General features: G+C 37.2%; 4 protein-coding genes, 1 long non-coding RNA gene and 1 other non-coding gene across 9 annotated transcripts; 4 read left to right on the plus strand and 2 right to left on the minus strand.

Moving 5' to 3' along the window:
• Window positions 1–261: 261 nt before the first annotated feature.
• Window positions 262–69,695, minus strand: LOC133521900 (ankyrin repeat and fibronectin type-III domain-containing protein 1-like). The gene is made up of 15 exons (XM_061857020.1): window positions 68,256–69,695; window positions 43,206–43,358; window positions 42,519–42,597; window positions 36,896–36,999; window positions 22,406–22,526; window positions 15,006–15,110; window positions 14,629–14,774; window positions 13,737–13,931; window positions 12,637–12,823; window positions 11,373–11,505; window positions 10,497–10,632; window positions 10,025–10,230; window positions 8,742–8,887; window positions 4,381–5,902; window positions 262–3,385 (listed from the first exon to the last, which is right to left on the minus strand). Exons 1-15 carry the CDS (start codon window positions 68,911–68,913, stop codon window positions 3,050–3,052), a joined length of 4,227 nt encoding a protein of 1,408 aa, XP_061713004.1. The 5' UTR covers window positions 68,914–69,695; the 3' UTR covers window positions 262–3,049.
• A 96,820-nt stretch (window positions 69,696–166,515) lies between these two features.
• Window positions 166,516–173,518, plus strand: LOC133521880 (uncharacterized). Its single transcript, XR_009799946.1, has 3 exons — window positions 166,516–168,591; window positions 170,505–170,756; window positions 170,981–173,518. It is a non-coding gene; the product is annotated as an uncharacterized LOC133521880 (long non-coding RNA).
• Window positions 173,519–177,827: 4,309 nt separating this feature from the next.
• On the minus strand, window positions 177,828–421,669 carry LOC133521894 (uncharacterized). Its single transcript, XM_061857009.1, has 5 exons — window positions 421,174–421,669; window positions 272,500–273,101; window positions 254,253–254,395; window positions 205,707–205,905; window positions 177,828–178,068 (listed from the first exon to the last, which is right to left on the minus strand). The coding sequence occupies exons 2-5, from the start codon at window positions 272,619–272,621 to the stop codon at window positions 177,936–177,938; spliced, it is 597 nt and encodes a 198-aa protein (XP_061712993.1). The 5' UTR covers window positions 272,622–273,101; window positions 421,174–421,669; the 3' UTR covers window positions 177,828–177,935.
• On the plus strand, window positions 209,098–209,170 carry Trnad-auc (transfer RNA aspartic acid (anticodon AUC)). The gene has a single exon. It is a non-coding gene; the product is annotated as a tRNA-Asp (tRNA).
• Window positions 255,233–257,933, plus strand: LOC133521891 (uncharacterized). 2 transcript variants are annotated; one of them, XM_061857006.1, is made up of 5 exons: window positions 255,233–255,354; window positions 255,841–255,954; window positions 256,249–256,399; window positions 256,850–256,966; window positions 257,499–257,933. In XM_061857006.1, exons 1-5 carry the CDS (start codon window positions 255,325–255,327, stop codon window positions 257,903–257,905), a joined length of 819 nt encoding a protein of 272 aa, XP_061712990.1. In that variant the 5' UTR covers window positions 255,233–255,324; the 3' UTR covers window positions 257,906–257,933. The 2 variants fall into 2 exon arrangements, with proteins under 2 accessions (XP_061712990.1, XP_061712989.1); XM_061857005.1 differs by lacking the exon at window positions 255,233–255,354 and adding an exon at window positions 255,369–255,446.
• On the plus strand, window positions 258,449–262,548 carry LOC133521881 (uncharacterized). 3 transcript variants are annotated; one of them, XM_061856990.1, is made up of 3 exons: window positions 258,449–258,746; window positions 259,802–259,957; window positions 261,828–262,548. In XM_061856990.1, exons 2-3 carry the CDS (start codon window positions 259,813–259,815, stop codon window positions 262,526–262,528), a joined length of 846 nt encoding a protein of 281 aa, XP_061712974.1. In that variant the 5' UTR covers window positions 258,449–258,746; window positions 259,802–259,812; the 3' UTR covers window positions 262,529–262,548. The 3 variants fall into 3 exon arrangements, with proteins under 3 accessions (XP_061712974.1, XP_061712972.1, XP_061712973.1); XM_061856988.1 differs by having other exon boundaries at window positions 258,459–258,746; window positions 261,822–262,548; XM_061856989.1 differs by lacking the exon at window positions 258,449–258,746 and adding an exon at window positions 258,926–258,947 and having other exon boundaries at window positions 261,822–262,548.
• Window positions 421,670–424,571: the final 2,902 nt, after the last annotated feature.

Below are 424,571 nucleotides of genomic sequence, written 5' to 3' on the forward strand. Positions count from 1 at the left end.
TTGTATTTTAAAATTGTTGATGTGCTTTTTGTGCTTGTATGTAAATTCAGTGTTGACGTGTAAAAGTGCCCTTGTTGCCTATTTGCTGAATAAATGTTGAAGTTTAAGTATAAATGAGTGCTGGCTACTTGTGCTAGTACCAAGCAACACTTTAAAGCACTGATCACCCGTATAATGTTAATGTAGTAGATAAGTAGATGCCGTATATGGCCACTATGCCTGACCGAATACTTAGGTTAATAGAAAATAAAAACGCAAGAAAAGATTTGAATTACATTTATTTTTGTGCATCACGTTAAATTCCAACTTGTCTAAGTTCTAACGTACACTCAGGACCTTAAAAAGTTCTTTATCAGTATTTTACGTAGTTTAATCACAAATATTATCTTAAATAAGATGAATTATATCCACCGGGGGGTCCGGGGGCAACAAAAAATTTCAACAACCAGGCAAAATAAACGGTTATGACATGTTTGATAACCAAAGATTATATCGATCGTTCTCTACGCGTGATTGCACATTTGTGCTTTATAATCTTTATATCAGAGAAAAGTCCATACTTATGCAAATTAAGCATAAGGACTCTTCTCTGAGGGAAAGCAATATTTATGGATAAGCGGACTGTTTCACATGGAGCGGCGCGTTTCGCTCTAGAAGTCGTACATTTGTCATTTAATGGAAACTTGCAGCCACAGCCGCAAAAGTGCAGGGCGACTTTATCAATGAATTCATTAATAATTTTTCCATACAATTTCGCAGCTCACTGTATAGCTGGGCGCACCGCAAAACATGTCGCAGAGGCTTGAAAGAATTAAAAAAATATGTTTAATATAAACCGAGTGCATGCGGCACTTTCAGCCCTTTCAGGGTAGAACTGCGGTTCTTCCAAAAAAAAAAACAATATTAATGAATAACAAGCTTTTCTTCCTTCATTTAGGTAGGGAATTAAGAAGTAAAATAAACAGACGTCAACGACGTCACGGTTTAAATCTGGTAAAGGACTTTCGATCTCAAGTGTACACATACCGCGACAGACGGGTGAATATAATAATCTAAAATAAATCTATTATATTTTCATAAGACATTTAAGTTAGGCTTCGTAGTTACAACAATTGCAATCCCTCTCTAAGTATGGCTCGAATCATTGATAATATTTAATTTATTTATATTATATCTATTTCACAATCTTTCATTACACATTTAGTATTGTACACAATGGCTAACTACAAAAATATACATTTCCCATAGAAACAAAACGTACCTACTTAGGTAGGTACTAATTTATTTTGAGTATTTATTCCATTATAGTTCTACAAATTGCTATGAAAATAAAACATATGGCTATATAAAATTAATAGTTAAAGAATACTTCGGTAGAGATCTATGGGTGAATTAGCCTACATATTTTCAAATCATTTTAGTACGATATCTTGCCTGATTTTTAATCAGATATTTTTGAAGTATTAGCATGGGTTACAAGTATTAAAATCATAAATTGATAGTTATTACCTACATATCGATTTGCATTTTTTGGTATCCACAAAAAAAACCTAAACCATTATCCAAAATTGCATTTGTTACTAAGTTCGAAAAGAACTAGAAGTTGTGTCTACGTACAGCAGACAAGATAAAACGATTAAAAATATAAAATAAATATCTTTACAAATATTGACGTACAGGCATCCACGTAATATCCCTTAAATATCGCACTATCATTCATTCTCAGAAATAAAAAAGACGTTTTATTTTTAAAAGTTAGTGGAAGTAAATATTATTCACATAAAAACTTCCAAATTAATAAAAAATAGATTATAATAATTTAACAACCGATAAACAAGCTGAGCGTCTTTAAAAAATCTAGATTCATATTACAAGACCTTGAAGTAGTTTTAAATTTCGATTTAGTAAATTAGTTTTCGATATTTTACTTACTGTGATTTAGGAGTTTGTGTCACAAAATATATATTCTTCACCCTGTTTTCCTACGTGATATGACTTCTATGTTTTTCAAATTAACCAGGCACTTCGATGTATAGTTATATTTATATTCAGAATTAAAAAGAGCAATTTGAGGTATGGATTCATAGTTATAATGATGGTACTCCCTACAGCATAGTTCCATTTTTCCGTCACTTTCGCACTTAAATACTTGTTAGAACGTGACAGGCATGGTGACAAATGATAAAGAACCGACTATCTTATTAGCCCTAATGGTGTAGATATAAATTTTTCAATAATTTAATTTAGTAAACTTTCGGTTTAAGTATTTTTTTTTTACATGAAATCTTGTCCACAAAATGAATGTTTATACTGCTGTCATTTTACTCTTCCTAATTCTGAATATAATTTAACTAACTTCCGACTATTTAAACTCTTTCTTTGGACTAGTCAGAAGTTAGCTGATAGTTCCAAACATTCCTTTGGTGTTTAGATGTAGGGTTATGTTATGAATTGTAACTTTAGTGTTGTTTGAAAATAAGTAATTTATGATACGTTCATCACAATTTTGACATTTATCAATAGGGTATTTATAGTGTGAATTCCAAAATAATGAGCACACATCACTACCCTAACTAGATTGAAGTCACAGAATCACACACTATTGTACCTTAAGTCCTAAATAATTAGATTTGTTAAGAGAACGACAAGAGATTGAAATCGATCTAAATCTGTAAGCTATAATTTGGCCAGCTATTCGTATCACTAGAAAAAATATATTCTCCCTTTCATTTGTGTGATGTTTGAAGGTATCCTTCTCTCGGCCAATTTCTAATGACACGGCCGGCCCAACTATATTTCGGAAAGCGACAAAACTACGCCTGTCTAGAACTAGGTGCGGAAAGTTTGATAGAAAGAGCGGTTATATCCCGTTACAGTGAGAAGCACCATAAATTCTGTAAACACACTAAAGTACTCACAACTTTTATTTACCTATCGTATTAAAGCATCAACAAAAATAATTGGCACCAGAAATCAACTTAAGACTATGAAATTATTTATTTAAAAATATAAAAGTCCATAGACACACTTTTTAAAACAAACAATGTTTTTAAATGAACGCCGGCTGCTTGGCAGAATGTTGGAGCGCCGCTAGCACATCATGCTTGAGCCGGACGTACAGTCTGCCTTTTCTCCACGGGTTTTGGAGTTGCAACGGTCTGAAGTCGTCCCGGAGGCACCTCTCCCGGGCTCCGATGACGGCCACGAGACAGAAGTCGTGCAGCTTGTCGGGGCCGTACACGGGGCCGGGCTTGCCCTTGAGCACGGCGGCCATGTTGAGCTGCTTCACCACCAGGTCGATGACCTCCCTAGCGGACGTGCGCGGCGTCACGTGCAGCTTCAGCGACGTGCCGGCCGCCAGACCGGTCTCGTACGCGGCAAATACCTGCAACAATGGGAAATGGTGAATAGAACCAGATTTGAACATAATAGAGCTGACAGAGACGATAGTGAAATAAGAAGTAAGCATAGAGTGCTTACTCTATACATCGGTTTTGGCACCAAAAACGCTTATTATTTTCGTAGTCGAGATGGCTCACAGCATCGAGTATCGATGGCAACAGCATCGAGTAGCGGAATTATCAGTATCGCTACTTGACACTAGATGTCCCGGGTGTCGCGACCGACGACATTGTATTTCTCAACAATTTACAACTAATATTACAAGCAGAAGGAGTTGAAAATATAAATAAGTTCCCGTTAAATCGGTTTAACAAAATAAACGTTTTGGTATCAAAATACACCAGTATGGAGTGAGCACTCTATGCTTACTTCTTATTTCCCTATGCGGAGACTATGAGAAAATACATGTGAAACTTCATGGTCTAGTATGGGATATTACGCAAAACTCGTCTTAGGGGCCGGGCGCCCCTACCAGATACTGAGGGCCTACCACGGAACACAAAAATCAAAATCTCGTTATCTGCCTCTCTATCACTCTTGCATATTCAAGCAATAAATAGGCCTAATTTTAGATTTTACGAGTTTCGCTGTAAAAAAACCGCCTTTATGCATCAATGTTATAGTGAAAATCACTCAAAAAACTGTTTTAAGGTATCTGCGAAGAAATTCAAAGGTGTATGTGAAGTCCCCAATCCGAATTGGGCTAGCGTGGGGACTATAGCCCGAGCCCTCTTGCACATGAGAGGAGGCCTGTGCCCAGCAGTGGGACGTATATAGGCTGAATTATTATTATTTATTTTAAGGTATAGTATGTATAAGTTACTCTATGGTGTGTGATGTGATAGTGCTGCTCTCTGGCGGCAGGACTTTGCAGTAATACTCCCTATACAAAACAAATGCAAGGCGATATTCACTAAATAGTCTTGAAAATGACAGGTGTAATTTTTGTGCGTTTGATTTAAAAGTGAAATAACTGACCTGCAGTATCCCCGGCTGGTCCGGCGGCCGCTCCTCGTCGCCGCTCCTGCTCTCGTCAGTCTTGGGAACCTTATTGTGATACTCCTCCTCCTGAGCCTCCAGCAACGTCTGTCGCTTCACACACGACCCAGACTTATTAGGGAACATATCCTGCCCGGTATCCGTAAATTCAACATCGGTGGACTTCACGTTAGTCATGCTTTTAGACGCGATCACGTGTTGAGCTCTATTTTTTAGTTGAGGACGGACTTTTAAAGGAATTGCTGTTGTTATAGGGCAGCTCTGGCTTTCGGAGTCGCTTGATAAGCTCTGAGCGGATTCAGAGGCGATACCTTTAGCTCTTACGCTGATCATGCTTCCAGGGTAGTAGCCTTTTACTGTGAGTAGGGGGCTGGAAGTTGTAGACATGCTCGCGTTAATACTGTTCGGTCTGGGTTTAGGCTCATTTTCTTGTAACACGAGGGTGTCTTCGCTTCGAGAAGGAGGCAGTCGATTGCTGCTGGTACTATGTGAGCTTGGGGATTTAACGTCGAATTGTGAATTGCTGCTCATGAAATTGTTACTCACGCTTGATTGCGTGTACTGAGAATCCGCGCTACCTTTTCTAGAGAAGTTTGATTCAGCGTTGAGATATTGCGAAGTGCTGAGGTTCAGAGTGGAGACGGAAGTTTGTCGAGGGGCGAGACTTAGTTGTTGTTCTGATTTGCTGAACTCTGGATGTAGATTTGCGTGATTTCCGTTGCCAGCCGGACCGGGCCAGGAGCCTCTCCCGGGGGAAGTTTTATTAATCTTGCCATCCCTTGATGGTATTTGTAGGAAGTCAACCTTCATGATGTTTTCGTTATTTTCCGCGTCGGAACCGTCGACGCTGGATTGCGAGGGCATTCTTTCTATGACGTATTTGAGCAATATGCCGGAGCTAGGGGCAGCTTTGTCTTTGTCTCTAGCGAAACCGATCAGATCCATGAGCCATCTTTCAGCTTTCCATATAGTGTTTAAATTATTTTGGAGTTCCTCTAGCTTGGTCAGCCGCTCTTTGGCCGTTTGAAGCTCTGTGCTAGAGAAAGCTTCTCGATGTGAATGGGCGGCTAAAGCGACGTCTAGCTCCAAAACGCAGCTAAGTTTAGAGTATTTGTTTAACATGTTAGTGTGATACGTCTGAAGATGTATCATCTCAAATGCTTGTATCGGTAAGCTGAGTAAATCGCCTTTCTGAAGCAATATTTCTTTTTGGCCGGGTACCGAGCATGCTTGTTCTGCCGGAGGACATAGCATGATGAAACTGACATCGCTATTTAGTTCTATGACCTCAAGGTCGTAGATTCGGTGGGTGATAGCAGTTTCTATGGAAATGTCCATTTCCTTGAACAGCCGACGGGAGGCGGACGCGATCTGGTCCAGAAACATCTCTTGAGATTCGGAAGGCCTCTCCTGGCTGCCCATGGCTACGAGAGCGGGGATCGCTTGCAGGTCCTCGGATGAAGGGTTGCCCGCTTGTGTTTTTAGGAAGTCCCATTCCTCACTGTAAGCAAAAACAAAATTTAATATACCTAGAGCAACTGAGCGATAAAAAAATACTTTCACTAACAGAAACGTTATTAATTACTATGCTGCAAGGGTGTTTTTCAGTTAAGAGGCGGGAGAAGCCAGGGAATTAGAATGCGCACCACCCCCACCGACGACTGCAGCTTCAGGTAGCCCAGGTACAGCCTCGGGCGGCGGACGGTGCCGCCGACATGTGGACAGTACTCACGCGGACACGTGCGGGTTGTCGCGCACGCGCGTGTGCGGCGGCACGTTGGGCGTGCGCGCGGGCGCCACGATGCGCACCACCTCCACCGACGACTGCAGCTTCAGGTAGCCCAGGTACAGCCTCGGGCGGCGGACGGTGCCGCCGACATGTGGACAGTACTCACGCGGACACGTGCGGGTTGTCGCGCACGCGCGTGTGCGGCGGCACGTTGGGCGTGCGCGCGGGCGCCACGATGCGCACCACCTCCACCGACGACTGCAGCTTCAGGTAGCCCAGGTACAGCCTCGGGCGGCGGACGGTGCCGCCGACATGTGGACAGTACTCACGCGGACACGTGCGGGTTGTCGCGCACGCGCGTGTGCGGCGGCACGTTGGGCGTGCGCGCGGGCGCCACGATGCGCACCACCTCCACCGACGACTGCAGCTTCAGGTAGCCCAGGTACAGCCTCGGGCGGCGGACGGTGCCGCCGACATGTGGACAGTACTCACGCGGACACGTGCGGGTTGTCGCGCACGCGCGTGTGCGGCGGCACGTTGGGCGTGCGCGCGGGCGCCACGATGCGCACCACCTCCACCGACGACTGCAGCTTCAGGTAGCCCAGGTACAGCCTCGGGCGGCGGACGGTGCCGCCGACATGTGGACAGTACTCACGCGGACACGTGCGGGTTGTCGCGCACGCGCGTGTGCGGCGGCACGTTGGGCGTGCGCGCGGGCGCCACGATGCGCACCACCTCCACCGACGACTGCAGCTTCAGGTAGCCCAGGTACAGCCTCGGGCGGCGGACGGTGCCGCCGACATGTGGACAGTACTCACGCGGACACGTGCGGGTTGTCGCGCACGCGCGTGTGCGGCGGCACGTTGGGCGTGCGCGCGGGCGCCACGATGCGCACCACCTCCACCGACGACTGCAGCTTCAGGTAGCCCAGGTACAGCCTCGGGCGGCGGACGGTGCCGCCGACATGTGGACAGTACTCACGCGGACACGTGCGGGTTGTCGCGCACGCGCGTGTGCGGCGGCACGTTGGGCGTGCGCGCGGGCGCCACGATGCGCACCACCTCCACCGACGACTGCAGCTTCAGGTAGCCCAGGTACAGCCTCGGGCGGCGGACGGTGCCGCCGACATGTGGACAGTACTCACGCGGACACGTGCGGGTTGTCGCGCACGCGCGTGTGCGGCGGCACGTTGGGCGTGCGCGCGGGCGCCACGATGCGCACCACCTCCACCGACGACTGCAGCTTCAGGTAGCCCAGGTACAGCCTCGGGCGGCGGACGGTGCCGCCGACATGTGGACAGTACTCACGCGGACACGTGCGGGTTGTCGCGCACGCGCGTGTGCGGCGGCACGTTGGGCGTGCGCGCGGGCGCCACGATGCGCACCACCTCCACCGACGACTGCAGCTTCAGGTAGCCCAGGTACAGCCTCGGGCGGCGGACGGTGCCGCCGACATGTGGACAGTACTCACGCGGACACGTGCGGGTTGTCGCGCACGCGCGTGTGCGGCGGCACGTTGGGCGTGCGCGCGGGCGCCACGATGCGCACCACCTCCACCGACGACTGCAGCTTCAGGTAGCCCAGGTACAGCCTCGGGCGGCGGACGGTGCCGCCGACATGTGGACAGTACTCACGCGGACACGTGCGGGTTGTCGCGCACGCGCGTGTGCGGCGGCACGTTGGGCGTGCGCGCGGGCGCCACGATGCGCACCACCTCCACCGACGACTGCAGCTTCAGGTAGCCCAGGTACAGCCTCGGGCGGCGGACGGTGCCGCCGACATGTGGACAGTACTCACGCGGACACGTGCGGGTTGTCGCGCACGCGCGTGTGCGGCGGCACGTTGGGCGTGCGCGCGGGCGCCACGATGCGCACCACCTCCACCGACGACTGCAGCTTCAGGTAGCCCAGGTACAGCCTCGGGCGGCGGACGGTGCCGCCGACATGTGGACAGTACTCACGCGGACACGTGCGGGTTGTCGCGCACGCGCGTGTGCGGCGGCACGTTGGGCGTGCGCGCGGGCGCCACGATGCGCACCACCTCCACCGACGACTGCAGCTTCAGGTAGCCCAGGTACAGCCTCGGGCGGCGGACGGTGCCGCCGACATGTGGACAGTACTCACGCGGACACGTGCGGGTTGTCGCGCACGCGCGTGTGCGGCGGCACGTTGGGCGTGCGCGCGGGCGCCACGATGCGCACCACCTCCACCGACGACTGCAGCTTCAGGTAGCCCAGGTACAGCCTCGGGCGGCGGACGGTGCCGCCGACATGTGGACAGTACTCACGCGGACACGTGCGGGTTGTCGCGCACGCGCGTGTGCGGCGGCACGTTGGGCGTGCGCGCGGGCGCCACGATGCGCACCACCTCCACCGACGACTGCAGCTTCAGGTAGCCCAGGTACAGCCTCGGGCGGCGGACGGTGCCGCCGACATGTGGACAGTACTCACGCGGACACGTGCGGGTTGTCGCGCACGCGCGTGTGCGGCGGCACGTTGGGCGTGCGCGCGGGCGCCACGATGCGCACCACCTCCACCGACGACTGCAGCTTCAGGTAGCCCAGGTACAGCCTCGGGCGGCGGACGGTGCCGCCGACATGTGGACAGTACTCACGCGGACACGTGCGGGTTGTCGCGCACGCGCGTGTGCGGCGGCACGTTGGGCGTGCGCGCGGGCGCCACGATGCGCACCACCTCCACCGACGACTGCAGCTTCAGGTAGCCCAGGTACAGGCCTCGCGGCAGCTGCACCCGCGACACCTGGCAAACATTACGTGATATGTTAACAACGTGTGACGTGTGCATCGGATTGTGCCCTCTCCGCTGTCACTGTCGACGTCGTGCCACAATATCCTAACAGATGGCGTGAGCAAGCTAGAATGTAGTTATATAGAGCGCTGCATCGCGCTTACGGAGTTTCGAATGTCAGTTGCTATATATACAACTTCTAACCAACTCTCAGTGGACTTCGGTCCCCAGGCATAACACCCGCCCGGAGAGAGTACTCTATATTGCCTCTCTACAAAGGAATCAGTGAAAGAGCTAGTTTGAGAGTCACTGCGAAGCTATTCGCAAATGGCGCGCTCATGACGCATTTGCCAAATCTGGATCTGGATGCATCTTAAAACAAAAACAGCACCATCACTTACCATCAGGTGTGATCGTGGTCAAACGCCTACCTATCCTCCATAAAAAAAAAAAGCGACATCAACACTACATCTAAGACGCAATTAGATCATCTAGTTCATAACATCATTATATCTGGTAGAGAATGTGACCCTTATTGCAACTCCATTGATGGATAATAGATTATTGATTAACACTGCGACGCTTGATATTCCTACTTCTCATCTGCTGATAAATAATTTAATGAGGCCACGAGATAGATAAACGACTCAATCGAATTCGCTTTACACTAGCTCAATATTCTTAAACTCCTATATTTATTCTTATTATCCTCGCTTAAACCGCAACATAGACTATGTAGCACTGGTGTCCCGCGTGAGCAGCAGTCACTTGAAGCATAGATACCGGGCCAGCAGAGGAGTTCAAGTCAGACATGGATATGACCAAGTCCTTTGTTAACCCGCTTAGCATTATTATCTGATAGTACACGATCTGCTCATATAAATCACTAGATCGCCAAGTGTTGTCCAAGTGCACTCGAAGTCTGAATACCGAAACCCTGCGAGAGTTCAGGGCGGAGACGGACTTGACGGACTTAAAGTTGTTCACGGGTATAGTTACCTGAAGATACGCGATCTGTTCACGCACATACTATTAGCTCTCCAAAAGAGCTCTCGCTTAACAGACGTCATCGAAGACTAGAAACTGATGCCCAATAGTTGAAGGCGGATACGGACTCTGTTCCTTTTTTGACCAGTTCAGCATAGTTACCTGATGGTACGCAATCTGTTCATGCACAGATGCCATTAGGAGCTCTCCAATAGTGTTGTCCTCGCTCAGCACTCGCCGCCGCAGCCTGGACACCGGCGCCCAGCGAGAGTTCAGGGCGGACACGGACTTGGCGGACTTCACGCTGTTCACGCAGGACAGCACCACGGTGCCGTGCGAGTCTCGCAGCGGTTTGTGGTATAATTGACCTGTCAAATAAACAAATATAGTCAGAATTTTACAGTCAGTACATTATTGTCAAGACAGGGAATGAAAGGATTTACTGGCTTGAGCATTAATTTTTAAGGGACGACGGAGGTAAGTAAAGAACAATCCTCAGAAGGAGAAAATCGAAATACGGAGTAGTAATGTTTAGATTTTTTGGTACCTAAGTCCCTATTCATCATTTTAACATATGTATTTGTTAGAAAGAGAGAAAATTTTACAGAGTTATGAATAAGGGGGTAATGTTTACCTAGATCCTGAATGCAGAGTGCGGACTGCATCTGCGCACACGCAGTAAGCAGCTTCAGTCGGAAGTGGATAGACGACGACGTGTGCTTCTCCATGTCGGAGCGAAGTGCCTTCACGTCGTCCCATGCACATGACACCTGAAAATATAAGAACATGAACGTGAAGTATTTCACATTATCATCACTCATTTTGAAAAGAAATTACTAGAGATAGAAAAGAATACTTCCAAAGGGGAAATATATCTGATCGCTATTACTGTTTCCCCAAAATGCGGAACACTATAAAAAGAAGTTTCGACTTGATTAAAACGACTACAAATCCTTAACGGAAAATGAATCACAAACAAATGAAACAGTAGATTCCGAATAGGTGGGGGATGGAATGTCCTACGTTTCCTCCCGTGGTGCCTATACTATTTTTCTGCTCGACGGATGCGAAAAGCGGCAACTTCGTTTAGTGCAGCGGGAGCAAAATTGACGCTTTCCGCCCGGAGGGCAGAAAAACTATTTTTGGCATTGGTGGGGTTTGCTCTTTGGACGCTCCAGTAGTTTTTTTTTATACTACGTCGGTTACTACAAGTCTACAACTAGGTATAACTTTATTCTTAATCTTGGCTATAGGTACAAATTATTCTTCAGCAATAACGTCTTATACAAATCGTTCGTTTATGACGAAGTCGCGGTTTCGTTCGTACGTGAAGGGTGAGGAAGTCTCAATTTACCTAGTTATGTTTTCCTTGGAACACAAGTTCAAATCAAAATGCTACATAACACAGTTTTTCAAAATGCTATCTATAGCATTATGATACCTATCTAAATATCCCCCCTCCCCCTCCTTCTATGATTGGGATGATGATGATTGAGAATTTCAGACATACCTTCATAAGCCAGTGGAAGTCTGTGTAGATACACGTAGGATAGGTCTCGTCGACCTCAATCACCGGTAGGAACTCTTCGCTAGTCACTAGCACCTTGTCTTCGTGGTACAGAATACATGCCAAATAGACGCCCCTGGAATGGTAGATGAACTTTATTTAGAGATTTGTTGGGCTAGAATTGTGAGAGGGCGGGTCGCTTGGACATATAGGCTATTTAAATAATCCGGAAACAGATGATCTTGCCATCATTGTCCTCCTCGCGTTGTCCCGGCATTTTGCCACGGTTCATGGGAGCCTGGGGTTCCCTTGGCAACTAATCCCAAGAATTGGTGTAGACACTAGTCTTTTCGAAAGCGACTGCCATCTGACCTTCCATTCCAACCCAGACGGTAAACTAGGCCTTATTGGTTTCCTCACGATGTTTTCCTTGACTGAAAGCGACTGGTAAATATCAAATAAAAAAAACTCATTTGTACGGGCCGGGGTTTGAACCCGCGATCTCCGGAGATCAAGTTACCGCTAGGCCACCAGCGCTTCTTAAACAAATGATCTTGTAATGAAAACAAAGGGGGACCCGCAAAATAGAAAAAGAAGCTCATAGTTAAAGCAAAGAAGATCATTACCATAACAAATTAATAAATCAGAATCGGCATCCGTCTGTTCCTCGAATGCCACTTATTATAGGTACCAATTATGCTAGGAGTACCCTGTCCGAGTGAGGCAAGGACATTTCGAACGCTCTGTATAGGGATCCTTTCTCAGTTTCTTATAATACTACGCTGTTCCCGGAAACGGTGTCCGACACACTAGTGCGTGAAGTCGTACCTTCTAAGATTCTTTTGGAACTTGCTGGCTGATCTTGTAATAAAAACAAAGGGGGACCCGCAAAATAGAAAAAGAAGTTCATAGTTCAAGCAAAGAAGATCATTACCATAACTAATTATTAAATCAGATCATCCTTCTGTTTCTCGAATGCCACTTATTAATGCCAGGAGTACCCTGTCTGAGTGAGGCAAGGACATTTCGAACGCTCTATATAGGGATCCTTTTTCAGTTTCTTATAATACTACGCTGTTCCCGGAAACGGTGTCGGACACACCAGGCCGCGTAGCCAACGTGCATATCGTTCACGCTCCGTAGCGTATCGTAGCCATCTCTCTCTATCACTCTTCCATATTAGTGCGACTGTGACAGTTACGTTTCGTTCGCCACGGAGCGTGAACGATATGCACGTCGGCTACGCGGCCAGGGCGGGAAGTCGTACCTTCTAAGATTCTTTTGGAACTTGCTGGCGGCCGTGAAGAGCTGGCGGATGGTGGCGGTCTTCTTGCGCGGCAGGCGGGGCGGCGCGGCGCCGGGCCGCGCGCGCGCGCCGGCCGCCGCCGCCGCCAGCGCCTCCAGCGCCTCCAGCGCCGGCCCGCGCGCCGCGCGCGTCGACACGTCGCGCCAACCTGACATGCGACCAAATTCACATCGCTTAGAACGCACTTCGATTCATTTCTTGCGGTATCAGTCTTGTAAGTGCGTGCGCTTATGAAGCATACCGAACGTTGGGTCAGCCGCATTCGAGGGAAGCCCGTGCTGTCAAACTGGTCTAACTTGACAGACATTCAGACGTACTCTCAGAGTAAACAACAGTTGAAGCGTTATGCCGAACGTTTCACTTTTTGCGGTTCTGAAACCGCAAGATATTAATCGGAGTGCGTTTTATGCCTTAGAATTAGGAACGATCTACGAAAAAATATTCGAGAGAATTTGCTAGAAGCTGACGTACGCTGACCATCATAAATTCAGTTTTACCAATAGGTATATATGGGTAGCGACAAACGCTTCACCCCAGCATTGACAATCATGGATTCAAAATCACTTAATCCTTTTTTATAGTTAAGGCGCAATTCAAAACTTCTTCGTATTTTCATTAACGTGTCAGCAATGGTCTACTTACGAAACATACAATTTAGCGAACGTTTTAGTGGTAACCTGCATGATGACAGACGATTTGATACGACCGACCCTTAATGTTTCCATAAGTCACTGTCGGTATATGACATGACTGCGCGAAGTAATCCTGGGAAGTTGTCTATCTCTCTTCTTATCTGTTTGGTTGTATCTAACTTACTTCTAGGCAGTGTTGACCGGACATGAATTGCAATTGACAATAAACTATTACACATTGAACCGTAAACCGTAACAGACTGTGACAGTTTACGGTTTTTGTAATGCTAAATGGTCAATTGCATTAACGTCTCGGCCAACACTACTTCTAGGCACCACGCTTCTTGCAATAAAGCAGGCACCGCACCGGTGAAGTGTATACTGTGTCCCTCGTCTCTATTCTTATATTTATGTCTCTATCTAACTTACTGCTAGGCACAACGCTTCGTGGAGTAGAGCAGGCGGGCGCGCCCCAGCCGCGCAGGTTTCCGGCGGCGGCGCGGAAGAAGTAACGCCGACCGCGAGTCAGTCCCGCCGCCAGGACCCGTGTGGCTCCGTGCACGGCGCAGGGGACCTCGCGGGTGCCGCACACGTTGGAGAAGTCGGCGCGGGATGACCATTCCACTGTAACATTTAAAAGATCGGTTATCTCTTGATGCAAAAAAATTAGGTGTGAACACCGCTTACGTCGCTGTTGAGTAAACACTTTATGAAAGTCGAGGAAATATTTTCACGCAAATAATTAAATTAATATTGAAAATTTTTAGTAAATCTCTACGTCAGGTAGCCTAACAGAGCCTGCCATCCGTGGAATAGGCGTCTGAATATTGGTATGAGAGGGTGCTCTCAAGCCAGATTGGGGTCATAAGGGTAAGCCTAAGTAGACTAGGCGTCCAAATAATATTATTGAACTATCTTTGCTTTTGGTGGTTGGGAGGTTGCTCGCACGACGGTCTGGGGTATCTCAGCCATACGGCGACTGAGTGCACACCGCACCCTTCCAAGTCGGGAACTTGCACACACACACAGGGCCTGCCATCCGTGGACTGGGCGTCTGAATATTGTGCAATTATCTTTGTATTTGCAGATGCTGGCTATTCGTACGTCACTTTAGTGACCCGCGACGACGACGGAGTGTGCGCTGCACACTTTCGGAAATGTCCTGACTTGGGTCAGGAGGCACCCATAGAACCTGCCATCAGTGGACCAGGCGTCTATTGTAGGTACAGTGGACATTTGTATTTGGTGATGGGTTGCTCGTTGGTTGGTCTGCTACCCGTGGTCTAAACAGACGTCTAGATTTTCTACATTATTGTATTACCTTTGTATTTGGTGATAGGAGGCTGTTCTCGCGTCAGTCTGGGGTCTCTCAGCCGTACCGAGACAGAGTGGGCACCGCACACTTCCAAGTCAGGAGGAGCTGGCGCCGCCGGCACCCGTAGAGCCTGCCATCCGTGGAGTAGACGTCTGGAATATAATAAAAAAGTTAAACCACAGACAATCTTACATGGCTTTTCATTTAACAGACCATGAAGTAGGTAATAAGATCAAGATGGCGGAGCTTGTTGTAATTCTGATTTTCATATGTAGGCGCTCAGCTGCTTCGTATCTTTTGAATATAATACGTTGATGTGTAAGTAAGAAAAATATTTCGTCAACGTATTTTCGGGCCATCCTGAAATACGTTTTTTTGCTTACTTGAGCGTCCTCACTCTCCGCTCCCAATGTTGCGCCTGCTTGTCTTTCTCAGAGCCCGCGCCGCCCGCGCACCCTGTTGTGTCCACCTGCTTGCCCGCAGATGACCTGGAAACAGAATCTACATTAAGTCCTTACGGCCTGAGTGGACGCTCGAAGCGGAGCGTTCGGCGGGGCGTGCAGCGTGGCGTCGGGCTCACAAGTGATGTGAGCAGCGTGAACTAAGGCCGCTCCTATACGTTTGCATTTGTTTCACATGCACGCCGCACGCCCCGCCCCGCTGCACGCCCAACTCGAGCGTCCAACTCAGGCCTTACACTAAGTCGAAGGTCTAAGGTTTTTTATTGTTCGACTTGTGCTTATTCATTGTCATGACATGACGGTAACTATTCATTGGTGAATGGTCCGTCCGCCTGACCTTTCACCGATTTGACCAGAATAAAGTGTGTATATTCATAGAAATTTGATATTAATAATGACATTACCACACTTTATCATTGCTGTACATGCTGGGTGGATGTGACCATTGTGGATGGTCCGGCTTTATTAAACGGTAGATTAGGAGAAAATGGGTAGGTAGGTATGCTGGACCAGCATTGCTATCGCTGTATCAAGGACGCATCCACGTCGGATAAAAGTGCTCTAAGGAAACCTAAATAGAATATACACCGTGGGCTCGAGTAACCTGACAGATTTTGACTACGCATTCCTGACTTAGTGACGAATCGCGAAATGGACGAAATGCGGAGTGACAAATCGCGAAATGGACGAACTGCTTATTGACGAATCACGAAATGGACGAACTGCGTAGTAGACGAATGGACGAACTGCGTATTGAACGTACGGCTAACAAATATTTTTCTGCATACTACACGTTGTTTATTTTTACATCTTGACGGAAAAAACATCACAACGAAAAAGAAAAGTTATTTCTTTATTTGCAGACAAAATTGCGAGTTTCCATTAATACTTTAATATCTGTCAGTAGGTACTTATGTCTAAATCAAATCACATATTGGCAGCGATGCAGCCAAAAAGTCGTTTGTAACTAAGTTATTGACGAAACCATTTTTCACATTCATTATCTCTAAAAACTCCGTTTTTAAAAACTTTGCATGATATTTCAGTCTAAATGCGGTCAAGAATACACATTTAAAATCTGCCGGGTTATTCGAGCCCACGTTGTACGATGTAGCTACTGTAGTAAACTATGGTTAATTCGATACAGCTAAATGAAATGTTCAGCTCCAGTCGTTCCTTTTCAACTGAAAACCAAAACGTGTCTAAACTTATCAAACACTGTTAACGACTGACCGAACCAAATCAACTATTGACCTCTCTACCGAGACAACCCAAAACGACGTATCAGAGTATAATCAGTATGGCTAATACGACATTTTGGTATTGGGAAGACAGCATTGCTACGCAATCAAACTGTCCAAGTGTAAATTTGTCCGAGTACCTACATTATGTGTACAATTTAGTTAGATCGATTCGATTAGTAGAGGAGAGATTAAAACTATGTTCACAGGAATCTGCGGAAGTTTTGGTTAAGGTTAGTTTACAGTTAGAACATGAAAACCATGGTTTGAACAAGCAATGGGTGCGCAAATTTGGATATATAGATATAGCGCGGGGGCAAGCGGAGTCATGCTTCCTGGGACTTCGTGTTTGAATAGTTCAAATCTAACTGTAGGTAATCTATTTTAAAATGTTTCCTACATTTAAATAGTAGGAGTTAACCTTAACTACTCGAAGGTGGGACCTGATCATGTCACTTTTAATATTACGGTGAAATAGTCCTACTACGATAGTTTGTATGTACAGTCAGTTGCAGAGAAAAGGTACCACCCCTGCATAGAAATTTGTATCCTAATACAATACAATGTACGGAATGGATGTTTTGTTTGTAAACTTTTTACGTTGGCAATCATGTCTTGTTAAAAGTTGACAGAGAGAAAAGATAAAATGTTTATTGATCTAAAAATGTTAATTGTTGTATTAATGTTGATAATTATGTTTAAAATGTTAATGTTAATTGAATGCACCCGGTCGCTATGTATCCGAAAAGTACAATTTGGGATTATGAAAATTATTGGTCAGCGCGTCTTTTGCTGACAAGCCGCACGAGGCGGATGATACACGTGTTAAGGGGCCCACTGATAACCAGGCCTGTCAGTTATTTGCAAGAGCTGACAATCGCGAATAACTGACAGGCAGATATCTAGCGGGCCCCTTTAAGATGCGTTACCGAACATAATTATACCTGGTAAAATATTTGACACACAAGATACTTTTTACTCTCACTCGAAAATGTCCCGGCTACAATTGGATTTGGTCCAGGATAACGAATTTTATAACAACGAAGTAGCAGGCAAAAGGTGTTATAAACGTTGTGTAAACCTATTTAAGAATGTAGTGTGAGCGTAGTAAATATGGTTTCCGGTTCCTAATTCATCCTCAAAGGAATTCCGTTTAGAAGTAATTCTGTAATTGAGTTGTATTTGCCTTCCTGTCTCCTCTTACAGTAATATTTACTTAAAATATACTAGGAGAGAGTTTTCCGTACGTCGACAGGATGTAAGATAATAATTTGTGTAAATGAATAGTTTGGTGCCTAATTAATTTAGAATTTACGGCCATTTAGATTAGTAGAGTAAACGATAGAGGAGAGGTTTAGAAACCTTTCGCTTACCTTCTTAGCGACCTATGGGGACTGCTCGCGATACAGCACACGGATATATTGCGCATATTCAAATAGCCACATAAAGGGTACGATTCATTCAAACCTGTGCAATCATGAATATCGCAACGATAAATCGCCATTGTATGGCTCTTTGCGATCAACGATTTGATTTTTGTGTCATTTTTGACGCATGCACTGCATCCCTTGATCGAGCATCGATCGTAATGACCAGCGATTGATAATAAACATAGATGACGAACTAGCTCTGCAAAATGACCCCACACATATTGTGCCGAAGCGGGCGGGGCGTCAACTTTGTGCCGCGGAGCTATTTAGTTCGCAAATGGCGGCCCGTTGTCACAGTCGTAGTAAGAAGTATTAAAATTATATCTTTAATAAAAGAAATATGCCTTATTGTGCGGATAAATGATGTGCTAGTAGTTCCAACAAACACTGGAAACAATATGGGATTACTTTTCACGTATAGTTTAGCTAGGATCATATTATTTTGATTTCTCTTGATCACAACAGGCTTTATATGGGGATGATGTTATGCATTTTAAACAATCGTTGATATTAAGAAACTTTCATTTTAAATTTGTTCAGGTTGTTATTTTGACAATTTAAATTCGTGATAGTAAATACGAATCGTCGTTGTAGGTGGCGCTTTTTTATGTGTAGGTACATTTTCACTAAGTAAAGTAAAGATCTCGCTGCTATTTATAACTTTTCGTTAAATTCGCGGAAGGCTGGACCGATTTGGCTAATTTTGGTATTGCAATATTTCTAGGTCCAGGGACGGTTTGAATGGTGAAAAAATATGGAAAGAATGCAAGTGTGGGTGTTAAACCTACGTGGATCGTAAATAATAATGCACGCACTTAATAAACAATATGTAATGTTTGAATGGTGAAAAAATATGGAAAGAATGCAAGTGTGGGTGTTAAACCTACGTGGATCGTAAATAATAATGCACGCACTTAATAAACAATGTGTAATGTTCGAAATACAGTTAAAAAGTTATTATTATTTAAGTTAGTATTAAACACAAGCGGTTAGCACAGGCACATACAGTTCACCGAAACACTAGTTAGGTTCATGCACCATACCATTTATATTAGTCCGTGAATCCATAGGTTAGTATCACGATAAGCTACTAGTCAAGTACGCGGATAGGATTTAACTGACGTTGACGTACCTACTGACAGATATTAAACGGTTGACGATGTGCGAGCGATCGATTCCGTGACGTAAGTAACACTGATGACAGACGCGGGCGCCGGGCGGCGCGGCGCACGCGTTACCGACGGTCTAGCAACGGTTGCCAGCCCGCGCGCCGCCATGTTGTCGGCTGTCGTGAGTGGGTCCACCCGAAAAAGGTTTTGTGACTCTGTTTTGTTTGCGTACTTTGATGTGGAGTAGGCCCCACAAAGAAAATAGTAAAAACAATAATGATATTTTCCCATTCCCATACAAACTGTTCCTACGACGACGTGTTCAATACGAATTTCTGCATGAACGATACAATGTATTAATTGGTTCGGAGGCTTAATTCCCTTTAAACACGTGCGACAAACGAACAAATAATAAGCCTATATATATTTACTCTTTAAAATAAAATAACAAATTATCATACAAAATATAGCATTTAAAACGTTCTATATCGCATGAAACCGTCTACGTGGAGTTGGTTTCCATTGTCATGTATTTTCAAGTGTCAATGCTACAGCCAATCACAGCGCCTTATTTTATAAAACACCAATCGTAGTTTGGGTGGTTTAAATTGACTAATCATGGTCAAACGCAGTTTCGTCGTTGAAAACAAGACGTCAACATCGACGAGTTGCAATTGGTCCGTTATGAGTACTGCGTGTTTTAATAGTGGGGCCACTTTTACGCTGATATTTTGTTTGAGATTAGTCTTCTATGTTTTTTTCGTTCGCTGGTAATGACCAACTGCTCCGTGTATGAGCGCTGCATCTGCATCCCTCGATCGCGCACCGATCGTAACGACCAATTGCTCCGTGTATGGTTAGCGATTTCGAAGCGACTGATCGTGCACGATTCTCGTCAAATTGATCGAAGCGATTAATCGTACCGTGAGTGAACGAAAGTACAGTTTACTAACGTGTGCACTTTTCCTATTTGCCTATTATCCGTTACCTACTATCTCCGATCTACGTTAGAACATAGTTTAGGACGTTAGGTCTAGCAGTGTCAAGCCACGATTGTAGTGATATCCTCTACGATACCTAATGTACCTATATTACACCACACCACGATATCTGAGACCGTTGGTACTTCTTAAACATCATTCTGCAGAATATTTTATTAAGTTTTAGTCTGAAGATCAACTTGTAACCTAACCCCTCTACCAAACTTTCATTAGAGGGACCATAGTAATAGTGGCAATGACAGTAGGTACTTAACCAATCCCCGATAAGAATGAAGGTTCGACATTCAACTCAGATACAATGGCTGCTGCGTACCTAACAACCATAAAGTAATTCAAGTGTTTGATAGGAACTCGAGTCTTTTGAGTCTAAATTTGAATCACTCAACTCTATAACGAGACTCTATGCTAAAAAACTTCCGAATCTTTTAAGTGCCGAGTCGAGTCCTTTATTGAGTCTTTTCCTACTCCTCTACTGTTATCTGTCATTTATGCATTCATTATCACGAATATAAGAACATACATAAAAGGTTTCAAGAAAAGTCTATATTGTCTATTCCTCATAAAAGCTCTTGTGCTTTTAATCGCTATAACGTTACTGCGATTAATGGCTACCAACCTAACAAAACCAAAACGAATACAGTTTTAAACTAAGTGCATTGCTGCCAACTTACAAAATATTCATTTGGTTGCATAGTAAAAATAATTACTTCATAAGTCAGAAACACGCATGTGACACCCGTAATATAGCAACCCCCATAGACTACGAAGACCGCTTAGCGTTGCTTGTTAGTCTCCGTAGGCTACGGTGGCCAAAATTGAGAAAAAATTGTCCAAAAATTTAATTTAGCAAGTAGCAAGTACCAGGGCCTCATGAGTTACGAGGTGTCGCTGACCGGCCGGCCGCGGCCCGGGGCGAGCTGGGCGCGTAACAATAGGTATGTTCGCGCGTCTTGGCTATATACTTTTGCTTTGTTTACCTAAAGTAAGATTTATTTTTGTTGACTCGTAGGAAAAATATTGTATGCAACTCACGCCACTCGCCTTTTTTGACCCTTCTTATACAACTGTTGCATAAAATACTATTAAAGCGCAACTCAAAAGGACTCTAGCCTCCGAATAAAGACTCCGTCAATAATTTTGTAGTTTTTATCTAAATAAGTAATAGTAGCAGTAAAGAGAATAAGCGATACTGTATGGAGTGTGGCTTTTTTCGTAAACAAGATGAAAGTTCCTTAAAAAGGACTCAAGTCTCTACAAGACTCGGGGTCTCTAACAACGTACTAATATATTGGTGCGGTGCGCATAAGTTGCACTCCGAGAAGTTTCTCTCTTCGGAAGCGGCTTATAATTAATTATTGATGGATGTGCCTTTGCAGTATCGGATCGCAAGAACGAATTAGGCATGATTTTACTTACTAGTGGGCACCGCATAATATACCTCTGCTTGAAGATGAACTACTCCATGTATGCATATACTCTGGTGGTACTTTAACAACGCCATTGTGTTGGTGTAATTTTACAAAGCTTTTACACAAGACAAAAGCAAAGAAACGAGGTATGTAACAAAGAGATGAAGTTTAAAGAAGATATGACGTACGAAATGTAACGTAACAATCGATACCGACACATGACGTCTTCAAGTTTCCAAGACAATTGACAGATGAAGAAGGTTGATTAGGTCCTATAAATAAAATAGAGATAATGGAGGTTGATCAGAAAGATCAGTATACGTGTCACGTGCTGGTGCGTTATTAGATCTATCCTTTTGTCATCCTTTTTTCAGCAAAGTGTTCAGAAAAGGATAGATTTAATAACCCTTTTAATATTTTTAATTTAGAGTTAATGATAGTCATTTTATCTCTGTCAATTATCCACTTAGGTAGGTATGGTCCTAATTTAAAACATATCTATGTATATGAAACAATATTAGGGGAACTAATCTCTTCAGAGCGCTGGTGGCTTAGCGGTAAGAGCGTGCGACTTGCAATCCGGAGGTCGCGGGTTCAAACCCCGGCTCAATGAGTTTTTTCGGAACTTTTGTATGAAATATCATTTGATATTTACCAGTCGCTTTTTGGTGAAGGAAAACATCGTGAGGAAACCGGACTAATCCCAATAAGGACTAATTTACCCTCTGGGTTGGAAGGTCAGATGACAGTAGCTTTTATAAACTAGTGCCTACGCCAATTTTCGGGATTAGCTGCCAAGCGGACCCCAGGCTGCCATGAGTCGTGACAAAATGCCGGGACAACGCGAGGAAGAAGATTCAACAATATTCTGGAATCTAATTTCGTCCGATGCCATGGCAAACAATGCCATTTTTTTGTATTATCGCATTTAGGTGTAAAGCCTACTTAGAGTTCAACCTTAGAATTGGTCAACGGAGTCTTAGCCTTTACACGATTGTATGTTCAGTTTGTCCGGCCTGGCATTATACTACGCAGCTTATTGCACACGGTACCTGTGCAATCCATCAGAGAGGCGTAGCAATTTGTATGTGTACGTACGTAGAGTACTCACGTATCTTTCAAAAGAATGTACCTTGTGCAAGCATCGTCCCGACAGGCACGCTCCGGGAAGCACCCAGCAGCATCATGCAGCCTCGCCTCGGCCTCTCGCGTCAGCCGCCGAATGTGTGCGCCCATCGCCTCTGCGCTCTTAACTGTAAAAAAAAACGTACCTAATTAAATGACTAAGTAGTTAACAACTGCTGCTTACCTACTACTACTTATTCTTGATAGTAGAAATAAAGGAAATATTAAATAATTATCTTTGGGCTAGACTTAAATCTTGCGATAAGTACATGTCAATGGCATACCGGCTCACCCTACCAACATAACCAACTTTGGTAAGTATGCCTCCTCTCGCCCGAGGACTTCATCTCTTCCTTCATTCGAAAAACAGTTGGAACTTACATGGCAATGTCAAAATAATGTCATTTTGTTATAATTCTTACGTGCATTACGCTCGTACTTATTCTTATTGGCATCTCCATGTCTTTTAAGGTATAGAACTACTTTTTTGTAATCTTTAGGATCTTTTTTAAACGCCATAAACGCCACAATCGTAGTTCCAAGCTCGTTCATATTTATGGTTTTTGACTTTTTTTATATTGTCACGTTATAATCAATGATTGCAGACCTACTAAAATTACAATAACGATTGGTCTTAAAACAAGTTCAAAATGGTTAATTATACTAGCTTCGGAAACAATGAATCCTGGCAAGGTACGTCATTGTAAAAGGCTTTCCTCTACCATTCAGTAATCTATTCACTAAGCTCGGCCAATCTCGGCAAAACACCGGTGTTTGGTTAGGGGTTTAATTTCGATAAATTTTGGAAACACCCTTATTAGTTTTGCGGAAACAAAAGGAAAGTTAATTGGTAGACTTAAGGGGTTTAGAACTTGGACGTATTTGAAATATTATAGAAATATATTTGAAGATTGATTTTAACAATTTTACGTGACCCAAGTCCTTTAATGACTCTTTTTCTAAGCGCAACTCAAAAGGACTCGAGCCTCCGAATAAAGACTTCGTTAACAAATTTATACGTTTTATCTAAATAACAGTTAAATAAATAAGCGTTATCATATGATTTGTGCTCATATCTCATGTTTCTTCTTCTTCTTCTTCTCAGCATATATGAATCCTTCTGCTGCTGCACAAATGCCTCGTTCATGGATTTCCATGTTATTCTGTATGCGGCGGTTCTATACCAGGTTATCCCTGCCGTCTTTCTAATATCGTCCGACCATCTGGCTCATGTTTATGTATACCTAAAGACAATGCGTTTTTTTTGTAAATAAAATATAGTTCTTTGAAAAGGAGTTAAGTCTCTAAAAAAGACCCGGGACTCTAACAAATTGAAAAGATCTCTAAGGAAAGAAGAATCTGAAAAACTCAGTCGAATCTTAAGAAAGCAAAAGCTTATTCTCTTATGTTTTGCACTGGGGAAATAATTAAAATAGGGGCTAAAATTGTCACATTGGACAGAAAATAACCACAGCCATTCGTTAGCTAGATGCGTGCTAGTGTTTCACAAGTCAACAATAAAGTAAACAATAACCAAGTCAGTTTCACAACTGGGTTTAGTGTATTGATTGCCGATACGGTAACACAACTATACTATAACTAAACTCGCCGGCCCCTGAGATGAAAGTTTCAACTTCCCCACCCTTGAGACCGCGTCGAAAAGCCAACACATTACTGCTCATTTACAGGGACTGAAGTTGTGTTTGCTATAAGCCGATTCCAAGTCGATCTGGGTTCCAAATATTCCAATTTGATTCAAAAACGTGACAGAGGGTAACGTAGTTATATCTACTAGGTACTTTTGCGATGTCACGCTGGAACTGCCATTTTGCAATCGACAACCGTCATGCCTTATCGTCTGTTTGATGTGTCGTCATGAAAGAGAACGCCCGCGATAAACGCTAATTCAAAAGTAATTAATTAATTTTAAGGTAAGTAAAGATTCTGGTAGCTATATGACTAACCAATGTTTCTTCAAAGTCATATAGGTTGGCAAAGTGCAAAAAGTTAAAATTAAACTAACGAATTAGAAATTGTAAAGCTCGTTTTTACCTACGCGCCCTACTTATACAAATTCCACGAAAATGTGAGTACAGATTATTAAATAGGCAGCGAAAAGTAGATATATAAAAGAATAAATGTTTGGTTTAGAACGTACAATGAAATGTTACCCTTCAATAGCTCTCTAAAATTAAAAAATGTTTCTTTTTCCCCAGATCGTCAGCAACAAAGACTTATTGTCTGGGGCCGTGTGTGCATAAAACTATAGGATAACTAGCTCCGAACTCGCAAGTAAAGTCAAAAGTTCGTCCTCGGAGCCCCAGGGCAGCACACGACTCTTGTCGATTATGCAGGGGAAAATAGAATATAAGTTTTCGGATTTTGAAACTTGGACGTTCTTAATACATTTAAAGGAATATCATACAAATTAAAGTAAAGAAGTAATGCTCGTAGTTATTTTACGATACAAGTGCGGAAAGAGGAAAACGCAACGAGTGGTGATAAATTAAAACACGACCGAAGAGTGTTATAATCGACACGAGTTGCGAATTACCTATTCTTATGGCTTTTGAGAATTTTTACCAGCATATAAATGTACAGTCGAGTTCACGAACATTTTTACAAGCCAACGTACCAAAAATATATTTTATCTACTCGTCGACTGTAATGGTTGAATTAAGATTTCGTATACCAAACTATAATTGAGTACTTTTCATGTATGGGCTCCCAACTCAAGTATAATGTTCTTTTCGATACGCTGTAGACGCTGTAGTCAATTATTTAAAAAATTGACCAATCACGTGCCGCCGCGCTTCCATAGATAAGACTAAACGGGGGACGGGCGGGCGTCGAACTTCGCGCGTTTATGTCTTTTGTCTACTGAGATACTTACCAATTTTCATTAATTATTTAGGTTTTGTAAAAAAAAAGCATTAACTTAGATGACTCGTAGAAAAAAGATTGTATACAATAGTGAAATACCTAATCAAGTTTTTCAATCTCGTACCTTACTTTGTCAACTCAGCAAGCTTCGTTGCCTAAACACGGTACTCAACTGGAAAGCTCTCTATTATATCACGATTGTATAAAATACTATAAACGCCTCTATGGTACTGACAATAAGGTCGTGTAAATATATTTTTGGAACGTTTGATTGTAAAAATCAAGCTAAACAAATGATGAAGTGATTCAAAAATGGATATTGGTTATAATAACACATTTTATAATTCTTTTATATTAATTCTTACCATATTTCACCATATTTAAGTAGTAGATACCTTTGTTTAGAATGCAATAATTAGGTTTTTATAAATACGAAACCGGGAAAAGTCCGAAACAGAAAAAAAGTGTTTCTAAAAGAAATAAATCAAAAGTGTGGAGCATGTTTCGTGAATGTAAACCCTTGGGTAAACCGTGCCTCAGTATTAGTCTATAATAAATCTTTCCGAACATTACCTACTTAATACAAACATAACCGTTTAATCTTATGACTTGTTTTTTGGTATATCGGGCGCCAATCTATTTGGCAAATTAATCCTGAAAACAAAGAAATATGCCGTATTACCTTACCTTAATTACGCACTCTTGAAAAAGAAAATAGGAACTTACTTCGTGGGGCAGTCCTAGAATAGTATATTGTGTGTTTCATGAAGATGTGTTGTATAATATTCGTGTTGTATTTATACAGGTACATTATTCTCAAATGCCACAAGAAATGGTTACTTTACTCGTATACTTAACTTACTTCGGTATTTATGTTAGTAATTCCAACCGCCGTCATTCAGGTACTTTATATTAAGCTCTGGGACCATGTTACGCAACTCAGGACGATAAATCTTCGAGCACGGCTCAGTAACATTGCTAATCCATTCACTCGTAAACCTCTTGGAAAATATTTTCTCTCGTATGTTGTACATTATTGGTACAAGTGTAAAACCGTTAACCTATTATCCCTGCTATACGCCCCGTACGGCACCACTTTTAATATGATTGAGTAATAGTACATTACTATAGAGGACGAGAAACGAACGGTTGCAGGCCAAGTAGATATAGACGGCCCAGCGTAGCGAGGTCGAATAGGGATACGCGGCCGGCAACCCCGTTTCTGATTTGTATAGTGCTTTTCTCAAACTCGCAATGAAATAATAATAAAAAAAATACGATAGTGATGATGATGATTGTTTCATGTGATAGGTGCACTGAATACAGTGCGTCGGGCTCCTAAGGGAAACGCATGGTTTAGGAGATACAGCCCTATAAAGATGTCTGCATGACTGAAAAAATAAAAAACTTTACAAGGCTGTATCTCCTAAACCGTACGTCGTAACGCAAAAATAATCAAATTTTCGTTCCCCTTTGAAACCCTGAAATAATATTTAACAAACACAAAAAAGAAAAAAAGCATAATGGCAGAATATTGCTTATAGGTTTTTTAAAGTTGAATGCCAAGACGTGCGATAATTTGATGTTTAAAAACAAAAGAAGGTTGCCTTACAGACCTAGGTGTGTAAGGCTGTATGAAATTCCTTTACATATATTATCATCTTCACTCATCGCACCTGATATGTGGTATTTCCGGACCTAATTTGACGTAAGATAGTTATCCAATTATGAGACTTAAAATAATGCGCAAATGAGTAAGCAAGGCTAAGGTGAACTTGAACTACAATAATAACAGAAGAAAGAACGCAGAAGTTTCGACATATTTTTTCCTTGGTTTTTTACTCATGATGTTTATTTACGATTTAGATGAAAAACAAAAATGGCTGCCATAAGCCTCCATTTACTATTCAAGAAAATTTGTAAATTTTGTTATAAGGTATTTTCTATGTAAATAATACATATTATCATTTTATGCAGGAGATCCAATACCCGTGTTGTAATTTACGTGAACACTATTTATTTACAACAGACAGATAGGTAAATTGATCAATGTGGTTTAAAATGAGGAATGAAAGTTCGTAATGGAATAATTGATGTTATTGATGGAAATTCCCATCGGGGATACTGATATAATATACGTAACAGGGGCAGAATCGGCACAATAACAAACAAACACTTTGGTTAAGCATAATCTGTAGATTACGGACGCCATTGATTCAGATAACTGCCATGGAAATGGGTAGGGCAATAACCAATAACAGCTAGTGGCAAACACTGGATTCATTTCGATACTTATGGCCCAGATCTAGTTATTAATGACAATGACACAAATAGAAACAAATAGTTGGCAATTCAGTTTATTAGTTGGTTAATCTCAACGCGATAATACTTTTCGAAAAATACAAATTAATTTTATCGATTTTCAAACGCTTTTTGTTGCTGATTTCCAAACGCTTTTCATTGATGAACTCTCGTTAAAAATATTGGAGCATTTCTAAAGTTATATTTTACGATATAATGTTCTACTTAGGTAGGTTAAGATTGCGGGCCCCCTCTGGAGGAGAGAAGCAGCATATCGGGCTGCTTGGAGGAGATTTGGAGGCGAATGCCCAACAGTGGGCGCATACTCGCGTAGCTTAGAAAAATCTCAATTAATTTTGTATTAAGCCAACACAACACCACAAAGTTTAGAAATAAAGGAAAAGTGGAAATTTATTTCTAAGCTTTGTATAAAAAATCTCATCGCAACATTTAGGTCAGTAACAATACAGATTGATGTGATAACTCTCGAATCTCTCGATAACCACACTCATATACTTATCTGTAGATGTCAATAAACTATCAGTTGTGAATCCCACGAATACTCCAACTCATTTTGAACTTTATACTCAATAAGTATAAGATCCATATTTAATAGTGATCGAAAACGATTGTTTTCAGTGACATACTGGTAGTTTCTGTGATTGATTTTAGATAAAAAGATAATACAATTTAATATTGAATACCACTTCTGAACTCGGCGTTATTTTGTCATTCATTACTTCCGTTCTTCTTTAATAGGTTAATTCATAATTACTACTTTATACCTTTAAACCAGCAATTCTTGTATATTTATATATTTTGGGGATCTCGGAAATGACTAACGATTTCGATGAAATTTGCTTTATGGGGGTTTTCGGGTGCGAGGAATCGATCTTATCTCTGGGAAAGCGCGCATTTTTGAGTTTTTATATGTTTTCCGAGCAAAGCTCGGTCTCCCAGATATATACTATACCTGAAGCTAATAAATAACTGGAAATCGCAGCGTGGGGAGATCCCCCAGAAGATGGACCTGGGCGATTTTTTTCGTAATTTTCCTGAACAACTCATTTTTATTGTTTAGTATTAGTAACATTAGTTAGTCTTCATGTAAATAAAAAGAATCGGTGTTGACTTGCACTATTATAACGCGTAATAATGTATGATTACTTAAGGTATATTAGGAACTTTTTTAGGTAAACAGTTAGGGATCTTACTATATACTTTCAAATTTGCTGTAACCTATAGTTGTTTCGTAAAATAAAGTGTTAAACCAAAATAAATTGGCAGCTATTTTAATAGCCTAGACGGTGCAGGTGTTAAGTAAACGTCATAATTTCACAGAAGTTTGACGTTTAAAATGACACGTGCCGGGGCACGCGAACTCGATCTTGATAGCCCAGAAGGGTCTGGGCCATCAAAATTGCTGCCAGCTTAGCTTGGTCTGACTCTACTTACTCACACATAGGAGCACAAAATATTGAATAAATCTGTTATTTCTGATTAGGTATCAAATCACGAGCAAAGGAAAGTTTTTTTGGCGCTAATCAAGCAAATCAAAACCTTTCGACTGCGTATTAGGATTTACATGGCTTTATCAGCCCATTCGTGTATCGAATTTGCGTGTGCAAATTCATTCAATCTTCCACATTGAATCCGGCTACAATCTAATATTTCCCGGTGAATATTTGACACATCCTCATTGGGCTTGCGTGTATCATGATTATCATGAATGGATCTTATTTATACAACAGTAAAAAACTTATTTGGTACACGCATACACACACATTTCTACACTGTTATGGTGCAGTAAGTTCAATTCGTGGATGAGTTTCGATTTTGTCGGACGACGCGAAGCTATAATGGCTGTTAGCGTTTTTCTTAGTGGATATATGTTTAATAAAAGTAAAAAAAACAATACAGTAAGTAATAACTTCCCGTCCGCTAAAACACGACAATAATGGTTTAATTTTTTTTATAACCGATTTGTGTGTTCCTCTTCTGGGTAAAGGCCTCCCCTCTCGCTTTCCAATCCTCCCTGTGCTGAGCAAGATCCCGCCAATCCCGCTGAAACGCATCCAAATCGTCCCGCCATCTCTTTCTCGGTCTGCCTCTGCCGCGACTACTCTGGGGATGCCAGCTAGTGGCTATTTTGGCCCATCTGTCATCATTCATCCGGCAGACATGTCCAGTCCAGTCCCACTTTAGCCTGGCGGTCTACATCCCAACATCGACGACACGAGTTTTGGCGCGAAGCTCTGTGTTCCTCACCCTTCTGTCTGTGTTGGTCATAATAAATAAAAAAGTTAAAGTTGGCTCAATAGAAAAAAAAAACACGCGTAGGGATTGAGTATAACCATCTGTTTGTTCATCAAATAGAAGTATCTTAGACATCTACTGCTTTTTTAATTTGTTTTTTTTTTTTCTTCTTTTTTTATGTCAAGTACCTAAACATACTGTTATATTTCTTCCATTTTATTTCCATATTATGGACCGTGCACGTTGGAGGGTCTTGTGGCCTGAGTCGGATGCATAAACATGTACATTGCGCCAAAAAGTGCTGCCATCTGCCGCTCTCGTACGTTTTCTTGTGCGTGGTAGGTTCTGCCATATTGTGGGCTACATTGGAAGCATAAACTTCACATTTACACCTCGCGCCAAAAATCTGACATCTCCTTTGCTGCCCCCTACGCTCCCTATACGTATTAAGCTAATTAATGTCAGATTTTATTAATTCAATACCTACACACGTTTTCCTCAATAACCATTATGACTTGAATTCATACTGGTTCTCAGAATTCACAAATTATGGAGTGGCCATGTTTAAGTTCTAAAACTATAGTATAGGCCATGTAGACGTCAAGTTTTTAATTTTGGAAAAACCCATCGTAGGCGCGCCTGTTAAACTGACAGTCCATATCAAAAGGGACCTTATGGCGGTCGGCGCTTACGACGCGTAGTGCCGCATTAGTATTGGCGCGCCGCTAATAACGGCGTGAGCGCCGACCGCCATAAGGTCCCTTTTGATGTGTAAGTTACTAAGTAAATATTCTTTATTGCTCCATTAACAATACATTTACATGTAAATTTACAATGAATATTTAGAAGAACAATTCTATAAATAATTGAACACGGGTTAAGTCAAAATGGGATCAAGGTGTATTCGGGTAATTCCTAACAAACCAACTCCAAGAAACTGTCCAAAGCGCACTGCTGGCAAAGCTGGCACTGTCCTCTGCCAACAAACTTTTTTGCAGTTTGGCAGAAGAAAAAAAAATTGTAAAGCAGGGTTTTTTACTAGAATAAATGTGTTTTTTTTAACATCGAGAACGTCCGAAACGAAAATTATCTGACAAACGATATTTTTAAATACATCTCATTGTAATTGTTCCTGATGTTACAAATGACCCCAATCGTCACGGGTCAATGAAACACCCTATGCCCTGACGAACCGAGCCGTGTAAATGAATTATTCAATTATTCTCCAGTACCAGGACGGCTTGAGATTAGTGTCGGTTATTCATTTGATATAGTTCCTACAGAATAGATAAAAACAGTATGACATCGATTTGTTTGCTCCTTACCTAGTTAAAATCGGCACGCCCGAAAGTTAAAACAAAATAGCGGTAAATACCGATTTATTTTGGTTTTACTCCGAACTTTCGTAAGAACGCGAACGTTTTAAGTACTTTATTGTAACTTTAATTAACCGGTTTGTTCGAAAACCGACGCCACGGCGGGTCAGCCTGGTGGTGTGCCACGTAAACATGGACTCCGCGACATAGGAAGAAACCGGTTTTTATTGATCTAAACAGGTTAATTTGACAAGAACTCTTATCACGAAAACCGGTTTTAAAAATAACGGTTTTTCGAGCGGAACCGAAATTAAAAGGTTTTGCGCCAAATTTATGATAACGGTTTTAAAGTCAAAGTCAACATATTCTTTATTCAAATAGGCCTAGCAACAAGCACTTTTAAATCAACCGGTTTGGGAATTCAACCGGTTTCCAAGCCTTGGTTTTAATGTTACGAAGTATTCGGCGACTATACAAGGGTAATACTCTTGGGATCTCCATATATACACAGTTAAGTAATGGAACGGTGGGCTCTGTCTCCGGGATTGTATTAATTTCGGAAATGTACCTTAAGGTCCCAAAGCGGGCCTTCTGTGGACGATCGTTTTGTGGCAGTCACGGCCCAGAGCGCGTCACTTTTCTTAGGTAACTTTGAATCGCGCACTCGTATAAACCAGTGTTAGTATATTTTTGTTTTATAAATTGTCACAATCAATTATAGTTTTATTAACCCTTTGTACGCTTTATATCTTAAACACCATTATCACTCAAACGCCAAAAAACCCGGGCTCAAGGGAGGTATTAGTAAACCTTGCTCGAAAGTGTGAAGGTTACTTTGTCAGCGTCCGCCATACAACATATAGTTGTCCTTGGCGCTGTAGACACGACTAGTAACGACGACTTTAGGTGTTCTCGGCGTTCAAAAGGTTAACAGACAAGGGACAAAAGTTGCATAGTACTGTATCACATATGAGTAAAAGGGAAGCAGATAACGACTTATTGATTTCCGTTTTTTGCGGTAGGTATATCTTCTGGCTATACATACCTCTCAAAGTGACAGTTATACGGGTTCTCGCAAGAACTCGACTTATCCGCTCTCTACCAACGAGTCGGAATACATGACCGGAGCGCGACAAATCCATTGTTCCGTCGCATTACGCGAGACGTCTCATAACTTAGTGCTGGTATTGTCGTTAATTGCGAACAGCGACAAATGATAAACACGACTTTAGCATTGAAGACTAGTATGTATAACTACGATATAAATATAGAACTTTAAGGATTTTTCGCATCCTTAAAATTCGCGTGAATGAGCCACTACGCGCGACGTGCGGCGCGATGTCAATGCACTTGTCTCAGGGGTGTGTAATGTTTTTAATAATAACAATTTGCGAAATTTCATTTTTCATAATTTGAATTGCATAATTTTGATATGCAGAACTTATGATTTGGTATAAAAACAAATACAATAAAAACGAATTGCATAATTTCGAAAGTAATTATAGTTTAGTAGCATAGTAATGTATTTGCATAACAGGCAACCAGTATAATGTTCACTCTGTATACTATTTTATACTCAGAACGTTTTTTATTCATGAAAACCAACAGCATAATATTGAAGGTGTGGTTTCACAATCAAACCACGGCAAATCGTTCATAAACTTTATTTATTTGATTGAGTTTGCTGAAAGTTTAACCACACTGAATTACTAATTAATAAAAAAAAACTTAAACATTATATTTGCATGGAACATAATCGATTTTTCTAAGCGTCAAACTGACCTACATCCGTACTTTACGTCTGTCGACATATATCATTTTACCGCAAAGCAGCGGCCAGTGTGAGTTGGAACCTCTGTGGTTCCTAAGGGATTCAGATAAACTTCATATAAACGCCTAGTGAAAATGAACAAGCAAAAATACAATTTCCGAGACATATGGTTCTGCCCATATGGTCGCAGTTCTACCTAACACTCCTCCTCGCTTCGCTCGTCGTCGTACCTAACGGCGACCAGCTTTGAAGTTGAAAAGGTAGATTGTTGTATAATTTTATAGTTTGATTGACACCAAGTATAGTTTGACGACCGGTTTGGCCTAGTGGGTAGTGACCCTGCCTACGAAGCTGATGGTCCCGGGTTCAAATCCTGGTAAGGGCATGTATTCGTGTGATGAGCATGGATATTTGTTCCTGAGTCATGGGTGTTTTCTATGTATTTATGTATTTATAAATATTTATATATTATATATATCGTTGTCTAAGTACCCTCAACACAAGCCTTATTGAGCTTACTGTGGGACTTAGTCAATTTGTGTAATAATGTCTTATAATATTTATTTATATCATAGAACACTATGTCACCATTAGTCAAAATGTAGTACTATATTTTAATTATTATACGAAATGTATGTTATAACAAGTAAAATTATTCCTAAGGATTGTTATGAAGAATGTTTTTATGATTATAGAGCATTCTGTCATTAAATTAGTATGACTAACAACTTTATATGTTTTGTTTTTATACATAATTTTTATTATGAGTTTCAATAGTAGTTAAATGAAATTATGCTAAAAGTTTGTATTAAAATTGAACGGCACCCTTGTCTCAGAGCTAGAAAATGAAACAAAACAGAGCAGTACATTATAAGTTCGTGAAATAGGCCACAACAATTATAAAATAGTTAAATATTATAGGGACATTCTTATACAAATTGACTAAGTTTTACGGTCAGAAGGCTTGTGCTGTGGGTACAACGACATATATAATATATAAATACTTAGATACATAGAAAACATCCATGACTCAGGAACAAATATCAGCGTTCATCACACAAAGAATACTCTTACCGGGATTGGAACCCAGGACCATCGGCCTCATAGGCAGGGTCACTACCTAAATAATTACCAAGATATGATTAAGCCTATTAAATATAAGTACTGAAAGAAACAATAAAACACAACTCATTCACTCACACACATGTCGAGTTATGGACCCAATCAATGAGAACAAATCAGTTGATCAGTAATCACCCTATCCCCGATCTCTGCATTAAGAGTGAATACCAATCTAATCTAACATCCCAATCTCCAATAGCTCCCTTTTGTACGGTAATTCGTAAAGACTTATCGAATACACCCATCCTAAAAAGCATATTTTCCTGTAATCCGTGGAATGAACAGATAATAGGTGTAGTATATTATATCAAGGAAACCGGTTAAATTCTCAAACACGAATTCATCAGTTGAAAAACGGTATTTATTCCATGTATTGCGCTATTAGGACGTTGTTTTATTCATAGAGTTTGAAAAGTTAGATGCGTATCGATGGACTATAATCGATGCTATCCTGTTTGTGGTTTTAAATAGGTACATCTCAGTAGTAATAAATCACGATAAAGTTATAATATAAAGTTCGTTTTTTTAGAATTTGAAAGTAGGCAAGCGATCTTGAAGTGTCTTTTTATTAAAAAAACACTTTTGAAAAATAAGTCACAGCAAATATGTAACAAATATATATCATATACGATTAGTTTCATTATTTTGAATTACAAGTAATTTTTTAATAAGCGTTTTTTTTAATAAATTACAATGAAATGACACGTCAAGATTATTTACCTTTTATGTAATGCTAAAAACAAAGAAGTATGGTAAAGATAGTTCCTCTAAAGCAGTGGTACTAAACCAACCCCGGAAGCGTCTAAAGTGATACGCGAATTTAACTATAAACATATGAATTTACCTTTACTACCAATCAGTTGATATGTCGACACGTGATTAAATAGACCAAGGGTTGGCATACATTTCAGAAGAGCCTACCATAGTAAAAATTTTAGACTCCCAGCACACAGCGTCGTAACGTAAGAGACGTGTAAGCGTATCCTAATACGCGCGTAGAACGAGAGCGATACGTGCACGAACAAATTCAAACAAGTCCGCACACGAAGCGTAGTCGTGGCGTAGCGACGAATTACGACAGTCGTAGCGTAAAAAACTACGACTCACCTATACGGTCACTCACGTGTTTTTAGTCACTCGCGTATTTTGAGTGGAAGCCGTAGAATTAGTTTAATGTTAGTATGTCTCACGACAGTTTAAATTCGAGTTTCTTCTTAATAATTAATGTGAATAAAACGACTACGTTTACGCGGCGCTTCGTGCTCAGAACTCTACGCCACGCCTCTCGTACTCGTAACGTTTTTACTGTACGCTTAAGAGACGCTTACGCTCCTTGTGCTGAGCTGAGGGCCTAAGAAGTCAAGGTGTCAATTCTTTTTATATTAAAAAATTCCAAGAAAGCCGTCATGGATTGTGATACCGAAATATCGAAGAAGGCCCCAAGTTAGAGCAGAAACTTGAACCGGAAATCACAGGTGTAGCCCAGAAGAGTCTAATGAAATAAAACACAAGACAGCAAACGACATCTAAGTCACTCTTTTTACTGATGCGCCAGCATAAACCTTTAAAAAAATTAGAAAATTTCCACATAATAGGAAAGCTTCGAATTTTCTCACATTTTTGTATGGGAATTGAAACTTTCCGAAACAAAGATGGAAATTTCTTATATATCTGTAAAAATTTCAAGAAATTACCGAGAACATTTCCGACTTTTTGGTCACTTTTCGCAACTTGCATATCTGGATCTGTACCTACTCTAAACCGGCTTAGCCAAAGAATAACTACAGCTTTAAAGTTCAGTTCAAACACTGCAGTCAGATCCGTACACATAATCCCTCGTTACTCTTCATACGAGTAGTTTGTAGTTTAACCTAAATTAAACTGAAATTCAACTTTATTATCAAATACGTAGGGATTAAGATTGTTTACGAATACGCTGCCCATTCGTATTCCGAAGATACTTTTGTGACCGCGTAGCTCTTTTTTGCGTTTGTGAAGTTTCTACCTTACACTGTAAAAAATAAGATCTATCTTAGTATTTCTGTACATGTAAATACGATGTTTTGGAAATAAAGTGTACTATTAGGCAGTGCAATTTGTATTTTTCTTTAGAGCAGCACGGAAGCATCCGCATCCCTAGTGAGCCCTTTACGGGGAGAAAAGCTTTAGTGGCTTTGCGTTTAACCTTTCTCAGAACCAATATATCTTAAGCGATGTACTTCTTCATAGAAAGGAAGCTTTTTTACGTAACAGAAATGAATAAACGAAATCACAGTTTCCTGCAAATCTGACTCGGCTTGAGCTAGATTTGCGGCATTGTGCAGCCACTTATAGGGTGTTGTCATTTAACGTTGAACATTTTCCAGGTGTAAGGTGCATTAGATATTTGCCATTTTCAAATTATCTCGCTTTCGAAATTGCCCCAATGCACCTTAATCAAAAATGTTAAATTTTTCCTGCTTCTGACAGTTCGATAGCCCAAATCATTTTTGAACAAAACATTAAGCACGTGTGTATGTGAAAGTTTTTTGAAAAAAGTACAGTTATCTATTCCACGTGCCCAAGTCGAAAATTATTAAATTCCACGTTATCTAATTATTAAGAAGTCTGATGAGCTTAAAGGGGCAAAGCTTAATTAAGTCGAATATATGAGTCACATGCAAGCACGTAATGTCTAATCAATGTGTAAACAGGGCCCGGTATGAAGGCCACTTACACTTAGTTACTCTGCAGAATATTTACGGGTGGGGGTAAATATCCACCTTACATGTAAGTATAATTGTCTAATAAAGGAAAGTAAGTAAAATGTTCGTCATATTAAATGCAGGGAAATAACTTAGGTACTCACATTGCGTGCCTTCTTTGGCTCCGAACTCCATGAGCATCTTGGTGAGCGGCCTGTTGTTCGCCAGCACGGCCACGTCGAGCGGCGACAGGCCATCGGGGTTGACACTGGAATATAGACAATTCGTAAATGATAGTACTGTATGATTCTACGTGCGTCTTACTGGTCAAAGGAATTTAAAACTTCTATACAGGTATTACATACCATATTTAAATTGTAGCGTTATTGGTAGGGAGCGGTCATTTTTATTGTGTACATGTACAGACATTTGGCAAGATCGTAATGAGAAAATTAGGGAATGCTTCTGGTCTGGTACTGAGTTTGTATGGTGAGAACCGGGAATTCTTGGTTCCGGTATTTTGTATAGAAAGAAACCCACCGGGAGCACTCCCAAGAGAAAATCCTGAGTTAACAAAATAAGAAAAACAGTGGCTTTGGTTTTGCATACAAAATCAAACAAAATAAAGTCGTAATATTCCCAATCCAGCTTTGAATGGAACATAGGTATTTTGCTGACTCATGTTAAGTATGTCAATTAGATAAGTAGAAAGACATTTTATATGTCGGCGGTCGATCTTAAGATCAGGCATTTCTGGCTGATTGTAATGTTCCTGTATAATGTTTTGACTGAAGTCAAATAAAACCACTTCGGATGCCCGAAGGACAAATTGCCTAGAAATAGGAGCCCGGCTCCGTCGACTCAGGGAGCGAGACAAAGATTTTCACGTTTCACGATAGGGCCTAGCGATTTAACGATCAGCCTGATCTTAACATCGGCCGCCGACATATAGATTTCTATTTTCTACATTCGTACATAAAATATATGCACATTTATATTCTCTTTGTTTAGCTACCAATATATAAGACAAAGTCCCTACAATAGAATCTTCTTATGAAAATTAGACTAGATACAAAGCTCCGTATATCTATTGTCTTTATTCTGCTACCTCGGCAACGAGTAAAAAGTTGTAATGCCTCGGCTGAAAAGAATGCCTTTTACCGAAAGATTTTTCTTAGAAAATATTCAAAGCTCTTTTCTATGAGTACTGATTGTAAATTTACTACTACACTTCATGGTAAGGTACGCCAGAGGTACAACCCTTAGTGAAATATAAAGTTTTATAAGGTGTTCCATTATCCTTTTTCACTTAACCCCATTTCCCTTTAGCCCTGAAGGCTTTGGGGTGATAATTCAGTATTAGGTAGACTGTATTTATATTACTTATCTAGCGCAATCCTTCTTAGTTTTACAGAAACAAAACATGATTCCGTGCTGTACGCGGTAAATCTGAAAATTAGTGACCACAAATCATATGGGCATCTGGTTCGACTATCAAACTATATGGCACATGTTTTTCATAGGCTTTACCCCTCTATTACAATCAATAAGTCTTTGAGAGTAAAGAAGAGCACTGGGTGGAGGCATAGTTTATACATACTTTTAAAAGACTGTATTTTTTCTTATTTAATGCATGTTTTGAAAAGATGTGTCCCGCCGAGCTTCTTGCCGGTCCTTATTGGGATACCCTTCTCCAATTGAGGATGTATTTAAGTCTTCTCGGGTCAGAGGTGTAGGGTTAGAGCCGGTGTAGCCTTATTTGACGTTCATAAGCGCATTGTAATATGCCTACTTGAATAATAAACTATCTTTATCTTTATTTTCTGTAGATATAAGTACCTATTCAATCAGTGTTAAAAATGTTCCATATAATCTTTTTGGTCTTTTGGCAATAAAGATCGATCATTCTGAATAAAGGCAGTTTAATATAATCGTAATTCTCGTAAATGTATCTTTATGGGCAAAATATAAACACCCTTTCGTTAGACTAGATAGTGAAACGATATCTTTTGTAAATAAAGTGATTTTGATGGTTTTTAATATAAAATGTAAAAGGCTACAAAAAACCATTGTGTCTTTAATCGTGTTATTAAAGCTTTCATGGAATTCTGCAGTGAAAAAGGATACGTAATTCAGTTATCTGAGTACCCGTGACATTTCCTACGGGCGAGGACGATGAGTACAGTCAAGTGCAAAAATATGTATCGAAAGAATCGTCTCATAAATATGGTACTACGCTCTTATTACACTGGAATAAGATGCTATGGGACATATTTTTGAGTAAGATGTGTGTACACCCATATTTTTACACTTGACTGTACATTATCACTATGTACCTAGTGCCAAAATGTCAGAGCCAGAGCGCAAGCGAATCTGATGCTAAAATACTATTGTCGTAAAGGGCCCGATATTTTATTTTTCATTTATCATGCTCTGAAAGTGGGTCGTTGTTGTTCTAAAAAGTGTGCAGAATATGATACGTTTCTGCACTAGAGCATTTTTTTCCAGTACGTTTTTTCTGTTTATATTACGATAAGCAATTAAAAGGTCCATACAAAAGGGGAAAACGTTTTTTCACTTCTAAATATTTTCCATACTCCATGATTTTTTAGTATGTTATTGACATAATGAAAAACTAGGTTTTCCTTTTTTTCTAAAAATTAGCAAAATATTTTTTTTAAAGCGAAGCCTATAAACCCAGAATAAATTATGCTGAAGCTATGGACAAGTGAATTGTTAAGATTTAGTTAGTGGAAAACGTTTTGTCCCGAAATGGAATTTCATAGAAAAAGTACCATTATTTCGCTAGGGTCGCATAGCTCTTCCCTCTTAAATGGATTTGTTTTACAATTTCCATTCTTTAACTCCTCATTCCATAACTCACGACACTTTTACCTAAATTGTTAATTGAAAGTACACTCAAGAAATACTATAAAAGAATATGCATGTATTTTACTTTCCCCGTATTTGTAATGAAAAGTAGAGTGTTTAACTTGGGTAGTGTAGTCTCGGACTATTGTTGTAGTTTTTAGGGTTCCGTACCCAAAGGGCCTCCGCTAGCTGGCGCGGGTGCACGAAGCGGACGAGCGGGTTAACGAATTAACGAAAAATAGTATGAGCGACGCTAACTGAAGCGAACGCGTGCGGCGGATTTCACCTACAAATAGCACCCGCGTGCGTGCGCACGCGGCGGGCGTCCAGCTAGCGTAGGCCTAAAGGGTCAAACGGGACCATATTACTGAGACTCCGGTGTCCGTCCGTCTGTCACTAGGCTGTATCTCATGAACCGTGATAGTTAGCCAGTTTCTACAGATTATGTATTTCTGTTGCCGCTCTAACAACAAATACTAAAAACAGAATAAAATAAATATTTCTTTCCAATCTCGAGGTTTTGATCCAATCACCGAAGTTAAGCAACGTCGGGCGGGGTCAGTACTTGGATGGGTGACCATTTTTAGAGATAATGGCACGGAACCCTTCCTGTGCGAGTTCGACTCGCACTTGGCCGGTTTTAGTTGTTCGTCAGATTTCTATAAGAATAGATAGTTTCCTATTCTGTACTCTATATAAGGCGCTAACAAATTAGCTAGGTACCGATATTTTACAGATGGTACTTTACCTACATACATTAAAATAATTATCTTTAAATATAAAATAAAGGCAACTTTTCATATCATTTTTTTGTTGTCAGTTATTCGCGGTTGTCAGTTTTTGCGGATCGATATCGTCCGGCGAACTAGTAATCAGTAGGCTCCTTGACGGGTATTGGGACGGTTGTATTGTTCTACAGGAATACTATCGCACACCTCTACATACATCTAAGTTTAGTGGAATGCTATACCTGCCTTTTGGACCCGGGTACGTCCTTAAACTACGTCCAAAAGAGAGGTATTGGCATTGTGAATGTCATCTCGCTTTGTGTGGTAGTGCAGAGCACAGCGGATGTTATTCCAGATCTAGAGCAGAGCCCAACTGGGGAAGTACCTCCACCTTACAGAAAACCACAGCCAAATAACACTAGACCCTACTCATAGTGTTGTGTTCCTGCCGGTGAGTAAGGTTGCCAGAGCTCAACGAGGGGGAGGGGGGTTTAGGGTCGGCAACGCGCATGTAACTCCTCTGGAGTTGCAGGCGTACATAGGCTACGGAAACTGCTTATCATCAGGCGGGCCGTATGCTTGTTTGCCACCGAAGTAGTATTAAAAAAAAGACCTGTACCTACGTTCATACTATTTATGTCGTAGGATAATTCTACTTGGTAGTCCTTGGCACTTTCTCGCAACTTCTATTTACGATGCCATTTAAGCTTGGAGTTATCTTGACGATTGTATTGTGTCGTGATGGGTGTTTTCATAACCTAATTAATTATTTATAAACTAACCATAGTTTTGAGCTATGCGCTACCCGTACAATCAAATATTGCAAGTTGTATGACGCCATTGTGATTTTGTTATATAGAATAGAGAAACCTCGTAGCAATTGGACGTAATTTAGGGAATAGGATAAGTAAAATTGTATACACACAAATTGTCAAATTTTAGAGGATGGATCCTTTTCGCTTAACTACGTCCAGTTTTCCTTGTCATAAACCGGGCGAGCGCAAAGCGCGAGTGAAGCCTTTAAATTTCATCTTGGCAAAAAATGCTTTCGTATGTCTGTTCGAGTCGGCTGTCCTCCTCGTCAGATCGCATTTTGTAAGCAGGTCCGATATTTACATATGTTTTCCATTCGGTTTTGCAAACTTTTTAAAATGGCGGAGCTCACAGTGCCACTAGTAGTTACTTTCAATTGATTGCAAATAGTCCTATTGGTTCATAAATATTATTAAATCTAAGTTGTAGTTTGATGCCTCAGTTAGAAACAGCATTGGAGAAAATGTAGCCCTTTGTATAGATAACGTAAAGGGAAAGGACGCCCGAGATAATGAGTGCCCCAAATTCACTTACTTATAAATAAAGTAGAAATAATTCGACCCTTATATTTGTAAATAAATTCTTTGAGTGTACTTGGTTTACGCGAGCCCAATTTTAATATTTCAGCAGAGGGTAAACAAGTCAAGAGTTGCTATTTAATACGTCATTAAATATTTAAGAGCGGGTTGAAAGGTTAAAATTAACTTTGGTGGCATTAAAGCTGGCTCGACACACTAGGGTATGTCTGCGCAGTTTTGCCTGTACAGTTAAACTGCACAGGTAAAGTTGTATAGGGAACTGCACAGTCGAATGCCACACATGCTCCGTTTTACCTGTGCCGTTGATAAAACTGCGCACGCATACAATAGTGTGTATGTCAGCTTTAACCGGATAACATATATATATTTTTGTAAAATAAAGCTGGCCATACACACTAGGGTATGCCTGCGCAGTATTATCCACTGCACAGGTAAAACGGAGCGCGTGTGGCATTCGACTGTGCAGCTCCCTATACAACTTTACCTGTGCAGTTTAACTGTACAGGCAAAACTGCGCAGACATACCCTAGTAGCATACCATATGAGAGACAGGTGGAAATATTTGCTGTCATCTAATGAAGTCTCGGTAGCTCAGTTGGTAGAGCAATGAGCTAGAGATCCAGAGTCCCGACTTCGTATCTCGCTCGAGACAGAGAATTTTTCACTTTTCATTTATTTCAAATATGTGTACGCAAGAAAAATGGACACACCGCCGCAGTTATTTCGCAGCAGTAATGCAGCTGAAATTGACATCCAAATGTCACCTTAATATGTAACTCCAGGGTAAGGGAACCTGCAGTAAAAAAAGTTAAAGAGTAGTTAGGGGCAAAGTTTACCTATTGACGTCGACATCGGTGGAATCGAGGATGTTTCTGGCTTTGTCAAGGTATCCGTGTTCGACGGCAGCGAAGAGTGCTGTAACAAATAAATGCCGATTGTTAAGAAACATAAATATCGTTGGAAGTCTTAGTTCAGATTGTTAATACAAATACAGATGTTATTTTATCGTACGACCTTCAAAAATATCTAACACGATGAATCCATCGGGAAAATGTAAGGATGGCCTTTTGACTTTATACATAAGGTCGTTGAATTGCAGGATATTACAGTTAGATTTATGGTGTTTTTAGTACAAATAAAAATACTTTATTTATAACACCAATTTACATGTCATGATGGTATAAGGTGGTATGTGGATGGTATGGCGTTAAATTGTCTTTCGAGACATCAGATCATAAGATCAAAAATAACGCCATCAAAGTAATTCCATGTTTATGTGCTGCGTGAGTTTTTTCAATTATAATTTTTTGATTTACGGTATGCGTTTATTTTTCGGACATTCGCAGTTAACTGACTCAAGAGTCGCCATGACTGGCGCAAATGTATTAGGAGGGCTGACCCCGAATAGGGAAAAAGCCAGGGGATTGATTGCATTCGCAGTTAAATCGTGTTAAAATTAAAAAGTAACAAAACAAATAAAAACCGGACATCCCACAACCAAAAAAAAACAAAAACAAAAATACCGTGTAAGTGTATGTTAACTTGAGCGACTTTGTCAAGCTTATCATTCGTCTTCTGCCTCCTCGCCTTGTCGAGGGGCGGGGGGAGCGGCGCGCACGCCGAGAGGGACGGCAGCTCCCCCCCGCACCCCTCGAGGAGCGCGCCGTACTGGAGCTCTAGGGGAGAAAGGGGTAAATTAAAATAAAGGAAAATAAAAAATAATGAAACATTTTGAACATGTTTGCGTATAGGCAGATAGGTACTGGTTTTGACAAAAGTGTAAATTCGTATGAAACTACAACAGCTAAATGTTAGCTTTAAAAAAAGTCTTACCTCTCTTAAAGCAAACGTGTTCGAAAGCAAACTTTCCAAAATAAACAGAGACCAGTTAAAAAAATATTCAAATATAATTTAAATAATCAAAAATGATTTAAAATAATAAAATCGTCCATAAGTGTAACTAAATTATAGATATAAGAGTAAATATAATTATCGAGTGTAGAATGGAAAAATAAATAAATCATTTAGTCGTGTAGATATGTCCTTTCATGTGAATTTAAATAGCAAGGCTCCTTTTATGCCTTTGTATAATGGATTTATCGTATTTTTTTAATTACTATGGTTTATGAATAAATCATATACTCTAAGACAAATTACATATAAGTCTATCACCTGCTTTTAACCTTTTAGTATACACCGAACTACAGTAAAAGTAGGTACAAAGAACTGACAGTCGCACGAAATAGAGGACATATCAGCCCGTAGGTTATAAAGGTATAATCAGACGCCTACAAATTCACGACGCTAAAAGCCTGCCCACACGTGACGGAGTCAATGTCGCACGGATTGTATGTTAATGCAATAATGTACACTCGCCGACCGCGGTACACATGAGGAATATTTATCATTTTTATGGCATTTTCGTTGGAATTTCGAGTCGTTAATACCGATTTGTATTCTTCGATTTATTGTGCTTTGGTAAATTCGCTAAACAATATAAATCTGTCGTTGTTAACGTCTCAAAATTTATTTATATGTATTTTTTGTTATTTATTTACCTGACATTGTGGATAACAAAGATAATGGTCATTTTGCGAGCAATAACTACAGTATTTATGGCCTTATTTATTTGGATTTGATATACATATTATCCATACAATTTCAAGATTAAACCAAATCATGAAAAAATATGTGACTGGATATAAGATATAAGTACCTGGGCGACCGAGCTTTGCTCGGTTATAACTATTTATTGTAATATGGTGGTCTATAGGTGATAATCTTAACTTTTTTTTTTACTAAATTAAACTTGTCTAAAACAATAAAAATTAAAAAGTTATATATAAACTTGAACATATAAAAAAAAAACAAAAGTTAGTCACCGGGCGAGATTCGAACCCGTAACACTCGTTTAGCAGTCCGCGTCTTAACCCGCTGGACCAGACGGACAGTGGCCGGCAACCCGAAATTAGCGACCATATTCTGCGTCGAAAGAAAAAGGCATGAAAACTCGAAAACACGCGTTTTCCCAAACATAAGACTAATCTAGATCGATTGTACACCCCCAAAAACCCCCATATACCAAATTTCAGCGAAATCGTTAGAGCCGTTTCCGAGATCACAGAAATATATATATTTATATATATACAAGAATTGCTCGTTTAAAGGTATAAGATAAATGTAACGTCAAAAAAGATATTATAATAGCTAATACGTAAAGTAGAAACTCATTACTTTTAGGACTAACTCATTTTAGAATTCTTATATCTTTCCATGTAATAAATTGAACAATATGTATCTAACGCCGACGGTACAAGTGAGGTCGCCACGAATGGCCTTATTAGGCACACTTGATATATCACGATTAGCTACCGTTCGGGCGCCAACACTGGTAAATCCAAAATTATTAGCTAAACTGCGAAGAGTCGGAGTAAGGTGCAGTTTATTATAAGATGCTAGAACATTCAAATTATAGTTTACGACTTTAATTGAGCGTTGCATAAGACAATACTTCAGTGCGCCTTGGCCTTATTTAGTATAACTCAACGCGATTAGCTGTACGATCATTAAAAGTAGCTAATTTATTAAGCCTTCTTAATGTGCAGAGTGTGTGTACGTTGAAATTTATGTTCAAACGCTAAGGAACTGTCCGTGTCTGTGTGTTAAATAAGCTAGTAACTATAACCTATAAAGCAAGGAATATAATGAGCTTTTAAGTAAATTTAGATATATATAAGAATACCTGCAATAATAAACTAACTGACAGAATATGGCGCACTAAAACATCTAGCAAAGTTTAAATATTGTACTACTTACAGTATGCACAGTAACACATCCTTTTATGTTTTCTGAATAAATGTCCTATCTATCTATGAGAATTATTATTTATCTGAGAACATTTTTTTTTTATATTGTCCTGCTAGAATTGTAGGTAAAAATAAAACAAAACCGTATTTTCAGTTTTTAAATGGCTTTGAGTGTACTCAATAAAACCCTAGTCCTCAGTACAGACGAGGTTACCTCGAATAACCTTATTTGGCACACTTGATCCATAGCGATTAGTCGATCGGTCGTTAAAACTGTCACGCGGCGACATTGAGGTTTAGCCAATTCGAGCCGGAAGGATGCAAGGCCGGTTTTAGCAATGAGGAAAATTTGGGGGCTGGGATGTCCTGTATTCTAAATTCTTCATTCCGACTCACCGGACACTACCTATGTTTATTTCGTCATACGTTCGTAGTAAGCAATAAAGCTAATTTTCATTAATAATTTTGTGTCATTTCTAATTCTGTCTAAGAGATAAATTTTTAGCTATAAGACCGCCTACGCCTGTTGTTTAATTTGTACTTGACTTGTTGATTCTGAATTCTCTGTATTAATTTCTTGTACCGAGATGTGCAATAACGAGTATTTGTATTGTATAACTTTATGTTAATAAGAACTTCAGTTATTCGGATAAAAAATATAGATCGTGTCATTCACGACGACGCGTGCGTCTGTAATAATTATTATAAATGTGAAAGTAAAGTAATCCTGTTTATCTGTTACCACTGCACGCTTGAACTACTGAATATATTTAGATAAGATTTGCCATGGAGATAATTTGAATCCTGTCACAGAATATATCGTAACCTAGTTCACAGTACTAATTACTCGGAACATTTGGTAGTAATATAGACCTTTTGTTTGGGCACTATGGTAATAATTGCAACAACATTTTCGCCGTAATTGTGAAACGGCGTGACGATATGATAGTTTTTATCATGAAAAAGGGGATGGTAATAAATAATAAAGAATAATTATTGCGAAAAACTATCCGATCTACCCGACTTTCTCCAAATGGCGGAGGATCTCGATATTATTCTGATATCATAATCCTTGTTTAATTAAAATGACAATTAAATAAGAGTTAATCACATTCGTTTGTTGTTGATTGTACACACGAGCCTCTCCGAGAACATTAAATTAATAAGTTAATTTAATTTTTGTTCCCCTTTTCGTAGAATTTCACAAATGCGGTATGAGTTATTCCTCAAAACCGTGTTGATGATGATGATGATGTAGAAGTTATATAGACGTAGTTTATGTATTCTTCTTCTTCCTCGCGTTGTCCCGGCATATTGTCACGGCTCTCTTACCTTCTAACCCAGATGGTAAACTAGACCTTATTAGAATAAAATAGAATAGAGAATAGAGAGCGTTTATTCGTTGCAAAATAAAAAAGAACAAGTAACATAACATATCATATAACTCATATAAGCCACGAAATGGTCCCGACTCAGCATGGTGCTAGCCTGGCTAGCCTTCCGTCGGGGTCATTGGGGTTAGTCCGACTTCGGTTTCCTTCACCGAAAAGCGACTGGAAAACATCAAAGACGTATTTGTCTTGCGTACGCGTTTGCACTTGGGTTCGGTTTAGCGTGCTGCACGCTTAGTATTAGTATGTACCCGATTACTGCTTAATAATAGTGACGGATCAAATATAGGTAAGTAGGTTTTAATTTATAAATATATTAATGACCGAACATTGCATGTTAAATAAAAACTTGTAATCGACGCCTTAATAAAAAAAATGGACTAGTGCGATTCGGAATCGCTCACCGAGGGTTCCGTACTTATTTGGTATTTGTTATTATAGCGGCAACGGAAATACATCATGTGTGAACATTTCAACTATCTAGCTATCACGGTTCATGGGATACAGCTGGTTACAGACAGACAGACGGACAGTGGAGTTTTAGTAACAGGGTCCTTGTTACCCTTTGGGTACAGAACCCTAAAAAAACATCACACACGGGTGACTCATCCAATAAAATATGGTAATAATCATAATTGTACTACATTTCTAAATAAATGAATGTGCTATACTTCCAAAAAGTGTCTACAAACATTTGAAGTGACAGCTACTCCATATAAAAATGAAATATCATGGTGACCATCATTCGACTCGACGGGTATAAAAATAAGATTACCTAAGATAGATAGTTAGCCCCGGAAAAAGGTGTACAATTTTGAAAGTCACGAAACACCTATACGTGTCATTATCTATGAAAAGGGACCTTATTGTCGATGGCGCTTATGCCGCACTGTGTGGCGCAGCGTAGTTTATAATATGGGAGCATCGTTGATAATGGCGTAAGCGCCACCGACAATAAGGTCCCTTTTCATAGATAATGTCACATATTATTAACCGACTTCAAAAAAGGAGGAGGTTCTCAATTCGACTGTTTTTTTAATGTATGTTACTCGATACCTCCGAGAATCGTGAACCGATTTTCAAAAATTATCGGGGTATATTGATGTTAATATTAACCCCGAGATGGTCCCGTTGGCACCAAGTCCAAGATCTTGGAGAAATCGAGGGAACTCTTCAAATGTATATGTATGGCGCTTTTGGTAATATTTGAAGTCGGTTTTTTTTTTTGTTAAAAAGTTATTATTTTAATTGACTCGTCCCAGGTACCTGGGCAACTAGCTGTTCATCGGTGGACGTCAGAGTTGCGGCTACTCCGCTAAATAAGTTTTAAAATCTGCAATTACTAAAAACATTTAATTATAATTAACTGCGTCTTTCAAAACTCAGTTGTCAGTTTTCTAGCAAATCGGCTCCTAAATTAACAAGATTGATGATATAAAAGGAAATGTTTTGTCGAAAATACGCAGGAAACACGTGACATAACGCAATTACGCAAATGAAAGAAAGCAGCGTACGCGGTACGGTGAAAAGTTCCCATAATTGTCCATTCGTGCGCGAGTTCGTGCGCATGTTACATCGAAACAGTAATATTATCGTGTAATGGCGTTATTTATAAACGTTTGTCAAATCTAACAAATTATTGACAATCCGTTATCTTGACATTTCAGTTTATTACGAGACAACATTTTAGAGAGATTTATAAGACCGCGTACTGGACGCACACGGCGTGCGGACCTGGGCTATAACCGCGAAAATCGAAGTTCGTCAATTGTGGGCATTTTTCTCTGTCACTCTAATTACGTCTTAGTGAGAGTAAAAGAGAAAGATCCCCACAATTTGCGAATTTCGGTTTTCGCGGTAGGCCCCCTGTTTTGGACGACAGCAAACGCTTGTCGCGCCGCCCGTCGCCCCACTCGCTCGCCGCGCCGCGCGCTGCGTGCGTCCAGTCCATGGCCTAAGAGGTTGCTAAGTTTTATTAATAAGAGGGTTAGACATTTACCCCCTTATTCATAAAACTTTACGGGCCTGATTTAGTTAAATTATGTTTTATCCCGTTCTTACAAATACACAAGTCTAAATGTCAGATAAGGACAAACGATTCATAGCTAATTCAGGCCAGTAACGCGTTTATGAATAAGGCCATTAGTTTTCTTAGTTTAATAATATGTGAGTACTGCCTATAGTCCTATACATGTTACTTGTCTATGATGCACAGTGAAATGAAGCCACTTTCACATAATACATAATAATACGTATATTAGCTAGTCATCATCATATTCCTCACATTGCCACGGCACATGGGAGCCTGGGGTCCGCTTGCTAACTAATCACAAGAATTTGCGTATTCACTGGTTTTTACGAAAGCGACTGTCATCTGACCTTCCAACCCAGAGGGTAAACTAGGCCTTTATTGGGATTCCTCACGACGTTTTCCTTCTCCGAAAAGCGACTGGTAAACATCAAATGGTATTTCGTACATAAGTTCCGAAAAACTCATTGGTGCGAGCCGGGGTTTGAACTCACGACCTCCGCGTTTTTTTTGTGTATTAGCTAGTACAATACATTTAAAAAAAAAGTATATAACTGAAATAATGGCGAACTTATCCCTCAATTGGACTATGTAGAACTCTTCTAGTAATACATAGTCCAATTGAGGTCAAACGATTTTAAAAATTTTCTAAACTCACTTCACTTTCGAAAAAAAAAAACATTTAATTTTCCTCCAAGTTGTTTACTTAACACCAATCATCCCTTCAAATCTACTTAACGATGAAGTAGGTGCTCTAACATACTGTACGTGTAAATTTAAACTCGCACGGGAGATCAGGTGTTAACAACCGGAGGCTTCCCACCAAGTATGGCTTCCTCAATTCCTCATAGTCTGATTCTACGTAATCGAGTCGGATCTTTGGTAATGGTTCCCATTTTGTGCCACTAATTATTAGGTTATTGACGTCACAAAACTATTGGTGATGGACATCCAACTTGAATAACTAATTGAAAATAGTTACTAGCATGAATCGTTTGTAAAATGTACTGTTTATTGATATTTTTCCAAGCGACTACATCATTAGGTTCTTTAAGGCAGCATTCACATTGGATGCGGTTGCAGATCCACACGCCACTCCGGTATTATGAAAATACTAGAGTAAACGTCATATTTTCATAGAAATTTCACGTTTACGTTAACATTTCCACACATCATCACTGCAAAATGCACAGTTAGCTGTCTCATCTTTCTCTATGTCACAATGTCTACGCGTGCACGGTGCACCAACACATTGCGTGGCATATGTTACTCAATTGCTCGCTTGCCGGCAAAAACTTTGAAAGAGTTTTAAAGCAATATGATGAATCGTTTGAATGAAAAAGTTTGGAAGTGCATAATAAACATCATATCTCTAAATTTGACGTATATGCCTAAATTGACAGTGCCAGGTCTGTACATAGCTTGAGACTCAATCTTTCTCTATGTCCCAAGGTCTACCCGCGCACCAACACATCGCGTGGCGTATGTTACTCAATGGCCCGCTTGCCGGCAAAAAACTTTACATGCAATAGTGATGAATCGTTTCTATAAAACAGTCTGGAAGAACACGACGTTTATCATATCTTCATAGAAATTTGACGTTTATATGCATATTGTCATTGCTAATATAAGTCTGTGCATAGCTTGAGACTATCTTTCTCTATGTCACAAGGTCTACCCGCGCACCAACACATCGCGTGGCGTATGTTACTCCATTGCCCGCTTGCCGGCAAAAAACTTTGAAAGCAATAGTGATGAATCGTTTCTATAAAACAGTCTGGAAGAACACGACGTTTATCATATCTTCATAGAAATTTGACGTATATATGCATATTGTCATTGCTAATATGTCTGTGCATAGCTTGAGACTATCTTTCTCTATGTCACAAGGTCTACCCGCGCACCAACACATCGCGTGGCGTATGTTACTCCATTGCCCGCTTGCCGGCAAAAAACTTTGAAAGCAATAGTGATGAATCGTTTCTACAGTCTGCGTTGCGGAAATCGCTTGAGGCCGTTGCAGGGTTACTAGACCACAAGTTTTATCGGATTTTAACATAATACATAATAATACGTATGGCTGTGTTTACTTTGAATTGACTTTGATGACTTGTCCGGTGTAAACAATGTCGGGATGAGTGGCTTTATCGAGGAGGTATTAAGCTGGTTTGTAAGTGATAATAGGCTGCAAAATGCACTTCTGCAGTTAATTTTTCTATAGCTACAATTTAAGATTTTTTACAATCTAAAGACTAAGAATTTTAAATATGTGACTAAACGACAAGTATAAAGTTTGTTTAAAAATGTTACAGTCGTTGATAAGACCAATGGCGGAGTTAGCAATGACTGCTCAGTTGTAAATAATTCAAAGAAAGTTCAAGAATTAAGATTTTATCAGAAGGTTTGAAATATGAATCTGATAAGTGGCAACCCTATTTGCGCGGAAGATCGCGTTAATCGGCTAATAGCGTTAGCGGTATGATTGAAATGATACGTTGAACGGTTCAGGTCGTTTGGATTAGTCCGTTCGGATCATCTATTTTAGGCCTTTGGAACTACCTAGCCTATCCAAGCGACGACGGTGTCTGTACAAGTGACAATAATAGAAAATGCCAATTGAAACTTGGCATTCCGAAACTTTGTTACTTTTCAATTGGTATTTGTCGGTAAATTAATGTCATCGTTTGGCATTTGTCACTATATGATTGTCGTCTTGGTTACGGACCCCGATGTCATGGCTGAGCGATGACTCAAATTCCGCAAATATATCTACGTAATGAATGATATATTCGCGTAAGAATTTCGAGATATAAATGATATAAGACAGACATGTGACATCGTAATAAGTGGCATTGATATAAATTGGCTTTAATATAATCACGGCCAATTTGTTGCGTCTGTTATTTCTTTGAAAACATGAAGAATTGTTGTTGCATATCAAACATAAATAAAATTAAAAATAAAAACATGACTAAAAATGTAAACAAATATAATTATCTTGTTTAATACAACCTTAACGTATAAAAAAAAGATTAACAAAATAAAAAGTAAGTTAACTAATAATGACGTTTAATTGATCACAAAAAATATTGATACGATACGGCTTGGCCTTCAAAATTAGGTAAGTGGTGTTGATGACAGAGTAAAAATTCGAAGTTTGTTTACATTTCAGACACTTCTTCTCAATACCATTTTAGATTAACTTAACGACATTAACATCCAAAGAGTCCAATCACAAACAACCAAACTTTTTAACACAAACTGGCAACATCACTGCACGAGCATCACAAATTAAAAACAAAACTGTCCTCATTAAAATTTGAATTTGGAACTGACCGCAAGATAGGAAGTCTAGCATGTCACTCCATTGCAGTATCATGGTTGCAACTGCCGCTCTCAGCGGGCCATTGTGTGCACAATCTCGATCGTATAGCGTACATCTAGCATCTGTGAGAAAGTGCCATCTCTAGGCTAACTAGGTTGAGTGCAAGTTCAATTTACTTCTTAAATTGGGTTAGTGCCTAAACTTTAGTGTCAGCTTTTTGAAAGGGAAGTCTATTTTTAACTGATTGCACTACACTGCTTTCGTTGAGACGAAGAGGTGTTTATAGGGGATCTAAGCCTTTTTACGCGATTTAACCTCAATACAGCATAGGAATTCAATTTCCATAACGAGTATTTCAAAATATTTGTTTTATTTAATTTTTAAAACGTGACAGTTTGACAACCACTCAACTGTATGTGTTTTTTGCAGAAAATTAAAACTTTTATTTCAACTACTTGTTAGCGTTATTGCGCTATAATTATGGATCAAAGATCGCTGACAATTAAAAGTTTTTATAATGTTTATATTGGATGGAGTAGATATCCTATAAGACGACCAAAACCCGTATCGCTTGGGTTCGTTAAAATCGATGACTGACCGGGTATTTAGGTACATATAAGAAATAGCAATAGAAAGCTCGTCGAAACAAATATATTTACAAAAACGTTTAAACTATTTTATGAAAGAATTTATCCGATTAAGCTAAATTTCGAACTGGATTAAATTGAGACAGAACGCCACTTTCTTTCAATCAAACGAGTCTAAAATTGGTTTGAGGTATTTTTGGTCATTTGTTCCAAAAATGAAAGGAATTCGATAACAACGACGATTACAGACTATCCAATCATTAATCGTACATTAATTGAAAGAGTATTTAGGCCTCGTGATAGCCGAATTCCGTAACAGCGTGTTTACATCAAATATCCGTACTTTTAGCCACATTTATTTTGTGGTTTGCGATACATTATCTTTTAACAGCTATGCGGAAACGTACAAGGAAAGTGAAAATAAAAGAAATTACATGTCATCATCATCATGTTATGAGTAGATAAATCGCTACGGTTAAACTAAAATGAACCTTATATCAATGGAAGAACTGCTGCAATTATAGATGAATTAGTAAACCTGGTTTGTTATTCCAATGATTTAATAACTCAAGATAGGTTAAAGCCGTTCCAAAATTAACCTTTTCAGCGCTTTTCCACACGTGTCAAGAAATGCCATGGACGCCAAAAAGTTAACTGGTGAAGAGCGAATATGAAGCTTAACTGACAGTAGGAAAGTCGCTTTGACAACGTCCGCCATAGCCTTTTTAATGGTCATTGGCGTCGCGGGCACGACAGTCGATGACCGTTTTAGTGGTCTTTGGCGTTGAAAAGGTTAAAGCGCTTACCTTGTGACAAATTGTACCGGTTCCCTTTAGTCGCATTAGGGCAAGCGAGATGTGCACGTGCTAGAGCTCCCGCTCCGAAAGAGACAAGCTTATGTTTAACAAAGAGTATGACAAATATGAATAAAATGCGAAAATTAATCAAAAATAACAGATTTCTTCGTAGGTAGAAATAAATATGGAAGTATTTTTTGTGTTCCTTATGTATGAGGATAACCTATCCATAGTTATATAATATCGTCGTGTTATTCCTAATGCTAAGCGTGGTTCAGATGAACTAGCGTAAGAAGGAATCCAATTGCTCACAGCTCACAATAGTACTCGTACTTTGGGGCCATATAACGTAGTTTTTTTAAATGCGTTTGAAAAGTGTAAAAATTACCAACGGTTACTATAAGATTATTCGTTGTGGTGAAAGGTCAATGTCTCAACTTTCGTTGCGTTAAGATTTCGTAACTAATGTACGTTACAATGTGCGGAATATTCCCATACTGGGTACTCCCATTGTGGCTTTTAAGATTATATAACAATATCATAATTTTGACGATAATTATGGTCGCTCAATGTTATATTTGAAACGTAACATTTCTTGTTTTTTTTTTTCTTCCTAGCGTTGTCCCGGCATATTGCCACGGCTCAAGGGAGCCTGGGGTTCGCTTTGACAACTAATCCCAAGATTTGGCGTAGGCACTAGTTTTTACGAAAGCGACTGCCATCTGACCTTCCAACCCAGAGGGTAAAACTAGGCCTTGTTGGGATTAGTCCGGTTTCCTCACGATGTTTTCCTTCACCGAAAAGCGACTGGTAAATATCAAATAACATTTCGCACATAAGTTCCGAAAAACTCATTGGTACGAGCCGGGGTTTGAACCCGCGACCTCCGGATTGCAAGTCGCACGCTCTTACCGCTAGGCCACCAGCGCTTTGTAATTGCATTTATCATAAGAAAAAAATGTTTACACATATATTTGTGCTAATGAGATACAAAACGACTCACATCGTCATCTATCAATATCAAAACAAAATAAGATGTTTAAAATCTGAAACCGCTTCAAAACGTATAGGTATCTGCAATATGGGTGTGGTGTAAGATTATGGATGTTTTATATGTATTAAAGTAGTTATAAATATTTATATATTATATATATCGTTGTCTAAGTACCCAAGCCTTATTGAGCTTACTGTGGGACTTAATCAATTTGTGTAATAATGTTCTATAATATCTCCACGAAAACTATAAGCTTTATTTGACGTTCATAAGCGCATTGTAATATGCCTACTTGAATAATAAACTATCTTTATCTTAAACAAAATTCTACAAATAAAATGGTGTCAGATTCCTACGCGCTTCGTATTGAAAGATACTTCAGGGGACCTACCGCTTTGTTCTTTTGTTCATCTATTTGCCTCTGTCTTTCGAATAAGCAAGAGCGAAAGAGAGGCAGATAACGAAAGGCCTTCAGGTGACTGTACAGATTTTTCGACTAACGAGCTAAATTTTATTATCTGTACCTTTTCTTCGCCTAAGATGGATGTTTCCGCACGGGGGATTAACCCGATCAGAGCCTACATTTTATAGAGAAATCTTAACCCTTTAACACGTTCACTGCCACCGATCCGCTAGGCGGGTTTTATGTTCGTATAGGCGCTTTTCGCTACATATGGGTTTTTTCTTGGTATTGGCTACGAAACGAACGTAGTGTAAGTGCGTAGCTCGCGCTGGCAGTCGAGATTAAGAAAAATACGCGATTCAAGCCTCAGCGCCTCTTTAAAGTCCTCAAAATTCTGCATAAGAAAAAAAAAACGAAATAATGTTTATACATCCGTGGAAGCCTCGCAGTCCGTGACGTAGCGGAGAAGCTCCAAGAATATCGCCTCCGGTGTTTCGGTTCGGACACGTTTGTCGCAGGCCAACTGACTACATAGGAAACATATGCCCCCGACCCCACGGCAGACCAAGAAAGCGATGGCTCACACGAGAGGACGCCCAGGACCGTGCAAAGTGGAGGAAGGCAAGTAGAAAAGCGGACCCTGGCAAAGGTCGGGATAACGTTAGGTAGAAGAAGGTATATATAGTATATAAGGTAATTTTTGGTAAGCGTAGATAGAAGTGCGTGCCCGGGAGCGTGGATATCATGTTATTTCATTTTTTTGTACGTTTAAATAAACTAAAAACTCGGTACGTTCCCTCAAACATGATATTGCCGATTTTAGAAGCAATTTTCATATTTTTTAATTTTTGTGCATAATTTGTTACAATTTTTAAAGTGTATTATAGACCATGTTCCCGATTTTTTTTCTATCGAGCGTATGTCAAAAACTCAGTATTCGAATTGATAGTCCCTCGAGAAAGGCCTCAAGTCCGCTAATTAAATTTATGGCAGCCGTATTGTGATCCAACAAAGCGCTACGACTTTTTAAAAATTCTGTTTTCTAAACCTACTGCATCTTAAGATTCAGATAATTTTTTTTATACCAAGACGGTGGCAAACATGCATACAGCCCGCCTGATGGTAAGCAGTCACCGCAGCCTATGGACGCCTGCAACTCCAGAGGTGTTACATGCGCGTTGCCGGCCTTTTCAAAACCTGTACACTCCTTTTTTGAAAAACGCCATACTGTAGACCCTCGGGAAAACCGGAAAATAAGATGACTGTCAGGTTTATTGGCTTCTTAAAAAAAAACTAATTTTATAATTTATTTCTTTAGCTTGAATGATTCATGTTACCATCCCATTCCCATAATACCCATTGATGCCTTCATCACAACGAGTATGCTGAAAGCCGCTAAACCAACAATACATGTCATATCCAATTCAACCTTTTGTTTTATTTCACATTCACATCGCAAGTATTCCGAATTTGCATATGAAATAGCTGAACACCGCGGCCTGCATTCCACTTAATAAATATAAACTCAATGTAATATGAATTACGAATCTCGCTTCCACACATACGCTGCTCGTTAAGAGGAAACGAGACGGATGAACCAATTTAATGTCCACACGTAAGTTAACGCGTGGTAGAATGTAGTCGTGCTACGAGGTGGCTACATGTCAGAATGATTGATATTTTGATTTGTATGGCAACTTTTCTTGGAACTTGTGTTGTGAGGATTTATCGTGACGTTAGTGTGTTTGTTTTAGAGTTTCTATTACGGAAGGTGGAGATAAGGAATGGAATCTCCATATACCAAAAAGTGTCATCAAAAAACCTTAAATAGGTGGCGCTACAATACCTAGAATACTTGAAAAAAAAAATCAAATCATAGACAGCGCACTTTACTCCGTCAATAACGCCTAGGTTCTTAGCTACTCTAGCGCTACTCTGGAGAGATTTGGAACTATTATTTATAACTGACCACTGGACACTTTTGCATAAGTTCTGCCTATGGAGATTGCGTTCCTTAACTCTACCTTCCATAGTTTCTATGTAGGTTTTACTGGGGTAGTAGTGTTTATTATGATTACGTACCGTAAAATAGGGAGAGTAGAGATTACAAGGGCAGTTGGGTTATGAATGGGGTGAGGAGGGGTGACAGAGGGGTGAGATGGTTTTTACAGGCTACTGCTACGTAGTTATGAAATGGAACTACACAAAATCATAAAAAAATATTAAAATTCAAACTACCGGAACATTTATTATGTATAAAAATCAGTTTGCCACATGTAAAAATCAAGTTTAACGAGGTTTGGTCAGTTTTGTCCCTACTCACCCCATTTTACGGTACATAGAGTAGTTTTGTCTCAAGGAGGTAGTATACCTAGGCTAAAGAGGTTATATTTTTAGTTTACGGTCATTTTAACAAATCCAATATTTTTAACTTTTTTGTTATGCGTTAGTTTTTTAAAAGTTGCAAGGTGTGTTATTTAAATTGGGTAAGGTCTTTGTCATCTTCACACGATTTTTTGTAAATAAGGTCAGACCAAGATAAGTTAGCAGCGATTTTGATAGCCCAAGTGTCAAGTAAACGTCATAATTTCATAGAAGTTTCGCCGTTTAAAATAACCCGTGCACCGTGTGGGCTATCAAAATAGCTGCCAACTTAAATATCTTGGTTTGACTTTATAAACTTTTATATTTTCTCACTCCTCAAAATTTTTGGAAAACATGGTGTCCATTAAGTATTAACTTGGTATTTCCATTGGGAACCTAATCAAATTAACTATTGGAAGAATGAGCCCTACTCTGAAAAATACACTTTATTATACAAGATAACAACAGGAAAATATGTGGTACAGAGACCTAAAATTCCCGTAAATCTTCGCACGAACAATAAACAATAAAGTCATTCATTGAAGAGAATTGGTAGGTACATTACATTACACACAAACACATGTCTACGAGAGAAGAATCTACTTGTAATTTACGGGGGTATCCCCAACACAACCCGTCGTGCGACCGTCATAAGAGCGGGCGACCTGTAAACCCGAGGTCGCGGGTTTAAACCCCGGCTCGTACCAATGAGTTTTTCCGAACTTATGTACGAAATATCATTTGATATTTACCAGTCGCTTTTCGGTGAAGGAAAAACATCGTGAGGAAACCGGATTAATCCCAACAAGGCCTAGTTTACCCTCTGAGTTGGAAGGTCAGATGGCAGTCGCTTTCGTAAAAATTAGTGCCTACGCCAAATCTTGGGATTAGGTGTCAAGCAGACCCCAGGCTCCCATGAGCCGTGGTAAAATGCCGGGACAACGCGATGAAGAAGGATGCAGTCGAAATGTGTTTAAAAAATTTCAAGGTGTCAAAAGTATCCACTATCCTCTAATAAACATAACAAAAATAAATATATCTCTATGTAGAACAATTACACTGTAACAGACATATTTGAATGCGAAGAAATACATAATAAATAACGAGTTAACACTTTTTTTGCATACCACAATGTTTGTTATACAAGAGTTGAAAGTGTGATTAATTTGTAAATGTGTGTAGTGAAGTTTCTCGTATGATATTAAGTAAAAGATTTTTAATGAGAGGCTAGGTAATTCTCAATCTCATTATATTTCTGCTTACATACTCTTAGTGTGAGAACATATATATCGGTAAGGTTGTTAAGCTGTTCAATTTAGAAATGAGGTAATAAACATGACGTCCAGAAACTCCCAGGCGAAATTTTAATATACCACAGACATGGAATCGACGTCTATTTTTTATGAGACTTTTAAGAATGTAGAGGTGGACTAAAAAAACCACGGTATGGGTGCCGCAAGACTGGCGAGGATCTGGTAGGCCCAGATGGCGGGACGACCTGGATGCATGTCTCAATGACTGGCCGGAGATTGCTCAAAACCGAGACGAGTGGAAAAGGGGGGAGGGGGGGGGGGCTGGCCCAGCAGTGGGACACCGTATAGGCTTATAATATAAATATATTTCGAAAAATATTTATAATATGGCAGATAATTTAGGAGCGTGTGCGAGCAATAAGTAAAATGAGGTTGTTTTTTTTACATTCGCTTTCGTTTGTAATTTAAAATGTACTTGTATATTCTCCATTATTTTCATATTTCCCGCCCCAATTTCGCGTAAATCTCCCCCAGGACGGGAAGTAATCGGAAACGAGTTGTGATGGAAAACAAATCATTCCGCGGCCGCCTCCGCCGATTGTTATTTAACAGATCATTTCCGGGCGCTTTACTTTGATTAACACGATTACCGTTTTCAAACTTGATTACCTGAACGATTGAAGATAAAAGCGCTTTTCTGTGTGGTTAGATGTGGTTAAAATAATATTATAGGAATGTACTGAGGTTGACTGCGACATTTTCCAATTCCAATCTGACTGACGGTTCCTCTTAGGATGCCAGCCCTTATGGGACTGTCATCAGAATCAGCCAGGAACCAATCCATTAAAGCAGCTGTTCGCGGGACATATAAAATTTACTGTATCGCAGTTAAACATACTCAAGCATAGACTATTTCCCCGTATAAGCATAGACTATTTTATTTGGCCGTCATGAAGAGGTGTGCCTCGCTCATGTGCAGTCTGCGCGGCAGTCCCAATCGCATCTTGAGCGTGTTTGCTAACCGCTGGGACAACCCCATGTTAGCCCGGTGGACGTCCATGCATGTTGTCAAACACTGGTGACTGTATGTTGAGCTTATTTTTTAATTTGTTTATTTTATTTTTTAATTCTAAGCTAGTTAAGTAAATAAATTGATAGTTCGTTTTTCAGTACCCCTAGTGTAAATAAATTCGATTTCGAAACGTGACGTACGCGTTTGCGTTTAGTCTCATTTTGTATGTGATTTAGAAAGAGCGCGCCAAGCGGGACGTTTTGGAAACTCAAAATCCTATACAAAATGACACTTAACGCAAACGCGTTCGTCACGTTATGATGTCGATTAAATTTACACTAGGGGTACTGATTTACTAACAAACTTGTATCGGCTAATGCTTGACATTCCATCAAACGCAGCCATCATAAGAGATGGTCTGCGACATATAATTATTTACTTATTATATTTTTTTATAGTTCATTCAACTGCTTTCTGGCAGGAGTAAACGTCCCCTTAGATTTAAATTTTCGCTCGCTTAAATCGCTTTAGTTTGGCTTGTAATAGTTGTAACAACTACGAGTATACTGTTAGTCCCTGCGGGAAAAACTTCCAAATAGAAGCAGTCTCATTATTCTTAGTTTATAGCACCGCTAAAGAACAGTTAATTTAGTGTAGGCAATTAAAATAAAAGTTTTACAACTGGTAACACATGTTTTACGGCAAGAAACTTAATTTCGCATAATGAAACACTTAATGTAAGTACAAACTCTCCCATTGGCACTCATTATCGTCGTGTACAATAGTACTACAATGAGGGGTTTTGTGGAGTTCCCACGGCGTGGAGAAATGGCTGATTTTCTACGCCGTAACGCCGAGGTAACATCTGATCGGAAATAAAAAAGTACGATTCACATTTAACGCGGCGAATCTGTTCTAATCGGAGCGCATCCTTTTCCTAACCGCGGATTCGTCGCATAAAGTCCATAGCATTTAAAAACTTTACATTGCTTACAAGGTTAGGATGATTGACTGTGATATAAGAATGTATCTGTACTAACACTAGACTTTTGTTACTAACTACTATGGACATATGCATGTTTTTAAAATGAATTGAATTTGACAATCTAATTGTAGCTTGGTATAAGCTTTTATCTTTGACTACTTTTATTATCACAGGCAACTAATACTCATCGAGACAATTCTAAAAACTCCAAACACAATTAGGTTGCGTTCTTTTGGCCACCACCTGTCTCCATTATCAGATCTACTCGATAGTACCATAATATTGCATTTTCACCCGACTTACATAAGTACGCAAATTTTCAGCTCAATCGGAAATCGGGATGTGGGTCAAACTTCGCTTCCAAGATTTTGACCCACACAAACTAACAGACCAAGTTAAATAAAAGCTTGTAATAAAAAATACGTAATTAGTATAAAAACGGATTTATTGTGCAACGGTTTTCTGTTTTTCTTCCAAGACCATCCTTTACAAGTACTGATCTAAACATTTTTTTGAAATATTTATGTTAATTTAAAATAACTTACCTACATAGAAACCAACAACACGCAACATTATCATTATGCTAATAATGAATTAGGCCATAAAATCCAATTCAAATGAAAATAAGAAACTGCAGGCGTGTGTTTATCCATTTAAAGGATTGTTTATGTAATAACATACGTTACGTAGTCGTAACATGAATACAAACATGTCAGATCCGTTGACTAAATTACGAGCTAAAATTTTGATTGGCTTTGACAAGGTCTAAGTTCTTAAGTCCCCAGCAAGCTCGGTTCTCCATACAAACGTAGTTAGTTACGCTCTCATTTTAAAACAAGAAGCTAGATTGCTTTGTAACTTTGTATTTACAATAAAATAAGGTATAGCTTCAGATAACATAGTTAAAAAATACAGCGAATTTAAGCTTTTCATACAAAACTTGTTTTTGCTATATTTCGTTTGTATTATAAGCTTCTTCTTCTTCTTCTTCTTTGTTAGGGGCTATGTAAGGCTCTACAGCTTAAATATCACTGCGACCATTCCTGATCTATTGTGATCGCCACCTACAGCAGCCACCCACCTCGATGCAAACCTGCAACTTCAAATAGCTGCAGGATCCTCTTGATCTCGAGAGACCTTAAATCCTCCGGACGTAATTGTGTGTCTGCCCAGGATTGAGTCACGAGTGCGCATTAGGCAAGGGCACTCTGCGAGGATGTGCAAAGGCGTCTCCTCTGCCTCCATGCAGAGTCTGTACCGCCCCATGTCACGTTTCCCCATAGTGAGCATGTGCTTATTTAGGCCGCAGTGCCCAGTAAGCACCCTTACCAAGTTGCGCAGTTGGTTCCTAGACAGCGCTAAGGCATTCGAGGCCGCCTTTTTGCTGAAGGCCTTGATAAGCGCCTTGGAATGATTCAAGCCTGTAGTTTCTCTCTAGAGCTGAATGGTTTTGTAGTGACAGTAGGTCTTTAGGGTGAGCCGCGTTAGGCTTTTGGGGATACCACAAAAAGGATCAGGACTGAAGTTCTTCCCCTATTATAAGCTAGAGCTATATAAACCACGTATTTTCAAAAATGAAACTCCGTTTGTATGGGAAGGTGACATTCGGCCGAGCTTGCCGGGGACTCTTAATTATGCCAACTTGCCCACTTACTGAACTTTAACTAGCAACCCGGCTGCTGCCAGGACATTACTAATTTATTATGTAAGTTTATACGTTTTTGGTTGAATGTAAACTCATCTTCCTCGCGTTATCCCGGCTTTTTTGCCACCACGATTCATGGGAGCCTGGGGTCCGCTCAAAAACCCGCTTAATCCCGAGAAATGGCGGTATTAGGTTATAGTTGTCGAAAGCGACTGCCGTCTGAAGTCTGACCTTCGAACCCAAAGGGTAAACAAGGTCTTATAGGGATTAGCCCGGTTTCCTCACGATGTTTTCCTTTACCGAAAAGCGACTGGTAAATATCAAATGATATTTCGTATATAAGTTCCGAAAAACTCGTTCCGAAACTTGCACGCCATCACCGCTAGGCCACCAGCACAGCGCTCTTGGTTCAATGTAAACTATTAAGATCAAGTAGGTAATTAAAATGAAATAGGCTGCACGTGTAGCCTATAGGTAGCAAGGTTAAATACACTATTATCAAAAACCTAAGTAGAAAAGCAAAATTTACACACGGATAATTTATGAATTTAATTTACCTAAATCGGTAAATATTCATATTTTTGTTAAAACAAATTGCGGTCAAGTAGTATTAGCGCTTTTGATAGAAATAAAATTATTACTTTCAGCCAGAATTACTTGATTACTACTATAATTATTTATTTAATTAATGTTGTACGTTACCTACCACTAAATAATGAAATAAAATTCTTCTTAGAATCAAGTATAACGCAATAATATTTACAATACAAGTGCAGAAAATAGGAAATTCGCAACGAGTGGTGATAAATTAAAAAATGACCGAAGGCAGTGTTTTAAATCGACACGAATTGCGAATAACCTATTCGCACGTGTATCGTACAACGTTACACGTGCGAGTACAGTACATATGACTCTTTAAAGTTTCGACATTATGCACGGAAAGTGCTCATTCCCGCACACGTGCGGGAAAGTAGCACCATATGTACTGTAAAATAACTAATAATCTACAACGTATTTCCTATGTTATCCCCTTCAGGTTTTAGTCTTTTGTTTGTGTCTAAATATTTGTTACACACGGTGTTATTTTATAATCCGTTAACTTCGGGGTATGGCTAAGTACATTTAAGGAAACTGCATAGTTAATATCAAAAAACACTTTTCTTATTATTCATAAAAAGTTATTAATAGCGTTGTTGTAACATAGACATTATATATAAATCCACCACACAATTGAAGACTATGAAATATCAATGACATTTCGAATATCCAATTATCGATCATCCGTTTAGTAGCAAATGTATAAAGTCAGCCAAAAGGCCAGTGTACACACTTGTAGGGGCCTTATCAGATAAAAATAAATCACTGATTATCACCAAAATGGAGTTAATTAGAATACCGGTTTCTTTGAGAAAGTTACAAGCTTAATTTAAGCTTAGGAATGTGCCCTTGAAATTAACGGATTTAAAAATACCGTAACATATAGTACGCATAAGTACCTAAATCTAAACCAACGGACGGCGCGACTTTCCTATTTATTCCTGTAACCCATTTTACTTGGGCTAGCCGAGAAAATAAACGAGCTCATTTTAAGGATTAGGTGCCTGTATGGACACTGTCCTATGTAAACTAGAAGAATTTATCTTTATATGAAAGGGGCCAAAGTGTACATTTCGGAGATATCGTTAACATTCACGTGAGTGTTTTGATACTTAAAAGATATTTTCAATTTATCTGCTTTTAATCTTGAGTACGTGAGTTTACGTAGATTTGTTTAAGATAAAAAAGTATGTATAGGTATAATGAATTTGGCCAAAATTGTAAACAAAATATGTATCCTAAGAATATTATTCTCGGTCATACCCATAATAAACCGCGGCCGGCTCCCTGACACTGCGGGGTTGCGAACTGCATCGCAACCATAATTGTGTTTTTTTTAAAGATATATTTTATAATAATATGTATAATATATATGTAGAGTATAATAATAAGTATTCTAGTTTTAAAGTATTTATCTATGGGTCAATATAAATAATAATAATAATAATTCAGCCTATATACGTCCCACTGCTGGGCACAGGCCTCCTCTCATGTGCGAGAGGGCTCGGGCTATAGTCCCCACGCTAGCCCAATGCGGATTGGGGACTTCACATACACCTTTGAATTTCTTCTCAGATGTATGCAGGTTTCCTCACGATGTTTTCCTTCACCGAAAAGCTAGTGGTAAATATCAAATGATATTTCGTACATAAGTTCCGAAAAACTCATTGGTACGAGCCAGGATTTGAACCCGCGACCTCCGGATTGAAAGTCGGACGTCATATCCACTCGGCCACCACCGCTTTTCAATGCTATGAGTCAATAGTTGCCTAAAAATAAAGATGTTCATTCATTCAATGAAGCACCCGTTCATTCAATAAAGCCGTAGTAGAGGCGGCCGTAACCATGGCAACGACTGGCAAGCAAATACCGATTTATTCTGCTATAAGTTCGTTTTTTCAGCATTAGAAAAAAGGTTAACATCTTGACGTGTCTTTTTATTGAAAATTATTGAAAACCGCTTTATGGAATTGTATATAAACACTTACGAAAGCAAAATAATGTAAAAGATCGTATATGATTTATTATTGTTGCATATTTGCTGTGACTTATTTTTGAAAAGCGGTTTTTAATAAAAAGACACGTTCGCGATCGCTCATCTTCATTTTAATGCTAAAAACGAACTATAACAGCATTATTTACGATAACAGACTGTTAAAACCCTTCAGGTAAGACTGGTACTTGAATATTTCGGTTAAATAGCGTGAGATTTTCGTAATCCTCAACTTTGATGTCAAAACTGAAATGAAGTTAGAGCTTAATCCCGAGTAATGCTCGTAGACGTAAAATCTAATGTCACTACGGGCAATTCAGTCATAAAACTAAAGCTATTTTAAACTTTAATTTCGGTCTAGGTAAGTTTACGGTAACGATAATTGGGGCTAAAATAGCAATTTCTAGTGCTTCTGTTTATTATTAGGTAAAATTGTCTAATAAATCAGTCCTAAATTTTTAAAAAAGTGGTAGACAAAAGACAGGTTTATTGTTTACGGTTGGTGTTTAGAAAAAAATATAACTTTTGACATGAAGAGTCCGCCGAAAGCTCGGTTCTCCATAGACGAAGTTAGGCTCTCATTTCAAAACGACTAGCTAGATTGCTATGAAACTTTGTACTTACAATAGTATGAGGTATATCTATGCCTGTAATTAATTTATGTAGCTTCAGATACCATAGTTAAAAAAATGCAGCGAATTTTTTTTTTACACAAAACTAATCTTTGCTTTATTTCGTTTGTTCTAGAAGCTGGAGCTATATAAACTAATTACAGGCATAGATATACTTGAAGTCATTGTGTGTGCAAAGTTTCATTACAATCTAACACGTAGTTTTAAAATGAGAACGAAACTCCGTTTGTATGGGAAGGTGAAAATCGACCGAGCTGGCTGCAGACTCCTAAATTTTATACATTTCATGTTGAAATTTCATTGAGAAAATTGTATTGTTTTAAAATTACTTCTACTTTATAAAATAAGAATGACCCACTATTTATCTTAGCTAGAACGTTACGTTCTATCTCTTTGTAATGTAATCAAATTCTTTATCTATTACGAAGTGTTATTGTAAAGAATGACGGAACAGACGCGTGTAATGCGGTACTTTAATCATCGGTTACGTTACTAATAAGTCTGGTAACCTATAATCAGTGTCGGCGAAATTCCTAAAAAAAGTTAATTTCAGATCTTGCAACGTTTACGGTCAATAGACTTACTTAATTTCAGCGAAATGCGTTGCGCAATGTGATGCATAATTGCGTTTTAGTCCGGTCGTATTGACCACAAACATCGTTCAAAACAAATAAAAAATATGAAAAATTCGTAACCACCGAAAATGTATCAATAAATGTCTTCAATAGTTATTCATGAAAATAACATTTTAAACGTAGGTCCTGTTTTGTTAACGGACTTTTTACCTACCCAATACCAAATTTCGGATAATCCTTTATTTTTATTGGGGTAAAACCTATCTACACGATACATACTTCCTGTATGTAGATTTGTATTCAAACTACTTATTTGTCTTTGACTGCAGTATTACTGAGCTGATTAAAGTGTGCTATTAATATTTTGCGAACCAACAGTGTTGACAAAGTAACACTTTGTTTACCTTTTTGTTTGATAAAATGAACCTTAAGAGAACTCAATACAATATGCCAGAAGAAAATAAATGGTTTGTTTTAGCACAAGTTATTTGTGCATGTTAGTCAATATTAAGTGAGCAAACACATTAACTTAGTATTCCTGGCAAACATACAGATAATGCCAATCCTGACATGTGGCTGCTATATAACGAAACCAAGTCAGATCAAGATAAGTTGGCAGCGATTTTGATTGCCCAGTCTGTGCAAGTGTTAAGTAAACGTCATAATTTCATAGAAGTTTGACGTTTAAAATAACACTTTCACTGTTTGGGCTGTCAAAATCGCTGCCAACTTATCTTGGTCTGACTGTAGCCGCCACGTACAAATCGTTAATAACTATTTTTTATGATGTAGGAGCCAAACGAGTGGTCGAATCGCTTGATGGTTAGCGATGATCGTCGCCCATGAATACAACATCAGAGGGAATGTAAGTGCGTTGCCGGATTTAAGGTGGGAGTATGCTTTACTTTCAACCCCATGTTCACACGCTTCGGGGTTGAGTTTCAAAAATTCTGTTCTTAGTGGAGCTCTACATCATTTGAAGAATATATGCCCCTAATTTCAGGGTCCTACTTTTAATGCTTTAGAATTTGCGTTGACTGCCATCTATATGACACGACTGTTTTAGATATAGATAGATAGAATGCTCTTTATTGGCAAACCTCAGTAAAAAGATAAAAGAAAAGTAAAGAAACAATTTATTAAATGTAGAGGCAGACAAGATATTTAGATTTTCCATAAAACGCATTTCAACGATTTGTAGACCGGTACGATGAATGCGGATGATATGGCCATATTTTATAGACGTTGTAATAATGTACTTGTAACAAATTGCCATCAAAACAAGTCGAATTGGCCCCAGTACGATACCCAATATTAGATACTAATCGGTATTAATAATGAAGGAATTATAGCACGCAACATTAGACCGTTACTAAGCTGATTCTAATCTATCAATTGAGCAGTTTACCGTTAACTTTACTAGGAAATAAACAGTTTCTATGCTACCTTTTTTTATATTTCGATAATGGATAGTCTATATTATATTATTGAAGTCTATTTTAAAACTCATCAATAACTAAATACGAGTATGGAAGTACATGCGAGTAGTCTCGACCTCATTAGAATATAAATAACAATTTCTGCGTTAATCTATATACTCGTACCTAAGGTGTAGGTATTGGGCTAACTTTGAAAGCGGGATAATTTTGAAAATTGCTCATATTTTTAAAACCTGAAGCACTGCAATTTTCACACTTACGCTACTGCAATGCTTACTTTGGTACATCTTGCTTACTGTTCCTAAAGTATGAAGAGCTTCTATGTAGTTTAGTAGATATTTGCCATTTTCAAAATTACCCCACTTTCGAATTTGTCCCAACTCACATTAGGTATTAAAACTCTGCAATTACTAAGTACCTAATACTTTTATCAAAATAAGAGGCTCCTGCCTATCATCTCAGATAGTTATCAAGCACATTGGTTTAGTTTAGTTTGTTCAGATTAGATAGTTGCGTACATTTTATTATAAGTATGCACATACTCGTAATCTAGGCATTGAGATGGGTAAACATTATGATTGTAAAACGGGACTAAACAAGACTGAAGCCAGTCAATAAAGCCTAAGTAAAATAAGTTGTTTTCTTTAAGTTACTTGGAGAAGAAAACTCGATATAAATGCATGTCACAAAAAATATAGTGCGAATCTGTCACACCTATTTAAAAGCTTCAAAAAGTATATACGTACTTAGATAGGCGGACGGTGACTTGGGCAATTTCCTGTCCTTCGGCGGCGTGCCAAACACAAAAGCTCGGTTGACGAGCCCCCGCGGCTCGTCGCACGACATATCGCTCTCCGACCCGCGGCGCACGCGCCGCAGCGGCACGGAATCCACGATCGACTTCGCAGACTCCGACTTCCCCATCCCCTTTAACTTCTTCTTCCCCTTTTCTTCCGGGGAATGAATATGGAGTATAGCTGCTGCTTTTGGAGGAATTTTTTCAGGCACCAACAACTCCTTAGCTGAAGCACTCTTTAACTTTTTATTCGTAAAGAAATCACTGAACTTTGTTTTCTCCACTTTTCCATGTTTATGCGGTTTCAAATTTAAATCGATATCACCACTCTTCCTTCTCGGTTTCGCATCCGGTTTCCTTTTCGCCATTGTAGGGGTTTTCGATTTGTATGTCCCTTCGAGGCCTTTGTACGCGACGTCGAAGCTTTCCGTCGGCCAGATTTGGGCAGTCGTGAAAACGACGGTGTTGCGTTTGAGGTCAACGTCGTCGGGAGGTTCCTCGTCCTTGCTGCGCAAGCGATTGCCGATCAATCGCAGGGAAGCTCGGACGGATCGGGAGCGGCGGAGACCTCCTTGCTCCCGCTTGAACCTGTCGAGGAGGGTGTCCATAGCCCTAGGACGGGTCGCGCGGTCTTGTGCATGGCCCGGTACGAACTACGCGCGCTACTCTAACGATAGTTACGCGAGTTCTTTCCGACGTTCACTCGAAACGACGGCGGACGGTGGAATGGGCCTGCAACAATTCGTATTCTGAACCGTATTGGTAGGGCTCGGAAGAGTTCGCAGCAGCCCAGTCTGTCTGTAGTCGCTTGATAAACTGTTCTCATTTGCACAATCACTTGCTTTGATAAGATAGCGGCTTGGAGTACGCATGTCACCGAGATTTGTTTATTGTGACGTAGAGATCTGATAAAAGGGGGGACGTATTTGTTTTGCGAGATTGCCGATTTTTAATCAAGTGTTTTAATTAAAAGCGAAGTGAGCTAGTTACGAAACTAGTATTATCGCCACTCTATGATTTACGTTAGAATCGATGGCCTCGCAACGTTTGATTGATCGATACTCTAATTTACAAAGGCTAACGCCTAATGGCAGCGAAGGAATTTTCAGAGTATCAATTACTTCATAATGCAAGAGAATAATGGTGATAATTGACGCGTGTGTTAATAATATAGTAATAAGAGCAGTGGCTCGTGTAATGATGAAATTTAAGTGCGGTCCGGCGGCGGTTGTAGACATTATCGTAAAGATTCAATCTTCCACGAGACGCTATATGAGCTTGCCGGCCTACTGGGAATAAGGCGTGAAATTAATTGGATATTACTGGCAGTTATATAACCTTTGCAAACATTATAATTACTTTAGAAAAGTTTAGATAGCAAGGCAAAAAGGATGATCTGTACCCCTAGTGTAAATAAATTCGATTTCGAAACGTGACGTACGCGTTTGCGTTTAGTCTCATTTTGTATTGGATTTAGAAAGAGTGCGCCAAGCGGGACGTTTAGGAAACTCAAAATCCTATACAAAATGAGACTTAACGCAAACGTGTTCGTCACGTTATGATGTCGATCAAATTTACACTAGGGGTACTGAGCTTTTCAGATGTTGCTATACTTGCTATGTCAGAAAATTTGGCAGGTCGTTTGTCAGGGTTTTCGGTATATAAAATCATTTAATTTAAGATACTTATGACATGAAAGCTTTTTCTTGTTCGCAGTTGCTGCTATAAGGCTATAACGTCTGTGACCTCCGTAAAAAAAAACTTGTAAATAGCCCAGTCTTATTAGTAGGGGATGTTAGTGCAGTGAGTATATGCGATTTGTCTCAGGCGATGCCGCTTAGCACGAGTGTTCCTTGTATTAAAGTTAGTTGATGATCACCACGAGATTAATTCTTGGCTACCCCCAAAAAGGGAGTGGGTAAAGGCGGTTCCGCTGATCCAGTTTATTTCTATCTGCCTACCCTGTAGCTGTCGGCGCATACTGCTCCATACATTTCTGCACTTATTTCCCCACTATATCCACTTATTTCCAAGGCCTAATGTTATACAAAAATATTTCAGGAAGTACCTTCACATATTTTTAACAGGTACTGTAAGAAAGTGAACGTTCAAAACACAAACCCGATGCGTTTATCTAAGTACTGGCACAGACATCTCCACCGAACTGGAAAGCGGCACGCAAAGGTTCGACGACCCATAATTATTGGTTTATCACTAACGGAGCAATTCTAATTGGTTCACTAATTACACTGCCCTCTTGTTGACGCCACTTGTAATCATTAGGCTTGAGTCATATTGTTAAGTGGTATTCAATTATCGATAGCGTCGATAGGATACTTTTGAGATTGGAGGGTTACGTCACAGATTGAATGGCATAATTTGGGCAACCGATTCTGTCACTGGATAAGAGAATACCACTATAACGTTAATTTTTTTTTTTTATACCACGTCGGTGGCAAACAACCATAGTCACCGTAGCCTATGGACGCCGGCGGTATTACATGCACGTTGCCGACTCTCGATATCTATTAGCATTTACTTCAATCCGTCAATGTCGAGCTGCAGTATGTCAACATAAGTACATGTACATGACATACGAAAAATATGTCCCTCAATTCTTTCTTAGGTAAAAAAGAAAACACATTTTTCACAGTAAATTGAATATATCCAATGTCCAATATTAAATATGAGAATGTCACGTTTAATATTTCTTAAAGCTATGAAATAGAATCTTACGACCCTACTGTTGAAATCGAAAGATACCCAAAACGCGGGGGGACAAGAATAATGGATTTTGTTCGGCAAATAAAACATTTGGCCTTTAGTTGACATTTCAGTTCAAAATCGTGCAAACCAGACTCCTCGTTTGTAACAAGATTCAGTACAAATTGGAATGCAATTCTATATCAAAGCTACCGAACATGAAAATAAAAACGCAAACCGTGTCACATTGGTTTATAGAACGGCGCGGCGTTCAGAAAACTGGATTGTAAATAGAAAAGAGTTGTAATGAGAATCAAACAAAAAGAAAATCCTAAAGGGTCTAAAGAAACCAGTAACAAGTTCTTATTAACAAGAAATAAAGGGATATATTTTAGATATCGATATTTAGAGGAGGAGAGAGGACTTAATACGTTATGGCCACGCATGAATAAAATTCTATAGTGTATGTCAGCCACGATGACGCACAGATTTGTCAAATCTTACCTTTAAAAACATGACAATACACATCGAGGCACGCGTCATCGTGAATGACACGATCTGTACTCGTAGATATAGCTAATATATATAGGTATATAAACATTTAAACAAATATTAAGTGTTAAGCAATGTTACGAGATAAAATTTAAGACTTAAGTGAAAAATGTGGTCATCCGAAATAAAGTTTCTTGCCAGAAAATTGTTTAATGGTTTTATTAAGAATACCAAGAACAACTACTAAATCAAATAACTCAATGAACTCCGTCCACTCCAGATATTATCAACAAAATTTCTTATTGAGACTACCTACATGGCGACATGTGTGAACGATGCCGGCTTCAGTACCCCTAGTGTAAATTTAGTCGATAGCGAAACGTGACGTACGCGTTTGCGTTAAGTCTCATTTTGTATGGGTTTTTGAACAGCGCGCCAAGCGGGACGTTTTGGAAAGTCAAAAATCTCATACAAAATGACACTTAACGCAAACGCGTACGTCACGTTTCGCTGTCGAAAATATTTACACTAGGGGTAGGTACTGATAGCTTTATCAACTTTTTATGTTCTCTGCAAACTTTGACGATTTCTGAAACAGTTTGTAGATTTTCGTGGTGCAATAAACGGATCGCTTGTGATTCAGAAACGCAATATGTTATCTACTGAAAGGAAAAACGAAATCTGGATAAGTCATTTTGAAGTGAAAAGCCCGATATCGTGTCACGTATCAGATATCAAAGTTTAACTGTCAATGTACTGAAGAACCGTATTGCATACATATGCGTAACTTGTTTATCGTATCTTCACGCCCGCATAATTTGGATGGTAGTGATCAGGGCCAGAGATAAGCTCTGTCAACTGTGTTTTTAAAAGAATTGATAACAATTTGTGGCATTCCAGATATTTAGAATCCCGAGAAGTAAACCTCATTGGTTTCCTAAATCTTACAAAACCGTAACTGAACCCGGAAATATTATACATACCATAGAATAGAATAGAATACTCTTTATTGGCACACCTCAGTAAAAAGATACAAGAAAAATAAACAATTGATTAAATGTAGAGGCAGACAACAGGCGGTCTTATCGCTAAAAAGCGATCTCTTCCAGACAACCTTTGGGTAGCGGAAATAGAGAAAAAGTAGGTGTTGCTAAACCTTTATGAAGCCTACATTCACACACACAATTACAGTGAATAAACATACACATATAAGGAATACAAATAGACATACATATAAATATATATATAATTAACCGAAACATAGCTAAGTATGACAGCAGCATGTCAGCAACAGGGTAAAAATAACTATGTACTATATAAACACTAAAGGAGAGATAAATAATGTTCTTTGAGTGATTTTTTAAACACAGCAAGAGATTGAGCGCGTCTAATGCCAACGGGTAAGGAGTTCCATAGTTAATAAATAAAAATAAAATAAGTATAGGTTCAAAGATCAAGACGTAGAACCTTTTTATTTACAAAAAACTGCATATTCCCACCAACATTTTGATTTAGTTACGTAACTCCCATAAACTGCCCCTAAATAAATGATATTACCTTTCCCCTGAGTGCAAATTTCTATATCAGGTAGCAGGTGGCTTTGTACTGACCCTCTTACGCATTCCGGCAGGATATTATTATTTTTTGTCGCCGGCTGGGCATTGTCAATGGTTATCAGAGCGTTCGCATCAAATTAACCAGTATAAACATCCTGATAACGTGTTGTTTGTTAAGGGTATGGATCTCGAGCTCAGACTTATGCTGGTTCGTCTAAGGAAAGTGTTCTTTACCTGTTCTTGGAGCATTGGGAACGTAGGCCCAGAATGGGGAGTGTGAACGGACGTGGGTATAAAAGCGTTATGGAATAAATTTGAGTTGCTAACAGCAATTGTCATGGTTTCTTGTAGCAGAACTTATTTGTCTCAATTGACTTTGATTTGATGCGTAAGGTTGCAATGCAATTGTACCTAAATGATCATGTGTTCAATGTGCGTCATGATATTGGGACGGGTCATGTGGTTAACTCTGCCTCAATACATACATATGTTTTCATATATAGATACGCAATGACCCGTATAAAGGTAAAGTCGTGCCTTTGTATTGTTTATTGCATGGATAATGGCATTATCTTTCTTTCTACCTGGCTAACTAAAGAGAGTGTTAATATTATTTGATTGTAATACTGGGTGTCATTTATCATGATGAACAACGTTTCGTACATTTCAGCCGATCATATGCCGATGTTTTCTATGGGAATGGGACAGCACTGCAATTTAGCAGCACAGTAAAAGTTGTTCAATATCAACCTTAGTACCGTACCTTCTCTTTTTAATTTCAATATACCTAAGTAGCTTTTTTATATGATTGTATATACAACCTTGGTATTAAGAAATATTGATAACACCATGTATTTGTGCATGGGTAGTAGGCATAGTTCGTGTCATCCACAAATTTGTAAATCTAACCTTTAACAACATAACATTACGAGTTAAGGCACGCGTCTTCGTGAATGACACGATCTGTACACAGTAAATTATATACCTAAGTTAGATATGTCACTTATCACTAGCTTCTGCCCGCGATGTTGTTTGCACGGAAGGATGATGATGATTGATCATAACAAAACCTTCCCCGGTGCTCCATTTTTTAATCGGTTCAGCCGTTTAAGCGTATAGATGTAACATACAGAGAGACAGTTACGTTTTCATTTAGGTATAACATAAGTAGGATGTAGGGATCTTTTTTTTTCGCGTCGAAGTATGGACCCGGGTATGTCCTTAAACTACGTCCAAATGGGCACTGAATGTCATCTCGCTTTGCGTGTGTGCACAGCACAGCAGGCGTCATTACAGATCTAGAGCAGTACCCAACTGGGGAAGTACCTTCACCTTACAGAAAACCGCAGCCAAATAACACTAGACCCCACTCATAATGTTGTGTTCCTGCCGGTGAGTAAGGTTGCCAGAACTCAACGAGGGTGCGGAGTGTTACATGTGACACCTCTGGAGTTGCAGGCGTCCATAGGCTACTGAGACTGCTTACCGTCAGGCGGGCCGTATACTTGTTTGCCGCCGTCTTAGTCTTAAAAGAAGTTCCTTAGATAAGACGATTATTGTATATTAGAGTTCGGTATAGTCGGTATCTACAAGCGGTAGCGCAGGTCTTTTGAAAAACTCGTTAGTTGTCCTGTACCAGTTCCGGAGCCAATCCAGTTGCGCAACAAGAAAACTAGTTTTCCTTTTATCGTCTAAACTGTTGTTAAAGCCGTTTCATTGTTGTAATACTTGTAAGTAATGGTTATTCGAACTTTCGTACTGGACAATTTGCTTCAGATAAATAACATTAGGCGGGTCACATAGAGCGAACATACGCGTGAGGCGATGGCCTGAAATCGCCTCGCGCGTATGCTCGCTCTGTGTGGGTCCACACATTTACGAAAAGTACATAATGAAGCTAGAAATAACTACTACACGTATTTTTTCACCCCCGACGCAAAAAGAGGAGTGTTATGCGTTTGACGCCAATATCTATCTGTGTTTGTCTGTAGCATCGTAGCTCTCAGGCGGATGGACCGATTTCGATGCGGTTTTTTGGGGTTTTTATTCATTAGTTATTTCTGCAAGATATTAATCTTAAACTCATTAAACGATATTAAACTTAAAAATTATATTTCCGCTATATACACTTAACAAATTGTAAGGGCTACATTATTGAACGGCATGCTCATTTATTTTTCGCATTAGTAGGTCATAGGCATTTTTATTTTATTTTAATGTTTAATAAAGTAACAAAATCCAATTATAGTCCCTCAAACTGTCAACTTGTGATATTTTAGTGTTTCTAGACTATTTGTCCTCGTTTTATATCAGCAATCTATCATAAAACGGCTTTATGGCTAAATGAAAGCTTTCAAAGTTGCATAAAAACTCGTAATTACTCCGTCTATGGTTCATAGTCACGCGATGTCTATGGCTACGACCTACGTAATATGTCACATAAACAGAAACAATACAGCCTATCAATCTATCAATTATCTCTGGCAGTTATTACTAAGAATTAATGTTATATACGGATAGCGAATACAACAACGTTTAGGCTAACCCAAGGACCGGTCCGGTATCCCCTTCGAGGGTTTTGGAAGGGATATTTCGAAAGGCTTTGCTTGCCAACGCCTTTGCTCTCTAAAACCCTTTCATTTGGCTTTTTTAAGCACTTCATAATACGGGTAAGCAGTTCTCTCTTCGAATGTTTGATACCCATTACTTAAGCTCTTATCCCTTGAAGGGGTATCAATTATAACGCTTTATACTATTTTCAACTTTCTATTCATAAAAAAAGGGTGAATATTGTAAATTTCTATTTACAGTGTAGGACTAGGTGTCTAATAGCGCGTTGACAGCACATGTTGTCATAATAAATCCGAAAAGGAAACCCCTTCCTAGAGCTAAGCAAAACAAAGGGGGTAAGTAATTCAAAGGGAAAGTAAATCGTGGGGCTATTCGATAAACGACTTTTTACCATTTGCCATTCAAAGGCTTTTTTCTGGAAAGGGGTGGATGGGTCCCTGGCCTAACCTAACCCCACCACATTTTACGTGACGCAATGCATTTTTTGTAATAAAATGATAGTTCTGTGAAAAGGACTCAAGTCTCTACAAAATACTCGGGTTATCAACTTGAAAAGAACTCGACTTTTGTCTTAATTGTATGAGTCAGAAAATTTTGATGTGTTGCCGTCTTTTTCGCATTGGTATCGTGATTAGAACGTTCAATTTGTAATCAACATCGCCCACATCAACGCTACAATAGTAGCGCTGCTGCAGTCTCAACGCGAATGTCGCCTTTATTGCCTTTATTTGCTCGTCAGACAGGGATAATGAAGTTAATTATGACAAAACGCATATCGGGTACAATTTAATTCCTGAATTTGTTTCCTAGTTTGCATATATCTGTATGTATAATTGTTTTGTCCTTAATTGGATTATCTTACAATTGGGTAGGTCAAATTCATGTAAGTATGGAATTATGAATTACATTATTAGGATGTACTAATTTACCTAGTTAGTACTGAAATGGACATTTGGGGTATAAAATCCAGATATCGTACCTCAATAAGCAATATAACGCTAGAAAACAAAATGTCCGAAAGCTAAAATAAACTGGAGCCTAATGTCTAATTTGCTTGTTATAGGTACTTGGTAATTGAGTATGCCTTGTAGTAGTGTTTCTAGCGCTTCTGTTCCTTTCTTCACTACATAATCGAACTGGATTTTTAGAATTTAAATAGGCCCGAACGTATCATAGGAAATGCAAATGTGTTGACCGTTGTCAAAACCAATAAACACGGAAGTAGTCACCGATGGCCTGGATTCGTTTGAAACGAGGTTCCAATAGATAATTTCATAATTACGATCGCTTGAGGCAAGTTGTGGAACTCGTAGAATTTGTAGATTGAATTTGTGGACTTTTGAAAGCAGTCCATTGCTGATCGATGGGGCGTTCTCGTAATCAGAGTTAAAACTGCGTAACTTGCCTCGCTGGCCGTGGCCCTAAAAGTACGAGTACGGTGTCGATTTTTTGTGTACATACAGTAGGGTTCAAAAGTACATGGACAAGTTATGAATGAAATCATTCATTCATAGTTAAATGACTGTAGTGTTAATGTTTTATATAGCGCCATAACGCTAGCGGTTAAATAAATGGTTTTGTGATGGAGAAGCCCCCCTCCCCCTCCCAGCCTCTAAATTCTACGTGCCACACCAAGTGCCTAGGGGCCTAAGGTGAGTGGGAATTGTTTTATTTATAACGAAATTACTGCCACATTATTGAATAGAAATAAGGCAGTAGGCACACGGTATTCTTTCCTCATCATTAGGTACTAGCTCACCTATTAAATTAGTATTATTACGCGTCAATCTGATGGGTAGAAATATTTTATATTTGAAAACCGTTTTGACCCTACGGTGTTATTGGTGTCTAGAGGTGGGCATTCATTAGATTAGGTAACCCTCTTAAAGGGTCTTTATTTGCGCTTAAAAATGGAATAGGAAGAGAAACATCTGCTTATTTGCCAGGAAAACTTTGCACAGTACATCTGTTAAAGTTTTCTTTGAATAGGGATCGTCGTGGCATTATTATGAATAATCGTTTTCTCCACTAAGTTTTTTTATGCTTCCTATGTTTTAGTTACTTTTGATTGATTGTTATTCTTAAATGGAAAAAGTAAACGCTTTTAGAGGTTTAAATCCAATGTTGTGAGAAATAAATACGAGTACAATGGTAATTGGTAATAAAATGAGATAAAAACCCACAGATTGTAACGGTTACAACTGTCTTGGAACAAAACAAATTCTTTAGTCTATATATTTTCTTTGAATTTGGCATAAATACATTATTAAAACGTCGGAAGCGCTTTGCGAGTTTATCCTACTTGCAATTGTTTTAAGTTTGTAATACCTACTATTGTTTTAAGACATTAGGTAGGGAAATGCAACAGTAGCAGTGGTTTACGGAATTTTACCTATTATTATTCCTGCAATTTTCCTGTTTGCGGTTTATTGTATGCTAACCTAGAAACAATTACCGTTAAGTATATCTAGTTAGATGCGTGTACATTAAACATAACAAACATTAAAATAAACTAAGCATTTTACTTTTACGGAAGCAATTTATAGTAATTGTGCAAATGAAACAATTTTCCGGAAATAGATCCATCAATCGACTATCTATTTCCTTTTCGTGCATAGACAATTATTTCGGTTGAAGGTTTTTAACCATACACAGTCGGCGAAGGTCTCAAATCACATACTGGGCTCTGCAATCTCTTTGCTACTAGATTACAGGGTCAAACTAGTCATGTAAGTAATCTACAGTAACATACATTATTGCAAGATTACTGTTAATTACAAAACTCTAAATTATATCATGAATTAAATCACAAGATTTCAGTGTTTATTACCAATTTTACTCCAACTGTCAACATAACCGCACTTTCACTTAAAACATCACTATTATCATTTCCGCTACACTAAACAACATCCGTAACACACACATTTTCGAAAATAATCAAACCAAATTATTTAACCACAAGTTTCATTGATAAAACTCGTAAAACCATATTCTCAAATATGGTATACCAACAAACTAGACGTTCAAACCATAACTATAACGTTCGTTCGTAAACACTGTGTGCCGCGAGAAGTTGACAGCGGTCGCATCATGGCCGCCAACATGCTGATATGGCGGGCGTAGTACCAACATGGCGGCGCTGGCGCGTCAGTCAACGGCCTTTGTCGTAAAACACCACAAGAATAACTTTGCGGGTGGCGAAATATGGAACTAACTGTCTTGATACAAAGTTGGGTCACTAGCGCCAAGTTTACACGCGTATTTATCTTGTAGTAGTAAGTTGAAAAAATGAATGGATCAAAGTGAACCTGTTTCGTACAGATATATTGCGTGTACGCAGGTAAGGATTGATGATCCCTCGGGTCATTATAACTAGTCGTTATTGAATAACTCGATGCTCGCAACTTCCGTGACTTCTTAAGAGATATACCCTGGGTAAGTAGAATTATTGCAAACTGAGAATAATTTGCTTTAATTTTCTGTTATTCAAGTAATTATTGAGACTATTTATCTTTATCTAAAAGAACATTAATACGTATGTTAATGGTACCAATCATGGGACATTTAAGAGATAATTTGGAGTTTTTTTGATATTTCACCGTCTGTAAAATTTCACCGCTTTATTCTTTAAAAGTTGAATGTCCAATTCGTCCTTTATGTTTTCTACATCTATGTTTTCTACTTATAATATATAATGAAAGCTACTGCAACTGGTTTCAAAATTTTAACCAATTAAAACTATGTTTTTTTGCTCCAGTCATGGGATTAAGTTTCAAACTAAATAATATCATAGAAATAAAAAAATTAAAACCGGACAAGTGCGAGTCGGACTCGCCCACCGAGGGTTCCGTACTTTTTAGTATTTGTTGTTATAGCGGCAATGTATATGTATCATCTTATTAATAGGGTCCGGTTTTACCCTTTGGGTACGGAACCCTAAAATAAAACTTAAGCAGCTCTTTGGCTCTTGTTTATGGTAAAATGTTGCTAGCGATTAAAAACTGATGGTAAATACCTGCAAAACAAGGATTTGTCTATACCATCCCATTACTGGTGCCTGGTTCCATTATAGGGAATTCTTTTTTTTTATAAAATCGCTAACGTGCTACTTTGAACAGACACTGACATTTCCGAAAGCCTTTTCATATTTAATTAATTAAGTACTTACCGAAATGCCTAATCTACAAAATTAAGTTAAAAAAATATAATATTCTACTTACTTATGTGTAGGTACCTATACCTATGTTATGTACGTAAGGTAAGTGAAGTAGTCACATTAGTTACGCTATTTAGCACAATATACATATTTTAGTCAGCATTTTGACTATTTACGAGTATTACCCGTAACAATAAAAAACTTTAGTACACCAAACCTTGCATAAAACGTAACCTGAATAAAGTTTTTTAGGCACAAGAAAAAAATAACGGACGATATAGGAGCATCCATCTTAAGTAAGCACTTTACACTGATGTAATGAAGACATATTATTAAAAAAAAAACCTTAAACCTAAACACACTAGGTTTTTATTCAAAAATTGTTCTACTCGGAGCGAATCCTTTCAATTCTAATGGGAGAAAACAATTTGATACATTTTTCAAAGCGATGACTACGAATTAAACTTGGGAGACTATTGAATTAAATAGTAATCTTAGGTATTCGAAAAATTTTCGTATTTTTCTTCATACATATATCGTATTTAAAGATCGAAAAAGCTCGAAACAGCGGAAAATCTTCCAAATCATAAAATAGCCCGGTTAGTTAATGATATTCTACACATTCTTGATCAAATTACTTCACAGTGGTTTCGTCGTCGATTTCAAATATTCTCTGTACCATAATACCATAAAGTAGCGAAGTATGCGGTCAATAGCTAATGTATTGCAATAACACTTGACCGATCACTGGTATATGTACCGTGAATGATAGATGGACGGTCTAATTGTCCAACTAATTGAGCATGTCAACAGTACAGTTACAAGAGTGCAGTATGTTAACTATACTGATAACAATGTTTCTGATTAAATATCGATTGGATTCTCTTACCTACCATACGATCCTCATCTCGACTTCGTTTAATGTTAGTTAAGTTTACGTACAGACGCGATCGCTTGGACAGGTCTCCACGGAAGACCAGCGTCAAGATACCTGAAAGGTAACTTGTCATCAAGCTGAGGGGAGACCTTTTCAGTGACGTTTATACTTTATAATAATAAATGTGTTAATAGATTTAAGCAATATTGTAAGCGTCCTCAATACATTTTATTTTCTTTCTTTCTTTTCTATATATACCTATTACGCCTACGATAAACGTACTTTATAGCGTCGTAAGTCCCGGCGTACTTGTATAAGTATTAAGTACACATTGAATTCGAGTTCTGAACTCTTATCTGCAAACAAAAGAAAGTTCCAAATTCAAAAGCGCAAAAATTGGTCTGGGTCCTACGAAGATAGACACAAATAGTTATATCCATTTACCATCCATTACCGTTTTTTACGGCACAATCATAAGTAGGCACTCGTACTAACTTGATATTGGTATGAAATCAGATCGTACAAGTCATTAAAGTATTTTGGATAATTGGCTACTTAAAAAATCATGTCAATTACGATAAAAGTATGTCAATATTTTGAATTAATCCGTTACGCGTTCGTAAAATCGAACGAAAAAGAAAACAAATAATGACAATATCATTGCGGTAATTCGGGACATTAAATTGAACAGGTATTTTTTAAACAATTTGTTTTTACGAGATTTTCTCCTTTACGAGATATCGTGTTATTCGATTTTGAACCTAACTGTTGTACAATTATGAGCCAAATATAAACATCAGCAGTTTTATTTTGAGTCGTATTGTTTTACAAATTGAGACGAAAGTTGAGAACCCGTGCGAAATCCCTTTTTCATACAAATGATTTTCTGTCTGGATACTAACATTATTGAAAATTTTAAATTAAAAATTTGTATAGTTTTTGTTCTGTTTTTCACACCTAATTTGTAAATATCAATTATTATTGTATCGATTAACGTATTAAGATTACTAATAAGTTTTGGTTTCTTTGTTCAGTATATAATATAATAAGTATTAATATTTAAAAATATTAGTGGTAACACATTGTAAAAAAAAAAAAAAATCTAGTGCTAACCACCAATTATCTGTTAACCTGTTGCTACCGGTGGGAACCTATAATTGGCTCTTTGTTATCTATATATATAACTATTGTACAATCTATAGCTGTTGGTTCTCCGAACAATAAATAACAATAAATAATAAATAATAATAATAATAATCACCGTACTACAAGTACTCACCTGCGCCAGTTCTCGAAAATGGTCATGCCACGCTCTATTGGGATCGATCTATTATCACTGACAGGACTATTGTAGCCAATAAGCCTGACATCGTGATAATAGATCGATCGCAACGCCGGGCCGTGCTCGTCGACATCACCATCCCCCATGACGAGAATCTCGTGAAAGCCGAGAAGGACAAATCCAGTAAGTACCTAGACTTGGTTCACGAGATAACCGCCATGTGGGATGTTGATTCGACGATCATTGTCCCGATAGTCGTTTCAGCGAACGGTCTCATAGCGAAGAGTCTCGAACAACACCTTGAGAGACTCTCGCTAGGTGGTTGGATCAAGGGTCAGATGCAGAAGGCGGTGATCTTGAGCACGGCGCGGATAGTGCGGCGGTTCCTCTCTCTGCGGCCCTGACCACCGGCAGCTTGGGCCTTGCCCCGCTGCTGGCGGCACCCTAGGTTAGGTTTTTTTATAATGTGTTTATATTTTTTGTATTGTTTTGTAAGTGGTTTTATATTTTACTTCTATATCCATATTATAAAAAATCCTAATCTAAGATATTAAATGAATAAAGAGAATAATAATAATAATCAAAATATCTAAAAAAAACAAACGTAAGGGCTTATGGGCATAGCTATGGTTAATAGATATTAAATTATGTAAAAATATTTTCCATAATGTCAATATCCAGAGAGGAAAATGAGGACTACGTTTGTATGGAGAAGCGGCTGTCCCTTTTCCTCATTTATTTCTACCAATGCCACTAAATCTGCGTTAAATACAAATCTAAATCTTATTACAATAGAAATTAAATTGATTATCGATACTATCGATAGGACCCGTATTACATGTATGGTAGAGTAAGGCTGATAGTGAAAGTGTGGGTATGAGGAAACAATATGTAATGCTGATCGGAGCAAAATCATTACCCTCCTTAGCGCGGGTGGTAAAAAGTGCTTCCGAGATAACGAGAATCCGATACTCTTATTACACGAGACAATTGTATGAGCATTTCTTTTTTGTAGCGTTTGTGTACTGTGTAGTGTGTAGGTATCGCAGTGGCTTACGTGAGCGAATAACTCGCGATGCGACGCGGCGGCCCAACGGCATTCGTGTTCACAACGAGATCGCTCACGTAGGACACTTCCATGGGTATCAAAGGATTGAATTCACCCGCGCCGCGCCGCTTCGCGTTTGCGAGTTATTCGCTCACGTAAGCCGACACCTATGTGTTTTTTCTGTTGCATGATTTAGGGTTCCGTCGTCCAATAGGAAACCTTATAGTTTCGCCATATCCGTCCGTCTGTCCGCCCGCGGCTTTGCTCCGAGATTGTTAGTGCTAGAAACCTGCAATTTGGCATGGAAACATAAATCAATCATTACACCACAACGGTAAAAATACAAACTACAAAAACATTTTTTAGGGTACCTCCCATAGAATAGGTTTTCTTGGATGTTTTTGTTGTGGGGTATCGTTGAATAGGTCTTTCAAAACGAATACGGGTCTCCAACAACCATTTTTGATAAAATGAGTATTTTCGGAAATAATCGTTCCGAAAGAAAAAATAATATGTACGCACTTACGTACGAATACAAGTGCGACAGAGAGGCAACACGTTGAACGTGGTTCGCGGTAGGCCCTCTGGTCGTTTAGGGATGGTGGAGTGGAAAAACTTGACTCAGGACTCTCAGGAGGCCTTTGTCTATTGGAGTATCATATCTGATAGTTACTCCAACGCTGTTCGCAACGAAAATGACTAAAAACTTAGTAAAAACGCATATAAAAACTACTTTACTGATTGCATATGTTACAAGTTGGAATAAATGACAGGATAGTAATATAACTGTCAATCATAATATCCATATTTCATATCATATCTAACGAAATAAGTGCTACATTTCAGTTATCTAATTCAGTATTCACTTGACATTTTATTTGGCACTACGTACCTTAAAAATACCCTACTCACTTAACCTTTACCGAACCAAACTCATAAACGACATCAATGTAGAAGCCTATCACCACAAACTTATATATGCAGGCCAAAAAAGAAACAAATGAACATCGTTCAACAAAACTCAAAGAAAAACTCAACGACCCCACGTTTGCTAGCGTATTTGATACCTTTGTAAGGAAGAAAACTGCCTCAGAAGAATAAAGACGTATGTACAAGGAGTTTAAGGACTTTTTATGCTTTTTCAAATGTGGTAAACAAGGATATATTGGCTATGAAGGCGGGTCCACACGGTATGCGTTTTATGGCAAAGGACTAAATGAGCTATATGAGGCAGCTCTTTAAATTTCCCAAGGGACATTATTGCAATTTCCTTATTTAATTAAATTACAGTTTTGATTAAAAAATCGCATTTGCGGTCATAGTGTGTAAACAACCTTTTGAATCTACTGTAAATACTGAAATGGAATTGTTGACAATCTGCCATTATGTTATTAGTGTATGTATGTAAGTACAGTTTAGTTTGTAAAATAGTTTTTTTTCTTCAAAGTGTTATTAGTTTTGTTACCTGGACTGTGATTGCAGATTCCATTCAGTCAAAAATAAATAAAAATTAACCCACCCTAAATCGTACGTAAATTAAATTCATTGAATGTATGCGTGTACGGTATGGCTTGAGAGGAAAGAATAGCTCTGCGACCCTAGCGAAATAATGGTACTTTTTCTATGAAATTCCATTTCGGGAGAAAACGTTTTCCACATACTAAATCTAAACAAATCACTTTGATTTTGATGTTGATCGCTTCAGCTTAATATATATTCTCATTCCTAGGCCAAAGAATAGCCATAGCTATTCAGCGTGGGAATGTGGCCAGCCTTATGGGCACCCTTCCGCAGGGGTCAGATCTAGGGGACCTAAGATAGGTGAGTTTAAGTTTTATTATATATATATATATTTTTTTAGTTCATCGTTTTTTTATATATATTCTAGGTTTATAGGCTCTGCAACAAAGAAAATTTTTTTTGGTATTGTAAATAAAAAAAAAAAGGAAAACCTATAAACCTAGTTTTTCATTGTGTCAATAACATACAAAAAAATAATGGGAATGGAAAATATTTAGAAGTGGAAAACCGTTTTCCCTTTTTGTATGGACGATCACTTACTTCCTTCTGAAAGGTCCCCATTATAAATAAATAAATATTATAGGACATTATTACACAAATTGACGAAGTCCCACAGTAAGCTCAATAAGGCTTGTGTTGAGGGTACTTAGACAACGATATATATAATATATAATTCCTGAGTCATGTATAAATACATAGAAAACACCCATGACTCAGGAACAAATATCCATACTCATCACACAAATACATGCCCTTACCAGGATTTGAACCCGGGACCATCAGCTTCGTAGGCAAGGTCACTACCCACTAGGCCAAACCGGTCGTGAAAATTATTCCCGCTGCGTTCGAAACTAATTCATAATATTCATACGATGGACTCTTAAGGCGCCAAAGTTTGATGTTATGCATGAAATGGCAGATTTTTATTAGAAAGTTATGACTGAAATGAGTAATGATTTTTTAAATCTGTTTAAAAATTGTGTTTTTTTTTTTTTACAGCCAGGTCTTGCTAGACAAGAACTTACTTATATTCCAGTAGTTTATTTGCTTTCATGTTGTACATAAGTTCTTATAAAATAAAAGTTTCAAACATGAGCCCTGTAAGAGCATGGCAATTCTTATATGTGACTTATACTAACTTAAACTAATGTTTTATTACACTTGGTAATAACTGTAACAAGCTTATTATACAAAAAAATACATTTTAATACGTTTGTCGTCGTTTCGTCGTTTAAATATTCATTCACAGAATAATAAGTTTTTGTAATGAGCATTTGTTTTATTTTCTTTGCAAAAATACTTTCTTTTTCTTCTTTTTTAATTTCTTCAGGTAATTTGTTGTACAATTTTATTGACATTTTTAGAGGGTCAGACGAGTGTAGTTTTAATCGGGAGGGTGGTGGCAATAATCTTGAATTGTGTCTGGATGGGTAGGACGAGGGTACGAGTATGTCTCCTCGTCTTGTGTAAAATTCTGTGTATTTATGAACAATTTTGCAAGTTTCCAGGATGTAAAGCCAGGGTAGAGTAAGTATTTACATCGACTGATATGATAATGATGGTAATAAATAAATAGATTTTGTGTTCAGAACATAAGAGGAAAGGGAACAGCCGCTTCACCATAAAAAGATCCCCATTTCCCTATTATTATCAATAATGTTAATATTCAGAGAGGAAAATGAGGCTAAGTTTTTTTATATTTTTTTTTATACCACTACGGTATAAAAAAAAAACGGTATAAAGTTTGTATGAAAAGGCGATTTCGTGCAGGTCCTCCACTTTAGTCTTACGGCTCGATTCGAAGAATGAGATACGATAACGATAAGTTTTCGTTTAGATATCGTTTGAATGTCGTATAATTGACAGAAGCAGCTTGATTCGGGCAACCAATGTCACTTTGACGTTAGAAATATCGTAGATAGATCATATTGGGATCACAGCGGAATCGAAAAAAACGTCAATTTTGACATGTCGTTTAGCTATCGATCTTTTCAAGATCTTTCCAAGATCTTAAACCAGAATTAGGCCGAAGGCCGTTAATCCAGAAACTACGTAACGTAAAATTTCACATGTTTGGTGAATGATACAGACATCATATGATGAATGAATCGATGGGCGATAATATCATAATAGTAACTAGATAAGTCTCTTATTTTTGATCTCCATAACCTTGGTTGATTGTGACGCAAATGACCAAAAATAAAAACACTTAAGTACCTACTTAAATGTTTTTATTTTTGGTCATTTGCGTCACATAATCAGATAAATACCTATTTATCTGATGATATGGCCAGTATGATCACTTTAGTGGTAAGTGCTGATTTTCCTGCGAGGACTTTAAGCTTTATATAAATAAACCTAATGCTATCAAAATTGTTTCCGTAGGTTATTTGTGATAAAAGGTAGACAAAGTTAAAAACTCTCATACAATTATTATTACCTATTAAGGTAGTTATGAAAAGTGATATGGTTTGTGATGAACTCTTACTCTAATTTACGGATCTTCAAACTTTTTAAAATCAGAGTCAATCGTAGTAGAAATCATTAATATCTATATCTATAGTTATATAATATCATTGGAGCGTCAAATGTAGTGGTCTAAAGAACTCTTAAGTGTGAATTCCTAAAATATATAAATAGGTAGACAAGCAAATAAAATGTGTATTTAAATAGCTATTGTACATCATAAACGGAAGAGCGGGGTTTCCGGACACAGATGTATACTCATATTACCTACTTGTCTACTAGGAAATTCCAACCATATGGATACACGGCCGGCAACCCCGTTTCTCGCCGAGATATGTATAGTGCTTTTCTCAAACTTGCAACTAAAAAATGTAGTCATTTTTTTTATTCCTAGGCTTACACAGCTAAAAACAAATTACCTACGAATCTACTATTTGATGGTTGAATGCCCAGACGTTGTGTCACAGTTTGACGTTTAAAAATAAAAGAAGGTTGCTTCACAGGCCTAGGTGTGTAAGGCTGTATAAAATTATACCATCTTCACTCATCCCACCGGATACTTTTATTTGTTACCCAAACATTTTCTTTTTCATCTCTACTTAATATTATAAATGCGAAAGTAATTATATCTGTTGCCTCTCTTAAGCCACTGAACCGATTTAGATGAGGTATGGAGATAGGTTGAGGGCCGAGGACAGGGACAAGGACATAGGATAGTTTCATCATTCATTATCTTTTCACGCAGTCAAAGTCGTGGGCTGAAGCTCAACTCTATGGCTGCTGCTCGACGCAACGTTGGCGCAACTGCGCAGCGACGCCATTTTCTATAGCGCTGACTAGACGCCGATGCTCAAAAGACGCTAGTGTGGGGTGGCCCATATGGGGCTCACAAGCCTCGTGTGGCTCGTGAGCCGCGATTTTGTATCCTTTGAACGAGTGAAATAGGCTCCTTATCTAATCAGAAAACGATAGGAAAAAAGGAGCATTTCAATATTCCCACAACACGATAATATTGTAGGTGGAAAAGTAAATGCTTACTGGAATGTGAACAACTTTTACTTAATTTTCTCGAGACAATGGCGCACTGACTAATGGAGCCCTGCGTTAACACAGTAAACCAAGGGAAGGCAGTAGGAAAATACTGGGTGATTTTAGGGTCGTGAATGTCGTGATGCTGATTGTCAGAAATGTGTTAAGATGGTCGTACTAAATCAAGGAAAAAATCGTATGGATACCTTGATATCAAGGTCTTTAATATTGAAGGAGCTTATGATATCATTATAATCGAATCAAATAAAACTAGGTTTTTACCCATAAAATTAAGATTAAAAATCGAATGGACACTTTGATATCAAGGTAATTAAAATTCAAGGAGCTTATGATATATCGTTATAATCGAATCAAACTAGATTTTTTTCTCCGAAAAATTTATATGACAGAGATTTGTCTGTTACACTGACATTTTGTATTCCACGTCTTTTTTCTTTCTTTTTTTTTCGTACGAAGGTGGTAAACAAGCTTACAGTCCGCCTGATAGTAAGCAATTACGGAAATACGGACGGATTAGTAGTCTGGTACGGTACGGAATATACATGTATACGTATACGTATATAATGCTTTTAACTCCGGAAGTAGTACATGGACGTTGCGAACCCTTTAAAAAATGTAATTACACTTCTTTTTACAAGCTTTTATTTAAGTTGCCCGGTTAATATGTATATATGTACCTATGTTAGTGTGGGTCAAATCTTGGCAACTAAATTTAAGTCACTTTCCGACTTTGTGACTGAAATTTTGCATACATATGTAAATTGGATGACAATGCAATATTATGATGACATAGAGCTGATATGATGATAGAGACAGGACAGGAGGTAGCTATGGGAACTCCATGATAAAACAACGCAAACGAATTGTGTTTGGGGTTCCTGGAATTGTCTCGATAAGTATTAGTTGCCTGTGGAGAAAAAAGTACAGTCAGCGATTAAAGCTTGCAAACTATTTAATTAATCTATTGTATTTTATACAAACAATGAACTTTCGTTTATATTATTTCCACCTGTCACCCTGTTTTGAACTACACACTGTGAACAGTTACGCAATCAAGTTGCGATCGCAATCCTTTTGTTTAACGGCTCCCGACAATTAGGGAGAAGCTGACTGTACTAATCTCTTCATCTCGATGTTGTTGCAAACAAGCAGGCGCGCCAACGTTTTATAGAGATAACAATCATCTTAGAGATACCCTACACTATAAAATATAACACTAGCGTCTCCCGACCGTCGGCGCGTTTAGTCAACTGTATGGTTGCTGCTCGACGCAAAGTTGGCGTTAGCGCAACTGCGTAGCGCTGACTAGAAGGCGACGCTTAAAATTAAGACGCTAATTACTTACTATTTAAAATACGCTATTATACGCTTTACCCTTAGTGCTATCGCAGCCTTTTGCCATTTTGCTTTCTGTATCTAAGGGAGTCTGGGATCCGTTAGGTAATCTACATCAAAGAATTGGCTGAGGTAATATTATATTACTAAAGTAACTGACATCAGGGTGCGTAGCCAACATGCCAATCGGTGCCATATCGTTGCGCAAACGATTGTCACCTTGGCTAGGCCGCCTGATATTGCCACTATGTTTCGCCTTTAGTTTCATTTTATTAAATGTCTACAATGTTTGTAGGACTCTGATGTAATACCTCTGTACTGAGATTGCAATTCGCCGCAGACAGGCGCTTAATATTAACAAGCCGAAGACAACACACATCTTCTTTGATACTTTATTACGTCTTTGGCATCTAACATAGGCAAAGAGAATTTGAAATAGAGGTGTATTGTCAAAGAAAACTTTGTAGCCACGTAAATTTACTGCCATCTTTGACACATGACTAAAACTTTTAGAACGCCATTTGACTTTGATCCTTATTCTTTCACTGATATGTGTTAAATCTGTTAAATATCAAAAAGTGGCGCCATATTACCGGGCACAACCTAAAGGTTATGAGGCCATCGCTCGAAACGACGACGCCATACCTTTGGCCTTTGATCTATTAGATGGCGCCACTTTATGATATTTAACAAATTTGACACCTATCATTAAAGAAGAAGGATCAAAGTCAAATGGCATTCTAAAAGTTTTAATCATGTGTTGAAAGATGGCAGTAAATTTGCTGTGGCTACAAAGTTTTCTTTGACATTTCTTTCAAATTCACTTTGCTATAGGTAACAATGTGTCATTATAGTCATTTACAGAAACGATAACGTTTATCTCGATGTTAACAGAAAACAGGTGTTTTAGATATATCTACATTAGCGTGCGAAAATCTCGTTTAAAATAAAAGCAAGTCGACTACAATGCGTAAGAAAACTTTAAATTACAAGCAACATTGTTCAATCAGATTACATTGTTTTATAATATTTACGTTGAAAATTAGAAAATAAATGATTCGCACCTGCATTAGGTGTAAATTTTACATTTAAGAGCAAACTGCGTAGTTTGCACACGTTTATACACACTAAACATACATATAAGGTGAGGTCTATACCTCTATCACAGTTCAAATACCTTTATAGGTATTTGAAGTCTGCAAAGCACTTTCTGAACTTACACACGATGATTTTGTTGTTTCTAAAGGCGGGATTCCAACAGTGTGCGGCACACGCATATTCAGTAGATACAAAAATGCTTGCGCCGCACAGTGCCGCACACTGTTGGAATCCCGCCTTAAGACTCTTAAGAGGTTTACCTACTGTTGGTTATATAGAACAATTTTCAACCCCGACTCCTAAATCGTGTTGTTTATCATGAAAAGACAAAATGTATTACGAGTAAACAACACACCAAAACCTATATATTCACGTCACAGAGATATAATAAATCACCTGTATGTCAAAATGAGATTAACTTGTAAAATTCAAATGCTGCTTCTAGACAGAAGAGGTATTTTTTTCGGAACCAGTGACGTTAAATTGACTAATAAGCTCAGGTGGGGTAGGTAAGAGTAACAGTCTTTTTTGCTCGGGGCAAGAGAAACCATATGAAGAAATTCCTTCTACGTAAGTATTTTGAACTTAATTTTATCATTTAACTAAACTATTAATGCACTAGCATTACTATAGAGGCCGGGAAATACGCGGCCGGCAACCCCGTTTCCCGCTGAAATTTGTATAGCACTATACAATCTTCTCAAACTTGTAATGAAAAAAAAAATAGTCACTTTGTTATATTCGTAGGTTTACACAGGTAAAAACAATTTACGCATCTACTGCTATTTGATGGTTGAATACCAAACACGTTGTGTCACAATTTGACGTTTAAAAACAAAAGAAGGTTGCTTTAGAGGCCTAGGTGTGTAAGGCTGTATGAAATACCTTTACATATCTTCATTCATCACACCGGATATGTAGTATTTCTGGACCTAATTTAAAGTAAGTCATTTCGTCAACATTTCGTTGCAAGTTTGAGAAAAAACTGTTAATCTTACCTACATGTGTTTCTCTTACCCCACCTAACCTTATAATGTTTTTAAATTTATAGCCCCTTGGTTTACGTCTGGGCTTAAAATATGGTTAAAATGGAACTTATGCTTTCAGATATGATTAAAAACAACCCTTCTACAATCCTTAATATCAACAGTAATCATCGGAAGCCGTTGCTCTGATTTATAGCTTACATATTACCCTGATGGCCTTCTCACCATAACTTTAACGTCCAATTTCGCTTGCTTTTGGCACAGCTTGAACTGATCAGAACATCGTAACTGACCAGAATTTGATGACAAATATGAACCATAAATGTAACGCTTTAAAGTTTATATTAGTCAAGCATCTACATATTGTGTCTCTGTCTAGACAGATACGTCTTTTTAGAAATAGCAGTTTAATTACAGCAACATCTGCATAATTACCATCACATTGATCGTAATTTACATCGATTTGCATTGCAAGTCATCAGCAGAAACGAAAAAGTGTAGATATTTCTTCAAAACTGTAAGGGTGGAATTTTCTACGTATTCAAATGGCTTTTACAACCTTTCATTAATAAGGTGTGTTAAGGGAAGGCGAAAAACAATCTAAAGAGCTTGTGAATTTGGGGTATAAAGCTCAAGCTTTCTGGAGTGGAGAAGTAATGCCTTATGGCTGTCAGTAAATTAATAGCCTACGGTACAGATACAACATAATTATTGCTAGAATGGAGAAACATTTCAGTTAAGGGCTAATATTTATTTGGGCGTATTGGCAGCAAGCTTTAGAACTGTGTTATCTGTTTGGCATCATCAAATAGGTTCTATGGAAACTCTTTGCTTTCCTTCTATTGTATAAAGATCTCAAGTAGAAAAAAAAACGGGCATCTAAATTCAAGTTCGATAAATTTCCTAACTAATAACTGCGTATTTGCTACTATCGTATTTTTTTGAACGTTTGTTGTTAGCTTACCCTACAACTAGAGTGCATTACGTGATGAATTGTTCTAAATGTGAACGTCACGTCTTTCTTTTTATTATGTTATATGTCAGATGACAAAATGTCAAGTAAAATGGCAACGAAGTCTTAGCCGTACGGAAAATCTACAACTAATACCGCTTGCATTTGCCGTTACCCGGCTCGGGCCAGTAATAGCTCCTATAACGAGCAGCCGTAACTGGATGTGGTGTGCTTGAGAACATCTACAGCGGCAACAGTACGTTGTGAACACTCGATATAAATAATTTTGTATAATGATCAAGGATACAAGGATATAACTATTAACCTTTTCGACGCCGTGTCAAACACAAAACCTGTTACTCCGAAGTGTCAAAACTGAAATTGAACTTAATGCCCTAGGTCTATGTTGTTCTGCGGTCTGTGACGGATTAATCTGTCTTCAGTGTTGGGCCTACGGTGCGGATATATCCGCCATTGGCGTCAAAAAGGATGAGTGACATCGCCCGCTTTGACGCAATGCTACATCAGCAACGCTGCTACAGACATCATTGGAATGGTGCCGTGCGGTACCATAGCTATAAGCTACCGCTTGCATTCATTACCGGGCTTGGGCCCAATAACGATCACCCATAACTGGGTGCTTATATGTCTGTCATGATAAAAGCATCCCATCAAAAACATTTTCTTGTAAAATATTGCCAAGACGAAACCATAAGACTCGCACTGTCAAAACGTTATCACTTATTAGATCTCTTGTAGAGGCAAGCTTCTAAATCTACACCCTAACTTCACAAACACCCTTAGTCAAAATATACGGCATGGGCGTTTCGGTACATCACATGGGCGTGAGGTGAATTTTTTATCACACAATACTTCTTGTAGTGGCGACGTTGTTCGGGCCAGTAATAGCCCCTATAACGACCATAACTAGGTGCTTGAGAACATCTATTCACATTAAGAGTACGTTGCGAATTGCGACCGACAGAAAGACGACAAAATATATTTGTTGTCAAGTAAGTAGGTATGGGATGCGAGAGAAACTCACAGGAACTCGTGTCATTAGACATCTCGTTCGCATTGGTGCTTTGTGAGCCATCTCAAGGTCGTATCATAACAAGACCAAACCATAACCGATTGGTATATCCGAATCGGCCTCCTGCGGTGGCAGCATGGTTCCATTTTTATCACCTGTCACTATGCCCGTCACTTTCGCACTTACATAATTGTTAAAATGATAAAGAGCTGACCATCTTAGCCCTGCTGGTCTAGACTACGTGAGAAGTTCATATCGCAGTAAATTGTATTTATTATATTGTAAATTTTAATAAATTTAAGTAGGTAACTATTGTAAACTTATTTAACACAAGGGAACAACCAAAATACTTCTGGTAAATTCGACACGAGGCATTTGATTTCTCTGCCAAATAGAACTGTGTCACAATAACAATCAATATGAAACCATTCGATGAGATCCGTCAGGGATCTCTACGAGTATTATTGTAACTGTGATAAGGTAGGTACAAAGTGGCATAGAAATCAAATTCCTGCTTGACCGTACAAAGAAGTTTTTACTAAGTACTATTACTAGATAATAGTTATTTGTTTTACAAGGGGGCAAAGTTGTTGTTTAACCGCTCGTGCTAATATTGATACCCGAGCAAGCGAAAGATTCCAAAATAGAACCACGAGCGTAGCGAATGGTTCGAGAATTGGAACCTTGAGCGTTGCGAGGGTTTTAAGGCACGAGGGTTAAACAAACTTTGCCTCCGAGTGAAACATAAAACTTTTCACCACACCAACGCGCTATAAAATACCAAAAAAATCAAACGAAAAATAAATTACATTCAAAATCATCATTTAAAAGTCAATTCTACCAGCTAACTTATGGAAACAAGTCAAAATTTGCATCTGATTACTTTGCCCCACATGTGGATAAAATGCACCTTCTCATTAGTTTTTGAACAATCAAGAGGAACTTTACCAGTTGGTGTGGTGAAATAATATATTATTACGAAATCCTGACACCTGAAGAAACGTAAAGATATTTTAGCAACACAGAAACATTTCAAATTCACATTTCAATTCGGAACCCTCAGTGTGAACTGGCCGTTATCAAGCACCCGGGGTCAGTAATGATCCCCTAACGAGAAGTATAATTGGTGCTCATAACGAGCCGCGCCCATTATTCGACGAAATGGCGACTTTTACCACTGCAATTCCGCAGACACTATGTACCTACAATACGAGTCTATATCAAACTCCAAATCAATATATGTTGGATATTACTGGTTGATATAGTACTATAGTCGGCATCTCTATCAAAATGATTCCGCTCCTCAATGAAGTGCCGGCACTTCATTGCGATTAGTACGTCTCCGACTAATAATGTCGAGTTGTCACGCATGTAACAAAAAATAAAAATAAAAATAAAAAATTAAAAATGCCTTTGTACGTTATAAAAATGTATTTTAATAATATCAAGAAACATGATAAAAGCAATATAATATAATAACAATCCACTGCGAAACCCTCTTAATTTAAGCTTATTTTGATAATTTCGAAACGTGACTTTAAACATTTTCTTTGGCGCACAGATTACATTTCGCACACGGAGCGTAACACGTAGGTACTAATGATTACCTACCTTATTGTTTGCAAAATATATACACAATAATGATATATTACTCTTTATATCGTAATTTTTTGGAGTGTTTTTCTTACATTTAAAGAGTATATTATGATATAAGCGCGATTTGATCAAAACTGCTACGAGTACGAGAGTCAAATAGAAAGAGTTTTATTACTATTTTTATAAATTTTAATGTCGCCAGTGTCACGTATGTAAAAAAAATTCAATACACTTGTAAGGAAATAAATACATCAATTTTATCTAGATTCTTTTATACAGTGCGTATTTAGGCAGAATATGAACAGTTGTCATAACAGTTTCGCCTCTGGCTTATACGCTTCTTCTTTAGCTTATTGACAGACGTCAAACGCCGAAAATGGCGGACACAATTTGTTCCCGATAGCGTGTCTAGTACGTAATACATTTATGTCAGTGAAAGCGATTTTTATAGGACAGACGTGCAAGTTTTAGCAAATTATATTTTGTATGCAGCACCGCGTTTATAATGCATTCGGTAGAGACACACTGAAAGAAAATGAAGTCAAAGACGTCCTTCTGTTCTGCAAGAAAACGAGAAGATTTGAGGAGAATAAAGTGGGAATGCCGCCGGGACAGTAACCTGCAGCTACAACTTCATGGAAGCTGAAGCTGAAGCATAAAGGCATGTATTAGAGTTCCCGCAGGAGTTATGGATTGTGAAAAAATACGGAACCCTAAAAAAATATAGCTCCCGAGGAGGTAGTCCTAGCGTTTTTTTTTAATTGTGTCACAAATTCATACGAACCAAGAAGGTATGAATTAATTTTATTTTTAAAATTCTCATAATTTTATTTTTATAATTTATTTTAATTGTTTATGCGCTGGTGGCCTAGCGGTAAGAGCGTGCGACTTGCAATCCGGAGGTCGCGGGTTCAAACCCCGGCTCGTACCAATGAGTTTTTCCGAACTTATGTACGAAATATCATTTGATATTTACCAGTCGCTTTTCGGTGAAGGAAAACATCGTGAGGAAACCGGACTAATCCCAACAAGGCCTAGTTTATCCTCTGGGTTGGAAGGTCTGATGGCAGTCGCTTTCGTAAAAACTAGTGCCTACGCCAAATCTTGGGATTAGTTGTCAAGCGGACCCCAGGCTCCCATGAGCCGTGGCAAATGCCGGGACAACGCGAGGAAGAAGAAGTTTATGTAAAATAAATATTTAATTTGATTTATTTAATAGCAGTTTAAATTATTTTTAGACAATTTTCAATCGTGGCTGAATGCCGGATAGGTCTGTGCCTTCGATGCCTGTCAAAGAATGACAGTATGGCGTACGAATGTCTGACACGGCACAGTAATTAAGAATTAGGTATTTTGCTTAAAATTTAGATTTTACTTAATGTGATGAAAAACATTGTGTGTAACTCCAGTAAGAATATTTCAAACTCGAGTTTTTAATGCATTCCAGTCTGCGGTTGTCGTGTATCTAAAGACATCGTTTGTAAAATTTCCCTTAATGTGACTAAATAAACACCTGTATACAATGAGAAGTATGTTACAGAATAAGTAATTCGGTGGCAAACAAGCATACGGTAAGCAGCCTTATGGTAAGCAGTGACCGTAGGCTATATACGCCTGCAAGTCCAGAGGAGTTTCATGCTCGTTGCCGACCCTAAACCCCCCCTCCCCCTCGTTGAGCTCTGGCAACCTTACTCACCGGCAGGAACACAACACTATGAGTAGGGTCTAGTGTTATTTGGCTGCGATTTTCTGTAAGGTGGAGGTACTTCCCCAGTTGGGCTCTGCTCTAGATCTGGAATGATATCCACTGCGCTGTGCCCTACCACACAAAGCGAGATGACATTCACAATGCCCATACCTCTCTTTTGGACGTAGTTTAAGGACGTACCCGGGTCCAAGTGCTATGTATGCTACTTATGTTGCTGAAAGTAAAATTACTTAAGCTAAATAAGACATGGAATTTCTTAGCGTTCATGAAGAATTTATATATTTATGAAGTTTAATTTATAATACTAAGCAGTAATCCTAATAGCTCTGGCTCTAGGCGACGCCTAACTTTTATCAGTCATCGGAAATGATCAGATTATTATCAAAGCTTGAGTTCCATAAACTGTTAAAATAATGAAGAATCAAGTTTCTCAACTGGCCTCCAAAGTTTCAACGTCTTACGAGAGGTCGCGGGGTCGATCCCTAGCAAGGGCAAAACGAAAATGTCATGATTGAAACATGGCGCCTGGGTGGCCCTGATTGGTAGCCTTAAGATATTGTCATATATTACAGGTTTTAAGATGTCAGTGTAGCCGAAAGATATCTTGAAATTAAATATCATTTCAAGGAACTATCCGAGATCAAACGGTGAATACGAATGGTTTTTTATGTGAAAGGAAAAATGAGAAAAATCACCGCTTCGGGTAAAAAACGAACTTGTGACCGCATACATGCATAAATACCAGGGGACATCTTACACTGATCGACCTCGCCCCAAACTAAACTAAGCTTGTATTATGGGTACTTGGCGACGATAAACACATACCTTCTTATATAGATAAATAAATACTTATACATACCTACATAGAAAACACCCATGACTCAGGAACAAATATCTATGTGTTCATCACACAAATAAATGCTCTTACCGGGATTCGAACCCAGGACCATCGGCTTCATAGGCAGGCTTTCCAGATGCATGCGATTTTTCCATTGATTCCTCTTTGTTTACACGAATTAGACCCCAATCTAAGGTGCAAGTCTTGCTCAAAATTATATTTTCCTTTACTCATAGTACTAAAATGAGTAGTATTGCTCACAGAGGTGTATACTTGATTTAAACCAGCCCCGTTATAAAGATACTGTGGAAGACAACGCTCAGCCTAAACAGTACAAAATAGTACCTAAAAATTTAAAACATACCCGTTTTCTTCATCTTGGAGAGCTCAACTAGCTCTTCATTCTAGGCTGAATAAATACGAAATCAAAACTTTAAACATAACAAAATTTGCAATACATGGTGTCTTAGAATAAACCTTAAAGTGTATCAAAAATGAAAACACAAGTTATTTTTAAAAGTCGCTGAACAAGTGTTGGCTGGATGTACCTATATATTTAATAACTTAACAGAAAGCTTTGTACTATTCAAAATAGTTATGTAAGAAGTCGTATTATATAAGTAAATAGAACAATTGATACGCCAACCGCAATCGGCAATAGGTAGTCGCAGTAACTCGTAACTGCAATTGATATCTGTTTAAACCACAACCAGCTGTAATTGGGACACTCCTTGCATTGCTTGAATAGAGACTAGACGGGCTTTTACAGTAAAGTTACATTAGAACAAAATAGAAAAGGAGAAACATTAATAAGCGGACACTTAATATAAATGCAATAAAATTAAATTCGCACTTTTTTTTTTTTTTTTTTTTATTAAAGTTCTAAACATTAAATTAATCGCAGAGTTTCTTATTTCTTAACTGCTAAGCCAAAGATGGCTTGTTTACAGCCAGAGTTCGGACTAATGCACTAAGAATTTAGTTATGTTATAATATTGTACACATGTTACATTAATATTATTCTAATGTTATCCTTTATAAAATATGTTCATGGTTATTAGATGATAACAAGTATTTTTTTATATCTTTAGTTGATTCAGGATTGGTTAGGTATAAATCTTGTATATGTTTCGGAAGGCTGTTTAGTGTTTTTGGAAGCAAGTAATAGTTGGTTCTCATACCGTACACATTTTTTACTGTTGGTAATATAAATCGATGTGAGTTAGGTAAACCTCTTAGCCTATTGTTACGATGGTATTCCTTTAGATCGGATACATCCTTGCAATCTTCTTTAAGCATTGTTAACTTGACTAAGTTTTGTACGGGAAGCACATTACAAAATTGAAAAAGGTGGGGATAGCCATCACTATTATTTATTTGTATGTTTTTGGGCACAATGGTTTTCAACAGTGTTTTCTGTAGATTGTATATTTTAGCAATATTAGTTTTGTATGACCTTCCGTAGCTATTCAGCCCATATCGTATTACCGATTCAGCCAGAGAGAGGTATAACATTCGTAGGGTGTTGTATGGTATCTTATGTCTTAAAATTGTTAGCCTTCCTATGACAGATCTTAGTTTATTGCATACGTATTCAGTATGCGGTTTCCAATTGAACCTATAGTCAATTAGTAAGCCAATGTACATATGTTCTTTCACAAAATCTATAGTAGGGCAGTCGCAGTTTATTTGTTGTATGTGTAGGCAACTGTGTGCGTGTGCCTTAATTACTGGAGCGTAGGAAAGTTTGTTATGTGAAGAACGTATGTGCATGGCCTTCGTTTTGTCCGCATTGAGGATTAGGCCAACATCGTGTGACCATTTACAAATGGTGTCGAATATATTTTGAATTTTTTGTAAGGCAGTCTTAAGATCCCTATCCGCAACAACTATGCAAGTGTCATCGGCAAACTGGTACACATACTGTTCTCCGACCGTATTACACATGTCATTCGCATATAAAATATATTCGGTCGGGCCAATTATTGATCCCTGTGCCGTTCCTTTTGATGTTTTTATCATGTCGCTATACGAGTTTCCTAGCCTAACTGTGGTAAATCTGTTTCTGTGGTAGCTTTTAAACCATTCTAAGAGGGGGCCCTGAATTCCGTTTTGTTCAAGTTTTTTATATAAGGTATTGTACAACAAAGTTTCAAAAGCTTTGCTAAAATCAATAAAAATTACTAATATATGTCTTTGGTTATTCAAATGCCCGTTTATTGCATCACAAAATTGACCTAAAAGTTGTGCAGTGCTTTTGTTTCTTTGAAAGCCAAATTGTTTATTGTTAATTATGTTATTTTGTTGTAAAAATAAATTAATTTTATCACTTACGTAACGTTCGACTATTTTGTCAATGCACGAAAGTATTGTGATGGGCCTATAATTATTGTAATCCGTTTTTGAACCCTTTTTATGTACCGGCCGGATGGTACCTATTTTTAATATATCTGGATAAGTTCCTGAAGTTAAGGATGTATTAATTAAGTGTGTAATTAAAGGCGTGATTTCATTTGCAATATACTTAAGATCTATGGCACGAACTCCGTCGTAGCCCGGGCTTTTATTTTTATTAAGTTTCTTTATAATTTTATTAGTCATGTCATTTGTTATTTTTCCTAATCTCATGACTACATCCGGTTTCTTGCAGTATGTGGATTCGGTTAGAATTGGTGTGTTGCACATTTGTGTGATTGAATCTAGATTACGCTGAAATTCTTTAGCAAAGTTACACGCCAGAGTTTTTTCTTCGCACTTAAATGCACGTAAGACCGTGTTCTCTATTGATTTACTAATATTCCCACATAACTCGTTGACTATTCCCCATACTACTCTAGTGTTTGTAAAATTATCTTTTATTTTATTTAGATAAAATCTGTTTTTAACCTTATTTATATATTTATTAGTAATATTTCGGTATTTATTATATATTATTCTGTTATTTAAATTTTCCGGGTCCGATTTCCAGATTTCAAAAAGATCGTTTCGCCTCTTGCTCATAAATTTAATTTTACTATTTGCCCACTCACACGATTTTCTTAAATAACCGCGCTTTGATTTGATAACTATTTCGCAGTCTTTATAAATACGTTGAAATTGGCTAATAATAAAATCTACTACCTTTTCGGGGCACTCATAAGCGAGACCCGCATTCCAGTTAACTGATTTGATAAGTGATAACACGCGCCTATTGTCTATAATGGTGTGCGTGCGCCGCTCCCGCCGCGATGAGGTGCCAGGCGGTGCACACACACACGCGCATCCTATTATGTAATGATCAGCTGGTGCAGTATTTATCACGCAGGTTTGTGCCTGGTTCCCATATACGCTACGCACAAACAGGTGATCTATGCATGAGCTACATATATAATTACCTTTCTTTTCAACCCGTGTATATTGCGTTATACCACACACCAAGCCTAGTTTACTCATTGTGTTTAAGTAGTAGTTACATATATTATTATTCAATTTTAAGTTAATGTTAATGTCACCTGTATATAGCAAGTCAGTTTTTTGATTGAAACCGTTCAACAAGGTATGTAACTCCCGCACAAAACATGTCTTATCAGTGTCCGGCGGTCTGTATACTGCACATATATTTATTTTATGGTAAGGGTTCGTATGTAGGCAACCAACTATTGCTTCAAAGAAATGCGTCTGTGTTTTTTGTTGTTCGAAATGATATTTGTTATGCACATACAAGATTACACCCCCGCCCCTTCTTTTACATCTTAATTTGGAATACATAGTGTAATTTGGAATGTTATATAAGGAAAGACAGTCTTCACGAATATTCACTTCTGTTAATACTATAACATCAATACTACGTTTACTGTTACTAGTTATATATTCAAGGTGTGCGAAGTTTAAAATTAAAGACCGTATGTTAACGTGGAGAAAAATGAGCAAGGTTTGATGAGGTGTAAGTGAGTCAATGTACTCGTTCCAGGTATTGTAGTTACTTTCGTTAATAAGTAGTTCATCAGACATCAATAGGTGTTGTATTGTTATTTATTCCAACTAAAATAAATAAAAAGAAAATAATATATATATATTTGATGACCTCTACCGTTAAGGAAAAACACGTAAAAAAGACATACCATAATTGTTTCATCTTTTCACCTTAAGCAGTTTTTCGATGTCTTGCTCTGATTTTATGGTCTGAATCCTGGCTTATATACTTATAGTCATAACGCGACGCTGATTTTCAATGAAGCCCTTAATTGTGTAAGCTATGTATGTAGCAGTTTGAAGTCGGGGATGATGTACTTTTTTTTTATAAAAACCAATAAGAAATTAATGGAAAATTATCCAACAAGAATAAGAACTTGTAATACGGGTGTTTATTTAGTCTACTGCAATAATTTACGGGCTGATCAATATATAGGTCATAATGGGCAACTACTTTTAATAACAGACCGATCCCGACATCGCGAAAAACAAATTTACTCTCCCATACAAAATGTCAAGGTCAGACAGCCAAAATGTATGGCTTGATGAAACTTTTTTTTCGCGATTTCGGAGTTGGTCACATAGTAAAAGTTGCTCAGTATGATTCAGCCCGTAAATTATTACAGGTGAGTAAATAAACACACTGTATAAGACTGCAAAATTACAAAGATTTTACAAACAAGTGACCTCTTTGTCTTCACAAGGATTTCGGGGGCGATTTTATGCACAACGAAATTTTTTTAAAACAACGCTTAGGAAACTGTTTCATTTATATGATAATTTTGTTTTCATAAAATTTAAACGTCAAAATTTTACGATTGAGGAAGATTCAAGCAAAATAAAGACGACACAGTAAAAAAAAGTCTGTTTTAATGAATGGGTCAGCAAGCGTAACAATTACCTAAAATAAAAAGATAAAGAATACAACAGCATTGGTTAGGTACAGTCACGTCAAAAAATATCGGTACGAAAAATGTGCCAAAAATATGTTTACACTACCTTAATATATGGGCAATAAATTCGTGTATACATATTTTAGGCACTTTTTTCGTTTCGATATTTTCAGACCCGACCGTACCTATAAACGGACCGCTACCTAAACACTACAAACAACGCACGGATAATCCATTCAAGGTAGGGTAGGTAGACGAAACTTATATTCTGAAAATGCTCTCGAGCTCCCTAGGAAATGCAACCGGTAAATAATTAGTATGAGATATACCGGTAATTTACCGGTCTACCGATAATTTCGATATATTTTTTTCCGGCTTGCATTCCCTAAGCTCCACTAAGAAACAATTTTATGAAATTAAACCCCTAATAAGGTAAAAATGGGGTCGAAACTTTTTAACAGTTCTACGCGAACAAAGTAGCAGGCGAAGGCTAGTACATCATATTTTTTACATCCACCTCCATCGTCCACTTTATAAAGTTACGTAGTTAAGTTAAAGTGAAAATTAAGTAAAGATAAGTTCTGGTTTAGATAAGTTTTCATTTAGATATCGTTTGTATGTCGTATAATTGACAGAAGCAGCTCGATTCGGGCAACCAATGTCACTTTGACGTTAGGAATATCGTAGATAGATCTTACTAGGATCACAGCGGAATCGAAATAAACGTAAATTTTGACATGTCGCTTAGTTATCGATCTTTTAAATATCTTTCCAAGATCTTAAACGTGTCTTAATCATTCTTAGAATCGGGCCGAAAGATCCTCACCCTCAAATGGGTAACGTTTATACTTAGTCTGGTAATAAACGAAGGATGACTAGTTGGCACGGAGTTCTGTGCCGTTCTGAATAGTTGTAAGCATGTTTAGAATTCTATTATACATCGTGTAACTAAAGGTAAGGAAACTCACAAAATAATTCAAAAGAAATATCGAAGGAAACTGTAATCGCCGCGTAATATAAACCACAAACTAGAAATCTATAAAACGCGAAAAAAAAACAAGCTAAATGTTACCAATAGACATTAGGACCATATTAAACTTTCTGTGTGGTCGGCAAAAATCGTGGGTCGTACGTACCATACGTTGTGCTTTACTCGCTTGAGCAGAAAATGACATTAAAAAAAAATAAAAAAATGAGATGACTAAGAATTCGGTCAGGAACCTCAAAATACACAGAGAGGAGGTTAGAGGCTTAATTAGGTAAAGATCGTGTCATTCACGTCGACGGCTACCTTAACTCGTATTTTCATATTATTAAAGGTTAGATTTGACAAATCTGTGCGTCATCGTGAATGCCACGAAGTATACGGCCTATTATTTTTCTTTAGGTTCAACTAACGGACAGTGGTGAAATAATTAATGCCAATTAATTAATTAATGTCATTGCCAACTTCTAGACGCTTTTAAAAAACCTAGAAAATGGAACATGTGAAATCCTAAGCTATTTTCTTATCTTAAACTCAGCTTCTTTAGTCGCATGTTGTATAAACGACTTTCAGAATAAGTAGCCAACTTGTCGAATAAATTAAACTAACTTCGTCGAGTCGCTTTATAGCCCTGTTTGATTTAACTAACAGGCCAATTCGGACGTACACTGACATAATAATGATATTTGAATCATATTATTTAGTTATCGTCTGTCTCGCCCACGCCGATACATGTATAAACAAGTACGAGCGAAATGCACGATAACTGAATGAGATTAGTTAGATGTCATTCTGATGTCAGTGTTCGAATTGGCCTGGAAGTTTATTGCATGAGGGTTATATTTGGTTTAATCCGGCGGTTCGTTAGGGAGCTAACCTGATTAGCTTCAACAAGTAAGCGGTACTATTGTTAGCACTAATTTTAGGTACCTAAACCACCTCAAACACACCGTTGATTCTATCGTGAATTTTGGTGGGTCTATGAAAGTAAACAAACATTAGGCAGGTAAATGTAATTTTGTTATTTGGTAACGGTCAAAATATGTGACTTAAGTGTCATACAATCGGAAAAAATCACCGCTTCGAGCAAGATTCGGACTTTCGACCTTCGAAATTCGAGTATTGTCCGATGTGGTGATTTTTGTCATTTATCCTTTAGTATAAATAACAGTTGCAGTAATATTTTATTACCCGGTAGTTACTGTAACCTTTCGCTAAATCGTACATTAACCTCATATTTGAGTAAATTCGTGGAGTTGCGAACTGTGCGTGGGCCGAAATTACCATAATCACATCACATCCTCTCGTTAGACTTTTGGCGGGAGTTAGTATAATTCCTGTGACAACGCAAATGGCGGGGAGCTGCTAAAATCAGAGTAATGTTATTTATTTATTTGTTAGCCTATTGTGTCCCACTGTTAGGCAAAGATTTTCTTCCATGCATCTCTGTATACGGCAGTATTAGGTCAATCTTTCCGAAAAACATCAAGGTCGTGCCGCCATCTCCTTCGAGGTCTGTCGTGATGCCGCACTGTTTGGTATCCATTTCGTAGTTTTCTTTTCCCACAAATCGTTTTCATACGGTAGATGTGTCCAGCCCAGTCCAATTCAAGCTTACAATTGTGTTCTAACAGTTTTTATATATGACACTATATCACAACCTCATTTAAGGGTTACAACGTGATAGTAGAGATGGACTACTTTAAATCGGCATGTACCTATATCATAATACACCACAATATAAACATTTTAAAGTTTAAATAAACTTCCGAATTTTGGAAGACATTTTGGAGCAAGGTAGCTACATTTTACCACCGGCTACTTGGGATTTGATTTTGATTTGAAGATGAGATTGCGTTTAAAAGCTTACCATTTTCTAATAAATAAATAAAAAAGAGTAATGATTAACTAAATTACAAAAACCTATAAAAGAATAAGAATTGCACTAATACGAGAAAATGAGGAGGGTAATGAACAACACAAACAAGACAAACAATTTACTTAACGTTGGAGAAAAATGTAAGTTTGTATTTACGAACAAGTACTCGTATAGGGTTGTCGAGCAGTTAGGGTATAGGGTTGTAGGGAGTTCAGATTTCAACTTCAGTAAATTTTCTAACGCGAAGTGCAAGGGAGACACGGGGGTGTTTTGGTTTCGTGAGTGTTGCAGATTGATAAGTGACAATGGATCGCTGGTCAGCAGAGCAGCGTGCATGTGCTGTTGAGACGTATTACCGTACCGAAGGCTTTTCAGTTAGTACCGCAAGGCGTAAGTTTTACATTAAGTTCGTTTTGTGCATACACTCCTCCAACCTTCTCAGCATATTCCGAAAGTTAATGCAAAACTTACGCCAGCGAAGGAGGACTTATATATGTGATTTTCAAAAGATGGAATTCGCGTTCATCGTCTTTTCATAACATTAAATTATTTTGGCTTATATGTTTCAGTTTTTACTAAATCAAATTTTCGGATATTTACCGTTGGACATCTAATATTACAAGGCCTGTTAGAACAACTTATGGCTCAGTCCGTGGTCTTCGCCTTTAGTGAAGCATATCATTTGTTGAGCGCGTTCAAAAGAAATCCTGTTGTCTTATTGACTTGTTGTAAAAACCTATTCTATTTTAAGCCGTATTAAAATGCCCCTTTCTTATTAATAAGAGAACTGTGAGCAGTGACAAATTTTATGAGTAGGCTACACAAATACAAAGCGGAAACATCGCCCAATTTTAGTGGAATACTGGTCTTTAAAAGACGTTGCTCGAGGCGGAATACTTTGTCAGCAAAACGGCGCTCAGTTTCAAATAGAAGGCATCTTAAAACCTTAGTCTAGAAACGTTTGTCTCACTAAATGTAGAATGCTCTCATTAAGTACGCTTCACAACGAGTCAAGTCGAGATCAAAGCAGCGTCGCAATTAATGACAGGGACACGAATTTTCAAACAAACCCCGACTGAATCAATGGCGAATACTTCTACCGGCGGTCCGCCGATAAATCCCAGACGAATTGAAATTAAATTCCACAAACTATTGGCGAATATCCACAAACTTAATTGAAAAGCCGTAACGTCATCGGTATAGCGTTCTCTTTCGTTTGCGCGTTCGTTTTTCAAAGTTATTTTTCGTTATGTTGGACAGCTTGGATTATATGTCACAGTCTAGACGCGGGATTTGTGTTTTTCTTATGGACATAGATATCAGACTTTCCGCGCCATATTTATGGGTTTTTCTTTAATTTATTTGTCTGCGATGCAATCGGGTTTTATGGCGATATTCTATTGCATTTCGGAATTGATGTTGGTTTATGTTAACATTTACAATTCTGCAACTAGGTCAACTGTGAAAAAAATCGACATTCGAAGTTTTATAATATCTTATTGCTAAAGTTACACATAAAGACAGGTATTTTTTTAGGAAAACTTGAGTTTAAGCAGATATAACAAAACACGTGCTCATTATTTTTTGCTGCTTTCAAACATTTACTCAAACCAGCCATTAACTAGCAAGTTGCTTGAGCATCACTTTCTATAGGAGTTAGAAGATTTAGTAACTTTTTAGTACTTTGAAGGCCATTTTCTCCTAACAGGTTGAGTTTGGGCAGCTAAAAAAAAATACGTGTCCGTTATTTTAGACTACTCTATAACATATATCAAAATGAATCAAATCGGAGTCGGACAGTTGGGTACCCTTCCTTGTTAGTCTTTAAGAGCTACCACTGTATAATACTTTTTCAATAAATTATTTGTATTTGTACCTATTTATTTGTAATCAATAGGTACATCATTGGAGGCTTCGACCGATGCGCTTATGGATTTATATACTGAGGCCAATGCGAACGTGTATTTGTCATCAAAATGATATTAAACGAGGTCACCAGTTATCATTCGCGTGTGCATTTTGCTCGTATGTACACATCACGTAGATGCCTGTATTTCCGCAGAATCGCAGCTACGGTAGGATTCTGCCAGAACTAAAAAGGAGATAATCCCACAGAATTGATTTGCTTTCCATTCAGGAACTTGAGCTCAACGTTAGTCTCTATTAGTATTTAAGTCATAGGATTTAGAGTTACATTCCCATTCTCTTGGTCCGATTTCCTGATAAGTGATCCTTTAAAGCATTAGTTCTTTTTTTAACCCATTAAAGCCTAGTGGTGCCTTAATGTCCCACTAAAACTTTAAATGACTCTCAAACTTAAATGAATCAGATTATTCTCAATGCAGAGAGCTAAAACAAATCATAGGTTAGATTTTCTGTATGAGGATACAATGTAAATTTTAATTGTTTTATTGGAGTTGGAAATCTGAGTTGCACTAAACATATAAACGGCCCGATTCGAAGAATGATTCAGACACGTTTAAGATCTTGGAAAGATCGATAACTAAACGACATGTCAAAATTGACATTTGTTTCGATTCCGCAGTGATCCCAATATGATCTATTTACGATATTTCTAACGTCAAAGTGACATTAGTTGCCAGAATCGAGCTACTTCTGTCAAATAAAACGATTTCTAAATGAGAACTTATCTCTACCACAACTTATCGTTATCGAATCTCATTCTTCGAATCGGGCCGAAAGACGATCAGAATTTTGACCCGAATAAAAATATTATCAGAGGATCCAATCAAAGGCCCGGAACGACTCACACTAACAATGTAATTTAATTATTTTGATATGATCTGTTAAATGCTAATTAAAAGTACAAATTAGGCCGAAATTAAGGATAAAAACATTGACTTTGAAATCCCTGATTTTGCTTTACATTTACGTAATTTCCGCTGCGTTTACACTTTTCTAAGTTCAGGCACAATTTCACAGGGTTGCGAAAGTTTCCAACTGCTACACCTAGCGTTACCATTCCCAATGGAAAGGAACAAAGAGCCTTTCTCCAAGTTTCATCCCTGCCAAGTCCCCACTCTTTTGTTTGGTGATTTCCGCAAAATTAAGCCCGAATTTGAAAGCTCCGTCTCAGGTTTGGGATTATGAGGATAAGGTAAAGTGGCTATGGTTTAAACGATAAAAATAATTCGGAAAGGTAATTTGACGACCGGTTTGGCCTAGTGGGTAGTGACCCTGCCTACGAAGCTGATGGTCCCGGGTTCAAATCATGGTAAGGGCATTTATTCGTGTGATGAGCATGAATATAGTATTATTTTATATTTGTTCCTGAGTCTTGGGTGTTTTCTATGTATTTAAGTATTTATAAATATTTATATATTATATATATCGTTGTCTAAGTACCCTCAACACAAGCCTTATTGAGCTTACTGTGGGACTTAGTCAATTTGTGTAATAATGTCCTATAATATTTATTTATTTATTTAATTAATTTATTTCATCTTCAATAGTATTCACGTCTCACTATCAAATAACTTTACACTAGGGGTACTGGTGGATAATACTTTAACTAAAATTAAGTCTGTATTTATACTTTCCAATTTCAAACACATGCTGTTATAAGAAACCTCCTTCCTTTGCCTTTTCCCGGCATTTTTGTCATGGCTCAGGTGAGCCTAGGTTGAGCTTGGTAACTCATCCCAAGAACCGGCATTAGTTTTTACCAAAGCGACTTCCATCTGATCTTCCAACCCAGAGGGTAAACTAGGTCTTATTGGGATTAGTCCGGTTTCCTCATGATGTTTTCCTTCACCGAAAAGTGACTGGTAAATATCTAATGATATTTCGTAATAAGTTCCTAAAAACTCACTGGTACGAGCCGGGTTTGAATTTGAACCCGCGACCTCCGGATTGCAAGTCGCACAAATAAAATTAAAATCATATTATATTTTATTGTTAAAAGTCCAACCTTTCAGAATTTCGGCACTTTTGTTAAAACGTGGGTACTTCTTATTTAAAAGGTTAAAGCTTAACTGGTAAACGATTGTTTACCCTTCCAAGGCCCGAGTAAGAAGAAGCGGTGGATTTTTCCTCATTAGTCTGACAGACGGGTACTGAAAAAGGCACTTACCACTCGCAGTATACTACTGACGTGCTCCATGATTTATAGACTCTGTAGGAGAAGTCCGGGAGACTTGAACCATTGTTTAAAAAACAGTGCCAGAGTATTTTTGACCGAATGCCGTCAGGTGATAATGGCGCCGACCGCCATAAGGTCCCTTTTGATTTGGATTGTCACATATATTTTATTCCAACTTATAATTTCTATGCAATATTCTGCTTTTCGTATAGCGACAATAACGTTTCTGGGCCTTCAAACTTTAATAATCAAATATACGTATGTCAGTTGTAACTGTATCAAAGCCTATCGCACCACCGCAAAGGAAACTGCAACGGGTGCATTGCAGACTGTGCATTGTGTTTCCGACAATCATTTGGAACAGTTCCAAAGCATCGACAAGAATTGACGTCATTTCCTTAAAACAGACAAGAATAACTAATAAATTCTAACCATACATTGACATACATATACAACCATCCTCTAATTGTAACACATAATGTCTAATGAGCATGACTGCAATATAATAAAGAATAAACCTCAGCGTCATGTTTTTAATTTTCATTTATTTTATAAATGTTTCTATAGGTTCATTCGGTACCAATTTTATGTTTACCTTATCGAAATGTTGACCCCAAACAAAAAAGGGATCTTAGGGTGTAACGGTGTGATACAGGTAGAGTTCCTCGAAACACCCGCTCTTTTTAAGCAAAAAAACGTTACCAGTAGACCAATTGTATGGTGACATTATCTAAATTTTAACTTTCGACATAAAAAGTGGGGTATCCTGAGAGACACCAGCTGTTTATCAGTTATAAAAATATTCGTTGAAACGATGACCCTAATGTTAACATTCTTAAGTTGAACTAATACAGGGATATGTTGATCAGCATATTTTTTTTTTTTTCATACTACGTCGGTGGCAAACAAGCATACGGCCTGCCTGATGGTAAGCAGTCTCCGTAGCCTATGTACACCTGCAACTCCAGAGGAGTTACATGCGCGTTGCCGACCCTAACCCCACCCCCCTCGTTGAGCTCTGGCAACCTTACTCACCGGCAGGAACACAACACTATGAGTAGGGTCAAGTGTTATTTGGCTGCGGTTTTTTGTAAGGTACCAAATATACCAAAGGTTAGACTGCTGTTTCTTATTGGTACCCATATTTGGGGATGTTAGGCTACCTATGTGGAACTAAAAGCATCGTTCTAGGTGAGGTCAAGACAGCCGCGCTAAAGGGTAGATCGCTAATTCGCTACTAAGTAGTCTTACTACATCAAGAATGATTCTAATATGTACCCAGTTCTATCCAGCCACTTATACTACTTATAAGTAAGATAAGGAAAACTAACAATCAAGGCAGTAGTTTTTAAAAACATTAGCTTTTTGTCTACGTCTAGTTCACTGGTTTATTTCATAAGTACCGAAAAGTACCGTTTTTAAAGCCTCTAATTTGGCTTACCAAACAATCACTGCTTTACTCAGCAACTTCACAAATGCATTGCAGCATTATTTGGAACAGATTCAAAGCGTCCACAAGGGTGCCCCGACACAACTCGATACTCTCGATAGTGAGATATCCGGGCACATAGCAACATAGAGTGGAAGTGTGCTTGTTTCCTGACGTTTATACGACGTTTGGGGATGGGTACAGAGGTGACGGAGTTGATTTGAGTAGTTTGTTTCGTGTGGAGTATCTGCGAAATTTCGCGCTGTAACTGACACATTATGTTGAAACTTAGATATTTAGTAAGAAATAGAGTACAGTTACGCTAGCAGCAAACTTTATTCCCATTTTATAATTTATTAAGCCTAAATGCCTCTTACAATTATGAAAAAAAATGGTAGATTGAATCGCTAGGCAAAGCACCTAAAAAGCTTCGGGGAATGGAATTAAATTCATTTTAAAGTACCGTAAACTTATAAAATAGTACATTACGATACAAGTGCGAAAAATAGGAAATTCGAAACGAGTGGCGATAAATTAAAACACGACCGAGTGTTTTAAATCGACACGAGTTGCGAATTACCTATTCGCACATGTATCGTACAACGTTTTACAGTACATATGGCCCTTTCAATGTTCGACACAGTAACGTAATATGCTACTTCTCGCACTAGTGCTATAAAGTAGCCCCATATGTACTGTAAAGTATTTTTAAAACAGGTTCTGATTTAAACTTTCAAGATTTTTCCACATTATTAACTAACCCAAACGGGACTTAATCGCGTATTAAGTTTTAAATTTACCTCCAACGTTTCGAAGACGGCGTTGTCCCAGTGGTATCAGAGAAGACTGGCTAAACTTGACATCAACATCTTGAACATCTTCTAGCCGCGCGAGTTTTCGAACTACCCGCACTTGTTCTTGTTTATTGATTTGCACATTTTGCGTGGGATGTTAAGGGTGGTAGGGATGCTAATACGCGATTAAGTCCCGTTTGTATTAGTTAATAAGGTGTGTAAGTTGTTAACTTTAAACACTATTTTTCTGGGCAACGATGTCGAAAGTTAATCTAAATTGTAGGTACCTACTTTACTTTTTGTAGTTAACTTGACAATTACATTCTCATGGACGCAACGGGACACATCGGATCGAAACTTATTCAAATGTCAAACTTAGGGGATGATTTAATTTAATTGTTCCGCTGGCCATTCCCATGAAGCCTAAGACCATATGGCTGTAGTTAACCAAGCGAAACAAGGGATAAGGTGCAACTGGTGTGGCGACCAAACTAACGAAGTAATAAAAAATGTGGATACATTATTAACATGTGTGTCTTTACGCTTATCATTTGTGCAAACTCGGAACACGAATTTTAAAGTGATGTTTATTATTAAAGTTTCTCTCGTTTTCTCGTTTTCCTTTAGAGGAATATTAGCCACGATATTGAATCTCTTTTCAGTTATAGAGAATTTCATATACATAAATCACCTCCAGTACTTCGTTCCCAACCATAATAGTTGGAATCGATTTACCAGAGATGTTCGTCATAACTTTAATCTTGGACATATTCATCTTAAGACCTATCGTCAAAGAAGCAAGCTTTTGTATGTATATAGTCATAACTATTTTTTGAAATAAATTTAAAAAAAAGTATGGTTATCATATACGTATTAACTAAATGCGTCATGTGTCTGTGTACTCGTATGCTTAAAATATTTCATTTCTCATGCTCTCGCTGCGTTTGAGCGTCAAGTTACCTCGACAGAAATGAGTGCCTTTCACCCTATGGTTAACAATCTACTATTATTGGTCAGTAGCGTGCAACTAATGTCTAAATTCAAGAGGATTAATCAATCAACAGCGCGTCACCAACAAGGTATTATTTATCTGAAATCTCCTGTAAAGTGTAGAACTTCCTCATGCTATGATTGAGATTGGCCCGCTATGCTATTATATTATTAACTTTACTTCAGTTTTGTACTGTTAATAAAATGTACGAGGTAAGTAAAAACAGCAAAACGTAGGATTGTACTAAAAATATCGCAGTCACGCGTAACGCACGGCAAAAGGATGTAATAATATTTCAAGTTCATGCAAATATAATTGTGAGAATATTCGTGTTGTGTCGAATTTCCCACGCTGCTAATTACGTTCTTATGGATATGTTTAGGCACGCTGGACACGAAAAGGTTTTTAGGCATGTTATATGGTCATTGTATGATGGTTGTAAAAACACAGGTATTACATAACGTGAGTTATAAATGTGGATGTTTTTTTCTTTTGTTTTGATTCGGCACTTGCTTGAAGTAAAACGAAGGGTAAGACAGGAGCAATAATTATGAAATCAAATTGGAAATTTTCTTTCGGTAAATAATTCTGTAACTTCCGCCATAATTGTTATTAGAGTTAGGAGCATTTAAAAATTTGTATGAAATCTGTTTTTCGCTCTTAATTTTTACGATAATCAATAAATCAAAAAATAGTCAAATTTAGAGGCATAGCTATGGTTAATATACATCAAATTATGTAAAAAAAATCCATAATGTCAATATCAAGAGAGGAAAATGGGGACTACGTTTGCATGGAGAAGAGGCCGTCTCCTTTCCTCTTAATTACTAAAATATTTATACATAGGTATTAATATTTAATTAAAACAGTCAAACTAATACGTAGATAATTAATATCAATTTATATTAAAGACTGCATCCATTAATTTCATACCTAATAAATTCTTGGACAGGTTAACGCGTCGTTAAAATTTAGATGAAGATGACTTTAACGATTTCTTTCCGCTTATTTATATGTATCAAGTTATCAATAAGCTAAAAATAGTAGAAAGTTTAATTTTTCACTTCCGATTCAAATAAATTGAAATCGCATGCTGATTTTATTTTATGGACGCCGCGGGAATACCCATGTTAAGCCCAAGGGATTTGGTACGTGTTCACAAAGTATTTCGAATGGGAATGGAAAAGGGAGCTGTTATACCTTGACCTGGCTTCGAGATTTGTTACGTACTAGAAAACAGCAACACTCTTAGGGCATGAACATCGGTATTCCGGAATACCGGAATATCGGACTGATTTTAACGATATTACAATACCGGAATTGAAGAAAATCATAGACGTTCAGATCATAATTGAGCGATTCTTAAAAAAAAAACACTTTTATTAATTTTGTATTATTTCATAATTTTTTTTGTATTTTCTACTCAGACTCACGAGCTCCTTCGAGCCTTATAAAAAATGTCCCAGATTTCTTTCGTATTGTGTTACCTTTTCCTGGCTTTTTACCTTTTACTTTGTATGGCAGTAACAAAAAGGGAAGTATGGAAAATGTATGGATATTTTGGAACACTTTCTTTCTCCTATCCTATAAGGATGGAAAGGGCTCGCGATCCCGACTAGAAATAACATAATGGGTCCTCTACACGATGGACCATCATAGTGGCCCACTAAGCTGGGCCAGCGTGTAGAGAGGGTCTCTTCAGGAAACACCAGTGTCGGATGGCTTATGGCGCGCGGGATGGCGGTGGGATGGCCGCGGTGTCGGTTTCTCGTCCGCACATCAAAGGCAGTGGGCTAGCGATGGCTGTCCGCATCTACACGTGGCCGTTCGTGCTGTGTATTATTTTGATTAAAAATGACGAGTATGTGGCCGCATCACGAAAGAATAAAGTTTTTAGATTTATATCGGGGAGAAAGCGTAACATGGAACCCCAAACATAAAGACCAAAACTATAGAAATAAGGTAGCAGGATATTAAAAAAACAAGTTTTTATAACAAATAGTGCACGAATTAATTAGAGGATTAGGAAAATTACTTATACATTACGCAGACATCTGTATATACAGTACATTCACAATTTAAATAAATAAATATACCAATAATAAAAGAAATTAATATGAGATACCTACATATATAAATATACATACATAAATTATATATATGCACAATATATACCAACACAGCGGCACATTAAGGAAGAGACAAGTAATGATTTTTAGTAAGGTTTCAAAGCTTTGAAGAGTTTATTGCACAAATTTAAATTGACTTAGGTGACAACCTGTGTGGCCTAGTGGGTAGTGACCCTGCCTATGAAGCCGATGGTCCCGGGTTCAAATCCTGGTAAGGACATTTATTCGTGTGATGAGCATGGATATTCGTTCCGGAGTCATGGATGTCTTCTATGTATTTAAGTATTTCTATGTATTTAAGTATTTTTGTTAGTTCTATGTGTTTAGAGCTCAACGAGGGGGGGTGGGGTTAGGGTCGGCAACGCGCATGTAACTCCTCTGGAGTTGCAGGTGTACATAGGCTACGGAGACTGCTTACCATCAGGCAGGCCGTATGCTTGTTTGCCACCGACGTAGTATTAAAAAAAATGTATATAATATGTATATCGTTGTCCAAGTACCCACAACACAAGCCTTATTGCGCTTTCCGTGGGACTTAGTCAATTTGTGTAATACTGTCCCATAATAAGTAGTTTATTTATTTATTGCGATGGATAGATAACATCCACCATAATCTTCTACGTCATTTCTTTTTAATTACTTTATTATTGTGCAGATTAAGAAAAGGTTGGTACGTGGCGTATAAATAAATTGCTGCAGCGGCTAATGCTCCCACGTCCATCTTGGAAGACGAATAGATCGCAACTGAATGTCGCCATCGTGTAGTGGCGTGTCAGCCATCGCATGGCCATCTCGCTGGGCCAGCGCTGGGCCATCGTGAAGAGGAGCCATAAAAGTGGCAAAAAAGGTCACATAAAAAAGTGGGGATCTATGTAAGATTATTGTCCCTAAATATTTACTTGTTTTATTATTTAATTTTAAGAATCGTATGTGCCGTACCGATATCGGATGTCGGATGGCCACTATGAGAATGACGTTTGAACAGTCCGCCTTTTTTAAAAGTTTACTTTGGTTTTAGCAATAAGATTTCTTCATAAATAAATACATACAGGAAAACACATATGTTATACATTTTATTATTATACGATATCGGATTGGACAATGTAAAATAGGTCTTACTTGACAGTTGACATCTGTCTTCTCATAGGAAAATGTCATCATTAAAGTACATTTTTCCAGTAGGGCTAAGGTCGGCTCTTTATCATTTGTCAACATGCCTATCACGTTCTAACAAGTACGTAAGTGCGAAAGTGACGGGCATCGTGACAAGCGATAAAATTTGAACAATGCTGCCACTGCAGGGCACAGGCACATCCCACATAGCCGATAGCAATTCACCATAATTTGGCAAGCGATAATAAGCCCTCCAGCGGCGGTATCATGGTCGCATTCTTATCACTTGTCATGTCATGCGTCACTTTTGCACTTACATACTTGTTAAAACGTGACAGGCATGGTGACTGGTAATAAAAAACCGACCACCTTAGCCCTACAGCTCAGTTGAATCCTTGACCAATAGTCCGCATAAGATGATAAATTGTTATAAGTCGGGGAATTTCACGGATTTTCTTTGGGTTGCGGTGTCATAAAAATTACTTTGTAATGGAAAAGAGATTGTTTGTGCGGCCCGAGTCTGCAGCCGAAAGGATAATAAAAGATAAGGAAAACCATCGAATTTATTCATTGATACTTGTAAGCTCGTATTTAGGCTAAGTAACACTAAACTGTGCGTAATTTGGAAAGGATAAATGAAATCACTAACTCTTGGTATAAATAAAATATCGATTTGAACAAGATAAAGGTATTTTCGGTTAAATTAGGTTAGTTTTGTAGGTTAACGTGTCAAATACTTTATTAGAGTACGAGGCATCAGAAATATCGATTTAATATTTGTCTATAATGTCTATTTAAAGCTTTAATTAAAATAAGCTTTTCGATTTCAATAGTATGAATACTGTCTGACACCGCGCATTATAGGTTACCAGAGGGCCAACTGCGAACCACGTTCGGCGTGTTGCCTCTTTGTCACATTTACGTACGAATTTACATGTGCGACAGAGCGGCAACACGTCGAACGTGGTTCGCGGTAGATAAATGGACATAGTTATGGTCAAGCATTTCCCAAACTATGGGTCGCGAGCGAATATTGAGTGGGACCTGAAACATAAGACGACATTCCGACCTCCGACATTCCGATCGGGCTATCTGAGAGTTACAAATTATAGTTTATGCCCTCGTTTTGAGACGGCCAAGAAGTGGGTCCCGAATTTGGCAGTTTTTGTTAGATGTGTCGGAGTCCAGTCAATTCTGGTAACCATTGGTCTAGCCATATAGGTACGATACGCCGATGATTCAAATAATTCCGAGTTGGGTTTGGACCCGGGTATGTCCTTAAACTACGTCCAAAAGGGGGGTAGGGCATTGTGAATGTCATCTCGCTTTGTGTGGTAGGGCACAGCACAGCGGATGTTATTCTAAATCTCGAGCAGAGCCCAACTGGGGAAGTGCCTCCGACTTACAGAACACTGCAGCCAAATAACACTAGACCCTACTCATAGTGTTGTGTTCCTGCCGGTGAGTAAGAGCTCAACGAAGGTGTAGAGTTAGAGTCGGCAAGACGCATGTTACTTCTCTGGAGTTGCCGGCGTCCATAAGCTACGGAGACTGCTTACCATCAGGTAGGCCGTATGCTTGTTTGCCATCAACGTAGTATAAAAAAGGTATATTCTGTTTCAGTGATCTCGTGCTTCATAACGCAACTATAAAAAATAAAGGATATAAACATTCCAATCTGTTTATTTTGTTTAATTTTGCCAGGATGGTCCAGTGTCAAATAACCAGTATTATCATAACAACCGTTTAGCTGTATATCGGTGTCACCGTCACCGCCTTGGAATTTATTGTTTACATTTATGGTAACGTTTGCACCCGTTGATGATGCACCAAGAAAATAATGAGTATTGTCATAGGATACTACCAGTAACTAGAACTGTAACTAAACCATCAACATTGAGTTGTAAAATTTAATGTAAATGGTGAGAATATATTGATAAGGATATAATATATTCAGACCATACCTACATTATGCACTATATGCAGGCGTGAAAAGTATTGGTTGTTTTGGATTAATCTTTTTGCTTCAGCGCGGGTCCTTCATGCTTCACGACAAGGTTAAAATTCTACTTAATACCTACATATTTATATAGTCAAGAAGGCCTAGCGGTAAAATTATGCGATTTGCAATCTGGAGGTCAGGGATTCAAACCCCGCCTCGTACCAATGAGTTTTTCGGAACTTATGTACAAATACAAAATTCTTTATTTTTGTAAGTTTTGTTAGTTATTTTTGTATGTACGAAATATCATTTGATATTTACCACGAGCCGTGGCAAAATGCCGGGATAACGCGAGGAAGATGATGATGATGACCTACATAGGTACATAGTCAATATCAAAACATTTCGGTATCTTATCCCTGAAGGCTGTGTTACCCGTTGAAATTAAATCTAGGGTTCATTAATTAAGTCCCACTCAGAAACCATTTTGGCCCACCTTTCCAGAACAGCATAGAAGGTGCAGGACGGCAGGCCGAAAAAGAGATGGCGGGGCGACTTGGACGCAGTCTACCCAAAATGGGAAAATGCCAATGACAAGGTTCTGTCCAAGGGCCTTTGCCCAGCAGTGGGACAATGAAGTAGGCTAACAAAAAAAAAAATAGGTATTACAAGAACATGTTAACGTTTTCCCTGATCTACCTTACACTTCACGCAATCGAATTTTGGATTTAATGTGTAGAAACCAAAAGCTATCAACCGAAAGTGTAACTGTTCCAAGTCGCTTCTCGTGCCATAGAGAAATTAGAAGTAATAGAGTGCTCACTCCATACATCAGTTTTGGTAAAAAATGATTATTATTTTCGCAGTCGACCGACCGACGAAAATAATAATCATTTTGGTACCAAAACTGATGTATGGAGTGAGTACTCTATTATTTCTCTATGCTCGTGCTTATTGCCAGTTTGAAGGCCAAAACAATGAATTAATTTTGGTAGTCGCACGCTTCTTTATTCATTCTCAAAACGATCGCCATCGCCCGTTATGCGACCCCAAAATTGTCGCCGGGAGAAAGCGAATGTCGCCGCGTATATAGCTCAAGGGTTGTTCACAATGCTACGCTACTATCTACATAAATACTACTATCACTACCGACTAGTTTAAGAGTTAGGGGCTTTAATTTAAAGCCTAATTTATTAATAAAAGTAATTTTTTTAAATGAAATGAAAGCTGAATGATGATCATTAGTAATAATATGTACTTATTTAAATTGTTAACCATATTGTCCACGGAAAGACGTCCATTTCCCGGAACAAAGCCTTGTGGGTCATACAAATACAAAGTAACATACAGAATAAATAGGTTTCGTTGCAGAAAAAAATCTTTGGGCTTAATTAAACATGAAGAAGTACCATTGGCTTAAAGGACTCGCATCCAGGCCATAAATGTTTAAAAAAAAAAATGAAGAAGTTCCTTAGTAAAACGGTCTGGGTTTTGCTCCACCACACTACAGCAGTTCAGTTTGAATTTTCGACTCAGTATCTAGTAATTCTTCTTAAATAATTACCGCAGATACATTAGAAAATGAAACGAATAGCGGTTGCATCGACTCTGATTTATTTTTCCAATGTCACAGACAATAACACAATAATAGTTTACACATCGTTTCCAATAGGTGGCGTTAGTAGTAATTAACATTGATTATTTAGATACATATTTTAAGAGTCCATCAACGTGTTCACTAGCGCCACTGGAAAATAATTGTGATTGTTTAAATTAAATGATAGATAATCAAATAATAACCGGCCAAGAGCATGTCGGGCCACGCTCAGTGTAGGGTTCCGTAGTTACTCTTCCGTCACAATAAGCTAAACTGGAGCTTAAAGTATAGTAAATTGTTAACCAAGGGATGAAACGGTACCTTTCACCTGAGTTAAACAAATAGGCAAATTTGCATAATCAGTACCGAATTAAAATAAGTCTTTTTACTATGAAGGGAAAACCTTTTTGCGATAACTCAAACACAGCTAAACTGATCATGTCCGCTATAGTTTTCATTTAATATCTTTCTTAAGCTCTACTTCCACGATTTTTTTCATATTTTTTGGACCTATGGTTCAAAAGTTAGAGGGGGGGGGACACATTTTTTTTTCTTTCGGAGCGATTATCTCCGAATATATTCACTTTATCAAAAAATGTTTCTTGAAAACCCCCATTAGTTTTGAAAGCCCTTTCTAACGATACCCCACACTCTAGGGTTGAAGCGAAAAAAAAATTTCACCCCCACTTTACGTGTAGGGGAGGTACCCTAAAAAAAAAATTTTTTTTAGATTTTATTGTACGACTTTGTCGGCTTTATTGATTTATATATCCATGCCAAATTTCAGCTTTCTAGCACTAACGACCACGGAGCAAAGCCTCGGACAGACAGACAGACAGACAGACAGACAGACAGACGGACATGGCGAAACTATAAGGGTTCCGTTTTATGCCATTTGGCTACGGAACCCTAAAAAAGGGGCCACTACGCACTGTATTTTGTATTTAAGTACCTTTTGAATACGTCATAATAGTTTTTACGTTGCTGGATTCGTCGATCTATGAACTCAAAACAAAAACGGCCGTTTTAACTTTGGGCGCCTAAAAGGTAGGTACTTAAATAAAAAATACAGACCGTAGCGGCCCCCTTTATAAATATCTATCGTTAAATTTAAATAATCACCATTATTTAGCAGTGGCGCTAGTGAGCACGTTGATGGGCTCTTATTATTGTTGAACTTGTCGCTATGTGGTCGAGTCTAGTTTTACAAGATATTAAGTTTATTATAGAATATATTTCGTGAGTATATAGCAAGTTTTAACCGGCTAACCGGGACGAAAGACCATTAAGGGCTATTCAAGAGATTGGAGTTATAACCTAGTTAAAGTAAGTTGTAGGTTAATGGCGGGGTAATGGCTAAGACACCGGCTTACGGTAAACACGATTTAATGAGTTATGAAAATAATTTATTGGATATTAGCGGGCGAACCAAGCTATCTTTGCACCATTGACATATATCTAAGGACGGGCCTTAGGGGAAATTGAATAGCTGTTTAATAGTACATTACGATACAAGTGCGAAAAATAGGAAATTCGAAACGAGTGGCGATAAATTAAAACACGACCGAAGGGAGTGTTTTAAATCGACACGAGTTGCGAATTACATTATACTTACCTCATATAGAAAGGCATATAACATCCATAGTAATAGCGTTTAATTAATAAAATAAATGATGATTTCAAATTCCCGTGCCTAGAAAACGAGGCATGGGAATTGGGTTTCGTAATAAATAAAATCGTCTAAAATACAATTCGCATATTATAAGTACAGCAATTTTATTTTATCCTCAATATTAAGATAGGAACGGGTGTTGTCAAAATAGTGTTAGTTAACGAATATATATTAAAAATATATCCTTTATTATGGCCATGGAAATTAGATAAAAATTGTCGCCCTACCCGTTTTTATAGTTCTGTCGTCTACCTATAGAAACTTCAGTGACTTGTCAAAGTCCTACCTTTATAATCTGTTAGAAGACATATGACAGAACAAGATAAAGGAACTGCAGTACGAGTCAAGGCTTCACGTGTGATGGTGATTGGCTTTGAAATTTTTCAACAAAAATTTACTCTCGATCTCGGACAAAATTTAAACATAGATCACGAGTTATTTACCACAGAGAAGTTAATGTTTTATATGCTCAGTTTAGTTTACTTTGTTTAGTTTACGTATTTAACATTCGATAAGTGATACAAATGTACAGTTTTTAATAGGAATTTTCATTATACTTAAAAAGGAGTAGTGATTTGAGCCTTTAAATATTTTTAAGTGTGCCCTTAAAACAAATTATTCCGTGAATTCATGTTATGTGGAAGTGTGATTTCTTTATGAAAAAAAAATGTAGGTGTTATCTGATGCTACCTTCCGATTTTCATCTCAGACAAAAAAAAACGCGTTCAGAAAATGACCATTTAGCCAAATCGGCTTAACAGATTTAGCTAAATTTAGCCCACAGTAATTACTTACAATACTTTTTATCTCGTAATACTTTATACCAAAAAGCAATGAAATTTGAGTTTTAAGTTAGTAAGCGCCAATTTGAGTGCTGGCATTTTGGGTTATTTTCTTTAAATGAAGTCGCGGAAAAGAATGCCAGTGTTTCATGAAGAGTCATACTAGTAAGGGTTAACTCAATAGCTTACGTCATCCGCCTTGTCCGTCCAAGTCAAAGTTTCAAGCCAAAACTCCTACAAATTAGTACTCAGCGACTCGCAGTCTGCTTAATGAGACGTGGCATGGCTAGCCATGTAGGGAGCGTAAAGAATTCGCGACCGTTTCTAGACTTGCAAATCACGTACGTCGCCGGCGTTGTGGATTTAAATGAGGTTGTTATTGGGACATTTTGATGCTGCTTTCGGACTGATTTAGAAACGGGAAATATTTGATATCAATGTTGATATATGGCGCTCGCACACTTAGCTGTGCGAGGCAGGCGAGTCGTCTGACTGACAATAGGGAATGCGAAAGGGCCCTTTGTAAACAAACCGCCTTAATGCATCAATGTCATACTTTATTATCTGTGAAAACTTGCAAAAAACAGTGTAGGCACAGTATGTATAAGTTACTCTACGGTCTACGATAGGTGCTAGTGCTGAACTCTGGCGGCAAAACATTGTAGGAATATTCCCTATTGGAATTTGATTTCACTGTCCTGTGTGTTTCTTTTCTTTTGTATATTTTTACTGAGGTGTGCCAATAAAAAGTATTCTATCTATCTTCACTCATCGCACCACATACGTAGTATTTTAGGACCTAATTTGAAGTAAATCTTGTCAACATTTCATTGCAAGTTTGAGATAATGAATATTGTTTTGGATTAGGATTGGTGATATATATATGTATTGCTCAATAAAAGGAGAAAGAAGTTTCAAAGGCGAGGCTTACAAAATTTAATATTTAATTGTATGTATGTAGGAAATAGGAATAATGTAATTATGTAACGGGAAAAAGGTAAATGGTATATCGGAGAATAATGAATACGGTGATGTCATTAGTTTCTGACGATTTGTTATTATTTTATTTGACGTCAATACATGAATATTAAAAGTATTAGCATTACTTATATTGCACGAATCAAGGATATCCTCAAAGTAATCATTGTTTTAAATTAATTTGTATTTAATGTCGCCAATGTACTTTACAAAGGCTGAAGGCCGGTTGCACCAAACTATAATTACCTATGGTCGGTGTCCGAAATTCAGTAGGTACCCACGTCGCCTTACCTACATATAGAATAGTGGATAGTTATGTTAGGGTAATGACTTTTTTTTATTAGGACCGTTGATGTGAGTCAATCGGTCCCCGCTAGAGATACGGGCGGCCGGCTGCTCTTTGTCTGATAAAAGCTATACTTGTTCTGTTTTGCGGTGACTTTTTAGTGTTTTATGTTGGGTCAGGTCGCCGTAACGATACGGGTGGTCTTGTCTCAAGTTTTCAATCACTCGCCGAAGTTGGCGATATTAAAGCTGCAAGTGATTTTATTATGTTTTATAAAAAGTTTTAAGAGTGTTTATTATATATTTTGTGTACTTAATAAATGTGGCGTTCCATGCCTAAAGGGTCCTTATGCTCCATGTGCGCTTCCCTGATGGAAAGCCACAAGTAAATTTAGTGTTTCTACTTTTTCGGTTATTTGTTTTATATATTGTATGCACACCTCAGTAAAAGATACAATTTAAGGAAAACAATTGATTATTGATCTGGCCTAGTGGGTAGTGACCCTGCCTATGAAGCCGATGGTTCTGGGTTCGAATCCCGGTAAGGGCATTTATTTGTGTGATGAGCACAGATATTTGTTCCTGACTCATGATGATGAGATCAGATGTTTTCTATGTACTTTAAGTATTTGTATATTATATATATCGTTGTCTGAGTACCCACAACACAAGCCTTCTTGGCTTACCGTGGGACTCAGTCAATTTGTATAAGAATGTCGCTATAATATTTATTAATTTATTTAAAGGTAGAGGCGGACAACAGGCGGGCTTGTCTCGATGCCGAATGATGTCGAAGAGCGATCTCTTCCAGACAACCTTTGGGTACCGGGTCTTCCATAATATTCTGCGAAGTAAATCAGTCCGTCAACTCGTATTCTGGTTGTTGTAACCAGCCCATGCGCAATCAGATGGATGTGTGGGGTAAAAGTTAAAGTTAGTCGGTTATTATAATCGAATAAATTGACTGCAATGTTTATTTAATAAATAAACAATTAGCCCAAACACTCCGAAATCCGGCCATTTTGAAACCGGTTGGTTCCATAACAGTTTAATTGGATTCTTTGCCCAAATTTACAACCACATTAACGAAGAATAAGATGAGCCAATCATTACGATTTTAACTGTACTTTAAGATATTTAACGTCTGTGTTGTGACATGCATTTGGTAATCATGTTTATAAGCAAAGTAGCAGCATATTGATTACATTATATTTCAATATAAACATTTTTTTTTGGTAGGGATTTTGTTTTTAGACGGGACGGAATGCCCAGATAAATGAGGCTTTAAAATAATACAGTCTGGGTTTCATACTAAAAGGATGCAGTTATATTACTGTAAGGGGTATAGTGTCAGACCAAGATAAGTCTGCAACGATTTCTATAGCATACACAGTGCAAGTGTTATTTATACGTCATCATTTCATATAAGTTTGGCGTTTAAAATAACACTTGTACTGCGTGTGCTGTCAAAATCGTTGCAGGGTTATCTTGGTCTAACTGTAACAGTTAAGAAACTAAATAATACTTAAATAATAGAGCCAAAAAGAGCTTCTAAGTACCTATTTGCAAACTTATCGCTCTATTTAAAAGACCGTTCTAAATAAGTACAACGAAAACGTTTTGGATGGTACGTCTTTTCCAAATTGTATCTATTTTTATGAAAATGCTATACAATTTCTTAAAATTAAATACAAACTAATTCGTTTAGAATCAAATGCTTACAACTTATTTGCATATCAAAAAGAAGACAATAGATAGCATTTAACAATATTTTTAATTATTATATGTCACTTGTAAGAGATAATAAGTTGTGTTTACTTACGTTTGAGCTTTATTTTGATACTGTTCTTAGGGCTCCAAGAAAACAATCCGGGAATGTCAACAATACCTCTCACACTCATTTAACCCAGTTTACACACATTGCACACACACTAGCAAACTTTATACACATTTCGCACAACACGTTCGAATACACTATGCAGTTAAATTTAAATTAACATGCGTAAAATTGTCTATATTGTGCGCAAACGCAGGGTTGAATAAAACACAACGCGCATGCTTGCGGCAACTGTCACTTAGTACTTGGAGCCGCCGCATGGCGCGCCGGCCGCAAGAAAGAAACGACATATAAAACTATTAACAAGTGCGAAAGAGAGGGGAAAAGGTGTAACAGCCTTTGTAAGCTCGCATGAGTTGTATAAGTGTAACCTACACACTGACATAGATTCGTGTTGTGTTATGCATTTAGCGGAGTGATGAATTCGGTAGAGAACGGGTTCTGATATAATCTGCATAGGTGCATGGCCTTATAAGGTCGATAATGTAGTGCAAATCGTTCTATAGTGTAATTATATGCAAGTGTTTTAGAAAATTGCTTAGAAATATACTGCTCTGAGTTATCTTAGCATACTTGTCATACAAAAGACAAAATGTTATTTATTCCGTTAAAATATTTTCAAATTTAATCACTTAGACAAAAACGGCTAATTAAACAATTAATACAATGTTGGTATACAGTGAATATACAGTGTGTATATTTATGCCTACGTTTTATATACACTCTATGACATTTTGTCTTAACCCTTTGATTATGTGGTCGTATCAAGGGTAGTTAGTTTAGGCTTTAATGAACAAACTTTCATAGGGTTTTATATAAAATGGAGGAAATTTATTTTTTCATATAAAATAATTCAGCAAGTAGTGTTTAACTCAAAACGTCGCATTTAATGACGCGACGTCATAACTGTCACAAGTTACCGTGATGTACGAAATACATTGCTGCGAGAAAAAAAAAGTATTATGCTCTGGTAGTTAAGGCTAAATTAAAAGATGTTCTAGAATTGTTTTATAGCACTAAAACATCTAGTTTAGGATTGCGGTTTTATCAAAAATACAGAGTGTAGAGACGGTCAAAAACAGTACCCCTAGTGTAAATCAATTCGATTTCGAAACGTGACGTACGCGTTTGCGTTTAGTCTCATTTTGTATTGGATTTAGAAAGAGCGCGCCAAGCGGGACGTTTTGGAAACTCAAAATCCTATACAAAATGAGACTTAACGCAAACGCGTTCGTCACGTTATGATGTCGATCAAATTTACACTAGGGGTTATTTTAGTTTAATTTCAGTTAAGCAACCGATCGAATTCCCTGGGGATATTATAATAAAATTCAAGAAGTGATCGTAAGTACGATGATTTTTCGGTAAACAGAGCTACAAATTGTGAACTGTAAGTTTTGATGCCGACCCATTAGATCCATCTTAATGAAAATGAAAATTCAAATGTCGTTATCTGCCTCTCTATCACTCTTGTATATTCGAGCGATAGAGAGGCGGTTTTCGCGATAAACGATCTGATCTCTATGTTTAGATTTAGGTACTTATTTAAAGTAGTGTCAACTTTCGCCAGTGCCAAGATAATATATTTCGACTCAAAATATACACCTACTTGTATACCTACTTATTAAAATTTGTAATGGTTCTATCTAAATAATAATAATATAATAATTCAGCCTATATACTACAGTCCCACTGCTGGGCACAGGCCTTCTATCATCTTCGAGAGGGCTTGGGCTATAGTCCCCACGCTGGCCCAATGTGGGATGGGGACTTCTCATACACCTTTGAATTTCTTCGCGGATGTACGCAGGTTTCTTTCACCGAATAGCTAGTGGTGAATATCAAATGATATTTCATACTTAAGTTCCGAAAAACGCAGTACTACGAGCAAGGACTTGAACCCGCGACTCAGGTCAAGATTGTAAATCGAACGTTATATCCACTAGGCCACCACCGGTTACACCCCTATCTATCTAGTCCCTGTAATTATATTCCCAATAAATTCATGTACTAAATTTAGTACCTACAATCCTAGTAATCTAGACATTAAAATATGATAATTATATGCACTAGATATCTGACGTAATTTGAATATGAATAATAACTTCATTCACCTCAGGTCTTGCATGATAGTAATCGTGCTAGATTAGCTTAATGAACGCCTTTATACCAGACATTAGTTATTTAAACTAGAAAAGGCGGTGATACCTAATCTAGGACTAGGACACCGCTTTAACATAAATCTAAGCTAAATACTGGGCGATGGCTTGATCGGTGGGTACTTAGCTACTGATATTACTTCATAACTGTACAGTAAGCATCAAAAGTAGTGGATCAGACCTATAAACCTATACATACATGTGGACTCGTGCCGCCACCGATCGAGAACTATGTCATAGTACGGAGGAGGCCTATGTCCTTAAATTGACATCCAAGTATTAATTTAAATTATTATAAATTATATCGCAATTTTTTATATAAGTTAAATAGTTTCAGCATTTTTTTTTTCAATTTTATGACGTATTAAAAAAAAAAACTACTTACTAGATCTCGTTCAAACCAATTTTCGGTGGAAGTTTGCATGGTAATGTAACTAATGTATATCATTTTTTTTTTGATTTTTCATTCTGTTATTTTAGAAGTTACAGGGGGGGGGGGACACATTTTACCACTTTGGAAGTGTCTCTCGCGCAAACTATTCAGTTTAGAAAAAAATGATATTAGAAACCTCAACTCAATATCATTTTTGAAGACCTATCCATAGATACCCCACACGTATGGGTTTGAAAAAAAAATTTATATTGTAAATATTCTATGTATAGGGAACCCCCAAAATTTATTGTTTTTTTTTCTATTTTTGTGTAAAAATCTTAATGCGGTTCATAGAATACATCTAATTACCAAGTTTGAACAGTATAGTTCTTATAGTTTCGGAAAAAAGTGGCTGTGACATAATCGGACAGACAGACGGACATGACGAATCTATAAGGGTTCCGTTTTTTTGCCATTTGGCTACGGAACCCTAAAAATGGCGTTATACCAAGTGGCAAAATAGTTTTTTTATGACTTTATTAAACATTACACACCCATGATTGTTACCTGGGGGTCCAGGAGTAATAGGTCTCCCAGGAATATTAGGTCTCCTTAGGATAAGAATGAAATTTGATACTAAATAGATAAATCTATAACTACGAAAACACATAGGTGAACACACATAAAAGTGCTCTATTTATCAAAATCCGTTTAAAAATCCTATTTTAAATAGTTATTCAGGAGAAAGGAAACCCTCGGAAAGCATGTTAAACTAGTCTAAGGTTATATAGATATGAATGGCCGGCCGGCTAACAGTACAACTGGTAACTGGTTATGTAAAGGAGCTAGGCAGGAAGCCCAATACTTGTACCCGCTTATCTTACTTGACGCAGTGCTTTCGTTTTGTGGAGATTTAGTTTACGATCGCTGTGTTAAAACTTGCTCGGCTTGAGAAAAGAGCGATTGTACTAATATTATTCCTGCCATTATTAAGAATTAGATATAGACGGTATCTATGTTTGATAAAGAGTCATTTTTTTTTCTAGCACCTTCGCTGTTTGACGATGTACACGGTGTAACCCGAAAGATTTTAACTACGCATTTTTAAGCGAACAGAAGGAAAAAATAACTATGTTAATTTCGTTAGTTTTTTTTTTGGTTTTTATGTCAATTCTTTGAATGTTTATAAAATGTAATAGTACATTACGATACAAGTGTGAAAAATAGGAAATTCGAAACGAGTGGCGATAAATTAAAACACGACCGAAGGGAGTGTTTTAAATCGACACGAGTTGCGAATTACCTATTCGCACATGTATCGTACAACGTTTTACAGTACATTTTAAATGTTTGACACAGTAACGTAATATGCTAATTTTCGCACTAGTGCGGTAAAGTAGCACCATATGTACTGTAAATGTTATTGGTAAAACTGGCACTTAAAATGAATGTTTACTTTTTTTTCGTAAAACTAGTTTTTGCAAGATGTTACCTGTCACTTTTTGACATCTATCAATAAGGTTATTTAGACTACGCCCCCTAAATAGTATCTTCGGCATCTTCGCCATCAAAAAGGCGTTTTGCACTAAGTGACAATGCGAAGATTTTTTTTATTTGTATTATCTCTAAAACTAGGTGAATCCTAGAAAAATATATGAAATTTTATTACCCCCTTATTCATAAAAGTCTACTAAAGTTAACAAGCCGCTAATAATCGTTTGTCCCTTTCCGACGTATTAATAACCTTTCTGCCAGCGCTTTGACTCAAGTTAAAACAATTCTCCATAAAGTCTCAACCTACAAAGCATTTGTAACCCAAGCTTAACATTTCCACGACATTTTCCAACATCTTTCATAGTTCCTCTAGTAAATCCCCTAATCCTTGAGCTCTGCATCTGAGCCATGCATCCAATTCTGTTCCAACTCATCAAACTTGAATGGAAAAACTTAGACGGACCGGATCCGATTTGCAATTTCAACTAAAAACATCGGTTCAGCTTTGGAGGTTGTAATTTCTATTGTTGCACCGTGAGCGAGGTAGTTGCTCGGGCGAACCAGTATGAATGAAGGGCAGAGCAAGCCAAGATGACAATTACGTTGACAAACGAAAAGAACAAATGTATCGGGATGAGATGACAGAAAGTAGTAATTGTTGAAATAATTTGTTCAATTAAACCATTATCATCTTCCTCGCGTTGTCCTGGAGTTTTGCCCAGACTCATAGGAGCTTGGGATTCGTTTCGCACAACCCAGCGGGGAACCTATTGACTATTAATTTGAAAAAACCACGACATGTAATAAAACGCGAGAACAATAGTTTTCGTAATTAGTAGCAAAATTTTCAATCTTTTCTAGAAAGTTATAGTTTCTACAGAAGATTCAAGTCTCACGCGTTTGAAGAACTCAAATTTAGCCATATTAGCTAGATAGTCTACAAACAGACACTCAATATACAATGTGTTTGTCCACGAGCCGTTAACCACGTATAGTACGATGAATTTTATCGACAAATCACCCCCCATACCTATATTTTTTCTCAACCATTTTAAAACTGCAACCCTTCAAGGTTTCACGCTGCCAAACACGACTGCACTTGGTTAATGTACCATTATCTGTCCATTTACCCATCGCACATTAAAAAAATAGAAATCATTCAATAGCTTATGAATTAAGGCATTAATTTCAAGCATAAATGTTACAGAAAATTTTCCTCAATTACTCGAGAATTGATAACAAGTATAAAAATTGTCTTCAAAAATGTACTTTTTTTTACATATTATCTTTTTGTTCGAAAACGAGGTCGTTGACCTGTACTTTTTTATTGTTAAATGATAGTACAGGATATTAGCTAAAAGTTGACATCAAAATTATAGCCTTAGTTAAAACACTTCACTAGTTACACGAGTCCAAACAAGACCTTCTGTAATTAACATGACAATACGAGTCAAGGCACGCGTCTTAGTGATTGACACGATCTATACAGTATACACGCTTATCAAATGTAACAAATCGTTGATAATCGTTTGTCCCTATATATCATTTTAACATTTCTGTTTGTTGGAAAGAGACAAAACTGAACAAAAGTTTGTAAGAGATTGCTTAGCTTTAATGAGTAATGGGGATTGAGTCTAAAAGCTAAACCAACTAGTAAAGTTGAAGAGTCCCAAAATTCAAGTGTATCACGTTACTCCGGTTCACCCAACACTCCCGTGTTGACAGCAACGACAACACTCAGCCCGGAAATCGACTTTGACATGCAAATGAGGTGCCAGTTGCATTACGAGTTGGTTCGCGGCATTGCTTCTGAGTAGACATTTTGAATTAGCTCCACTGGCATGTGAATGCATGGACGTTTATATATTTTTTGCACGTAGTCGTGAACAGCTTACTAGAACGCATATAAAGTCTTATTTCATTAACCAGTAACACCGACAGACTATATCAATAAAAAATCCAGCAGCTGAAGCACGGTCTCATTTTTATCACTTGTCACTATGTCTGTTACTTTCGCACTTACATATTTGTGTGTATAGTGACAAGTGATAAAAATGCGACCGTGCTACCGCAGCAGATACTAGGAAGACAGAAAATCCCAAAGATTAAATCCTATCTTTCTCGGTTCGCGAAGCTACCATTCAGTGTATTCGTATAAAATGCTGGTAAAATTTCTAAACCTTATTGGGTTACCGACAATTTTATAGATATATATTTTCAACAGAAAACTTGGTCAGACGTAGTACAATATTATATTTCCAATAATATGATAAAGGATTTAAAAATCGGTCGGTTGCTTCGAGAAATGTGTTGGATGTCAAGCGAAAGATAGTTTTCGATGTATATTTTTGTCTTCTACTTTTATGGACGGACGTTTTATGAAATGGTTATAAGCTGAAGGTCTATTCCAAGTTTTAAAATCACATCTTTGAACGCGAGTAAGTTTATTTTTAAACCTCGAGGGGTGGCCAAAGTAGCCACCATCAATTTTCTCAAACGTGGTGCAAACTCGAGTAATGAGACCATATACAAATACATAACATGTATTATACCTAAGTATATTATATTTATTCTCCTGTATCCTTAACACGAGCTTGGTACTGTAAAGGGATACTTTCTGATAATATTTAATTATATTTTTTCTTCAAACTAATAACAGAAATATCGACTATCGTGCTTGCCTCTTTCAGAATGAATCGCCTGCAGATCTGTATTCCTTCAGCAGGGCGATATTTCTGAATTCAAATAAACTTTGCCAGTTATCTACCACGAGACTGTGAAGGTTTCCAACCTTCACAGTTCTGATACTGACTTGACACTGATATATTTGATAGCGTATGCGTAATTTACTTTCTATGCGTCTCGCTCGTACTATTAGTACCAGCGAGATGTACAGAAAGTAGGTTACGTAGATGTCAGTGAATATGTCAATGTCACGTCAGTGCCAAGCTCGTGGTAGCCGTACTGTTTCGTAGAGAGAGTCAATGTTTTTTTTTATCCAGGCAATATTTGTCTAGGCGGCAGGTAATAATGAGTAAGTTTATGGTACTTAAGAATGAATTCCATGCATAAAGTGGGTTTCCACTTTTGCAGCTCACCGTATGGTCAGCATCAATACGGATGATACAAAGTATCTGCCACTTTGGATAACTTTCCATCTGAATAAATCTCTACAGTCCGCATTCAAAAGTATCTGTTATACTCTAAGTAATTCCTTAGAAGACAGGAATAAGTTAACTCGAGATATAAAATTGAAGTTGAACTTAAAATAGCATTACATAAGGTTCAAATTTCTTTAATTTTATCTCACGAGTTATCAACTTCCCGCCGTGTACCGAATTGTTCTACGTAAAGAGGGTATAGTCACATATCTCTTTTAGATAAGCTATTTGAGAATACTTTTGATGCGTAGATAGATCTGCTACTTTTCATGCTGACCAAATGACTTCTACGCTTCTTAGGCAGTAAAGTTAGGTGTTAGGCTCTAATTCTTTCAAAAACAATTTCTTTTAGTTTTAAATGCACCGCCTACAATCTTTTCTAAGGTTTTCCCTAAGGTTGACTAGTAGAGAATGCCTCATGGAATTAAGTTCGCCTTTTGTTAATTAAGTTTTTCTTTTGTGCAATAAAGTTTAAATAAATAAATAAAGTAATAATAGTAAATAAAGTAGTAATAGGTCAAAAGTTAAGCAAGTAATAAAAATAATTAAATCAACATTTTTCGCACGTATCACTGAAAATTAATATTCATTTTGAGTGCTAGTTTTTCAACTCGAGTGCTTCTCGAGACTGATTCTGGTTGAGAAATTTGATATGGTGTTCATCTTATCTTGATACGACCCTGACTGTGAGCACCATCAGAGTTAGAGTATTTTGACATTGCCCGATCCAATATCGGATTGAAGTATAATGTAAGACGTGTGTTTTCTAAATTTATTTCTTTATTACTTAAGTTCAGTTATTTTTCAGTGAAGCTCATATCAAAATAAGATCAAACAGAATATCAAATTGTTCAATAGAATCGGCTCCTCGTATCGTTCGAGATGGCAAACTACAAATGAGTTTCGTAAAGAATCTTACAAGTTCAGATTAGGTGTTCACACTTTGTAATTCCCCAAGTGTACTCGTATTCCTATTTGGAATACGAGTACACTTGGTTTGGATTGGTTTGGTTTTAAGGCGGACCAGTGTAATGTAACACTATAACATAACAATGTGGAAGAAATGTTTAGACTTAAATAGTAGTCATATACTCACAATAGAACAAGTGGCCGAGGCCGGAACCACTGGCTTGCACCTTTTCTTTAGTAAGTATATGAAATCTATTTCAGTTTATAATTTATTATAAGGTGTAATCGGCTATTTCCGAAAAGAGAAAAAAAAACTAAAATTGATGTCTGTAAGGGTCAGAACTAAAATACTATACAGTTTATCAAATTTTCCTTAAAGATGTATATGTTCTTCAAGAGTCAAAAAATTTCTGTATAACTAAAACATTCATTAAGATACAAGAACGAAACATACGAGAACCGAATGAGGTGTCTCACTGTAAGTATATTCAAAAATAAGTTACTAAATATAATAGCCCGTTTTAGCTTAAGCAGACTAGTCTCCACAAATTAATAGCATGACGAGTTCACGAGTATGACGCGTATCTCAGCCATCGGCTCCCTCAACCTTTATTCGGGAAAGTGGCAATCCGATCAAAAAAGTGGCGAATAATTCCGGAAAGGGACTCTAAATTATAAAGGAACATGAGTGATATTTAAACGATTTTTGGGATCACCCGAAATTTCTTAGAAACGCATTCCCATTTCGGAGAAAATTGCGATAAAACATGGAGTGATTGTCATAAAAATAAACTACTTTCAGTCTTACAAAATTGCCTTTTTTATGTACCATTCCTGAAATATCACTCCATCCAGGAAAGCAACGGTCAATGCTTTCCTCATATGAAAGTGGAAGACAAATTAGCGGTTAGATAAATCTTTAAAAATTCATTTCCTTTTCATCAAATTCATTCAAAAGAATATCTGTTTCAGGAGTCTGCACACTTGCAGAGAAAAGCCGGCTTGTAGTAGGTAAATTTAAAAATAATATTTGGCAGTGAAAAACATCAAATATTCAAAACATTTACAATGTGTACCACGTGTTGAGTAATTGAATAATAAAATTCGCGCGGGCAACTAAATACTACATGTTCAACGCATGAAAGTCGTTGAATTTAGGCCTTTAATACGCTCGTACTTGGTAAGCGTTTAGAATTAGGTTACACCCTAGATTACTTAGATCTAAACATTATCTTCTGGCGTTTCAATATGTTGTCTTTTGCACTCCTTATACGGTATGTACGGTACGGTACGGTAAGTACCTATATAAAAACTTACATCGGATTTATGCCTAAGTTCAAGTGGCTGTAGTTTAGGGGTAATTTACTGAGTCTAAAAGTCTCTCTTATTAAGTTGAGGTTTTATTCCTTTTTAACTAACCCAAGTGAGAATGAATCGTTAAACTTTACGACGTCTGAATTGTAGGAAGAGGCTTAGAATTAGTTGCAAACATCCATAGCCTACGGTGATTGCTTACCATCAGGCGGATCGTATGCTTGACCGACGTGTCATAAAAAAATATGAGGGGCATTTTATTTAAAGTTGGACACTACAGTTTTTTCAGATTTGGGATTTTTTTTGTTTTTATGGTTACCTACTCAGAATCATAAGTTCTTTCGATTCTAATGATAAGTGTCCCATAATTTCTAAACTTATTTCGTTCCTTCAATTTCGTTACCATCATACAATACAAAGTTTATGAAAAATGCCAACGGAATGGGGAAAAAAATCTTGAGACATGTTTTTGATATTAGTATCAAAAGAGCTCGTGATCCTTCTACTACTACTTACTACTGTTTTATCTTGGCTTCTGACACAAGAGCGCCACTCTGCCCTATTCTGCGCCACTTCACGCCAGTTGGGTATGCCGAGGGCGCACAGGTCTTTTAGGGCTTCATCACTACAGCGGTATCTGGGACACCTAGACGGACGTTTTCGACTCAGGTGTCCCACATACGCTCTTCTCACAGCACGATCCTCTTCCATCCTTTTCAGGTAACCGAGCCAGCGAAGTCGTGAGGCTTTGATCTCGCTAATTATATCTAATCTGAGTAGAAATAACATAAAAATAAAACAAATAAAAAATGTGTAGTATATCCTAGAAATGTTCGTACATATCCTAGCGTTAACAAAATCCCCGAGCAAATGGCGGAACACCAAATCGAATTACTACGAGTACAGAGGCATCGCGCGATCCGTCTTCCTTCGTAGTGTGCCGATATACTGTACCGTACCGTTGACAATAGCTATTGTTAGGATTACTAGACTGTTTTAGCTTAAAAATATTCGAAAAACGTATCCCACTATAATGCGAGTAATAGGTACGTGTCGAGACTTAGAGAATCAGCAGTAGGAGTTAGAAAGCAAACGTGGACGACACACACTATCATATATGTACCTCTACAAGGTAGGTATATTATACTATTTATTCATATAACTTTATAATTACGATTATTATTGAAATTTTTATATTTAATTGATGTAATTGTTTTTTATGAAATAAGTGATTCCTTAGATTTAATTTTATCTACTCGTATTATGTTATAGTACTTGCAATAATGCGGGGATAAAAGGCAACCTTGCTAGAACAGTGGTTCTTAATGGAGATACCTTGAATAGTGGTTTGGCCGAGAACCAACCAAATATTCGGCCAAGTGGTCGAAGCGAAATTATTCCATTTTAATACTTTTGAGAAATTACTTTTCTCACCTTAGAAATATTCATTTCTTTTCGGTCTAGTGCGTATAGGTATTTTACCTACATTATGAGATTTATGAGGCAAGTGTTAAATTATTGAATTGGATATATCACTAATGAAATTTCTCTAGTTCGAAGTTCGCACTGAATACCAATTAGCATTATCATAATACAATTTAATTGAAAATTTGATTTAATCAGTACGTGACTCCAATACCACGCGGGTGATGTATGTTTATCTAGACGACAGACAGAGAACAGATGAATAAATAATAATCAATCCGAGACAAAATGAAAATCCGTTATCAATTTCATTCTTGACTTAGTTCCGCGAAATTTACAATTCTATTACAACGTTATCGTTGTAATAAAATTGTAAAAACATGTTTAATTTTACAGAGATTTTTTCATCGTGTCGTTTTAGTATTATTATAATTGCTGACGTTCAAGTTATTGAGCTTACTGTGGGACTTAGTCAATTTGTGTAATGATGACCTATAATATTTATTTATTATAAAAGTAGCCGCCAGTCTTGTTTGATTAAAGTTATGGCGATAATAATCATGGATGAAAAATGAACGATTTTTTAAAAATTTAAAATTCTTATGAGTACTTAATTTTCTTTAAATGTGATTAAATTAATTAAAAAACTGTCTCAAGTCTGCTCATTTCCATAAAAATGCCGGATACAATACAGCGGTGTATATATATTGTAACTTTTATATAATCGTATAGTTAAGTAGATATTAACATTAGGAACGTAAGTCTACTTACTAACAAGTTGTTTGAGTCCAAGATTACTTGAAAATTAATGTATTTATTAATTCAATACAGGTATATAATTATGTAAGTAGTGTGTATGTATATGTATTGTCTTACTGTTGTAGACTTAAATTTTAAGGGTATTTTAGTTTGCTATTTAGTTTTTTTGCACCTCCTAATTAGTTGATTTAAGTTTCAGTTCTCCACTACCTAAAGGTTGTCTGGAAGAGATCGCTCTGTAGCGATAAGGCCGCCTGTTGTTTACCTCTATCTTCATGTTTTTTTATGTGTTTCCATGTACATTATTTTCAGAGGTTGTGCAATAAAGAGGATTTGTATTGTATTGTATTGTAATACAATAAAAAATTTAAGTAATTTTCGAAATAAATCCAGGGAATTCCCGAAGCGATATGATAGAGCCAACAGAAGCGTAGTTGGCAGTGTAAACATAAACAAGACGAGACAAACAAGACAATGGGCGCAAAACAACAACCCCGCCTGATTTTTTACGTTGCGCCCGAGTTTTCGTATTTGAGGCGCGAGGCCTCTCGGACCGCGAGGCCGTAGGCGGTAGCCCACGTCGACCACGCCTAGCGCCGCCTCTGATTCTAAGGAACCTCTCAATTATTACCCAACAAAAACATTTTCATGTAAAATGTAGCCAAGACGAGACCATGAATACAATAGCGATAGATGATAAGCTAAGAACCAATATTTAGTCCTTGATATATTGATACAGATAGAATTAAGTACTGCCTATTGTTTATACCGATATATCAGATATACTAACATACAAAACAATGCTATGCAATTAGAGATAAATACTACGTATTTATAAGGACCGATGGCCATTAATATATATGTAGTTAACGCCCTATGATGGGACTGGCACCGGTAATGGAATGGTATAGATAAATCCTGTAAAACAAGTATCAGTTTTTAAACGCTGGCAACATTTTACCATAAACAAGAGCCAAAGAGCTGCTTACGTTAATTTTTTTATTGATAATTGTTAGTTTGAAAATTAATGGCTACATACGTCCCATGAGTGGAGCATAAAAATCATGATTTGAATTATTATTAACAAATTCAAATTATGTTTTTTTTTTTTTGCTCCACTTATCCATCCACTGAAGCCAATTGCAGTATCTTTCATTAAATACTGTCAAAACATAAAGGACGAATAGGACATTCAACTTTTAACGCATACAGCGGTATACATTATGCAGGTGTCGGTGAAATATCAAAAATACTCCAAAGTTTCTCTTAAATGTCCCATGTTTGGTGCTGTGAGCATAGGTTTCCCTATTCATAAAACTTTCAGTTTGCCTCTCGTATTTTCCCATCTTTTTTCCATGTGTCTGACACTGAGCTATCAAATTACGTGTTTCCGAGTCATATCGTAAAGTTACAGGGAACTACCGACAAACTCGGGAATAATAACGGACATCTGAGTCATCTGATGATGAATAATGGAGTAACAGAAACGCTCATAAATGTCAGTTGGTCGTCCTTATAATGTAATATAGTAAAATATACATAGATTGAACTAATCTCATAGTAAGCTCAATTAGGCTTGTGTTGTGGGTACCTATTGGACAAGAATATACATGAACTCATGTATATAATAGATAGTTATACACCGTGGACGCACGATAATTATTGTGATGATTGAGGCTTCTTACTTATTAACACATGATCTGCCAACGTTTTCGTAGCGCTACGCTCAGTGCCGATCCTAGCGTTTGCGCAATGTACCATTTACTCAATGTGTTAACTGCTTGTAGGCTTATTAAATAAGGAGGGAGAGTCCCGAAAACTTGCCCAGATGAGAGATATGGAACAGTTAATTTTAAAAATGTGTCAAATTCTAAATATTTTTTTCCAGCACTGCAATATTACCTAACGATACCTATTTAGGCATGACACATATATGCCAAAAAATGAAGATATAGGTACTTTTTAGGGTTCCGTAGTCAACTAGGAACCCTTATAGTTTCGCCATGTCCGTCTGTCTGTCTGTCTGTCCGAGGCTTTGCTCCGTGGTCGTTAGTGCTAGAAAGCTGAAATTTGGCATGGATATATAAATCAATAAAGTCAACAAAGCCGTACAATAAAATCTAAAAATGTAATTTTTTTTAGGGTACCTCCCCTACACGTAAAGTGGGAGTGAAATTTTTTTTTCGCTTCAACCCTAGAGTGTGGGGTATCGTTGGAAAGGTCTTTCAAAACTAATAGGGGTTTTCAAGAAACATTTTTTGACAAAGTGAATATATTCGGAGATAATCGCTCCGAAAGAAAAAAAATATGTGTCCCCCCCCTCTAACTTTTTGAACCATAGGTCCAAAAAATATGAAAAAAATCGTGGAAGTAGAGCTTAAGAAAGACATTAAATGAAAACTATAGCGGACATGATCAGTTTAGCTGTTTTTGAGTTATCGCAAAAAGTTTTTCCCTTCATAGTAAAAAGACTTACTTTAATTAGGTACTGATTATGCAAATATGCCTCTTTGTTTAACTCGGATGAAAGGTACCGTTTCATCCCTTGGAAAACAATTTACTATACTTTAAGCTCCAGTTTACCTTATTGTGACGGAAGAGTAACTACGGAACCCTTCACTGAGCGTGGCCCGACATCCTTTTTTTTTTTTTTTTTTTTTTTTTTTTTTTTTTTTTTTTTTTTTTTTTTTTTTCTTTTTTTTAATACTACGTCGGTGGCAAACAAACATACGGCCTGCCTGATGTTAAGCAGTCTCCGTAGCCTATGTACACCTGCAACTCCAGAGGAGTTACATGCGCGTTGCCGACCCTAACCCCCCCCCCCCTCTTGGCTGGTTTTTATAACATGGTTCAAGTGTCTCATGTAGGCAATTCTCCCGGGCTCCCCCTATATGTATAACTTCGGTAGGTGCATAGTGCACATCTTTTTCCTATTCCAACTGCACCTAAAAGCGTAAGTGATCGTAATCTCCTGCCTCATAATAATATAAACAAAACTTTAGCAACTGCAATTGCAGTCAAGTAATATTTGCTATGATGTCATCAGAATTCAATGAGGTGCACATCACTGCACTGCGGTACAGAATTAATGTCAAGGGTAAACGCCAAGGTCTTAAGGTTCGCCTCAGGTGTGTACACTGCACAAGCCACAAATAGTATACCTTTAGAGGTTGAGGGGTTAAAGATTAAGTTTTTTATAAATCAGATACATCTGCGAGCGATAATAAAAAAATATATATTAAAGGAAAAAAGAATGAACGGTCTTGCCCGAAGAGGTGAATTTTTTCACCACTGTGTCATATTAAGATCACGCTTATCGTACATACTCGTAGCAGGATGTAAAGACATGACACGCACTGCATCCATCACTTTCTGACATTGTTAAGAAACGAGCGCTATGCTCTCATGTCATATCGTGCACGATAAACGCAATTACAATATATCGCGGGCGTATTATGTTTTTTTTTAATTAACCCCAACCAATAGAGACTTGAAGAAACTATCTGATATAATCGTTTAGAAATAAGTACTTCGTAATGATCGAATAGGTAGAGGAGGTGGTGGAGTAGCCATTTATCTTCGATCCCACATCACTCACTCCGTTATTTGTTCGTCAGTGTCATCTTCCTATGACGCCGAGTACCTCTTCCTTGAGCTAACGATTTCTAACTCTAAAATCCTTCTCGGAGTTTTTTACTCTCCTTCTATTCACATTGACTATTTCTCTTCCTTTGAAAAGGTACTTGAAGACCTTATGCCTTCTTATAATCACCATATAATTATAGGAGATTTTAACACTTGTCTTTTAAAAAACGATTTCCGGTCTAAATCCCTTAAGTCCCTGGTTGATGCGTGTAATCTTTCGATTTTACCTTCTGGTGCTACTCATCATTTTCCCAACTGTACGCCCTCTCTTCTTGACATCACTTTGGTCTCCTCTCCTTCGCTAGTCGCGAAATATAGTCAACACTCCGCTGATGCATTTTCCTATCATGATTTGCTTTGTTTGTCATATAAAATTCGTCCCCCTAAAGCTAAACCTAAAATTATTATGCAGCGCAATTTTAAAAGATTGAAGGTCGAGAAACTTCGTGAGGATGCCTATAATATTGATTGGAGTGTGATTGCTGATGCTGACACCGTAGAAGACCAAGTTGCACTTTTCAATTCTTTACTGATTCAGCTTTATGATGTCCACGCTCCGATTCGCCCAATCAAATTAAGGCATCTTCCTGCTCCCTGGTTGACTGACGAAATTAGGGCGTTAATTGATAAAAAGAATCAGGCTAAATGTAAATTTAAATTAAACGCTTCTGATAGGAACAAATCCAAATATCACGCGTTGAGAAATCATTGCAGCACTGTGTGTCGTGATGCTCAGCGGCGCCACATTCATAAGTCAGTAGAGGATGGTCAACCAACCAAAATTTGGAAATGCCTGAAGTCTTTTGGAGTTGGTAAGCCTGTTAATAATCCTTTACCTAATGATCTTAACTTAGATGAGCTTATCCAACATTTCTCTTCCTCTACTGTATTTAGCGGTCCAAATAAGGCTAAAACACTCAACTATCTTTCCTCCTTGCCAATTCCTGATTCTTCTCCCTTCTCTTTCACTAAATTCTCTGAGAGTGAGGTTGAGAAGAGCGTTATATCTATAACATCGAATGCTATTGGCGTTGACTGTGTGGGCCGGAATATGATACTCCCTTTACTAGACCTTCTTCTTCCCATTATCACCAATATCTTTAATAATTCAATTTCTCTATGTAGCTTTCCGAACTCCTGGAAAGACGCTGACATTATTCCCCTTCCAAAAAAGTCCAACCCTTCTTCCTTCTCTGATTTTAGACCTATATCCATTCTTCCATTCCTCTCAAAGGTTTTAGAGCGGCTTGTACAGTCGCAATTAACTTCTTTTCTAAATAAAAACTCATTGTTTAATCCTTTCCAGTCAGGGTTTCGTTCCGGTCACAGCACGGTCACCGCACTAGTAAAGATTTCCGATGATATCCGTTCTGGCATGGATAACCGGAAGCTAACGGTATTGACGTTGTTAGATTTTAGCAACGCATTCAATACCGTTGACTTTGACATCTTGTTGGGGGTATTGCGTTCTCTCAATGTTTCTCCTGCAGCAGTTAAGTGGTTTCACAGCTACTTGGATGGTCGCCGGCAACGGGTTAAAGCTGATAACTCTTTATTTTCATCTTGGTGCAGTACGGTGGCAGGCGTTCCGCAGGGTGGCGTGCTGTCCCCTTTACTCTTTTCAATTTTCATAAATTCTATTACTTCTAATCTCCTTTCTTCTTATCATCTCTATGCCGACGACCTCCAAATCTACTCCCAAGGCCTGCTTGACGATTTACCCCTTGTTGTTCATTCCATTAACACCGACTTAGAACGCATTTCTGAATGGAGCTCTTGCTATGGTTTAAATGTTAATCCGTCCAAAACTCAAGTTATTATCATTGGCAGCCCGAGAAGCATAGCAAGAGTCGATTTCGAAAGTTTACCTGGTGTTTTATTCGATGGGGTACTCATTCCCTTTTCTAACCAGGTTAAAAATCTTGGCGTGATAATAGATCGAACTCTTTCTTGGTCTCCGCAGATCAGCGAGGTGAGCAGGAAGATCTTTGCTACAGTTGGTTCCCTACGTCGCCTTCGTAACTTCTTGCCTCTCGCCACTAAAATTGCGCTTGCTCAGTCTCTCCTTCTGCCTATTTTAGATTATGCAGATATCTGCTATTTAGACCTTACTGAAGAGCAATTGAACAAACTCGATCGACTTCAAAATGTTTGCATTAGATTTATTTTTGGATTGCGCAAATTTGATCATATTTCAAGCTTTCGTTCAAAGCTTAAGTGGCTACCTATTCGTTTCCGTCGCAACGCACATATTCTCTCCCTCCTGTATGCCACTCTGTTTCACCCCAATACTCCTTGTTATCTTAAAACTCGGTTTAAATTTCTTTCCTCTATCAGATGCTCTCAAAATCTGTTACTAGTTCCCCCTCCTTCCTCTTCGAAATTTTACATTAACTCTTTCAGTTTTCGCGCTGTCCGGCTGTGGAATGCTCTGCCCGTTGACATCAAACGTGCTAAATCGCTCTCTATTTTTAAAAACCGATTAAAAGAACATTACTTGTCTCTTTCATAAATGTAGTTGTTTATTTTGAAATTCTTCGTTATTTGTATGGCTTTTCCTTTGTCATTTATTTATATATTTATTTGTTATTTATATATTGTTTATATATAGTAATAAATGTAGTATACCTATATATATTAAATATTTGTAGTATATGTATTTTATTTTATTTTTGCACCACCCGTTACCTTGATTATGTTCGCCATTTCTCTATCTGAAGGTTGTCTGGAAGAGATCGCTGTTTAGCGATAAGTCCGCCTGTTGTTACCTACATATTTATACCTTTACATATTTTGTACCATTTTTTTTTTTTGTAGTGTGCAATAAAGCATTTTATTATTATTATTATTACTTCAGAGCCAGATAGCCTTAAGTAACATTGAATATTTTCTAGCATTCCACTAAGTAGGTACCTACAATTCGAACTATTAGAAACATTATCGCGTGTACAGCAAAGTAGACTTTGTTCTCTCATTTTCATGAAACACTCGTATTTATCAGAGATGGCATAAGTTTGAGCCGCGTTTTGACAAGCGAAAGATACGTCCATTTATCAAGTCACAAATTGGGTTGTGAACAAAACAAGTAGAAATTTATCTTAAGATTATTCAGATTTATTACTAAACTCAAAATAAGGTGGTTTGGAGTTATTCATATTTATACAATTACTATAGAGGCCGGGAAACGAAGGGTTGCAGGTATATTTGTGCCGTTTTCGAGAATGTTCTCCGTTTATTATAGAGAATGTTCTCGCACGAGAATATTCCTTATACAAAACTGAGAACGTTCTCGAGAACGGCACAACTTTAGTTGCAGGCCAAGTAGGCGGCCGGCAACCCAGTTTCTCGCCGAGATTTGTATAGTGATTTTCTCAATCTTGCACTGAGAAACAAAATGTAAGTCAATTTGTTTTATTCGTAAGTTTACACAGCTAAAAGCAAATTACGAATCTACTACTATTTGATGGTTGAATGCCAAGACGTTGTCATAATTTGACGTTTAAAAACAAAAGAAGGTTGCTTTACAGGCCTAGGTGTGTAAAGCTGTATGAAATTCCTTTAGAAGTCATGTCAAAATTTCATTGCAAGTTTGAGAAAAAAAATATTAAAGGTCAGATCGGGTAAGAGAAACAATGTGAAGAAAGTCCTTCTCCGACGTTTCTCGAACTGAAAAAAATCCGAAAAACTCGCGCAGCTAGAAGATGTTGATATCAACTTTTGATAATTCTCTTAAACCTCAGAGACGCAACCTCGATTATACGCGATTAATTTCCGTTATAGTAAATCATTCCTAGAAATTATTCCTAAGGTACGATCAACGATATAATTACATTTTTAGATTATAATTCTTTGTAATAAGGCAAAAAATTTAAACATACTTATATTTGACGTCGACTGTCCACATGGAACGCAAAACATCAAACAGCAGTTCCTTAAGAAATTTGATCACAGCACACATGCACCATAAGCTAGCGACTGGAGCGAACGGCCAGATAAACATTAAGGAGATTATTTCGTAAGTAAGGATGTAATGTAACCTTGTAACCATTTTATGGAACAGCAATACACCTTGATACCAGTTGCTCCAATTTGCTTCTGGCCAATCAGATTTGACGTTAATTACTCTATTTATAAAGTATTTCGGGGAGTTCGAAATTAAGCAAAAGTGTTTTCAATTAAATCAAAGGTAGGTATTTTAAGAAAATTATTTTGTTCATGTTCACGCGACTACTTTTCCATACAAACGTAGACCACATTTTCCTCTCTGGACATTAGTTACAAATATTTTTACGCAATTTGATGTATACAGGTGCCCGTGAGCATTGCGAGAGATTTTAACGGTGCATTCCTGATGGCAAAAGAAGCAAAAAATGTTATATGACTTTTTGTTTTTTTTTGTTTTTTTTTTCCTTTTTTGAACACTCCTGTACATAAAACATAATTTTTATTGATAAACACATAACCTAAAATTAACTAAATAGTTTTTTTTTTATTTGGGGGTAGTCTCTCGAATATATTTTTTTAAAATTTTTCGATGTCAATCAATATGTATGTCCAGACTAGATCTCAAAGTGGCAATACCGCAGTCAAAAATGTGTTTTGTACCGACTTATAGCGAAAGAATGATTTCGAAAAACATTTAATTGTCTCTGAAAGTAGGCCTAATACAGAAAATTTTATATGACATTTTAGTTTCTAAATATTACCAGGAATGCTTAGTTAAAATGTCTCGCAATGCTCACGGGCACCTTGTATTTACCACAGCTCTATAGATAGCCCTTTGTTTGTTGTTTGCGATTATTTGATAGGAGTTATGAAGCTTTTAAATTTTTTTATCCAATTTTGTTTTTCGCTTCTAATTCTTATGTATAATAATAATAATAAAGTCAGTCATAGTCCATCGCTTTCACCCAATAACCTACCTAGTTCATTTAAGCCTCCATCAACTCTCAATTAAATAGTCCTTACACCCTGGCGGGTGCCGCCTCTATGTGCGTCAAGATACGGGCAAGGGCAGCATCCGCTCTGTGTACCCTTTACATTTCATGAAAGCGTCAAAATGACCTCTACGTGTTACTTTCGGCTCTGCGCACGCCATGTGTGTGATGAGAAAGACATAAAAAGTTAAAAAAGGGGGCATAGTTATGCTTATATTCAATAAATTGTGTAAAAATATGGTTCCTAATGTCAATATTCAGGGAGGAAAATGGGGACTACTCTTGTATGGAAAAAAGGTCTGCTAGGTACTATCCTCTTCAGACTAAATCTTGGTTATATTGTAGTAGTCGTAGACATAATGTTATTTAGGGGCATGGCACACTGCATCCGTTTGGGACGGCGGGACGTCGCTATAATACGCGCATAGCGTTGTCTCGCTCAAGCCTCGGAGCGACGTGCGAATCGGACGCACTGAGCCATGCCCTTTACGTTGTATCACAATGGATATTTTAAGCGTAACCAGAAACAAATAATGAATAAAGACTGATAACACACAAGCGAGACACGAAATACCTAATCTAGTGAATTATCTAAAGTATTTGGTTGATCGTAAAATGTTGGTTCATTTTATTTGCTTTTATAAAACTTGAGGCAATCGTTTCAAGCAATGCAAGTCCGTGAAGCTGAGAAACCTGAATCTTCCTGGGAATCACTTCTAAATAGATCGACGTCTATTATCGAAATCGTTTGGGATGTTATCTAAAATTGATTTACTAATATAATATATACAAATATGGTCTTGTGTAAGGATGTCTGGAAGACATATGATCGTGTTTCGGTCTTTAGTTTCTTTTTAAAAATCTTTATTTTGTTTTCATTTGTATCTTTGTGAACAACGAAAAATAATGCATTGTGTATTATGATGCTTAATTGATTATATATAAAAATATGTAAGACAGCCTTACTTATATCGTATCTAGTCCTAATATTTGAGGTGTCCAAAAGTTCGAATCGGGCCGTTACGCTGTTAACATAGGTTAAAAGTACAAAATAAAAATATTTGCATCTGAAACATCGCTAATGAAGGCGTCATCTACAACAATTAGAAACAGTGCAGTAAACTACTAGTCTGTAATTTATTTGTCTTTGACAGTACCTAAGTTGAGTAAATAAAAGCACGGAAAAAGATAATTCAACCATAATCAAGCTGCCAAGCGTAGACTCGGAAGAAATTCCTGGAAGATAATTCCGCATTTTTCCTCGCAGAAAAAACAGCGTTACCGGAGGTTTGTTTAAGTTACCGTCAAGGAAATAAAGCAAATATTTCTAAGCTTACCTGCGGCTGTCTCAAATTTTGACACTTCCAACACTCAAATTTTGTGAATGTTTTTCTCATTTATTTCTTATAGGGGAAGAGGACGATCGAGTCTCCGTATTCATATTCATATTTATTATTAATAATGTACACATACATTACATGTCAAAATTACATACATTGACATACAAACGTAGTCCTCATTTTCCTCAGTGGATATTGATATTATGGAAAATATTTTAACAGGATTTTATGTATTTTAGTTGTAGCTTTTGGTCGGGTTTTTTTAATTATTATGAAAGTTAGGTGCGAAAAACAGGTTTCAATTTCATACAAATTTATAAATAACCTCTTAGCTGTGATTAAAACACATCAAATTGAGTAAAAATATTATTAATAATTTTAATATCCAGAGAGGAAAATGGGGACTACGTTTGTATCGAAAGGCGGTACGGGGCGGTCGTCCCCTTTCGTCTAAAAAGATCTGTTCTTGAAAGTTTGAATAAACGGATTGTTTTCTATTTTGATGTATTTGTTCCTCCTACATTTAATGATTATCAGAAGGATATTTTGTAATTTGGATATCGATAAACGAATTTCGATTTCCGTTTTCCGCATTTCTGAATCCAGATTTCTATAGAGGTTAAAATAGTTTACGTGTTTCAGCTTTGAAAAATACATGTACCCAATCTCAGCAGGAACAGGAAATCGTTCGATCGACGGACATTTGTAGCCGCTTTTAAATCGAAATAACGATTTCGCCCACTTCGCTGGATTTTCATCAAATATTCACTGCTTTGTGACCCTCTGTTTACGACGTATAAACCATGTTTAATTTGGGGCGTAGGTACGCTTTTATTATTTTTCTTGTTACGATTTATATCGCTTTGTCTATGAATAACAAGGCGGTTTTTTTAGTATAAAGAGATGATTGGATATCCATATATGCTTACTCGTACGTACGGGAGGAATTTACTAAAGGAGAGGCGCGACCGATTTGTCCTACCAAAAATCCCTTCGGCCGCGTACGCAACCAGAGCTTCGTAACCAGATGCGATCGAAAACTATTTCTGCCTTGTACGAAACCGGTTGCGATCAAAAACTAATTTCGTCTTACCCGTAACCAGTTACGATCGAACACTTCTCGTTCTTATACGAAACCAATGTCTGGGCCATCTAGCTATAGGTTTTTTTCAAATATTTTGTCATGATACTCATGATAATTTCTTATCCTGAATGTCAGTGCTCCATGTCTCTTAAGCCAGTGTCTTTTAAGGAACGAGGTTACATTGTATTTGCCAAAATATTTGAATATTATCAACTGGTACAATTTTTGTGTTCTGATTTTTGACTAGATATATAACGTGTACAGTACTTATACTGTATAACAAGGTGTATAAATATAATCTTAGCTGACTTTATCAACGGTCGAAAGGTTTCGTACAACAAAGAAAAGTGTTCGATCGTAACTGATAACTAGTAAGACGGAATTAGTTTTTGATCGCAACCGGTTTCGTACAAGGCAGAAATAGTTTTCGATCGCATCTGGTTACGAAGCTCTGGTTGCGTACGCGGCCGAAGGGCCAAAAATTTATATCGATAACGTTATTTACATATGTAAGTAATATATAGTACATAGTTATCTTTTTCTGAGAAAAGAACGGAGTCCACCCCTCAACATTCATTTTTAAATACAAATTAAGTAAATGCTTATTTTCTCAGAATTATTAGGCGCCTTGGCTATCTTACAAGGAAGGGTACCCAACTGTCCGACTCCGATTTGATTCATTTTGATATATGTTATAGAGTAGTCTAAAATAACGTACACTTATTTTTTTTTTAGCTGTCCAAACTCATCCTATTGGGAGAAATTGTCCTCCAAAGTACTAAAAAGTTACTAAATCTTCTAACTCCTATAGAAAGTGATGCTCAAGCAACTTGCTAGTTAATGGCTTGTTTGAGTATATGTTTGAGAGCAGGAAAAAATAATGTACACGTGTTTTGTTATATCTGCTTAAGTTTTCCTAAAAAAACACCCGTCTTTATGTGTAACTATAGTGATAAGATATTATAAAACTTCGAATGTCGATTTTTTTAGGAAAAAATGAGTTTTAGCCGACATAACAAAACACGTGCTCATTATTTTTTGCTGCTTTCAAACATATACTCAAACCAGCCATTAACTAGCAAGTTGCTTGAGCATCACTTTCTATAGGAGTTAGAAGATTTAGTAACTTTTTAGTACTTTGGAGGACAATTTCTCCCAATAGGTTGAGTTTGGGCAGCGGACAGTTGGGTACCCTTCCTTGTTAGTTGTATATTGTGACTATTGATCTCGGCTACTCTAGACAGCTGTTAAATGTTAAAAGACGTCTGGATATTTTAACATAAGTAGTTTCTTTGAATGGAATATTTTTATTTATCACCAATATTAGTAGCCCGTGCTTTCTGTGTGTCTATTCGGTCGGCTCGCTGTGGTGTGCGCAAATGCCGCCGTCACCATCGAAGCAATCCTGGTCAGGCGAGGCAACTGACTCTCTTCAGCACGACTTATAGTGTGAATTTTACGCCTGAGACCCTAATGTGTTAAATATTAAGTTATTGTTTCCTTCAAACGTTTTTAGCAGTCTTAGCAGAAGTACACACATATAAAAGCGCCATAAGACCCGCAATGCTGTACGGTTCTGAGTGCTGGGCTACAAGTAAATGCCATCTAAACCAGCTACACACTACAGAGATGCGCATGCTACGCTGGTCAGCGGGCGTAACCCTTCTAGACAAGATCAGAGGGCCTACCGCGAAAATCGAAGTTCGTCAATTGCGGGCGTTTTTCTCTGTCACTCTAATTACGTCTTAGTGAGAGTACAAGGGAAAGATCCCCGCAATTTGCGAATTTCGGTTTTCGCGGTAGGCCCCCAGGAACTAGTACATCAGGGGCAGTTTCAAAGTCGCACCGATCACAGAAAAGCTGGTCGAGAAACGCCTGCGGTGGTTCGGACACGTACAAAGGCGATATTCAGATCATATGGTCAAAATAGCATTGGCGATTCCAACGACGACGCGGGGACGCGGGAGACCACCAGACACCTGGTCGACAACGGTGAATAAAAGCCTGCAAGAACTACAGCTAGACGCAAATCTAGCACAGAACCGTGCTGAATGGAGGAAAAGGACAGCGAAGGCCGAACCCAAATAAATGGGATATGGTCGAGGATGATGATCCATCTGCTGATGATGATGATAATGATGTTATATGGTTCAAATGCATGACAGCCCATTCAGAGATAACACGTTTTGTTATCTCCAAAAAAAATTAACCAGCTTTTTTTACCATCCACGTAGCTGATTGTGATACAGTTGCCTTTTAAACAACATTGTTGCTTTGCCGCGCGCCTAACACGGGAGTTGACCGCTTGGCATAAAAGGAACAACGGGTTTTGTTTCAAATTAGGGTCTCAGGTGTAAATATAATTTCAGAAAATCATACTAGATACCAGCCTGGCCCGTCTGTGTCGTGGCGCGCCTGCCCACAGTGCGATACAAGGCTTAGCGGTCGGCGCAGCTTACACCATCGAGTCAATCCAAGCCAAGCGAGGCAACTGGCCGTGAAATCCTCTTTAAAAGACTTACCAGCCTGTCCCCTCTGTGTCTTGGCGCGTCTGCCCACAGCAGGCGACACAAGGCTCAGCGCGCGGTCGGCGCGGCCCGGCGGCGCGAGCGTCGGCGCGGCGGGCTCGCTGTGGCGTGCGCAGATCGCCGCCTCCACCATAGAATCGATGCTGGCTGACCGAGGCAATTGGCCGATGGATTCTCGCCTGAAACGAAAAACCGATTAGATAATAATGCCAGAAATTTAATTTTAGCACCTTTCCAATTAGACCATTTTGTTTTTTTTTTGGGAATAATAAGCTATCCTATAACCGACTTTGAAATATTATTTAATGTATTAAGTATCGTCAGGTAACAACTAAAACGCATGAATTACAAAAAAGAATACTAAACTTAAATCGACCTTGTTTTGGTACTTGTACAGTTCAATATGGCTCTGAACTTTGGGTAGTAATTAGTGAGTTTTGTTTGTCACAGTAATTGCATGATTTCTATAGTACTTAATCTATTTTTTTTTTCTTATTTAATGCATGTTAATTATAAGACATAATGTTTTGAAAAGATTTGTCCCTCCGAGTTTCTTGCCGGTCCATATTGGGATACCCTACTCCATTTGAGGGGGGATTTAAATCTTCTCGGTCAGAGGTGTAGAGTTAGAGCCGGTGTAGCTTTATTTGACGTTCATAAGCGCATTGTAATATGCCTACTTGAATAATAAACTATCTTTATCACATGACGATATATCATTTAAGGATAAAGCGTAAACCCATAAAAACTCATTATATCTAATGGATTCCGAATCAAAAAATAACGTTGCTATATAATTTCGCTTATCTTAGTTTCTCATCGCACGCATACATGAGTAAAATATTCATAAAGTCGTGTATCTGGACACCTGGACATTCTGAACGACAACAAATAGCTACGTAAAACCAATTAATCCATCAACTAATCATACACATGTATTTATATAATTTACTCCTAAAAGCAAAGATTAATACTCCCAATAACCAGTCATTGCTTTTCAATAACTGGGGCCATTAGAGTAATTTCTGATGGATATATCAATTAAAATAATGAAAGCGTTCATCAAATTACAGAGCTCGTATCTGCTGGCGTCGCAGCGCCGCGCCGCGCTCGTCAGCTTAATTTGCATTCCAATGTTACTATCTTTTCTAATTTCTAACAACATAAACAACAGTGTGGATGGACGATCTCGTTGATGGCTCCTCTACACGATGGCCCAGCGCTGGACCAGCAAGATGGACATGTGATGGTGATGGTTCTCTACACGAAGGCCCAAGCTCTGGACCACCGAAAAAGCCATGCGATAGTTGAGAGTACCACGCACTATGGAATGGGTCACGTGTAGATGCGTACCCACCATCGCTGGCCCACTACCTTTGATATGTGGACGATAAACCGACACCGTGGGCATCCCATCGCAATCCCGCCGCGCTATAAGCCATGCGATACCACTAACCTCTCTACACGCTGGCCCAGCTTAGTGGGCCATGAAATCGCAATAATTGCAACAGTGCAGCTAGCGATCGGATGTCATGGATATCTCTGGAAGAGACGCTAGTCTAGCAATTTACGTTTATTACAAATACAAAACTTTATTAATGACGCCAAAGTTATAGGTCAAAATGTCTTAATAATAGGTACAATAGTACTTAAAACAAACATGTCAATGTCACAGAGTAATATTTAATATAGATCTGATTCACATTAATTCTCATTTCATATAAAAACACTCAACATAATATAAGTTAATACAACTTCTTAGTACCTTAATAACCTATGTACACGGTAGTTTAAAAAACTCATCGACGTCATACAAAGATAAGGTTATAGTAGCCACTTTCGCAGTCTACATTTAAATATATCGGTGGAGGCTGCATTTCTGACCACTGCGGGCAGTCTGTTATAAACGGACGGGCCCATGATGTATGGAGAACGCTCTGACTTCGAAAGCTTGTGCTTAGGAGTGACAAGACGGTAACTGTATTTATTGCTACGGAGCGCATGACTCTGATTTGTACCTTGTTCAAAAATCATGGGCCCGTCCGTTTATTACTTACGTCTAGCAATTTTTGACTCTGTCTTCTTCCCTTGAAGGAATAGGGCCAATCGCCGATCAGTTTATAATAAAAAAAAGATATGAAAACGATGGTGAATGATAACAACCATTACAAAATTAACATGACAAAATATAACAATAGATGCCACAGCCGCTTTCATTGAACTCCGACGGTTGTTTGATACGGCAACTGAGAAATACTACTTAAGCAAACAAATCAATTTTTTTTCGTGTATTTGTCTTGAACATAAATATATGAGAAGCGCGAAAATGGTGATCTACTCACAGAGACCTTTAATTTGGTACATCACATGGTAAGCTTAAAGGAAAAAAAATTGTTCTGCACGTTTTATGATGTCACAGCTACCCCTACCAATTCCACGCTTATAATTTGTGTTCAGAACATCGTACTTAATGCACTGATATCAAAATACCCATATCCGAGACGAAATGAGTGAAAATCGATTCTAGAAGACTTTTCGAGAAAAGACCAGGCCACTATAAAAAAAGTGATCAAACCCTCCAGTGTTAGAGACCGGATATTTCAGTTGGTAGTGTATACATATTTTTGGCACATTTTTCGTACCGATATTTTCAGACGTGACTGTACCTAATTGCGCAGTGTTTTTACAGTACAAATTAGCTATGGTTTGGTACTAAATCTAGTTCTTTTTAGTTGTTTAACTTCCAACCAGTCCAATGTACTTAAATTATGTGGAAGGCCTAATGCGAGCTAATTTTTTTTGACATTGATTTCGTGTGTATGTATTAAATTTATATTAATATTACTATGTATCGCGAGCTTTCTGTTCTAGCTAACGATTAAACCACAGACAGCTAGGGACTTCCATCGTCGCGACATCGTGGCTCCATGTTAACAAACGCAATCTAAATTTAAATTAACTGTTTATTACGTAATTTTCGGTTAAGGAAAACATTGGGAGGAAACCGGACTAATCCCAACGAAGCCTAGTTTTCCCTCTGAGTTAGGTCAGATGGCAGTCACTTTCGTAAAAATTAGGACCTACGCTAATTCTCGGGTTTAGTTGCCAAGCGGTCCCCGGGCTCCCATGGGTGGTTTTTACGTATCGGCTTATTATATTTCTGTTACTTTTCAAAAAAATGGTTTGTTGGTAAAAACTAGTCAAGTAAAATCCCTTATAATTTCAGGATTTTCTACACAGCGCAGAATTTGGCACCCATATACGAAGGGTTATTTCTGATAGACTTATAGACTTCTGTAACATGCTTATGCCAAAGGTATCAGAAATATAACTATACATGTTGTTTATGTATAGTCACCTGCAATAATTTACGGGCTGAATATATAGGTAACTATGGAACCAACCCCAAAATCGCGAAAAATATTTTTACTCTCCCATAGAAAATGTCAGGGTCAGACAGCCAAACAACCAATTTTTTTTCTTGCGTTTTCGGTCTTGGTCCCATAGTAAAAGTTGCTCAGTACGACCTATATTCATCTCGTAAATTATTGCAGGTGACTAAATAAACAACCTGTATAACTATGTAGGTATTAGTCAAATATATACGGAACCGGTTTTTTTAAGGATTTGTACTATGATTTCATATAAAAAAAGTATAGGTGCGCATCGTATAGGTACTTACTATAAGCACGTAATATTCACACAAATAAAACACTAACAAGCAGACGCGACCTTAATCCGAAAATAGAACCAAAAAAATTTCAAATTAAGAAGTTTGTTTACAAAACTATAGTCCGTTGACGTTCAAACTCGGAACATTCGATTTCAGGGGTCAGCGGCAGCGGCTGAACCATAACTCAGCGGCTGGGTTCCGACAATGTTCCAGAACCGATTGATTTGTAGCTGTACAGGAATAAGTGGGGAGTGAAATATTGGTGCAATAGGTCAGTGCCGATTTCCGGAGCAATGCGTAATTGTTAAAAGATACGGAAAGAAATATCTGGGCGATTGAGCGGGCAAATTAATAACGGTGATGGAAGATTTAAATTGTTTCTGACTAAATATCTCTTAGCCCATACACTCAACATCGGATTAAGTACTCAATACACACCACACAAGCCTTAGTTTATGGAAGTTCGATCTATGTAAAAAAAATCTAGAATATTTATTTATTATATAAAATAAAACCACTTTTAAAATCTATTACAGGTTTTAGAACAAACATTTAATATATAAAAAAATATATATTCTTGCCTCTATTAAATAATTTCGTTTGAATTCTTCAGCCACGCGACGTCTAAAGATAAAAATAACTAAATTTGATTTGATTTTTCGTTCACAAGATCGCTTGTTGTATTGTAAAAAAGCGGCCAAGTGCGAGTCGGACTCGCCCATGAAGGGTTCCGTACCATTAATGACGTATTAAAAAAAAAACTACTTACTAGATCTCGTTCAAACCAATTTTCGGTGGAAGTTTCCATGGTATATCATATATTTTTTTTAGTTTTATCATTCTGTTATTTTAGAAGTTACAGGGGGGGGGGGACACATTTTACCACTTTGGAAGTGTCTCTCGCGCAAACTATTCAGTTTAGAAAAAATGATATTAGAAACCTCAATATCATTTTTAAAGACCTATCCATAGATACCCACACGTATTTTTGTGTGAAAATCTTAATGCGGTTCATAGAATACATCTACTTACCAAGTTTGAACACTATAGTTCTTATAGTTTCGGAAAAAAGTGGCTGTGACATAATCGGACAGACAGACGGACATGACGAATCTATAAAGGTTCCGTTTTTTGCCATTTGGCTACGGAACCCTAAAAAAAAAAGTATAAACAACTTACAACTCTATTACACATACTAAAAGTACGTAAGTCGTATAAATGAAATTGCAAAGGAAATTTAAGATACAAAAGCTCGATACGCAGACAGTTACTTATTCCCAATTCTCAACAAAAGTAGTACAAATTAAATTGCGACGGTACAAGCGCTACCCGTAGCAATACCAGTAATGGAGACACAAAGCACCAACCCCCTCGTTCTTTATCTTAAACTATGCTTCATTTAAACTCCTTTGTAGTTCCACTACAGAAATTTACACTTTTCAACATAAAAGATGGCGGAATTAACTAAATAAACTCTCTTCTAGAGGTAGCGCGTCTTAAGCACTGTAATCATTTACTCTCATTTGAATTGTAAAAGTTTAAAGAAAAAGGTGATTCTGCTTCTTTGAAAAATGTAAAGAACAAGGAAAGGAAAAGCAAGATTATATAAACAACTTTTTAGCCCATCTACAATTTTATTCTACATTAAAAAACCTCAATGAATAATTCACGATAATGGATTGAATCGTTAAGGGGAAAAGCACAATGACAACTTTATGAACAACATCGCTCTCTTATTTAAATTTTACTTATATATTGTACTACCTATAAAGTCGTATCCAGAAATAATAGCGTAAACAGCTGACAGTTGCGGACGTGTATGTTCATACTGTACCTTATGGCTAATTCTGGATCTCAGCATAGTACCATTAACTTTACTGCCTAGCCACAGCACTACACCGGCCACAAAGTAAACGTTTATTTACCTAGTACTGCAACTATCAAGTTAAGTGCTTGTAACTAATATAGCCAGGTGATTTCGGGCTAGTGCACACTGTTTGGTAGGGCATGACTAATATCTACGATGGAGTAATACGCTTGACTGAGGCAGACGTGATTACGCATGTTTGAGTGATCATAGATTTAAGCTAAGTGCCTATTTGGGACGTTTTAATGACAAATCAGTCAGAGTAAGCGGTAATTATAGTACCAGTGAACTTTAGCTTAGACGCTGATTACTTAGGTATCACTTCTATCGCGTGAGATTTAGGTCAATAGCTAATAAAGTTATTAACCTTTTGAACGCCAAGAACACCTAAAGGCGTCGTAACTAGTCGTGCCCACAACGCCTAGGTGTTATGGCGGACGCTGTCAAAGTAACCTGCACACTTTCGAGTAAGGTTTACAATGTAAACCTCGAAATTTACATTAGCTCTCTTGCGCCCGGGATTTTGGCGTTTGAATGATATTTGTGTTTATGACATAAAGCGTTCAAAGGGTTAAGTAGCAGTTCATCTTAGCATAGAATATCATTATTTGCCCAGAAGCTAAAGACAAGTTGTTACTTGTGCCAAGATTTGCGATATATATATCCCAACGAACTTATATCCTCATATGGAATTTGTACGTGGAGCAATATCTTGAGGAATGGAAATGTGATTTTTTATATTTTCTTTTTGCCTTATCTTCAAAGTGACTTTGTTGTAGCTACTCTCAAGAGAATATAAGTAAATGTCTAATTTCAAGGGGCGCATATTTCAAAGCATATTTTCATCGAATGTATAAGTAAACTGTCGAGAGTTATAGTAACGTTAAGCATATTTTACGGGCTAATAAACTTGTCAAGCTTTTGGTTTATGTGCAAAGAGTAAGTAATTTTACTTTTTGCGATAGCTCATCGTGTTCTACCACCTCCTGTGGGCTCGTGTTTTATGTGCAATCGATGTGGCAAGAAATGCCGTGCTGCTATAGGACTTTATAACCATCAACGTCTATGCGGGACCCCATAACATAAACCCACAAACACCGCAACGAACATCTACAACATGTGGCCCATCATCCTGTATTAATCACCCATTTCCACTTAATATATCTTGGCGAACACTACAGTGAGCCAAGCCTATTCAATAAAACCAGTGCTTTGAGAACGCGCTGTTCTTTTGAAGGTAAAATACGAAGACATTTTTACGAATAATATATGAAGTTTTACGAGTTGTTTGCTGAACGTGGCTGGATAAATGTAAGTTATGCGTTCACAGGCTCAAGTGCAAAGAAACCCTTACAATCTCGTCAAAAGTATGTATACAGTTTTTGCCTTATTACAATAGAATAGAGTTCAAAATTGTACATTATATAAAGCCGTGGAACGTACCATTTGATAAAAAGACATATTTTTCTGAACATTTTGATGAAGTTATGTCATTTTGGCTTTGCTGCGATTTTAGTGTTTGCTTTATACTGATATAGTCTTTTATTACTTTATGAGAGTTACGGTAATGACACGATTTTATTATGTTTGAGCACATTTTAGAGGGAATTATTAAGTATTAGTAGGCTTTTAGAGTGCAAAATTTCTTAACGGTTTTTAGGAGAGATTATAGATCAATTATTTTGTTAGGGCGCCAAATATCCTAATGCTTCTGTCTTTATCCAAAGATCACTATCTAGCAGTCCTGTAAATATTATTATATTATGTGTTTATTTATGTATGTGTGCTTGGTTATTGCCTGCCTTTGCTTAAGATACGTAAATATTATTTAAGTTGGGATTGAGCCAATGATGAATACTCCTATCTAAGTTCTCCTTTTAGTACCTTCAACTGTAGATGATAAATCTATTAGACCTATAAGGACAGTAAATAAAGAAAAGTCCATTTTACAAAATTAATATCTGAAATGAATTTATAAAGGATATAATTGAAAAACCTCATTTAAAATCCCTTGAAATTCCATATTCATCAACGTCCATAACATTCTATGTCCTTCTTTTCAGGACGAGCTATTACAAACGTCCGGATATTAGGAACTTATCTTATCTTTTTAATGAAGATGGATGCCCGTAGGTAATTCAAGCTCTTTGCGGTAGGAAATTGATGTCTCGAATTTAATTTAGGGAGACGAGATGATTACGATGGCGATGGAATGACAGCATTTTGGGAGATTGGTTTTAGCATATTTTGTTTTAGATTTAATCCGCACTTTTTTACCCTGCATTTACCTTATTTGTGAGCGTTAGTTTATAAGACTGTTAGCTTAACACATTGAGTACCGGGAACCCGCTCGGCGAGTTCTCTGTTTGTAGTCGCCTCCTCTACAAAGCGGGAAAACGCTGGGATCGGCTACGAGTGTAGCGCTACGAAAACGTTGGTAGCGAATGTGTTAATATTCCTCACGCGAAACATTTATTTTATATAATTTAATTTTGACGCTTGAAGTACCAAACCTTATTAATAATTGAATACCCATTGAGGACGTTTTAATACATCTCCAAATTGAATGTATTGTTATCTGACTATTTTTATTATAAGATTATTATAATGTAGTGTTTCTTCACGTATCGGCTGTTGCATTTACAAATGTTGCTATCACTATATTGACTTGTGAAAGAGCCCCAGAGGCTTCCTTACTTACGTTTTTTTTAGTATAAACATTCATTTTAAAGCTATACTTTACTTAGATCTTTACTTCAGTTACATTGGAAAGGTAATTATGCTCGCACGTAGTGTAAAAAGCTAAGCTTATAATAATTCTAAGCTATAAAGGAAAAGTGGAAAAAATGGGTCACGTATGCCTACGGATGTTGTCTTAGGTACTTCAGGTACTTTTCATTGTACTTTTCCTGATTAGTGGAAATGAATCCAAATAATCTTATCTTTATACCGCGATTCAGAAATTCACGAACGGTTCAACACCACATCTCGATCAAACTGAAAACTAATTATAACTAAACAGTGCATTTAATTAGTGGCACGTATAAAGCAAGGGAGCTTGAACACTTTGAATCTTCTTGTGTAACCAACATCCCGTGAAACCGGGACGATGTATTAATTGCAAGACGTATTATTTGCACAGTATGTGCAAGAAGCGAGAACGGCAATATCTTCAAGTTTGAGACATTATTTGATCCGACGTTTAGATCTGAATAATGTATTACATTTCAAATGAGATCCGTCACCTTGGCTTTCATCATTGTATATCGCTGGTTCTATCTAATTCTTGAGGCACTCTGTCTCGACAGATGAGCTAGTCCCTAGTATAACTTGAGCTCTAGAGCCGTATTAAGTCTTTATACTAGAAGATCTTATTTTATACTGGGTTATCTGAGGAACTGTGACTAGTTATTTTAGTGAATAAGAATTCTTATTGCTCTTACTCATATCATTGTTCCCCTTTATCTTATAAGGCATCATCAGGGCGCAGCTGCCCAGTCTTGCCGCTCTTCTCAAACAGAGACGCTTGCGGTGGCTGGGGCATGTGCACCGGATGGAATCCTTTAGAATACCTCGACGTGTCTTGCTTGGTGCAGTTGCGTATGCTAAAAGGAACGTTGGAAGACCGATGCTGCGCTTTAAAGACTGTGTTAAGCGAGACATGTCAGCATTTGAAATCGACCACCATGCCTGGGAAACTTTAGCTGAAGACCGTGATGGATGGCGCAAGCGTGTTGTGGAGGGGAGAAAGCTATGCGACCAAGCCTGGTTTACTACGTTAGATAGCAGAAGGTGTCGCAGAAAGCAAATCGGGACTGGAACCTCAGGTGGCATGAGCTTTTTCTGCCAAAAATGTGGGAGGTCGTGCCGCTCACGCATCGGCCTCCACAGTCACCAAACCCGCTGTCTAAACAGCAATGCTTAAATCGTCTGCAATAGACGCAAAGGCCTGTGATGATCATCAGGGTCGAGTTTGACGAATGTTTGCTGTTAAGTAAAGGCGAACATTGGGAATATAATTTCGGAACGTTTTACTTGAGAATGGAGATCTCATTCAATTAGAATAATAATTTATTAAATTTTATTGAGTTCTTGGCATTATCATTATATTTTATATTAATGAAAAACTGTTTCATAAAATAAATTAAGTATTACATAGACACAAACGTATATGCTAATCATGACAGACATGTTTTCTACTACGTTAGTGCTTAGTGCTTTATTTTCTTATTTATTAAGCAGATGGTATGTCAAATAAATAGACATACCGACTTGTCATTCTCGGCTCACGGTCCTCGTACTAAGTAGTAAGTACGATAAAATTTAAATCATGTTCAAAAGGCACTGTTTTGTTATATTTTTTCAAATTTAAAACAAAATAAAATAAATTTTTCTCTTTCCTAAATTTGAACCTATAAATTTCACAAGTTCACTGGCAAAAGGTTTTTTTTCTTTTATATCTGCGCGGCTGCGCCCCAGAAAGTTAGGCTGCACCATCGGGAGCTTCTAGGCAGTGAATTACCAAATAAGTTATTCGTGTAGCTTCATTCTTGGTAGCCCCTGCCAATCAAACTTAACTAACCTAACCGAAACAAAATATTCATGCGGTAACTTGTAAGTGTATTTAACCTTAATTTAACCTAACCTAACCTAACCTAACCGAAACAAAATATTCATGCGGTAACATGTAAGTGTATTTAACCTTAATTTAGCCACCGCTGGACAGGTCTCGAACTAAATAAACTAGGCCAACTCCAACGTGGTCTCCTCAGTACTCCTTAAGACCCCGTAGGGTCGTTTCTTCTCTTACTTTCACTGAGCATAAGCGAGAGCGAGATGAAAGTGCGTACTCGGGACCGCGGATTTAAATTTCTGAATTTAAATTTGTTGTAGTTTAAAAAAAAAGAGTTCCCCCAAAAATAAAATTGCGAATTTTCAAAAGCAATTTTCATATTTTAAGCCTTTGTGTATGAATTGTTACAAACTTTTAAAGTGCATTACATAACCTTTAGACCTAAGTCCGTGATTTTTTTCTATTAAGTGAAAGTTAAAAGATCAGGATTTGTATATTTTAAATTGATGAAGTCCCTAGGAGAAATCCTTAAGATTGCTAATTAAATTTGGCAACCGTATTTTGATTTGACAAAGCGGTACGATTTTTCTAAAACTGCCTTCTGACCCTACGCCACCTTAAATATGACAGTAAAAAAAATCTCATAACAACCAGAAGATTTCAGGCTATTTACGTCATTTTATTTATAGCGCCAATCAAAATAGAAATAAATCGAACTGAAGAGATTTCCTCGTGCGTGATCACGGATATTACGAGTAATTATTTTCGTGTTCCGACTGCCAAATCCAATGCCAGATATGATTTCGGAGGCCATTAACATGAAAAGTAATTTAATTAATGAAATATCTTTTCTCGGATCGTTATATTTCGAACGATCTTTATGCCAATTAAACGGATCTTTCATCAGTCGAGTCATCCTTCAATAAATGGTAGGTTATTTTAGTACATCGCTATCATCATAGTCATGGTGGCCTTTTGGTGATCCAATTTTGGATTTAGTCTTCCCTCTTCTGCCACTCCTGTCGATATTGTGCCTAATTCATCCAGTACCGAGCTCAGTCCCGACTCAGGGTTACAAAGTTAGAGGGAGGAGGGGACATATTTTTTTTTCGGAGCGACTATTCCGGAAATGTTCACTTTACCAAAAATGGTTGTTGGAGTTATTCGTTTTGAAAGACCTTTTCAACAATACTCCATACTCACTTCTTACTCTACTTTTGAGATTAAAGGGAAAACAATAAAAATAAAACATTTTTATATATTTTAGTTTTTATTTTACCGTTCTGTCGCCATACATGTTTTATCTAACCATGCCAAGTTAGTTTCTAGCACTAACGATCACGGTTAAAGTCGCGGACGGACTACGGAACTCTAAAAAAGTCGTCACAGCAGGAGTAAAATCTAAAAGAACCTAAAAACCTTTTAGCGTTGAGCTATGGCGCGTAGTTAATTCCACTTAAGCGAAAAGTTTCAATTTCCCGTCATATTTTTCGGACGCATACAATTCTAAATACCTGGTGCCTATTTCTTAAACGGTATTAGACTAATAGTATTAGTCTACGAACTGTCAAGTTGTATGGGTTACCATGGCAACACACTAATAATTTTAGACTAATACCGTTCGAGAAATGGGCCCCAAATTCTAAAAACCTACTTAATATGTGAGTCAAAACAACGGTGCAAATTATAGAAGTAAATTAAAATTTAATTATTGATTTCGCTGTAGACGGGTAAATTCAATCATTTATTCGTGAGATGAAGACTAGCTGGGCTTGTAATTTATTCTGGACCTGCTCTGTAAAAACTGAAAACGAATTTGAATAACAGCGCTTCAGTAGGAAGAAGTTAAAATATGTATCCGTACTTACAAGGAAAGGTACCCAACCGTCCGGTTCCGATTTGATTTATATTTATATATGTTATAGAGTAGTCTAAAATAATGAACACGTATTTTTTTTAGCTGCCCAAACTCAACCTATTGGGTGAAATTGTCCTCCAAAGTACTAAAAAGTTACTAAATAAAAACTCCTATAGAAAGTGATGCTCAAGCAACTTGCTAGTTAATGTCTTGTTTGAGTATATGTTTGAGGACAGGAAAAAATAATGTACACGTGTTTTGTTATATCTGCTTAAATCACTGAACTTGAAAACGTTGAAGGTACCTTTTTTCCAGATTTTTGCTCATATCTCGCATGTCTTTACGAATAGAAATAGCATTACAATTACTTCGAACAAATGTTTGTGCATACAATTTCCCCTGATTTCATTAATTTACTTGAGTTATTTGGCTGTCACTATCATTTGACGCTGACTGTACACATCCTTCGGGAAACGTAAATATCAGGGTTCAGCACTAAACCCAATTGGCTCCATCACTATCCTCAGAATGCGGGCTATTTTATCAACGCGTTATTGCCAATTTTGGGCCCATTCCGTCCCACGCGCGGCAATTTACAATACCAACTTCGCCAGCAATAGTGAGGCGAGCTCTAGCGATATGTATGCCAATCCTATTTTAATGTTTTGATGTGGTTTTCATCTTATTTTGATATGAACTTGACCTGATTGGCTTATTGGTGCTGTCGAAATGCCTTAAACGCCTTAGCGCATGGGTGTAGGCAGGTACAGGCAGTGCCCTCTGAGGCCTCTGCTCCTGCACCCTAGGCCTCCGGCGATATGAACTTGCGCCCCTCTAGTGCACTGGTTGGCTACGCCCTTGCCATCTGTTTTTACAATCAGAATACGCCTCATGGTTTTCATATTATTTTGATATGACCTTGTTTCAACATTGATGGACCGCTGCACCAATCAGCGAAAGCCGCTTTACACTGATCGGTCCTCAGGGAGCCTACCGCGAAAACCGAAATTCGCAAATTGCGGGAATCTTTCTAATTTACTCTCACTAAGACGTAATAGAGTGACAAAGAAATTCTCGCAATTGACGAACTTCGATTTTCGCGGTTATAGCCCAGGTAATGCAATCTGGAGTCGTCTCTTAAGGCTCACTCGCACTTAATGGTGCGTGCGTGAGATACCTGATCACACAATTTGATTGCATCAAACAAGAATACAATCTTATCAAAGTGATAAAAGAGAATCGGCCTTATGGATTCGTTTTGTTACATTTGTTCAGTGGAAGAATTTTTACCGTTTGAAAGAGACTTCCGAGGCAGAAAATCTTAAGCCATGACTTTTGTGTGACTGTTTTTATTTATATTATAGAAATGTATGTAACGGGACACAGCCGTTGCGTTTGTTTTCTTTTCATATCTATAGAAGGTGAGATAAGAGAATCTTGTCACGCGAAAGTAATATCAATCTTTTTTTAGTGGCGGAGTAAATAAGTGTTGTTCAAGCTCAAAATACAAAAATATAATATCTATAGGAATCACAGTAACACTTCGATCTGTACCCCTAGTGTAAATTTGATCGACAACATAACGTGACGAACGCGTTTGCGTTAAGTCTCATTTTGTATAGGATTTTGAGTTTCCAAAACATCCCGCTTGGCGCGCTCTTTCTAAATCCAATACAAAATGAGACTAAACGCAAACGCGTACGTCACGTTTCGAAATCGAATTTATTTACATTAGGGGTACTGTTCTTTAAATAAACTTGGACGCATTAAAGGCGGAAACGCCAAACAATAAAATAGAAGAAAAACATAACAGATCATTGAATATTTAATTCCATGCATTATTCATCAGAATTCCATACCCGAAAATTCAACCAACTCCATTTCGTACAACTACCAACTCAATATGGGTCTTGAAAGCGCTTGGCGATGGCCTGACCAATTTACAAAGAGCTACACCGACTCCTCAATCAGTGGGTTGTAAGAGAGGGCGAGGGGTCTCTTGAAACTGGTGGAATATAATATTCAAGACGTGTTCGTCAAAGGGAGGATAGGTAGCGTTATTATCTTGGACGTACTTGTTGTTTAGGTGACTTATATTAATAAAGTGTAGTAGAAGATATATCAATTTTATACCAACGTTTTCAGAAGAATACTCGGTATAATGCGTTTTTATTGAAGAGAAGTGTGTCAGGTCATAAGTTATTCAAAACTAAACTGGCAATTTTTTTAATAATTCGCAGTTTTTGTCAGCCTATCATAGAAATCCTATCTGACAGTAATCCTGCAATTACGATCTTATCGGTACGTCGAATTTGTTAAACCACTATCAAAGGTCATTTTTCAATGACTCCTATATCTATGATCACATTTCTATGATAATGTAATTGCGGCATTATAGAAAGAGGCATTTATTTGTGTGATAAGCACAGATATTTGTTCCTGAGTTATGGATGTTTTATATCTATTTAAGTATTTGTATATTATATTATATATATCGTTGTCTGATTACCCACAACACAATCCTTCTTGGCTTACCGTGGGACTAAGTCAATTTGTGTAAGAATGTCGCTATAACATTTATTTATTTATTTGTGGAGACATCAAAGTTCTTCAAAACGTTGCTCGTCTATTTATTAAATATTTTATGTGAGTTTCGAATACTCGTCACTGTTCCAATACATATTATTTTTAAACTCTGTCAATAGTGGTGACAGTAGGGTATTATTTATTGAGCATTACCATGTCGAGCGCTAAGACGATCTACCTACCTAAATACTGTGGAGAAAAACGTAATTCCCTACTTATTATTACGTTCCTTAGTCAAGAGTCTTGTTTGAAAAACACTGGACTAGAGGATATGTTACCTGTAGCCCTATAGGTTCAGGCCTGACCACTATTTTCCATATTCGACTAACATTAACATTTTTGAATTTTTACTTTATATTTTAAAATGTATGCTACGAGTATCATTGGCTTTCCTTTGATCCGTTACGTAGTTACAAACAGAAACACTTTTAACTGTCCATTGGTGAAGCTTATGCCTTTTGTAATAAGGTCCACCGATGGACAGTTAAGTGTGGGCGATGGTACTGAAACTGACACGGTATACCTATAGGTATATATAAATACACTAAGCTACTAACAAACCTTCCAGAACTAAGTGTCCGAGTTAACTGTGTCAAGGGTCAAGGGTAAGAGAAGGTTAAGAAAAAATAATTCTATATGTCGCGTAAGAAAGAGATTAAGTTTGTATTGATGACAATGGCGCTTAAGTCTATTATAAAATCGGTCCAAGATTTATGTCAGTCAAGCTGGCCTGTTTGTTCCCTCTGATACTAAAAGGGGAGATCGAGTTACGGCGACAGAATATATGTCGAGACGTATAATAATATTATTTCGTAGATAGGTGTTTTCGAGAAAATTTGGGCCCTACTTATATTTTTAATGCTTGAGTTGTTTCTACTCGGAATGTGTGGGATTTTAAATTAAAAAAAAATGCATAATGTAACGTGTGGAGAAGAATCCGTCTCAAACATATATTTTTTGAATAAGTAAGTTATGATATATGCTTTGTTTCTCCTACCCAAAGATTGTATGGAAGAGATAGCATTTTAGCGATCTTTAATCAATTGTTTTTCTTTAAGCTGTATCTTTTACTGAGGTGTGCCATTTAATATTCTAAGTGTATTCTATTTATCTATCTAATGATAATAACAATTTGTTTTTAAAATACCCATGGACTAAGTTTGTAGATATTTCTCTCGGTTCATGTTCATCGCTTCGAACTTCAACTTCATTCGTATTTATGAAATCAAAAACTTGGAATAGACATTAAATTCCAAAAGTTGAAACGCCGCAAAGTTCCGATAACTGGCTTTAACTCTTTGAAACCAAACGTTTTGAAAGTCCAAGAATAAAGAATCCTAGTTTAGATCTCATAGGAGCCAGAGAGTTATCTGGTGGAAAAGTAATATTTAAAACTTCGGTCGTATTTAAAACCTTAGGTACAGTCAAGGTATTCATATATAAAAATATCTACATGGATAAAGTGCCATGATATATAATATACTAGGCAAACGAGCAGACGGATCGCCTGGTGGTAAGCGATTACCGCCGCCCATGGACACACTACCACCAAGGGGTCCATGGACACACCACTCTCTTCAGTCGTGTTTTAATTTATCCCCACTCGTTGCGAATATCCTATTTTTCGCACTTGTATCGTTTTTTTTTAAATACCACGACGGTGGCAAACAAGCATACGGCTCGCCTGATGGTGAGCAGTCACCGTAGCCTATGGACGCCTGCAACACCAGAGGCATTACATGCGCGTTGCCGACCCTTTAAAAAACTGTACACTCCTTTTTTGAAGAACCTTTACTATTGTAACTATGTAATGTAACTAGATGAAGCCAATATTACAAGATAACAAATCATATATTATAATCATGTAGGTATTTGAAGGTCTATGTATAAAGTATCTAGTTAGGGATCATTATAACGAACTCCATGTGTTTTCTTCATGAAGTATTTAACTTCATAGACAAACATATGCTTACTCTAATATGTATTTATTACCTACCCATTGATCGAGGAAAAGTTACCAAACTTATACAACGACGTTTTCTGTGGTACGATACGCACATCCCTACAAAACAAAGAATTTGCGAAATTGGATATTTCTCATTCATTTGTTTTTTTTCAGTGACTGGTTTACTCTGGATCGAAAGTGATTGTGCGTAGTAAAAACTCAAAAAAGTAAGTTATACGGAGGTGTAATTAAAAATAAAATCCCGAGAATCATCTAACAGCGCCTAATTTTACATTAACAATGAGTAATGACATTACCATACGTTGTCTTATGTTTATTATGGTTTATGGCTGAACAGCTATAATATTTTACGGCGAAATAGACTACCGACTGCCACAGACTCCATTTTAAAAGCGTTTCGCGACCTGACAGAAACCGCGAATTTTCCACACATGGGCCAGGCACACTTTTACTCGTATAGTACTTACTGCGCCGTAAGTTATTCTACTTAAGAGGAAATACCAGCTGAGACCCATATGAGTTTCGAGAATGTTAGGTAAATATCTACGTCGCACTGACGAGGACGGCTCCTAAAATTAGTGCGATAAGAACAACTACAGCTTAGGCGAAACATCCTGCATAAAAAGGATAATGACCTACAAATTAAACACACAACTTAGACCATGGTAGACAACGGGCTACTATAATATTATAAATATGAATGTAACGATATCTGTCTCTCTGTACTTCTTCGCGCTTAAATCGCTAAACGGATTTAGGTAAAATTTGGTATGGAGATAGTTTGAGGCCCAAGGAGGGACATAATAGTTTTTATCAATCAGAAACTAATCAATCAGTAGCTGCAATAGGTATGGAAATGCCAAAGTGTCGTGAGAGTCGTGACCGCGATTTTTCCTTCCTGTCCCATCCAGCAGTTAAGTGATCTGTAATTTTTTGTCCCCAATAAATCGATATTTTTTCCCCGTCCTTTGTTTCTATCAATTCACGCGTCACCATCACGCCACACGCATCGCACGATACGTTTCGCGCTCCGCCGGGCCCGATATACGTCTAAAAGGTATTCCATTAGCTTACCTAGACAAGTTGAATTCTTCCAAAAAATGAGATTTTGTTATTTTGTATTCCATTGTTACGTTGTTACTCTGCCAGATGCGAACGGCTAAGGAGTGGAACTGACTTCATACAAATCTATTCCCAGCCTACTATAACTTGGATCTTTTTAAAGCAAGAGTACATATTTGAGACATAATTTAGGTAATCATGCTCCATCTTAGACTGCATCTGCATTTACCATCAGTGAGATATCTTGGTCAAATGCTTACCTTTTTCCAATTACAAGAAAATCGCTTTTGTGTATCATCATCATCATCGTCTCCTAGCCGTTTTCGGCCACAGCAACTGTTTTCTACCGCTGAAAAGGTCGCTGGTGCGCTCTCAGGTGACTGACGTAGCCAATCTTAGCAGCGAATATGCGGCCACACTCGCTGCAGGTCGGCACCCCTCCGAAGTAATTATATGTCATGGCCATAGGTGGTCTGGCCTTTAGCTCGTCACGCTTATCGTCAAGTTCTCTCTATACAGAGGCAGATATCGTGTCATCATCACACGCATCGCGCTGCGCTGGGCCCAATATGTCTGAGAGGAGATGTCTGTCTATTACATTAGGTTACCTAGGCAAGTTGAGGGCTTAGAGGACCTAGCGAATTACGATTTTTTGTTATCTGCCTATATCGCTTTTGCATATTCGAGCAATAGTGAGGCAGATCGCATGACACCGTAATGCTCCATGCATCGCGCGATACGTTTTGCGCTTCACCGGACCCGATATACGTCCGAGAGTTTTTTCATTACTTTACTGGGCACTGATGAAGAAGCATTGTTGTCCCCGCTATCCGCGTCTGTATGTATGTCCGGCTTACTCACAGCAGACAGTAAAGTAGATACAGAGTGTATTACAAATAGTGGGGATCCGTTTAAGATGGAAGAATTGCTTTTTGAATCTAACGAAGTAACGTTGATTTTTCTATGAAATTAAATTTCGGGAGAAAACGTTTTCCACTAACTAAATCTTAACAAATCACTTTGATTTTGATGTCGATCGCGTCAACATAAAAAAAGAGAAGAAAGTTTTCTCCTTTTGTATGGATGATCACGTGTTATACTTTCCTCTCAAGGGCATATTTGGTATCGTGTTCTAATTAAGAAAAAATATTTTAGGCGACAATTTTTTTTATATGGGCAGGTCGTTCTAGTCCGCCAATCCTCAATTCTCAGTCTAAAACTTTCGCCTCAAAAACTTTTTCTTTTACATTTTCCTAATCAGAATTCAGAACACGATACTTAATATATCCCACATTACTTTTGTTAATAAAAGTTATTATTATTGTTATTTTTGTTGTGGTTTGTTGTATAAAAGTGACTCATGCGCTGATCCATTACGCAAAATTGTGTCGAATCTACTTATGATGTTTCACAATGGATGTATATTTATGTATGTACGAAAATTTATTTATATATGTATAATATTATTTATATACCGTGTTTTTTTTTCCGTTAATATCAAGGGTGCATTCCTCAGCTTAAATTAAGTAACTTTCTCAAAGACACCGGTATTCTAATTAACTTCATTATTTTTATCTTATAAAGCCCTTACGAGTGTGTACACTTACCTTAGGGCCTGTTCACATATTGATTAGTGTTCAGTACGGGTTAATACATTTGCTACTAAACATAAGTACTATCTCGGACGATTGATGTTCGAAATGACATTGACATGTCACAGTTTTCAATTGTTTGGTTGAGATAAATGTAAAGCCCGTGCAACAACAACGCTATGTGCAACATTTAATTACTTTTTATTACAAATAAAATATTATACTTTTTTTTTTGGAAAATTAAATATGTCATGTAGTTTCCTTAAACGTACTTACCCGTACTTAATACCCCGAAGTTAACGGAATTCAATAAAAACACGATGTATATGTATGAAAAAAAAGCGCTGGTTACCGCCAGTAAGAGTGTGCAACTAGCAATCCGGAGGTCGCGGGTTCAAACCCCGGCTTGTACCAATGAGTTTTTCGGAACTTATGTACGAAATATCGTTTGATATTTACCTGTCGCTTTTCGGTGAAGGAAAACATCGTGAGGAAACTGGGCTAATCCCAATAAGGCCTAGTTTACCCTCTGGGTTGGAAGGTCAGATGGCAGTCGCTTTCGTAAAAACTAGTGCCTACGTCAATTCTAGGGATTAGTTGCCAAGACCCCTGACTCCCATGAGCCGTGGTAAAATGCCGGGACAACGCGAGGAAGTCAGTAATTATTTATATATGTATAACATCATTTATGTATGTATAATATTATATAAAATTGTGTTATTTATTTCCATTTTACTCTAACTGTATTCTGACCCTGCCCCAACTAGATCTTTCGGTTTAGCTCATGGTTGACTGGTAGAGAATGCCTTCTGGCATTAAGTCAGCCATTTGTACTCTTCATGTATTGTCCCTTAGGGCCGGTACAGACGGACTGCAACTCGACTGCAACTTGTATGGGAACTGCATGCCGACTGTACTCCAACTGCAACGTCGAAGTGCAGTTCCCATACAAGTTGCAGTCGAGTTGCAGTCCGTCTGTACCGGCCCATAAAGTTTAAATAAAGTAAAATAAATAATATCAGAAGTTTTAATGCCAATGCTACAAAGACAAGTGAGAGTTCACGGATTGTAAACAAAGAAATATTTATGCGAAAAACCTTTTTTGGTACATATAAGTATATTTCATCAATATATTAGGGTTTATACAACAAACACAACAACATAATACATATAAAACTTAAAATCTAAATGTAAAAATAAATAAAACTAATTTATCAATAAAGTATATTTCATTGCATCAATCGACAAATTGTTATATTCCTTTTAGGTTAACGAAAAAAGTACACGAATATTGAAATATTTTCATACAATAATACATTGTTTCACCAACTGAACGAAACGAGGAAGTAAGTAAATTGAATAATGTACAATGGGATTGTCTTCAACAACAATGTATTATTTATCACGCGACGATGTGGCTTAATGCGGGCTGACACTTCGAAATAAGGACACCTCTTATAATGTTCACTTACTATTGAAGCCGAATGCTAACTTTAACAACTTGGTCTATATTCGATAGGTAGGTATTATGTATTGGAGCGAGTTTATATTTGAAGGAGAAAACTCCAAATTTTGCTTTTAAAAATAGATATAAAGCTGATGGAAACGATTCAACTTTTAAAGTCGTGAAACAACAATCAATCAACTGATTCGATTTGCTTTTTATCGTAGTTATAAAGACACCGTAGTTTTATTTGGTGTTCGACGTTATCGTTTCTTAAACATTGGGACTTTACACTTCAGCACGGTTAGAGGCGCGGGTGCCGCGGCCGCTGCTGGACCCCATCGCGAGCGCGGACTTCTGGCCGAAGAGTGTGGTACATATTTCGGCGGTTCCGTGGGAATCTGCCGAATGCTACACCGGAACATGCGACGCAACGGAAAACAGTGTCGACGAAAAGACGAAAAACTTTCAAGAATTTGATTTTTGAATTTTGATTTGATTATTACACAAAAGAAAAACGTAATGTACAAAAAGCGAACTTAATGCCATGACGCATTCTCTATACCTTATACTCGTATCTTATTTTTTTATGTTACTATGTGCCTCTATGGGTCTTTGTGTATCTACGAGTATGGGCCTTAGTTGCCTGATAATAAATGATATTCAATTTTTAACCTGAATCATTTTTTGCTAACTAGTTACATATTTCGTTTATATAACTAGATTACTTTAGCCCTTCAAAGGTAAAAGATAATCATAAAGTTGTTGTATATCTAGGCATTTTAGCCCTTTTTATCTTCCTGCAACTCAATTTCAGTTTAATAGTACTTTTCTTTTATATTCATGGCAGCTTTTCCTTATTGCAAACCCAAAAGAGGATATTAGAATGACGTCGTTGTGTTGAGAATTACCTCCAGTGGCTTTATATTGTATATTTTGGTGGAGCGGTGACGCAGCTAATGTGGATCGACAGATCGACACATGTACGCTTCCTGACCCCGAATGAAGACTTTTAGTAATGGAATAATTCTTTCTACTTTTTACTGTTTAAGTCTACAATTATAAGGTTGGTCAATTACTGTTTTGACGACCTGTCTGGCCTAGTGGGTAGTGTCCCGGCCTATGAAGCCAATGGTCCCGGGTTCAAATCCTGGTTAGGCCATTTATTTCTGTGATAAGCACGAATATTTGGTCCTGAGTCGTGGGTGTTTTCTATGTATGTAAGTATTCATACATATTTATATACTATGTACATCGTTGTCTTTTTTAATATCTAGAAGCTTTTAGCGATGACTGTACACAGGCAACTAATTAATACTCATCTAGACAATTCTAATAAACCCTAAAATAATTAGGTTCCTATGGCCACCTCCTGTGTCCATCATCAGACCACCTCAATAGTCTGGCAAAATTTAAGCTCAATCGAATAATGGGAAGTGGATCTAATTTAGCTTGCTTTTAAAATTCATACCTTGTCTTAATAACAATAAAACACATAATATATTTTCCAATATTTTTAATTCTCGTCGCCCAAGTGCAAAAACTTTTGAATAAAAAGTGTGCACGGCTGAATAAGTTATTCAAGTTGACTTTTTAAATTTCATTCATTAAAAAATCACAACGGAGTCGGGTCAGGAAGGTCAAAATTACCATAAAATTGTGAAATTAGGTTGTTTTAGCAATTCACAGTGTTTGCACTGCTTGTGTTTATGCGGGTGAATAATGTGTCCGGCAAGAAAATAAATAGCCATGGACAAAAAGCGAAATTAACTACTTTTTCACTTGACTGAAATATAACAGCGGTATAACATGCATGTATGTATGTAGGTATATTTATACTTATAATTATACAGCACGCCCTGCACGCTGAAATAAACACGGAAATTATAAATCATCAATATTCTAACCCTCCAAAATCATATACTCATCATATATAAGAAATAGGAATATCTCCTCTAATTTTGAACACGTACACTTCTCCACACTGTCCTTGTTGAAACTGTATATTTTAATCTTGTGTATTTCTTTAGCACTTAACAGTTTGACTTAATTCGCCAATAGATGGCATAAGTAGTAGCGATTTTGGAAATTTATTATGGTTGTTTTTGTTGGCAATTAACACAATAATATTTGTAAAATGATTTCGAATAACATATGTAATATTTTGGATTTAAAGTCATAACTTAGCGATTTGATGTTTAAGAAAAATAATTACTAAATTAATCAAAAGATGGCACTTTGTTCCCAACGCGCGTTTTCTAGAACGCGATGGTGAGATTTTTTTCGGGTTTATATATAAGGTCCAAGGAAAAATAGGTCGTCTGTTTAAAATTAAATCAAGCAATGAGTGTTATATAGTTTGTAGTAGAAGTGTAATTAGTAAATAAAGTGGTGGTTTTAAACAGTGTGTGTCATATTTGGATCTCGTACAGTCCTCTTGATGTTCTATTTAAGGCGGACGGTTTGTAATAAATCTATATAGATTAGTATCTAATAACCTTAACCCTCAATTGGACACAAAACGCACAAGGTCGCGAGTTCAATAGTCGGACGATTCTGGTTAGGAAGGAAAATGCAAAAGGAAGGTCAAAGGTTAAAAGCTAAAAAGTTTTTATTAAGAACAATCTTTTGTAAATCACAGACTACTTCAACTACTTGATGGAGTACATAAACTTTGTGCATTATTAACACATACTGTAAAAAATAGAGTAACTTATCGGGACGGGGTAATGGACATCCACCAACCCGCTGGGTGGACATTGTAAAGAAGGCTTGGCAGGCTTGTGTAGATATACAGGCGCCTATTATTAGGTAGGCGGAAAATCGTACAGAATGCAGAATGGTGCACAAAATAACGATCTCATGTGGTCTCGACCATCAGTCATGAGGAAACGAGGAAGAAGAAGAGTAACTTACACATACTATGTCTTAAACAATTTTTTGAGAAGTTTTTACTATAATATTGGTCCATCAAGGCGGTTTGTTTACAGATAACCTATCGAAAACGTGCAAATCGAAATTACGTTACCTGTTTCTCTATCGCTCGGATGTGTAAGAGAGATAGAGAGGCAGATATCGAAATTTCAATTCATGTGTTTCGCAGTAGGCCCTCACTCAGTATGTGCAGTTTTGAGTAATATTCCCTATTGTAGTGTGTGACCTACATACACCAACCACCGCACCGTCATGTTAGCTAACTAAATGAAACTAGCAATTCCAGGAACGTAAAAGCATACGCAGTTTCATGGTAGCAACGTGACTTGCATGTTGATTGGCTGCAGCATATCTCGGCCGCCATCAGCCCGTCGTTATATAACCGACGTCGAAGATATGTTTATAATTTTGCACCTTACCCCTTTATAATAAGGCGAAATGTAAACATGTGTTTGAGGCTATATAACCTCGTTAGCATCATTTACATTTCATTAGTTCGTTTTCATAACCGAATCAAAATAATCCGGCCTATGGGACTGTAAAAACGAAATGAATAACAGAATGGGTGTAAAACTAGTGTGGGCAGGAATACCGATGAAAAAACTGCCGCCTAACTTATTTAATCCTGCGCTACACTCGTGACGTGACGTGACGTGATTTAACAAAAAACCCTAAGGATGAAAAAAAAATTAATTATATCATAAAGTCAAATTATGAACTAAGAAGTTCTCATATTTATTTAAACCAAACTACTTATACTTCACTCTTTCTTGATTTACGGCATCGCAATAAAACCATTGGCTTAAAATAGTTCCGACTTTTGTCTGTAGTATATCGTATTAAATGCCTGGCTGTACACCAACTTCTGAACACTAGATTGAGTGATAAGCTACACAAGCAACCCCGGCGGATTAACTAAATAGTTCTTATTGTTCCACCGTGGAACTTGACATCATTAAGTATTCCGGAATAATTTGCGGCTAAACTCCGCTACGGAGTTACACAACTGTCAAATACTTGCTAATCAGCGCTCAGATCTGAACTGTGGATCAAATGTTTGTTGAGATATATTATGTACGTCTGAAGTTAAGATCAGAATGAATACTAGATACTGATGTTCTGGTCAATACAGCATAATAGTCGTAAGTTACATTGGAGCATGAATTTGAACTTTCAATACATCGTGCAAGATTTGTTTTTTTAAGAAATACTTATTACGTCTGGGAACGATACAAAAAAATTCTATCTTCTTATTCTTTTCACCCTGTAACCCTCTGCTGGGGTGTAGCGCTTGAATAATTTTCTTCCACTGACTCCGATCCTGGGCAGTTTGGGTAACCTCCTCCCACCTCTCCCTAATACAACCAGCTCTTGCTCCACAGAACGACGCGACCATATTTCCGATTGCCGGGCATATCCCTGGTCAGCGCCACTTTGTATAGGTACTTAGGTGTCAGGTTTCCTGAGAATATGTCAAATCCAATGGCATTTCCGCGTCTGCATCTCCTTGAGTACGGGTGCTGGTCCGGTTACTCCCCATAAGTGAGCGTTTGTGATCCAGTTACGCAGGATTTGCCTTAAGCAATTGTTCAAAAACACTATACTATACTAAAGGGAAAAATTGAAAAATTCTCCGCCTCGGGCAATACTTGAACTTGCGACCGTTTCACAAGTCTGATTTTTATCAACTGAGCTACCGAAGATTACCAGAAACGTGCGAATGCCTCGTGCGTTTCAGTCGCGCCAATACTCAAACTACAAGTAATTATCTACAACGAACAGTACTCAAACTTTGGAATTTGCTTACAGTTCCACGTAAACCGGGTCCCACAGGATAAATCACACCGTATGCATTTGCTTATAGCTTGGTATCTTCAGACGGTGTCAGCTATAAGTCCACTGACAAATTACCATACCCCATTATCAATGGCACAAAGGTACCTATTTCCCAGTTATTATCTGGTTTATGTCCAGTTAGATGGCATGCGTATATTGCACGTCTTGATATCTCGAGGAGGTGTGTCTGGGCGTCTTTGACAAACTAGTTTGCTTGCATGCTCGTGTATATCGTGTGTGCCTTGATTTAGCATATCCTTTGTGAATCATGTACCTACTATGCAATATAATATGTAATGTCACCTGGCTACTTAAAAGGTTCTGAAAATTGAATTATGAAAATATTATTCAATCTTCGAATCCAGAAGGGAAACTAGGTCTATGTGTATATTATATATTATATTATGTACGTCAGTATTTTAAAAGTAAAACTCATTTACGCTCCTAGGTTTGCATGAATTAGTGACATACTTAAAAAAAAAGTCATAACTCCCTAGGGAGCTATAGCTTTTTGTTCACAATCCATAACTGAAAAAATATTAAGGTTCTCCTCAAAATGTGATCTGCAAGCAAGAATATGAAATTAAAATCAAAAGCGTACGTTCCTGGAGGCTCATTTGTACAGTCACGTCTGAAAATATCGGTACGAAAAATGTGCCAAAATTACGTATACACTACGTTAATATATTGTCAATAAAGTCGTGTATACATATTTTTGTCTCTGCGTACTCGTCTTGCGTAGCGAACTGGGATATAACATGCAATCGCAAGCCGATACTACTCAAAGCCCAACATATAATCAGTGACTTCGGGGTCACATCACTCTAGTTTTTCTGACACTGAAAATAAAATAAAGCCGAACTTATTGAGTAATTCAAAAATAGTACATTGTGAAACGAGGGGGTTACGTGAAATATTGTAAACAAGAGTTCTATAGATTCACGACCACTGTCCACCACTTTGGAAGTGTCTCTCTGTCGCAAACTATTAATTTTAGAAAAAAATGATATTAGAAACCTCAATATCATTTTTGAAGACCTATCCGTAGATACCCCACACGTATGGGTTTGATGAAAAAAAAAAATATTTTTATTTTATGACTTATTAAAAAAAACTACTTACTAGATCTCGTTCAAACCAATTTTCGGTGGAAGTTTGCATGGTAATGTATATCTTATATATTTTTTTAGATTTTTACCACTTTGGAAGTGTCTCTCGCGTAAACTATTCATTTTAGAAAAAAATGATATTAGAAACCTCAATATCATTTTTGAAGACCTATCCACACGTATGGGTTTGAAGAAAAAAGATTTTTTGAGTATCAGTTCTAAGTATGGGGAACCCCCAAAATTTATCGTTTTTTTTTCTATTTTTGTGTGAACATCTTAATGCGGTTCATAGAATACATCCACTTACTAAGTTTGAACAGTATAGCTCTTATAGTTTCGGAAAAAAGTGGCTGTGACATAATCGGACAGACAGACGGATATGACGAATCTATAAGGGTTCCGTTTTTTGCCATTTGGCTACGGAACCCTAAAAAGCTATATTTAAGAGATAATATCAATCTCCCGAGGGAATTATAGCTTTTATTTTCTGAATCCAAAAATAACTCCCGCTAATAATTATATTGTTCTTGTGTGGAACCTATTTATTAAATACTTGTAGGTTCCACAGAGACTGAAAAACACACATTATGTTATATAACATAACCTATGCTTTTTCAATCAGATTAAAAACAAACGCAGTACGGTAACGAAAGGCAAGAAAAAAATCAGCTACAAACCAAAACCGTTAGCTGTTAGATATTCTCCTAAAGCAATTCAGATACAAAAAATAATGAAATAATAACAAGTTAGATATGCTCCGTTAGTTAACAATGGCAAAAGTTTATAACAGAGTTATTTAAATCTGTTTACTACCTAGACTAGAAATAATATAAAAAAGTATTCAAAAATAAACAGTTTTTGTTTTAACGACCACAAATGGGTAACTTTATAGCTACTTTCAGTTTTTATCTTGACGTAAAGGGTAAGTAAGCATATAAGAATATTTAAATTTATTCGTACCTATTTAGGCTCCAAAACCTTTGGATACGAACGCCAAAATATACAAGCTTCAAGCCATCAGCGCGTGAAAAATGTTGAATGAATTTACCTACTTTGTCGATACACCGTCATGTTTTTGAACATACTGTCCTAATGGTTTTTATTCTTGCAATGCAACCTCAACTCAATAGTTGATCAAGCAATTGAGCATGACGCTTCTTTATGTGTGCCGTTTTCAATCAGAGACAAGTATGTATGAGTAAGTAGGTATGTGTTCATAAGAACTATTATATAATCAATGCACTTACCTCTCCCAACTGAGTTTTAGGGGGCATCGGATCTGTAGTTTATTGCTGCCCCCGCACTGCATCGTCAGAAACCGCACCAGTTGCGGGCTGCCAGTGACACAGAGTCTTGTGAGCCACGAGGGGGACTCTTACCTCTCCCAGCTGAGCCTTCGGGGGGCATCTGTAGTTAGTTCATCCCCTCGCACGCCCTGAGTAAGCAGCCGCGCCAGCCGCGAGCTGCCCGTGCTGGACACCGATCCGCGAGGAGTTGTCCCTGGGACCCTGAAGCAAAATACAGTATTTGAATAAAAAATACATGGGTGTCAACATGTTTAGGCAGAAGCGTGGGTGGGTAGAACCTGTCTAAGCTAAATTTTCACCGATTTGAACAGAACAAAGTGAAAAAGTGTCATTATAATCGTCAAATCTTTATAGAAATATGACCACACTCTGTCATTCAAAATGCCATGCATAGTAAGCTTGATCCGACTATATATTCCTTTACGCGTCAGATACCAAAATTCTCGAAGGGATAGATCGAATAGACGATCGGACTGGAAGGTCAAATTATTTACTTTTATTGAAACGTAAAAAAAATATTGGTTAAATGGTTGGTGGTGTCATCACATCTAATAGTATCCTACTTTGTAGAATGTAGAGGTAAGGAATGAAATCTCCATGTACCAAAAAGTAGCCGTCAAAAAACCTTAAATAGGTGGCGCTCCAATACCTAGAATATTTGAAAAAAAAAAAAAACAAATCATAGACAGCGTACTTTACACCAATGAACTCTAAATACTCGGAATTACTCGGAATGGCGTTCTAGTGTTCACAAGAAAGTAGCTCAATTTGAGCAGCAGCGTCTGGAAGACCTAGATGCTAAGCGTCATATCCGCAAGACGCGACCTAAGCCTACACATACACCCGCAACTCGACTGGACAACTCCATTGCGCATCGTGTGACCACATCTTCAAAACAAAGTTTGGTTTTGCGAGCCACATAAGGGCATTTCATAATCCGGATAAGAATTGTTGATGGAGTCGCCATTGCCGGATACGGCAAGGAAGGAGTACTTTACACCATCAATAACGTCTAGGTTCTTAGCTACTCTGTAGAGTATTGGAACTATTATTCATAGCTGACAGCTGGACACTTTTGCAACAGTTCTGCCTATGGAGATTGCATTCTTTACCTCTCTTCCATACAAATCATACTAGAATTGACAAGTTTAAGAAAAATATCGCTGATTATCTATGAACCAATCTTGACAACATGTCATTGTTTTAAAATGCAATATTTAAAAGCGTTATTACTGTAAAAACTAACCGATACCGAAATGCTGTACCTACTAGTATTAGTTGAATATGTACCTACCTCAAATTGACCTGTAAAACATTGACTTTTATCAATAAATTTCTTGTACCTATCTTGTATCTTAATAAAGTAAAATAATATACCTATAGTATAATAAATAACCTACAGTTAATCAACACTGTAAACAAAGGCCTCCAGCCGGAACTTTTTCCGCATCGTGCTTTATCAGTCCATCGCTGTCTTCATTAAGGCGCATGATTAACACAATCCAGCCTTTTCGTCACAGTAGATTAGACTAAGGGTAAATTTATGTAGTGATTTTTTGTCAATAACAGTTATTTGTTTTACAAGGGGGCAAAGTTGTTGTTTAACAGCTCGTGCTAATATTGATCCCCGAGCAAGCGAAAGATTCCAAATTTGAACCACGAGCGTAGCGAGTGGCTCAAGAAGTGGAATCTTGAGCGTTGCGAGGGTTTCAAGGCACGAGGGTTAAACAAACTTTGCCTCCGAGTGAAACCCAATTTTTTACCACACCAACGCGAGGATAATACTAAATATGAAATACCAAAAACTCAAACTAAATCAAATCCAAATTAACGTAATCAAAAAATAACATTAAAAATCATCATTTAAAAGTGAATTCCACCAGCAAACATAAGGAAACAACTCAAAACTTGCATTTGTTTACTTTGTCCCACATGTGGATAAAACGATACTTTCTCATTAGTTTTTGAACAATCAAGAGGGCCTTTACCAGTAGGTGTGGTGCAAAATATATATAAGCTTTTATCGTCAATTATACGTCTTTACAGAGATAATATTCCACTCAAGCTTATTCTTATAAGTCAATCAGTTACAAGTCAGTAAGTATATTCCTTTAATTATGGAATCCTTATGGCCAAAGGCAACTACGATCTTATTCTCAGACCCTTTTTACAAGCATTTAGTTTGTACTACATTGAAACAATACGTTGGGACATTTATGAAGTTACACAGAAATCTTTACAAGCAAGAATTGAGCCTAGCTCGATTCGACGAAGAAATTGAGTCAAAATATAATCACATATTGTTTAATTTTAAAAGACACTTATCAAAAAATATTAATAATATTATTATAAATCACTGAACAAATATCAAAATCATAACCTTAGAAATAATCCAATTTGTGTGTAAGATATCCGCAAAGCAGGCTTCGTCAGGAAGCTTATCAAAATAGACCTAGAGTTTTTATTTTATTTACCTGTCTTTTCTAAAAAATAAACCCAAGAAAGCAATAATCCAAGCATAGACCCATTTCTATAAGAAAATATTTCATTTCAGGCAAACAACATCAAAGATTATTGCTACCATTAATCAATAGTATTTTATAGGTACTTCATCCCATTTTACTTTCGCTGAGAGAAATAAAAATATCTTCCCACGATTCAGTTAATCGTAAATACTTTGCCTAATTCTTCACTTTGCGTTCCCCGCACGCTTCGTGGCCCCAGGGAGTTCAGACGTGATATTTTACTCGGCCAGGCCATTTTGATTTAGTTGATGGTTGGTGGATTTAAAAGGTGTTTTGAATCCCCGAGACTACTATAAAATGCATGAATATTGAATTGAACTGAACAAAAATTCTGCTGATATGCAGAGCAGAACGTTATCTAGTTTGGTTCGTTAAAACCATTCCAGTATTTTAAATAACATTAGGTTACTGTAAATTAGGTAGGTATATTCAAAATGTCAAAAAGTATTTGATAGACATCAGACAAATTTTAGCGATACGATGATTTTACTCAAGATAATTTTACTATCTCCAGACATTTGGCATTAACAGAAAAATAACTAATTTTAATAAAATAATTCTCTTTTTCATTTAGCAAGACTAATGAAATTCATCAGTGTTCGTTATTAGTTTCATGTTAAGGCCAAAATTTCAGATCCCTGGGCTATTCAATAATTCATGTAAAAGCTTAGACGACCACATTAATTTTCATTTCAAAGATGTTTATTATGCATTGGTTCGTATTAAAGCCGCTTACAATTTACCACAACATTAAAGGGCACTGCTGGGCGTGTACTTTTATAGTAGGGCAGTTAAAGTAGAATCACGGACAGTTGAATAAAAATGCGAAAATAACTCAGGTTACCATTTCACGGCCTCTTAGGTACTATTGAACTAAATAGTGATGACCTTGTTCTAACCCAGATTGCATCCCACCCATTTCAGGGGAGGGGACTGTCATTCACAAACAGACGTAGTCTCCAACCAACTTAGACTTACTAACTGTAGGATAAAACTCGCAACCGAAGCTCCTATATTATAAGCCCTATCTATTTTGAAAAAAGTTCACTGATCGATTTAGATCCAAATTAAAATAATAAGCTAACATATACACTGACAAGTTACATCTACATCAACTAATGACACTTCCTGGTGTGCTCTAAATACATCACCAAAGGACAGCAAAGCGAACCAAATTTATTATAATTAATACGTACGAACGGTTAGTGTGTTTGTGTGTCCGTAACGATTTTCCAGTATTTCCCCTCAATGAGTCCCTCCGCCGGTCACTCGTTAAATAATTCAAGACAAGATCCCTACGCGTGGGACAAGTCAAGAATTTGAGCATGATTATTTTTTAATTGATAGAATCTTTTGGCGTTACTTATTTGTACATTTGACCTTAAAGGTAACTTACATTTTTGCATATTAAAAATGTAAATATATTTTTGACGTCGACTGCACATCAATTTAATAGTCGAATTGGATTCATAATAAATAAATAAAATAAATATTACAATTGAAAATTGTAATTTCTGTCGTTGACCTGTTTGCTGTTTTCTTTTGTATTGTTATCTTATATACAATAATAGTATTTTACACAATCGTGATATAATAGAGATCTTTTCAGTCCCGTGTTTAGGCAACGAAGTGAGGTACGAGATTGAAAAGCTTGGTTATATCACTATTGTATACAATACTTTTTCTAAAAAAGTCATCTAAATTAATCCTTTGTTACTGTCAAACCTAAATAATTAATGAGATTAGGTAAGTATCTTAATTGACAAAAATGTAGTACAAAAAACATAAACGCGTGTTGAATGACTATGCTCATGGAATAGTTACCCGTTTCTGTCTTTTCTATTGTAGAGCGACGACACGTGATTGGTAGTTTTTTTGACTACTGCGTATCGAAATAATATTATAGTTGAGTTGGGAGCCCGTACAGGTAAAGTACCCAATTCAAGTTTGTTACTTATACGAAATCTTAATATTGTATTGTATCGAGCCAATATGAAAGTACTAATAGAAAGTAGGTTTGGTAGTAGTGACTTTCCTGACGCCATTGCTCTTGAATTGGACCCTATCGCCCCGGAGGACATATATTGATTCCTATTGGAAGTCACGTTCGAATTAGCTGCAATAATTCAATGTAGGACTCGTTTTAACTATTGTCAGTTTATATAGGTACGAAATGTGACTTGATTACGAAAAGTTAACGAAATACAATCGCTCTAGTGTCATTGAGGCCTAGTTACTTCTGTAGGTTAGAATCAGAGGTTTGAATATGGCAGAAACTCTTGCAATAAAATAATATAAATTATTGAATCATGATAGCGTAATTATAATAATTTAGTGTAATATACTAAATTAAGAAATAAATGAATTTATTTATTTATTTATTATAATCAGAGAATATATTTTGGACCCGTGGTTTAAAAGGTAGAGGGCGGGGATTTTTTTATCGAAGCGATTTATTTCCGAAGATATTCACTTTATTAAAAAATGGTTGTTGAAGACCTTTATTTGTTCTGAAATATCTATTCAACGCATTGGGATAAAGCGAAAACATAAAAAAGAAAATTATACTGGAGGTAATTTTACCGTTCTGTTGCTATGCATAATTTATGTGTCCATGATAAATTGCACCTTTCTAGCACTAACGATCACGGAGGCGGACATGGGAACCCTAAAAACAGCTTCATCATTTAATCTATCCAAAAGTTGCTAAAATTAGAAGAAAACGAGCCAAAATCACAATCGGCAGTCGGGTAAAACTAGTGTCTGCAACTGTAGTTCTTTCGGCATGGTTGCCAATAAGGATTGCGCATGTAAAAATGGACCCGAAAAGGAATCCCATTACAAATCGATTTTACACATCCCTTAACGCGTGATTTACGTCATCATAACCAATGCAATCACTAGATTTCTCTATCGCCGAATCGAGTTCAGGCGGTGTCATTGCCAGGGGCTCTTGCAGTGCTCTGGCAATGGAATTGATTTCCTTATTCGATCATATTTGCCCGGAGCTCACGCAAATGATAGGGAATTATTTGGGAGCGCTTCAATCCTGGCGCCGATTGAGGAATGTGGAAATAGTGTGCCTTGGTAGGGCATTCTATAAAACGGCCGGGTACGTGAACGTGAAGCAATTTTTTAACACTTTTGATAAAGTTAAGAAGCAGATATTTGGCATGGCGTTCGATAAATTAGATTTAAATTCAATGGTATATAATACTGATTTCTGCACGTTATTAACGTCTCCCGACAAAGTAGGAATTGTTTTAATGCCCCATTGGCAGGTTTCGATGTAAATGAAACAAATGTTGAGCAACAGCGTTTATTTTTGATATGACCGCATAATCAAAGGGTGGAAGAACAAAACACAACCATACTGTAGTTAAGGCCTTAATGAACACACTTACATAAGTTGTGAAAAATATGGACGACTATTATTTTTCCATATAAAATAATTCTGCGAGCAATGTATCACTACTTAGTTTTAACTGAAAACTTCGCTTTTAATTACACGACGTCATATCTGTCACAAGTGATCATGATGTACGAAATACATTGCCGGTCGAAACATTTTCAAAAATTAATTACGTTCTGACAGCTAAGACTAAATTTAAAAAAGTCTTTTAGAATTGTTTTATAGCACTAAAACCTAGACAGCTTAAGTTTGCGGTTATATCAAAAATACACGCAGTATAAGCCAATCGTTGTTTGTGCTCAAATGTCAAGTTACTTGTAGCTAGTCAACCGTTTAATAAGTTATTCGCTTTGTAAATCATTCGTTTCTAAGAAGTAATGTAAATACGGCAAGGACAAGAAATTAAAATTGATTATTATATATTGATGTCATCCAACTGTATCCCAATGAAAGTCAACTACTACTTATACTACTCTAAATACTACTAAAAAAGAGCCATATATATATATATATATATCACACAAATGCAAAAATATTAGAATCGTTATTACGTCGTTATATAAACAAAACTTGCTAAGTTAAACCGTCAGAGATATCTGTTTAATTTTACAATATCCAGCTAAGGGTTACATCCTGCGGCTAAGGGTTAAATGTCACCTGTCAACCCTTCGCGGCATACACGCGTAAACTGACAGCCGTGTTCCAACTTACGTTACACGAACGGTACCACCGTTCGGATTTAGGCCGCACGACGTTACTGCCGTGTGCATTGCTACTGCTAATGTAAAAAATCGAGGCAGTAACACTTGCGGCAGATATACAGTTGGCAGGAATGTCGCGCCGCACTACAGCAGCAGTAATTATGCCGGCAGCAAAACTTTAAAAGGCTATTTTATGAGACACTAGCGACCCGCCCCTGCTTCACACCAGCAGTAAAGCGTTATATTTTTTATGCCTGTTTTTTTCATTAGTTGTATCGAGTATGTAGACTTATGTATAATTTTACCCGCGCGGTTTACGCGGCAGTGTGCGGGGTGGGGCGCGGGCGGGCGGGGAGATACTGCGCTTAGCACCCGGTCGTCGCGTTCGTGAATCGAGATATTTTCGCGTTTTTTTTTTAATTTACGACAACTCCTAAGATATTCATTTAAATTATATGGTGTAAAGGGTCATTATGACCTGTATGAAATGCTCAATGTAAGTAACGTATTTAATTTGATAATGATTATTAAGTCCCCAATCCGCATTGGGCTAGCGTGGGGACTATAGCCCGAGCTCTCTCGCACATGAGAGGAGGCCTGTGCCCAGCAGTGGGACGTATATAGGCTGAATTATTATTATTATTATTAATGATTATTAGGTACTGTATCCATGTAAAATAACTTTGCAAATACCACATCATATGTAATCTTTTTTAAAAGGTCAAGGATGGGTATAATAAAGTATCCTTAAAGATAAACATATATAATCATGGATTTTTTGTAGACCAATGAAAGAGAAACAACCCGAACATACATTGGGTTGTTATATTTCAAACGGATTAGGCAGCGTTTTCAATTACATCTAGACAGCGTGATTTTTTCCAACTTTATTAGTAAAAATCGACATATTTCAACCAATTTACACAAAACCTAAACAAATTATACACGTGAGCCTTCCTCAAAAATCACTCTATTGATCGGTGAAAACCGCATGAAAATCCGTTTAGTAGGTTTCGGTTTATCACGAACATGCAGACAAACAGACAGTCAGACGCGGCGGGGGACTTTGTTGTATATGTTGTGTTTATATTAAATTTGACGTTTTTGCAGTAATGCAGTCAGCAGCATTACTGTTGCAGTATTAACGCTGTCATCTGCAGTAACGCTGCAGTGTAAACCAGAACGCTACCTAAAGCCACACGGAACCAACGCGACATAATGTATCCGGATTAGGCTAGAATAACTTTTGATGTTAGACCACGTTGCACAGACTCCGCATTATCAGCAAAAGAAACAAAAATCTATAAGAAATCTCACACACACCCACATACACTCACACGGTAATGTAATTTCACAGCACACGCATAAATAGCATAGCAGTTTTTACTTTTTTTACCAAAACAGGGTAGTGGCACCAAAATATGACCACCCCCCAGACGATGAACTTTTGGCTTTAAAATAGAAATAATTAAATCCTGACGTACCACGCCTAGGTTTAGTTTTTTTACTAAAACTGTAACTCTTCCCCAGGGCTAACATTTCAGGCCTAAGACTAAACCTACGTATGCGGTCGCGAGCGATCACCGCGTACATGATTCGCGCCTAAAACAGCGTTTGTATGGAAATCTTATTAAGATGGCCGCTTCAAAATATACGCCTTTAGTTGCGTGTAAAATAATACATATATTGATATGATTTTGCTTCATATACATTCTAGACAATTTTTTCTAGTTTTCGTTATTTACGATTTTCACAGAATGGTAACTAAGTAGTAACTACGAAACCCAACACTGAGAATGGCCCGATATGCTCTTGGCCGATTTAACTCAAGTTTACATTATCTATGAAAAGGGACCTTATTGTCGATGGCGCTTACGCCGCACTGCGTAGCGCGGCGTTGTTTATACTATGGGAGCATAGTTGACGATGGCTTAAGCGCCACCGACAATAAGGTCCCTTTTCATAGATAATGTCACATATCTAGGTGAGGACAGGTCGGTGACCTATTTACGGCCTTTAAAGATGAAACTGTTTGGCTCATTTCATTATGCATGCGAAAATAGGTTTTCGCTTTGGTAATTCAACTGTTAAACAAAATTTCATAAAGATCTGCATATTCATAGACTGTGTGATGAACTTAAAAATTAATGAATAGGGTTAGCAATATTAATTCAATAGTTGAATCGCCTGATGGTAAGCAATGGAATCCTTACAATAGAATGTGCATGTGAATGGTTCAGTAACCCCGTTGTTATAACAAATGCATTGACGGCCTTTAAGATGGGCCAACGCTCTTTTCTTGAGGTTATATATTTTGTTTATTAACTTTTTATACAGAAATGGCAGTATTTTAAGCAATAATGCGAACAAAAATAACTTTATGTTATGCATATTTTGGAGTATTACATACTAAATACTTAGCGACAAATAATGGGGCAAAATATTACCCTTGTTAAAGCGATAAGGTTAATTATTACTCGTACTTTATCCCCATTATTTGTTAAATTATGGTATACCATAATTAACGAGATATAACGCCAACATCACGATTTGTCATTATACACTTTATAATAGCTTCAGCCTATGACTTCGTCTGTGTGGGATGATAAAAACTGACCTATATCCTCTGGCTTCAAGCTATCTCCAAACCACATTTTGTCTTAATCGGTTCAGCGTTTTAAGCTTGAAAAGGTAACAGACACACAGACAGACAGAGTTACTTCCGCATCTATAATATTAGTAGGGATAAAGAATTATACTGGACCTTGACCCTGGACCAAAACGCCTTTAATTTTGGACAAATTTTCCTTGTGAAGTACCGTACTTTCTAGCTAGTTGGATTATATTATTCGTAACCACCTAGACATCTCTATTTATCGCACATTAACGTTAATCCAATTATTCGTCGCTCGAAAGTAAATGGAGAAAATGAAAAGTAAACGTCGAGCAAAGAACAAGGCTATGAATAAATTTCAGACAATAAGCCAGCGACGATCAACAGAGCAAAAAATCTATAATGCCATGAATTGAAGAACAATCTACTACTAGCACGCTGGTAAAACAAAATGTTTTCAGTATAAACAGCTAACGGGAATTTCAATGTATTTTGTGGTGAGATTCTGACTCTCACCACAAAATACATTCAAATTCCCGATAGCTGTTTAGACTGGAAACATTTTGTTTTCTCCATTTACTCCATTCATATATATTATACCTACATATACACAGTCGCGTGCTGTACGGATCAAATGAAGGACAATGAATGCCACAGAAGCTTAAAAATCTATAATGTGATGAATTAAATAACAATCTACTACTCCAACACGCTGGTAAAACAACATGTTTTCAATCTAAACCACTATCGGGAATTTGAATGTATTTTGTGGTGAGAGTCAGAAACCAGAATACTTATACCATTTATTTATTGACGACCGGTTTGGCCTAGTGGGTAGTGACCCTGCCTACGAAGCTGATGGTCCCGGGTTCAAATCCTGGTAAGGGCATTTATTCGTGTGATGAGCATGGATATTTGTTCCTGAGTCATGGGTGTTTTCTATGTATTTAAGTATTTATATATTATATATATCGTTGTCTAAGTACCCTCAACACAAGCCTTATTGAGCTTACTGTGGGACTTAGTCAATTTGTGTAATAATGTCGTATTAATACAATACAAATACAAATATACAGGTTGAAATTGTTATGTTTAACCATACGCTGAGGGGTGAATATGTGGATCATACAGAACAACTTTTACTATGGGGCCAACCCCGAAATCGCGAAAAAAAATCAGCTGTTCTATAGAAAACATTGACATGTGATTCACCAAAATGTATGAGACGGCAGATTTGTTTCTCGCAATTTCCACCCCTTAGCGTATGGTCAAACAAAACAATTTCACCCTGTATTTCACAAAGTCGCGTTCTGTGTGGATCAAATGAAGGACAATGGTAGGAGACAATGGTGGAAGGATAATCGTAAGAGCTACCGATTTAACCCTGCATTTACAAAGGTCATGTCGCACGTCTGTTATAAGCGTCGTTTAAATGAGCCATTAGGCTGTTAGATCGATTATTTTTTCGTGCAAGTACAATTTACATTCATTGTGAATTAAATGATTCTTCACGACAGAGACGTTTAATTATTTATTTAAGAATTGAAGTCTTGGAGACCCTTTACATCTCTAAGGATAATTTATTATCGTTTTCTAAATTATATTTTATGTCTGACACGTAGAGACTTTTACATCTGTAAACATTTTTAGTATTTGTCGTTTGTATTTTTTTATCATAGTTTTTTTTTGTGTAATTCGACGTTTAGTAGTAGTAGACTATATATACATCTCTAATAAAGTATCTAATATTTCATTGATTCCATATTTGTAATTGTATTTTGTTATTTTTATTAATTGTAAAAATTCTTTGCTGAATTAATGTTTGTTTGTTCAGATAACCGGCGAGACCTTTATGAAAGTGAAAAAGCCCGCAAAGAACTAGTTCATTTTTCAATAATCGTTTACGAACTGCCTTAGAGAATTAACTGGGGTAAATCAATGAACGATAACCTGTTACATACATTTACCCATCATTGTCTCGGACGGTTAGCCAAGGTGATAATCGTTGATGTAAAATGCCATTCGAAACTTAAATTAAATAAATAAACATTTATTTCAGAATTAAATTTCCATATTATATTATATTATATTAGTAACTTACTACCTAATATACTAAACCTATATTAATATCTATTTTATTTTATAATGTAGAAGACTAGCTTGATTATTATGGGCATGTAGGCTACTCCAGTACTGCCAGAAAGCGCCATCTATCCTATCCGCGACTGTGGCAAGGAGACTGTTGGCGGTGCCGCGCACGCGCCGCACCAGCGACGCCACCCGCTTGCGCATGATGGCGTGGAAGCCGTCGGTGCGCGCCTCCGCAAACATACCGCTAGCGCTGCAATAGCTTAAATTATCTATGGAAATAGTCATGAGACTTTTCGTAGCCTATGTCATTTAGATACATTTTTTCGTTTCGATTAGCGTTTGCCGATGTACGATTGCCATCTTGGCTAGGTCCCTGTTTCAATTTCAATGGAAAGTTACCTTCAACTAGAAACATTCGCTCCTGTTTGTGAATATTAAGTATACATAACAACTATTTCTTTGTTAATTTAGTTATTGCATATTAAAAAAGCGAAAAAGATTTACACGACATCAAAATAGGTAACAAAAGTAATAAAATAAGAAGTTTATAACGTACTCTAGACGGTTACCGTGTGAAGGTGAACACCGCACCAAGCACTGACCTCAGCTTCTAGTGAAAGATATTAAGTTCTTAAATAATACAATGAGACTTGAGCCTCTTTTGCCTAGAATTGAGTTCTAGAATTGAGAACAGGAGCTGTTGCTAAGCTACTGTTATTGCACAATCATTTGTAAAGTTACCCTATTAGATGTTCGTAATTATTATGCCATCAAAAATATAACTTAACTTGGAATGAACTGTCGCCTGCGGTATTTCCGGACCGATACGACCTTCAAACCTTCAAGAAAAGAGCGTACTCCCATCTTAAAGGCCGGCAACGCACTTACAACCCCTCTGGTGTTGCAGGTGTCCATGGGCGGCGGTAATCGCTTACCATCAGGTGATCCGTCTGCTCGTTTGCCTCCTCTACCATAAAAAAAAAAAAAAAAACCATGTCTCGCAACTCAGTTCTTCTACAGTGAAAAGTTGTGAGATCCATATAATACCAAGTCGGGTAATTTATTCAGTCCCTACTTAAAGGACCTTGTCTTAAGTTATTACGTAATTTGATAACCTAACAACATCTTATAGTGAGTATTAGTGACCATATCAATATTAAAAATCCTTTATGTTTTAAATAAATAGACTGACTTGACAATCGCACTAAACAATCTAATTTAATATAATAATATGTATTATTTGTGAGATACATTGTGTTTTCACGCGATGGCCGAGTCATTCTGTTTCTCGACTTAGCGGTAACATGGCACAAATAACTCAGATCATGCTGCTAATATTTATTCACACCTAAATACAATACACAAATCACCATAAATTTGCTTGCCCTTTTCCCATCATTTAGGGTTTTTTCCTCCATACCTCCCTGGCGTTCGTCATCTTATCATTCACCTGCTTTGTTTTCATATCATACCCCACACAATCTATCCACCTTTTCCAAAAACAACAAACGCACACACAAATAAAATTGAAACTATATCTTACCGATCTATTGTAAAAATTGACTAGTTTTACAAAGAAATCAATAAGTAGGTAAGTACTGACGTTATTTGTATTACAATAAAACATAAATTTGCAATATCTTTATGTCGCCAAATTAGTCTCAAATCTAATCCACAATATATCAAAATGTGTTTGTATAAGAAGCAATTTGTTTGAAGTGGCAGCGTGTTACCTTGTGTAAACCTGGCTTTAATGGCCCCAAGTTCTTTACCTCGCACTCAATTTATCGTGCAAATAGCTTTAAACTTAACGGTTGTTTTAATGCGGCTCTAAACTCGACCGGTGCTACGTTGGAGCATAATTCGACGTTGTAAAATGTGACATTAACATTAGGTATCGTTTAAAATTTAATAGGTTTACGTTTTTTGTTTAATTTATAAGTAGTTTTTTCCGTCTATTTTTAAAGTCATTATTGTTTTATGTTGGTTCGTTTTATGAAAGGATAGGGAAATCTGCAGAAATCAAGTCTTCTGTGTAATAAGGCCGCGTGTTTGGCAGCTAGGACTGCTGCCTCATTGCCGCTGCCGTGCCGGCGTGGGCTTAAATCCAGCAAAAATGGATTTCTCTTACTTATCGACTTCTTGTAGCGAGACACGAGTCGAAGAAAATTTTGGCTTTTTCCAGATCCAGTATGATGCATTCTTGACACGCTCATTCTATAGCCACGCATTCATCCTGAAAAACCGTGCAGCTCTTTTTCTTCTGCTTTATCGTTGTACTCTTTGCAGAGCGTCGTGGTCAACTGCTGGCATCAGGCGCTGATGTTGCTTGCCGTACGATTTCTCGCCATTTTCGCGGTTGGGGGTCATTCTGGCAAATGCGTTCAGGGGTACAGCTCTTATGTAGCGTAATTTTTTTATTTCTATCGCTTCCATCAGGATCAGGATCATCAGGATGAATGTCGCTCCTACTTTTTGTCGTGTTTGCTTCCATCAGTGTAGGTTCTGTACCTGTCTGACGTATTATAAGGTTCTAGGTCATTTTCGGTATGTATGTCCGTTATATTTATAGTAATTCTGTCTGCGGTGTGTAATAAGTCAGTCATTGGTACTATTTTGTCATATGTTATGTCGTCTGGTAGGTATTCTGTCAGTCTAGTTCGTTCAACAGTTTCGATGGAAGCATTCTCTTTCAAATTTCAGCGGAAGAGGTTCAGCTATTGCGATCGATTGTATGATGATTGGGTAAGTTCGAAAACATGTTACATGTTATATTGATAGCAAAGCCACGCTGCAAGCTTAGAAGTGCCTTGTTCATTTGTCAGTATTGACCAAAAGGCCATGGGATGAAATATGAGATGTTATGATGTACCTGATTGAATAGCTTTTAAAAGCTCTTTTGTTCTGGGACAAAAACGTGCTAGTGCTAGTGATTAATTATATATACTTAAGTGTTATCGATATCAATAGCAAGCCATTTCTAAATCATATTAACAAATATGACTCATCCTTGAAGTAAACAATATTAATTAAGCGTATTAGTTTCTTTATTATCTATTTGAAAACCTATTTGAATTATTCTTCTTGCAACTACTTCTTGTAATTTGACATTGACTCTAGTCATGCTGACAATAATTAAAATTACATCGAAATAATCCATAAATTTTAAACGCCATAAGCCCAGAATTTCTGCAGCAACACGAATTCCACCCGTCAACGGTGTTTTACGCTACGTTCATTTATTTTTCTTTTAACGGCGAAGTGTCGCGGCGGCATGAACTGCGTATACATAAACCACTTTAACGACAACATTATCGATGCCTATCGATTACTCCGACGGAACTTTGGTAATAAGAGTATATCATTATTTAGATATTGAGCATAATTGGTATCAGTTTTAACTAAACTCACTGGTTAGTCAACTAAACCAGTCAGATTTATTGGGTAATCACCTGATTATCCGATATAATTATTCTCATTTCTTTTATTAATTTTATTTTCTCTTCCTTTAGTAAGAATTTGATATGTTTTCTGGAATATTGTTTAATCAAATATCTATAAAGAAAAGTACCTACAGTGTTATTTTATGCGTTTTGCAGTAATTTAAATTTTATTTTTTCTTTTTATATGCAAGTTAATTATGTAATGTTTTGAAAAGATGTATCCCACAGAGTTTCTTGTTGGTCCCATATTGGGATACACACCTCTACAATTTAGGAGGGATTAAAATGTTCTTGAGTCTGAGGTGTAGTGTTTATTAGACGTTCATAATAAGAGAATTGTAATATGCCTACTTGGAAAATTAACTATCTTTATCTTTTTCTTAGTGAAATTGTTTGGTAGGCTTTGAATTGTATGAATTTATTTATACTTTGTTAAAGTGCTGAGTCTCAATGTTTCGCTCTCATGATTTCCTCAGTACTTACATAAGGTGAGCATAAGAATACTAAAATAATCATTATACATTTTCTCGCTAATTACGCTGACCAATTTTATTCTTCTTTTCAGGTTCCGTACCAAAGAAGAAGAAACGGTACCCTTATACGAGTAGGAGGACTCGTTTGTTTATCTAAACTTGGCGGCCAGTTTTGGTGGGTATATTACTTGCCCAATAAAAGGTAAGGATCTCAAGTTTTTTTGTGTAATTTAAAGGATTTTTAAAATAATTTTTAAAAAATTGACCTTGACTGAGTTAATAATTAATTGACCATTTCACCTTTCTTATATTGGAAACCACTCGTATTTGGCCTGAAATTACTCATGGGAAAACCTACAAAAGGTTAAACGTGAGTTGATCTCGTTGTCGAAAAAACATTTATGGTGAATATGGAATCCTTTGGTCGTAAATCTTGGCTGGTTCCTTGCTTTCTTTTCTCTGAGCTTTGCACTTAAACGTTCTGTGTCACGTTAAAGTTTGAGAGCGGTACGAACCAAACATTTGTTCTCTATCCAATTTAGAACGTTATTGGAGCGTTCTGAAATTTGGTAGAATTTATATTTGACGTCAGTCAGAAGAGGTGCGAATAATCCTCAACTTTTGAAAGTCGTTAAAAATGCTCATTGAATCCGGATGCGAAGCCCCGTGTAAATTATCTAAAAAAGTTCGTTCTGATTTACAAATTTATTCGCACCTCAGCGCGTTGCTGATTTATTTCGCCAGGATTGCCAGGTGACGCCTTTTGATGGTAAATAAAATTTATAAAAGTACGCGTGTTTTTGACAAATTGCTTGATTATTTCATACAATCAAAATCATAGCTCTTCGAAATTGAAGCGTGTTTTTGATAAATAGAACGGTTTGCCAGCCTCGTGTTTTGACACTATAGTATACTAGCTTCTCCCCGCGACTTTGTCTGATTGGAACGATGATGTTGATGACGATTGATAAAAATCCTACGTCCTTCCTCGGGCCACAATCTATCTCCATACCAAATATCAGCGGTTTAAATGTCAACAGACAGACGGACAAACTTTCGCATTTATTTTTAGTATATATACACATGTATTATGCTACATGCCTTTGATTCCTCACAAAGATAGAAAGAATATTATTGTTCTAGTCTTTTGCTTCGAAAAAAATTTAGTTTTTATTTGAAATACATAGAAGTGAAAAAAATACTTCACTGGCATGAGAAATATAAAAATAATAGTTTTATCAAGAATTAAATGTCCATTCAACTCAATATAAAAAATCGTAAAACAAGTATATTGTAAGAATAAAAATAACAATTCTAAAATAACTTATCTACGCCACCTGTATCCAACTTTTCCTTATCTATTTTTATAATGGAAATCATACTTAAACTTTGTCCAAATCCTCAATATTACATATACGCCCATAAATCCTATGATACAAATGTATAGTGGAATTGAAGACGTGAGTGAATGAACGTGCTATGTTAGAGGAACATAATTTTGAGTAAATTGCAGTTAAAGATTTATCAGCTGTAAAAAATGTTTAACAATGGAGAAGACGATGTTTTTTTTGTGAATTTGCAAGATATACACTGATGAACAAATAAATATAATCATTATTTATTTTTTATGAAAAAGGTACATGACACCTTCATTCAAGTTCAAAATTCACTCATGAAGTAAATCAATTCAGGGAATGAAGGTGAAGGTGATTGCCCGAGTATTTTTTTCCCTCTTGTTTTCGCTTAAGAATCCGAAATTCCATTACTTCGAACCTTGTTTTCGAAATACTCATATACATATTTCAAGTTCAATAAACAAATACTATTAACAGGAGAATAAGTTCGTCTTATTATTGACACTTTTTTTAAGCTTATATTATGTGACATTAAATACACCTCGACATGGATGAAGATGCAATGATTCAAATAAAAACATGTCATGTTCTTCCATGTCAACGGAGTAAAGTTGGAAGAACATGCTAAGTTACGCACTTAGCACCTTCATCCATGGAAACTAACTTTTTTGTGTACATAACACGTTCATAAATTGGGTTTAAGGCTTTTATGGGCTAAAGACATGGAATCTGAAATAATAAAGCTATTCATAAGCTTCAAATTCATATATATTGCATAAAAAGAAATTCTGAAAATGACATAGCACGTTCATCCACTCACGTCTTCAATTGTGATTTAATGCTGGTTAAGGCGAAGTTATATACTAAAGGCGAATTCAGGTTACGTCAAATCTAATCTTTAATGACATGTCAATATGAGTCTAGTTAGGCATGCGTCGTTGTGAATGACACAATCTGTAACCATGGTAATAGGGTTTGCTAATTATTAACTTGGTTCTTTGTTCTACCGGATTCTCTACTGAGTGCATATCACAAGCAGCTCTTTGTTGGCGTTCTCGAGATCTATTGTCTGTTGTCGTGCAGCGGGGCGGTATCGCAAATTATTGACGAGGGCAACACAGGTACGTTAAGTGTGGTGCATATAGTACATTTACTATATTGTGTAGTGACCCTGCTTAATCAAGTTAGAAAGGATGTCCGCCGGAGAACCAAAGTGCATCCACACCACAGTTAACTTCTTGGTAACTTACCTAATATTACAATGTTGCATAGTGTTGATCAACAAAAGATAATAACTGCCTGCCCATTGAACTTTAAAATTCCTACAAATACAATATGAATTGGATATGTCAGTGTCAAAAGTGACGTTTTTCATATCGTATCTTTAGCAAATGCTTGAGGCATTTCCTCGTTGTATCGAAATACTGATACGTGCGAGGAAGCCGCCAGCTCTTCGGTCACCAGTTACGTCAACCAGACGTTTCGCTATTTCTCCAAAAAACTTGAGCGCGTTGGGACCCCATGGACCTAGAGTTTCAACATCAAATGGTACAAAATGGTACTCTCTACCGAGGCTCTTATATTTATTACGTTTCAAAATTTCGGCGCTTTCCGCCGCTGCGCCCGCTTTTACATTAGTCCGTTGGAGGTGGGACGGTGCCAGTTTGTCTACGCAGGTAGCATTCGTTTCACACTAACATTCGTCCCAAGCCCCAAGGAACTAAGGACACCCCATCAGGCCTCTTTCCATCATCCCTGATCAAGAAGAGCAGGCACATTGATGGTGGCAAGAGATCGACGGTTATGTCATTAAGCGACGCATGTCTTGAAAAACGACCTGCGCTTTTTTGACAAGAAGGTGTTTATTATATGGTATGATTTATTTAGTATCTCTGCCTGATCAAGTTAGAAAGGAGGATATCCGCTGGTGAATAATTAATGTTAATTGACATGTAACTTGTGTTATGAATGAATAAATTGAAATTGAATTGAAATTGAACCAATGTCAGAGTTAACGTTAAAATAAAATAATTAGAGGGCCTATGGGGAAACGCAAACTCGAAATTTCGTTATCTGCCTCATCTGTACAGTTCGAATATGCAAAAGCCCTTCAAATTCAATATAATAATGCGTTCCGGGTGTTGATGGGGCTGTCGCGCTTTTGCAGTGCGTTACAGATGTTCGCTGACGCGCACGTAACATGCTTCAAAGCAGCAATGCGCCTGCGAGCCGCATCGCTGGTACGGCGCGTGCGCACCGGCCCCAACACCATCCTAACTATTGCGGATAGGATCGACTGTCCCTACATAATGCATTGTTGCGGGCTTCATAAGCCCAGTAACGGTGAATTGTTATGATTTTAGTTAAGATATTTATTGTTACTAACATAGTTTTTAAGTTTTATTGTACATAACTAACATTTTATGAGCCACACGCGCTTGAAATAAACGTTAATTTAATTTAAAAGTGATAGAGAGGCAGATAACAAAATGTCTACTCTCATAATTTACCATTTTACTTATACACGGTGGCCCATTTAGATCGGTCAGTATGGGAAAGTCTGAAACTATAAGACATACGAAGATCTGTTCTTAGGAACTATGTCATCGATTTACAAAGTCAGCAGACTATGTACATACATTACTAATCGGCAGGAAATTACTAACATTATATGTATTTTAACAAGCGATCTGGCCTAGTGGGTAGTGACAGTGACCCTGCCTATGAAGCCGATGGTCCCGGGTTTGAATCTCGGTAAGGGCATTTATTTGTGTGATGAACACAGTTAGTTATTTCCGAGTCATGGGGGTTTTCTATGTATGTATATAAATATATATTTACTTATTTATTTATTTTAGGTAGACTAGAGAGCTATGGGTATTAAACTTTTATAGTTCTTGCATATACACTAAAACATCTGGTTTATTTCAGCCAGAATCCAGTTAATGAGATAAAACAGAAAAAATAGTCTTAGTTATTAAAAATGTAACACGTTTTACAGTTTTTAATTAAACTTCGTTTTATAAAAATAAGTCCAATATTATGCGGTTTATTAGAAGCGCTGGTGGCCTAGCGGTAAGAGCTTGCGACTTGCAATCTGGAGGTCGCGGGTTCAAACCCCGGCTCGTACCAATGAGTTTTTCGGAACTTAATTATGTAGGTACGAAATATCATTTGATATTTACCAGTCGCTTTTCGGTGAAGGAAAATATCGTAAGGAAACCGGACTAATCCCAACAAGGCCTAGTTTTACCCTCTGGGTTGGAAGGTCAGATGGCAGTCGCTTTCGTAAAAACTAGTGCCTACGCTAAATCTTGAGATTAGTTGTCAAGCGGACCCCAGGCTCCCATGAGCCGTGGCAATATGCCGGGACAACGCTAGGCAGAAGATTATGCGGTTTATTAAAAACGTTTCAAGTACTTTAGTTCTGTTGCTGATTTAGCTAGATTAGTTTTAGATATTATATTAGATATAGGTAGCTACATTTAGATATTAAGCAGCAAACATGTTTGGCGCGAGCGAGACCTACGGGCAACTATTATTATTATTCCCTTTATTCCATTTTTTTCTTACGTTACGTTTTTTTACAATATGTATATAAAAGTAAAATATAAAAAACACTTACAAAATAATACAAAAGATATAAACACATTATAAAAAACCTAACCTAGGGTGTCGCCAGCAGCGGGGCAGGGCCCAAGCTGCCGGTGGTCAGGGCCGCAGAGAGAGGAACCGCCGCGTATCCGCGCCGTGTCCAAGATCACCGCCTGCTGCATCTGACCCTTGATCCAACCACCTAGCGAGAGTCTCTCAAGGTGTTGGTCGAGACTCTTCGCTATCAGACCGTTCGCTGAAACGACTATCGGGACAATGATCGTCGAATCAACATCCCACATGGCGGTTATCTCGTGAGCCAAGTCTAGGTACTTACTGGACTTGTCCTTCTCGGCTTTCACGAGATTCTCATCATGGGGGATGGTGATGTCCACTAGCACGGTCCGGCGTTGCGATCGATCTATTACCACGATGTCAGGCTTATTGGCTACAATAGTCCGGTCAGTGATAACAGATCGATCCCAATAGAGCGTGGCACGACCATTTTCGAGAACTGGCGCAGGTGAGTACTTGTAGTACGGTACTTCGCGGTCCACAAGGCCGTATAGAAGAGCAAGTTGCTGGTGAACAATCCTGGCTACGAGATTATGTCTGTGCAAGTACTCGCCGTTAGCAAGATGAGAACAACCGGAAATGATATGCCTGAGTGACTCACCGGGACGGCGGCATGCCCGACTTATTATTAGTATTATTATTTATTTGTTAGCCTGTTGTGTCCCACTGCTGGGCAAAAGCCTTCCTCTCTTTCTTCCACGCGTATCGGTCTATGGCAGTATTAGGCCAATCTTTCCGAAAGACGTCAACCCCCTTGACAGTTTAAAGTACTAGGCTTAAATAGTATTTGGATTTAGTAGGTAATTATATATTTCATTTATAATTGCATAGATAAATTAATGTGCTTAAGTGCCATCTACTAAACACAATTAAATACTATTCCTTGCATGCAGATGTGTGATTCTTAAACCTTGCCGAGCATTCGCGAGTCGTACACTAAGGTCACATAGAAGATTAAATAACGTGTTACGGTATTGAAAAAAAAAGCGCTGGTGGCCTAGCGGTAAGAGCGTGCGACTTGCAATCCGGAGGTCGCGGGTTCAAACCCCGGCTCGTACTAATTAGTTTTTCGGAGCTTATGTACGAAATATCATTTGATATTTACCAGTCGCTTTTCGGTGAAGGAAAACATCGTGTGGAAACCGGACTAATCCCAACCAGGCCTAGTTTACCCTCTGGGTTGGAAGGTCAGATGGCAGTCGCTTTCGTAAAAACTAGTGCCTACGCCAGATCTTGGGATTGGTTGTCAAGCGGACCCCAGGCTCCCATGACCCGTGACAAAATGCCAGGACATCGCGAGGAAGAAGAAGAGTTACAGTTTTGATCTTAATTTGATACAACCTTAAAGATCGATCACGCTGAGCGAAATAAAGTGAAAATCTTCCTTAAGATGCTCCACAGAGAAATAAGCACCTAAGCATGGAGTGCTCATTTCATACTAGTCTTGGTAGGAACTGAAGTCGTTTGAGTCTAAATTAAACAACTCGACTCGTTTTTACGAGACTCAGAGCTTAAAAAACTTCTGAGTCTTTTAAGTCCCGAGTCGAGTACTTTATTGAGTCTTTTTTAAGCGCAACTCAAAAGGACTCGAGTCTCCGAATAAAGACTCAGTCAACAATTTTTAATATGTTTTACCTAAACTACAATAAAGGAAATAGGCGTTATTGTATGATTTATGATATGTATTACATTCATGAATTTTACATAAAAACAACGCATTTCGAAGTTATTACATTATGACATTAAAAAGATGTCATTTTGTTATTATTAGCCCGTGCGTCTCGCTGGCGCCAATAAATGTACGACTAAAATGCATTCATTCAAGGTATCTGAATGACATAATTTCGATAAAATGTATGTTCGAATTGGCGTTTTTAAACAAGTAATTTTCAATACGTTCTATCAGTTCACTTGGCTCGCGAGCCAATAGGAATGCGCTGGCAGTACGTTATCTCCTGAAATAGCCCATCCCGGGCTACTTAGGGGCTCCACCGCATCTAATAGAATCTTAATCTACCGTCGCCGTCGCCGTGACGCATCTAACCGTGTTTACTCTAAAGCTGGCTCTTCACAGACGGTGAATACACTGAATCAATTACCTTGGAATTGACTTTACATATTGCCTTGCCAGAGAAAGGATATTATGTGTTTAATTAATTAGAAATTAGTTATTTATTTACTAAAATCAGATCCAAGTAATCAATCATCCAACGAATTGAGAATCAATAGTTATTATCTATTACATGCAATGTGCACATATGGTGTATTGGGATAACTTCGTAAGCGGGCTAATTTTGAAAATGGCTAATAAAACCAGGAGGCCAATTCAAACTTACATTCCAATGTCAAAATTATTTATTTTTGTTACTCGTATCATTCGCCCTTGCATCTCATATACGGACAAAATGCAGGCGTGAAAAGGACATCATTTAGATTTTTTTTATACGACGTCGGTGGCAAACATTTATACGGCCCGCCTGATGGTAAGCAATCTCCGTAGCCTATGTACGCCTGCAACTCTAGAGGAGTTACATGCGCGTTGCCGACTCTAACACTCCGCACCCTCGTTGAGCTCTGGCAAGCTTACTCACCAGCAGGAACACAACACTATGAGTAGGGTCTAGTGTTATTTGGCTGCGGTTTTCTGTAAGGTGGAGGTCCTTCCCCAGTTGGGCTCTGCTCTAGAATGGAATGACATCCACTGGCTGTGCCCTACCACACAAAGCGAGATGACATTCACAATGCCCATACCTCTCTTACTCACAATGCTCATACCTCGCATCCAGAAGCAATTCATACGCAGTGCAACACCCACCAAGGCATCTGGTGTACTGTTGCTACAGTAGAAAGTACTTCTATTTTATTATATACGGAATGATTCATAAGTGGTGATCAGAAATATGTGTTTCTTAGTATAGTGTATGTAAGAATATTCAAAAAGCTGTAAAAATATTTCGTTATAATTAGTTAATTTTTTAACTCGCATTTACCGAGTCTTATGGTTATCCTACTTGTTGCATTGAACTGTCACGGACTCATGGCATATTAATCAAATTATTCAATTCAACTTATTTCATTCTCTTTGTTTTTGCTGGCTGGAAACGTTAAAAACAGTAATATTATATCATTCCGTTGATTAGAGTCTGCGCGGAAAGAGAAAAGTCGTGGAATGTATGGGGCCCAATTTATTCCACGACTCTTCTCTTTCCGAACAGGCCCTACATAGTAATTAAGTCACGTGACTAGTAGGATGGCCATGAATGTTGATAAGTAAGGATTTTTTTGTAATTTGGTAATTAATGAAGGAGCTAATTGTCATTTTAATCAGCGCTCCGCGTTATTTTAAGGGAGTTTTTTTGGAAAACGTGGTTACTGTTCACGACTTAAAAATATAGTATTTTCCATTTTTAAAATAACTACACTTTCGAAGTGGAACCAATGAACCCTAAGTTATTTTAGTTTCTCATATCCGCAATTTAAATTGTGTCCATGCATTATTAATGTAGTAGATTTATAAACTAGTATACAAATATAAGTTCTATTCTCCAAATGCGAGGCACATGCTCAGTTATTTATGAATAGGTACTGAAGCTATCTATACTTCGTTCCACTTTCATAGCGTCCTTTGACGTCTATAGCAATTTGCATATTTCAAACACAATGTGTCAGTTTATGGCCAACTGTCAGTAAAGAATGACATTACTGTCAACCATAAACTGTAGTTTATGGCTGAGAGTTCCCGTTCATATTCAAAATGGCGAAGTCGTCTCGAGAATATTTTTTGTTATTTCCTCATAATATTGTTTAAAGTAAAATATTGACTCAAAAAAAGTAAAATTGTAACGTCCGGTCTGGCCTAGTGGGTAGTGTCCCTGCCTATGAAGCCGATGGTTCTGGGTTCGAATCCCGGTAAGGGCATTTATTTGCGTGATGAGCACAATATTAGTTCCCGAGTCATGGATGTTTTCTATGTATTTAAGTATTTGTATATTCTCTTCTCGGCTTGCCGTGGGACTCAGTCAATTTGTGTAAGAATGTCCCTGTAATATTTATTTATTTTATTTATACAAGTTATATTGGGGCGAGGCCAACTTGGTCGGATTCAACACCACCTAAGCTTAGGCGTGTCTTTTCACCGCAAAACGGAGTCACTTCACCTTAGCTCCTACTTTCCGAAATGTGTCCCTTCCCGTGACCAGCACTTTCGAGCTTCTTGGTCTAAGTTTAAAATCGAACTTAAACTTCGGGTTGACTGTTGAGTCCCGGGCTTAAACTGCTGCCTCCTCTTGAAACGGTTTGCCTCCTCTTTATAGGAACGAACGGTTAAAGAATGGAATGCGCTCCCGCCATCTTTATTCCCTGATAAATATGATCTTGGTCTCTTTAAAGCAAGAGTGAATAGGCTACTACTGAACCGGTTAGCTTCATCAGGTATGACTAGGGCTAATCACTGATCAGTTTATAATGAAAAGTATGAGTAGTTTATTATGCAGTGAACTAACGTTAAAATGTGCAGATAATGAAGAATTAGTCTTGTCTTGTTTAAAGCATTCTTTAGTCAACATCCAGCAAGCAATTATAGCTACGTGTGAATTCCAGCTATCACTATTAACACCGAATACCGAACAACGTCATACTCTACAAGCACACTTTTGACATAGACGAATCATAATGAATTTGATAGAAGCCATTTTTTTTAAGAAAAAGATGAGTTTATTTCTGCATTGATTGTATATTCAGGGCTGTGTTTATAATACCGTGCATAGAAAAAGCGTTGGTAATATAGCGGTAAGGCCGTGAGACTGTTTGGAGGTCACGGGTTCAAGCTTTGGCTCGTACCAACGCGTTTTTTGAGTCTTGTGTATATTTCTCAGTTCTTTGGTGAAGGAAAACATCGTGAGGAAACCGGACTAATCCTAATAAGTCCTAGTTTCTCCTTTGGGTTGAAATATCAGATGGCAGTCGCTTGCGTAAAAACTAGTGTCTACTCCAATTCTTGGGATTAGTTGCCCAGCGGACCCCAGGCATCAGTTTTTGCACGGAAACAACTACAACATTTTTTTTAATACTACTTCGGTGGCAAACAAGCATACGGCCCGCCTGATAGTAAGCAGTCTCCGTATCCTATGGACGCCTGCAACTCCAGAGGAGTTACATGCGCGTTGCCGACCCAAACCCCCCCTCGCCCTCGTTGAGCTCTGACAACCTTTATTATTGGCAAGAAACATCCGTTTCATGTTTTTTTTTTATATTATTCATAGTTAAAAGTTTTGTAAAATAAAAAATAAATAAAACAGCCGACTAGGCTTATTCAGGTGAGCCTTGACAAAAGATGCATATCTTTTTGGTTTCGCGCCGCGCACACAATGGCCGCTAAAAATAGTTGCTCCAATTCGTAGCGCCGTAGCCGTAGCGGCGCTACGCCGTAGACGTGCTACGAGTGCAACGGGCTGACCATTTCGTAGGGAAATGCATGTTCGAAATGTATAAGATTTGGAGTTCGGGTAAGACAATCAAATGGGAATATTTTAATGCTTATATATTTTGACTATTCTTACTTTTCTTTATCACAAGTTAATAAAAGAGTATCAATTGATTCTTACTTTTTTATGTAATAGGCAACAAACGAGCAGGCGAGCCGCTTGATGGGAAGCAGTCATCGCCGCCCATGGACATAAGCAACATCGGAGGAGCCACTTATGCGTTGCCAACTTTTGACTTACTTACATACTTGTCACTAGTTCCCGCTATTATGAATTGTTATAAAAGGCGGGTAAGCAGTAGCAAGCGGCTAGTTCGGGTAGAGTACAGACAAGTTATAGTGAAGACGTAGTCTTAAAATATTTACTGTAAATTGGTTGTTATTTTGTTTGTAACGAACGGATGATGTTAAAATATTGAAACAAGTATTAGTTTTCATCATAAACCCAGTAATAATCCAAAACGAAGTATTCAAAGAGATATAAATTCATTTGATAACAACTTGATCTCAATAATAAGTACATTAACATCCAGGTCAATTCGGACGTAAACTGACATCAGAGTGATGTCATTTAGGCCTCGTTATCAATTATAATCTGTCGAACAACTTTATCAGTAGAAAAGGGCGCGAATATGAAATTTTCAATGGGACGATAATTTTTTTAAATTTCCTGCTTTTTTCTACTGACGGAAATAGCTTGACAGACTCAATAGGTTTTTGCATGTAATAATATAAGGCTTGTTATAAACTACCGACAGTGCACGATTCATGTACTTAGAGGTAATACGTTTTACGAAGTAAACATACACAGTAACTAATTCAACTACATCACCTTTCCAAGTCACAAAAACCCATAATTGTTTTTTTTTTTCAGAACAGCTAGGTGATGACTCTTTTACTGGACTTTGCACCCTACTTCTCAGAAAATAAAGCCCACAGAATCATCGCTCAAGCATCAAGACTTATCAATCAAGTCGGCGTCAACACGCCCCCTGATTGGTAGCTTGGCAGTTCCTTCATTAACAATTCCAGGAAAAAACCTGATAAATACTAAAAGGGACTTTGTTCCTAATTGCTAGGAGAATACAAGCGGGACTTAAATCATTTCGGGCCTGACCGAAATTGAGGCTAATGTTCACTCTGTTGTGAAAGAAAAAATTAAACGTTAGAAATTTAAGGCGAATGGGATTACGTATCATTAATTTTACCGTTGGGTCTACCTTGGTATCTTTAAAATAATTTAAGAAAATTTTTTCTCCATGAATATGTTTTCTTCTGCTCCTACTTGGTCTTGTCAACAAAATTGAAATAAATAGAGCAGCGTAAAATAAGCTTTAAAGTAACTTCGCCTTCATTCCCAACTTAGCCTTTATTTATTTATTTATTTAAAATTTGATTCAGGCAACAAGGCCCATATTACAAATACCTTACAGACTAACATACATATACATTTTATAAAATTAGAACTAAACACTATTTAAGCGACAAAACGGCGTGGCTCCGTTGAATCGGCTGCTCTTGTGTCGGATTCGGCAGTTTGCCCCGGAACCTCCGAAACACGACACCCTTCGGCCAGAAGTTGGCGCATTCGATGGTCCCCTGCAGCGGTCGCGGCACGCGCACAACAAAAGAGTTGAAATATATATTCTATATTATAATAATTAGGCATAGGAGTTTTTATCGCATAGTAAGATGTTAACGAGCAATAGATTCGTCATTAGCAATAAAATTTTACTCGCTTCCGAACCGGCTGCTCGCCCTCTTCCGACATCCTCGTGCACATCCTCGTGGTTGCTTATCTTCCGGACATGTCATGAATTATGAAAGCGAAAAGCAGGATAACGTACATACGTGACCACAATGCTTTCTAACCGTTGGTCACTAAATCAAATGTAAAAAATGGAAGCCGACAATTATTCGGCTACAGTATGAGTAATTGAGGTTTCAGAATAAAGCGGTAGTAGATCTCTTATAAGAATTGTAGCTGTAGTAGAAGATCCAATAATGTCACACATTTATATGGCGCTTTAGACATTTGATAAAAGACGCAAGGAAATCTCAATGGTGAACTTACCTTAGCACGATCCCGTGTTGCTCGTCGCTCGCGATGCTCGAGCGCGGCGAGCTCCCGAGCCGGCTGCTCGCACTCTTCCGACGCAACTCGTGCGCATCCTCGTCCTTGCTCGTGAATGAGATGCGCGGCGTCTGCGCGCGCAGCCCGCACACTTTGTGGCTCGACACGCCGCGACATAGCAGCTGGCTTTGAGTTAGGTCTAGAACAAATGATAACACTTTTTTTAAACGTTCGTAACACGACTGAATGGTACCTTACTACGATAAGGCAAGAGGAGTGGGATGAAATGGTGTGACACATTGTATTGCTGGTGATGTAAAACAACTGCTATTTCTATAGCAATTACGATCCTGCGATCTTACCTTCTCCTATCTTATCCGGGTACACCCCGGGTAATAAAAGATAATAAAAGTGTACCTAATACACCTAAAAAGTTTCTAAAATCCTTCCCATATTATATTATGAGTGAAGTACGCCTCGGTAAAACAAAACTGAACCCAAGTAAGCCCAAATGTAAATAGCAGAAACAAGGTCAATCTTTCATATTCCGAAAGACAAAGCTTACTAGAGACCCTTCCTAAAATATGGCTTTATAGTTGTGTACCTGAGCGCTCAAGCAAAATAAAACATTTCCCAATAACTCTATCATATCTTTATTGCAAAACAGTTGAGGCAATAAAATCTTTACTACGTATTGATGGGACTAGAATGTAACTGGTTTCAACCCCAATAGGTCATAATCTCATACGACTAATATAGTTTTATATGACGTTTCAGTAACTACGTACAAAAAGGGAATCGGCATTAGGATAGGAAGCAATATAAAATTCCCAGGTTCTTTTTGCTCTGACGGCACTGAGCAAATATTTGGCAAAAACAGCGCTAAATAGAGGAAGGCGTCAGCTGCCTAATAACGGCCTTTAGGAATGGTAGTTCGCTAAAAAAGTGCCTCGGGGTGTAACGAGGGCAAGAGCCAAGCTATGTGATATGTCGTATGTTGGTGTAGTCTGAGAGCTAGGTTGTCTTGACATTTATTTATTTACCTATTTACTTTTGTGCACAAACAAAGCAAAATGTACAAAGGCGGAATTAATGCCACCAACTTTTCTACCATTGGGAGAAACAGAGACATATATGTTGGTACAGGAAAGATTCACAACTTTCAAGGGGAAATTTAACCGTGACAAGCAATACGAGTATACATAATAAAATAAACCGGCAAAAACGAACACATATTACTATATGAATATATAGGTAACAAGACAATGCAATAAAATGGCATACGTATATAACGTACATACATTATTCATATTCTTCTGACAGAAGAGAGAGAGGGAGGGAATTCCAGAGTCAGATTTCCTCAACGACGAAAGATTTAAATATGAAACTAACTATGACTAACTATGAGAAGGAACCGAACTATTGAGTGAGTGGAAGGAACGCAGTTTTCAGCCTAGACGGGGGATGACAAAAGTGAATTTACATTTAAGATATACTGGAGTAGAAGGCTCGAACAAGAAAAATAACAAAATACGTAAGATTCTAAGCTAAGTGAATATTATATTTATTACTATATCGTCACCCTAATTCACAATCGTACTAAACTATTACGCGGAAAATTCGGTAGTAATATAAACCTTTTTTTTGCGCACTATGGTACTAATGGCAACGAAAATTTTTGCCGTAATTAGTACGATTGTGAACTAGGGTGACGATGTTTCCACCTGAATACGGCAAAGCTTGAAGGAAAATTACTTTTTCACAACAACCAACTGGTAAAAGCCCTCTTGATTATGAAAATGCTGTTTTTGTTGTAGTTATATAAACACTACAACAAAAACAAAACTATTAGTTATTTACTAACACTGCATTTTGGTATGCAGCTAATAAATGTAAAAGTTGATTTCAATAGTTGAATATTAAACGCAGCTGCCTCCTCGACTATTTGTTTGCATTTTGTCGGTATAACGGCATCTCACAAAAAACTTGCTTTTGCAACTTTCGCCAGATGTTGTTTTTGCCTATCTTTACGAGCATGACAAGTGAAAAGTTGTTGGTTTATAAAATGCACCCTACTTATTTTATTCAATGATACGTCTAATATTAGGTTAATATTTCAGAGTTATAAGTCAGTGACATAACGATATAGATCGGATATGTCACTGATTTATCTAATCCATATCGTAACCATACCTAATATTTGACGTATCTTAAAGTTCGTATCTGGCCGATACTCAATTTTCAGATTTCAGATTTTTTATTGGTAAAAAAATATACAGATTTTTACACATCAAATTAAAGTACCATATTCATAATTTAAGATAAACTTAAGTGTGCAGTATAGCTATAATTAAATTACAATTTCAAAATGTCAGTTATTTAAGTACAGTCAGCATCAAAAGTAGCGGATCAAATAACGCTTCATAAGTATCTACCATTCTGTAACAGCTTAACAAAAAGTGATGTCTTTAATATAGAACAACTAAGACTGTAAAAGATGTAAGTACTTTAGAACGTGAATTTTAGATATTTATTTATATTTGGAAAAGTTATCCGGGGTTGCTTTTGGCGCGTTGTTCATCCGCTACTTTTGATGCTGACTGTACATGTCAAGTAAATATTCGTAGAATAAGTAAGTGAATATTCTTTATTGCACCAACAATTATATATTGTACATACATGTAAAACTACAAATAAATTTCAACGGAAAATAGAACCAAGTAACAACAGGCGGTCTTATCGCTAAAAAGCGATCTCTTCCAGACAACCTTTAGGTAGCAGGAAATTTAGAACTCACACTAAAAACAACAGATAGTACAAGGAGCTAAATAATGTTATTAATTGATTTAGAATTAATAACAATATGTCAAAATATCGACAATTTATTTAAATTACAAACAAGGGATACATACAACATGTCAACTATTACCTACTACAAATTATCCATTAGGTATTTCGAATTCGTTTATATCCTAACAAGCTATAACTTCTTTCTGAAAATTGTGTAGCTGCCTACATTTCTAAAATCAGTTAACGATTAACTCGATTTACGCAAGAATAATAAACTTGACGCCATTTACTTCATTTATCTAAACTGTAATATGAACTACATAATTAGTAATATCTTAAGATTGAATTAATTTTTAACAAGCAGAAACGTCTTAAAATAAATTTAAAAGTGGAAAAATTACTGTCTTGGGTGAGACTTGAACTCACGGCCTCTGGATTGATACTCCAGCGCTCTGCCATCTGAGCCACCAAGAGCCCCATCCATAGGCAGCAAATTTTCCACCATATGGGTCTAGGGACCCTAGCGACATCTACTGTAAGAAAGTTACACTTCTTAGACGGCTAGACCCATATGGTGGAAAATTTGCTGCCTATGGATGAGGTCTTGGTGGCTCAGATGGCAGAGCGCTGGAGTATCAATCCAGAGGCCGTGAGTTCGAGTCTCACCTAAGACAGTAATTTTTCCACTTTTAAATCTTAAGATTGTTATTAAATTTCGAACAATTTACAATAATCAGCGGCTGTAACACGGTCGCATTTTTATCATTTGTCAGTATGCCCGTCAGTTTCGCGCTTACATACTTGTTAGAAAGTGACAGGCATGGTGACAAATGATAAAGAGCCGACCATCATAGCCCTACAGAGTGGATTCTTAGGGCGGGAACGAAGTTTCTTGTTATTAAGGCAATTTGCAGAGAGGCTTCGAAGGCACTGAGAGCCCTTGATTCGATTTGAAACAATTTAATTATAGATATGGATTTCAAATCACTTATATTTGATTGTTTGTTCATAAATTAGGAGGAAAAATAATTTTAACTTCTCTAAGTATGCGAAAACCCATCAACTTAGTTGTTACCGGAATTACCTATTCGCACATGTATCGTACAACGTTTTACAGTACATATGGCCGTTTAAATGTTCGACACAGTTACGTAATATGCTAATTTTCGCACTAGTGCGGTAAAGTAGCACCATATGTACTGTAAATAACTATTTCACCACACCACACCAGCGTAAAGGCTTATCCCGCAGCCACACTTAAATAAGAAAAAACATAATTATTTATTCAATCAAGAGTCATTTACAGATAACATATCGTATACAATGTGTTTGTGCACGTATATTGAAGCCGTTAACCACGTATAGTACAACGAATTTCACAAATCACCCCCCATACCTATGTTTTTTCTCAACCATTTTAAAAATGCACCTCTTCAAAGTTTTATGGCGCCAAACACGACTGCACTTGGTTAGTGTATCATTATCTGTCCATTGACCTATCGCACATTTAATAAATGATAATTATTCGATAGCTTATGAATCGGGGCATCAATTTTAAACATATATGTTACAGAGAATTTTCCACAGTTACTCGAGAATTAATGACAAAGATAAAAATTGTCTTCAAAAATTTACTTTATTTTTACATTTTATCTTTTTTATCGAAAACAAGGGCATTGACCTGCACATTTTGTATTGCAAAATTATAGTACAGGATATCAGCTAAAAGATGACATCAAAATGATAGCCCTAATTAAAATATTTCAGAAGTTACACGAGTCCAAACAAGACCTCTAATGAGCATAGATCTTAGTTCTAAAGAATAATTGCTCGCCGCCCGAATTATCATTTAGAACTAAAGCAACTTTGTTCGACGCACATTACAGAAGGTCTTGTTTGAACTCGTGTAAGTTGTGAAATGTTTTAACTATTAAAAAAATATTTTATCTTGAAATAATATTTAAACATAAGTTTTGTGTATGATATATGTCCTTTCGTTTTCGTATGTATTGTAAATTTATTCAATTACAGAGAATGGAGTTTTTGAAAAGTCATAGATACCGCATTTTAGATCACAATACAGTGTTCCTATTCTCTTATATTATCATCTATACAGGGTGATTTCCGGGTCGTGATCCAGAACCACTTTTTCTGACTCTGTAAATGATCCACATTATCATATGATAGAATTTACTTAAAATATAACTAGTTTAATTTTTCTTAATTTTCAAGTAAAATTATCATATAGGTACTAAGAAATCATGGTCATAGCGTTATGAAAGCGACAAGACGTCATATTGAGTAGGGTGTCCAAAACGTATGCAAAAATGTTTTATTCTACTTGTCATCGGGATAAGAAAAAAACCGACTTCAATAAGGGAGATCGGTGAAAGAACGATTATTGTTGATTTTGGATTTCATACAATGAAATAAAAAAGTACGCCTAATTATGTAGAATAAGAGGTAATATGTTTTTTTTTGTCACTGCACCCGCCTTGACTCATTTCAGATTTGCCCTATGGTTGACTGGTAAGATACCCGCAATAGGGTATTCGACTGTATTTAAGATACATTATTTCACTCCATGCATGAAATAAAGCACCAAATAATTATTAAAATAACTAAATAGGATAGAAATATAAAAATGTGTCTTGAAACTGCTTAAAAAACATGCAAAGAGAACAAATTGCCAAACGTGAAAAATGCATATATATACAGTGATCCGTGAGGAATCGAGGGAACTCCTCAAATGTTAAAGGCATATATATATATATATATGACCCTATCGTCAGAACTCGAACTTGTCGAAAATTTGTCTTGAAAATCTAATTTGCTTAAAAAACACAGCGAAAAGGACAAATCGACAAACCTGTACTATGCGTCGTTGAAGAGTTCCATTCTGATCATCATCAGATAGATGATATATAGATAAAGCGTTTATTTGTTTCATTAGCAGTTACACTTCATCAAATGTCAGTTTTTAAATGTAAATGCTTGATTTGTTAAAGAAAATACAAAAATCACTATATATATATATGGCTTTCATATTTGAAGATTTCCCTCGATTCCTCATGGACCCCATCGTCAGAACTAAAACTTGACAAAAAATTGTCTTGAAAATCTAATTTACTTAACAAATACAGCAAAGAGGACAAACAGCCAAAACGTGTAGGTACTATGCGTCGTTGAAGAGTTTCATTCTGATCATCATCAGCAGTTCCACTTCATTAAATGTCACTTTTTTAAATGTAAATGCTTGATTTGTTAAAGAAAATACAAAAATCACTATATGTATGCCTTTCACATTTGAAGAGTTCCCTCGATTCCTCTTGTATCCCATCATCAGAACTGAGTTTTGACTAAAACGGGACCAATCTGTATATATATAAATTTAAACAAAAAAATATTTTTCAAAATTGGTTCAGAAATGACGGAGTTATGGAGTAACAAACATTAAAAAAAATCTTGAAGTCAGTTAAAAATAATCATCATTATTGGTGATAATAAATAATTAGCAATATCATTAGGCTCATCTTTAACATTCTGTTTGATTTCTTGATCTATTTCTCCATGACCCCGAAATTAACCTGTATACACCGGGTGTTTCCTGTAACAAGAGCAATAAATTAAACTGTAGGCCGTACTCCACAAACTCACCAACATTTGTTCAGCGACTTTAAAAAATAACTTATTTTAATATTACACATTCAAGTTAATTCTAAGACGCTGTTTTGTTACATTTAAAGCGTTCAAGCAACGTCAAACACACTGATGTCAGCGTACATTGAAAAAAATATTTAATTTGTATGATAAGATAAAATCTAAAGATATCATAATTTTAAAAAGTTGTTAATCAAAAGTTATATCGTTTTAGGAGTACAATACATGGTTAATTATTTGCTCGTGTTATAGTAAACACCCGGTATGTCTAGTAGGGATATCACATACGTTAGCCAAGTCGCGACTTGTCACTGACAAATAGCCCCCCCACCCCCTGTGTAACTCCCACAGGTACACGCGTCGGGGCAGTGCGATTGTTTGACAAACACGCCGCCCAGCAGATGTCTAGCGGTTGTTTGCTCAACAAACCGCTGTTGTTGTCGCTTGATTGCTTCGTACTGCGTATTTATTTCAGGGGACAATATTTTGGAATGATTATAATATACAATTTAAATCGATATAGTCTATATGCGAATTATTTAGGGGAGTCAGGGAGACTTGCCCATATGGAAAATTTGAACATTAAAAAAAATGCAAAAAACAAACTATGTGTATACTTTTTTGGCATGCATGTTTTATGCCTGAATAGGTATCTACAGGGTGATTTCTGGGTCGTGATCCAGAACCACTTCTTCTAAATCTATAAATGATTTACATTATCATACGGTAGTATTTGATTGAAAGATAATTAGTTTGATCTTTATTATTTTTCAAGTAAAATTAATCTTATACGAAGTAATCATGGTCACCCTATGACTTTTGACATATGCTGTATGGAAAGCCACAAGACGTCACATTCATAATTATTGGTGATAATAAATAATGACCAACATCATTAGACTCATCTTTGAATTATGTGTGATGTCTTGTTCTCTTGCTCCACGGCCCCGAAATCACCCTGTATATATATTATGTGATATTGAAGTGCTATTGTAATAAGCATTTTAATTTTGGCCATTTTTCACTAAAATAATTCAAGCTGATGAGTCTTTATTGATGGTTTTAATGTTCTTTTGTATGTTACTTTTTATTTTCTTTGTTTCTTCTCAATTGTTTGTGTCAATAAGCATTTAAGTTGTGGTTAAATAAAGTTTTTATCTAAGTCTCCTGGGCAAGTCTCCCAGATTGCCCCTTCTTTTGTAAATCAAATCAGCATTTTTTCAGGTCCATTTTATTTGTAAAATATATTTTCTAAGCAATATAAAACCAGCTGCACTGAAATAAAACAAATAAAAATAGACCATAAGATTATTTCCCGGAATTGCATGTGTCCAGGTGGTAATCGCTTACCATCAGGTGATCCGTCTACTCCTTTGCCTACTGTATCATACAAAAAAAAAGCCAATTCGAGCTTACATTTTGATATGAATGTAAATAATGTAACTTTGTTAGAGTCTGCTCGGAAAGAGAAGAGTCGTGGAATGTATTGGGCCCCATATATTCCACGACTCTTTCCGCACAGACTCCAGGATTTGCCCGTGCGTCTCGCTAGTGCCAATACACGTACGAACATGTACCAGTGAAATTCACGCGTGATAGCAAACTGACATCATTTTGATATCAAAATATACGTAGGAATTGGTCTCCTGATGTTCTCCAGGAGTCACATTTAAATAGAACCAATTTTAGGAATTTTAAACTAATGGAAAATCTTCAGGCGATTCTCTGATTCAATCTGTTTCAATTTGCTGAAAATAAATTGATGTATTATTCAAATACGACGGTTGCATCTGCATCAAACGGAGAGCTGTGCTGGGGACTGAAACGTGATTTTTACTTTCTTGGCTACTAAATACAAACAATCCTAAAGGAATACATTATCTGACAACCTGTTTGGCCTAGTGACTAGTGTCCCTGCCTATGAGGCTAATGGTTCCCGGGTTTAAATCCTGATAAGGGAATTTATTTTTGTGATGAACACGAATATTTGTTCCTGAGTCATGGGTTTTTCTTATGTATTTAAGTATTTATAAATATTTATAAGTATATTATATGTATCGCTGTCTAAGTACCCACAAAACAAGTCTTACTGAGCTTACTGTGGGACTTAGTCAATTTGTATAATACTGTCCTATAATATTTATTCATTCACGAGCTACAAGCTTGAATTAGTAAATTTATGTTTTATCCCTTTCTTAAATTGTTTAATTTTATTAGTTAACCTATTTTTGTTTCAATTTGTTTGTAGTTTTGCAGTGACTTAGTATATACTGTTATGCTGTACAACTATTTTGGAAATAAATATATAAATAAATAATAAATAAGTGCAAATTATTAGCTAATTCAGGCATGAAGCGCATAAATATTACCTACCAATATATGCTACTTTACCACATGTAGTGACGACTTTATAAATGGCGCTGCAAGCTTTGATGGCTACTATCTTTATTTAGTTCCCGTTTTTATTGCGATGCGAACTCATCAGCCAATCGCGTTGTGGTGTTAGACTGCACGATTAGCTCGAATTCGTGTGTGTGACACCGCTGTACTGGCCCCATTCTTATTACCCGTGAGGCCTAGATATATGTCAATGATTGTAATTAATAATGCGCTTTAAATTTCACCCTGTATACATAGATAACGTAAATATCTTTCGTTTCATTTAACTTGCCAGCTACCAAGCCAAAATAGCAAAAGTTTTCTGCCTAAGTATACTTATGTTGATGTAAGTTATTGGAGAAGTACTTAATAGCCAAGTTAGTTCACAAATGGTTGGATATTCAAATAAGAAAATGCGGAAGAAATCTTAGTAAAGAGCAAACAATTGTGACGTTATCTATGAAAGGGGACCTTATTGTCGATGGCGCTTTCCCCATTATTAACGATACTCCGATATAAAATACAATGCTGCGCGACGCAGCGCGGCGTAAGAGCCATGAACAATAAGGTCCCTTTTCAAAGATAATGCCACAATTTAGTATAAGAATAAATATTTGGGGATAATCTTACACAATTAGACGTAGCCCCACACTAAGCAAAGATACCATGGTACAGGTACTACGTATGTATGGTGTAGGTATGGTATAGGCACTATGGGTACTAGGCGGCGCTATGCATACCTATATATATAGATAAATACATACTTATATACATAGAAAACACCCATGACTCTGGAACAAATATCTGTGTTTAAAAAATCCTAAAGGAATACATTACCTAAATATACGATACTATTTAGGTGACGTTAACAATTATTGAAAAATAAAAAATAAAAACTACATTAAAATATACCTTAAACAAAACTACATAAAGCTAAAAAGGAAAAAGATTAAAAACTAAAACTACAACTAAAGTTATAAATAAAAAATCGGCTCCAGCTCGGTGCCTTGTGGCAAGGTGCCTAGAAGGCTGGCGGCATTGCCGCGCTGGACAGCAATGCCAATGCGTTGTGCGAGGTAAGAGCCAGCCCTCTTGTCACCCGTTGCCTCCACGAGGCGCTTCGAAAGTTAACAATTTAGTATAAGAATATCGGCATTTTTATACCAAGTGACTAAAACAAAAAATAAGATTCGATTATCGAATAATTACTAGCAAAAATAAACATGAGGAGAAAATATGGGTGTGTTAAATTCGAACAAGAGGACAGTTGAAATAACTTTGCTTTCCGTTCACGCCCAAAATTATTTCATATTCCCTAGGCTTCTCATTAAAAATAGCAAAAAACATTGATAATACTTCGAATGTAGGTCACCTGAATGTCACATCAATTAAATTAAACCGAGCGACCTTATTGTCTAGCTAGTATGTGGGGTCCATTTCCGCTGACGTGTCCGGGCCGTTCCGAACCGGACCGCGTCAGGCCTAATCAAATGGGTTTTCTGGATAGCTTGGATAGCAATTCAGTTGTGCAGGTATGTACCTGTTCGCTGTACGAAGAACGTATGATTATTTTTAACTAATTTTAGGTACTTAAGGCATTCTACAAAAACGTTTACTTTGTCGGGGACGTGACGCGTATGACACCTACTATTTATATATAACATATAAATATATATAATATATAAATAGTAGATTGTTAACCAAGGGTGAACAGTGAACCATATCACCCATATACTTATAGTTCGAGGGTGTCAAGTTAAACACTACTTTTTAATGTTTATTATAGGTATATCAGGTAGGGTCAGTGGAAGAAAATGGTTCGAGCCCTACACCCCAGCAGGGGGTAACAGGATGAAAAGAAGAAGAAGATTATAGGTATATTTCTTTAGAACAAACTGTTAACCCTTTATATATTTAGTACCGATACCTATTCCCGCGTTTTCTTAGTTAATGTTTTAATTATTTGTCATAAAAATAAATGTAGCTGCTATCAAAATGTTTATTATTGTGTAAAAATATTATACGACTTGTATTTTTAATATTTAAATGTATGAAATAAACATGAAAATTTGTTAATAAAACTACCTATATAAATGACGATGACTGATTAAAATATTATCATTATCATTACATTACATTCATTAATTCAGTATTACTTTTTAAAGGCGCGTATTTACAATTACTAGAAAAATAGTATTATATGTATGTGTTCATTTTTCATATTTTTTAATGAAAAAGCAGTAGATTATGGAAATACAATTCAAAATAAATCGTGCTTCGGCATTTATTTGCAATCCCTTATGATAAACTGATATTTCCCAAAAAGCGAACTGCATGTTAAATCACACTCACAGCTGACCCTTCACCTTATCAACAAAACGCCAAGATTCGCATTATGGTAAAGGTTATGTGAGATCTTATTTCTGCCTCTTTGGCGAAATGGCATAAAGGATGATATATGAAGCTAGTCTCATCTGCTTTCAGCCGCGTTTCCTTATATTTTATTAACCTTATCGACGATAATAAAATCGAGTCAATGAACTTGTCTAAGCGTCTGGTTTTTATGAGGCTTCCATTGATAGATGTTTGTTATTCGCACTTTATTGAGCCAAGTTTGTTATGCGACCATTGAACGCTTAGCATTGGTTACCAATGTTTTGTTAAAAATGTGATTTCAAAGAACTACGAGTATAATATTTTTGTATGAGTAATTGTATATTTAGTAAGATAGAATTTTTATTGGTATTAAGCATACACTGTCATTTACATAATAATAATAAAATAATAAAATGATACTAAATTTAGATTAACATGTCAATAAATTATTTAAATACATATTACTAAGAAATAAAAATGTCAACAAATTTATAATTCAACAACATTAAGAAATTAAAAACAATAACAAAAATACAATTTAAATTACAATTCCACAAACGACTTATAATTACAATAGAAAAAGTTACATTAATGCACATGGTTGATATAATACGTGGACATATTAATCCTACAAAAACTCATTTACTGAGTAGAAGGCCTTTTTGTGCAGTAAAATTTGAGCTTGCGAACAAAGGCACAATCTGTCGTAGCGGTTTTGATAGACTTTGGTATTTTATTATATATTTTAGCACCCTTTACACCAACATACTTCCCGGTTTCCTGAAGCCTATGCGCGGGGACAGCCAGCCCTGGTTTCCTCCTTGCGGAATGACTCTTTGCAGTCGGGAACTCACGTGGGTTTCTTCTCACATACTTACCAACCTCGAGTACATAGAGAGAAGGCACTGTTAGTATGTTTAGATCAATAAAAAGTTGTTTGGCCGGCTCGTCCGGGGGAACACAATATATTAGCCGAACAACTTTTTTTTGGATTATGAATGGCCGGTTTCTATCCGCTGCTAGGCCCCACAAGTCTACACCCGTTACCCGTGAACAAGATGCAGATCAAAACAATATAAAAGGTAATCACGGTTTATATCCTCGTCGGTTTAATTGTAGGAAACCAACCGTGAATCATTAAAAACTCCCATAAGTCTATACCGCTACATAGGTGAGTATGTAAGTAAGCATAGTATGCCGTGATAAGGTTTTTCAGTGAGAGTGTTCGTCTTAAGCGAGATAGAGCGTAGTAGGCAGAGTTTAATTTTGCACATAACGCGTCGATGTGCTCACCCCACTGCAAACCCCTATCGAAAGTGAAGCCTACATAGCGAGCCTGACACACAGGCTCAATCTGTTTGCCATTAACATCAACACTCATATTTGTTAGCGATTTACCTCTGACTGCAAAATGAATGAGGTTTGTTTTGGCCACATTCACTGGCATTCCGTTACTTTCAAACCAGTGAAGAAATTTAAAAATGAGTCCTTCAAGGTAGTCTGCAGTTCCTCATGATTGCAGCCGAGAACGATTGCCCAGAAATCGTCCGCGTACATTATAAATTTTGAAATTTTAAAAGCACCTATGTTGTTATATATAGGTAAACGTATACAGGACGGACGTAACGCACTGCCATGACAAGTAGTTCTCTGAATATGCACTAGTTACCTAACTATTAACTACCTATTTATAGCTACACCTAATTTACGACTTATGGTTTGAGCATGAGGTCCAATGATGAGAAATGTTACCGCACTTGCCACCCACGCCCGTGAGCCAGATTTCCAACCGCAGCGAATACCATGCTTCATCAAGGGATGTATTAAGATTATACAATAGTTTATAATCAAAGTTCGCAGTGCATCTTGTGTGTACCAAAAAGTTTAACACTTTGAACGCCAAAAACCCCTAAAGGCGTCGTTAACTCGTTACTAGTCGTGCCCATAGCGTCAAGGACAACTATAGGTGTCATGACGTGCGCTGTCTATAGTTGTGCCGTTTTTGAGAACGTTCTCCGTTTTGTATGGAGAATATTCTCGTACGAGAACATTCCCCATAGTAAACGGAGAACATTATCGAGAACGGCACAACTATAGCGCTGTCAAAGTAACCTTCACATTTACAAGTAAGGTTTACATTAGCTTGCTTGCGCCCGGGAGCTTAGCGTTTGAGTGATGTTTGTGTTTATGACATAAAGCGTTCAAAAAGTTTACTAATGCAAGCGAAATGCCTTATGAGACAAGCCGCAGTGAATTTATCACGCTCCAATAAATAGGGGGCGGGCAGTCAAAGTATTCTACAGATGTCGCCAGCATGTGTTTTACCTGACCTAAGAATTTTTTGGCTGCCCAAGCCAAATCCCCTATTCACATACTAGAAACCTATGATGGAGATATCTATAAAAACAGAGAGTTGTAAAATCCATTTCATACTCGACAGTTGCTAACCCCAATCGCGCAAGTGATCATAACAGATTGCAAAATATGAATACCGATCCTAGTCCCGAACGTATAGTTTTCGTGTCCGAATTGTAGTTTATGCTTTAAAGTTATTTTACGTCAAAAGGCACGACTTTGAAGCGCAACCAGATTCTCCAGTCTGGTGACATTGAATGAGATTGATTCAATTATTATTAAAAAAATATGCGGCCACCGCCCTCGCCACACGAGGTTTACGGATCGCTTGCCACTTTGAAGTCGTAAGGGCCTCCTTTAAAAAACTCCAATATTGGGACAAAAAATGTCAAAGGAGTTTAGATCAAGATATGAGGGAAGATAATTATTAATGTGAACTTATGAAAATAATACCTCAAATAACACCGTTTTTTAGGTATCTATTTCACTCGATTTTGAACTGACTTCAAAAAATCAAAAGATGGAGGTTATCAATTCAACTGTATGTTTAATCATATGTAGGTGTAGGTACCCTGTTGAATTTCGGTGTAAGAAACTTTGCATTGTACGAAATTTGTGCCATTGATAAGTATAGATTGGCATACGGCCATAACGTCTTCAAAATTGACCAGATCGTTATACCTAAGAACTGTCTCTCTTTCATCTTATGTACTTAATTTTTTGTGAGAAATATCTATGTTTGTGGATATTCAATTATTCAATCAAGTTCGGCATCAAGCTTCAAGACCGAGTGAGGAATGACGAGATCTGATGCCGCACCAAGGACTAAGATTTGGAATACGCCGTTACCAAACTAAAATAGAGTTGGGCGTGATATGATTGCCAGGCAGAGTTATGGTAGGAGGACCGTCCAAGTGAACCAAAATTTTTACGAAATGTTGGACACTTTCAGACAAAAGGCGCGCCTTGCATCAGTTGGCTCGTTCAGTGGACGGTATTCGGAAGATTGGGGGTCACTTCTGGATGAGATTAGCTCATCACAGGAACCAGTGGCGTACTCGAAGAGAAGCCTATGCTCAGCAGTGGGTGATAAAAGGCTGATGTGACGATGTTGAATGATTCAACATGATTACTACGAGAAAGAAAGCTCAAAATTTCACAAACATGTATATATTGTTACCACGTATTATAAATAATACATTTGACTTTGAGTTGACTTTGTTTGTTGCGATAAAACGAACGAAATAAGCCACATTAATCTGATACACGTGTTGATTTCTGTCACGACCCTCATCACTGACGCGTACAGTCAAATTCTACTTATCTTTTGTAAACATTTTTCAATTGTATTGGAATAAGGTGGTTTTCAATTTTATTGTGTCTTATAAACATTGGTTTATATGTAACTACATAGGAATATTAATGTCCTTATCTGTCGATTAAGTACAATAACATGTATAATATAAAGTAAGGGAAAGATCTATGAAAGGGGTCATCAATTAGTTTCTACTTGAGTTTATCAAAAAAAAAATAAGAAAAAAAATCCGAGGGAGACCGGTGAAAGAACGATTATTGTTGATTTTAGATTTCATACAATGAAATTAAAAAGACAGCGTCCTACGCCTAATTATGTATAAAAGGAAGTAGCATGTTTTTTTTGCCACTGCACCACCTTGACACATTTCAGATTATTATTATTATTTATTTCCAAAATAGTTGTACAGCATAACAGTATATACTAAGTCACCGCAAAACTACAAACAAATTGAAACAAAAATAGGTTAACTAATTGTTAGCAACATTAAAAATAAACTAAATGTTCTTTATTTAAAAACTATGACATTATTGATTTTTGTTACTATAGAAACACTCTTCATAATACCTTCGAAATGTAACGTGCTCCCATTTCTGCTGGAATAAATCTTTATTTTCCCTAGTACATCTTTTAACTATAAATACCTACAGTCCACTCAGCTCAGGTATTATAAGTAAAAAGGTATTATGTAGGTACAATTACTAATTAGGCATCGACAGTTTCTAGGCAGGTTACCACACTAAGATATAACAACCACATTCAAACAGTTGAAGGACGTGCATCCATCGTCTCACAGATTTGCCCTATGGTTGACTGGTAAGATACCCGCAATAGGGTATCTACTGTATTTAAGATAAATTATTTCACACCATGCATGAAATAAAGCACCAGATAATTATTAAAAAAACTAAATAGGATAGAAATATAAAAATGTGCCTTGAAAACCTAACTGTTTGGCAAAGAGAACAAATTGCCAAACGTGAACTATGCATCATCGAAGAGTTCCGTTCTGTTCATCATCAGCAGTTCCATTTCATCAAATGTCACTTTTACAAATGTAAATACTTGATTTGTTAATGAAAATACTAAGATCCCTATATATATATATATATGCCTTTCACATTTGAAGAGTTCCCTCGATTCCTCATGGATCCCATCATCAGAACTGAGTTTTGACAAAAACGGGACCAATTTGTATATATATAAATTCAAACAAAAAATAATTTTCAAAATCGGTTCAGAAATGACGGAGTTATGGAGTAACAAACATTAAAAAAAAAACATGAAACCGAATTGATAACCTCCTCTTTTGAAATCTTGATGTCGGTTAATAACAGGTCAACCGCGGATCACCTGATCTGTCAGATAAGACCGTCTATATGTTTTTTCGTCGCTTCTAACTCTTGCGTTTGTACAATTACTATTTTGACAGAAGGTAGGTAGAACAGAAGGAGCGAAAACGCGATGTGCTTATGCCTTCTTCCAAAAAAAAAATACGCCAGTATTCTTCACATTTACTTTAAATAACCTTTAACAGAAAATAACCGACGACGTTAACAGTTTCTATGTGCTATGTAATATACATATGTACCACGACCATGCCAAAAAGCATACGGCCCGCCTGATGGTAAGCAGTCACCGTAGCCTATGGACGCCTACAACTCCAGAGGGGTTACATGCGCGTTGCCGACCCTTTAAAAATCTGTACACTCCTTTTTTGAAGAACTGTATACCTTCGGCAAAACCTCGGCAGGTAGCTCATTCCACAACCGGATTCCACAATTCCAACTACGCTACTATAAGATATACGTAAGTCGGTGAAATAAGGCTACTTATTCTCGAGAAACAATTTAAACAAAATAGGGCTGTGACGCCCGTGACGGAAAAATCTTACACTTTTTTTCATCGAGCCTCATCCGCCAACCGTCCGATAAGGACATTCGTGCCAAAAAAAGTTCCCGACATATGTAGAATCGCCTCCTTCAATATTTTGAGTCGATATTTTTTTCAAGTTGGTTATTTCATTATGTTGGCTGCTACTTCTTTGTAACGCATATGAAACTATTTTACGATACTCCATAACGTAAGACCTGAGTCTAATAACTGCTCATAAAGCTCGTATGAAACCATATCAAAAGTGAAGCTTCTTTGTTCACGACGACATTTTACTACTAAACAGACGTAAGTTTTTAAGCCTGCAATATAAATTCAACCCTAACATAATGGACAATAGAGATGGAAATTAATTTAGCATTCGGTTTTCGTAAACCTATTGTTTTATGTGTGGAGAATTTAGACAAATTCCAAGCGTCATGAGTTTAGTGAAATATGGAACAGTTTCGTTTGCCAGCTTCTAGGAACAAGTTTCTATAAAACTACTTAGGTGCATGGTAGGTAGTTTTCTAATATTTTTAGGGTTCCATACCCAAAGGGTAAAACGGGAGCCTTTTAGATTAAGACTTCGCTGTCCGTCCGTCCGTCTGTCCGTCTGTCACCAGGCTGTATCTCATGAACCATGATAGCAGACAGTTGAAATTTTCACAGATAATGTATTTCTGTTTCCGCTATAACAACAGATACTAAAAAGTACGGAACCCTCGGCGGGCGAGTCCCACTCGCACTTGCCCGTTTTTTTTATTGAAGAGGATTTTCGTATTTCGAATTCAATTCATATGAAATGATAGAATATAGATAGGTAAGTACTGAATGACATTTGTTTGGACTTGAAATGACTATTTCCGATAGCCAATGCTTTGCTCGCAAGAGTGAAGCGTATAGCTGAGTTGGCACCCTTTTGTTGTTGCTGCAATGCACACAGACCACTACTATTCCACTATTCTTGTTATGTTTATAATATTTATAAGATTCTGTATTTTATTTTAATTGTTTGTGTACTTTGTTAATTGCGTATTCCTGTGTTTGCCTATGTGTTTCTAAATTGTGTATATTTGCAGCAAACAAATAAACGCTTTCTATCTATACATTTCTTTAAAAAAAATAAAAATACTCTATACATACTTTTAATTAAGTATTCTTTAACTGAAATATTTCAGTATGATTTTATCCGAAGAATATATTTTACATATATCTTAAAGAAGTGTAAAGAATAGAAATTATTAATAAAATATGTAAATCCTTCCTGTAATTTATACTTGCGCTTTTGTACACACAAGTAGAAGTGAAATAGGTACTATATTGTTCGATAAATAAAATAGTTAATTGGCAATGTTTCATTATTCAATTGTATAATAAAATCTTACAATTAATTGCGAACCCCGAAAATAAACGCCAAGGGATTCAAGGGATTTTAGTTCAGATAGGGCTACTCACACAGTAGTTACTCGTACATTCAATGCCAACAACTCCTTAACAAGAAAATTAAGAAATATGAAAATGTCACTCGCAAGTCTTCAAAAAATCCTTTTCAGTAAGTTTTTTTTATACCAACTACAACGTGTAATATAATAAACTTAAAAGCGTTTAGGACGATACTCATGTACACATAGCTTATTAGCTTTAGAAATTACAGAACAATTGAATCCCTAATTTACGAACACGAAAAACTGGACTCATTTTCTTTGAAAATAATTTATTTCAAGGGTAAATGCCAAGTAAATTTCATGTTTATTCTCGCGTTTCATAGCTGGCTTCAAAGCTCCGCTTCAAACGGGGAAGTATGAAAGCAGTTGGTGCCTTAAAAAATAATAAATTTGAAAAAAAAATAACTTTTTTGTTTTCTTGGTGGGGATATTTAACTTCTAGTTTCAAGATGTAAGAAAAATTGCATTAAAACTTATATTACTATTTAAAAAAATGTACCTAATTCAATAGTGTAAAAATAGCACATTATGTGAGACAAATAGAATACTTGTGGTAAGCGGCGGTGGCCTAGTGGAGTGGATGACGTCCAACTTTCAATCCGGAGGTCGCGAGTACTAATGAGCTTTCTGGAACTTATGTACGGAATATCATTTGATATTTACCACTAGCTTTTCGGCGAAGAAAAGCATCGTGAGGAAACCTGCATACATCCGCGAAGAAATTCAAAGTTCTATGTTAAGTCCCCAACCCGCAATAGACCAGCGTGGGGACTATAGCCCAAGCCCTTTCGAGTATGAGAGGAGGCCAAACAGTGGGACGGCTGAATTACACTGGTCAACAGTGGTTTTGTTGCCTTTGATATAAGATTGATTTCCGATGTATTTATGCTCACAATTTATGAAACTATCAATGATTTTGGAAGATGTGCTCTCCTTTTTTTAAGTCTATATTTTCATTTTACATTAAAAAATCATAAAAACTAGAGCACATCAGTACCCCTAGTGTAACTAAATTCGATTTTGAAACGTGACGTACGCGTTTGCGTTTAGTCTCATTTTGTATTGGATTTAGAAAGAGCGCGCCAAGCGGGACGTTTTGGAAACTCAAAATCCTATACAAAATGAGACTTAACGCAAACGCGTTCGTCACGTTTCAAAATCGAATTTAGTTACACTAGGGGTACTGTACTATTATGAATATATTCGTAAACTGTGCACTTGAAAATATAGAAATTCGCAGAGATACCCAGGGCAACAAAAAAAATATGTTTTTTGTAGACCTGTGTTATGGGCTGAAATATAGACCCCCGTCTTGGTTAAAATTATAAATTCTCCTCTTCCTTCTGTTGACTAAACATACCTAAAAATGGGATAAAACTTATTTAGTAATCAAAATCGTTACGAGAAATTCCGCCAGCAAAATTCAAATCATCCTGCTACACTTATTTCTCCGTAAATTCCGACCTCGGTCAATTACATTCACATTTCGTTTTTCTTCTATTTGTATTATTTTTATTTTCAGCGCTCTCGTTTCGTTAGCTAAAATTTGCATTTGACTCCTTTTGAAATTATTTACTTTACTAATCATCTCTTTTTTAACACGGTAAATATATACATAATATACTTATTTACACAAAGCCTAAGCAGATAAAAAGGCCTAAAGGTCTTAGATAAGTTACAAGGAATATCTACTCTCATCTTTAATTTATTTGTAATAAGATATAAATGATAGACAGGGGCGGCGGCTCTATACAACTCGGTTCCCACCGGCTTGCCTAAAATTTATTGCTACATAAACCAAGCTTATAAATCATCATTAAAATTAAAAATATTATATCCATAATGAAAACACTACGTAATACATTACCTTGGAATTGTTAACACGATTTACTAAAGCTTCATTATTGATTACATTTCAACTAATCATAGCGAGCGCGCGAAGAGAAACTCAGCTTGACTATTCATTCACGCATGCGCAGATACGAAAACTCACGCCCACGCTCAAAAAATTTGCTATAGAGAGTGCGCGCGAATGAGCTTCAAAGCAACTCGGTCTTGTATCGAGTTATTCATTTGAATAAAAACCTTAAACGTAAGAGTATAAGGTTAGGTATAAGGAAAATGGAATAATGTTATGATAACACTCCCGTCGCGGTTGTTACCAATACAAAGGCTTGTTGTTATTATTAGAGTTTTAAATGTTTTTATGTGATTTTATTTAGTTTTGTGCACAAATTTATATATAAAGTTACTAAGCCCGTGAAATTTTGTATTTTTTGTGTAAAATAGTATGGAAAAGGTGGTTATTCACTAACTGCAAAAGGTCGCGCCCAAGGATACACCTAGCGCACGCTTCACTTTTATCATGAAAAAAGTACATAATGATAAATTAGGTTTTTTTTTTGTTCCGAGTTGCCTAGCCAGAATTTCCACGCGCCGCTACTGATGATAGATAATATTCACATTGACACATTGCAAATATATTTTAGATAAAAAGCGGTTAATCTAGGCAACCATGTACTGGACTATAATTTTTTATACACGATAAATTATTATTATTTTATACAAGATCATAGGGACTGGACCAACTTTTAAACAAGGCAACCTATTACAGTTACATTAAGTATTATATAGAAATAATAAAATCAGCTTTCATTTGATATAATATACGATAGCAAAAAAAAAGTTTAAAAAAATCTCTCCAATTTTACTAGGTGTAATGTGAATATTATCTATAATTTATTTCTTATTACAAATAAATAACAGATAACGATAGATATTCCTTATAACGTATCCCCTACTACCCAACCGGTCGGTAGTATCATAACCTAGTTTTTACGATAAAACGAACTTATTTATTATTTCAATTGTAACTTTTATGATCGTTAGAATGACTCGAGTTAATGTTAGTATAATCAAAGAGAACTTGAAGAGTTCCAGCGTTTCGTGACAGTGTTTATATTACATAAATCAGTGCCACCCGGTCATATTGTGTTTACGTGTACCAGTGCGTGGTACTAGCTAAGTGCGAGCCGTGTCCGCGCCAACTGCGACGAGCGCATGATCGCGGCTGCATCAGTGATTTAACCCGGGGACGCGAAGACGCGAAGAAATTCGGTGAGCACGTTCCAATCTGTTACACTTAAGCACCAGGTGCATAAAAGCTAGACGAGTAGGGCACTAAGCCTGAGTGCCTACCCTAAATAGGCATCCTAAGTATCTAAATACGTAAAACACAACCTTTACAAACCCCATCTCTTTTGCTCACTGTTATTTAAGTAGGTGCTAACTTCCTAAGTCGCCCCACTAAACGTAACTTGCAATTATACAGGGTGTCCCAAAAAGGACACGCCATAGCGACACTGGAGGTAGACCAGTCTGAGAGGGTTCCAACCAACCTAACATGACCCTAGTAAAAGTTGCACCGTTTTCAAGTTATTGGCAATTTAACGTTTTTCGTGAATTTTGACCGTTTTCAGCATTGTTAGGCTCAGTGTGCACTTATAAAGCCCTTAAAATAAGTTTTTTTTATGTGTACGGCACCATGAATAGTTAATTAGGATAATAAAAGAGATATTTCATCGATAACCTACGTGAAATGTAAAAAAACAAGGGCTTGATCTAAAGTTTTATTCGCAGCGAAACATCAATTTCAACTTTGACCACCTGCCGTGAAAAAAAACTACTTAAAAGGTAACAAAAAAATAACGGTATAATATTAAACATTTTATGCAGATTCTAAAATGGTATAAAACATGCACCTTTCTGCCATAAAATAATGAGTTATTATCATCTTTCGAATGCCTCATAAAGCTAAGTTGGACTAGGGAATCTGCAATCCAATGACGCATAATTCATCTTGGATTCTTATTGGCTTTGAGTGCAAGTTCTCAAATGGTTAAAAGAGTGAGACAACATGAGATGCACTCGCTCTATCTCGCTCTTTTTATCTCAACTTTGTCACACGGTCAACTGCTACCTGGGATTATCGTAGGGCTTATCTCTTTGATTATGCTTATTAGATATATATCTAATAAGCATTCCGGAATGCGTAAGCTGTTATGATATCATTGCTACTAAGTAAGGATATCATGAAGTAAGAAAGGTTCGAAAAAAATGTAATACAGGTTGAAGTTTCATTGATTTATTTATTTTTTACAACAGGTGCTCAAATTGTTTTCCACCGACTCGTATGCACGCTTGGCAGCGTCTTCTGAAATTTCTTGTTAATTTCCTTAAGTTAATTTCGGATATGTCTCGTGCTGCCTGAAATACACGTTGCCGTAGTTCGTCTTGGGACCTTATTGGCTCGGAGTAGACCTTGTCTTTTAAGCATCCCCAATAAAAAAAATCCAATGGATTTAGGTCCGGCGAACGCGGTGGCCATAATACTGGTCCTAATCGGCCGATCCATCTTCTTGGGAATGTCTGCGAGAGATGGTCGCGAACATCGCGAGCGAAATGTGCTGGGCAGCCATCTTGCTGGTACCACATCCTCTGTCTCAGTGCGAGCGGTGTGTCTTCAAGTAAAACTGGCAGATCGTTTTGCAAGAACTGCAGGTAATTTCTCCCATTTAAAATAGCTGGTAACTCGACCGGTCCTATTATTTGGCCATTAAATATTCCCGTCCACAAATTAATTTTAAATTGATGTTGGGACCGGTCTTCTCTCCCTTCGTGTGGGTTTTCAATTTGCCAGCTATGAATATTGTGGAGATTGAGATACCCATCTCTTCTACACGTGGATTCGTCGCTCCACATCACTTCATTAAAAAAGTTTTCATTTTCTTCCAGTTTTTGAAGCATTTGTCGGCAAAATTCAACGCGGGGTGCGTAATCCGTCGGAAGAAGTGTTTGCAGGCGTTGAATATGATACGCATGATATTTATGACGTTTTAAAATTCTCTGTGCTGAGGATTTATTTACGCCGATGCGACGTTCAATATTTCTTAGAGAAATTTCTGGCTCTCTTTGTACCATATTTAAAACCACGTCGTCGTCAATAGTCCGGGGCCTTCCTTCAGCGTAAGCCTGTCCTGGCCTTCTGCCATTTCGACATGCATTCACAACTCTTAAAATAATTTCATGATTCGTGGCATGACGATTGGCATACCTTTGATTGTACAATCTTGCAGCCGATCTGGCGTTGTATGAGACAATTCCTCTGTTAGAGACACGCCTAGTTTCTCCATAGATCATGTGCATGTCACTGTACTCACGATCGGTGTAGTTGTGATCTGCCATTGTGATGGAGAGGTTCCAAAAAGCAATAATCAGTGTCCGTGAGCGGTGCCAAGTTGTCGTTTCAGTCCCACAAACATACCAAGTCAAAAAGAAATCAGAGTCCAGATGAAAGCCAAGTAGATTTGTTTAGGACCACGAATACACAGCAGCAAAGATAACACAACAATTGCACGAAACACACGGTAACGAACTAATCAGGATTAGGATTCCTAAATACTTACTAGAGATAAGGATGACTAGTGGCTATCCCTCCTCCTTCTGTTTTTAAAGAGATAATCCGCAGGATAATCCCAGGTAGCAGTTGACCGTGTGACAAAGTTGAGATAAAAAGAGCGAGATAGAGCGAGTGCATTTCATGTTGTCTCACTCTCTTAACCATTTGAGAACTTGCACTCAAAGCCAATAAGAATCCAAGATGAATTAGGTACGCGTCATTGGAGGCAGCTCGAAACATATCCAAAAAGCATTGCAGATTCCCTAGGCCAACTTAGCTTTATAAGGCATTCGAAAGATGATAATAACTCATTATTTTATGGCAGAAAGGTGCATGTTTTATACCATTTTAGAATCTGCATAAAATGCTTAATATTATAGCGTTATTTTTTTGTTACCTTTTAAGTAGTTTTTTTTCACGGCAGGTGGTCAAAGTTGAAATTGATGTTTCGCTGCAAATAAAACTTTAGATCAAGCCCTTGTTTTTTTACATTTCACGTAGGTTATCGATGAAATATCTCTTTTATTATCCTAATTAACTATTCATGGTGCCGTACACATAAAAAAAACTTATTATAAGGGCTTTATAAGTGCACACTGAGCCTAACAATGCTGAAAACGGTCAAAATTCACGAAAAACGTTAAATTGCCAATAACTTGAAAACGGTGCAACTTTTACTAGGGTCATGTTAGGTTGGTTGGAACCCTCTCAGGCTGGTCTACCTCCAGTGTCGCTATGGCGTGTCCTTTTTGGGACACCCTGTATAGGTACTCGTATGAAAACTAGATTTTTAGAATAGGACATCATATCGAGTAAGTAGCTGAATACAGGACAAGTATACTTTATTTAATTACCCTTTAGCCGGAAGCCGGATATCCACTAACTTATAGAATAGAACGTACAGAAATAAAAAAGATCACAACTGTGGGAAGCATTAAAAAGATGCACTGTGGATTTCTCCCATAGCCCAATAACAAAATTATTTCTAAAAAATACCAGCATGGAGACAAAGACCAAAATTTTTTTGTAAACAATACAATTTTATATGGTACCATTTGGACAAAATTACAAACTATTGTCCCTATCTACAAAAGCCCGCTTCACGGAAACGCGTAGCGACTAGTTGTACAGTACACGTGCTCTACCCGGACCTAAAAAACGGACAAAAGAATAAGAAACACCTAACTATAGCGAAAGCCAAGAGGTACATTGCCATTGCGCGAATTAAGAAAGCACTTAATAGGTGCCGGCAAATTGTATAATTTTTATTGAAGTTATATGTTTTTTAAGTGACAGTGTTCATTGCTCGAAACAGCTGTGTCGGTGTGTAAAATATATGTGTTTTCTTATGCCAGAAGTGTTTGTGTTGTGCACTGTTAAAACCTAGTTTTGTGCGTCCGCTGAGCAACTAATCCCAGCGTGGTTGAACGACGAAATCTTATGCCGAAATCGTCTAATTATTTCGGGATAACATACGATAGGACTGTAGCGCAACGCAAAACACTTGAGTTATCCGATTAAACGGAATTTGCCTGTATACTGAATTGAGCGGTGATGGACAATAATGACGGTATGGTACGCTACTTAGAAGTCAAGGATTGCCGCAACCCCTGGAATGCATCTGAAGAAAATAATACCATAAAAGAAAACTGAGGTATATGTTACAGGCGTTCTAGCCTAACCAATAGGTAGTAGCAAATTCGCTGTTAGTGTGTTAAATTAGTTACATACTGGTCTTCTGTGGTGTCTGATAAAGTAAGATAAAGATAGTGTTCTTAAGTGTTGTGTAGTGTTATGGGCAAGTGTAACAACGTGCAGCGGTATTCGACCTACATATACAACGCGTCTCAGGACTATTTGGGACAGAGTTAAGAGAAAAATGCATCATATATGTGAGAAGAATTCACACAACCGAAATTTGGCACTATTGCTGAAGATATACAACAACAAGCGGGAAAAATATACATATAAACAACCGGACTGGTCTAATCCGAACAGGAACTTACGAAAACTATAAAAGGGCACCGATTGACACTAACTCCGGGTCGGACGAGAACGAGGGACTAGTGATTGAACAATCCACGTGAGAACTACAACCAACTAATCTATAAACCTCAGAGCAATGAACGCAACTCAAATCGCAGTCAACATCCCTTCGTATTTATTTACACTAGTATTTATCTATCTTCCTTACACTGGGCACGATGCTAGTATTCGGTCTGGTTCTTCTACTCCCGTCAGCTCCTATCCTTGACTGCACGAGCCCCACACTCCCCACCTGTATTATTGGCTCACCGGTGTCTCGGGCAGGAGGGCCAGTTGAGCATGCCGGGGCGGCAGATGATGGAAGGAGTACACGAGTAGGCCCGGATAACGTCCTAGCTCGGAACAGGTTTGTCTGGACGGAGGTTGTTAGCGTCCCGTAGCATACGCCTCTGACCGACGACCTGTATCGTACCAGCGCGTGTATTTGAGCAAGCTCGATGAGCCTCTCCGTCCCTCCCTCCCCTTTGTGACCAACGCCTCTGCGTCCTTGCAGCAGTAACTGCTGGCTGGTGTAGTCACTGAACGGAACGGAACGGAACGGTATAATCAAAGAGAACTTGAAATAGAGGTTGATTGTCAAAGAAAATTTTGTAGCCACTGTAAATTTACTGCCATCTTCAGACACATGATTAAAACTTTTAGAACGCCATTTGACTTTGAACCTTATTATTTCACTGATATGTGTTAAACTTGTTAAATACAAAGCTTTCTTTAGCAATTCACCCCAATTTCAAATTTTCTCTGGTATGATTCACAGTTGTATAATAAGAATAAATTGAAGAGGTTTGACAATTGGTAATGAAAATGATAATACTCTTAAATAAGTATAATGGATGATGCACACTTATTATTTTGATTTAGTAATTGCTTGGTACTGACATTGGTAGCCACGTGAATCGATATTTAACTAATCATTAGCACTGGTATGTATTTGCTCCTGAGAAATCGTGTATGGGTATAATAAACTGAAATAAATGTCATATATGTACTACGAAAGGTGTGTGGAACCAGCGTCCTCTGCTCTCGCGGCAGGTGCCTGAGCCATTTGGTCACAGGGGTCACGGCGGCATAGGTCAAATTTTTCTAAGTATATACACTACTTACTGAAGGTTCACGGGCCGCCCTAATAATAATAATTTAATATCTTCTAAAACGTCTCATAGTATGGTCATAACGATAACAAATCAAGTTGACATTTCAAACTTAGAAAAGGCCTACGTACCGTGCTGAGACTGTGGAAGGTAAAGGCAAATAAACAGAATTTCCTTAGGCAGAACTGTTGCAAAAGTGTCCAGCTGTCAGCTATGAATAATAGTTCCAAATTTCTCCAGAGTAGCGCTACAGTAGCTAAGAACCTAGGCGTTATTGACGGAGTGAAGTGCGCTGTCTATGATTAGATTTTTTTCTCAAGTATTCTAGGTATTGAAGCGCCACCAATTTATGGTTTTTTGTCGGACACTTTTTGGTATATGGATATTCTGGTCCTTGTCTCTACCTTCCATAGCTGAGACTGGACGAATTTGATATTGCGTATTTTTAAATGTAAATATTCACCTCTGACGCATGCGCATTACGCAATTACGCATACCTGTAAAACAGTTATGAGCAAGAATAAACAACGCATTATGAAGGTAATAAAATGTCACTTGCACAGTTTCATATGTTGTGCATTTGCGTCTTCAGAAACACAACTCATAATTATTGAGTGCGACTAAAACAAACTTGACATTATATGCCCTTTCACACAAAAAAGGACTTTAGGGTATTGGTATTAAGGTTTAGAGAGATTCTTTATTTACTCATAAGACAGTTCACTAAAAATGAGCTAAAATATTCGATTTTCTTAAAAATAAACATGAATAGCATGATCGCTAGAGGTTTATATTATTACATTATTATGTATGTGTATTTTTAATTTGGTTTTAAATGCACTAAGAGACTCACAATATTTCACATTATTCATTCATTAGTTCATTATACATCCGTGCTCCCTCATACATTACGCTACTTTTGCCATAACCCGTTCTATTTTTTCGAACTAGTAACTTGTTTGTATTTCTTAAACAGTTAACGTCTTTAATGCAGATACTATTGTACAAATCGACGTAAACACCTTTAAAGTACACATAGTACATTTGCCTACAATAAGATGATGAAGATATACTCAAAATAATATTCCTAAGCAATTTTTCTCCTGAACACTCGCACAAAATAATCAACAGTTGATAAATGAATAAATGATGGTTAGTTCAATAGAAAATATAGAATAAATGGTAAAGCAACAATCAGATTAGTTACAGGAAAACATTTTCCTTGTTTCAATAAAAGCTGACATATTGTTTTTATGATTTTATTGTTATTGTCAGGTATAAATGGTTTTATGACGGATGGGCTCGCGTTTGATAGGAAGTTCATATATTGAATCATATTTTGCCAAAAATGCCTGATCATTTTAACTTTGAGAGCTCGTATCGACTCGTGTGTCTCGTTGTCGAGAAAAAAGTGTTCCCAGTTTTTCATACACATTTTGGGTGTCAGTTTTGTGACGGTCCATACAAAATTTATAAAAAAATACGTCACAAAATTTCTAATTTTCCTTGGACACATTATTTTTCATTTTTAAATCGATTGTCCTCGTGATACTGAGTAGACCCAAAAGACGACGGTTTTTCAAAAAAAGTAAATGGTACATTTTAGGGTTCCGTACCCAAAGGGTCAAACGGGACCCTATTACTGAGATTCCGCTCTCCATCCGTCCGTCCGTCCGTCACCAGGCTATATCTTATGAAACGTGATAGTTATCCAGTTGAAATTTCATCAGATTATGTATTTCTGTTGCCGCTATAGCCACAAATACTAAAAAGAGAATAAAATAAACATTTAAGGGGGCTCCCATACAAAAAAGTGATATTTAGATAATGGCACGGAACCCTTCGTGCGCGAGTCCGACTCGCACTGGGCCAGTTTTTAACTAAATATGCCCTAATACAATAACAGATCCGTCGCAAAAAACCACAAGCACGTGTGTAACGGTATTACGTACGTAATAAACGATGATCTTATTTTTATTCCATTACATTTCAATCCGAATTGCTTTCCAATTTCCTACAGGTAAATTAACTCCCATTCATATAAATTGCATATATACATTTTCTGTAATTCCCTTCACGTTTACTCGAATAAGTAAGAGCATATCCTTTTCGTAAAAAGGTTCTTAATCGAGAACGGACACGCTCGATTTACGCATTCACTTTTCAATTGGTAACATTTCAATAAATAATCTAAACTTTATTTACAGGCAATAAGGTTTACATTTTAAAGTGAATGCGATGCGAGATACAATCGTATGTGGCTTTATTCTGTGATGTATTCTCGCCTCAGATCATAGAAAGTACTAGATGGCTGACGGAGGCGTGGCGCGTGTCGCCGCGACATGGCCACATCGTGGCCATACCGGCCCGCCGTAAGACAGTAGCAAATTAGCTGTCATTGAACAATGTGCGCGTCAATTTTATTGAAATGCCGAATTATAGCGTTATTTTGTGTCGAAATAGGAGTGCATCCAGAAACTATAAGGATCATGGAGTTACATAGTACATTTTTTTTCACGTATTAGTCAATAAAACCACACATTTTAACAAATAAATCCAGTGACATATGATTTTTCTGAGTCAGACCATGTTGTCATACAAACGCGTGGCAATTTGTCTATGCATTCTACATTGACGCTTTGGCATGGAAAACTATTTGTAGTGTCCTTAGCAACGGCGCAATGCATTAAACCGCTAACGATATTCAAAGGGACATTATTGTTTCTTGGTACGACCGCCAACCGCTCCCTTCATTGACGCCGCGACGTAGAGTGGTGCTCGTGCATATAATTGATCTTTGAGCGTTATCGATAAAAATGTTTGGATATAGTGTATACACACATTAAAAATAATTACTTTCATACGAAAGTAATTATTTTTCAAGTAAAATTTTACAATTATTTTATATGCAGATGCACCTCATGGTTAATTTAATACTTATTAATTTGGATTAAAAATCGAAAAGGTAATCCAAAAAATAAACTGATTTAATTAAGTACAATTGTACAAATGTACAAATGTTTTATTTCAGAAATAAAATAATAACAGTATTACATTTATGCTGGCCCCCACACTAGGCATAGCCTTTCCTGTGGTGGATAATACGGTTTACAAGTAAAAAAAAAACAATACTACAATTGAAAATAATAATATACAATTATTTAGAGTAAACAATTGAAAAAGAAACGGTGGTGAATGGAATTTACAGAGGTACAGTTTACAGTGAGTCAAAAAAGAAATATGTTCATGATTGCAATTTTTTTCAGTTTCCCGAATAATCCCAGTATTAACGAAAAATGGATAAATGCTACAGGAAAAGGGCCCTAACTGGTTTACGAGCGAGAAAAGTGTTATTTGTTCGGATCATTTTCAAGAAAAATGTTTACAGTTACAGTTACAGATAGAATATAAATATGTTTAAAATACTATTATAATATATAAATATATATTGTATACTTAGTCGATCCAAAAGTTCTATCAGAAAGATTTTTACTGATAATTATGATTACTGTTTCCTTATTATTCGTACATATGATATAAAAGCTTATTTAATGGTGCATTATACTTACTATATAATATGCTGGAATTGCTTTCAATTGGTGACGAAATATGCTATAATAAACTGAAACTATTTTTTTAATGAAGCGCTCGCGTCTAACGACAATCCGAAAGTAAACAATTTAAACAAACATTACATCAAATAATGACTAAAATTTAAACCAATTTGATTAGTTAAGCATAAACAAGCTTTCGCATCATGGTACATGTTTTTTTTTTATATTAAAAGCTTTGTATTACATTTTATCAGTAAAAACCTTTGTGAGAGAACTTATGGCTCAACTAATATACCTTACACGTACCTTACAATTCTTAGCTCGTAAATAAGGTCAAAAATTTAAAGGAATATAAATTAAGTCTATGGCAATTATTACTTAAAACAAAAATGTCAAAACTCTTAGGTCATTTTCAGAACATGTAAAATATCGATAGCTCTATCGAATTGTCCTCACTCTAGTGCCGCCGCTCTAGGCTCCTACACCGCGCGGTTTGGCCAATCACAGCGCGTGAGTTGGTTGTCTGGCCACGCCTTTAATGATGTGGTGGGGGACAGTTGGAGACAGCGAGACTCGTTGAAATTATGCTTCGTTATAAATCTCCTTACTTCTTATATCTATGATTCTCGCATTGCTCTTTCGGGTTAAAACAGATGAGCCCTTAAGGTTTTCCGTGGAAACTTATGAGGGCCAAAAGAATAGTATTTTTCTCACTAATAACTCATAGTAAATTGTTGACATTTGGTGGACAATATGTTAACGGCACCAATGATGGGTCATTTAAGAGAATATTTGGAGAATTTTCGTTATTTCATCGACATCTGTAAAATTTCTACCGCTTTATGCTTTAAAAGTTGAATGTCCAATTCGTTCTTTATTTATTGTATGTATTTAAGGAAAGCTACTGAAATTGGTTTCAATATTATTAACCAATTAAAACAATGGTTTTTTGCTCCAGTCATGTATGCATCCCATGATGTATGGCGCCATTAATTTTCAATTTCACAAATATCAACGAAAAATTAAACTGAAGCAGCTCTTTGGCTCTTATTTATGGTAAAATGTTGCCAGCGATTAAAAACTGATGGTAAATACTTGTTTTACAGGATTTGTCTATACCATCCCCTGTTCCATTATAGGGGTGTTTACTATATGTAGTTATATGGAATTAGATCTGCAAAAAAAACATCCCGTTGGAGAGTTACGATGTCACAGACAGACAGACAAACAGACAGACCGACATTGGTGTCAAACACACTTCTTTTTTTGTCGGGTTTATAAATGATGCTTATGTATAGAATAAAACAAAACCTATACACTACCACAGAAAGGAAACTTCCTACAAAACCGAAGTTTAACAGCGATTCAGGGACGAATCATATAGTCCCTTTCTGATGTATGGCACTAACTCTTTCAGCTATTTAGGGTTGTCAAAATCAAGACATTTTCTTATCTGTGATTGTGCACGCAAAGGGACGTAAATTTTTGCCAACCCTAATAATTCCTCGTAGCAATGCCGAGTCGAACGGAGCTGAGAGCGCCCGAACACTACAGTTTCCCCCCACTGATACTAGGGAATTTCTTAAAAAAGTTAGGAATTTTAATAAAAGGTGAAACGTGTCAAGAAATGATGAGACAGGCTTATTATAAAAAGTTTGCGACTTATAATTTTATTAATGATGTTACATCTTCATAAACATGGACACGAAACAGAACTCGTACATAATCATAATATTAATTAGTAGATTAGAAATTTCTATAAATTCCCGAGTGAAAGTTTACTACAAACAATTCATTTAGGTATTTACTTAACAGAGATAACTGACTTTATAAATTTATTTTTGAGCCCATTTACAAAATGAGCACAACTCAGTATTCCATCCAATTATCTAATTACTTCAGTAAATTAACAAAATGAGACTTTTCAAATCAAATTAAGCTGATGCCAAAATCAGAATAGACACAAGTCGCCCAATGATTGAAGATTGAAGGAACGAAGTTTCAAGAAAAGCTAAGAGCCCTTGCGCATTACTCGATGCCGTATCGTATCGATGTCAAAGCTGAGATTGGGCACTATTGTGAAATTGAAGTTGAACATTGGGCTAGCCAAAGTTTGGATATTTGAAATTTGAAATTATAGGCGTTTGAATTTTTTTTGCTTAAGCCATAAACGGAGAAACGGGATTGAATAAAATTTGGTATTTGAATAGTTTATAAACCTAAAATAAGGCATAAGGTAATTTTAATCTCTCAGAATTAATGAAGAATGAAATTTGGGTTTTGCCATAGTTTATTTAGTATATGTGGGAGACCGAGCTTTGTTTGGAAAACTTAATAAGTTTTTATTAAAAACTCAAAAATGCGCGTTTTTCCAGAGATAGAGATAGGTCTTAATCTTCTTCTTCGTCGTCATCGTCTTATAGACTAGATCGATTTTTCGCCCCCCAAAAACCCCTATATAGCAAATGTCATCGAAATCGTTAGAACCGTTTCCGAAATCCCCGAAATATATAAATATTCAAGAATTGCTCGTTTAAAAGTATAAGATAATACTCGGACACTAACCGTGGGCAAATATGTTGTACAGTCAGCATCAATAGTAACGAATGAAACATCGCGCCAAAAGTATCTGATATTCTGGATAACTTTTCCAAATATATCTTTTACCGTCTTAATTGTTCTACATGTAGAACCACCACATTTTGTTAAGCTGTTACTTTTGAAACCTTGTTTGATCCGCTACTTTTGATGCTGACTGTACTTAAAGCTACGAATTAATAACTACAAGTATGAGACACTTAAAAAATGTGTTGACGTGTACTTTATTTACTTAACACTATGCCCGAGGGCATACATACTTAATACCTATAGGAGCCCAAAAATAATAATTTTAAAAATGTTTGTTGCACTATCTCTTTGCGGGACGACAACAATATCATTCTCCGTCGGTAATGGACAACAATGGTTTTTTTTTATGAACTACCATATAGACATCGAATATTCAAGATCAATTATTTAATTACTTACAAACAACGATGCCATTTAAGACAACTCTTCGGTTTCTAAATAAATAATAATAATTAATAATAATAATTCCCACTGCCGCGGCTCTCATGCGCGAGAAGGCTCGGGCTACAGACCCCACGCCACCTTTGAATTTCTTCACAGAAGTATGCAGGTTTCCTCACGATGTTTTCCTTCACCGAAAAGCTACTGGTAAATATCAAATGATATTTCGTACATATGTTCCGAAAAACTCATTGTTACGAGCCAGGATTTGAACCCGCGACCTCCGGATTAAAAGTCGGACTTTATATCCACTAGGCCTCCACCGCCTTCTAAATAAATAGTGTCGTATATTTCATAATCAAATTGATCTGACAATGACCTGAATTTAGGTTTAGATGTATAATCTAGCTTTTGGGGCAAGTTTCAAGCATTATTCCCCACTTACTTACTTGTACTTTTACAGCTGTCAATAAAATTGTATAGTCGATATCAGATGGTCGTGAAACGACGTTGTGGAGTATCCCAATACTGATACCGTTGATTGTGTAAGTGCCTTAAGGTTACTTTACCTCTGTCTCATCTGACCGGATTACAAATTTAAATAATAACTCCGTTCTACGGAGATTGAGGAGGGATTGGAAGATGACAAACTAAGGTTGAACTAAGAATAGGTGTATAAAAGTAAAAGAATTATAAATTGATATGCTTTTTAATAAGATCCAACCACTATAGTTAGTTTTAGACTATGTATGTGTGACTACGTATGTGAGTAAATATATCCAAAGAGAATTTGAAATAGAGGTGGACTGTCAAAGAAAATTTTGCACACACAGTAAATATACTGCCAGCTTTAGACACATGATTAAAACGTTTAGAACGCTACTTGACTTTGATCTTTATTATTTTATTGATATGAGTTAAATTTGTTAAATATCAAAAAGTGGCGAATAGCTATTTATTTCAATTGTTGCTAATGATATGGAAGTCCGCTCTGTTTATCTTTGCTTCACAGGTGGTTACCATATTATACGCCAAAATTCGATGACTAATTGGATAATTCTGTTTCAAATCCTTAAAATAACTTCAAGGATAAACTGGATTACCCTTTTAAAGCCGCGTCTAACCTACAATAAAACTTAACTAAGAAATGGCGCCGCCAATAACTGGTGTTAAAAGTGTTTCCTAAACTATCTTGACAGCAACTGCACTGTACCTAGTTTATTTTAGAAAATTGTTCTTTGAAAGACTGTCGTAAGTTCTTTATTGATGTGGGAATGCTGTTTTGCCAATATTTATTTAATCTTGCATAAAATATAGAAAAGAAATATGAAATATTCGAATTATATAAAATATATGAGTAGGGCAGTCGTTAACTACTAATAATTGTTATGTTTCTCAAAAGAGATGCATCATTGTAAATGTAATAGTATTTTTGACTATAAGCGATAAGAGCGTTTCGGAAGAGCTTTGGAAATGACATTTATAGTGGCCCTAGTAAGGCTAATATAGTATTTCTTAGCATTTTAGAGATAATATTGCATGTCTGTGTTTTTGTAATTTGATAATGATAATTATTTACTTACTAGATATATTGAACGTACTATTACGTAACCTTATGAAATAAAGTGGCCCTGAATATTAAAAAATAAGAAAACAGTCATAAGTGTCATAACATAAACGTATCAATTTCGTTTAAGTGTAAGGCCTGAGTGGATGCTCGAAGCGGAGCGTGCGGCGGGGCGTGCAGCGTAGCGTCGGGCTCACAAGTGATGTAAGCAGCGTGCACTAAGGCCGCTCCTATACGTTTGCATTTGTTTAACATGCACGCCGCACGCCCCGCCCCGCTGCATGCCCAACTCGAGCGTCCACTCAGGCCTTACACTAAGACTTTCCTATACTAATCTCATGTTCCAAACCACGGCGGACACAAATATGACGTTAAAACTAGTGTGTAAGCTTCACACAACGAAAACCGCATACTGACGGCCCTATTCGACCTTCAAATGTAGGAACTCATTTTTTCAAACTAAAATGTCACTTTTGACATTGACATTTCCAATCCATATCGTATCTTGACCTAATGTTTGACGTATTTTAAAGTTTGAATCGGGCCGCTTAGCATTTCTCGTAATTTGTTTGCAAGAGCACAGTTGCCCCAGTGTCGACCTCAATGTAACAACATAAAGAGCGCAGTTGGAGCTATCATTTATAAAGGTTATCGCTTAGCTGGTCAGTACCCTCTCTTACCATGATTAGTACCCATTCCTCTCACGTCAAATGATGTCCCTATAACAGTTTATTTTTATATGGAGTAGATAGTAAAGCGTAAAGCGTTTATAACTGAGTGCTCACTCCATACATCAGTACCCCTAGTGTAAATAAATTCGATTTTAAAACGTGACGTACGCGTTTGCGTTTAGTGTCATTTTGTATTGGATTTAGAAAGAGCGCGCCAAGCGGGACGTTTTGGAAACTGAAAATCCTATACAAAATGAGACTTAACGCAAACGCGTTCGTCACGTTATGATGTCGATAAAATTTACACTAGGGGTACAGGATTCTTTGTGTTTTTAATTTATCACCGCTCGTTGCGAATTTCCAATTTTCCGCAATTTCTACTATTTCCGTTTTACGAAACTACCACTTTTTTTTAACTCGTTGGATGCTTTTTAAGGATATACGAATAAATTGCGCTTATTCTGTACAGGATAAGGAACTACCGATTGATCCAGAGCATTGTATCGATATCTGGCGAAAAACCAATTCGACCACAAAATAAAAATCGGCCCAGATATCAATAATATTGTATTAGTGCCGTAAAATCCCCGAGTTTCTCTAGTACCCCTTTAACCCTTAATCGTGTCAGAAATTATGCATAATTAAACCCCTATAACTTTGAAATAAAGTTCAAAATCAGGTGGGAAACATATTCCCTCTGCCTTATAAAGGCTTAAACCGTTATGAATCATTCTTCTATATCTTCCCTTCAGTTTAAATATTCGCATTAAACATCGCGTGCTGAAATCCTCCGTGCAAACGATGCATTTCCGTCTGTCACGCGAACCGAAGTTCGCGGTCAGTTTAATGGGATTTGTAACTTGGTAGTCTTTGTATTGTACGGATTCCGGTAAACGAAAGCTTATTTTATTACTACAGTAATCCTACAGTAGGTATAATCCTTAACAACGAAAAACTGCTTCAGAAACAATCCTTATGTCAATGTGTCTAAAATCGTTTATTATAATATTGCTTACGGTATATTAGGTACGAGTATATACCTATAGAGGGGCTCAGCTCAATGCACGCGTGATATAGACACGAGGACCTAGCCGTCGCCATACACGGACCTAGCCGTGGCCATACACGGACCTGGCCGTCACCATACACGGACCTAGCCGTTGCCATTATCGGACCCAGCCGTCGCCATACACGGACCTAGCCGTCGCCATACACGGACCTGGCCGTCGCCATACACGGACCTAGCCGTCGCTATACACGAACTTAGCCGTCGCCATACTCGGACCTAGCCTTTTTCTTCCTTCTTCCTCGCGTTGTTCCGGCATTTTGCCACGGCTCATGGGAGCCTGGGGTCCGCGTGACAACTAATCCCAAGATTTGGTGTAGCCACTTGTTTTTACGAAAGCGACTGCCATCAGACCTTCCAACCCAGAGGGTAAATTAGGCCTTGTTGGGATTAGCCTGGTTTCCTAACGATGTTTTCCCTCTCCGAAAAGCGACTGGTAAATATCAAATGATATTTCGTACATAAGTTCCGAAAAACTCATTGGTACGAGCCGTAGTTTGAATCCGCGACCTCCGGATTGCAAGTCGCACGATCTTACCGCTAGGCTACCAGCGCTCATAATTCATAATATTTTTTTATTTACAATAACATTATACATAATGGATGTATACAGTGGTGTTAAATACTATTACTAACATAAATATAAAATAGGTCCTTGAGGCATTGTACCAAGGATGCTGGCGGCATTTCCTCATTGTATCGCAATGCTGATACGTTGTGCGAGGAAGCCGCCAACTCTTCGGTCACCAGTTACGTCAACCAGACGCTTCGGGATTTCTGCAACAAACTTGTGCTCGCTGGGCCCCATGGACCTAAAATTCCTCGTCATGCACTGTGTCAAAATAGCAATTTCAAACGTAGCAAACGTTGAAATATAGGTACTTAAACTGTATCGCAAGCACGTTGATAGCATCTTAAAACCATTTTACTCCCAACAATTTCAGAGAATCGCAAGGCAGGTGCATTACCAGCAGTCTCCGTGTGTTAGTGCCGAGAAATAATACATCACGAGAGAAAAGTGCACTAAAACGAATCCAATTTTGGCTAACATCCAACCTCGGCTTGGGCGGTGTAAGTGATAAGCGATGGCGTATAGAAATTTGAGAAGTTTGCACTTTTAAATACAATAAAAATCATTTATTTCAGACCGATAAGATCCATAAATTTTGTAACAGTAAAATAATTCTTACACCCTACGTTAGTACCAATCAACTTACATAAAACTAAATTAAAATTAAGTTATCCAGCTTATTTAGCCTTACCTATCAACACGTCTACCCAGTAGCTCGTGAGATGGCAATCAAGGCGTTCAGCCAACGTCCTTAGGAGGCTGTTGCTACTGCCGCGCACGTCAAGACTTTTGCTTTTGTCAAGACTTGCATTTTTGTTATCAATATAATTCCGTAAAATATTTACATCCCCTTTGATGTGTTAATTTAATTATAAAGTGTTCTTACCACTTTGTATGTTGCAATTTCTTGTCAGGCATGTTATTAAAGAGTTTGCACCGCCAGGTGGGGGGCAAGACTTGATATTATCAACTACAGTGAAATAAGAATCTGAATGCTAGTGCTATAGACGAGCAGTCTTTTCTTTTTTGAGAACATGGTGATGTCAAGATGCAGTCTTTGCATCAAATTCCATGTTTTATTAAGGCGTTATCAATACGCTAACACTCATTCGATTTTTTGTTGGTCTGATTACTAATTCCAACTTCGTAATTCTAAATTCGCCTTATCTCATACTTTGGGCCCGACAAACAGCAGCTGCGGGAGTAATAGGGCGGAAAACGCCCCACAATATGTCTCAGCGGGCGTTTCTACGAGAACACGTATGAGGTGCAACACGAATGTCGACGCAGTAAAACATACATTTAACTATAGGTCAATTCAAGAAACTGGCGCGGATTTTCTATAACAATGTTGACAGCTCAGTAATCTCGCGCCAGTTCTGTATAACCAAGTTTATCTATATTTAGCTTTGAATTCTTCTGGAATTGAGAAAACTTTACCGTTGGAAGTAGTCGGTTAATATTAAACGCAAATAGCGTGCCTTCTTTAACCTTGACGTTGGAATCAGAGGTAATATCGATACGGCCATAAGACACGAAGATTGATTGATTCATACGGATGTACAGTCAGCTGCAGAGATATGTTGTGCGAACAAATTTCTATGCAGGGGGGGTCAGTTATTTCTGCATCATGTACTAGTAGTCCTTTATACTTTTGACCTCACCGTGGTTCCAAGGGAATACAATGGCTCATTATGCTACAGCATGCAGCGTGAGTTTACCACCGGACGTGAATTTCGGTGCTGTTTAGCTTAGCTAATGGGCCTAATTGACCGAAGCGTTAGCGAAGGTTTCTGTTTTGACTCGGGCAAACTGCTATTTAGTGTCCGGATGTTTTTCTCTACAAGTCGCAATGAGGGCTAACGCGTTTAATTTCGCCGCTAGAGGCGCTAGTATACACGGAGATCTTTCAAAATGTCAAAGCATAGTATTTTTGGGGGTTACATGCTTTTTTTATTGCGAATTTTCACTCTTTATTCATAATTGTGGCAAATCGTTTTTCAGTTTTGATTCTTCATGGAAAACATTAGATATAATTAATCAGGTGTAAAAAATGGCAAATTTATACGTTAAAATATTTTTTTTTTTTGTATATTAGGACTATTTTTTTAATAAAAATATCATAATTTTGAAAGCAGTTTTTCCGGACAACCATCTACAGTGGCGCCAACTAGTGAGCACAAAAACTTTGTGCTCACAAAATTTGACAATTCTAATCTTTTCCAATTTTTTTTTCGCTTATTCCAATCTTTTCTAAAATCATAGAAAAGCATATTTACAGCAGCGTGGTAAGTTACTTTGAACATAACAAATTATTTGCTGTAGAACAGAAAGGATTCTGCAAAGGCATGTCCATCAATATGGCTATTTATGAGTTAATCCAAAAGGTACTAATTAACGTGGACAAAAGGATTCCAGTTGCCGCATTATATATGGACATGTCAAAAGCGTTCGACTACGTTGACCATCGAATACTTTTAGATAAACTCTATCGCTATGGAATACGTGGTAATGTCCATTCTCTAATTAAGTCATACCTCAGTGGCAGGACACAAATTACTGAAGTCAGCAAACTATGCGTAAAGTCAAAAACCGAAATCTCCTTTTCTTCTAACTCAAGGGATATCTTTTATGGAGTGCCACAGGGGAGCGTTTTAGGTCCCCTGCCGTTTCTCATTTATATAAATGACATGCCGAAAATTATAGATCATCCTATGATTCTCTTCACTGACGATAGTACCGTTATAATATCTGGAGAAAACGTAGGTTCATACGAGACTGAAATCAATAGGACATTAAGTATAATTATAGAATGGCTGACTAGGAATAACTTGAAAATTAATCTTGATAAAACAAAGCTAATGACATTTAGACAAAGAACTGACCCTCCCTCTTTAACAGTAGCTTTTAATGGACATAAAATAGATGAAACTGACATTACTAAATCTTTAGGATTAAATGTAGACAATAAACTAACTTGGAAACATCAAATTGACTCTATATGTACGAAATTATTTTTTTATTATTATATATAATATATTAATTCTCATACGCACTATATAATTCAAGGAAAAGAGTCAGTCTGTCAGCTGTGCTTACCGCATACCATGCATTTGTAACTTCAGCGTTAAGGTACGGTATAATTTTCTGGGCCAATTCAACTGACCGTGAAATTATAAAAAGATGCGTTAGGTCAGTATGCGGTGCTTCTGACCTAACGCATCATCTTTTTCTTTAGAACCATGTAAGCCATACTTTAAATATTTAAATATATTGACACTCCCTAGCCTTTACATTTATGAAATGTCGATCTTTGTTAGACAGAACTCTCATTTATATCTAAGCTTCAACAGTACACGTCTTCGTCATAGGATATTACATCATGTAGTACCTAATACAGCACTGTATCAAAAAAATGTAGTTGGAATGGCTCCAAAAATCTATAAATAAATTACCACTACGAATTAAATCTGTACAAAAGCTGAATATTATCAAAACCCTCCTAAAAAAATTACTAGTCGATAAGTACTACTACACTGTTAACGAGTTTCTGGAAGACCTAATTTAAGTTTAGTATAAATAAGGTGACATGCATGCCCTTACAATTTGTATGCCGAAAGGCACCACATAGTGAAGCTATACCATAATGTAACAACCTGTATACCTATGTTGGACAAATAAAGATTTATGATTTATGATTTACAAGAATCAGTAGTCACATATATTTTTACTGTCGTTTCGTTTTTTGAAAAATGTTCAAAATTGTGGAAATTGGCATAAAGAACATAAGTGCCATTAGGTAGGCACTTTAGATCATTCTGAGTACGCTATGATAATGACTCAAAGAAGTGAATATTTTGTTTTTTTAATTTTTTAAGCCTATGTGAATATTATCGCGAGGTTAACAGCTCTGAGACTATTTATGCTATAAAAGACTAGTTTTTTTCTTTAACTTCATCTACCTGAGATGGCCTCAAATTATCTCCATAAAATTCAACTTAATCGGTTCACCGGTTTAAGCGTGAAAAGGTAACAGGCAGACAGAGCTACGTTCGCTTTTATAATATTATTAGTAGTATATCGAATATAGTAATATGATATGATACGGCTTTGGTAAAAGACCATGGAGGTCGTCCCCGCGAGCTGTTTATATTTTTCTCAGGATAGCGCTTACATATATATTGTGACCTTAGATAATTTAATTAATAATGTTCAACTTGTTTTTTTCTGTTTTTGTTTCTTTAAGTTTCGTCAAATGGTAGAATGTCAAAGCTGCATGTCAAAGAACGCAGTTTTGAGAAAAATGCATATAATGGTTTCAACATTTCGGCCTTTGAAAATTCTTAAGAACTTATAAGGCTGAAATTTTCACATTATATATCTAACTGCATTTATATTATTAGTGTATTTATTTAAAATATTAGCTACAAAGTGTTTTGCCTATAAGATCCAACAAAAAATATCCTACTTATCAAAATAAGAGAGCGAACTTGCGTTGCAGCGTTTTACCTACGGCAGAAGCATTGATATTACATAAATTTTAGATAATGTGTAACATTGTTATATACAGCAGTGCATTTTATTTAGTTAAGGCTTTCCTTGTTTGGATTTTAGGCTTATATTCAAAAGGCTTTATTTCCATAGTGTCCCGCCTTCGCTTGTGACTTAAACCGTACAATAGCAAGAGTAATATAGCGTAAAACACTTCTGAATGCGTCTGAGAGCTCAGTGCACTCCCACGCCACACCAAATGTCTCAGACCGACTCGACATTTATCTACAGCATCTAGATTTATCTTAAAACAGAGTGAAGGAATACCCATCTTAAATGTCAAATAAATGCTTATTTTATATCTAAATAAATATTTGGGGACAATCTTAAACAGATCAAATTAGCCCCAAATTAAGCTATGGGTACTAGGCAACGATATACATTTTTTTTTAAATACTACGTTGGTGGCAAACAAGCATACGGCCCGCCTGATGGTAAGCAGACTCCTTAGCCTATGTACGCCTGCAACTTCAGAGGAGTTACATGCGCGTTGCCGACCCTAAACCCCCTCCCTTCGTTGAGCTCTGGCAACCTTACTCACCGGCAGGAACACAACACTATGAGTAGGGTCTAGTGTTATTTGGCTGCGGTTTTCTGTAAGGTGGAGGTACTTCCCCAGTTGGGCTCTGCTCTAGATCTGGAATGACATCCTCTGTACTGTGCCCTACCACACAAAGCGAGATGACATTCACAATACCCATACCACTCTTTTGGACGTAGTTTAAGGACATACCCGGGTCCGGGTCCGGGTCTTATATAGATGAATATGTACTTATTGTTAGATACATAGATAACATACATAACCCAGGAATAAATAAAAAAAATCGTCACGCAATTTTTTTATTTATCTGACTGACAACAATAAAAGTGACTTGACAGTACATATGGTGCTACTTTCCCGCACGCGTGCGGGAATGAGCACTTTTCGTGCATAATATCTAAACTAAAGAGCCATATGTACTGTAAAACGTTGTACGATACACGTGTGAATCCTCCTCCCTTCGGTCGTGTTTTAATTTATCACCACTCGTTGCGAATTTCCTATTTTCTGCACTTGTATCGTAAATTACTATACCAGGATTAGAACCCTTGACCTCCTGCTTTGTAGGCAGGCCCACTACCGACTAAGCTAGGCCGTTAAGATGAAAATATTTTCCATAATGTCAATATCCAAAGCAGAGAGGAGAATGGGGACTAAGTTAGTATGGAGCAGCGGCCGTCCCCTTTCCTCTAAAATAAAAAAGTTATTTTTAAATATCAGCTAGGAAGCCTCAACAGATATATTATGAATACATATTATATTTAGGTATCTCCAAAAATAAACTTTCAACGAAACAAGTAATTTCTTGTACTGGGTACGTTTCAGCAATTCAATATTCTACGGAGCGTGATTTGATTACTTTTCAAACTTCCTGTGCGGAAATTGCACCAAAAGAACAAAGTAAAGTAAATGTCCCATTTTTGTTTTTCAGTCGTTTGCTGTCTGGGAATCATTTTTTTTCTTTTTTATGTGTGCAAGCATAGAGTGTTCACTCCATACATCAATATTCTTACCAAAACGCTTATTTTTTTCGTAGTCGACATCTAGCGTAGCGGATTTATTAGTAGGTGCCGCTAACTTGACACTAGATGTCACTAATGTTGCAACTGACGAAATGGGTCTTGCTTAACAATTTACAACTAATATTACATGCAACTTGAGAAACGAGTACAAACTCGTAAATTTATTATTATTATTTATTTAAAAAAATACTTATGACTACTTACATACAAAAGCTTCATCAAATGAAGACAGTTTGTTGGCGAATAGTGCGCTCTCAATTATTATTATAAGTAATACTCTGTGCCATATATTAGCTACAGAGTACAGAACAAACTGCATATAATATACTTAGGTTATGTTTTAACAAAATTTGCGTGAATACATCAATTGTTCAACAAGATCGGTTTTTATTACTATACAGCTAGCATAATAATAAGAATAAGAAGAATAAGAATAATATTTATTTCAAGAATTTGGCATTACAAGACCAGCAGTACATTGATCCCCACACTAGGCTCAGCCTGTCACGTGGGAATCTCAGAGAAGTATCGAAATGGTGCGGTTCTCATTTTAACAGAATACATTATTAAATTGTTAAAGCTAAATTAAATAAGATTTTTTTATTATATGACTAACTATCAAACTAAGCACAAAAACAGTTAAAAAGGTCTCAGTAAGTTGTATGTAAGTGAAAGTGTTTATGTGAGGGTATGTGTGTATATATGTGAGTATGTATGTATGAATATGTGCGTGTGTATAACTACGAAATGTGAGAGAAAACAAAATAAAAGAAAAGTAGCTGTAGAAGTTATTCATCTTTCGGGAGCAGACGCAATTGAATATTGTCGTCTACTACAGTCATTTCAAAATATCCTCTGACTCATCATAGTTCCAAGAAAGTCGTAGGGGTTGGATATGCCTTTTTGCTTCAGTTAAGTTACAGTGCCTTATGTCGCAGATTTTTACTAATTTATTGTATAAATGCGGAAAGAGATAAGCCGAGAATCTCATAGCAAAAGCAGTTTTAACAGGGGGCTTGGGAATTTTGTACACTCTTTTTAGTATCATGTCTTGTAGATTAGGCTGACGACTGACCATATTGTGTACGTAAAGGGAAGCACGCAGTAAAAACAATCTACGAACACTGCATGTGTACCTACTTCATCTCATGACGGCATTGACCATGAACCAATTGAAAATGATTATTATTATGATATTACGTTTTATAATACGCATCAAACTAAATCGACATTTTACGAAAATAGCATTTTTTCCAGGGCAATCAAGATCTATAACAATATTCCGGATGTATTTAAGAACCTTGACAGTACTAGATTTAAATAACCGGCCAAGAGCATGTCGGGCCACGCTCAGTGTAGGGTTCCGTAGTTACTCTTCCGTCACAATAAGCTAAACTGGAGCTTAAAAAGTTGTAAATGGTACCTTTCACCCGAGTTAAACAAATAGGCAAATTTGCATAATCAGTACCTAATTAAAGTAAGTCTTTTTACTATGAAGGGAAAACTTTTTGCGATAACTCAAAAACAGCTAAACTGATCATGTCCGCTATAGTTTTCATTTAATGTCTTTCTTAAGCTCTACTTCCACGATTTTTTTCATATTTTTTGGACCTATGGTTCAAAAGTTAGAGGGGGGGGGACACATTTTTTTTTCTTTCGGAGCGATCATCTCCGAATATATTCACTTTATCAAAAAATGATGCTTGAAAACCCCTATTAGTTTTGAAAGACCTTTCCAACGATACCCCACACTCTAGGGTTGAAGCGAAAAAAAAAATTCACCCCTACTTTACGTGTAGAGGAGGTACCCTAAAAAAAATTAAATTTTTAGATTTTATTGTACGACTTTGTCGGCTTTATTGATTTATATATCCATGCCAAAATTCAGTTTTCTAGCACTAACGACCACGGAGCAAAGCCTCGGACAGACAGACAGACAGACAGACAGACAGACGGACATGGCGAAACTATAAGGGTTCCGTTTTATGCCATTTGGCTACGGAACCCTAAAAAGCACTTAATGAATGGCTATTGAGCAAAATGTTTTATTCTCCACTTGACTTTATAAATAATAATGGCAAATTATAAAATATTAATGTAATAATAATAATGATTAACTTGACATATACAGATGTAGCGTAATGACATAAAATTGGGAACCCTATTGTATAAAATACTGTGTTATAATGTAAATAACTTGACTGCATGATGTGCATGCTATTCAATATTGTACACCATAAATGTGGTAGACTGCGAACATGGACTTATTACCATTAAATTCTTTTACAGTACATATGGGGCTACTTTATAGCACTAGTGCGAGAAGTAGCATATTACGTTACTGTGTCGAACATTTAAAGGGCCATATGTACTGTAAAACGTTGTACGATACATGTGCGAATAGGTAATTCGCAACTCGTGTCGATTTAAAACACTCCCTTCGGTCGTGTTTTAATTTATCGCCACTCGTTTCGAATTTCCTATTTTTCGCACTTGTATCGTAATGTACTATTATATTTTTACCTGTGGTCTGACAATAAATCATTTCTATTTCTATTTTTAGAAGGAGCTGAAAATAGAGTTACGGTTAATCCGGTTATAATGTTATCTGAATATTGTTGAGCATTAGACTTTTCGTTCGTCGCGACATCTATTGTCAAGTAGCAGCACTGATAAATCCGCAACTTGACGCTAAAAACTTGACGACCGGTCTGGCCTAGGGTAGTGGGTAGAAACAGGTTAATTAGCCATTAACCATATTACCCGATAAAGCTTCCTTAAACTAACGCGAAGCCGTAGTTCAAATCACAATTACTTAAGCCTGTGACGTCACATCATATCACTACTAACTATAGTCGCATAAATTAGTTACTGCTAATAAAAAACTGCGAAGATCTAATCTATAAGAGTTTCAGAATAAATAAATAAATAAAATAGCCACAACCGAATACGGAACCTCCTCCTTCTATGATATTGAAGTCGGTTAAAAATTGGACGTTCTTACACAAATTGACTAAGCACCACAGTAAGCTCAAGAAGGATTGTGGTGTAGGTACTCAGACAACGATTAATATAATATATAGATACTTTGAAACAGAGCTCAACGAGGGGGGTGAGGGTTTAGGGTCGGCAACGCGCATGTAACTCCTCTGGAGTTGCAGGCGTACATAAGCTATGGAGACTGCTTACCATCAGGCGGGCCGTATGCTTGTTTACCACCGACGTAGTATAAAAATACTACCCGAATAAATGCCTTTACCGGGATTCGAACCCAGGACCATCGGCTTCATAGGCAGGGTCACTGCCCACTAGGCCAGACCGGTCGACAAAACACAAGAAATTAAAATCAGTACTCCTGGTATATTTTATGCCGCAGGTAAATATGCTCCTTGTCATTTGTCACCATGCCTGTCACGTTCTAACAAATATGTAAGCGCGAAAGTGACGGGCATAGTGATAAGAGATAAAAATGGAACCATGCTGCCACCACAGGTTTAGATAAGTTCTCATTTAGATATCGTTTTTATATCGTATAATTGACAGAAGCAGCTCGATTCGGGCAACCAATGTCACTTTGACGTTAGAAATATCGTAGATACATCTTATTGGGATCACAGCGGAATCGAAATAAACGTCAATTTTGACATGTCTGTCGTTTAGTTATCGATCTTTTAAAGATCTTAAACGTGTCTTAATCATTCTTCGAATCAGGCCGCCTATCCATTACGCTGTGCCCTAACTTTCTGCTATTTTACGTAGGACTAGGTACCCCGTATAGGACCAGATGTATCTGAGATGTTATGTCGACAAGACCCTTGAATGCGAGCAACCCTCAGAACCATGGCCAGGGCCGCAGCAACTACTAATGCAAGTAAGCACATCATGTTACAAGATCGTATCATTCACGACGCCACGTGTCATCGTGGATGACACGAACTATAACTGCAAGCAGTTTCCTGAAGCAGTAGCGCCAACAATGACCGTCTAAAACGCGATCTCAGTTAAAAATAGAACCAACTTACTTTTATTACTTTTTGCTCATAAAATGTAATATCCATCTAAGCTAACTGTGCATCGACTTAAGGCCGAGTAGGTTCGTGTTCTTCTCTCACTCTCACTGAGTGTAAGCATGAGCGAGATGGATGTGTGTTTTCGGGACCGCAGATATAATTTGATTGAATTAATATTTTTTTGTGTGTTTTCGCTTAAAGTAATCGTTATGATCCCTCAAGCAAAAGCTCAATTTTGTAAATATTTTTCATATTTGTATTTTCTGTGGAAGATGTATTATTAATTCTTAAAGTGCATTAGAGACCTATGTTATTTTCATAAAATTTGCGTGGGCAGAGTAGCAAAATTTCCGCTGTTTTTGTAACGTTCGCGCGGTAGCTGCATGCATAATCTACATGCGGACGAGCTTACAAAAACAAATGTACTGGACAACTGTCCAGTACTAACTAGTACTAATAGCAGTTTAAAATATTCTGCACATAGTAGGTAGGTATGTAGATTATTTGTTTTGTACCTACCTGCTTCTACTTTCGCAGCTGTATCAGTTTCGCTGATCAAAATTACAAGAGGTCTCCACATTACACAAGATTCACAGAATTACAGAAGACTCTTATCCATTTTTAATATTTGCAAGACTCATAAACATGCTTCTCTTCTATTGAACTCAAGTAATTTCAGTGAGGAATAGGTACAATATAGCGTTGCTGTGGGACGCTCTTAAATATATTTTTTTTGAACCTGATTTGGGCTCTAATATTTCTGGAGCAGTAGGGCGATCAGGCTGAGAAGGTAGCCTAGAGATAATGCAGGACTCTCCTAGGTCACCCTTGATTTTAATATACAGGAGCCTACTGAGTTTGCATCATCTTAAACATGAAATTGGCTTTAAATAGTCAGTCTGGCTACAACCAACGCTGTTTCACGACGGTGACAATCATCGTCAGACATTGACAATTCACCGTACATTGCTGGTGCCAAAAAACAAATATTGATGCGAGGGTACCGTCGTTACTTTTCGATCCAGTAAGGGACAGAAAATGGTCATACACACTGCTAGATAATTCGAGTGAAGTTCAGAAACCTAACACCAATTTACCCGACGTCGCTGGTGACGCTTGTCGCGGGATATTTGTCATTAGTCCCCTAGGGCATCCCCGGCTTTACATTAGTTACAGGTGTCAATTATTACTCACCGTTCTTGGCTGGGTCGATCTGCGCGTGCAGGATGGAGAGGCCGGGCACCACGATGGCGGGAAGGGTGCGCGAGCGCAGCAGGGGAGGAGGGGCACGCCGGCACGCGCCGAGCGCCTCCGCCGCCGCCGCAGCCGCCGCAGCACTGTAACAAAAAATAAATAGGTATATAAATGATACTCATCTGAATATTATTAATGGCCTCTCCAAACGTCACCGATAATTGAGTGCATTTTACAATACATTGCGGTACTTGATCGATAGATTGAATTATTTGCACCTATTTAGCCAGCAATGACCTAAAATTGCATGCCATTTGTTGCACCGTCTGTAGACCTTACCTTAAGTTAGCCTTGGGTAACCTGGGTTACTACGGGACAAGTTCTTGATGTTACATGTTTGCTTATGGGTTCGATTTAGGTGAGTGTAACATGATTGTGATGAGCACGGAGATCGACTCATTAACGAGAGGGAGAGAGAGAGATTCAACGTGGATTGTAAACTACTTATCTAATTTAAATTAATATAAGTAACTAAAAAGTTAGCAGTGCAAGTCCCACAAGGGCGATCTTAAAAGAGATACGAAGAAGACCAAATTTATGCTAAGCCCATTTCACTGGAAGTCGGAAAATTTACACTAAATTATGGACGACTTATAAGTACTTACAACTTTTTAAATTAAGTACTATGTTTTGCCATTACGTATATTAAAATAAAAGCTAAAACGTTCCGTTCGGGAGGCATTTTCTAATTGTAATAACAGGATACGAATTTGCTCTGAGACGTCTCCGGTATCTTTAAATTATTCTTCATAAAAAAGTATTTATCTACTTCTCATGCAAATTAAACATCGGCATTATTACATAACCTAGCTATCTAGTTAAACAATATTCCTTCCTTACATTTAAGACAACAGACATTGCAACCTGCAAGCATTCAGTACTCAAGTTCCTTTTGCGAATTTCATTTGTTTCTATTTCAGGGAAATGCATTTGGGTTTATGCAAGAGCGGCCGTAAAGTTGATTGTATTTATTTACAGCCCACGTGGCCGTTAAATCCCTATTGACTCCAACATGCTGGCACATTTGGATCTCACTGTTCTGGTAATTTTATTCGATTTATGAGTTTTCGCATTCTTGATGCGGTTTATGGGGTTGTTGGGTTGGTCTTGAAGCTTGGAAATGGCATAATTTTGGTAATATCATAACTCTGGTACTTAACTTATGATAGTGAAGTTCAGTTTATTATTATCTGATAGTTTTTCTATAGCAGTCGGCGCTTGAAATTTAAGTCCTAGCTGAAAATTGTAATAAATGCCTCATTATGATAACTGACATAGTTCATAATCGTGGGCATGAGAAGAGACAGGTTTTTATTAGAAACTCCGATCTCAAATTAGACTACAAAAAAAAAACTTTGTTCAAAGTTTTTTTAGAATGAGTCGGAATATTTTTTGAATGTATATTTTTGGTCATCATTTTGCGTAACATAATAACGAAAATGACCTACCTAATAATATTATTTTATTTTGTCTGTATTTTATTATCCGTTTATAGATGTTAGTATTTGAAATTAATTATTATTTCCAGTTGACATTAAACGCGATTATATTAACGTCGAGTGATAAGATTGATATACAAAAAATTCCACTGGCACCCAACGAAGCATCATACCTCGAGAGTAAAGATGTTTTACTGCAAATGGTGGGTAAGGAAGGACTACTTTAGAGGAAAGTGGAAGACTACTTTTCCTTACAAATACAGTCCCCATTTTCATTTCTGGATATTAACATTATGAAAAATGTTTTACATACTTTGGTGTAACTATATTAACTACACCTATGGCCCTTCGTTTGTTAATATCAATTTTTCAATTTATTTTATAACTGTAATATCGGTAGAGATTCATACCTTTTTTTTGGTTATGCAATCCCTAATTGCATAGGATTCATATTTTTCCATATTGTTAATCTATTGCATGCTATCTTTGAGTTACAGCTAGAAAAAAAATTAAAAGAAATAAAAGATCACAAGAAATTGAAAAGTGCGAACGGTGAAGTTTTACCAAAGAATGTAGATTTCAATCTGAAATCGAATGGTATTAGCGCTGTCGGCGAGGCTGAGCTTCTTCTGCGATACGGCACTAACGGTAAAAATATTTTTATTTCTTATAAACAGGTACCTGACCTTAACATATTCAGGGCCAGTGACCCATGTCTTTCATGTCTTCGGCTACGCTCGTAGCGGGTAGCACACGCTGGTAGTGATTGTGTAAAAAAAAAAAAAAACATTTTTTTCATTTTATTATACTACTTTTTCGGATTAATCACTATACCTTTTAAAACAAAATCCCCCGCCGGTTTATGCTTTTCACCTATGAATAGCGTCATTCTTCAGAATGGTTTAGGTGTATAATTTGTCAAGGTCTTGTGTAACCCGTGCGAAGCCGAGGCTGGGCGCTAGTTGATTTATATATCCATTCCAAATTGCAGCTTTCTAGCACTAACGATGACAGAGCAAATCCTCGGAAAGACAGACAGACAGACATGGCAAAACTTTGAAAATGATTGAATTAAAAATGTTAAATATTACGTTTTAGGTCAAGGATTAGTCAATATGACAGCCGAAGGCATATCTAATGTGGGAAGAGTGCAGTTACTTTTAGGGACTGGTGACAATGGCTTACGCATACCTGGTCTCAGTAATCTATTCTCTGGTAAGTCTAATCAACTCCAAAATGTGACAGAAAATAGACAATCAATATCATCACACCAAGATAAACATAAATGTGCAACTAACTCAATATTAACCATCACCTTCCTCGCGTTTTTCCGGCTTTTTGCTACGGCTCATGGGAGCCTAGGTTCCGCTTGGCAGCTAATCCCAAGAATTAGGGCAGTAGGCAGTTGTTTTTGCGAAAGCAATTGCTATCTAACCTTCCAACCCAGAGGGGGAATTATGCCTTATTGGAATTAGCCCGGTTTTCTCACGATGTTTTCCTTCGTCGAAAAGCGATTGGTAAATATCAAATGATATATCGTACATAAATGCTGAAAAACTCCTTGGTACAAGCCGGGGTTTGAACACGCGACCTCCGGATTGAAAGTCACACGCTTTTACCGATAGGTTACCAGCACTTTTTAAATAATAATGATCCATCAGAAAATGTTACCACTAAATTCGTCAGCTTGTTTTTATTTTAGTAGAATGTTCTTCCAATGCTAACGTTCTTTATGACACTTCAAAAGGTTCATCAGCCAGATCCGGAGATAAAAATTTCGACAATCAGCTACAACTAGTCAGTCAGAATGATGTTAATTTTGGATTCAGAAGGCAAACTAACATCTCAAGTGATAATAATACTGTTGATAAAGTAAATGAAGCTGTAGAAACTGTCAATGCTGTAAAAGACGACAAAGCTAAAGGAAAAATAGAAGAGAAAGATAAAGTAGAAGCACTCAACGGTACAGCAACTGACAACACAGCGGTTGCAGCTAAAGGCGATTATGTACCAATAATAACAAAAGCAAGCAACGCTTCAGCTAATGTTGCAAGCAGCGGCCCGGTTGTAAACTCTGACCTTTCTTTAAAAAGTGACACTGCTTCTGTTAACGGTGTGGCAAACAATGGAGAAAGTGTAAACAAAGTTAAGTAAATCATTAAATTATACATTTTTGTGAAAATTTTATTCGTTTTAATTTTCAACCGCTTATTTGAATATGGGTGTATTAAATGAGCTAATTTAATTTAACATTCATTACATAGGTACATATTATACAACCATCAGTTAATTTGATAACTTCTAAAATGTAATATTATCATAACGAAATCTAATACAGAAGACTCAGAAGTATGATTTACTTGCATGAAATCAATCATAGTACATGATATTATATTTCGGTAAATTAAATACCGATAAATGAACCTATGTAATATACGCTAAAATTATATTTAAGAAGTTGAGTACCTTTTGTATTAATTTACAATTTTTGCTGAAAAACGTTGCATCATAATCATAATATTTTATTCAAATAGATTCTTGCAGAACACTTTTTGAAAGTGAGGAATTGCAGGGAATATTTAAAAATAATAATTAACATTGAATAAGCTATCCATGATATATATATCAAATGTACAACAAATTATAAGTGATTCATTTATTTCGGCAGAATTTTGTACTATTCTAACTGATTTAACGAAAATGCCCTAAAGTTCACCTCCATTATCACAATAAGAACAACTAAAAGTTTAGAAAAGTAACAAATCGAATTCCATTCCCTAGATACAATCTGAAATTGATCCAAACATAATGGAGTCAAAGTGCAAACGTATTGTTTTTACTTTTTCACATTCCTGAGCAAAACATACTTCACTTGATTGAATTTCGCAAGACCAATCATAAAATAGAAATCAAATAAGAACAGTTACTTGCGTAACAATATTTGATTTGCTCCGATTTTCTATCACACTTTATTCTGAACTACGCACCCACAAAGGTAAGTATATTCTAACTTTATGAAAAGTAGAAAACTGATTTGTATCAAATTGGATTTAGTTTTCGGATTTCGAGCTTGACTGTGACTTTGTAAAAAAAAAACTTAAGGTTAAGCTAGTAAAATAAAATACCGAGTATTTCTTTTTACTTTGAGAGAATTCTCGGTTAGCTTGTGTACATCCTACGATTAAGTAATTGCACTGTAAGTTAACCACAACATTGACTTAGACTTTAAAAAAAAAACAAAATATTAGTATTTAAACAAAGCATTTATTAGCATGTAAAATATAAGTATTTTCAATTTATTATAAGCGATATAATTAATTCGCCTAAATAATTTAATTTATGAATAACTATCGCGGTAACGGTAGCACAATATTACCTAAATACAAAGACATTTGAAATGTTAAAATGTATTCCCACATGTAAATATTGTACCTCCATGCTAAGACTTAGGTATTAAGACACTTCGTTTTCTACTAAAACACGTTCGTGTTTGCTTAACGACTTTTTTCCATATTACTTAGACATCATTTACGCATTTGCCAGGCAAACCTTCAGTGTGGCTGAAGGTTGGCCAACCTTCTTCAATCATTTTTGTAGCGTGCAATATATCTTACCCCTGTTTATGTTAACAAGCGAAATTTGTTTTCCACGCTACAAATCTGGAAAGTGTCATGATAACATATGTACTTTGTTCCATTAATTAGTAAACATTTTCTTACTTCCTCAAAATTTTATCTACATCTTGTATAGCCTTACATTTGGAATATTACTTAGGCTTCGTAAAAAAAACTAGTACCTAGTTTATCCCTCATACATACATTTTAAGCTCTGTTATTTCTTGACCTTCAAGCGGATTCTTCTCATATTCGAACTGTACGTACAATTTTATTGTATTTATCTGAACTACTTACGTTTCTGATTTTCATAAACATTGATTCAAAATTACTCTAGATTATCGTATTACGAAGGCGGAGCTTACAAACATGAAAATTTCACCCGCAGTTGACGCTAAGGCTATACTTTTGGCCCCAACACTTAACTCCCAGTCAGTATTTCAGATAATGTTCGCACTCTCGGTTCTACTGGCGGCGTGCTCGCTCGTCAGCGGGCGAGACTACCGGCTTAGGGCCATGCCGAGCGTGTCTCACTCCATCGTGAATCTCGGCAAGATGGAGTTCAATGTGTACATGAATGCTAAAACTGCAGGTAATTAATATATTTTGAATTAATGAATTTAATTGTCGATTCAGCAGACCACCAAGTAGCCGGTGAAGAAGATAAAATGAAAAAAAAAAATAGGATTTTGAACTACCAGTGATATAGAGGGTGTTTTTTTAACTCTTATCCTTATGAGGTAGAGGTGATTAAGTAGGAAGAGGAAGAGATATTTTTTTGCGGGCCAACTTCGAAAGGTCTAAACAAACAGATATTCGGGTTTTTGTCTACTGAGATACTTACCAATTTTCATTAATTAATTAGATTTTATAGAAAAAATATTATTTTAGATGACTTGTAGAAAAAGAATTGTAAACAATAGTGAAGTGACGAAGCATTTCAATCTCGTACCTTACTTAGGCAACTCAGCAAGCTTCGTTGCCTAAACACGGTACTCAACTGAAAAGCTCTCTATTATATCACGATTGTATAAAATACTATTATTTATAAAGTAAACACATGACAAATTACGTATTCATCCAGGGACGAAATCGCCATTTTTGTTTCGCTATTTGCATTTAACAACTCTAACTCTAGCCATATTTACGTACGAGTGGCCAACCAAATAAATAGCTTTTTGGTGAACATAAATTACAGATTTCACAGCAAAGTTTTGCCAAATTACGGTCATTCGAAATGCATCGACATTGAATGGCCCCCTGTTTAATTACCCGAAGTTGGTCAGTTTGCCAAGTTTCATTTTGAAATTAAAATATTCCAATTCTAATTAAAATAACTGACGCCATTGGATGCAAATATTTCCAACTGTTTTTTTGCTTTATGTAAAATTGAACGTAGCTTAAAACCCCCAAACTAATTTCAAATCAAACAATAGTAAATTCTACGTAGCAAAAAGGAAGCCATAAAGAAACAGAAAATAATTCAGGTGCACGTTATAAAAGCTTAAATTTTAACCGACTTCAACATAGGGAAAAGGTCCTCAAACGTCGGAATCTTTTATGCGTCAACATGTTAAATGATTGAACCCCGAAACTGTCTACATCTCATTCGTACAGTATACGTATCAGGGCATGGTTAAAATTGTAAATACTGCGTTGGGCGTATGAAGCCCAAGCTTAGATGATATGAAATAAATCAAATATTTATTTAGCTTTTTCCGTTTGATGATGAGCATTTTCAATTAATAGGTAACACTGTTTATAATAATTACCGTTAGGGATGAGCTTGTAAAAGCATTGTATAATCTATATCCTTTCCTTCGTCGGCACTTACCCATTGTGTTTATTATTGCTTGAGCCCGAATATTATTAACTGTAGATTATAAAGTAATTTGTAGCCAGAGTGGGAAACGTTACGATTTGCCATGTGTGAAACCGTTATAGATTCTGTACCGCTATTCCGATGAACATGATGCGTACCTGCAAAGTTAAGGTCATGGGAATCGCGGGAGTCAGGAAGCAGTTCGAAGTCAGACGTCAACTCGACAAGATATCTTGTACCCTATATCACAGATTGAGCTTAATATCGTACTGCTCCCTACTGGTTCTTTTGGTACCTATTTATTTAAGCATCCAGCTCAATTATATATCGCTCCCTTACTTACTATTGTAATTGGTGTTAGTTTAGTTTTTAAGATGTTTATCATACATTAATTATTGTTACCGCGTCTGAACTTTCATTTTCAACATTTCCAACATCTTAGTATATATACCAAACCCCACTGCTAAAAAATATTTCAAGCGTACGCAATAACTCAAATACCTTCATCTACGGCTAGATGTTATATCTTAAAATTTAGACTTTTCTATGACTTTTAGAATGTAGTAGGCACCAACACATTGTCTGCCTCTTAAGTTATTTTTTTGTTACCAATATAAAATTAGTTTTTTCCTAGTTCCAGAGTTACCAAATAACGAATACGAGATGATACACGACACTAAACCCATGCACACTATACGATCAGAATCTGCAGAATGTCCTTGCCAGCAGAATCGTCTGAGGAACAGGAACCAAGACATGCACAGCCCACACGACATGCTCAGCAAAATTTTAATGAACGACGATTTGTTCTCATTTAAAGACACCATGAGCTCGCCTCTCTGTTGTTCATCACATGAGCAAATTCAAGAGGAGTTTTTTGTCGAAATAAATCCCAAAACAGGTCCACAATCTGTGCCATTGCGCCAGAATATGCCAGTCTTTCAACATGGAGCACCAATGATACAAAGTATCCCTCCAATGCCAATAATGCCAATTGATAAGGCATACCCGAAACCAATGCAATTTCTGCCACTCATATTTGATACCCTTTACCCAAATAAGGGTCCACAGAGACCGAAATCCAAGACCCTTGAAATAATTCTGTTCCCGACGAGGAAACTTGTGACAACGACACCACCAACAAAGACAACCGAGGCCACAACAGAATCAGACATCCAAGTAGTTGGAGATAAGAAGACAACGATGGTGTATGACTTAATAGCTGCAAATTCTTCAGTAAAGAAGGATTTAAAGCAAGAAGTTGGGGAGCACTTGAAAAACATGGATGCTGTGATTGATACTGATAAAACTACCAGTGCAATCCAAAGCAATACACTTTGAATTTAAAATTGTTGCTTGAATGTTGACTGTGTTTGATTTATATTAAATAATTACTCTTAAAGTAAATAAAATAACTAAGGTAAGAGAAACAGTGGGAGGATTCCCTGCAAGCTTTTCTCTTGTCCCAATATTTATCTTGCCTTATCTAACCTTAATCATTTTTATTGCCTTAAATTGTCTAGATTTATATCTTCAATACATAAAATACCACACAGATGTAAGCAATACATAAAAATGCGGTGATCATACCTTGTGGCTCTTTCTTTTCATTGGATAATTCTCATAAATTAAACATAATTATTATCTGCATTTCACCACTTACATTACAACCGTAGGAAGCGCTGCTGGCCTAGCGGTAAGAGCATGCGACTTGCAATACGGCGGTCGCGGGTTCAAATCAAACCCCGGCTCATACCAATGAGTTTTTCGGAACTTATGTACGAAATATCATTTGATATTTACCAGTCGCTTTTCGGTGAAGGAAAACATCGCGAGGAAACCGGACTAATCCACATTAGGCCTAGTTTACCCTGTGGTAGGTCAGATGGCAGTCGCTTTCGTAAAAATTAGTGCCTACGTCAATTCTCGGGATTAGTTGCCAAGCGGACCCCAGCAGGGATCGGAACCGGTTTTTTGCAAAAACATCGAAATAACCATATATTTCGGTTTATTTTATACTAATCTAAAAAAAAGTTGTGTTTTCAGATAACGACTTCGTATTATTAGATTGCCTAATTAGAAATGAAGTAATTAACAAAGAACGAAAAAATACCGTTTTCGTTCCCATACAAAAAATACCGGTTTCCGATCCCTGGACCCCAGTCTCTCATGAACCGTGGCAAAATACCGGGACAACGCGAGGAAGAAGACATTACAACTGTATATTTATATGGTTGACAAGAGTTGATGAAACATAATCTTCAGAGAGGTCTCTATTAAACTATTGAGACGCAAAAAGCGTTTTCATTGCTACTTACTTACTGACACCAGTGTTAAATAAAACATCCAATGCACACAGTAAAGGGGTAACGAACACGCTCCCACCAGTTCCGCGATATTTGAATACAAACAGATTCAGCGGATCGTGACAATCCCGTACGTGATTACAATATTTGCCGAGACTTAGTAGACTATGCAGAAACAGTAAGGATGGTAAAATATACAATACAAACTAAGTGTATGAATAAATGAAGGTCGGGGCATGTGTTCGCGTTATACGGTAAAATAAGGGCCAAAACACAATTACACGATGCGACGTCGTATCGTGGTATGGTGTGACATGGTGTCAAGCAGCTATCAATTTTATTATTTGGTCTAACTTCCAACTCGGTGTTGGAAATGTAAAAAAATTACAATTACTTTATCGTCCAGTATTATTGCAGTAAATGTGATTTTAGACCAAAAGGCGTTAACAAAATAACTGAAGTGTTTGACGTTTGACACAAACACAGCCGTCAATTACACCACTTTGCCACATAAGCGCTGCGATTGTATTCGTCTTTCCTACAAGAACTCTGCATCCGACCAATGATACCCTTTGCATAAATCGCGTCATTCACGACGACGCGTGCCCTATCTTGTATTGTCATGTTATAAAAAGTTAGATTTGACAAAACTGCGCGTACGACTATAAGTACATACGCTACCAAACTAATTAGATGTAAATAAATTGTCAAGGCTCTCATGTTATATAACGCCTTACAGTCGAAATTGTGATATAAATCATAGTTGTGAATAACGGTCCTTGTTAAACAATGTTAATTAATATCATATATTATGTTCTGCTGTGAGCAATAATGTTCTCTCTCAAAGCTGTGTGTAAGACAAATAATTAATGGATAATATAAGCAATCTAATAATTGCTACTCAAACAACACGCCATTGGCTTGTTTTAACAGGGTTATCAGTGTTGTCACCACAATCGTATTGAAATAGGATTACCTCCGCCCACAATTGAGGGTTGCCCACAATAGGATTGTTTACATTGTATACAAATAAGTCTAACCTTATTTTTGGTAAATCCGGCGCTCCCGGGCGGGTCCAAACCCTGGTTCATATCAATAAGTTTATGGAAAATATGTACGCAATATCATTTGATATTTGCCACTAGCTTGTCGGTCGAGGAAAAGATCAATGAGGATGGTTTTGGTAAGTATACGAATAGAAAAAACCTGGTAGAAAAAACAACAAAGCCATTCTAGATTTTCTTAAGTGAACACAAAATTTACTCAAACAACGCATACCAAACAAACAAGCCGAATTGAAGAAAAATCGTACTGTAAACGAAAGAAAAAGCACCCATTTCTAGTACTTATGATAATTCACTTAAGCTCCCGAAAAAGTCGCAAGACTTTTTCCATTCAGTATTATTATGGGGCCATGTAAGTACACTGATTCTTACACCGGCTAAGGCAACTGTCTGACTGGTGGTGAGAAAACGAGCAGCGGTCTATGATTCTCGTATATTATATATATATAGAATCTTTTTTTCGAACCATGTAAGTCCATAGATTGTAAGTAATATTCTTAACTAGATATAAAAATAGGTTAGTAAATTATACAACTACTTATATGTACTTTTCTACACTAAAGGAACTTATATTAACACAATTACCATTTTACTACGAAATAGATAACCTGAATTTATCTATTTCGACCTAAAACGAGCAATAGCCCCTGTCTGCCCAACCCAGTACATTAACATTGGGCAATCATATCTATCTGCGAATACACTCAGAATACTGTTGGTACTTTTTCTGACTCGGCTTAGCATCGACACGATTTTCTTGCGTAGTATGGCTTGAAAACCGTCATTGCGAGCCTCGGTGAACATACCCGAGGCACTACACCACCTCGGTAGCCCCAAGAGCATCCTGAATGCATATTAACGTCTAGTCTGTATGATAAGGTTCCTGACCGACATTTTAATCATCTTTTTGCATTTTTTTTTTCGGGTGTGACTTTTTCTGCTCAACTGAGGTTTGAACCGACGAGTTTTGACCACCGCACATATCTAAAAGGTACATACCTGTTAATGTAGATCACATCTAAACAAAAGATATGTATTTATCAGTCCTTTATCACTCTTCATATATTATAATGTAGGTTATGTTAATGCGAACATAACCTACATTTATTAGCCGTATCGTTTTGAAGCTTTGCAAACAAATATATATACAATACAGATGCCACTACAATAATCTTGAATTTACTATTTAGTAAGCCAGCAGTCTTTGTCGGTGGCAAACAAGCATACGGTCCGCCTGATGGTAAGCAGTCTACGAAACTGCTACGGAGCCTATGTACGCCTGCAACTCCAGAGGAGTTACATGCGCGTTGCCGACCCTAACACTCCGCAGCCTCGTTGAGTCTAAGTTTTTAGAAATCAAATTTTAGCTGGAAACTTTTTCTAAGAGAAAATATACTTCCACATTCTACATTCGACTATAAAGAAAATTATCGCACATTACTACTCTTTTCCTGCTTACCGCCCCCGATAAGGCTACTGCCTTACTCGGCGACGGATTGGCAGCGCGCCAAACCGAAGCAGCTGATAGCTTTGTGAAAACAAAAAGCCTACTTACTTTTCATTCACACGGCCGAACACTTTGAAAAGTGCTGACAACGTGCTAAAGTAGGGTCACGGTATATGGATCAGGAATAAGGTTAGGAATTTTTTTGACGATTATTATTGCAGAACCATATTACCTATTTAAGCTCCTAATACCTTGATACTAGTGAAATAGTCTCTCTGGACTGATGCCATAATTATAGCCATAACCATGGTTTACTATAGGGACCGTGCGCGTTGGAGGGTCTGCCATCTTGTGGTCTGGATCGGAACCATAAACAGGCACATTTACACGTCAAGTGTTTTCTTGTGCATAGTAGGTTCTGCCATCTTGTGGGCTACATCGGAACAATAAACATCACATTTACGCTTCGCGCCATAAATCTGACAGCTCCTGTGCTGCCTCCTACAGTTCATGCACGCTCCCTATAAAGATAATTTGTGTTTGACAGCTAATCCAAATAGTTGACAGCCAGCTTAAAATACCTACTATTATGTAGGGTATCTTGCCCGCGAGATAGACTTTCCTCACTGTATTAATTAGAAAGGGACGGATAGTCTATCTTATGGTAGAGATACTGTCACGCCATTCGTGTCCCCTGCATAAGCGAGAGCGAGAAGCACTGAGAGTTATATCACTTCAGTAATATTTTTCTTCTTCCTGCCTTTATTCCACGTTATGTGGGGTCGGCACATCATGAATTTCTCTTCCATTCTCGTCTATGTTTCGTCACCTGAGCACTCTCTTCTTTCTTTCTCATATCCTCTTTCACACAATCCTTCCATTTTTTTTTGTTTCATCACTGATAATATCAATATCAAATAAATAACTTATTTTTAAAACCTCAACGCCGCTTCTGACGATCAATGTCACAGATGGTCGAAACGCCAACGAAACGCGAGCGAATTCATTTCGCAAGACAAAATTTTAAATTAATTCCACATTTTATACTTATTTCTTAGTTAAATTCAGTTAAATGAAATTTGGAAGCACGGGAGCGCTCGCGCCAAGTCGAGTAGCCATTACTTATTTATGGTCGCTAGGAGGCCGATTTTATTTTAACAATTTGATATTCGGGTATGTCCTTAACCTACGTCCATACGAGAGGTATGGGCATTGTGAATGTCATCGTTTTATGTGGTACGGCACAGCACAGCGGATGTCATTCCAGATCTAGAGCAGAGCCCAACTGGAAAAGTACCTTCACCTTACAGAAAACCGCAGCCAAATAACACTAGACTTAAAATTTAAATTATTAAATAACCAACCAATATACTGCATTATTATTGCTGATATCAAGTTCGTATACGGCAAAGATTTACCTTATTAAAATAAAAATCTGAAAGTACTTCTATGGACTAAATCTTTTACTTACCTTTCATTCATTCTTTTAAAATTATGGCTTCAGTCCAGTGAGACTATTTCGCCAGTATCAAGGTATTAACTACGACTAAAGTGGTACGGTTAGTACAAGAGAGTGTACGGTGATTTTATCAGCTCTTGTAAAACGATAGCTGGACTTTACAAGTAGCATGTGGACTACCGGCCGTTGACTCCAAAATGGTAGTTCATTTATTTTAAATTTAGATTTATTTATTTCATAATACAGATTACATTATAAATTGCAGGTATGTCAATCTACAAGAATTCATATTATAATCGTCAAAACATCAATTCAATAATTAAATAATTACAGGATACTAAGATTTTAAAATAATGTCAAGATAGTATCTCCTGTAGAAGGTCGTCAAAATCTATACATCGTTCATAAATTCACTAACAGAATACAACGGTCTATCCAACAAAAAATCTCTCAATCGGCGTTTGAATGTTTGATCAAACAGTTCACTTCTTATATCGGCTGGAAGTGGTTCATAATATATAGTATTATTTTTTAACTACGTCGGTGGCAAACAAGCATACGGCCCACCTGATAGTAAGCAGTCTCCGTAGCCTATGTACGCCTGCAACTCCAAAGGAGTTACATGCGCGTTGCCGACCCTAACCCCCCTCCCCCCTCGTTGAGCTCTGGCAACCTTACTCACCGGCAGGAACACAACACTATGAGTAGGGTCTAGTGTTATTTGGCTGCGGTTTTCTGTAAGGCCGCCTTTACACCTGTAAGTTTTACTTACGTAAGTAAGGACAAAGCTATTTGTTAGAATGAGATAATGATATTCATCTCTCACTCTATAGTATAGCTGTGTCCCTACTTACGTAAGTAAAACTTACAGGTGTAAAGGCGGCCTAAGGTCTTATCACGCGAGGGTTTTTTTGAGCTAAGGCCATACGGCAGGGAACAGTTTGACACTCTAGCGTATACGTGTGTGTAACTTTGTACGCATCTTGCTCGTACTCGCATATTAGTGCGAACGAGATGCATAGAAAGTCAGTTACACAGACGTTAGCGAATATGACAGTTTGACACTGCTAGAGCAGTCGTTTTAAGGCTATTAATTTCAAAACATAACATAACCAGTGTTTTGTTTTCACCATTCCTAATCAGTCACGAGATGCCTTTGTTTGTTCTCCGTTTTAACTTTCCTACCTCTGCCTGCTTAGTATGCAACCGCCATTCGGGTTCCGGATTACCCGACCGAGTCCATAATACAGTGAACAGTACTAATGTTTCACGAGAACTCTCTAAATCAGTCCTTATGAGGTATCCAGGCCAATACGAACGTGCATTTTGTTTCAAATAAAATAATTATGAAAAGATTTATAAATATATCTTGGGTATATTTCACACATAAACGAATATTTAACGATTGAGACATGCGAGAGCAAAAAAATACGCCTGTCGACTCCAAACAGACATCATGCAGAATAAATGGTTATTCTTTAACTCTGAGATCCGAGTGTAAAATTGCTACTATACTGGTCGTAATTTTAAATCTGTACCCCTAGTGTAAATATTTTCGACAGCGAAACGTGCCGTACGCGTTTGCGTTAAGTGTCATTTTGTATGAGATTTTTGACTTTCCAAAAGGTCCCGCTTGGCGCGCTGTTCAAAAACCCATACAAAATGAGACTTAACGCAAACGCGTACGTCACGTTTCGAAATCGAAATTATTTACACTAGGGGTACTGACATGTAAATATCACGTAGGTAACTATTTTCCTACTTGATTGAATAAGTTGCTACGTTATCAATCATTTATTTTGAAATGTGACAGTATGATAAACTATGGTTATGTAGTTTACGCCTGGAACAGCGCCATCTTTCAGGAAATAGGGATAACAAACTAAACACTAATGTCCTACTATTTCTTTCCTTTTAATATCTCTAATTGTAAAAAACAGAAATCAAAATATTTTAATAGAAAGTAATTTAGGATATTTATTTGTTCTTAAAGTAAAAACATTTTCTTAAAAATAGTTATTTGTTTTACAAGGGGGAAAGTTGTGTTTTGCCTTGTGCTAATTTTGATATCCGAGCGAGCGAAAGATTCCAAAATTGAGCGCTCGTGGTTCAATTTTGGAATCGAAAGAACAGCAAGTGGTTCGAAAAGTAGAATCTTCAGCATCGCAAGGGTTTGTAAGCACGAGAGTTAAACAAACATTTTTCACAGTCCATCGCAAGGAAAATCCTGACTGTAAAATATCAAACAAAATCAAAATAAATCAATAAAAAATGAATGTTAATAAATATTTATCATTTTAAATCATGATTTATAAGTCAATTGGGTCAAACATAAAACTGTGTTCACGTCTTTCTTGTAGACACACCCAAAAGTTAAGGGTTATACAGGTTAATTTTGTTATTTATTCCTTATCTACATGAAAAGATCCTCCTGGGGGAAAGGAGGAAAGAAAACTGAACAGTTCGAACAACACTCAAGTTTTATCTCCTGTAGGCAATACGTAGTTAACAGCTTGTGGGCATGTAAATAAGTAATGTTTTTATCATACTTATCCAATGGAGAACCTTTTCATATGGATAAGGATTAAATAAGAAAATTAACCTTTGCAGCCAACTTTTGGGTGTGCCTCCGCGAATTACGAGAACACAGTTTTGTGTTTGACCCAATTGACCAGCCAACATAAGGAAACAAGTCAAACCACCTGGACCTAAATTCATCGTGTGACAATTGTACACTTTGGTGAAACAGAGACAATATGTCAATGTCAATTTTTTTTTGACTTAAGTTGCACTTGTCAGTTTGGTGAAATAGGGGCGTGGTGTGGTGAAAACATAATAACTTTGAAATACAGACAGTGTTACAGTGTTAAACCAGATTATTCTTGTCCACGTTCATAAACTTTAATGCAAAACATTATCTACTTCTTAATTAATCTCAAGAACGAACAAAACAAGCATTAATAAAATCTTGTAATAAATAAATAACAGTTTTTTATTATTATATCAAAGTACCTTAGTACTCGATGGTATAAATAATTTCACCTTCAGCTTCTGTTCTACACGGGACGCTAAAGAATACGGGTAATGGTTTTTCCTGACAGAGGACGGCGTCAGATAGTCCGTCGATTCGATTAAATGATTACCGATTAATGAAATAGTTGGTTCTAAACTAATACCCACGGCGTGACGTACGTGTCCCCTGGTGTTACTATGTTATATCAGGAAAATGTTTTATATAAGCAATGGATACAATGTTAAGTACATGTGTGGCTGCTGCTGCTGGGTGTCTTAGCTTTTGCTAGCAACATTTTACTTTTGTAGTTGCAGACTTCTTTGGTATAGTACATTGTGCAACGAGGGGGGTAAGTGATATTTTGGAAGTGAGGGTGGTAAATTCCGACAGCCGGAGGCTGGAGGGAATTAAAGACCCGAGGTTGCAATATTCTTACCCCCGGAGTTACACACAATGTTTTTCATCACACTTGCGAAGAAAAAAATAAATTTTAAGCGAAATAATTCTTAAATACGGTGACATTTCAAACATTCGTCCGCCATATTGTCTTTCTTTGACAGGTTAGGTATCGAAGGCACAGACCTATTCGGCATTCAGCCACGATTGAAAATTATGAAAAAATATTTTAAACTGCTGTTAAATTAATCAAATTAAATATTATTAAACAAACATATTAAATTATTATCGGCAGTATTTTTAAAGTAAAACTAATTTACACTATGTGGTTTCTATGAATTCGTGACATAATTTTAAAAAAAGTTATAACTCCCTAGGGAGTTATAACTTTTTTTTTATAATACATAACTCCCGCGGGAACAATATAGGCCTTTGTCCTTCAGTACACCTGCTTGAAATAAGATCGTTCTCGAGCAAGTGTTATGAAAAATATTTTGCTTGCTTGGTCTGGATTTTCATATTTTTTCGTTATACTAGACGCAATAGTGTATAGTGTGAGGTGCGTGCAGCGTGAGGACACCGAGAAACATTTATTTGCCGTAAAATATACCAAATGCATGCAAATAAAGTTAAGAATACTTATTATGCAGCTCACTGAGAATGTCCTTCACGTAAGAGGTAGGCATACCACGTGATCTGAGAATCTTCAGGTAAAAAGAGAAAACGTTTTTCCACTTCTAAATATTTTCCATTCTCCATGATTTTTTAGTATGTTATTGACACAATGATAAACTAGGTTTATAGGTTTTCTTTTTTTTTTTAATAAAAAAAATGTTTACACTTTTTTTTTAAGCGAAACCTATAAACCCAGAATATATTACGCTGAAGCGATCGACATCAAAATGAAAGTGATTTATTTAGATTTAGTTAGTGGAAACCATTTTCTCCGAAAATGGAATTTCATAGAAAAAGTACCGTTATTTCTTCTTCCCTCTTAATCGAGAAATAAAAACGTTTTGAAACCTGGAGGCCTAACCAAGATGACAATCGTACATCGACAAACTCCAAACGAATAGAAAAAATGTATCGGGATGATAGATGCCACGAAATCCAATCAATCAAATCAAATCAAACGTTATTTATGTTCGTTCGTTTGGCGTTTCCTATCAAGGATTGTTACTGACACTATAGGCCCCTTGGCAAATATACAACACTTACTGGTTATCCTTCCTCATCTGCCGCTACTTCCTGAAGGCGCGCTTGACGCGCAGCAGCAGGAACGCGGCGCGGTCGATGGTCAGTTGGCGGCGCTGGGCTCTTCCATCTCGCCCTCATAGCATAACCTCAGGTCGAGCCATCGTAGGGAGCTCAAGCGATTACTGCCCAACGCGCATAGGCTCGAAATCGACTAAATATAGAACACTTACTGCTTATCATTCCTCAGCTGCCGCTTCTTCTTGAAGGCGCGCTTGGCGCGGTCGATGGTCAGCACGGACGGCCGCTTGGCGGCGGCACTGGGTTCTTCCATCATCGCTTAACCGCAGGCCGAGGCTCTCATCGCAGGGAGTTCGAGCGAGTACTAACCAACGCGAAGAAGTTCGAAATCTAACAAATATAGAACACTTACTGCTTGTCCTTCCTCAGCTGCCGCTTCTTCTTGAAGGCGCGCTTGACGCGCAGCAGCAGGAACGCGGCGCGGTCGATGGTCAGCACGGACGGCCGCTTGGCGGCGGCGCTGGGCTCGTCCATTTCGCCCTCATCGCATAACCTCAGGCCGAGCCATCGTAGAGAACCTGAGCGCGTGCTGCCCGACGCGCAGAGGTTCGAAATGGTGGCGGCATCAACTCACAACAGACGTTTGAGACTTGAGAGATATGGTTTGTTCTACTGTCTGTTTTCTACGAGCATTACACTTTGACTTATAAGCACAACTTTGAGAGTTATCTGTTTTGTTTTGATAGTTTAGCGGATGTAGGTTACACACTTATTATTTTAAGCACGATTTAAACTTAATTTACTCGTTCGAAATGGAGGGCACTAGTTAAAATTGTACCGGCGCGACATTAAAACTTGTATTTTAAACAATTACGAGGAGCACGGATTATCACTTGATTTAGTTAAAAGAAACTAGCTAAAGAATCAATTGACTTAGAAATTTCACTTTTGGAATACTTTCACAAATTAGAATTTAACACTGCGTTTCACTTGTTTACACTTTCAGCTTAATACCTGTAACAAAATATAAAATATTGTTAGTACATAATAATTTAGGTGTTAAATATCTATTTTATAGACAAAGTACAGGGTATCTAGGGTATATAGACAGATGTACAGAAATTAAGCCCCAATAATGTTAATATTTGTACAAAAAAGGATTACTTTTGTTTTTCTGTGTTTGTATGGTAAAATTGATAAATTAGAAATAATCACCTATTTTTACTTGCTCTTTACACAATTCCAGATCCGAGTGCAGATCGTTGCCGGAATTGAAGCAAAGAACCGACGGTTTAAAAAAATAATAATTATTTTAGCAGTCGTTTAATGTGACTTTAACGGGTATATGTATAGTCTACTCTACAAGCGCTGCGTAGCCGAGCAGTAAGAGTGTGCGACTTGCAATCCGGAGGTCGCGAGTTCAAACCCCGACTCGTACCAATGAGTCATTCGGAACTTATGTAGGCCTAGTTTCCCCTCTGGGTTGGAAGGTCAGATGGCAGTCGTTTTCGTAAAAACTAGTCCCTCCAATTCTTGGGATTAGTTGCCAAGCGGACCCCAAGCTCCCATGAGCCGTGGTAAAATGCCGGGACAACGCGAGGAAGATGATGATGTATAGTCTACTCTACTTATTTAAATTTAGTCCGCCATAGTTATTAACAACGAAGTAATACCAATTGGAAATAGACAAATAGTATAGAACGCTCATATTTGTTTCTTATACTTAGATAACTTAGATAAAAAAGTTTAATAAAAATATAGGTAATATAATGGTGCCTTCACGTATACGTAATAATTATTTTCCATTAAACACCAGTTCTTGTTACTAGTAAATAATAAATGCTCTAGAGTTAAGCACTTTCCTCAGCGAAATATTAACGAATTATTCATAGTGATCTGCAAGAGAAAAGAAATGAACGCAATTTTTCTTCTCATTTCAGTGAAGAAGTTCTTACGTCGCTCGCCTAATCGCCTGCTCAAGGAACCATTCCAAAAGCTTACCAAGCAACAATTATTGGGCTGACTCGGCCAAACTAGTTTAGACTGGATTCGGGTAGATCCGAAAAGATCACAATGATAGATAGATAGAATACTCTTTATCGGCACACCTCAGTAAAAGATACAGCTTAAAGAAAAAAAAATGTTGGGTAAAAACTTTAAAAAAAGTCGGGTAAAAATTAAAATGTCGGGTAGTTCTATTATTATGGGTGATTTTTGGGACTAGCCGGCATTTTTAAGTATTAGGTACCTATTAGGTACTATTAGTTTTATTACCATCATAGTTAGTACCCACACCTTACACAGTAGATACTCGTAATAAGGAAGTATGTCGAGTGCTGCCGTCAAGAAACTGTGCAGTTTGGCGAAAAATATGTGTATTTAATTTAATATTACTGTGTATTTGTCTAATTGAATAAATAAATAAAAATCATTGCCTTGATTGCGCAGAAAGGAATACAATCGTCAAACTACTCTCGACCCGATTCGAAGTATGAGATACAATAACGATAAGTTCTGGTGTAGATAAGTTCTCATTAAGATAACGTTTGTATGTCGTATAACTAATTGACAAGCAGCTCGAGTCGGGCAACAATATCGTAGACAGATCTTACTGGGATCACAGCGGAATCGAAATAAACGTCAATTTTGACATGTCGTTTAGTTATTGATCTTTTAAAGATCTTTCCAAGATCTTACATATGTCTTAATCATTCTTCGAATCGGGCCGTCTCTTAATTTGTCCGTGAGGTCACATTAAGAGAGGGCATAAAGTCAAGAAATTAGACAAAATATACATATATATGTATGTATGAAACGCCGCGCGAAACATATATTAGAACTTATGGTGTGGTAAGCAGGGTATATACCTAGAATTGAAATTTAAAAAAAAATGATATGTTTTCGTAATCTTTTTCATCGAGCCAACTTTAACCTAGTAGGGGAGAGGTTGGTTGTTACAACAGCCATAATAAAGAACTAAACGAACGAATAAGTTCATTGACTAGTGTCGAAGTTCATTGACCGGTGAGTAAGGTTGCCAGAGCTCAACGAGGGGGAGGGGGTTAGGGTCGGCAACGCGCATGTAACTCCTCTGGAGTTGCAAGCGTACATAGGCTACGGAGACTGCTTACCATCAGGCGGGCCGTATGCTTGTTTGCCACCGACGTAGTGTAAAAAAAAACTAAAGAGCGTAATAAAAAAGTCGATTTTCGTTCGTTTAGTGGTTAATTATGGGTACTGTGACTACGAACCTCTAAGACGGTTGTCTATACCCAGGCCAACCTCCTTGCAAACAAAATCTAGATTCCGTGTGATTTTTAATAGCATTTCCCTTTGTAATAAATACCTGTCAAATATCAAAAGTGTAACAAAAAAAGGGCAGTCATTCATGTAAGGATCATTATTTATAAATAGCTTATTTTTTAACTATTTATGACAAGTTTAATATTAAAGTGTATCAATTGACTCGTACTCGTCACTGGTTCTCGCCATTTTGAATTGTTATAAAAGGCGGGTGAGCAATGACAAGCGGCAAGTTCGAGAGCGAATACGAACAAGTTAAGGAATATTTATTGTAAATTGGTTGTTATTATGTTTGTAACAAATGAATAAAGTTAAAATAATGGTACAAGTATTCGTTCTCATCATCAGTACCGGTAATATCCCAACATTCAATGTAAAAATTACAATCTTGCGTTAGCCCCCTAATTTGGCTTCAGAGAGATTGACTCCCCCGCGTACACTAAACCAATGGGAATACCTACACCGCCAGGCTACGATGAATAATAGAGGAAATGAAAAGAACAATTCTTGTAATAACTCTCGCGGCATTTGTCTACGCTAATTTGTACGTAAGCAAAATATGAAAAAACTTTTTACTTTTTTGATTCGTTATTATTTTTCATCAATATTTTTTTACTACTTACTTTAATCAAATTATACACGGTACATTATACTCGTAAGTCGTAACTAAAAACATCTGAACATGCTTTATATTGCGTTAAAGAAGTAAAAACCGGCCAAGAGCATGTCGGGCCATGCTCAGAGTAGGGTTCCGTAGTTACTCTTCCGTCACAAAAAGCTAAACTGGAGCTTAAAGTACGGTAGAATGTTAACCAAGGGATGAACTGTGAAACTTTTTGCGATAACTCAAAAACAGCTAAACTGATCATATCCGCTATAGTTTTCATTTAATGTCTTTCTTAAGCTCTACTTCCAAGATTTTTTTCATATTTTATGGACTTATGGTTCAAAAGTTAGAGACACATTTTTTTTTCTTTCGGAGCGATTATCTCCGAAAATATTCACTTTGTCAAAAAATGTTTGTTGAAGACCCCTATTAGTTTTGAAAGACCTTTCCAACGATATGCCACACTGTAGGGTTGAAGCAAAAAAATGTTCACCCCCACTTTACGTGTAGGGGAGGTACCCTAAAAAAAATTAAATTTTTAGATTTTATTGTATGACTTTGTCGGCTTTATTGATTTATATATCCATGCCAAATTTTAGCTTTCTAGCACTAACGACCACGGAGCAAAGCCTCGGACAGACAGACAGACAGACGGACATGGCGAAACTATAAGGGTTCCTAGTTGACTACGGAACCCTAAAAAGGGACTTATTATATTTTATACCTCCATTCAATTATTGTTAGTTGGTCAAAAGAAAGCGCTATGGTTATTGCATTATGCAAAAATAAAAGAACTTGATGCCATAGGCTTTATGGGATAGAAATTTTTTAGCAGCTGTTTCATACAAAGGACATCTGATCCGATATGGACATTGGAATCACATAGTTATTATTAATTTTGTATTCATTTATTTTATATTTATTTATTTTGTCATTTTATAATTAGTTCAGTATTTATTAATATAGTACTAAGTACATGCAAGCGTGTACACCTGTAAAGGTAGTGCTCAGTGAAACTATTTTGTAATATGCAATTGTACCTGATATAGCCTATTTCTTGCCACCGGTTCGCTATCTGAAGGTTGTCTGGAAGAGATCGCTTTATAGCGATAAGTCCGCCTGTTGTTACCTACTAATTTAAGTCCTGTCTTTGTTTGTAATATGAGTTTTTCTTTAGTAGTGCACAATAAAGAATTTTATTATTATTATTTTTCTCTTTATTCATTCAATATCTTAGGTTAGGATTTTTTATAATATGGATATAAAAGTAAAATATAAAAACACTTACAAAACAATACAAAAGATATAAACACATTATAAAAAACCTAACCTAGGGTGCCGCCAGCAGCGGGGCAGGGCCCAAGCTGCCGGTGGTCAGGGCCGCAGAGAGAGGAACCGACGTACTATACGCGCCGTGTCCAAAATTACTGCCTTCTGCATCTATTATTATTATTATTATATATTTTTTAATTTGTTTTTCTCTCCTAAATGGAGGTGATTTTACTTCCATAATCGCGGGCTTTTGGCCAAACGATGATGGAATTTAAGATCCTACTGTTCTAAAGATAGGAATTTACGTACTAATCTACAAGTGTTCATGATCACTGCTTTTTGTAGAAGTATGTATGTAAGTGGGTGTACTTCAAGAGTTTTTAGACTAGTGTGCAGAGTGCGGGGAATTACGCCTGTGGACGAAATTACAATCGGAACAGTTTTAACTGTGCTTACTTTCCATTGGTTTTTGATTTCTATGGTCAAATCGGTGTATTTGCTGATTTTCTCGGTATGAGTGGACACAAGATTATGCGTATTGGGGACCGCTATGTCAATAAGATATACAATTTTTGCAGCTTTATCGTGTAGTGTAATGTCCGGTCTGTTTTGTCGGTTATAATAGTTCTGTCCCAATACAGTTTGTGTTTAGTCGTTTCTAATACTGTTTCCGGAGTATATTTGTAATAAGGTGTCCTGTTATTTATGAGTTGGTACTTAACTGCGAGGTATTGATGGATGATGGCTGCTACTTGGTCGTGTCGGTGTTTGTAGTCGGTTTGTGTAATAGAACGACATGCTCCGGTTATGTGCTGGATGGTCTCTGAGGCGGCGTGGCAGCGTCGGCATGAATCTGTAGATAGGTTTTGGTCGCGGATAATGTGTTTTCTATAGTTCCTAGTGTCTATGATTTGGTCCTGAATGGCTATCATAAACCCTTCAGTCTCGGGAAATAGCTCACCTTTTTTAAGCCACATGTTAGATGCCAGCTTGTCGTGGTTAGGGTTTATAAGGTCAAGTCGGTGCCTACCGTGTAGTGATTTTTGTACCCATGCCTGAAGGTATTGCTGCGGCTCGGCTATTTCTTCATTTTTTTGTTTTGTATAGTCATTCAGGTTCAGTGGAGTAAATTTGTGATCTATTTTAACAATGGACTGGTGAAGTTGAGAACGTGGGGACTGGTCGTGGAAAAAATTTCTAAGGGAACTTATCTGCTTATTGTGAAGGTTCTTAACATCTATTAAACCCCTTCCGCCTTCCGCTTTTGGTAGAATCAATCTCTGAATACAGCTTCTTGGATGATGTTTACGGTATTTTGTCATTAATGTATTAAGAGTTCTTTGAAGATTGCTGAGATCTGTCTGTGACCACTGTATTATACCAAACGAATAGGTGAGTATTGGAATTGCATATGCATTTATTGCCTTGATGGTGTTTCGCGAGTTGAGATGGGTATTAAGAATTTTGTGAAGTCTATCTGAAAATTTCTGTCTGAGAGTTGATTTAATTACTTTATGATGGATTTGCTTTGACTGTTGATAACCAAGATACTTGTAACCAGCTTCTTCGTGTACGGGATCTATTCTTTCTCCACTGTTAAGCGTGTAACTGTTGTGCTCTATTTTACCGGCTATTATTGTAACCTGAATTACCATATACGCAATAAATCATTCATTTATTTCATTAATTCATTCGTGTCACGAAGGACTTTCACTTCATTTCTCGTAAAGCCATCAGCTTGAGCGATTTTCAAGGTCGAATCATAATAAGATAAAAATCTTAACAAGTCGTTAAATCTTAATCGTGATCTATGTCATAATTTGCCCTGAATGGAACAAAATTGAGTTAAGATTATTTTAGATATCGATGGCCTAGCCTAGTCAGTAGTCACTCCGTCTACGAAGCAGGAGTTCCTGGTAAGGGCATTTATTTGTGTGTTTATCACAAATATTTGTTCCTGAGTAATGATCGTTTTCCATGTATGGTTAATAAGTATTTATAGTATATAGTTGACTATATATTATATAATAAATTTCATCGTCTAGTACCTACAACACATGCCTTACTGAGCTTACTGTGGGACAGCAATGTCGATCTGTGTAAAATTGTCCTATATGACCTACTCGTACTAGAATTTTACCACTCATCTTATTAATAGGAGACTCCCTCGTATATTGCACAGCCTATATTGGACAGAATAGTAAAGATTGATCGTTAGTGTGCTGTTGTATACAGCGGGATACCACAGTAACCACGGAAGTAGCTTCATAAATCAAGCGTCTCCTAATCCTACTACTAGCCGAGGTCAGAACCAGTATGGCTTTTCATTTTAGTACTGCCGCGGATAAGAGAAAATACATTTATTATTGTCAAGAAATTTCTAAATATATGATAAAAAAAAACCGGTCAAGAGCATGTCGGGCCATGCTCAGAGTAGGGTTCCGTAGTTATTCTTCTGTCACAATAAGCTAAATTGGAGCTTAAAGTATGGTAGATTGTTAACCAAGGGATGAACTGTGGGTGTACGTCTTTTTACTATGAAGGGGAAACTTTTTGCGATAACTCAAAAACAGCTAAACTGATCATATCCGCTATAGTTTTCATTTAATGCCTTTCTTAAGCTCTACTTCCAAGATTTTTTTCATATTTTTTGGACCTATGGTTCAAAAGTTAGAAGGGGGGGGGGGACACATTTTTTTTTTCAGAGCAATTATCTCCGAATATATTCACTTTATCAGGAAATGTTTGTTGAAGACCCCTATTAGTTTTGAAAGACCTTTCCAACGATATCCCACACTGTAGGGTTGAAGCAAAAAAAAAATGTTCACCCCCACTTTACGTGTAGGGGAGGTACCCTAAAAAAATTAAATTTTTAGATTTTATTTAGGCTTTATTCATTTATATATCCATGCGAAATTTCACCTTTCTAGCACTAACGACCACGGAGCAAAGCCTCGGACAGACAGACAGACAGACAGACAGACAGACGGACATGGGGAAACTATAAGGGTTCCTAGTTGACTACGGAACCCTAACAAATGATCGCTAAGCGACTGTATCCTAAAAAAGCCCTCCTAAGATTTTTTAAAAATACTACGTCGATGTCAAACAAGCATACTGCCCGTCTGATGGTAAACAGTCTCCGTAGCATATGGACGCCTGCAACTCCAATGGTGTTACATGCGCGTGGCTGACACTAACACTCCGCACCCTCGTTGAACTCTGGCAACTTTACTCACCGGCAGGAACACAACACTATGAGTAGGGTCTATGTTATTTGGCTGTGGTTTTCTGTAAGGTGGAGGTAATTCCCCAGTTGGGCTCTGCTCTAGATTTGGAATGACATCCGTTATGCCGTGCCCCACCACACAAAGCAAAATGACATTCACAGTTCCCATACCTCTCTTTTGAACGTATTCGATCTTCACAGTGCCCATACCTCTTTTTGGATGTAAGGCACGCTTAAGGATTAGTCTGGTTTCCTTACGATGATTACCCTTCATCTTATCTTCTCATAATTTATACAAATACGTAAGTTCCTACAAATTCATTGGCTAGAACCGGGATCCGAGCCCATGACTTTGAATTGAAAGCCGCACGCCTTGTGAACTCAAAACATACATGAATTTATTACAAATCTCGAAATATCACACTGTTTCAATTGAGGCTAATACTCGCCTGCGCTTGATAAGCGACGGCAATAGCAACAGCACAGCTAATGGACGAGAAAGATGTATCTTAGTCATAAACTGGCACCCGTTACGCCGTTTTGAAAATTAGGGGTAGGGCGGTGCTTATCGCTTCTATTTCAAGCATGCGACAGCTTAAGAGCAATCTTTCGCAAACTCATATCTTTATAATGGAATTACAAAATTCGACTCTACTTCATACGGCCTACAGTTCAAATTCCTTGAACATCTGTATCTTATGACATTTAAGACTACATTGTCGTAGCGTACGTGTAAAGCCTTTTGTCTTTTCTGGATTTACTATTCATTGATAATACACGGACACTTTAAACCAATAAACAGAATTTACAATAAAAATCATGTCAAACAATTTTCGTTGCGAGTCTCGCGGTTCTCCTCAAAGCCATATTCTGAGCTGTTTCAGTTACCTGACGTGTGAGCTCACTTAAAAAAGCCATTAGTGACCCATTTTTCAGATGTTTAATATGGTTATCAGATGTTTCATTGAGTCACTTAACTTTGAACTCGGATAAATCCAACTGTCAGATTTTGCGATTTTAGTATTAACGAAAGGTAATAGGGCAGATATTTCCTAAGACGGTCTGATAATAGATTTATTGTCCGACTCATTGAGGAAGTTTGTATTTAAAAATTGCGAAAACTTGTCGACGTGGAGAACACCATCAGGGCCGGATCTAGGGTAGAGCGAGTGGTAGGGGGCGCCATAACACCAGCATATATAATTTATTGCTGAGAAGGCGGTCATCAAGCAAGAACTGCAAGTGGGTTGGAGCGTGTCCATTTTGTACAAAATATTCCTTTTTATCTGCCACACACAATAAACCAAGTTGTCGTTGGGATGTTGACATTCTGTTCAACAAAATGTTGGAATAGACATTTCCGCCCTTGGGATTCGAAATATTCAAATACATTTGTACGATACGAGACTCTTACAAATTGGACGTGGCTCAGTTTTTACCACTGAAAAGGCAATGCGTTACTGTCGTATTTTTAACTTTTTTGATGTGCCATGATATTGAATATCTATTGGTGATTGGATGTTTGTGTATTGTTTAGCGAAAAATGTTTTTTGTATGTCTTTAACTATCACGGAACAATGGTGTTCCGGATATTTGAGAGGCATGTGCGTAGCCGAAGCCAACACGCAATAGACCAATTGCACTTTAATGAGATGTAAGGACGTGTCAGAGGACGCACGCAGAGGCAGCACCCTCTAGGATTTAAAGAAAATTGAAAGTTGAAGGACTCTAAAATGAGACGTCATTGGGTGAAATTGATGGACTAAATACCGGGCTATAGGATAAAAAAACCGGACGCCTGCGTGATAACGATTAAGGTTATTATTTTCATAACAACATTATTTCAATCAGCTCGGTCTAGTTCATTTTAACAAAAGCCATAAACATTAACATTCATTTATTATAGATAAATTAAGCAATTCTAACGTTTAAATGATCAAAGTATATGGGGGTGTAATGAAGCTTACGATGTAGAGAGCTCACTCAAGTAAAGCCCTGTGTATCAAATATATCTGAGCGAACAAGGTAATCGCAAATATCTGAAAAGTAGTTAAGTTAGAGGGCATACTTACATATTTTAATGACTAGTTAAACCAAGCGTTATAAACAAAATCCACAAAACATGGATATTTGGTCACCTTAGCGAGTTGCTCTAGACAGATGTCAAACAGCGACAAGCTTCTAATCATCCCTAGACCGGCTTATCTGACGTGTTCGAGTACGACCGCCTCCAAAAATATGTAAACATCATCTTATAACAATGGAATATAGTTCAAAAGTGTAAATATAAATCTGACATCTACTGTAAACATCATACGTAACAGTGTAATACAGTCACCATCAGTTAAATCGGAGCGACTAATGTGCTCACAAATATCTGAAGACGCCTCTATTGTCAAGGCGCTAGAGTGCGTGTTCAGATATTTTTGAGCACTTCTGCCGCTCGTATCGCATCGTACCCTATTCGTTTCGTGTCTTGAGTAACTCTGAGATATGATGAGAAGAGGCTTTTGGAGATACATTTGTGCCTCTTATTTGTCGTAGGTATACACACAGTCATTTTGGAGTCGTGAACAGGTAATCACATTTCCCGATAAAGCTTCCTTAAACGAACGTCGAGGCTTAATTCAAATAACAATTAATTATCTCCATAATTAATTACACATTTAAAAAAATATCCCTATTTATCAATATTCATGGTTACAGCGCTAGTCACGTAACTTGATTGCAGCGTAAATAACGTAATGTTATGAATAATGAAATTTTTCATTGTCATTATTACTTTTTTTAACCGACTTCAAAAAAGGAGAAGGTTCTCAAGTCGACTGTTTTTTTTTGTATGTATGTTACTCGATATCTCCGAGAATCGTGAACCGATTTTCAATTTTTTTTTGATCGAACAGGTATAACCCCGAGATGGTCCCGTTGGCACCAAGTTGGGGTCTGATGATGGGATCTTGGAGAAATCCAGGGAACTCTTCAAATGTTATAGGTACATGTATGGCGCTTTTGGTAATATTTGAAGTCGGTTTTATTTTTGGTTAAAAAGTTTTTATTTATGTTTCCAGCCAGCAAATACAATGAGGTGACAGTTCTATGCAACAAGTAGGGTAACCATGAGACTCAGTAAATATAAGTTAAAATATTAATCATAACAAAATACGTCAACAGATTTATGAATATTCTTGCCTACAAGTGTTTATGTTTATGCTAAACGTACAGAGAAAAAAACATACATTTCTGATCACGACTTATGAATACACCCGTATAATATTTGTTTTAGTTTATTGAGTCTGTATTTTATGGAGCATAAAATACAAAGTAACCAAGTATTATGAAAAGCCCTTGTGATAAATGAATGTAATGTTATTGTCGACGAAATAAATTACTTCTAGCTTCTCAGCGTTCTTACAAAGAAAGTACCTACTTAGCTAGATGATAAAGACATACCTTGAACGCTAGTAAATAGAATAAAATATAAGCAATGCAGTTGTTTCAGAACTGAACTTAAATGTTAATGATTGGCAGTGAAGGTAGGTATAAAAAATAAAGCATATTAAAATTTTATTTCATACATTTTATCTACATCTATATCATAACCTCCCTATACTATATTCAGCACGGCTAGCACATGATTACACGCGGGATAACTCGCGCCGCGAGAAAAAACAGTCGCGTGTCACAAAATTCTATCTCGACCTGTCAGTTTCTCGATTTTGGTAGCATAAGTTGGCAGATCGAGAAAAGAATTCCACGCGAGAGAGCCATCCCGCGCGCGACTTAGCCAGTGTGGTCATTTATACTTGGAACAAACTTTTCTTTCGTGGCAACACTGAATCGGTACTAACATAATCGGAAAAATAATGAATAGTCAGCTTTAGAAACGGAGCGTCCCTAGTCACGATAACTTTGTCTCCTTCTCGCAGTATTAAGATTAAAGAAATAGCAAATATTATTTTGAAGTCGGAAATGTCAATGTGTCAATCATAATTTGATTCGCTTTGTCGTTACAAGTTGGAGTACATTATTATATCTAAAGATAATTACCTACCTAATAATTAAATACCACTCCTTACGAATGATTGGTGTTTTTTTAAGATAATTGAGATTATCCGAAAGTGTTGGCTACTAAGCTACCATCTTTACGAAGAAGACTGAAGATCTCATGATAATCCCCAACATATCTTCCTTGTGGCTGGCTAGTTGCTGCACCGCTGGCTTTGAAGATAGATTGATGACATGCACAAGTCTGTCATCAAACACGGCGCCTATACCTAAGCATGCTGCTGCTGGGCGCAGCCATCCTGCCACGGAGGACATAGAAGGGCCCTAAGTTGGGAACCTACTCCATACAACGACACTCGAATGTTAAAAACAATGAGTTATTTTTGCGTGTTTTGTATTTTAGCGATCTATGGATGCAGCGTTAGTTTTTTAAGTTTTCTCATATTGCAAATACACAAAAACATTAAGTTATTTTATGTACTCTGACCTCTTTTAGATATTTAGATTTAAGTACGACTACTACGACTCCCACCGAACGGGCGGAGTCGGATCGCATTTCACATTTATGTGGCCGCAAGCCGGTCGGCTGCTCGCGGACGCGGAGACGCCTCCGGACGGATTCTATCGCTTCTGCGATATATAATATATAGGCACATTAAAAATGCGCTCCGGTGCGGCCTGACTCCAGCCAGTCGGTGGGAATCGTACATTAGGGTGGTAACTACAGAATACTCGTATTACGGCCGTGGCCTTTTGTAAGGTGGAGGTTGAGTTGGGCTGCCAGATTCATTATTTTGCATTATTTTATTATCTGCGTATAATAAAATAATGCATATAGTAACAAAAGTGTACTTAGACACCTACTTAGGGTAAGTAATAGGTACCTAAGTACAGTAGGTGTAGGTTACCTTACCCAATCTGAAGGCTTTCTCCAAAGTTTTAAAATACATTGCGTTTTTGTACTACTACTACTACTTCACTCGCTCAGTGACCCAAACAAGATCTTGGCCTCTGACGCAAGAGAGCGCCACTCTGCCCTATCCTGCGCCACTTCACGCCAGTTGGTATTCCGAGGGCGAACAGGTCTTTTAGGACTTCGTCACTCCAGCGGTATCTGGGACGCCCAGACGGACGTTTTCCACCTGGGTGCACCACATACACTCTTCTCACAGCACGATCCTCTCCCATCCTCTCTAGGTGGTGCGTTTTTGTACACATATTATAAATCATTAGTACCCGGATATACCTATAATTAAACCCCAAGACCGCGGTTTATATCCCACAATCAATTGAAGCACGTGACGAGTTTTTGTACTTAGGTGGTGGTTTATTTAACTATTTGCGTATATATTTTTTAGGTGGTAGGTTGCATGCATTGACTGTAAAAACACGCGTGTAAGTGTAACGGGTTAGCACTGATTGACTAGCACTTAATTATTTCGTGGATTAGCGAAGTAATATTTTTGTATCAATTAATACGGATTTCCACAAAGTAATTTCTATTAATCACCCTCCAGTCAATTCGCCATCAAACTGTTTGCTTTATTGATGTAGTGGCACAATCTTAGGCTTTTAATTTTTCTGTCAGGTTTTCATTTAACTTAAGAGAAACAACAAGTAAATGTGAAAAAATACAATCATTTTGTTATTACCGGCATGATATAGATATAGGTATCTTAATAGGTATGTTGTAAAGCAATACCTGACCTAACCTAACGGACAAATCATAAAACTCAGGATTCATATTAAAATTACACAGAAAATTGCTGTAGTATGAAATGAATACAAAATATAGAAAATTAACTTTCTTTTAGGACCAAAGTCAACAAAACTTCGACAAAATATGCTTCTCGCGACCCTCTAGCCTCGAAGACAGTTTCTCTCCTTTTGACGTTGAAACGCGGGATATTTTCTCTCCCATAGTGCACTTGTGCTACGAGTTTCGAGAGTATCCCGCGTGGAACTGTCAAACGACAAAATTATGTCGCTTTGACATTTGTCCGCGAGACAGCGGGTTGTCGCGCGCGTCTTATGCTACCGATTCGCGAGAAAGCTCTATGTCGCGGCATTTTCTCGCCTGTCGACTGTCGCGCCCGTCATGTGCTAGCCGTGCAGAAACGATAAACTAAGGGCCTATATAAACAAACCTGTATGTGTAGGTAGATCGTAATTTTATATTTACTTTATCGATAACCGATACCTTAATTTTTTTTACACCTTAATTACATTCAAATTTAGAACATCTCTGAGAAACAAAGAAATTTGATTTGACCTCTATTCTAATTTAAGTCGAGATGATTTTTATTCGAAATGAAGTGTCAGTTGCAAACAATTTCGACAAACGCATGTTACTTGATATCGAACGATATGGCTGTCAGCCCCGTCTCTAGTCTGTCTCTGAATTAAAAAAAAATATCGGATGCGTGACATGCGCGCATTACCGCCATTTTGACGTTTAATCAGTTTGTAAATATAAAATTACTTTGTTTTGTTGATGCTTATGATATTTATGTTTATGTAACTGTACGTAATTAGGCATTAAGATACTCGTGTGATCCTTTTATGAAACTCAATTAATTCCTTTAAACTCACACTCGTATTTTAATGCTTTTCATTATGTAGCAGTCACATAAACTACTATTCAACAATGTACAATAATGTAGTAATTGAAATTGTTGGGATATTACCGGATTGATAATGAAAATGAATACTTGTACCAATATTTAAACTTTATTCCAAGATGTCTTTTCACTATAACTTGCCCGTACTCGAACTAGCCAATTGTCACTGCTTACCCATCTTCTTATAACAATTCAAAATGGCGGGAACCAGTGAGAAGTAAGAGTCATTTGATACTCTATTATATGCTTGCCATAAATAAAAGTAATAGTAGTCAAAACATAAGCTATTTATAAATAATGATTTGATGCTTACAAAATGGTAGTTGTTTTTTCGTATTGTCTTATTTCACGTAAACGATCAAAGACCCTTATAGGCCCCCTTATAGGTGACGACGTTCAATTGGGGTAGCAGTCGAGTATACATATTAATTACATACAATTAGAAGTTTGTTATTAAATAGTTACGCTAATGCAAGTTAGTTATATTTAGTTTAATAATTAGTATGCACTCAGGAGAAATTAAGATGGGTCACTTGGTAAGGAAATATCCACACAAGGTGACCCGTTTTTATGGTGCTTGATGGGTATATTAATTAGGTTAGATAGTACGAGTATATGTAAGTATAAATGTGTTTAATTCGTTAACAAACTGTTTTATGTTTATTAGCAATAAATTAAAAAAAACCGGAGCCCGGTTCAGATTCAGGATCTTATTGTGTATGATACGACCTTGAAGATCGCTCTCTCTGATTGATGCATGCAAAATGAAATAAAAGTCGTGCGCGTGCGTGAGATGCACTCCAATCACCAATGCCTATTACAATTTTACAATGCTTTTATGAATGTTAAAAACTACCAACCTTTTTTTTATAGAGGTGAAATGCGTTCCGCATACCACCCAGGCGCGGGGACGGGCCTGGGATGGTTATGTGGGACACCCATATAGGCTGATGAGACCCATGGTTTACCCACTAAAACCCCTCTGTTCGAAAGAAATAAACCACCAACCTAACCTAACCTAACCCTACACTAACAGCCTCAAGACGATACCAGCGCAGGAAACCCGGTGGCACTATTTTTATTCAGAGAAATACATAAAATCTTACAAATACGTAACGTGTAGTTCTTCGTATCGTTCGTTCGTTTTTTGTTGTAATCTTCTTCTTCTTCTGGTGCCATGCCCAGTCTAATGGGCGTCGGCGGTCAGCATGGCATTCAGCTCTCTGGTCTTTGTTGTAATAATAAATCATTATTAAGGCAAAATATTTACAGAAAGAAAAGAAAAAGAAATAAAAAATATATTAATCTGACTGATTGCCATAAAATTCCATGCGCAGAATGATATGATATAAATAAATAAATATTAAAAAGAAATTTAAAAAGTCCCACAGTAAGCTCAATAAGGCTTGTGTTGTAGGTACTTCAACAACGATATATATAATATATACATATTTATAAATACTTAAATACATAGAATACACCCATGACTCAGGAACAAATATCCGTGCTCATCACACGAATAAATGCCCTTACCAGGCTTCATACACAGGATTAATACCCACTAGGCCAAACAGGTCGTCAAACTAATATATGCTTCCTTTCCTTACCTGAACTGTGTGATCTGCTCTAATCTCCTCGACATGAGTGTTTTAACCGCCTAACATGCGGCGGCAGTGCTCCCAAAGCACATTACTTAGTCAAGTTTATTGCACCTACGTCACATTTTAATTAAACATTACAACAATAATTACCCACGCAGATTGCAATCAGGCGAGACTCGGTTATATACCGACGACGTCTAGACAGTGTAAATTAGACGGTGTTACGGTTTAGACAAATATAGTACCGTCCGGATTCAGACTGCACTAGCACTGCGATGTTGCTGCCGCAAATGTACAAAATCCGGGCATCAAAATTGAGTTTTACTTTTGCGGCACGTAAAAAGCGTTGCGAAGCTAGTCGTGAAAGCAGGTATGAGCGTAAACGGGCTCACACGAGAGAACGCCCAGGATCGTACCAAGTGGAGGAAAACAAGTAGAAAAGCGAACCCTGGCAAAGGCCGGGATAAAAGATATAAGAGAAAAGATTTGCGGCAGCAATGTATTCGGCAGTAAAGTCGCGCCGCAATACTGTGGCGGATTTGTTGCCGACTGCATTATTGCACGAAATGTCATAAAGATCATTTTATCAAACATTTACAAATTGCTACCGAGCGTTCAAATTTCAAAATTCCAAAATTTATTCTGCATGTAACTAGGCCTCAAGGGCTCTTTTATAAGTCAATACAACATTTATAGTAACATCATATAGTAACATGAAAAATACATAAAGTGAGACCAAGATAAGTTGGCAGCGATTTTGATAGCCCACACCGTGCAAATGTAAAGTAAACGTCATAATTTCGTTAAAGTTTGACGCTTAAAATAACCGGTGCATCGTCTGGACTATCAAAATCGTTGCCAACTGATCTTGGTTTGACTCTATCGACATGTATAAATGCAACAGTCAATATCTGGATAAACATTACATTATAATAATCTAAAATATAAATAATTACATTCCTGCTGACATTTCTGCTGACCGCATTTCTGCCACAAATGTCAAAAATCCCGACGTCAAAATGGATTTTAACGTTTGCGTTACTGCAGCAGCAATGCTGGTGTACTCTAAACACGAACGGTATCTAAAGATATTCGAGTGCCTTCTGAATACGCGGTCAATTGAATAGTTGTAAACGTTATTGTAATGTGCTAAAGCTTACCTTATGATTAAGTGTTTAATAGCTAGTTCTTATTATGAAAAAAAATACATACTAAGAACCTACTGCCTGCCTGTTTCAATTACAAATAAATTAACGGTCAGATAAAATACCTTAAGTTATCAATTTATCTACCAGTTAAGCTTATTTGAAGATTGTGAAACGCAAACGTTACTTTACTCACTGCCTAAACAAAATTTTATACTGTTCAAAATAACTCGCTATAAATATCGCTTAAACTATTCCAAAGAGTCCAATAATTCTTAAATCCAAAATAAAATTAGCGATTCATTTACTTTCGTCGCTCATTTGAAGATGGTGGCAAAAAGACTCAGGTTTTGCATACTAAGTGGTCTAAGTGGTTCCGCTGAGGACTGGGTTTTTATGATAATGTCCACATTCAGTCCCGGAAGACCCCGATTACAGACACACATCTCTTGAAAAACATTGAAGCAGGTTCTTATAATTTGATGTATTATGTCACAATTCACGCGCGCAATTGGGACACTTAATCGAGTAGCGATCGAGCTAGATTTGTTTCTTTGTTCTTTGAGCGAAATCACAAGGGCCACGCTATATAAATAATAATAAATAAATAATAAATATTATACGACATTATTACACAAATTGACTAAGTCCCACAGTAAGCTCAATAAGGCTTGTGTTGAGGGTACTTAGACAACGATATATATAATATATAAATATTTATAAATACTTAAATACATAGAAAACACCCATGACTCAGGAACAAATATCCATGCTCATCACACGAATAAATGCCCTTACCAGGATTTGAACCCGGGACCATCAGCTTCGTAGGCAGGGTCACTACCCACTAGGCCAAACCGGTCGTCAAAATATCTGTGGCCCTAGTGAAAAAGGGTACAAGTCTCTGGCAGCGCAGGTGTAAAGGGGTGTAAGTTCCACGTAACACTTATGCCCTTATACACCTAAACTGCCAGAGACTTGTAGGTACCCTTTTTCACTAGGGCCACAGATATATGTATTGTGTTACTGTAGTTTGTAATAATCTATTTACTATATACCTATGTAATTCTTTTCTTGTGTGTGTTAAATTCCATACTGTCGAATTAGGATAGCCTGTAACGATGGTTGTGTGTATGTAATAAATAAATAAATAAATAAATAAATAAAAAATTAAAATTTGGAGACGTTAAAAGCATTGCTGGCCTAGTTGTTAGGTTCAGATTTCCGAGCGGACCCCATGCTCCCAGAATGAACCGTAGACGATGCAAGAAGGCTTTGAGAGTTTGGGAATGAATTTGGGCGAATCAACGTTTTAAACACTGATTTGACCCTAGACAAGAACATTGCTTAACAAAGAAAAACCGATTATTCAAATGTTGATTTTATTTTACTTTTTTGTTTACGCGGGCATTATTAGATCCATAAGTGTTTAATTAACACATTAATATTAACAACTTGATCAAATACATTTTGTACGGTAAGCCAGCAGAAAACAGTTTGCTCCCATATAAAAATCCGAGACATACCATTTTTGTATGGGAGCAAACTTTTTTCTGCTGCGTTGTTGCGGCGCCCGTGTTAGCAAAATAGTAAAAAAAAATGAACATGATTTTTGAAAAATTGATTTTTCTTTACGAATACAGTGTTCTAAAAGTTGATTCACACATTTGAAGTCTGGATAGAAATAAAATCGATACTTTTAAGTACCGGCAGCTTAGAGCAAAAACCTCGAGTCAGTATTCAACTACGAGTATCTACAAATATTTTAGGCCGAGCTTCTCAGGTTTTTTGGCTGTGTGAGGCTATTGCATTGTAACTAGCACTACCTCGAAGAAAACATACAGTTGGGCCAAAAAATCGTTAAAAAAGCATTTTTACTGCTGTATATTGTTGATAAATTTTACAAACATATGCATTTGTATGTCAAATCTAAATGAGGATATTTTGTAAATAATTTACCCACTATCGTCCTCTTAAGAGTTCCAAGAAGAAAATAAATGCGTGGATGTCGTGGAACACTCAGTTGAAACGAAGTTAAGAAAGGAAAAACACGTCATATTCATGTTCTTTTTCATATTTACGTTCATATGTTCATGTTAAAGGGTCGTGACGGAAATTTCTTAGATTTTTTTGCCTAGCTGCTATCCGCCTATTCCGTACCGTGCGATAAAGAACTTCATTCCAATAATTACTAAATTATAGTCGCACGTAACGACTTACAAGCAAAAAAAAACACAACAATGACAGTTATATTATTTACTGTGGGACTTAGTCCTATAATATTTATTTATTATTATTTATTTATTATTATTTACATACAGAGCAGCCGAATAACAATTTACATTTTTGAATCCCATGTATAAACCGAAAACGTTGATAACATAAAATAATTCATTATGTACGTACATCTTCACTCTCAGTGAAAGCTTCTAACATTAGCATCCCCATTTATTATTATCTTAGTTTCTTTTGTAACAAGAAAATATCTATCAGTTTCTGCAGGCTATATTTCAACGTTAAATACACCAGGGCACTCGAGATTGCACGCTTTAATATTGTAAAAGTTTCATAAATCGTATGCTCTTTATTACAAGCTTTAGTTCTACGTCCAACGTAATAGTGAAAGGGCGTCAAACATTGCTCAAACTGGAGCAATTTTTCGCAAGCACTTATATTATAAAGTTCAAAATCTGGAATTTTGTCTTACACAACTCTGTCATCGTCATCATAAACATTTATAGCCGAATTCCTTCAAATCTGCGCCCGACGCAAGTAGCTAGCCAGTACGAGTAACAGGCCAATTCGAACGTACACTATTTAATATCAGAATGAGATCTAACTGATGTCATTCAGTTATCGTGCATTTCGCTCTTACAGGTATTGGCGCGGGCGAGACGCACGATAGCTAAATAACATGATTCAAATGTCAGTGTACTTTCGCGAATTGGCCTGCGAGTCAAGTAACTAAGGTAGAAGTACTAGTGCTCGACGCTGCACTAGTCACCGACATGGGCACTTTATTTCATAGAAATCTAGGTTTAATTTATTTTTAGTGTAGCGTCGAGCACTAGTACTTCTACCTTAGTCCTCTGCTGTAAGACTCGACTCGAATTCTCAGACTCATACTAGTAACTCGAGTTCTGCGGTATGGTTACATTTTTATCGCTTGTCACTATGTGTGTCACTCTCGAACTTATATACTTGTTAGAAAGTGACAGACATGGTGACAGCCTGACAGGCGATAAAATTGCGGCAGTGCTCAGCCCGCTGTTCAATTTGTTACAGACCCAAGTCTTTTGTTGAGACTTGAGTCCTTTTCAGAGAACTAATTTTTGTTAACAAAAAAATCAAATGCAAATTTTTGTAATATGTATGGGTTTTGCACATCATACAATAACGATTATTCTCTTTACTGTTACTAGGTAGTATTTAGATAAAACCTACAAAATTATTGACGGAGTCTTTATTCGAAGGCTCGAGTACTTTTTAGTTAATATAAGCTTTAAAAAACCCAATAATGGACTCGACTCGGGACTTAAAAAACTTGGAAGTTTTTTAGCGCAGTCTCATAAAGTCGAGTTCATTGAGTTATTAACTATGAATAAGCTAAACCAAACAATGAAATTGTCGTAATCGTAACCTGTACCACGCGACCAAAACGTCGTCAGCGGCGTAAAATTCATAGCGCGAGATTCACGCTCCGCTTCTATGGTTTGTTGTCAAAACAAAAACAACCCATGACGCAAAACACTGTTTCTCTGTGCCGGTGCTACACGGAGTAATAATTGATCAATGGTCATTTTCAAATTTAGACTCAAATATACTAATAACCTTCATTCTAAATATGCCTTGCATAATCCGAGCTTAAACTCATTCTTCGTGAAGAGGCAAATAGCCCTATCTTATGAAGCATAAACTTGAGTGCCTCTCTGTCGTTATGAGGCCGAAAATTACAACAGCAGTCGGTAGGCAGTCAAACTTTTATGATGAACGGGAGGACGATTCTAATTAAGCAATTTGTTATGCTTTTAAACTGGTTTTGATTCGACCTTAACGATAGTCTTGGTGATTGGCGCGCAGCTCACACACGACTTCACTTTTCCTCGTTTAAAGATAAAGATAGTTTATTTTCCGCTTATGACCGTCAAATAAACCTACGCCGGCTCTAACACTACACCTCTGACCCGAGAAGATTTAACCCTTTATAGGGTAACGGTCTCAAAAAATACCACCTATAATATCATCTTTTTCTTTTTTTTTTCTTTTACTAGAATTGATTACTAGAATTTTTCTGTCTTCCCCGTACCGTTAAAAGATTAAATCCCTCCTAAATTGTAGACGAAGGTGAGGCAAGAAACTCGGCGGGACACATCTTTTCAAAAAATTACATCTTATAATTAACATGCATTAAATCAATAAAAAATACAATTTAAATTACTATAGAATTCACGACATAACGTTTTTTTTTTTTTTTCAGTGTAAGCGATCTTCAAGGTCGTATAATATAAGATCAAAACCGTAATACATCGTTAAATCTAAATCGGCCTCTGAACCGGTAAGCTATTAAGATCGGGTCATTCAAGATGACGCATGCCTGATGGCAACAGAAGCAAGTTTTTGTGAAATTGGACAAAAAAAATATTTTTTTCCCTTGTTTTGAACACTTCGGTACATAAAACATAATTTTTATTGATAAACACATAACCTAAAATTAACTAAAAAGTTTTTTTTTTATTTGGGGGTAGCCTCTCGAATAATTTTTTTTTTTAATTTTTCGATGTCAATCAATAGGTATGTCCAGACTTAATTAGACCTCAAAGTGGAAATACCGCACGCAAAAATGGGTTTTGTACCGACTTATGGTGAAAGAATGATTTCGAAAAACATTTAATTATCTCTGAAACTATTAGGCCTAATCCAGAAAATTTTATATGACATTTTCTAAATACCAGGAATGCTTAGTTAAAATTTCTCGCAATGCTCAAGGACATCTTATATAAGGGACGCTTTTGTTTTATATGCGAATCTTTTGTTTTATTTTATCAACCAATCTTACTTATTCCTATCTTTTTAGGGTTCCGTACCCACAGGGTAAAATGGGACCCTATTACTAAGACTCCGCTGTCCGTCTGTCACCAGGCTGTATCTTATGAACCGTGATAGTTAGTCAGTTGACATTTTCACAGATGATGTATTTCTGTTGCCGCTATAACTACAAATACTAAAAAGTACGAAACCCTCGGTGAGCGAGTCCGATTCGCACTTGTCCGGTTTTTTATGGTTCCGTAGTTTCCCTTATAGTTTCGCCATGTCCGTCTGTCTGTCCACGGCTTTGCTCCCTGATCGTTAGTGCTAGAAAGCTGCAATTTGGCATGGGTACATAAATCATACATAGTGTCAGAACGGTAAAATAAAAAGGTTTTTCTAAAATTTATTTTCAATTACCTAGAGTCGGCAAATAATATATGTCTAACGTAATTTCCCACCAAATTGCACGTTTTAATCCTTCAAGCAATAAACAAGCATCTCACGTGTCTACCTATAATTAATAATACCTACACATTAAAAACCTTTAAGTCGCGGAGATAAGTTTCAAAATTGAAGAAGAGCTTTTAGACTTGCCATTAACTTGAGTGTCCTTCCAATCAATGATCAAGTGAGGGCAAATCGATTTCTCCGGCAATCCGGTTATAATGGTTCCCCGGACTAATTGTACACCTCAAGCCAAAAGTATGGAAACATGCTTATATGACAATAAAAACCTGTAATTTTCTTGTGATGGATTCTTATACGCCATGAGTAGAGTTTGCTCAAGAGCACGACTCGCTCGATCTTACCCTTACAGGGTCTTATCGAGCAGGGTCAATTAAGACCGGCGAGATTAGCGGTACCGGACCTCACGTAGTCCGGTCAGTATCTAATTCACATTGTTCACAAAGAGATACTCTGCTGTTCTTAATGGACAATCATTATTGTAACCTACAATTGTTAGAAAATCGAATGCAATTTGGCATGGGTACATAAATCATACATAGTGTCAGAACGGTAAAATAAAAAGGTTTTTCTAAAATTTATTTTGAATTACCTAGAGTCGGCAAATAATATATGTCTAACGTAATTTCCCACCAAATTGCACGTTTTAATCCTTCAAGCAATAAACAAGCATCTCACGTGTCTACCTATAATTAATAATACCTACACATTAAAAACCTTTAAGTCGCGGAGATAAGTTTCAAAATTGAAGAAGAGCTTTTAGACTTGCCATTAACTTGAGTGTCCTTCCAATCCTGATCAAGTGAGGGCAAATCGATTTCTCCGGCAATCCGGTTATAATGGTTCCCCGGACTAATTGTACACCTCAAGCCAAAAGTATGGAAACATGCTTATATGACAATAAAAACCTGTAATTATCTTGTGATGGATTCTTATACGCCATGAGTAGAGTTTGCTCAAGAGCACGACTCGCTCGCTCTTACCCTTACAATGGGAACACAGGGTCTTATCGAACAGGGTCAATTAAGACCGGCGAGATTAGCGGTCCCGGACCTCACGTAGTCCGGTCAGTACCTAATTCACATTGTTCACAAAGAGATACTCTGCTGTTCTTAATGGACAATCATTATTGTAACCTACAATTGTTAGAAAATCGAGTCTTATGGGTCAGAAGAACCTTGTTCAGTTTAAGAGATTATGCGCTCAATAGTACAGAGAATTTTGAGTCAGAAAAACTCTACTCAATGAGTCTCAGTGTAAAGATACTTTTGATTATCTTAATCTAAATAAAAGTACATTAAGAAAATTACCTGTATACAAATGCTTTTTTTATGCAAACAACGACTTGCATATTGTGAAGTGCAAATGTTTTGAGTCTTCTCTAGAAACGCATCGAGCTTTTTCAAAAGACTCAACTCAATTCTTATAAATAAATAAAAGAACTTAAGAAAAGATAAATGAAAGCAATTAAACTACTTGAATACTTGAACTCAAGTTTCGACATAATCACTAGAGTCCAGCCACTGACTCCACTGAGCCTTCTTCTAAAGATAAGTATTGCTAAGAATTGAGCCTGTACCAACATACTCTGGTCTCCAATTATACATTATTGTTACGTATCTAAGGGTGGCAGGTACTGGGTAATTACCCAGCTGGTGATTAGAATGTTTTATGAAGGCAGATGGTATAAGGCCGGCCGATAAAAGATCACTGGGACCCCAGATTAGACAGGTTACTTTATGTGACATCTGGGTTAAACATACGTTTATAAGCCGAGTTGAGGGTGCTTAAATTTGTTAAGATAATTTATTGCTCACTTAAACTCGATTAAATATAAAGCCTGACCAGTAATATATGATTAGGCGCCATATTGCGGAATTTCTTTGGAATTAAATTTTTCATACTTACTTACTGCTGTGGCGCAGCGACCCGAAGTGGATCTTGGCCTCCGACACCAAAGACCGCCATGCTTCTCTGTCCAAATTTTTCATACTAAACTCAAATGTCACCCTATGCATGAGAATAACAGCGCCCACTTGACAATGATCATATATTTCTGGTCGGACTTTATCTACGGCTGCGCGTTGTAATTAGTAATTATAGGTACATATAAGACACCATTTTTGAGTATGTTTGTGTTTATGACGTAAAGCGTTCAAAGGGTTAAATATATCTACGGCTGTGCGTTGTTAATCAGTTTTCTTCCTCGCGTTGTCCTGGCATTTTGTCACGGCTCATGGGAGCCTGGGGTCCGCTTGGCAACTAATCCCGAGAATTGGTGTAGGCACTACTTTTTATGAAAGCGCCTGCCATCTGAACTTTCAACCCAGAGGGTAAACTAGGCCTTATTGGGATTAGTCCGTTTTCCTCACGATGTTTTCCTTCACAAAAGCGACTGGTGCATATCAAATGATATTTCGTACATACGTTCCGAAAAACTCATTGGTATGAGCCGGGGTTTGAACCCGCATCCTCAGTATTGCAAATCGCACGCTCTTACCGCTAGGCCACCAGCGCTTCGTGCGTTGTTAGTCAGTATTTATACCTATATGGAAGTCTACATCTAGTTCCATATAAGACACCATTTTTAACCGACGTCTATTTCAAGAAAGACGAGGTTCTGTATTCGAATATTCGAATGTGGTTATTCCCTAAGTTTAAATTGGCTAAATACTTAAATAAACGTTGCTTACCCTAATTGATTTCTTTCAATTGCTTTCAATGTCTAATATTCGTCGGATAAACCTTTTACTTTGGATCGGATCCTAATGGGCCCAATCATGGAAGTGAATTTGAAAGCGACCATTAAAAGTTTTAAGCAGTTGGAGGTAATTTTATATTATTGATACCAGATTTCCCGTCAAAAGGTTGTACATTTATTCAAAACAGTAAGCAAATATTGCTAACTTATTTCATTAATACATAGCCAAAAATATTCACAAACAAAATAGAGGCTTATGAACAGCTTATAAATATGCTCTCGTATGCTCGTAACTTCGTCTGCGTTAGACGTATTCCAGTCAGAACTAACTCGGTGATGTTTGGCCCCCATATAATAGTAGTTTATGTGACTGCAACCACGGACCCTGCTACATATTGAAAGGTATTAACATACGAGTGTGGGTTTATGAAACGCATTTTACGATTGCCATTGCAGCATTTGATGCAATTAACATTTTATTTCAAATAAAACATCTTCTCGACTGATACTAGAAATGAGGTCAAATCTTCGTTATTCAAAGATGTTAAAATTTTTAATGTCACAATGAGTCAAAAAACTGTTGGTTCTGTGAGCTACACAGCGTAAAATTCCATATCTAATAACTTTGCATTTCACATGCTCTGAAAGTGGGTCATTGTTGTTCTACAACATATGCAGAAAGTGATACGTTTCTGCACTCGAGCATTTTACATTCCAAGTACGGTTCTTTAAGTTTGAAAATACAGATAAATATCTACAGTTTGCATTCAACAGTTTCAGTTACAGTCTTAATTGTCCTATATACCGGGTGGGGCCTGCAACAGGAGTAAGGTGGGTGGGTGTTTTCTATGTATTTAAGGGTGGGAGGGGGTTAGGGTCGGCAACGCGCATGTAACTCCTCTGGAATTGCAGGCGTACATAGGCTACGGATACTGCTTACCATCAGGCAGGCCGTATGCTTGTTTGCCACCGACGTAGTATAAAAAAAATTATAAATATTTATATTATATATATCGTTGTCTAAGTACCCAAAACACAAGCCTTTTATTGATCTTACTGTGGGACTTTAGTAAATTTTTGTAATTATATCCTATAATATTTATTTATCTATGTTAGAGAAGTGTACCTACTTGCGATTTCTCATTAGGAAATATACAATTAACTTAACTAAGACCTTAAGAAACGTACACAATTACGTAGTCGAGTGACGACACGTGTTCAGAACTAACAATGAATCGTAATCCGAGCTGGAACGTGTTCTTGTGGTAATTCCACCAATTAATTGTACTTAACAACTTCCAGGATTAAGTTTTTTTGTTCTTGATTACACGGGGTAAAAACTGCGGGCCTTGGAGGGAAATCTTGGAGTTTAAAATCTCAGTTTACTTCAATTAAAACATGTTATAGGCATCACAATCATTATCATTATCAAATCAAAATAGGTTATTATTTATTTTTGGTAATATTATTTATGTAACATTTTTAACAGGTATTATTAACATATCTGAACGGCATTAAAATTTTACATTTGATTACACATTCATCGCTGAGCTTCACTCGTAGCGCTACGTCGTAGCCGATAACATGGATTTCCCGGTATGTAGCGGAAATGCTTCGTAAAGGCAGAATGACAAAGTGTTGTGATTAGCGCTGAATGGGTTAAAGTTTCAATATTGTTATGTTACGACGTTTTAATATTGTTAACGTGCGTGCGAGACGCCTACTGATAGCACTCTGTGAATGTTTCGCGCGCAGCAATCAGCGCGAGCAATCAATAAATAATCAATATCGAAACAAAAACAAAAAACAATCCGAATAGGTAAGGCTACAGTCAAGGTATTAAATATCCATACGTACAAAGTGCCAAAAATATGTACACACGACCTTATTGCATATATATTAAAGTAGTGTATACATATTTTTGGCACTTTGTCCGTGTCGATATTTAATACCTTGACTGTACATGTCGCTTTAACCCCAACTTGCTAACTATCATGTAAAATTTGACGCACTCTAGGATTAAAGACACTTTGAAACAGTCCTAATTGAATTCAACAGCGAGCTCTAGCGGAGCATCGAAAATTGGTTAATACTTTTTCTAACCTCGTATCTTGCTTTAGCTCCGATTTGGAAACTGGACTTTATACGTTAGATCTTAGAGTTGCTTTTAGATCTTTGTAGTTTCCTAAAGTTGCGAGATTTGAAGTTTATCAGACGACCGCGTAATATCACTGTATGTTCACGTCTGGCCGATTTCGGTTGCTTTGCACTTTGAGCATTCTCTTTGTTGTTGTAGAGGGTCTACGCCGTAGGCCCTCTACGTTGTAGACCTTGTGCGTCGTAGAGGTCCATCTTACTACTTATTGTGCCTGCGTCGTAGAGGTTACCTTGGCCCAATTCGAAGTTTAAGATACTTCAAAAACTTCCTAAAGAGACGATATGGATTGGATATGTTTAGTGTCAATAGTGACGTTTTTGTTTGAAGAAAACGTCGAATACTGCTGTGATCTCAGCAGGTGTTTTGAAAGAAACACCGCACCCATTGAGGTATAGTACTAGAGTCTGCATCTGTAACAAAATGTTTCCGCACCTCAATGAACTTCATTGCGTTTAGTACGTCTCCGACTACTGGCGAGATGCCACGCATGTAACGAAAAAAATAATTAAAAATGCCTTTGTGCGTTATGAAAATGTATTCTAATAATATCAAGAAAAAATAAAACAATATAATAACAATCTTTATGCTTTCGATTTTCAATTATAGTTCGTGTCGTCCACGATGACGCGCAGATTTGACAAATCTAACCTTTACTACCATGACATTACAAGACAAGGCACACGTCTTCGTGAATGATGCGGTATATATTAGAATAACTTCCACTTTAAACTTCATAGCCCACAGTTTAAATGAATGAGAGCATATTCAAAAAGTAATTTGTTATTATCAAACTGTTATAGATAATTATAATCTGTCAGCTGTAAATAATGACATTTTTGGTTGAAAAAATGTCACAGTTGAAGTTCTGCAGGAAATCCCAATAGCTTTCAACTGTGACATTTTTTCAACCAAAAATGCAATGTAATACAAATGCAAAAGCAGCATACTTTCACTTTAGTTTACTGCATAATAAGATATCATTATACACTTTAAACTACAATTTGTGACCAAAAAACAAAATTGAAGTTCTGCAGGAAATCCCAATAGCTTTCAATTTTATTTTTTGGTCACTATTGTAGTTTAAAGTGTATATTGATATCTTATTATGCAGTAAACTAACGTGAAAGTATGCTGCGTGAAGAATTAGTTTTGAAACGCGTTTAACCATTCCTAAAGGGGCCCACTGTAGCAGTTCGCTGGACGATATCGGCCTGTCAGTTATACGCGATCGTCAGCTTTTGCGAATATCGTCCGGCGAACTGGTAATCAGTGGGCCCGCTCAGTCAACACCCGGTAATCCATTGTGACTATAATGTAAATCCAGCTATCACTTAACTAAAAGAAACTACCGATCAACTTCATGCTCTACGAGCACACTTTTGACATAGGCGAATTCACCATAAATTTGATGGAACCCATTTTTTATAAGAAGACTAAGAAGAAATTACTATCTAAATGGGCCTTAAGGTTCTGCGCAAAAAGCTTCAAACTTAATAAGGCACTTGCAAGCAAATTTATTCGGAAAGTGGACAGGAGTGGAACCTTTGTGCCACTATCGATCAATTACTGTAAGCTCAGTGACATAACGGTTTAAGAGGTCGGATTTGTTTTATAAAGGCTCTTTTGAGTAAGGATGTTTGAAGGGCTTCACGACTAAGGTTTGAGTTAAAACATACTTTGGATTATAGTAGAACAAAAAGCTGAAGAGGCGTTGATGATGTTGTCACAGAAACATTGTGTTACCTGTATGTTAACATATCAAGGTTAAATTACATGTTTTTAAGATAAATATATGTATATATAAAACTATTTACAATCGTTGTGGGGCTTTTATGTTTAGGGTTAAAAACGTACAAAACTTTGACTCTTATTAACAAAGAAGCCAAATTTATGTCCTTTCTTGTGCAATTAGCGTTTGCCCGCGACTTTACTCGTGTAAACATTGTTTAAAAAATTTAATCCTATCGGCACCAACTCAAAGGTTGTCAAAAAAATAAAATTGCACGTTAACCTGTACAACCTTTGATAAATATATTTATTATTGAGATAATATATGTACTATTTATAATCTAATTTTATGAAGATTGAATAACACTACTTTGCTGGTCAGCAGAATATTATCAGAGAGTTACGATATACATGCTGATCTTGTGAAGATTATTTTTGTATTGGCGTAGGTTAAGAGTGTTGTAATACAATATAATTACTGCATTAATTTATATGAAATATAATAGTCTAAGTTTCCCCTCAAAAGGTAACCTATTACTCACGCAGCCGCAGCCCCAGCACCCCGATATATATTAATTTCTAATATTACACATTAATAGTTTCCCTTATCTAGTAAAGTAGGTAACATAATAACAGGGTAATAAACTAGTTTACAATTAAATAGCGAGTTGAGGGTTGTTATGCAATATGAAGCCTCGAAACCGGAAAAGGAAGTACATAACTGTTTCAAACTGGAGGGTAGTTTGTTAAAAGTTGTTTGCTATTCAGTGATAAATATCAAACGATTGTACTCATGCGCAGAATAATACCACGGTTAAAACGGATTTTCTCTTATACCAGTTTTTCTAAATGTAAGGTTTATTAAATTATTATATAAATTTTGGTTATTTAATACCTAATTTTAAATTAATAAATGCATAAAATGAGAAATTAAACAGTAAGTGTATTGACCATTCTGACGGCTATGCGGGGTTCTCAAGGCAAAGGCACGGGTTTTCCGCCATGCGGCGGCCATTCTGATTCTAGCGGTCGAGCCGTACGGACGTGCGCAGTTAAATAAGTTTAGTAGGCCGAGTGGCCATTTTGATTTATGATTTATGTTAATAGTTTGGCTGATTATTAAGTCTTGAGTAGTGTGTGAGCCCGAATTGATTGTGAGACGTTGGGTGTGAGCCCTCGTCGCACTAGGTATCGGGTGTGAGCCCGAGGTAGTTAGGATCTGGGGTGTGAGCCCTTGTTAGCTGTAGGTCTTGGGTGTGAGCCCAAATAGGTCTAGTATTGGGTGTGAGCCCATAATTAGTGTTGGGTGTGAGCCCATATATATTTTGATAATGGGTGTGAGCCCATATAAGTTTCGATAATGGGTGTGAGCCCATATAAGTTTTGATAATGGGTGTGAGCCCATATAAGTTTTGATAACGGGTGTGAGCCCGCAATAAGTTTGGTTGGAGATTTATAAGATTGGATGCTGCTGTGATTCCGAAATAAACATTATAAAGTTATAACGTGTGTCTTATTTACATAGTGTGCTACATCTCAGCCAGTGGGATTACGACGAGACTTTTGTAAGTACACGCCCGATATTTTATTAGTCAATTAGTTTTATTATATATATGCATCTTTACTATTAAATATATATTTACAGTACATATGGTGCTACTTTATAGCACTAGTGCGAAAACTAGCATATTACGTTACTGTGTCGAACATTTAAAGGGCCATATGTACTGTAAAACGTTGTACGATACATGTGCGAATGGGTGATTCGCAACTCGTGTCGATTTAAAACACTCCCTTCGGTCGTGTTTTAATTTATCGCCACTCGTTGCGAGTTTCCTATTTTTCGCACTTGTATCGTAATGTACTATTTTAAATGATCTTATTACCTATTATGTGCTTTGTTTCCATATGTTTCGTCTCCTTTAACTAAATTACTATTTAATTGACAACCATTTCAATGTTGACTCTAGAGTACCTATTCCACTTTTTGTTCTGTACCTTTTGGCAAGTGTTACCAACGCGCAATGGGTATATTTAAAATTGTATATGCTTCGATATGTAGAGTCGATATGTAGAGTCGATGTGTAGAGTCTATATGTAGGGTCTATATGTGGAGTATATATGTGGAGTATATATGTAGAGTCGATATGTAGAGTCGATATGTAGAGTCGATATGTAGAGTCGATATGTAGAGTCGATTTGTAGAGTCGATATGTAGAGTCGATATGTAGAGTCGATATGTAGAGTCGATATGTAGAGTCGATATGTAGAGTCGATATGTAGAGTCGATATGTAGAGTCGATATGTAGAGTCGATATGTAGAGTCGATATGTAGAGTCGATATGTAGAGTCGATATGTAGAGTCGATATGTAGAGTCGATATGTAGAGTCGATATGTAGAGTCGATATGTAGAGTCGATATGTAGAGACGATATGTAGAGACGATATGTAGAGACGATATGTAGAGTCGATATGTAGAGTCGATATGTAGAGTCGAAATAATATGTAGACCGAAATGAAGTCAAAGTAATGCAGTCAAAAATCCAGTTTATGTTATGTTATTAACTCTCCAAATATTGCGATGAGTTCCAGATAATGGAGGGAGAAAGAGAGCATCGACGAAGTCTGAGGACTCCTACGCGAGAGCGAGATCATTTCATGCGCAGAAGTAGCCGAGCGCGGACGAGCGCAGGTTCTCGCCATCGGAGCCGCAGCCGTGGCCACGGCCGTAGCCAAAGCCGTAGCCACAGCCACCGACTGCGAGAACGAGAAGAAGCATTGAGACAACAGCAGGGACGGTTACGCGTGCTGGAAGAGGAGCTACAGCAGGCACGCAACGCCGATCAGCGACGACGGAGCGAGCATCACGAGTCTCGCGAAGTAAGTTATCGTCGCCAGGGACGCAGTCGTAGCCGCAGCAGGCAGCCTGCCACGAGTGCATCAAGGGAACAAACAACGCCACGGAACAACAGGTCCCTTAGTCCTGCTTTTTCGTATAAAGATGTCATGCAAATAATTAAGTCAATTAAAGACATCCTTCCGCCTCAGCCATCAAATCAAGGCACGTCTGTTGCTAGAAAGAGTATAGATCACAAAAATATTATCCCCGAGTTTAACCCGTCTGAGAAAAACCAACGCGTAGATATATGGATCAAGAAAGTCAATCAATGTGCCGAGGTTTATGGCTGGGACGCGAAGGCAACAGTGCACTTTGCTATGCAAAAACTAACAGGTCTAGCAAAAACTTGGTATGAAAGTCTTAACTCTATCCTTTTCACTTGGGAAGAATGGCAAGTCAAGTTAATAAATGCGTTTCCCAGTGAACAAAACTATGGACAACTTTTAGAGGACATGCTTAGACGAAAGAGTAGACCCAATGAGTTAATTGAAACATATTATTACGAGAAGATTGCTTTACTAAATCAATGCGATATCGTAGGAAAGAAAGCTGTCGACTGTATCATTCACGGCATTGGGGATAGGACTATAAGGTCGAGTGCATTGGCATTACGTTGCGAAGAGCCAGATCAACTCCTTAAGTTCTTGTTAAGTAACAATAAGGAGTTATCAGGTCAACAACAACCTTCCAGAGATCTGAACATGGGTACGGTAGCAGATAAACAAGGTAGTCCAATAAATCCTATTAGTAGTTCAGGTTTAGTCTGTTTCAACTGCAAAGAAAAGGGGCACCCTTTCTCAAGGTGCACCAAACCCTTGACAAATTGCACTAACTGCAATAAGATAGGACACAAAGCTGAGGTTTGCCGCTCCAAGCAGGATCTCGGGGACAAAGGCTGACACCGTACCATAGTCGATGCGCATATCAAGCTTCCAGTTCTTAAAAAAAATCTTACCTTTACCGCATATGCATCCATATGTGGCAGTTATAATATTCAACTCTATTGACAGGTGTTAAAGTTCAAATTTTAACAAAATGTTCTTATGATTTCCAATGTTGGTCATAATGTTCAAGTTAATTAATATTAGAAAATAGTAGAAATGATCATGTCAACTGTAAGTCGTGCATGTAAAGGTATATATGATACTGGCGTTTTAATAAACCGCGTAATATTATAATAAGAGTTATAAATCAAATTGACTTAATTCACATTGCAATATGTATCATGAAATTAATCTAATTATTCAAGTTATATAATGTACAAGTTATTTAATACTAACGGATGTAAATCAACAATTTTTATAGCTAAAAGTGCATGTTATTTGCAGATGACATTGATATATTTTTGTTGCCATAACTAGCCGAGTGTAAGGTTCCACATGGTGCGTGCGTGAGGACACGCACGTCGTCAGGATGGTCGAGTGTAAGGTTTATTAAATTATTATATAAATTTTGGTTATTTAATACCTAATTTTAAATTAATAAATGCATAAAATGAGAAATTAAACAGTAAGTGTATTGACCATTCTGACGGCTATGCGGGGTTCTCAAGGCAAAGGCACGGGTTTTCCGCCATGCGGCGGCCATTCTGATTCTAGCGGTCGAGCCGTACGGACGTGCGCAGTTAAATAAGTTTAGTAGGCCGAGTGGCCATTTTGATTTATGATTTATGTTAATAGTTTGGCTGATTATTAAGTCTTGAGTAGTGTGTGAGCCCGAATTGATTGTGAGACGTTGGGTGTGAGCCCTCGTCGCACTAGGTATCGGGTGTGAGCCCGAGGTAGTTAGGATCTGGGGTGTGAGCCCTTGTTAGCTGTAGGTCTTGGGTGTGAGCCCAAATAGGTCTAGTATTGGGTGTGAGCCCATAATTAGTGTTGGGTGTGAGCCCATATATATTTTGATAATGGGTGTGAGCCCATATAAGTTTCGATAATGGGTGTGAGCCCATATAAGTTTTGATAATGGGTGTGAGCCCATATAAGTTTTGATAACGGGTGTGAGCCCGCAATAAGTTTGGTTGGAGATTTATAAGATTGGATGCTGCTGTGATTCCGAAATAAACATTATAAAGTTATAACGTGTGTCTTATTTACATAGTGTGCTACATAAATGATTTAGTTAAGAGGGAAGAATGGCTTTTCGATCCACTGACATATATGTACTCAATGTTGCGATCCTAACCGAACGTAGGAACGTATAAAATGTGATTAAAACTTGGTCGAATTAAGCCATTTGTTTTATAAAAAATATGTATGTTTTAAAGCATAACTTATAAACCTAGAATATAGTATGCTGAAGCGATCAAAAACCGTTTTCTCCCCAAATGGAAATACGTTTAATATATTTGTACAGAATTTGAAAGAATTATAGATAAGGTCAATACGGGTAAGTATAGCTGGTAAGATGACCTTTGCATTGGGGTCTGTATAGGTACACATTGATAATAATTAAATTATTAAATCAACCAATTTTTTACACTTATGAATTAAGCCTTATACATATATGACAAACGTGCTCGGTGTGGTGGACGTATGAGTTGGTCGAACGCTATGAAGAGGTCTGCTGGCGGCAGTTTCCACCGTGCAGTCCACAGGCTTATGACCGCACAATATGGAGACAAGATCCTCATCAATGAGGGAATGAGGAAGAAGAAGAAGCCTTATATATATTATATTATGAAGCTATCATCTACGGTTTAATTAACAGCCTTAACTTCATAAATATTGGTTCTTACGTTGCACCGACCATATTGTAAATTGCGCGTCCATACATTTATTATTTGCGTTTAGCGGCAATACATGGTTGCTATAAACACTAATCAATATGTAAGTGCTAAAGAAATCTGTGTATTTAATCTTAAAATTGCAATGTTAGAAAACCGTACATTCCGAGCCAGATTTGTACCTACGTCTTTGCCGGAATCAGTTCCAATACCAAATGAATTTCCCGCTAAATCTTTTCGGTTTATACTTACATCGTCGGTGATGTGAGTTTAGAAAGTACACAAACAACTTAACTCGAGATCCGTCAACAGTATCGAACTATGGACAAACAAACAGATCCACAAACAAAGCAGTTAATCCCCGATCCCGAGTCAATGGCAGCGTCAGGATAATGTCTGTCTCGTGACCCCTCAATATGGGATCACATCTGTCCAAGGATCGCGTTTTGATCGCTCAACGAGAACAAGCGTGTTGGAAGCTTAGACTATTTGGATTGGATATATAGTTAGACTAAGCAATGACAAAGATGACATTTTTAATGACACTGTCTCACTTAGTTCTGTTCAAGTTAATTTAGACGAACTGTATTAGGTCACAGTGTAGTGTGTGTCATACTTATTATCTACAAATTCCAAAAACTAATGATTTTTACTTATTGGTGAGGTTCTTGGCTACCCCTCCATCCCCCATATAGCCACACGTGTATTTTTTGGAAATTTTATATTTGACCTAATTTTAACATTTCTATTTGCGTTATGAATGTGATGTATTGTATATTTATTATACGTGCACCAAAATTTCCTAAAATAGACTCGCTATAGTTGCAACTTTGAAGTGCGAAGAAAAGATTTCCGTTTAACGAAACCGAGGAATAGTCACGTGGTAGATATTTTTTTCTTAGTTTCGTTCAGTGTAGAAAAATACACGAGAGGTTCCCTTATAACCTGTCTGTCTGTCCATCTGTCACCAGGCTGTATCTCGTGAATCGTGATAGTTAGACAGTTGAAATTTTTACAGATGATGTATTTCTGTTGCTATAACAACAAATACTAAAAAATAAAATAAAATAAGTATTTGAGGGGGCTCCCATACAAGAAAAGCGATTTTTTCTGCCCTTTTTAGGGTTCCGTAGTCAACTAGGAACCCTTATAGTTTCGCCATGTCCGTCTGTCTGTCTGTCTGTCCGAGGCTTTGCTCCGTGGTCGTTAGTGCTAGAAAGCTGAAATTTGGCATGGATATATAAATCAATAAAGCCGACAAAGTCGTAAAATAAAATCTAAAATAATTTTTTTTAGGGTGAACTCCCCTACACGTAAAGTGGGGGTAATTTTTTTTTTTACTTCAACCCTACAGTGTGGGATATCGTTGGAAAGGTCTTTCAAAACTAATAGGGGTCTTCAACAAACATTTTTTGATAAAGTGAATATATTCGGAGATAATCGCTCCGAAAGAAAAAAGAAATGTGTCCCCCCCTCTAACTTTTGAACCATAGGTCCAAAAAATATGAAAAAAATCGTGAAAGTAGAGCTTAAGAAATACATGAAATGAAAACTATATCGGACATGATCAGTTTAGCTGTTTTTGAGTTATCGCAAAAAGTTTCCCCTTCATAGTAAAAAGACTTACTTTAATTAGGTACTGATTATGCAAATTTGCCTATTTATTTAACTCGTACCGTTTCATCCCTTGGTTAACAATTTACTATCCTTTAAGCTCCAGTTTAGCTTATTGTGACGGAAGAGTAACTACGGAACCCTACACTGAGCGTGGCCCGACATGCTCTTGGCCGGTTTTATTTAGATAATGGTACGGAACCCTTCGTACGCGAGTCCGACTCGCACTTTTTTCTTTAGTGTATGATATCTGTTTCGGGGTAAAACATTAAACAATACATCTTTTTAAAGTTCAACCTCTTGTTCAAGGCTCTCAGACAGGCAGCATTCGTTCACGTCACAATGCACGGCCAATAGTCACCAACAATGGCCTGGCTTATAGCAGACGAGACATAATACTACTACTAAGGGTCACAAATGTGCTTGACTGAATTCTAATCCCGATACTAACCCGTAGTTTTCGTCTTATTATTGCGGATCTTTCAGCTGTAAGGGTACGTTCATATTTTGAGGACATTCTAAGAACTAAAGGTTGTCTGGAAGAGATCGCTCTTTAGCGATAAGACCGCCTGTTGTCTGCCTCAACATTTAATCAATAGTTTCTTTTCTTTTCTTGTATCTTTTTACTGAGGTATGCCAATAAAGAGTAATTTATCTTTCAATTTTTTCTACCTATATGGCAGGCAGTGCGGCGTACCGCAACCGGAGTTCTCATTCTATGGGCGCCAAAGGGAATTTCATTGCAGAACTGAAATATTCGTATTAAATTTAGACAAAGTTAAGTATTAAATATCTCTCAGCTCTGTTGATATTTGGACCATTTTGGCGCTCGGTGATAATGCTGGTATATTTTTTTAGACAATAAGTCAATATATTAAACTAATTTCGACCTTACTTCAACTTTTATACTTTTATGATATTATGGTATTCCGATTATTGGTATATATTTTTTAAGTAAAATAAACAGTTTTTTAATAATTGCGTTATCAAATCGTCTACCTTTTTACATATCGTGGCAGTGTTGTAGTGAATTACAATTTGATTTAAAAAAAAAAATTAAGCAATAAAAATAATTTAGTTTTTTATATTTTTTCTTACGTAGTTTTAAATACCCACCTTTGGTTTTAAGAATGACATATATAACTTACAAGATCCTTTATACTGATAAAAGTAAAGTCATCATATAGCCCCGAGGCCTGTATCGAAGTATCCAATATAATTACGTCGGCAATTGCCACCGGCTTGCCGCAAACGACCGACGACAAATTGTCGCGACATTAGTTCGCCCTGTACTTAGCCGTGGTCACACTTCCGTTACGGTTAAGTGGGATACCGGGTGGGTCTAATAGGAGTAAATATTTAAACAGGTGAGGAAGCTATCACTATTTATGAGTTTATGAGTAACACAAACCTAGCCGCAAGACAATCGAAGCTACGCTCTCATTTTAAAATAACATGAAATAACATCAAATTTGACATGAACATTCACATACATATGTAACTTCTACTAACAACACTTCCATGAGACACAGATAATGGTATGTCCTTAAACTTCGTCCACAAGAGAGGTATGGGCATTGTGAATGTCATCTCGCTTTGTGTGGTAGGGCACAGCACAGCGGATGTCATTCCAGATCTAGAGCAGAGCCCAACTGGGGAAGTACCTCCACCTTACAGAAAACCGCAGCCAAATAACACTAGACCCTACTCATAGTGTTGTGTTCCTGCCGGTGAGTAAGGTTGCCAGACCTCATCGAGGGGCGGGAGGGGGTTAGGGTCGGCAACTCGCATGTAACTCCTCTGGAGTTGCAGGCGTACATAGGCTACGGATACTGCTTACCATTAGGCGGGCCGTGTGCTTGTTTGCCACCGACGTAGTATAAAAATAAAAATAATAATATAACAGTTTTGAAAGATTCACGGTTAGTTTCACTACACTTAAATCGTCCGGGATATAAACCGTGATTACCTTTTATATTGTTTTTTGTTATCCGTGAACAAGATCCATGTAACTGCGTCGAAATATCGGGAGCTCAATAAAAACAATATAAAAGGTAGTTCCCAGCTCAAATCACCTGGGTCAATTACACGGTTCATATCCCGGTCGATTTAAGTGTAGTGACATATTAAATATATTCAAAACGGGTCTCTAAGCCTGCGCAGTCTGCGCCGGTCCGCCAACGCAAGCTCCTGTCGACACTCCTCGGTACGGAGTGAAATATGTCGAGCGTTTTCCGACTTAAAATATTCGCTTTTTGTCTTTGTATGTATAACAAGTTTTAGTAATGAAAACTAGTACCAGATATAAATAGGTACGCAAAGGTTCAGGCATGGCCGTTTTGAAATGAGAGCGTAAATTCAATTGTATGGTAGCGGCTTTTATGACGGCGGGTTTATGTGACTCTTAACTATGTGGATAAGTACATAAATCTACCATTTCATTGACATGGATTTAAATATTTCATCCGTTTTGGACAGATTTTACGTATCCTTTATCTTTGGTTTTCAGGACAGTCCATATAATCGAGCTCAAATGCTGCTTTATACTGCATATCCCATGGCTTGTATCGAAGTATCCAATAAAATTACTTCAGCAATTGCCACCGGCTTGCCGCAAACCACCGACGACAAATTGCCGCGACATTAGTTCGCCCTGTACTTAGCCGTGGCCACACTTCCGTTACGGTTAAGTGGGATACCGGATAAGTCTCAAACAAGGGCAAATATTTAAACAGGTAAGGAAACTATCACTAATTAAGTACAGTTAAAGAATTTAATTTCATTACCATTTCATACTTTGTCACTCACACTGACAATCATTACGTAAGTCGCTACGGACCTTAAACCTACTATTGTCACTGTGTCAAGGTACAAAATGGTACTGAAATTAAATTCCTTGATCGTACGTCTCACAATCTTGTGTCTTGGTCACAATGTTGGCCAAAGGACGCCGTAAGCTTATAATATATAATAAGAGGCCTTTTCATCTGTGTGAGATGTTTTAAGCAGCATCCTGGTAACGACACTTGCGTTCGTGGCTGTATAGCCCTATACGAGTTTTTTTTTTGTATAAACCAAGAATAGCTAACTATGTCGTTGATTTGGTAATATAGTAGTGTGCAGAAAGTTAAAAAATCGTTCATGGGAAACGCATGAAACCTGCCCTATACTTCATTCAAGAAATACGTCAAAAATGCACTTCTCCGAAAGGGTTACTATAAAATAGATGACTACTTGGGAGACAAGAAACTATGGCCAAGTATCCAGTCTCATTCATTCCAGGTATTTACTTATCACAGTAATTTTATAATCATAATCATAAATCATTTATTTCGTGGTAAAACTTAATTTACATACAGAAGTATATATATTACAAAAAAAAAAGGTTTAAACATATTGAAATAGTTTACCACGAAATGGGCTCGCCTCAGCATAATGCTGACCTGAAGGTCAGCGCTGATCTTCCGGCGAGACCATTTGTGGGCCACAATTGCAACTGTACGGCACGGCCTCGTAAAACTGAACGCATCCACTAGCGACAGCAACCGACAAAATAAGACCTCTAATTTCATAGAACCGATTTTGTTGTACGGCCTTCATAAATCACCGGCTGAAATTACAAGCATTCTAATTTATATCCTGTATTTTTAGAACATCTTCGATCCTAACTCAGAGTTTTTACAAAACGTAGCACATCTTCACACAAAGTTACACGTGCGTAAAAAAACAAGTGACAATAGACGCAACAAAAAGCCGCGCTCGAAATTCACATTAGCATATTTTGATCCCACTTTTTCATCGTGACGTGACGTATCTCGCACGTATGAATATTTAAGTTTTAACTAAATTCACGCCAAGTGATGAGAAAATGAGATCATATTAAATAGAGAACACGTTATTAAATAAGTAGTAGTTGAGACGGAGATTGAATACCTTTTTGAAGATAGTTTACTGTATTTTTTCCTTTACTATAATCCTGATTACTTGCTTGTATCTCTATTCAATAGCCCAATCTCAATTTGCCGTAAGTAATATTCGTAAATAACTCTCCAAGCGGTCCATTCTAAGCAATCATTTCCGCTCAGGGCGCCTGGAGAAAATTTGCAGTAATAATTTTCCAATAAACAATTTATTAACTTAACTTTTAAAAATAACCAACGGGACTTCACACATTGCCCACTTACGATAATGAAAGTTAAATATAGCAAAATACCGGGAAAATGTCAAAAAATACAAGAGCGTTTAGCCTTATACGCTGGAAACAAAAAAAAAACTATTGCTTCGTTTCAACTGACCTCTGGCGAGCGAGTTTTCATTACGTTAGGCACCTTACCAAAGTTATATTTGCTGCTTATTGTTGACCTCTATTATGTATACTTGCCGCAAAACCAAGTGGCGAGTTAGGTCATAATACCTTCTCTTTCACACTTGGTTGGTCTTAACAAAGGTAAAAGAGATAACATTATGTTCTCAGTCGCCAGTTAGTTTTGCGGCAAGTATAGTTTTCAGTATTGTTGTGTAATATTTTCTTCTATTTGACGTATGCAATAAATAGTAGACTATCTAACTAAGCTAACTTTGCACTAACTTGTACAGGTCTAAGTGAGGGATTGCCTCTAAGGGAAAATCTACCCTCCAATGGATACTGAAGCCAGTATGCGTAAGCCATAATGTAGGTTAAAGTCAGGTCGTTCAGTGACAGATCCAGGCGGTCTTAAATTTGGTTAGTTAATGAACAAATGTTATAAATACTCGAACATGTACAAAATAGGCCCGATTCGAGGAATAAGATACAATAACGATAAGTTTTTGTTTAGATAAGTTCTTATTTAGTTATCGTTAGTTTGTCGTATAATTGACAGAAGCAGCTCGATTTGGGCAACCAATGTCACTAAGACGTTAGAAATATCAAATAATAAACACTTATTGGGATCACAGCGTGCGCGTTTAGTTATCGATCTTTTAAAGATCTTACCAAGATCTTAAACGTGTCTTAATCATTCTTCGAATCAGGCCGAATGTTTGTTTACTTTTATTTAAAAACCTAAAGATACAGAGTATAATTAATAACTTAATAAGCCAGGATGTCGATTCTCATTTAACCATTTTTATGCTTTGGAACTGGATTTCATACAAACTTGACGATGGTCTTAGTGATTGGCGTGCATCTCAAGCGACTTTCACTTCATTTCGCATGCACCAACCAACGTGAGCGATCTTCAAGGTCATATCAATATAAGATCGTAACCATTATTTATAAGTTATTAAATCACAACCTTCTACGTGATAAAATTGACTCGCCTAGCAGCTTACAATCCCTATATTTGGACCCGAGTATGTCCTGAAACTACGTCCAAAAGAGAGGTATGGGTACTGTGAATGTCATCTTGCGTTGTGTGGTAGGGCACAGCGCAGCGGATGTCATTCCAGATCTAGAGCAGAGCCCAACTGGGGAAGTACCTCCACCTTACTGAAAACAGCAGTCAAATAACACTTGACCGCATAGTGTTGTGTTCCTGCCAGTGAGTAAGATTGCCAGAGCTCGACGAGGGTGCGGAGTGTTAGGGTCGGCAACGCGCATGTAACTCCTCTGGAGTTGCAAGCGTCCATAGCCTACGGAGAATGATCAGGCGGGCCGTATGCTTGTTTGCCACCGACGTAGTATTAATTTTTTTTTGGATATTATGGATACTTACCTATAATATATTTTGGATGGCATTCTTATATAATACCTACAACTTTTATCTTAAAAATTCTTCGAATGTTGTCTGTTTAGTGTGCCTTTAAATATTAATAAAAAACCGGTCAAGGGCGAGTTCGTTTTACTCGCGCACTGAGGGTTCCGTACAAACTTTGAATTAACTCGTGTAACTATAAAGGCGAAAGATTTTTGAACAGAAGCACTTATACCAAGTACAAGTGTGTACAACGCCATCTAAGCCCCCCCCCCCTTATCTCCAAAGTTTACATAAGCAAACATTTTCCTTCTTAAATCATTTTTTTTTCTCTATGAAAAAAAAATGTTTTGGAATGTACAATTTGATCTCTTACAAATGATACTCCACTTGACCTAGTCCCTAGACTTTGAAATTTTGCCCCCTCTTCATATTGGGCATTACCACTAATTATTAAAAATAAAATAAAAAAATAAAACTTACAATGTGTCTGGGTTAGCTTTGTTCAAAACTATTCCAAATTTCAAATCGATAGCTTAAGTGGTTCTCGAAATATTTAGAGATGTGACAGACAGACGGACGGACAGAATCGCAGCATAAAGGTTCCTTTTGTACCTATTTGGTACGGAACTCTAAAAATATGAATCAGGCTCCAGGCCTTTAACCTAACAAGCCGTGAACTCAACACCCTGTGCACAGTTTGGGCACTAGAGCGATACAGGCTGGTGAGGGAGTTAATGTTGCCCGGCCGACAAATATTTTATTAACCGTTGTACTGTTAGTTTAGTGCTCTCTTGCGAATACTGAAATGAGTAGATTGCGTAATATGTCGAGCGAATTTATATTACAAAGGGATACAGGACTCTGTTAAACAAGCAAACAATTTTATCGTAGAAATAAAACGGAATTAACAAATGCCACGACGTTATATGATTTATTGATCTGCATACAATGATGATTTATGTGATAAAAACTATTCTATGTCCTTTACGGGGTCTTAAAGTATCTCACTACCAAATCTTAATCAGTTCTGCGGTTTAAGGTGACGCATCGCTAAACAATAGAATCTAAAAATGCGGCGCTTACTTGCTTGCTTGCTTCCCGAACTCCGCACTCATGCCGATACTTCTCGCGTAGTGAAGTTACTTTTGCGCTAGCTTGTTCTATAAGGTCGTATACGGCAAAACTGGTTTTACTGTTAAAGTAAAAAAAAAAACAAAAGAAGGAATCGAAAAATCTTAACTACAGAATTCAAGTGCGTGTTTAAACTAATCTACATGGAAAATTTGGAGGCTTGAAACGGTCCCATTTACCTGTACAATGAAAATGTTTGTTTAAAAAGAGGTATTTTTGATACAAAATTCTCTGAAATAAAAATTAACCGATCGTCTAACGGGAACTAACCAGTTCACCGAACAAAAGTTTCATAAGTTTTGTAATATCTGAGATAAATTAAAATACCTGACGCCAAAATTTACTATGTGTCGTCTAAAGCGTGAAGAGATAATAGATAGATAATGTAATCATTAGATATCACCCCACCAAGATATTGAATCATTAATGTCACTAACAAGCTATGGTATTGTAGTATCAAGATGTATAGTTGAAGATTGTAACTTTATGTGGCAATTTCTCCGTATTAGAGAATTTCAGAACTTTGGGACCATTAGAGTGTAACTTGAGATAGTCTAAGGATTCCTAACTTGAACAAAACAATGTTGTAAGTCTCAATTGTAGATAAAATGATATCTTTTAATATCACCAGGCTGTATAATCAGTGCAGTGTGCTGGAAAGATAATTATTTTTAATTTTTCTTAATGTATGTACTTTTTTTCGTATTAGTATATGTAATCAACTAATCATATCGCTGGTGCAATATTATTATTTCATTCGTAATTTTATTGTTACGGTTTTGATGTTATTCTGATACAACCTTGAAGATCGCTCACGCTGATCAGTGCACGCGAAATGAAGTGGAAGTTGTGCGTGAAATGCACGCCAATGCCCAAGACGATCGTCATGGTCGTGTCAAAACCAGTTTAACCATAACAAATTGTTAATTTGTGACAGTCCAAATCAAAAGGGCCTTTTGGCGGTTGGCGCTTACGTCGCGTAGTGCCGCATTAGTATTGGCGCGCCGCTAATAACGGTGTAAGCGCCGACCGCCATAAAGGATCCTTTTGATTTGGACTGTCACATTTAGTATCTACCCATCATATCTCACTCTTCTTCCTCGTTTCCTCATGACTGAGGGTTGCGACCTCATGAGATCGTTATTTTCTGAACCAAGGCTCTCCAATCTGCACGATTTTCCGCCTTCTTAATAATAAGCGCTTGTGTATATCCCTGGCAGGCTTTCTTTACAATGTCCACCCAGCGGGTTGGGGATGTCCTCAACCCCGTCCTCCATCCACCATGCCAAACATAATGCGCTTTTCGAAGTTTTCCGGCTCCCGTCTGGCAACGTGTGCAAAGTAACTAAGGATCCGCTGGAGACAAATTAATTATAACCGGCACTGGATTTTTAATTCCGTCAGACCCACACATCACGTCAGATCGACCCATTATATCCCACCAAATAAACAGTGGGTGTCTGATAGCTTTTCCAGATTATATTTCTCATTTCTAAATAAATACTTGTAATTTATTATATAAAAACTCATTTGCGTGCTAAACTCTACGGAAATAGTAATAATTGATGACAAAAAATTTATGTAAAAAAGATCGTAAAAAGACCGATTGTCACAATATTATGCCAACGCATCCCGTAATTGTCCCTCTATGGCAGAGTCATTGTACGGGCACGCGCTCTTTTGTCCCAGCCTAGTGGAGGCACTCGAGTCGAGATAGGGCGCAGATAGAGGCTATTGTTATCGGGTTAAAGATAAGTTTAGTATATATGAGCGAGCCTTTTTGCTACAATGTAGCGTTGATCAGAAGAATTATCCGGATTTCCAATAGATTTATAGAGAACTAGCTTGTACCCGCGACTTCGTCTGCGTGCAATTAGTATATACAAATGTTTAAGCGTAAAGAGATAACATATAGATATACAGAGAGACAGAGTTACAATACAATACAATTACTTTCGCATTTAAAATATTATTAGTAGGGATTTATTATAATAAAAACTCGAATAAGAATTTTGCAATATCACAATGAATATTACCACAATGGCTCCTCTACACGATGGTCCAGCGCTGAACCAGCGAGATGGCCACACAATAGTTGAGAGCACGCACTATAGAAAGTGCCACGTATATATGCGTCCGCACCACCTTTGATGTGCGGACGAAAAACCCACACACACTGAGGCCATCCCATCGCCATCTCGCCGCGCCTTATGCAATCCGACACTGCTACCCTTTCTACACGCTGGCCCATCTTAGTGGACCAGTCAGCCTTACGGGCCTCAGTGCCACTCACGAATTCGAGCCAATCGTGCAGTCTGACGCAACTAGTTGCGACCAATCCGGCGCGTGATGCGTACTCATCAACCAATCGCGTTGTGGCGTTAGACTGTACAATTGGCTCGAATTCGTGTGCGTGACACCGCTGTACTGGCCCCATTCTTATTACCCGTAAGGCCCGTCCTTAGATATGTCAATGGAGCCAGTATGATGGCCCATCGTGTATAGGAGCCATAAAATAATGCCAATAATAGTTGTCCCTTTATATTAGTCATTATGCGAGCACGCGCTCTTTTGTCACTGCACTAGAGTAGTGGAGGCACCCGTAAGAGTCGTTGAATTAGGGCCAGATAGAAGCTTTTGTTACCAGGCTAAAGATAAGTATAGATGAGCGAGCCTTTTGCGAATTAACATTGATGAGTTGAAATTAACTGGATATCCAATACTTTACTTACCTAACCAAGTTCGATCGGTTACTTAACAATTGCATCCGGTTTGTCTTTGGACTCTGATAATACGACCATATCTCCGCTTATCGCAAAAAACTTAACTGGCTCCCTAATATTCGTGAACGTCGATCCTTGCGTATTCTCTGCACTTTGTTTTCAATTTTATTTGATCCTTCAGCCCCTGATTACCTTCGTTCCAAATTCAAATTTGTTATTCCGCGCCCCGGCACCGATCTCCGAACCTACCGTAGCCTTCAACTTATTGTCCCTCGACATCGTACAGGTTTCATGTCGAATTCCTTCAACATTCAGGCAATCCGGCTGTGGAATGATCTTCCTCTCTCTATGAGACAAGCCCAGAACAAATTCTCCTTCAAGCGCATGTTGCGCAAGCATCTGTTTGACAAGGTTCAAAGGTCGTCCTCATGATGTTTCACAATGGGTATATAATTATATATGTATGTATGTATATTTATGTATCATATTATTTATGTACGTATAATTTTATATAATTTTGTGATATTTGCACCAATTAGGATCTTTCGGTTTGGCTCATAGTTGACTGGTAGAGAATACCTTCTGGCATTAAGTCCGCCATTTTTACTCTTCATGTATTGTGCAATAAAGTTTAAATAAATAAATAAATACTTTCATAGACAATAGATACTTGAATTTAAACTGTCGTAAGTAATGCTAACATTAAGCTAATTTTACGGTTTATCTCACGTACCAATTTTTAGCTAGTTACATGTTTTGAAGAGCCTAGGTCTCCAGTTTCGAGCACTAGCAGTGCATGAGCACCGGTCACGATAGCCGCGTACCACGTAGATACTGTCGCGCGCCGCGCAGGGCGCTGAGCGCGCGATGAACTAACTGGGTGTGTGGTCTAATGGTCTTACGCTATCGTCCGACATGTCGCACGACTAACTAAAAATACGTAAAATAAACCGAAAAAGTAGCTTTAATTTTTAAAGACAATCTTAGTAAAGCAGTAAAATATAAGCAATTTTCTAATAAAGTTTGGACAGACATCCGAGCGGTGCGGTAAAGCGTAGGTTAAGTAATAGAAGTGTCTTTAAGATAAGGTCCAGATAGAGGTTATTGTTCTCAGGCGATGGATAAGCGGTGAGTCTTACTACTGCGGTTTGGCGTTGACCAATCAAAATTTAGCTAGTACTAGGTTGGAAAATCAGGTTTTAGCTAACTTTCCGTTCATGTCATCTCGAATATGGTATCAACGTATTCAGATTGATATCCTGAACAAAAATATATGAGATGACAAGCGCGAAAATGGTGAGGGTAGTTATTGTGACGTCATAAACACGGAAGTACACAGTTTTCTATTTTTTTCTTTAAAAAATATCATGTGGGATACCAAATGTAAGGACTTTGTGAGTAGATTACAAATATATAACATTCTATAACATTTTCACTATTTGGTCTAACAAAAAGTCAAAGCTAGGGTATTTTAGAATATGTTTTTTTCCTTTAAAATTATTTTCACGCAGCCTTATTTATTGTGAATTCAATGGACATATATTTCTTGGCAGAATTATTATTTTAATATTTTACTTTAGTGAAGTTAAGCACCAACGGTGAAGTTATACACCAACGGCAGATAGTTATTTTACCCCACAATTTTCATTTAATAGCAACATTGAATGATATTCAACTCCGAAAGCTTCTATTGAAGCCTTTTCTATTTCCCCTAGAATAACATTAACAGCAAAAAAGTTAAGCTACTACTTACATAAAATATTTCGCCAAGACCGCAAACTCAGTTATCATCATCGTCCTTCATTATCTCAGCTTGCTTAATAAGGATTTTAGGGACCGGATTCTCGCTACTAAATAACGAAAAGGCTTAGCCGAATTATAGGAGATGATGAGGGCTTATGGCGCCGTCAGCTGTTTGGTTTGGAAGCCATTCCGATAATGAGAATAAGGGAATGTTTTTGACCGTGGTCATTCGAATTGTCACTGGATTGATATTTTAACCAACATTAAAATTCGGAATGGAGGAGGTCGTTAATTCGCTTGTTTTTTTTTGTTACCTCAGAACGACGGCAAATAACCGCCTCACACGGTGGGGCGCGAATGGACGCAGTCTCCACAGCAGGGATGCGGAAGAGACCTCTCACACCATCACCTAAGGAAGGGTGTCGAATGAAACCCACACACTGTTACCTCAGAACTCTGTAGATTCTCAACCAATCCAGTTCCGATGATGGGATCCATGAGGAATTGAGAGAACTCTTCAAATACTATAGGCATACATAACATATAGAGGTTGTAGTATTTTCATCAATAAATCAAGCAACAATTAACTAACTTCAATTTTGGACCCGGGTACGTCCTTAAACTACGGCCAAAAGAGAGGTATGGGCACTGTGAATGTCATTTCGCTTTGTGTGGTAGGGCACAGCACAGCGGATGTCATTCCAGATCTAGAGCAGAGCCGGACTCTGGAAGTTTTTTCTTTTTTTTTTATACCACGACGGTGGCAAGCAAGCATATGGCCCGCCTGATGGTAAGCAGTCACCGTAGCCTATGGACGCCTGCAACTCCAGAGGTGCACGTTGCCGACCCTTTAAAAATCTGTACACTCCTTTTTTGAAGAACCTCCACCTTACAGAAAACCGCAGCCAAATAACACTAGACCCTACTCATAGTGTTGTGTCCCTGTGGTGGTGAGGAGGGGACGAGCTGGGGAGGGGTTTAGGGTCGGCAACGCGCATAAAGGCATATATTCTTCAAGCTTTTTCAATTTGTGTTACCCTGTTTTAACACTGGCATCGTGATAATGGACCCAACGAATTAGAGATGCGCAAAACGCTTCACTGAGTAGAAAATATTGATTCATATCTTTCACTCCCAGAGATAAATATAATTCATTTCGCTCAGTGGATCTGTACACTATATTCATCAAATCACGCGATACGATCCCGCCATGTTTTCCCGAAACCCTCCAAATTCTTCCGAACCGCTCCATAACTACAATCACTCGTTTGGCTCGGCCGGCTTATTCGAACCATGAGTGGGAAAGAGCGAGCAAGTAACATTGAGATCGATGAGTTACTGAGCGAGTTAAATCTTCAGTGAGTGAGTTCCATCAAAAATTAAGTTCATTTAAATCTATTTCTCACTCTCTCACTCACTCGTGAACGACACCATGTCTACAATGAATTAGCTACGTGTTAATTATGAGATATTTTTTGCCAACCACGCCAACATTTCCGCAGTATTTTCAAAATCATTAAAGCCCATAAATTGTCAGCTTATCTATAAACGCAAAGTACTCAATTTGCATACTATGTGGCGCACCTAACACGTCAGTAATGTTGGCAGGACCGATCAGCCGTACTAATTCGCGTCACAAAATGGAAATTCATGCAAAATGTAACGCGTCTGCGTTGTTAACTAGTGTGACAAGGGCTAAATAACGGCCATATTGTGCGAAATTACGAATTTTACACATAGATGAAGATTTTGATGAATAAAGATGCTTCATGACAATGAGTGAGTGACTGGCACGAAAGTTTTATCACTCATGTGCCAGCGGCCGATCGTAATATCAGGCAGATCGTAATGTTCCTGTGTAATATATTGACGGTAGTCACGTTAAATCAATAGATAAGTAGGATAAGCTCGTTAGGTTGCTTCAGATGCCCCAAAGCGAACTGTCCAGAAATTGGATCTACGTCGAGTCAGGGAACGAGACAAAGATTTTCACTTTTCATGATCTGCCTGATCTTACGATCGGACACCAATAGGCTGACAAGCATGCATTAATATTGTTTCCCGACTTTTCTATTGATTAAACAGTACATACAAGTAGCTGTAATGTTGGTGGTGAGTACCTACATGCGGTACGTGAGTATGTGCCTCTGTATCCTATGGACGCCTGCAAAACAGATATAAAATTTTCCTGAAATTTTCGAGAGCTTGTACATCATGTGAAATTGTTTTATATTTTAGAATTAAAATATATTTTATCCCACTTTTGCATGGTCACAAAAGTTTTTTTTGTACAAATTCAACCGTTAACAACTGCGGCCGTATAAGCTTTAGATTTTTCCATCCATAAAAAATAGCAGCACATCAAATCTATCAATCACTCACGCGTGGCAACCCTGAGATAAAAGCTATAAATCTAACCTAAGCTCTATTTCATTAATTACCGGACTTAGGGGTGCCACTTTGAACAAATGAATGTACCTAATTAATTACTTTTATACCTATATTATTAATTATATTATTGATGGTCCACTTAGAGGGTTGGCAGTCCTCAACTGTGCGTTTCTCTAGAATCTTTCTGCCTCCACAGCTAAACTGTGGAATGAACTGTTGCCTGCGGTATTTCTGGACCGAAACGACCTTCAAACCTTCAAGAAAAGAGCATACTCCCATCTTAAATGCCGGCAACGCACTTACAAATTTACAACCCCTCTGGTGTTGCGGGTAGACCATGGGCGGCACTAATCGCTAACCATCAGGTGATCCATCTGCATATTTGCCTCTTTAAAAACACAGTACCTGGGCGACCGAGCTTTGCTCGGTTATAACTTTTTATTGTAATATGGTGGTCTATAGGTGATAATCTTAACTACATTTTTTTATTAAATTAAACTTGTCTAAAACAATAAAAATTCAAAAATTATATATAAACTTGAACATATAAAAAAAAACAAAAGTCAGTCACCGGGCGAGATTCGAACCCGTAACACTCGTTTAGCAGGCCGCGTCTTAACCCGCTGGACCAGACGGACGGTGGCCGGCGACACGAAATTAGCGACCATATTCTGCGTCGAAAGAAAAACGCATGAAAACTCGAAAACACGCGTTTTCCCAAACATAAGACTAATCTAGATCGATTGTATACCCCCAAAAACCCCCATATACCAAATTTCAGCGAAATCGTTAGAGCCGTTTCCGAGATCACAGAAATATATATACATATATATATACAAGAATTGCTCGTTTAAAGGTATAAGATAAAAATGTAACGCTTAAACAAAACCCAGGTAATTAGAAAGGAACAAAAGATATGGCGCGACGCGCCAAAATGGTGACGGAAGATTTGGTGATCGCGCGGGTTTTTACGTTTTACCTCAATAACTCTGAACTTATATTTCTGCTTGAAATTTAGCTAGTCAAATCCCACGGCTATATCACTAGTTACTTTATACTAAAATGATATTGCTGTAGTATACAATTAAAATAAATGAAAATTAGACATGTTTCCGTGATTTTTTTCTATGGAGCCAACTTTAACCTTTTAAGGTTTTGCTAAGAGTCTGCCCTCACAAATACTATAGTCTAGTTTTTGAGTGATTTTTTAATGACATTCGTCCTTCATTCAAATGTGTAAAAAAACAATATGAAAACTAAACTTTGCTCCCTCTTAAATCTCTAAAGATCTCGGTCTGGTAAGTCCTATTACTCGGAGTATTAAGAAGCAACAGGAGTGGTAATTTCTCCATACAGACGTACTCGACTCGACTGTTATCTCCGTGGTTTTTGCTAGTGCAATGATTATTATTATTAATATCTGTGTTGGACTGTTTTGCTTTTTTTGATATTTCAGTTTCTTAAGGCGCTAGTGCACTTCAAATTATCGCAATACTCGTAATGGTCTAATTACTATGCCGCAAAGAGAAGCATGGTATTCAAAACTGACATCAATTAGCCTAAAAAGCAAAACAGTCCGACACAGTAAATTTTATTACCATTTTGATCTCTAAATTTCGTTACATTTGCTTAAGTTTTGGAAGAGGAAACAGTCGAGTACGAAACATCGTTTTTTGAGATTTTTACGCAGGATTTTTCGCCTAACCTGACGTTGTCCTTATCGCACTAATTTTAGGAGCCACTTTCGTAAGCGAGACGTATATTCACCTAAAATATTTAAATCTCAGTTCTCGTATTCTCTTAAGATTAATTAAGCGTTTCCGCTTTTCCGACGGTATTTGAATTAAATTGTAGCAAAATTTAAGGTATAAGATGTCATTGGGAAATTTGGGGCGCGTTTAGACATTGATTAATTTCGTGCCCTGCCACTGCAATGGAATAAAAGACAAAGCTCTCAATATATTTTTGATTTCGAAAAACTTTCCATATGAGTTATCTGACACATATCAATGAAGGTTATTTCTTCTCCAAAAATATACCCCGCCCGTAGCTTTAAATATTACCCTATACACCATTAGAATTCCGCTTTTAGAAAAAAGTTGTAATTGATTGGTCAATAACAGTTTTGATGGGCTTGGCCTAGTGGGTAGTGACCCCGCCTACGAAGCTGATGGTCCCGGGTTCAAATCCTGGTAAGGGCATTTAATCGTGTGATGAGCATGGATATTTGTTCCTGAGTCATGGGTGTTTTCTATGTATTTAAGTATTTATAAATATTTATATATCGTTGTCCAAGTACCTTCAACACAAGCCTTATTGAGCTTACTGTGGGACTTAGTCAATTTGTGTAATAATGTCGTATAAAAAAAAAAACGAGGTTTTATAACAGTGGTTAGTTGATTTTATAACAACAACAAATTCATTCATAACTAAGAGATAATATTATTGATAGTTAACATTTTATATGCAATAAAATTGTAGTGTATATAATATTAATATTAATAGTAATGTTTAAATTTAAGACGGAACTTTACCTTTTCAATACAGGTGTTTATTTAGTCACCTGCAATAATTTACGGGGTGAATATATAGGTCATACTGACCAACTTTTAGTATGGGTTCAACCCCGAAATCGCGAAAAAAAAATGGCTGTTACATACATTTTGGCTGTTACATACATTTTCTATGGCAGATTTTTTTTTTGCGATTTCGGAGTTGGTCCCATAGTAAAAGTTGCTCAGTATGACCTAAATATTCAGCCCGTAAATTATTGCAGATGACTAAACAAACAAGGTGTATTAGAAATAGAAAGATTATAACAACCATTAGGTAGATTAACATTAAATGCTACACCTACATATTAGAAATTAAACGTCACAATTTATAATGAAACCCAAAACATCGTAAGAAACTTTTATATTTTAGAGCAAAGGTCGTAACTCTTTTTATAAATAGCTCCATTATTTATGTGTCACGCGAGCGCTGACATCCTTAGCTTATGACTTATGTCAATCCCTTTATCTGATCCTTTTCTGTTAATAGAATATTTGTCTAGCTCAATTCCAGACGAGCTTTATCGGTGTAGAGTAACGCTTTTACAAGGGCTGTAATCCATTATTTTTTGCACACATCGTGTCGAGATTTCCAGAAAAAATAAGCTAATCAAATAATATTTTCGATTCATACGACAAAAATACATCTTCCTACCAATATCGGGTATTTTATTTAAGAAAGTAATACCAAATAAATGTTTAACAACCTACTCATGAATTATAAATAAAGCGCTGGTGGCCTAGCGGTAAGAGCGTGCGACTTGCAATCCGGAAGTCGCGGGTTCAAAACCCGGCTCGTAGCAATGAGCTTTCGGAACTTACACATTACGAAATATCGTACCTCCACCTTACAGAAAACCGCAGCCAAAGAACACTAGACACTACTCATAGTGTTGTGTTCCTGCCGGTAATAAGGTTGCCAGAGCTCAACGAGGGTTTTAGGGTCGGCAACGCGCATGTAACTCCTCTGGAGTTGCAGGCGTACATAGGCTACGGAGACTGCTTACCATCAGGCGGGCCGTATGCTTGTTTGCCACAGACGTAGTAATAAAAAAAAAAACCAACTGCTTTTCGGTGAAGGAAAACATCGTTAGGAAACCGGACTAATCCAAATAAGGCATAGTTTACCCGTTGGGTTGGAAGGTCAGATGGCAGTCCCATTCGTCAAAACTAGTGCCTAAGCCAATTCTTGGGACTACTTGACCTTAAATATAGGACATTATTGCACAAATTTATTAAGCCCCACCCAATCTATCTATCTATCTAAATATATATATAACACCCAAGACTCAGGAACAAATAAATGCCCTTACCGGAATTGGAACCCAGGACCATCGGCTTCATTTCATAAGCACGGTCACTTCGAACAAATTGTCAAAAACACTGTCAATTTTTAATACAGTCTGTATATTTTTGCTGTCGATTATTCGAAATAACTATAGTTTGGGATTTCCGGCTTAGTCCAATATGGCTAAGGACACACTATATAAATTAATGTCAGTCCGAAAACTTGAAAATCACTGCGTAAGCTCTTTACCAACCGCTTAAGATAAATCTGTAGAATATACCGATGACTTACTGATCAGTGCGCATGAATTTAAATACAATATAATTTAAATTAGTTTGCACTGATCAGTGCATACACATACGAGGGGTTAAAGCTTAAGCATTGACACTATATCAAATATCGCCAACTTTATCATAAGTACTCACTTGTATTTACCTGTTTCCCGGAGGGGTAGGCAGAGACCACGGATTTCCACTTGCCACGATCCTGACATACCTCTTTCGCTTTCTTCACTTTCAATAATATTCCTCATACACGCTCGCCGTTTAGCGGCCCGATTCGAAGAATGAAATACGATACCGATAAGTTCTGGTTTAGATAAGTTCTCATTTAGATATCATTTGTATGTCGTATAATTGACAGAAGCAGCTCGATTCTGGCAACCAATGTCACTTTGACGTTAGAAATATCGTAGATAGATCTTATTGGGATCTCAGCTGAATCTAAATAAACGTCAATTTTGACATGTCGTTTAGTTATCGATCTTTTAAAGATCTTTCCAATATCTTACACGTGTCTTAATCATTCTTCGAATAGGTGTCATGAGAATTAGGTATCATGAGTATGAAAAAATAGTATCACTGCTTACTTTTAGCGGCCCATGTAGGTAAATAGTTAAGATTTTGATTTATTTAATATTCAACCTAAAGCAAACTTATGACGCAGTTTATAACCCTTGCAAAATTATAACTGCCTGAAATTGCTTTAGGTAATATTCAATTTCCTTGAGGAGCAGTTTATGGCAGTAAATTTAACCCATTATTCCTGGGATTAGGTGCAAGACACGCGAGTCCGGCCAAACCCTATATTGGTATTGCAAAACGAGCACTTGCCTCAAGCAAACCCTCAGACATATTATGGTCAAGTTTGAGGTGCAGTGGGGTCAGCCAGAAGAGTTTTTGAATAGCAATTTTAGATCTTAATACGGTTGCCAAGATAAAGAAAAAGATAGTTTATTTTCAAAGTAGGCATATTACAATGAGCTTATGAACGTCAAATAAAGCTGCGTCGGCTCTATTCCTACACCTCTGACCCGAGAAGATTTAAATACCTCCTAAATTGTAGGCGGGTATCCCAATATGGGACCGGCAAGAAACTCGGCGGGACACATCATTTCTTGAGGCCTTTTTCTAGCTCTTTAAAATTTAATCGATTCGAAACCTGATAACTTTTGCTTGATAGAAAGAAATCACGAACATAAAGTCTAAAATGCGCCATTAATTTTTTTTTAATATTTTTGCACAAAAGCTATTATCATGAAAATTCAAACGCGTAATTCTATATTTGATCGAAAAAATAACAATTCAACTCAGTCTCAGTCAGTGCTCAGCGACCTGAACTACCTGCAATTTAACGCCCACGATATGGCATAATCAGAAAGTGTCGTTTCATGCATTACAAGTGCAACTATTGTGTGGGCTGCAGTAGCACCCAACTGGGAGCTACTGGACAAATAAGCTTAAAATAGTACAAAATGCAGCTGACAAAAGGTAGCTTTTGTCGTGTTGAACGCGATCATCCGTTTTTCGCGTGAAAATTAAAAAGCAGCGTTACAGTTACAGCAGGAGGATTGGAAAACTCGTTCAATTGTTAACCTTTCCAGCAACAAATTCCTCAAATATTTTCCGATGCCTTATTGGGGATGCCTGTTAGGGTTGGACAGTTCCGTTCCGTTTGACAGTACATATTTTGATAGAAAAAAAGCATGAAATTATGTAAAAAGCTGAAAACTTCTGACATGATCAAACGATAAAAATTCTTCATCATCTGACGAGAAAGTAAGATCGTCGATACATCCGCCGAAGACATCTGACGCCAGTGACCCCATGATTTCATGTATAAAACGATTACGCTTACGCTCCATGTGCTGAGGGCCTAAGCTCGCTCTGTATGGCAAGAAAGTAAAACATCTGCCTTGTTGGTTCATAAGGGTCGATAGGTACAGTTACGTCGGAAAACATCGACAAGATCGAAATTCCAAAAATATGTACACACGAACTTATGGCCCATACATTAGGGTAGTGTCTACATATTTTTGCCACTTTCTCCATATCGATATTTTCAGACGTGATCGTACTACTCGGATCCTTTTTAAAGCCATGGTGGCACGCGGCACAGTGATATGGGGTCACAGAATAAGTTTACTTAGATTGAGTAACAATGAGCAACAATGTTACTCGTATGTAATACGAGCTTAAGCCAGGGATAGACTAGGGATAATTGTCCAACGACACGTGTAGCCAGTGACGTCGGGTGAAGTGCCGCGACGGTGCCGGACTTCGCTCGATATGTCGGGCGACATTAAATAATGTACAGGTTGAATATATAGCTCATACTGAGGAATTTTTACTATGGGACCAACCCCGAAATCGCGAAAAATTTTTTTTCTCAAACTTGCTATGAAATGATGACTTGACTTACGTCAAGTTAGGTCCGGAAATACTACATATCAGGTGGCATGAGTGAAGATGATATGTAAAGGAATTTCATACTGTCTTACACACCTAGGACTGTAAAGCAACCTTCTTTTGTTTTTTAACGTCAAATTGTGACACAACGTCTTGGTGTCCAACCATCAACTAGCTTCAGTTAGCTTGGTACGGTGATTTGTTGTGCATATTCGTTGCTAAGCAACGGCGGTGGCGCATCACGCAGGCGCGCGGACTTACGCGCGTAAGGTTGTACACCGCTGGTAGAGTGGCGAGCCGAGTAGGTCGCCACAAAACAAATTGACTAAATTTTTTTATATATCTACTTGGCCTGCAACCCTACGTTTCCCGGCCTCTATAGTAATGTACTATAACTCTCCCACAGAAAATGTCAAGGTCAGACGGCCAAAATGTATGTAACAGCCATTTTTTTTTTCGCGATTTCGGGCTTGGTCCCATGGTAAAAGTTACTCAATATGACCTATATATTCACCCCGTAAATTATTACAGGTGACTAAATAAACAGCCTGTATGTAAGGCAACCTTTTTTAAATTTTGTCGATTTTATGACTGATGACCAGATAAGGACAAAATGGTTATCAAGGGCTTGTTAGACTTAACAGGCGTTTATGAACACTCGTAACGCCAAAAGTATGTGGCTGTAAGCAATGGAAATTGTGCTGGTCATAGCGTGAATGAAAATGCAAATTGCAAAATTTAAATTTCGTATAATATTTATAGCAAGGTATGAATATAATAATTGAGACGGTCGTTGGTTTTTTTATTCGAAAACTTATTTTAGTGCTCCCCGGTAACACGTGGAATCTAACGGAGCTTCTAAAATGATATACAGCATTAGAGCTTAGTTTATGCTTCGAGTGCTAATTTTCTCTGAGGTACGAAGCGCAAAAAAACTTTAGTGTCGAATGGCAAACACAACTTTTTACCTCAGCAGTAAGAACATACTTAATAGTAAGGAAAAAATATTCACCTGTACACCCTTTCACCAAACACCCATACACCCGTACCAATTCCAAATTGTATTTATTACACTTCGCACGTTGAAATTCTTTGTCTCACGCAGCAGCTCACAGTGAGCGTTTTTAAACATCAAAACCCGGGAATGCAAATATTCAAAACTTTCAGGTATTCGATATTCGAATATAAAATTTTTATTTCTTTTGAGAAAATAAATTTATTTAACCACAAAATAAGAAAAGGTACGATAAATCGAGTTATAATCGTTTTATTCAAAAACTTTTTCACATATTGCAAAAACTAAATATATATTTTTTATTTTTTGCATTAATTTCGCAGAAAACCACTTAATTGACTAAGTAGATTTTATGCCCACATTTATAAAAACGAGTCGAAACCCAAAAATTATAAATTAAGAATTGAATATTTATAGATCAAACGTTGCGTGACTTAATATAACTTTCACCATTAAACCCATTAGACAAAAAAATAGTAATTATTTTCCGATTTAGATTTAATATTAATTTCTAGTTTATCAGAAGCCTATAAAAAGCCCTTCCATTCCATTGGATTTTGAATCTTTATTGACAAATCAAAATTACATTGGCTGGCAAGTTTTGTTTCCTGATGGTCGGCTATTATACTTATAATATTGGAAGTACCTGGACGACCGAGCTTTGCTCGGTTATAACTATTAATTGTAATATGGTGGTGTATAGGTGATAATCTTAACTACATTTAAAAAAAAAAAGTTACGTCACCGGGCGAGATTCGAACCCGTAACACTCGTTTCTAGCCGTCCGCGTCTTAACTCGCTGGACCAGACGGACAGTAGCCGGCAATACGAAATTAGCGACCATATTCTGCGTCGAAAGAAAAACGCATGAAAACTCGAAAACACGCGTTTTCCCAAACATAAGACTAATCTAGATCGATTGTATACCCCCAAAAACCCCCATATACCAAATTCCAGCGAAATCGTTAGAGCCGTTTCCGAGATCACAGAAATATATATATATATATATATACAAGAATTGCTCGTTTAAAGGTATAAGATATTGAAGGGAAAACGTTGGCTGACTACTGGGTGGATTATTCATCAACCAAAGGTGATGTATGATTAGATTGGTTGGGTATGTTTGGTATGATCAAATTTGCGAATTGTGAAAAGGAACAAGGTTTAAACTTCGAATATTCGCTTAAGGTACGCTTGTACTGATTAACCGCAATGACCCTGTTAAAACTGACGTAACGTTGCTTACATGGTAGAACTGTTACACCTATAGTCCTACAAAAAGCATCAACCGCATCGTAATAATACCATACTTTTTTATTTAATTTTCTTTTTGAAATTAAGTTAGCTGTAATTTCACGAAGCCTATCGAGAGGAATACACTAAAAATTTTATTCCCTTCGCCTTTGGGCACCGTTCCTCATTCACCGTAAATAACCCGTCAAAACACACTGGAACTGTATCTATAGCAGATGTAAAAGCTTTTTTGAGTAATAAAAAATATGCCAATACTCAGCGGTCGAATATTTTTTTTTTTTCAAATATTTACACGGCATTACAGCATATGCCAATACACCGAATAATTAGACTATACAAATACAAAACATATATAAAATAAAAAACAGATATTCATTAATAATCACATGCAAGTGCTGGAAAGCCTATCATCCATCATCTCACAAAACCTCAGACACTCCTGGCACACATTCGCCCATCTCCCCGCAAACAAGTCACACTCTGGTGCTGATGTCAAGAGTGCATTGAGCAGCGATAACGCGCGGAGGAGTGGCGAGTTCCTGCGCGATACTGTGCACGCCGCCGGTACGGCCAACAGTGGACGCGTTCCCGGCCTCAAGAAGACTCGAGGAATATCCGGGACGTACAACCTCAAGACTCGATCTACCAGTTCCGGGCAGTCCGAGTCACCGCGCAATATGCGACAAGCTGTAGTCGGCAAGATGTTGTTGCGCCTCACCTCTAGAGAATTATATCCAAGGCAGCCTAATAAAATTTTTGTTGGGTACAAGAATGGGAAGTACCCATACCTTTTTTTGTACAGAAATCTCAAAAAGGCCTTTTGGATTCTCTCCAGAAGTAAGGCGTATGAAGACTCGTACGGATTCCATATAATAGATGAGGCCTCAAGCTTGCTCCTCAGTAAGGCGTTGAAAACCATCGCAATAGCCCCAGTGTCACGAAAATCCTTGACATTGCGGATCACGAACCCTAATTTTCGAAAACAATATTTGGCGAGTGTCTGCATATGCTCATGAAAAGTGAGGCGCTCGTCAAAAACCACTCCAAGATCTTTGACAGAGAAAACTCTATCAATAGTTTCGGTCCCCAGTGTGTACTGAGCAAGAAGAGGGGTAGAGGAACGACTGTATGTACATACACAACACTTCGCTGTGTTAAAAAGAAGCTTGTTTGCAATACTCCAGTTGACCACCGAAGCAATATCGCCTTGTAAGGAGGCACAGTCTACGCTACTCTTAACATCATAAATAAGTTTCAGGTCGTCGGCATATAGTAAACATTTTGCATACTTGACGACCGATTCCAAGTCGTTAATCATTATCCCAAATAAGAAGGGACCCAGTATCGAGCCCTGACTTACGCCGGATCTGGTATGGTACGGAGCTGAAATAAAACACCCATGTTGAACGTACTGCTGTCGATCGCGTAGATAACTGGCGAAAAAAAACAATAACTTTGGCGAGAAGCCCAAAGCATTCAGCTTGCTCATCAACACGTCATTGTCTACGTGATCGAAAGCCTTCTTAAAATCGAAATACACGACATCCACCTGACTACCCTTGTCGAGAGTAAATATCCAAACAGTTCGATATTCGACATATCCGAATAATCGAATTGCAAGCCCTATAGTCCTTTTTTAGCATTAGAAAGAGGGTACGGGATTGTGACGTTTATTTTTATTGAAAAACACTTTTGCAAAATAAATATAAATCATATACGATAATTTACATTCTTTTGCTTTCAAAAGTAATAGTAACTGATTTTTAAAAAGCGTTTTTCAATAAAAAGACATGTCAAGATTGTTTACCTTACTTTTAATAATAAACTATAATCAAAACACCCTTGTACTTACTTGTTCGAACTGCTTAATTGCGAAACATAATTATTTTGTAACATTTGGGTTTTTCCTGAAAATATTAATAAGAAGGAGGGGAACCATGAACCACAAAAACATAACAAAGTTGAAAATAAATTTTAATCCAAACTTTAAAAATAACCAACATGTACACTTCTAATTTAAAATGTTAAATTAAAGAAGCCATTTCGAGGCTAACGAATGCTTCTGTTGCAGTTAAATTTGTCATCTCATAGTTAAAAGTGCCGGGAGTTTTAATTGGCTATTTCCTTGCTTCATATCTGAAAAAGGCGTCCATAAATATCAAATTATTTCGTGTTTCTATTTTAAGCAAGACGACGAACGACTGTGTGCACATTTATATTGTTTCTACGTACTTTTTAATTTTCTTTGGAATTCGCTCAGACCTGTGTGTTTGCGGACTTCACCTATACTTGCTCATTTTAACCCTTTTCCAGGCGTAGTACGATTTACCGAACACATACGCGCCATTAGAATTTCAACTTTAGCATTCCGATTGAAGGTTCAAATTAGATTACACTTTCAGGAAATGTTACTTGTCTTCAAATGAATCATCAAAGCTTTATTGGAATATATTTTAATGTTTTGGGAAAACCTTGTAGAGTGGTGCGGCCTGGAAAAGGGTTAAACTATGCAATAATTATTTGTGTAACAAGAGCGCAAAGTTTGGTATTTCTTCGAGTGTTTATTGTAAGTTCCGGGCAAGCGATAGATTCTATTATATTCTATATATATATAATTTAGAATCTTGATCGTAGGAAGGGACTCAAAAGTGCACGAGATATAAATAGCTTTGATGTCGTATAGTACTTACGGTCGAATTCACAAACATCTTTACTAGCCAACGTTCCAAAAATATATTTTGTGTAAATATATTTTGGCAACTTTGACTTGTAAATATGTTTGTGAACTCGAGTGTACATTACACACGACTTTTCCCCGCAACAGTAAGAACACAACCTGAAAAAAAAAATTGTTCCTTTCATCACTTTTTCACCCATGTATTCTTAAAGTTGCCTAACAATAAGCTTTAACTATGGCAATCATTATAATATGGAAATAACGAACATCAAATTCAATTGAGAATTCTTTTGAAAAAAAAAACTATTTAGAGTGCGTTCCAAATTACTTATACATTCTGAAATAGATATATAATTATTTATTTCGCATAATAATCTTTATGTCTATAAGTTATATTCCTTTGACTTTACAAGAAAATACGTAAAATAAAGCAATTAAAAAAAATACGTTGAAAATGTAATTGTTATTTAATGAGTTCATTATTACGAATTCATACACTGCTTGGTCAACGTGGCACTCAAAGGCCCGCCACACTCCAATACTAATTAATAATGCAGTGCAATATTAATTTCAGAACTAAACAAAGACTATTTATTTGCCAGAGATTTTTTCTTTTTTAAACAAAAGCTAGCATAATAGTATTTTTCTCCAATATGCATGGAAATGTATTGTAGCAAAAATAGTACGGGAAGGTCTTCATTATGGTAAAACTCAAATTAAAAAAAAATCAAACCGTTACTGTCGTGTTTTAGCGGACGGGAAGTTATTACAGTATTGTTTTTTACTTTTTAAAGACGTATATCCACTAAAAAAACCCAAACAGCCAATAATTATAGCCGCGCGCCGCGTCTACACGACCCGACCCGGTCAGCATCATTTCAAGCTGTGTCATGTCTCGGTCTTACAAGACCGTCGTGTATGATCGTGCGAATACTGCTTAATAAAATCAACTCCGCTACGCGTCGTCCGACAAGTACACATCCACGAATTGCCATTTCCCGGCCTCTGCAATAATGTACTGTTATACACTCGTGATATAATAGAGAGCTTTTCAATCGAGTACCATGTTTAGGCAACGAAGCTTGCTGAGTTGCCTAAGTAAGGTACGAGATTGAAAAGCTTCATTATATTACTATTGTATACAATACTTTTTCTAGGAGTCGTTTAAATTAATACTTTTTTATTATTATACCTAAATAATTAATGAAAATTCGTAAATATCTCAACTCCCGCCCCGTGCTCTTTCAATATAGTTGTCATTACCACAAATAGCCTCAAAAGCAATAATTTTCTATATAAAATTGTTAAAGTTCGTTCGTTTTAATGTCTCGTTTCGTTTAATTTATTATTATGACTTAGCACACTATAATGTCGGTTTTATGCGATATTGCTACCTTTATGGCTACTTTTATGAGCCTATGTCACTTCCGTAGTAATTAAAATACGTGTCCTATATCTATTGATACAAGGTAGCTCCTGAAAATACGGAGTGTATTTTTGATACAATTGCATAATCGTAGGGTAGTTAGTTTAGGACAAGTGCGAGTCGGACTCGCCCACCGAGGGTTCCGTACTTTTTAGTATTTGTTGTTAAAGCGGGAACAGAAATACATCATCGGTGAAAATTTCAACTGTCTAGCTATCACAGTTCATGAGATACAGCCTGGTGACAGACGGACGGACTGACAGCGGAGTCTTAGTAATAGGGTCCCGTTTTACCTTTGGGTACGGAACCCTAAAAGATGATAACTTTTATTTTTCGTTATAAAATAAAATTCAGCAAGCAATTTGTCACTACTTTGCTTTTACTCAAAATATCGCGTAACTCAAGTGTATTGAAAAACGTCGTATGAAACGCGTGTGCATTGGTCATTACACACAATGACTTTCTTATTGCGCGCTTGCGCGCACAATATCTCTTCGTTTATAATGACCAATGTGTATCATCTTTAATTTTTATTTATTTTATTTTATAATTCCTACTTAATATTATAAATGCAAAAGTAACTGTCTGTCTGTCTGTCTCTTAACTCTTCACGCTTAAACCGCTGAACCAATTGAGATGGAATTTGGTATGAAAATATTTTGAGGCTCATAGGATAGTTTTTATCAATCATCATCATCCCACGTAGACGAAGTTGTTTCGTCCGTTACTATTGATGCTGACTGTACAACCAGCCAGCTATATTTTTACTTTATTTCAATCTAATGAGACTAAAACCTTTTCAGTTTATATTTAAATAGAATAATGATCCAAACTTTAATGAATTTTTTAAAAACGAATGCATACCTAATTCAAATATGATTAAACCCAAACGCGCTTGACGAGGGTGGACGTTTTGTAAGGACACCATTAAAATATTTTAAGGGGTTTTCCCGACCAATGAAATTTGAGCCAGCCCGCGTCTGTTGAAGAAAGTTGTACATGTTTCGAATGTAAGGTGTACGGTTCACTCGGTAGAATGTTCACTTGAGTAAATGTTTCATTTTTCTTTCATTGCATGTTCCATGACCGGTCTGGCCTCGTGGGTAGTGACCTTGCCTATGAAGTCGATGGTCCCGGGTTCAAATCCTGGTAAGGGCATTTATTCGTGTGATGAGCATGGATATTTGTTCCTGAGTCATGGGTGCTTTCTATGTATTTAAGTATTTATAAAATATTTATATATTATATATATCGTTGTCTAAGTACCCTCAACACAAGCCTTATTGAGCTTACTGTGGGAGTTAGTCAATTTGTGTAATAATGTCCTATAATATTTATTTATTATTATTTATTTATGTTCGCGCGACTAAACGAAAGATTTTTCACTTTTTTCTTTCACTACGGCATCGAATGAAGTTGTGCGTCTTGGGATAAGTTTAATATGTGATCATTTCATAAAGATATTAACAACCGAGAAGCAAAGAAAGTGACGACAGTGGTAGGCGCGACCATGGATCGCAAGAAGAAATTTATTTGGAGCCTCGAAATCCTAGGCCGGCAATGTATTCAACATTGCTGGGTGGACTAGCCGATGAAGATCCTGGCAGTCTAGCGAAGGTGACTATAGCTATTGTTTTGACAACGAAACGCTTTGTCTCTCTATCACCCTTCCATATTAGTGCGACAGTGTCAGTTGGGCTTGGATCGCTACGAAGCGTAAGCGATTTGCACGTTAGCTACGCGGCCTGAATCGAATTGCAATCATTTGCCGATGAGTAAAAAGTAAGTTTGAAAAACGTCTACTACCAGTTGCTCCGTTGATAGTGAGAGAAGTTATTTGTACAACAATAGAGCAAAGTTTGATATTTCTTCGAGTGCTTATTTTGAGTTCCGTGCAAGCGAAAGATTCTATAATCTTATTTAGAATCTTGAGCGTAATAAGGGGCTCAAAAGCACACGAGATGTAAATAACTTTGATCTCGTGTAGTACACAAAAATTTTCACGTCAGCAGTGGGAACATATTTGAAAGGTAAAAATACAACCTGAAAAAATGTAATCCGTCTTCATCACTATTTCATTCATGTTTTCTTAAGGCATTCTAACAATTAAGTTACGTAATAAAACAAAACGAATGAAATTTCAATTAAATGATACGGAAATAATGAAGTTACGAACATCAATTGACAGGTCAATCGACAACTTTTTTTTGTAAAAAAAAAACTTAGTAAGATACGGTCCAAATTGCGGATACAACTATTTGTCAACTATAGTAGAGATCGTTAAAAGTAAAATTATTTACTTTGCGTAACAATTCCGATTTATTTTTAGTTCATTGTTTTGATTGTATAATAAAATACGTAAAATATGGTGTTTTTATTAAATTTTTAACTTTTATTTCATTAATTAATTTTTACGATTGAGAACTCGTAGGGTGTCTAATTTAAACCGTCAATATACCGTTGAATTACGTATGCATTTATTTTTGTCTATTTCTTTTTGCTAATAACGTGAAAGGGACAAAGACAATAGAATCCAAATATTTCAAACTTATATTAGTTGAAATGACATTCGAATATAAAGGTCACTTGAATGTTAATTTGTCTCACTCAGTGAGCAAAATGCGATTTTGCTCACTGTTTTTAAGCATCAAATTACCCTTGTTCCACCTGCTGACGTGAAAAATGCTTTAATGGGAGCCAGTATACCTAGCTGAATAAAACTTCAAATTGGTCAATACCTTGCTTCTTACTACTACTGTGGCGCCAGAGACATTGATAATTATTAAATCTCGAATTTGTACTTGTACAAGTTCGTAGGTTTTGACATAAAAACGGCTGATGAGAGATCAAGATACAATGGAACCGTTTAGGAAATTTTCTGGGCGGATAATTTATACGCTATCAGTATCACTGAAATATACTGCAACTAAAATCCATTGGCATGTAAATATTTTGGTGTAAAGATTTTAATTTGGGTAAAATAATTGTTGATATTTTATAAGTTTGGATTTAGGTGTACGTTGTTTTATGACAATGTTTCAAGGGAAGAGACAGAAATGCAGAAATGCGATATTGTATTATTGTTTATCACTTATTACTCAAATTGTGCAGCTTCTTCTTCAGTTTGTGATTACACTGTCTTCACGAATATTAACAAAATCATTATATTATTAAATAATCAGCATTATCCGGTACTATACATTCCTAAAAAATCCATTAATAAACACATCTATTTTAACGTAAATTTTTGCCAATAATATATTATTCAAAATTGATTACCAAAATGTTTGTGGATTAACTCAAACCAATTTAACCTCAAGAAATAATACTTTGCTTAAAAAGTCGCTGCTCGCCTCAAATAATTTCCACGTTATCCTAAAGTTCTTTTTCATATAATTTTATTTAAAAAAGTTTCCATAAAAATCGGTTCCATTACCGAAAACGTAAAATAAAGTACCTATTCTAACTTGATTACGTCAAAAGGAGCCAATATTGGCCCCTCAGCTTATTTGCTTTTAACATAAATTGGATGAGTCTTAGAAGGCCGGTCATATAGATATTATGTCAACCAAATTTGGGCCTTCTTCCACTGATTTTAAGATTATTTTCCAGTGTCATTTTAGTTGTGTTTAGAAGGAAGAGTGTTAAATGCGTTTAAATGTGTTCCCGCTGGGTTTAATGGTGCGCTTGTGACGCCTCGCGATAGTCGGATATAAAATAAGGTGATAGTATGTGTCGTAAAATATATTGCTGCACTAGCTTTACACGGTGATTTTAGTGCAATGTATCAACACATTTAATTGCAGTACCCCTAGTGTAATTTTAGTCGATAGCGAAACGTGACGTACGCGTTTGCGTTAAGGCTCATTTTGTATGGGTTTTTGAACAGCGCGCCAAGCGGGACGTTTTGGAAAGTCAAAAATCTCATACAAAATGACACTTAACGCAAACGCGTACGTCACGTTTCGCTGTCGAAAATATTAACACTAGGGGTACAATTTAACATTATGAGCGGTATTCGAAATATGAAAATTCGGGTTTACTTAAATTAATGCTACACGGCTAATATCAAACAATATCAAATCAATCACTTATAGGTAAAAAACTTAAGTAAGTCACCTGTTGTATGTAGTTGTGACGTGTTCGAATAGACTTGTTTTGTTTGTGTGTGTCTTTTAAACATGTATTGTCTATTCGAACACGTCACAACTACATACAACAGGTGACTTAAGTACTTAAGTTTTTTACCTATACATATTTTAGGGTTGATCAACTATTTCTTGTCGTTATTCTGTCCAGCTGATGAGCCAGGAGACAATTGTTAAAAGAACTGCTGTACCATGTTCTACAAACATGCTTAGTAGATGTTCAATTATGGAAAGGCTTTATAACTAGGGGTCATCCATTAATTACATCACACGTTTAGGGGGAGGGAGGGGGTCAAGAAAATGTGACATGTTGTGCCAAGGGGGAGGGGGAGTCACAAACTGTGTGACGTCACTTTAACATCATGAGTAACCGAAATTATTTTTAATTTTTTTAATTAGTTGTAAAGTTAAACGAGTTTTTGAAACGATAATCGTTTATATTCGTTTAATTTTCTTTCCTATTATCAGTTTTGTGTTATAAATTTACTAATATTTATTTATCAAAAATATTTTTATAAAATATTAATTTTATTTATTAATCATTTATTTCAAATAACAAGGATTCATTATACATGGTTAGTAACATAATAGCTCATTATCTTATTATCTACGTTAGTATTCTTATATCTAAGGTTTTTATATTACTATGGCTATGTACACAAATAAATAAATACTCCATTGCAACAGTGCGCACATCACCCCACTACTTGAGCATTGTTAGAGATGTGCACACTGCAGCAATGTCGGATATAAGGAATTAATAATACCTAATTCGAAAAATGTGACGTCACACTAGGCGTGGAGGGGTTTGCCAAATGAGACCAAGTGTGACAAGGAGGGGGGAGGATCAAAAAACCTAGAAATCCGTGTGATGTAAATGTATATAATGGATGACCCCTAAGATAAAATGCCTATCAATTTATATAGAAAGCAATATATACAATCATAGCCAATTAGATGTGATGAGATCCCATCTTTACAAAATCATTGCCTTTTCACAAAATCTGAGACATATATTAGTCTGGATTTGGCAAATTATTTGCCTTTGAATTCAACTCGTAGATGAGCTGAATTTCTTGTAGTATTGAATTTGATGTCGTGTTGGAATTTCTTTCGTGACTTCGCCGTTTATCACGAAAAGAAAGCCTTTTTTACCAGACATATAAAAGGCTTTCAATAAAGAGGTTTTGAATTCAACTGAATATACAAGCAGGCGTATTATGGACGGCTTTATCCAGTTCATCCTCGTGTAAGGTAAATGTTACTTTTAAAAACATGCGATTAAAAGAGACAAACACTTATCACGCTGTCACGTAAACTAATACCTGCCTCCATCAATATCCACACTGGCTGCCAAAATAGGAATATAAAGAAAAAATGTGCTTGAATATAGGGGTTCGAATTCTAAATTCGAATTCGGGTAAGACGGTTGACACTGGATCAGATGTCAGCCAAGCCTTTCTTACCAAACGGTCTCATTTTAAAACGACGAGTTGTATTACTTTGAAAGTTAGTACTTACAACAGGATAAGGTATATCTCTGCCTGTAATTAGTTTATGTAGCTTCAGACAGCATAGTTAAAAAATACGGCGATTTTTTTTTCATACAAATTAGTTTTTGCTCTATTTCGTTTGTTTGATAAGTTAGAGCTATATAAACTTTTTACAGGCATAGATATACTTGATATGATTGTATGTTCAAAGTTTCATTATTCAATGATTCGTAAAATACAGTGTAAATGCCCTTGAAAATGATTTTTAATACAAGTAATCATAATCATAAATCATAAATAATTTCGCTTCAAAAGGGTACAGTTATAGAACTTTACCTTTGTTGTTGTCCTCCTTATTCAGCTGTCCACAAACAGCATGCTACAATACAATTTTTATAAGCAAGAATATTAAAAATATGCCTACTTATATGAAATTACACTAATTCAATAATAAAAAAGCCCACGCCTATATACAAGAATGTTCATGTGCACACAATTAAAAGATAAAAGTCAAATTTTAGTTTCATAATGAATATAGAATCAAACAGATAACTAAATAAATAGGCATTATTATTATTACATTACTATCCAACAAACAGTTTTAAAATCAGAACGAAACTCCTAAAGTGGAGCTTGCTGCGGACTGTTAATTATACGTATGTCCGTTCCATTCATGTAATTTGAAAATCAATAATTAATCTGTCAAATAAAAATCCCTAGCAAACCATCGCTCATCGTGAAACTACAAACAGTACAAACCTAATGCCTAATGGGCTTCAAAACAATACACAACACATTAGTTTGAAGTAAAATATAATATTAATGGTCATCAATATAATATTTTACTTCAAACTCTAACTCTAACGTTGAACACGGCTCTACTTCACAAATAATTATTGTTAAGTTAACAAAATCCCGTCGCAATTTAAACCTTAATTTCAAGCAGCTAAGTTTTAAATTCAAATAACACTGCATCAAGCCTTAAATAAAATATAAGGCACTATTCCGAAGTGCCCATAAAAGATTAGATGTATCTGGAATTCGATAAAAGGTAATTTATTCATCGTTACTAGAATGGCTTAGCTTAATTTAAACCGTATATATACGGAGTTTACTACAGATTGCTTTCATAAAACTGGTATAAACCAGATGCTCTCGCGTATTCTAGTTTAGTCTCTATGTTGTTGTAGTAGTCAGTAATGTCAGCCAGCCCGATTCAAACTCGAAAAGATACGTCAAAAATTTCCTAAGGATATGATATAAACGTCACTTTCGACATTGATATTATATCCACACCATATCGTATCATTAGCACATGTTTGAAATCGGGCCTAGCATCAATAGTAGCAGATGAAACAATACGCCAAATGTGTATGCCACCCTGGAACACATTTCCAAATAGAGGTATATCTCCACAATTTGCGATCAAAATTATCTTTAATAGCCTATATGCAAAATATGGCCAAATGGCCGTAGCCCCTCGAGTCAATGTACCTGCGACACAGCAACGCAAACCATGGCACATCTACTGACGGGCCCCGCATGCCTGCATCACTGCTCGGAGCTGGATCTGAGGGACGCGAGACGCGACAGCCAGGGCTGTCAACACCGCTGCCTATTGGGCTTACATCGTATGAAAAACGAACCTCTACACGAAAAGAAGAAGAATAACCTATAGTTCGTTTTTTAAAGCATTAGAAAAAAGGTAAACAATCAAGATTGTATACCTTTTTTCTTACGTCAAGACGAGTCTTTTTATTGGAAATTTTGGAAAAACGCTTTTAAAAATTAGTTTATACCTATTATTTATGAACGCAAAAAAATGTATATATATGATTATGTATTATATTGATGTATATTATGATTTTTGATTATGTATTTATGATTTTTATGAATGTATATATGCATATATGATTTGTATTTGTTACATATTTTTAAATAAAAAGACACGTCAAGATTGCTTACGTTCTTTTTTGTGCTAATAAAACGAACTATAATTGTGCTACATATAGACAGACTTAAAAAAAATTACTGACTGTACCTTGTTGTTTTATATGGATAAAAGCACGCCAAAATAATAAGAGCATTCACACTGTATATACAGTTTGAAACTCGTTATATTGATTTAAACTTAAATTTTATACATGGGCTTTATTGCGTATTAAATAAACTTGAAAGTTACTTATAATTACAACACGAATATTTGGGCTAATACAGCGAAGTATGGAGGCACCTTAAGCCATTATTGAGATAAATGTGCGATGTAATCCCTTAGAAAGAGAGTAAAGTTTTGCTTTGTTGAACTTTATGTTTGGAGGTATAAGTATAGATACGACAAGTATGTCGATTCAGAAGGTCAAATAGTGAAAAATGGTTATAATAACATATTTAAATTAGAAGATGAGTTTTTATCGTATTTTCAAAGGTGAAACAATGGGGTTGGCAACTGTCAAAGGTTTGCATAGATGGCGCCATCATAGCTTGCCCCTGTCATTAGTTTTGTTCTATGAGATTTGGCTTAAAGTACTGGAATCCAGGTCACAAAATTCCAAAAAAAAAAACAAGAATTTGACACAATTCTAGGGATTGACAGGGCAAGCTATGATGGCGCCATCTGTTTAATACTTCGACCGGCCAACCCCATTATAGGTCATCAGTTTGTAAGTGGGTATAATAATGAATTTATTTTAAATGTTTAAAGTACGAAATACAATTCTTATTCACTAGTTAGATATATTATAAATAATTCAGCCTATATACGTCCCACTGGGCACAGGCCTCTCATGCCCGACAGGGCTTGAGCTATAGTTCTCAGTTCTCACGTTAGTCCAATGCGGATTGGGGACTCCACATACACCTTTGAATTTCTTCGCAGACGTATGCAGGTTTTTTCACGATGTTTTTCTTCGCCGAAAAGCTAACAGTAAATATCAAATGATATTTCGTACATAAATTCCGAAAAACTCATTAGTACGAGCCAGGATTTGAACCCGCGACCTCCGGATTGAAAGTCGGACAATATGGCATCCGTCCATTGTCAACATAAAGATTTGAATTATTTGTATTATCTGTGGTACGCATACAAATCACGCATTTTCGTAACCTTTTTTTTGTTATCGTGTGTTTGCTCTCTTATTTCCTCGATCGCTTCCTTCGATACAAATCTTTTTTTTTTTCGCAAAATGGTCTGGTAACAAACCTGAATTATTGTAATACATAGTACAGAAGGGACATCTTTACATTCAGTCAAACATTTGTTACATTAACTATGATTAATATACCCGAGAAAACTCTCCTTGTAACGTACAGCCGAGTTCATAAATATGTATACATTTCTTTACCTTAATCCACTGCAATAAGGTGAAAAAATGTATACATATTTATAAACTCTACTGTACCAAACAGCACTCGCAAAATGGAAGGTGGAAAAGGCTACATTTCAAGTAAGCATTGACAAATAAGCCAGGTTTTTCATAACCCGGCCCGCCCGGGCAGAGAATTTATGGCGAGTAAAGTAGCCATACATAAGAGCAATAATCCTTGCCAAGACCCTTGTCACAGTTGGCGGGGCAGACAGCTCAATATTGAGAAAACGGCGGCTAATAAGACTATTGTTTAAATTACAGGGCAAAATGGGTTTTAGACACCAACATAGTAAACTGTGATAGGTAAAACTTTGGCATAAATTTCATTTTTGGTAAAAGCTTTTATCGCTGAATGTACTTTTCGTTCTCAAGCAACTCTAACAACCCCAAACACAATTAGTCTGCGTTGTTTTATCAGTATCACAGAGTACCCATGGCCACCTCTTGTCTCCATCATCAGATCAGCTCCATGTCATGATAATATAGCATTGTTGTATTGTCATCCGATTTACATATGTATATAAAATTTCAGCTCAATCTGAAATCGGGAAGTAGGTCAAATTTAGCTTTTAAGATTTGACTTCACTAACTAACAGGGCAAGTTAAATTACTGGCGTCACCCAGGGGGACGCCCACTAGAGCACAAAAAGTATTTATAAGTATATGTATGCTCCCTCCCCCCCCCCCCCCCACTCTAGTCCATCAGCTGGCGACGGCCTTGAGTAAAATAAAAGTTTGTAAAAAAAGTATTACGTTATGATGATATGACATGATAAACATTTCGCTCGCTTTGATAGTTATTAAAATTAATACTAGTTTTTAGTCAGAAACTACTATTTGTATGCCCCTACAAAAAAAGGGGTAAAATAAAAATTTGTGTTTGTATTGCATGTATCAGTATCAATCGTCAAGCCACTAATAACTTTTGTCGTTGTCAATATCTAAAGCCGTGTTTAACTATGATAAAAAGATAATAAAATATAATTTTACATATTAAAAGTGATCACAACATTTAATCATTTAGCTAATTTTATCAGCTAACAGTAAATATCAAATGATATTTCGTACATAAATTCCGAAAAACTCATTAGTACGAGCCAGGATTTGAAACCGCGACCTCCGGATTGAAAGTCGGACAATATGGCGTCCGTCCATTGTCAACACCGGGTACGTCCTTAAATGGACCCGGGTACGTCCTTAAACTACGTCTAAAATAGTGGTAAATATGGGCATTGTGAATGTCATCTCACTTTGTGTGGTAGGGCACAGCCAGTAGATGTCATTCCAGATCTAAAGCAGAGCCCAACTAGGGAAGTACCTCCACCTTACAGAAAACAGCAGCCAAATAACATTAGACCCTACTCATAGTGTTGTGTTCCTGCCGGTGAGTAAGGTTGCCAGAGCTCAACGAGGGGGGAGCGGGTTTAGGGTCGGCAACGCGCATGTAACTCCTATGGAGTTGCAGGCGTATATAGGCTACGGAGACGGCTTACCATCAGGCGGGCCGTATGCTAGTTTGCCACCGACGTAGTATAAAAAAAAATTGTTTCATATGCCGATTATTTATGAGATATATGTATCAAATTACTCAGCTTAAATACTTTTTAACAGATTAATAGTGAGTTATGTAATCGTCGAAACTGTGGAACAGACTGAATAAATATGGCCACTCGGTGCACGATGGCGGTGGGGTCACAGCGCCCATTACTCCTACAACCTGACCAAACTCCAGCTTTGTAAGGGATAGGCTACGCCGTTTAAGTTCAATGGCTTGTCCTGTCTTATTTAAGTAATATTTGGAAAAAAAAATGATATTATTATAATAAATGGAATCAGCACACTATTTTAACTAAGTGCTCTGACCGTCGCGACTGTGACCCAGACTGAATAAATATGGCCACTCGGTGCACGAGGGGTCATAGCGCCCATAATTCCTACAGCCAGCCACCAAATTCCTCTTTGGTAAGGTTCCTCTCGTCGTCCGCAATGATTTGCATTTTGCCCTATCCTATTTAAGTGGTGACGATTTTTTGAAATGCAGAAAAATATACCAACCCATTAAAAAAAACTGTCGATGGCTACATTGAATACAGTCGATGTTACTTGTGCACATTATACCATTTTAATGAAAAAAAAACCGGCCATGTGAAAACATCTCATAATATGGCCCACGTTAACTTACTTCTATGACTGATAAGAATAAGCTTGTAGATTTCAGGTTTAGTTATATAAATGATACTGAATTGTAAATTACTCAAGACACACATGAATTAAAATGAAAACTGAGTAATGTGATCGTCGCAACTGTGACCACTCTATAAATAAATATGGCTAATTAAATATGGCTGTGAATAAATGTGGCCACTTGGTGCACGGTGGCGGCGGGGTCACAGCGCCCATAACTCCTACAACCTGCCTCCAACTCTAGATTGGTATGGAATAGGCTAGGCATTTCATTTCACTACCAATGTCTAAGCTCTTAAATCAGGTTTGCTCCTCATAATATGGCCAACATATGCAAATATCGGTTAAAAGTGTATGAATAAATTACTTTTACTCTTAATAGGTAGTGAGTTTATTGGCATTCCTACAAAAATATTACTGAAACTTGAACAGCCCTTCAATAACAACCTTCAAAATCCAATAAGGCTTAATATGCAATGTCTGTTTATGACTCGTCTCGGTTGGCTGCGTCATCTGATTAACTGATAGCAGCTGTCATATAACGAATCAACGACGCCTATAGTACCTGACAGTGTGATCAAAACTAAATTAACCGATAGATGGCGTTGTTAAGTGCGGCGCGATTTCTACATCGCGCTATTGTTTGTTTTTAAGAGACAGTATATAAGGTCAATGCGGCCGTATTTCAAACTTCAGTGCTCTAAGCTAATTTTCTTTCCACAGGCAACTAATACTCAGAGAGCGAAACTTTGGTGCTGGTGACGTCATTATGACGTTAAGTCGCATATAGGATGTTTTTTTTTAAACAACATTGTAACACCTCAATGATTCCTAATAATGGTAATATATATATATATATATATATATATATATATATATATATATATATATAATTGTTTATTTATAAAAATGCTTGGTAATTTACACAAAAAATAATGTTAACATTAAAAAACGATACGAGTAATACTTTTTATTGGGTAATGACTAATTCTAATCTAATGTAATTCAAACAAAAAATATTATTCCTCGTGTAACTAAAACAACACAACAAAATGTCCCTCTGAATGACGAAGTTTTTTCTTAATATTTAGATATATACTTACATTTCACACGTACATTCAGGGCAAAATAATTCTTGAACCTCTCGCCAGTTAACAAAATCGTCGCACTGGTCTTAATTCCTATAACCGCACCTGGAGCAAATGTTGTTGATGGTCAACCATTCTTCATTTAAATCAATTTCTTTTGATGGGTATAACGCATATAACGCTGCATAGAATCCATTGCGACTTCAAACAATAATATTTCGGTTATATTTTACTAATAAAAAAATAAGTAAACAGAACTTGGTTGTCATTTTCAACAAAAAAAAATTCACATGACAAAGACAGTTAGTTATGTTTTTATACGTGGCCAGTACGTTTAAAAACTCTCAACCCAAGTTTCGATATCAGTAAACTAAAGAGGCTAATAAGTTGTTATTTGATTTAGTATCTATAATCTAGATAACAACACTCTGTATTTAGCTTGACGTCATACGTCTGTCATCGGCACCAAAGTTTCGCTCTCTGCTAATACTCATCGAGACAATTCCAAAAACCCCAAACACAATTAGGTTGCGTTGTTTCATCACACAGTTCCAAAGGCCACCTCCTGCTTGCCAAATCAGCTTGATGGTACCAATGGTACCATAATATTGCATTTTTACACGACTTATTTACGTAGGTATACAAAGGGTCTAGCAAGCTAAGCTAAGAAGATTGGCCCCCGCAAGGGATTTGGTTGTAATTTAAGGTGCAGTAGTGGCAGGTCCTAAGAACACTGTATGCGTAATATCAGCCTTCGATCTTCTTTTGTTTCAGACTTATCCACGAAAATGTCAAAAAATCAAGGTAATTTTTAAACTGTTATTGCAGCTAAACCAAGCAAGCCAGAGCAACCAAATAAATTCAGAATTAAGGAGCATAAAATGGGGTTCATAATGCATATTTTTACAGACATTCATTTCCTTGAACTTGGATGAAAAAAATAATGTAATTTTTTTCTGCTCCATTTTTTTGCCACTTTTGCCATGACGCACGACGCACCATGATTTTTCAAAATGTTTTTAAATGGACACGTAGTTAACAATTGTGGCTTATCAAGTAATTTTTTTGATAGTTGTGTCTCCGCGAGAAGTGGCAAAAAAATGGAGCAGAAAAAAATTACATTATTTTTTTCATCCAAGTTCAAGGAAATGAATGTCTGTAAAAATATGCATTATGAACCCCATTTTATGCTCCTTAATTCTGAATTTATTTGGTTGCTCTGGCTTGCTTGGTTTAGCTGCAATAACAGTTTAAAAATTACCTTGATTTTTTGACATTTTCGTGGATAAGTCTGAAACAAAAGAAGATCGAAGGCGGATATTACGCATACAGTGTTCTTAGGACCTGCCACTACTGCACCTCAAATTACAACCAAATCCCTTGCGGGGACCAATCTTCTTAGCTTAGCTTGCTAGACCCTTTTCAGCTCAATTGGAAATCCGAAAATGGGTCAAATTTAGCCTGCCAGATTTGACCCACACTAACTAACAAACTTACATTACAGGGCAAGTTAAATAAAAACTTGTAAAAAATCTTGCAAAAGAATTTAACCGCATTGACCTTAAAGTTTTTTTTTATAGGTCGTTTATCAACACTGATATATCATGTGAGATTTTTCCAATATGAGTTTATGGCCCGCCGTCTCGGTTGGCCGTACGGATTGATTAACCGATAGCAGCTGACGCAAACCAATTTATCACCGTTTGGTTATAGACTTAAATTTACATTGAAGACTTGAATTTACAATCACCGTTTGGTTGTAGACTTAATTTTACATTGAAGACTTAAATTTACATACTAACTAGCGACCCGCCCGGCTTCGCACGGGTAGTAAAGCGTGTTTCTTCCGACATCATTGGCAAACATCGTCATAGGTATTTCACCCAATTTACATGAACCCTAACAAAATATAAAACTAAACCTTCCTCGAGGATCACTCTATTGATAGGAGAAAACCGCATGAAAATCCGTTCAGTAGTTTTTGAGTTAATTGCGATCATACAAACATACAGACAGACGCAGCGGGTGACTTTGTTTTATAAGGTGTAGTGAATATGAACTTAAGGACAGTTTCTAACTATACTTCAAATTGAATTCTAGTTCATAAGTCCTTCTATTTTCACATATATTTTTATTAAAAATACATACACTATCACATTTTCTTTTAAATTAAAAATAAATTTGCAAACCTATTAAATCGTATTTGCTTAGGCCAAAAACCTAGACTTGTGTAATCGTCGTAAAATGAAACATAAAACTGAATTTTCTAACTTGTTATTTAATGTTGTTCGACTTTTAGAAAAGTTTTCTAAACATTTTCGTTCGCAAGAGTTTTGTTGTATTAAGCCGTTTTACTAAAATTGTAGAATACAGTTTCAACCCCACTAGAATAACAAATGAGAAGGTATTGTTACACAAATTTTGGACATTATTTCGCTCGGTGAATCCATTTACACACTCCGTTACACTTGAGCTCTTCACCTAATGATACAAGGGCACAAGTAGCTTCTGATGAATGAAGGTCAACATTTTAAAACTTTGACGAAGAAAAGGGTATAGGGTTTTTATTTATTGAGGTATATACTTGGACATCTAAAAATAAACGCAGCAGGTTTTCAACCTTGCGGATTGCGGTGAAAATGTCAACTATTGTTGAAATTACAGATGTCATTAGCCGACTATAGAAGGGTTGTGATTTTATCAGTCCATGTACGTAGTTGTATAAATATATAAGTATATATTAACTTAAATAAATACTCATAACCGTATTAAACGCGTTTTCACTAGTTAAAACTAGTTTTTGCAAAGTATCGAGGCACCGTTTTTGGCCTGGACTAACACTAAGGCTTTTCAAAAAACTAGTGAAAACGCGTTTTCACCAGGGCGTGCCGGAAAACTAGTTTTGACGCGTTTTCCCTAAATAAAACTAAAATGGGTTTTTATTGTAACATATCATATACATATGTATATACAGAGTGTTTATTTAGTCACCTGCGGATTGAATATATAGGTCATATTGAGCTGGGGCACCCGGGTGAAAAACGTCCGTCTGGGCGTCCCAGATGCCGCTAGAGTGACGAAGCCCTGAAAGACTTGTACGCCCTCGGAATACCCAACTACCGTGAAGTAGCGCAGGATAGGGCAAAGTGGCGCTCTCTTGTGTCAAAAGCCACGATGCTGTTTGAGTCACTAAGCCAGTGAAGTATAAAGCAAGCAGTCGCTTTGAAAGCGAAGCTACAAGAATACAGAGGGTAATACAGGATTAACAAACAAGGACGAAAAGTTGTACGAATAATTGCCTAAGCAAAGAACAACTTCAAGTCCTTAACTATGTTGCTTAATGTTTGTGTTTGAAATGATTTAAATTACGCGGCTGTCTGCGGGCTTTGCACGTAGACTCACGAGAAATGAAAACGTTAACTACGAGTATAATATGCATGGAAATGTTTAAGCAACGTAACTTGATTGTACAGTCAACCAATTTGAATCCTAGGCCACTATAGAACCTTGTCGCTTTAACTAGTCTATACATGATATGCATCACTCAATAAGCACTATCGTAGAAGTCATTATGACAGGGTTATATAGTGGCCTAGGAATGAAATTGGTTGACCGTACCTATGTGTGAAATTACAGAAATATACACTTTTAATTTACGATTAATTAATTTACCAAAAAAGCCGCAGTTTGTATCATATATTGATACAAACTGCGGCTTTTTTGGTGATATAAGCTAACCATATCACTAATGAAAGGTTTTTAAAACCATAGCTCATATTATGTGTTATGTTTTGAAAAGATGTGTCCCGCGGAGTTTCTTTCCCTTCTACAATTTAGGCGGGGTTTAAATCTTCTCGGGTCAGAGGTGTAGGGTTAGAGTCGGCGTAGCTTTATTTGACGTTCATAATATGCCTACTTGAAAAATAAACTATCTTTATCTTATATGTATCATATATTATAGTATTTTATGAAACAGTTGTATAAGAAGGGTCAAAAAAGGCGAGTGGCGTGAGTTACAATGTGAGCCGGAGCCGAAGGCGTAGGCGAACATTGTAAAGGAATACGCCACGATAATTTTTTGACGTACTTATACAACGTTGCATACAATATTTTTCCTACGAGTCAACAAAAATAAATTTAATTTAGGTAAACAAATTACAGCAAAAGTATATAGCCAAGACGCGCGAGCATACCTTGTTACGCGCCCGGCCCGCCCCGGGCCGCGGCCGGCCGGTCAGCGACACCTCCTCGTAACTCATGAGGCCCTGGTACTTGCTACTTGCTAAATTAATTTTATGGACAGTTTTTTCTCAATTTTGGCCACCGTAGCCTACGGAGACTAAAAAGCAACGCTAAGCGGTCTTCGTAGTCTATGGGTGTTGCTATATTACGGGTGTCACATGCGTGTTTCTGACTTATGAAGTAATTATTTTTACTATGCAACCAAATGAATATTTTGTACGTTGGCAGCAATGCACTTAGTTTAAAACTGTATTCGTTTTGATTTTGTTAGGTTGGTAGCCATTAATCGCAGTAACGTTATAGCTTATAAAAGCACAAGAGCTTTTATGAGGAATAGACAATATAGACTTTTCTTGAAATCTTTTATGTATGTTCTTATATTCGTGTTAATGAATGCATAAATGACAGATAACAGTAGAGGAGTAGGAAAAAGTAATAAAAGGATGTTAAGATAACTTGTAAAATATTTTTTTAGTCACAATTTTTTTAATACTTTCTCTATAAAAGAAAAATAAATAAATAAATAAATCAAAAAAAAAATTTTAAAACAAAACAAAAACAAACTTTTAACGAATTCAAATGTCCTAACAAATCCATGTTTCTAATAATCCTTCATTTGCATCTAAAAACTGTTCAAATCACAAAACAGTCAGTTGACTATTTAAACAGTCTGAATTTCTACTAATTAACGGGCGCCTCTATTTTCGATAGTCATTACAGAATAATTGGTTTAGTTTGTGATTTGGCGTAATTATTGCAACGTTTCTTTAATTACGCCAACAAAAGAATTCTGACAAAAAAGCCTTAACTTAAGTGCAAATTGCAAGATTTGTAAAAATAGTGTTATTACCGTTTCGTTCAGTAAAAAAAATATACTTATTATTTTAATTATGATGAGAATTTTGGGCACGTCTTTGTAGTATTAATACTTACCGACTTTTTTGTATTGGTAACTATAGGTACAGTCACGGACTTTAATTGTTGAGCCACTTAGGGCTTACTTTATATTAAATATTTCATACCGTTAGTATTGACAACCAAATAATACAAATAAAATAAAATAAATAATTAAAAGTCATTTATTGTCGCAAAGAAAAAATAGTACATACGGCAACGGATAAGCAAACAAAAAAAGTGGCTGTGACATAATCGGCCAGACAGACGGACATGACGAATCTATAAGGGTTCCGTTTTTTGCCATTTGACTACGGAACCCTAAAAAGACACACAAGCACAATAGGGACAATAGGGTGTAAATCCAATAGGGTCCAGTAGGGTTGTTGGCTGAAGGCTTGGGTTGTACCTCTGGAGTTGCAGGCGTTCAAATGCTACGGTGACTGCTTACCATCTGGCGGGCAGTATGCTTGTTTGCCACCGACGTGGTATATTTAAAAAAAATAGCTTCAACTCTAAATGGATCATCGATTAAAGTCTGTGTTCGTACTATGGCGAGCAAACTATTTTAGTAGAAAAGGGGGGCAATTCGAAAAAACGAAGGTGCGATGGATCGATCTCCTATGCAATGTTTTGTCTCCAGCACAGAAATATATCTAGATCTAGATATATTTCTGTGGTCTCCAGGGTATAGTTTTTCAGCACATTTTCAGGGTTCCGTACCAAAAAGGTACAAAAGGAACCCTTATCGTGCGACTCTGTCCGTCCGTCTGTCTGTCACATCGCTAAATATCTCGAGAACCACTTAAGCTATCGATTTGAAATTTGGAATAGTTATGAACAACGCTAATCCAGACACACTGAAAGTATTTTTTTTTAAATTATGGAAAATCCCCAATATGAAGAGGGGGCAAAAGTTCAATCTAGTGACTAGGTCAAGTGGGGTATAATTTTGAAAGAGCTCAAATTGTACATTCCAAAACACTTTTTTCTTTTTTCTATAGAAAAAAAAATTATTTATGACGATTAATGTGAAAAAAATACCATCCCCCCCTCCTCCTTATCTCCGAAGTTTACCGACGAAAAATTATGAAATTTCTACTGATTCCCTTTAATAATCCACGAGACTTATTCCACTTAAGTTTAAGACACGAGTTCTTGGCGTAACTTCTATAATTTATAAAGAATGTCGGGCCGTGTCGGATGTCTAGAAATATAATCATATTTTATCAAGAAAACGGGGATGACGTTAATTAATTACGAAACATGTCAGTTTATGGAACGCAAGGGCGACGCACTTGGCAGCGACCGGCGAACTGGAAAAATGACCTCAAATGAGGTAATATTCCTAGTGGTATACCATTAAAGGAATAGATATTGTCTGTGCCTATGAAGCCGATGGGTCTGGGTTCGAATCCCGGTAAGTGCATTTATTTGTGTGATGAGCACAGATATTTGTTCCCGAGTCATGGAAGTTTTCTATGTATTTAGGTATTTGTATATTATATATATCGTTGTCTAGTACCCACAACACAAGCCTTCTTGAGCTTATCATGGGACTCGGTCAATTTGTGTAAGAATGGCAGGAGGTGTCACTCTACTTGATAGGGTTAGAAACGAGCACATCCGCGGCAGTTTTAAGATCCGGCCCATAGAAGATAAGCTTTCCGAATCTCGCTTAAAGTGGTATGGCCATGTCATGAGGAGGCCAGAAGATCACATGACTAGACAAGTCCTGAGCATCAACGTTGGCTCCAAAAGATCGGGCAGAGGTAGACCCCTTACGACCTGGATGTCCGTCATAAACAACGACCTTAAGAAAGCTCAAACAAATGTCTCGACGACCCAGAACAGATACGCCTGGTGAAGAATGACGAGGAGAGCCGACCCCAAATGACATGGGAAAAGGCTAGGCAAAGAAGAAGTTTCTCCTGTCCCGGTGTCTGTAATCAAATCTTGCAAGTTAAATTTGATCCATTTCCCGGTTTCCGATAAAGCTGAAAATTTGCATACATATGTAAGTTGGGTGACGATGCAATATTATGGTACCATCGAGCTGATCTGATGATAGTGACAGGAGGAGGTCATAGGAACTCTGTGATAAAACAACGCAACCCAATTGTGTTTAAGGTTTTTAGAATTATCTCGATGAGTATTAGTTGCCTGTGGAAAGAAAAGTACAGTCAGCGATAAAAGCTTGTACCAAAAATTTAATTTTTGCTAAAAACTTATTTTTATAACTTATTCTCAAAACGGGGACATCTCCCATAGTATCAGATGTTTTAAAATAATTATTGATAGAAAAAACCCTTTTTCATACCACTATCTTTCAAAGTTTTTGGTATTTCAGCACAATAATAGTTTGGGTGGATGTTAGACATAAGCACTTATACACATATTTCCGTTAAGCACCTATTTCGGGCTAGGTAGGTTTAAATTGCTTAAATAAATGAGATAAATGTGAAGATATCTAATTTTTCATATGCGATTTTCAGGCTTTTCTATATCACATATAAAATATTTGAAGAAAAGGCCAAATTTCAATTAAGCATTACCTCTTGGCGTACCAGGGTAAAAGGGCTCTATTACCCTTTTGATAATTTTTCATGTCGGCTAACACTACTAACACTATTTACACTATTTTAATGGCGACTATGAGATTACAATGCTTGTGAGGTGCATTGGGGTAACTTTGAAAGCGTGGCGTGGTGGTTATGAAAATGGCAAATCTATAAAACTGGAAGCACTTTATGTCTTAGCAAAACTTAATTTTAGAAACAGGTCACTTCTGTGGACAATACAATAAAACGTAACAACTCTGGTACATATCCACTCACGTGCTTTTGGTAACTGTAGTTGCCAGCTGTCACCCTTATTTTATTATAATAATAGATGTCACTGAAAAATATCAAGCACGTGAGTGTTATATATATCCCGATTTTTGTTTTTTGTAAATGTGCAGCATACAAATAGCTTTAGATTCCCTTAGCTTTTCGACGTCTACAGGAAAAACGCCAACCAAGTTATTAGCATAAAAAATGAGCTTACATTGCCATCAAACATCACAGTTTTGAAAGTTTTAGGAAATAAATAAAATGCATTTTATTATAAATAAAATTAAAAATGCAGAAGGAAATCTTGGACACGGCGCGTATAGTAAGCCGTTAAGTATAGTAGCCGGTTCCTCACTCTGCGCCCCTGACCACACTCTAGATTAGTTATTTTATAATATGTTTATATGTATTTTTTTTTTTATGTGTTTTATATTTTACTTTTATATCCATATTGTAAAAAACCTCATCACTTAAGAAGAAAGATAAATAAAGAGATTCTAATAATAATACGCTGGAACTGTTACCAAGGCATCTAACTAATATACTGTTGCTACAGTAGACAGTGCTTCTAGTTAAGTAGACATTTGTCATTTTCAAATTAATCCGCTTTCGAAATTACCCCAACGCACCTTACCATTGATTAAAAAAAAAGATAGTTCCATGCTATGCATTTTTCACGCGGCAGACTGATACGTGTATTCGGTCCAGTGACCGTGAGTACCGCTTATTGAATGAATTCCTGACTGATGTGAAAACGCCTATCTACCCGTGTCACGCTACACTTTTTTGGTAAGATGGGAATGGTCCCATCTTACCAAAAAAGTGTAGCGTGACCTCTAGATCCGTGATAACTGTACGTAATTCAAGATCTTCTTACATCGGTTCATCTGAGCCTTTATGTGCTTGTAAGTGGTTGGAACGAAACCTCAGATCGCGATTTATTGATATTGCCTTCGCCGGATTAAACTTTTTTGAGAATATTTTATAGACGTGAATATATTGGATTATGCCATTCGTAATATTATATGAGCTTATCATATTGTGCACAATATGGAAATAATACTAATAGGTACATATTTTATATACATTTTTCTGTGTAGTGTTTCACTGGGAAATGGCTTTGGATTTGTCTGTCCTTGAACGAAAGACGAAAAATTCAGTATTTTTTTTTTAATAAGGTGTGTTAGGTACTTTTTTAAACAATAATATTTCTTGTCGTATATTAATATGAAAACGACAGTTCCAAACTAAATAAATATTTTACTAAAACACGCATTCTGTACTGTTCCCTTCCGTTCGAACGAAAATCTGCGTTCGTACAAAAATATCTACTAATTTTAAAATATCTATCGGCATCGTACTTTAAATTTATATGAATATTACTTATACGCCCACGCTAGTAAACTATTAAACTTTTAAATGTATCAGAAAAGTAATAAGAGCGTTAACATCTTGAACATTTTTAATAAAAATTTTCTCTCTCGGAAATTAAAAGCTATCCCCATAAACGCTTTACTTCTATCCTGAGTTAAAAAGTTTGTCCTGTCTCTCTTACAATTATTGGTTAAATAGTTCACAACTTCACTTGAAAAAAAAGTACGATGTGAAATGTTGAAAATGAAACATTGAAGAAGTACCACTTTTATTTTATTTTATAACTTCGGGAACAAATTAAATTATTTTTATCATTGGAATCCGGCCTTCACCACTGGAGGGCTTCAATTTTTTTTGGTATATAACATCCATTATAATCACTGTGGATTATGTTAACGGCACCAATCATGGGACATTTAAGAGAAAATTTGGAGTGTTATTGATATTTCACCGACACCTGTAAAATTTCTACCGCTTTACGCTTTAAAAGTTGAATGTCCAATTCGACCTTTATGTTTTCTATGTATTTAATGAAAGCTACTGCAATTGGTTTCAATATTATTAACCAATTAAAACTGTGGTTTTTTGCTCCAGTCATGGAATGTATGGCGCCATTCATTTTCGAAATAACAAATATCAATGAAAAATTAAACTTAAGCAGCTCTTTGGCTCTTGTTTATGGTAAAATGTTGCCAGCGATTAAAAACTGATGGTACTTAAATACTTGTTTTACAGGATTTGTCTATACCATTCTATTACTGGTGTCTGTTCCATTACAGGGGTAGTTACTATATAAGATTTCTTCAACCAAAAACGTTTTTTTCACACTGACAGAGATCAGTATCATATCGGAAATAGATCGATTAACTAAAACTATAAATGGCCTAATAGCCGAGAAATTATGTTTCCAGAATCCACGCCAAAACAGTCTGTGTTTTTCCCATTAACGATATTCACTCGCGATGCTGACGGGTCACGTGAGTTCACCCCTCGCTCATTTGCAACAGTTAATAGATCTAGACTAGTACAGTCAAGGTATTAAATGCTGTGTATGCATATTTTAGCACTTTGTCCGTGTATATATTTAATAATTTGACTGTACTTGCAGAAAGCCTAACTCTAGGCTCTAAAGCTTAGCTTGTCTAACAGACAAAACCGCGTGTTCTTATGATGTTCTGAGGGCAGACGGGTCACGCGAATTCAGTAGAAATAAATTGCTTGGCGGCTTTTCCGAATTGGATTAATCGGTTATGAATCTGATATTAATTTGTTAGGGATAAGATTTTTCAGTGTCAAATGTGATGTCACTTTGTTGAAATATTTCGTCAACCAGAAATGTCACTTTTGGTACTGACAGATCATGAATATGATACACTCTAACAAGTCCAGCGGTGGCAGCATGGTTCTATTTTTATCACTTGTCACTATGCCCGTCACATTCGCGCTTACTTACTTGTTAGAACGTTAGAACGTGACAGGCATGATGACAAATGATAAAGAGCCGACCATCTTAGCCCTACAGATCTAATTCACAACCTGTTATTACAATCAGAATACGCCTCCTGGCAAATGCCTTATCGAGACAACACTGCTATAATAGGGTTTTACCCGATTCCACTAAGCTAATGATTCACAGTCGGGGTGCGACGTTATCGCAATAGACCAGAGGCCATATAACTCAGGCAAATAAAGGGTGAAGAAATAATTCTTATCCAGCTGTAAACAATAATGGATCGATAGAAACCTTCACATTCGCGAAAAACAGTTTTTTGCTAACTTTGATCTTGAATAACTTCAGACGCGCACACGAATTTTTTTGTGACTTTTAATGCAACCTTTAGAAGTTCGTAATGACGGTGTGTATGAGTTTCCGACAAAATTTTCCTGGGCCGATAGTATGATTTACAATAGGCAGTGATGCAACATGTTTATTTATTTATTTAACCTTTATTGCACAATACAAAAAAGTTACAAATGGCGGACTTAATGCATTAACACATTTTTTTTTTTTAGAAAACAAACAGCCTTTTTCAAATATACCTAAAGTAAATGAAAACTATTACATAGAAATGTAAATTATGCAATTATAAATTACCGCAATCACAAATTTAATTATTATAAATAAATTTTCTACATATTCAATGGATTAACAATTAAACATTTATTAAGGGGTAGGACTTGTCCAGGTAGACTTGAATCATTATTAAAAGAAGTGCCAAAATCCAAATAGGTATTTATTGTATGCATTGTCATGCACGATTAGGTAATGCTAGATGATATTGGAGTACCCCCCCTACCCCCTACTTAGTATATAATATACTAAAAAAATTATAAATGTTGTGTTAGTTGGTACTAGAGAAAAGGCGAGTACTAGAACACCTGTGATTTATCCCTCAGCCGCATAATTCAAGAAAGGTTACTTCTGAAACTTTCGAGTAACAAGGTAACAATTTAAGCGCCCCGTGTAATTACCGCCTTATTAATGTCATGTTATTATTCACAAAGAGACGTATAAGGCCACGTAGCATCAGTAACTGGCCAGAAACAGTACAACAACGGCAGCTGTGGAGATCACGGGCAGAAGCTTTAGTCCAGCGACACGATAAAGGCTACACTGAAAGAAATGTTTGCATAACTGTAACAAACATTTTGGTTACTGTTTACACAAAAATTGGGACTTGCGAACTATGTGTTATATGTTACAAAACCGTGTTTGGCTATCAGTGTTCAGGTATTTATTATACACTACAAAATAAGTTTTGTAAATTTATGCAAAGTTTATTTTCTTATAACCGTAGTTTAGTTATTTAGTAAAGTTACAAAACCAGTTCGGCTATTTTTTTTTTCAGTGTAACTTTAAAAAAAAAACCTGAAATTTCCGAGAAATTTTCCAACCTTCCGCCTTCCGCAAACATTCCGCAACTAGCACATATGTAATTTTCAAGTATTTCTGATAACATTAAATCAGGAGGTCATCTTATACTATTTCCTTTCACTCCAACGTTTCAGCGATATGGTAAAGCAGAGGATCTACCGTGAACCACGTTCGACGTATTGCCTCCCTGTCGCACCTACGTACGAATTTACAAGTGCGACAGAGAGGTGACACGTCGAACGTGGTTCGCGGCAGGCCAGGGCCTTGATCGGCACTTATCCACGACATTTACATAAATCCACTCTGTATACATGAGATGCAGTGCCGGTTTCGGGCAGCGGGACGAAGATAGGAGCCGACTTTAATTTTATTAAACAGAAATTTGCATCAAAATAGTTCTGAATCAAAGAAAGCTTGTTTTGATTTAAGGTCATCTTAATTTTAAATTGACAGTCTATGTAGTTGGGATGTTGAGCTCTGCTATTTATTTCTTTTGTATGTTTGACGATATTTCTGCCCTGCTTATCAAGTCGTTATAAATGCAGTACTTGCATAAGAAAATTTTTTTAAATAAACAAATTATTAAAATACAACATGATAAACAATTTCATGAGTTTTCAAATATGATTACTGCATTTATTGTTAGCACGGCGACATATTTATATACTTACAGAGTGTTTTTAGTGACCTATAATATTTACGATGTGAATATAGGTTATACTGAGTAACTTTTACTATAGGACCAACCCTTAATTCACAAAAAAATGTGTCCCATAGAAAATATCAATATCAGACCAGCCAAAATGTATGAAACAGTCAAACAATAAAAGTTTAAATAAGTGTTAAGTAAACTGTTGAATAAGACCTTATTTTTGTGACCTTTTGGTCGTCCGACACCAAGAAACTAGTAAAAGAAATTTCTAGTAAACTAGTCTGGGTGGCTGGCGACCTACGAGCTGGCGCTTTTTTCGCACAAAAACTTAGCCTCACTGTGCAGAGAGGGAACGCGGCCAGTGTCCTGGGAACAATGCCTCAGGCTAATTTAGGCTTAGTTTTTTGATAATATAGGGTAACAGCACCAGTGGCCAGCCAGGGACCAGTAGTCAGCCTTTTAAGTCGTTTATTGGTCATAAATATCTGGTATATTCGATTAAACAAATCGCGAGTAGTCAAATAGGAGCTCTGATTCCTTATTCGTTAATACGTAACGCGGCAGGTGCGGTGAGGTATCGGGGAGAGGAAATATACTCGTTCATAAAGGTGATGTTTGTTGACGAGAGCTAGAATGTCATGTCCGCCATATTTTTTACTGCACGTGGTGTTCTTTTAAAGCGTGAGAAAAAATATGTTTTAATATAAAAAGTTACTGTTTTTGTTAATGATGGGTTTATTGGTTAGTTTATCTATTAAATTGCGTTATATTTAAATAGAAATATCAATATTTAACTTATAAATTGAGGAGGTTGACCACTGGATACCACTTTTTTACAAAAAATCCAGTGCCCAGCCTCCCGTGGCTGACTTTTGGGTTATTAGATATTTTTTTTATTTTCGATCCAATACGACCGTTAGGACCGTTACATTTACATTTTCAAATTTAGTTAGGTATGTCTCAGTCAATTTAAAGTAAAACCCAGTAGTCAGCCGCATTTGAAATAACGTTTTAATGCGGCTGACCACTGGGTTTCTCGGATCCAGTACTCAGCCATTACCTTCCTTGGTACGTCGCTGCCAAATATTATGAACTTTTACTCATTTAAATAAGGTTCAAAAGTGTATACATACTTTTGTTGACAAATATTCCAATATCTAACGGGCCCCTGCACGGGTTTCACCAGCATTTAAACTGATTTTAAAAATAATGAATTCTATTAAATAAACAGATTCATTAATAAAAATAAGAAGATAAATACAGTGTTTATTAGTTTGCAAGAATAATTTTAAGCACCTATGGCCTACAAATTTCGTGGCATGAGAATTGTACTTATAAGAGTATAGGTACCTACCTATACTCTAATTTCCTACCTAGGAATGATAAATATTATAATATCGTTAACTTTAATACAAATAATAGTGTTTTTTATTTCATTGTTATTAATAGTTTATAAAGGCTGAGTACTGGGTACACAAAGGCTGCTTACTGGATTTTAGAGGCTGACTACTGGAGAAAAGTGCAATTTTTTGTTTAATCTTAATTATAGATATTATAAAGAGGATTGTTATTTTTTGACATACTTTGTTTTAAAACTATAATAAACAATTGATCTAACCATGTTATGCGTTTATTTATCTGACTAATCCTGTAGAAACGTCGAGAGTACAAACTTTAAAAATGCGTTATAAGGCTGACTACTGGTGCCTTTACCCTAGCTATTGTAATTGATTATGTAAATATATAATTCCTTATTTGTGACCTTGTTCGATAATACTAAAGACATTTGCGATTTATAAAGCAAATCGTAACCGCCTCGTTCACGTCATGATCATAAAGCAGACATGACACTCCACTCATGTTTATTGCGCTGTAAACAACACGAATAACTTCCATACAGTCTGAGAAATAAAACATTATGAGTTAAAGTTTTTCTTTCCTATAAAACGCAACCGTGACGTGAGTCCGGACTGAGATTTTGGTTACATAAGGTGTAAATTCTCGGGTAAATTCGAATACCTACTTTTATCAGCCTATGTTTGATGTATTAGATGGCGCCACTTTATGATATTTACCAAATTTAACACATATCAGTAAAAGAATAAGGATCAAACTCAAATGGCGTTCTAAAAGTTTTAATCATGTGTCGAAAGATGGCAGTAAATTTATGTGGCTACAAAGTTTTCTTTGACAATACAGCTCTATTTCAAATTTTCTTTGACAACAGTGAAACACGGCACAAACATACCTACATACTGACATATGAAATCCCGTACCTAGTCGGTTAAAAAGGGGCAAAACTGAAATCAGATTTGACATCCATGAGACTGGACCAATAACCGTGCAATAAGATCAGTCCGGACTGATCAATATGACCGTGCCATGAGATCGCGGTCCGGATGTAATAACCCGATCCGATCTGACTGAGTGCCCTTCAGCCGTCTTTCAAATAGCGTCCGAGAGGCATTCCAATTTTTAAAACCCGATATCGATGTGAAACTCGCAGTTAATCTTTCGTGTTTTATAATATTGTTGCGCGCAAGTAATGTTAGGAGGCAAGAATATATTTTCGAATCTAACGAAATAACGGTAATTTTTCTATGAAATTCAATTTAGGGTGAAAACTGTTTCCACTAACTAAATCTTAACAATTCACTTTGATTTTGATGTCGATCGCTTCAGCATAATACTTTCCAGGTATATAGGTCTCGCTTTAAAAAAATATATATATTTTCCAAATTTGAAAAACCTATAAACCTAGTTTTTCATTGTGGCATTAACATACTAAATAATCATGGAGAATGGAAAGTATTTAGAAGTAGAAAAACGTTTTTTCTATTTATATGGGCGATCATGTGGTATACTCTCCTCTTAAATCGATACTTCGAGCAATACCGACGGCATTTGCATTATTTCCCCTCTGCCGAAGCACGTGCCCAACTGGGTATAGCGCGGTGCGTGTTGTGACTCGTCCGTACACAACAAGAGATCAAGATGAACACGATTTGTCTTTAACGTGTGTCATCTTCTATTTGTGACGTCATTACAGATTAACTTTTGTATGTAGTCAGTGCGACTGTGTGCACGTTTACAACGCCACAAAAAAAAACAGAACGATCTGTACGGTAAGATTTGGGCTCCTCCCGTATTGCTCAAAGAAGCGATATCAAATCAAGTTAAAAGTTCTGAAGTTCGAAGGGCAGAAGGCAGGAAGGACGTCAACTTCCTAGGTGTTTATTGGAACACTTTCGTTGCAATCTCGTATATTTTCGGTCAGAAACTGCACAGGTCCGAGATCAGTGGCGAGCAGTCGTGTTGGAGCCGTTGGAGGCCAAGACACAATTTGGGTCGCTGCGCCAGAGGAGTAAGTAAGTAAAAAAAGACTAGAAACAAAAAACATATCATATTTTTCAGTTGAATATTTATAAGCTTAGAAAGAAGAAAATTAAATTTGCCGAATGTCTAATTTCATATAAGGTTTTAAAGATCTTTTTGGCAGTCAAAAGATTCATAAGCCTTAAGTTAATTAATGTATATGGTTTCAATTCAGAATAATGATTTTATTTTTATTACGTTATATACTTCGTCAAAAATAATAATAATAATAATAATAAACCCGCGGGGGCAGCTTGTGGCGAGCTGACGGTGAGTGGCGACACCGCGGACCCCTATTCCAGAGGGTCCTTTTATTTGGCCCTCGCCTCTGCGCTTGCCTTCACCGGCCGGCCAGAGTGGAGTCGCAAGAGCGGGACCTATGCTCCAGGTTGGAAGTGTAAAATGTCATAACGCCGGCGGCCTGCTGAACGGATTACCGGGATCTGGCTGCCGCAGACTCACCTCTCGACAACCTCACAGCCGCTCCAAAGTGTTGCCCTATTGTCACACTGTGCGTGCGGCCGTTGTGGGGCCCACTCAATGAGTTGGCGAGTCACCACCTGTCTTAAACAATTCCGAGACTGATTGTCACGGCAGGTGTCCGTTAGTCTCCTCCCATAGCCCATTATCCAGTCCATCCAACTTTCAAATCAATAGCCTTATGACCTTAGATCCCATCGCAGCACAAAAGTGCTGCACTGCAATAGTCTTTGCACCTGGCGGGGACCATCTCCGGATGTATCATGTTGTGTGCTCGGGGATGGTATCCGCCACGTGTATCCCTTGCTTTTAGATTAATTTGTCTTAAAGGGCCTCTGCGCTGTTGGCTTCGGCCCCACGCATGCCTCCCAAAGGTCCGGGACCCCATGGTCCCGAGATATGGTAAGACAGACAAATAATAATAATAAGCCCGCAGGGCAGCTTGTGGCGAGCTGTTGGGGAGTAACGACCCCACGGACCCGAGTGCTCCAGAGGGTCGGTCAGGGTCTCCGTCTCCGGCGAGTCTTCGTCGGTCGGAGTGGAACCCCAAGGGGACCCGTAGGACTCTCAGCTCTGGCTTGCCTTAATTGGCCGTCCAGAGGGGAGACGTTAGAGCTATACGCTCCAGGGGTGGAAGTGTTAAAGGGCATAACGCCGCGAGTAACTTCGGAGAAAGCGCAGCACACCTCTCGACACCCCTGAGCCGCTCACGCCGGTGTTGCGCCTGGCCGTCTTTACGATGGCGCATCAGGTGCCCATCTAGCGAGTGGCGAGTCACCGCCCGCCTCGATAACACTGTATATCACAATGTTATGGCAGGTGTCCGGAACTCTGAGCAATAGCCCAGTTTTATTGTCCATCCAAATTCAAACCATAGACCAGGACTCTTTCCATTTTTCTGCAATAGCCTCAAATGCCTGTTGAAACCGGTTTATGGGTATCTATTTATGTACCGATGAATGGGTTCCAGCAGGCGTTCTACAAGACATCAAAGCTCTCCAAATGGCCTCTACGTGTTGGATCTATATCCCCACGCACGCCTTATAAATGACCGGGCTTAAAAACCCGAGAGTTTGTAACGGAGATACAAATAATAATAATAAAATTCTTTATTGCACACTACATAAAAAACAGATACAGAAATTGATAACATATACACATTGGTAGGTAACAACAGAAATAAATAATTAGTACATTAGCACGAATTCAAGTGCAAATAATATTTAATTACAACTCAATTACGTTTCAAGTAATTAACGCCACAAACTCTCAAAACGAACACTCACAAAGTAATTATAGAAAAATTACCCACAGTTATTCACGAAATTAATTTTTATTTTGCCTCATCTCCGCTTATAAAGGGCCGACATGAGACGAGTGAAAAAGGTTTCGTTCAGCTTGACCCCAAAATAAATAACCTTGGTCGGGTAATTAAAACATTTTTCAGCCCTAACGTGCCGTGTCACCCGTTATATCACTTGCAGCAGTGGCGGATTTGCCCTAAGGCCAGTAGGGGTATATTAGGCAGTACATTAGGTGTAGCAGCAAGGCGCAGTATATATGATGGGTGGTGAGAAATAGGCGGGTAGCATTACTACGTACAGGGTCTGGGGCGACCAACACTGCAAATCCGCCGCTGACTTGAAACCGTATGTAGGGAAATAAAATACTATCTTTACCTAAAACTAGGTTTACCTACAATCGTAACGAGGACATAAAGATTAGGATACATTGCATTGCAGGATGCAGTGCAGCCCTTCATAAGGTGTTAGTGTCCAAGTTTCTAAGCAGACGTACCAAGATCCGAATCTATAAGACCATGATTCGCCCAATCCTAACCTACAGATGCGACGCGTGGACACTAACACTCAAGGAAGAAAACATGCTGCCAGTTGTCGAGAGGAAGATCCTCCGTAAGATACTGGGCCCCAAACGAAGACCGAGATTGAAGGTGATTGAAGGATTAAAGGATGAGGTCCTATCGGACGCCCAAGGTATCGCTAGAGCGACATGGTGGAGGCAGATCTGCGCGAACTTAGAGTCAACAATTGGCGTGCAGGCGCACAGGACCGAGAAATGTGGCGCTGTCTTGTGTCGGAGGCCAAGTCTCATTTTGGGTCGTTGAGCCAACGGAGTAAGTAAGTAAGGTTTGGTTTCAACAATTACAATCGATATACACAAAAACCCGCTTAGGAAGATTCTGAAGGCACTACGTCAAAAAAGCATCTTAAGCGTACTTATTAATCCTGACGCTAAGAAAACATGGAAAGAACTACCAAGGGGCCTAGCCAAGACGAGAATCGTAGATAGAAAATCAACAAATGAAAAGAAACAAAATATCAGAGTGACAAATATCAGGATTCCCCAAGGAAAGAGGAAATTTTGCCGTCCTAAGCAGACCTGGCGCTGGACTATTATTACAGAGGCGAAGGCTATTGGGAAGATTTGGAACGACTCAAGCACGAAGCTTAAGACCGATCCAGATGGCGGCGCACTGTGGAAGCCCTCTGCCCCATCTAGGGGACATAGGACAATAAGTCAAGTAAGTCAAGTGTGACAAATGCTACTAAAAGTCACATGATTATTTTCATTATTTCCATGCATTATTTTAGTTTCGATTGACGTTTTCTATCAACGATTCCCATATTGGCTAGGTGGTGCGGTGGTACATAAAATATTTGCGACAATCTTATATACTGTCTGTCGTAGGCATATATGTCACCAGTTTTGACATATGCCTACGAAACCTGAACATTGACTCAAAAAATAGACCAAAAACTTGCTGTGTTCGAACAAAACAGACTGCGTGGAAGCGGATTTTTGAAAAATGGGAATGTACAGAAATTAACAGAAGGAGGCAAAGGATCGGAGCAAATAGAAAAGCACTCTAGAGGAGGCCAAAACCCACAAAGGGTTGTAGCGCCACAAGAAGTAATATAATACATACTATGGAAGGTAGAGGCAAGAAACAGAATCACCATATACCAAAAAGTGCCCGAAAAAAAACCATAAATAGGTGGCGCTACAATACCTAGAATACTTGAGAAAAAAATCTAATCATAGACAGCGCACTTCACCCCGTCAATAACGCCTAGGTTCTTAGCTACTATAGCGCTACTCTGGAGAGATTTGGAACTATTATTTATAGCTGACAGCTGGACACTTTTGCAACAGTTCTGCCTAAGGAGATTCTGTTCCTTGCCTCTACCTTCCATAATACATACTGTCTAGTACCTTAGTTGCAAAAGTTATTTAGCTATGCATATAAACCTCTTTAACCTTTCTAAAAATCCTTTATTAATTTTAGACGATCTGGTCCGCCTTTTTAATTCTGAACAAAATAAACAAGAATAATTTAGAACAAGTCTATCAAGTTTATTTTGTTTAGAGGGTAACTAAGTAAACTTTAACATCGTAGGTATAAATTAAATAGCCCTTTCTGAGTTATACAGCCACCTGCAATATTAAATATCATCTACAACGAAGCGCGCAAAAATATATAACCCAAGCCAATTCGAATGTTAGGTGCACTGACATCAGACTGATCAAAATCAAATCAAATCAAAAATTATTTATTTCAGGCAACAAAGGCCTGATACATAGATACATACCTTACACACTAACATATACATACAATAAACATAATCTTAAAAACTAAAAATTATTTTGAGGACACAACAGTCTTTTGCTGCGCATTAATGTTCTAGTGTAGGATTTGGCAGATTCCCACAGAACCGCCGAAATATAAATGATGATAAAATCTAAATGATATCGAATGATGTCATTTAGTTATCACTTATCAGGCATCCCGCTCGCGCCACTACATGTACGGACATGTACAAGCGATACACGCGATAACTGAATGACATCGTTTAGATGTAATTTTGATCTTAGGGCTCTACAAGTACAAATAAGATTGTGTCAAATATTAATGCACGCTCGCAGATCTTGAATGACGCTTACGCTAAAAATAATAATTGAAATGTGCAAATGGGAAGCTGTCATGTATATGAACAATTTATGGGTGCGTAAGAGACAGGCAACAAATTTAAAAACGTGACCACTTTTGAGACCTCATACCGGGCGCTAGCGGCCGCTTGAATGTGCTAAATGTGATTAGCGGACCAGTAAATACAAAAAAAATACATTAAGGATCTTAGAATATGCCGTTAAAAAAGCCGATACTTTACGCAAAAAATATTATTACTGAATTCAATGCCTAATACTTCCTATAATAATTGACACCATTTTCGTCGCGCTTTTCAGTTTTGACAAGTAATCTTGTACATTCTAGACTAAAGATGGGAGGATAACCTCCATAATGTGCCCACAGGGCAATAAATGGTTTTGATTTAATATAAAGGTCAAACAAGTTAGCAAGACACCATGCAAAATGTAAAACTAAAACATATGTTTAAGCGCGCGGTTATTTTATGCGATAGGCGCAGCGTTGAACGCATTCGATCACGGAATGCAAGGAAAATGACAATGCGCTTACCGCTGCGTTTACCGCATTTTTTTATGACATAGAAGGCAAACGAGCAGACGGATCACCTGATGGTAAGCGATTACCGCCGCACATGGATACCCACAACACCAGAGGGGTTGTAAGTGCATTGCCGGAATTTAAGATGGGAGTACGCATAGTTATTCGGCCTATACTAATTGTTCTCAATATTAGACTCGCGCTTTCACCAATTATATGAAGCCTATGAAGCCGAGTATCCTGGGTTCGAATCGTGACGGGCCGGGACAACGGGAGGAAGAAGAAGATTCTATTATTTATAAGAAAATTTGAAGCTACAACAGGTGTTCAGTATGCAACACAGACACATTCCTTTATAATAATGAAATACACAGTTAACAATAATTACGAGTGATTCAATATTATTATATATTGCCACAAACCCCGTACCAAATTTAATTTAAGCGCAAAGCCTATTAAACAACAATAATTAATAATCAGTCTGCGTGTTATTACACTTGCGTTAGTTGAATTACTTTATTATCTCGACATAGCGTGCCCATGCGTTATCTAAGCCCAACTTTTTGTGCTAATTTAGTATATAGTGACTATAGACTGTTAGAAAAAGTTGGATTATAGTATAGTCTGTGACAGGGATCGGCAAATTTTTGAAGAGAAGAGCCGACCATAATATTTAGGTAAATCACTAGTATTAAGAATTTCAAAGAGCCACAAACGATGAGTAGATTGGTCTAAGTCTGCTATGTGTTAATTGCTTGGGTTTTTTGAAGAGCCATAATAGTAGGTCCAGAAAGCCCCGTGGCTAGCGAACCGCGGTTTGGCGACCCCTGCGGTGGCAGCATGGTGGCTTTGATGGTGGCATTTTTATCGCCTGTGACAATGCCCGTCATGTTCTAAGAAGTATGTATGTTCAAAACCAAGCTATTATTAATTCGATCTCCCTACTTAAAAATGCCTAACCCGTCAAATCCTATTAAAACCCATGATTTTTCTTGTATGCATAATAACTTATTAGACTGCCACTGTAACCCCATCTCACGTGTTAACTGTGTAACGTATTTAGGTCTCAAAGTAGACGAACACTTTTCTTGGACGCACCATGTAGATTTTATTTATAACAAACTCAGAGTTTTATTAGGAAAATTTTATTATCTAAGATTTAAAGTTCCTTTGCATATCCTAAAGTATTTATATGTATCATTAGTTGAATCTATAATTGGTTATGCTCTTGACTGTTACGGATTGACAACTAAAACTAACTTAAACAAATTAGAAAGTATGCAAGTAAGATTCCTAAAACTGTTAGTTAGTAATAAAACTAAAGATAAAAATAAAAAAGATTATAGAAATTTGTTCAAAATTTGTAACATTCTTCCGTTAAGCCTTAAGCACATATATTTAATAGTGTTTAATAATCATGGCAGTCGAGAGCACACCCAGTTACACCGTAACGATGTTTGTGGAACCAGGTCGGTGTCTGCGGGCAAGTTTGTCGTACCGAGGGTCTCTAATTATTACGGCGATAGGTGCCTCCATAAACGCCTACCCTAGGTATATATTTAACAGCCTGCCCTCTGACATCAGACAGGAAGCCAATAAAGTTAAGTTTGGTAAAAAGCTGCGTAGTTACCTTGTAAACTGCATAAAATAATTATTGAGCATATAGAAACGAATCTCATTGTAATATAAATATAAATATAAGAGAGTAGAGACTGCACGATCCCACAGTCAAACCGTGTAAACTGTTTTGTGGGACTCCGTACCTGTTTGAGATGTATGATTTTATGTTAATAATAAATAAATAATAATAATAAATAATAATAAATAAAATTGACACGCATAGTGAGAGGCGATAAAAATGCAGCCATGCTGCCACCGCTGGGTGCGAATATGGAGGGGCTTGCATACATTTGATAAAAATGTTTCTTTAAACGCCTTCGGATGACTCCTAGCCAACTACTTTTAGTGTCTAAACAAAAAGTAATATTACAATTTGGGTAATTTACTAACAAATATGTGTTTGTGTGTGTTGAATAGAGGATATGATTACCTAAGCACTAAGTTTCTCTAAGACCGATTTGGCGGAACTCTGCTAGGTTACGATTATTTGATTGCGTCTCTAACTTCCATCTAACTTTTGAAGTACTTAGTAAGTAAGTACTTTCCCAATACCAAAATATCTTTTTTTAGAGTATTTTTTGTTCCACGCAGATGTTACAAAGTTAGCGTCCTCGTAAAGATTTTTAAGACCGACTTATCTGTGTTCTTAGAAAATCTAAAGGCCGATAAGATCTAGGTATTTAGGTCCATGTCTATCTAAACTAAGATGAAAAACAATAAAGTTTGGATTGACGGATGAGAGCCCATAGTCCCATCTGTGGAGATAAAGGACAATCAATTTTATCGCCTATATGAAATATGAAATGAAATGATAAGACAAACAGGTTATACTGATCTTACATGGATCTGACATCATTCCAATATGAGATGGTTCCAATCTCCTTTAGATGACCTGCTGAATTGCGCATTATGTCAACCTTCAACCAAAAACGTCACTTTTGACACTGACAGATCAATATCAGATCAGTATCATATTAGAATGAGATCTAAAAACTAAAACTCGAATCCAAAAACGTCACTTTGATACTGAAAGATCAGTACCATATCAGTGTCATATTGGAATGAGATTTATTAACTAAAACTTGAATTAGCCTGAAAGAGACCGATTAAGATTTAACAGCATGTTACGGTTTTGATCTTTTTTGTTACGACATTGTAGATCGCTCCCATCGATCGCACGCTGATTGCGCGCGAATCACCAATACGATCGTCAAAGTCGCTTCAAAACCAATTAAAACCCATGACAAATTATAAAATTAGAATCGACTTCAAATACATTTAATCTATTTATGGCCCGGGGCCGGCTAAAACAAGCATGGCTCCACCGCATTAGGTTGAATGCCACAAAGCCAACATGCAAGTCATCGTGATAAATCTGCTTAAGGCGTATTTATTGCTCAATGACCATGAACAACTGCGAGAAAGTGACTGGCAAGCGAAATAAACTTACGTAAATTAAATTTGTGAACTGAAGTCTTGGAACTCCGGTCACCGCTTAAGAAGTGTAATACTCTAGGGTATATGGTCCTGATGCCTCCCTAAAGGCCCATATGAAATATTTGCTGTCCTTGGACGAGGTCTTGGTAGCGCAATGACAGAGCATGGGCTGGTGATCCAGTGTCGTGAATTCAAGTCACACAGTGAAATAAACCGCTTTTAAATTTATAAACTTACGTATAGATCCCAACATTCAGAAAGAGTACAAATTTTCCAATAGATTGTATTGAGAAATCAACCTTTTGTCTTAATTTGTATGCGAGCCTGTCTGTGCGAGCATTAAACTTTTTCTCCAGTAAATCCCCTGAGCGAAGAAAGTTTTAGAACTCTCCACCTGCTACAAGCCGATTCAGGTCAGAGCCTAGATAAAAACGAGATATATAACCCTATTTACCTAGCACCCCGCAACCTCCACGGGCACGAACCTTGCTGCTAAGGTATTGCGGCTAAGTTTGCTAGATTTAAAAGCGTTAGTGTACGTTTTTTATAGCAGATGCAGAACAGCTTATCGACTTAGAAAATCAAGTATCTTGCGCCTTTTATACAGTCGTTGTCTAGGACGTCGGGGGCAAGTCGAGCGAAAGTCTGCCCGCGACGTTAATCTCAAAAGAAATAATTGAAAAACCGCAAGAAATCTAGTTAACAGCAAAGCAATTGCAGCTAGGTAGGTTGGCGAGAAATGGAAAAAAATCGATGGAAATATTGTTTTCCGATAGAAATCCAATATCAGACTACCAATAAAATAGATAAGAGTAATTCCTAGTGTAGTGGAATAAAATAGCGAGTGTTTATTTTTTGAAATAAGTCGGTGCGATTCCCGGGCGAGACAAACGAATTAAAAAAAATTAGATGCTGTTTCGGTTCTTTTTAAAAATAGAAGTATATTTCCTTTAATTAAAATAAGCTAACTTAAGGTTCTAAGACACCTTCCCTTCAAGGCCCATTAATTTTTACCACACTGTATATATTAACCTGTTGTATATTTGTAATATATAAACGCGCTGGTGGCCTAGCGGTAAGAGCGTGCGACTAGCAATCCGGAAGTCGCGGGTTCAAACCCCGGCTCGTACCAATGAGTTTTTTGGTACTTAATGTACTATGTACGAAATATCATTTGATATTTACCAGCCGCTTTTCGGTGAAGGAAAACATCGTGAGGAAACCGGACTAATTCCAATATGGCCTAGTTTACCCTCTGGGTTGGAAGGTGAGATGGCAGTCGCTTTCGTAAAAAACTAGTGCCTACGCCAAATCTTGGGATTAGTTGTCAAGCGGACCCCATGCTCCCACGAGCCGTGGCAAAAATGCCGGGACAACGCGAAGAAGAGAAGAGTGTATTTGTAATATATATTCTGGGTAACTAATGTAGTATCAGCTGTTGTTGTTTGAGGTGTGCAATAAAGAGTTGCATCGTTTATAGATCGTGTCATTCACGAAGACGCGTGCCTTGACTCTTAATGTCATGTTATTAAAGGTTAGATTTGTTAAACTCACGCGTCTTCGTAGATGACACGAACTATAGGTACTTTTAATTTACTTAGCATCACCTGCTAGCCGAGTAACTTTTACACTACCGGGTGTCGAAAATAAAAACCTCTGTAGAAAATATATGTGATAATTACAATTATTATTGTTATTTGTGACTTTCCACCAGAGAAGGATTCTTATGATTCATATACACTCATGTCTGAATATAAAGATACGGAAAAAGTGCCAAAAATTGCCCTTAATTAAACGACCTTATTGTCCATATATTAAGATAGTGTATACATATTTTTGGCACTTTGTCCGTAACGATGTTTTCAGACGTGACGGTACAAAGCCACATTTACTCATATTATAAATAGTTAGTCATATTTACGAGAGCCCTAAATCTAATATGAAAAAGGTGTTCACACCATGGGGTATCTGATGAACAGGAACCCGACATTGATTTACAATGCCGTTAAACCCCAGCCCAGACAGTATCTGATAAGCTCATTCTTCAAGGCTCCATAAATTTATGCCTATCTTTCGACCTAGGTGACATTTGCGATGGCATCGCTGAATTTGAATTTTAGATGCTTTTTAGTGCCGGTGGTGTCGGTTACCTAGATTTAGTCTAGACACGTAAGGGTATATTTCACAGGGGGCCTTCAGAAAAGTGTACTATTTACTATTTTTCGATAAACAAATAAGTTGTCGCATATTTTGATTCAGAATCACGACGATTATTGAATTAAGAAAAAAGTATCCCTACTACTAAAAATACGTCGCCAAACTGTTAATTTTTTCGCGTGATTCAAGTAGATGACTGTTTGAAAAAAAGTTTATGGTACACATTTTTTTTTTAATTTATTTAGAACACAAACAGTCACATATACAAATGGATTTGAAGTACAATGTAGAGTACTTAACATACTTAAGAATCATAGACCTGGAGGTTCATTATTAAGTACATAATGTTAACATAGTATGTATGTTAAAAGCATAAAGAAAATGAAATCATGAGCCATACTTAAATTCTATTTACTAGTCTTCAGAGGAGAAAAAAAAATACAATAAGTAGTAATACAGTAAGCAGGTTTGACATTACTATATATATTAGGTTGCTTATTTATTTTGCTGTCAGTATCTTATAACATGACTGATTTATATATGTCACTGTAAAATTATAAACACTCGTCAGTCTACATCACAATTCAATTCAAAATGTCTAAACACGTCAATCCGCACCGGGCACGCCAGGTGCAATTACCAAAGGCACGAATGGGGATAGACAGACAGCCCATTATGTGATTAGGCATTGAAGATCAAACCATAGACCATATCCTGAAACGATGCCCTAAAAAATGCTATCAGGGCGATCCTGGGGACCTCTATAATTTAACACGAGAAGCCGTGAATTGGTTATGTGATCTCGATTTGGCTATATAAGTCTATTTTTTATTTATATTATATGCCTAATATATAAAGCGCCATACGATTAAATAATAAATAATTAGTCAATAATTTTTAGAATTCCCAAACAGTTCGTATCTTCAGGGAAATTAATTTAACTCGAGCGAAGCTGGGTTTCAAATCAATTAAACCAACAGACTCTTCAATTAAATGCATGAATACCGGATGGCGATATTGCAAATGGAGCCCGAACACTTACTCTGAATGAAATGCAATTTGTGGGCTCTTTGCCAAAAGCTTATTTTATTACTCTCTACTGCTTACCTAGACGTTATATAACTTACCTTATCGATCATATTGAGCGTCATGTTTTATGAAAAGAATTTTTATCTATATTTGTACAGTAGCCATCAGCACATACTCTAACACCTTGACAAGGCAGACAGAGACATGTCCAGATATTCGCGAGCACCTTGGTCGCTCCGATATATCTAATGGTGACCGTATCACTGGTTCAAAAGTTTTATATAAGTATGCAATTATATAAGAAAAGCGCTGATGGCCTAGCTGTAAGAGTGTACGACTTGCAATCCGGAGGCCGCGGGTTCAAACCCGGCTCTTACAATGAGTTTTTCGGAATTTATGTACTAAATATATTTTGATATTTTCCAGTCGCTTTTCGGTGAAGGAAAAAATCTTGAGGAAACCGGACTAATCCAAATAAGGCCTAGGATAGTGGAGTCTTAGTAATAGGGTCCCGTTTTTACCCTTTGGGTACGGAACCCTAAAAATGGGTGCTGAGCTTTAATGCTGTAAGGTCCAGCATTAAAGCTGATTCAGTGACATTCAGTGATGTGATGATTCAGTTACCGTAATGCGTAATTGCACTTAGTGCAAGTACCTATGAATACTAATACCTAAAAAAAATCTAAAAAAAATATATGATATACATTGCTATGCAAACTTCCACCGAAAATTGGTTCGAACGAGATCTAGTAAGTAGTTTTTTTTTAATACGTCATAAAAATTAAAAAAAAATTTTTTTTTCATCAAACCCATACGTGTGGGGTATCTAGGGATAGGTCTTCAAAAATGATATTTAGGTTTTTAATATCATTTTTTTCTAAACTGAATAGTTTGCGCGAGAGACACTTCCAAAGTGAAAAAATGTGCCCCCCCCCCCCCCTGTAACTTCTAAAATAACAGAATGAAAAATCTAAAAAAAATATATGATATACATTACCATGCAAACTTCCAACGAAAATTGGTTTGAACCAGATCTAGTAAGTAGTTTTTTTAATACGTCATATTTATTTATATTATATGCCTACTATATGAAACGCCATACGATTAAATAATAAATAATTAGTCATTAATTTTTAGAATTCCCAAACAGTTCGTATCTTCAGGGAAATTAATTTAACTCGAGCGAAGCTGGGTTTCAAATCAATTAAACCAACAGACTCTTCAATTAAATGCATGAATACCGGATGGCGATATTGCAAATGGAGCCCGAACACTTACTCTGAATGAAATGCAATTTGTGGGCTCTTTGCCAAAAGCTTATTTTATTACTCTCTACTGCTTACCTAGACGTTATATAACTTACCTTATCGATCATATTGAGCGTCATGTTTTATGAAAAGAATTTTTATCTATATTTGTACAGTAGCCATCAGCACATACTCTAACACCTTGACAAGGCAGACAGAGACATGTCCAGATATTCGCGAGCACCTTGGTCGCTCCGATATATCTAATGGTGACCGTATCACTGGTTCAAAAGTTTTATATAAGTATGCAATTATATAAGAAAAGCGCTGATGGCCTAGCTGTAAGAGTGTACGACTTGCAATCCGGAGGCCGCGGGTTCAAACCCGGCTCTTACAATGAGTTTTTCGGAATTTATGTACTAAATATATTTTGATATTTTCCAGTCGCTTTTCGGTGAAGGAAAAAATCTTGAGGAAACCGGACTAATCCAAATAAGGCCTAGGATAGTGGAGTCTTAGTAATAGGGTCCCGTTTTTACCCTTTGGGTACGGAACCCTAAAAATGGGTGCTGAGCTTTAATGCTGTAAGGTCCAGCATTAAAGCTGATTCAGTGACATTCAGTGATGTGATGATTCAGTTACCGTAATGCGTAATTGCACTTAGTGCAAGTACCTATGAATACTAATACCAATGTCACTTACGAGTATATTCGGCTCGATTCGAATCGTATAGATATTGTTTGTATGTCGTATAATTGACAGAAGCAGCTCGATTCGGGCAACCAATGTCACTTTGACGTTAGTAATATCGTAGATAGATCTTATTGGGATCGCAGAGGAATCGTAATAAACGTCAATTTTGACATGTCGTTTAGTTATCGATCTTTTAAAGATCTTTCCAATATCTTAAACGTGTCTTAATCATTCTTTGAATCGGGCCGATTATATTGAATTCCGAAAAGATATCGTTATGATCAAATGTTTTACCTGCGTCGGTAATCGATGTACTTACCTGTAAAAAATAATTACAGTATTAGTTATTTATCACAAAAAAAATATATAACATAAAATTCATGCCTTGTACACAAAACAAATAATTGATTTAATTTTATCACTTTTATTTTAATTTTTTATGGAACCTTGTCTGGAATAAAGTATTTTTTTTAAACTTAGCTTTAAAGACGTAATGACGCAGATTTTTTTGAATCCATTAATTAAAAATTAAGCATATGACTTAAGTACTCTTCTAAAAGAAGAAAATAAACAGTAAATAGTTTTAATTCTGCTACTAATGAAAACTATATACCTGATTATTTTTTAATTAGAGCTATGGGTGCGTAGCCAATGGCTCCGTAGCGAATAAAACGCAATTGCCACTGTCGCACTAATATGAAAGAGTGTTAGAAAGAGATGACTACGCTACGGTACGGAGCGTTAAAGATTGGCACGTTGTCTAAGCACCTTATTCCGTATATTTAAATTCATAGATTTTTAGGGTTCCGTAGCCAAATGGCAAAAAACGGAACCCTTGTGGATTCGTCATGTCCGTCTGTCTGTCCGTTTATTCTATGAGGCGTAGTAAAGGCACGAACGAAGGCTAAAAAGAACAAAAGGATAATAATAATTAATAATAATATTTAGGATAATTTTATTTGTAAAAATTGAATGACATGTAAAATGTAGTTTACCAATAAAAATCTGTATATCTGTATCTGTAGAACGAACAAGCAGCGACGTCGGACGTCGCTAGTAAATACCGCCACTACTACCGAAGGTATTTTATAGTAGAAGATTATAACTGAAGTGACATCTAAGTAATCTCATCTTATACCTTTAAACGAGCAATTCTTGTATATTTATATTTCGGGGATCTCGGAAACGGCTCTAACGATTTCGACGAAATTTGCTATATGGGAGTTTTCGGGGCGAAAAATCAATCTCACGGAAAACGCGCATTTTTGAGTTTTTATATATTTACCGAGCAATGCTCGGTCTCCCAGATACCTATATTTGTAATAAATGAACTCATGTTTTTTTTTTTTTATAATCGTGCTACAAATTCAGGTATAAGTAGCTGCATAGCCTGCATAGTGGCCCCGTATATTAACTGGTTTTGCTTGTCAAAGTAGGGATCTGAATAGAAATCTGCAAGATTACAATACAATACAAATCCTCTTTATTGCACAACCTCTGAAAAAAAAAATGTACATGGAAACACATAAAAAACATGAAGATAGAGGTAAACAACAGGCGGCCTTATCGCTACAGAGCGATCTCTTCCAGACAACCTTTTACAACAACAACAACAACAACAACGACAATCGACAAATCGATTTTTTAGACAAGATTTTTTTTAATTTTGCATAACTTTTCTCTTTGTTTCCAAGAAATAAAAAAAGAGGAAGATAATAAAAAGCATAGATAGACAAGATTGTACAATACTTTCAATCTAGCTCGACTTTAGTCAATATTTGCATTAAGATATTAAAATCTTGCTTTATTGAAAAACTTGAGCTTTTCATCTCGAGGATTCATTAATGTACCACAAATGAAACTAATTAAAACAAATAATTACAATATGAACTCAAAAGTTTAATATAAACGTCAAGTCATAAATGTTTGAAACAAAATTTGGCAATATTTACCGCCAAATTCCTTAGAACTTCATTATACCTATATTTCATTAAAGAGAAACAGGTAAGTACTAAGTACCTCAGCTTATTTATTTATATATGATATTATATATTGTTGGAAAGGGGCAAATGGGCTGACACACAAGATACAAGTGTTTGTCATTAAGTCCCTCCGGTCGATCCTTCGCATTTTCTAGCCGAAGACCATAATGAGGATTTGTGGAGTATGAGCGATCCGATCGCCCAAGTAATAGCGCTGCGGAAATAGCTATCCTTCGAAGAAGAGCTGCAAACCGAATAAAATCAGAGAAAAGTATAAAAATGATAAAAAGGGTCTATTTAAACACTGCAATGTTATTAACGTCTTTAATAGGTTTTGCCTGTCCTTAGTATTAGAGGAGTGTGAAATTTTACCCTCATTAGATAAAAAAACTCGCTCAAGTAAGTTACGTACTTTAGATTATTTACCTTCATATCCAATACCAAAAAGTAACAATGTATATGGTAAAAGAGTAACCGACTTTCTACTCCCACATATACTAAACACCTTACCTAAGAACTTACTGTATAATCTCATTAACACTGAAGGAAACCATGTCAAATGTATGTCATTACTAAAAAAATACTACCTAAGCCCAGAGTAATGTATATTAGATATAAGTACAGAGATAATGTTTAAAGATAAATTAAGTTTACTGATCAGTATCACCTGTAAGAGCTGTCGTTGTAAATTGATTCTACTGTCTCGTACATAAGGCCGATATTTAAACGATAGATACAATAACAGCTTCGACAGGAAAATATAACTAAGTATGTAATAATGGTATTAAGCATACGCGGATCGGTCCGCGCGATCTCGCCAACTATTACATAAACCCTAGAGGTTTTCAATAGTGGCTTTTTGTGTTAAATCTTGTTTCAAAATTAATAGTTAATAATAATAAAAAATAAAAAAACAGCGCCAGGATAACATTTGAGAGGCGGCCTCAAGGCGGAAAGCGAACCCGCAAACGCCCCGTACACACCTGGGGCCCATTTCTCGAACGGTTTAATCTAATATTATTAGTGTATTGTCATGGAAACCTTGGGTTGACAGTTTGTGACCTAATGATATTGTCTAATACCGTTCGAGAAGCCGCCCCTGGAGGCGGAGCGTAGAGAAAGAGCTGCGAGCCGTAGGACTCAGCTGGAAAGAGGCCAAGACAGTTGTTCAAAATAGAAAGGCGTGGATGGATCTTGTGGAGGCCCTATGCACCTCCGGCGTGCCCTAGGGCCAACAACAACAAATATTGTAGGAAAATCTGTACGGTGGAGCGTAAAAATGGATATACATATATGGTTAATATAGTATGAGTACCGTACAATTTACATACTATCTGTGCAGAATCAGTTCCTACACCCACATTAACCACTATACATACTATTGACTCCTTACTCTATACCTGACATATTAACATCACACTTAATAGCTTTCACTAAGAACTATTATTCTATGCACACATGGTACAGTCGCCATCAGAGATATCGGAGCGGCCAAAGAGCTCACAAATATCTGAACACGCCAGGCGGGTGCGTGTTCAGATATTTTTGAGCATCTCAGCCGCTCCCATATCTGATGGCGGCTGGACGCAAATGATTTAGTAAATTACGCAAAAATCGTTCTTATGTGTAAGAAGTAACGCCTAATATTGTTTGTAGAGTGACTTTGTGGACGGCATTATCGAAGGAAAATTAAGCGTCGACGTCGAGAATCGTCACGCCGAGGGATTACGGTAGGGGGAAGTTGGTGTGTAGTTTATGGAACGTATTAATTCATTGGCGTATTTGTTTTACTGCGAACATAAGTATTGAAAGGGACCGAGATTGCGTTTGGCTTTATTTGTATTACTTGGACAGTTTCTTTCAAGATGCCAATCGTTTGCACCATAGCGAACGAGACGGTAATGTAGATACATTCTAATATGAAAGAATGATAGAGATCTATCATTCTTCCATATCAGTGCGACAGAAAGACAATAGCCTCTCGTTCGCTACGACGCAAACTATTGGTATCTTGGCTAGGCTAGACTGTTGTTGTTGTCCTAAAGCACCCCAGAGGTGCAAAGGGCATTCACAAGCTCGCGCCACGCCTTCTTACCTTCAGCTCGTCTTCTAGCCTCGCTCCAGCTCAACCCGACCGCTCGTAACTCTCTTAGGACGGACCGTTGCCTAGAGTGTACAGGACAGCCGGAGCCACGGCTTCCATCCGGCGGTTTCCACGCGAAAGCTATGGTAGCATTATTCGTTTCCCCTCTTCGAATAGTATGTCCTATCCATCTCCATTTCCGTGTCGCAATTTCTTCGTCAATGGGCTAGACTAGCTTTTATTAATAAATATTATAGGGACATTCTTTCACAAATTGACTAAGTCCCACGGTAAGCCAAGAAGGCTTGTGTTGTGGGTACTTAGACAACGATATATATAATATACAAATACATAGAAAATATCCATGACCCAAGAACAAATATCTGTGCTCATCACAGTAATAAATTCCCTTACCGGGAATTGAACCCAGGACCATCGGCTTCATAGGCAGGATCACTACCCACTAGGCCAGACCGGTCGTCGAATATTTAATATTTAAGTGACATTTCCACTCATTTTACAAGGCCAATCCTATTTCTGTGCAACTGACAGTATGTCGGCTTGGAAAGACCACGCAAACATTTGACTCCTGACACTGACAATTTTCTGTACATTTCAGAAGGTCTATCGCGAACCACGTTCGACGTGTTGCCTCTCTGTCGCACTCGTAAATTAGTACGTAAGTGTGATAGAGAGGCAACACGTCGAATGTTGTTCGAGGTAGGCCCTCTGGATCGATAAGTGTTAAGTAATTACAGTACGTAGCGTTAATACTTTTTAACTTGTTGGACAAGCGGGTTAGGTGGCAATTGTCGCACTAGTGAAATGGGGACCTGGCTGGTCAATCAAAGAAATTGAAAAATTGGCTTTACATTTTTTTTAATATAAAAAAATTGGCCTTACAGCAAATTATTTAGACCAGAAGATTTGTCTTTAGAAATAAACGTGTTTTATTATTATTATATATAAAATATTAACGAACTAAAAACAGCCTGCTTTGCACGCTGTGGTGATGAGAGAAGCGACATTTCGCGTTCAAAGAATTTCTACACCAAAAAACAATACAAGTTATAGATTTATAGCTATTAAAAAAAATTGTCTTTTCCTGACGCCAAGTAGTGGGGTAAATCGTCAATTACTAGCCACTGTTTAATAACAACTTGGCCACCTTATAAGTATACTAAAATGTAATTCTATTCACCTATAAACAGAATTTATTTCAATATAAGGTTAGTAATTGAATGGTGGCCAGTTATTGACACCTTATTTTAAAAATGAATTACGTTTTATAGGTGAATAGAAATCTTTATAGTATAAGGTGGCCACTTATACGTATTAAACAGTGGCCAGTAATTGATGATTTACGCTACCTACCTGGCACAATCGGTCGCCAAAACAGGTCAATTAGTGTCCCTTACCAGACATAAGTAGATATACTTAACGACTATAGCAGCCATGGAAAAACTAAGTACAATTGCAAAAAAAAACCAAATTCAAACTGATTTCTATTTGCATTTTACAGAGAGGCAGTACAGTTCGTGTCATACACGATGATGCGCAGATTTGTCAAATCTAACCTTTAATAACATGACATTACGAGACAAGCCACGCGTCTTCGTGAAAGACACGATCTATATATTGTCAGTCGCAACAGAAAAAAAGAACCAATTATTTCCTGGATTTAAGCTCCTGTCATGTCCTGTCACGCTCCATCACATTCACCCAGCAATACCCACATTCCAATTCCAACCGTGCCTCGTTCTAATAAGGTATACAATTAAACCAATTATCATGTCACGTCGCCTGACAGGCACACAGCATGTCGGGGGATGATAGAACGTCGAATTATCGCAGGAAACCTGCGCCTGGTACGTATGGGGTTTAATTTAATTACTTTACGGCGCGATTTGCTTTGAAAGGTGATTTGATTAAAGGTCTTCAGTTACCGCGATCGTTACTCATGTCTGGATTTGTTAGTTGTTTTTTTTTTTTTTTGTAGTCCGGATTGGTGAAGATCTTGTAGTCTAAACGGCGTACTTTGGAGTTCAAAATGGCCGAAGACCGTCTGGACGCGCTAGGTAGGTATCGCTGGAGAGACGAAGTGCAAAAAGACCTTAGCGAACTCGGCGCCGAGGACTGGACAGAAACGGCTTTGGACAGAGCATGCAAGCATAGCGATCTTTGGTGTCGGAGGCCAAGATCCACTTCGGGTCGCTGCGCTACAGTAGTACTTAAGTAAATAAGTATTTTCTATTTTAATAATTATGTTGAACTTTGCACTTGCCAGTTTTCCTTATAGAGGCACTAGATCGTAGGTTTACTAAATGTTGCTCAGTTCATATCTCAATATAGGTAATTAAGTTGGTTTACTTTTACTAAAATATATGATTTTCAAGTCTATTGTCTTGGGGGGAAAATATCGCTTCCTGGCTGGAATAAAGTTTAGGATTTACAAATTTCGTTGATTTACTATGACCCAAATACTGAGTGACTTTGGTGTCGTGATCCCGAACATCAAGAATCTATTAAGATGGTCCCAGCGCGCACAAGTTTTTTGGAGAAATCGCGAAACGTCTGGTTGACGTAACTGGTGACCGAAGAGCTGGCGGCTTCCTCGCACAACGTATCAGTATTGCGATACAACGAGGAAATGCCGCCAGCATCCTTGGTACAATGCCTCAAGGGCCTATTTTAGATATAAGCTAGTTATAGTAATCATCTGTATATATCCATTATGTATATTGTTATTGTCAATAAATAAATGTAATATTGTTTAAGATGATCATATTGAACAAGGTTTCCCATGGGACCGATATAAAAATCATAAAAACATTACGGCGTTTACGTTTCGCCTTCTTCGAGCCCTCAAGGTGTCCATTAGAATTTTTTCCACTATTTTGTCGTCAGTCCCATGGAAAACCTTGTTCAGTACGACCATATACATTTTTAATATTCGAGATCGAGACCCCAAAGTCACCCAGTAATGTTAATGCAACATTCCACATTGATAAAGAATGAATAAAAATAAATTCAAATTAAAATGAACCACAACTACCTACCTTCAAAGCCGCAACTTGCGCACTAATGCACTTTATGCACCAGATGCATTTCAATGACGTTGAAATCCCGTCCAGTCCGTAGTTGCCCGAAGTTGCCCGACCGTAGCCGAAATGACCAAGGCTTACCGGCGAAGTTAGATGAAAATACTTTCACAATTAACAACCCCTTTCAAGTCGCGGACTTTGTGAAAAACAAAGCTACTAACTTCGTTGGAATCTTAGTCGTATGATTATGTTTGACTTAAGTAGTATGAACGAACACAGAGGCGGGTTTTTTCACTTTAAAACCGAATTATAATCTGTATCTTTGGGTATTTAAATAAAAGTAAACAAACAATTTGTACATTTTCGGGTACTTATAACATTTATTGGTTAACCAACCAAATACAAAACCGCCTGGATCTGTGACGAAACGACCTGACTTTAATCCATATTGTTTGATCATGTAATGTTTTCATCTACCCTCAACTGGCTTAAGGAGCTTATTGAACGCCCAATACAAAACCTTAAAAATAATAAAGTTTATACATATGTATAAGATATCTTAGTTATTAAAGTATGCCAAATACAACTTGTCAGTAAGAACCAGGAAAACTATACTCATCCCTTTCTTTTGGGTGCTAGTACTAACTTAAAGACAATATGATTCTCTCTGTCTATGTTTGTAATGAGACAGTCCTGGTCCAAACTATATTTTAAAGTACGACCGCTATACAAAGTTTTAATATAAAATAAAACTCGATTTTCGGGCCTATTTTGAAATTCAAGGAAAAAAATATAGTGAAAAAATGTGCACAGAACTACGAGTATTACATAATGTTATCCACGATCAATGAGTTTCATTACTGGCTCTGTCATCACTTTGTTTTAGATGAGATGGTCAGATTGTAATAACAAGGACGACATTTGCTTGTATCTGTATACGAATAACCTGTCAAGCCGTCCTTATGGCAAGCGACAAAGTGGGACATATTACAAGCGGTGAAATACAGAGCACTAAAAGCAGGTAGGATTTATCAGGAACACAACGTACCAGTAGAGTAATGTTTCTGATGTTGAGAATACGTGAGTATGGGTGTGCTGCATCCAGTACCCCTAGTGTAAATTTAATCGACATCATAATGTGACGAACGCGTTTGCGTTAAGTCTAATTTTGTATAGGATTTTGAGTTTCCAAAACGTCCCGCTTGGCGCGCTCTTTCTAAATCACATACAAAATGAGACTAAACGCAAACGCGTACGTCACGTTTCGAAATCGAATTTATTTACACAAGGGGTACAGATTCCGATTTCGAATATTATACGAATACTCACACGAAGACCTTCATAATTAGACCTAATGCATCTCGGGCATACATCATCTATTCTTTCTACTTATCTACTATACTAAGGGCCTACCGCACGTTCGACGTGTTACCTCTCGGTCGCACTTGTAAATTCGTACGTAAGTGTGACAGGGAGGCAATACTTCGAACGTGGTTCGCGGTAGGCCCTCTGGATCTGTCACACCACTCCATAATACTGATAAAACATGTAAGTCGTAAAGCCCCACTCGCATCCTTAATGTAACCGCGAGGGGGTGCAAACTGCAGGTCGTAAATGCGATTGGTAAATCCGCTTCTATAAAATATTAACGACTTGACCTGGATGTCGCAGAGATTCACGAGGTAAAGGTTACAATGTTTTTTTTACACTTTACGACATATATTTTTTTACGCCTATATGGGCATTTTGATCAAATTAGAGCAGTCCAAATGAAGATCTCCATAATATAAAAGGCAACAATCATTACAACTCAGTTATGAAATTGAGGTCAAATTGTTATTACATTTATAACATCTGAATAAGCCTCTGCAATTTCGATGCTAAATTAATTTTCAACAAGCAAAAACGTCTGCGAACGATGATATTAAGCTTAGAATAAATTTAAAAGTGGAAAAAAGTGCCTTGGGTGAGACTTGAACTCACGGCCTCTGGATCGATAGAATCATATGGTGGGAAATTTTGCTGCTGAGGTCTTGGTGGCTGGGTTGACATGACAGTGCTGGAGTATCGATCCAGAGGCCGTGAGTTCAAGTCTCACCCAAGGCAGAAATGTTTCCACCTTTAAATTTATTAGATGCTATATGGTTTGTTCTTAAGAGGGAAGTATCGTATATGTTACACTGTATATAATTATATTATCTTATACTCGTACCTTTAAACGAGCAATTCTTGTATATATGACTTGCGAATGATTGTTATTTAGTTGTTTGTTTTGATTAATAATAGCACGTAAAATCAAGATAAACGATGTTAGTTATTAAATGTTGGTATTAACGGTGGGTATTCTCTAAACTAACTTGTTGTCATTTGTTAAACGTCAAAATATCATGGTTGATTAAAAGTGTAGGGTATCTTAGATATCATATTGACAGTTGACAACTAAATGTTTGTTTTGATTGCTTAAACATCAAAATGTTAAGGTTGTTGGTTGGTTGTCGTTGAGATTCAAGATGGCGAAGACGTCTCGAGAATATTTTTTTGTGTTTTGCTCATTTATGTTGTTCAAAGTGTAGTATTGATAGCTTATTATGCAGTGAACTATCGTGGAAGTGTGCAGTTAATGAAAAACTAATCTTGAAACGCGTTTAACCATGTTTTAATCAACATCCGGCAATCCATCGTGGCTTTTAGTAAAGTCCAGCTATCTCTTTACTAAAACCAACTACCGAACAACGTCATGCTCTACGAGCACACTTAAAACTTACAACGAAATTTGACATTGGCAAAATCATCATAGATTTGATGGAAGCCATATTTTAAAAGAAGAAGAAGAAGGTTGTTGGTTGTTATAAAATTTAGGGAATCTTTGAAATTATGTTGACATTGACAATTATGAAAAGTTGAAGGTAGCATTAAAATAGGAGCGGGTTTCCCCCCGAATAGGGTAGCAAGATGGCGCCGACCGGTAGGCAACTGTCATTCTGTTGATAGCTGCGCACGGCGGTGCACGTGTTCTAACCCATTGGCTCCTAATCCAATTTTATCGTGTCAATGGTATGGTATTTTAATCTAAAGTGTATCTATTCAAATAAAATCAGTGATCCGTAAACGTGTAGCACGTGCTTTGATTTCCGCGTTTTCTCCATCTTTATACCACGATGGGTGATAATGATGAAAGCGATGATGCCAACACTCGTGATGTGTTACTAAATGATAACAAACGTTCCGCCGAGCCTCCTTCTTCATATATATATTTCGGGGATCTCGGAAACGGCTCTAACGATTTCAATGAAATTTGCTATATGGGGTTTTTCGGGAGTGAAACATCGATCTAGCTAGGTCTTATCTCTGGGAAAACGCGCATTTTTGAGTTTTTTTAAGTTTTCCGAGCAAAGCACGCTCTCTCAGATATTTGAACTAAATTCCCATGAAGTCAGAATTCTTGGAATGAATTCCCTTTCACCAGCGGTTAATAGGTTGCTGAACAACATACCAGTATGTTACTCAAGCCTGTAAACGTTTAAGTTATGCAGATTAAACCGAGACCGCGTCTTAGTGGGGTCTCAAGTTTCAGCGCATTCTTAATCAATTTCGAAGTGGTGTCCGAAATAGTTCAGAAATGTAAAAGAGCCGCTATGCAAGGACTTGCGAACTTGGGTGCAATTTAGTATACGTAAAATGGGTGTTCTGCCTTTTCGCCGAAGTTTTACTGTCTGAATTTCACTTGTCAACCAATTTTTCGCAGATGATTTATACATACAACATTTGGAATACATTTAATTTGCCAAATCATTCAATTGGCTAAATATTTATTAACATAATAACCCTAGTAAATTGAAAGAGTCAAGATAGGTGCGATGACGAGCGAAGCGAGGAGAAGCGTGTTAGGTTAACTGCGACCAAACCGACTTTTTTCATCGTGCGATTTAATGTTTTGTATTATACTTACAGTCCTTTTGCTACCTAAATGCGCTGGTGGCCTAGCGGTAAGAGCGTGCGACTTGCAATCCGGAGGTCGCGGGTTCAAACCCGGCTCGTACCAATGAGTTTTTCGGAACTTATTTGCGAAATATTATTTGATGTTTACCAGTCGCTTTTCGGTGAAGGAAAACATCGTGAGGAAACCGGACTAATCCCAACAAGGCCTAGTTTACCCTCTGGGTTGGGAGGTCAGATGGCAGTCGCTTTCGTAAAAACTAGTGCCTACGCCAAATCTTGGGATTAGTTGTCAAGCGGACCCCAGGCTCCCTTGAGCCGTGGCAAAATGCCGGGACAACGCGAGGAAGAAGAGTCATTTTGCTACCTAAATGTTGTCCAAACAGGCAATCATACAGTTGCTAACTCTTAGGTTGGGAAATCATACGAATTATTGTGTTGAGTTGCCACTTAATCATTCGGCAAAATGAATACATGCGATATATGCGATTGGTTGCGAAATGACTTTCGACAAAATAAACATCTTTCTCTTTAACAATGATTTAGAGAACCTGAAAAATGGTACGCCATGACCAGCCCTAGGTACTGATATACATTACCCACTATTTTAACATACAATATCTGATGTTAACCTCGAAACATTTTTTTTAATTATTTATATGTAACTTGGAGCACATCTCTCTCGTACTCATACATTGGCACGAGCGAGTGTTGTCAAAATGATTGCGCTCTTGAGCATATAAAATGCTCAACGGCATATATGTTATTGCCGACATTTTGATTGATCGCGTTATTTCCCTGCAATGTCCCGTTCTCTGGAATGGGACTAAGCATCAGCCCGGCAGTCCTCAAGGCAGGTAATGCTTGTTGTTGTAATCACCCGGACATTGCGCATCACATGACGACGAGCTAGGCTTGCGAAATTAAATGACTGGAAATTCATACTTTACATAAAGTAAGGACGGGAAACACGAAGAATTTTGTACATTGACACGCCATTTTCTATCTCTATCACAGGCGCATAATTGTATTGCTGTCCCGCTCACACAGTGGTATTGACCGCTGCCATCATTGGCAATGTATGAAGTTATTAATTTTTTTTCGACTTAATATACGTGAGTAACCTGTTTAAAATAATTGTATGTTCGAATCTCACGGTAATGTTATAGTGAGAACGTACTGTCACATAGCGCCATCTAGTGGTTTTAGCGTAATAACTTCGTTGTTTTTTTTTATTTCTCTTAGTGTTATATTTTATTAGAAATATTAAACATGATTTAATTTAATTAGTTACAAATATAAACAGTTGTATTCCAGCATTTTTTTCTGGATATTGTGTCGTTAGGTAATGAAACCTACATTTTTTTAAAGGTAGCACAATTGGACTGACAACACACAGTTCTGGCTGAAAAGAGCACTACATTTGAAATGTAGGGAAAAAAAGAAGGAGAAGAAAAGACGGCATGGGTTAGTGTCAGAATACTGATTGTTACAAAAATTAAAATAGATATTTATAAAACTCAGCGTGGAAATTTATTGTCGCCATACGAGTATATAGTTCCGGAGATTCAGATTTTGGTTTCTGGATTTTAATAGGTCGAGGCAAATGTTGCTTTCCTTTGCCAAGTTGCTGAGGAAAGAGGAGCGTGCCCTTGAACGTGGCAGACTGATGTTTGAGACGGGTCTTCTCTTCGTCCAGCTCGGGACGCCTTCACGGCCATTGTTACGAGTTCCAATCCAAATGCTATTCTTGACTGCAGCAGACTTTTCTGTCGTCTGTCTTGTTCGTCAGGCGGAATGCAGAGGAGTTAATTCGGAGGAATAAACATCGTATGTGGCAGCAGGTATGTGTTGGCCCTTAGGAAACCCTTAGAAAATCCTTAGAAAACCCTTAGGTAGCCCTTAAGAAGCTCATAGTTTACTTGTAGAACAAGTTTTGTCATTGTCATAGATCGGTAACCTTTTGCTTTTGTCACATTTATAATGAATAATTTTAATATCATAATCAAGGTTTACTGAGGTCTGATGGACAGTGTTGCTTGCCAAATTTAATGCTTAGGTGTAACTTTTCATATAATATTTACCAGAATAAAATTTAATTAAACAACTAGTTTGTTGGTGATTTATCCTATAGTGTAAGAATACAGATATGAATGAACCAACAGCTCTACCGTTAGCAGTCTGAGCTAGAAGTTGAATTTTTAGGGTATGTAGGAGTTTTGAAAGAAGAAATAAAACGACTATCAAGTGAACTCTTGTGTTTTCTTTCCTTTAGTACATCCCTAAGTATTATGTAACCAGCCGGTTTCATAGGTTTACAGGTTACAGTACGAAATTCTTCGTGTTTAGCGTCCTGCTAGTGATAGTTTTTTTCGCTATTTCGGGGTTAGTCACATAGTAAAAGTTGCTCAGTATGACCTATATATTCACCCGGTAAATTATTACAGGTGACTAAATAAACAGCCTTTATATGGTGAAATCTAATTGGACGTATTTCGTTGTAAAGTTAAATACCAGAGTTAATTTGCAAAAAATAACAACCTCTCAAGCGGAGTCCAGCATTAAATGTAAAGCTTTTAAATTTATTCTGATTTTGCCGTCGAAAGTGAACTTTATTTATTAGGTAATTCTTAGCAAAGATCCTTGATTGAAAAAAAAAAATTACTTCTTCTGCGACCACTTTTCCTTATTTTATGTCAAAAAGTTAGAAATTCCAAACTTTCATGTCCGGGTGTTCGAGAAAAGTTAATAAACAAAATATAGAAAAGAAACAAAGAAAAAACACTTAGGTGCAATTGAAGTATTTCGTTTGTTTTGAGTTCCCTTTGAAAATGAAGATGAATATTAAATAAGTTTTGTTAAAAAGTAAACAGTTTGAAAGCAATCAGACTTGGGTCGTCCTTGTAAGTAAATCGGGAAACCTCGTACTTTCTTAATGAAGGTATATAATATTAATTTTTTTTTTTACATTTACGTAGTATTTCTCTATACATATACATAATAAAATAAAAGTCAACCTAAAATCAGTTAAGGGTTTTGGTACAGTCTGAAAATATCGATACGAAAACTGTGCCAAAAATATGTATACACTACCTTAATATATGGGCAATAAAGTCGTGAATACATATTTTTAGCACTTTTTTCGTATCGATATTTTCAGTCGGCCTCATTCTTCGAATCGAGCCGACTAAGTAAGCTTACAATCTAATAATATTAAGCAAAGGAAATATTTAAAGTTTCTAGATATTTATTACGTTATCGGATACTTAATACGAGTGCTTAACTTAAGTTATTATAAAAATTGAATTTAAAAATACTGACATCCATTTTTATTAAATGAAAATGTTAATGCTCGTTCATGGATTACCTGTGATTTGTTTTGTTACTAAAATTTTGTTTGTTTCTCTTTTAAGTGATTTATAATCTTAGAGAAATAAATATATTTAAACTGAATACTTGTTGGGACTCTTCATTTTCTAACAGTACCAACATAGCACGTATCCTTGCAACCAGCTTCGGTTTAGTGACATTCGCTTGATTCAACCTTATTTATAAAACCACAGCTTCAAAAAGTCGAAAGCCGAGCATTCTCTTTCAAAAGGACCGGATTCCGTTCCGTGTTTTGGCGGAAATTAAAAAGGTGCCAAATACTCCATCCAAATACCTTCCTTTCGTAGAAGAACGTAAGTACGGATAATTTCCGAGAAGAATTGCCGTTTTATGTGAGCAGGTTCGATGTGCGAGCCCTCATTTCCGACTCACAAAGGTGCGCAGTAATGTCAGATATTTATTTAGGCGTATTGAATCTTGGTGGGGATGGACTAAGGAGTAAAATCGCGGCGATTAAGGAGTTGAAAAATAGATAAATACAGCTAAGAGCCAGGAACCTGGTTCAATCGATATAGTAGGTATTATTTAGGTACTGAGGTAGGTACATATTAGATTCACAACACAATACACGGAGTGTTCCGAAGAAAAGAAGAATTTTATGTTTGAAAGATCGCCAAGATATATGAATTACCAAATTCATATAAGTTAACTACGATGAGTTTAATTATCGGCAGAATATAAGTTTTTTTTTTCATATTTGAAAAGAATTTTATTTTACCATCCCCCAAATTCTTAACACATTCACTGCTTACCGATGCCATTCGTAGCCGATCCCAGCGTTTTCCCGCTTTGTATAGGAAAGCGACTACGAACAGATAACTCGGCGAGCGTGTCCCGGCACTCAGTGTATTAAGTAGTATGTTGCTTCTAAGAACAAAGCTATCCCTTACAGTTTCATGTTTTGCCTCAGTGTCCTGTCCCATTTGAATTGAACACTTGGAAAAAATGCTATATACTCATGCTACATCGATCGCGACCATATAAAACTTATTAAAACAATGCAACTCCAAGCTACTTTTTCTAATAGGCAGGCCGGCCCTAACCTTATTAGGTTAGAGTCTGCAGTAGGCCGACTGCCAAAAGCGAGTTATTTTTGTATTTGATTAAATTCCTTCCGCTGCCGCAGCCGCAGCCTCCGGGGAACATCCCGCATTGCACTATGCGGCAAAACACTTGCACGGAAAAAGTTTAATTTGTGACAATCAATATCGAAAGGGACCTTATGGCGGTCGGCGCTTACGCCGCCCCAATATTAATACGGTACTACGCATGTACTACGCGACTTAAGCGCCGACCGCCATAAAGTCCCTTTCGATCTGGATTGCCACATTTAGTGATTAACTTTTTAATTATACTGCGAAGTGTCGTGATATTTTGGAGCTCACACATTGCATACATAAAATGAACCTAATGTTCTTACAATAAGGTTAACGAATCGTAAGAAAACAATGCGATGATGTATCATTACGAGTACGTAGGATAAAAAGGGCGATTCTGTGCTTTGAGAAAATGGAATGCGATTTCACTCATCTTGCACTTTCACCGAAATTCACAAATTGGACACAATACGCGCACAAGTTAAAATAATTATTTAAAATAGAAAACTACCAATGGCTCAACAATTAAAGTCCGTGGCTAAGTATAAGTGTCAAACGCTACACCAGCGAATGTCACAAAGTGTCTGTTTACAAAACAATGCAGTTCTTTTACTATTCATGGTGTCTAAGTAGGTAAAGCAATATTTTAACGCGCACTACCAACTCTTCATCTTGTCACTTAGACCGCATCGCTCGGAATCGAAGAAACCCACTCGGAGCTCCCAGGGCCACACAAATGCATAAAGCTCGAGAAATCACCCTGAATTATTTATAACTACATTGTGGTAATGTGTGCTTATATTACTACTAACTTTTGAACAATGTATAACATAAAAGCAACTAAGAAGTTTGTGCAATACGAGTACATTCATACATTTGTGGTATCACTTAATCAAACGGTCTAGCATAAGTTGTATTCTCGCGTGAGAGTCCATGCTTGAAGTCGCGTAAGATGTATGGAGTCGTGTGCGAGAACACAACTCATGCTAGCAAGTCATAAGGGCAATTCAAACTTGTTAATTCGAATTAGTCTCAATTTTTTTTTCCACATAGCATGTAGGAGGCAAATGAGCCGAACAATCGCCTGGTGATATGTAATTACCGTCGCCCATACACACCTGCAACACCAGAGCGGTTGCAAGTGCATTGCCGAAATGAAGATGGAAATAAGCTCTTTTCTTGAAGGTTTGGAGGTCGTATCGGTCCGGAAATACCCCGGGCCACAGTTCATTCCACACTTTAATCGTGGTTTTGGTCAAGTTGTTTGTATACGTACAATTTTTGACGTGGCGTTGATGACACTTTATTTTTATTACTTCTACGGAAGGTGGAGATAAGGAACGACATCTCCATATACCAAAGTGTCATCAAAAAACTTTAAATAGGTGGCGCTACAATGCCTAGAGTACTTGAACAAAAAAATCAAATCATAGACAGCGCAATTCACTCCGTCAATAACGCCTAGGTTCTCAGCTACTCTAGCGCTACTCTGGAGAAATTAGGAACTATTATTTATAGCTGACAGCTGGACACTTTTGCAACAGTTCTACCATAAGAGATGCCACTCCTCTTAATTCCACACTCCATAATTACAGTCATTGACGTGGCGGCGAAAAGGTTAACCAATGCGCATGCACGCTCAGAACGTACGTTCCGTGGCCTGGGTGTTATATATGGAGAGGCAACAGTATAAACATTTACGTTTATCGACATAGAACCCGCAAATTTCACACTTGACCAGGTTTTAATGAAATTCTGGCCCGAGTCCCGCCGAAAGGTCCCTACGTTGGACATTTACAAGGGTCCACACTTATGGGAATTGTATTTGAATGAACTTGAATCGTCCTATTTTGGTTTTATTTACACATGGACTTGATTGTAGGATGACTGGTGAAGTGAGGTAGCGTCTGGGGATCTCTATCTTTTTTCTAGGCAAAGAAGAAACCGTTTCATATATGTAAATGTGTTACAACACAATAAAAATGATTGGCAAAAATACATTGGACCTAAGAATGTCATAGCATATACGATTTTAACTGATACTTGAGACTTTGATGTTAGATTTGGATTTACCTACAAGCATTTATTCCAAACGTAGTTAAGGGGCCTACAGGTTACCAGTTCGCCGGGCGATATCGGTCTGTCAGTAATTCGCTAAAGCTAACATCACTCGCGAATAACTGACTGGCTGATATCGTCCGGCGAACTGGTAATCAGTGAGCCCCTTTACGAGTATATTGTCCCTGGTCTACCCAAAACATTTTCCTATTATGACAAGCCTAAATATAGACAAAAAATTACTTAATTTATTAATAATGTAAGCGAATATAATAATTAATAAATACGAAGGCAATATTTGTATGTCTTTTAATCCGAACGGTAAACCAAGCAACAATAAAGCATTCTCACATTTCTGTTTTGACATGATGCCACGGCCAAAGGCACATTATAGCTTCAGCGCCTAGAATCTCTCTTTGTGCCTCACTGTGGGTACTATAAGTGTCACGAAATATACGACAGAGGTTTAAATTCCCCAGAATTCATGAGAATTTCCAGGAATATGAGTGAGTGCTAAGTGTTAATGTCGGCTATGCGGTTTCTGTGAATCCCTTTTCACGTTGCATTTAGACGCTTAGAATACCTACCTACCATTACCTACGTTTTTGTGGTAGTCCGGAAATGGATTTTAGCAAAATACACGGATAAACAAGATCAAACATCTTTTTGTCCTTTCATTGACTTGACGACCGGTTTGGCCTAGTGGGTAGTGACCCTACCTACGAAGCTGATGGTCCCGGGTTCAAATCCTGGTAAGGGCATTTATTCGTGTGATGAGCATGGATATTTGTTCCTGAGTCATGGGTGTTTTCTATGTACTTAAGTATTTATAAATATTTATATATTATATATATCGTTGTCTAAGTACCCTCAACACAAGCCTTATTGAGCTTAGGTACTGTGGGACTTAGTCAATTTGTGTAATAATGTCGTATAATATTTATTTATTTATTTATTGACTACCGGTCTGTCCTAGTGGGTAGTGACCAAGCGACCTTGCCTATGAAGCCAATGGTCCCGAGTTCGAATTCCGGTAAGGGTATTTATTTGTGTGATGAACAGATATTTGTTCCTGAGTCATGGGTGTCTTATATAAGTATGTATTTATCTATATACGTATGTATATCGTCGCCTAGTACCGATAATACAGTCACGTCTGAAAATATCGGTACGAAAAATGTGCCAAAAATATTTATACACTACCTTAATATATGGGCAATAAAGTCGTGTATACATATTTTTGGCACTTTTTTCGTATCGATTTTTTCAGACGTGACCGTACAAGCTTTGCTTAGTTTGGGTCTAGGTCGATCTGTATAAGATTGTCCCCAAATATTTATTTAATTATATTAAATCAGCCTACAGTCATAAAGTAGAGGTCAAAATTCTTTCTACGGTGTTGGCGTCATTCAGTGATACCCAAAACAACATGTTAATTAAGATCAATTATACTATAACAATAACTATGTATTTGCAAAAAGATCATTGTTCTTTTGCAAAACATCTTTTATTTACCGTTTTTAGGGTTCCGTAGTCAAACCTTAATAGTTTCGCCATGCCCGTCTGTCCGTCCGCGGCTTTGCTCCGTGATCGTTAGTGCTTGAAAGCTGCAATGTGGCATGGATACATAAATCATGCATGGTGACAGAACGGTAAAATAAGAACTAAAAAAAAATTTTTAGGCTACCTTCCATATAATGTTTTTTTTTTTTTCGGGTTAATCCAAAGGTGTTGAGTATCGTTGATAGGTATTTTGAAACGAATAAAGGTCTCAAAAATATAGCACCAACAATCATACAAGCGTGATAACACATCGAAGCCACAACGTTTCCCATGAAGCATTCCATGTCACCTGTCATAAAAAAAAAACAACACAGTTTGCGTCGCTTTTTCTTGTTTATTTTTGTGATCTGCAATCGGATCGCTGATCGTAAATATCGAAGTGTCATCGTCGTTCCAAATAGTTGCGCTGGAATGCCACAGTCAGCTGCATTGCTGTTCTATAAACAGAGCGGTAAAGGGACGTTTCGTATTGCGGTACAGTTTACGTTCAAATAGGAATTCAAATATTTTCTGTTGGTCACAGAAAAATAGAAAATACCGACCGAAAAGAAAGTAGCTAAACAGCGATTTTATCTAGAATGATGTCTTCTAGACAACTTTTTGTTGGTTGCATTTATAAATCAGGGATCGGTGTATTAATGAATCCCAAAACAATTACGCAATGCAATAATATACAAGGTGCCCGCGAGGAAACAGAAAACTTAACCATGTATTCCTAAGGTCATAAGAAGGAAAAAATGTCATACAAATTTAAGCAAATTCACAAAAAAAAATTGTATAAATAACATGTTTTTATACATGTTTGGAAAATTTATGGATTAATATGAATTGAAAAAAAAAATTCGTAAAAACTAGTCTATGCAGTGTTCCTTGTCACTTTGATATCTGTCAATAAGGACGTCTAGACTAGGTCCCATAGTGGCGACATCGCCATCAAAAAGCAGTTATGCACTGAAACACAATAAAAAAACATTTTTTTTTAATTGGTATAGTAACTCTGAAATTAGGCGAATTAAAAGAAACTTTATAAATATGACATTTTTGTCTCCAAATGCAATCCGGAATATACTGTTAAAATCTTTCCGTTTCCTCACGGGCACCGTGTAATAGATATAGGTAGGTAAATAAAAATGTTCAAGTTGTTGCTTAATAATGAAACGATTTCAGACCAAATTGACTAAATATTACATTCCTTTAATTTATGACGGACTTTCATAATATTTAATAATCATAATAATTCATAATACTTTCACGTATTTTCTCGTGACTTGCTGACACGTTAAAATATGCGTAACAACTCTAAACTACACCGCGCCGGAAAACTAGCATAAAAAATACCATCGGATCAAATAACACGCGCCATTTGCGGCCGCAACACCTACGCTTTCAGGCTTTGTCGGCGCGGGTCAAAGGCGAAGCACACATGCAGGGAATGATGGCAATTTTTTGAAATAATGAAAATGTTTTTTACCTTCTTTGTAAATTATGGCTTTTATACTGTTCACACATAACCATGTTTTTAGATATTTTTTTGTTTAGCCCAATATTTAGAACGTTATCAAATTAAAGAGAAGTAAAGGGTCAACTTACATTCCAAAGGATGTCTTATGTATAAATCGCAAGGCGCTTAGGTATACGAGCCATTACAGCCATTTGCGAAGTTCACACAGAGCAGAACTATGCATTATTTAAGTTTCGGTTGCAGTTTTCTATCAACGATTATCATTAAATTAGTACTTCCAAAATCAAAAAGTATCCTTATTTTTGCTGTCGGTCTTGTGACGCAGATATTTTGAATGAATCGTTACTAAACTAACTCAAAACCATTGTATAAAGCAGCCGGTATTTTTTTCTAATAAAAATTTATATTTTTTTTTTGTACAAGATACTGGTTTTTTTTTTTCCAAGAAGAGCTTTATGTATGAAATTTACATAGGAGTACTAATGCCATTTGCAGCCGGCTGGAAAACCTATGCTTTTTGAGTGCCCAGCGTAGTAGTAATCCTCAAAAGATGATTTTGTTATTTTTCTTCAAAACACCGTAAAAAATATATTTATTTTAACAAATACCTCCTTATTTTTCTTGTCAGTTTTTTGACGCAATTGTATCTTTTGTATGGAATCTACCCCAAACGGACTCAAATAATTTAAAAAATGTCTTGCTTCGTGGCTATCGTGTCCGAAGTTACAAATATTATATTGTGCGATCACGACAATCGTATGGTCCTCCTTCATATCTAAGGTAACTAGATTGCCATACATCAAGTTTACCCCGCATATGTCAGGATTTTGACCCTTTGTCAGGATTGCGGGGAGACGTGGCGAGTGTCAGGGTTTTTTGAAACCTCAACTGACCACTAGAAGCTAGCTCAAAGTTTGGAGTTGGGCAGAGGAAAGAAAGGATGTGCTCTAGCTACAGCATATGGTGGCGATGGTGAAGACGTTCTTGGAAAAAACGAGTAATTAACAAAGGATACTTGCTTAAAAAAAGATAATAAAAAAATTTCAAGATACCTATGGAGACGATGGTGATTTTTGGAGTAATGACCGCCTATGTAATTTAGAGGATGTTGTCCAAATTTTTATCGGTATATTCAATATTTTTATACCCCTAAACGGAGTAAACGTACCCCATTCCTACTACGAAGCCCGGCGGCGCCCAACTCCGTACGCTTAGCACCAAAACGCCTTTGACAACGAATAAAATAGTACATTACGATACAAGTGCGAAAAATAGGAAATTCAAAACGAGTGGCGATAAATTAAAACACGACCGAAGGGAGTGTTTTTAATCGACAAGAGTTGCGAATTGCCTATTCGCACATGTATCGTACAACGTTTTACAGTATATATGGCCCTTTAAATGTTCGACACAGTAACGTAATATGCTAATTTTCGCACTAGTGCGGTAAAGTAGCACCATATGTACTGTAATGTATATTAGCGTGACGCAACCTATGTATGTCACGATTTGCCTTGGCTAGAGAATTACATAGACTAATAAGACAGACATACTACTTAATATTTATATAACAATAAGGGATAATTTCCTGAAAAAGTATCCCTATTATAACAACACTCCTGACTCCCAGGAGTAATCATAAAAGAGTGCATATTTTACCCGTACCATGTACCTACTATTCCGTTATGGCCACTTGGGGTGAATATGTGACGTTCTCAAGCAAAAGGTACACATTGTCGCTTACCATAGGGACGAAATTTGCTCGTATCTTTATACGAATAACCTGTCAGAGCGTCCTTATGGCTTGTGATATTACACGTATATTTGTATTTCTATGTCTGCATAATATTAGATTATATTCAAACTTTCTTCAAACAAACACTAATGTGACCATGCGAGTTAATATCTAAGGACAAATTTTATTTACTGTAGTAATAACGCTACTAATTTAGAAACATTTAAATTCCAGCTATAAATAATAATAATAATAAATAAATATTATACGACATTATTACACAAATTGACTAAGTCCCACAGTAAGCTCAATAAGGCTTGTGTTGAGGGTACTTAGACAACGATATATATAATATATAAATATTTATAAATACTTAAATACATAGAAAACACCCATGACTCAGGAACAAATATCCATGCTCATCACACGAATAAATGCCCTGACCAGGATTTGAACCCGGGACCATCAGCTTCGTAGGCAGGGTCACTACCCACTAGGCCAAACCGGTCGTCTTGCGGTCAGCTATTCCAATAATTGGACTAATATGCGGAGTGAACATTCTTAAAAATGAAAGTTTAACCTAAACTACAATACGAATCTTACATTTAGACAATTCGCATTACAACAGTTACCAAGAGAATAAGTTTTTGGCAAAAATTTCATATTTAGTACAAGCTTTTGTCGCTGACTGTACTTTTCTTACCACGGGCAACTAATACTCATCAAGACAATTCTAAAAACCCCAAACACAATTAAGTCGCGTTGTTTCATCACAGAGTTCCTATGGCCACCTCCTGTCTCCATCATCAGATCGGCTCGATATGATCATAATATTGCCATACACGTTAACATTTTGTCTCTACGAATCATTTCCTTTACACACCGGGAAACCTATGTTATCAGCTACGACGTAACGCTACGACCGTAGCTCAGCGGTGAATGTGTTAACTAAAAGCTTGTAAAAATGGCGGAATTCATAAAAGTTTGTCAAATCTAACAAAGCGTTAATCGTATGTCCCTATCCATCGTTGCAATATTTCTGTTAGTTAGAAAAAGACAAAATTTATCAGAAGTTTCTAAGAGTTTACTTAGTTTTATTAATAAGGGGGTCAGTGTAAATATGTTTTTAACTAGTACTTCATAAGTTCAACACCGTACGGAAAGAAAATTTCCCAGTTTTAAGACATAAAAGCCTCTTCAACAGTACTCACACTCTACGGGTGACCACACGACCTAGATTTCGAGGACCTTCTTAATTACATGCTCTCTAATTTTAACTACATTATTTTTTGCTTGCATGATGAATGAAGCCTCGGAGCTTGCAAAAACGGAACTGCGAATAAACATTTTTAAACAGTTTCAAACAGATGTAGTTCTTGATTCGACTAAATTATTTTCATAACATATCTCAAAGTAAGTTGAAAATTAACAAAATAAATATTTAAATGTTTTGCCATTAATAACTTTTTATATGAATTAGGTACCTTAACTGAAATAAACCTAATGCCGACACTTGACTTGGCTGTATTTGACAAATATTCGTCTTGCATCTCTTTCCTTTGAAATAAAAAACAAAAGGGATGCAAAGATTTGATATAAATAAAAATAATTTTCGATTGTGTTTTTTAAGTATTACGTTAAGCCATTGCCGAAATAGACCTCTTTTTAGTATAATTATGATAATTTTATAAGATAAAGATACCATCATCATCAAGTAATACATATATAGCTTAAGGTGTAAAATAAAAATACAAATTTTAAAGATATTTATACCTCTAAATAATTTTAGATTTTTTTATGCTTGTATTTCCTTGAACATTGTTATGCTTGTATTTTATTATTATTATTATTTGAGTTTTTTTTAATTTGACATTTAGAGACTTTATACATCTCTAAGTAATAATAGTACTTTAGTTTGCATAATTATTTTCAGTTAATTGTATTTTATAATTGTTGATGTGTTTGTTTTTACTTATATGTAAATTCCATGATGACGTGTAAAAGTGCCCTTGTGGCCTATTTGCTGAATAAATGTTGAAGTTGAAGAAGTCGAAGTTTAGCTCAAACACACATAGTTACCATTAAGATTGTCGGTATCGTCCTAGAAAAACAAACGTATATATGGAAACCCTACAACATTGGCACGACGCCAATGTTATCAAATTATTAATACAACGTTGGGGATCAGAGCAAATGCTCACGCATTATTGTTGGATGATTATTATTGACAGTGTAAGCTGTCACTTATCTTGTTTGTGTAGTCAGGTTTGTGGGAAATAGGTTATTTTAACCCCCTACGTAAACAGGGTGTTGTAAGTTTAACACGTTCTCTGTCCCTGACCCGTATATGGATCACGACAAGCCTTTATTACAAAGCCGTAAGGTTAACAATAGGGTTGTTTCCATCTACAAATCTTAGGACAGAATTGTATCTCAATAAATTCTTATGGATTATAAAAACATGTTAAACTACCTTTAGTGGACCCTAATGAGCACATTTTCGTAAATATTGAATTTAAAATATCTTTTAACACAGGTCACGTGACCCAAGTCGAAACGCATTGAAGATTCTGATGACGTCACAACTCTCGTTTTGACATTGTTGACAGTTCTTAGGCGATCAACCGAGGCCCCTCCGTTGTCTAGTCTCAGTACAAAATTTTACACTCAAGCCGTAGCCAGCTTGCCCACCACCTAAATGGCTACGGCTTGAGTATCAAATTGTATTCTGTATGTACATAGTTGTGTCAAACCGTAAACTGTGACGTCACACGATTTTCACATTGCGTTTTGGGCGCGAAAGCATCTTTCAAAATATATTTTGTTAATTTAACATATTTAAAGCCGTTTTAAGGGTAAAAGTTGAATTTTAGGGCAACTTTTGGTTAATATAGAACGTAATACAAAGATTTCAAAAAATTGGAAACAACCCTATTCAGAATGTGACAGTGAACGTGTTAACGTGTGTATCTGGGTATTCCCAGGGCTTCATTGCTACCATAAATTAGTACATTGTGCAACGGAGTGGTAAATGAAATATTATATAAAAGAGGGTGTTAAATCTTGATAGCCGCAGGCTAAATAATTCTTAAATACGCTGATATTCCTTTGCCATATTGTCATTTTTTAACAGGTTAGACATCGAAGGCACCTAACCTAGGTTAACAATTGGCTTCAGCCATGATAAAAAATCGTGTAATAATATGTAATTTAAACAGCTAATAAATGAATCAAATTAAATATACTTTTAAAAAAATATAATAAGTAATATAAGTATATCTTAGTTTAAGGATAGGTTTGTCATACCCTTTTAGGGTCCGTGAGATACTTGTATAAATGCCGTAACTGATTTTTACCATGGTGCAATAAATGATGATTGATCGATTGATTAAGTACTGAAAACTCATCTATACCTACTTGATTAGTATAAATTAATCAAATAATCACATCATTTAAAAAAGCTATAACGCACTCGTGAGCTATAGGCCTTTGTCCTTCAGTACACCTGCATGAAATAAGATCTTTTTCGAGCAAGTGTGATGAAAATAACTGAACCCCGTTATCAAAAAACTTATTCCAAATCATAAATGATTAATACAACTGTGAATCCCATAATTCTATGTAGCGGAATTATAATTGCAGGGGAAGTGATTTACTAAAGGCGAATTTAGGGTTCATATTTTTGAAAGCCTTATTTTCAATAAACTACAACAGTGCAACATTTTAATATTTTGAAACCAATGTGTAAATCAATGACTCGTTGACAGTATAAATGTGTAGTGCAAAAATAAACGTCCACCCGAGTTTTATTGGAACAAAATGGCTCTATATGAAAAATATATTTTGTGGTAATTGAATTTTTAAACGTTATCTTTTCATAAACAGGGTATAGTAGTTCGTGTCATCCACGATGACGAGCAGATTAGTTAAATATAACCTTTAGTGCCATGACAATACGAGTCATGGCACGCGTCGTCGTGAATGACACAATCTATAACCGCATACTTAATGTTCGAGGTGTAAAGCGAAGCTACATTAGCTGCCAAACACGAAACTCGAATAACTTAGAGTAGTCTAAGAACTTAAATGAATAAATGTAGGGTAACGGCGGCTATTAACGCGGGTATCAAAATCGACGTCTAACACCGCGGTGTTTACAAATACGCATTTTGCAAGCAAACAGATCTATTCTCTAAGGAATAAAGCATACACAAAACAAGCTCATTCATTGGTCTATCGTGCCCATTAGTGTGCATTTGTGTGAGTGTAACAAAAAACTCGCGATTCGTCAGTTTGTGCGACGGCGGCGCAAGAACCGGTTGTTCCATACAGACGCGTGACTCCACAGGTAAGTGCACTCCAATCTTACTTAGTGTTTTACGTAATAGTTATGGCAAATAAACTAGTGCAATGCCTTTTAAGAGGTTGTGTATTGTTTTCTACACGATTTTGAATTACTTTTAACTTAGTTTTTGTCCGGGAAATACGTTTAAAATTGAAAATAAAATACAGCGGTGATAGGCGCCAATTACTTCTGTGGTAAGTAATTCCGTGGTATGCCACGTTAATAGAAAAAGTGGTAGTTTTGTTATTTACTCTTTAGTTTTGGTACAAATTATCAATTTTATAATTTCTTTTATTTATTCCAATCTTGATCTATTCACGCTATTAAAGAGCTATTTCCGTGGTATGGAAAGTATTCAACTAACCCTTAATTTTTAACAAAAATTTCAGCACCGATTTCCTTGTTTCTATGGGAACCCTGAATCTGTCAACTTTTTTTTATTTTGAGTTAAAACCTAAAATTTACTTGCCAGTTATGTGATTTTGTCTTTACAAGAAGCTTGTAATATACGTGTTTGATTTGATTTGAAAAAACATCTGTGTTTTATTCTTTTTATGGGTCGGAATTAGGTTTAATTAAACTCCAAATTAAGCCTATTAGCGATGGTATGATCAGATTACCCTCGGTAATAGAATGTATGGAAATCTATAACCGACCCAGAGAAATATCGAATGGGTCGGTAATAGGCTCTTAAAGAGTTATCTATTACCGAGTGACTATTTGGTATTGTATTGAAATATCGCATTTAGGGTACCGCAAGTACAGATTTCGTTGATAAAATTTAGACTTCAGTTATCATTATCAGATTTAAATTCTTCTGTTTTCTGATTCAGTTATTACTCTGACAGACAAGGAAGGGTACCCAACTGCCGGACAATTCCGATGAGATTTTTTTTTATATAATTTTATTTATACAGTAGTCCAAAATCTCAGACATGATTTTTTTTAGCTATAAGAATCAGCAATAAGAAAAGTACTGTGATTTGTTAGTTATAAACGGGTAAATTATAACACATAATATGTGAGAGACTTTATTTAACTTAATTACCTTATCAAAAATATTAGAATTAAAAATTTTCATGTTTTTATATATAGTCGAAATTTTATAATGTGGACGTTTACCATTTCACTGTGGTAAACTTTCACTCAGGTGGTAAACGTCCAGCTTATAAAATTTCGACTATAATTTATGCTGTGCCTTATGAGAAAATGTTACTTGTTTTTTTTGTGCAGCTAATTATGTCAGTAAGACAAACTCTTATCAATCTTTATAGCATTTAAAAATTACTTTATTTAATAACATGCAGGCCTATTTGTCATATACGTCCTTAGTAAAACTTTACTAACAATATTTTTTGTTGTTTTACATGTAAAACATTCAACTTATAACTTGTTATACAGGTACTCGTGGGTACTTGGTAAGTTAACTATTTAATAGTATTTGATTGTGCCAAAGTGTAATTATAATCTCTTCGAATATATCTCTTATTTTTAAACATACTCCTATAGTTTTATTTTTTATTTTTGTGTCATTAAGTTTAATATACAGAACCCACGTCGTTATTATTGTTTTAACCCTCGGTATTAGGTTTCGAATTTTGGGTTTGGTTTCTGTTAACGAGTGCAGAAAAATCATGCGAATTGTACCCTCGGTAATGAAAGCTCAATTCGCGATAATAGAATCACAGCCTGTCCCTTGCCACGGTAATAGAAGATTTGGTAATTTTGGCTTCAAAAAATATTTTAATACATATAATAACCCAAAATGAATCCAAAAACGTGTGAAACGGAAAGTTCATTAAATGCTCTGATGAAAAAAATAAATTCCTGGCTGTTAGACAGCATTGATACGCTTAATTTTTGGATCTCTTTTGAAAAGTTCCTTAACTACCACGGTAATAGGTGCCTTTACCCTAGACTTAAGTTAACGTTCGGATTCCAACCTCAGCTGTATTGAGTTTCAGTATTGAAGCGCAAAATTGCTGTCAGCGGATATCGTTTTGGCATTTGAGGCAGGCCGCAATACTGCTGACAAAACGGTATCGCGGATTTTTGACATTTGCGGCAGTAATGCAGTCGGTAGTAATGTGGCACTGCAATACTGCCGCAGTAGTGCAGCTGCGGTCGGAATCCGAACGTCACCTTTATAATACAATCAATAAAGCTTCGGTGTGAATGGTGCCTTACAAGTCATGTCTCAGCCATATTTCAAGTCTGGAGCTTTTATAGGATGTAGGTATTTGTATGTGCGCCTTTGAAACATTGTTGCGAAACTTTAAATTATATGTCAGTCAACGCCCTTTGTGCCTTCAATGCCAAGCAAGCCGAAATTTAAATCTTGGAGGAATATAGGACCCCTGCAGTATTTCCAAAACTGCTAGTTAGTTTTGAGTTTGTGAAAATCTGGTGAGAAAGCTAAGTTGCGAAACTCAGTGAAATTATTTATAAAAAGAGAATAGATAAAAAGAGATTTTTAATGTACATTACGTATTACGTACAGAAATACATAGATAGAACAACATAGATCAGGCACTAATGTAGCTTACATAATTTTCCTTTTATTTAAATATTTTATAAATAATTCAATATTACCATTATGTATTTATATTGAAGTTTAGTTTTTAATTAGTTTATGTTTAGATATATTTTAGTCTATATTACCATTATATGTATTAAAAACTATTATACATAGACCAACATCGAAAGAAGGCTACAATGCCAGACTTGTATACTATTTTTTTACTGAGTTCAATAAGGGGGGTTTTATGTAATTTTGTTAATTTGGCATAAACAAAAGTTATTTTTGGGACGTGTACAACAAAATAATCCCAGCGCCTCTAAAAAATGTTAAAAAGAGTTGAACTCTAAATTTCACCCGCCGTTTATCGATCTTATATCGTAATTATAATTAAAAACTCCCCAACAAACCGCACGCCACCGCCATCTCTGGGGAAATTCAGCGTAACCTTGAAACGTCCTCGGTCGCGGGTACAAAATTTAGCGCCTCTGCGCAAATCATATTATCGTCGGAAATCGTGGCATGCGATTTCTAAACTGTGGCCATTTCACTCATACTGTGGCATTTATGATGTTATGAAATAAACATGCAAAGGAGAAAAGGCTGAAATAATTTTACGTAAATTTCTAAACGCTCACAACTTTAAAAGTGTCGCCAGGGAGGCCGATTCTGATTCGATATGGTTTCCATCTCATTTTATACGACCTTTAGTCGATATTACATATTTCACGCGCACCAATTAAATGCTAGCGAAATACCTTAAGGCGTCCGCTAGCTGGCGCGGGTGCTGGGAGCGGGCGTTGTAGGTAAAATCCGTCCCACGCGTCCACGCCAGTTAGCGTTACTCATACTATTTTTCGTTAACCCGCCCACCCGCTCCGTGCAACCACGCATGCTAAAGAACGCCCTAAGTCGTGACATCAGACATTTCACGCGCACCTATAACTTTGAACAAATTGCCTTATGAGACGACTCCTGGACGCAGCATCAACAAGCATGAGCCGCTAACGCTGCTAACGGTCCAATTCGTATCAAAACAAGATGGAAATATAAAATTAATAAACAGAATCGGCCTTAATATGGCGCTTTATGGTGTAATGAAACAAACAGAGGAGGGAATACAGAATTGAATACTTACATCATTTCTAACGGCAATTTAATTTCAGTCCCTGATGGGAAATTACATGTTTTATATTGTCAGATATTGGAATGTTATATTGTACAAAGGTCATTACCATTCACCCTAATAAATTATCGAACTCAAATAAAGAATCCTATTTATCAACATAGCCACCCTATCATTGACCTCGAGACTCGTTGAAATTATTGAAAATGAATGACAAAATTATACATCCTACTTTTTTAGTAAAATCGAGCAAATCTTGATATCTATCGGTAAAAGTAATTATTGGTTAACTGGAGTCGGACCACGCTAAGTTTTCACGTTAAGTATTGAGCTTATAGTTAGCATGGTCAGAGACTATTGCGTATAAAATATTTTCATACACGATTTAAATTTCACCCTGTAACCTTTTCGCAATTCCTTATTTCTCCGTACCCTTTCATTACAATAATATATCTGCTAACCCACCGTTTTCCTGCGTGTGACAGTTCCAGCAATAAGGGTCCATTCCAACTTTTGCAATTGTACGTAAATTAGACCGAATTAACCGTGTGTTCATCGCTATATCACGAGAACCCTTTTTAGCTTAATCTTTAAAGCGTCTGTGGCTTTTGTAATTACGATCGGGATTTTGGGAGTTTATTATATACAAATGTATGGGTAGAATGTGTCTAGAACAAGTTCTATGCTCAGAAATATGATTACCCTTTTCTAATGAAATAACGTGAAAAAATAACTGCTACTTCTACAGTCGCAAATTCCTAGGAGATCTAAGAACAAGTGGAATCTAGAAATGAAAGAAAATAAATACATATTTTACTTATAAGATGAAAAAATTACACTTTATAATAGGTACATAGCGATTGTTATTTTTAATTATATCTTGACTACATAGGTAAAGTTTATATATAGCATTATAAGGACTATGAACTAAATACTTACATTTACATGCACTGTTTGACTCAACACCAGTGCGGCAACTCAGGCATAAATGTCCTTTTATATACTCGAATATAATATAAATTGCCTCGGGTAAAAATTGATCGCTTTATGCCCTTGTTGTACAATCTACTATTATATCATACACATCGGCCACAGCTTTGGTTTTGAAAGTGGGACATAACACGTCTTTTTTAGATATATCATAAAACCAGATTGTAAATAAATAAAATAAATAAATAAATATTATAGGACATTATTACACTAATTGACTAAGCCCCACAGTAAGCTCAATAAGGCTTGTGTTGTAGGTACCTAAACAACGATATATATAATATGTTATAATTATAAATACTTAAATACATATAAACACCCATGACTCAGAAACAAACATCCGTGTTCATCACACAAATATATGCTCTTACCAGGATTTGAACCCGGGACCATCAGCTTAGGCAGGGTCACTACCCACTAGGCCAGACCGGTCGTGAAGATTGGTTTGTCTGATTTATTGTTAATAATAACGAGGCCCAACCGTAGTATGCACCTAACGATAAACGGTGAAACATACCAGTCCCGTATGCAGCACAGGGGGGCCTAGCCAATATGACAGACGAAAAAAAGAATGTATCGGGATGACAGATGCTACAAAAATTCGCGTAACTATTTTCATACATTATTTATGTAACACATTTGGCGTTTTCTATCAACGCTTGTCATCTTAGGCCCCCATCTCGCTACTTCGCGCATACACATGTCAGAGAAGCAATGTGACATCTGACATGTAATCCCCTACATACAAGTGTACAAGAAGAAAACAAATCTAGCAATTTATAAGAACATCAACAGTCAAAACCACATATTTCAACTATTCAGTAAATTTGGATAACAAATATTTGTGTATTAAAGACTAGCTGTCTATGCGCTGCATGGTTTTCATTTCATCTCCAATAACTAGGACAATGACAACGTATATCGATTAATAACTAGATATTCTACCATACGGCACTCCACGTAGAATTTCACTTTTCACCCCTTAAGGGATATAATTACCTATTATCTACTACACTAAGTATAGAAATTTATTTGCGAGAGTATGTAGCAAGCCTTTCCGTAATTATTTCCCGACCGCAGGGTATTAAGGCGCCGAGACCGCGGACGTGCTCGAAGATAAATTGCACGTTTAATTAATTTAATCCACTATTGGACTATTGTTGGTCTGTTTGTCACATATATACAGTCGGCCTGAAATTATTTTCGTTTTTCGCGGTAGGGCCCGCGAAGAGATTCTCGCTTGGCAGAGAGAATCATGTCATGCTATCTGGCAACTCATGCCTTGGGGTTTTAATATATATATTTGACGGCCAGTCTGGCCTAGTGGGTAGTGACCCTGCCTATAAAGCCGATGGTCCCGGGTTGGATCCCGGTAAGGGAATTTGTATGATGAGGACGGGTATTTGTTCTTAAGTCATTGGTGTTGTCTATATATAAGTATATATTTATCTATTTAAGTATGTATATCGTCGCCTAGTACAGTCAGCGTCAAATACTTTGTAGCAGTCAAAGTGGCCAAATAGTTCGGTACACCATACTAAATATATGGTGTACCGAACTATTTGGCTACTTTGGTTGCTACAAAGTATTTGACGCTGACTGTACAAACAATGCTTAGTTTGGGGCTAGGTTAGGTTAGGTTAGAGATCAGATCGATTTGTGTAAAATCGTTCCCAATTATTTATTTATTTATACAGCGTGTATTTTTGATACGACTACATAATCAGAGGGTAGTTTGTTTAGGTTGTAATGAACACACTTTCATAGGTTTTATAAAAAATGGTCAACTTTTATTTTTCCATATAAAATAATTCAGCAAGCAATGTGTCACTACTTTGTTTTAACTCAAAATGTCGCATTTAATGACGCATCATCACAACTGTCACACACAAGTGACCATGATGTACGAAATACATTGCCGCTCGGAAAAAAAATATTGCTCTAGTAGTGAAGATTAAATAAAAAAAATCTTTCAGATTTGTTTTATAGCACTAAAACCTACGTCTAGTTTAAGTTTGAGGTAATATCAAAAATACACACTGTATATTGAGAATTTAGTACACGTACAATACTCGTACTAGGTACATACCTGAGTACAAATTAAGTACCAATTGTGTACTAAAACCTCATATAATAAAATTGCCAGACGCAATATGGGATTGCCAGAGAGCATGACGTAAAGAATCATACTGTCCTTTCTTATGCTAATATAACCCCAAAGCATGAATTGCGTTCCTAGTTTCTTTATTACATTGGTTTGCCGGACTATACTTTAGGTACAGCCGATACTTTACTAACGCTTTGCATGGATCTATAAGTTCTGGGGCAGTTTAGAACTACGATAATCAATAGCTTTAAGTCTTTAAGTCCGTACAGGCGAGTCTTTTACACCATCACAATTTGTATTTTGTGAATTTAGTATAAGTTTCGTCTATGTACATATAACGTTCGTATGTGTGTCTATGTACAGTTAGCACTGAATAGAAATTGACGGCCAACGTGGCTAATATGTATATCGTAAGACACCTTCGTTACGTAGGGGCGTGTTCCGATATATTTGACCACGTTGAACGTCACTGTCCAATAAACGCTGACTGTACAATAAGTTCTGGGTTTCAGTTGACATCTTTAATAACAGTAAACTGCAATTCAAACAAAAAGTACTGAAATTGGTAATAGATATTTAATAAAAGATCTACCATCATACTTTAAATGCATAAACATAGGCATAGTTACCTACCTACATAGTATTGTACAGTAGTGCTGTTAGTTGTTACTGTTTTTATTTTGTCTCTTTCTCTCTCATTAAACATCATTCTGATTGGCTAGCTTAGCATCTAGTGTTAGTAAATTTAATAATTGTATTTAGTACCTTAAGAGTAGTTAAGTGTAGTAATATTTCTGTTATACATGTTTTAGTGAGAGCTGTTAAGGAATGGAATGTCCTTTGTATGTATTTTGAAACCTTATCTCCTGCTCACTTATTTCTGTTTGCTTTCCAAATAAATAAAAATAAAATAAAATAAATCTCCCTTTAATATCAACAGACACTAATGATGCCATTTTTTTTTTCTTAATAAGGTCAATACGGGTAAGTGTGACATCGGGTTAAGTGTGGCTGGCCTTCACATTGGGGCCTGTTTACACATTGATCAGTGTTTATTGCAAGTTCATACATTGGGTACTTGCTACTTGCGCTTAGTGGCGTATGTTTAAACTTTTTGAATAAACGTATTTATTATTATTTATTATTAAATGTATGATCTCACAATTAACACTAATTAATGTGTAAAGAGGTCCAACGTGACTGCCAGCCAGACTTATCTGTATGCCACACTTACCCGTATTGACCTTATTAACTTGTTTTTGGCTGTGAATACAAGCTTTATAAAAATAGTTTTTTTTTGGAGATAACGGAATATACAAAAAACACCAATATGTATATATAAACTGAAAAAAATATAGGTATATACCTACAACCTGAAGACCGCGACACTGAATGACGGAGAACTGACCTAACAGGCCAATTCGAACGTACACTGATGTTACAATCATATCTAAATTATGTCATTTAGTCATCCTGCATTTCGCTCGTACTTGTCAGATGAATACAGTCATCTGACAAGTACGAGCGAGACGCATGATAACTAAAGAAGCCCTTTGATTACCAGTTCGCCGGACGATATCGGCTTGTCAGTTATTCGCAAAAGCTGACAATCGCGAATAACTGATAAGCCGATATCGTCCGGTGAACTGGTATTCAAGTGCCAATTACATCCACACTTTATCAGGCCTGATATCGGACCCGCATTCGGGCCCGAGAATGAGTAATTTTCCGTTTCACCAAATATCAACACATCGTTTACAATATTTGAATATAAAAAAAATCTGGCAAAAAATTCATTTTTAGTGCAAACTTATATCGCTGACTGGATTTTTTTTCCACAGGCATTCCATACTCATCGTGTCAATTCTAATAGCCCCAAATACAATTAGCTTGCGTTGTTTTATCACAGAGTAACCATGGCCACCTCCTGTCTCCATCATCATATCTGATCCTTGTCATCATAATATTGCATTGTCATCTGATTTACATATGTAGTTATGCAAAATTTCTGTTCAATCGGAAATCGGGAAGTAGTAGCTTCCAATATTTGACGCACACATAAGCTTGTAAAAAATTGTTCATACTCGTATGCAAAAATATCAAACATTGAACATTTCTGACCATTAGAGACAAAGTATTTTTAGGGTTCCGCAGCCAAATGGCAAAAAACGGAACCCTTATAGATTCGTCATGTCCGTCTGTCTGTCCGTTTATGTCACAGCCACTTTTTTACATTTCAAATATTGTTAACGATGTGCTGATATTCCGTGATACGAAAACGTTTATCAGGTCTGAAATCGGGACTGATTTCGTGCCCAAAATCGGGAAGTGTGGATGTAATTGGCGCTTTAATGATATCATTCTGATGTCAGTGTATGTTCGAATTGACCTGATCGTGGTCTTGCAAACTGTAATCGAGCCACATACCACAAATCCACACTAACTTAATATTAATACGTTATTATTAATACGTAACCGCTAATGTCATTGTGTAAATCCCTACTAATATAATAAATGCAATAGTGACTGTCTGTCTCGTCACGCTTAAACCGCTGAACCGATTAAGATGAAATTTGGTATGAGGATAGTTTGAAGCCGGGGAAAGGACATACGAGCGTATTACACTTATCCTGCCTTCGGACGGTTAACGATCGGTCTTTTTTCACGAAACGTTAGCACTTTGCATACAATATTTCTTGATGTAAAAAAAATATTAAACTGCCAAAATTATCAAACATTAAACATTTTTCGCAATTCGAAACAAAGTATTTTTTACGTGTCAAATATTGTTAACGATTTTCATCTATTACGTGAAACGGAAAATTTTCTTGCTCGGGGGCGACGTCGGTTTCGATGTCGGCCACGATAGTAAGGCTTGACGGCAGGATAAGTGGAATAAGCGCTTTAGGATATTGTTTGATTGATTAGTTTTTGTCAATTATCATCATAATGCAAATGCATTATACCGCAGACGAAATAGCAGGCAGAAGTTAGTTTTGCATAAGTATATGTATATAAAATACGTTGCAACTTTGATAATAATAAACTGCTAGACTTATTTTTTATAGGCATATTTATGAAAAACCATTATTTTAAAATCATGGAGTCGGTACTTAACGGTACGGCGTATTACTTTTAATCCAGGGGGTCGTGGGTTCACGGGTTCTAACCTCGGCTCGACCCAATCGGATCTTATGTGCGAAATATCATTTGTATATTTACCTATCGCTTTTCGGCGAAAGAAAACGTCTCGAGGAATCCAATAAGGCCTGTATATAATTAGTTGAAAGCCCGAATGGCAATATGTTTCTACGCCATTTGCAAAAACTAGTATCTACGCCAATTCTTGGATTAGTTGCCGAGCGGAAACCAGGCTGGCGTGAGCCGTGGCAAAAAAAGGGACAACGTAAGGAACCTGTAGCTGTGGAAAAAAATATTTTAATAAAATATTGGCACTCAAAGAAAATTTTAATTTTTCATCTCTACCCGGAAAAAAAAACATGAAACTAGACTTAAACCTACCAGCAACCAATGTTAGTAAAAAACTCAGCTTAAGGGAAGTCATACACATACATAAATGCGCATAGGTAAATGTAACTATACGCATAGCTGAATTAATTGATTTAAAATTCACAGCAATAAACTGTCACTTCACACGCAAACAGAAATCACGGCAAAGATTAATATTATTCTTTTCATTTGTTCAGTGTGGTATTTAGCGCATTTAATGTCGATTGTTATAATCGTAGTTTATATGACTGCTACATAATGAAAGACATTAAAACACAAGTGTATCTACACACATATTATAAACTTAGTGTCAGAGATAAAAATATAATTAAAAAAAAATGATTAAAATATCCTTAGAGATATCTTAGGGTCTCCAAGACTTGAATTCTTATAGAAATAATTAAAAGACATAAATTAAATTAATTAAATGAAACGGTAATGTATGTTTATCACTCTTTCATATTAGTGCGACAGAGACATGATTCGTTCGCTACGGCGCATACGATTGGCATCTTGGCTAGGCCCCCTGAACAGTAATTATGTAAGTGAGGAAGAAAACGTGTTATAATTTAGAGACAGCATGATTAGCGAGATTATAATGACAACTCTATAAGTACCTAGTACATAAATCTACTAATAAAGTGTAAGAACGTTAAGGCGCATCATCAACTATAGTTTGGCAAATCCAATTTGTCAGTAAATAAGAAGAAAAACTATACTCATCCCTTTTTTTGGTAGTACTAGACTAGCGTAAAACAAAGACAGTAAATATGATACCCTCTATCATGTTTAAAAAACGATCATATGATCACTATATACATACATGCATAACACTGTATAGCTCGCACACCGGAGCGGCGTACGGATCCGCATCTGTGTGATAACTGCGTAAAACGTCAGTAATTACGATTTATCAGAACCCCTAGTGTACATTTCTTCGATAGCGTAACGTGACGTACGCGTTTGTGTTAAGTCTCATTTTGTATGGGATTTAGAATCAGCGCGCCAAGCGGAACGTTTTGGAAATCAAAATCCTATACAAAATAAACTTAACGCAAACGCATACGTCACGTCTCGCTATCGAATAAATGTACACTAGGGGTACTGGACGTACGTCGTATAAAAACCTTGTCGTATATGTCGTGTCTATGGTAGGACGCGTGCCAATCACTGTTACTAAGTCGATTAATTAAAATACCGCGTCCGCCTTTATTGCTACAGATACTACGGATTTTGCCAGGATTTTTGAGTTTTCGCCACGCAGTAAGTATCCGTATAAAAGTAAAAACAAAAAAATACAAATCACATACTAATGTAAATTGAACCCCTGCAAACAAACTTCTGCAGCTGACTAAGGGCCAGCCCACACTAGCGTCTTTTGAGCGTCGGCGTCTAGTCGGTGCTATGGAAAATGGCGTCGCTGCGCAGTTGCGCCAACGTTGCGTCGAGCAGCAGCCAAAGCCATGGAGTTGACTAGACGTCGACGCTCGGGAGAATAAACCTCAGCGTGAAAACAACTAGTCATTTCTGTATAGAAAAATAAATCATCCGTTAATAGTAGTTTATGTGACTGCTACATAATAAAAGGCAAAATACACGAGTGTGGGTTTAAGAAAGGAATGATTTAATGCCTAATTATGTACAGTTACATACACTATTTTATCTTCACACATATTATAAGAATTAGTCTTGCGATACAGCGAGGAAATGCTGCTAGCATCTACGGCACCATGCCGCAGGGGGATAGTTTTATTTTATTTTAAGTCTATTTTTATTTATTTTTAGATCTAGGTTTTAAGTTTTGTAGTTTAGTTTTTAGTATATTTATAAATAAGTTGTATAACTTAAATAATGTAAAGTAAATATTTATTTATAAACTTTGTATGAAATATTCACTAACCCAAATTACAGCCTCCGTTGGGGCATCGTTGCCAAATCGTTGCTCTCTTGGCGGAACTCGCGGATATGTGGTGGTGTCACCAAAATATTTTTATCGCTTATTTTACTCGAAACTTTTGCTATAGTTACCTTAAAAACAACAAAACATATTCATTTTATACTTAAAACGAATTAAAAGATAAACTGTACATCTAACGGCGGTAAATGACATTTTTTTTCACGAATGTAGTTTTTTTTTTTATTCAGAGACAAACTAGAGCCGGGGGCCTATTTCCGTCATTCATAACCAAATCGATTTTGATGTAGTTATGAAGCAATAACAACATCGTCACAGATAAGAAATTTATCGTAACAAAACAGTTTATCGTAATGTTGGCCATTATTTACGGATTTTGAAGGAATCATAGAGGGTTTATGATATGTGTGTAGATAAAAAATATTAAATATCTCCGTTTGGGTAACACGATGATAAAAAGGGTATTGTTATAAAATTGTAAATGTTTCTAACAGCGAATTGGTAACAGTAGATCTATGAACTAAGTAACAACATAAATCGAATAACCAATTGGAGACTCCAATAGTAACAAAGAAGGAAATGCCTAACAATTACTTAAGAAACGCCACTTTTCCAACGCAATCTTGCCCTAATGAAGACATACGGTGGCCGCAGCAGCCTTATTCACAAAACACTAATTCCAATTCTACAAATATTGCTTGACCTTTCAACCCGTTACAACTACACGTATCTAGAGGTCACGTTTTCATTGGTTTCCAAGGATTTTGTTCCATTAAACAACCGTAAATATATAAAAAGCTATCTCATCGTAGACTTAACCTATTTATTAAAGAATTCATAGCAGTTCTAGAGGTTTTCTAGTATGCTTATTGTTTTATGCACGTTTCATCCTCTCAAGAAAACCGGGTCGGTGGAGTGGTACATAAGCATTTGTCAAGTGTTTTTGGCATGATAATTTTTTAATTTTTTTATATTTTTATTTTTCCCATATAGGTATACAAGATACACTTATGTCCGTCAATGTACATTATTGTTACTTATCATTATGTAGTAATTGACACTTATACCTATTTAGTACCTACTCTTTACGTTACAATAATATGTCACATCACAATCTTCCCACACATTTTTATCTGTTAAATAATCTGATACTTTATAGTAGGCTTTCTTAGTTAAATTGGTTTTTATAACTCTTTTAAACATATGGTATGGTAAATCTGTTATGTAACTAGGTATTTTGTTGTAAAAATGGATCGATTGTCCTACAAATGACTTCCTAACTTTTGCCAATCGTAGCCGCCGCACTGCAAGTTTTCCTTTATTTCTTGTATTATAGTTATGTATGTCACTATTTTTTGGAAGATCTTCATAATGCCTCCTGGCGTACATAATAACTTCATAAATAAAGAGCGACGGCAATGTTATAATGTTTACGTCTCTAAAAAGATTTCTTAGCGATGTAAACATTATAACATTGCCGTCGCTCTTTATTTATGAAGTTACTGCAAGCATTATGAAGATTTTCCAAAAATTAGTGACATACATAACTATAATTACATTTCAACCAACGTCAAGAAGAATTATACTAACTATCTAGACGTTTTTTCTGTGTTTTACTACGACTCCTAGATTGACAATTGAATATATGTTTTGTGGTCAATGGATTGTCAAACAAATTTTGACAACCAGAGCTACCGCTTAATGTACGGAGCTGTACAACGCCATTTACATCAGCCAGCCTAGCCAACGTGACAATCGCTATCGCTACGGCAACGAAACTGTTTGTGTCTCTCTATCACTCTTCCATATTAGTGCGACAGTGACAGTTGCGTTTCGATCGCTACGAAGCGTAAGCAATTTGTATGTTGGCTACGTGGCCAGCTGTCAAATACGAAGGATAAATTTGTCTTAAGCCCCATTTAGACAATTCAAGAACTTGCATGCGATTTTCGTTATTAAATTGCAGTATTTGGATCGACTGAATTCATTGTACTTTGTAGTAATGTATCGAATATTACCTACATGCAAGTTTTTGAACCGCCTAAATGAGGCTTTAGTCTTAAAACAACTTAGTGCCACTTACGCCATCCAAGCTAATACAACTAACTCTGAGTTTACCGCTTAAACTCGGAGTTACCAGAACAACCCAGTGTTAACAGTTAACTCCGAGTTAGTGGCTAACCCTGGATGGTGCAAATCCATGGTATTAGTTTCAAACAGTTTAAAGTTTACCAAATACTCGATATAAGTATATAAAGGTGTAATTAAAGGTAAATATTCTGAATTTGTTAGTCTATTATGTACTTAGCTATCTCTATTTTCTTAAGAGCTACCTAATTTTACGAATTATGATAGCGCCAATTAGAACGCAGTCATTCACGAAGACGTGTGTCTTGACTCGTATTGCCATGTTATTAAAGGTTAGATTTGACAAATCTGCGCGTCATCGTGAATCACGAATATAGAATATCTAATCTTAGTACAGATTACTCAGTAAACAATTAAATAGTAAAAGTATTACCCTCGCCTTCCGCTCGTTTGCGTAGGTATACTTATATTTAAATGCAAGGAATTCAACGTTATGTTAAACATGTCAGCCAAACTAGTGTTCTAGCTTTCCTTCCTTTGAATATAGAACAAATGACCAGTAATTGCTTTAAACTCAGAAGCCCGCAATCCCAAAAGCGAACATCTGAGGTACACTAATTTTCGGTAGGTTGTAAAATATACACTCCTAACTAATTGTAAGTAGGCAGGTTAGCTTTTTTTTTAATTTATTTAATATTAATGGCTTACATGTATGTACATATGTCAGGTCTCAGGTACCAATAAAATTGTCTCAATACATGATACCCATATCGGGTGTGGCATTAGGCGGGTCCACACAGAGCTAGCATACGCGCGAGGAAATTTCCTCACGCACAAACCAGCCAGTGTGGACGTGCCGCGGCCGAGGCAGCGCGCGCGTTTTCCTCGCTTGAGCTCGCACACATGACAGATGCTTCTTATAAATAAATACATTTCTCTCCATATCAATCATTCCTAATCATTTTAAATAATTTCTTCGTACGTCAAAATACTAAAAGTTTAATACAAGACGTTAGACGTGTTTAACCTTTTGAACGCCAAAAATACGGAAGGTGGAGGTAAGGAAATAAATCTCCATGTACCAAAAAGTGTCATCAAAAAACCTTAAATAGGTGGCGCTACAATACCTAGAATACTTGAACAAAAAAATCAAATCATAGACAGTGCACTTCACTCCGTCAATAGCGCCTAGGATCTTAGCTACTCTAGCGCTACTCTGGAGAGATTTGGAACTATTATTTATAGCTAACAGCTGGACACTTTTGCAACAGTTCTACCATAAGAGATGGCACTCCTCTTAATTCCACACTCCATAGCCAAAAACACCTAAAGGCGTCGTTACAAGTCGTGCCCACAGCGCCAAGGACAGCTATAGGTATTATGGCGGACGCTGTCAAAGTAACCTTCACACTTTCCAGTAAAGATTACATTAGCTCCCTTGCGCCCGAGAGCTTGGTGTTTGAGTGGTGACGTTTGTCTTTATGATATAAAGCGTTCAAAGGGTTAAGAGAAATGTTTTACAAAAACAATACCCATATATTTATGTATATTTCTTGTCCCACAGACCCCAGACTTTTAAACTGGTATACCTAATACATATGTTTAAACACAAACTCCACCGTTTTATTGCTAAGTTGTTAAGTACCTAAGGGTGCCTAGCCAAGATGACTATCATACATCGACAAACGCCAAATGAAAAGAAAAAATGCAACGCGCATGTAACTCCTCTAGAGTTGCAGGCGTACATAGGCTACGGAGACTGCTTACCATCAGGCGGGCCGTATGCTTGTTTGCCACCGACGTAGTATTTAAAAAAAAGCCCAGCCGGTGCAAGAATTAAGTAAACGTCATAATTTCATAGAATTTTGACGTTTAAAATAGCACTTGCTCTGTCTGGGCTGCCAAAATCGCTGCCAACTTATCTTTTTGATTGGTCTGACTCTAGTTTTCTATTTTCAAAAATGTCAGTGACATTTCTTTGCGTTAACTTTTAAAAAGTACATGTCGGCCTGCGATACGATTTTAAACCACCGTTCATAAGATCAACTAAGGAGGGAAATTCTCAAATAAAATAACATCAGATATATTTCAGAGGTCAACACAAAAAAAGGTTTCGTATCTCTGTCCCAGCCTGTGCAAGTCTTGACTTTAATACCCTGCACAAGCCACTATCGACGACAATTGTCATTTTCATTACACCCATCGATTTTATATCAATGTTCAATTAAATACGACCCACAAACGTTAGATTGCTCCCTCGAAGTGGACAAGATAATGGGAATTCCTTCACCCGACCTGTGACACACTTCCCGTGACGGATTGCTTCGGTTTTTCTTTAATTAAACCTGTCTTTACCTATCTCAGGGATAGAAAACTAATGCCATGCGGAAAATAATTCGGGCATGCCTAATTATCTTGGTGTTCATTTAAATATTAAGACAATATTTGATAGCACATCATGATGAAATTTTTTAAAGAGAAAATATCATTGTCACTAACCACACACATTGTTGCCGTCTCTGGCTATTTTAATTGTAATTGACTTGGTAATACGTATTTAATAACTATTAAAAACGTTTTAAGTTCCTACAGTCAGATGCAGGAAAGATGACCCCCCCTCCTAACCCCCGCCCTGCATACAATCAGTCTATGCAGATAACCTCTCTCTGTAGCTGACTGTACCGTATTAGAATATCCATATATACGTTTGCTTTAAATTTGTAATCACACAATAAAGTCAATAAAGACGTAAATAATACAAAAAGTTCATGCACCATAGACAATCACATTAAAATACTCACCCTATTTAAAAATCACTGAAAACAAACTAAACCAAAACAAAAACACTCAAACAAAACTTTAAAAATCGAACAGACACTATAAGAAGCAACCCGGCTCCTCGAACACGACACTTTTCACTTTAAAAAGTTACGGCCGGCAACTTGTCTGGCAGCGATTAATTTAAATTAGTTCGAAATTCGAATAGAGCGGCGAAACGACCCCAGCGTGCGCTCGGGTTAGAGTTTCAGCGGGACTGAAGGGCGGTTTGAATGAAGAACACGGTCATGCGCGCTCGACGCCTGAATGAATCTTTTCCAACGGACTTTTCACACTTTCACCGAATACATTTTGTCTACCCGCCTGAGGGTCGTAAAGGGCGCGATATAAAATTCTGCAGCGGCGTTAGCCGCTACAATCTAATAACGACTACCTTCCCTTTCCTAATGTTTCGCTCGTTTGCGATGAAAAATGTTAAACAATCCGCTCGGGCGCGCTTTTTTTGAGTCTGCGTTGCCCAGTGTAATCAAATTTTTTTTAGAAATAAATAGCAAAAAAGAGTTCTCGTTGAATTTATTTATTTCGCAAATGCATCATTTTACGTAATCGCCCATAAGTAATTAATACCGTGTCATATTAAAACGATGCAAAATTTTATTTGCACTTTTTGTCTGTTTGTTAGACATAGATTTAATCTTGGATGTAAGCCACTTCCCTCTTCTTTCACTCCTTGTGCCCTACTCATCCAGTCCCAACCTACGTCTCGTCAGTTTTCATCCACCTAGCGCTGTGTGGTCAACCTCAGCCTCGGGTGTCCGCTCTGTATTCATATTGTATCTATTAATTTCATAACAAAATCTGTTAGAAAGTAGTAGATAAGGTGCCTTCGAAAACGGGGTAATAACACTAGATCTTAGACATAGTGTTGTGTTCCTGCCGGTGAGTAAGTTTGCCAGAGCTCAACGAGGGTGCGGAGAGTCTATAAGCTACGGAGACTGCTTACCATCAGGTGGCTTTATACTTGTTTGCCACCGACGTAGTATAAAAAAATATATCTGGTAAATCAGAAACACTTGATACTTTGGCAACACTAACGCTACTGCACTTTAAGTAGTAGTTAATAGATGTACAGTCAGCGTCAAATACAAATACTTTGTAGCAACCAAATTAGCCAAATAGTTCGGTACACCATATATTTAGTATGATGTACCGAACTATTTGGCCACTTCGACTTCTAGAGAGTATTTGACGCTGACTGTACACCATTAGTACCATTACACAAAACAATTAAGTAAAGTTAGCTGCAGCAGAGTATAAGTGACCGATTCCCAAAATTATCTGCAGACACTTCCATTTTATTATCCCTTTTCCAGATCACACCAATTAACAAGGTTTTCCCAAAAAATACAAATATATTCCAATGATTCCAGCTTTGATGAAAGACAAGAAGACAAGTCACATTTCCCGAAAGTGCAATCTAATTTTTTATTTACAATAACAATATACCTTAAAACGGTATGCTAAAGTTGGAATTCTATTAGCGCGTATGCGGTTGATAAATCGCACTATGCCTGGAAAAGGTTTAACAATAATGCTGTGAGTCTACTATTCGCAATAAACAGAAAAATACAATACAACAAATTTTATCTAAGCTCAAAAACATAGTATTTTGTCACCAACTAGCGTGTGTAAAGCATAAAGCTACTTAAATATTACATAACGGCCTCACAACACTGAACACATTGCACATTCATTCACATCACTTGAGATTAATTCGTCAGACTGCCTATTACGGACGAGTACTACAATGTATTCTTGAAGTGAAATCCACTTGAGAATAGAACTACACACTACACGTATGAACACAGTACCTAACGGCACCAATCCTGGCGACGCTTGCGAGAAAAGGCCGTGCCAGGATAAGCTAAGTGATTCTGCCCCCATCGAGTTATGGCTTGTAATTTTTAAGGGTGATGTGGCTCTATATTAGTAATTAAAACACAAATTTTCAGCTCCCTAAACTATATATTTTTAGTAAAAAAATATACGAAATATGATTTTTCTTTTAAAAAATACTAGCCAATAGATTTTAGCGTTGTGTCGTGCAAATAAATGGACCATAAAATATGGCGAGTCGAAGTTACCACACGTTAGCAATTCTATGTATAGGTACCTAATAATTTAGAGCGCAACCCTGTTTTCCAGGTCCCATTTACTACATGTTCTCACGTAAAATTGAAGTATCAATATAGATGCGGCTCGCGGCGTATTTACCTATAATTTTACTAGTAACGAGCGCCTACTACTCGTACTTGAAGTAACAGAAACCGCGAAACTTCATGAACTCTTCACAATATGAACTGAACCTGTGAAAGGTAGACACGTTTCATACAAAAAATCTTTATGTTTGTATGTTGAATACACATCTTACTGATGGCCTAATTTGCCGAAAAAAAGTTTCCATCATTTTGAAATTTTTTCACGTGTTAGCTTTTCGGAAACTTGAGATATTTTTTATGGGGATAAAAAAAATCTTAAATGGAAACTTTCTTTATTTCTTATGATTTTTTTTTCTGAAAAATTCGAAAATATTTCCGTCTTTTTGGAAACTTACACTTAGCAGGCACTACTTGCGCTAAGTGCAAAGGGTCTAGCAGGCTAAGGACGGAGAAGTGGCCCCTGTGACGAATATCGGATTTTTATAATGTCATTTGTTGGCTATCTTATAACTTATAATATAGAAACTTTATTTTAATTAAATATTTAAAAAATCTGAGTTACACTCATACTCATTCTTTGTAGCTATGATTTGGTTTGATTGCTTTACCTTATATAGTTCAGGAGAAAAATGACTTTGAAAAATGTGTCCATAAAATGACGTTTTTGACATTATCTCGGTGATGGTTCAAGATAGGGGGCTGAAAGTTAAGGTGTTTCTATATTATAAGATAGCCAACAAATGACATTATAAAAATCCGATATTCGTCACAGGGGCCACTTCCCCTTCCTTAGCCTGCTAGAGCCTTCCCTCTTCCCTCTTAAGCATGACAATATCTAGCTTGAAGAAATAATGATTTCATTCTACTTTACCAATCTTTACTTATTTAACTCCAAATAAACTTACTTTTATCTGAAGAACAGCGCAGCTTAGTTGAGAGCAATCGTACACTTCACTCTTACTTCACTAGTGTTCACCATGTGTTCACTTATGTATATAGTACAATCACACTGGATGCGTGGATTATTCCTGAACGACATAGAAACGACCCTCTGCTTGTACTTCATCTTTTTCTTTTAAAAAGTGGCCTCCATCATGACTATTCATGATGATTTCGCCAATGTCAATATTGTGCTCGTGCTCGTAGTTGCTTTTAGTAAAGTAGCTGGACTTTACAAATAAACTCGATAGAATGCCTGGCAT

The sequence above is a fragment of the Cydia pomonella genome, chromosome 10, assembly GCF_033807575.1.
Source record: "Cydia pomonella isolate Wapato2018A chromosome 10, ilCydPomo1, whole genome shotgun sequence".
NCBI lineage: Eukaryota > Metazoa > Arthropoda > Insecta > Lepidoptera > Tortricidae > Cydia > Cydia pomonella.

Bases quoted from the DNA above. Each gene is read 5' to 3' on its own strand.
- LOC133521900 (XM_061857020.1), bottom strand. From the start codon at position 68,913: ATGGACACCCTCCTCGACAGGTTCAAGCGGGAGCAAGGAGGTCTCCGC. The intron at 14,775-15,005 runs GTAAGCAAAAAA...ATTATATTCCAG, and splicing joins CGGAGAGTGAGGACGCTCAA to ACGTCTACTCCACGGATGGC. The intron at 10,231-10,496 runs GTAAACATTACC...TTTATTTGACAG, and splicing joins ACTCTGCATTCAGGATCTAG to GTCAATTATACCACAAACCG.
- LOC133521891 (XM_061857005.1), top strand. From the start codon at position 255,372: ATGAGTTTTCGCATTCTTGATGCGGTTTATGGGGTTGTTGGGTTGGTC. The intron at 255,955-256,248 runs GTGGGTAAGGAA...TTTGAGTTACAG, and splicing joins AAGATGTTTTACTGCAAATG to CTAGAAAAAAAATTAAAAGA. The intron at 256,400-256,849 runs GTAAAAATATTT...ATTACGTTTTAG, and splicing joins TCTGCGATACGGCACTAACG to GTCAAGGATTAGTCAATATG.
- LOC133521881 (XM_061856988.1), top strand. From the start codon at position 259,813: ATGTTCGCACTCTCGGTTCTACTGGCGGCGTGCTCGCTCGTCAGCGGG. The intron at 259,958-261,821 runs GTAATTAATATA...GTTTTTTCCTAG, and splicing joins CATGAATGCTAAAACTGCAG to TTCCAGAGTTACCAAATAAC.
- LOC133521894 (XM_061857009.1), bottom strand. From the start codon at position 272,621: ATGGACGAGCCCAGCGCCGCCGCCAAGCGGCCGTCCGTGCTGACCATC. The intron at 254,396-272,499 runs GTAAGTGTTCTA...TTTTTGTTACAG, and splicing joins CAGCTGAGGAAGGACAAGCA to TGCTGCGGCGGCTGCGGCGG. The intron at 178,069-205,706 runs GTAAGTTCACCA...ATTTTGCTTCAG, and splicing joins CAACACGGGATCGTGCTAAG to GGTCCCAGGGACAACTCCTC.